General features: G+C 36.2%; 26 protein-coding genes across 35 annotated transcripts in view; 17 read left to right on the top strand and 9 right to left on the bottom strand.

Annotated features, from left to right (window-relative positions):
- Positions 1-1,405: 1,405 nt before the first annotated feature.
- On the top strand, positions 1,406-31,229 carry dub (duboraya). Of its 2 annotated transcripts, XM_022676015.2 has the most exons (7): positions 1,406-1,486; positions 19,668-19,754; positions 25,097-25,180; positions 26,347-26,418; positions 27,895-28,101; positions 29,226-29,813; positions 30,779-31,229. In XM_022676015.2, the coding sequence occupies exons 1-7, from the start codon at positions 1,481-1,483 to the stop codon at positions 30,842-30,844; spliced, it is 1,110 nt and encodes a 369-aa protein (XP_022531736.2). In that variant the 5' UTR covers positions 1,406-1,480; the 3' UTR covers positions 30,845-31,229. The 2 variants fall into 2 exon arrangements, with proteins under 2 accessions (XP_022531736.2, XP_049322496.1); XM_049466539.1 differs by lacking the exon at positions 19,668-19,754 and having other exon boundaries at positions 1,417-1,486.
- A 7,257-nt stretch (positions 31,230-38,486) lies between these two features.
- guca1d (guanylate cyclase activator 1d) lies at positions 38,487-48,011 on the top strand. Its single transcript, XM_015605985.3, has 4 exons — positions 38,487-38,867; positions 41,122-41,271; positions 41,968-42,055; positions 45,245-48,011. Exons 1-4 carry the CDS (start codon positions 38,673-38,675, stop codon positions 45,391-45,393), a joined length of 582 nt encoding a protein of 193 aa, XP_015461471.2. The 5' UTR covers positions 38,487-38,672; the 3' UTR covers positions 45,394-48,011.
- A 2,614-nt stretch (positions 48,012-50,625) lies between these two features.
- alg8 (ALG8 alpha-1,3-glucosyltransferase) lies at positions 50,626-58,745 on the bottom strand. Its single transcript, XM_022676013.2, has 13 exons — positions 58,622-58,745; positions 58,181-58,259; positions 55,869-56,062; positions 55,136-55,242; positions 54,938-55,005; positions 54,013-54,139; positions 53,829-53,932; positions 53,612-53,732; positions 52,655-52,794; positions 52,206-52,345; positions 51,991-52,088; positions 51,189-51,261; positions 50,626-51,063 (listed from the first exon to the last, which is right to left on the bottom strand). The coding sequence occupies exons 1-13, from the start codon at positions 58,708-58,710 to the stop codon at positions 50,829-50,831; spliced, it is 1,575 nt and encodes a 524-aa protein (XP_022531734.2). The 5' UTR covers positions 58,711-58,745; the 3' UTR covers positions 50,626-50,828.
- ccdc90b (coiled-coil domain containing 90B) lies at positions 56,726-64,522 on the top strand. 2 transcript variants are annotated; one of them, XM_049466555.1, is made up of 9 exons: positions 56,726-56,824; positions 61,245-61,364; positions 62,563-62,666; positions 63,092-63,193; positions 63,311-63,352; positions 63,451-63,522; positions 63,604-63,657; positions 63,769-63,883; positions 64,055-64,522. In XM_049466555.1, the coding sequence occupies exons 3-9, from the start codon at positions 62,625-62,627 to the stop codon at positions 64,108-64,110; spliced, it is 483 nt and encodes a 160-aa protein (XP_049322512.1). In that variant the 5' UTR covers positions 56,726-56,824; positions 61,245-61,364; positions 62,563-62,624; the 3' UTR covers positions 64,111-64,522. The 2 variants fall into 2 exon arrangements, with proteins under 2 accessions (XP_049322512.1, XP_007250122.3); XM_007250060.4 differs by lacking the exon at positions 56,726-56,824 and adding an exon at positions 59,776-60,159.
- Positions 64,523-67,460: 2,938 nt separating this feature from the next.
- On the bottom strand, positions 67,461-79,938 carry pcf11 (PCF11 cleavage and polyadenylation factor subunit). The gene is made up of 16 exons (XM_015606013.3): positions 79,538-79,938; positions 75,506-75,631; positions 75,097-75,279; positions 74,822-75,004; positions 73,614-74,593; positions 73,290-73,473; positions 72,593-72,833; positions 71,018-72,468; positions 70,835-70,901; positions 70,262-70,375; positions 70,053-70,173; positions 69,757-69,940; positions 69,473-69,628; positions 69,273-69,365; positions 69,139-69,174; positions 67,461-68,237 (listed from the first exon to the last, which is right to left on the bottom strand). The coding sequence occupies exons 1-16, from the start codon at positions 79,703-79,705 to the stop codon at positions 68,025-68,027; spliced, it is 4,500 nt and encodes a 1,499-aa protein (XP_015461499.3). The 5' UTR covers positions 79,706-79,938; the 3' UTR covers positions 67,461-68,024.
- Positions 79,939-81,230: 1,292 nt separating this feature from the next.
- Positions 81,231-86,506, bottom strand: ddias (DNA damage-induced apoptosis suppressor). Of its 2 annotated transcripts, XM_007250062.4 has the most exons (5): positions 86,131-86,506; positions 84,701-84,862; positions 84,503-84,608; positions 83,088-83,339; positions 82,712-83,002 (listed from the first exon to the last, which is right to left on the bottom strand). In XM_007250062.4, exons 1-5 carry the CDS (start codon positions 86,247-86,249, stop codon positions 82,850-82,852), a joined length of 792 nt encoding a protein of 263 aa, XP_007250124.3. In that variant the 5' UTR covers positions 86,250-86,506; the 3' UTR covers positions 82,712-82,849. The 2 variants fall into 2 exon arrangements, with proteins under 2 accessions (XP_015461472.3, XP_007250124.3); XM_015605986.3 differs by having other exon boundaries at positions 81,231-83,339.
- A 4,721-nt stretch (positions 86,507-91,227) lies between these two features.
- polq (polymerase (DNA directed), theta) lies at positions 91,228-128,927 on the top strand. The gene is made up of 32 exons (XM_022676009.2): positions 91,228-91,744; positions 93,436-93,529; positions 94,652-95,186; positions 95,631-95,813; positions 96,672-96,802; positions 99,269-99,425; positions 99,526-99,634; positions 101,134-101,347; positions 102,574-102,715; positions 104,546-104,692; positions 104,803-105,015; positions 105,273-105,415; positions 106,536-106,716; positions 106,823-106,965; positions 107,080-107,273; positions 108,317-108,441; positions 109,472-109,715; positions 111,081-113,917; positions 114,006-114,146; positions 116,081-116,280; positions 119,255-119,495; positions 119,607-119,800; positions 121,133-121,267; positions 121,385-121,559; positions 122,654-122,780; positions 123,181-123,299; positions 124,522-124,706; positions 124,802-124,913; positions 126,131-126,255; positions 126,862-127,003; positions 127,185-127,294; positions 128,609-128,927. The coding sequence occupies exons 1-32, from the start codon at positions 91,683-91,685 to the stop codon at positions 128,720-128,722; spliced, it is 7,974 nt and encodes a 2,657-aa protein (XP_022531730.2). The 5' UTR covers positions 91,228-91,682; the 3' UTR covers positions 128,723-128,927.
- A 37-nt stretch (positions 128,928-128,964) lies between these two features.
- Positions 128,965-144,358, bottom strand: birc2 (baculoviral IAP repeat containing 2). 3 transcript variants are annotated; one of them, XM_049466710.1, is made up of 9 exons: positions 144,289-144,358; positions 135,729-137,547; positions 134,383-134,482; positions 134,196-134,274; positions 132,891-132,939; positions 131,758-132,000; positions 131,028-131,282; positions 130,178-130,219; positions 128,965-130,006 (listed from the first exon to the last, which is right to left on the bottom strand). In XM_049466710.1, exons 2-9 carry the CDS (start codon positions 136,654-136,656, stop codon positions 129,813-129,815), a joined length of 1,890 nt encoding a protein of 629 aa, XP_049322667.1. In that variant the 5' UTR covers positions 136,657-137,547; positions 144,289-144,358; the 3' UTR covers positions 128,965-129,812. The 3 variants fall into 3 exon arrangements, with proteins under 3 accessions (XP_049322667.1, XP_049322666.1, XP_049322668.1); XM_049466709.1 differs by lacking the exon at positions 144,289-144,358 and adding an exon at positions 140,342-140,459; XM_049466711.1 differs by lacking the exons at positions 130,178-130,219; positions 144,289-144,358 and adding an exon at positions 140,342-140,460.
- A 2,159-nt stretch (positions 144,359-146,517) lies between these two features.
- Positions 146,518-184,904, bottom strand: cfap300 (cilia and flagella associated protein 300). Of its 3 annotated transcripts, none has more exons than XM_049466713.1 (9): positions 184,652-184,904; positions 184,203-184,321; positions 153,728-153,762; positions 153,451-153,532; positions 153,276-153,348; positions 152,101-152,258; positions 151,823-151,995; positions 149,335-149,401; positions 146,518-147,725 (listed from the first exon to the last, which is right to left on the bottom strand). In XM_049466713.1, the coding sequence occupies exons 3-9, from the start codon at positions 153,733-153,735 to the stop codon at positions 147,585-147,587; spliced, it is 702 nt and encodes a 233-aa protein (XP_049322670.1). In that variant the 5' UTR covers positions 153,736-153,762; positions 184,203-184,321; positions 184,652-184,904; the 3' UTR covers positions 146,518-147,584. The 3 variants fall into 3 exon arrangements, with proteins under 3 accessions (XP_049322670.1, XP_049322671.1, XP_049322669.1); XM_049466714.1 differs by having other exon boundaries at positions 153,728-153,759; XM_049466712.1 differs by lacking the exons at positions 184,203-184,321; positions 184,652-184,904 and having other exon boundaries at positions 153,728-154,281.
- angptl5 (angiopoietin-like 5) lies at positions 155,021-162,940 on the top strand. The gene is made up of 8 exons (XM_022676005.2): positions 155,021-155,281; positions 157,275-157,446; positions 157,595-157,698; positions 157,783-157,876; positions 158,610-158,713; positions 159,948-160,068; positions 160,183-160,368; positions 161,875-162,940. Exons 1-8 carry the CDS (start codon positions 155,213-155,215, stop codon positions 162,192-162,194), a joined length of 1,170 nt encoding a protein of 389 aa, XP_022531726.2. The 5' UTR covers positions 155,021-155,212; the 3' UTR covers positions 162,195-162,940.
- On the top strand, positions 166,213-183,619 carry trpc6a (transient receptor potential cation channel, subfamily C, member 6a). The gene is made up of 12 exons (XM_007250054.4): positions 166,213-166,995; positions 169,910-170,663; positions 171,751-171,930; positions 173,291-173,455; positions 175,428-175,644; positions 177,124-177,351; positions 178,347-178,611; positions 179,768-179,963; positions 180,350-180,553; positions 181,393-181,434; positions 181,839-181,914; positions 182,653-183,619. The coding sequence occupies exons 1-12, from the start codon at positions 166,853-166,855 to the stop codon at positions 182,778-182,780; spliced, it is 2,598 nt and encodes an 865-aa protein (XP_007250116.3). The 5' UTR covers positions 166,213-166,852; the 3' UTR covers positions 182,781-183,619.
- Positions 184,905-186,598: 1,694 nt separating the features above from the next.
- Positions 186,599-257,878, bottom strand: arhgap42a (Rho GTPase activating protein 42a). 2 transcript variants are annotated; one of them, XM_022676003.2, is made up of 25 exons: positions 257,534-257,878; positions 250,733-250,828; positions 244,301-244,362; positions 232,638-232,709; positions 226,138-226,239; positions 224,001-224,111; positions 222,263-222,367; positions 221,858-221,987; positions 220,465-220,565; positions 215,575-215,684; positions 215,269-215,328; positions 213,350-213,428; positions 204,981-205,020; positions 204,801-204,863; positions 203,478-203,552; positions 203,291-203,375; positions 202,397-202,455; positions 201,429-201,534; positions 201,157-201,316; positions 200,768-200,930; positions 199,679-200,074; positions 198,299-198,455; positions 195,320-195,382; positions 194,924-195,003; positions 186,599-191,417 (listed from the first exon to the last, which is right to left on the bottom strand). In XM_022676003.2, the coding sequence occupies exons 1-25, from the start codon at positions 257,685-257,687 to the stop codon at positions 191,329-191,331; spliced, it is 2,718 nt and encodes a 905-aa protein (XP_022531724.2). In that variant the 5' UTR covers positions 257,688-257,878; the 3' UTR covers positions 186,599-191,328. The 2 variants fall into 2 exon arrangements, with proteins under 2 accessions (XP_022531724.2, XP_022531725.2); XM_022676004.2 differs by lacking the exon at positions 215,269-215,328.
- Positions 257,879-261,191: 3,313 nt separating this feature from the next.
- On the top strand, positions 261,192-266,352 carry fbxo40.2 (F-box protein 40, tandem duplicate 2). Its single transcript, XM_022676001.2, has 4 exons — positions 261,192-261,305; positions 261,486-261,522; positions 262,475-264,436; positions 265,965-266,352. Exons 2-4 carry the CDS (start codon positions 261,520-261,522, stop codon positions 266,181-266,183), a joined length of 2,184 nt encoding a protein of 727 aa, XP_022531722.2. The 5' UTR covers positions 261,192-261,305; positions 261,486-261,519; the 3' UTR covers positions 266,184-266,352.
- A 2,766-nt stretch (positions 266,353-269,118) lies between these two features.
- fbxo40.1 (F-box protein 40, tandem duplicate 1) lies at positions 269,119-273,572 on the top strand. The gene is made up of 4 exons (XM_007250049.4): positions 269,119-269,402; positions 270,614-270,661; positions 270,753-272,588; positions 273,197-273,572. Exons 2-4 carry the CDS (start codon positions 270,659-270,661, stop codon positions 273,401-273,403), a joined length of 2,046 nt encoding a protein of 681 aa, XP_007250111.3. The 5' UTR covers positions 269,119-269,402; positions 270,614-270,658; the 3' UTR covers positions 273,404-273,572.
- Positions 273,573-274,450: 878 nt separating this feature from the next.
- On the top strand, positions 274,451-280,130 carry c1qa (complement component 1, q subcomponent, A chain). The gene is made up of 3 exons (XM_015606012.3): positions 274,451-274,559; positions 277,674-277,846; positions 279,254-280,130. The coding sequence occupies exons 2-3, from the start codon at positions 277,684-277,686 to the stop codon at positions 279,859-279,861; spliced, it is 771 nt and encodes a 256-aa protein (XP_015461498.3). The 5' UTR covers positions 274,451-274,559; positions 277,674-277,683; the 3' UTR covers positions 279,862-280,130.
- Positions 280,131-282,555: 2,425 nt separating this feature from the next.
- c1qc (complement component 1, q subcomponent, C chain) lies at positions 282,556-286,000 on the top strand. The gene is made up of 2 exons (XM_007250051.3): positions 282,556-282,775; positions 285,312-286,000. The coding sequence occupies exons 1-2, from the start codon at positions 282,610-282,612 to the stop codon at positions 285,869-285,871; spliced, it is 726 nt and encodes a 241-aa protein (XP_007250113.3). The 5' UTR covers positions 282,556-282,609; the 3' UTR covers positions 285,872-286,000.
- Positions 286,001-288,253: 2,253 nt separating this feature from the next.
- On the top strand, positions 288,254-292,136 carry c1qb (complement component 1, q subcomponent, B chain). The gene is made up of 3 exons (XM_007250052.4): positions 288,254-288,377; positions 289,742-289,913; positions 291,269-292,136. Exons 1-3 carry the CDS (start codon positions 288,375-288,377, stop codon positions 291,811-291,813), a joined length of 720 nt encoding a protein of 239 aa, XP_007250114.3. The 5' UTR covers positions 288,254-288,374; the 3' UTR covers positions 291,814-292,136.
- A 540-nt stretch (positions 292,137-292,676) lies between these two features.
- si:dkeyp-69c1.9 (uncharacterized) lies at positions 292,677-301,918 on the top strand. The gene is made up of 6 exons (XM_022676000.2): positions 292,677-292,911; positions 294,944-295,120; positions 297,963-298,085; positions 298,990-299,215; positions 300,223-300,364; positions 301,330-301,918. Exons 2-6 carry the CDS (start codon positions 294,967-294,969, stop codon positions 301,360-301,362), a joined length of 678 nt encoding a protein of 225 aa, XP_022531721.2. The 5' UTR covers positions 292,677-292,911; positions 294,944-294,966; the 3' UTR covers positions 301,363-301,918.
- On the bottom strand, positions 301,567-312,037 carry bud13 (BUD13 homolog). Its single transcript, XM_022675999.2, has 11 exons — positions 311,860-312,037; positions 310,413-310,512; positions 309,088-309,172; positions 308,944-308,986; positions 307,948-308,270; positions 305,933-306,186; positions 304,436-304,544; positions 304,213-304,351; positions 303,272-303,462; positions 301,976-302,057; positions 301,567-301,888 (listed from the first exon to the last, which is right to left on the bottom strand). Exons 1-11 carry the CDS (start codon positions 312,000-312,002, stop codon positions 301,795-301,797), a joined length of 1,563 nt encoding a protein of 520 aa, XP_022531720.2. The 5' UTR covers positions 312,003-312,037; the 3' UTR covers positions 301,567-301,794.
- A 1,041-nt stretch (positions 312,038-313,078) lies between these two features.
- gig2e (grass carp reovirus (GCRV)-induced gene 2e) lies at positions 313,079-341,730 on the top strand. The gene is given in 4 exon segments (XM_049466606.1): positions 313,079-313,199; positions 334,706-335,195; positions 337,648-338,046; positions 341,094-341,730. Coding segments are annotated over 3 exon segments (1,374 nt in total). The 5' UTR covers positions 313,079-313,199; positions 334,706-334,734; the 3' UTR covers positions 341,608-341,730.
- LOC103038149 (uncharacterized) lies at positions 323,015-330,921 on the top strand. The gene is made up of 3 exons (XM_049466653.1): positions 323,015-323,156; positions 326,393-326,865; positions 330,347-330,921. Exons 2-3 carry the CDS (start codon positions 326,406-326,408, stop codon positions 330,829-330,831), a joined length of 945 nt encoding a protein of 314 aa, XP_049322610.1. The 5' UTR covers positions 323,015-323,156; positions 326,393-326,405; the 3' UTR covers positions 330,832-330,921.
- An 11,164-nt stretch (positions 341,731-352,894) lies between the features above and the next one.
- On the bottom strand, positions 352,895-353,997 carry LOC103022870 (uncharacterized). Its single transcript, XM_015605988.3, has one exon. It carries the CDS (start codon positions 353,985-353,987, stop codon positions 353,352-353,354), a length of 636 nt encoding a protein of 211 aa, XP_015461474.3. The 5' UTR covers positions 353,988-353,997; the 3' UTR covers positions 352,895-353,351.
- Positions 353,998-358,290: 4,293 nt separating this feature from the next.
- Positions 358,291-362,487, bottom strand: LOC103037831 (thy-1 membrane glycoprotein). The gene is made up of 4 exons (XM_022675998.2): positions 362,350-362,487; positions 361,981-362,023; positions 361,054-361,440; positions 358,291-359,404 (listed from the first exon to the last, which is right to left on the bottom strand). Exons 1-4 carry the CDS (start codon positions 362,368-362,370, stop codon positions 359,298-359,300), a joined length of 558 nt encoding a protein of 185 aa, XP_022531719.2. The 5' UTR covers positions 362,371-362,487; the 3' UTR covers positions 358,291-359,297.
- A 6,722-nt stretch (positions 362,488-369,209) lies between these two features.
- Positions 369,210-435,310, top strand: nectin1a (nectin cell adhesion molecule 1a). Of its 2 annotated transcripts, XM_022675997.2 has the most exons (8): positions 369,210-370,026; positions 407,817-408,188; positions 413,238-413,537; positions 415,258-415,375; positions 416,058-416,209; positions 430,797-430,944; positions 432,169-432,235; positions 433,258-435,310. In XM_022675997.2, exons 1-8 carry the CDS (start codon positions 369,975-369,977, stop codon positions 433,489-433,491), a joined length of 1,443 nt encoding a protein of 480 aa, XP_022531718.2. In that variant the 5' UTR covers positions 369,210-369,974; the 3' UTR covers positions 433,492-435,310. The 2 variants fall into 2 exon arrangements, with proteins under 2 accessions (XP_022531718.2, XP_022531717.1); XM_022675996.2 differs by lacking the exons at positions 430,797-430,944; positions 432,169-432,235; positions 433,258-435,310 and adding an exon at positions 419,324-428,038.
- Positions 435,311-439,954: 4,644 nt separating this feature from the next.
- On the top strand, positions 439,955-458,736 carry LOC103037182 (V-set and immunoglobulin domain containing 10 like 2). Its single transcript, XM_022675897.2, has 16 exons — positions 439,955-440,224; positions 441,616-441,891; positions 443,654-443,911; positions 444,715-444,975; positions 445,136-445,429; positions 446,646-446,957; positions 448,168-448,449; positions 449,474-449,749; positions 450,964-451,221; positions 452,909-453,169; positions 453,258-453,551; positions 454,710-455,021; positions 455,146-455,268; positions 456,533-456,557; positions 457,762-457,856; positions 458,434-458,736. The coding sequence occupies exons 1-16, from the start codon at positions 440,014-440,016 to the stop codon at positions 458,502-458,504; spliced, it is 3,609 nt and encodes a 1,202-aa protein (XP_022531618.2). The 5' UTR covers positions 439,955-440,013; the 3' UTR covers positions 458,505-458,736.
- Positions 458,737-460,728: 1,992 nt separating this feature from the next.
- LOC125782468 (V-set and immunoglobulin domain-containing protein 10-like 2) overlaps positions 460,729-466,024 on the top strand; it is a 7,152-nt gene continuing 1,856 nt past the window's right edge. The window contains exons 1-5 of the mRNA XM_049466652.1: positions 460,729-460,795; positions 461,932-462,285; positions 463,514-463,789; positions 464,389-464,664; positions 465,864-466,024. The exon at positions 465,864-466,024 is cut by the window's right edge and continues 103 nt beyond it. Coding sequence (XP_049322609.1) covers positions 460,729-460,795; positions 461,932-462,285; positions 463,514-463,789; positions 464,389-464,664; positions 465,864-466,024 — 1,134 coding nt within the window. The remainder of the gene's footprint in view (positions 460,796-461,931; positions 462,286-463,513; positions 463,790-464,388; positions 464,665-465,863) is intronic.

The following is a 466,024-nucleotide window of genomic DNA, read 5'->3' as shown; positions in this document are numbered from 1 at the left end:
GCCCAGCAGCGCCTCTACTTCCTGCGGAGACTGAGGAAAGCACATCTCCCACCCCCCATCCTCACCATGTTCTACAGAGGCACTGTAGAAAGCATCCTGAGCACCTGCATTACCGTCTGGTTTGGGAATTGCAACACCTCAGACCGCAAGACCCTACAGCGGATAGTGCGGACAGCTGAGAAAATCATCGGAGTCTCTCTTCCCTCCATCACTGAGATCTACACCACACGCTGCATCCGCAAAGCCACCAGCATTGTGGACGACCCCACCCATCCCTCACACGGACTCTTCGCTCTGATGCCGTCCGGCAGAAGATACAGGAGCATCCGAGCCTCCACTACTAGACTCTGCAACAGCTTCATCCACCAGGCAGTCAGACTCCTCAACGCACAGAGACAGAACTGAACCCCCACCCCACCCACCACTCACCCAACACACTCGCACAAAACTAAACTGTACACCCCCCCCCCCTTTACACAAAACTAAACTGTACACCCGCCCCCCCTTTACACTCACAAAGAACTGAACTTCACCCACACACACACCCAGTCAGCACACAGAGGCTGACATGACTTTATTTGCTGCACTCTTAAAAACTATAAACTCTACCTCAGTAACTGCTGTGATTATATATGTTCTATATGTTACAGTATGTCACACATCTCTGCACCTTATCCCCACTATACACTTTATTATACCGTATCGGTACTGCACTGTCCTGTCTTTAAATTGTCTCGTCTTTTGTATTTATTGTATTTATTGTTATAATTTTATAATTTTATGTTGCACTGTCGTCACTCCTGCACTTTATGTTGTCTATTGCTTGTGGTTCTATGTTGCACCATGGTTCCGGAGGAACGTAATTTCATCACACTGTGTACCTGTACTCAGATGTAATGACAATAAAAGCCTCTTGACTTGACTTGACTCTTGACTTAGGTGCTCTATAAAATACCACATTATTCACTGCAGTAAATGGAGGGGTATTAATGCTTTATCAATTAATTTCATTAAAATCATACTGTACTTAAGTGGATTTAAAAACTGGGATACTGCTATAATAATCTCACACCAGATCTTTAAAAACTTTTTGCTTAAGTTTCTCATTGTCTGTATGTGTATTTATGACATCCTCCACACATGTATCATTATATATTGTTTTATTTCGTATGTTGCTAATTAAAAATTACAATAATTGTATTATTATTATTATTATTATTATTATTATTATTATTATTATTATTATTATTATTATTATTATTATTATTATTATAGTAATACAGGAGCGATTCAGGCAAGGTTAGAGCTGCTAGCCAATCAGAACTCTCAGCTAGGTGCCAACCAGCCAATCCTGGCTCAGGAGGCGGGGTTATGCGGAATACGGGTGTGTTCTGTAAAACAGCGCTTGACAGGAGAGCTGGAGAGTAAAGTAAAGAGGCGAGAGTTCAGTGGGACTCTCAGAAACACGCTGGAGGGAAAGATGGAGGTAAGCATAAACAAAACGACGTTTTTAACAACATTATTAGACGTTTTTCGTCTGGTTAAACGCGCTGTTCTCTTATTTATTGGGTCACTTTTGCCTCTCTGCTGTGTGAACTTGTATTGTAACTTACTTTGGTTTCAGCTATATTGGCATCTTTTAGAAATAATATTCTATAGATTTTTCAAAGACTATTAGTTTAAGAACGTTAAAGTGACGTTATGTTAGAGAACTTACATTTTGCTTTTGTTTTTTTGTGTTTTTTGCTAATTTGTTTGCAACACGTGTTGCACTGGAGACCTTAACTTAATTGAAAACACTATTAAAAATGTAATTGATATGTCTCAATTTAATTAATGACGATAGTAATTCCCTAAAAGCAAAGAACGTTAAAAAAACGTTCGTTTAGGTTTGCATTGCATGTTTCGTTTTTTAAATATTGATTAAAAAACAACCTTTAAACAACCTTTATTTAACATTGAATAAACGTTCAATATTTAAAACATTGAATAAACGTTAATGTTTAGGTTGCATTGCATCTTTCATCTTTTTAAGGTTGACGATAAAAAGACAACCTTTACTTATCACTGAATGGACGTTCAATACTTAGAACATTGAATAAACGTTAATGTTTATAATAATGAAAGGTTCTCCTCACAAATAATAATAGTCTAATAATTATTGTAATAATAACAATTTCCCTCTCTGTAATACAATAAACTACACATAAGTACACAAATAAAAACATAACATTGAATCGATGTTGAGATTAATATTGTTTTTAAAATAATTGAAAAAAAGTAAATTAATTAATGGTGATTTAATGTCTTTGCTATATTGGGCTGGTGTAATGCTGAAACTATGTTTAAAAAAACAATGTTTAATGTTAAATTGTTGTGCAAACATTGAAATCTTAACGTTGAATCAACATAATGTCTTCAACCTTCTACCTTTTGAATTAGCATTTTACATTTCATCATCATATAATTGAAAAAAACGGTGGGATGGAGGAATGAAAAAGTGGTTTTATTTTCATTTGCAATCATTTCTTTTTAAATTTGCACCAATTTTTCACCATACCTGGGGGAATGTTCATGTTCTATTAGTTTTACTGTTGTGTTTTTGAGATCAGATTGGTTGTGGTGGGTAACTTTCTTTATACTCAGATTTACTGCAGTGATGTAAGTTTTTTGTGAACACTATTAACCACAGCATTTTCTAATTTTAGTTTCTAATAGCAATTAAAGCTTTTTGTTTGTAGTTGTACTCTTTCTACTTCTCAAAGATGTATATTCAGAGAGAGAATAAAAATAAAATGTATAATTTTTCTCTTCTATACAATTTAGAGTATCCCAAATGTAAGCTATGGTTTATTAAAGGTTGATTGTATGATAACGTTGCCATATCAACGTTGATTCACTTTTTAAAATCAACACCAAATCCACTGTTGATTCAACCATAACATTAACGCTGATTTAACGTGAATTCACTTTTCAAAATCGACACCAAATGCACAGTTGATTCAACCATAAAATCAGCATTGATTCAACGTTACTTTACTTTTCAAAATCAACAGTAAGTCCAACGTTAATTCAACCATAACATCAATGTTGATTCACTTATCAAAATCAACACCAAATCCATTGTTGATTCAACCATAAAATCAACATTGATTCAATGTTGATTTACTTTTTTAAAATCAGCACCAAATAAATCATTGATTCAACCATAAAATCATAAAACCATAAAATTTAATGTTGAATCATTTTTTAAAATCAACACCAAATCCATTGGTGATTCAACATTGATTCAACGTTGAAATACCAGTTGGGAAGCTTTTAATTAATCTCTAATGACCTAATTGTCATATTTAGCTAATCGCTTGCTCTTTGACCTAAGAGTAACTGTAGTTAATCTGCTCTAGTCTGAGTTGTGTGCACACTGTAGATCAAATAATCCAGACAGATTTTTTTTTTTTTTTTTTTTTAATGCATGTTATGCAGAATGGGTGATATTTTTAGCATCATCACTGCGGCTCTGTGTTATAGCTGGTCTGTGTGAGAACCTGTCACACTGTGGTGGTGGAAGAGCAGAAGCACTTGACTCCACTAACGCTCCTCTCGAGTTAGAGGAAAGTATGGCTGGAATTGCAGCAAGCTAACTGACACAGGAAGTGGTGTAACCTCATCCGTACACCAGATTAAAATGGCGGGCGCATATGATTGGCTTGTGAGACAGAGTGAGTGAGTGAGTGTGTAGAGCTGAGTGAGGAGAGCTGGCGAGTGAAAACAACATTTCTACTTAAGTAAAATATTTGTACTTCGCTACTTGAGACCTCTGTCTATACATATATATATATATTTTTTTTACATTGCAGTTTTGTGTGCATGCATGGTTGAAAACAAAGCCTTAATTCAAAGCAAAATTCATTTTAAATTGTTAGTTGTTCACATACGTAATCTTTTGTTACCTTTTAAAGTATAAAATGACTAATTAATTAATCTTTTCATTGATTTATCACATTTTAAGTATAATTATATATACAATAATATATATAAATTAATATAATAAGTCATGTACAGGGGTTGGACAATGAAACTGAAACACCTGGTTTTAGACCACAGTAATTTATTGTGGTGACGGACAGTTCTGGTGGAAACAGGAGAGTTGAGGTGCACATTGAATTCTGCTGTGAGTTGATCACCGTGGTTTTATGTTTTTGGATACAATCCGGGTTAACACCCGAACATCCCTTTCAGACAGCTTCCTCTTACAGCGTCCACAGTTAATCCTGTTGGATGTGGTTGGTTCTTCTTGGTGGTATGCTGACATAACCCTGGATATCGTGGCTCTTGATGCATCACAAAGACTTGCTGTCTTGGTCACAGATGCACCAACAGTTTGTCCTCTTTTGAACTCTGGTATGTCACCCATAATTTTGTGTGCATTGCAATATTTTGCAAAGAGCAGAACTGTGCTCTTACCCTGCTAATTGAACCTTCACAATCTGCTCTTACTGGTGTAATGTGCAATTAATGAAGATTGGCCACCAGGCTGCTCCAATTTAGCCATGAAACCTCCTACACTAAAATGACAGCTGTTTTAATTAAAAACATTTTATTAAAACACATAAGCTTGTTGCCCTTGGGCACTTTTAAGGTGTTTTCTTGTCTTTCTGCATGGTCGTGATGTTTTTTCTTCTCCAGATTTAGCTGATTATGACTTGTAGAGCTGTGGAGAGGTGACTGTGCTCTTGATGGTGTATGATAGCAGTACTAGTTTTGTCATAACAGAAAGTTTTGCTTACATCAAACATTACTTACCATCTGTATACAACAGATATTTATACAACTTTTTGGTTTATTTTTATTTATTTGTGTTTATCCTAATGTATTCTAAATTTAAACACAAACACTTACATAAATGAGCATATAGACTATATGTAGTATATATACAGTAAGTGGTAGGTGATATGGCCATAAAATAATATCACAATATTTCATGGTTTTGTAATATTAATATTTTTGGTGATATGAAAAAAAGCAGAAAAATATTGTATTACTTTTAAGAATATACTATTGCAACAAAAATATCTTGAAGTTTTATTTTAGTTTAACCAAAAAATCTGTAAAGTTTGTCTATTCTGTATAACAAGAGAAAGAGAGTTAAATAATGTAATATCTAGTCCATGCATATAAACTGCAATCCTAAACAATTCTACATAAAATATGCTGAACATTTCCCAATAAATAGAAAAAACAAACATACAACATAGACTTTTTACTCTCAAGACAGAATACTACTATTATCACAATGTGAATTTTTGACATTATAATGAGAATATTGTGTATAAAGCAATATGTGATCTTAAGACAACAATGAAGCATTATGAGAACATGAGTGCACACAATTAAATGCTATTGCCAGTTATATACAATGCGCTGTAGTAACAGGTTGATTACAGAGTTCACTGATGCAGACTGCTGTTAATTACCTTTACCATGTGGAGTGTGAGTAATATGATTTTGCCTCCCTCATTTGTGGACTACTTTGTGGCTTCATCAGTGGCTCTGCTGTTACCTGTTATCTTCAGCATAAATTAAGAGACCACTATAGTTTCTGAATCAGTTTCTCTGATTTTGCTTTTTATAGGTTTATGTTTGAGTAAAATGAACATTGTTGTTTTATTCTATAAACTACAGACAACATTTCTCCCAAATTCCAAATAAAAATATTGTCATTTAGAGCATTTATTTACAGGAAATGAGAAATGGCTGAAAAAACAAAAAAGATGCAGAGCTTTCAGACCTCAAATAATGCAAAGAAAACAAGTTCATATTCATTAAGTTTTAAGAGTTCAGAAATCAATATTTGGTGGAATAACCCTGTTTTTTAATCACAGTTTTCTTGCATCTTGGCATCATGTTCTCCTCCACCAGTCTTACACACTGCTTTTGGATAACTTTATGCTGCTTTACTCCTGGTGCAAAAATTTCAACCAGTTCAGTTTGGTTTGATGGCTTGTGATCATCCATTTTCCTCTTGATTATATTCCAGATTTTCAGGTTTTCAATTTTTAAAATCAAAGAAACTCATGATTTTTAAGTGGTCTCTTATTTTTTCTCCAGAATTGTATATATGAACAAACATACAAATAAATACAATAGACCATATCACCATTATCAAATCATTTTGTCCATTTTAAGGTCATGTTAATTTATTGGAACGATAAATTGAAAATAATGTTACAGTTACAGTATAGTAAAGACAGTGTTTTTTATAGAACCGTTAACACTCAAAAACCTACTTTTAATCTACATTTAAATATAATACAAATCTAAAATTTACATCCTAGCTTGTTTTTGATGTTGTTTTTACATTGTTAACTCATTTGTTCAGATATTTGTAGTGGTCTTATGGTCAAAATATGCTAAAATGCTAATACAATCATAATAATGATCATATTTACAATATAATAAAGACATATTTAAAGATATTACAGTGAGTCCAAGTTAATATTATAATATTTTAACTATATTGTATTTTGTTAACCCTTTCACAAGCAAGTTTTTGAATGTTTTTTTTTCTTTCTTTTCTTTTTTGACATTTTAAATTATTTTAATCACATTTCGACATTAAAGTTTGGTCGTGTGTCATGTGCTGGGAATTATGTGCAGAAATCACAATAGTTATACATTTTTGAAGCGTTTTGAGAGTTATGCTAATTATTGGGTCGGGCTTTTATAGTTATTTGGTCACAAGTCACAAGTTTTCTCACTGAATGAACGCAGAAAGCACGTTTAGACAGTGGTGATGCAACAAGGCCCAGTTTTCCGGTGTTTGGAGAAGCCATCTTGCACAGCTATGTGAGCTATTTACGATGGCACTGCCCTAAATATAAAAACATCCCCCACTGAGAAGTCACAGGTGTGAGAGTAATTCTCTTTAACTCCTGATATCTGTAGAATAAACCCGGGGATTAAAGAGTTAACCCAGTCTAACTCTGTAAAGTATCTGAATTCAGCAACGACAAGCTAGTTTAAATGTCATCATCAGTGTTCCCACAGCTAATCGCAGCCTGAGCTGATGTCCCCAGCCCTGCAGTGATCTTCAGGGAGGGTGCTTTGAAGTGTGTGTGTGTGTGTAAGTGTGTGTGTTCTGTCCCGACTATGTGAGTTCATTATCTCCTGAATGTCAGCTATGTGGAAGCTCTGGCAAAGCGGCGTTATTGTCAGTCCCACCTCAGCAGCTGTCCCAGGACCAGGCCACAGTCACGCACACACCATACAAACTCACAAAGACAGAAAGGAAAGAAAGGAGAAAAGAAAGGAAGAATGTGGACATGGCAAATTATAGCCGCTTCTGCACCGTCAGAAGGAAAAAGCTTAAAACACCACAGCCGTTAAAAAAAGCCACACTGAAGAAGTCAGTCTCGGTTTATTCGCAGGTGGTTTGTCTGCTGTGTGATTTGTGTCTGTGATGTTCTTTCCAAACCTTTGGTCCTTAAAATTGATACCGATATTATGGACATCTTCATTTGAGCGTCTTTGTTGTAGTGTAGTGTTGTCGTTCACCCTGACTCAAAAAAAAAAGACACTGACTTGAAATACGGTTTCAAATGGGCCTATTATTGCATCTTTTGCAATATCACTAGATGCAATAATCACTACATCTTAATGTGGGAATAATGTGTGCAACAAAAAAGTTTCAAGGAGCTTATTGTAGTATCTTAATTTGCCAGATCCTGGAAGAGCAAGTTAGAATAAGGAAGAGCAAGGCAGCGTGAGGATAAGAATGGTACAATGAGGTAGACTGGGGTAGAGGTAGAGTGAAGTAAGTTAAAGTGACTATGAAACAAGGTAGAGCAAAGCAGAGTGAGCTAGATTAAGGTAGAGCGAGTTAGAGTGAGGTAGAGCAGCATAGACTGAGACAGTGATAAAGTGAGGTAGAGGTTCTTAGTAAATGTACACTCTAAACTACATCTTTTTGTGGTAATAATGTGTGCAGCAAAGCAAAAAGCCAAAAACTTCAAGGATCTTATTTTAGTATCTTAATTTACCAGATCCTGGTAGAACAAGGTAGATTGAGGAAGAGCATGTTAGAATAAGTTAGAATGAGGATTAGACAGTGTGAGGTGGAGGTTCATAGTGAATGCACACACCAAGCTACATCTTAATGTGAAAATAATGTGTGCAACAAAGCAAAAAAAAGAAAAAAGCCTTCAATTAGCTTCTTCTAGTACCTTACTTTAACAGATCCTGGTAGAGCATGGTAGAATGAGGTGGACCAAGGTAGAGCGAGACAGACAGAGGTAGAGCAAAGCAGAGTGAGGCAGAGAGAGGTAGAGTGAGGAAGTCCGAGGTACAGAGAGTTCAAGTAACTTAAAACAAAGAAGAGCGAAGTAAAGTGGGGCAGAGTGAGGTGGAGTGAAGTAGCATAAGGTAGAGCAAAGTAGAGTGAGACAGATTGAGGTAGAGTGAGAAAGACCAAGATAGATTAATGTAGAGCAGAGTAAAGAAAGGCGGAGCAAGGTAGAGTGAAGTAGAGGTCCATAAGAAACGTACACACCAAGCTACATCTTATTGTGGGAACAGAGAGTATTGCCAGTATTGCAGCAAAGCCAAAAGCCAAAAAAAAACTTTAAGGAGCTTATTCTAGTATCTTACTTTAATATATTCAGGTAGCGTGAGGTAGAACAAGGTAGAATGAGGTGAAGGGAGGAAGAGCAAGGCAGCATGAGACAGAGACAGAGTGAAATAGAAAAACGTAGACTGAAGTAGTGTGAGGTAAAGTGACTTTGAGGAAGGTAGAGCGAAGCAGAGTGAGATAGAGTAAGGCAAAGTGAGGTAGAATAAGGATGACAGAGGTAGAGTGAAGTAGATCAAGGTGGAGTAAGATAGATTAAGGTGGAGCAGAGCAGAGTGAGGTAGTGAAGTAGAAAGATGTAAAGTGAGGTAGCGTGAGGTAGATGAGAATGACTTAGAGGGAGGTAGAGCAAGGTAGAGAGAAGTAGTGAGGTACAGTGAGAAAGACACCCAACCTCATCTTATTGTGGGAATAGACAGTATTGCTAGTATTGCAGCAAATAAAAAGCCAAAAGACCTTTAAATATGTTCATCAGTTATTCTAGGATCTTAATTTATTGTGTTTTACACCAATATTGTGATATCCAACAGGGTTATCACACATCACATTTTTTTGTCCTTATCGTACACCCCTGCCTCTAGCTTTGAGGTGTCAGTTTTTGAATCTATTAAGTGTTACTTTGAGAGAAAGCTTAGAAACTCCCATACCTGTATATGTTGTGAGATATTGTCATGTGAATGAGGTTCAACCCCCAGGCTAACGTGCTCCTGGCAAGATGACGAGAATTTGATCGAGTTTAAGTTTGACTGAGACTTGATAGTTGATGATGGTAATAGATGAAAAATCCATTACTGAAGTTACTGAAGTTGCATTTAGGGGTGGGCGATATGGCTCTAAAATAATATCATGATATTTCAGGGTATTTTTGCAATAACGATATACTTGGCGATATAGGAAAACAGAAAAATAATTCATTAATTTCAGGAATATAGTATAAGAGTATAACAGCATAATCATAATGTGGCAAAATAAATAATATAATGCAGCAAATAATATTGCAGAATATTTAGTGCATGCATATAAACTGCAAACTAAAACAATTATACAATAAATACACTTAAAGCTTCACAGTAAATAATAGACTACTTTTAAGACAGAACAGCCCTATTATCACGATATGGATTTTTAATATCATGATATTTCTGTGTCACAATATTGTATTCGATATAATATTGCCCACCCCTAGTTGCATTTAAAATTCTTTGGTTCACAGTGTCGTGTGTTTACCAGGAATACATTATTAGAATGCTAATATTACCACCCACAGTGGACAGTGCAGTCAGTGACAATGATTGTAACCGATGGCTTCTGGTTAGAATTGTCAGTGTAAACCGACAAGCGACTCTGGCATCACCTCCACATTCATTACAAGAGACCCCTTACACATATCCCACAGGTCAGTGCAGCGTCCTTTTGCTTCTATTCGACGTGGCAAAAGTCATGGGACATGATACTAGTTCCTTCTCCATGTCTTATATTGTACTATATTGTGTTTTAATACTTGGACGTTCCACTTAATTAGGATTGTTTAACATCAGTGTTTTGGAGATCTTGTACTTCCTCTATTTGACTACTGCTTGGCAACTGCAAAACAACTACATCACCAGTTATTTTTAACACATAAAAATAGTCTCGATCTTTTAGCAATAGCATTGAACTGAATCATTAAACCTGCAATGAACTATTGTCATTTTAAGAGTACATACCACTGATTTATTGATAGTAGGATGACGTAAAACAATGCAATTGCATCATTTTAAAATTAAGAATACATCCAGACATCATTTATTTAATTACACATTTATTTGTTTTATAAATTAATAAAACATACCAACTTGAACATGCCTTTTTTGTGAAACACACAGCGGCCAATACTGAGCTCAGCCAATATTATTGAGTTCATGTCCATGTAGTGTAGAATAAGTTGATAATGTAATAATCGTGACCAGCTTATTTAATTCATTCACCCCTTTTTACTGTGCAGGCTTGTATTTCACACTTCTATACTTTAAGAATAACTAGTTTGCATTGATTACTGTGTAATTACTGAGTAATATCGTCCATAATACTCTATAATATACAGTGTCAGTCAAAATATTGGACACAACTCTTATAATTTAGTGTGTTGTGTGTCATTTTATGTTTTTTTTACAATAGAAATGTAATATTAAAGACTATATTAAAACTTTGCAGGAACACATGCTGAATTATTCTGTAAATAAAAAGTGTTAAACAAACCAGAATATGTTTTATAGTTTTTTTTTTAGATTCTTCTAAGTAGCACATTTATCTATGAGGACAGATCTGCACACTCTTGGTATTTTGATCTCAGTGTCTTCATGAGGGAGAATCACCTGGAATAGTTTTCTCAGTGTCTTGAAGGAAGGAGTTCCTGGAGGTGCTGAACAATAGTTTACTGCATAATTCCATATGTGTCTTTAGTTGTTTTTATGTATTTAATATTACATATTACATAAAAAAACACTGAATAAGAAGGCATGTCCAAACAATTGTCTTGGTTCTCTATAATGATAAGAATTTTAAGGGGTAAATTGATGCTCAGTAATATCTTTTAAGTAAGTAATATCATTACAGGAAACACATGAACAGGAGTTCATTAGAAAGGCTTGAGCTATTCTGGCAGTGTGTCGAGGCTGTTAGAGTGAATCAGGGTGGGGAGCGTTACTCATACCAGCCCAGCCCATGTGGGATGTTGCTTCATACTGAACTACACAGCTGCATTAGGAATTTACGCAATTTAAGGAACCACTCTTACACAGCCATTTTCGATGCTGGCTGGACCACATTTGTGTGTCGACTATTATTTCACTGCAGCTGCAGTGTAAGTGGGATTTCAGTTTGCAGACGTGTTTAGAGAGATAGCACTAGAGATAAGATGCTATTAGTGGGCCTTTCGAGACCTTTAGTGACCCTTAAAGGGAAAGGGCAGTGCCTGTACAGAGTTGAGTCACTACTCTGACAACGGTAGCTGAATGCATTGAACTGACTTGGTTTAAATGCAGTGTCCACTAAATTGGCAATGTAGTACATACTGTATCATGATTAGGGCTGCACAATATATTGTTTAAGCATCGTCATCACGATGTGCGCATGCGCAATAGTCACATCGCAGGACGTGCGATGTTACTTAAGTCAATTAAATCAAACACGTCATGTTGCAGTGTTTTGATTCTTGACACAAGAAGTAGATACACAGCGCTGTCTCTGTGTAAGTGACAGACTGCTGCTGCCTGAGAAGCGCGAGGGGGACCCAGAGGGGACGCAGGAGTAAACAGCCACATGGTTAGGCACGTGCTTTCTATAAACACACTTGTCGAAAGCTGTGCACCTCAGTCCAGCACAGTTTTGTGCAAATATTTCCAGTTACAGCTGAATTCATGCTTTTAATCACAAAAAAACGCTCTTACTTAGCTTCTAAAAAGTCATTTAGATGCCTGATTAAAGGGCCGATTACTGTTGTTTTGCCGTTTTCCTCGGGTTTTGAGAGCTCGGCTCTGAATCAAGACAGTGTGCGGGTGGAGGCAGGGCTGGTGCAAAAACTCAAGCAGATCAGCTTGGTTTGATGGCTTTGGTTTGATGACATTTGAATAAAGATGTTTGAGTTAAATCAATTTATAATAACTAAGTTTAGTCACTTAATTTCTATTAGCTTTTGGCGAAAAATATTTACATACTGGGAGTGTACCTTAGTTTCTGACACTCACCATCAGTGTGCAGTGATTTCCCCCTCCAGCTATCTTAGGTAAACTTGCAGATCATCTATTATGATTAACTGTCTGGCCTCTATATTTTAGGCTGTAAGAGCAAGCATCATTTTCTGAGCTTCTAACTCTTCAAACTGTCCGTGTGGTATACTGTTAAATCTATAGCATGTTCTCTTTCCGTCTGATTTTCTTGTAGTATTTTAAATCTATTTTTTACTTATTTAAAGAAATCAGAAATCTATTAGATAAGCTTGATCATAAAATTCTAAGAAGAAAGAATTCAAAACAACTGATATCGCAAAAACATTAAATTAACTTACTATTGAGGCATAATAAGTAAAGTTTTAAGTCTAATTTACTCAAGTTTTTTAGTAAAACATTCAGTAAACAACAAATTGCCTCAAACGATTTAAGTAAATTCAGCTTCTCCAGGTAAACAGTGTATATTTTAGGATGTACACATATGAAGTCACTTCATTGCATCATTTTATTTGTTCAGTGCAGGGTCCCTCCCAGCACATCTGCCTGATGGATGCCAGGCTCAGAGAGAGAGAGCGAGGGGCGGGGTCCTCGTTTAGTCCACTGACTCACCATGCATAGTTTAGGGAAGGCCCCACTTTTCCTGCCCAGTATCCATATAATAGCTCCCGCCAAAGCATGAGGTCAGTGAGCTGAGCCACCTTGGGCAGGGGAGAAGAATGTCAGAAGAGGCTGAGTATGACCTCAGCAACTCGCAATGAACCTCTGCAGACAACCAGATGAACACCAGCAGCACTGAGCTCACAGCACAGCAGAGAGAGAGAGAAATAGAGAGAGAGAGAGAGAGAGCTCAGGCTAGAGCTTAGATCGGGCCCAAAATTAAACCACAATAGACCAAGAACAATAACATAGTTTACAATGACTTTCCTCTACTCTAATATAATTACCAATGTTTAAGAATATAAAATGAACGTTCTGAACAAACATTTTTTAATTTTAAGCATATAGCCTTAGTTCAAAACACATAAAACAACAATAAGAGCTGTGTGATTATAACATTCTATATTATTTAAAGGAGAACTCCGGTGTAAAATGGACTTTTGTTGTAGTAAAACATGATAAAAAGTTCTTACCTTAGATGAATAGCACACCTCTGTTCTCCCACAGCGTTCAGAGATCCAGAAATTTTAACAGTTTGTCCAAACACCCTTCAGACTGGGTGATACGGGGCATAATTTACCCTGATAAATCACTTTTTCCACCGTTATCCAGCTCAAAGTAGCTCCACACCTCCTTGCTAGAATCCGGAGAGCCCTGACATTTAAAACGAGGCATTAATAACTTAAAAAGTGCACAAGAAGCTTATTAAAAACCACTGTTGTCACCAGCTTCAGCTCTAAGTGCCACCATTATTCTCATTACTTCTGGGGCCAGCTGCTAGAGTCTATATAGGAGTAAATGTCAGGGCTTTTTGGATTTTAGCAAGGAGGTGTGGAGCTACTTTGAGCTGGATTACGGTGGGAAAAAACGATTTATCGGGGCAAATTTTGACCCATGTCGCCCAGTCTGAAGGGTGTTTGGACAAACTTCTGGACAAACTTCTAAAATTTCTGGATCTTTGAATGCTGTGGGAGAACGGATAGCCGTTATTCATCAAAGGTAAATACTTTTTATCATGTTTTACTACAACAAAAGTCCATTTTACACCAGAGTTCTCCTTTAAAACACAGTTTGATTTGTTACTTTGCTATACTGTGATTATCACACCATTGCTTTTTTATATAAAATACAAATAACAATAAAAAACACAGCCCAACCTGACCTGGCCGAGGAAATGGTGGGAAATCTCAGTCGGGTTCAGGCAGAGAATCTAAGTGCTAAGCTCAGGCCGCTGTCCACTATGTTCTCTGCATCTCTTATTTAAGAAAAAAAAGGAACATATTTCAGTGCAAACTGAATCATGTGCTTCTATTCTGCTCCACAGCTGCTCTCAGTGTCCGTCTGACAATGCTCTGCTTTGTGTGGGACTAACAGGACTCTAGTGCCTTCTCCTCGGGTCATGGTGAGGGTCTGAGACAGTGAGGGAGACCCCAAAACTTTAACCTATTAACTTTTGTTTAACAGCAAACAAGTCCAGCTATTATGTATGATGACTCTAACTTAACAAAATGTAGCGAACTGTGAAAAAAAAAAAAAATATATATATATATATATCTCGACCATCTAATACAAAGGTTCTGGAAAAAAAAAAAACTTAAAATGGTGAATAATGGTGCAAGTGCAGCAGTGCCAACAGCATCTGAATGAAACAATAAGAACAGAGGCCTCATGCTGGGTTGATTAGCAGTAGTTTGTTCTGGAACAGTGGTGCTCTGCGTTAAACAGTCTGGTTTTTCTGTTCCTCTATCGCTCGGCGCCGTGGAGACGGTTGGTGCACGTGGTTCTTGTGTTTGTCTGATGTTGTAAAAGTGTTAAACCCTTGGCTGAAGTGTGCCACGCGCTGATGTCATTTCAGGAGGTGTTCGTTAAAATTAAACTAAACTGAAACACACCCGCCGAACACACACATCCGCACGCACCAATACGTACAGTACACACACCGTGAAATCACCCTCTGGGTCTCAGGGGAAAGGACCCGCATCCAGCCCACGAGACACAAACACCAGGCTCACTGCACTGCCAGACACAGCAGCTGCACTGTAAACCATAATAAGTTAAGTCTACCCAACACCTTCTCGTCCATCAGTGTGTAATCTCATAAATGCACTTTTGATATATATATATATATATATATATATATATATATATATATATATATATATATTTAAATAGACTCCTAAACCTTTTGAAAAGCCTGTTTGTTATAAGTTGCTATAGCTGTAAAGCAGAGGTCTTCAATTAAGTTTGGCCGCTGGCCAGATATTTTCCAAGCTATTTTGTGGCGGGCCACAAAAAAAAATCTGTTTTGGAAAATGAAGTGTAATGGGATGGAGTGCTACAGACTAGTAGCTCTCCAGCCAAGAGGGTTGTTGAACCCAATTGCAGAACAGTTGATCTCAAAGCAGGTAAACCCAAGAAGAATGAAAAAAATAAATAAACACACCGCTTCTCACGCGGGATCGAACCCGTGTTGTCAGGGTCACGGTCCAATACACTACCACTGCCCCGGCTAGTGAATTGGGACAAGGCTGAAAAAAAAAACGCCCTTATAAGGAGATAGGGAGCCCAAGAACTGGCGGAAAAACGAGAACAAAGTCACGCCGAGCGAGACAGAGAGAGAGACAGGGGAGGGATGTAAATAAAAGCTCACCAGAGAAGCATTTTATTTTATTATTTTGTTCATTATCGTTCGTTATAGTTCAAACAGCCTCACAGGACAGATGCTTGCGGGCCAGATCTGGCCGCCTATTGCGACTCCTGCTGTAAAGGATGGGCTGATATCATATTAAATCCTATGGATTAAAAATGGGATGTCACTCAAATTCATAGTCCGTATGTGTTCGAAAAAAGAGACTCAGTTAATACCTTTGGCAATATAGTGTAGCACTTTAGCTCTGCAGTGTATGTTTCTGTTCAAGTTTTATGCTTTAGCTGGTCTACAAGCACGATCAACCAATAATAACCCACCCACTGACTAGGGCTTCATTCAACACTTGAAAGTAGGAGCTTTTGACAATAGGAGGATGAGGAAGAGTACCTGCCTCCTCCAATAGATTTGTCATCAGTTTTCACTTTTTTGGTTTCACATTTCATTTTTTATTTATTTTTTTTAATTTGTTTTACATTTTCTCCCCAATTTGCATGACCAGTTACGCCACCCATTTATTAGGACTCCCCCTATCACTAGTGATGCCCCAACATTAGGAGGATGAAGACTAGCACATGCCTCCTCCGATACAAATTTTTGCTGTTTTTAGCAAAAGAAAAATTTACACTGTTCTCATTCCCCATTATTTATCTACTAGAGACAGATTATATCTGTCCAGTATCATTTATATTACTTTAGATCTGGATATATGGAGATATTTGGAGTGCATTATTAGTATAGTGACATTCTGGATTCATTCTGGATGTGTGCCATATCATATCATATGCAATGATAAAATGTAATTTTTATTTTGTTGCAGTAGTGTATTCTTGAAATATGTATATTTTTAAATCAGTGTTTTGTCATATCACCAAGAGCATTGTTATCACGAAAATACCATGAAGTATTGTGATATTATTTTAGGGCCATACCGCCCACCCCTATTGTGTAGAGAGAGCGCCATCTACTCACCCAAAGAAAAGAAGGCCAGTAGCAAGGCCAGTTGTGCTCTCTCGGGGCTCCGGTAACCGAAGGTAAGCTGCATGAACAGGATTCGAACCAGCAATCTCCTGATCATAGTGGCAATGCTTAGCCTGCTGGACCTTTCAGAGGCGCATCACATTTCCTTTTAGGTTGCCAGACCCCTGCTCTAGAAGAACCACTTTCACTGGCCAAAACTTTTTCTAGCTAATATCTAAGAGAGTCAACAGAGGAGGTTGGGAAAGAAGGGAGTAAGAGCTTAGTCTGCATGAGGTCACAGCACTCTGGGAATTGGACGACTGTGAGAAAAGGCATCAAAGATTTGATTGGGTCATGCTGAGATTCGGTCATTGGTCAGACTCCGTTTACCTCCAGCTAGACGTCCTTCACACCTTCAGACAGAGGCTGCACTGCCATTTACAGCAGGGCTGCAGCTGCTGATTGACAGTAAGTGATATAGTGGAGTGAACAGATGCCCGCAGACATTATGTTGCCTCACTCCCGACCACTGTAGCATACTCAACAAGGCCTGCTTTCCAGCCAGTGCTGGTGATACTGCTAATGGCCAGAGATAGGAGGCCGGGGGGATGCAGGAGAGTCAGCTCGGGTTGATAAGAGGACGCTGGGGAGTCTGAAGTCATCAGCAGATGAACGCAGACCGTGCTGTTCCCACAGAGCCTCCTCAGTGCTCTCTTCTCAATCAGTGTTTTTTCTGCGCTTGAGAAACGTTGAGTCGCAGCTTACCGCGGTTTCCTGTTGTGGAAAGAAAAGATGTGTGACTGTATCTGTAGGTACTTTTGTGACAGCATGGTAAAACACGAGCCTGTTCATGACATTACTGCACTAATGTAATGAAACTCTTTCTGAAATTCTTTAGGGTAATTGGTTATTATATTTATTTTCTTGCCACTTGCACACTTGTACGTGCGCTGCTGAGGACCCGCGACTCCGCCTTCAGAGTGGGTGACAAGGTGGCCCTGAGGAAAGCGAGAGCCGACCTGTCAAGAGCCATCAGAGAGGCAAAGCGCGCACACGCCCAGAGAATCCACAGCCACTTCAAGGACACGGGTGACGTGCGGCGCATGTGGCAGGGCATCCAGGCAATCACCAACTACAGGACAATGCCACCGTCCTGTGAACGTGATGCCTCCCTCCCTGATGCCCTGAACAACTTTTATGCACGGTTTGAGGCACAAAACAACACGATGGCGAGAAAGACCATGCCCAAGCCGGACGAGCAGGTGTTGTGCCTGACTGCAGTGGATGTGAGGAACACTCTGCGCAGAGTCAACCCACGAAAAGCTGCAGGACCAGACAACATCCCCGGCAGAGTGCTCAGGGAGTGCGCAGACCAGCTGACAGATGTTCTCACGGACATCTTCAACATCTCCCTGTGCAGCGCCACTGTCCCAACGTGCCTCAAGTCCACCACCATCGTTCCCGTGCCGAAGAAGTCCACAGTGTCCTGCCTCAATGACTACCGTCCCGTTGCACTTACATCCATCATCATGAAGTGCTTCGAGAGGCTAGTCATGAGGAACATCAAGACACGACTGCCCTCTTCACTGGACCCCCTGCAGTTTGCGTATCGTCCCAATCGCTCCACGGACGATGCCATCACCACCACCCTTCATCTCTCCCTCACCCACCTGGAGAAGAAGGACACTTACGTCAGAATGCTGTTTATAGACTTCAGTTCAGCATTCAACACCATCATCCCACAGAACCTCATCAGGAAGCTAAGCTCGCTCGGCCTCAACACCCCCCTCTGCAACTGGATCCTGGACTTTCTGACGGGGAGACCCCAGTCAGTCCGGTTCGGGGGCAGCACCTCCAGCACCATCACACTGAACACTGTATATGTTTTAAAATAATACACTGTGAACACTGTGTTATACAGAAAAGTATAAATTAATGGTGTCAATCGATTAAAAAAGTAATCCAATTAATTACAACAATATTCTGTCATTAACTGTGATAATTCACACTTGTTCTTCTTAAGGCATAAGTTTTTATAGTGGATATTAAATTGTAAATAAAAAAGAATGTTAGAAGAAATGTAATTTGCAATTATATTTATATTAGTGGTATCAATTAAAATACTAGTATATACTGGTATGTTTGAAGGGATTGATTAAGTAATGCATTATAAATTCGATAGCGAAAACTTTTTTTACTTTATTATAAACATCTCAGATTTGTTGTAATAGTTTCTGAATTAGAACTTTAGAAATTTGCTGATTATAAAAGATCGTTTTCACACCTGTAGTTTGTAGTGAAAGTTTGTATAATCCGGATCAGTTGATGAGTTTGTTTATTTAGAGCGTTTTTCCCTCTGTTTGGTTTGTTTTGACACAGGCATAAACCTAAATGCACCAAAATGTGCACCAATAAACCACATATGCACATTGTCTCCTCTGATTGGTCAGAGCTGTTTGGTGTGCCGCTTTTTAAACTGTGTTTTCAATAGGATGTGTAGTGCAGATGTAGTAAATGTACGTAGAGTCGCGTGGCTGCGAGCAGTGAACACTGCACATACCACGCTTGTAAACAGCATGGAGCAGCAGAGACTGCATGTGTTCATAGCAGTATATCATCTGGCCAATATATCAGATTATACTGTACCTTTAGGAGCAAGAAAAAAAAGAAGTATATTTGAGAGTATTTGATATTTTACAGCAGAAGTTGGAGTCAAACTTGGTGGTGTAATTATTTTTGTTACCTATTCCAAATGAATTGTTTGCTATTTAACAATTTAAAAGGATCATCCAACTTAATCTTGCAGCACTGTTGATATCACAGAAACTATATAAATGTATAAAATGTTCTTTCAAACGAAGGTTAATATTTCTCTATATGTAGAATAATGTGTCTGTTCTGAGTAAATCTTGAAAATGCATTGTTACACAGTGTTTAAAGCCTTTTTACAGCTCAAGTGCACCCTAAACAAATGAGAGGGTTGGGCCTTACCTCTTCTGTCTCATTTGTTAGTGAAAGATCTGCTTTTCACTATAAGTCCACTATTCACTATAACACTGGTTTATTTCAGAAGGAGTCGGTGGTAAAACGGTCTGTGGCTGAACTGGCTGGAAAGTTCGCTTGCCAAAAAATCCCTGTTCCTACAGGAGATGAAGCGGTGAGAGTTCTGAGATTGGGATTAATTAATCCCTCCATTCCTCCATATTCTGACCTCTCCTCTCGCTTCTTACTCTCTTTCATTCTTTGCTTCATTCTACACTCTACGCTTTAATGGATTCAGTCCATCTCTGATCTTCTATCAAGCTAAAACTCCACCTAAAACTCCTCATAAAGTAATCTAAATTAATCAGATTCATGTAATAGCATCAGATTATGTTAGCACTGTTCAGACATGATGGCAGTGGCTGAGCTGTATATCTTGACTGGGCATTTATATACTATTTTATGCATGATTTTATACACCATGTTAAATTTACTGGAAGTGTTTAATTCATTGAAATTGCTGCCACTGCTGTTGGGCACAACCGACCGCAGATCTGGCACCATCTCATTCTCCTTTAAAGACATGCCAGGAATGTGGTCGGATTTCAATACAGTCACTTTAACCGTTTGGCACGGCGTGGCTGTAGATGGCCTCCGGGCCGGGCACAATCCTGAGATATTAATAAGAGTCCATGTTACGTAATGGTGAAAGTTGATAGTGTGCAAATGTGTCGGGAGGTGGCATGTTGTTTGGGCCCTCTGAAACTTTCTCTTCCCTTTACTCTGAAAAGCAGAGTATTCTTCCTTTTACTCTAAAAAGAAGAGTATTATTTCATTTACTCTGAAAAGAAGAGAATTATTTCATTTACTCTATAAAGGAGAATATTCTTTCCTTTTCTCTAAAAAAAGAGTATTCCTCCCTTTACTCTAAAAAAAGTATTATTTCCTTCACTCTAAAAAGAAGAGTATTCCTCCATTTACTCTAAAAAGAAAAGTATTATTTCCTTTACTCTGAAAAGAAGAGTATTCTTCCCTTTACTCTAAAAAGAAGAGTATTCTTCCCTTTACTCTAAAAAGAAGAGTATTCTTCCCTTTACTCTGAAAAGAAGAGTATTCTTCCCTTTACTCTGAAAAGAAGAGTATTATTTCCTTTACTCTGAAAAGAAGAGTATTCTTCCCTTTACTCTATAAAGGAGAGTATTCTTTCCTTTTCTCTAAAAAAAGAGTATTCCTCCCTTTACTCTAAAAAAAGTATTATTTCCTTCACTCTAAAAAGAAGAGTATTCCTCCCTTTACTCTAAAAAGTATTGTTTCCTTTACTCTAGAAAGAAAAGTATTCTTCCATTTACTCTAAAAAGAAAAGTATCATTTCCTTTACTCTAAAAAGAAGAGTATATCTTTCTTTACTCTGAAAAGAAGAGTATATCTTTCTTTACTCTAAAAAGAAGAGTATATCTTTCTTTACTCTAAAAAAAGAGTAGTATACCTCCCTTTGCTCTGCAAAGAAGAGTATTCTTCCCTTCACTCTGAACAACAGAGTACTCTTCTTTATACTAAATGGCAGAGTACTCTTTCCTTTACTCTGAGCAGCAGACACCATACTCTTCTCTTTATTCTGAACAGTAATTCTCCCTTTACTCTGAAAAGAAGAGTATTTTTCCTTTTACTCTGAACAGCAGGGTACTCTTCTTTATTCTGAACAGCAGAATACTCTTCCGTTTACTCTGAACAGTACAGTACTCTTCCCTTTACTCTGAACAGTACAGTACTCTTCCCTTTACTCTGAACTGAAGGCACTATACTCTTTGCTATACTCTGAACTGAAGGCACTATACTCTTTGCTTTACTCTGAATTAAAGGCACTACACTCTTTCTTTTACTCTGAACTGAAGGCACTATACTCTTCCATTTACTCAGAACTGAAGGCACTATACTCTTTTCTTTACTCTAAACTAAAGCACTATACTCTACCCTTTACTCTGAGCTGTAGGCACTATACTCTTCACTTTACTCTGAACTGAAGGCTCTATACTCTTCCCTTTACTCTGAACTGAAGGCACTATACTCTTTTCTTTACTCTGAACTAAAGGCACTATACTCTACCCTTTACTTTGAACTGAAGGCACTATACTCTTCCATTTACTCTGAACTGAAGGCACTATACTCTTTTCTTTACTCTAAACTAAAGCACTATACTCTACCCTTTACTCTGAGCTGTAGGCACTATACTCTTCACTTTACTCTGAACTGAAGGCACTATACTCTACCCTTTACTCTGAACTGAAGGCACTATACTCTACCCTTTACTCTGAACTGAAGGCACTATACTCTTCACTTTACTCTGAGCTGAAGGCACTATACTCTTCACTTTACTCTGAACTGAAGGCACTATACTCTTCCCTTTACTCTGAACTAAAGGCACTATACTCCACTTTACTCTGAACTGAAGGCACTATACTCTTTGCTTTACTCTGAACTGAAGGCTCTATACTCTTTGCTTTGCTCTGAATTAAAGGCACTATGCTCTTCCCTTTACTCTGAACTGAAGGCTCTATACTCTTCACTTTACTCTGAACTGAAGGCACTATACTCTTTGCTTTACTCTGAATTAAAGGCACTACACTATTTCTTTTACTCTGAACTGAAGGCACTATACTCTTCCATTTACTCTGAGCTGAAGGCACTATACTCTTTTCTTTACTCTAAACTAAAGCACTATACTCTACCCTTTACTCTGAGCTGTAGGCACTATACTCTTCACTTTACTCTGAACTGAAGGCTCTATACTCTTCCCTTTACTCTGAACTGAAGGCACTATACTCTTTTCTTTACTCTGAACTAAAGGCACTATACTCTACCCTTTACTTTGAACTGAAGGTTCTATACTCTTTGTTTTACTCTCAACTAAAGGCACTATACTCTTCCCTTTACTCTGAACTGAAGGCACTATACGCTTCCCTTTACTCTGAACTGAAGGCACTATACTCTTCACTTTACTCTGAATTGAAGGCTCTATACTCTTCACTTTACTCTGAACTGAAGGCACTATTCTCTTCCCTTTACTCTGAACTGAAGGCACTATACTCTTCACTTTACTCTGAATTGAAGGCACTATACTCTTCCCTTTACTCTGAACTGAAGGCACTATACGCTTCCCTTTACTCTGAACTGAAGGCACTATACTCTTCACTTTACTCTGAATTGAAGGCTCTATACTCTTCACTTTACTCTGAACTGAAGGCACTATACTCTTCACTTTACACTGAACTGAACGCACTATACTCTTCCCTTTACTCTGAACAATGGAATATTCTTCCCTTTACTCTGAACAGCAGAGTACTTCTTAATTTACATTGGATAGCAGTGCACTCTTCCTATTATTCTGAACAGTAGTGTATTCTTCCCTTTACTCTGATAAGTCAAGTATTGTTCCCTTTACTCTGAACAGCAAGAGTACTCTTCCCTTTATACTATACAGCTGAGTACTTTTCCCTTTGCTCTGAACAATAGAATACTCTTTTTTACTCTGAACAGCAATGTACTCTTCCCTTTACTCTAAAAAGAAGAGTATTATTTCCTTTGCTCTAAAAAAGAGTATTATTTCCTTTACTCTAAAAAGAAGAGTATACATTGCTTTACTCTAAAAAGAAGAGTATCCCTCCCTTTATTTTGCAAAGAAAAGTATTTTTCCCTTTACTCTGAACAATAGAGTACTCTTCTTTATTCTAAACAGCAGAGTACTTCTCCCTTTACTCTGAAAAGAAGAATATTTTACCTTTTACTCTGAAAAGCAGGGTAGTCTTCTTTATTCTGAAAACCAGAGTACTCTTTCCTTTACTCTGAACAGCAGACACCATACTCTTCTCTTTATTCTGAACAGCAGAATACTCTTCCGTTTACTCTGAACAGGAGAGTACTCTTCCCTTTACTTTGAACTGAAGGCTCTTTAATCTTCCCTTTACTCTAATATAAAGGCACTATTCTCTTTCCTTTACTCTGGACTGAAGGCACTATACTCTTGCCTCTCTATACTCTTTCATTTACTCTGAACAGCTTGCAGCTCTTTTTTTACCTGGAGGGTATTCGCTGGCTTTATCCTTTTATCTGGAAAAAATGACGCAGTTTCTTCACTTTTCTGCTTGTGTTATCCATTGTTCTGTGGATTGTAATTTCTGCTATGCAGCCTTTTCTTCAGTTTGTGATATATATTATTTTCTTTCAGTTCTGAAGTTTGTGTGCGAAGTGGTTGGTTATATCTAAACATATAGAACTGTGCAAAAGTAAATAAAAAAGGGATGCCAAATAAGAAAATGACAAACAAAGCTATTTATCTGAGTGGTAAGAGTAAATTCTACATAAATATTATTGTTATATTAATTTTTTTTAGCTTTTTTAATTGTTTAAGAATTGTTCGATTCTATTCTGTCATTTACCTTCACACTGAGTATGATAATAATAAATCAATAATATACCATTCTAAAATTCCACTTTATTTTTCTGCTCTGTATCCACAAATAATACGTTTTGGCAGTAATTTTAATTATACTAAGTATTTTAATTGTTTAGTATTACTGTAATTATAATTATTCTACAGTATTTATTACTGTCCAAGTCCCTGTTACTATTCCCAATCCAGCTATATGTCTGTAGCACTCTACTCAGGACAAACCAGCTAGTCAAAAACTAGTTTAAGAGCTAGACCTAGTTTAAAATATGGGCCATTATTTCAAGTTGCAAGTCCAACCGCAGATTTGGTGTGAATAGGACTGCTGAGATGAATAGTTTTCAAATTTTGCAAACTGTTCCAACACTTTTGTACAGTGCTGTATAATAACAGTATACAGTACAGGCCAAACGTTTGGACACACCTTGTCTTCTTCAATGCGTTTTCTTTATTTTCATGACTATTTACATTGTAGATTCTCACTGAAGGCATCAAAACTATGAATGAACACGTGGATTTTTATATAAAGGTGAAATAACTAAAACATGTTTTATATTCTAGTTTCTTCAGAATAGCCACCCTTTGCTCTGATTACTGCTTTGCACACTCTCGGCATCATTCTCTCAATGAGCTTCAAAAGGTGGTCACCTGAAATGAAAAGTTTTCCAACAGTCCTGAAGGAAGGAGTTCCCAGAGGTGTTTATTAGCACTTGTTGCCCCTTTGCCTTCTTCACTCTGTGCTCCAGCTCACACCAAACCTCAAATCTGAATTGGGTTCAGATCCGGTGAATGTGGAGGTTCAGCTCGTTTTTTGTTAAGTACATAAAACTCCACATGTGTTCATTCATAGTTTTGATGCTTCAGTGAGAATCTACAATGTAAATAGTCATGAAAATAACGAAAATGCAGTGAAGAAGAGAAGGTGTGTCTAAACCTTTGGCCTGTACTGTATGTCCCTGTTATATAAATGCTTATGCATTCTCGTTCAGTAGCTTCTGTCCTGTCTGTGCTTTAAATTTATCAATCATCAGATGCAATGTTTTCTAAACACTGCTGGGCTTTTTCCTCTTCAGAACAAGCCTGTGCGGAGAAGACCTCCACGCACACTGCAGCTGCCGCTGCCTACCGGGAACGATGCAGGCCAGGACCACGGAGAGGTGAGACTTGCTGAGAAATCTGAGAAAAAAAAATGTCCTGTTTGGGCATGTCTTATCGTCTTATCGCTTTATAACAGATTTCTAAAGAGTGAAAGTGTGCATGTGCCTATTCGTGTTTGATGTGTGTAAGTACCATGCAAAAGGTATGCAGTAGTGCAGGTATTGCAGGAGCTGTGTTTTTATAAGGACAGGTACAGAAGCAGACCAGGCTACACACTGCAATTAGTTAAAAAAATATTTGTACTGTGTAAATAAACACATTATGTGCAGTGTATTAAGCCTAGCCAAGAATTACAGTAAGCCTAGGTGTGGACTAATTTTTCCCTGTAATTATTCAGAATGCTGAATATGTAGTCCAAGACTAGGCACCCAGCTAATAAAGAACATTATAAGAACGTTTAGCAAAGTTTTGAAAAGGTTTCAAGTAGGTTAGCCTGTAACATTACAAACAAATAATGTTTCAGAAATGTAATGAAAACAGGTGACATAATAATGGTTTGCATAACAACCTTATTAGAACATTTCTTACACAACATTCCCAGCTAGACTAATGCTAACTTTTTGCAAATGTTAAAATTAACATTCCCAAATCTAAAAAATTAAACACTGACACGTTTCGTTGCAGTGAGCTTTCAAACAACAGAACTTTAAATTAACATTAAATAAACATGTTTTAAGAACACCTAAAAATCTTGCAAAGTGACAGTGACAGTTGCTGACACAAATGTGCAAATGCACATATAATATTGCCAATAGAATAGGACTATCTAGAGCAGATAGATACACAAACACAAACTATTGGCACCATGCTTAATCTGATTTTCTCATTGAGCTGTGAAGCAGTGGAATGTGGGTGTGCCATATCATATCGAACGCAAAAATATCGCCAACAATTTTGAATATAGTAAACAATACTATGCCCTGAAATTTCGTGCCATATCACCCACCCCTCAATTATCACACTGTTCTCATTTCCCATTATATCTCTACTAGAGACAGATTATATCTGTCCAGCATCATTTATTTTACTTGGATCTTGGATATATGGAGATATATGGAGTGCATTATTATTATCATATCATATGTAATTATAACATTTAATTTTCATTTTGTTGTAGTTGTTTATTCTTGAAATATGTATGTATGTGTATCCTCTGTTTAAGCAGCAGCAGAAAGGAGAGGCTGCTTCTCATCCTCCCAGAAAGAACAGAAACTCTGCTCTTATTGAAAAACTGCAGGTGAGTTCAATTTACAGTTTTTCTCAATTGGTTTGGTACATTTTTCAGATCAGAATTAAAATTCTCAGCATTCTCTTGAGCACATCATAATTGCATTTCTCATTGTTTTTGACCTTTTGCAAATGTGTTTGTCGTTCATGCTAATGGTCTTGTACAATTTTCAGCTGTTTTTTGCATTATCCATTGCTTATGTTGTGCTCATCAAAATGTGTTGTACTGAATATCTATGCAATTGTCTTCCCTCCAAAACATTTAGGCTTTAGGTCATTGCCTCAGTCATTACATGCAAAAGTGCTAAACAGGTTATCATAATCTCTCAGACATAATTTATACATTTCTATAAAACTTTGTTGGTAAAGTTGGTAATGTTACAATGGCTGAAGCTGCTCGCCGGGGGCCGGATGTCTTCGTTCGAAAGCATTACAAGGGATGATATTCAGTGTAACGTGCATGAAAACATGTGGCCCAACAGAGAGGAGAGTCAGAATGCATAAAACAGAAAGCACTATAATTCCTTAAGTTGTTGTCTCAGGTTGTTTTGAATGTTTAGAGTAAGTTTCTAATTTTATATTTTTTTCTTTGTGTCAGTATACAGTTTGTGTCAGTATACAGTTTGTGTCAGTATAGAGTTTGTACAGAGTGCTGCTGAACAGCTGTCTGTCTTTCCTGATTTTCTGTCAGATTTTTTTGTTAACAAATTGCAGTGCAAACAATACAGTAAAAGAATATTACTCAAAATGTTTGATTACAGTCTAATTTCTTGCTGTCAGTCTCCCACATGCAGTCATGGTTAACTATGAAGCAAAAACAAAGAATTCTGAGGAAGGTACAAACTTTTGCAGGTGTTTGAGTGAGTTTTGCTGTTTGCACTAACTGTTTTGAGAAATGCACTTATTGTGATGCCAATGTAAATCCTGATGTGAGAAATGAACCAAATCGACTGAGAAAAACTGTAAATTCACACAATCCCACTGCTTTAACTCTGCTGCCCTCTTCTGATCTGATGCGGATATTGTGTGTAGACAAACAGACAGACAGACAGACAACTAGCCAGACAGACAGACAGACAGACAGACAGACAGACAGATAGATAGATAGATAGATAGATAGATAGATAGATAGATAGATAGATAGATAGATAGATAGATAGATAGATAGATAGATAGATAGATAGACAACCAGCCAGACAGACAGACAGATACTTTATTGATCCCTGAGGGAAATTATAGACATCTAGTAGCAGATATACAAGGTACACAGAAGCTACAAAAGAAGGATAAGGAAGAATGATACAGTTGACTGATGTCAGCCATACAGACAGTGCAAGTACAAAGTTATATATAATAATGTAGCAGTGCAAATTGGCAAATATGTAAACAGTGGGCAATTCATAAAAAAAATAGAAACTAGTTTTAGAGAATGTGATAAAAAAAAATGAGTTATGCCTCTTATGGTTTTTAAAACTGTGTCTCCCAGGCAAACCTCGTTCTCTCACCGACGGCCCTGCTGCCCTCCCCACTGAGCCCGGGGGCCGGTAAACCCCCGGTACTGCTGCCCTCTCTGTCCCCCAACTCACCCTGCAGCCCGGCCAGCCCGGCTGCAGCTCACACACCCGGGCAGGAGGAGGCACCAGCCAGCTTCGAGAAGCCTGCAGAGGGCAGTGTTCTACTAAACGTCAACAAGGTGAATAAATGGGCCATAGACAATACCACTGAGGTTTTATTGAGTGTAATATACTATATATATCAAGTGTGACCTAGAATGATGAGAAAGGTTTGGAGACAAGTAGCACCAACACAAAATCTGCAGCTAAGTGGAGCAACACAACCAATCGTTTACATGCAAAAAATCTGCAGCAAAGTGGCGCTCCATTATATACAGAGTCAGATTCCCATAGATAAATTAAATAGGAACAGTGATAAAATGTTCTTACCTTTGTGGAATAGCTCATCTCCGCTCTCCAGTATTTTGTGCACTTTAGACTGGGTGATACGGGCTATAGTTTGCCCCTGCAGATAAAACACTTTTTACACCGTTATCCAGACTTAAAGTAGCTCCACTCTTCATTGGTATAATCTGGAGAGCCCTGACATTTAAAATGAGGCTTTTAGAACTTAAAATTGCACGTAAAGTTTATTAAAGCCTGTGTTTACATCCCAAAGTGTAGGTAAATCAATCAATCAATTTAAGTCACAATAATTCAACTTTTTTAGATGTTTCAGACTTTGAGACCAATTAGAGGAAATTGAGTCAGCCTTCAAACAAACCAGATGGTAAAAGAATTGGTGTTGTGCTGAAGTTTGACTCACCTTACCGAAGTGCAGCGCGTCTCACACTTCACAGTATGAACACAAAAACTTAGACTGGGCATCCATTTATTTACTGTAACAGTAGATTAACCCTTATTTATGAACAGTATATGTTGGTCATCCTCTAGTCCTTCATCAGTGCTCACAAGGTGCAGTCCAACAGTGACACTAAGGTGTTTAAAAACTCCACATACAGCACAAGACATACTAACACCATCATGCTAATCAGTGCTAATTACTGCAGTGCTGATAATAATAATGATTCACCACCCAAATATTAATAAAAATAGCTGCTCTGTGGTGGCTTTCTCTCCTGTGGAGTTCTGAGTAATGATAGAGAGGGTTGAAGGAGAATAAAGAAGAATACTAATGTATGCAGAGACACAGATACAGGACTACAGTCTGTAATTATAAAACTAATCAGTGGAGATTATTCTATGAATGTAATTTAAATTGCATGTTATCTCTGTAGACTGAAAGTTTAACTCTAACCCACAGAGCAGAGCTAGACATTCTATCAAACGCCGGCCGCCGTCTCGTCGCCACAGGAAGTCTAGTGGGGATGATGTCGGGACTGAAGAAGAAAAACCCACCGCAGCCGTCTCTGAGAGCACGAGTCAGAGAGGTAAAGAGGAAGAGGTTTTTGAGGAGCAGAAGGTGGAGAAGAAGGAAGGTAACAGTGCTGAACCAGCAGCAGCAGCAGCATCTTCTACCACCGAGCAACAAAAAGAGCAAAAACACAGTGAATCACCAGATTTAGAACAGCAGCCCCCCACAACAGAATCAGAAGAAAAGGAGAGTAAAGAGTGTGAGAAAGAGGAGGAGGCCTCAGTGACTGCTGAGGAAAAGAAGGAGAAAGAGAAGGAGGAGAAGAAGGAGGAGAAAGAGGAGGTGAAGACACCTGACGAGCCTCAGCTAACCACCAGCACCTCAGAGTCCACAAAGCATGAAGATCCCCATGAAGAACCCCAGAAGGAGCCCACAGAGGAACTTGCCACTGAGCCGCAGAGCGAGTCAGAGAGGGCACCAGAGGACAAAGAAGAACAGAAGGAGAAAAAAGAGGAAGGAGAAGAAAAACAGACAGAGGTGAGGTGTTACAGTCATTGCAACAAACGGTACTACTTTAAAATAAGACTACCTTTATAAAGGGTTTTTTTAGTCTTATTTTAAAGTGGTTCTCAACAAACTATATTGCCAAAAGGAATTTCTCACCCATCCAAATCATTGTCACCTCAGGTGTTTTAATCACTTCCATTTCCACAGGTGTTTAATAAAAGCAGCAGCTCTAGTCATGCAGACTACTTCTACAAACATTAGTGAAAGAATGGGTCTCTCTCAGGAGCTCAGTGAACTCCAGCACTGTGATAATCTGATTGGATGCAGCACCTGTGCAACAAGTCCAGTCGTGAAATTTCACTACTCACTACTAAATATTCCACAGCCAACTGTCAGTGATATTATAACTCAGTGGAAGAGACTGGGAACAACAGCGACTCTGTGCTCTGTCAGTGTAAAACAACAGAGCGGGGGCAGCAGATGATGCTCCTGGCGCTATGACAGAACATTTACTTTAAAAAATGTATTTCAAGAATACACTACTGCAGCAAAATAAAAATTACATTTTATTATTGCATACGATTTGATATGGCACACCTCTAACTGAGATATTAAAAAATACAAGACTTTTATCAGTTTTGTAACAGAAGTCAATGATCCAGATTATCATGATACTAATAATGCACTCCAAATATCTTCATATATCCAGATATGGACAGATGGACAGATATCATTTGTTTCTAGTAGATATATAACGGGAAACATTGTAAATTTTTGCTAAAAACAGTACAAAAAAAAAGTAGTACCCTGATGTAATAATTAGGGGTGGATAATATGGCTCGTTATTTTAAGGTATAATTTCATTCACGATATTCAGAAATGTTGATGGTACTATTGCATACAATATGATATGGCACATCCCTATTAAGCACTGATTTCACTGATTTACTGATGTTTGAAGGAATTTTGACCTGTATCTGTTTGATATGTTGCAGGAGCAGCAGACAGAGCCTCTAAATGACGAGACAGGAGAAAGTCCTCCACAACAGGCAGCCCACTAAAACCCACCTGCTTGGCCGTTTAAGGTGAAGAGGATGCTGGAGTTAATAATGTGAATTACATGGCTTGAAAGCTTTATCAGCAGTTCTGCGCTTTCTTTTTTGTTAAATTCTTCTGTTGGATGTACAAGTTAACCATGAAGTGCAAAGAAAACCTTTTCTTCTTGTACAGTTTTGTTAATATTTTGTTTCTGTCTTTTTGCGCTGGTGGTATAAAGTCAGATACAGTATTGTACATGTGAGTAGTTTAGATGTAATTTCTGCTTTTTGTATATACCTTGCACTAACATGACTGTAATAAAGGGTTAACGTATGTTAACACCCTTCTTTACTGCTTTTAATACTACATTTGCAGAACTAACAGCTGTATAAAAAGACGTGTACAGACGCTTTTGTTGTTTCTTTTGTTCAAAGACTAAACAGAGACAATTGGAAAGGTGTACAATGTATGTTGGAAGTAGTATATGTCCACCATAAGCAGATGTGAGTGCTAGTATAGAATATATAGCAACTAAAATCAGATGATCAGCAATGTCGTTTTAAGATTTTCTTTATCATTAGAATCTATTAGTTCAAATAAAAGACAAGAACATGTTTGTATTAATGTGGGATGAAGCTATTTTCCAGCATTTATACCTCGGTAGTTGATTCAAACATCACTGTATATTGTGTGACACTGTCATATATATGTCAAATATATGTATGTACATAAATGTGCAAACTATATATGAAACTTATAAGACATTGGAACAGTTTCATATGTTGATGTGACGTACGTGACATATACGGGCCTATAAAATCGATATGGTCATGGATGTGAAATATATATATTTTTAAATATAACACATCGTATTCAGTACTTGCATAGATTATTTAATATATACGTCTAACATATAAGAAAGCTACAAATAATACTATATGAACATGAATTCTGTAGATATGTGTAATGTATGTGCCTATATACATTTTATCACGGGTATTATGGGTATGACATAAATTAACATATATGTCATATATTGCATTTCCATGTAGGATTCTACAACTGGATGAGGTAGCGCAGACTCAGAAGACACAAAAATAGGTCTGAAGATACAAAAATAAACATCACTGGCTGCTAAAAGTAGTCAAGAGTTTAGACACACTTCTTCTCATTCAATGTATTTTCTTTATATTGTAAATTTTATATTTAAGACTATATTAAAGCTATCTAGAAACACATGCAGAATTATTTTTTTGAACAAAAAGAATGATTTTGTTAAACAAACCAGAATATGTTTTATTCTTTAGATTCTTCAAAGTAGCACGTTTATCTTTGAGGACAGATCTGCACACTCTTGGTATTTTATTCTCATTGTCTTGAAAGAAGGAGTTCCTGGGGGTGCTGAACAATAGTTGCTGCTTTTCCTTCACGCTGTAAAGCTCCAGCTCATCCCAATTAAATCACCTCAAATCACCATCTCACCCTTTTTTTTATTCCATATGACACATCATTCTTTTGATGTCTTTAATATTAATCAACAGTATAACAAAAAAACAAATCAATGAATGAGAAGGTGTGTCCAAACTTTTGACCTGGTACTGTCCTCTGACCTGAGAAAGCAGGTGCTGAGTAGAAAGAGATACAGGTACAAGTAATCTCCTCACTGCATGCCAGAGGCTCTAACTGTTCTAGAGCTTTCTATAACACAACATATAAAAGTTTTACACCTTACTAAATTATAAAATGACCCGAAAGCCTAGAAAAACACCAATAAAACACTGTTAAGATATAAAAAAAATGCACTTTTATGAGCGTGCATTTGTTAAAGATAAAAGTATGTAAACCAATTTTAAATGCATTTTTGTTTTAGAACTGCCTCATTAATCTCCTCAGAGTGGCAAAGAGGGCAGATCATCATATTTTTTTTTAACTACACACTGAAATACTAGTGCATTATATACATATATATGTTTCTTATATAAACCAGTGTTGCCTATACACTGGCATCATGCCACTATAATACCAGTGATACTGCTGTGCTGAGAGAGAGGTCCACCACCTGAATATACTGTACACAGCAGTGTAACACAAAGGTAATATACTATATGTACGTGTACTGTATGACGTTGAAATATGTCATATTAAATATATGTTCATATAAAATAAAAACATGTTTTTATATATAAAAATAACATGTATTTGAAATATTACACATGACATTCAGTACTTGAATAGATTAATTTAATGTGTCTAACATATGAATGCAACATATAATACTACATTTATATGAATCATAAATATACAGCTCTGGAAGATGGATGATCACAAGCCATCAAACCAAACTGAACTGCTTGAATTTTTGCACCAGGAGTAAAGCAGCATAAAGTTATCCAAAAGCAGTGTGTAAGACTGGTGGAGGAGAACATGATGTCAAGAGGCATGAAAACTGTGATTAAAAACCAGCGTTATTCCACCAAATATTGATTTCTGAACTCTTAAAACTTTATGAATATGAACTTGTTTTCTTTGCATTATTTGAGGTCTGAAAGCTCTGCATCTTTTTTGTTATTTCAATATTTTAAATGACAATATTTTTATTTGGAATTTGGGAGAAATGCTGTCAGCGGTTTATAGAATAAAACAACAATGTAAATTTTACTCAAACATAAACCTACAAATAGCAAAATCAGAGAAACTGGTCTCTTAATTTTGTCGAGAGCTGTATGTTCATTTAAAGTAAAAACATATGTTTTATATAAAAAAAAATATATGGACTAGACAGCACTTGAAGGTACAATTAAATTGCTAAATGTATTTATTAGAAAGGTTGCCCACAAATGTACAGTATATATCGTTGCTGTCCAATGACAAACACTTTTCTCCATTTTTATCGATTTTTAGTTTACTACATAATTTAAACATACAAACTGTCTCTTACACTGTGCCAACATTTCTTGATGAACGGACCAATAGAAACTCTTCAAAATGACCTGAAATAAACTTTTTTTTACATTGACTTCCTTTGAAAGTTAACAAGTTTTTTTATGTCTCCTGTAAAGTTGCTGTTTTCGAGACAAGTGTTTTTCATTGGACAGCGACGATATATATATATATATATATATATATATATATCATATAATTTTGTTCTATAAGAATAATGCAAGGACATACCAGTACTCTTACTTAAATCTTAAACTTAAATTAAAAGTTAATTCACACAGAAGTGCGTGAGGGAAAGAAAACGTCTGAGAGACGTTCAACAGTCAAGACGTGATTAATTAGAGACTTAATTCACGCATATAAAGCCAAGAGTGGAGGGATTAAAGTGGATTAAGTGACTTTCCAGGCATGATGATCAGCCCTTCAGAGAACTCTGTGTAATAGATGTTACTGATGTCACGACCGTAACGGATGATGTAAAATCAGAAAGGGAAAGGAATTGAAGTATTGTATGTTTGTAGCTTCACACTTATATCTGATTATCATAAGAATAAGACAAATTGACCCTTGTGTAATTTTTGCTTACAAGGGTTTCATATGTTAAAATGATATATTTTAATCAGAGTACTTCTGAGAGTTGAAGGAGAGAGGTAGCAGGGTTAGCCAAAAACGGCAAGTTTAAGTTCATTTTTAAGTTTCAACACACATATAAATTAAAGAAATAAAGCATTCAGGATCACTTATCACGCTCTGTATCAGTTTACTACCTTTACAAAACCTACCTTTACTACCTTTGTCTGTTTTCCAGCTCGAAAAAATATACAAGCTGTACAGGGCAAAGAGTTTGCAGGGTACCTGAGTTTGCTGACGCCCTATCCGGACGGGATTAGTTTCTCAGGGGGTCCTGGGATAATTTTATCTTTTATGGGGGTCCTCTGTGATTTAGTTCCGTCCTGCACGTCCATATGTGTTTTACTTTGATGTCATCTGAGAAAATACAGGCTGAATTATCTACTGTTTTTCGCTAAACTCTTTGGTCCTCCAGTAATTTTAGTCCAGTCCGGATTTATATCTCTGAGTTTTGTCACCTCGCGTTTAATAAAATACCTATTTGTCCACTGCTGCACACCGTAATTACACTTTTGGGCACATGTTTCACATGAGTGGAAATGGAGGAGCTACTGAGCGCAATGTTGTGACCAAGAAAGCCAAATAAACTCACTGGTCCTCCTGTTTTTTTCAATTGCAGTCTGGATACAAGGGTTTTATCACTGAGTAGAAGTGTGAAACATTTTTCATAGATATCCCCCTGAGAAACTAATCCCGTCCAGATAGGGCTTTAGCCTTATCATTTGTCTGTTTAACTGTTTTTCTCTGTGTATAGTAGCACTGCTGAGGTAAATTCATGATTAAAATAGCACTTTTCAAAAGGTAAGTTTAAGTGTTCGATACCTTTTTTATTTTTAGTTTTGTAATTGCTTTTTCTTTAAAGAAAATTAAAAAAAGAAAATGCTCAGTTAGTGCTTGAGACAAAACATACAATAAGCTGGCAGGCTAGCTCATTAACCAGCTCTTGCCCAACATAGGATATGTTATTTTAAGGCTGACCAGCTGGTCTTGAGCTGAATTTTTAACAGAGAAGTAATAAGTAATAAGTGTGTACTGTGTTTGTGATTATAATCACTAGTAAGTGTTTTATTTGTTTTCGTTTTTCACAGAGACAAAATAATTAATTAATTAATTAATTAATTAATTAATTTATCATTTAGAATTAAAAAGGCAACAGAAGGAGTTTCACACTTTGTGTTAAGATAGTATCACAGTTTCTCATGTTCTTTACAGATTATTATGAGCAGTAGTATTTCAACAGTTAGAGCATGTGGTTATTGATGACAGGGTTGATAGCTAGACTTGGCCATGTTTTTTATTATTTCTTTATTTCATGCATTTTCTACATTGTAGATTACTATTAAAGATATGAAAACGATTAAGGGACACATATGGAATTACGTAGTAAACAGTAAAAAAGTGATAGTCCTCCACATTAATCCCCTGAACAATCTAAACCTGATGAACTGAGATGGTGATTTGAGGTGATTTAATTGGGATGATCTGGAGCTTCACAGCTTTTAGGAAAGGCAGTAAATATTGTTCAGCATCTCCAGGAACTCCTTCAAGACCCTGAGATTAAAATACCAAGAGTGTGCAGATCTGTCCTCAAAGATAAATGTGCTACTTAGAAGAATCTAAAGTATAAAACATATTCTGATTTGTTGAACACTTTTTGTTACCAGAATAATTCAGCATATGTTTCTGTATAGCTTTAATATAGTCTTCAATATTACATTTTGGTGTAGAAAATTATAAAAAAAAAAAAAAAAAAAAAAAAAAACTGAATGAGAAGAGCTGTGTCCAAACTTTTAACTGGTACTGTTTTTATCAGAATGAGGAAGTGACTACTTGCTGAAAATGACTAGCGCTGGAATCAGGAAACTATACATAACCTCAACTGACAGTCTGAACAGTAAAATAACAGTAGATATCAGAGGTGGGACAGCACACCCAGTAGATTGCACACACTAAAATCTCCAATAAGGAGATGACCTGTAGCACCTTAATCCTCTTTACTGTAATGAGCACATAGCTGACTTACAGACTTTACTCTCTTCAGGAGTGTAGCTTTTTATCCTGAGCTGAGCTCCATCATAATGAGGTCTCCAGTCCACTAATGGTAAATGATCTGACTGGGAGGTGTGGCACTGGTTATCCCATTACCCATTACAAGCCAACTCGTGTGACCTGACTTCTGCATACTGATGATCATACAGTACCAGTCAAAAGTCTGGACACGCCTTTTCTCGTTCATTTAATATTGAAGACACTAAAACTATACAGAAACAAACTAGTGTATGTTTTATACTTTAGATTTATGGTTCAGGGAGCATGAGAGTACAATAATTTATTGTGGTGACGGACAGTTCTGGTGGAAACAGGAGAGTTGAGGTGCACATTGAATTCTGCCGTGATTTGATCAGCCGTGGTTTTATGTTTTTTGGATACAATCTGGGTTAGCACCCGAACATCCCTTTCAGACAGCTTCCTCCTACAGCGTCCACAGTTAATCCTGTTGGATGTGGTTCATCCTTCTTGGAGGTATGCTGACATTACCCTGGATACCGTGGCTCTTGATGCATCACAAAGACTTGCTGTCTTGGTCACAGTTGCCCCAGCAAGATGTGCACCAACCATTTGTCCTCTTTTGAACTCTGGTATGTCACCCTGTGATGTTGTCAATAGGCCTGACACATCACCAGCACGTCTTTATACATCATGTTGATTATTGTTTGTAACCTGTAAATACTCACCTCATATCTTTCCTCAGTGGTCTTCCAGCTCTCTCAGGGGTGATCGAAGGGCCCTCGATTCACTTGTGGGGGGGGGGGGGGGGTTTGGACTACGGCTCCGTAAAACCTGTGGGGGAAGAAAAGGGGAAATGTGATTAATAAACTGTTGTAGAGATACTTACCGGTAATATTATTTTGGTTATGTAGTGACGTCTGTAAATAACTGGATCCAGTAATGTATAGATTATTGTTGGTTTGTGTATGTTTGTATATTTTAGACACCCCTATTAATGGTGGCAGCCAATTGCTCGGTGGGAGGGGCTATGGCCTTAAAAGGGGAGGCTTGTCTAAACAAGGGAGGTTTTGTTGGGTTTTTTTTGGTTTGGGTTCCTCGTGGCAGAGGGAAATGGCGTTGATAGAGGGAGATCGGGTTTTTATGCAGCAAGCCAGCTGTAGCCCTTTACTGGCTGATGTTTAGTCAGATAGCCCTCATCATTTTTTTTAAACTTATTACATTTCTTTCTTTTTGTACAGTTTTTCTTTGGTTGTTTTGCTGCGTGCTGAAAACACAAAATAAAAATCACTGGGACTTATCACTTACCTTGGATGTGTTCGTCTCTCTCTGGTTGGAGAAGCCCGCCTTTCAGTCCTTACACTCATCCCCACGTAAACCCAACACCAGCTTCACTCACACACCCATAATATAGTGTGCATTGCAATATTTTACAAAGAGCAAAACTGTGCTCTTACCCTGCTAATTGAACCTTTACACTTTGTTCTTACTGGTGCAATAATGTGCAATTAATGAAGATTGGCCACCAGGCTGCTCCAATTTAGTCATGAATCCTCCCACAATAAAATTACAGGTGTTTCAGTTTCATTGTCCAACCCCTGTACATGATACAAGAAAAATGGGTGGGTTTAAATAAAAGGTGCTATCTTCTGAATTGAGTATCAGATCCACATGTAAATAACTGAAAATAAAGAAGCAAAATATTGTTCCAACAATGTAAATCAAGTACATTTAAGAGGAATTCACTTGGTACAATATCCTTTTTTCAGTGTATCAGTTTTAAATGATCCAAAACTACAAATATGGACCTCCAGAAAGAGGGACATCATGCAACTGACCTCTCCTGTGCTTTAGCCCATCCTGACAGAACATGCCAGTCCTCAGCAGGCAGGTGAGCTCAGGCCGCACATTGCATAAGCATTCCCTCGTTCATGCCAGGGCCTCTTTTTTAACTGCGGGCTCTGAATATCCTCTCGTTCAGTGCAGGAAGGCAGTCATTATCTCATTAGAGGCAGGTATTTAAAGTAACTACCTCTTTTTGTAGTCTACGAGCGTAAGAGGTTTAAACAGTCAGAAGCTTGATCTCGAGCCTTCTGAGGACGTTAGTCTGCAGGCGACACCATCCAGGAGCAGCTCATCAGAAGGGCTCCTGTCCTCTGTGAGCATCAGGAAGCACCTCCAAGGAATTATAACTGTACCAGACCATCCACCTGGAGTGGAAGCATAACAGCAGGTGAGGAAGGAGCGATTTCCTCACTGAAGCACCGAGCAGCCATGGGGAACAAGCACACCAACCTGGACGAGATCCTTGCCGAGGACATGCACCACTGGTACAACAAGTTCATGAAGGAGTCTCCATCGGGCCTAATCACGCTCTTTGAGCTTAAGGCCATTCTCGGACTACAGGGGATGAATGAGGACGCCAGCAGCTATGTGGACCAGGTCTTTTTCACATTCGACATGGATGGGGTAAGGATGCAGAGTGTCTGAAATAGTCTAAAATATATAAAAAATATCCTATGAGAGATTTAAGAGTCTTAAAGGTTTCAGTGCATTAAAAGCCAAATAATATGTTTTCTTGAATTGTTTAATCCTTTAAACCATAGAAAAAATATTAAGATATTAATCCTAATACACAAATTATTGTGCACTAATCTAAACTACACAAGAAAGTTTTTGTTGTGGTGTCAAGTCAAATCCAGTAGTTTTATTGTCAATATTGCAATACTCTCCTTTTCAAAGTAGATAAAATAATAAATAATAAAAGAACAAGAGACACTACATGTACAATACAACACAACAAGGTTGCATATATAGACATACATAAGACAAGAGACACAAGACAATAGTGCAATAGTGATGGGGGGAATTAAAGAGGCGATGACAGTACCAGCATGAATAGAACTATCATATAAGTCCCACAGGGCTCCATTATAGGGCCTATGAAATTGTGGTAAATTGTGACATTGGCACATTACAAGTAAGAACTCTCACTAATATCTACTGTAAAAACAAACAAAAAAAAAGGTTTAAAGGGTTCAAATGATTGGTTAAATAGAGACATATTGGTTACATCCTGAGAAGCAACTAGGCTTGGTGATGAACATATACACTTTAAATATATAAACTGAGTTATTTTAAGAGTATTAGTTTTTGCAGTTTTAGCAAAAAAAAAATTGGCCAAAATGGTTTAAGGTGATAATTTATGGGATAATATATCCATATATTTTTTAAACTTAGACATGCTGCCCATATATTGTTAAATGACCTAGCAGCATATATTTTCCAATACAGTTCAAAATACAAACTTATTACTATAGAAGATAAGCAGCAACTGGGGATGTATGATGACACCAGAACCATAATGGTATCAGCAGATATTTACAGGTAAAATCAGCATAGGACAGATTTGATCATTTTAAAATTATGTATTTAAAGAATGTAAAAGTTGAAAAGTAGAAGCAATTTTGGGTAATGCTGAACTAATGCACTAAACTATTTGAATTTTAGACATTTAAGAAATTTTAAGCTTTTTTTGACATTTTCAGACATTTGTAAGCATCTACAAATATTAATTAATATCAGATTTTCTACACTGCTAATTCAGATGGATCATTTTAAGAAATTTTGATAAGATGATGAGGTCTACAATACATTCAGGCTGCCTTAAGTTTAGTCTTTAGGTCATTACTAATTAAGTTAAGTAGTTATGCTTAATGAATTATTAATTAAGTTACTAATTCTGTGATTAACTCATGCATATAATTTGTAACACAAATATCTGGTACCCGATAACAGTTTTTTTTTTACTTTTTAACATAATCTGAATCTGACAGTTGTTCTGGTGTCTGGGATAATGATGAATGGACCAATAGAAATGCTCCAAAATACCTTAGAATAAAACTTTTTTTATATATATTGACTTACATTAAAGTCTTGTATAGTTGCCAGCATGAATATAGCTGCGTAAAAATCTTATAGTAATCTAGAAAGCAGATTTATGCCTAAAAAAATGGTGAATTAGTTGACTTAACAGCCTATTTATAAATGCTTGTGATTATAAGCACTATTTTTAAAATAATACTCCAATGCATAAGTGCTAATGATTTTACCAATATAATGTTATGACTAATTAGAAAATAGAAATAATAGAAGAAATTTAATTAGAAGCAGCAAAATTTGTATTTTTTTAGCCAAGCAACTGTTATAGTAAACTGCATTTACTATAATTAAAACATTGGCCTTGAAAACTGTATACTGTAACAGTATATGTGACTTAAATGTTTGAGGTCTGGGTGATAAATTAGCGGTAGGTCTGTATGATACTAATGCATTAAAATGATTTACATTTTTTGCAACTAAATTTAAGATTCTGCTTTACATACAAAATATAAAGTACTAAACAGTGATATATAACAGTAACAGCACTTTATTTTCTCATTTTAAAATGAATTAAGGTAAAAAATGATCAAGATCAAGACTGTTTTATGATTATATATATCATATTATATAAACACTCAGAAGTGTTTGTTACACAGCTGAATTCAGCTGCTAAGGAAAACAGCACCGCACAAGAATTTGTATATCTTTGTATCTCACCAGGCAAATCACAATCATGCACTCAATTAAAATACATATTACTTGCACTAGCAAGACTAATATTCATAATAATTGATATATATGTTTATTTATTAATATTTTTTTATATTTTGCCTCTGTTTAGGATGGATACATTGATTTTGTGGAATACATCGCTGCCATCAGCCTGATGCTAAAGGGGGAAATCAACCAAAAATTAAAATGGTACTTCAAGCTCTTTGACCAGGACGGCAACGGAAAAATCGACAAAGAGGAACTGGAGACAATATTCACGGTACTACTGCTGAATTACTTTCTTTATTAATATAAATAATATAAAGTAATATGTGTAAATGACAGTGACTTACTGATTTTCATTAATCAATAGCATTATCCTGGGTCAGAATCATGGATTGCTTCATTAAATCATATACATTTAAATGTTTCACATCATATAAACCAGTGTTCTTCAGTCCTGCTCCTGGTGCCACCTGCACAGCACATCTTAGAGGATCACCTGCTTTAATTGCCACACCCACTGCAACTCTGAAAGAGCTGGTTAATGATCTGATTGGTTGAATCAGGTGTGTTAGGTGAAGGAAAATCTATACATATTTAATGGACTGAAGAACACTGATATATAAACGGTTTCATTAGGTCCTTTGTATCACAGTAAGACTTATAGGGTAGAAAGAGCTGGAGGCTGGAAACTGGACAATGCCACCTAATCTGTGGATGAGCTAATCTAATCTCATTGAAGTGTCTTCACTCTCCTCCTGCTTTACACTGACCTCAAACAACCTCAGAGGTTCTCCACATTTAGAAATCAAGTAGCACGGCCAGTGTCCGCTATTTAAAAGCTTCTCAGATGTACCAGGCCTGATTCCAAACCTTACCTAAGAAAAGATCACCCCGTTTCTTCAGAGTGCCCAGCACACAGGAACAGAGAAGCAACAGTTTGAAACCTGCCTTGTTTTGTGTTTTACAACAGGCCATACAGGACATCACACGGAACTATGAAATCGTGCCAGAGGAAATAGTCACGCTCATATATGAAAAAATTGATGTCAATGGAGAAGGTGAGAACACATAAACAGACCTACCACACTGCAAAAACCTAAAAACTCAAACACACCTTATTCCCTACATTGTAAATTAATACTGAAGTCATCCAGACTATGAAGGAACTGAAGGAACACATAAGGAATTGTGTAGTAACTTAAAAAAAAGTGTTAAACAAACCTAAATACTCACAAAAATATAAAGCATTTAGGTCAGGGGTGTCCAAACTTTTTTTGTTGGGGGCCAGAAGGAGAAATATATTTGAAGTCACGGGCCACAGACTCTCTAATAAAACAAATAATGAAATATACCACTTTCAATAATACTTTTTTTCCTGATTATTTCATTTACACACCATTTTACTTGACTTACTATCTTTATTTTTGACAGTGTTGTGTAAACTAAGATTTTTCATTTTCATGATGTCTCTTAATATTAAACTCCTTAATTACGGCAACTTTTAGACTCTTTGGCCTGTTTTTTTCCGCTAGAAATGCGCACCCTCTCCGCTTTTAGACTCTTTGGCCCGTTTTTCTGCACTAGAAATGCGCACTCTCTCCGCTTTTAGACTCTTTGGCCCGTTTTTTTGCGCTAGAAATGCGCACTCTCTCCGCTTTTAGACTCTTTTGCCCCGTTTTTCTGTGCTAGAAATGCGCACCCTCTCCGACTCTTTGGCCCGTTTCTGACACCTAGCGTTCAAACTTTGAATCTCACATTATAAAAAACCTGCTTAACAGCGGGTCAACTTTCATTCTATTTCTAAAATACCTCGCGGGCCGTAGTTTGGACACCCCTGATTTAGGTGCTCTTATCTGGGGAGCTGTTAACTTGCGGTTTCTGAGGCTGGTAACTCTGATTACCTTAAGTCTTAAGTCTTCCTTTCCTGGGTGTTCCTGATGAGAGCCAGTTTCATCATAAAGTTTTTGATAGTCTTTGCGACTGCACTTGAGGATTTTTATATTATTTTGTTATGAACAATACATCAAAAACATAATGAAAAAAAATAGCAGTAATAATTATAATAACAGACGAGGAAAGTACAAAAAAGCCAACAGGGCTTGTACAAGGCACTTTCCATTGTATTTAAATTAATTACATTTTAGGTTAATATACAAAATATGAAGTAAAGGAAGTAGAGAAGTAAAGAAGAAGAGGAAGTAAAATAAAAAAGGGGAGTGAATAAAAATACGGAGTGTCTATTTGCACCCGGGTGCAAATAGCACGTGCCACACAGCAAGGCTATTTTCACCCCTTAATTAAAAAAAAAGAAAGAGAACTCATCTGCGCATGTCTACCAATGAATGCGAGGGAGCGAAAAGGCGCAAATTCACAGATGGGGAAACGGAGACCATAGGAAATGGTAAGCAGAATTTGGTTATTATTTATGTATAAAAGGCCCATCACTCAATTTAACTGTACATTTTAAGATAAATATTTAAGACAGAGTGTGAGAATTATTATCTATCGAACACTGTTGACTGAAAACGAATAAGCTAAGCTAGTGTTTTGGTGGATCTCAGTTTAAGTTATTTGATTGAATTAAAGTTTGAGGCAGTTAGGTAACTTGTATCTAACCTTATCTTAGTTATTAAGTAAAAAGTTTTGTATTTTGTTGCTTATTCTGATTAATTTAGCTAGCTAGCTAGCTTATTGCTGGCTAGTACAGAGCCCGGGAGGGGCCGTGGGTAAAAAAAAAAAATTAAATCGAGCGAACGATGTAGCAGTTCATGCCAACAATTTCTCTAATTCGTGCGAACGATTTCTTTTATTCCAGCGAACGATTAAGCCAACTCTTATTTCTAGTTCATGCATGCACAGGCAGGATAAACACAGTCTCCGGCGATGTTCATGCCTTCTGCGGTGGCGTTTTAGGGCAACTCTTAATTAGAGAATAAAGTCTAATATAACGAGATTAAAGTCGTAATATTACGAGATTAAAGCCGCAGTATTTTGATTTTAATTGTAACTGCTTGGCCTGCAGCGCAGGGCACGGAGGGAAAAGAGCACATACCGTCAGTTAGAAACGTAGAAAAATGACGGTGATCTCAGGATCTCATAACAGATCATGCATGATCACCGTCAGTTATCTACGTTTCTAACCTGCTGATTATTAATGTTCTAGTGTTACAGCTTTCGGCTCTGCGCTGCGAGATTCCTCTGTGCGGGGAGAGCACGCGGCGCGACACGGAGGCTTTCCACCGCATTTTAGTTTTTGCTACCAAACGAACATAAATACAGTAAATTCCAGTCATGAATAAAGGAAATAAACCTTTTACTGAAACAAGACGACTGTCTCGGTGTGTTATAAATCACGTGTTATGATCAATGTGGAATTGTGTTTATTAATTCCTTATGTTCAACAATAATATAACGTAAATAAGTATATTTTACTTAGTACAGTATATTCAATTGTACACTGTAATAATGATACTGCTATGTACACCCGGGTGCAAATAGCACACACTGCTATGTACACCCGGGTGCAAATAGCACACACTGCTGCATACACCCGGGTGCAAATAGCACACACTGCTATGTACACCCGGGTGCAAATAGCACACACTGCTGCATACACCCGGGTGCAAATAGCATGTGCCATAAAAATAATGACAGTAACAAAAACACTAGCATCAATAGGTAGTCACAGATAGGTGAAGGATAATTAAATTAATAAGGATACTTTCATAGTTCTTAAAATTCTGACATAATATGGATTAAAACAATACTCAGCTCTAACTCTTTACAACACAACTGATGCTCTCAAACACATTAAGAGGCAAGAAATTCAAGTTATTAACTCTTAACGAGTTCAGCACAGCTGTTAACTGAAAGCCTGAATTCCAGGTGACTCTACCTCATAAAACTGACGTGAAAAGCTGTCTTTATCTAAGAGAGAGGTGCGACTTTGAAGAATCTAAACTATAAAACATATTCTGTTTTTTTCAACACTTTTTATTCACTAAATAATTCCATATGTTTGATTCATAAGCTGGATGACTTTAATGTTCATTTTTAAACAATCTACAATGCAGAACATTTAAAAATAATAATAAAACACATGTTTATGTTAAACTACAGGGTCCTCTAGACAAGAATTAGCCCAGTGCAGCAAAACCACAAGCTCAGCTTCCACATGACCTTAAGCCTATATACTGTAAGTGTCTGCTGACCTAAACCCACCTTTGCATCCCCGTTTTAACTCTCAGGTGAGCTGACTCTTGAAGAGTTCATTGAAGGAGCTAAAGGACACCCTGATATCATGGAAATGCTGAAGAAAATGATGGACCTCACTCCAGTCCTAGTGATCATTGTGGAAGGGTGGCAGCAAGCAAACAACAAAAAGGAATCATCATAAAAAAAATCTACAAAAACAAAATCATGGACCCTATGATATATTTTTTTTACTTGAAAACTTAAACAGAAGAGGGAAAGAAAGTGGAAGAGTGGGACTGCTTCAGACAGAAGGTCCTGGGTGCATGCAGCTCGATCTGTGAGGGAGCCATGTTGCCACGTTAGGCTGGTTTGTGAACGAGGGAGACGCCAAACCACCCTGAGCTGATCCTCTAATTCTTTAAGGGGTTCAAGAACTCAGAGACTGCTGGCAGGAGACTCGCGAGAGGACGAATTACACGGAAGAGAGCGCACTGCTTTTTAAGGAAAGGCTCAGATGTGAGTACGCCAAGAACCAAGACGCGGTGGTTACGCGACTGTCGTGTCGGTAATCGCCTTCTCACAGAATTTGCACTGAATGGAGTTGCTTGCCGGGTGGTGGGCAGAAATAATGATAAGAAGAAAGAATGTATACTGGTTTACACAGAGGAGGGGAAGACAGAACATTGCCTATGGCGTCCAAGGAAAAATGCCATTAAACAGTTCCTACTATACTGAAGTACAAACAAGCTGGGTTCCAAAGTGTTCCAAAGTGTAGGCTGCAGTTGAGGTAGGGAGGGTCATTGGATCCAGTACCCACACAGTTACTTAAACAAGCACAGCAAAAGGTGGGTAAACCATTACTTGAAATAGTCAATTCATCCCTTAGCATGGGCAACATACCCAATTCTCTTAAACTAGTGGTCATTAATCCCATTATTAAAAAGCCAAATCTGGAACTCCACAAGCTTGCTAATCATAGACCCATTTCTAATTTCTTTCCTTTGTAGCCAAAAGTCTAGAAAAATAGTGTTTAAGCAGCTGTGCCTGTATCTACAAAGCAATAGTATTCATGAGGTTTTTCAATCTGGATTTAGACAAAACCAAAGCACTGAAACAGCTTTACTTAGAGTACCTAATGATTTGCTTTCAGCTCTTAATAGGGGCAGCACCGCCATCCTTGTACTGCTAGATCTTAGATGCCGCCTTCGACACCATAGATCACAGAGATTCTGCTTGATAGGTAAGAAAATCTGGTACCACTTAAAAATAAGCCTACCCTCATTAAGGGTTTATACATGGTTATAAATGAGTTTATTAATTATTATTGATTAGGTTGTAAATGCTTTAAAAACCATTGATAAGCAGTAACAACACACCGATTGAAAAGGCAACAGTGATTTATTGTTTGCTTAGTCATATAAATCAACGTAGTCATTTAATTTAAGTATTTAGAAAGATCTGAAGTTTGACAGAATAACTAAGTGTGGAAACACAACTGACACTTTTCAGCTCACTGTTGCCATTTATATTAATGTGTTGTTTTATATATATATATATATAGATATATAGATTTTTTTTTTCTTAAACTGCTTATTAGTGGGTTTTAAAGTATTTGCAACCTAATTTATAACCATTAATAAACCAATAAAACCATACATTTGTGACTATTCATAAAGCCTTTATAAAGGTAGTCTTATTTTAAAGTGTTACCGAAAATGAAAGGATCTGCCCTCACCTGGTTCAGATCGTATCTGAGAGATCGATTCCAGTGTGTTTATTTAAAACCATAGCAATGAAACACTGAGCTCCTGAGAGAGACCCATTCTTTCATTAATGTTTGTAGAAGCAGGCTGCATGCCTAGGTGCTTGGTTTTATACACCTGTGGACGTGAAAGTGATTAAAACCTGAGTTTAATGATTTGGATGAGTGAGCAAATAATTTTGCCATTATAGTGTACACGTGTTTTCATTTTCTTTACAAATATTATACATAGATAAATATTATACTATTTTCTTTAACTAATACTATTTTCATGGGCAATGAATTGTTGGTAAATTAGTGCAGCAAACAATGAATCAGGTGCGTCCTTGAAATCCCACAGAACATATACGACAAATCCTCCGGTTTAGGACGGCCTTCTATGAGATATGAGCCGAGAAATACAGCCCATCTAGAGTGAAGCCTATACTTTGGAACACAGCTATTGTATTACAAAAAAAGTCTCTTAATTTTAGGAAAACAAAACTATGAAGCAAATGGGATCACAAACCTACAGAAAAGCATAACTGTACAAAAGAGCCCTTTTTTTGCCTTTTTTTTCTCTATTTATTAAGCCATGCAACGGTACATATATGGGTTTTACTCACTTCAGGAACAAACATAAAACTTTTCTGACCGAATATTTTCAGCATGGGCCACAGTACACTGATATGCTGAAAGTCATGGGATAGCAGTATAAATTCAATTAACTTGCATATGAGTAGGATGTTCCATTTCTGAAGTTGTGCGACTATTTATTATCCCTTGATTGTAATTATCAGAAGATTGTATATTAGCAGAATCTGGAGTTTTAAAGGGGGCCGAGGACCCAACAAACCCAGCTCCACCGTCGCCCATTAAAAAACAATTATGGACTCTAAATAAAACAGGAGTTTCAAGGAGAGGTGAGTTGGTCATATCAGAAAAAAATGAATAAATTTGATTCAAATCAGACACAGAATCTATTATATACCTAAATTTTAAAATCTTTTCAGCAAATAATAAGATAAAACTGTTGGACATATTTTATTTATTTTTAACAAACATTCCTCCTACATTAGTTCAAACCAGACTGTAAAAAAAGATGGACGTCGTGTCTCCGTTCCCATTCATTCAATGAAAATGAAGCCAAAATCTTCCGCCATGTTGGTGATCCTGATACACGAGTCTGCGCAGTAGAGCCCAGAGGAGGGAGAAAGACTGTGGAGAGACAGCCTATCCATTTAAATAACCCCGCCCCTGAGGGCGGCCTCGAGGTCACAGGCTGCAGAGCGGAGCGGAGCTGACGGTCTGTTATTGGTCCCGCCCATAACCAGCCCTTTAACAATAACCTCACCTTTTTTGAATAGAGCTGAATAACTTTTTTAAAAAAGAGTTCTGTGGGGATATAATATATATATATATATATATATATATATATATATATATATATATATATATAAAATGTAACAATATAAGCAGAGGTTACACTAGCTGTTGCATTTAAATAATGGAGGTAGAATTACAGTATATTAGAAAAAAACGTGATTGAAAGTTGTCTGTTTTGCCATTGAAACCTATGGGGATGGGTGGGGATACACAGCCTTCTGAAACCGAACAGCAGGGGACGCCCGACCTGTGGTGGCTTCACTTTTGAGAGACGATGCTCTGTCCAGCTATATACAGTCTATGGTTCAAACATACTCAAATTTGTACAGCTTTACACCACAACACTAGCAGTAGTTTAACAAATCCTACATATAATTGTTAGTGGAATATAATGTTTTTCATTGCTTGTTGATTAGAGCTGCACGATACTGGAGAAAAAAAACTGACATTACAACTTAGCGTATCTAAGATACTGGGCAGATATAATCTGCTGCTGGTAAATATGATAATATGGACATTATGAACAGTATGAATTTACCTTTTGTATCAAGCAGCAAAATGTTGTAATATTTATTATTACTTTAACCTGCCTTACGTGACACTGCACATCATGTGATGTGAGTACTGCATGTGCACATATTCTAATGACAATGTTGTAATGATATATTGTGCAGCCCTATTCTAAACACTACACCACTTAGTTAAACAGTTTAAGACGATAACGAAAGAGAATATTTCTATTATCAGAAAAGCACAAGAGTGATCACCTAGTTTTCGATGTAGTTTTTTTTTTAAATCATTGATTAAATCATGCGTTTTGAGTGTACAGAAAGGATTTTGTTGATACGTTTAATAACTTGTATAAAGGGCTGATATACTTGTAAAGACTGAAAACTTGAAAAGACAAACAATAATCTGTATATTTTTCATGGAGTGAATACTGATTACTGACAAGAATTTATTTTTGCATAATCTGTAAAATTCAGGTAAATCATTACCTGGAATGAAATACTGTTGTGTTGTTGCCTTATTAAGATTAAACAATTAAAAACACATAAGAGTATTGAGTATTGTGTTTTATGTCTTTCATGAGCAATACTATTAGAAATAGTAATGTTTTTTATATATATACAGCTCTGAACAAAAAGAGACCACTTAAAAATGATGGGTTTCTTTGATTTTACCAAATTGAAAACCTCTGGAATACAATCAAGATGGATGATCACAAGCCATCAAACCAAGCTGAACTGCTTGAATTTATGCACCAGGAGTAAAGTTATCCAAAAGCAGTGTGTAAGACTGGTGGAGGAGAACATGCCAAGATGCATAAAAACTGTGATTACAAACCAGGGTTATTCCACCAAATATTGATTTCTGAACTCTTAAAACTTTATGAATATGATCTTGTTTTCTTTGCATTATTTGAGGTCTGATAGCTCTGCATCTTTTAGCTTTTTCAGCCATTTTTCTGCAAATAAATGCTCTAAATGACAATATGTTTATTTGGAATTTGGGAGAAATGTTGTCTGCAGTTTATTGAAAAAAACGACAATGTTCATTTTGCTCAAACGCATACCTATAAATAGCACAATCAGAGAAACTGATTCAGAAACTAAAGTGGTATAATATATTTTATCAAAATATTTATTGCTCCCTCTGCCCTAACATTAGGAGGGAGCAGTACATGCCTCCTCTGATACATCTGAAGCCAGACTCCGCTTCTTTACTGGGTAGTCAGCGTGCTCTGAGGAAAGCGCAGCAACCCAGCTATGATACATCAGCTAACAGATGCCTGTGCTGATTAGGGGTGGAAATCACAGGATAATTACATTCCTCACGATAATGATGATATCATGATACTGTGATACTCAGTATGTCACAAGACCTTGTTAATATACTCTAAGTTACTTCACGACATTTGTGTCACTGAAAAGGATAAAATACTTCTAAATAAACAAATACCGGAAATTATGGATTTATAAATTATGGTCATTGACAGGATTTTCACAACCAATATTCATCAAACGTTGTCTCTTTTTCATTTTTTGGGGTTTTATATCGAGGAGGACCTAACCTGGGGTGTGAACAATATATAATCAATATTATTATTTTGTCCCACCCTTAGAAGTGATGTGTGGAGACAGCACCATCTACCCACCCTGAGAGAGCAAGGCCAATTGTGCTCTCTCTCGGACTCCGGCTGCTGATGTCAAGCTGCATGATCCAGGACCACTCAAATTAGCCACGCAGTACTGTATTTTTTAACCAAGTGTTTCAGTCTGTAGAATGAAGAATCAGCTTACAAACTGTTTTTAAAAAAATTATCCTTTAATTAAAAAAACTACATACAGTACAAAAGTACTCTGCACCACCAAAAACCACCAAGAATCTATTGCATTCCAACATTTACCCTTTTCCCCAACAGGTTCAAATATTTGGTCTCAATATTTCACGCAAATTTACTCAAATTCCTACAGATGTCATTCCATGTAACCTTCAGCCTCCATGACCTACTGAGATTTAGCCTTGCCCGTGGTGCTCGGAGCAGTCAGCACTGAGAGGTAGAGTCTGATAAAGGAGTAAAGCACACCTAGTGCACAGTAAACAGAGGTGAGCAGCAGGGGGATGAAGGGCAGGGTGTGCTGCCAGGAAGTGAGCGGGTAGACAAATTCACAGATGAGCTCCAGAGGAACCAGACCCAGAAGATACGCCACTTCCACTGAATTCAGCAATGGGCCAGATTTACTGGATGATAAATAGAAAGTCAAAATATCATTGCAGTTTTATATAATAAAACATCATAAAACATTACTGAATTGTTGTGCATGTATGCATGTATCAAATTTATTTATTTATTTATTTGGACCAACCTGAAAAGCTTTGTCAGAGAGCTGAAACTGAAGATCGTAAACAGCAACATCAGGAGAATTTTGATAGGCAGCTCTGTCGTTGGAAAAAGAGTAAAAAGAGCTTTTAAAAAAGCTATGTTTACAGTAAAAGTAGGGATGCACCAGTGTAGGAATTCTGGGCTGATCTCAATATAAAACATTACACATATACAGCTTTACTGATTTTGCTATTTATAAGTATATGTTTGAATAAAAATGAACATTGTTGTTTTAATCTATAAACTACAGAAAACATTTCTCCCAAATTTCAAATATAATTGTCATTTAGAGCATTTATTTGCAGAAAATGAGAAATGGCTGAAATAACAAAAAAAGAAGCAGAGCTTTCAGACCTCAAATAATGCAATGAAAAAACAAGTTCATATTCATAAAGTTTTAAGAGTTCAGAAATCAATATTTGGTGGAATAACCCTGTTTTTTAATCACAGTTTTCATGCATCTTGGCATGTTCTCCTCCACCAGTCTTACACACTGCTTTTGGAGAACTTTGAGTCACTCCTGGTCCGGGTGCTGATGACAAGCTGCATGATCGAGATTTGAACCAGCAATCTCCCGATCATAGTGGAAACGCTTTAGACCACTGGACCACTCGAAGTCCCCAATATATAGAGTGACTTCATTCTGATTTGAAAATCAGATCAGATTTGTCACATTAAAGCAAAATATTTATCCTATTACAGTGAACACAGCCAAACAGTCAGACCAGGTTTTTATGTCACTTCATTATGAATTAAAAAACAGTGTTATAGTGTATAGCTCATACCCTGAGCTGTGAAGAGCAGTGGAAACAGGGAGAAGTGGCCGGTTGTGCTGAGGATCAGAAATGTTCTGGCATCTTCTTTGCTCTCAACTGCAAGCAAACTGGAATTTAATAGAAAAAAAAAAACATATGAGACACTGAGAAAACACGTCAGAGAAAATTGCTAAAAATCTTGTTTAGCATTTGTTATAAAAAATAATGAGAATGCCAAACATTACCTTAAAGGAAGAATTGCCATCAATATAGCTTTTTCGTGGACATGCCACCCAAACAAGAATGAACCAAGAGCACAGATAACCATACAGCGCAGGAAACCTCTAGCTCCATTAGGTCTCCGCCATATACTGAAGACCGCAGGCTACCAGGACACACAGCAAACAGATGAACAACACAAGAGAAGCAAAGCATCAATACATTAAAGTGACAGGCTGTAGGTTTTTGATGAGAATGTAAAATTGCACATGTTTAAAACATGCATTGTGTTGCAGTTTCTTTTCTGAGGGAATGAATCTAGTGATATTAGCAAGGAATCTACTGTGCTCTTGTTTAGCTCACTAGCTCTCCTCAGTTCTAACTCTGTGCTTCAGTGTATATATATATATATATATATATATATATATATATATATATATATAAATAAATAAGAGCACAGATCCAAACAACTTACCAATATTGAAAGCAATGTACAAATAAGTGTTATTAAAGGAGACACAGATGGAAGAACAGAGTGCTGGAACTCCTGAACCAGACCTCCAGTCATCGAGGCTTTGGAAAACTTGCTCATGTCAAGCAGCTTGAGTTTAACACCTACAAAATACAACAAATTATAGTTAGCAAAGTAAACTGAAACTGTAAAAAAAGAACCTGTTTCAATGATTTAACACACCTACACACAATCTGAAAGGATTTGTTAGTGAGCTGGTTGGCTGAATTAGGAGTGTTGGGAGAAGGAAATGCTATTATGCTATAAAAATGCTATAATGGGGGGCCAGGACCAGGACTAAAGATCCCTGGTGTAGAGCATATTAATAGGCCTGTCAGGATAATTATACTATCAATATATCCTTAAATGTATGGACGTGACCGCTGACCTTAATATGCCCACTGTGTTTTAATATGCTCATTTGTGTACCTAAAAAATATGCTTCACTAATACTTCATCAACACAAGGAGCATGCATTAAACATGAAGGGAAAAACATTATAAATTAGAATTTTAACTATCGTTATATCACTGGCTTTAAATGAGTTTTAAATTGACAATGATATTTTTGATCACAAAATACAGTACTGTGCAAAAATCTGAGAAAATCCATTTATCTCAGTAATATGAGTGTTTTTACCTAAAAAAACTTACATGTGTTACATGTGAGCCAAGCTAAAGAACAAAGTGTAGCTCCAGATTTCTCCTGGATGCTCCTCAGCCAGCATGTGTATATGTTCAGTTCCATCAGCAGCTCAGCTGGTATTTATTGTAATACTAATAAACACTTTCTGTCCAGATAAGAAGTTTTTTTATTTACTGAAATCCCCACAGGTGCCAAAAAACTTTTGCACAATACTGTATTTTTTTTTAATATAAAAATAAAAAATATATATATATTTAAAAAAAAATGTGTCCATACCCAAAATGGAAAGAGCTTTGTCTGCGATGTTGTAAAGAGCCCAGATATTGGGGGCCCAATAGGCATGGCAAAGCCCACGTTTGAATGGGAACAGTCTGGAAATGACTTGCTGAAGCTGCCCCTAAAAAAAATGCATTATAAAAAAAAAATGAAATGGACAATCCACAATTAACCCACTCTAATTATAAGATAAAAAGGAGGATTTAGAAATACATACCTTTACAATGAAGGGTCCAAAAGACACTGCAAATGTGGACAAAACAATCAACCCAAGTGCTACTAACCGCAAAGGGCTGAAACTCCTCCACTGCAGCGAACCATCTGAAAACGAAACAAAGGATATTTTAGGATTTTAGGATCTTTTGGATTTTGAAACAAAATAATGATGCTGGAAAATGTACCTGCATTATTCTGAGTGAAGCAGAAACATCTCAGCAAGAAGATTCCATAGGCCGGTGCAACGTACAGGTATATATGCTTCAGGTTTAGGAGGACGGCAAACAGCAGCGCACCTTCCAAGTGTCGTTTCTGTTTAAATTAAGGCATATAGAGAAGGACAGAGAAGACAAAAAGTGGACTTAATAGTGGATAAATTAATAGGATTAGTTTAGTATTTAATACCTTACTTTAAAATGATTTAAGTACGTATAATAAACAACAGTAAACCACTAAGACACTGATTATCTCCTACAATGATGCCTGTAAAAAGTTGGATCTCCATATCAGCCTGGAATAGTTTTCTCAGCCTCTTAAAGAAGTTCCTGCAGGTCCTGAACAATAGTTGCTGTTACTGAACAATAGTTGCTGTGCCAGAAGTGGTCAATCAAATCCATTAAATGGCCACTAAGCCCCTGATTTCAGCTCAAATTTGAAAAAGACAAAAAAATGGGAGCGGTAGTTTGGACGGGGCACTGGGTGATGTATGGGTTTAGAGGCGGGGCAGGAGAGAGAGATGATTGGCTGAGCTGCAACAACAGCAGCAGTGTGCCTCTGATAGCGGTGAGATGCAGATGATTGGACGTCAGCAGGGGGGCGGTATTATTGATTGACTGATCTGCATATTGTAATGTGGTGTCTGCGTACCAAATTTCACGGACACATCATCCGCAACTATAGCATAGCTGAACCTGAGAGGGCGCTACAGAGGACTGGTTTCATTACTTCAAAGGAACACATTTCAGCTATTAATGGAAAAAATATGGTTTAGGGTTTAGTGGCTCTTTAAAATTCCACCTCACACCCTACAGTACCCGCTGCTAATGTCTTTGTGTGTGGTGTAGGTTAGTTGATAAAGAAATAAGGAAAACAAAAGAAAAGCAACAATACCTGAAAATGCCGTGCAACCGACAGAAGCAGTACACCAAAGAGGAAGCCATTGTACTGGAAATGAATGTCTGCATGGAATTATTTAAGGTAAATTTAATCAAATAGTAAAGATAATTTGGTCATTCAGTATTATTAGGCCCTAGGCCTCCCTGTGTCACCTAATCAGTATTATTAAAAAAGTTAAATTTAAAAGGATACGGTCAACAATAAGAAGGCCAAAGTTCCACAACAGCAACGTAGCCAGAATGAAAGATGACTTTCCCAACAGATCCTTTCCTTTATCTTCCCGGCAACATTTGCAACATCTAGAAATAATGAAAAAACACTGTGAAACATAAACTTAAATATATTTACCTATATACAACTTTATCTATATATACAGCTCTGAAAAAATTAAGAGAACACTTCAGTTTCTGAATTAGTTTCTCTGATTTTGATATTTATATGTATATGTTTGAGTAAAATGAACATTGTTGTTTTATTATATAAACTACAGACAACATTTATTTCAAATACTAAATAAAAATATTGTCATTTAGAGCATTTATTTGCAGAAAATGAGAAATGGCTGAAATAACAAAAAAGATGCAGAGTTTCAGACCTCAAATAATGCAAAGAAAATAAGTTCATATTCATAAATCAATATTTGGTGGAATAACACTGGTTTTAATCATAGTTTTATGCATCTTGGCATTATGTTCTCCTCCACCAGTCTTACACACTGCTTTTGGATAACTTTATGCCACTCTTGGTGCAAAAATTCAAGCAGTTCAGTTTGGTTTGATGGCTTGTTGATCATCCATCTTCCTCTTAATTATATTACAGACGATTTCAATTAGGTAAAATCAGAGAAACTAATTATTTTTAAGTGGTCTCTAATTTTTCTTAAAAGCTGTATAGATACATTTATATAAATATATTTATTTCTTACTCTTTAACTGCATAAATGAAGACCAGATCGGTGAAGATGACGGACAGCCTCTGGAACAGAACTGTAGCAGGGCTGGCATAATTCAGATTCTGCACCACCAACATCTCCTTATCAAAGTACTTGGCGACATGTGACAGTCCATATTCAAACCAAGCGAAGAAGGGAGGATAGTCCAGGGTCCACTCAGATGTTGACTGGAAATGTACATAAATGCAGCATAAAGAAACATTTGAAGCAGTTCTACTTTAGCTACAGTGCAAAAGCAAATAAATTCATTTACACCTTAGAATAATAATAATAATAATAATAATAATAATAATAATAATAATAATAATAATAATAATAATAAAAAGATTATACATGGATTATTAAATGCTGGTCTTCTTATTTGGGCTGGAAGTTTAGTTTAGTTTAGTTTATATTGGTTATGCAAAACATACAAACATAAGAAAAGGTTAAAAAAAACAGATAATAATAAAGACACACAAAAAACACTTTGCATTTAAACAAATCAATACAAAAAGGCTAAAGGCTATAGGCTAAAGCAATCAGTTCTAACACAGATCTAACACTTCCATTTAAATCGCATATGAATAGTCAGGGGGGAAAAATTAGTGATGACTCAGCAGCCAAGTCACACAGTAATTGGCTGTTTCCCTCCACCTAAAAATATAGAGCAATATAAAAATATATAAATAAAATAATAAAGGCTATAAAACCTATTTTTTGGGTGTGAGTATTTTTTTATATTGCTACTAAATATACATAACATTAGTTGTTAGAAAAATTATGTTTAACTAGTAAATATTCATAATTACAAACATATAAATGAATCAAATAGTTCCGGTTACAGTGCATGAATAATTTAGGTGCCAATTTAGCTGGAAGGTCAAACTGAGAGAAAAAAAGGAAATATTTCACCCAAAAAGCCTTAAAAAGGACCAGCTGTTCTCCAGGTAAGCTGTGTTTTTAAAGTATATTTATTAAACATGTCAAATTTGTTGAAAAAACAACACACATGTACCTTAGCTGTACATTATTTACATTGAGAAATTGTTAGTTTGTTGCTAAACGTCTGAGCTAACACTTAGCTAACTAGCTAGCTAGCTAGCTGTAGCATAATAACAGCAGGCAAGGGAAAAGGCCAAAAAAATACACTTAAACACTTATTTAGGAGTGAACTGTGTGTAATTTACTGTTTAAAATGGTTTATTTAACTGTGAATTAATTTATCTTAATTATTTAACCATCCAATCATTAAGTAATTTGTTTGCCTGGTTTTGTTTGGTTAAACTAGCTAATTTATTGGCAATGTTTTTTTCTCACTGAAGCAATTTACTCACACACACACACATTTCTAATAGTGTCCTTAAACACATGCACACAAATATAATATTTTAAAGTTGTGATATGGGCTTAATAAAGTCATGTACTGTTTGTTCAAGCCTGTACCTTCTGACAGGCAACAAAAATAACATTTAAATTGCTTTATACTCCTGTATTTTTGTGTTTATGTTCATATGTCAGGGTACAGTCTGAAAAACCTGGAAAAGTCATGGCATTTAAAAATAGCAAATTTCCAGGCTGCATAAGTTTTGGAAAAATAAAAAATACACAGTAAGTTTTGGAAAAGTCATGGAAATCGATGGAGAAAATTTATTTTGAGTTAACAAATACATCAGCTCAGAGTTAGGAACACACTAGGAATCATTTAGTAAACTTTAAATAGTTAAACAAACTTTATCCGGGGAGCTGTTAACGTGTGGTTTCTGAGGGTGGTAACTCTGATGAACTTATCTTGTTCAACAGAGACAACTCTTGCTCTTCCTTTCCTGAAGTAGTCCTAATGAGTGCCAGTTTCATCATAAAGTTTTTGATGGTCTTTGCAGGGACTGCACTTGAGGATACTTTCAGACTTTTTGAAATGTTTCAGATTGACTAATCTTCTTTGCATAAAGTATTTTTTTTCTTTACATAGTTGAGTATTTCTTGTCATAATATGAATTAGAATATTACTCAAATAGAGCTATTCACTGTATACCTGTAACTCTACCTCTTCACAACTTTACAACTGATGCTCTCAAACACTTTATTAAGAGGCAAGAAATTTAAGCAATTAACTCTTGACGAGTTCAGCACAGCTGTTAACTGAAAGCCTGAATTCCAGGTGACTCTACCTCATAAACCTGACTGAGAAAATCCAGCAAAGATCTGCAAAGCTGAACATCTAAGCAGCTAAGGTCCCTATTTTGAAGAACTTAAAATATAAACATATTCTGGTTTGCTACAATGCTGAGAACCCTTTAACTTACCTCATAGTACCATTGGGACACTGGCAGAGAGTGAGTGACAGCAAGCCAGTTTCGATGAACTTCAAAATCTGTAGAGTGGCTGTAATAGAAAGAGTGATTTTAAATGGATCAATTATTACAGGTTATACAGCTGTATTGTATAGCTACTGTACTGAATTTCAGTGTCAGTTTCTAATAATTTCTTTACACAGTCATTTCACAGCTATTTATTTCTCTAACAAAAAATCACAAAGGGAGCATTAATGTATATGTGTGAATAATATGAATAATATTACACCGCCAGGGTCACATTATATATAATCTATATAAATATACAGATATATAAATATACAGGTATCTACAGTTACATAAATCGGTCTGTAGCCGCTTACAGACCGACCTACAAGGGGAACACGGTTCAGGGACAGTAGTTTATTTAGCGTTGATGTAAACTACACTTACTAGGCGTTTAATAGTAGACATTTGATGAAAGAAACTCCAAAAGCTAATGCCACAAACCAGCTCCACTCAGCGATCATGGGCGCAGCCATAACAGCAAACCGGATAACAAATCAGAGTTTATGGCGAGCCTGCCCACTTTTAAATATATTAAAAAACATACTGTCTCTTACTTTAGATGCCAAGATCTACCTTTTAGACCTGAAAGATATTTTGCTAGAAAGTGTATTTTGAGTCTCTGGATAACAGACAAACCTCATTCAGTAAGGCAATGGCAATGATCTGTAAAGAGTATTTCTCCTTGTGAATATATCATTGGATTTAATTTTGCTTATTAGTTTCAATCATTTTTAATCCTAGTTTGTTGTTGTTATTATTATTAACAATACTTATATTTTTGTCTCCTGTAAAAAGTATTTGCTACTGATATTTATGATGCAATGCTTTAACTAAAATCTGCAATAAAAATATTTCTAAAAAAAAAAATACTGTTAACCGCAAGGGGACGCCCGCGAAGGAGACTAAAATGAATGGGAGCGAATAGAGCTAAACGGCCAAAAACCCAAATAAAAAAGGTTTTACATAATTGTCCGGGATATTTGTTTTATTTCAGAAATTATAATAAAGTATTTTGCTAAGAATTTGTAGAAATGTTACCTGAATGTTTTTATTTTTCTACAAAAAACGTTTTTTAGGCAGAAAAGGCACTAGCATTACTGCTACTGTGAGCTGATTGGTTGGTGAGCTGATGCTATCTGAAGCTGTCTGGAGTTACAGCTAGGGAACGTATTCAGGGTGGAAACTACAGTTTAAAAACTTTTATTTTATATTAATTATGTCTGGTACTGAAACATTTGATAATGTTCTGTGTTGATTAAATAATAATATTTTAAGTATAAAAATTACACAACATTTGTAAACTCTGATTTACAATAAAAAACATGAAACAAACCATTAAATACATTAATAATTAATAATACTATTTATTAATGATTATTTATGTAATGTTTTTTTTATGTTTATTTAAATTTACTTACTGTCTTCCTATTATTTAAGATGTATTAAAAACAATACAATCACCCTAGTAAATTTAAGGTTACATTTTATTTATAAAAATAAATGAAGGTTTATTTAATAAAAGTCCGGGAACGCCCCCTTCCGGTGTAGTTGCGAAAAGGCAGGAAAACAAAATAAACTTTTAGCTTTTGTTGAAAAACTTACTTTGCGGTTATGGAGCTGTAGAACGGACTTTAGATTAATGTAATCGGTCGGATTTAATACAGTTATTTATCACCGTTAACCGCTGTAACTTTAGCTTATGGTTTATCTGTAGAACAGGGTGACTTTTCTCCTGGTTAGTCAGTAATCTGTTAGCTGGGGTTAAGAGAGATAAGGGCTAAGAACTGGGAAAACTGGGAGCATGGTGCGCTGGGGAGCTGTGGTACGCAGACACTGCGCTGCTCAGTTCAGGCAGCGGCTCTCCTCTCCCCCTCACTGCGTCCCCAACACCGCCTGGAGCTCCGCGTGGAGCAGCTTAAGAGGTGGGAAAACATCTCCCCTACTGCAGCTACTTCTCACAGCTGTGGAAGTCCATTTCCACCACCTAAAATAATAATAATAAATCCAGTATATTGTTCTTATTATTAAGTAAACTGTTATCTCATTATTTTAAGATAGTAAGTCGTTATTTTGAGATGATAAGATAGTATTTCAAAATAATGACTTATCTCAAAATTATGACTTGCTAATAATGGGATACTATCTCGAAATAGTGACTTACTATCTCCAAATTATGACTTGCTAATAATTAGAGTATCTAAAAATAATGACTTACTATCTCAAAATAATTACTTGCTAATAATGAGATAGTATCTGAAAATAATGACTTACTATCTGAAAATAATGACTTGCTAATAATGAGATGGTATCTCAAAATAATGACTTACTAATAATGAGAGTATCTGAAAATAACGACTATCTAAAAATAATGACTTGCTAATAATAAGATAGTATCTCAAAATAGTGACTTACTATTTCAAAATAATGACTTGCTAATAATAAGAGAGTGTCTCAAAATGACTTACTATCTCAAAATAATGACTTGCTTATAATGAGATAGTATCTTAAAATAGTGACTTACTATCTCAAAATTATGACTTGCTAATAATAAGATAGTATCTTAATATAATGACTTACTATGTCAAAATAATGACTTGCTAATAATGAGATAGTATTTCAAAATAATGACTTGCTAATAATAATATAGTATCCCAAAATAGTGACTTACTATCTAAAAATAAAGACTTGCTAATAATAAGAGAGTGTCTCAAAATGACTTACTATCTCAAAATAATGACTTGCTAATAATAAGATAGTATCCCAAAATAGTGACTTACTATCTCAAAATAATGAGATAGCGGTTTACCTAATAATAATAAGAAAAAATGTGCTGGACTTTTCCTGAAATTTTATTTGTCATCTATCATGATACATATTGTATTACCAGTTTTTGTTAATACACAGCCCTACAACTTTTGATAGCCTATATAAAATGTACCTGCAGTTCTAGGATGAACCAGATGTTATGTTACTGAGCGTGTTAATGTTAACATCTCATGTTTTTCAGGTCTCCATGTAACGAGCAGTGTTCATACATACGATGTACGAAAAGTGGAGCTCACACCTCTTGAACAGAGGAAACTCACCTTCGACAGTCATGCAGTGGTGAAGGAACTGGAATCTAATGGTGTAGTGATCTGTTGCTGCACAGTTTGTCAGCTCTTCTTCACTTTATCTACCAATCAAATCATTTTTAGTACAGCAGTGATACCAACATAATGAATGTGACATGTTGGAGTGCAGCAGGTTCTTCATGAGCTGGATCAGGAATGTTGAGGCAGATAATGGCTGAAACTGTGCACTTTCGTAAAGATAATTAAAAAGTAAAAGCCCTGATGAGGGTCTGGTACACTCGTACCAGTGCTGTACACACTAGGAATGTAAGGAAATATTAAAGCATCCAAGTAGTTTTTAAAAAAATACAGTATTAATTTTTTATTATTAGTGTACTATTGTAAAGATGTCAGACAGTGGTTCATTTAGTGTTGTTTAAACCCAGACCACTAGTTGGCAGTGTTGTATTCTGTTCTGTATTTAGATCACATTGTTCTGATTGGATACTAAGTAAACTTTTATTTTATTCAGATTTTATAAACTTTTATAATAGACAACCACCTTGCGTACAGTATTGCATTACATACAAATTAAGCCAGTCTTAAGCCTTGTATTGTGATATGTACTGAGACCTTAAATAATCTGTTTTTTTCATGTTTTTCAGGAAACACACAAAAAAAGTTTTGTTATGGTTTAAGAATATACTTTATCATACAGTAAAGTAGTAGAACCAACCAGAAACCTTAAATATTGATTAAAAAGAAAGAAAATAGGTAACATTTAACAACATAAAATTAGAACAGCCAGAAATTGTAGAGCATTTCTAATTTGCTTTATGGACTATTGTGCTGACTTAAATGCAGACTAAAAAACTAAATAATAAGACTAAACAACAATATGCAATATTTATAGTCTTCATTTTGATTAGTTATAAATAAAAATAAATTAGCTTAAGTCACACTCTTGACATAAACTATTATCCTAGTGGGGTACAATCAAGTTATCAACTTAGGGTGTGTGATTTTTGCCACAAGTGGCCATACAGCATCATGAAGAGATGATTTAGGCAAGTCAGTTTTGCCAAAGGTGGCGATATCATATAACATATATCATATTATATTAGATCATAAAACCTTTTGTCAAAAAATAGCCCTAATAGCCCTAAATGTCCATACCATATTGGTCACTGCAGCCAAATAATGCCTGGTCACTAGTAAATATCTATTGTAAATACAATTAATATATATCTGTTTGTTATATGTTCTGTTCAGGGTTTGAAAAGAAGCAAGCAGAGGTGATTGTCACAGCACTGGTGACTCTTACGACGGCCAACATGGACATTGTGTATAGAGATATGGTTACAGGAGCTCATCAGGTACAGCAACAACGGTCACCCGTCATTTTATGTCAGAGCTCCAGAATGTAATTATGTCACACCCAAGTTGACTGTGTTATAGTTACACAATTACAGGTGCATCTAAAAAAAAATTGAGTATCATTGAAAAGTTACTTTATTTCAGTAATTCAGCTCAAAATGTGAAACTCATATATTATATAGATGTATTACACACAGAGTGATTTATTTTAAGCGTTTATTTCCTTTATTGTTGATGATTATGGCTTACAATGAAAACCCAAAAATCTGTATCTCAGAAAATTTGAATATTATATGAGACCAATTGGTACTTTTGGTAGTGTGGGGAGTGTGCCAAGTCCTGCTAAAATCTGCATCTGTTTTCCAATATGGTCCACAGTTCCTTTAAAATTAAGCTGAAATCATCTCTGTTCTTTCTGTTTTAGGAAATTGCCCTTCAACAAATCATGGCACATCTTGATTCTATTAGGAAGGACATGGTTATTCTTGAAAAGAGTGAATTTGCCAGTTTGCGTTCAGAAAATGCTGTAAGATTTCTTAGAAGTTCTTTGAAACTAATAATATTTCGAAATTCTTAGGTGTTTTAGGTATTTAAAACTTAAATCCAACTGAATTTCTTTTTTTATTTTGTTATGTCTGCTTAGAAAATGAAAACTGAACTTGAACAGATCAAGAACAGATTGTTTGTAAGTATATTTTTTATTTAAATCATGAACATTTTTATGTTTTAGTCAAAAATACATTGTTTATTGAGGACTAAAAACATTTAAACGATGTATTTCAGGACGAAAGTCAAAAGATTCGAGCTGATGCCAAATTGGATATTAATCTTGAGCGCAGCAGGGTTACAGACATGGTAGGTAAATTAAATGTTACACTAGTTTTAAATTATTTTAAATGTGCAGTTTATTATATTTATAAACTTTTCATCTATTAGTTTACAGAGCAGGAGAAGAATCTAATGGAGGTTAACTCTGAGTTCAACAAGAAGGTACGTTTTTTATGAGGTTGTGATGGTGTTAAATTGAGAATATAATTTAAATAAAAAAGATTTTAATGGGTTTAGTTGCATGATTATACAATTTGTTGCTGTTGTGTTTAGACTGGGGAAATTGAAAGCAGCACTGTAGATACAACCAAGAAAATAGACATTGAAGTGGCTTCATTGAAAACCCTTCTGGAATCACTTAAACTTCAGACTGTGCGATATCTTGCAGGTATGTAAAGATGAGCTGTCTGATGAATCTGTTTAGAAACTTTTAGAAAGTAAACTTTATTACTGCTCATTAATTTATTGTCCTGACATGTTTAGTTTTATATATTTCTCTCTGTATTAAGAAAAGAAAACAGCACATTATATTACAACTGTCTTTTCTATTTTCTTTCAGCATGCATCTTCTCCTGTTTGGTCCTTTCTTTGGGTTTTTGGCGTTTATGGAAGTAAAAAAAAAACTGCAAACACAAAATGACCTCTTGCATATTTTTGCCTTGCAATTTATTTGTGATAACTTGAAGCAGCTCTTTTTATCAGATTTCTTCATCTAATATTTAGACTTCACTCCAAGAAACCTACAATCTATATTGTCTTCCATTGAAAGTTTTTTTTTTTTGTCATTAAACTCTTTATAAAGCTGCCACTTTGAAGATACAAAGCTTTTGCATGACTGTGAACAATGAAAATTCTAATATGAACAACATATATGTATCCATATCTTTACTGTACAACAGTTGTTTGGTCAGTCAGGCGTTTAACACAATATAACCAGATATGAGCGTCTGTTCTGTCCAGTTTTCACTATGCATATTTTTTTTCTTTTTTGTTTTGCAAACTTGAATAAAGTGCCTTTGTATGTAAATATGTATTAAGCTGTTTTTGTCCTATAGTATATGGTGATCAGAGCCCAAGAGTTTTATACAAATGTCTGACCATGCCCTACAATTTTAAAAGAAAGCTTATCTTGTACTTGAACGCATATCATTTTACAAATCACAGACCAGTGGTTTCCAAAGCAACCCAAGGTGGTACACCATATATATATATATATATATATATATATATATATATATATATATATATATATATATATATATATATATATATATATATATATATAGTGCTGGACGATATGGCCAAAATTCATATCACGATATATTCCTTAATTTCTGTCGATACGATATAATTTCGATATCGATATAAATACTTAGAAGGCCACAGAAAACTGCGAAGAATCCCTGCAATGGAAATATGTACCTACTACTGTCTGAAAATTTAATTTAAGTCTTTGAAACCTCCTTTCACGAAAACATTATAATACTTAAGAAATAAAAAATAGTCAAGATAAATCAATGCTCAATTTTATTTGCATATAGCAAAATAAAAACATGACATCCCTGTCAAACATAAGCCTATATAACTATTACCAATAAAAATAACTTTAAATTAGGACAGAAGCAGAGCTTCTTATTCTTTTGTAAACAAATTTAACAGATCAAAACAAAAGTCTTTCAACTAGGATAAAGAATAAACGAAGCCTTTATATACATAAAAGCAACAAGATTTTCCTGTCAAATAAACAAACCTATAGGCTTTATCAACTATAAATAACTTAGTTACAATATAAGCTACAAAAGTGCTTCAGCCAAAATACAACTCTTTATAAACATAAAAGGAACATGATATCCCCGTCAAATAAACAAACCTAAAGGATTCATAAACTTTAAATAACTTAAATAACTTACAACATACGCTATAAAAGTGATTCAGCCAGTATAAGGAAAATATTGTATGTAGTGGAACTGATTGAGGTGGTGGAACAGATTAGATGTTTTAACGTTACCGCTGCTAACCTGCTCCACTCTCCGACACAATTTGCAGCAAACTGAAGTTTAGCAGACCTTCGAGAGTTGAACCAAATCCTCACCACTGAACTAGACCTCCCTCCTTCAATTGATCACTTGTGGAAGCGGCAGGGGCATTCATTTTGCATCAAAAATGTCCCGTGCTGGGAGCCAAGAGGACCCGCGGCTGACCGAGAGGACCCGCGACTGACCGCTGACCGAGCGGACCCGTGGGTGGACCGAGCGGACCAGAGGCTGACCGAGCGGACCCGTGGGCGGACCGAGCGGACCCGAGGCTAGGCTAGGCTCGACTTGGTTCCGCTCCGTTCCACTCCAGCGCGGAGCATTTCAGATGCGAACCGAGCCTACCTTAGCCTTGGATCCGCTCGTCCCGGCTCCGTTTGGCTCCAGCGCGAGACATTTTAGATGCGTAGCGGACCCGAGCCTAGCCTAGCCTAGCCAAATCTAGCCTAGCCTAGCCTATCTGGCTACGTGCCTATGTGATTACATCATCACGCACAGAGATAGTCCAGCTACGGAGGCTGATTGTGTTCAGCTGTGCGGCGAGCTGACGCCAGTAAAACGCCTGTCCGTGACAGATTCTGTAAATAATACATATCGATATACCACAAAAATGATATCACCGTTATTGAAACATTTCTTATCGCGATAAATACCGATATCGAATTATTGTCCAGGCCTATATATATATATATATATATATATATATATATATATAGTTTTAGTGCATCAAAAACAAAATTTTACAACAAATACATGTATGTACAAGGGTTGTCAAAATCCCTGGGTCTTAAGACTGGTTCCATTGGAAACAATCACACTGTGACTATTGGATAAAATTAGGATGTTCTCCAGATTTAATGAACTTCCTAATAAGTCATTTTGTAGTATTTCTATTGAAATTTTCAGTATATATTTTTAGTAGTATTTTACATTGATATCAAGATATCCAATAGCCTTATTACGCTTTAATTTTTTCATCTATATCGCTCACCCCTAGTTTGTTGCATATGTACCTGTGCATGACTTTTAGATGGTACTTTAGGACTTATTAGTTTGATTGTGGGTGGTACAGGGTCTGAAATGTGTTTAAACCACCGTCAATACATAGTTTAATACATTAAGAGCTGAACTGCAGGGTAGAGGTGTGCCATATTGTATCATGCACGATAATATGGCCAACATTTTTTAATATTGTGAACGATATTATACCATTGAAATATTGTGCCACATCACCCACCCCTAATTATCACATCAGAGTACGTACTAAATTTTTTACTGTTTTTAGCAAAAGAAAATATCACACTGTTCTCATTTCCCATTATATCTCTACTAGAGACAGATTATATCTAACCAGTATCATTTATTTTACTTTAATCCTGGATATATGGAGATATTTGGAGTGGATTTTTAGTATCATCAAAATCTGGATCATTAAAAATAAATATAATAAATAAAAATATTGTATTTTTTAATATCTTAGTGGTGCACAACATGTATGCAATATTAATTTTCATTTTGTTGCAGTAGTGTATTAAAAAAAAAAATCAGACAGTTTAGTCATATTTTCAAAAATATCACGAAAATATATAAAAAAAATATTGTGATATTATTTTAGAACCATATCACCCAAAGTGTTAAAGCAGGTTTGGAGATCAGACAAATCTTTTACCTAGAAGGAGTATAAATATACAACAATATAGAGGAACAAAAAAAAAAAAAAGACAAAACCAGAGATTATAATCAGAACATTAAACCTTTATTTAGGATAAAGTGAAACGGACAAAATCAAATATCAGCTGAAATCACACAAACATTTCACACAAGCACAATTTTTAAAGATTTATTTTTATTGATTTTTTATATGTCCAGCAAAATTTGCCCTTAAACTCTCTGGGGGAGGAAAACTTCTTTTTTTCTTTTCTTTAACTAAACACACTTTTTTTTGTTCATTTTAACCAAAACATTAGTAAACTCACGTATTTACACGCTGAAACTGAGAACGAGAGAAAGATTATTCCTTATAAATTCTATCATTAATAAATTAAACACTGCCTAGAATGAATTTCTCTCTACTGAAATGAAGAGTAGAAAAAGCAGTGTCATTTATAAATTATTCAATCTTTTTTTTTTTTTTTCAATTCTTCAGAAATCTGTACAAATATCCCATTGAACAAAAAAATTCTTGGGAGGATTTCACCCCATCAGTTTATCAATCTTACACAAAACAATACCAAAAAATATTTCTTTATTAATAAATTAAACTGTACACACATTTACCCCAACATATCTTTTAAAGTACATTTCAAAGGGCATTCAGCAAATCTCCTTAATTGAGCAGGCAATTACAAATACGAAAATGTATTTACCGTATGCATAGCTGAGGACCCTGCCTCAGAGCTGTCCTATATAAAAATATTTTTCCTTACAAAAACTTAAAGCACAACTCAAGTAACCCCTCAAAACGCAGAGGATTTTTTCTCTCGAATGCAGCATTGTTTAAAACGGAATTGCACCATCTTGCGACTCTTCTTCCAATTTAACCACAACCTCCTCTTTTACCATTACGGGCTCCGAGTTTTCCTCAGCTGGCTCTTCTTTAATACTGGAGCAAGATGCCTCACCTTCCCTTTCTTGCTTTAAAAAAGCATTTAAAGGGTTTTCTGTGAGCATCTTATTGGGTGATGGTGTGCAGTCCAAAAAGGAAGATGTCTGGGGTATTTTGGTTAAAAGAAACAAAGAAAAGAAAGAAGCAGTTTATATATAATGTACGTGTATATCAAGAACCTCAGAAAGCTTAACACTATATAGACCAGGTGGCATTTGCAAAGCATCTCAAAATAGAACACAGTTACAGTTTCACCCAAGATTTGCTCCACTGCTTACAGATCTTGCTGTCAAGGTGCCTTAGAACATTTTTTCAGTTTGAATAATCCTGGAGACTGTCTCTCAAACCCAAATATATATATATATATATATATATATATATATATATATATATACACACACATACACACACGTTCTCCTCCACCAGTCTTGCACACTGCTTTTGGTCTCTTATTTTGTTCCAGAGCTGTATATGCATTAATAGAGACTAGATCTGCAGCTGTTTTGGGAGTGTTGGGACTTTTCTGCATTATGCGCTAGGGCTTATACAAATTGGTCAACTCCAAATTGAAATGTTCACTAATCATTAATTGTCGTTATAAATGTATAGCACTTCACAAAAACACAAGACTGCTCACTTATTCAGTTCACACTCAGCTTGATCACCAAGTGGGTGACAGACAGCATATTTTCTCACAAATATCAGAACACTTCACATTTTAATGTCTTCTGGGCACTTAAATCCCACGTTCAAGCTGTTTCTATCATTTTGAAGAGAGAAAATTCTAGCAACACAAGCCGTACCCACAAGTAGAACATGGTCTTACAGGTCATGGCTGTGTTGCTGTAGTTCCTAAACGCTTCTCATTTTTAATACCGCCACACAAGGCTAAAATTTCAACCAAATTTACATATTGTATACCTACTGAACCAGCCATAAATTGGCCATATTTTTAACCATGCATTTAAATGATTAAACTTATTAAAATCTCAAGACCACACTTACATTTTTGTAGTCTTCATAACAGGAAGGATGATATATCTGGATAGAAAAAAAGAGACTCATCAATCCAAATGTATGTAATTAATGCAACACTTATAATATATATACACTACTATGTAATTTCCACTACTTCTTACCTTTCCCTCAACTCGAATGGCATTCTTCAGGTGCCACTCCTCCTCTTCTTCCTCCCAGTACATCTCCAACTGCTCCTGGCATATCTCACACGACTAAGGGAAGACATAGGCAAAGATTAAGTTTTGAGTGAATGTTACAGAGTAGCCATAACTATACCCCAGTCTGATTAAACTGTTTAAAGGCTTTAATATTTACTTACTTCATCCACAACATCTGGGGCAGCTTTAACACTCTGGAATTCCCTCTCTTTGGCAGCTTCCTGGGTTTTCTGCACAACTTCCTCGTGGACTTTCTCAAAGAATTGGCTTTTGGCCCTCTCCTCAAGATCCGCAATTTCTTCAAACTCAATCCAATCCTAAGAACATAATTTGCAAAACAATACCAGTTAATACCTGTCCTGAAATACTGTTTAATCGTTTAAATTCATAATTATCAAACAAACAAACAAAATAGAGAAGTGCTAGAAGCTTGTGCGAGACTCACCGTCAGTGTGTAGTACCACCGCCGATGTGTTATTTTCTTACTGATATCCTTCTCAGAGCGGTTTTGCCTGTAATGCCAATCCAAGTGGTCTGCATAAACGTCAGTCTGAGAAGCAGTAAAACGCATCCCACAGGAATAGCACTGGATTCCAGTGTACAGTTTAGTGATGACACATTCGTATCTCCTGTTGAGTTAAAAGAATAGAGACAGATGTTAAATATTACATTAATTTTATGCAATGGCAACTGGAAAAGATTTTCAACACTAAAGCACAAAACAATTGGGTTGAAACACACTGTTTCATGTCCTCTAATCCAAAGCCAGTCATATCAGGGAGGTTATCATCCTCTTCTTGTTCCTCTTCTTCAGGTTCCTCTTCCTCTGGAACGCTCTGGGACTGTGGTGCTGATGTGGGCTCTGAAAAATAGCAGGCAGCTCTATGAAGCGGTATTCAGTAATACAAAGTGAAACGTTAAAAATTATGTTTCAATGAATGGATTCATACCACTGCTTGTGTCAGACTGTGCTGGCTTGATAATTCCACTGGATATCAGTTTAGACAATAGATCGTTAACATCCATTTGGCCCAGGTGACTCTCGGGCTGTACAAACTGGGGATCTGAGAAGTGGGAAGAAAAAAAATATTAGCTTACCATAAATCACTTAGAGCAGGGGGGTCTTAAACATTACAGACCATGTACCACCCACAAGTCACACAGGAACATATGCAAGCAAACTAAGGGTGAACAATATCCTGATGTCAATGTGAAACCCAATAAATTAAATGATCTCGAAACATATATTTCAAATTACAATAGAAACGCTCATGACATTTAGAGACAATCATTTTAGAGAGGTAATGTTTTTATCATTGTCTCCAATGAAACCAGGCTATTTCTTAAACCCATGAGATCGGGACATTCCTTGGTACCCACATACACTTGCCTGTAATTAAATCATTTATTTGGTGATATATCACTTTGGTGTGCTTCACGTACCATCAGTGGCAGAACACTGACTTCAGTGTGCGCAAACATTACAGATAACAGTATAATGCATGTAAAGCAAAAACACTTACTGCTTGGATTATAAGGCACTGGATTTGGTGGGATAAATGGTTGAGCGGGAGCAGGCATTATGCCAATCTGGAAAAAAAAAAAAGCGAAAAGAAAATGAATACTTAGTATTTTCACCATAATCAATAAATACCGTTGTGTGAGGTAACTGCAATGCTATACTATGTTTTTTAGAGGATACTCACAGGCTGAGGGGGATTTGAAGGAACCCCAGGAAATGGAGTAACCGGTCTGTATGCATTCTGAAATCCTGAAGGTGTGGAACTTGGCACGTTGAAGTTTGAGGGCTGTTGGATTTGTGTTGGATGTGGGATTTGAAACGGTTGCGGCTGGCCAACAAAATTATTTGGTGGGGTCATGCCGAAATTAGGTTGCAGTACACCTGGATTTATCATGGGGCCCTGATTCTGTGGCTGATCAAACACTGGTTGCACTTGCGGTCTCAAAGGGTTTTGCATATTCGGTGGTCCCTGGAATCTTGGAGGAGCCTGTGGTGTATCATATCTTATCATGCCAGGAGGTTGCCCATCAAACCCTATGGGTGCTGGTTGCACTGGGGCATCAAAACGCATCATGCCAGGCTGACTCCCTGGTCCTTCAAGTCGTCTTTGACCGTCAAAATTAACTGGCCCGGAAGGGTATCTCATGGGGCCATCAAATCCTCCAGGAGGGCCAGGCATCATGTGTGGATTCTCAAACCTCGTGGGGCCATCAAATCTATTCGGTTGCACTGGATTATCAAAGCGCATTTGCCCTGGACTGTCAAATCTTCCTGGACTTTGATGCCTCATTGGACCCTCAAAATGGTTTGGTCCTGGTCCGTTAAATCTTCCAACACCAAGAGGCTCCACATACCTTACAGGCCCATGTGGCATTGGCTGGTTATCAAATCTTACAGGGCCTTTAAGCAAAAGAGGCCTTTCAAACCGGTTTGGTCCATGACCATCAAATCGACCAGGTCCATCATATCTAGGCAGACCATGGCCACCAGGACCATCATATCTTCCTGGACCTGTGTTTCCTTCACATCTGCCAGGAGGATGAGGTCTTGGCTGTCCAACATGGCCATGCTGACCTTCAAAAGGAGGATGTGAACTCATGTGTCCATCAAACCGTGGTGGAATATTAATTCCATCATGCCTTGGAACATTCACCTGAGTGTTGGGTACTTCTGATGAGTGAGGCGGCGTTTGCCCAGGAGATTCAACAAGGTTTCCCCCACTTCTTCCTGGTCCTGCGCTTATTTCATGCCTTAAAGGAGTTTCTAAAGTTAGTGTTCCATCACTGTCCAGTCCTGTGCCAGAGTGAACACTGTTAGGACTTTCAAACCTGGGACTGATCTCTCCATCATCAAACTGGTCCATTTCCATGGGTGATGACGACAATGGCTCAAATGGTGCAGATGAAGACTTCCCAGAAATCCCAACACTGTTTACAGGACATGGGGAGGTTCTGGTATGAGGTCCTGTTCGAGTTGGCGGTCCGTCGTTCCTTCTAGGATCATCGTGCCCTGAGAAGTGTTTTTGGGCATCACTGCCTCTTTTGTGTGCATCTGAGCTTTCGCCAAATAGATCTTCTTCCTCATGCTGAGGTCTGTGATGAAGCAAGTTCTCGTTCAGAGGCGAACTGTGGTGAACTGTAAATAACAAATTTAAAGTTGTTAAACATCTACTAGCCAGTCAATATATACAGTTCCAACTAAAATGCGTCATACAATTTGACTTTAATATAAATGCAAAAAAATTAAAGAAAAAAATGACCTGGACGGTGCAGTTGTGTCTTTTTCAATTTAGACTTGTGCTCCAAGTAAGAAAGCTCAGCATCAGACATCTGTCCATATGGGGCTTTCTTTTTTGATGAGTATGTACCATCATCGCTGGATCCCTCCCAAGAATCTGAACGCTGTTTTTCTTCTCGATACTGGAATAACTGCTTGATTTGATGGGCCACATTGAGAAACTCCTCATGGGAGAGCTCACCATCATCCAATCTTTGGCTAGCCTAAAACAAATGGTGTGTAATTAAAGTACTGACATTTACTGATGTACACGGTGACAAAGTACATAAAAAAGCTGCAATACTTTTTTTTAATTAAGCAAATCTAAAGCTATTTTATTATGACATGTTTACGTACCCAGCCAACTGATAACTACAAAATTTAAATGTGTAAGAAAACTGGTCCAAAACTATGACTGTAAATGCTGGAAATCAATGTAAAATAATATAAAATGCAGGTCTAATGAATTCAGGATCCTTAAAGAGGCTAAATTCCAGGACATTCCCTTAACCCAACACACCTGACTCAGGAATTTCTGTGCTGGAACTGAGTAATACAAAATACGACAAAAAGGGCAAGAACGCTTCCTGGAAATGTATTACCATGCTCATTTGGGAAAAAACACGACAAACAATGAACTTTCCAGTGACTTAGCTACAAAGAAAACACCTCTAACATACCTTCCGTAAAAGGTCTCTCTTGTTGGCAGAATTGAGCACTTCTGGTATTTGCAAGTTGGCATCAACACTTAACCGGTGCTGTTTTGGTGTACGTGGTGTTGAAGGCCTTTGATTACTGCTCCAGGTTTTATGCCTCTGAGGTCCTGGTTTACCATGTGGGGTTTCTGGCTCAAGTGGCTTTAGACTGCAAATAAAAAGAAACATATAATCAATCATACTTCAGGACAGGAGCTAAAGATGAAACTTAGCAAATCAGCTCTTTTTACCATTTATCTACAATGAATGTGTATTGTTGTGGATAAATAAATCTAGATTGTGACTTACGGTTTATTTTCTTCCCATCCACTTCTCCATCGTTTCGCATCTTTTGGGCCTTTATGCTCAGCAGGTGAAATTCTTTGTGCCTGGGAATCTCGGTGCTCATTAACTCTATCATCTAGTGGCCTTTTTAACCGCCTTTGTTCTGAAACACTCTTCTTCGGTATTCTACTATCCTCTCTCACGTTTGCTTGCTGGACAGAGTCTTCATTGTGTGGGTGTTTATTCAATTGTCTACCCTTTCCCAATTTCGAAGGTGGGGTGATGCTCCTTGGTCTTCGCTTTGGAGATCTTCTATCTTTTCTTTTGGGAGAAATCGGTGATCGTGATCTAGACCGAGACCTTCTCCTGATATTGGCTTTACTCACTTTAATGTCCTGTTTCTGAAAAGTCTCGAGCCTTTCATGCTTATTCAGGGAGCCATTCACAAGTTTTCCTCTGGAATTAGTGGATCTCTGCAGTTCAGTGCTTTTGACAGGCTCTTCCCGATCTTTTTTCTCTGATCTTTTCTTTTCCTTGACGTCATCCTCCTTTTGGTCTATCTTTTCGTGCATCTGCTTCCGCAACCTTGGGTCTTTTTTATTCAAATCAGACGTCTTCACATGTTCAAGTTCAAAGTCTTTACTTTTATTAAGGACAGTTTTGCTTGACGGAGATGCGGATTTAGATTTAGCTTTATCCTCGGTCCCAGAAGTGTCTTTCTTCGGTATTCTCATCAGCTTACTTGGTCGTTCTGTGGCCACAGGTTTCTTTTCAAGTACGTTCACAGTAGCTGTAAGTTGACTTTCCTTCTTGTAAGTCACTTGATCCTTTGTATTTTGTGATGATGTAGCAGCTCTGTTCAGTCTAGGATCTCTGGTTGAGACCTTCTCTGCCGGTGCTGAAGGCCAGGATTTGGTGTGTGATGCATGAGGTGGCTGACTGACAACTGGAGCGGCATCAAATTGGACTTGAGCACTGGCAGGAGGATGAGGTGTACTAGCAGCCTTGTGATGAGGGGGGGGGGGGGGGGGGGGGACTTACATTAAAACATGTTTCTTTGTACAAACAGAATGTGCTTTTGAAGATAAAAGATGTGGGAGATACATTAGAACATTAACAATTTTATAGAGGACATTCTAATGAAATTCAGGTGCTACATAAAAGTATAATCAGCTTTGGGCTAGTCTATTTTGAAGGAAATACAAGGACTCAAATACTCAATTTGAACTTACCAGTTGGGCTTTTGTTTGTTCAAGCTCCAGTTCTATCTTCTTCTGTTGAAGTTCTAGTAATTGCTTTTGCTTAGCAAGCAACTGTTGTCTTATTACTTGTTCCTTTGTTAAGTTCTTCTCACTCACTGTGGCCTGAACTTGAGGCTGAGGTGCAGCGACCCTCACAGGTTTTGTTTCCTCAGTCTACAGAGAGAAACCATACGCTTTAGGACATTGATCAATCTGCCATATTGTGAAAATTCAAAACTATAACCAATTTTCTTTAAGACGCTTACCGGCTTCAGAAATTTGGGATTTACATGGATGCTGGCATTCACATTTGGTGGCAATGGCTTAATTGGCCAAGCAGGATCAATAGAATTTACACGAACGTCTAATGCATACAGCTTCTTCAAGGTGAAAATATCATCCCAGGTGGAACGCAATTTGAAGAGACTTTTTCTAGTGTTTTCATCCACCTAAGCAAAGTAGAAGAAAGGGAGGAACAGGTCTAACTACTTATTCTAGCAGAAAAAAAACTACAAAACTTCAATTATTTAAGTGCCAATGTTCTCAAAACCTTCAAAACCAAACAATGAGGAATATTACATTTAATAAATTACTAATAAATTGTCTATGAACATTTGACTAACTCAACAAAACAAATAAACACCACCATTAGCAGATAAAAACGGAATCATGTACCTTTTCAAACACACATATAAAGGAAGTGACAAGGTTTTTAGCAAACACTTCAAGGTACTGTCCGCCAACATTCTTCACTATGGAATCCACTAAGTACAAAACGGGAAGCTTCTCAGCAGTCGGTGCCTATAGTGATAGAAAACTGACAAGTTTAGTACACAACAGGAGAGCAATTTACAGTTACAATGTGATTTTACATTTGAGATGGAGTCCTTTGGGTGCCAAAAGAAAAAAAAAAATAGCGACACTTGACTGAATGGGGGAAAAAAAAGTCCCACAAAAACAAAAAAAAGAAAAATGTAGATTTCTTCAGGCAATTCAATTTTCTTGTCAGGTCCTTGCAAAATTCTCCCAATCTCTCAAAGAAAATTGACAAAAAAAAAAAAGAAAAAACTCCTCTTGACCAAAAAAAAGGGAAAAAAGAAAGTGCTTCCACGTTTGTGTTAAAAGTGAGGCAAAAGGTATTCCACAGAAAAAAAATCCTCCCGATCAGCCTCTTCATCTGGTATTCCATTTTTAAAAAAAATGTTGGTAGAATGTGTCCACTTTATTTTATTAGTTATTAGTAAAGTCATGATTTCAGAACATTTTGGAAGTGTTCGTTAAATGTCTTGAAAAAATATGAAGAGAAAAAAAATTGAGGTTTTCATTTTGATGTGTCTGCAATTGATATAAATCAATTACATATAAGGCTTACCAGTTTAGATTTTAACACAAGAAAAGTCAATAATAAATACAATGTAAGGTCATTGCATTTTAACCCAAGTCTTCAGATGGGATTTTGCCATTTAGGCCAGGATTTTTTTTGACACTTTGTTCCAGAGGAAAAATTATTAAAAGACATGTCTTGTTCAGGATGATTACCATTTGACCAAATTAAGAACACACCACACATCTGATGCAAAACCTGAAGTCAAAAGACCATGGATCATTAACTTAGGCTCAATTACAAGCAGGTGTTTTCACAAAAAAAATTACACTGGTAAAGAAAGACAAAAGCACATTTCACATACTTTATTTAGACAAGTGTTAACCATTTATTAACATTGAATTCAAAATAGGAAAATTACTCAGCAATCTAAACATGCCAATGACCCTTTATTTGGAAATACAAAAATACACAAAGCCACATATCTAGGCCTCTTCACTTTAGCAGAGAAGCAAGTATCAACCTCCACACTCCAGTATCCCACATTTGTTTTCACATTAACTTAAGTAAAATTAAGCCTTTTAACCTTTATTTACCTAGGCCATACACTTAACAGATTGGCAAATGGATTTAAACAGTTATTTATCAGAATTAAATAACAGTGACTAATGTGTTCCCTAAAGTAAACGACAGTTTTGGGCAAATAAAGCCACAATTCTTCTTTAATCACCACATCTCTGCTCATCCACCATCCACTACATTAATTAAATGCTATTAATAAGCAGGAAACATAAGCGTATACAAGGCTACTGCAACGATCCGACTGCCATATGGTCAAGATAAATAACAATCGACAAGATTTCTATATAGATCTAACCTTTACAATCTTAGGTTGTACAACCCAGCTATGATTGGTCACTAATCCTGTGGTTAAATAAATGTTAATTATACCTACAGTCTATGACAAATGTTTTAGCCAAAAGTTAAGATAACTATATATTTATTTTATTCTTATACGTTTCACAACATTTCAAAGAGAGGTATACTGGTTTGTAAATATATGTAATTTGAAATCAACTGCATCAATAGATTTATTAATGCAAATCAATTGTACTTAGACTAAAATAGAATTACATTCAAGTTAAGACTGTTGATGAATTAACCAGAAATAATAGTTTATACATCTGAAATTACTAATATCATATGTTGGTAAAGACTACATTACATAGATCTGTAATTTGAGATTTTACTAGTAACAACGGGGCTTGTATTACTTGTTTAACTTTAGGCTTAAAAGGCATGCTATGCACTGGACATGGCGGCGGCCATGACTGACTGAGCAGCATGGCTTTTAAATATATGGTATAATGTGGACAGTTACGTTGGAGATTGCCATGCTCGAAAAGTAGTCAGCCATTGTGTTGCTAAAACTAAAAGGTAAATAGCATATACGGCCTCTTAAAAAATAATAGGAATCGAACTGGGCAATATATCCTATTAGGGGTGGGAATCTTTTACTATCTCACGATTCGATTCGATTCCGATTTTGGGGGCCACGATTCGATTCAAAATCGATTTTTGATTCAAAACGATTTGATTTATAAAAATTTATTGAAAACTTATTGAAAAAAAAGCCTCCAAAATATACACTGGTCCTGGAGAAGGTAATGTGTTACAAAAACAATAAAATGTGCAGGAATGTGGGTCCTCAGTGACAGAGGAATCACTGGGATATCACAATGACGTTAATGAACAATAAATAAATAATAAATAACACTGCTTTATTACCAGGCTACTAGCGGTGGTGTGTAGGTGACGCTGCTGGGCTGATGTGATGATAGCAGTGGAGCGCTAAAGTTCAGGAGCAGCTGCTGATTAACTAGTTAATTTTAGGCCGTTGTATTTCTTCAGAAAGGGGGCAGGAGGTGGAGAAATTAATTCATATTGTCCATTCCTTAATTCCTCTGTGATGGGGAGCTGAAATTAGCTCTGATTAGCTTATTGTTATTTTTCCGTTCCGCCTTAAATGCTGCAGCCCGCTGCCACCTGTAGCGTTATTTAAGGTGGAACTGGAAAGTTAGCTAGTTAGCTAGCTAACAGAAACTGAAACTAACTACTAGCGATCTTTTTTATGCTTGTTATGAAGCATTCTGCCATAAAACATTAAAACTACACGTTAATCTAAGGTAATATAGTGCTTGTTCTGCCATCTTACCGGTGATTCTCATACACCTACGCTCTGTGTGGGTCTGACGGTAAGTTCAAACTGCAGCGGCCACGGTCGCTTTGGGCAGTGGGAGGCGGAGCGAAAAACGCTTCGTGCCGCTGCAGTGTGAACTTACCGTGAGGGGTAGGGCCAAGGGAAGAAATGGGATTGGACCTTAGAATCGATTTTGGGACATTTTAAATCGATTCTGAATCGTAGTAAATGAGAATCAAGATTCTTATGTGAATCGATTTTTTGGCACACCTCTATATCCTATTGATGTTATATTATCGTAAAAAGTCATTCTTGTTGTATCGACGATATACATCACCCAACTCTGTCCGTTCATAACGATATTTGACCTATATCGTATCGACCAATATAAATAGCTTATATAGCTAACATATATATATATATATATATATATATATATATATATATATATATATATATATATATATATACATACATATGTTAGTTTAAAACTAGGAAATTGGGCTAAGTTAGTGTATAAAACTGGTCAGTGTTACGTCTATTAGTTAGTCGAAAACAAAAACCTGATTTAAAACTTACGTTAATTTTTTTCTTTATGTTTTCATTTATCCTCGGTTAGACTAATAACTAAAAAAAGATTTCAATCATTCCCAAAACAATCTGAATTAACGTTACAGGGCAAACATTTTCGCAACAAAACTAGTTCGGATTATTACATCAGAGAGCTAACCATTGAAAAAATGTAAATAGAGTACAGATGCATTTTTAATTGTTTATTTTTTATTATAAGGAGACATTTAAGCTAAAAAAAAATGTGATTTTACTATTATTTTTCGAGCTTGTCCTCAAAAACTGTTAGTAAATAAAACGGATAAATGTTATACTGACTAAACAACATTTCTCCTGTATTATGCTAAATAGAGGAACTAAAATTGAGGTTTTACACGAAAATAAACTAAATAAAAATGCTGAACTGGTCGTGTGGCGCCGTCGTGAAGGGCCTTTTACTAAAGGCCTGAACACATGATTAGCTGACCAAGCATGGCTGGGTTATAGCTAGCTTTAGCTTAGCTACGGTAGCTAGCTAGTGTTAGCTTAGCATAGTTGGCTAACGAACAAGGCCCTACTGCTTTAATGGAGGACAATACGGCTGAAACAAAACAAAAACTATTTTCATAAAAACCTTGGTAATCTGAGCTTCAATTATTGCGACGATATCCTTGGTGAACTGTAGGTTCTCCTCGGCGAGGATGGTCAGCATGTTGATGTGCGGTTTGCTGTTGAAAGTGAGATCTTCCAGAGAGGACTGGTACTCCCGACAGGCGTCCTCCCTCGCAGCGTCGTCCGACATCTTTGAGTCGGGGAGCTGAGCCGGGTTTCGCTCGATTCTCGCAGGAACAGGTCTAAACTTTAACACAGTCCATTTACACGGCGACCATTGCTCTCCTCTTCTCTATAAACCCGACCTTCAGCCTGTATCGCCCGCGTTTCGTCCGGAATTCTGCCGTGAACTCGAAGACAGAAAATGTCCGTCCTGCTCGGCAAAGCGCTGGGTGCGTCACTGAACACGGCTTGAACGGACGCTGCGTCACTGCGCTGTGATTGGCTGTTCACTGGGTTTTGAGTTGCGTAAGCGTTTTCGGTACGTAAGCCCTTCGGTGCTGCGCGTGAATCATGTCCTAAAACAGCTTTATATAAGAATAATAAAATAATAATAACAATAATACCCCTTACACCTTAATACATCAATCATACAGCCTTCTGTGCACTTTTGCGCACAATAATGTTAACATTGTACCTTTCACATTTCACAATTATTTGTTTGGACCCTCCAAAAATAAAATATTATATAGGCCTGTGGAATTTCCCTGTTATTTACAAAAAGTTTTTTTGTGGAAATTCTAACGTTTAATATATAGAAGCTATGTGTGGAGCAGAGCGAGAGAACGACAAGAAGATAACTTTTGGGCACAATAATGTTAACAAGACATCCGAGGTGGTGGTCATGTCCCATTCGCATTTCCTAATTCTTCAACAACAAAAAATATATATATTTATATTATATATTCCGGTGGAATTTCCCTGTTATTTACGTAAAGTTTTAGTGGGAATCCTAACGTTTAATATTTTTTATTTGTATTTAATTTTATTTTTAGTTGGTGCAAGGCGAGGATTGGTTGAGTTGTCTGTCAGTCAATAGCCTGAGTAACGTTAGTAGGCGAGGCTATAAGCTACGTTGGAATAGAGACAACCAACAGACTGGACCATGCAGCACAGCAGCTCCACATTTTGCAACAATGATGTTCTTTATTGCATTGATTCTATCTAAAACAAAGGTAAATGTAATGCAGTGAAACTGTGATTCTTTCCTACAGCAAAAAAAAGGGGTAGGGGGTACAGAAGCTTATAGGCAGAGTTGAACACAAAATGTATTCTATTAAAAAATATCAAGATATCTGCCAACAATGTGGCAGAAAAATACTGTTGATGGGGGGAAAAAAGTTGTAAGTCACAGTATTGATATACACATTATTTGTAACTTAATATGTTATACGTATTATATGTAAACTGCACCAGAAGCATGACGGGAAATAATCTCAGAAAGAATCTAGTTGCAGTCTTGCAAATAGTGACCCCCAGTCTAAAGTATGATGTGTAGTTGCTTGTGTGTTGAAATGTAGTTAAACCTTTGTTAAGTTAAGCTACACTTAATAGTGTAAATACAACAGACAGTGTTTCTTGAGAGCCCAGTAAGCTGCTGACAAGGGAGCTGCGTCTGACTTTAAAATAGTCATAAAAAATCGTTGTTTAACAACCTGTTAAAAATACACAAGAATGCAAAAAACAACATCAAATAAGGGGATTTTTTTTATTGGACCCCGGACCATAAACCAGAATAAAAACCAGAATAATTCAATATATTATTTGAATTAAAAACAATACAAATGTTTTTGTTTTTTTTTTACCAGAAAACTTGTAATCATACATTTCATAGCAAAAGCCTTGTATTTAAAAACATGTTAATATTATATGAGAAACTTTTTTTGACAAAAAGCAAACTCATGCAAACTTAATTTTTAGCCATTTCATTTAGAAACATTTGTTATGTTACATTCATACTTAATTTAATCATAAAATATTATACAAAACATGTGCAAACTTCACAGAATATTGTATCCTCAGAATGAATTAGCAAAAAGGTCTCTGGACCATTCGTTACTGTTGGTGGAGAAAACATCTTCTGACTCTGCACTCTGTTCTACAACCCTTTGCACCTCAGAGGCACATCCTGAATCAGAATTCACACAATCAGAACTATAGGTTTGATCACATTCTGGTTTTCTTGCTTGAGATTCTTGTATAATGCTGCTGTGGCTCCCCAAAACATGTGTATTATTGGGAGTCATTTGCTTCCTAGAACATGGTGAGTCTGAGAATTTGCAGTTGAGTGTTTTCAGCTGTTTGTATGAGTGGTGATCATGTGGATAAGCGATGGGTGTCGACTGCAGAGAAGGAGCGAAATGTAAGGAGGTGGAAATCTCACGCTCAGATGTGTTTATATCAGAGAGACAGTCTTTCTTTATTGTCTTTGGATCTGAGACTGCTCTATCAGTAAGATCTGGACTGGTAATGTGCAGATTGCTTTGGCAAAAGAGGTCTGCTGAGCAATTGTACTCATCCTTATAACCACAGGATGAGCTTTCTTGATTGTTTTTGCTTTGACTTTGCATTTCAGGACATGTTGCATGACCTGTTTGTGTAATTGTCTTACTTTCTGTATTATCTTGAGCAGAGTTCTCTCCTTGGTCATGCTGTAACCAGGAAACTGTGTTGACAGGGATCTTTGTGGAGCTATTTGAGACTGTGTCCTTTATGTCATAGGAGTCTAATCCGGAGTCCTTAGAGATGTGTGATACTTTTGGTGTGGCAGGGAGATTAGGCTTGGATGAAGGCAGTAATTTTCTCTTTTGACGCATCCTTTTTTTCAGTGACCTTTCTTTGTATTTGTATTCTCTGGTTACACTGTTGAAGTCTAACGGCATGAGGGGACAGTTTGCTTTTTTGGGTGTGGTTTTGTTTCTTTCAAGTGTCTTGCACTTATCTGCAGGTTTCAGTACATCCTGGTCAACTGCGACTGAAATGTGTGAAATGTGAGTCTGTAAGCTGACAAAGCTTCCTAACGATTCAGACAGAGGAGCATCCTCTAAAGCCAAAGTCATATTTTGACGTGAATTGCTAAGATTTGACTTTTTAAAAGCAGATTTGTTGCATTCTGTAGCAGATAACTCCTGTAAGGAACAGTGATCACTGACTGATCTTTCAGGCTGATAACCACAGGACACAGTGTTTGTCCCTGGGTTTGAAATCAAGGCTGCTGGCATATCAATGCAGCTGGAACGCCCAGTATCTTTTCCACATCTCGACTCATCTTGACGTTCACAAGGTCTGATGGACTTAAGCGTGTCCTCTGCACAGAGAACACCAGGGGTACTTATTATCTGATCTGTTTGACTTTCAGACAGAAAAGACCGTTCTTTTGCTGGCCATTCTGGTTCAGAATTGAGTCCTGGAGCATCTTCATTCTGTGATGTAATACAACTGGCATCATCTGTTGTGGTCCTCTCCAAAGAGTGTCCACTTGCTTCTTCTGGGGAGAAGCACAAAACCATATCTGATGCAGTTTGCCATAACTGTGTAAGACCAACCCCACTGGCTTCTGATTGTGAACTCACACATAAGGGCAGAGTATACTCAGAGCTGTTCAGCAGCGAATCCTTCTGCAGTGACTGACAATCCGTTTCTTGAGAAGATGCAGAACGACTCGCCTGCAAGATGCTCTGCAAGTAAGCAAAAACAGTCATGCCCAGAAAAGCTCCATTTGGGGAAAGTATTTGACAGGCCACAAGCTGTGCAGATTCAGCTCCAAAACCCAGCGAAGGATTCTGCTCATTAAGCAAGCAGGACTCTGCCTCCAGACCAGAAAGCTGCAAGACAGAAACACAAGAGGGAATAATTGAAACTTACTGTCCTGTAACGCATTTTGCAATTATAGCTCTGGAGAGAATTAAGAGACCACTTCAGTTTCTGAATCAGTTCCCCTGATTTTGCTATTTATAGGTTTATGTTTGAGTAAAATTAACATTGTTGTTTTATTCTATAAACTACAGACAATATTTCTCCCAAATTCCACATAAAAATATTGTGATTTAGAGCATTTTTTTGCAGACAATGAAAAGTTCCGAAATCAATATTTGGTGGGATAACTTTATGCCTTTACTCCTGGTGCAAAAAGTCAAGCAGTTCAGCTTGGTTTGATGGCTTGTGATCATCCATCTTCCTCTTCATTATATTCCAGAGGTTTTCAATTTGGTAAAATTAACTCATAATTTTTTAGTGGGCTATTTTCCAGAGCTGTATATGGATATGCCAAAATGTATAAGATCGTAAATAAAATTGTTTAAATGTGTGGAGCATCCAGCATCAAATATCAATGTGATTTCTGTCACAATGACGCTTGTCTGTTAGAATGGACAGAATAGCCAGTCATAAACATTACCAGCCACTGGTGGTAATGTGGTAATATTAGCCCTCTCTGACGTAGTCTTGGTGTATATATATGTGCGACACTGTGGATCCAGGACTGTTAAATGTTGGCAGACCTTCAGAATTGGAATTACCCACCCATCTGCCATCCATCTGCTATCAGACCTCACTCCAACCTCGATAATGTGCATCGCCTTACCATTCGCACAAAAACCAGTGTCACAAGATAACACTTGTGACACAATATAACACCAGATAACACCAGGCAGTGCTTAGTTTTAGCCAGTCAGGTTTGTTGCTCATCTTGCTTATCAGTTTTGTGTTGTGTTGTGTTGTGTTGTGTTATGCACTTCTGAGTTCTGTCTCATGCGTCCTGTCATCGTTATGCTTTCAGTTTTAGCTAACGTCTAGGAAAAACAGTATTGTCATTTGTGAATCGATTAAAAATTACCCAAAGCAAAATTGAGATGCATCTAAGAATCTAACCCCCACCCCCTCCCCTCCCCTACCACTCACAACATATACAGATTTTAGCATATGGCTATCCCATGACGGTGAAAAATGCTTAAATATTAACAGACCAGAAAGACAAATAAAAACATACCTTAAATCCAAAAACAAAGCTTTTCCCAATAAAGCAATCTTCCACTGATTTGATTAGCAGCTGATGTAAACTATGTGGGCCTTCTGCTTGTTCAGAATCAACAAACCTGTGAAAGAAATCATTTCACATTAAAACTAAAAAGATCAATAAAAAGGCACATATAATTTTTAATTTGGAAGTAATGACTGAATACCATACCTCTGCAAATCACCTGCAGTAACACCAAAGAAGGGATTTAAGCAACCTCCAAAAACTGTTACTCTGAGTATATTTCTGCCTCGAGATACCTTAAGTGACAGCCTGTATCTGTAGTCCACATTTTGTATATCACATGTGAAGCCACATTTTATACATCTGCTTCTATAAGATAGCAAACAAACACATAGACATTAATATTCATCATTTCTTTCCACCGTGAATCAATTCACGTTTTAATAATGTACTGGAGGACCAAAAAAAAAAGGTTTTTAACATGTTACAGTTTTGACTTTAGGTTAATAATAACCCTAAGCTTATTGCTAAATTTTAACTAAACAGAGGTGGACATAATTGTACAAATACTGTATTACTGTATTATAATATGTATCACTACAAAACTACACTTTTTTAAATGCAGACCAAATACACTAGCAGTACCTAGTAGTAGAAGTAGTAGTAGTAGTAGTAGTAGTTTTAATTGTAGAATGCTATGCAAAATGTGCTGTACTTCATAAAACATGCAGTTTTTTTAGTGTGCTAAGACAATCACATTCACTATTCATGTTTTGCACAGATAGAATCTGACCTCAGGGACAAGTAGCAGCTCTGTGAACCTTGGTATGAAACCCACAACTTTGCAGTAAACACTACTACTACTAAGAATAATTAATAACTTATTTATTGATGATTTCCATAAGGTTAGGATCAAACCATCAAGAGGTCCTGCTTGTTATGTAACTGCATAAAAGTGCACAGCTGAATAAATAGACTAAAAAAAAACAAATTAGGTATTTTGATAAAGATATTTGTCACAGTTAATGTATTATTAATTTATTATAATTAACTTAATTCACTTAAACTGGTGTGTTCTCAAACTACCAACTACAAGTAGGATTCCAAGTCTAATGGCCAATTCATTTTCAATGCACATAAATTTTGGAGGTGCCAACAGTCAGTTGTCCCTTTGTGTCATAGTGAGAATGGGAAAGGAATGTGCCATTACTATTGTAATCAGATTCATTTAGACTTTTAGGCTGGAATATTCAAATGATGATGAAGTTAAAACTCCTATTTAAGAGGATTTTCCATTGAGAATATTCCACCAGTATTACTTTCTAATATTGATTAATAGGCAGCAGCTTGTGATAAAATTCTTAAATTCTACAGGCTTTAATGGTTGGAGCTTTTAGTGAAAAGGTGACTCCCACAAAAATAATAATAATCACTATTATTATTTAAATGTATATAAGTACTTCTGTACCGATTCTTTATTTGCTTTATTTATTGTATGCAATCTGATTCATAATACTTGGTTATGTTTAATTTTCTTGGTGTGCTATGAACATTTTTTTTTTTTTTTTTACTGCTTTTTCTGTACATTACTTTAAAATCAATAATAAAATAATAAACAGCAGAGAAAAGAAGGTTACCTGGAGTCAGACTCCTCTGCTGAGCGGCACAGGCATAATTTGCAGCAGGGATAGAGAAGTCGAGAATCCTGAAGAGCGATAACACAGCAGTTCACCAGGACTTTCCTCCCGCTGTTCATTAATAACACACTACTACTACCACCCCTTACTACTGCAACTACCACTAATACCACTACTGCTGCTGAACCTCACACACATCAGCAGCAGCTCCGCTAACAGTAATTACTCTCAGTTTCAGCTTTCTGTATTATAAATACACACTGAAACCTGCTGTATACATTATACATTACAGTTTTAACTACCAGCACACACTCAAACAGCAGGAACAGCACAGAAACAGCAGACCAGTCCTCCATTAGCGCTCAGATTCAGATTCTTCTTCTTCTTCTTCTTCTTTCAGGTTTATGGCGGATGGCAGACCAACTGAAGGTGCATTACCGCCACCTACTGAGCAGGAGTGTGAAGTGTGATTTCGGGAAGTGACATGGCCAATAATAAACAAAATGTAGGTGAAAGGAAATTCATAAATAAGTACATAAAACTAAAAGAAAGTAAACGAGAGAGGAGAAAAAAAAAAAAACTAAATAAAGCAAAATATACCAATAGCTTTCAAATATTGAAAAACCAGTTTATGAACCGACCCCATCCCTGCCCCATAAGAAAGCAATCCTGTCAAAGAAAATTCTTTGTGACCCTTGTCTTTAAGAGAAGAAAACAAAATCTTCCTTTGTACAGCATATTTATTGCAACAAAAAAGAACATGGTCCACGGTTTCCCTCTGCGGACAGTGGCGACAAAGCCCTGTGGAGTGTTTCTGTATAATTTGCAAAGAGGCATTCAGCGTACTGTGACCTATTCGGAGCCTTGTTAGTACAATTTCCTGCCTCCGACCGTACCCTCCACTCCCTCCAAAACCAACTCTCGGTTGTATTGCAAACAAATGCCTCCCCTTCGGTTCATGTTCCCAATTAGACTGCCATAATGTTCTAACATGTTGCTTTACAACCACTCTTGCCTCAGCTTTGCTAAGAGGGATATTGAGATCACTTCTATTTTGCTTCAGGCAGTGTTTAGCAGCTTTGTCAGCAGTCTCATTGCCATCCACCCCTACATGTGCTGGAACCCATAAAAACTGAACTAAAATAGTCTGCATGTGTAAACGAAATAATGCCTGAGATATTTCTAAAATTAGGTCTTGTCTACATTTAGATTTGCCAGACTGGATGCTTTGTAAAGCAGACAAAGAATCTGAACAAATCACCATCCTCATTGGGCAAACATCCTCAGCCCACTGCAATGCTAAAAGAATGGCGACAAGCTCGGAGGAAAATACAGATAGGTTATCAGACAGTCGCCTACCAACAACCACATGAAATTCTGGCACAAAAAACGCTGCTGATGTGGAACCCACAGTAGGATCCTTTGACCCATCAGTATACACCTGCAGAGTACCATAATAATTAAGTGCCAGATGTTGTTCTACCATAACAGCTGTACTTCCTGCATCACTCCATTTTTTATTAAGGAGGGAAAAATCAACCCTAGGCAATGGGAACAGCCAAGGTGGTACCACTGATATAGGAACAGTACTGCTGAAAGCACGAGCCTGCAATCCCATTTCGCCTGCTTCTGAGTTGCTCAGACACCCAAAACTCCTTGAGGGACCATGAAGAGGAGCACTGCAATCATGTAGAACAGACACAGCTGGATGGCTCTCTATGTGCCCCTTCAGGTTGGACCAATATACAGTAGACAATGCAAGTCTTCTTAAATGCAAAGGCATTTCTCCTGTTTCAACCTGTAGAGAAGCCACTGGGGAGGATCTAACTGCACCACAACACAATCTCAGAGCTTGTGCTTGAATTACATCGAGTAATTTTAGGTTAGACTCAGCAGCTGATCTATAGGCCATGCAGCCATAGTCAAAAACCGATCTAATTAGAGCATCATAAATGCACAGGAGAGAGGAACGGTCAGCCCCCCAGTCACTTCCCGCCAAGCATTTAAGGACATTTAATCCTTTTTTGCATTTGTCTATGATCTTCATAATGTGATGCTTCCAGGTCAATTTCGAGTCCATCCACAAACCAAGAAACTTGATTACCTTCACCTGTTCCAGAGTCTGACCATACAATTTAAGCCCAAGTTCATTTGTTTTTGATCTCTTAGAAAAATAGATGACCTGGGATTTAGCCACAGATAACTTGAATCCCCATTCATTTGCCCAGTGTTCAACCCCAACAATTGCCTCCTGCATCTTTCGCTTAACAAAGGATAGATTCCTCCCTCTCTTCCACAGAGCCCCATCATCTGCATACAAAGATTTTGCTATGTCAGGACTAACCCCAGAAAAGATATCATTGATCATAATGTTAAATAAAATAGGGCTACAGACACTGCCTTGCGGAGTCCCATTTTCAATAGAATACACTTTAGAACATGAAGTACCCACCCTGACCTGTATGGACCTATTCATTAAAAAATCCATTACCCAGTTGTACATCCTCCCTCCGATTCCGAGCATAGACAGCTTAATTAGCAGACCTTCTCGCCACAGCATATCATAAGCCTTTTCAATATCAAAAAATACAGCAACAACCACTTCTTTATAAAGCTGAGCCCTCCTGATATCCGCTTCTAAACCTAGGATTGAGTCCATTGTCATTCTGCCCCTACGAAAACCACTCTGATAAGGAGAAAAGCTATTCTGACGCTCAAGAAAGTAGGACAACCTTTCTGTTATCATGCGTTCCATAAGCTTACTTAAATGTGAAGTTAAAGAAATAGGCCTATAACCAGCTGTATCAGACAAGTCCTTTCCTGGCTTTCCTACTGGTACCACTATGGCCAATTTCCAAGCTGACGGAAGTTGCCCTGCTGTCCAAACTTCATTATAAAAGTCCAAAATTATACTAAGAGATTTGTCTGTGAGATGTTTAAACATATCATAACAGATATTATCTTTACCAGGGGATGTTCGGCCAGATCTCTCTATGGCTTGTTTGAATTCTAGTAATGTAAGATCACTATCTAAAACACTATCAAACACCAATTTCTTATTTAATACCTCAGGGTTTTGTGCAAGGACTCTACTCCTGCAGGCCACCAGCTCACTAAGATTCAGATTCTTCTTCCACCAGTGTTTGTGGAGCTTTACTACTGCAAGAGCTGATATCGCCACCTACAGGTTAAACACTGAAATAGCTAGAAGAGAGAGAGCGAGAGCGAGCGAGAGAAAGAAAGAGAGAGAAGGGGGGGGGGGGGTGGATTTTAAACCAAAGGGATTTTTTTTTTAAATAATAATAATAATAATAATAATAATAATAATAATAATAAAAAAATTTCTTTTCGGGCTCTGACTAACCATCTGCTTGTGTACATTGCTAGTTTTCATCACCTCACACTTATGCCTGTAATTCCTTGCATATTTAAAACCAAAGATAAATATCTGTGATGTAAAATGCACATTAAAATTCCTAAGACCAAGGAGAATGAGAGAGAGAGAGAGAGAGAGAGAGAGAGAGAGAGAGAGAGAGAGAGGAAGAGGGAGAGAGAGGAAGAGAGAAGGAAGGTAGGGTCGACCACAAGAGGGCACTCCTGGGGAAGTTCAAAATAAATGGGTTCCTATGCGAAATAAATAATGGCTATATAGCACAAAAAATATAGCAAATACTGGCAAAATCCAAACAAAATAACCAAGTATCTTTTAAAATACATATTTGATATGTTTAAATATATTTTTATAACTATAATTTTTTTCCTTTTATTGGGGGAGGGTTTTGTAAGTGAGTAGGCTTCCTATAAACAGGCTATGATCTTATTTTACGAGTGGACTGAATATTGTAGATACGTTGATGAATTTTATCTTGTATTATTTTACATAGTAATAATAATAATAATAATAATAATAATAATAATAATAATAATAATAATAATAATAATAATAATGCATTATTAATAAATAACTTGGGAATGAATCCGTGTATCATTCGTTCATTTGATATTCAATTGAGAATCAAAATCGGAAAATTGAAAAACCAATTCGTTTTTTCGTTTTTTCGTTTTTGAATATAATACCAAAAAACGAATAACGGCTTGTATTTTGTATTTTTATTTGGTTATCCAAACAAAAATTGGAAATTTAAAAAACGGACCAGGAGCCGAATTTGATTTATTGCTGTAGGCAGCATAACGTATATAAAAAAGTATGTAGGCGGCAATTCACAGAATAACATTAACTAAATATGACATTTAGCTACGGAACGTTAGACAAACACCTGAAAGATCCTGCCGATTTTTTCTGTTGTCATATCGTCTTCTTTCACTGCAACGCGTTTAGTTCCTCTGAACAAGATAAAACTCTCCATCCTCAACTCCATCCAAAGCCTACAGCAATACAGACTGTGTAGATAACACTGCAGTGAACTCCCGCGCAACAGAAACCCACCAAGAATAAACAAATCAGTAACTTCCGGGGCACACAAATGGGTCAAGTTCAAAATCAAAATCAAATTCGGCTCCTGGTCCGTTTTTTAAATTTCCAATTTTTGTTTGGATAACCAAATAAAAATACAAAATACAAGCCGTTATTCGTTTTTTGGTATTATATTCAAAAACGAAAAAACGAAAAAACGAATTGGTTTTTCAATTTTCCGATTTTGATTCTCAATTGAATATCAAATGAACGAATGATACACGGATTGAATTGCCTACAAAATAGCTTTTTCTTTTTACAAAGCCTTCTAAAAGTGTTTTTTTTTTTTTTACAGCTTTTTCATGTGAAGTTGATTATTTATTATAGTTTATGTTGCTAATACGGTTCTCTTCTTCTGTGTTGAGTGTACGCTGTAAATGCCCACGCTGTGGGACTAATAAATGATTATCTTATTTGATATTATCATAAAACATTTTTAAAAATATTTTCAGCGCATGCGCAGTGCCGGTGTTCTGACGAATTGTGCTACCTTATCAAACCGTGCTACCCTAGTGTATATTTAACTGTAAAAAAAATCTAAAGAAGCACCATATTACAGCATGTTGCCAGTAGATGTAGCTAGTATATTTTGATTACAAAAAACACTGTATCATGGTAAAGTTGTGGCAATGAGAGGTCATTACAAACTGCCTCATATTTTTAAAGACATACCGTTGGGCTGCATAACTGGACAGGACACCGGAACGCGTTGAGCGCAGCGCGTGTAGTTAGGGGGACGGCTATTGAGGAGCACCGGCGGGAGATTTGTTTGTATTTTTAATCGAGTTTACAAACTTTCGCTTCGTACTTTTATACAAACACGCGCTAAGCTTTATTTCCGCGATAATTAGCGCTATGAGACTCCCAGTGTGATGTTTAAACACTAGTTTAAACATTGGTGGACTCGCGTAACCGGTTAAAGTGACGATAAACAGCAGAAACTCGTGGCTATCTGAGGTTATTCAGTGGTTACAGGAACAGTGCTCTGTGATTTACTGTAAAACCGCTGAGTTAAAATGTGTTTTTATAAAATGTGGAGCTGAAGAACAACTTACAAGTTCAGATTCCAGCTGGTGGAATGACCAGTTCAGCACCAAAAACATTTTATTTGGGACAACATCCAATAATAAAGAAGAATGGGTAAGAAAATCCAGTGTTTATTCCTCTAAACTGCATTTACTGGGGTGGGAGTTGTTCACTGACAGATTTGTATTTGTATTATTGTATCAGTACCAATCAAAAGTTTAAACACCTTACATTCTGTGTGTTTTTTCGTTATTTTAAAATATTCTGCAATGTAGATTTAATACTAAAATCATACAAACTATTAAGAAAAAACGTATGGAATGATTTAGTGTGCAGAAAAGTGTTAAACCAGAATATGTTTCATATTTCAGATATACTTTTTGCGTAGATTACATCTTAGATGAGATTAGATTCACCTGAAGTGGCTTTGAGTTAACAGCTGTGCTAAACTTATCAAAAGTTAATTACTTAAATTACTTACCTCTTAATGTGTTTGAGAGCATCTGTTGTATTGAGTTGGTATACACTGAATATCCCTATTTGAGGAATGTTCTATAGAGGTGTGCCAAAAAATCGATTCACATAAGAATCTTGATTCTCATTTACTACGATTCAGAATCGATTTAAAATGTCCCAAAATCGATTCTGAGGGGCGGGTTTTGGACTGATTTTGGGCTGGGTATTTTTGTTGGACCTGGCAACCCGCTTGTCCCTTCAAACCGAGGTCTTCCAGACCCACACAGAGCGTAGTAGGTGTTTGAGAATCACCGGTAAGATGGCAGAACAAGCACTATATTACCTTAGATTAACGTGTAGTTTCAATGTTTTATGGCAGAATGCTTCATAACAAGCATAAAAAAGATCGCTAGTAGTTAGTTTCAGTAACTGTTAGCTAGCTAACAAGCTAACTTTCCAGTTCCACCTTAAATAACGCTACAGGTGGCTGCGGGCTGCAGCATTTAAGGCGGAACGGAAAAATAACAATAAGCTAATCAGAGCTCATTTCAGCTCCTCATCACAGAGGAATTAAGGAATGGACAATATGAATTAATTTCTCCACCTCCTGCCCCCTTTCTGAAGAAATACAACGACCTTAAATTAACTAGTTAATCAGCAGCTGCTCCTGAACTTTAGCGCTCCACTGCTATCATCACATCAGCCCAGCAGCGTCACCTACACACCACCGCTAGTAGCCTGGTAATAAAGCAGTGTTATTTATTATTTATTTATTGTTCATTAACGTCATTGTGATATCCCAGTGATTCCTCTGTCACTGAGGACCCACATTCCTGCACATTTTATTGTTTTTGTAACACATTACTTGCTCCAGGACCAGTGTATATTATGGAGGTTTTTTTTTTCAATAAGATTCATAAGCCAGAAGCAGAAATTTTTATAATTCAAATCGTTTTGAATCAAAAATCGATTTTGAATCGAATCGTGGCCCCCAAAATCGGAATCGAATCGAATCGTGAGATAGTAATCGATTCCCACCCCTAATGTTCTAATTCATATTATGAGAAGCAAGAACTACTCAACTAAGTAAAGAAAAGAAAAACAATGACTTGAAGAAATGAAGGTCAGTCAATTCAAAAGTCAGTTTCAAGAACTTAAATGTATCCTCAAGTGCAGTCGCAAAGGCCATCAAAAGTGTTAGGATAAAACTGGCTCTCATTGGTAGGAGCAAGAATTACCCAGAATAGGGTCATCAGAGATACCAGCTTCAAAAATATGAGGTTTATGGGGAGCTGTGATTGTCTCTCAGAGCAATATTCTTTGTATATGTATTATCCTGTGTCTGGCAGATTTCGTGCTGCTGAGAAACCTACAACAAGACAGTCAAATCGCCTTTATCAGCCCAAGCCCTCTGAAAATGAAAACCACAGAAAAGAAAGCAAGGTAAGACATAGATAATAAAGGCAACAAATTGATACATTTCTGTATTGTGCCATTTGAAGCATGACATTTTGCCTCAGATAGCAGGTGTTGGGAAAATATTAATTCAGTCCAATCATGCAGTGACAATGATACACTCACACTCAGTTTGTGTAATGTCATGTTGTCAGTTGTTTAAGTATGTGCTATTACAGGACTGAATGAATTATTTGTGATGTACACAGATTAAGCAGAACATTGTGACACCAATCCACTGATATAATAGGATCACTTTGTACTTCTATAATTACAGCGTGCAGAGAAACAGATACAGGATCACAGTCCGTAATTATAGAACTACAAAGGGACCTGTGTGATCGGTGGAGCTGCAAAAATGGATAATAGTTATAGAAAAAAGGAGGTGTCACAATATTAATATTATGCTTAACTTCTGTATTTTAGTGAATTATTTTTTTTACTACTTTTTTACTATTTAATTAATATAAAAGTTTAACAAAACTTGATAGAACACTCATGTTCTGAACATTTTAGCTGATCTCACTAACTGTAGTGCTTTCAGGTGTTTAACCAGAACGTTCTTGTACACTGCCTGGCCAAAAAAAAGTCACCTCCACCAATAAAAAAGGATTTATTTCAATCCAGTGTTGCATTAATTTTTCACCAAGATCTTGCAGCAGCATTGATGATGGTAGTGTCTGACCACTGCACAAAGCAGCACTTCTCCATCCAGCACATCCCAAAGATTCTCACTGAGGTTAAGGTCTGAACTCTGTGGTGAACTCTCTCAATCCATGTGTGAAAATGATGATCTTATCCTCCCTGAACCCTGAACTCTTTCACAATTCCAGCCCCATGAATCCTGGCATTGTCTTATCTTGGAATATGGCCGTGTGTATCAGGGAAGAAAAAATCCATTGATGGAATAACCTGGTCTATATTCAGTATATTCAGGTAGTCAGCTGACCTCATTCTTTCAGCACATACTGTTGCTTAACCTAAACCTGCAGAGCAACTGCAGCATAAACCCCACATCATTTACTAAATCCAGGTGGAGACTTTTTTTTTTTTTTTTTTTGCCATGCAGTACATGTTGTTTTGATCTGATGAGTCTATTTCTGCTTGTAGCAAAATGAGAAGAAGCAGCAGATGCCTCACCTGTATGAAAACCGAGAAAATGCTCACAGACCACCACAAATGCAAGATACAGAAAATATCAGACCTTCAAGCACAGAGCTGGCATCGCCCTTACAAGACTGTGGAGAAGCTAAAACACATACGAAAAAGGCAAAAGATTGGAAGGACCTGGCACAGAGGCTTCTGTTCAGTGAAACAAAAAAGAAGACGCATGACCGCGATGCAGAAATTGAGCAGGGTCCAGAAATCTGCTCACCTCAGAAAGTAGCCACTTATAAAAAGAAGAGCTTGAATGCATCAAACGGACGGTCAAAGTTAGAGTTCAGAGGAGAGCAGTCAGTGATCAGCCCAGATGGCCACAAGAATACAGCAAAAGATTATATTTTGTTTAATCCAGCACACTTGGCTGCTGCCAAAGAAAGATCCGGTTTGCAGAAAGGAACCCATGGGAACATGTCCATCTCTGTGCTCACTCCTCCAACTGGTCTGGAGCTTAGCGTGCTGGGGGGATCACAGGCACATGCAGGTAAGCTTTTGCACGCTAGATAACACCTTCTAATACTTCTAACACACCTTCTATTCATATGTTTAAAGTAAATACATATCTTTATTACTGTATTGTATTTTGGTAATTAGGGATGGGAATCACAGGGCGTCTCCCAATATAACACAATACTGTGATTCTGCAATACTCAATAAATCTCAATAAATCTATATATTTTTTATTTGCTTAGTTTCATTTAGGCTCTGTGATGTTATGAGTGAAATAACTCAATTTTCCATACTGTGTAAAACATCATTTGCTTGTTGCATTAATCATAAACAAGTTGCATGTTCGTAATTAAATATTTCAACATAACAGTTTTCTGCTATTATTTTCACCAGCTGCAGTATTTTTATTGCTCTAGTTATATTGACTATAGTCATCTTATTTATCTTATTTATTTATTATTATTATTTTTTTAAACAGCACACAGCATTCATATGGCGATTCCTGCTGATCAGTCTGACAAGCTGCTACTGTCCAGCTGGGGTCTACCCAAGCCTGTGCTTGAGAAGTACCAGAGTCTGGGGGTTAAGCAGATGTTTGAATGGCAGGCAGAGTGCCTCACCTTGGGTAAAGTGTTGGAGGGCAAGAACCTGGTGTATTCAGGTAACTAGATTATATTTTATGGGATCTTGACAACTTTTTTTCTGAATGCAAAAATTAATGCTGGGCTATTTCCTCAGTATATATAAAATGTAAATAATTTTTACTGCATTGGTGACAATTTGCATTTAGTTACGTGTTTATTGAAGCTTATTGACATGAATAACATTCCAAAATTAAAGATCAGTTGGGTCTGTTAAATAAATTTACAGTTGAGATGTTTCCTCATCTCATATTAATCGTGGTCAGAGGTAATAAAAATATTAAACAATGTTTATTGTAAGGCTAAAAGTGTTTTATCTATTTTTTTGCTCTTTTGGTGTTAAGGCAGCTCCTTTTATATACAGTATATGAAATTATGATAAATGGAAACAACAAAAACAATGTTTTGGCTTCTCCAGTTATACCCTGTGAAAAAAACTTAGGTTATTTCAATCTTTACAGAGGTTTCTGTGATATAACGTAGACGTGCTTACTGTTATTACATGACTCACGTTTAAAGTGAGGCACTGAATAATTGTTACAATTTGCAGCACCAAGTGTCGACGCTGCTTTGATGCTCTGTATGAGCGTAACATCCCTAGGACAGTCGCTTATTACAAAAAATCTATTTTTTCTACTTGCAGCAATACATACAAAGATTTATTTAAAAAATGTTTTGCAGCATTGTGTAGTGTTAGAAACCAAATTTGCCAGTAAAGTTGTTCAATTATGACCATAGACATTGCAGTAGTTTGGAATTTGCTGGTTGCCAATAATCTCTGTAGAAATCAGAATATTGTCTGATGCATAAAAATCAAGCTGTTATAGAATGAATGATAAAATTATGTTTTAAATATAATATTTTTCTCCCTCTTTCAGCTCCAACCAGCGCTGGGAAAACTCTGGTATCGGAGTTATTGATTTTGAAAAGAGTCCTAGAGACGAGACGCAAGGCCATTTTTATTCTTCCTTTTGTTTCTGTGGCTAGAGAAAAAATGTTTTATCTACAGGTTAGTTCACATTTTTACATACATTTGTCATTACACACACACACACACACACACACACACACATTTTATGCAGTTATGTACCTTAACATATCTTTCTAGACAGTTATTAAAGGTGTTTTTTTTTTGTTTTTTTACAGTAATGAAGTTGTATTCAGCAGGGTTTCGCATTATCCACTGTATTAAAACATATTTTTTTATTAATAGCTTTTTTTATTAATAACATTTTAACATAACATTTCACTTTCATGCTGTCTGGAGTGAAATTTACATAAGCTGAAAATACACGGTGGGTGTGTGAACTGCTGCGTGTCAATGTTTTCATAACATGGGTGTATGCATGTTAGATAACTATGAACATCTGATTGTTGAAGTCTGCCCAGGGTATTTCCAGTCAGTGTGTCTTCCATGTCAATACAGCAATACACCAGAAATTTACCTGAACACACTTCATTTAAAACCACCACGCCCATCGGTGTGGATATATTCACAAGCACTGTTGCTGTTTAAAAAAATGCAGGCGGAAGCTGTGAAAATTGATTATTAAATGTTACATAAGTTAACAGCTTCCCACAGCCTACACCTGTATAAGTTGTGAAGTGTTCTCTTATAAGTGAATTTTTTTTTCTTCCCAATTTACACGGCCAATTACCCAACCCACTCATTAGTGCTCCCCCTATCACTATTGATGCCCCAACACTCCAGGAGGGTGAAGACTAGCACATGCTTTCTCCGATACATGTGAAGCCAGACACCGCTTCTGATTGCATTGCCTGATAGCATTGCAGAGCAGCCAGTGCGCTCGGAGTAAAGCGCAGCGGCTCGCTTCCGATACATCAGCCCACAGACGCCCTGTGCTGCAGACATCACCCTAGGAGTGATGTGGGGAGAGAGTGCTGTCTACCAACCCGGAGGGGGCAGGGCCAATTTTGCTCCCTCTGAGTGCCCTCCTGCTCATAGTGGCAGCGCTTTAGACCGCTGGACCACTCGGCGCTATCTTATGAGTGAAGATGAACACTGGGCAGGGTGCTCAAAGCAAGGTGACATGAATTATCATGAGTCTAAGTGAGGCCTGATTGTGGGTGTGAAACATTCCATTTCTGAAGTTGTGAGGATTTTTAACATTCCTCATGTGTACTCTGTGTCAGTTAATCATCTGCAATCATCCACACCTTGCCCTCACCACACTTATTCAGTAATGAGTGTAGTGTTGGCACTGCACTGTGCTTTCTGCTAACTATATAATGTCTGTTTGATTTATCCTGTATAGTGGACAGTGCAGTGGGGGGTGGTAATTGTGATCAGCAGTGTCTGGTTCAGAGGCTTTATATTTTTAATATATACTGGGTAGGGGTGGGCGATATGGCTCTAAAATAATATCATGATATTTCAGGGTATTTTTGCGACAAAGATATACTTGGCAAAATAGGAAAAAAGAAAAATAATTAATTAATTTCAGGAATATAGTATAATAGTATAACAGTATAATAGTATAATCATAATGTGTCAAAATAAATAATATAGCATAATATAATATAATGCAGCAAAAAATATAGGGTATTTTCATGCATATAAACTAAACTGCAAACAAAAACTATAAACTAAAACTTAATTATGCAATTAATACACCTAAAGCTTCACAGTAAATAATGGACTACTTTTAAGACAAACCATCCCTATCATCACGATATGGATTTTTAATATCTGTGTCACGGTATATTGTATACGATATAATATTGCCCACCCCTTATACTGGGGCTTAAGCTCCCCTAAAACCTGTTCCAACACCCCTTAAAGTGAAAGTGAAAGCAAAACGTTTTGTTTTTTTATGTTTTATAAATAGAAGTTTCTCTCTGATGAGCAAAAAAATATGAAAATATTAGGAAGAAGACCATTAGACAAAATTTTAAGATTAAAAAATAAAGGAATCTTTTCTTTGCCGCACAAATGTTAACCCACTCTCTTTCTGCTGGGTGTACACACACACACGCATCCACGAGCACAGACAACATTAAACAGCACTCTGTATGCTCTGTAATTCTTTTAATTTGAGGTTTAGTTGAAAGAAAAAGGTAAACATTTAATGTTAATTTTGTTCATTTGTAACTGTTTGTAACAGTACCGCATTACACAAAGTGCTGGGGACAGAAGTGCAATGGGGAGATGGGGAAATGGCTTATTCACACAGGTTGAACCTAACTTAGTGTCTCCAAAGTGCCCAAACCCAACAGATTACATATTTACTCACTAAATATCAGTATTTTCTCCATTTAAATAATCTCTAGACATTTAAATGGCTTTTAAATCTCATGTTCAGCTGTTTCTATTGTTTTTAGAGATGGGGACATCAGATTAGTCGACTACCAAAATAATCAGTAGTTGCAGCCTTACATCTGCAGAATAGGGGTTGTTTAACTAAGATCCTGTAATACAGTGTATGTATGAATATGTGTGTTTTTGTGTGTAAAGAACGTGTTTCAGGAGGCCGGTGTTCGGGTTGAAGGGTATATGGGCAGCACGTCAGCAGCTGGTGGGTTCTCTGCATTAGATGTTGCCGTGTGTACGATTGAAAAAGCCAACGGACTCATCAACAGACTTATTGAGGAGGACAGAATGGATTTGCTGGGTATTTACTTTTGAAGTGATGTATAATCTGCTGTTTAAGTGTTTTCTGTGATCTGGTGTGTGATGTCTGTTGTTGACCTCTTTACTTTTCCTGTCTGCAGGTATTGTGGTTGTAGATGAGCTGCACATGCTGGGGGATTCTGGTCGCGGGTATTTGTTGGAGCTCTTGTTAACGAAAATCCAGTATATTGCAACAAAAACTAAAGAGAGGTATGTCAGAATGTTTAAAGCAGGTTTCCACAATCCTATATACACTGCTCAAAAAAATAAAGGGAACACTCAAATAACACAATATAACTCCAAGTAAATCAAACTTCTGTGAAATTAAACTGTCCACTTAGGAAGCAACACTGATTGACAATCAATTTCACCTGCTGTTGTGCAAATGGAATAAACAACAGGTGGAAATTATTGGCAATTAGCAAGACACACTCAATAAAGGAGTGGTTCTGCAGGTGGGGACCACAGACCACTTCTCAGAACCTATGCTGTCTGGCTGATGTTTTGGTCAGTTTTGAATGTTGGTGGTGCTTTCACACTCGTGGTAGCATGAGACGGACTCTACAACCCACACAAGTGGCTCAGGTAGTGCAGCTCATCCAGGATGGCACATCAATGCGAGCTGTGGCAAGAAGGTTTGCTGTGTCTGTCAGCGTAGTGTCCAGAGGCTGGAGGCGCTACCAATCATCAGTCAAGGGCATGGACATACCTTACAAACATACAGCACATTTAAAAGAGTGGATGACTGTCGTTACTGACAAAATTGGGACAATTCATATTAGATACGAATGTGTCACTAACGCTGGTTGCCTACCAGATTTTAAGCCATTGATTATATTGATTATATAAAAGCATAATGATTAGTGCTTTTCAGCGTTAAAGCATTTACAGAGTCTTTTGACAAATCTGTGGTTTAGTTTAGCAATATAACATAATTTTCTGTCCATATACTAAAATATAAATTGAATGACTCCAATCCAATATTTTTTAATTGATTGACACCACTAAAATAATGCAACTATACCATTTTAAAGGACAATAACCTTAATCAATAATATTTTGGCAGACAAATTTAATTCTTTTTATTCATTTATTTTTTTTAACCACCCATTACCCTTATCTTCACTTCTTACAGTTTGCATTGTGTATATTAAATCAAATGCACAATTAAAAACATTAAAATGTCATTTTATATTGCAGAAATCATTAAGGTCATGTCCATATTGTTACTGTCCAATAAAAAACAAGTATCTCCGTTTTTGTTTTTTTAAGTTTACTACATAATTTAAACACATTGTCCCTTACATTTTGTTAACATTTCTTGAAAAATGGATCAGTAGTAATTCTCTAAAATTACCTGAAATAAACTCCTTGTACATTGAGCTCCATTAAAACTTTACAAGATTTTACCCCTCCCCTGTAAAGTTGCTGTTTTTGAGATTTGTGTTTTTTATTGGACAGAGACGATATGTTGTACGATTAGCCTCTTATGTAATTATTGTGACAGGCCTGTTTATACTTAAGGATGTAATTCATTAATTTTGCATTTATTTTGAGGAGCACTTTTTTTTAATGGAGTATCTGATATTACTCTAGTGCATCTGATATCTGATATTGATTTTTTTTTATAATGCATTTGATTTATGAAGGCAGATCACACCAATCAAATCATTGCTAAAATGCGATAATATTCCATTTACTGTTTGTAGGTGCACTGATAAGGCGTACACTGATGGTGTACAGATTGTGGGAATGAGCGCCACACTGCCAAACCTGGACCTCCTTGCTCGCTGGTTAAGTGCTGAGCTCTACCATACAGACTATCGGCCTGTGCCGCTGATGGAGTGGGTCAAGATTGGCACTCAAATATACGATGGGTCCATGACTCTTATTAGACAGTTCACACCTGCTCTCCCTGTGAAGGTCAGTGTTTAGTAGAGCTGCAGCTAATGATAGTTTTGGTAATTGACTAATCTGATGGTTATTCTTTTCAATTAGTTAAATAGTTATCCATTATTTCTGCCATACTTTCCGTCGCTTTATAAAGAAAGAAACAGCTTAACATGAGATTGAAATGTCCAGAAGATGTTTAAATGTGGAAATTGCTAACAATGCTCCAAGCCCAAATCCGAATTATTTGATTTTAAGAATCTGCCGAGTCCTGATCCAACACTTTGGCAATGCAGTAAAAACAATGAAAGAACACATCCAAATTGTCCCTTATGGATTTTTTTTTTATTCATTTTTTATTATTACTGAAACAACAGTGTCAAAACATATGATTTTTATCATAAAATAAATAAATTTCCTTTTAAATGTACATATTTTCTTAATTAAGTGAACAAAGAAAATTTCTCAACAACAATTCTGATAAAAAAAATCATGATACTTTTTTAAATGCTGGTATTTCCATGTATTTTCAGGATTTTTAAGGCTTGTACTGTAAATCGTACACCCCTACACCTCTTACAACATGGATGCATGGACAATGTAACATTACATTTTTGGTACAGTCAGTATCAAATCAGATCATATCCAGATCTTTTACCTTTTCACATTACATAATCAACCCTGATAAAAAAAATAATTGTGAGTAAATAAGTAATCTGTTGTCTTTGGAAACTTTTGGATAGACTTTGAACTGACTGTGTAAGGGAGCCAATTATCATCTCCCAGCACTTTTTGTAGTGTGGTGCTGTTACAAATTTACAAATAATCGGCACTGAAGTATGGAGTAGACACATTTTTAAAATACACATTGTCGATTATAGTCAGGGTTCATACGGTCATCAAAAACCAAAGTTTTGAAAGATTTGTTTCTGTTTATTGACTGTTTTGGTTTTTAAAAATAATGTAAAATATTTTGGGTAAATCCGTCATATGTCTTGGCATTAGGTATCTGTCTATGTGGGTCCTATTCAGACTGGAGTTTTAGCTTCAACTATAACTGTAAATTCACAGTGAGAGAAAAACACTGGCTTCATTCAGACACAAATAAGGCAGAAAAGTGCAAAATATGCAGAAATGTTATTTAGCTAGTAAAATGTGAGATTTTAAAGTGTTTTCAGTTAATTGTAGGTGAAATATAAATGAAGTGCTGTTTTCAGATGAGTGGATTTGAGAGTATAATATTTATTTTGTGTTTTCAGGGTGATGATGATCACATAGTGAGCCTCTGCTTTGAGACAGTGCATGCTGGCCACTCTGCACTGCTGTTCTGTCCCTCTAAGAACTGGTGTGAAAAACTGGCAGACAGTATTGCCAGGGAGTTTTACAACCTGTACCACAAAGGTATGTTTATTGTTTATCTGACTTTATATTTACAGTTATTTCTACATTCCAGATTTTATAATTTAAATATATGTTCTTGTTGTATAGCTATTCTTATGCAATATAGTGTTTTTGTATATTTTAATTGAGTCACATTCAGGAGTTGGTATGGTATCGTCCCTGCAAATAAATACACAGCCAGAGTCAGTTGTTTGCTGCACAGACAATTCTAGTCATGATCATTATCACCCACTGCACTGTCCACTAAGGGTGTTCCATATCTTATTGTATGCAATATAATCACAAAAACCTGCTTCTGATATCTGATATTATACATGACTTTATCTGCCGATGTCGATATACACATTTAGAGCTTACAGAGAGACTAGACATCCATCTATAACTTTATATATTTGAAACAAATAAAAATAAATTAAAAATCATATAAAATTCATTGATTTTAAAGTAGCAAAGACAACAGACAGTTGTAGTAGCGCGTCCAGCGTCGCTTGGTCCTTTTCTGACGTACAAAATATATGTCAATAAGTATTTGTTTAAAATATTTGCCATATTGACTGATAACATTATAATTCTGATAGCGTTGTGCATTCTTGTTGAAAGCAGTTTGTTTTGATATATTATGTTTGTGGTAGATTTTTTTGTTGTTACATTACATTATTTTTTTTTTGCATTACATTCATTTATTATTTTGTTACACTATAATTATTTTATACAGAATTAGAGTTTTGATAATTTACTTATGACAATAGACAAGAAAACATTGTTTTTACTAAATGTATGAAACTGTTATACTAAACAAATAAAACAAATGTCATTGCAAAAAACAAAACCTAAAATATTGTGATATATTTTAGGGCCTAATTGACCAGTCATACTGTTCACTGTGGGTGGTAGTGCCCTCTAATATATTCCTGAATGCCAGAACAACTAGTTTAACTCACTGTCAGGCTTCGATAATTAACGTGGCCTTGCCATGAGCACGATGGCCAGTGTTCAGCCTCACTCACAAGATAAAACCTCACAACATATTGCGGTGTTGCCATTCCAAAGCCATCCCTTGAGGTAATGGTCAATTGACATACACAAACACTCTTTTATCAGCTTTTATCAAATCAAACCAAAATCATTGAAGAGAAAAATATATAAAAGGCAAAAGCTTGTGAAGAAAATAATAAATTAAAACTTTGAATAAAGAATATATTGTAATATAAGCAGTAGTTTTATGTGGCATTTTATAGACTATTTTGTTTCCACTGAATGCATATAAATATTTTATACTATATAAAGCCTTAATATTTTATTAGTTGTGGTAGTTTATTCTTTATTATTAATTATTAATTAAGACAATTTCCATTGCAAAAAAACAAACCTAAAATATTGTAATATAATTTTAGGACCTAATTGACCATTCATACTGTTCACTGTGGGTGGTAGTGCCCTCTAATATATATCTGTATGCCAGAACAACTAGTTTAACTCACTATCAGACCTCGATAATTAACGTGGCCTTGCCATGAGCACGATGGCCAGTGTTCAGCCTCTCTCACAAAACAAAACCTCACAACATATCATTCCATTCCATAGCATTCCAAAGCCGCTCCCTAAGGAAATAATACATTTACTTAGACAAACACACTCCTGTAACTATTGGCATGTCCCTGTATATGCCAATGAACAAATCAAACCAAAATCATTAAAGAGAAAAAATATATATAAAAGGCAAAAGCTTGTGAAGAAAATAATAAATTAAAACTTTGTATGAAGAATATATTGTGATTTAAGCAGCAGTTTTAATGATGTCTGTTTAATGACAGATTTATCATTTTGCAGAAAAACAGTCAGAATCTGGAGTTCAGTCTGTGTCTCTGAATCTGGAGGGTCTTCAGGATGTGGTAGCCCAGTTAAAACGTTCTCCAGCCGGCCTTGACCAAGTACTGCAGCGCACTGTACCGTGGGGTGTAGCGTTCCACCATGCAGGTACCTCATAATTAAATATGCTTCATAATTATTAAAATGATGACATATAGGTGTATCTTTAAGATGCATTCTGTTGGATTTATTGGTATTTGTCACGTGTACTGATTTAGGTTTGACGTTTGATGAGAGGGATATCCTGGATGGTGCTTTTCGTCAGGGCTTCATCAGGGTGCTGGCCGCCACTTCCACTCTGTCCTCTGGTGTAAACCTGCCCGCTCGTCGTGTGATTATCAGAACTCCAGTGTTTAACGGACATTTACTGGACATACTGACCTACAAACAGATGGTGGGACGAGCAGGGCGTAAAGGAGTGGACACTATTGGTAAGTAGTAGGCATGGGCGGCATGTCCATTTTTTCTATCTTATATAAATTTAAATTATGTTATCGTGTTACAAAGTATAATTCATTTATATTTATTTATATATTAGTGCTTAAAGAACACTGAGCACCTGCATGTATTGAGTGCTGTTCAATTTGATTAAATCCAGCATATTTTATTGAAAATAACTGCAGTAAATATGGAAGAGTATTAGTATTTAGTATTTAGTATTAATTGCCTGTATTATCTGTTATTCCAGGTGAGAGTGTTCTGGTGTGTAAGGAAGCTGAGCGCATGAAGGGTGTAAGTCTCATCCAAGGGTCTTTGAAGCCAATCAGCAGCTGTTTAGTGAAGCGGGAAGGAGAGGGAGTCACTACCAGCATGCTCAGGGCCATCCTGGAGGTATTTCACCATTTCATGTCTTTCCATATAGCAGTAGTACATTGCACCTCTGTGACATATGCATCACAGACCCTTTAAAAGATGTGGAAAGTCTGTTACAGAACTCTGTCCTTCACTAAGTGACATACTGAACATCCTGAGACCATTACAAGACAGTGTGTGAATTTGTGTTTGTTTATTTCACCTTATTTACAGAATGTAGGCATGCTGGGTTAGTGATGGAGATAAAACATTTACATCTACAGCTTTGTTCCAACCATTTTAACAAGTCAGTGCTTTCATTTTAGATTTCACATTCCATATAACTAGTTTTGACCTGCTTTATGGAATAATATATTAAAATAGGAGTTTTTAAATTGTTGTCATTCATGTTATATCAGGATTTTACCTTTAAAATAATCAGTTGTGCCCACAATATGAGAAAATCATGAATGAGCTGTACATGTGAAAACATGAATACACCTCTTATAGGTTAATTGTCCTGCTTTCCTGCTGTCCTGCTGTTTTTTTTTTATACAACAACCCAAAAATAGAATTAAATCAACAACCAAATAGCTTCATCAGAAGAAAATGCTGGGCCTTCTGGAGAGTCCTGAGCTCAACCCAATTGAGATGCTGTGGCATCATGACCTCAAGAGAGTGATTCACAGCAGATATCCCAAGAATATCGCTGAACAGTTTAGTGAAGAGGAATGCTCCAAAATTCCTCCTAACTGATGTTCAGGTCTCATCTGCAGCTACAGGAAACGTTTGGGTGAGTTTTTTGCTGCTAAAGGAGGATCAACCAGTTATTAAATCCAAAGGTTCACATATTTTTCCACCCTGCACTGTGAATGTTAACATGTTATGTTCAATAAAACCATGCAAATATATCTATTTTTTTGTGTGGTTTTAGTTTAAGCAGACCAATTTATGCAGAAATCCAAGTCCAAATATATATTATGGATACAGTGATTTTAATAATTTATGAAAAATATCTCTAAAAAAGGAATGGCGTCTAAATTTTCACAATATGGTCCAAACTGGCCCCCTTAAAAAAAGATTTGGACGTCCTGCCATATACAGTCATTTATAGTTGCACCTGTGCACATTATAACCCTCTTGTTTTTATCTATAAAAGATCATAGTTGGAGGAGTTGCCAGCACACCAGAGGAAGTGAGGACCTATGCATCTTGCTCTTTACTGGCAGCCAGTATGGCTTCAGAGCAGCCGGAAGCTGCCCAGAGTCGTGGGGCCATCGAGGCCTGCATGGATTGGCTAATGGACAACGAGTTCATTCATATTCAAAAAGAAGGAGAAAGTGAGGAGACATTTTTTATGCAATTTTTTGCAATTTTTTTTTATGCTTTTTAATATTTTATAATGTACCTCAGTTTTATCTAACTTTTGTTTGTGTTATCTTGTAGCGGAAAGATACTGTCCATCTCATCTGGGTTCAGCCACTCTGTCGTCCTCTCTGTCGCCCCCGGAGGCACTGGGAATCTTTGCTGACCTTCAGAGAGCAATGAAAGGGTTTGTCCTGGAAAATGATCTCCACATTCTTTACCAGGTAAAGTATTTTTGCTGAGTTTTAGAAAACTCATAAGAGATAAACTGAAACAGATTTTGGATTAATGTCTACTGGGTGTTTTTTTTTTTTTTTTTTTTTTTTTTTTTTTTTAAGATAACACCGGTATACGTTGACTGGACAACAATAGACTGGTACCAGTTCTTCTGTCTGTGGGAGCAGCTGCCTTCTGCAATGAAGCGAGTTGCAGAGATGGTGGGCATTCAGGAAAGCTTTCTGGCGCGTTCGGTCGGTGGGAAATTAATAGCCAAAACCGAAAAGCAGCGCAGACAGATGGCCATTCATAAACGGTAAGGTTTGATTTCTAAACTTGTAGCCAGATTTCATATGTCTATTAGGGTTGTGTATTGTCAAGAGTATGGTAATGGTCATGTGAAAATATTGCTTATATACTGTAAGTAATGTATTGCAATTGTTTAAAGCAGATTTTTGGAAAATCTGTCATTTACAAAATCTGAATAAAAGAAAAGTTCAGTTTGTCATTAGATCTCACTGTTGATTACATTAACTTAACAGAACAAGTGAACAAAGTAAACCTATCCAGTGGGCAGGGTTTAAACACAACACAAAAATGAACCACTGTCTGACACCAATCTTTACATGTAACTAATAATAAAAAAAAAAAAAAACTGTTTTTGAAAATTTGTACAGTATTGCAAAACATTTTTGTATTAAAGCTTTTAATATCGTTGTGTCATACAATATCAATATTTTATAACACCCCTATTGGTTATTTTAAGAAGTTACGAAACTGCTACACACTACCATGCCAAATGTCATAGGATAGGAACTAATATTAAGATATGTGTATGGGGTCTCCTGCATTGAATGTGGATGTGATTTCTTTAAGCAGTTTGAGTTGCTTAGAATGTAAAATAGCTTATTTTAAAGCTTATTGGTTTAAAGTTTAAAGTTTTAGTATTGGTGACAGAAACAGAAACTAACAAGTAGTTTCTTGTCACTTCTTACTTAAAAGTACTGTTTACTGTGGATACTAGGGGTGGGCGATATGAACGTACTACTGTAGTACAATAAATGTTAGTGTTTTATTTCATGTAATGTACTACATTTTTAAGCATTTAGCAAAAACAAAAATACCTGTAAACTTTTGCCTGTTTAAAATCTGATTTTGTGTTGAATAATATAACAAACAATGTAATGTAACAACAAATACTTATAGTTTCCCGGTGGATTTTTAAAATCACTATATCGTGTAGGGTACAATACGGCACACTCGATACATATACTAAAATTATTTTCTTTTACAGCATATTAACCAAATAATCCACCCAATCCGACTACTCTCATAACGATGTGTTGTGTCTTGTTTTAGGTTTTTCACAACCCTTGTGCTGTTGGATCTGGTCAGTGAGGAACCTCTTGGAGCAGTTGCGAAGAAGTACGGCTGTAGCCGAGGACAGCTGCAGTCACTTCAGCAGTCAGCCTCTACCTACGCAGGTTCTCTTGGTTCTTTACTCAGTGTAAATGGAAACTCCCTCCATAAAGATAATTCTATTAATGCTTTCCCCACTGTGTGCGTGCATGTACTGACACCTTAAAAACATATACTGCATGTGGTAGTCACGTGACTGCATAGTCATTTAAAAAACGTGGATGAGAACTCAAATTAGTTTAGGCCATAGAAATATACTGTGACTGTTGTTCATTAAAATAATAATCCTTCATTAGTCAAATTTAGGTATAATATTTAAACTAACGTCATATTTTGTTGGTAATATTTCCCATCACTAGGGCTGTGCAAATAATGATATATTTTGAGTGACGATAGAAAATCGTCTATTATTTAGCATTGCACTTTTATCATTTTTGTTTTCTAAAACAAATAACAAGCCACAAAATAGTGGAATGTCATGTTTTTAAACCAAGTGTTAATTGTGCCAAACCATAATGATGTTGCCAAATATTGAGTAATAGTGTGTCTATTTTAAATGTTTAAGATGTTGAAATGGAAATTGGGACACCTCCCATTACATTTTTCAAATTAAGAGTACCTTCTTTAACTTGTTAGAGTAGTAGGGGTGAGTGAAAGCGCAGAGAGACTGAAAAATATAGATATAACAGTTTTTTTATATTTTATGCTGTTTCTTGCACAGTTTTATTTCAGTTAAAAAATGAAAGTGAAAATCGTTACTATTTATAATTTAATGTTTAACAATTATAAATCTAATAAAATATGAAAACATACTTTTTTTTAGTATAATTCAGTATGTAATAAGAATAGAGAATAGGTCTTTCATGTGGTTGGTTTTAAAAAAAAAAGTACAAAATATTCTATATTGTGCTAAGTATATTGATATGATATGGATATATACATATGAATTTGTGGCCGTATTTCACAGCTCTACCCAGTTCTATATAAAGATGGCAGTAGTATGGAGTACTTTATAAGAAGCCTTGAGCTGCTGCATCATTTTTAGGATTATATATATATGTGTACCTAACACATATTTTTATATTTTAACTGCAGGTATGGTTACAGTCTTCTGTAATCGACTTGGATGGCACAATCTAGAGCTGTTATTGTCCCAGTTCCAGAGCCGTCTGAGTTTCGGGGTACAGCGGGAGCTGTGTGATCTGGTGCGGATCTCTTTACTGAATGCCCAGAGAGCACGTGCTCTCTACAGCGCTGGCTTCGTCACTGTAGCAGAGATCGCAAGAGGAAACACTGCTGATGTGGAGAAGGCCCTGCGGAAAGCAACCCCTTTTAAAAGGTATCATTTTTAGTTTTGTGGGATTTTTAGTAGTGGGATCAAACGATAAAATATAAAAATATCAGATTAAACATTTATTATTTAATTTACCTTTTTAAAAAGCGCTATTATCACTATAAAACAATTAATATTAAATGCAAATAATCATGATAAAAACTTGTAAAAACTTTAAAACATTAATAGTGGAGTATTAAAATGTCAATAAAATAGCAAATGTAAGATTGGCGAAATGGAATTATATGTATATTTGTAATGTCAAATACTTAAAGTTCTTTCCTGTTTTTGTTGGGAAGACAAATAATTTTGTAGTGTGTTGGGCTTTTTTTTTACTACATTTTTAAAATATCAGGATAGTTTTTATGCTTTTTAAAATGAGAATCTTTTAATGTGCTGAGTAAATATTTAATAAAGAGTGTGAAATGAGTGAGAGGGCGTAGTGAGTGTTAAATTTAGAGATTTAATTTCTATTTCATGGTAAATAAATATATTTTTGTTTCTTCTGAAGTTGACAGTAGTGACCCTGCTAATATGTCACCAACTTCTTTTAAAAGCAGTAATTGCAGAAGGAAACTGGGGCCAAATTTAGTACCATGATTCATTTGTGTAGATTAAAAAGTTAAAGTTCATAACTGTACATACTTTATAGTTTATAGTTTACAGCAGTACACCAGACTTGCATGGGGCTACAGTGACTTTTTAATTCATTAATTTATCATTACTAACTGACCACAGGTTTTCTCACTGTGGGTTTTATGTGTAGTGTGGTGTTGGTCCTTTATTAAAGTACCAGACTTCTGGGCTACAGGTGGTCCAGTGGGCTAAGTGCTACCACTATGGTCGGGAGTTTGCTGGTTCGAATCCCGGTCATGTAGCTTGCTATCAGCTGCTGGATCCCTGAGGGAGCACAATTGGCCTTGCTCTCTCCGGATGGGTAGATGGCGCTCTTTCCACTTATGACTCCAAAGGGTGATGTCGATCAGCACAAGGCATCTGTGAGCTGAGGTATCAGAATCACATCGCAACGCTTTCCTCCGCTGTATTATGCAGTAATGCGGCACCAGCAGCAGTTTGAAAAGAGGTGGTGGCTGACTTCACTTGTATCCGAGGAAGCATGTGCTAGTCTTCACCCTCCTTGTGTGTTGGGCATCACTAGTGATAGAGGGAGTCCTAACGAGTGTGCTGGGTAATTAGCTGTGTAAAGTGGAAAGAAAATGGGATTAAAATAAGTACTTACTTCTATAAAGCAGCTTTACAACACTGTCATTTTTTTAAAAGCACTAAACAAAAAGTATTAACGAAGTATAGTGTATATTTGTAGTAATATTTGTTTGTTCACTGCCCTAATTTAGTATCTTGTATCTGCAGTTCTCGGCAGGCAGTGGATGAGAGTGCGGAGGATGCTCAGGAGCGCAGGAGCATGCGCTGTATCTATGTGAGTGGGAAGAAGCCCCTGACTGAGAGTGAAGCTGCCAAGCAGATCGTGTTGGAGGCGAGACTGCTTCTCCAGCAGGACTTGGCTTTGCTTGGAGTGGAGTGGAACCCTGAATTACTCTCTCCAAAAACCCAAACGAATTCAGGTGATGAATCAACAAGCGAAAAATTGCAGGATTCCAAGATACAGACTGTAAAAATGCAAACTGAAAGTTCAGCCGGAGAGCACAACACTCACTCTGATAGAGAACATAGGCTGATTGAGACGATAGAGGAACATCAGACATCAGCTGACGATAATGTTGGGTCTGGAAACATTGCTCAGTGTTCTGCAAAGATAGATGTTTCTAATACAAGACCTCTGGAAAAGCCTGTGGATGTGGATAGAACTGAAAAAGTGAAGAAAACAGCTGATGATAATTCATGTGTGACAGCCCCCAGCATAGCAAACACTGGAGAGCAATCCACTGCATTAAATAAAGTGCTCAAATCCATTCAGTCTAAAGACAAAACCTATCATAGTCATCTCAGGTCTGCTGAGGAGTTATCTGAGTTAGCGAAGTCCTCTTGTCAAGAAGCCTGTGGACGTGATTCTGAAGTACAAAATGTAATGTCTATAAGTCCACAGTCTAAACGTAGGAGGATGGAAAGTGATGATAACATGAAAAAAACAGTAAATGAAGCTGTAGATGCAGAGGTTCACAAATCCACAGATTCAACTGGTTTACAGATATTTTCCGCCAATAATCTCCACTGTGACGTGAACAAAAAGCCACAGGAAGAACCTAAACAGAGCTCAAAGCCTGATTTAAAACAAAACTGTGGGGCAAAAGTGTCCAGTAAATCATCATTTGTTCCAATTCATCTTGGGGAAACGATATTGTTAAGCAGTAACAGTCATATTCCATCAGGTTCTGGAAAAAAGTGCACATCTAAAAGAAAACATGTGGACAGCGTGACTGATTCAGAAAAGGAAACTGAAACTAAAAAGGACATTTACCATCATACTGACTCTTACCGGAATATGAATGCCACAAACAACGCAACAAGCCCTCATGAAGGTGTGAAGACTCCACAGACATTTTTGTTAAACTCTAATGTAAAATCGGCAAAAGTCGTAAATGAGATCATACAGAGTTCAGGGGAGAAATGTAACTCTCCTGATTTGTACACTGGTCAAACAGAAGAGTTTGGTGACAGTTTTCAGCTTGACACGCAGACTGAAAGAATATTACTGCAGGAGGACAAGCTGCTACAGGAAGAAAAATGGAGTTCAGATCCTCAGATTGCTGAAGCTAAGGTGGCAAACGATTGTGTTGGAACAGAATGTGGGTTGAATGGGTCATACCCACATCCTGAAAATCAACATGTTTTAGTACCTCCGCACAGCACGCCTGAAGGTGATAATAAAAACAGCAAAAAAGATGATGGCCTATTATCTCATATATCTTCTCTTTCCAGAAACAATCCAAGCAAACATCTGCCATCAAGCGAAGGCAAACCCAAGTACAACATTTCTCTGACGGACAGCCAAATGGAGAACATTCTTAATTTCACCAATCAGACGCCTGAGGGAGAATCTGGAGAAGCAAAATCAAATTCAGTGGAACCACAAGCCAAAAATGAGGAGCCTGACAATGCTAGAAATGCAGGGCTTGAAAATGGAATTTCTGACAGTAGCCCCAATAGAAGCAGCAGCTTTTTATTTGATAGTCTTTATGACAACTCCATCTTGGAGGCGATGGAGGAGGAAGAGGCGGGAGGAATAGATGAAGAGGAGGGAGGAAAAGATGATGAGCCAGATGAAGAGGAGAATCATGGTGAGAACTCTGGAAAAGCTGTGGAAACTTCCAGCAATTTTCATCCCCCAGTTGCTGCAGTAAATGAAGTAAGAAAAAATGATAATAGAAATGATGTGGAGGATCCAGAAGCAATACAATGGGGCGAATCGTCCTTCAACCTGTCAGAATGGGGAGACTCTCTAGTCATTGGAGAGCATTATCTAGAGAAACATAACAGTAGTCTGAAGGTCTGCCGTGCACCAAAAGTAAGCTTGGTTGAAGAAGAAAAGCCTACTTATACAGAAGATGCATCGTCTGAATTACAGAAATTGCAAAGCAACCCAGCACATCCAGAAACTCTCGCCGAATCCTCATTTAACTTCAGCCCTGGAATGGAAGACATTTTCGACAAATGGGTCGACCATTTCTCGACCCTGCATGAACCTCCAGAACAACCTAGAGCTGCAGACCAGACCCAAGCTAAGCAGGTTAATGCTGCAGTAACTACAACACATTCTGAAGCTGATCAGGCAATCAGTCAAAGAGACATGACTGCAGAACATTTCCCTGTATCCAAATCAAACCAAATGAATCAGGAACTTGTTCCACCCACACCTGTTTCTGAGCCGGTCACACCCAGAGTAAAATTGACCACTTCTGCTGTGCAGTCCCCAATAAGTTCTAGAGGTGACCTAGAGGTTAAACTGAATTTCCACACTGGTACAAACAATGATACGAACGTGAAGATGTTGGACACGTCTTTAGACGAGGGCTTTTCTCTGCAGCTCTCACAGGACGCCTCTCCTTCCCAGTTTACTCCAAGCAATCCAGAATCCTTCTCTATAATTGATGTTGCAAGCGATAAAAGGCTTTTTGAAACCTTTGTAAAAGAATGGAAAACAAAGAAGAGGTTTTCTCTTTCCGTTGCCTGTGAGAAGAAAGATGGCGCAGTGCAGCCAGAGTCTGCTATAGGAAGCAAGTTTCAGAAAGGTCAGTTATAAATATATAGTTATAAAGATATAAACCTCTTAAATGAACTAATCAAAGTTTTATCATTTTTTTTTATTCATAATAAAAGCAACGACACCAGTGAGGAACAAAAGGAAAGATGGGTTTGTCCTGAAAGGACACGAGAGTCTGGTCATCACTGGCGTATCTGTATGCTGGGGAGGAAAGGACGCATATTTTTTATCACTACAGGAGGAGCTAACAGACTTTGGTACTAAGTCTAATATTTTACTTTAAACTCTATACACTGATCAGCCATAACTATAATCATTCCAGTGACATTGATTTGCGTGGTGTTGGTGTATGAGGTGTTTGTGTTTGTGGATCAGATGCAGCAGTGCTGCTGGAGTTTTTAAACGCTGAAACACCTCCTTTTTTGGAGCGGCCCGGGAGGTATTTTAGAAATAGAATGAAAGTTGACCCGCTGTTAAGCAGGTTTTTATAATGTGAGATTCAAAGTTTGAACGCTAGGTGTCAGAAACGGGCCAAAGAGTCGGAGAGGGTGCGCATTTCTAGCGCAGAAAATCGGGGCAAAAGAGTCTAAAAGCGGAGAGAGTGCGCATTTCTTGCGCAGAAAAACGGGGCAAAAGAGTCTAAAAGCAGAGCTAGTGCGCATTTCTAGAGCAGAAAATCGGGCCAAAGAGTCTAAAAGTGGAGAGTGTGCATTTCTAGCGCAGAAAAACAGGGCCAAAGAGTCTAAAAGCGGTAAGGGTGCGCATTTGTTTGTTTTATCACAGATTCTGTGGCCTGTGACTTCAAATATATTTCTCCTTCTGGCCCCCAACAAAAAAAAGTTTGGACACCCCTGCTCTAGCCCTTCATCAGTGACCACAGGACGCTTCTGGTCGGTGGACTGGTTGGTAGCGGTTATGCTGAGGTGTTTAAAAACTCCAGCAGCACTTCTGTCTCTAAACCACTCGTACCATCACAACACAAACTAATTCCTCATACACCACCACCATGCTAATCAGTGCTAATCCCTGCAGTGGTGAGCATAATGATCCACCACCCAAATGATATTAATAATAATAATAGCTGCTCTGTGGTGGTTTTCTCTCCTGTGGAATCCTGACCTTTGAAGAACAGGGTGAAAAAGGAGGATAATAATAAAGTATATAGAGAAACTGATACAGAACTACAGTCTGTAATTATAGAACCACGAAGTGGAGCTAATAAAATGGACAATGAATATAGAAATGTCCAGTTAATGTTATGGCTGGTTGGTGTTTGTGTTTTGAGTATGACAGCATTAACTTGGAAGCTGATCAGTAAAGAGCTTAAAGAAGAACTCCGGTGTAAAATGGACTTTTATTGTAGTAAAACATGATAAAAAGTATTTACCTTTGATGAATAGCACACCTCCGTTCTCCCACAGCGTTCAGAGATCCAGAAATTTAACAGTTTGTCCAAACACCCTTCAGACTGGGTGACACAGGGCATAATTTACCCTGATAAATCGTTTTTTCCACCGTTATCCAGCTCAAAGTAGCTCCACACCTCCTTGCTAGAATCCGGAGAGCTCTGACATTTAAAACGAGGCATTAATAACTTAAAAAGTGCACAAGAACCTTATTAAAAAACAGTTTACATCGTATAAAGCTAGCTTCAGCTCCGAACGCTGCCCTCACTGAACTGAAAATAACAGGGACATATATATACATTGATTCCGTATAGGCTATATATATTTTTATGTGTCTGTCATTACCAGTACAGTGATGGCGGCGCTCAGGGCCGAAGCTAGCATTATGGGATGTAAACAGAGGATTTTAATAAGGTTCTTGTGCACTTTTAAAGTTATTAATGTCTCGTTTTAAATGCCTGGGCTCTCCAGATTCTAGCAAGAACGCGTGAAGCTACTTTAAGCTGGATAACAGTGGAAAAAAACGATTTATCGGGCATTTTTATCGACCCCGTGTCACCCAGTCTGAAGGGTGTTAAACTGTTAAAATTTCTGGATCTCAGAACGCTGTGGGAGAACGGAGGTGTGCTGTTCATCAAATGTAAGTACTTTTTGTCATGTTTTACCACACCAAAAGTCCATTTTACACCGGAGTTCTCCTTTAAATATTCTTCTATAGATTCATCGTTGAACTTTTTAACATTGAGCAATTAAAACCTGCTAAAATATATATATTTTTGATACAGCTATCAGTGCAAGCCTTGCACCACCACCACTCGATGAAAATCTGCCAGTAAAGGAGAGACTGAGGAACATTCAAGTTTGTTTGATGAGGTCCTCTTCAGGTGCGGATGGAGTGATGGTTGCTTATGACTTCATTCAGTTGTACAAGACTCTACTTCAAGCCTGTGGACTTTCAGTAAGAGGCACATTTGAGGATCCAAAGGTAAGAGTATTCGCCGGTGTCAGTCCTTTTTAGTAAGGTTGCCAGTAATTTAAAGGAGAACTTGGGTGTGAAATGGACTTGGGATGTAGTGTTTTGTCGAATAGCCCATGTCCGTTCACGCTTAGCATTCTGAAATACAGAGTTTTTAGCTGATGCTCCCAACAGACTTACAGTGCTAGAGTGATAGAGTTGTCCATGCAAAAAAAAAAAGGCCTTTTTTTTTTTTTTTTTTTTTAACACTAGGGGTGAACAATATGGCCCCACAATAGTATCATGATATTGCATGGTATTTTGGCAGTGACAATACTCTTGGCAATATGACTGAATAAATCAAATTATGGAAGTAAACCAGTGTCACCAGACTTTGAAATTTAAAAGCACTTGAATTTTTAGCACTGAATTATTTTACATTGAATTATTGCATGTGATTTTTTTTGCCTCTGAATTAAACACTTTAATTTTTCAGTATATCATTTTCACTTATTTTATTTTAATGTAAAAAAATTCAAAAGCAAAAATTCAAGTTTTAAAAATTCAATTAAAATAAATTCAGGTTGCTCAAATTCGACCTGTCAAATTCGACTGCTAAAATACAACGCTCAAAATTCGCTGTCAACATCCGGGACACACAGGATGAGCAATCGATTCAGTCTTCAATCGAGCCATTAAATTAACATTAAACATTAAATTAAGATAGATATCCAGATATACCTTGTTAAACTAACTAACTAAATAAATAAAGCTCCTCTGTTCATTTCAGAAAGAGCTTCAAACACGAACACTAGATCAATTATTTATAAATACAGCCAGACTGTGTGGAAGATAATTACTACTGTAGAATCTGAGATAGTAACTTAGTTAGCTAAATTATAGCTACCTATCTTGCTAGTTAGCTGTGGGATCTGTGTGATTATAGACAAGATACTACCTAGTTAGCTGTTTGTTTAGCAATACCTTGACACTTTGCTGCAAAGTATGTTGCTTAGTGTACTGGCCACTGTCTAAATAAATATATTGAGCTATATTACACTTACTGTACCCCTCTCAGGCTGGTCCTCTCATTAAATAAAGGAGATTTATTACAGTTACTATATACCTCTCAGGCTGGTAACTAGGTCTAGATGTATGTGTGGGCATTATCTAATTTGTTAACAAATGTATAAAATATATATTAAATATAAACATTAAAATTAATATCATAAAATAAATAATGGTCATATCTTAAATTATCTCTGTTAAATTAGTTAGTAAAGAGACAAAAAGCAATTCTAATAAATCTCCTTTATTTAATGAGAGGACCAGCCTGAGAGGGGTACAGTAAGTGTAATATAGCTCAATATATTTATTTAGACAGTGGCCAGTACACTAAGCAACATACTTTGCAGCAAAGTGTAAATAAGGTATTGCTAAACAAACCGCTAACTAGGTAGTATCTTGTCTATAATCACACAGATCCCACAGCTAACTAGCAAGATAGGTAGCTATAATTTAGCAAACTAAGTTACTATCTCAGATTCTACAGTAGTAATTATCTTCCACACAGTCTGGCTGTATTTATAAATAATTGATCTAGTGTTCGTGTTTGAAGCTCTTTCTGAAATGAACAGAGGAGCTTTATTTATTTAGTTAGTTAGTTTAACAAGGTATATCTGGATATCTATCTTAATTTAATGTTTAATGTTAATTTAATGGCTCGATTGAAGACTGAATCGATTGCTCATCCTGTGTGTCCCGGATGTTGACAGCGAATTTTGAGCGTTGTATTTTAGCAGTCGAATTTGACAGGTCGAATTTGAGCAACCTGAATTTATTTTAATTGAATTTTTTAAACTTGAATTTTTACTTTAGAATTTTTTTTACATTAAAATAAAATAAGTGAAAATGATATACTGAAAAATTAAAGTGTTTAATTCAGAGGCAAAAAAAACCACATGCAATAATTCAATGTAAAATAATTCAGTGCTAAAAATTCAAGTGCTTTTAAATTTCAAAGTCTGGTGACACTGTTTTACTTCCACATCAAATAATACACATTTTATTATTGCACACAATATGATATGGCACACCTCTAACTTTAAAAAATAAATAATACAAGAATTTATCAGATTTATAACAAAACTCAATGATTGAGAATATCATGATAATAATAATAATAATAATGCACTTCAAATATCTCCATATAATCCAGGATTAAAGTAAAATAAATGATACTGGACAGATATAATCTGTCTCTAGTAATTATATAATGGGAAATAAGAACAGAGTGAATTTTTATTTTGCTAAAAACAGAAAAAAGTAGTACCCTGATGTAATAATTATGGTTGGGTGACACGACACGATATTTCAGGGTATAAAATTGTTTGATATTCAATAATGCTGGCAATATTATTTAAAAATATCAGGATAGTTTTTAAGCTTTTTTAAAATTAGAATCTTGGAATGTGCTGAGTAGATATTTAACAGAGTGTATTTCATGATAAATAAATATATTTTTGTTTCTTCTGATGTTGACATTGAACCTGCTAATAAGTTACCAAGTTCTTTTAAAAGCTAAAGTTATAGGAGGAAACTGGGGCCAAACATAAAACCATGATTCATTTGTGTGAATTAATAAAGTAAAAAAAAAAAGTTATATTTTCTTGATTATTTGGATGTGTTTATGCATTAATGTTGACCGCTCTAGTTCTAAGCTGTTCATAGTTTATAGTTTATAGCAGTACACCAAACTATGGGGCTACCGTGAGTTATTAATTAATTAATTTATGATTGATAAATTTTATCCCATTAACCATTTAACTTCAGTGGTAGAATTATTTGGTGCATTTTAAGTGATGCAGGGATAAAGAAGTGGACAAATGAAAATCTTTTGTTGTTGTTTTTTTTTTTTTTTTTTTTTTTTTAATTTAAAACTCTGCTAATTCCTGTGCTGCATCTACCCTTAAATGTGACCTTTTTATTTCACTGTGAATTCTAGGTTGCCTGTTGGCTTCTGGATCCAGGCTCTAAGGAGCGTACCCTGCACAACATGGTCACAAACTTTGCTCCTAACGACCTTCCCTTGTTGGATGGAATTAGTTCTGGGCAAGGTGTGGAAAGTCTGGGGATGTACGGAGATCCGAGCCAGTCTGGACGCTACAGAGCAGCTATTGAATCTGTTCTTGTCTTCAGGGTCATGACAGAACTCCGAGTTCTCCTGGACAAAGAAGTTTTTTTAGGTGCAAGGTTGATTTTTTTCTTTATTATGTTAACTTGGTAGAAAAGTATTTTGTTTTACTTTGTTTTTCTTACCTCTTTATGTCTTTTTTTTTGTTTTATTTGTTGATCAGACGTGTTCCAGAGAGTGGAAATGCCCACTCAGTACTGCTTAGCTCTGCTGGAGCTGAACGGGATTGGGTTCAGTGTTGCTGAATGTGAAGCTCAGAAACATGTGATGCAGGCTAAGCTCAGTGACCTGGAGTCCCAGGCTTACCAGCTAGCTGGTCACAGCTTCTCGCTGACTAGTCCTGATGATGTTGCTGAGGTCAGTATCATTCTAGTAAAACCTTAAAACAAGGGTTTTAAAAGGGAAGGGTTCCTTCCATTTAAAATCATTAAAGGTTCTGTGGTCCACCCAAAATATTAATTAACCAATTAATATGTACTGTATTTTCGTACTATAGGGCGTACTTAAAATCCTATAATTTTCCCCAAAACAGTCAGCACATTGACTATTTTATCCAGCACCGAAACTCAAGACTGGAGCAGTATTAGCATTAGCCGTTCAGAGGTAAGTATTATTAGCCTGTAGCCTGCTGCTAACCCTGGCTAGCACTACTGGAGCAGCATTAGCATTAACCGCTTTGTGCTAGCCCATTCGCATTTTAGAGGTGAGTATACCGGACTGTAGCCTGTGTGTTTACCGTGTTAAAACAAGCTACGTGGAATGAATCGCTAGCTAATATCATGCTGGCTTACTGGAACACTCAGGGTTCTTCAGTGTTGCGCTGTCGGGTGGCATTTAGTAGCGCAAACTGCAGCTAGCCTTATTGGAAATCAGGTCTCACCACCCAGCAGTGAGACCTGCTGAATCAGAAAGAAAATGAAAGAGAAAGTGACACCCCTGTTCCTTACTAGTGTGGCCTAATGGGCCTTATAAACCGGTGGGCGTTTTTTTTTTAAATGAAAATAGACCAGAAAATACGTTTATTGATAGTGCGCCTTATAGTACGGAAAAATATGGTAGACAAATAGAGTACAAAAATTAGTGTAGCCTATAAATTGTAATGATGTGCTTGAATTGCCTCATGACATTTTGTGTAAGACCTTTTTAACCATTGGTCCCCTTCATTGACACGTTCCCCTGTAGCAGAATGAGTATACAATATTTTCTGCAGATTTATTTTATTTCTGTTTATAAATAATGTTTAATCTACTGTTACAGTAAATAAATTAAGTCCCAAGAATGACTTAGCTTTTAGTAATTGGTCCAAAAGTCTGAATCATCTAGAAAAGTGCTTTCTTTTCCCATTTTTGTTTTAAAATGCTCATTTATAACTGCTTGCTGGAATTGCAAAGATGGCCATTGTGTGAATGAGTTCAAAAATTAGTTTTTCTGTTTTTATAAAAATAAAAAATAACTCATATCCATCACATTTTAAATTCTGTTGAAATATTGAAGTATTTGAAGTATTATTTTTTGCAAACCCAAATTAAAAAAAAGATAGATTTTTGGCTCATGCCCTACTAGCTATACCACTGCAGCCCACTGGGACCCACATGTTTGAAAACCACTACTGAAGAAAATCTAAAACTAATTTGTGCATTGTTGTAAAACACTTTTATATTCTATGGTCTATTGTTTTAAAATTTTCAGGTGCTGTTTCTTGAACTAAAGTTGCCTCCAAATGGTGATTTGAATAGTCTAAAGAATAAAAAGACTTTGGGATACACCAGGAGAGCAGGAGCAGGTGCCCGTGTCAAACTCTCCAAACAGTTCAGCACAACCAAGGTACATCATCTTCTGTAGTACTCCACAGACATTTTCTTAACACTTAGATATAATGGTGAATTAAATAGCATTATTATACTAATGTTAATTCCAGTAATTTACTTTGAATATCTGCAGGATGTTCTGGAAAAGCTCAAGCCTTTACATCAGTTACCAGGAGTTATACTAGAGTGGAGGAGGATAACAAATGCCATGACAAAGGTGGTATTTCCCCTGCAAAGAGAGAAGATCTGGCATCCCAAACTGAAGATGGACAGAATACACCCAGTCTCCCAGTCTCACACTGCAACAGGTGTGTAGTATTAAAGTGTATCTTTGGAATAGCAGTATGTAAATGGATCATGAAGTGTTGCCTCCAGTAATGGCTTGGGAACGTCCACGTCTTTATAATTAGTGAGGTATTATCTTGTTGGTGAGGCTGAACACTGGCCAGCGTACTTATGGCCAGGTAATGTGAATTATGGGAGTTTGAGTGAGGTCTGTAAGTCTGCAGTGTTGCATATTTACAAGAAATACATCATATAAAGCTTACATTAGCACACACAGTGGACAGCACAGTAATGCATAGTATAGCATATTAATGATGGTGAGCAGCGGTGTCTGGCTAGAATTGTCCATGCAAATACGGCTCTGGATAAAATCAAGAGACCACTTCAGTTTCTGAATCATTTTTTTCTGATTTTGCTATTTATAGGTTTATGTTTGATTAAAATGAACATTGTTGTTTTAATCTATAAACTACAGACAACATTACTCCCAAATTCCAAATTAAAGTAGTGTCATTTAGAGCATTAATTTGCAGAAAATGATAAATGGCTGAAATAAGAAAAAATATATACAGAGCTTTTAGACCTCAAATAATGCAAAGAAAACAAGTTCATATTCATAAAGTTGTAAGAGTTCAGAAATCAATATTTGGTGGCATAACCCTTGTTTTTAATCACAGTTTTCATGCATCTTGGCATGTTCTCCTCCACCAGTCTTACACAATGCTTTTGGATAACTTTATGCCTTTTACACCTGGTGCAAAAATTCAAGCAGCTCAGGTTTTTCAATTTTGTAAAATCAAAGGAATTCATCATTTTTAAGTGGTCTCTTTTTCCAGAGTTGCTGTATACAAGCAACTCTGAGAACTCTCAGGAATTAAACCTACATTCTATGCAGGGGCCAAAGAACCAGGGGGCGTAAGCAAATAGCGGAGCATATGTCAGTCATTTTTGACTGAAGTCACGGCACAAGTTTTGGCTCTCCAAGCTTTCACTCTCGTGAGCTGGAAGAGACATCAGATCCTTAACTCAGCCCTGACAAGCCGAAAGGAATGACCGAGTTCCAATAAATTTAAGTCAGTAGTCACCAAACTGAAATACTTATATATTCCCTATTTAGGAAGGGTGAGCTTCACTGAACCCAATATTCAGAATGTGCCGAAGGACTTTGAAATCCAAATGCCAACACTTATTGGAGAAAGCCAACCCTCACAAAATCATACAACCGGTGTCTCCAGCAAGTCACGGTAAGCTTTTGTGCATAACAACATATAATAATCTATATTTAGGCCTGTCATAATATCCAACTTTATTTGCATGACATATCATCCCAGAAATTAATGCAATGAACAATGTTATTGATAAAATTGATTTTATTGATTTATGTCTCTGATATAAAGATATTACAATGCCACAATTAAATGACATTTCACATTTAGTAAAGAGCAATGAGCTTGTAATAATTAAGAATATTGCTATACATGCATATTCACAATATGGGCTTTTTTCTCAAAGACACAATTTGCCTCATTGAGGTTGTGTTCATATATTGTCAGAAAAAACAATATTTTAATTAACATAATTATTGTGGCTTTGCATGCTTAAATGTAATTTCTTAACATAGAAAAATGTTTATTTATTTTAAAGGAATACAATATCTCGGACCAATCATCAGTTAATAGCCCTGGTCAAAGATTCTGACAAATCCCCAGGTAAGGGGATGCCTTTCTTCGTCAGCATGAGGCACGCGTTCGTTCCTTTCTCAGGTAAGAGATCACTTTTATTAGACTGAATATAACATTTATCTGACCACAGGGCACACATAAAGAACTGTATAAAAGCCTGTGGTGTGTTTTTTAAACAAACACGGTTGTTGCCAGATTACACAGAGTTCAGACAAATTTCCAGCGTCCAATTCAAGCACTTTTCAAGCTCTTCATGGACCATTTTCAGACCTTTTACAGTATATTTTAGGTGTGCTAAATAGTATATTTATATAAATCATGAACATACTAGAGCTAGGAAACTTTATAGAGAGCTAGGAAAAATATTAGGTAATAATAACTCAAAGTGTTGGCATGCAGAAGCAGATTCTTAAACATTAATATTTAAAAACTCTTTTGTTTTTACGAACAGTACAGTGATTTTTTTCTGTAGTTTGCATATTATTACAATATAGTTTTTGCTGACCACCAGCCAATTAAACAGCACTATTTACACTCTATTTAATTAAATGTAAAGTTAGGTCAGTGTCCTGTTTAGGCTTTTTAGAACAAATGATATCCTCTCTATACTTTTATCCGAAAGAACCCATAGTTCTGGTTCTGTGTGTCACAGATATTGTAAAATACGGATAAATTGCTGTAGGAAGGAACTTTACACATCATTTTAACTCATGACGTTTCTAAGTGACACATACTGAGCTTACTGAAAGCATCACCACAGGACAGTGTGTGAATCTGTGTTTGTTCATCTTATTTACAGAATGTATGAGTGCTTTAGGGTTAGTGCTGAAGATAAAACTAAACTAGCTAATTTAATATTTAAGTGTATTATTTAAGTATTATAAGTAATCTAAGTATTATAATTTAATTTAAATTATCTAAATATTATAATATAAGTGTATTATTTTGCTTTTACTGCTCTGGTTTAACTATTTAACTATTCAAATACTTTAAAAAAAATTTTGTACTAGTTCGTAATGTGATTTCTGTATGAAAAATAAAATACAGTAAAATACAGCTACAAAATTGTTGTTGTGTCATTAGGATTTTTATCTTAAAATATAAAGTTGGGTTCCCTACGATAAGAAAAGTAAATTCATTAGATTTAATTTTGAATTTGGTATCAATATTCAGACATGAATTTGGGCTCCTGTGGGTTAAAAAGCCTGTTGTTAATATGATCAGAACATTTATCATGACACAATAAATTATTGTCATATTTCCAGCTCTATCTGACCAGTGTGTATATTTCTTCATACTTTAGGAGGACTGATTCTAGCTGCTGACTACTCTCAGCTGGAGCTCCGTATTCTGGCTCACCTGTCGTGTGATAAAAGGCTTCTTCAGGTGCTGAACAGCGGAGAAGACGTCTTTAAAAGCATCGCTGCCGAGTGGAAAATGGTGGACCCTGCTGCAGTTGATGATTCCACACGACAACAGGCCAAACAGGTCAGACTGTTACCATTTATTTTTCTCAGATTCACACTGATGTTGATGTATAAACAGTAATGGCTGATTCGAATCTACTTATCTTATTTCCACAGATCTGTTATGGCATTATTTATGGCATGGGGGCGAAGTCACTCGGGGAGCAAATGGGCATTGATGAAAACGACGCTGCCTGTTATATTGAATCATTCAAAGCCAGATACACAGGTAAATAACTCTTTTCTTTAGGTCTGTACGTAATCCTAATTACACAAACTTCAACGTACTACTATCCTATGCCTTGACTTTTGCCATATCCCATAGAATCAAAAGAATATTGTCCTAAATGTGTTTTAGAGTCGCTTCATAGTCTGATAATATGCACAGTTCTTGCCAGCCAACAGTGGCCACAGTCTGGTGTGGGTGGTAATTGCTCAAAGGTGTCCAAAGTATTCCCATTCATTACGCTGTAGATAGAAGTATAGATACTAGGGTTTAAAAGACTTCTGTAGAAGTTTAAGTATCAACTATTTAAGTATCAAGCTTTTTTTTTCCTCTTTAAGTAAAAGTGTAAAAGTACTGATTTCAAAACTGCTTAAAGTATAAAAATAAAAGTAATGTAAGGTGCACTACCAACACTCCCCAGTCCCCCAAACACATTTTTCCCTGTCATAATGATTATAATGTTATATTAAAATGTTAAAGGAGTCAAATTGACTTTGGTTGTAGTAAAACATGATAAAAAATACTTACCTTTGTAGAATAGCCATCCTCTGCTCTCCTACAGCTTTCTGAGATACAGTATTTGTGTGCTTTTTGCCCAGCACTCTGTACAACGGCCGCATCGGGCATATTTAGCCCCGATAAATCGATTTTTCCACCGTTATCCAGGATAAAAGTAGTTCCACACCTGCTTGGTAGAAACCGGAGAGCCCTGACATTTAAAACAGAGGCATTAAGAACTTTAAAAGTGCACAAGAAGCTTATTAAAAAACACTGTTTATGTCCCATAACGCTAGCTTTCAGCTCTGGGTGCCGCCATCATTGTACTGATGATAACATAGCTATGTAAACAGTGGTTTTTAATAAGCTTTTTGTGCACTTTTAAAGTTATTAATGCCTCGAGTTAAATGATAGGGCCCTAAAATAATAATTACTCCAGTAAAGTATAGAAAACCAACATTTCTACTTAAGTACTTCATTATTAGACACCTCTGGGTATGTCCTATCATTCATCTGACACATCTAACTTTCAGGCCACTCTGGCCAGCATTCAGTCTCACTAATCTCACACAAGATAACATCTGACAATTTATATAGGTCTGGGCATCCCCAAGTCGTCATTTGAGTTAACACTTTAGTTGACATACTGCTATCCCATTACTTTTTTTGGCATGCCAGCTTTTTATTCCGTTTCATTACTTTTTTATTCTCATCTCTCAAAGGTATACAGGCTTTTCTTCGTGAAACTGTCAAAAACTGCAGCAAAAATGGCTTCGTCAAGACTTTACTGGGCAGGAAGAGGTTTCTCCCCGGGATCAAGGACTCAAATGTCTACATAAAGTCTCATGTAAGTTTTTAGGAAACACAAAAGACATCATGCAGTTGTTATGGCTATTTTAATCCTAATTGAAATATTTAAATCAATATTTGAAGTATTGACTGAAAAGACAGAAAACAGTTTAACAGCCACAAATTTTAGAGCATTTCTAGCTAGCTTTGTGGATTTAGCCATTTTGCTGATTAAAATGCAGATTAAAAAACTCTTTTCAATTCAATAATAAGACTCAACATCTCAAATATTTATAGCCTATATAAATATGAAGTAAACATCTCATCATTTACAGATTAGGGACGAACCCTGAATGGTGGTAATTAGCTCAGTGAAGGTAGTCTAGTCTCGATAAGAATAAAATTAAAATAGATTAAAATTGCGTTAGTCACATTTTGATTAGGAATAATAAATGGGCTCACTCTTGACATAGGTCATTATCCTAGGGTCAAAATCAAACCTACACCCTCAGTTGAGAGATGAATTGGCAAAAAAGTCAATTTTTGCAAAGAAAAGGAAGATGACTGTATTGGATGTCCCCAGAATACACATACAAGTATTGTAAATAAATAAATGTTTTTCATTTATTTTTTTTTTACTAATTAGACCTCTTAATCTTCTCAGGCTGAGCGACAGGCAGTGAATACAACAGTCCAGGGCTCGGCTGCAGACATCGTGAAATTGGCCACAGTCAATATCCAGCACAGACTGGAGGCAACTTTCCCAGGAGTTCCACAATCACATCAGCATAATCCCAGCGAGACAGGTAATACCTGACCCACAGTACAGGCTGATTTTATGACCAACGATAAAGACAGAAAAAGATTTACTCTCAGGTTTTCAACATCCGTAAACATTTATAGTCTTATAGTGTGGGCTAGACACGAGTTGATGTCCATTTTATTTTATAGTTGTTTAATAAACACTGATTTTGTTGGTATTTTCAGCTGATCATGGACGGTACAGGTCTCGCTCCAGACCGTTTCGAGGGGCTTTCTTCATCCTTCAACTACATGATGAGCTCATCTACGAGGTTGCAGAAGAAGACATCATCCAGGTAGAGCAGATATTTCTTTTTGAAATTACATGAAAGTAAATGACTGTTTTAATGGACTTGGGGTGTAGTAAAACATGAGCTCCCCTCGGTTCTCTCCCTAGTACAGCTGATGCCTCCAACAGGCTTACAATGCTAGTGATAGGGGCATAGCATTCATCATGCTTACTATTTTTAACCATTTTACAGTTAATAATGTAAAAAAAAAGCTATTTCTCTGCCCTTATATCTAGCATTATGAAATGTATTTTGGAATGCTGAGGGTAAATAGAGGTGGGCTATTTAACAAACATTTGTCATCGTTATCCAGTTTCACCTTTTAAAGTTTCAATATGTACATACATGTGTGCATCCTTTATGTTAGCATGGATGTTAAGCAGTTCATCCATTAGAAGGCAGTTCAGTCAAAACAATTCTACAAATAAAAATTCTCATTTTAATTTAATAGTTTACCCATAAAGCTTTTAAACCCTGACCGATAAATATCAGGGTTAATTATTATTATATATATTTTTGTCATCAGATCCCACTGTTCCGACTAGTTCAAAGCATAACTTCTCGTTCATGCAGATTTTATAAATGTAATAGTATCGTAGTCATAGTGTGAAATAAAAATAAAATAGTAAAGTGTTTTTAAATTTTTAAAAAATGTAATATCACTTTGCTTAAAGTAGGACAATATATTGCTAAATATGTATACGTAAGCCCTGTAGTGTGATGAAAATCATATCGCTAAGTTCTTGCCAATACTTACCACAGATCCTACTGTTCTTGAGTTTCTCTTTTTATTTTTAAACACTGGCCCTTTTCAACTCTTCAAAAATATAGCTCTTCTCACCTGATCATTAATATATAGGTCTCCAGCCATATCTTATTCACACCTGTACTTTGTGCTGGCCGCTTGTGATAACACCACCCAGCATGCACATTAATGCCAAGAGTGAAGAGGGTTTTTAACAGTTTTACAAAAATTTGTTAAAAAAATAAATAAATAAATAAAATAATAATCACAATACAGTATATTGCAATATATAATGTTGTAACCCCTGAATGGAGATGTACATACTTTGGACAGGTCCTTACCAATATACAGCCCTCGTCGTGATGGTGGATTCAGACCTGATAATGTACTTACTACCAAAGACGCAGCGTAAAAGTTGTTTTGTCTTTTATAATGCCATTATTTGTCTTTTACTTTAACTATTGGTTACACAGCTTACTTTCACCATATATGAGCCTCCAAATGAGTGATGGGTCTGATTGCTACAAAAAAAAAAAAAATAATAATAATAAAATAATAATCTCTCTCCTTGGCAGGTTGCACAAATCGTGAAGTGGGAAATGGAATCTGCCATGAAACTCTATGTGAAGCTCAGAGCAAAGGTTAAAGTGGGTCCAAGCTGGGGAAATCTTCAAGACTTGGACATCTGAAGCGCGCACACACACACACACTGCCTCACTCTACTAAGACGGTGTTTTATCAAAAGACTGTACAGGTACTGTGTGAGTACACTAATGAAATGCACTTTCCTTCCTACCATTTTTAACTACCAGAATGAAATGTCAACGTTTTTAAAAAATGATTATTTATGGACATCAAGTATCTTTGTATTGTAATAATAAACAGTTAATTATTTACAGCTTTATTTTACTTAACAGCAAAACACCAGAAATTCTATTTAAATCAGTTTAATGATGAACAGTGTACAGTTTATTTATTTGGATATTGTGAAACATTTTTGCACTTCCAGGTTGGAAAAAGCGATAACACAATCTCTAATGTATTGACTGGAATACAATTATGTGGCTTTTCTAAAACATTTTTGCACTTTCTTTTTAAATTTATTACAGGTATTTGTTTTTTACAAGCCAAAATGAGATGTCATATTTATACATCCTGTTCAATTCCAGCAACGTTTGATTATTTTCTCTGCATTTATCAGGTACTTTATATATGCAGGAGAAAGCTGGTGAAAAATTGACTTGGGTTGTGGTGAAACATGACCGTGAGTACTAGCTTTTGTCGAATAGCCTACCTTCATTCAACACCAGCGTTGTGAAATACAGCCCTCCCAACAGGCTCCTAATTCTTGTGATGGGGGCACAGAGTTACTTTGCAAAGAAAAAACTATTTTAACCTAATTACAAGCTCATTGTAGCTCCAGGCTTCATTGTTAGAATCTTATATTTATTTTTACACCATTAACCTGCTCAAAGTTAGAGATTTTTTTGCACTAGTATTGTAAGCCTGTTGGGAGCATCGACTAAAAGCTCTTTACTGCAAAATGCTGGGGAGAGATCTATTTAACAAATTTTTGTACTTATCATGTTTCACTACAACCACACGTCCATTTCACACCAGATTTCTCCTTTTTACATTTAACAGCATCTTTTAAGCTAGAAGAAACTAATCTACAATCCTCCTTTAAATCACTCGAGAAGAAATTTGCATGCCACAGCAAGGAGAAAAGTGCACACAGCACTCTTAATACACGTTTTTAGAAGACTGCAGTATTTAGCACTAAGAGAGAAAGGTGCGGACAGTGCCTTTAACCAAGCCTCTACATATGGGACACTTGCGCAGAGAAGGAGCACATTCTTTACAGACCACCAGGTGCCCACAGGGAATGAAGACAATGTTGACCTCTTTATCCATGCAAACTTTACATGTGCGTTCCTCTTGAAGTCTCCTTAGCTGTTCCTCCATAGGAAGGTCTGTTAAATGTTAAGAAAGACAGAAAACATTAATTAAATTACGGCCACTTCATTAATTAATGCTGACTCTTTCAGGGCGGGATCTATATCTGATTGCCTTAGTGTGATGCTACAAACTTAAGAAAAGAATGAAAAGATAAACAAAACAAAACCTCTCGTGTTTGAGTATACCTGAAAGATCTTGACTCGGTGATGCGGCTTCATTTGTCTGGGCTGAAATTGCAGTGAAAAGAACATAAGAAGATGGATTGTCAGTATTATGTGGTAAAGTAAGCTTGTTGTGGATTTCTCCCTGCACACTTTAAAAAACGTTAAGTGTTCTTTAAGCATCACCTCTATTCATTTAAGGGAATCCCATTTAGGTGATCCTACCCCCTAAAGCCATGATGCCAAAGTTGACAATCATGGTTTTTAAGACAAAAGGCCCAATCCCATTTCTAATTTTTACTCCTACTCATTGGAACAGAGATATAAGAGGAAGTTCAGCAACTTAGCTGCTGGTAAATTAGCTATGGTATGTATTCAGAAAGAGGGGGCAGGTCGTGCATCAGTTAATTATTAATATTTAATTCCTCTTTGATGCAAAGCTAAAATTAGTTTTTATTTGCTTTGTTTAATGTTTCTGTTCCACCTTAAATGCTGCAGCCTTTACCATTTCATGCACCGTTTAAGGTGGAATGAGAAAGTTATCTAGATATCTACTGAGAGTGACTACTAGCGATTGTTTATCATTGTTATTAAGAAAACAGCCATAAAACATTGAAACTACGTTAGTATAGTGATTATGGTCATTCTTAACAAGGAAAAATATACAAATTTGTGGGTTTCTTTGGTCTCTTGTGACTTCTATAGTCCTATGTTTAGAATGAGTTTCTGATAAACCTGTTTAAAGGGTCATATAGCACCAATACATCCCTCCTATTACTCCAGGGGCAAAATGGGATTGGGCCAAAGACTAACATGAAACACTGAAAATTCACAGACATTATAGACCAATAAAAAAGAGAATAAAATAAATTACCCATTAGCTCTCTCAAAAGATACACGTCATTCTTCTGAATCCAGTTTCGGAAGACCTCAGCGGCCGCGTTTCCTTTCGACAAGACCAGATCAATCAGCTGACCCGTCTGCTGCTTGACGGAGGTGCAGTTGCTTATGGTGTCGTACTCTTTTTGGGAAATCACGTTTTCCTCTAGGAGATGGTCCATCAGACTCTGGACACTTTTTAACCGCTGGGTTAAGGCGGTATGATGCTTTTTCAGAAAGGTAAATCCATCTGCAAACAAAATATTTAAATGTTAATTAATGTAACTGAGCTTCTACACACATGGTTCATACACTTTTTAACCAATAAATTTCCATGATTTCTTTCCACAACAAATTTTCATGACCATACGATTTTTAAAACATCACTGCAAACATGGACAATACAACCAAAAATCAGCTAAAACTATAATTAGAATTGATTATAGTAGGTCTAAAATGAACCAGGCACACAATCTTTAATAATAAAATGTGTTACAGATCCTCAGAGTTCCATTGTGTAGGGCTAAATTACTGAATTTACTCGTATTTGTTTGGTCAAAAAAAAAAAAAAAAAAAAAAAAAAAATATATATATATATATATATATATATATATATATATATATATATATATATATATATATATATATATATATATATATATATATATATATATATATGTGTACATACATTTTCACATCACCCCCCCCCCCAACCATAACCTTACCTGACGCCATTTCCTCTGCGATCAGTTCTCTCTCCTCCTCTCGTTTCTCATCCTCAGCACTCAGCAGGTCGGACACCAGCTCCTGCACTGTTTTATAGTTTTCTCCACTGGTGAGAATTTTACTCTGGACAGTCTGCTTCACTAAACTTCGGTCAAAGCCCATTTCTAGAGCTGACTTTACCACAGGGGTGTTCATCATTACGGCATCTTCTGAACGTTCTTCTCCTGGACCCAAATGTACCACTGCGCAAGCATTAATAAAAAATAAAAAATAAAAATTAGAACATGTAATGGATTGGGGCATCACCACAGATTCATGAAAGAATATTTCCATTATATTACAATTCCGAGAACTGCAAGTTACATTATTATTATTAATGTTTATTGTTTTTCATGACACAATAAATGTATGTATTGTACACATACACTTGGCTGTGATCCTCACACACTTCCACACAACTTCAAAGTCAGAAAAAGACCTCGAAAAAGGCTTTGAATTAATTAATGTATTTATTTTTTGGGGATTTACTATAAAATGTAACTACTGCCACTAACCACAAGTAAGAAAATTACTAAAAATGAAACATCTTGTTTAACTACTCTAGCAGGCTCTAGTCACATTGAGTGACAGAAAAAAATAAACTTGTGTATCTGACATTATGGCATGTTTTGAAACTGCTGGTCTAGTGGATTTAAGGTGGAATTTAAGGAACGGAATACTCTGTGGGGAAAAATGCTAATTCTAACTTGTTCACTAAATAAATCTAAAAATATTTAAACCCACCCCTAGTAACGGCATGTTAGGCCTCTAGGGTTTAACAAAAGCATATCAAATTAAGTGATATGAAGTGTCTTAATATATTTGAAAGAAACACAGCACAAATACAACACTTAATAATTTGCTGATTGCTGAATATCCAATTAACCTAGGCACTTCTTTATAGTCTCGTAATATCACTCACACCGTATGCTACAATCAAAAAGGCAGACTACAAATAATTCAACACAGGTTTGATAGATATTTCTGTGCTGTATTATTACAAATATATTAAAAGAGCATGCAGAAACATTAACTTTGATGTACAGGTGCACTTTAAATTGCTTTTGGGACAAAAATATTAAAAAATACTCACCAGGTGGGTCAACAAATTCTCTTGAGTTGTTATCTCCATTGGTCAACAGCTGTTGGGGAAAAAGATTACTGTTGAGATTTCTTGTAACTTGACATTAAAGAATAAAACATGTTTTCATTCTGTGGTTTCATTATTCACTGGGGCTGGCCCAAACTGCATTTTACGGGACTTGATTACTCATTTGTGAGTCTGAAAACAGTACCTAAATATTCATATAAAAAACCCTTAAACACAATAATATTTACAATAAATCAGTCTCAACTATGTCATACACTTTTCTGGCAACAGTATATTGTGTATACTGTATATTTAGGCTAATGAATACTATTTTATTATTTATCTATTTTTTTGTGCATTAATTTCATGAACTACTGTCAAGTCAAATTTATTTCTAGAGCACATAAAAATAAAAAAAGTGCTGTACAATACAGAATACTGGCCACCCATATTCTCTTACCTCACCTGTACTGCCTACCACATGAGCCATTCAACAATTTTCTATCTAAACGCTGCAAATGTCTGCATTTTTTTTTGCTATGCCAATTCACAGATTGAAAAAAGAACTAGGAATTATTCAGATTACCCAGGCCAGCCCAATCATAAAGCTCTGGAAAAGAATGAGACCACTTAATTAACAAATTAAAAACCTCTGTAATATAATCAAGAGGAAGATGTATGATCACAAGCCATCAAACCAAACTGAACTGCTTCAATTTTTGCACCAGGAGCAGCATAAACGTATCCAAAAGCAGTGTGTAAGACTGGTGGAGGAGAACATGATGCCAAGATGGATGAAAACTATGATTAAAAACCAGGGTTATTCCACCAAATATTCAAATTTTCTGCAAAAAATGTCCAGTTTCTAGAATAAAACAACAATGTTCCTTTTTCTTTAAACATAAACTTATAAATAGCAAAAACAGAGAAACTGATTCAGAAACTGAAGTGGTCTCAATTTTCTTCCAGAGGGGTGGCCTAACAACAGCAGGGGGCGCCAATACCATAATTTGTCAAGTTTCAATATTATAAGCCTAAAAGCCAACAAAGAAGAGTGAATGAATCATTAGTTTTAGCAGAAAAGCTTAAGTAGAAGGTGGATGTAGAAAGTTAAAGGAAAACAAAGCCCCTGAAAAGGATGCATCAAAATAAAATTTCAACACATTTTTCCCAGACATACACCAGTGCACAGTGTGTAGGCTTCTCCTAGATCCAATCACATATTGTATATATATTTAACAGTAGCCCCCAGAGAATTGGTGGGCTTATTTGGGGGTTAAAAGACCAGTTCGCCCCTGTTGTACATACCTGCTCAAATAATCTCGGGAATCTTGCTTGAATCTGATGTACAAACTCCTGTCCTTTCTCTTGCAAAAGATACTCGCACCTGTAACACAAGGGTAACAATAGAGTTTGTAACTTAATCTCAATACAAAATAAGAAATTCTAGAACTGAAAAGCGCATCAGGAAACATGTCTCAGCCTGGTTATTCACCTTGGAAACCATTTGGCATGTTCCACCCACGGATCATCACCAGACTCCCAACATCTGAGTCCTCCGTCACAGCAGAAGCACTTCACGTCATCGTTGCGGCCTGCCAAAAAAAACAATAAGCCAATTAGACATCATGCAGACGCCATCAAACTGATGACAGAAACACACTTTAATCTCATGAGTAGGGCTGGGTATCGAAATTCGCACTGATTAAAATGTCTCGGTACTACAACGCCAATAAGGTTTATTCTTTCATTTACAATGACATATCCATTAATAAAAGCTTAAGAAAAATGTTTGATATTTGCACTTAATTAAATAAAACAATACCTTAAACATAGCTTTCATTGACATATTAAGCAACCAGTTATTACTTTAAGAAGCACAGCCTAGTACAATATAATTTTTTAAAAATCTAAAATAGTTTAATTAATGTTATCATCATCATTTCAGAAATGATTGTGAATGCTGTTGTTTTTGTTCTTAATAAAGCACTTAAAACAAGATCCAGAAATATGGTAGCCTCTCACAGTGACAAAGTGTGAGAATGAGATTACTCACAACAGCTGTTAAACAAATACGTTAAATGAAAATAATTCTCTCTCTTTTTTTTTACAATTAAAGAAAAAGGTATCGAAAAAGAATTTTGGGCATAGTTATCAAATTCAAAATTCTAATTTAAAAGTATCGTATTGGTAACTGGATGGATGGGAAAAATAAAAAAATCAACCAGTGTGCCAACAGTTATGCTTACTAGGCAATGGAGATTCAGTAAAACACATAAATAAGGTTGATTAAAAAAAACTTGGATTACAGGCTTAATTACTGCATCAAGAATAATTGTGAAACACTGGGGAATCAACTAAGTCACCAGAATTAAAGGAACGGTTGCATTTAATGACAGAAACTGCTTCTTATGAAATATGTTAGCTGGAATGTCATGACAAGACATAACTAGAAATACAACCTGGCAAAACCAGTGGCAGCAGATAAACCTACAAGTAATACAAGCAGATCTCCTCCTGACTCATTTGATTTACTTACTTACTATTATTATTATTATTTTTATTATTATTATTATTATATTTTAGTTCCTTGTCACATCTGATTGTATAGATATACTGACAAATATACTTATGCTCTTGAATCCTCAATGTAATTTTCTTTAAATGTACCTGTTGATTTGCTCTGTTTCTGTTGTAAAGTTTTTGAAGGGAGTGTAATAAAAACTTTAATTACAAAAAAAAATAAAGTATCATATCAGTACTGATTTTTTTTTTTTTTTTTAACCATACCTAGACCTACTCATGAGACTTAATTTTCTTAATTGCCCGAAACAATCTTACCAACATAGTAAAAGCCAGCCTTGGCCAGCTGGTCAGGTCGTACTGGTATTCTTGCTGGCCAGTTTACAAATGTAAGCAGCCTCTCATCACACTGTTGCATCGCTGAGTTGGACACATTGGCCAGTCCACTACCAGCAGCAATGGACACGTTATCTCTCACGAAGCGGCAGTTGGGGTAATGCTTCTGATGCTCAGATACGGCCCTGTCTCCAGGCTCCCAGTTGCTGAGCTGCCCTCCACAACTGAAGCAAGCCACACGATCACCCTGGCCAAGGTAGTAGAAGCCAGCCTTTGCGAGCTCAGCAGGAGTGACTGTGGTGACTGTCCAGTTCTGGAAGGAGTCCAGGCGGTCCTGCTCCCAGCGCATGGTTGGCTTATGACAGGCTGGAGGACGCTGATGAGACATATCCTCTACCCCACGAGATGAGAGGGGGCTGGAGGGGGCAAGGTTATTGAATCCCATGTTGAGGTAACCTGCTTGCTCGTCTGTCTGGCCTGAAGTTGAGGCACCTGCAGAAGTTGCGCTGGCTGTGGTGGGGGCAGGGGCAGGGGCATTTATTTGTAGGACAGCCACATTACGAAGGGGAGAGAAGGCCGAATGGGAGGAGGACAGGAGGTTGGCTGTGGATGGTAAGCTCTGGATGAAGCTGCAGTTGGGAGACAGCTGCTTGTGCCTCTCTGCAGGACATTCTCCAGACTGCCAGTTTTCGGCGTTCACGCTGCAGCGGAAACACTGAACACGATCACCTACACCTGTGTAATAAAAGCCAGCGCGGGCCAGGCTTCTCTCCGTCACAGCCGCGGTGGAGGGGAACTTTGCGAATGTGGAAAAGCGAAAGAGTTCGCTTGTATTATCGTACTGAAGGTCAGCCGGTGCACTGTTCCTGCACAGGCTTCTTAGAAAAGGACTATTTTGAAGGATTTCCATTTTTTGACAAGAAGAAGGGATGTCCTTCAGGGAGAAAGGCTTTACTCATCCCACCCAGGATCGATGCGGATAACAACATGTTGTGAGAAGGCTAAAAGATAAGATGACATTAAAAGACATTCGTGCATTCTGACAGAGATGACTTAACTCAATATGACATAAAAAAGAATAAGTTAAAACCCTGGTGATGGTGCATCAGTGTAACTAAAAGGCTGAACTATAAATGATGTTAAAACAATGGTGACCAAAGAAATCATGTCCAGTCTTATCCACAATGGGCGCTGCAGTAGTGAAGTTATCGTTCCATGCCCAGTTTCTACTCTTCCTCACGCAAAAGCTGTGGTCTACACTTAAACTGGCCCTTTGCAGATACGACTAGACCAATGTCCAAAGAAAAATAACCACCTGTGACTAAACTAACTCACGAGATCAGGAAACTCCAAACAAGCATTAACCCTGATGGTCAGGATCTACCCAGGCCTAATCCACAGGAACACTAAATCAGAACAGAACCTGTCAAACTTCAACAAAACATAACTGATCTGATCCACCGTAAATAATGTGAACGAACAATGTGAATGACTGACAATATGCCCTGTCTGCATTCATCCAGGATCACTGACAAACACAAAATAGCCATACCGCAACAATCTAATCTTTAAATGAGGCATGATGTATTAATGGCAATATTTAAAATTTAAAAATAAAATATTAGTCATTAGCAGCATGTTTCCTGGATGTGACAAGTTAAGCCTTTCCCCCTGTGGGACATCCCTCAGGTTGGTGTTTAGGTCTCCATGATTGAATATTAAACTCAATTATAAAATGAAATTTTTAGCTTTAAAAGAAAAAGGTTTCGCTTGATTGGAGATTTCTCTTGGCTTCGGTTACCTGGGGAAAATAAACAGAAGACAAACGTGTAAGAAAAAGGTTATTTTATGTTTTTTTTTAAATGTCAACTTTTAATTCCTTCACGATTTAGAAAAGTTTTTACCCATTACTTATCATGTTTTACTAAAATAGCCCACCTCAGTTCTCCCCCAGCATTCCCAATTACGATGCTAGCACAGCCCACTCAAAGAAACCACTATTTTGGAAATACATTAATTTCCAGCAGTTTATCTTGCAATCTGTTCCTCTATCCTACCTATTCGTTTGTGCTCGTCAGTCATCTTATCTTGACATGCTGGTGCGCAAAGAACTACCTCATCTGTGTATAAACATTTTATTTATATAAACAACCTGAGCAAATACAAAGATCTTAATACCTCGTTTTAAATGTCAGGGCCCTCAGAATTCTACCAATGAAGTTTGGAGCTACTTTGAGCTTTTTATTGGTGTAAAAATAGTGATCACTTTCCATGAGCAATGCTATGTCCCTATGACTAGTAGCATTATAAGCTACTTCTTTTTATGTTTCATTACACTCATAGTCCATTTCACAGCAGATCTCTCTATTAAGGTGAACACAGTACTAACTGACTGAACTTGTTTAAGAACTTGTTGAACACAAACAAGAGCTGTGAAGGTTTTGTGCTAGATGGTCTTAAACCTTTATGGTCTGTCTTAAAAATTAACAAATGCCTACAAATTAACTAAGAAAAACATCTAATCTAGAATAAAAAGACATGCACAGAGGAACTAGTAAAGTTGCTGCCTTCACAGCTACTCTCACAATCTAATCAGAATCTTTGCTGAGACAAGTACAGGATGTACCAAAAGAGCTGCAAGTTCCAGTAAGCTAAACAAATACGCGGGAAAAAACTGAACAGTTTTAAAAAGTATCACCAGTTTATAGGAAAGAAGGAAGTAAGAGTATAGGGTTAAGAATGAAACCTTCATGTAAAACTGAACAAATTGCTCACTTCATTCTACTACTTTCAGCTGATTTTCCCCTCTACATTCTAAATTACAGAGGCTCCAAAACAGGGTAGTTGTAGATTAAAGATGATTGCACAAATTGATAACCACTTTCACATTACTCTGCTGACAGATCAGGCCTATCACACAGAAATCATATGATTTTAGTCTTATGCACTGTCCAAGCCATTTGGCCTGTCAGGTGACCCATGTAATCACAGCAACATTTTTTTTTATTGTAGTGAATAATATTCTGTAAAATACAGCAAACAACTCCTGCTCAGGAAAACAAGCATAATTAAAAGAGCACAGATAAATAATACAGAAATGTAATATTTGTGCCAAACCTCCAATCCATTTTATTAAGGTCTGTAATACTCAAGACAATCCCGATACAAAACTTTCCCAGTACTAAAAGACAAACACTATATTACATTTGTAGTTTGTAGTAAGTGATAAAGCACTTATATACGAAGTGTAACTGCAAATTCTTCCTCTTGTTTTCCCCCACCCCCAGATGTGAGTAATTGGTATGTAATGCATTCCATTTCAAAACTGTTTTCGGACTTTCCCGGTTCCAAGAAGGAAATTGTCAGACTTAGGAAATTCTACTAAAATGTACAATCCAAGATGACTTCACCACATATTTACAGCAGTAAAAGCAGTATTATTATACAGCTTCCTTATATTTTATATGTATGTATCTCATTAAATCTGTTCCAGGATTTACATAGAATACGTCCACACAGCCCAAAGTGTGGCCCAAATACCAAAACCTTTAACTTTAACATATTTAACATCTTCCCCTTACATTATTTTTTTTCTTTTTATACTATACGTAGTTTTAAAACCAGTGCTGTTACATATTCACTTTAAAAGTAAAAAGCTTAAGTTAATACTTTGACTTCTACAGAAGTTTTTACAAACCCTATTGTCCATATTTCTACCTATAGAGTAATGAATGTCAATACTTTTCACAACGTTGGCAATGACATGGCTGAAATACATAGGAATGAAGCTCAACAGGATAAGGGAAGAGGAAATGGAGGGGAAGATAAGGTTAGCTGAATCATTTGGCTTTGCTAATATGGTTTTATGCAGACTATAAATGATAAGGACTGGGTGCAGTTAGATTGTAACTTATATTATATTCATTCACATTCACCAACCATGAAAATCCAGTACTGACCAAGCCAAACATAAAACCCCACCCAACACTAATCTACTGCTGTAACCTAGTAACAAGTGAGTGGGTGACATTAATGACTACCCTTTACGTACAAGGCTTCCTACCTACCTTTTTCCCCCTGCAATGGAAAAACTGACTATTCAATATTGTTAGTAAGCTAGCCACGTTATTAGTTTTAAGTGTCCAAAAGATACAACCACTTCTTTTACACAATCTGCTAACGCTAGCTATGTGAGCTAACGTTAGCTAGTTGTAGGCCTCCAACCGTAACTACCAGTTCTACAAGATGTGATAATGAACTAGTTAGGTAACCTAACCGTCTAAAACTGCTTACACGGCCAGCTATAACGTTACACATTCAAACACAATGCTCAACTGTTAGCTAACGTTCACTTAATGTCTATTTAGTTATACACAGACATTTACTTATAAAGAACTGAACTAAACTGAACTCAGCTCAGCTCAGCTGGCACCCACCCAACAGCAGACTCCATTTTCCAGAGCTTTCATAACGCTAGCTAAAACTCGCGGAAGCAAGCTATAAAAATATAAATTTAACAGCGAATACAGTATTAAATTAACCCAAAATAAGGACTGTACTCATCCTCAAAGGTTTAGTAATTGGATTAAACTCACAACAGCGCGCAGATTAACCCAGTTTTGATGTTATTTCGTGAAATTCGCCGCTGGAGAGAAAGGAGCACAGAGAGAGAAAATGTCTAATGGGTCCTTGTCTCGCGAAAGCTGAACCACAGATCCTCTACAGCGGAGAACACCCACTTAATACTATGTTCAGAGTTCATGTCGAGCTATGGAGCAAAGTACAGCAGAGCACAATCATAATTATACACGTTTGTGTACAGGACATACAGGGGTTAGTCTCCTCCTGCAGAAGAATTACAGCAGATCTCGCAGAGTGACTTGTAAAAAGAATAAAATTAAAACTTCCTCTGATGTAATAGCATTAAACTGCATAGACATGAGCTAGAACAACAGCTATGGATAACAGCTTGATTACTATTAAGAAAAAAAATCTAAATTTTAACTACTAAGCACGGTATATTATTCATATATTATTTACATTATATTATAACAAAACCATTAATTATTAGTTTTACAAACCTACCTGGCCTACCTAATATTTAAATAGTCATATTTATTAATATAAATACACAGCTCTGGAATGAATTATTAGACCACTTGAGTAAAATGAATGCAATTTGTAATCTATAAACTACTAATGACATTTCTCCCAAATTCCAAATAAAAATATTGACATTTACAGCATTTATTTGCAGAAAATGAGAAATGGTCAAATTAACAAAAAAAAAAACAGAGCTTTTAGACCTCAAATAATGCAAAGAAAACAAGTTCATAATAATTTAGAAACAACATTACGAAAGTTTTATCAAAGGAAGAGTTCAGAATCAATAATTGGTCGAATAACCCACATTCTCACATTTTTCAGCATGCTCTCCACCAGTCTTTCACACTGCTTTTGGGTGACCTTAGGGCACTCCTTGCGCAAAAATTCAAGCAGTTCAGCTTTGTTTGATGGCATGCCACCACTTGATTACATTCCAGAGGTTTTCAATGAGGTTCAGGTCTGGAGATTGTGCTGTCCATGTCCATGCTGTCTTGATCTGGTGGTCCTTTCTCTACACCTTAATTGATCTAGCTGTGTGGAATTTAGCGTTGTCTTGCTGGAAACAAAACAGTCCTCAGAGTTGGGAAACACTGCCAAAGCAAAAGGAAGCATGTTTTCTTCCAGGCTTGATTCACCCCATAGGAAAGAAAAATTAAAAAGGAGATTTCCTTAAAGTCTCTGTTGTTTCTCCTAGACAGATATGAGATTAGAAGGAAACCCAAGAGAGATTTTACTTTAAATCTCCTGCTGCTCAGATGTTTCTCCTGAGACAAAGACTTCCATAATCTCACATGCATTTCCTCCTGAGTTTTACTACAGATCTCAATAAAGTCTCACATTGTGCTCAGATTTGATAAAAAAATAGCAGTAATAGTTTACTAAATACAGAAAAGCTTCAATAAAAGTAGACCATGAAAAGAAGAAGCTTCTGAAATGAATAGACTATACCTAAACAACTCAGAACATGATTTACACAATTTAGCATAAAAAATCTGATTTCAGAAAATCTCATGTCTCATTTTTGTGTAAATTTATTTCTCCTAGGCAATTTTAGGAGAAACATCTGTGACAAAGTTGATATCTAAATGAGACAAGGGAGAATCACAAATATGTCTCCTGAGACATCATAGAGCAACATTTAAGCAATAAAAATTTCCTCTGGGACGCGTCATTTGCAAAGACCAAACTGTTCGATTCAAGCCTTGCTGAAGCATCTTCAGATGATCATCGATTCTCCACCAAATTTCACAGTGGGTGCATCTCCATCTAAACATTTGATGGCCAGGGGTTGAGCAAAGCTAAAAATTGGACTCATTAGAGAAGATGATCTTACTCCGGTCCTCTATAGTGCAATTCTTATGATCTTTTGCAAATTTCAGCCTGGCTCTTCTTTGCTTTTCATTGAAGAAGGTCCTTTTTCTATTAAGTCTTGTGGAGAGCATGGCAAGATGCATGAAAGCTGTGATGAAAAATCCCACAGGGCAATTCCACAAAATAATGATTTCAGCGATTGATAATCAGAAAAACTGATTATTTTGATGTGGTCTGATGCAGGACCTGCTTGTGAAGCCTTCAGCTGCCTCACTCTCACGAGTCTATAATGTAACCTAATCGTCATGTAGTGAAGGCACAGACACAAGTCATAAAAGAAAAATAACCAACATGCATCAAACCATAAAAAAGTCTAAAAAGCCTAATCTCTCTCTGAACATAGAGAGATAGTTGTGGACTTCAGGAGAACTTGCACAAAGCAAACTCCTCTGTCCATCAACAGTTCTGATGTGGAGAGGGTGAGCAGCACCAAGATCCTGGGTGTGCATGTCACTGGCAGGAGATCCCACCCACCCACTACACAGCTTCTTCAGCCTGCTGCCATCAGAGAGGAGACTGGTGAGTCTCTGGGCTAGAACCAGCAGACTGAGGAACAGCTCCATCCACCAGGCTGTGAGAATGCTAAACTCTCTCCCTGCTACGCCCCCCCCCAATCACACACTAACCCTGCGTTCACACTGGAAAGCGACAAAGCGACAGGCGACCATTCATTTCCTATGGCAGGGCGCGATTTGTCGCCGCGACACGCGAGAGGCGACAAGCGACAAAGCGACAGAGCGACAAGCGACACGGAGATGAATTTTTCTCAACTTTATGCAAATGAGTTATGACGCGGAGAAGCGACATTCTAACCCGATTGGCTCCTAGCTTTTCTTTGGACCAATCACAAACAAGGCGGTTCAACGTCCTCAAGCTCCTGCTCTCTGAATTTCTAGTTTCTTTCCCGGTTCTTTCTGTTGAACGGGGTGGACCCACATCAGTCTGTGGGAACGGCTGCGTTTCCAGCGCAGTTAAATCACAGAAACGCACAAGAGTCCAGCAAGTTTGGGAGTTATAGCTGGAGAATAAAGTGGCCAAGTGATTCCTTTTTTGTGCCTTTTTTCTTGTCGGAGGCTGGACCATGATAAACGCGGGCGTTGAGCTTGACACGCCCACAAGCGACAAACGCTGGGCGACACAAGCGACTCGTCGCGTTCCAGTGTGAACGCAGGGTTACTCAGCATCCTCAAGTATCATGTCTTTTATAAATATTATTTGATTTCCTGTACTTGCTGTAACCTTTCAAGGAAAGTAACTTAATTTAAATTGTCTGTATGCCTGTATATATGCAGTACTGACAATAAATCTTCTTGACTTGACTTGAACCAGCCAATCAGCTCACAGTAGCAGTAATGCTACCATCTCTGTTGTACAAAAATCGTTTACTGTAGAAGAATGGAAATATAGAGCTAGATTTCCTTTGTTTTTTCCACACAGAAATACTCTATTCTGTGTCTAGAATCAAAAAATTATTGTAGATCGTTAATTACTGTTTTAAATTTTATTTTTTTTAGTTTAGCTTAATTCACCCCATTCATTGAGAACTCATTCGCGGGCGCCCCCTAGTGGTTTGCAGTCGTTAATCTGATAAAAAGTGGAAAGGTTCTTTTTCTGTTCGTGTTACCACCATATTTTTTGTGGTGGTTTTATTATTAACTATATTCATTTAACGTATTTATTGGTTGACTTTGAACTTATTTATAACTTGACTAAATGTATTTATTTAAAATTACCTAAAAGCACTGTCTACATGTTTTGTGTGTGTATATATATATATATATATATATATATATATATATATATATATATATATACATGTATATATATATATATATACATGTATATATATATATATATATATATATATATATATATATACATGTATATATATATATATATATATATATATATATATATATATATATATATATATATATATATATATATATAAGCACATAGTACTACAAATGAAATAAAGCTGTGAGAATGCAAGAACATTAAATGTGAAACGTTCAACTATAATAGAAAAAAATAAGAATAAAAAAAAATAAGAAGCCCTACTTACTCAGTGTTAGGAATTTGTTCCTCTTTACTCAGGCAATGTAAGCTCCACTGATACTTGAACAAAACGAATCTACGAAGCGTAGAAAGAAACCACATTAAAAAAGCAATGACTTACTCAGCCAATGAACGAGGGGGCGTTTTTATTCCAAGCGTTAGGTACTTTCCACTTTAAATACCACGCGTATTTGTCTACTTCCTTCTTTACAAGAAGAACATTTTGTCTTATGTAGCTTATGACTCCAGGTGTTTAACCCTCTATAGCCTGAAAGAACATCATAAAAACAGCCAAAATTTTAAATGTACAATTTTTTTTTTTTTTACAGAAGTCGTATATGATGCTTAATGAATCTGAGAGTATCTGTAGCTCTGCAACAATGCACAGCTTTTATTTAGGAGGACTTTCAGGTGAAGATGCCTTTTTTATCCATTTATATATATATATATATATACACATTAAACATTTTACTTAATATGAAGACAGTAAATAAAAGAAATTACACAAGAAACAATCCATTACATACATGGAGGCATTCAATAATAAACAACAAAAAACATAGCTGGTATATATAAATATAAATATCCCTGTGAAATATTAAATAGATGAATCATTCTTTAAGGTGTGTACTTTTGTTTTGCTCAACAGTTCACAACACGTTTGGAAATTCAGTTAACCCTCTATAGAACAGTGTTTAAATTGTATTTAATTGTTTATTTATCTTTAATATAATGTTACAAGGCATATCAACATCCAATACAGTTTTGGGGGCTTCCTTGCTCTATTTCATCCAGAAATATAAAAAATATATAAAAGCAATTTTGCATTTAAAGTAAAATGTTCACCTTTTAATGGAGTAAACAAACTGCATTAAGCATCTGTTTATGCTTTTGTGTGAATAATAAAGGAAGTATTAATATTTATCCTAATATACTGTGTGTTTATCCACCCAGGAATACTGTTAGTATTTGTAATAGTCAGTTTGTCATTTATATTTACACCCATGTCTGAAAGTGTTGGCACTTGAAGTATTTCTCTCTGAAAATTATTATATTTGTTATACACACTTGATTAAACTCACCTGTGACGTTGTTCCAATACACACAAATTATAAATAATTATAACACACAAATTATAACACACAGAAAATAAATATGTTTATAACAAAATGTGTATATAAATAATAATTTTTCAACTTTCAAACATGACTGTATGTGGATCTAAAATTTTAACCAGTCACAATTAGAACAGTGTAGATACCCTAAAAAATTATCATTTCTTCTTGAAAATTATCGGTTAGAGAGAAATATATTTCATATTTTATGTCGTCGGCGGTAAGGGATATGTTGTCCTACTAATATAACCAATCATGATTAATTTATTCATTAATCTAATATATATATTATAAAAACCTTATATATATATTATAAAAACCTTACGCATATATATGTATATCTTTATACACACAAAAAATAAAACAAAACCTTCTTTTGGGAAATGGTGGGGAAATCCCCCATCATTGCCACAGTTCATCAAGTGGCCTGTAAAATTTTCTGTAACATGTAAACCTTCATGTTTTCGTGGGAAAGTGAAACAGAGATGTTTTATTTCACTGTGAGGATTTACTTTCACATTAGATTTTAGGCAGTGTCTTATTCTTATGTCTCAGTCCAGACCTTAAGCATTATTTAAATGATTGTGTTAACTAAAATTCACAACTTTTGCCCATAATTGTCTTCTAACTTTAGCTTAAAACTTTCCGTTTAAACACACAGTCAAATATTAGGGCATTGTTATTACAAAACATGAGGATTAAAAGCTAAAAATAATTTATAGGCCAGTGTTTCAGTAACTGTTTACTGTTTGTAAGGATCTTATTTTTGAGAGCAGTTTGTTTATTTCCTGAAAATGTTATTTAACTAATTTCAGTCAAATAAACAATGACGTTGAGACCGTATACATGTGCGTCGGAAAGTTAATTTCTTTCAGTAATACAATTCAAAAAGTGAAACTCATGTATTATACACACACAGTAATCTATGTGTATTTAATGTTGATGATTATGACTTACAGCTAATAAAAACCTAAAAGTCAGTATTTAACAGAAAATTTTAGAGCATGTTCTGCTGACGAGCTTTATGTAAACAAGGATTTAATTTTTAAGCAAGGCTTGGTACACTGTCAACACTGCCAAAAGTACCAATTCCTGGTTTATTAACCATAGTATCAAAAATGTTAAAATTAAAGCTGAACATTTTATTTAAAAACATTTCATAATTATATGTTTGGCATCTAATTCAATTTAATTAACCAAATTTAATTTCAAAGCAATGTAAAGTACTAATACCAATTATAATTAAAAGACAATAATATGATTTAATGCTAAATTAGAGAAATTTGGCATCACCTACTGGTACATTTCTATAATCAGAAAGACAACATATTTGTCCAGAAGATGGAGCTAGAGCCAAATATTTTGACAAACTAATTTTACTTTCACGGAAGATTCTCTGTTAATATGCAGATATGTTTTATCAAATAAATGTATAAAATATGCAGGTGATGCCAGATTTCGGACTGAAGTATATACATGTTTTTCAGACAAAAAAAGCAGCTGATATCATAAACTAAGAAAATAAAATAGAAAACAATAAAAGGACATGCAACGTTTGTAAGCCATTTCTCATGAACAATAAGAAATAATAACAAACAATAAAATATAGAACAAACAAAAGAACACAACACCATAAGAAAAGTGTATAATTATGGAAACATTTCTGCTTCAATACTAACCTCAAATACAACAAAACCTTTTAATGTACATATTTTAATAGGAATTTAGTAATACCAGAATAACAGTTGAACATATTGCAATCTCCCATCTCCAATCTTTTTTTAAAGATTAATGACATGCGATAGAAACCACTGGTAACCCTTTACAATAAGGTTCACAAATATCAGTACTTATGACAGTAATATAAACATTATTAAATGGCAAAATAATGTCTCAAGCAATTATTAATTGGCACTAGTTAACACATTATTAAACAGTACTAAGTTTTAATGCTTAGGAATGTTGATAATAATGCATTAAGACATAAGTTTAAAACATTGCTATGATTAATAATGTCTTAACTAGAGCTAATTAATAATTAATTAGTTGAGACATCAGTATTGTTAATTAATGTACTGTAACTATTAAGCCTCATCAAACCATAAGTTTTTAAATTTATATGATAAAATTGAATAACCAATTTTAAAAAATATCTGAAGAATTATCATATTGAAAACAAACTTACATATTATTTAACACTCTGTGAAAAAAGACTGACACCATAACTGTGGTACAGCACATACACATGCCTTTTAAACGGGTCGATGCACAGATAGGCGAAGGTCTGCTCGCTGTCTTGCCCACACGGGTAGCACAAGCCGTGCTCATCCTATACAGAGGAGAATTATGAAGAAATTAGGATGAGTATATGGTTAGAGACGTTTCCTTGTATTTATTTTTCTAAATGTTTGATATATAGAATTACAGTTAAAACTGCAGATAATTTTTGCTCATTCATTATTTCTTATAAAATCAATGGTAGTAAAAAATAGTTTATCCTGCTTATGTTGTATATGGAGGCACAGGGCTGTGTGGATTTGATTGCATTCAGCGACAAGAGCATTAGTGTGGTCAAGATGCTGGATGATCAATTAATTCCCATCCATCTCCAACCAACAAAGTAAAGTGAAGGAACTCCATCATTCCAGAGAACACAGTTCCACCACCCCACAACTCAGTGCTAATCAGGAGTACTCTAACTCACGCTTGACATTAGGAATGGTGCCCATAGGTTAATGTTTATCTGCCCCAGAGAGACCTACTCTTAATAGGTCTTAGTTTATCGAGTAAGTGAAACAAAATGTAGCTGAATGAGCTCAATGCATTAATTTATAGGGGTGTCCACACATTTGGATATTTTGGGCAATTTCCCAGACAGAGATTAAGATTAGTCTTAAACTACACAGCATTTTGAACAGCGATTTTCAATTGACTGGAAAATATAGTCTACATCAGGGGTTCTCAACCTTTTCTACCTTACGGCCCACCTATTTCCAACTTGAAAGCCTCAAGGCCCCCCTAATAATAATAATAATAATAATAATAATAAAAACAATAATAATACAATATTATATAAAAAACAGAGTATAATAAGCTCTTGCTACCAAAACTTCACCCTGAAACTGTGATTTAGACTTTCCAAATATAGTACATGAACTTCTTACTGGAAACATGCTCTAATATTGTGCTTCTTTTGTATTTTTACCTTAAAATATACATATAAAAGTAGCATGGTTTGACAGGGTAGCACAACTCGATAGAACACCTGATGACTCGGCTCCCTGTGTGGGCATATCTGTGTGGGGGTATCCGTTTTTTTTTTTATTCAAATGCAGCAACAGGTGTAGTCAATCATAAGTTTAAGATTTTTAATCAACCTCACTGTGATCTATAGTTCTATAAATCAGTTTTCAGCTTCTTGTATGTGCCTCTCTCACACAGCTGAACTTTTTGCCGGAGGGCGGGGCTGCGCTCATGCAGCGGCTCTCTCTATTGAAATGAATAGGATGCGCTGTTGCTGGTGGACAGGGAGAGGCAGCGTATTTCTTTGCGGGCCACAAAATATCATTCTGCAGGCCGCTAATGGCCCGCGAGTTTAAGACCCCTGATTTAAAATGCTCACTACAGAGTACTGTCTCCCTCTAAGGATGAGCCTGAGGACTCCTAGAGGGTGCTTCGCGGCCCCCTGGTGGTCCGTGGCCCCCCGGATGAGAAACCCTGGTCTACATCATGACTTAATCCCTGTCTGGGAAATATATTATACCACATTATTTGTCACTAAAATAGACCTCAAATATATGTGTCAGTTGTGTGATGTTTAACACAAGTTCACACTTTAACAAGTCAGTCGTGGTTTTGTGTTGACATATAAACTACACCAAACCACTTTAACAAAACTACAATTCAATGGGAGACAAAGAAAGCATGCAGATACCTACATAAGCGAAGACCTTCAATATGGTTGACACGACTCTGATCTCCTTTGTGTCTGAATCCTTCTGAACACTGGGTAATAAAATACACATAAAGTATAAAGTATATATTATGTCTAACTGTACACTAACTGTTTATTATAGATCAATATAAATTGATACAGTATTAATAAAGAGTAACTAAGAAAAATAAGAGATGTGCCCAAAAATTTAAATCATGAAAGAAATACAGAACAGCCACTATGTACTGGAATTTTTGTTGATGAGTCGTTCTCATGGTTCCAGTGGAATTTACTGCAGTAAACCCTGAGTCACTGCAGTAAATCTCTTACTGTGTACCTTTAGTCATGTAAATTGACTAAGGGACTTTTTCAACACACTTAGGTAAGGGAAAAACTTCCCTTATGGTTTATAATTAAGGTGCTTTATGCAACAGGGCAATTACCTTTTTAGGACCTTTCCTACATCGATTTCAATACAGCTTGTGTATCCAATAGCCCTGGGCACCCAACAACCTATCGCTGATGACCCAGCTGATTGGCCCTAATGATTTGGCCACTATGTATATCATTGACCAAAATAAGCAATTTAAAAGTGTTTTGCTTCTTTGGTGAATAGTTTATACATATAAAGATGTATTGCCTCATCTTTATGTATGCATGTTACAAGCTACAAGTGTATATGATACAGAACCATTTTATCTCGGCAGTCAAATAAGTTATTTACTTTAGAGACTCATACATTACATTACATTACATTACATTTGGCAGACGCTTTTGTCCAAAGCGACTTACAATAGTCAAGTACAATGTAAAATAAGTTTAAAGGTAAAACATCTTTGGATAGGGATAAAAGGAGGTCAAAGGGGAATAATAGGAAGGAAATGAGGTTAGAAGTAGTTAGTGTGTTAGAGGTGTTAGGAGAGTAAGTGCTCTTTGAAGAGCTCTGTCTTCAGGAGTTTCTTAAAGATAGCGAGAGATTCTCCTGATCTGGTAGTGGAAGGTAGTTTGTTCCACCATTGGGGAACTCTGTATGAGAACAGTCTGGATTGCTTTGTGTGAATGTTTGGCAAAGCGAGGCGACGTTCATTGGAGGAGCGCAGCGGCCGGGAGGTAGCGTAAGCCTTCAGGAGCGAGTGCAGGTAGGAAGGAGCCTGTTCTGTCATCACCTTGTAGGCGATTGTAAGAGCTTTGAATTTGATGCGAGCATCAACTGGTAGCCAATGGAGCTCAATGAGCAGCGGGGTGACATGTGCCCGTTTTGGCTGGTTGAAGACCAGACGTGCTGCTGCATTCTGAATCATCTGGAGTGGTTTTACTACACAGGCCGGGAGGCCAGTTAGCAGGGCATTGCAGTAGTCGAGGCGTGAGATGACGACCGCTTGCACCAGGAGTTGGGTGGCCTGTTGCGTCAAGAACGGTCTAATTTTTCGGATGTTATAGAGCGCAAAGCGGCAGGACCGAGCAACTGAGGCCACATGGTGCGTGAAGGAGAGTTGGTCATCAACCAGAACACCCAGGTTCCTAGCAACCTTTGTCGGTGAGAGAGAGAGAGAGAGTTGATACTTATAGAGAAGTTGTGTTGAAAAGATGGTTTTGCTGGTATAACCAGAAGTTCAGTCTTTGAGAGATTTAATTGAAGGTGATGCTCCTTCATCCATGAGGATATGTCAGAGAGACACTGCGATATCCGTGCAGAGATTGAGTGATCTTCAGGTGAGAACGACAGGTATAGCTGGGTGTCATCAGCAAAGCAATGGTACGAAAATCCGTGTGAGCGGACAACCTGACCAAGAGAGGTGGTGTATATGGAGAAGAGAAGGGGTCCCAGTACCGAACCTTGGGGAACCCCAGTGGATAAGGAGCGGGCTGAGGACAGCTGTCCTTGCCACGACACCTTGAACGAGCGCCCAGTGAGGACACTTGTTAATTTCAGATCAGTAACAGGAATCAACCCAAATTCTGATGTTTGAAAATAGATATAAAAACTAGACAACTGTAGCAACAAAGGTTTGGAAGACAATAAATGATTGATTTGTAGACAGGAAAATATAGTTTCAGAAGATTCAGGATTCAGTTCTGTGTAAAACTGAAAAAGTATAGGTATTGCTGTTAGGAGTTGTCCCTTAGGGTTTTGACTATAGAAACCCAATCTATCTTCTTTAAGTTTTATTTGCAGCAGCAATTAAGGGTATAAGTGTAAACTGGCTCGAAACCACTGTCCCAAAATATGAATCGTGGATAAAGCGTCTATGGGTGATATATAATATGGAAAAAATAACATATAGCCTGAGACTACAGTTCATTATATTTTGACAGCAGCAGCTAAATATTTTTTACACCAAATACAATTACGAGTTTCAGTAACGTTTCTTATCAAACATCAAACCTTTTTATGTAATGCTTGAATTAAAATCCTGAAGATTTATGTATGTAACATCAGGAAGAAAATTTACAAAATGCCTGCTTAAAAAACTTTTCCACTGCACACTTACCTCACCAAATCTTTATAAATCTTTTTCGCAGCTTCAATGTATGGACTGATAATATCTTCATACTGGCAAAGTTCACCACCCAACACCACGTGTTTAAACAGTCTAAACAGAAACTCCTGGCGGTCACTCCGACTGACCACGTGGTAATTTTCAGACTCCTGCTCCAGCAGCATCTGTCAGTAAACACGAGATCCGAAAGTTTGCACAAGCTTACACAATATTTAAGTATTCGTAATGAGATCACTTTTTAAATTGTTTAAAAAATACTGAATGATTACCATTCTCAACTGATCAAAGTCAGGATGCACCTCATGGAAACATTTAACGATGTGGCCGGAGGGGCGCACGATTCCACTTGAGAGAATTGGATCAAATATGTCTACAGACACTTTAGAACAGGGAACGTCTTCCACGTCCACACGAGTTATATCACTGCCTGTATAAAAAAAGCAAGATAAAGTGTAAATAACATTAAACTGCCTATTAGACTTGATTTACCCCGTAACATGCCTTGACCCGTATACAGGCTACAGGTGGAGGTGATACAAAACCCTTTTTTCTGCAGTAAAATAACTTCTTTACACTCATAAAATTTGAGGGCTCTGAAATCTCCTACAGGACACTTGGAGAAGCTGCCTGTTCACTTTCTCTCTACTCCACTTAATAATTCCACATCAGTAACAGAAATCAACCCAAATTTGGCAGGTTTGAAAATAGACGTAAAAACTAGACAAACATAACAAAACTAAAGGTTTGGAGGAAATTAACTGTTTGAGCCGTATTCTGGAAAATATTAATTTTAAAATGAAGTTCAGAAAAGAGCCAATTTATAATTTTATTCATTATATTTTGACATTAGCAGACTTAATTATTGTTTTTTAGTAATGTTCCTTATCAAACCTGAAATATTTTTACGTAAAGCTTGAATAGAAATCCTACCAATATTTAGTGGTGTAATGTCATGCAGACATTTGACAAAAATCCTGGCCTGTTAAGGGGTTAATTAATCCGGCTTTAGAGCTGGGCAATATGACAATATTTTATTGTGTTGCTGTAATAATATGCTGTAATAAGTAGATCAAGAATATTATCAGTGCTTAAAAACACTGACCAAACTGTACATTTTATTACAGAGAGAGTAAAAAAATCCTATTTAAAAGGATGATATGCAGCAAAAAAAAAAGATAAAAAACAGTGTACTTTTCATGAAAGAGAGTTTTTTAAGATTTGAAGAATACTGTGCCTCTTTAAATAGCCTAATATAATGTTTAAAATAAAAAAACAAATATATATTTATGCACGTACATCACAGTCAGAGCTTTAATACTGTTCATTTCGATACTGGAATTATATTGTGCTGGCCAAAATGAAGATATATTTCATGATATATACATTTGGCCATATCGTTTAGCCCTAGCTAGCTACTTATAAAGCTGTGACAACATTGACATACCCAATGGCTTCCAAACACCAGACGCATCCAGTGTCTTTAAGCTGTTTTTTACACAGGGATCCTGAAAGAAATTCTAAACAAAACAACAGATCAAATCAGGATAGGATAAAAAGATTTAGCCTTAAAATACATATTTATTAAAGCTATAAAAATTAATGAGGAACACTAAACTCACCAGAGCAAAGTCATTCTTCTTATAAGACTGGAACGTCTGGTCAAAGTTAAAGGCCTGTGTGGAAATTCTCCCACACATACCCCTAATAAAACACACAGAGAGTTAAAGACATTCGTAATAAGCCCCTGTCACAATAACTGTTTTGCTCGGTCGAAAGGCAGCATTAGTTAGCTAATCTTACCTAACTAGTTATCTGGGCTTTGTGAAAACTGGTTAGCTAGTAAATACCTTTATAACAATTCTACAGAATTTCTCTGATAACAGGTTATACACTCACCATTTCATCAAGAGTCCTGCTGTATGTGAATCCTGCTGAAATGTAAATGTTTTATCGGGGAGAGCATTAAAAGTGTAGATTTGCTGAAATGCTGGAGTCTCTTCAGCCATCTTTACTGTTGTTAAACAGAACCGTAACCATGGAAACCTAAACACACACTAGGCCAAAACTTCTGTTAGGCCAGCAGAGGGCGCTCATGAGTGAATTGGTTCAAATGGAGCAATTAAGCACTTAAAAATGATGAGTTTCTTTGATTTTACCAAATTGAAAACCTCTGGAATATAATCAAGAGGACGATGGATGATCATAAGCCATCAAACCAAGCTGAACTGCTTACATGTTTGCACCAGGAGTAAAGGCATAAAGTTATCCAAAAGCAGTGTGTAAGACTGGAGGAGGAGAACATGATGCAAGATGCATGAAAACTGTGGGATTCTCCACCAAATATTGATTTCTGAACTCTTTATGACTTTATGAATATGAACTTGTTTTCTTTTTGCATCTTTTTTTTTCAGCCATTTCTAATTTTCTGCATCTAAATAAATGCTCTACATAAAAACAGTTTTATTTGAAATTTTTGGGAGAAATGTTGTCCGTAGTTTATAGAATAAAACCACAATGTTAATTTTACTTGAACATATATCTATAAATAGCAAAACCAGAGAAACTGATTCAGAAACTGAAGTGATCTCTTTATTTTTTTTCCAGAGCTGTATATTGTGATATAAATTTTGGCCAGCACTATCCTGTATTATTAGCACAGATTGTTATACTGGTAGCTGGCAATATAAAGTAAACAAATACTATTACACCCAAACACTCACACACACAGTCATATACACACACACACACGCACACCTGAAATGAATAGGCTTTTACATGTAAATCCATTAGCTACTTTCGCTTACAGTGCAATGTCTGATCCGAGTGTGCTTACGCAGCAGGGCCGAGTAATGCCCAGCAGATGTGTTCCCAGAAGACCGAAGACCACCAAATCTGAAACCCGAGTGGCCATGACCAGTAGCATTTTTAACACTCTGCAAACGGGTCATACAAAAAGCAACGTCCACATTTACTAGAACCCCTGTATAATGTTGCTTGTATAAGGCCAGGTAGGTCCCTGCTGTGTTTGTGGAAGGAATGCTTTGACGTATGCGGCTCTCGTGCCCTGCTGCTTCCCACCTCCCTCACCACAGAGAGGAGTGTCACATTTCCCCTCCACCATCTGGTTTTAATAGCCCGTACAGGATGTCGTCAAAGTGCAATAAAACAACAGTGGTTTACAATTAATATTGTATAGTCGTGGACAAGTCCTGCTCTCTTTGTTGTGGTTTGGACAGCAGCAGCAGCAGCAGCACACTCTGCCTGTTGTACCGCAGCCAAGGAGGCAGTCCTAGATCATAAGACTCCTCTGTTTCTGCTCATCTCACTGAAAAGAACTGCATCTTCATGCTCCTACTCAACTACGTAAACTGAGTAACTGACATGATTTGGATCACTTTGTTTTGGCTTCATATTCTCCCAAATCTGCTTGCATTGCCAAACATAACTCAGGTAAGTGTTTGTTTTACACTTTGTAAAATATATATACATATTTTTTCTTTTTAAACTACTTATGATATGTCTTTTCCATGATCTTTAAATTGCAGCTGCTCATTTTACTAACAGTTTGCATGTATTTTACATCAGATTTTACAGTTCTACGTTGGACATTGTCTTTTTTATGGCTCATTGCCATTTTCAGCATGTGATAAAGCCTCCTGAGCATGCTCAGAAGAAAAATAGCCTCAAGGACGTCTGGAAGTCTGCTTCATGCATACTAGAAATTTCAGAATGTCCTCACTGTAGTTTTGGACTATCATTAATATATTTTTTTGTCTTTATCTAATAAAAAAACAATTTATGGCAATATATGTAACTGACATTAATACAATTAATGCAATATTTTGTCCAGTAGTCAAACTATTTTGAAAAAAAAAATGACATTGCAACATTTCTATCTCATATATTGCAATGTTAATTATATTAAATAAAGTTAATTTCACCAGCAGTAACCAGACGTCAATGATCCAACATGTTGTGATATTAATAAAGCAGCCTCTGTATCTAAGGTTTAAATAAAAGAAATGATATTGGGCTTATATAATCTGTCTGGTAGATATTTCAGAGGAATATAGAAGAGAATGAATTTTGTACCAATAAGCAAAACAGTTATGTTTTAAAGGGTAAATAACCCCCCTGATTTTACATGACGCCAATTACAAAAAAATGGGTGATGTATGGGTTTAGGGGTGGGGCATAAGGGAGAGCTGATTGGGTTGAGCAGTACTGTATGCCTCTGACAGCGTTGAGACGCAGATGATTGGACATCATCAGGGGGGCAGTTTTATTTATAGACTGATTTGCATATTGTACACAGAGACATCATCCTTTCCTATAGCACAATTGAACCTGTAAGGGTGCTGCAGAGTACTGCAAATTACAACAATAAAAGCATTTTTTAAAGCTTAGAAAAGGTTTTTGTATTATTTAGTCTTTGGCACATAATATATGGACTTGCAGTCATTAAAAGTGTAATAATATTTCTAATTCTATTGTCTAATACAATTCAATTAATAATTAATACATTTTATAATTTTTTATTTTTCCCATTTTCTTCCCAATTTACACAGCCAATTACCCAACCCACATATTAGGACTCCCCCTATCAAAAGTATTGCCTCAACACATGTTGAACACTAACACATGCTTCCTCCGATACATGTAGCCAGCCACCGCTTCTTTTCGAGCTGCTGCTGATGCAGCATTGCCGAGCAGCACAGCGGCTCGGTTCCGGTACATCAGCTCACAGATGCCCTGTGCTGTGGACATCACCCTTTAGTGATGTGGGGAGAGAGCGCCATCTACCCACCCGGAGGGAGCAGGGCCAATTTTGCTCCCTCTGAACACCGGCAGCTTGATGGCAAAGCTGCATGAGCTGGGGTTCAAACCTGCGACCTCCCGCTCATAGTGGCAGCACTTTAGACCTGATTAATACATTTTGTTAAGAAAATAAATAAATAAAAGATACTGATGTCATTATGCATTATTAACACTGACCCAGCCACACATTTAATTACAGGGAGTGGACAAATTCTGTTAAACTGGTTAATGTGCAGCAAAATGCTGTTAAAACACCACAGGTGAAGGCTTTTATACTGCTCATATCGATAAGAAAATAACACAGAATTGACTGAAATTAAGAATTGTGATAACTTATCATATGTTTTCTCTCACTAATGATGATGAACAAAGGCTAATGAGCCCCTATATAGAACTTGTGTAAAATTCCCAACAATACAAAACCGAAAAAGGTTAATACATTTAAATGCATTTTTGAATAAAACCCTTATTTAAGTTATAAGTTTTATATAAGTTATTCAAATAATTTGCATGTATCACGTATCAAATATTAAGCAAATTGTAAAAAATTGTGCAGTTTAAACAAATTACCAGACACGGGTGGTGTAAATGTAATGGAAAAACCATTACATTTCTTTTTAAACAGGACATAAACAACAGCCCACTCAGTGAACCTGTGACGTTATCTGAGACCTTTGAAGATGTGTCTCTCAGAAGCCACAAGGACCAGCCTGGCAGAGATCCAGGCAAAGAGAAGTGCACGGTACCGTGCGAGATGACGGCGAAACTCATGCGGGATGAGAAGCATTCTTTCTGCAGTATGTATTTCACCAAAAAACCCTTATTCACATACTTGTTTCATATTTTCAGGACTAGTAATGGTGTCTCGCAGGAGATTTGGATATTTCCTGCAATGGAATGTAAATTGGTCCATAAATCGGTCTCTGAATTCTCTGTGCCACTCAGATAACCTCCAGCACGCCATGACAACATACGCCAGAGGTACGAGAAAGCTGATCAGAGATCTAATAGATGAACAGCAGAAGACTCTGGAATTCCTCACCAGCCAGGTATAAACATCTCAGTCTCAGCCTGAAAAATTTCCTCTGCATTCCTGCACACATTCGCCTGACTGTTTTTCTTCCTTCTCTAAGGTAATGGAACTTATGACCAAAGTCCACGCTCTCAGCTCAGAGGTGCAGAGAAGCAACAGTGAGATGTTTGCTTTGAAGCCCCTCCATGCGCATGGTAAACTAATGACTATTCCTGTAGAAGATGTAATAAAACTGTAAATCATATCTAGAGTCCTTAAAGCAGAGGTCCTTAAGATTTTTTTCTTTTAGATTGAAAACAGTGATGTTCCTGAGTGCTGAGAGGGAAAGTATTAGAGTAAATGGCATCAGTGTGTTTCTGCTACCATTCCTGCAAAGCCACATATATTAATTATTTTAATTACTGTTTATAATAGCTTTTTCTTGTTACCTGAACAACCATAGGGCTGCTAATAGTGCTGAAACAAGAGCAACAGCAAACATAGATATATCAGAACTGCACAAAAAAGCAAACAATTATAACTGAGCAGAGCTGCTAAGACAAAAAAGAGTGAATCCTCACTAAAATCACCAGTTTCATCTGTTTTAAATATAGATTGCACCAGAAGGCCAATTTAAAAGTACTTTTTAGCATGAATGAAAGAAGTTACACTTATATAACACTTTACACACAACAATTTTACATTCAGCACTCATCCACATACCAATGACAAGTGGCAGCCAATCACAGACAGCGTATTCCCAACCGGAAACAACTGTCACAACTAAAGTGTGACCACTTTTGAGGGCCTCAAAATCATTAGTAGAACATAACATAACCTAGTCATAAATATCAAAATTTTGTTTTAAAAATACATTATTTAAAGATCGCCAGTGTGTTATGAAACATCTTTGTTGTTTGCTTTTAAATAAATCTCTTCTATTCACAGGCAAAGACTGCAGCGACATCAAGGAGACACTAGGGGCAGTAGCTCCAAAAATACCCAGTGGGATTTACATTATAAACCCTGACAATTCTGAACTATTATTTGAGGTAAAAAATCACTTTAAAAAACTTAAGAAATTACATTGTAGCATCTACTCATAATTAATTCATATCCTATCCTGAGGTGCACTATGAAATATTTGTTGTCTTTTTATGGATCCTAAAAACTGACCCTAAAAAGTATTTGTATGTGCAGTTAGTATATTTGAAACAAATTTACTTGACTTTTTATAAACTTGAAATATCTAATAGTGTAATTCATACCTTTGTATTTTGACAATGCTTTTTGAGTTCTGAACTTGTGAAGAAAGTGAAGAAATACATAAAAAAAAAATCTGATTTAAAGAAATCAGATACATAAATGTTAGATCCATCAATTCAAATCTTTCTATTAGATGTTTCACCTGAGTTTTAAATCAAATACTTTTAAAATGTATGAATCTTTAACAGCATTGTTCACCACCTCCAAGTTTAAAACCCATTCAATATATCAAGTTTATTCAAAAGTCAGGTATATTTAATTTAAATATACCAAATGTAGATTGAATATTTTAGCTCTAAAGCTCTATAGCTTTTGACCAGCATGTCCATCATGACCTTGTTGATTGTCCAGGCTGTCAAATTTATTTACCAGCATGACCACGCTGTTCCACCTGTATTACCAGCTTAACCTGTTAACTGGTTAACAAGACTAACTAGACCTTTCAAGTCAGTTGGTCAGTTTGATATAGCAGCTAATCCATCAAACATAAATAAATGCTAATCAGAATAGGGTATATTTTACCCTGAATGACCATCTTAGACCAGCCAAAACCTGGTACATTGTTAAAAATCTGTTAACAGGGTTGCCAAAAATAAACTGTTGGAAAAGAGTAATTTTCTGTAAGATGCAAAATGATAATTCACAGTTTGTCACATTTTAAACGAAATACAAATCCAATGCACAGTATATATGCACAGTAACAGGCAGTTTTTGTATTTTATTATATATTTTTTTTAAATATAAGTTAAAATAAGTTAAAAGCTATTAAAACGCTGGCAATTTATGTATTCCACCTATTCTGAGTTTATTTTGTCCCTGTTTACAGAAAACAAATTAACAGAGAAATACTGTAACATCTTACTAAAAAAAGAACTGTACAAATATATCAAAAGCTGATATTGAGCTGCATTTTTCAACAGTGTAATATGAGGCATGGCAGTGTTAGAATGTGTATGACCAGTTTAATGTGAGAGAAGTTTCCCAGAGTCCCAGACCTTCATCTCTGACCCCCTGATTCAGGTGTTCTGTGAGATGGATTACATGGAAGGCGGCTGGACTGTAATACAGAGACGGACAGACGGCTTCACAGACTTTAAGCACTCCTGGACAAACTATCTTGATGGATTTGGCCACTTACCAGGTTAGTAGCTCTGTAGCCTTTATCTTTAAGCCTTGTTCAAGGCCTGCACTCTACTATGTGTAAATACTGTCGTAAGAAATAAATCCACGTCTGGTTCCTCTGTGTTTACTGAAGGAGAACACTGGCTGGGTTTAAGGAAGGTCTTCAGCATCGTCAGTCAGAAGAACACGCGTTTCCAGATGCACATTTCACTGGTCTCTCAAGACGACTCCACTGCGTTCGCCTCCTACGACAACTTCTGGCTTGAAGATGAAAGCAAATTTTTTGCAATACACCTCGGCAGATATGCTGGTAGTGCAGGTAAGAACATTAATATCTGTCTGTTCTGGACTGGAAACAATGTGGCTTAGGAATAGAGTTCTCATGGTAAATTAAATTATGTGCTTGACTATACACATTAATGTAGTAAATATGTAATTTATAAAGTAAAACTGATTTGGGTCCCTATACATGCTCAGTTCTATTAAAATTCATGTGGTCCAGGTAGAGTTAAAGCCAATTTATACTTCTGCATCAAACCAATGCATAGCCTATGCATCGCCATGTACTAGAGCTTACATTCTCTGCCTGAACCCGACTCGACCCGAACTACTGCACTAAAGCTACATGTTTAAAATAAAAAAAAATATTTGTTCAGAAAGTGTTCTTAAACATAATTATATTACAGTAGACAGGGAGATCAGTTCTTAATAAACATTGTTCTGGAATAATAGGTATATGCTTCTTCAGTGTTGCAATGTTAATTAACATCATTCTGCACAGATTTCACTCATTCAAACAGCCCGAAAATGTTTTTAAAAAGCTCAGTTTTAATGCTTTACTTACTTGCACCTCCCTATAAATGTAACTATGCATCATGCAACACGGACAGTCGCAATGGTGATTGGTGCGACGGCCCTCGCGTTCCCGCCCACACATTGCTGCCTTATAAGTATAAATGCACTTCACTGCATAGCGCACTGTCACTGGATACAGGTAAGTATAAGGATACAGGCTTAATGCACTGCTATGTTCCAAGGATCCTGGATAATGCTGCTCGCCATTAGCAACCAGAGTCTGAGAAAGCACAATTGGCAGTGCTCTCACAAGATTGGGTAGATGGTGCCTTCTCCTCACATCACTTCCAAGGTGATGGTTTCAGCACAGGCTTCTGCTGGCTGATGTACTGAACGTGGGTTGGTGCACTTTTCTCCCAAGTGCACTGACTATCCAATTACGCTACATATACATAACCAGCAGTTCGGTAAAGAAGGGGGTGGTTGACGTCACATGTATTGGAGGAGGCATGTGCTAGTCTTCACCCTTCTAGTGTTTGGGGCAATACTAGTGATAGGGGGAATCCTAAGGAGTGTACACTATTTTGAGGCGGATATGCCTAGCATCATACAGCCCTGCCAAAATGCCTGAATTTATGTGGTTGCTGATGGTGTATGACACACTGTTTTCTTTACAAAATGAGCAAAAGCATATATAAAAGGGAAGCTTTTGGCTGCTACTACTGTTCATAGCTGAACCATGTTTAACATTATGTCATACAGTGTCAGAAAACACATAAATCTGTTGATTTGATGTGATTTCCATATGAGACAACAAAGTGTTTTAGACCCTAGGCAGTTTTTTTATTTTTTAGCAGTTTTTCACTGCTAATTGGTGGGGTGTAAAGCTTTCATAGCTTGTTAGCTTTTATTGGAGTCTTAGCCTGGCTGAAGGCTATATTTGGAATAATGGGAACTTTGAGTACAGCAAGTTAGACATTTTTTTGCCAGACTGTTCCTATGAATAAAGTACAAAAATTCTTTCCTCCAGGTGACGCCTTTAGGGGATACGACCAAGAGCAGAATCAGGACACAGCACCTTTCAGCACCTCTGACATGGATAATGATGGCTGTGTCCCATTCTGCACTTTTAACGAGACAGCTGTGGAGAGCTGCAGCGTGCATCACAATAACACAGGCTGGTGGTTTAACCAGTGTGGCAGAGCAAACCTTAATGGCTCCCCTCTGGACCAGGATCGCTCTACTCAGCCACACATGCGCTGGGACACATGGACTAAGAACGGGCAGCCGGTCAGCATCAAGTCAGTGACGATGAAGATCAGGAGAGTCGATGGGTCCAACCTAAAATAAGCTTTATGAGCTTTAGGTAATGGGATCCCAGCCAACATGATCATGTGATTTTAGGCTGGAATGTGCTTTAAGTGGGTTTGTATATATGTTTGTAAAGGGACCAATCATCAAAGCCTGCCTTAATCTTATATACAGTAGGTCCCAGCTATGCCCCATGTGCAGTGTGTACAACCTAGATGGGATGCATGTTTTGCCTGTTACTGACATTCATATTTGGGGCTAAATTGGAGCCTATGGACAAACATTTTGGGCACTGTCACTATAATCAGAGGATCGCTGGTTCGAATCCTGAATCAAGCTGCCTTTCCATCAGCAGCCGGAGTCTGAGAGAGAGAGCACAATTGGCCATGCTCTTTCTGGGTGGGTAAATGGCGCCCTTTTTTCCCCTCATCATTCCTAGTATAATGTTGGTCAGCACAGGCATCTGATAGCTGATGTATCAGAGCTGTGGGCACTTTCCTCCAAGTGTACTGGCTACCCAATGATGCTACTACATCAGTGGCAATTAAAAAAAGTGGTTGTCCTAATGAGTGGGTTGGGTACAGTAATTGACCTTTCAAAATGGGGAATAAAACTGGAATAAAATTAGAAATACATGGGCATGTTCTCTGGGATGGTATTTTTTTAGGTTGGTGGAATAGTTTACTAATAGTTAGTCAAAATGCACTTTTTATCATGATATTCTGTGGAAATAAACATGGCGGGCTCAACAAACTGGTGTTTAAATGAAATTCTTTGAAACTAAATATTGGTGTCTACTTTGTCACTTCTTTTGATGGCTGATTTGCAGTGTTGATGAAAACATCAGCATTAGCCAGTTCTAGGCTTTTCACTGTTATGAATAAAGGCTGATTTGTTTAAACTGGATAATTCAGTTTGGTCCAAAAAGTACCAGAGCTGATTATTGCTGTTTGTGTTGGATGATGGAGAGCTAATGTTAGTACTCTTTCACCGAAATTCCATTTTGAACTGTTACACGAGTCTGCTGTGCCTGATTATCTGTCTGGAAAGACAATTTGTGCAGTACAAAACGAGCCGTCTCAGCATTTCATTATTCCCACAGTTGGGAATAAACAAAAATGATAAGAACGAAGAGATAAGGGCTTTAGTTTGGGCTCTAAAGTCGAAGCAGAGCTCATCAAGCACCTTGAAGTAGGTGATAATAAGACACATCGTGCTGATGTGGGTGGCCAACGAGTTGCACTAATCCATTAGCATGACATTCATCTTTAACACACTTGAAAGGATCTACATAGTGTGTGGGCTTCTATTAGCATCACTGTCCTAATGTAAACACATCAGTTGTTATGTGTATATGTTATACCATCTGTACTGTGTCTATTTAGAGCAGCGAGTCCATTTTGTCCTTTCAGAGACTAAACAAAACGTCAAAGTTTTGGTGAAGCACTACATGAACAGGGTTTTGCTTGCTGCTTGACTGGCAGCATGGAAGGGCAAACTGACATGAAAGCTGGGTCCGCAAATGCCACACAGACTGCAGGATAATATACAACATATAACATACTGTATCAAAGTGTATTGCAGAGAATCAAACTGTTTTGTGTATTATTGTTGTGTATAATGTTAGCTATTTATGTTTTTTTTTACTGTAGTGTTAAATTGGTGGTAAATTAGGGGTTATTTATTAGCATATGCCTATAGATTTAAAATCAGGACTGTATCAAATATTACAAATTCTCACTTCTAAAAATCTCATGTTGCCCAAAAAGAAAGCAGTTAGGCAGTTGTGCCACTCTGTGCTGTAAAAGTACATAATCTAAAACAGGGGTTCTCGACTGGTCTCAGCCTGGGACCCACATTTTCTTATGTTCATTAAGTCGCGTCCCAGTTTTGTGGAATACAAAGCAAACAAATTTATTTTTGAAAAATAGCCTTCAACCCATTTAAACATAAATATGCATGCACAGTAAATTTTAAGAGCAATTTAGTTTAGAAACTGAGGAGGAACAAGACAACTACATGTATAAAAGTTACAACAGTAAAATGAATGATCAAAACTGCACAAAATAAATAAGGCCACAAAATTAGATATTTCACTTCTCTGCTTATCTCTGGATTCATAGTATAATAGTAAGAAACTCTCTCTGTCTCTCCCCCCCACCCACCCAAAAAAAAAAAGGCGAGTACAAAATCAGATAAGCATTATTTTAATTTGTTTTTCAAATGTATTTATTTTTTACAAGCTGCCAGTGATCTGCCCCGAACCCTCCAGTTGATCTAAAGAACATTGTTCTGAGGAAATGTTATCTTATTCCACCATACTCATTTTCAAAAGTTTGTTTTCTCTGCCTTTGTATTAGAATATCCAGTAATTTCATATTAAATGGTTTATGGTCATAGCTATGCTAACCCAATATTACAACAGGCTATTTAGCATAGAACATGGTTAACTATGAAAGAAGGTCTTTTAATGTAGACAAAATATTTATACAATTTTATTAGAAATTATATCTGAAATAACAAGTAATTGATTTGAAATAAAAGTCTTCCGTCATTGGCCCTGGCCTTGCATTTGGACCCTTAAAGATCCTGCGATTAGATGTGATAAGAGGCCTTTTTTAAAGCCAGATTGCTGATTGGTCACAGTAAGGTAAAGTAGCATTGAAGCCTCCTGGCAGAACTACTGAGCGGTCATACATTAAACAAAATAAAACTATTAAGGAGTCATAGCAGAGGATCAACATGTATGGTTGAAAGCAATAAGTTTAAAGCATCCACTCAATCCATCCATCTGCTGTTACCATTTTGTGAGGGGAAACACTTTTGGATTTGCTCCCATTTTTTATGAGCTTAACTCAAAGATTTAAGACTTTTCCTATGTACACAAAAGCCCTCAAATTTTCTCTCAAATTTTGCTCACAACTGAATCTAAATCTGTGTTAGTGAGCAGTTCTCCTTTGCTGGGATAAGCCATTTACCAGTCACAGGTGTGGCATATCAAGATGCTGATTATACACAGTGATTATTACACAGGTGTACCTTGGGCTGGCCACAATGAAAGGCCCTGTAAAATGTGCAGTTTTGTAACTGTTAACTTCAATATTTTTTAAGTTGATCAGACTTTAATTCTTAAAGAAGTTGGTTTCCATGCCAAGAATTGTGCCTAGTCTTAGACTACACAGCATTTTGAAGATTTGGAGATTCTCCATTGAAAGGCTTATAGAATAGCACATGGTGTTTCAAGCACTTTTGAATCTGGGTGACGCAACTGTCTAACTGCCTGATTGTCAGGTTAAACAGTTAATCCACACATCACAAACAAATCTGTGATCAGTGTAATTATTAACTTAAAATTGTTATATATGTTTATGAACTGAATTGACTTTAATTCTTAAAGAGGTGGTTTCCATGCCAAGATTTAGTCCTACTCTTGGACTAAAAAAAATAGAAAAAATGTGCAGAAAAAATCTACAACAAGGAACTCTAGCTTATCTATCTGGGAAACTGAGTCAGAGAAGCTGACCCAAGGAGATTGGCATGAAATAACATGCCTGTGAATATCAGCAATAAAGTTTCGCCAGACTGACGTTGTAAAATCCTGGACAGAGCTCATAAACCCTGTCTGAATGAATGTGAATCAGGCCAACAAGTCATCAGAAGCCCCTCAGACACCACAGCAAAACCTTGAGTAAGTATAAACTGCTCTTCTGCCTGGTCCCCAGAAAAAGGAGCCTAAAATAGTCAATGGTCGCGGCGGTCATCAGTGTGAGGCACTATCAACATGAGAAAAGGACCAAGACAGTGGCTTCCCATGACCCTCTCTGCGGTTTACCTTTTGACCCCATCAGCTGGGCTCATATATCCTTGAGGAGTTTTCTGGACGCCGTGGCGGCCATGAGCGCACGTAGGCATGTAGTGATGTGGGTATGCGTGCATACACATTTCTTCGAGGAAAAGGGAGGACAGGAGCGAGAGAGCCAGAATAGGGAGAGTGTGCTGTGCGCCTTCCTGGCTGATGATTGGTCAGTATGGAATTCCATTGAAGGCATTTCCCACAGTGACTGAAAGCTGGGTCTTTAGCCCAACACACAGGAAGCAGACGCTTTACTGGGACCAGAAACTGACTGATGACTGATTCTGGCTTCATCTGGCATCTTTTAGCATCTTCTAGCATCTTTCTCAGTGGGATTTTGCACTTTGAATCCAGTCTATTTTAAAATTAAAAATGACTTTTTAAATCTAAATATATTTAAATTGACTTTTTCTCAGTTTAATCATTTTATCACCATTCAATTTATGTTGTTCAATTCTATTTCTAAATGTGTTCATAAAAAATAATGTCGCTAAAATGTAAAAGCAGTTAATTATGACAGGATCTGCATCCATGAGAAAAAGAGAAAAAATAACAATGCACTGCCCAGTGCTAATTATAGAAGAAGGACTTGGGGTCGGCCCGAAGGAGCAAAGATTGCTAAACGCCTCTTTTATTGCCAAAGGATGGAGGAGAACTCTGCCAGAATTCCGAGGTACTCTGTATTACCTCAAGGCTTAAACAGGAACATAACAATGGATTGTAGGAGAAGGTGCTTTGCCTGCGAATAGTTCCCAGTTCATCAGTTACTGCTGGATGTTTGGATTACGAGTCCTCTCGGCTACTGTGGCTTAGCGGGTTCAGGCTCATTACTTTAGCTGGAAAAATGAATCAAAAGAGACCTGTTTTACAGGACAATTATCAATCAAAATACCCCACGGTCGAGAAGAGGAACAGAAGTAAAGACAATCTCCTGATGAATGCTGAATTTGGTGAGGAGGGTTATTACAGTTATGGACATTACCATAGGTGAGTCGAACGAACACAGACTTTTACCAGTTTACATGTCCTGCTCTGTTTATACTTAGTTTAACCTTATTTAAACAGTTTTAAACAAGTTATTTATTATATTGATGGATGACGATGGATGAATACAGCATACCAAATCTGTTTTATTGATTACAGCATTAAAAAATATAAATGTTTGAGAAAAAAAGGAAAAAGGGAAAATATATGGTAAAACCTTAAAACTGAATTAGTTCATTATCAATAAAAGATTTATTACTATACAAAATTAGTATAGAATTTGTAGCGATTTATAGAACTTACAAGAGTTTGATGGAATGTCTTTAAAATCCTTTAACTCAGAGTGAAGCACTTGTTGTGTTAAGGAACTCTAGTTATTTTACATATATATATTTTTATGCTTTTTATATATTTTTCTATATATTTTTCTTGAATTTTAATGAGTATAATCTATTCATACTGTAAAAACTAAAACATATATACAGTATAATAGCAATCTTAACATAGCCCTTAATGTATGTACATATGTATGTGTATGCATGTATGCCACCTTTTTGGTGTGAAAAAACAAACAAGTGTATTAGAGTGTATTATAGTTCACTTTCTACAAACACCAATGGATGGTGAGTAATACTGTAAATATAACAAATCAAATCAAGCAGAAATGATCTTACGTAATAAGCATTTTTCCAGTGTGGTGTCATACAGTGCAGTATAATATATTGCAAATAATCAGACCGGATGATCTAATACACTATAAAAGGATATAGAGGATATAAAACAATATAATAAAGATATAATCATTAAGAAAAATACATTATGCCACTTAGAAAAGTATAATTGTATTTGTTTTAATTGTTAGTGCATTATTATTCTGCTTGCAGAAAATATCTGGCTGCTAAAACTCAAATATGTTGTAATGATTGTGTTTGACATGACCTTATTAAATTACAAAGCTGACTTTTTATTTTTGCCTAACCTTTTCTGGGGCCTAATGAAGGTTGATGATGGGAGTGAAAGGACAAAACATAGACTAAAAAGGTTAAAAGGAACCAAAAAGCACGAAATTTGACATGCTGTGTAAATGAGAACAAATAGACAAGTTAAAACATGCAGATAAGAAAAAGACAAATGGCCCTACAATGAGTCCCACTGGCTCAATAAGCGCTATGCAGAGCTGTTTAAATGTATTCTACTTGTAGCTGTATGTTGTGCTACAATGCTATACTATCTTATTATGGTCTGGTGTGAATATAACATTATATAAGGAAATAATAAACAAATATTTTGTAACAACAAACATGCACTGACATGCCAAAAGTCATGGGATAACAGTATTTAAGTTGATCATGAAGTGTAACCCCAAATGATGGCTTTGTAATGTCCATACTTTTAGATGTTGTGAGGTCTTATCTTGTGAGAAAGGTTTAATACTGCCAAGCATGCTAATTGCAAGGCCTGATAGTGAGTTGAAAATGGATTAGACATTCAATTTAGTGTGGCAATTTAAGATTTCTCCATCTACTGTGTCACATGTGTACCAGTAATAAATCACAAAAAGCTAATTTTGCAAAGTGGGTGGTAATGATTGTGACCAGTGGTGTCTGGCTAGAAATTTCCATGAGAACAAACAAGCGAGTCTGACAGAAATCACATCCACACATATCCCAATTTTAAGTCAGCGCAACGTTTTTTAGTCCATGGGACATGACAATTGATATTTTTAGTCCAATGTAAAAACCTTTGACTGCTAAAAGACTATGCTGTTAAGCCCTATCCATAAGGGATTAGTTTCTCAGGGGGTCCTGGGGTAATTTTCTCTTTTATAGGGGGTCCTCTGTGATTTTATTCCCATCCGAAACGACCATGTATGTGTTTTTTCAGACGTCCTCTGAGAAAATTACAGGCTAAATTACCTACTGTTTTTCGCTAAACTCGGTGGTCCTCCAGTGATTTTAGTCTCGTCCGGACACACATCTCTGAGTTTCGTCACCAGTTAATAGCTGTTTGTTACACACCGTAATTACACTTTGGGTGTGCATTTCCAAGGAGATCCACGTAAACACAACAACGAGTGAAAATGGAGGAGCTACTAAACACCATGTAAGAAGTGTGAAATATTTTTCACAGACGTCCCCCTGAGAAACTAATCCCGTCTGGATAGGGCTTTAGTCATCTGTCCTGCCTTCGTTTATTTTGTCTTTTATGTTTGTTTATTATTAATTAATAATTAATGTTTATTATATCATACTCATTCATCAGCAATCATGTCATCAGTCATCATGCATGGCTCCATTGGACAATGGTTATGCATGTAAAAGTTAATATGTAATGCTAAGTTTTAAATGTTATATAATTCAATATCTCCCAGAAGCGAGTACACCCCTTACATTTTTGCAAATATTTTATTACATCTTTTCATGGGACAACATTATATAAATGAAACTTAGATATGAGTGGTATATAGCAGTATAACAGTATAGATCTGCTGTCCTCTGAAAATAAATCAACATACTGCCATTAATGTCTAAATAGCCAAATTGTGCTGAATTGTGTCATTGTCCCTCCCTGGTATCAATTGAGTTATTAGAATTACAACCTTCCAGGTGTGAATAGGGAGCAGGCCTGCTAAATTTGATGTTTTAGGTTCAATTCTCTCATACTGGACTCTGAAAGTTAAACATGGCACTTCATGGCAAAGAACTCTCTGAGGATGTGATAAATATAATTGTTGTTCTTCACAAAGGTGGCCATAAGAAGTTATTTTCAAGTTAAGTTTTATCCAAATTTAATTTCTAGAGTGTAGTCCTGTTTAAAGATATAATACAAATCTGCAAAAATGTAAAAATTAGCAGAAAAGAAGGGTGTACTCACTTTTTTATATACTGTACATTGAAGCGTATATTTCTTGTTGCAGTGACGGTGCACATCCAGCACGACAGAATTTGGTTAAAAATCGGAGGCAAGCAGTGAGAGGGGCAGCGTACATGTTCAACGCACACCCCAACAGCCTGACGCCAGTGGAGGAACGCTTCCTTGACGCTGCTGAGTATGGAAACATTCCTGTAGTGCGCAGAATGCTGGAGGAGATCCCTGGGCTGGATGTGAACTGTGTGGACTACATGGGCCAGAATGCACTGCAGCTTGCAGTTGCAAACGAACACCTTGAGGTTACGGAACTTCTGCTAAAGAGAGATAACCTGTCTCGTATTGGGGATGCACTACTCTTAGCCATAAGCAAAGGCTACATACGCATCGTGGAGGCCATCTTGAGCCACAAGGCCTTCGCTGACTCCAAAAGACTTACAGCCAGCCCGAGACAGGCAGCAATGCACGACGACTTCTTTGCGTACGACGAGGACGGGACGCGATTTTCTCACGACATCACACCCATCATCTTAGCATCTCACTGCCACGAGTATGAGATCGTGCACATTCTGCTGGGTCGGGGAGCTCGTATCGAGCAGCCTCACGACTACTTCTGTACCTGCGACACCTGCAATTACCATCAGAAGTATGACTCTTTCAGCCACTCACGTTCACGCATCAACGCATACAGAGGGCTGGCCAGTCCAGCTTACCTGTCCCTGTCCAATGAAGACCCGGTGCTCGCAGCCCTAGAGCTCAGCAACGAGCTAGCCTGTCTGGCCAACATCGAGAAGGAGTTTAAGGTAGATTTCATATCATAGTTTGAAAAATTTGTACAAAATTAAAAGTGATAAATGCATTGCTTAGGAAATACAGCTTTGAAACAAAATAAGAGACCACTTAAAAATGATGAGTTTCTTTGATTTTACCAAATTGAAAACCTGAACTGAACTGCTTGAATTTTTGCACCAGGAGTGGCATAAAGTTATCCAAAAGCAGTGTGTAAGACTGGTGGAGGAGAACATGCCAATATGCATGAAAACTGTGATTAAACACCAGACATTGATTTCTAAACTTTTAAAATTGTATGAATATAGTCTGGTTTTCTTTGCATTATTTAAGGTCTGAAAGCTCTGCATCTTTTTTGTTATTTCAGCCATTTCTCATTTCCTGCAAATAAATGCTCTAAATTACAATATTTTTTATTTAGAATGTGGGAGAAATGTTGTCCGTAGTTTATAGAATGAAACAACAATTTTCATTTTACTCAAACATAAACCTATAAATAGCAAAATCAGAGAAACTGATTCAGAAACTGAAGTGGTCCCTTATTTTTTTTTCAAGAGCTGTATATTCCAGCACATGGCATCATTAAAAAAAGGAAACAATATAATTATTGATATAATAATTGATATATAATCTTTTTGATCAACGTTATATAGCTTAGAACCTTAAAAACTGTTTTAGAGTATGTTAATGATCCACTGACTGTAATAGGAGAATAGCCTCTAAATTCTTGCTACACACATGGACACGCAGCAGTGCACAATCCCAACTTTTATACCAACAATAAACAAAATACAAATTAATGACCTGCTCACACACCTTCACAGCATAAATGAGCAGGTCAGTTTTCTCTGCATGGAAAAGCATTGTATATGTACAAGTAGCTGCACTGTTAAAATAGCAATCCGCCAAAGTCAGACCACACCTGGCTCTTAAAGAGAATGGCAAGTGAAACAATGACTGATTTATTTCACGTTGCGCCCCAAAACACACTCATGATTAATTAAGAAAATTAGTACATGCGTTTTGTGCATTTTGCTGTGTATATTGTTGTTTTGGATGAATGCTGCTGTAATAATGTGTCTATCTGGTGACTTTTCTAAGAATGATTATAGGAAACTCTCGATCCAGTGCAAAGACTTTGTAGTTGGGCTTTTAGATCTGTGTCGGAACACAGAGGAAGTGGAGGCCATTCTGAACGGGGAGGAGGACGACAGCTGTGACCTTCCCGGCCGTCCAAGTCTCACCCGACTGAATCTGGCCATAAAGTATGAGCTGAAAAAGGTAAAGAGCTTTCCATAATGAACAAAGTCATTCTGACTAAATTACTTGATAAATAAACATCATAGCAGATAAAAGTGTACATGCAGGAAATTGCAAAGGTAATAAAATAGTGGCCCTTAAAATAGTTTTTTTTTTAATCCATTACATTTTTCAGGGGACCTGTATAAATTGTAAGGTGTTATCTTGTGAGTGAGGGTGAATACTGGTGGAAAGGTGATATGAATTATGGGATTTGGATTAACACCTGATATTATGTGCCAGATAAAGCATATATTCCAGGATAATTTCCAAAGTTTCCCAGGCTTGTAACATTACTCGATCCACAGTGTCACCTGTGTACCGGGTGGAAATACATTAAAGAAAGCTAATATTACCACCCTCATTGGACAATGGCACAGTGTGTGGTAATGATGGTGATTAGTGGCGTTTGGCTAGAATCCACACCCTCATTCAGGGTAGAGGAGCACACATTACATAGACCACAAATCAGTGCAGCATTTGCTGGCATGACAAAAGTAACGGGACAAGGTACTAGTCCTATGTGTCTTAACACGTTTGCAAAGATTAGTCAATATAATCGGCAATGCCGATCATTTAAATTTGTCGACTACTAACTTCATTGTTGACTAATCATTTATTTGTAACAGTACCATATTACACAAAGTGCTGGGGACAGAAGTGCAATGGGAGATGTGTAAATAGCTCACTCACACAGTTTACAATCAACAAGTCTATGTCTCCAAAATGCCCAAAACACAACAGATTACATATTTACTGACTAAATATCTAGACATTTAAATGCAATGTAAATCTCATCTTCAGCTGTTTCTATTGTTTTTATAGATTAAGGACATGACAGAAATAATCGTTGACTAATCAACCAATCGAAAAAATAATCATCAGATAAGTCGATTACCTAAATAATCGTTAGTTGCATCCCTACTGCAGCCATTACAACCTCTGTTTTTTTGGTAGAAATACTGGAAGACAATCTTCCTACAATGACTGATTACACAGTAGACTACTCTGAATTACTTTGATTGCATTATGATTATGTAATGATAACTTGAATGAAACCAGATGTTGTAATGGCTACAGTAGCACTGCAAATACAGATTATTTAGTTAGTGAACTAATCTGATGATTATATTTTTGATTAGTCGAATAGTCAATGATTATTTCTGCCATGTCTTCCATCTCTAAAAACAATAGAAAAAGCTGAACATGAGACTTAAAAGGCATTTAAATGTCTAGATGTTGTTTAAGGTGGAACGTACTGATATTTAAATTGAACAACATTTCCAGCTGTCTATACAGTAAACTGACATCACAATATTGCCCTTATTGTCTTCCCGAACAGTTTGTAGCACATCCTAATTGTCAGCAGCAGCTCCTCTCTATCTGGTACGAGAATCTGCCTGGATTGAGGCAGCAGACCACGGCTGTGAAGTTGCTGGTGGTCTTGGGTGTTGCAATAGGACTGCCCTTCTTATCCATGGTGTACTGGGTGGCACCATGCAGTAAGGTTAGTTGGCTCAGTTGTGGACTTTCCTATGTTTGATATTATATTTTACATATTTCAGGCTTTCATATCATGTTTAGAGACTTTAGAGTATTATAACAGAATAAGTGCAAAAGAAAATCATTACAGTTTACTCTACATTGTAACTGCAACTGCTGTCAATCAGATATAGTACATTGCTGTAAATACAATATGTGCCATATTGTATCTTACGTGATAATATCGCCAAAAAATTTTGAATATTGTGAACAATATTATACCCTGAAATATCGTGCCATATCTCCCACCCCTAATTATTGCATCAGAGTACTATTTTTTTGCTGTTTTTAGCAGAAGAAAAATTCACACTGTTCTCATTTCCCATTATATATCTACTAGAGACAGACTATATAACTTTAATCATGGATATATGGAGATATTTGGAGTGCATTATTATTAGTATCATGGCATTCTGAATGATTGACTTCTGTTTCAAATCTGATAAAATTATTATTTTTTAATATATCAGTTTAATATATCAGCCATATCATATTGCATGCAATAATAAAAGTCTAAATAATTGTTTTAATTCAGTTTTTTGACCTATTGCCAAAAGTATTGTTATTGTGAAAATACCATGAAATATTGTGATATTATTTTAGAGCCATATCGCCCACTAATAGTTTTTAAAGTTATTTAAACATTTAACCTTTCTTAGAACATTACATGGGTGCATGGGATTCCCAGCACCCCTAAAAGTGAAAGATTTTTTTTTTTTACCTTAGGTTGGTCTGTGATGAGCTAAAACATGAAGGTATATCATTACACAAACTTTTAAGAATGAAGGCTGGGTTCATTGGGTGATCAGCCCCCCAAAAACTTTTCCTATTGGCTCCTGGCATCAATCATTTGTATAATCTGCGACTTAATATTTAGTTAATACTTAATATAAATGTTGACTGCCTAGTCACAGTGTTGTAGGCTGTAAAAGTAAGTTACCATGTTCTTTACTTTTAAATGTGCCTCTGTGCTGGATGAGAACAGCTAGGAGGTGATTATTGGTTCTTAATAAAGGCATCTTTGTCCTTTATATACTTTTGTGTAATATACTAAGAAATGTTAGATAGTCTGTTAAAGACCTTATTTCCTTTAGTATGTGTTCCAGCTGTTCAAGTTTACTGAACATACATTTACTCACAATATGGGGTGAGTTGTACCAAAATAAATTGAGCACAATTTGTAGCTTCTACAGCTCTGGAAGAAAATACAAGACCACCTAAAAATGATGAGTTTCTTTGATTTTACCAAATTGAAAACCTCTAGAATATAATCAAGAGGAAGATGGATGATCACAAGTCATCAAACCAAACTGAACTGCTTGAATGTTTGCACCAGGATTAAAGGCATAAAGTTATCCAAAAGCAGTGTGTAAGACTGGTGGAGGAGAACATGCCAAGTCTGCATCTTTTTTGTAATTTTAGCCATTTCTTATTTTCTGCAAATAAATGCTCTAAATGACAGTATTTCTATTTGGAATTTGGGTGAAATTGTAAAAATAGTTAATTGCAGTATATTATGTACAAGTAGGTGCCATTTTAAACAATTACTGAAACATGCTGTAATTCAATATACAGTAAAATACTGTTTAAATAAATGACAGTAGATGCACTGTGAAATAATGGTAACATGCTGGCAAAACTGCTGCCACTAAAGAACTGCAATTTTATGGACAATTTTTACAGGGTATGATCAGAATTTCCCACCGGTCATAATCCAGCATCTCAATTCCCATGGTAAAAATAAAGCAGTGCTTATAATAGCATCTTATTAATGAACTCCAATGTAAATAAACACATCTGCTAAGTAAGCATTTCTAACAGACAGTGAAAATTACTTTCAATATATGCTATATCAATAATTAGAACATAAAAGGGTCTGAAATAAAGCTCTCTCTGATTTCTTGTTCTTCATTATCGTTTCTGTTTCTTCACTACAGCTGGGGAAGATCATGCGCGGGCCGTTTCTGAAGTTTGTGGCTCACGCGGCGTCTTTCACTATTTTTCTTGGCATGCTAGTCCTGAACGCAGCAGATCGCTTTGATGGGACCAAACTGTTGCCAAATATGACCATCCATGACTATCCAACACAGCTGTTCCGCATGAAGACAACCCCCCTCACATGGATGGAGATGCTCATCGTCTTTTGGGTCATAGGTCAGTATTAGGTCAGTGTGAGGAGGGAGATGAGTATTAGATCTTTTTCCAGTAATAAAAAAAATAATGTAGCAAAACTACCAGATGCAGGAATCATTAATGCTGCTAGTTTCCAAATGAGTTGTGAAACTGAATATACATAAAATACTATTTCTCAGTCCTGGCCCTGGACAGAGGTGGACTCAGGATTTATTAGACTTTGGAAAGATATTCATAAAATAAATATATTGTACATTTACATGAGGGAGCCAATTTAACCCAATTAGAAAGAAAACACAGATCTGTTAAAAAGTTCCTGGCACAAAAAGTTGCCATTAAATGATTGTAAAATGACAGTAATTGACAGTATTGCAGCTTTTTTAGAGTAGGTTTTGGCATATATAAACACATTATAATACTGTAATTATTTACAATAACTGTGTAATTGTGCCAATGAAGTACTGTAAAATTATATCTAGCCTTACACTGTAAATAAACAGAAACACAGCAAAGTTACTGCAGTGCAGTTCTCAGCGAGCATAAATTATGAAGAATTATTATTATAGAATTATTAAGAAAAAAGGCAACTTGTTCTTATGGCCTACAACATGGTGACCAGGCAGTTAACCATTATATAAAATAGAACTGCATACCCAAAGGGATCAGCACTAAAAAAGCGGCGCTTTTAAATCTTCAATAATGCAAGGATATATTCATAAAGTTTTAAGAGTTCAGAAATCAATATTCGTTTCATGCATCTTGGCATGTTCTTCTCCACCAGTCTTACACACTGCTTTTGGATAACTTTATACCACTCCTGTTGCAAAAATTCAAGCAGTTCAGCTTGGTTTGATGGCTTGTGATCATCCATCTTCCTCTTTATTATATTCCAGAGTTTTTTTAATTTGGTAAAAGCAAAAAAAACATCATCATTAAGTAGTCTTTTTTTCCAGAGCTGGCAGCTGGTTTTGTAGCACATCCCAAGATGCATTGAGTTCTACAGATTTTAAATGGAACACTATTATAGAGTTATCTACTGTATGATTTTACTTTACAAAGCACAACAGTTGGTTACAGGGTAGCTTTCCAGAGGCTGTTATGTTTTTTTTATGTGGCCATTTTAAAATGAAAATTATAGGTGCAAACTTTATAGATTTTAATCCTTATTTTAAAGCAAATTTAGAGCAATTTTAGAGATAATCTGGTGTACCACCTTTGGATGCTTCTTGCTCTAAAATCACAGTTTCAGAACTACTGACCTAGAGTAAAGGTAGAATTGGAAGTTAGCATTCTCCTCCAAACATGCTTAGCTGTCTAAAGACATGCTAGCCATCATCGTTTCAGCTTGGTGGAATTGTATGTTATGAGAAAATGTAGCTAACAGATGGAATTGTGGATATAAAAGGAGAATAATTATGCTAATAAAATAATTCATTAGATCATTGCAGTTTACAAGCCTTCAGTCCCAAGCATGATAACCATTATCCCTCTTTTACTCAGGAATGATCTGGGCAGAATGCAAGGAGATATGGTCTCAAGGTCCAAGAGAGTACCTCCTGGAACCCTGGAACATGTTGGATTTTGGAATGCTAGCCATTTTTGTTGCATCGTTTGTCACAAGGCTGATGGCTTTCTGGCACACATATGCAGCGCAGTGCTATGTTGATGTACATTACACAGATATAACCAATATAACTTTGCCTCTGGAGGTGGAGTACTTCCGGCTGGGTAAGTAGATCTTATCAAACTGATCGTATCATACCAGTTTATATGCAGTTAAATCTATATAGTGTTTAATCTGATGGCTGTTGCACAACATATGAAAAGATCCTCACATTGCCCAACAATGGTACCATTGAAGATTTTTCATTAAATTAATTTCATTAAATTTGAACCAAATCGACACCACACAATAATCATATATGATTTGTGACTTGAAATGCACATGATCAATTAACTGAACATACAAGATAATAAATAATTTACATTCCATTAAATGTTGGCAGGGTGCTTTAACTAACCGCCTTTACTGGCCTTGCTGTGAGGGGTTGTGCATCTGGTGTGTGAGGGCCTTTTTTACATAGTTCAATCATGTAAAATTCAACGTTTTCCACTGTATTTTCTGTTGTGGCCACTATTTTTCTGTATTTAGGATTTTCAGGGAGTTTCTTTGTGTGTTTATGTGTAATATGTGTTTGTAGGTAAATGGGATTTAGGTGTGGTGGTTCCACTGGTGGAACATTATTCACCTTCTTGTTGTTGTACTGGAAGCTGAATAAGGGTCTTCACTGGATATCTACCTTTTATGAGATAATCACTGTTTGTTTGGCAGTTTAACATGTTTTCTTTTATTTTGAATAAAGATTGCTCAGGATGAACAGGTCATTTATACTGCAGTATGGCTAACGTATTTAATAATCTCCTAATTGTTGACATGCAACTCCTGTAGCTGCTGTTTTCATTAAAATGAATGAAAAACAGAGATTTTGTTTCGGAAAGTAAGTGGTGTAATTTAACAAATTATTCAGAAAATAATAGCATACCAATAATAGCAATTGGATTTAATAGGGTTTAAGATAGCCCCACATTGTCCGGGACAGTGTAAAACTCTGTAAGAGTAAATTTAACACTTACATTTTTACTGTGAATAATATAAAAGTATGATATAAAAGGGTATGTATTTTTTATTAAATATATTGGTCTTCTCTTTTGTCTGTTCTTAGCTCGTATCGATTGGTTGCCATCAGATCCTCAGCTGGTTTCAGAAGGGCTCTATTCCATTGCTGTGGTTCTGAGCTTCTCTCGAATTGCGTACATCCTTCCAGCCAATGAGAGCTTTGGGCCGCTACAAATCTCTTTGGGAAGGACTGTAAAAGACATCTTTAAGTTCATGGTGATCTTCATCCTGGTTTTTCTGGCCTTCATGATTGGAATGTTCAACCTTTACTCATATTATTTGGGTGCTAAGCAGAACGACGCATTCACAACGTAAGTACAGATAAAGAGAAACATGGTATGGTTTAAAAAAAGTTAAATAGTGCTTTATACATGTCTGCACACCACCACCACCACCATGCCAGTGTCACTGCAGTGCTGAGAATGAGAATAACCCATCACCTAAATAATAATGGCTACTCTGTGGTGATCATGGTCCTGACTAGTGCTGGGCGATAAAACGATAACGATAATTATCGAGGAAAATATATATCGCGATAACTATGATAAGCCGGACGATAGGATTTGATAAACTTTATTTTCTATTTCCCATTTAAGTAGCGCTCTGAACATGCACAGCACGCGATCAGGCAGTGTGCTGAACTGCCTCACTGCTTTTTACTGCAGTAGAAGTGTATCATTTCAGAAACCTGACTTTATTCGTCCCACCTCCATTACAGGTCACTTGCTTTAAAATAATTAAATGTTAGCATAATTTAAATGCAACAAAACTTAAAGGCTATTATTTTAATAAACATTATCAGTAAATAATCTAAAAATAACAACAAATATAAAATAGAAAAACAGTAAAACATATGTAATACATACTTGTTATATGACCAAAAATGTATTAGACTAAAAGTAGACTAAAATGTGACAAAAACTAATAATATCTGATAGACTAAAATGTATCAAAATCACCTGTCAAAATGAACATTGTGATATACTCTTGTATTTTGCTTTATGTAGTTTAAACAGACAAATAATGTAAATGGTCAGATGTTTTTTTTTAAGTTTAAATATTTGTCCACTTGTACTTGTTTTTAGGGCCATACATGGGGGGGGGGGTCCGGACCTGTGTGGATGTATAATGACTTTTAAAAATTTATTTAAAAGCTGTCTGAGTGCCTTGTGCCCGCCTGGCAAAATGTGGACATCCTAGTGTCGGTCCACAAGGCTCTGAGCCTGCTAGTGATTTTGGCCATAACTCCCATATTCTGTCAATTATGAGTAAAAAGAAACCTTTAAGTGTAGCAGAAAGTGATTTGATTTATATCGTGATACATATCGATATCGGCTGATATGGAAAACTATATCGTGATAAGATTTTTTTCCATATCGCCTAGCCTTAGTCCTGACCATTAAAGAACAGAAGAGAATTAGGATAATAATATAACTTTATACTTTATAATTACTTCCAATCCCACAGCATCGAGGAAAGCTTCAAAACTCTGTTTTGGGCCATTTTCGGACTCTCTGAGGTCAAATCAGTGGTTGTGAACAACGGACACAAGTTCATTGAGAACACCGGGTATGTTCTCTATGGAGTGTACAACGTCACCATGGTCATTGTCCTCCTCAACATGCTCATCGCCATGATCAACAGCTCCTTTCAGGAAATTGAGGTATTCATTCCTTTTTCTTATTTTTATACACTAAATTCAGATTCCTGTATGCTGTGCTGAGATGATAAATATCAAAAGACCATTCCTAGCAGATAATTGGATTTTTTTGAGGAAACGAAGGACAAGAAGAAATTTTGCTGGTGGAGATAAAACAACAAGAACAAGACAATGTTATCTCCACTAGTTGAGATTAGTAATTAGTTTTTGTATTATGTCTTCCTGCTGTTGGAATTTTAGAGAAGCCATTGCCTCACTGTCAGCATTACTGTACAATAGTGCTTTACTGTTTTCTTGTCTCTCATCTTAATGAACAATTATCATTCTTGATTTCCAGTCTGATACTATTGTAATCTCAGTATATACATCTCTCTTTATGGTGAATGCAGGATGATGCAGATGTGGAGTGGAAATTTGCCCGTGCCAAGCTTTGGTTCTCCTACTTTGAGGAGGGCAGGACCCTCCCGGTACCCTTCAACCTAATGCCCAGCCCTAAGTCTTTCCTAGGGCTGGGCTTAGGCCTGAAGGCCCTGATGCAGAAGATCATCCAGAAACACAAGGCAATGACAAAGGGTGAAGCAGAGCTCAGTGAGGTGATACTATATACATACTGTGTATAAATGTAGAGTACCAGTCAAATGTTTGGTTTTTATGTTTTTATTTTTTGTCCTACATTGTAAATGAATACTGAAGTGATCCAGACTATGAAGAATCACATAATTAATCATGTAGTAACAAACCAAAATACTCTGTGAAGCATTTAGATGCGGTTTCTTAGGCTGGTAACTCTAAGAAACTTATCCTGTGCAACAGAGGAAACTCTTGCTCTATCTTTTCTGGGGTGGTCCTGATGAGAGACAGTTCCATCACAATGCATTTGGAAATACTTTTAAAGTTCTCTTTATTTCTTAAAATAATGTTTCCTTTAGTTAGTTGAGTAGTTCTTGCTTCTCATAATCTGGATTAGAACATTACTCAAATATTCACTATTCACTGTATACCTGCAACTCTACCTCTTCAAAACTTTATAACTAATGCTCTCAAACACATTAAGAGGCAAAAATTCAAGTAATTAACTCTTGATGAGTTCAGCACAGCTGTTAACTGAAAGCCTGAATTCCAGGTGACTGTACCTTATAAAACTGACTGAGAAAATCCAGCTAAGATTCGCAAAGATGTCATCTAAGCAAGAGGTGCTACTTATGAAGAATCTAAAATCTATAATGTATTCTGTTTTTTTTTTACTAAATAATTCAATATGTTTTTGTCTCCATAGTGTGTCCAACTGTTTGACTGGTACTAATGCACCTAAATGTTTTGGTTCCCCAAAGAACATTTGGTTCTAAAACTTAAGAAATTAAGATATTAAGTATAAATTCCAAACATAAAGTCTCATTATTTTTTTTGCTTTCTTTATTATACAACTCATCAGTTTGGGGAAAAGGCCAGTGGAGAGGCCAGCCGTAGATATAAGGTATGAATATCTCTTTATGGTAACTATATGTGTTTATTGTGTGATACAGTAGAATGCCACAGTAGAATCACAGGACAGGAAGTAGTAGTATGTCCCATGAAAGCTATATGTAAGCTATATGTATTCTATCTATGTTCTGTGTTGTAATCTATATTTATAACGATTAATAAATAAAGATTGCATATTTGTACAGAATAAGATATGATACTAACAACAAGCTGCATTTGACCAGTGTTATTTTACCTGAGTGCCAGATTTATATGTTTATATATGTTTAAATACATTTATTGTTATGAAAAACTACATGTAAATCTGAATTCTTCTCACTGACTGCATGTGTGGCTGAAAATAAATATGTACATACATTCTTTTGAATAAATTAACTTTGTATTCCGTTTGTGCAGAAGATTATGAAGCGCCTCATCAAACGGTACATCATCAAAGCTCGAATGGACAAAGAAAGTGATGAAGTCAATGAAGGTGGGTAACAATAATTTGTTCTTACCTTAATATTGGGCATTATGTTTTTCTTACTGAGGTTAAGAATGAGCGGATATGTCGACTTTGTTTAAACAAAGCACTTTCATTTTATGTATATTTTATTTATTAAGGATATTTTTAACATGTTTGTATTCTAATTCCAACATTTGAATAACTATAATAATGAAAAAAAATCATTATGTCTGATTCTGCAGTACTCGATATATCACAAGACAATTCTTTACAATACTTCACAGCACCTGTATTACTGAAAAAGATAAAATACTACTAAATAATTGATTTATTTAGCAACCTATACTCTTCACCACAGGTTTACCCTGTTCATTTGATTAGTGCCACCATGTGGGGTAAAGAAGCTGTAACTTAAGTAAGACAAATCGGTGGGGTGTAGTCGAATCTTAAGGAGTTTAGAGTTTAGCTGTTTCATTAAAATATCGGAATTTGGCGCTATATACTATAAAAATATATATATACTTAATAATATTGCAAAATCAATATTTTGTCCCACTCTTAATTATAATATTATATTATCATTATAACAGTGACAATTAATGATAATAATATTGTTTGTCGCAATTTTTTTTAAAAGGATTTATCATTCAACCAAATACAATTCTTGTAACAGGCCTAATTCAATAACAGCTAAAAGAAGTCTATAAATAATGTCTATAAATTCTATTTCAATATTTTTTTTCCCACCCTCTGACTGTCCTGCAGGTGAACTGAAGGAAATTAAGCAGGACATTTCCAGCCTGCGCTACGAGCTTCTGGAGGAAAAGTCTTACAACATGGAGAACATGGAAGAGCTCATCCGGAAACTGTCTGCTTTAACCGATACAGACTGAAGCCTCACTGGAGCTGATTTACAGTGTGATATCTTGTGAAATCTTCTGTGGGAGCATTTGAATGTGATCAGCCTGAATAAAAGACTATCCACAAAAGCCACAGAAGATCCACAGATGTCCTGCCTGTATAACAGACTGTTGTCTCTGAGTACTGTGAAGGATTTATGTTTTTATTTTTCTTATCCTAGTTTTTATCAGACACATTGCTATTTACATTATGTGGGCGAAAGTATTTGGACACCTGCTCATTCATTGTTTTTTCCCCTGAAATGAAGAGTATTAAAAATAGTTCATCCTGCTTTTGTTGGAGTAACTGTCTCTACTGTCCAGAGAAGACTTTCCACTAGATTACACATTGCTGTGAGGGATTGATTGCATTAAACTCATTCAAAACAACAAACCTAAACAACTGTTGTTACAATCTCCATTATTCTATTTTAAAAACCACATTTAAACATTACTTCAATTATTTAAATTAATTTGATTAACCTCCCAACCCCAGTACCATGAATATAATACAAATTAATATGGTTAGTTTTTAAATTGACCTTTAAATTGTTTATTGAACCCTGTCAGACCTGAGTTATCCCCAGTGATGAAAAAAAAATTAAGAATGCTGTTTTTTTTTCTGTAATACACAGAAAAGAAGATTATAATATTCTACTATAAAATCTGTATAGTAAATTAATCCAATTATTAGATTAATATTTCCAGCTCTGGAAAAATTTAAGAGACCACTTCAATTTCTGAATCAGTTTATCTGATTTTGCTATTTATAGGTTTATGTTTGAGTAAAATGAACATTGTTGTTTTATTCTATAAACTACAGACAACATTTCTTCCAAATTCCACATAAAAATATTGTCATTAAGAGCTTTTACTTTTTATTTTTGCAAAAAATGAGAAAAGGCTGATATAATAATGCAAAGAAAACAAGTTCATATTCATAGAGTTTTAAGAGTTCAGAAATCAATATTTGGTGGAATAGCCCTGGTTTTTAACCTCAGTTTTCATGCATCTTGGCAAGTTCTCCACCAGTCTTGTGATCATCCATTTTCAATTAGATAAAATAAAAAAATCATCCTTTTTAAGTGGTCTTTTTTTCTCATATATATTTTAATTTTCATTGCACTGAAAGCCTTTGTGTATTTTTTATATTTCATATTGACCTTTTTATTTCAGAAACCATCCCTAAACTGGAAATAATAAAACTTAATTAGTTAAAAAGTGTTCTAAATCACATTAAATTAATAAAATTAGCTGTTATTTTGCCTCAACAGCTCCCTTTAGTATTACTGTTTTTCCAGTGTAGTCCGCGGGGCCAAGCTACTGTTTCATTGGTTTATAAAACTGGTTATGAAAAGGGATAAATAAAATAAAAAAAAGAACAAATAAATTTAACTGCTCTGCTTTAATCTGCACCTGCCTGCCTCTCGCGCTGCAGCCGTCAATCGCACAGCACTCTGGGAAACGTAGTTTTTGGTTGGCTCGCCATCTTGGATCTGGAAAGTTCGTTCGCTTTTCCCCTCAAATAAAACAGCCTGTAGGATACAGCACTGAGTTTAGTAAGACTGTACAGGAACATATAATCTTATATAGTGTCTGAGTGAGTAAACAGCGGGATTTTACTCTTAATATCGCATATTTACACTACTAGCTTCTGCCTGCTAGCCTACAACTACTCCTTCAACAACTTAGCTTAGCATAGCCAGTTTGGTAACTAACTGACCTCATATCTCACATATTTAACACTCTGGCTGTTTTAATAACCCTTCAACTCCATTATAAACATTTTAAACCCCTTATAACATAAAAAATATATACATTTATTTACTTGTAATCCCTCTGTAACAGGCTTTATCTGAACTCACTGGTGTTTCTCTTCACTAATGAACAGCAAATGATGGAAGGTTTTTCCAACTAAGGCCAAAATAAGACTACTTAACATGGATTTAGGGGTATTTTACACTAATTTAGAACATTTAACAGCTTTCCAGCTTTAACAACTGTTAATGGAAACAACTCTGAACACAATTAGGTTAAATTGTTTAGAAAAAAGTAACCTAAACTAGCTAATCCTGCCTGTAAACCCATACAATCTGAGAAGTGTAATGCTGCAGACGGAGCCCCAGTGGGAGTGGCTAAAGGGCGGAGCATGTGTCAATCATTTTTTGCATTAAATTGTGTATATGTATGTGTATATATATATATATAAAAAAATATATATATATATATATATATATATATATATATATATATATACATACAAATACACGATTTAATGCAATTACTGCAATAAAGGAAAAAAACACAAAAGTGCCATTCCAGAAAAAACAAGTATTTTAATCTTTGATTTAAAAATATCTAAAGTCAGGGCTTTTCTAACGTTTTCATTCAGTTACTTCTGTTTAAGAGCGGCATATAGGCAGGACTAACTACAATAGCACATAAATGTGTTTAAACTGTTCATTTGCGTATTTCTGACGCCATCACGTTACATTTACATACCGCCACTATCAGCCCTTTCCATTAAAACCATTAAAACTGGTAAAAAAACATGTTTTAACCATTTCAGACCCTGCATCCATTACAATAAACATCATGTATTTTCTTTATTCTTTTATTTTAAAATGTTTTGTTGCACATAACACTACTTTAGAGCTGCTGTCTATCAGAATAGACCATGAAGTTAATAAAACGATAAAACAGTAGTTTGGCCCACTGCACTGGAAAAATAGTAGTACTAGAGCCACTGAGGCAAAGTAACAGCTACTTTTTACTAATTTAATGTGATTTAGAACACTTTTAATCACATTTTACTGTTTCAAGATGGTTTATGAAATAAAAAAGGTCAATATGAAATATAAAATATTACACACAGGCTTCCAATGCAACGGAAATAAAATATTTTAAATAATTGGATTTATTTGCTGTACAGATTTTATAGTAGTATATTAGAGTCTTCTTTTCTGTGCATTACAGTCAGACAACAGCATTTCTACATATTTTCCTCATCACTGGAGATAATTCAGGCCTGAAAGGGTTAAAAGAACAGCAATATCCCCATAATATACATCTAAACAAACATAATCACATAATGTTCAAATATATGCAAATCCTGTTATATATTAACAGAATTTTATAGAATGTTATATAATCAGAATTTGTGCACTTTTTGTTTAATGTACAGGTATTAATATATAAGCAATCTACAGATTTTGATATTTATATATTTACATAGGGTAAATATAGGCATTGTATAAGATGTCCATATGATTCCCTAATTATTCCCTAATTCCCTAACTATTATTAACATGTTGTTCTAAAAGTCAAGTCATATCTAGTTCTATGGAATGTAAAACTGCATATATCAGATGCCTGTGCTGACTGACATTACCTTGGGAGTGATGAGGGGAGAGAGCACAATCTAGCCAACCAGAGAGGGCATAACCACCTGTTCTCTCTCTGACTCCGGATGCTGATGGTGAGCTGCCATTTTCTCTTTTCAATTGAATAAAATACAGATTGTGTGAGGCAGAAAAAAACAACTTGATAATTGTAAATAAATATATATATATATATATAAAAACTATTTTTTTCTTTATACCAAATAATAAACATAAATAAATATATAATTAATACAATGAAATATATTAATTATTTTAAACATAAATATATATATATATATATATATATATATTTCAAATGGCCACAAAATCGACCAGATAAATGTTACACTGACCCATCTAGACAGCACTTTATCTGCTGTAATAACACAGAGTTAAACACGTTAAAGAAAAAGGACACAAAAGAAAGAGGAAGATTTTTTTCTTTATCCTTTGTTGTACTGGAGTGCAGCACAATGTTACAAAAATAATAAGAAGTACAACTTTAAATAAAACAAAAATATCACACAGAATCAGAAACACAACTTATTAAAGCTGCAGCTGTTCCTTAAAGACTTAATAATACACTACATACACAACGAATAGGACTATTTAAGATCAAGTTTATGCAGATAATAAACATTAATTACATTACACAGGGTATCGTGGGTTTAAACGCCCCCTGGAGTAAAGCGTCTGCAAGAGTTACGTATTTATCTATTAAACCACTAAACAACAAAATCTTTTACAATTCAAACCTCAGACCTATTCTGAGATTAACTGGCCTCCTGTACATTTTTATCATAGTAAATATATTTCGTATTTAATCACATACCGTAATTAGGTTAGAACTGTCATTAGAAAGCTCTCAGGAGCAATCATTTCTATTCTAATTCTGCAGAATCCTACTAATTGGTATTTGAGACAATGCAATGTTTTAGCTGTAGTGTTTTATGTAATATTAAACATGTTAAATAAATAATAAATTAGTATAGATTTGTGGATTGTAAGTAATTATAATATGGCCACAAAAAATTGCAATTAAAGTTCTGATGCTAATGAGCAACACTAAAGAGCTTGCAATCTAGCTAGCTACTTTGTATACCTAATATACCTAATGTACCTGCTATTATTAACAATAATTCATACTGCATACATACTTTACTTACTTACTGTAATAAATCTGCTAAATTGCAGATAATAAGACTGGAATTTTTCAAAAATATCTTGAAAATGTAACTTTCTTGAAATTATGCTACACTTGACTGTTCATTTAGCAATATGTTTCTGGGAGAGGCAAAATAAATGTCCATATATATTTGTTTTCCTTCTAATTTTTTCAAATAAGAAAAACAAAACTGTATATGATATATGATGATACAGTTCCCTTTACAATTTGCTGGCCCACAAACAAAGACAGTGAACATTACATTTTTCGCAGGTTGAATTTTTTCTAAAGGGGGGGCGTTTCCCACATTGTACCCTACATCATACTTGCCCAATAAAAAAACACAAGGAAATGGTAAACCAGTGTGAAATGAAATACAGTAGAACCATTACTGGAGTAAGTGCCATTTCAGTGAGCACAAGATACACATTTCAGGACACATACAGACCACACACACTTTACCTGACTGTTTATTCTGTTGTACCTTACCGTAAATGGGAAAATCTGCTGGTTTAAGCTGACTGGACAAATAACATTAAAATTAATCACATCATTATTTCTTTTTTGATAATGAATATGCAATTCTGGAAAAATCCAATACTGTCGTGTGATGATAATCCTGCCCTAATCCACACATTTTAACACTTTTTGAGTTTGCATGTGCCTACATTGGTGTGAATATGAATAGATTTTTTTATTATTAAATGACATCATCATTTAAAAAAATTATTTTATATTTACTCAGGTTATCTTTTTCTGAAACTAAAATGTGTTTTTTAATCTGAAAAATGTAAGTATGATAAAAAAACCAAAAACTAAAGAAATCTGTAGGATTCAAACACTTTTTCACTCCACTGCATATTGGCGTACTGGTGTTCCATCATGTCTGTTAAACCAATTATACACAGATCTGGACATGTAGGGGAGTTTACAATAACAATGCTGCACACAAATATCACACATATGAATTCTCATTTCTACATGTGTTCACTTCTGAGATTTGAATTAATATATTCATAACCTTTGTTTTACCAGTGGTTTCTTTCTTGTGCACTTTTAAAATCATGAAAGCCTTGGTTTAAATGTTAGAGCTCTCTGGATTCTACCAATGCGGTGTGTAGCTATTTTGAGCCTGGATAACGATGGCAAAAGCGATTTATCTGCAGGGGCAAGCGGATGCCCCGAAGCAGACGTTGTAAAGAGTACTGGGCAAAATGCACAAATTTACAGTATATCGGAAAGCTGAGGGAGAACGGAGGTGAGCGAGTCAACAAAGGTTAGTACTCTTTATCCTGTTTTACTACAACAAAAGTCAATTTTACCTCAGATTTCTCCTTTAAGTTTAAATTCTCATCGCTTGTTTCCGGTGTACTACCTTGTCAATCTGTGCTACCCTAATGTATATGTCTAGGTTAAAATGCAAACAAATAGTGTAGGGAGGATATTTAGACCGTCAATCACTGTATCAGAGTAAAGTTAAAGTAACAAAGGTGATTTTGTTCAATTGTATGTTATTATTATTTTCATTATTAATTGCCATTTAAACTTCTGAACCATTCAATTAAATAATGAGTCAGCTCAGGTTGTTTAATGCACATTTTGATGGGTAGCTTACCTCAACAGAACACCAGTACCAGTACCAGTACTCAGAACACTGGTTAAGAATATACAGTACCAAAAGTTTGAACACGTCTTCTTATTCAAAGATTTTTTTTATATTTATTTTCCTACATTGTAAATGAATACTGAAGTCATCTGATTTGTAAAAGTGTCATCTATGCAAAAGTTGCTACTTTAAAGAATTTAAAATCTAAAACATATTCTGGTTTGACACTTTTTGGTTTAATAAATAATTCCCTATTTTGTTCTCTTTAGTTCTGATTAAATCAGCAGCAAAGTTCAGTGAAAATTGAATCTGAATTTAAGATGTGTCCAAACTTTTGACTGGTACTGTATATGCACTGAATATTATTATTTAACAATCAGGACATCAGAACTGTGATATTCTGGTTATAAACAGAGTTTCAGCCAATAAGTTCAGCACTGTATTATCATTCCAATCAATAATGCTGATAATATGTTGTAATTTGTCTATTACAAAGAGAGAAAACTGTCTGCAACACAAATGACCCAACTGATGATGACCAGCATCTGTTGTACATGTTATAAACACCAATTAAGCCTAACATTGTAATCACCTCCTTGTTTCTACATTCATTACCCATTCTTTTTTCAGCTGCACACTGTAGTTCTGTAATTACGGACTGTATTTATGTATCTGTTTCTCTGCATATTGTATTATTATCCTCCTTTCACCCTGTTCTTTAATTCTTAGAACCCCACAGTGCAGCTTTTATTATTATTTGGGTAGTGGATCATTTTCAGCATTTGTTGTGTGTGGGTTGTGCTGGTATGAGTGGATCAGTTACAGCAGTGCTGCTGGAGTTTTTAAACACCTTAAGGCTTACTGCTGAGCATTGAAAAACAGGGTACAGGAAAGTGATCAGTGAATGATTAGTGCACTGAAAAAAATGATAAGTAAAATTTACTTTAAAAAATCCTTTTAGTAACCTTAACTTATTTTTTTTATACTATATTCCCTAATTACAATTACTTAATTAATACAATATTACTGAAATTATTTATAATACATAATATATTATAATTCCTGAAATTTAAACATACATACATTACACTCATATTAACACATTAATGGCATGTAATACATTATTTTAAATATACAAAAAATAATGTATAACATGCCATCCTGTTTACAAAATAAATCTTTGAGGTTTGTGTTTTAACTAAAAATAATAAGATTTCAGGAATTATAATATATTATGTATCATACATTATTTGAGTAATATTGTATTAATAAAGTAATTGTAATTAGGTAATATTGTATGCAGAAATTAAGTAAAGGTTACTAAAAAAAGGATTAATTCAGCAAAAATAAATGAAGTAAAGCTTACTATAAGAAAGGATTGATTGAAGTTCAGTTTACTTATTTACTCTATGTAACATTTAAGTCTTTAAACTCAGTTGAAGTTACTTAAATTTATCTGAAATTAGATTTACTTCAAAAAAGCAAATGCAGAAAGTTGCAAAACTTTTTAAAAGTAAATTTTACTCATCACTTTATTCAGTGTGGAGCTAAAAATAAATGGATAATGGGTGTAGAAACATTATCATAATGCTATGAATGCTTGGTGTATTATCTGTAAAAAGAAAAAAAAGCTTTTTTAAGAGCAACTAAAGGAAACATTGAGAAAAGAAGAAGAGTGGACACATACTCCTCTAATAAAAATCAATTTACCAGCAATAATACTGTTTTAGTAAAACACTTTCCTAATCATCTCTGGCTGATTATATCTAATGCTAAAGGTCTCATGTACAGTAAAAAGGGCTGACAAAACAATAGGAAAAGGGGTTATATAAGAACTCAATAAAACTATCAGCGCGTATTCTTCAGTCAGTTCTTCTCGCTATATACAGAGTTTAGAATATTGTCCTTGACAACAGTACCAACAACATTAAACAGTGTGTTAACTCGACGCTTCTCTTCATCACAGAGACAGAACAATAACACAAGAAGCATAGAGCTTAAACCCTCATATATCTACGCTTGTCGCATTATTGGCTCACCATGTCAGAGCCAGTCTGCATTATTAGCTAGCTATAAATAAAATACTTTAGGGTTTATATAGTCAACCACAAGTCATAGAATAAAAAAAAAAACATAAAAAAAATATTATTTTGTTTAGAAAACTTCTAATATCTACATCTTGAGTCGTTATGGACCATATACCATATACTCTACTGCTGATAGTGAGGTTTTAACCATATTTGAACTGTATATTTAAACTATTCACATCGTTTTTAACTGCATATCATGAATGTACAAAAAAAAGGAAACACTGTCTCTTCTGGAGAAATGAAAACCATGGATACCATGGACTTGCTCTGTCTGGTTTCATCAGGGTTTCAGGCTTTACTAGAGGAACAGCACATAATTCTCTGGGACGAGTCCAGTTTTGCCGTTATAACTTGCTTGCAGCCACCCAGGTTCCACAGAGGGGTGAACTGTGAAAAACAACAGCATGAAGAAAGAACAAAGTCAGACAAACAGAAAGAACCAGGTACAGACAAATCTGGAACAAGGACATAGAAGAGCAGGATTCTTGCACCATTTTACTGTTTCTTGACAAATTTTATGCTTTTACCCGTGTGTATATTTCTTGGTTAAAATCTAGGTAGGATATTTAGACCCTAATCACTGTACCAGAGTAAAGTTAAAGTAAATAAAGGTGATTTGTTTATTGTATGTTATCAGTGGCGTGCACCTAATATAGTGAGTACCCCTTCTGCAACACAATAAACCCCAAAGAGACCTACATATAGATGAATATTACAATACCTAACTAACTTAATACACATGAACAGCCCACAAATACAGTTACAAACAACAAATGTATACAACAGACCACAACAAGCAATGCTTCATGTTCCTCCAAGTACAGCTGTTCAACAAAGATCACTCATTTGTATGCCTACAGTTCACCAAAGCAGACAAAACATTAAGTACACACAAAAACTCACCAGTCAAGCGGCCTGTTATTGGGAACTAGTTTTACATTAAAGGACAGCCTTTAAAAAGGCTTTTAATATGATTTGACACAATATCTGTCTGATTTGCAGTCGCAGATCTATGGTAGTTTACTAACTATTGAACTAATCCAGCATGCTCTCTGTTTTATTACTAACCAATGCGTAGCGCCTTCATCAGATTGCTAAGAATGGGTTAGACAGCCATGGCCCCACCCCGTGGTAAAAATCATGAATCTGATTGGTTAGATTGTCCTATGACTTTGCTAAAAGACTCATTACTACACCCTTCTCAAAATCAGGAGAAGGGTCACGCAGACATGTGAGCAGAAGCCATTTTAACAAGCTTTGATTGGTTAGAACCGCTGTCAGATAAGAGTCCTGTAGCAACTAAAAAACAGAGAGTAATATTTTGAATTAATTGCTGTTTTTTACTTCAGTTAATTTTTTTAAACATATGCTTATAGTTTACAATAACTAGGAACTGTAAACTATAAGCATATCCCTAGGAATAGGAATTATGTAGAAACTTAAAAGTTTAAACAAACCAAAATACTCTGTAAAGAAGTATTTAGTTAGATCTTATCTGGGGAGCTGTTAACTTGTGGTTTCTGTGGCTGGAAACTCTGATGATCTTATTCTTCCTTTCTTGGGGCAGTCCTGATGAGAGCCATTTTCATCATAACATTTTTGATGTTTTTTATAGTCAAATTTAATGCTTTTTCAGGCCTTTTAAGACCTCAATAAACATAAAAAATGCAGTCATAATATATTTGGTAGGAATCAATTTATTGTATTGGAAATCCAAACTTAACGTTTCCTATTTGTTATCTTTTTTTTTATTTGTTCCCATTGTGATGCAGAACAGAGCCAACATAACAAACGTAAAGTTGCATTACGTTAAACAACACACTGAACTGCATGTAGGAACCATAAAGAATAACGAAAGAACACTTAAAGCAGTCTCCTTTATAAATAAGCTCAACATTTAAAAGCCTGTCCCAAGCCAATACATTGAAAAATATGTACATATCTGTTTGCGAAACAGCAAAACCACACAAATGTTTTTTTTCTGAGGCCACTTTCTCCATTAAATGCACCATCTAAAAAATGAATGCCTACAACAAATTCAAGACAAATTAAGACCATAATAATCCGAATTTTAATTTAAAACATTTTAAAACTTTTTAAGGACCTGCAGGAACCCTGAAGAAGGACTTGAAAAAAAAAGTTTCATTCTATGAACAGAAATCTGGGGTGGTTTCCAAAAAGAGCTTCTCAACACAAAGATAAAAGAAATGCTTGCTGGAAAGATACTCAGATCTAAACCATCTTATGACGGCCTAGAACCTCTATGACAGTTCAGTTGAGTCAAAAGAGGGTTGCCTACACCAACATAATCTTGATTAAAGGGTCAGCAAGCTTATCAATCATCACAAAACTCAATGTTGATGTACTGTACGCTACAGAACTTGTAGATAAGCCAGTTGTGGGAGTTGATGTGCTGTGCTGTGCACTGATGAAGCAAATAAAGAACTTTCTGACATCAATCAACAAAGGTACATTATCAACAAAAGGGAAAAAGAACTGCATTTTATTAATAAAAGAGCTACTGTGAAGCATGGGGGTGGGTGTATCGTGTTATGGGGTTAGCTGTAATGTACAGTTAAATAAAATTAAAATAAATTTTATTTAATTCTGGCCCCAGAAAGTTTTCCTTTCTGTTTGAGCTATCAGTCAGTTGATCAGATGGTTGAACAAGACGGTTTAGATAAATGAGAATGTTTTCTAGGGGGTTTCTATCTCATGTTTTCTGTTTTTTTCTGACTTTTCTGACTCATTGCCCTGTGTGATTTACCCTGTGTCAAAGTTTAACAAAATCCTGTTACTGCTTTCAGTTTCAGTTACATACAGTTCCAGTCAAATGTACGAATCTTCCCATTTAATGTTTTTCCTTCATTTTCTTTTTCTGTACATTAATATTAAATACATGAAAACAATTAAGGAACACATACGTAATTATGTAGTAAACAGTATAAAAGTGTTAGTCCTCCTCATTAATCCCCTGATCTAAATCTGATGAACTGAGATGGTGATTTGAGGTGATTTAATTGGGATGAGCTGGAGCTTCACAGCGTGAAGGAAATCAGCAACTATTGTTCAGCACCTCCAGGAACTCCTTCCTTTAAGACTCTGAAAAAACTATTTCAGGTGACTCTACCTCATGAAGACACTGAGATTAAAATACCAAGAGTCTGCAGATCTGTCCTTAAAGATACATGTGTTACTTAGAAGAATCTAGAATCTCTATTAAAAAAACTAGGACTATAGAACACAGCCAAATATAACACTCATACAGTATAATGCTTAACAAAATTTTCTTCAGGATCAATACAATTCTATCAATAGACAGCTCTGAAAAAAATAAAGAGAACACTTCAGTTTCTCTGATTTAGCTATTTATAGGTTTAGTTTATTCTATAAACTACAGACATTTCTCCCAAATTCCAAATATTCTCCTCATTTAGAGCATTTATTTGCAGAAAATGAGAAATGGCTTAAATAACAAAAAAAGATGCAGAGCTTTCAGACCTCAAATAATGCAAAGAAAACAAGTTCATATTCATAAAGTTTTAAGAGTTCAGAAATCATCAATCAGTTTTAATGTATATTGGCATATTCGCCTCCACCAGTCTTACACACTGCTTTTGGATAACTTTATGCCACTCCTACTGCAAAAATTCAAGCAGTTCAGTTTGGTTTGATGGCTTGTGATCATCCATCTTCCTCTTGATTATATTCCAGAGGTGTTTAATTTGGTAAAATCAAAGAAACTCATCATTTTTTTTAGGTGCTCTCTTGTTTTTTTCCCAGAGCTGTATATTAGTCTACACATGCCCAACAATATGACAGTTTTTTGTTGATATTCAATGCATAACTAGGCTTTTTAGTACTTTTTCCGAATAATTTGAGAGTGTACTTACCGTTGTAGAAGAGCGCCCCTTTAGGAAAGCTGAGCTCATGGCTGTGCTCTGCTTGGCAGGAATACATGGCCTTGGCTTCTCTGCAATCACAACAGAAGAGGTGAGTTAAAGGGGACACAGCTGGAGAGACGAGATGCACGGTGGAGTTTAGGCATGCAGCTGGATGTGGGCCGCTCAGTAAAGATTAATTGGGCAGGGTGATTATGTCAGGCCGTGGCTGGAGGGCATGCAGGGGTAAGATCAACTACATGAGATCTATTTCGGAGCTTGCAAAAACAACAACTCTTCATCTTGTCCCTTTAGAGGACATAGCTTCACAACACAGGGCAACCCAGAGCGCTGGAACCAATAGATCTCACGCTCTGTCACACACGCAGGCCCGGGCTGATAACGTACCTTCCAGCAGAGCCCGGCTGGGAGACCACAGGGCTTTCAAAGAGAGCTGCTCGGGAGGCCACCCTATAACAGTAAACACAGAGAACACACTGACTTCAGTTCCAGTCACAAAGGTTACCTCAGTGCATTTCTCCCAACACCACACAACAGCTAGATTCCGAACAGACCCACTTCAGTTTCTGAATCAGTTTCTCTGATTTTGCTATTTATAGGTTTATGTTTGAGTAAAATGAACATTGTTGTTTTATTCTATAAACTACAGACAACATTTCTCCCAAATGTCAACTAAAAATATTGTCATTTAGAGCATTTATTTGCAGAAAATGAGAAATGGCTAAAATAACGAAAAAGATGCATAGCTTTCAGACCTCAAACCTTTCAGACCTCAGACCTTTAATGCAAAGAAAACAAGTTCATATTCATAAAGTTTTAAGAGTTCAGAAATTAATATTTGGTGGAATAACCCTGGTTTTTAATCACAGTTTTCATGCATTTTGGCATCATGTTCTCCTCCACCAGTCTTACACACTGCTTTTGAATAACTTTATGCCTTTACTCCTGGTGCAAAGATTCAAACAGTTCAGTTTGGTTTAATGGCTTTTTTATCATCCATCATTCTCCTGATTATATCCTGTTTTTTTTTTCACAAAAAATCAGATTTTCGATTATAATCGATTTTTCCACCTCTTACTAAATATCAAACTACAAATGACAAAGAAATGGTTCAAAACTAGGTTTACTTGTAAAAAAAAAAAGTAAAAAATAAACAACATACATATATATATATATATATATATATATATATATATATATATATATATGTTTGGTGTTCAGAGGCTTTGGGTTGAGTCGGCTCATTGAGTGAATCAATGCTTCAAAACAATGTTTAACAAGCCCAACAAACTCACACACTGACGGACACTGGAGTTAGACTAAAGAACGCAGGTTTGTGACTAAAAATTAAGAAATAACGTACTAAACGAGTCACGGAAGAAACTTCAAAGGAGAGAATTTTATTGTTTTCCACAATTTATAACATATCTTCACCGAAGAGCGATGGCGCTGCAGTTTTTAGAAACTGTAGGATTTATTTTTTAGCTAAATATGTGCTTTATCTCACCGGGTGTTTGTGTCGAAAGTGCTGGAACAGTACATGAACTTGGACTCAGCGGAATAAAAATATGCGCAGGTTAGTCTGTGGGAGGCACCGGTAACCGGGGTAAGAAATGAGTAGCGTTTTCGCATATATTCTTAGATTAAAAATATAAAATGGCTGTATGTAAAATCGTGATTACTTCATTTTGAAAATCGCAATAAAAATGTACTTCGAATTAACTGTGAAAATCGCCCAGCACTAATTCCAGAGGTTTTCAATTTGGTAAAATCAAAGAATCTCATCATTTTTAAGTGGTCTCTCTTTTTTTCCAGCTCTGAACAGACTCATCTTTTCTGAAACCCATGGAGCTGTTTACAGGACATGTCTCGTACGTTATGACGAAGGGAAGAAAGCATGTTCTTTTGGATCCTCTATGACAGCACTCTGGCACTCAGGGAGAACTTTAACAGCCAGCACTGTGGCTTAGGGTCATCTCTTACAGATCTGTCAAACAGTCCACTGGTGAGGAGTAAAGCTCTAAAGCCTGCTGCTGCTGCAGGACCTCTGGATCAGGATAATACTGAAGCAGACTGATATAATCTGTTTTCTCAGAATTGAAATCTCTCTGGAGTGTTTTATGTATTTTAAAAGGTGTTGATGAGGATCAGAAAGTACTGTGAGAACTTTCTAAACAACTCTGTAACATGTAAGCCATTGATCTTATCTATGCGGGCTGGGCGATATAGCACTAAAATAATATCACAATATAGCAGGGTGTTTTTGTGATTATGAGATTGTCAAGTTTTTGTCTGGTTTTCTGTTTTTTCTGGTCTGTCTCTGTGTCTCTTTTGGGTTTTTCCCCCATTGTAATCCTTAGCGCATGGCTCCGGTTTGTTTTTACCTTTGTCACTGCTGTGGTCTTTAGTTTCCATGTTTCTCATTTGTAACCCCACCCCCTAGTTACATGTCCCAAGTGTTTCCTGTTTCCCTGTGTATTTATAGCCCATTTGTTTTTGTTCTTGTTATTTTTTCTTTCTTGTCTCCCTAGTTATAGGGAAAAGTAAAAAAAAAAAAGTATTTACAAAAAACACTACTGCAACAAAATGACTCCATATATCCAGAATTAAAGTGAAATAAATGATACTGAACAAATATAATCTGTCTCTAGTACATATTATTTAATGGGAAATAAAAACAGTGGGATTTTTTTCTTTTTGCTACAAGCAGCAAAAAAGTTGTACCCTGATGGCCCATATCCCTAAAACAATATCACAATATTTCAGACTATTTTTGCACTAAAACGCTGGCAACATTATTGCGTTCAATGTGATATGGGTCAGTGTAACGTTAAGCAGTTACATTTTTTGACTGTATCAAGCTAAATTCGAAAATATAAAAAAATTAAGTATACCTCTTAATTTTTCCATTCAGTATAGAAAAGAAAAAAATGTGTTTTTATCCATTTTTTTAATTATCTAGTTTTTTGTTTCGGCCTTTCACAAACAAAATTTTAAGAAAACTGAAAAGTTGAATCTTCACTCAATTTCCAGATTTGTCCATTTTTGTATCTTATAACATAAATCTGATGTATAATCCAACTTGCAAAATGCAAAAAATTAAAAATCATTAAATAAAATATATATATATTTTTTTTTTCTAAAATTACGATTGTTAGGGGCAGAGATAAAAAAAAGGAAAAATGCACTGCACTACATGTAAACATTTTATTGCATTTAAAAGATCTAAAAAGATCAGAAAATGTAATAAATTATCGTTACACTGACCGATATGGCACACCCCGTATTTTGTCTTAAAACCTGACTAAAAGATTAAAGCATGGTGTTGCTCTGATTAACAGTAAGGTCAGTGTGACGTTATCTTACACAGATCCGGGTCTCTGGTATCCGTTGCTGGCTGATGAGTCCAGTCTGCATCTGACTGTGTCTTTAGGGGGAAGATCTGGTAAAGGCAGAGACCTCAGACTGTCCCGGTTACTGCGAGAAACCAAACTCTGGACTGAACCATGACAGCTCCTGAAACCTGGAAGTGAAATAGAAACTTGGGTGAATTTGTAAAACCTATAGGGTGGATTTTTATTATTAATTATAGAACTTCTATGTAAGTTTTTCTTGCACAAAATTGCAGATCTGAAAAACACCAAACCAATTTCTTTGTATATAGATGGTGAAGTGGTTCCTCAGAATCAGTTTTCTCTTAGCTACAGTCCTTAAGAGGGTTTCTGATTCTGTGGGCATTTATCTGCAGTCTATAGTGAATCTATCTCTCAGTACAGGATGTGAATAGTGGCAACAGTGAAATCCGTTCTCAAAAAACTAGACTTGATCTGACAGACTGTGTGTAAATTTTAATCTCAAAGTTATTCTTTGTCTTAAAAATTGTTGAAAAAGTGGTTGCTAAACAGGCTAATAGTGATAATTTAATAATATAATACATTATAATATAATAATAATATGTGGAGCTCCACAAGGGTCAATCCATGGTCCCATTTGATTCTCTTTGTACATGCTTCCTTTAGGGAACTTGATTTGTCGTTTAAACATATCTTAACATTTTTATGTGGATTATACACAGCTTTACCTTTCTGTAATGAAGAATGATCTCAGCCTTACTGAAGGTATTTTAGAGATTAAAGTTTGTATAAGCTGTAAATTTCTGTAATTTCTAGAAAATATTATTCATGTAATGGCATCTCTGCATTGGCTTCCTGTTGCATTTAGGATTCAGTATAAAATTCATGCATGATAATGGGGTAAAATATATTACATGCCATCCATGTGTTGAGAAATATTAAAATTTCGTGAATTATAATATATTGTGTATCATAATATTGTATAAAATAAGTAATTGTAATTAGGTAGTATTGTATGCAGAAATTAAGTAAAGTTTGCTAAAAGAAAGGTTTGACTGAAGTTCAGTTCACTTATTTACTCTATGTAACATTTAAGTCTTGAAACCGAGTTGAAGTTACTTAAATATATCTGAAATTAAATTTACTTAAAAAAAAGCAAATGCAAAAATTTTACTCATAATTTTTTTAGTGTACACATTAGCCTTTGGGTGCGAACATTGCTTATGTTTCTGTTCTGCTCATGAATGGGGTTACTTTTATGATTTTAAAGTGAAGTGTATTTGTTTTATTAATTTAGGTTTATCGTATTATCGTGCTATAGACACAATGAGGTGGTCAAAATGTTCACTTGTAAAAGACTGCAGCTGTACGATCACACTGGTGGGATGCTCACCTTCAGAGATGTGGAGGGAGGTGAGGGAGGAGCAGGTGGACATACTGAGGCGTGTCGCTCCGCGCTCCTCTGGGCTCTGCTGCTCCGCTCTGTCCGGCAGCTCTAGAGCTGGAGAAGCTCGGCCGGTCGGGAGGCTGCTCAGAGCCTCCTCCCACTCGCCGTCGGTCTTGGCGGCGTCCTCTTTAGAGCTGGAGTCGGGACTGGTGGTCCCGGGTGGGCTCTTGGGGCCGTTGGAGGAGGGGGACGGGGTGGTCCAGCACAGGCTGCCTGAGGCTTTGTGTTTGGAGCGAGATGGAGAGCTGGCCTTCGAGCAGCCGTTCCGTTCTGAAGAGTGAGAGGACAGAGACTCCATGCTGCCCATGGGGGTGCTGCTGGGGCTGCTGCTGAACGTGTCACCTGATGCAGAGGCACGAGGAGGAAAGAACCGGACATGTGTTAATAATCTCATTAATAATAAGCATTTATGTATGGTTATTAATATTAATGTAATATAAACGACCTTTTGAATATAAAGTATCAGCCAAACTTTTCTCATGTAATTCTCATGTACTTTTTTCAACATTGTAGATTAATATTAAATATACAGCTCTGGAAAAAATGAGAGATCACTAAGTTTTTTTTATTTTACCCAATTAAAAACCTGATTTTTTGCACCAGGAGTGGCATACATTTATCCAAAAGCAGTGTGTAAGATTGGTGGAGGAGAACATGCCAATAAGTAGAAAAAAGGGCTATTTCTCCAAACATTGATTTCTGAACTTCTACAATTTTATGAATATGCACTTTTTTTCTTTGCATTATTTGAGGTCTGAAAGCTCTGCATCTTTTTGTTATTTCTGCACATAAATGCTCTAAATGACAATACTTTTATTGGAATTTGGGAGAAATGTTGTCCTGGTTCATCTTTTAAAAGAAGCAGACTTGTCTATTTAATGTTAAGTAATGTTATTAAAGGTGCAATTAATAAATTAATGGCATATTTAACAGATTCAACCCCATATACTGTATCTGAGGGCTGGCACTGTGCTTACAGAGCATTATTTTTCAGACTGTGACAGACAGAGAGAATAAAAGACAAAAGAGACACACTGTCAGCATCAGCCAGACACAGAGTGGGTGGGTACAGGCCTCTGGACTTCCGTGGTCCTGATGATAGGCAGATGGCGTTGCTGCGCCGCGAGCTGGAGCGAGACTGAGACTGAGTCTGAGACTGAGGAAGAGGCACATTGGGGTCTGGAGGCTGATGAAAAATCTGAGGAACACCAAACAGAAAACATTCAGGATTTTAACCACCATAATTTACGAGACACAATTCAACTTAAGCTCCAAATACACAGAGTGCCTTTAACATCTAACAGCACATCTGACAACAAAGAATTGATTGTTAAACTCTGCCTCAGGAACAAACTGACTGCTCCCCTCAGTGTTTGGTAAACAGTGCCACCTGCTGTTAACTGTAATTAAAGAACAGCGCTTGCCTTCTCATAATTCTCTATGAGGATCTCCATCACAATGTTCTGAAACTTGATGTTCATCATGGCAGCCACTGTCTCTTCCTGCGAGCGCATCAGTGTCGGGCCAAAGATCACACCAAGATTGGATACAGTCATCAGGTTCTTCTGGCTGTGTGTAGAAACACTGAAAAAAAAAAGACAAAAGGAAAGATTGAGAATGACTCAATTTGAGCAGATCTCACATTTACAATTACACTGATATTTATAGACTATATATTTAGTTTAAATAAACCTACACAAATAAGTGTTTGATCAGGATGTCCAGCATCTCTTTATTCTTCTCAGGAAGCTTGTGTACGAGAGCGTGGACAGCACGCACCCTGTAGTTCTGGTCATCTGACTCTAGAAATAGGAAGACGCAGTGTTGAGTTAAAATAAGATAAGAAATAATATAAATAAAAGATTTCTGAATTTTGCCAAATTGAAAATATCTGGAATATAATCAAGAGGAAGATAGATGATCACAAGCCATCAAACCAAACTGAACTGCTTGAATTTTTTTGCACCAGGAGTAAAGCAGCATAAAGTTATCCAAAAGCAGTGTGTAAGACTGGTGGAGGAAAACATGCCAAGATGCATGATTAAAAACTGTGATTAAAATCCAGGATTATTCCACCAAATATTGATTTCTGAACTCCTAAAACTTTATGAATATGAACTTGTTTTCTTTGCATTATTTTAAGGTCTAAAAGCTCATAAAAGATCTTTTTTTCCCGTTAATTTGACAATTATCATTTTCTGCAAATAAATGCTCTAAATTACAATATTTTTATGTGGAATTTGAGAAAAGTGTTGTCTGTAGTTAGAATAAATAGAATATGTTGTTTTATAGAATAAAACAACAATGTTAATTTTACTAAAACATATACCTACAAATAGCAAAATCAGAGAAACTGATTCAGAAACTGAAGTGGTCTCCTAACTATAAACTATAGTTGCAGTTAAAATATGTACAGTATATATATATATATATATATATATATATATATATATATACATATACCTGTCAAATCTAGAAACAGCTACTTATTTTCTGGAGCACCTTGCATGTATTATATTTTATGTGCTTTTATATGAAAGTGGGAATTAAATGCTGTGTTCGTCAATTCGTCAGTTTAGCCAGATGAACAGCAGATGAATGGAATGTGCTAAAGGTCAACTTGGGGGAAAGACAGAGAGAAAGACAGCACGTGGAAGAACTCACTGACTGCCATGATGAAGTCTTTGTGAAGTCTGTAGGTTAGAAGAGGTTCAGCCAGACACCTGGAGACACACAGCAGCTGAATTATTGCACGTTTTGTCAGTAATGCATACATTTTCTTTTGTTAAATTTCATTCAAATCTTATTAGAATTCAAATAGAGAAACCTGCACATTTACATCATGATCTTTAGATAGACAGACAGACAGACAATCAGAAGATAGATAGATAGATAGATAGATAGATAGATAGATAGATAGATAGATAGATAGATAGATAGATAGATAGATAGATCAACGAACAACACTTTTTCACAATAAAGGCCACAATTAACAGTAGTTACAACAGTAATAAACATTACTCAGTGGTCAAGTAATAGCTCAACTACCTGTTATTTTAAACTAGTTAAGATACTATTAAACATTGTTAAATGTTAATGTTCAAGAATATTAATAATAATGACATGACATTCTGTATGAAGCTGTACTGTAAAGTGATACAAATTATTATGATCTTTATTTAATATAATATAATATAATATAATATAATATAATATAATATAATAAAAAGGTCTTTATGTATTTTTATTTATAAATGAATAAAGAGTTATATCTATTCATATTTATATCTATCTTTATATGTAGAGTATGCTGACCCTTGGGGAGGATATGAGTGTTTCTAAAGCATTAAAGGAGGAAAACACCAGGTGCTTATAAAGATAAACCTTTACTACTTTCGTGAGTTTGCCAACTGCATTTTTCACTAAATAAATCTTTGATTTGAATCACAGATTAAGAGTGCAAATTTCTCTGTATTTGAATTATAATAATTTATTTTAAAAAGTCAATGCACCACACACTACACTCTCCATTTTTGTCAGCTAACAGGTAATTCTTACCTGAGATAATTCTTTAGTCCACTAGTGATAGTCTTATTATCCCAGGTGTCTGGGTCCAGGTCCATATCTGCAGGAGCTTTGGCAGCTGTAGAAACATCAACAACATCCCAGATTAAATAACACTGAAAAGAGGATCCAGACCCAGAATTATAAATAACAGGGATAAATAAAGAGAGCAGAGATTTACCAAACACTGAAGTCATAAGTCTCTGTACTTTAGAATTAACTCCTCCAATTCTGTACAGGCCCATAGTCTGAATACCTGGAAAAGGAAAGAAAATGAAGCTGGTTAAGATATGAGCTGGAGTTGTTGTGGTTCCCAGGAATATGTAAAAGTGTAGTAATTGCGTTATTGAGTAATTAATAGAAGTTACAAATATTATTTCGGAATGTACTGTAATGTAATTGATTACTGAAATGCATTTCTAACAAAAAAATCTATAATATCTTCTCCTATTATTTCCAATTTTCATTTAAAGTTATTATAAAGTACAGAGATTTAACCCTTGTGTGGTGTTCGGGTCTGTGGGACCCGTTTTCATTTTTCATCAAATGATACATTTTCACACACTGTACCCCCCCCCCCCCACACACACACATTTATATTACATACAGTCTGTTTGGCCAAGGGCTAATAAACATTGCTTCATTTGTAAATTTGAAACTAAACAAATGTTCTACTCATATCTCGAGTTTAATTCATTTTCTTTTACATTTTATTAAAAAACTAATAAAAAAAAGAGTAGCACTTTTTGAAAGAAATGCAACATAAGAAAGGTAAAGGGCAAATATTAACCATGTAAGCTGTTTATATTGCTTGCAATTTAGGTGAAGCAAGCATATGTAAAGCATTTTAATGTAAAATTGCTTAATTTTGCTGAATTAAATACAAGTAACAAAGTAAACGAGTAACAAAAATATGAACACCACACAAGGGTTAAAATCTCTTTTTGATCATGTCATTAGCTGTTTTTAATGCAAATATAATTTGACGTTTACTTAAATACATTTCTGGCATGCAACCAATATTTTTCCTTAGATAAATATTTCAGTACTTTTCTCACTTCTGGTAGCTCCTGACAAAGGGCCTCTACATCCCATTCTTAATCCATAGGGTTTAATATAATGTCGGCTCATATACCTTTCAGCTAGAACAGCTTCAACTTTTCTAGGAAGGGAAACTGTCTAAAATCTATTGGTATGTTGAAGCATTAAAAGTTACTTTCACTCAAACTAAGGGGTCAGTCCCAACTGCTGAAAAACAACCCCACAGCTTAATTATCCCCCCTCCACCAAACTTTACACTAAGGCACAGTGCAGACAAACAAGTACCGTTCTCCTGGCAACTGCCAAACCCAGACTCGTCCATCAGATCTCACAACACTTATTATCCAATAAATCAGTTAATTAATAAGCCTTTTTCTGGGTTGAACTAGGTGTATTGTTTAAATGCACTGGAATAGACATAGATATAAAGATATCTAGTTGTAAAAGTCATTAGCAGACTCACCTCTTGTCTCCACGAGGTGAATACACTTCCTCACAAAATTAAATCCCGCCTCATTCAGGAACGCTGAAAAAAACAAACACATTATTATATTTCCTCCATTTCTGAAATTACATGATCAAACATTAAACATAGATTAGATACATTTCTTCACAGATTCACAGCAAAGCGGAGTGAACTTACTTTCTTCTTTCTTGCTCAGAAGTGCAGGAAGGGTGTAAATCTGCAGATAAAAAGACATGATTATCAGTCCCAGTAGACACTAGATCTTTTACTGAACACAATTTAGAACATAAACACAGATATACCCAGTGCAATCTTATATGCTGTATGGATATATATCCATATAGAAATGTAGTTCTTCTACTTCAATTAACTTCACACTGCCTGTCTCTACCTCACTTAACCTCGCTCTAACTGACTCTACATCTCTCTGTCTTGCTTTACCTCACTCTACCATGCTCGACCTTGCTCTGCCTTACTCTACTCGACTCTACCTCTTTCTAACTTACTGTACTTCTTTCTGCCTTGCTCTATTTCACTCTACCTCTCTCTGCCTTCCACTACCTCGCTCTACCATGCTCTATCTAGCTTTGCCTCTCTCTGCTTGACTCTACCTAGTTTTGCCTCACTCTACATTGTTCTACCTTACTCTACTTCACTCTACCTCATTCTACTTCACTCTACATCTCTCTGCCTCTTTCTACCTCACTTTGCCTTACTCTACTTGATTCTACCTCATTCTACCTCACTGTACTTCTCTCTGCCTCTACTTGACTCTGACTCTCTTTGCCTTCCTCTACCTCATTCTATCATGCTCTACCTTGCGCTGCCTCACTCTACTTGACTCTACCTTGCTCTACTCTATCTCGTTTTACCTCACTCTACATTGTTCTACCTTACTCTACTTCACTCTACCTCACTCCACATCTCCCTGCCTTGCTCTACCTCTCTCTCTACCATGCTCTGCTTCACTCTACCTGACTCCACCTCGCTTTACTTGACTCTACCTCGTTCTACCTCACTCTGCCTTACTCTACTTGATTCTACCTTGTTCTACCTCACTGTACTTCTCTCTGCCTCTACTTGACTTCGCCTCTCTCTGCCTTCCTCTACCTCGCTCTATCATGCTCTACCTTGCTCCGCCTCTCTACTTGACTCTACCTCCCTTTACTTCACTCTACCTTGATCTACCTCTCTCTGCCTTCCTCTACTTTCTCTACCTGTCCCTGCCTTCCTCATGCTTTGTTGATCTGCCTCACTTTACTTGACTTTATCTACTCTACTTTACCGTATTCTACCTCACTCTATTTCTTTTTTTCTTGCTCTACTTAACTCTATCATACTCTACCTTGTTTTACCTCACTCTACATTGTCCTACCTTACTCTACTTGACTCTACTTCACTCTACCTTATTCTACATCTCTCTGCCTTGCTCTAACTTTCTCTACCATGCTCTGCTTTACTCTACCTGACTCTACCTCGCTTTACTTGACTCTACCTTGTTCTACCTCACTCTGCCTTACTCTACTTAATTCTACCTCATTCTACCTCACTGTACTTCTCTCTGCCTCTACTTGACTCTGCCTCTCTCTGCCTTCCTCTACCTTGCTCTGCCTCTCTCTACTTGATTCTACCTTGCTTTTCTTCACTCTACCTTGATCTACTGCTCTCTGCCTTCCTCTACCTCACTCTACCATGCTCTGTTGATCTGCCTCACTTAACTTGACTTTACCTTACTCTACTCTACCTCATTCTACTTCTATTTGTCTTGCTCTACCTCACTCTACCATACTCTACCTTGTTTTACCTTACTCTACATTGTTCTACCTTATTCTACTTCACTCTACCTCATTCTACCCCATTCTATATCTCTCTGCCTTGCTCTACTTGACTCTACCTCGTTCTACCTCACTCTGCCTTACTCTACTTGATTCTACCTTGTTCTACCTCACTGTACTTCTCTCTGCCTCTCTCTGCCTTCCTCTACCTCACTCTATCATGCTCTACCTTGCTCTGCCTCTCTCTACTTGACTCTACCTTGTACTAATGTACCACATTTTACTTCTCTTTGCCTTGCTCTACTTCACTCTACCATACTCTACCTTAATCTGCCTTACTCTGACATGCTCTATATCACTCTACCATGGTCTGTCTTGATTTGCCTTACTCTACGTGACTCTACTTCGCTTTAGTTCACTCTGCATTGCTCTACCTTACTCTACTTGAATATACCATGCGCTACTTGAATCTACCTCCTTATACCTCATTCTGCCTTGCTTTTCTTCATCCTGCCCTTCTCTACCTCACTATAACCTGCTCTACCCCGCTCTGCTTCACTCAACCTTCCTCAATTTGTTTCTACTTCGCTCCACTTTGCTCTACCTCACTCTAAATAAATCTACCTCAATCTAACCAGCTCATTCTACCTCATATCTTTAAACAGAAACCTTGAGTCCAAAAGAATTAGGGTGTGAAATGAAACTTCTTAAAGGGGATTTTTTAATTACATTCTCCAATTTGTGCTTTCTTATTTATCAGAACAGCACCACAGAGGTTAAATCCTGTCATCAGCTCTATCTGACCATGCTTCCACCGTCTGATCAAAGGTTAGAAACCTTAATGAAATATGAATAGTCCACTGTGTCATCACCCTTTCCTGGCTCTTACAACTACAGTACCACTCAGCACGTCTGATTGCTTCATGATGACAAAGATTACAAGAACAACAGAACCTAAGCACGGGCTCAGGGCAGGAATGAGTCACTTACTAACTCACAATAACATGAAAATTCTTTAATTTACTAACATATTCTACAGCAGGCTATGAGTGAAAGAATTTCCTGCATTGCCAAATAATCAAGTCAAATCTCTGATGTGACAAAAAGCTGCACAGTGACTCAGTGATTAAAAGAACAGAGCAGCTTGACGTCTTTCAGCTTCCTAATTCAACAACGTCAATCCTTAGCTGTACTTCCTCTGGCTGCTCACATCACGGCCCAATCCCATTTCAGCCCATAACCCTTGGTAGGGAGTCCTTCAAACTGAGATTTTTTATTGGCACACTCCAAACTGAGGGCTATGAGAAATAACTGATGGCAAGATGGTGGCACAAGTTACCAAATAAACCCACAATATTGAGTATTTTCCTTGTTAAAATTACAATAACCACCATATTGCCATAGTTTAATGTGTAGTTTCAATGGTTTATGGCCATTTTTTTCGTAACACACACACAAATATTTCTAGTTCATCTCAGTAGCTGGCTAGCTAACTTTCACGATTCAACTTAAATGGTACAACAAAGAGCAGAGGCTGCAGAATTTAAGGTGGAATGGAAAAATCAAATAAAAGCAAATAAAAGCTAATTTCAGCTCCCCATCACACATGGCCCTTCCTGTGTATTGGCAAGCACTTGGTGTGATGATAAATATCACAATACAGGGGTTACGATTCAATATTTCCCTACATATTGCGATACTGTAATATCACATTCAGACAATCTGAGTAAAAGTTTCATAAAAAATATTTTTATACAATCAGAACAGTGAGATCTATCAACAGAGTACAACACTGCTATTTAGTCGATGGCATTTGTGTACTTTCTGTAATCCCTTGCCTATGATGTTCTATCAACCATTACTGAATGATGGATCTCTACGCAGGGATTGGAGATTTTGGAGGTTTTCAGTTTAGGTTTAACACTTTTGCCCTTTTTGACACTGAAATTCTTCTAGATTCCTTGAATAATTCAATGAAATAATGCACTGCAAAGGAAAGAAATACACATGCTAGAGCTCACTCTATGAATAGTCATTAAATTATGGGCTGGAAAAGATAATTTAGGATCTTTTTTCTGCTGTTAGAGCAGAGAAAGAGGTTATTTTTAAACATTAAGACAACACTTAAGGGTTAAAAAGTCCCTGTTTGCCCTTTTCAAATGAGTCCGCATCACATGCACCTACATTGTCTATTGTGTGTGTCTAGGTATCAGATATTGTTTATTGTTTGTCTTGGTGTCGGATAGTCAGCATTTTTTTGTCTCTAAGTATCAGATGTTTAGTATTATTTGTATCCAAGTATCAGATGTCAGTAAATCATATGTATTTACTGGTAAGCATAACCGCTCTGTACACAAGCGATCATTGTTTAAATGCTGTAAAGGCAGGGTGTGAATTACAGGGGTGATTGAATTAAATTCAATAATATTAAGTTGCAAGTAAAAGTATGTGAACCCTTTGGGATTACTTGGATTTCTGCATAAATTGGTCTTTAGCTACGTCACAACAATAGACAAACAGAGTCTGCTTAAACTAATACCACACAAATATATATATATATATATATATATATATATATATATATATATATATATATATGTTTGCATGGTTTTATTGAACACAACATGTTAACATTCACAGTGAGGGTGTAAAAAGTATGTGAACCTTTGGATTTAATAACTGGTTGATCCTCCTTTGGCAGCAAAAACCTCAACCAAACATTTCCTGTAGTTGCAGATCAGGGGTGGGTTTCCCGAAAACGATCAATCTTAGCGAATAACGAACGAACTAACGAATGACGTGAGTAAAGAACGAGCCAGTTCTGCGAGTGTTTCCCAAAGAGCTTCGCAACGTGAAAATTAACGAACGAGGTTAAAGAACATCTTTGTTGACTCCTCCCCCGAAACAGCGCGCTCAATCGATCCACAAATATCGATTCAACACTGCATATATGCAGTATTTATTCACTATTACACCCTAAAAACGTAGAAATGTGTTGTAATTAACAACATTATACTCCTAAAGATACATATGACTAAATAAATACTCGAAAATCTAATCTATTTTAAAACATTAAACTTATTTTTTACATTTTTAAAACTATTATTGTTAATATATATTATATTAATAGATATTATACTAATATTATTAACAGTAATATTGATAGTAATATTAATTTATTATTATTCTAATTTTTAATATTATAAACATAATATAATAATACATATGTTCCTGTGTGTGTATATATATATATATATATATATATATATATATATATATATATATATATATATATATATATATATATATATATATATATATTACATTTTAAACCAACAGAAATATGTTTTGTACTTTATACTGTGAAGCTCCAGCTCAACCTAAATCACCATCTCAGTTGGGTTTATGTCAGGGGATTGTCAAAGCCATGCACCTTTTTGTCTACTAATTCCATTTGCGTCAATTAGTTTTCATGGTTTTAATATTAATCGACAATGTAAAAACAAAAAAAACATGGAATGAGACGTGTCCAACTTGGGGTGGGGGGGGGGTCGATGCTTGGTGGCTGGAGTCTATACCAGCTGGCATCGGGCTGAAGGCAGTATACACCCTGGACAGGATGCCAATCCATCACAGGGCAGACAGACACAGACAGACACACAGACACATTCACTCACACCTAAGGGGCAATTTTTATCCGACATATAATTAGCCTGAACTAATTTCTTTGGACTGTGGGAGGAAACCGGAGCACCCGCAGACACGGGAAATAATATAATATAATATAATATAATATAATAATTATATAATATAATAATAATTATATAGTAATATAATTGATTATAATTAATAGTAATATAATATAATATAATAATATTAATAATTATATAGTAATATAATTGATTATAATTAATAGTAATGTAATATAATTGCTTCAAACACGGAAATTATCATTTTTCTTCCTCAAAATTTGCGGTCCCTGGTGTTTAAGGTGCTGAACTGCAAGTCGAGATCCCCTAAAGAAGCTCGTTAAAAATAACGACTGGGTGAGAGCACTCGTTAATCTGCGATCGAGTTTACGTAGTACTTTAGTTACGCACGGGTTTGGGAAACACTCTTTAATTAACGATCAATCTTAAGTACGAGTTAACGAAGTTCTTAGCGTTACGAAGCTTTCGGGAAACCCACCCCAGACCTACACAACAGTCAGGAGGAATTTTGGATCATTCCTCTTCACTAAACTGTTTCAGTTCAGCTATAATATTCTTGGGATATCTGGTGAAAATCGCTCTCTTGAGGTCATGATGCCACAGCATCTGAATTGGGTTGAGGTCAGGAATCTCCAGAAGGCGTATTTTCTTCTGTTGAAGTCGTTCGGTTGTTGATTTACTTCTATGTTTTGGGTCGTTGTCCTGTTGCATCATCCATCCTCTGTTGAGCTTCAGTTGGCGGACATATGGTCTTAAGTTTTCCTGCAAAATGTCTTGGTTAACTTGGGAATTTATCTTTCCGTTGATGACTGCAATCTGTCCAGGCCCTGAGGCCATGATGCCCCCTCCACCATGTTTCACAGTTAGGATGAGGTTTTGATGACGGTGTGTTGTGCTTTTTTCTCTACACATAGCATTGTGTGTGTTATTTCCAAACAACTCAATTTTGGTTTCATCTGTCCACAGTATATTTAGTCAGTACTGCTGTGGAACATACAGGTGCTCTTTTTTTTTTTTGCAAGCTTCAAACTTGCAGAGATGTTTTTTTGGACAGCAGTGGCTTCCTCTGTGGTGTCCTCCCATGAACTCCGTTCTTGTTTAATGTTTTGCTTATTGTAGATTTGCCAAAAAAAATATTGGCATGTGCCAGAGATTTCTGTAAGTCTTTAGCTGACAATCTAGGATTCTTCCTCACCTCATTTATGCAGAAATCCAAGTAATCCCAAAGAGTTCAAAGGGTCCTTTTTCTTGCAACTGTATACAAACAATATATTCATTATATATTCATTATATAAATCTTCTGCATTTGGATCCAACACCTACCCCAACTGTAACATAGCTTAACAGTATCTGGTAGGATCTACAGAATGAATGTACTATAATCTACTGGTGGTCGTGTTTACACCACAACCAAACCTGTTTCCCTCAGACACTTTAAAGTTACGGTGAGTAATTTTTGTGTATATCTTTATGTGTAAACTCTGAGTGTGCTCTTGGGGTTTTAAGTACAGAGGAGACTGAAAGGAACAGGAAGAGGAAATAACTGCCCTAAAGCTAAGAAGTTCAATCACTCTGTCACTCTGGATACGGATCCTGAACCTGTGTGGATCTGCCCCACACTCACAGCCTCAAGCTCACAGCAACCACAGAGACGAGCTCCACCAAGAAACAAGTCTCCGCATAATGAAATATCACACTCCTGGTCATGCAGACCATATAAAAAAACTAATAAACTTATACCAGTCAGGTTGTAAGGAGCAGTGAAGCCACTCTGTTGAAGTACAGCATTATACAGGAGTTTCAGTTTAGTTCTCAAGCAGTATTAGCATTAGCTGCTAACCGTGCAAAGCGCTAACTCTTTTTCTGTTCAGATGTGAGTACTATTGGCCTGTAGCCTGCTGCTAACCCCAGCTAGCACTGCTGGACCAGCATTAGCATTAGCGCTAACCACTGTGCTAGTGCTTTTGCTGTTCAGAGGTGAGTATTATTGGCCTGTACCCTGCTGCTAACCCCAGTTGGCAATGCTGAAGCAGTATTAGCATTAGCCACTAACCACATTGCTAGCACTTTTGCTGTTCAAAGGTAAAGCCTGCATGTTTGCTATGTTAAAAAAAGCTACATGGGACGAATCGCTAGCTAAGTTATAAATACTATAGGGCCTCCTTCACATAGGTCAGATTTCTTTTTTTTTTAACGTGCATTAAAAATCAACACGTTCATTAATGATGTGTTACGCTGTGCAATTTTTAAAATCAGAGCCTGTTTAATTTTCTTTCTGTGATAAAATCAGGCTGACCAATCAGAGCTGAGCTTCATTGAGCAGCAGAGCAGTTGAGCATCCTCATGATTGCGGACCAAACAAATGACCACGAAGGCAGCAACATGAGAGTAAAGCTTATTATAAAACTTCTGTGTTTAAAGAAAATATAGTGGAAAGCAGAGCTGAAAGGCTGGGGAATGATGTACCCACTATATGCCCCATTAGCTAGCTGTCTAGTTTGAAGAACCCTGTTTGAAATTATTGTTTTTTGAAGCATTTTTTTGGTTTACAGCAGTTTAGCCCACCCATCCACACTGAAATTACACAGAGCCCTTCTGTCTGGACTGCTTTCTGAGGAAGTACAATACAGGGCAGCCGGTCCCAGTAATAAAAACAGTCTGTTCAATGTTCAGGGATTTAGAGAGGTAGGAAAATGTTCATGAAAAATGAACTACTGTTTTTCTACAAAAAACACTCAAAAAACATTACATTGTATATTTAATATTGAAGACTATATTAAAACTATACAGGAACCCATGTTGAATTATGTTTTAAACAAAAATTGTTTTGTATGTAATTAAATTGTATGTAGAAAATACATTAAATGAAGAAACAAAGAAAAACACTGAACGAAAAGGTGTGTCCAAACTTTTGAATGGTACTGTATATAAAAGGGCCTCTAGGAAGTGATGGTTTATCCTTATACAAGGTTCACCAGGTGATCTACAGCTACATCACAAAACTTGTTATGCTGTAGAGCAGGACACTGGTTTAATGGGCATAATATTAATATATTCTTACCGGCTCTTTTCCGTCCATGGCCTCCATCCACAGGCGCCTATTGGATTCAGACAAAGCCTGCAGGGTGATGATGCCATGCCTGAGGAACACACACACACACACACACAGAGGGCAGCATTTATTGTAGATCCAGGAATCTGCTGCCAAGCTAATGTCCCTATAAAACAACACAATTCAACACAATACACAAAAGCAGCAATAGAATAATGGAATACATTGGAATATCTGCACTCTTTGGGAAAGTTTCCCAGCATTTAGACATTTTCCATTAAAAAGAAATAATAGTAAAGCAATAACTAAAAAGTGGCTGAGTAAAGAATCCCCAACTCTTTCTGATTGGGTTGAAATTGTTCAGGAGATTTATGTCATGGAGAAAATGACCTTTTCATTAAGACAATCGGCTAAAAGATTTAAAACATACTGGAGAAACTGGAAATCCTACCTGGCTCTGAGCTGATTCACATTTTAGACCTCCTTTTGTTTTTGTGTCTTCACATGATTTGCCTTTATTTCTTTGTCTACTGAATATAAATATATGTATAGCATTTAAATGTCCCTTTGGAGACCCTTGTCAAATGCCTGATCTGCCTTCTCTGTTGTTTTTTTGTTTGTTTGTTATTTGTATTTGTACCTAAAAGTCCCGACCTACAGTCTTAAGCCAAGGTTTGTGTGATTGTTATATTGTGTACATCTGATCTGGTTAGTTTTGTCAGGTTTCACACTGCAGTTTAGTGAGCAGACTAAATAACTTCCCTGTGTCCTGTCATCATCATCAGCTACATGGGCTGCGTCTCCCTATACTTCACACTGATTGGTTTGTTGAATAATGTCAGTTCATCAAGATGCTTTTCCAAGTATTGTGCTGAATTTGAACTCCCACATGCATCACGCAACAGAATGTGCCCTGTGATTCCTTTTATTTCTGTTTATCAATAAGGGTTAATCTACAGTTACAGTAGATACAGTAATTACGAACATAAAGGTTTGAATCCATACAGCTGTGTGTCATGCATTCACAGCAAGGTACCAGGGTTCAGTAGATCTGTGGTTGGTGAGCCTTTTCACACCTGCTATTTTGGTTTGGACCAAACTGAGAAGTCAGAAAGTCCAGACCAAAAAAGGCAGGTGTAAAAGCACCCTTAGGGCCCTATTTTAGTGATCTATAGGGAAGTTGTCAATCATGCACCGTGCAGCTTGATTTAGGGTGTGTCAGTGTGTCTTTGCTATCGTAACAACAAATGAAAGAGTGCCTAGTGCGGCTCAAAACATGCAGAAGGCATGGACTAAATCTCTTAAATAATTACGGCTGCATGGTGCGCTTGCCAAGATAGCAACGAACGTCTGACTGTTGTCAAGGTTTTAATCAGTCAGTGGCGTACCTGTGTTTAAAGTTGACAAAATATCAGTGAAAGTCTGACTGTACTTAAGGTTCTAATCAGTCTGTGGAGCACCTGTGTTTTCTGTTGCCAAGATAGCAATATGCCAGAAATGTACCTGAACCTGTACCTGAACACATTTCAAGACCACCACACCCATCAGCATAGTTATATTCACAAGCACCTTTGCTATTTAAACAGCAGAGGTGCAAGACTTAAAAAGTAGTCTGTTGGTGGGGTATAAGATAGCAATGAGCATTGCAATGTGTGTTGCACAGGGTGTACAATAGGGCCTTAAACCCATGTCTGGGAAACTGATCCTTTACAGAATTAACTTAAATTTTTACTTAAAGTTCAAACTAAGTATTTTTGATGTTTAACTAAAGCTAAACACTATTTCAGCCAGTTAAGAATAGCATGTTAAAGTGAAATAAGCAAAAGCTAAAGACCAAAAGCTAAAGCGCGTGAGAGGAGGGGTATGTTACAGCAGCATGCGGCAGCACACGTGCACTCATTAAACAGAGCAAGAAGAAAGTGACATACCGGCGCACTTTATAGAAACACTGAAGAGAACTGAATAGAATCCCTTGACAAGTGTTATTTCTTCGGTTATGAAGAGGAAGAGGAAAGGAAGGAAAGAAGGAATGTTGAAAACAGTCTCTGACAGACTTCAGAACTTGCCAAAAAAAACACTGAAATGGAAAATAATACAATCTTTTAAAATTCTTTACCACATCCTGTACAGTCAACGTCACACCTGCCTCATTTACCTCACTCACGCCTCATTGAAGGTGGAAAAAAGCAGAGCAAAGTGCCATAATTCCAAGTGCAGGAATTCCAAAAACAAACCTTTCCACCACTTCTATATCAAAGCAGAAGCGCTTGTCGATGGAGTCTGTCCTCCTCCTGATGCAGGACTTCAGCTTGAACATCTCAGGTGGACTCATCACTAGTCCGTTCTGTAGAAAACACAAAACATCATTAATCAGTGTGTAATAAAATACTATGAAAAGCTGTTTTGGGGAGCTAAGGGGTCAAAGGGAAACTTTAATTTATAGCTTACTGCAAACACAACAAACCCCAGAAGGACTGTGCAGGCAGGTGTTAATACACAAACTCCAGTGTATATGGCTGTGGGCATTTATAGTCACTAAACAACTGGGAAAATATTCTATTTAAGGAGTCTACAGAGCACCACATCCCTGTTTTTGGAAATAACATGTCCTTTACTGTGTATTTTATATTTTAACATTATAAAATATATCACATTCTTAAACCTCTTATTATCCTTGGGGGCAATTTGACCCCAATTAATGTTTAAAGTCTCTGAAAAAATGGTTGACATTAGTTTTGTAATTCATATTTACTGTCTTTTCTTAATTTGATAAAGACAATATCACTGTCTTTTATTAAGGCTGTTTTATATGCATGAAACATAAGACACATCAAAATGTTACACGTGTTTGGTAATAATGTTGAAGTCACTGTGACATTCAGTTGTAAAATCTTTCGCTAAACATCCCTTCACTTCAGGCCCTTCAGAACACAATTCTTATAATACTTATAAAAAACTAATATAACATTATAATGATGCCAGAACCACTGATAATTCATCAAACAAACATCAATTTTTGGAGGTTTCAATTGCTGGGATTATATTGATCCAGAAAATAAAGGGTGTTAGTAAATGTAAGTACAGTAGGAGGGTTAATGCAGCAGTATGTTGGAATTGGCGCTTCTTTCTCCGTAATTGGTATTCACAGTTTGAGCAATCCCCAAAAGGACATGCTTTTCACATGAATTTTACAAGAGATACAGACATGTCTCTAAAAGTGAAAGAAGCATGTGGACTGACATGATAGAGGAATATTATAGCATTTCAGAATGTTCTCTCCCCTTATTGGTCTGATTTGTCTAGGACGGGAGCAAGAAAGTAAATACAGAAAGAATGTCCTGTGTTCTGGACAAGTGCATATTAGTGTATTTTAAAGATAACAATATTCTTGGCGATATGACAAATAGGGCTGCAACTAATGAATATTTTTGTATTCGACTTATCAGCTTTATATTTTCTTGATTACTCGATTAGTCAACAATTATTTCTGCTATGTCCTCCATCTCTAAAAGTGATAGAAAGGAACAGAAGATCATGAGATTTAAAAGGGCCTTAAAATGTCTATATGTTGTTCAAATGTGGAAAGTACAGATATTTCAATGATTAAATATGTAATCTGTTGTGTTTGGATGTAAACTGTGCCAGTGAGTTTTTTACCCATCTCCCATGGGCACCTCTGTCCCCAGCACTTTGTGTAATGCAGTACTGTTACAAATTAACGATTAATCGAAAATTAAATTTGAAGAATAAATTAAAATAATTTAAATTTAAATAATCTGCATTGTCGCTTATATCGACAAATCGTTGCAGCCCAAATGACTAAACAATTTGTTTTGTTTATTAATTTAATAAATATACTACTGCATACAAAATAAATGTTACTTTAACAAAAATATTTTGTTTTAATATTTATTTTATTTTATTTAAGCTTTTTTTTCTATTATGTGAACAACAGTAACTTACCAATAGTATAATAAAAAGTAAAATGCAGAAAATTTAGTGCACTAAAAAACTGTATATGAAGTGCAGACATCAACAGTTATACAAAAATAGCCATAAAGCTTCACAGTAAATAATAGACTATATTCAAGACAGAATACTGCTGTTATTTCAATACAGTGAGTCCAAGAAGTATTTGATCCCTTGCTGATTTTCTTTGTTTGCCCACTAATAAAGACACTATCCTTCTGCACTTTTAATGGTAGATATATTCTAACATGGAGAGACAGAATATCAAGACAAAAATCCAGAATATAATTTTAAAGAATATATTTTAATTAATTTGTATTTCAATGAGGAAAATAAGTATTTGATCCCTCTTGCCAAACACACTCAATACTTAGTGGCAAAGCCTTTGTTTGCAAGCACAGCGGTGAGACGTTTGTTGTAGTTAACCACAAGTTTAGCACACACACCAGGGGGAATTTTGGCCCACTCTTCTTTGCAGATCCTCTCTAAATCATGAAGGTTGGTGGGCTGTCGCTTGGCAACTCTGACCTTCAGCTCCCTCCATAGATTTTCGATCGGATTGAGGTCTGGCGACTGGCTGGGCCACTCCATGACCTTAATGTGATTTTTCTTGAGCCAATCCTTTGCTGTATGTTTAGGGTCGTTATCATGTTGGAAGACCCAACCACGGCCCATTTTCAGATCCCTGGCAGAGGGGAGGAGGTTGTCCCTCAGGATTGTGCGGTACATGGCTCCATCCATCTTCCCAGTGATGCGGTGAAGTAGCCCTGTACCCTTGGCAGAGAAACACCCCCAAACCATTATGCTTCCACCTCCATGCTTGACGGTGGGCACAGTGTTCTTGGGGTCATAGGCAGCATTTTTCTTCCTCCACACATGGCGGGTTCAATTTTGGTCTCGTCTGACCACAAAACCTTCTCCCAATAACTTGGTTCATCTTTCAAATGATCATTGGCATACTTGAGGCGCGCCTCCACATGTGCTCTCTTCAGCAGGGGTACCTTTCGGGCACTGCAGGATGTGAATCCATTGTTGCGCAAAGTGTTGCCAATTGTTTCCTTGCAAACTGTGGTCCCAGCTGCCTTCAGGTCATTTGCTAACTCCTGCCGAGTGGTTGCAGGACGATTTCTGACCGTTCTCAGCATCATTGCCACCCCACGAGGCGAAATCTTCTTTGGAGCACCGGGCCGAGGTCTGTTGATTGTCATGTTATACTCTTTAAACTTTCTGATAATTGCACCAATAGTTGTTACTTTCACATCCAACACCTTACTAATCTTTTTGTAGCCCATTCCAGCTTTGTGAAGGTCAACAATTCTGACTCTGAGGTCCTGTGACAGCTCTTTGGTTTTACCCATGTTGGAGACTTGAAATCTGTGTGATCTGTCTGATTCTGTGGACAGGTGTTTTTCACACAAGTGATTAGTGAGAACAGGTGGCTTCAGGTCAGGTAACAAGTTGATTGGGAGTGTCTAACTGGTCTGTAAAAGCCAGAACTGCTAATGAATACTAAGGGATCAAATACTTATTTCACTCCATGAAATACAAATCAATTAATATATATTCCTTAGATTTATTTTCTGGATTTTCTTTTTAATATTCTATCTCTCCATGTAAGAATACATCTACCATTAAAAGTATAGAATGATCATGTCTTTATTAGTGGGCCAACGAAGAAAATCAGCAAGGGATCAAATACTTCTTGGACTCACTGTATATGTACCAGTAGTGAATATTTTTGAGCAGTTTTTAACATGGGGTAACACCAGAGACAGATTTCGTCCTTCGCTGTAGTAATGTAGCAATATAACAACAGGTTTAACTACACCTGATCAGTTCAGACCACCTTAGGGGGCTTAATGAGTTGCTTTGGTTTACATACGATTACAGCTATTGTATTTACACCTGTTTAAATGAATCACACCACAGGTGAATACACACCAGAGTCCAAAAGGACAGGTGTGAAAACACACCCCAGTCACTGCAACACATATACAGCCAATGTTTATCTCAATTACAGCTCAAAGCGGCTCAACACTCAAACTTTTGGTGGAGCACATTTTAGTCACTATATTTTATTTAAGAAGGTGTTAAACTTAACTCAAGCCATCTTTACTTATCAGGGAAAAAAATAAAAACACTGAATGAGAAGGTGTGTCCAAACTTTTGATTGGTACTGTCTATGAATGCAATAAATAATCTGAACTTTAAATTTGTGTTAGATTTTTGTTGTTTTCCTACATTACTTTAATTTTGTTACACTATTATTATTTTACACAAAATAAGAGTCTTGGCAAATTACTGTTTATAAAATAATAAGACTAATTGTTATCTATTTTTTGTTTCTACTTAATGAATGACTGTTATACATCTCTGAAAAAATAAGAGATCACTTCAGTTTCTGAATCAGTTTCTCTGATTTTGCTGTTTATAGGTTTATGTTTGAGTAAAATTAACATTTTGTTTTATTCTATAAACTACAGACAACATTTCTCCCAAATTCTAAAGAAAAAAGAACAAAAATAGTCATTTAGAGCATTATTTGCAGAAAATGAGAAATTACAAATTACAAATTACAAAAAAGATGCAGAGCTTTCAGACCTCAAATAATAATATAAAAATAAAAGTTAATATAAAAATTAGTTCATATTCATAAAGTTTTAAGAGTTCAGAAATCAGTATTTGGTGGAATAATCCTGGTTTTTAATCACTGTTTTATGCATCTTGGCATCATTCTCCTCCACCAGTCTTACACACTACTTTTGGGTAACTTTATGCCTTTACTCCTGGTGCAAAAATTCAAGCAGTTCAGTTTGGTTTGATGGCTTGTGATCATCCATCTTCCTCTTGATTAAAAATGAGCAAAAATGTAATCTCTCTTTCCTTGATGAGGATGTTAAAGTGTTAAGTGAGGTAAAGCTAGTACAAATCCAGCTGTCCTGTATGAGGCATGAGCTTCTTTAAGAATGGCCAAATAAATTACATTTTTCATTTACTCTACTATATAGATTAATAGGGCAGTTATACTGCATACTGTGCATACTGAGAACAAAAGAGACAGCAACCAAGGCCTCTCCAGAGTCTGTAAGTTCACATGCATGAGAGAAAACTACAGCTGAAGGAAAAATTATACATTGCTTTACATTACACTGTACCTGTTTGCTTCCTGATTTGATCTCCGAGTTGCTCATGGTGAACATCTTGGTCTCTTTCTCGTATGTACAGTAGTGTCGACTCCAGGTGAATCCAAGGGGCCCTAGAAAAGGAAGTTTTATAAGGGGATTTTAATCTTGATGATTTTAATCTTGTGTCTTTGTGCTGATTTTGTGTTTAGCTCAGTTTAAAACACAGCAGCTCCACACACTTTTAGTCTGCAATAGTAATTTTACTTTCATTCATTTTGGTAATTTTTATTCTTTTAAATATATTGTTTTAATCAAATTTCTATGATGTTTTATTCATGCTTTATTAATTTTTTTATTGTCATTCTCTTACATGTTTTTTTTTATTTGACTTCTCTTTGTATTGTCTCATTTGTAAAGCACTCTGAATAACCTTTGTGCCTGAAATGTGCTATATACCGTAAATAAACTTGCCTTGCATTTAGTATTTCTTTAAAAAGAACCAGGAAAAGCCTGACCTGGGAGAGACGTTTTTGGCTCCTCCCCTTTGATGACCTGGAAAAACATCCTGCTCAACCTAACACATGCACACATTTCACACTCGGTTTGTTTTCTGGGGGTAAGTGTGTCAATCATTTTAAACTCCTAGTCTCTAACCACCTTCACAGCCTGATACTGTTTTACTTGTTTTTAATTTTGGTTTGTTTTATTTTTTATTTTTCACTTTTCCTTTTTTGTTTATTTATTGTTCATTTATATTTTACTCTTTTATGTGATTCATTTTATTTATTTATCTGTAGTTGCATTTTATTAGTTTTATTACCTTTGATTTTACATATGATTTTATGATTTTCTTTTTTATCTATTTGTTGTATATATATATGTAATATATATATGTATATATATGTATATATATGTGTATATATATGTAATTGCTTGGCTACATTGTAAATGAGGGTCATCCTCAATGTACTCCAAGTTAAATTAAAGGTCGATTGATTGATTGATCAATGCTGCAGTACAGAATGCAGTAATATGCACTGCTTTACTACAGTTAAAGGCTTTTTTTAACATCTATTTAAAAAAAACTTAATTTATTTCCATTGCTACAGATAAGCTGTAAGCTAAAAATATACTTTTTTAGTATTTTTTCCCTTTAAACTTACTTAGCTTTTTTTGAAGTTTACTGTATTTTGTACCATTTCAGGTTATTACTGGATCTATGCAGCTTAAATGTTAAAAAAGAACAAATAAAATTGGGGGTGTTCTAAAAACATTTTACTGGTAGTGTATATTCCCAAAAGTTCTCAAAAAAGCAGTACAGATATAAAACAAATACAGATTTTATTAACTGGTTCTACTTTTACTGAGACTGATTCATAAGCATCCACATAGTTTGATGGATTTGAGCTAATAGGATACTCACGCTTCTCCTGCACATAAAGAAAGCCCTCCATGGTCCACTGTCCAGGAGCTTTGAAGTCCTGCTCCGCAGATTTTATCCTCTTCATCAGATTCTCCACTTCCTGTCTGGTGCTCTCAAAGTTATTCCTCGTCTTCAGAGAGTGAAACCAAACAACACGTGAGTTCAGGAGGTGATGAGACCACAATATTTACAGAAACGCAGTGATCAGTGATTAGTGCTTTGAGTGTCGTAAGAAGAGGCTACAAGTCTAAAACCTGTGGAACTCAGATCAGCTGGATTGATAAATAGTTAACTGATAATTATGTTAACATAATTATTTAACTATGTAAACATTTACAATGTAAATTCAGAAATAATTAATTAATATTATCTACATTATTTAACCCACAGAAACCTGACTATTACATTTTGAAGGTTGAACTGCAGCTGCTGCTTGTAGGGCTCGAACTCGTGTGCCAGCTCGTAACCCTCATGGTAGAAGGTGAAGAGTCCCTGAAGAAAGGCTAGAAGCTGCGAAGATATAAGAGAAAAAAAGAGAGAAAAATGTTTCAGAACAAAATTTCAGAACTGCCTTTAAATATAATATAATTTATTAGAAACTATTTGATTAGATATTAGTGGTGATTAACACCTGACGGGATAACATGCTGTATACTGGTAGGGCTAATATAGTGAAAATATTGTGTCACAATATTTAAAGAAATGTTTGCAATGCACATTATACAACAGTTAGTTCCGACCTCACAATCTGATTGGTTGAGAAGTGATCTAGCCGTGATGATATTCGTGATAACATCATGGCCTTCTCACACTAAACTTGTATCACTCTGCCGACGCGTTGCCGAGTAACGGCGTATATACACAGTACAGTTTTGAATCATCGCCTCCACCGGCACCGACAGCAGCGTTAGCATAGCACAGGCTAGCGCTCAGCGGCACACTTGCCTGCAGTCCGCAGCGCTGACTCGTCTTTTGTGGAAAAAAGGGAAGGAACATCGCTCGGCTAATGCCGTCTGACAGCCAGAACGATAATTTAACCAGCCAGGCTAGGCTAAACTAAGTTAATGCTGAACTAAAGCAAGCTACGCTAACTGGGAATTTCCAAAGCGCGGATAGCTTGACTCCGGTCACCTACCCACAGTCCAGCCACACCGGCACCACCCAGCAAAACAAACAGAAATGCTCAAAAAATGCGCAGCGTTCATCTGAAGACGACTCCACAGAGCAGGAGAGGAGAGTATTAGCGTTATTTCACGCTCCTAACGTTACCATATTCGCTTATTCCCAGGTTTGCTTTCAAGCTAACTTTTGTGGTGTTAGTCTGCCTGAACCATACACTGTTTTGTAGTTAAGTTTCAGTTCTGTTACAGTTGTGGCGGAACTACTTTTTGGCGGAAGGCACAGTCCATATTAAAGCATATTCAAACTGAATTTCTTAAAGTTCTTTGATTTATTTTCTTTATTTGTAAAAAAGAAACTGTTGTATAAAAGCAATAGAACACTCGAGGTTGTGTGTTATCACGAATAACATCACGGCTGTATTCGTGATAACACACTTCCTCTCGTGTTCTATTGCTTAAATATGTCTCTTCATATTTTCACATGCAGGAAAAATACACTAGTAGCAGCAGATTCTTAAAAAATAAACTCTGATTAAATATTTTAAATGCAGAGATACACTTAGTCCAATTCAACAAAATTCATCCAATTTAATCGATCCAATTTAATATCGTCATGTCAGCTCTAAATGATCCATCCATTCACCAAAATAAAACTCCTACAATGGGTTCTTTAAAGCAATGTCATAGAATAACCAAATTTGGTACCATAAAGACCCATTTTGTAAGTAAGACCCTTCCAATTGGATTGTACTATTTTGTATAAAGTATTTGCTTTGTTGTATCCTAAACTGCTATACAAATAAACTATCTTAATATTTTCTGCACTAGCCTCTGTTGAGAGGTGCACTCTATTGCACATGGAAACTAGCAGGTGCAAGAAATGTCTATAAACAGTCCTTTAGCAGATTTAATGTGCTACTAATGTGATCTTTCACATTTCCTCACAGAAACTGATCTTCCAATGAAGTGACAGCTTGAGAGAAACCAAACTTAAACTGTAACATGTATCTTTCATTCCTTACCGGTTCAACAAACTCAAATTTCTTTCTCTCCTGCACTTCTTGGATTTTGAAGACATATTCCAGAGAGGCGTCACAAAAAACCTGCCTCTCCTTGTTGATCTGAGTGTCTGCCTGAAAATGAACAAGTAATAAACGAGTTAACAGAGTGAAAAACATAGCCAGTTAGCTTAAAGAAAGCCTTGCCCCAACACTGTTAAATAGGCGTCTAAGTTTATAAATATATTTACACTGATGGGTGTGGTAGTCTGGAAGTGAGGAGTGATCAGGTAAATTTCTGGCATGTTTCTATTTTGGCGACGTAAAACACAGGAGCTCTACTGACTTATTAAAACCCTGACAACAGCCAATCTTCAGAGTCCATTTCTATAGGTGCGCCATGTTGCCAGCTGCAGAGCAGAAACCCGACTTTTACTTCAACAATAAACAGAATAAAGAATAAAATAACATTGCTTTTCCCTTAAATGAGCTGCTGGCGTACCTTCACAGCATGAACGCACTGTTAAGATACGAACGCGCCAAAGTCAGAGCTCACCTGCCGCTTAAAGGGAATGGCAAATGACACACTGATTGGCCAAAACACACCCATGATTAAGCTGATTACAGGAATTAGTACGTATTTTTTGTGCCCTCATGATACCAAAGACACGCCCTAAATCCAGCTGCACGTTCAGCAATTAAGCGGTGCACTATAGATCACTAAAATAGGACCCTAAGTGCGCGGTTCTGATAACTCCATGTTCACAGAAGCTGTAGTATCAGCACCTGTAGGAGCACAGGCATTGTTAAGCTAAACAGCAAAAGCTGTCATAGCCAGAAAAACTCCTGGAAAGAACTTCTAGACCACTCTTTTTGCTTTTAGAATGAATATATTTGGCTTTGCAGGGATAGTAGCAGAATAAATTAATGCCATTTGTTAGAATATTTCCCTTCCCACCTCAGGAACACTCCTACTTTCAATGAAAAGAAATGAAAAATGGTACTGCTGCTGTAAAGTTAGCATAGAAGATGTAACTAAAACCCTGTTTGGACGGGTTTAACTAAAAAGATGAATTATAATGTAACTATAATGAAATAATTATTACCAGAGTTTCTCAGTGATTTAATTCCTGTCAGTAATTTTCACTGGATTCCTACGCTTTTTATCTCCAGTAAATAAGCCGTAAAATGAACGTATTCAAAATCTGCTCTAAGGTAGAGGGGTGCTAGAGGAAGTGTGTAGTTTCATTTTGCATGGATCAGACACAACTCGGGTAATTTAAATCTGTGGCAAACCTCAACACTCAAATCCAGAAGGTGAGTCAAAGGGCTCAAAGCTTTTCACAGCTGTAGAAAAGTCAGCTGTTCATTATTTTAAACTAACATTTCATTCATTTCATACTTTAAGTTTTTTACATTTTAAGACTTTTATTATCCTTAGAGACAAAATTTAGACCTTTTTTCACAATAATAAAAGGTACTCAAAACTAATAGTATGTTTACAAACTTTACAGCACACCTTTTTAGAAAAAAAAAAATATATTGCAAACAATAGAAATGATCAGTTTGCACAGACAGAAATTGTACTTAAACTAAAACTGTTCTTGCATTAAAAGTAGTCCAATGCAAAAATCGGATTATCCAACTGGTTTTCATGAAATTTACTCTTTTTCACACCTACATAAATAATGGCATTGGTTCTGCTTAGTTCAGTATGCTGTTAAATCAGTAATCAAAATTCGATTAGCATAAGAAACTGTTGAATGCACAAAATGTACAAAAATAAAAGCAAAATAAAACCAGAGTTTACTGTCTGCAGCACTTTTAAGACCTTTGTTAGATAAATGTCATGAGACATTTTTAGACAGTTTAATACATATTAAGACCTTTTTTAGATAAATAAATGCAGATATGTGCTTTCATTAGGTTTTTGAAAGTGACAGCAGTGTGTAAATCGAGTAGCCACTCCCATAACCACACAGTTAAGCCGCGTTAATTAGTCATAAACTTTCCTGACGTGCTGTAGTAATAATATATTACTCCACATCTCCAGGGAAACCTAATCCATTCACTCTGGGCTTTAGATACAAGAAAAAAAGAACCTTTAATGGGAAAATGTGTAGTTGCGTTTAGTAGAAACGTGAACTGTTATAATAATTACCTCTTGTAAAGACGACTCTTTCTTCTTAGAGGACAAATTCAGGTGTTTTTCCAGAACAGTATAATATTTCTCTGTTTCTTTGTCAAATTTCTTCTTTCCTTCCTTGAAAAGAAAAAGAGAGAAAGAGAGAGAGAGAGCATGTTGACAGAAAGTGGAATTTCCTCTACAGCAATTACAGAGATAAATGTCTTGTGCAGAAATGTTCAGTTATATAAGGCCTTTGACTTGTAAACAAACATCATGCAAAACCCTCATTAAAATGTTTTGATGATTTCCCCTTTGATTATTTTGATTTGGATGGATAGGGACCGAGCGGACAGCTCTGTGCGCCTGAGTGGCTGATCTAACCAGCAGATGGCATTCTCCAGCCTGAGCACCGGACTGATCAGAACCAGGGCTGATCTCTGTAATGGAAATGACCAAACCTAATCCAGCCCTGTTGGACACGGTGAGGTCATGACAGGCTATAAAATCTGTCATATTAATAAGCTGAGTATAAAACTCCGGGCTCAGGCTCATACACGTGCTGTGAAAGAGCCGTATATCAGATATCAGCACGAGGAACATGGATTAATCATTAGCTTTACATCTCCAGTGACAAGCAATGCAGCAATTCACACACCACACAGAGCATGGCAGAACACAGCATGGTGTCAACACACACAGAACACACAGCTGTACTCACAAGATCATCAGTCATAAAATGATAGTGATAATGCATAGCACCACTGCCATGCTTAAGCTTGGTAAAGCTTGACTCGGGCTCAAAAAATCCGACCCGACATGGTCCAAGCCCGTGCATGTTCTGCCCGAGCCGAGTAGAGCACTAAAATTGAGCTTTTAAAAACATTTTGGGATGTTTAAATGTGCAAAATCTGTTTAGAGCAGGGATGTCCAAACTAAGGCCCGCGGGCCATTTGCGGCCCGTTTCCTTGTTTTGGAGCGGCCCGCGAGGTATTTTAGAAATAGAATGAAAGTTGGCCCGCTGTTAAGCAGGTTTTTATAATGTAAGATTCAAAGTTTGAACGCTAGGTGTCAGAAACGGGCCAAAGAGTCGGAGAGGGTGCGCATTTCTAGCGCAGAAAAACAATGAAAAGAGTCTAAAAGCGGAGAGGGTGCGCATTTCTAGCGCAGAAAAACAGGCCAAAGAGTCTGAAAGCGGAGAGAGTGCGCATTTCTAGCGCAAAAAACGGGCCAAAGAATCTAAAAGTTGCCGTAATTAAGGAGTTTTATATTAAGAGACATCATGAAATTAAACATCAATTTGAAAAATCTTAGTTTACACAACACTGTCAAAGATAAAGACAGTTAGTCAAGTAAACTTTTTTAAAGAGGTATATTTCATTATTTGTTTTGAGTGTGGCCCGTGACTTCAAATATATTTCTCCTTCTGGCCCCCAACAAAAAAAGTTTGGACACCCCTGGTTTAGAGTGATGTTAATTAACATTGCAACACTGAAGAAGCATAGCCCTGTTATTTTTTATAAAAATGTTTGATACCACTTTAAAACAAGACTATCTTTATAAAGCGTTTATAAATGTTTTACAATTAGTTTATTAATGGTTACTAATTAGGTTGTAAATGCCTTAAAAATTAAGGCCATTAATAATCAGTTATAACACCTACATAGAAAGGGCAACAATGACCTGTTGTTTTCCAAATAGTGAACCCACAGCCATCTTTATTGTTGCCCTTTCTACAAATGTGTAGAATTTTTTTAATGCATTTACAACCCAGTTATTAACCATTAATAAACTAATTGTAAACCATTTATAAACACTTTATACAGGTAGTCTTATTTTAAAGTGGTACCAAATGTTTATTAAGAACAGCTACTCACAGCGCTGCAAGTCAATGTCAGTGCGTAATGCAGACAAGTAGAGGAGCTCACGTGAGCGTGAACCCCAGAGCTGCGTGATTATAACATGATTCTAACTTATGAAACTTTTATTTAAATAACAGTTTGACTTGTTATATTTTACTATATTGTGATTATCACACCATAGCTTTGAATGAAATAAAAGTAGCATTAAAAAACAGACGCATACATCACATCACAGTTTTCTTGAGCCTCGGGTCGGGTTCGGACCAATTCTACCAATTGGAACTTGGTTGAAATTGCCTAATTGCCTCCTAGGTGTGAGTGTGTGAGTAAATGTGTCTGTGTGTCTTTCTGTGTCTGTCTGCCCTGTGATGGATTGGTGGCCTGTCCAGGGTGTATACTGCCTTTCAGTCTCCAGCTCTAGCCTTAAAACTTATGATAACTGCCATATTACTATAGTTTATTTGTAGTTTTAATGTTTATGGCAATTTTATTTTTTTCATAACATGCATAAGCATCACTATTAGTTAATCTCAGTAGCTAGCTAGCTAACTTTACCCTTCCACCTTAAATAGTGGATAGACAATAATAATTATTTGCTGAACCCTGTGTCTCTTGCTGTAAAAAAAATAAGGTGCTCTGAAGCTAACTAGTTAACCAGCAGCTAGGTTCCTACACTCTTAAAAACAGAGGTACGATATGAGTACTTTTTTGTACTCAGAGGTACACTCTTCATAATTAAACCCTCAATGGTACAATATTGGTCTTTACAGGGTCAGATTTGTTCCCTTGTTTGAAGTACAAAGTCATTTCTAACAGCAATAAGTACAGATTTGTACCATTTAACCAGCCAAAGGGTACATTCAGAATTTTGTATCATTGTACTAATAAAAAATATATATTTAAATTTAATTGCACATTTTTCATTTGAAAGCCAGACAATTTTGGATCATCAAATATGTGTCAAGTTCTTTCAAAAGACTTTCACTGAAAGGTACTTTTTTGTACCTCAATATAAGGTACAGCCCAGTGGCGGATGCTGGTCTTTCAAGGAGGGGAAGCTCAATTTCCGCCTACATCTGAACATATGTCGTTTTATTTATACGTAAATTCTACTCTCCCTGAGAAGTTTTTTTTTTTTTTTGTAAACAAAAGGCATTATTTTCAAGTTTTCACTAGACAACAAAAAGGTACCCATTCTTTACATTGAACACTTACGTAAAAAAGACGCTATGACATGAATAAACATAAAATGATCAGTAAAAAAAAAAACATTTCGCAAAACCTTTAAAGTTGGTAAAGGAAAAAATGCAGGTAAATTTAGTTCCTTTTTGGACTAGTTTAATTTCCTTGAATAATTCCTTTATTAATTAAAATTATTAAAATTATTTTTAATGATAACACAATACTTACTACTTGCCCCTGTTCATTTAAGTCCTGAGATCGTTTCATCAAGAGGAATGGCCATCAGTACATTTTATTTGTTACAGCACTTCCAGTCAGCCAGCTCACTTTATTATACCAGAACAGCTGAAAATACCTGTTACTTTTCCCCACCTTTTACACTAAATTAATCAGAAAAGCACCAGAAATAGAAGCTGGATTTGTCTCTAGTAGTTTTTAATAAAGAAAATGCTGCTATAAGGATTAGAAAAGTCTCAGGTTCAACTCAGAACAGAATGAAAATACTCCCATCAGAGTTTTACACTAAAAGATCGCTCATTCGCTTATTTCGCTGTCAATCAAAAAGGGACTCCGCCTTAGACAGATCATCCAATCATGCAGAAGCTGAGCGTCCGGGCCGGCCGAGGCCAGCCCACTGCTCCATAGACCCCCAGAGACGCTGAGCGTCCGATAGGCGGGACAAAGCCCAGCATTTATCCAATGACTCGTCTCGTTTCGCCGCGCGCTTTGCTCCGCTATTGAAGTCTGTGCACTGTTTAAAGCAGCGCTGTGAAGCTGCGGGAATGAGTGAGAGGAAAGCCGCGGCGTTACCAGTGATAAGAAGCTGATTCTGAACTAAGTTCAGCGCGTTGTAGCGCATATTCAATCAGTGAGTATATAATAGTATATGTAATAGTAATAGTATACATTTAATCACTTATTTTTTTACATTTTAGGGGAAGCTGAGCTTCCCTTGCAGTCTTAGAGCAATCGCCACTGGTACAGCCCCAGCGACCAGCTTTGTACTCTTTTAGGTACAAATCTGTACTTACTTTTCTTAGTGTGTAAACTTTAGTGCTCCTGATGACGTATCAGGTTTGGGCCTAATGGGATTGGGCCTAAGTCTAACTTTGGTCAAAAACATAACTAGAACTCATTAATTTATTCACTGCTCCCATATAAGACTGTGTGTATCAATCAATCAGTAGCATAGTTGTTAATCAACAACAAATCTGCCCAGTATGTATTCAGATTAAGCTCACTACAGCACTTTACAGTAGTGCCCTCACTGACATCACCTACTGATGCTGGACTGAACGAGCACCCAGAACCTCCAGCAGTGAGGGTGCCTTCCTTCAGAGTAACTGAAATCCGAGCCAAGCTGTTTGTTTTTCCTCTTTGCCATTAGCAGAACCTTTCCCATGACCCCTTCATGGACGCTCAGCAGACTACAAACTTGCCAAATGACAAACCAGAGGAATCGCATTTCTGACATGCTTAGTCCAAGCCCCTAGGCTCATCCAGTGACTAACAATGACATCACCCTCTCAAGGCCAGGACAGTTCTGCCCTGAAGCTCCAGTTAAAACAGTCTCTCGTCTTTCTTTCTTCACAGAGAAACTAAAGATCTGACAGACCTGCTGACGTTGTGTGGCTGTGTTACAGTATTAGAGTATTAGATGATCAGTTTAAGGTGTAGTCCTTAGTGTTCTGTTTGTGAGTGTGTGTGTATGAGTGTGTGTGATCTGTACGGGAGGTTGAACAGCCGGACAGCCGTTCCCTTTGGCCTCTTTGGTCGAAATGTTGAAGCTAAGCGAGTTCAGGCTCAGCTCAGGCTGAAGAGTCTGGGGCCCAAATAAGGCAGGGTGTTTTCAGCTTGGGATCTTTCAGCTGTGAGCTCATCCGACAGCACACAGCTCGTCTGAGGCAACTGGGGGTGGGGGGTGAAGGGGGTGGGGTGGTCACACTTCCAGTGCATTGTGACTCCAGCTTTTAGCCACTCTCCACTCATCTACTAAAACTAGGGTTTCCCAATCCAGGTCCTTCAGTGCCACTGCACTAATCATTTGTAAGTTTCACGATATTTAAAAGAATCTGGGTCCTATCTTACACCCTGCACAAGACACGTTGTGGTGTTCATTGCTATCTAACACCCCATCAATAGTCTATTTACACACCTTCCACCTGCGTTGTTCAAAGAGCAAGAGTGCTTGTGAATAAATCTACGCCATATGGGCAAGAAATGGTCTTGAAATCAGTTGTGTTCAGATTAATTCTAAGAATATTGCTATCTTGGCAATGGAAAACACAGTTGCTACAATGACTGAAAAAAAGCATGAACAAAAACAGTCGTTTGCAGTCAGCCGTTAAATGTTCATTGCTTTCTTGGCAACACAGGAACAAAATACAGAATACAAAATAAAATAACATAACTGCTCCTGGAGCAGCATTAGCATTAGCCCCGAACTGCAGCGCTAGCTCTTTCGTCATTTAGAGGTGAGTATTCCTGTGTTAAAACAAGCTAAGTGGGACGAACCGCTAGCTAATATAACCCTGGCTTACCAGAACACTCAGGGTTCCTCAGTGAAGCGCTAACTGTGGCTGGCGCTAGTGGTTAGCCACTAATGCTGCTGCACCCAGCCTTAGTGGAAATCAGGAAATCTAAACTTATTGTAAATATTTTTTTTAAAAAATTACAGTTTTGTTTACTTGGCTTAGTTTTACTTAACTTAAGTCCCTTAAGTAACCTAAGACCTGCTGAATTAGATGGAACACATGGTGATGCCCCTGTTCCTTACTAGTGTCGATAAATGCAATTTATAGTGCGAAAAATCTTTTTTTTTTACTTTTAAAGCTTTATAATTTTATATTGCACTATTGTTTACACATAGGCCTTGTCTATTTACCTTTGTGTTACATTACTTTCTGTCCTTATTGTCTTCAGTAGCTCATTGGCTCATGCTTGTCTATATCAGAGACCTTGCAGTGTCATGTTTTAGCATATGTCCTGTACATATGCAGTATTAACAATTAAACTACTTGTTTAATTTTTAATTAATTTTTAATTTTGTTTAATTTTTCAAGACAAGTAATTAATTATATGGCACACCCCTTTGTGCCAACCCTACTCAGTCCATCAGGTCATTAGCAGACCCTTCATGAGTTTGAAGCCGATTAGTCAGAGCATGGAAAACACTAATATTTGCAGTGAATGAGAACAGCAGGACCAGGATTAGGAAACACTGACCAAGTGGAAATAACTTGCCCACGAGCAGGACAGCAGGGCACCAGGAACAGCTCTGGCCTCTGCTTTAATGCTGCAGAATGTGGCATTACTGTATCTGGATATAATTTGGCTGTTCCTTAACAGGTGTTTGCAATTTCCCCCCTTCCTGCAGCCTCTCAGCGTGGACCTATGTTAAATTATGTACAGGATCATGTCACAGTAGGGCTAAAAATGACTCTGCGCTGATATGTGGAACATAAATTCACAATGGGAGTCTTAGGAACTTACTTTGGCAGCTCCGATTTGCTCCTTGCGAAACTTCTCCAGCGGCGTGATCAAGACATCATCTGCGTTCTGTATCTAAATCAAAGAACACCACGTTTCAAAACGTTAGAAAGACAAAGGGATTCCTGAGTTATTCTCTGCTGACAGTTTCCCAGAATTGAATAAGACATTTTGTAACTCCTTTGTTAGAGTTTGATTGTATCTGGCAAGTCTGGGAAATATGTGGTCTGTGCCTCTGACCTTGTAGAATGGTCTAGAACAGAGGTGTCAAACCTTTTTAATATTCAACAAAGCCGAGGGCTAGACATACTATATGTTTGTTTAAGTTTTTATATGATTTTTAACATAAATTTTTTTTTTTAACATTAACATTTTGCTTTATAAACCAAGCTGTTCAATGTTGATTCAAAATATACCAAAACTGCAACGACAAAATATATAATAGGCACTTAAAACAGATCTTGGAATATTATATTGATACATTTTCAAAATAACAATATATAGAAATATTTATTCATATAGGAACAGGCTAAATTAGCTACAGATAAACGATAAATGTTTAATGTCCTCAGGAGAAGGGGACTTTAGACACTAGACTCTTTTAGGCCATTTTCTTACCATTATTATTTGGATAAACTTCTGAAGAGAAAGAAAGAAAGAGAGAGAGAGAGAGAGAGAGAATCTTGAATATCGAGAAAGATAGACAGAGACAGAGACATTGAGTGCGACAGAGATGGAGAAAAAGGCAGAGGAAAAGATGGAGTGAAAGAGAGTGTGGCAGCGAGAAAGAGAGCCAGAGAAAGATGGCAAGAAAGAGTGACAGAGAGAGAGATATGGAGTGAAAGAGAAAGAGAGAGACCCAGAGAGAGAGATGGAGTGAAAGAGAGAGGACAAGAGAATATTGAGAAAGATAGAGAGACAGAGACAGTGAGAGAGATTGGAAGGAAGAGAGAGTGATGAAGTGAAGGAGAAAGAGGGAGAGGGAGAGACTGGTAGAGAAAAAATGGGAGAGATAGAGAGAGGAAGAGGGAGAGAAAGAATCATGTATATTGATAAAGAGAGAGACAGACAGTGAGAGAGATCAATAGAGAGGGAGAGAGAGAGTGACTGAGAGATACAAAAAGAGATAAAGAGATGGATATTTAGAGGTAGAGATGAAGTGAAAGAGAGATAAGGAGAAAAATAAATATCTAGAGTGACAGAGAGCAAGACAGAAAGATAGAGAGAGAGATGTAGAAAGAGGGAGAGAGAATCATGTATATTGAGAAAGAGAGAGACAGACAGTGAGAGAGATCAAGAGGGATGGAGTAAAAGAGAGAGTGATAGAGAGTTAGAGAAAGAAAGAAAGAAAGAGACAAACAAACAAAGAAAGAGGGAGAGATAGAGTGAAAGAGAGCTAAGGAAAGAAAGTGACAGAGAGACAGAGAGCATGCTGGGCAGTTTGGGTGATTCTCCTCTATGGAAAGTAGCTGTAGACTAAAAAAGTAAAAGTATCTAGATCTGCTACTATTGTAAGCAACTCATAACAGGGATCTGAAAAGTCAATTAACTGTTAACCACACTACAGGTATCCACTGTTTTTGGGGGGAGGAGCTCAGAGCACACATTACGCTGCAGTGCATGATGGGGCTGAAACAGGACAAAATTAATAGAATACCAAAACTATTTTACAGCAGGCCGGATGTGGCCAACAGGCCTTTTGTTTGACAAATGCGGTCTAGAATAACCTTTCATTACTATTACTGGATTGCTATGCATTTCTTTTTCATTTTTTTAAATAAAAATGAAACAATCCATTTATAGACAATAGAGAGAAAATCTCCACAGTCTAGACAAGCAGGCTTTATACGAGTCGAGTGTACGAGAGTTTATTGTAAGATTACTATCCATAAGTGTAATCATCTATAATTAAATCAAATTCCCTGAAGAGCAGCTCAGTCACTGCACTGCTGCACCGCTGCACAGGATTGGCATCACAGCGTGACGCTGCCAAGAGTTACAGCAGCGCACATGAACACCATCCCCAGCAATTGTTCTGTAAAACACACTGTAAAATAATGGCACTATAATTAGTAGCGCTTTGGTTTAGTAGCTGCAATTGGAAAAACATACAATTACACACACAAGTTCCTTTTATATACTTTCCCAGGCACAGAGTGGTGGGCTTCCAGTCTCACTAGAGAATTGCCTGAAATAAGTTCCACATGCTTGCCTGTGCTCAGCCCTCCCCCTGCCAACCGACAGCCCATCTCCACCGTGCTGATCTGCCAACATCAAAACTAATGGAAGCTGTACTCAGAATGGAGCTGTGCTCAGTCCAAGCAGGTCCAGATGTTAGATATGAAACTTGTTTGAGGGCTGTAACAAATTCCCTGTTAAGAGACGTGGGCTTGACATGTGTTTCCTGTACTGGAAGCTCATACGCCGTGTATCTGAACCCGAGGGAAATATTTCACACCTTTAACATGTGTTATAAGCAGAGCTGAATATACTGTACATACCGTACAATAAGATGACTTTATTTTACTAGGATAAACATTTCTGATCACTGGTCAATAGGTCTGTGTATTGGCAAGAACTGTGCGATATAATATGTATCAGGTGTTACAATACATTGTACATGGTAAGCAAGGCAATATATTGGATGTACTGGGTTTGGTTAAATCAAATTTTGTAAATAAAACTCTCATAGTGTAAAAAAAATACACTTTCATATGTATAAAATCTGAGTAAACGTATATTGTAATGGTTTTATCCAATCAGAAGAGTGGGATCTACAGAACCCATGAATTGAGCTCTGCTAGGATTTTAACACAACACAAAATAATCCACTTCTGACACCAATCAAAATATTGCAATTCGATACCAGGAATGTATTATCTGTATCATGTATTTTATTAGAGATAAATGCATATCATGATCCAGAACTTACAAATCAATATATTGCAGTATGTTGCGATACTGTAAAGCAAAGAAATATATTGGACATATTGTGCTTGTTTAAATAAAAGAAATAAAAATGTCATGGTACAAAAGACACACTATCAAATTTATACATCTGAGTAAAAGATTGTTTATTTTATTTTATTGTTTCAGAACAGTGGAGTACAACACTGCTATATTGTGAACCACTTCTCACACCAATCTTTACATATAAACTAATCATTAAATATCAAAACTGTGTTTTTTTTATCGATACAGTAATGCTAAACAAAATATTGCAATAAGATACCAATGATTTATTAGACCACTACTATTAGACAGAACTTACAATTCAATATATTGCAAAATATTGCCATACTGTAAAGGAAGGCTATGTATTGGATATATTGTGATTGTATAAACACAATAAACAAAAATTGGTACAAAAGGTACAAAAACTATCAAATGTTCAAGGTAAAAGATTAAAAGTTTACTTCATTTTATTGTATCAGAACAGTGAACCCCTTCTGACACCAATTTTTACATGCAAACTAATCATTAAAATTTGACACTGTATTTTAAAAAATGTATAAAATATTGCGAAAAAATTCAATATCAATATTTTTATCGATACACCCCTACTGACCGCCAAGGTGGGCACAGAGAAAGAAGAAGCTGGGTTGGCATGCTGAAGCTTTGCTCACAGACACGCTAAGCCTGACTGTAAGTGCTTGACTCATTATGGCAAGGGGCCTTTCAGCACTTCGCCAAGAGTGGAGTTTAAGAGGTTGAGGATTTCCTCATTTCAGCGTTTCAGGAGCAGAAAGCAAGGCTGTAGCTCCAGCCGTTCAACACCAGTTCCCATGGTCCTTTACAGGCAGAGAGGAAACGCACTTCTTACATCAGACTGATCCATCATGTGGGAAAATGCCTCCCACTAAAAACAGATAGGTCTGACTGCCTGCTTTGACTTTTAGAGAAAGAGAGAGAGAGAGAGAGAGAGAGAGAGAGAGAGAGTGTGTGTGTGTGTGTGTGTGTGTTATGTGCCAGTGGATATGGTGCAGCCCCTATGTTGAAGCACATTTGAATGCAAAACTGTATGTTTTTAGCATAGTGTAATAATGAAAGTTAAGGACACTGAACTAATAACCAGCCTCAAACACTGTTGTGACCTATATAAAAAAACTATTATAACCAAAACAGAGCAATTCCAAACTGCCACACTATTTTACTCAACAGTATGGGTGTGAGAAACAGCAACATATCAAAGTATGATACACTGCAAACACAGTATTGATTCATATTCATTGGTTTACAAATTGGTTTCATTCATCATTGGTTTTCATGAATCTTAGCATGTTCTCCTCCACCAGTCTTACACACTGCTTTTGGATAACTTCATGCCTTTACTCCTGGTGCAAAAATTCAAGCAGTTCAGTTTGGTTTAATGGCTTGTGATCATCCATCTTCCTCTTGATAATATTCTAGACGTTCTCAATTTGGTAAAATCAAAGAAACTCATCTTTTTTAAGTGGTCTCTTATGTTTTTCCAGAGCTTTATACCGTGAGTTAGTCTGAAGAACAAAGTTTTGCTCCAGATTTCTCTATTGGAAGCTCTGATTTACCAAACCAGCTGTTAAAGGATATCATGATAACTGTACATAGTGCTACACTCTAGGGGTGGATGATATGGCCCTAACATAATATCTCAATATTTTATGGCGATATGACAAAACAATGAATTAAAAAATATATATTTCAAGAAGACACTACTGCAACAAAATAAAAATAAAATTGTATTATTGCGTACGATATGATATGGCACACTGACTAACTGAGATATTAAAAATGTAAGAATTGTATCAGATTTGGATCAAAAGTCAATGATCCAGAATGCCATGATACTTACAATAATGCACTCCAAATATCTCCATATATCCAGGATTAAAGTGAAATAAATGATACTGGACAGATATAATCTGTCTCTAGTAGATATATTAAGGGAAATGAGAACAGTGTGATTTTTTTTTTTGCTAAAAACAGCAAAAAGTAGAATCTGGATAGAATAATTAAGGGTGGGTATTATGGCACCATATTTCAGGGTATAATATCGTTCACAATATTCATAGACTCCATTTTTTATACTAGATATTAACTGAGCCAAAACACTGACTGACCAAAAAAGAAGCCATAAAACCCATATTTGCACAGTACTGTATATCAGATTCTTCCAAAATTGGTGAAAGTACAGAAAGTCCACACGTTTTGTAAGAATAATTGCTCAGAGGAACACTGGTGAATGATTTATGGTCAGTTGCAACAGTGTAGTCTAAACTAAACTCACTCTCAATTGTGTTTTTTTTTTTTCTTTTTTGCAACAATAATAATAGCAGGGACTTTCCAGCAACGTCCCCGGAGACAGGACACGTAGAGTCGTTCACCCTCCAGTCTTATTATTGTAGGTCTATGAATGAAACGTCTCTCCGGAGCTTTCTCTCTCTCTCTCTCTCTCTCTCTCTCTCTCTCTCTCTCTCTCTTTCTGTGAGTAACAGAGGTTGTGAAAGGTGTTGGTCGTCCTGAGAGGCCTGGCACTGCAGCCTGTGAGAATGCAGCGTAGCAGGGCCTCGTCTGCAGGAAGTAGTAGAGTCTGGAGGGGGCTGCTGGGTAATTCTCCCCCTGGGGCTCCTCACACAGCGCCGCTGACCCCGTCTCATTCCAACACGCAACAATGGATAAGACTGAAGCCACTGAGCGGCAGGGTTACAGTCTGAGAGCGCTGGAGAAAGGGGCTGCTGAATGCGACAGCACCGGACTGCTGAATTGATTCCAGACACATCCAGAACATTTCACTGCCCCTGGTTACTCTGAGCTTTGATGGCAGACCGAACTGTCAGTCTCCATGCCAAATGTGTGCTAATTTACACCACTGTGAGTAATGACTCGCAGCAGATCCTCCAAGTGCAGTTCAATACGGTCAATAATACCGGCCTATTACTCAATTTTTGCCTTGTGGAATAAACTCTCTTGTTTCTTTTAAGTGTCCTTCCACTAAAATCCACTTTTTCTTGTTGTTTGTGAAATATTATAGGTCTCTCTGAGTTGTATATGATGCTGCACATAAAACTCAAACTTTTTTAACCTCCATTGTCAGCAGTAGCTAGTAAAATAAAATCCTCAGAAATACGAGTTGATCAGAGAGATGTTAGGGTGTCAACATCAACCAGTGAGTTCATGGCCTCGCCTACCTTGGCTCAGGACCGCCCACAGGCAGAACTAAACCTGAGCTACAGTAGTGCCAACACTGTCTTGTTAGCTATGGAGTAGCTAACAGCTCTGTTTACTCTGTTTACAGCAGCTAGTTAGTGTTAGCTATCTTGTGTAAGTAACTGTAAGTTAAAATTGGATCTCCGGTGGATTCTGCGTATTACCAAGACCTTAAATATCCTCCTGAGACCCGGACTTTAGCTTGTTGTGCATTTTTATTTTCTTCCATCTGTTTAGGAGGACCTAACAAGTATAAAATCTTAACTTTGTCTTTGCATAGGAAGTCATTTTTGCCCCCCCAAAAAATAAATAAAATAAAATAAAATAATAATAATAATATATCCTTGTCATTTGGGATCAACAGGACCCAATTAGTAAATAAAAAACGAAATGTCATCTTTGTACAGAAAGTAAATAACATAGTTTAAAATATAAAATTCTATGAGATTATTTTACCTGTCGCATGTTTCTGTCTGGACTGGCTGTAGAAACTTTTGACTGGGATTCCCGCCATCTTGTTTTTAATCACTATAATGTTGTCATGTGACCACCAGATAGTAAAGGCGATGTCTCCATATGAAGCTAAAGCGTCAACCTTTTAAGAAAATTAAGTATAATGGTGTAGAGAAGCAGAAATGTAATGTCCTCATATGAGGACGCTGGGTCTCAAGATGATATAGACTAGGGAAGCACAGTTTGACAAGGTAGCAAGACTCGACAGAACATTGGTCAAAGCGGGCGCCGTTCACGGCAGGTTTTATGATATAGAGTGAAGTCTGGGGCCTTAGACTCGGTGAAACTGCTTAAGCACCGAATTACCAAGTCTGAGATAAGAGTTTAGTATCGTTAGTTTAGCAGAAAGAAACGTTATCAATGCCGCAGGGAGTGGGGGTTGGGTGGGGGGCGGGGGGGAGAGCCGCTTGGCCGTGGGGAGGGGGTTAAATACGCTTGGCCGCGGGAAGGGACAACACTTGGTTGAGTGAGTCTATAATGCAAATACAGTGGCTTGCAAAAGTATTCATACCCCTTGAACTTTTTCACAATTTGCATCCACAAATTTAAATGTATTTTATTGAGATTTTAAGTGATAGACCAACATAAAGTAACACATTATTGTGAAGCGGAACGAAAATAATACGTTTTTTAAACCTTTAACCACATAAAAATCTTAAAAGAAGGGGTATAAGAAAAATATTGATATTATCATATTGTTATCGTGATCATTTGTTTTTCAATTCTGTACTTTTTAAAACACAATAATGAGTTTTAATTATTAGTTTACATGTAATTCAGTGGTTCATATAATGTTGTGTTTAAAGTCCGTCCACTAGATTGCAATGTTCTTCGTCAGATCCCACTTTTCTTATTTAATAAAAAATAAACTTATAAATATAATAGTGTGTGTATATCATTTTTTATCTTTTAGTTTTACTAAAATTTTATTTATTATTAAGCGATTGACACAACTTATATAAACCTAATCCAATTTTTCTGTTCTTACATTCATTCTTTTATTTACATTAAGTATCCATTACTAAAGGCTTAAGTTGTAAAAAGAAAAACATGTGGGATTAATCAAAATTAATCACAGAATAGTGTTGTTATTATTCATCTTTACAAAATTCATTTTTTAAAAAGATTTACACTAATTTAAACTAATATTATAGTAATATAAAGCAGAACATGTGAACATGGCTAAGATGAGATTTAAGAAATGAAACTATTCATTATATTAAATAGAAAGGTTTAATTAATATCACTGTCTCCAGGACACAAGTTATAAAATACATTTTAAAAAAGCTGTATATTGTTTTTAACAAAAGCTTTTTTATGAGGCAAGTAAATGACAATCTGAGAATCTCTCAGATCTCTCAAAACCTGTACTGTTGAAAAAACGATGAGCACAAGACCAGACTAAAACACAACATTACTCACTTATTGTTAAGTGTAACTTTACAGTAACTAAAGATGAATCAGTGACTAGACTGTCTGACAGATCAGCAGACGTTTCCGTATTGCATCAGAATAACAGAGAAAAATACAAAAGCAGAGGATGATGAATGGAAACATCCCATAGTTCAGCAGATCTATTCATTCTCACAGCTGATTTAATTGCTGGTTAGTAAGAACAGTTACGCCACACTAACCTACTTCTACCCGGGAGCTGCTTTCGTTTTTTATAGAATCGTTTTAAAGCATTCCAGCAGCTATTAAACAAGTATCACAGCAGCCTGATGATACGTGCCATTTCCCCTTCTTCTAGGAGAGAGTCATGACCCACAGCAAGCATCTGTCTCACAAAGGCATTTTTCCCACACAAAAAACACACAAAAAATCTACTCAATTCATTAAAAACTGAACCTGTTTCATCTCCTCTTACTTTCATAGAGTGCCAGGTAGGGCTGCACAATATTGAAAAAAAATGAGATTGCAAATGTTCTTTTTTTGACGATATATATCGCGATATTAAACAATATAGGGCCCATGATGTCACCAGGACCACCCCCACCCGTGCACACGCTGTGTCGCGTCCGATCAAGAGCTGAGTCAGCGCCGAGCTCTCAAGACCCGAGGAAAACAGCAAACAACAGTAATTGGCCCTTTAATCAGGCATTTAAATGGCTTTTTAAAAAGTAATAGGAGCATTTTCTTGGGATTAAAAGCATGAATTCAGCTGTAACTGGAAATATCTGCACTGCAAAACTGTGCTGGACTGACGTGCACAGCTTTCCATACATGCGTTTACAAGCACGTGCCCAACCATGTGGATGGAGGCCATGTGGTTACCTAGTGCTCGCCCTCCCCTTCGCTCTTCTCAGGCAGCAGCAGCCTGTCACTCACACAGACACAGAGACAGTGCTGTGTATCTACTTCTTGTGTCAAGAATCGAAACATTGCAACATGACGTGTTTGATTTAAATGCCTTAAGTGATATCGCACGTCCTGCAATGTGACTATTGCGCATGCGCACATCATGATGACGATGCTTAAACGATATATCGTGCAGCCCTAGTGCTGGGTACTAAAACATCATTCATATTAGAGGTGGGACAAATTGTCAATATCGGATTATATAATATTGTTTTCGTTTCAATACATTCTCGATACATGGCGTTAAATATTGATATTTTTACTGAAACAAAGGTGCTTCAAACTCCAAATTCTCTTAATTAATCATGAATGTGTTTTGGGTATAATGTGCAATAAATCAATCAGAGTGTCACTTGTCATTCCCTTTTAGAGCCAGGGATGACTCTGACGAATTGCGAATTGCTGTTTTAATGGCGCAGCTACCTAGACGTGTCCAATGCTTCTCAGCAGACCAAGCAGGTCATTGATGTAGAATATTGTATATTTATTTTGTATTCTGTTTATCGTTGATGTGAAAGTCTGCATAGTTTTTAACTGGCATGGGCTTTGGGTTTGTGCACTGCTGCGTGTCTAACAAGGTGTGGGCACACGCCTGTGTTGACAAGATAGCAATGAACGTATGACTGTTGACGTCTATCTAGGTTCAGTTGAGTCAGTTGAGCACCAGTGTTTTTCTGCCACCAAGATAGCAATACACCAGGAATTTACCTGAACACACACCATTTCGAGACTACCATGCATATCGTCTTATATATATTCACAACCAGAAGGAAGGCAATGAAATAGACTGTTGCCGAGGTGTAAGGTAGCAATTAGCATTGCAACATGCCTTGCACACTGTTCTGACTGAATAATTCTTCTTTTTTCTCATGTTTTATTAATACTACAGTGCAGTAGTTCTCAAACTTTTAGGCCATGTACCACCAAGGACCAAACTAAAACCTCCAAGTAACACCTACAAGCCATTTCACAGAAACACATGTAGTTCCCACACACACAGTTATTTATACACAGTAAGCTAGACGTGTAATCCACACATAAACATGTCGTCATATATTTAGCCAATTGTTCTTCACCTGTTGTGTGGAGCTTGCCAGCTTCAGCAGTGTGTAAGTTAGTATGATTAGCCAGGTAAGTTACTTGATTGGTTATTTGTTTCTGGTTAATACAGTAAAGTAAAATTAAAACAGTTCTCTTTTCCAATTATATATCTACTAGAGACAGATTATATCTGTCCAGTATCATTTATTTTACTTTAATCCTGGATATATGGAGATATTTGGATTTTTTGCATTATTAGTGTCATGACATTCTGGATCATTGACTTCTGTTACAAATCTGATAAAATTCTTGTATTTTTTAATATCTCAGTTTGCCATAACATATCGTATGCAATAATAACATTTAATTTTTATTTTGATGCAGTAGTATATCCTTAAAATATCTTTTTTTAATTCAGTGTTTTGTCTTATCGCCAGGAGTATCGTTATCATGAAATGAAAATACCATGAAATATCTTGATATTATTTTAGGGCCATATCGCCCACCCCTATAGCACAGTTTGAGAACCACTGCTATAGTGTATTTTTATGGTATGCAAGTTTTTTTTCAAATACACAGCCCTTCTTATAGCATCATCCTTCAGCTTTCCTCTTCCCTCCTTTCACAGGCCTCTCCTCTGCCTTAAAACAGCACCATTAATCTTTCTTTCAGCATAAGATTTGACAACCTGTTTTTGGCTGCCAGTCAAGCCTAACATTCTAAGAGAAGAGAAGAATGCTAAACCTCTATCAGAGCAGGTAGACACTTAAATTAGCTGGTGCACTTTTTAATGGTGCCCTATCCAATCACAGAATCACAGATGCACAAACACACAACTGGAACTAGTGCTGTGCGATATGACGATAAATATCGTGGGGACGATAGAAAAGTGTCTATCGTGCTTCTAACCTTCTATCGTCTCTATCGTTTCTACAGTAATTTCATCAATTATTCATGCAAATATATAAAGTAGGCTACGATGAAATGTATTGGCGTGGTCACTTTGCATAAACTCGGTTTATACAAGTGATAATAAAGTAATCTTCGCAAAAAAAAGCTTCATAATGTGGTTTTGCGACATGACGCTGCTTTACGTTTTTTGACGAACACTTTAAAAAATGTTAATTGAGTTTATTTTGATAACTCAACTTAAATACCTGTATAATTTTGAAAACAATTAGCTACTGCATCGACCTCTGTTATATATATATATATAACATATATATATATATATATATTGCTGCACTAAAAGGTAGTAATTCTCGTTTGTAAAAGTTTGGTTTAATATCACTTTGAAATAAAGTTGGAAAAAAGTAAGCAATGATATTATTTTGTCAAATTTTTTGAAGAATAACTTAAATCATACTCAAATGTGGTATATCATGATATATATCGTTATCGTGACAAAAAAAAAATTATATCGTGATATACGATTTTTCTTATATCGCCACTAACTGGAACTACAACTTAGGGTCCAAGTGGCTAGCGCTAATAATTAGCTGAAGTGACAAACAGCAGAGAAACAAATAAGACAAACAAGTGAATATAAAGAAAATACATTTACTTACAAGTCGTCGTCTCTCTTCTTCCACTGTGTTTAATAGCTGGGAGAATTCCTTTAACGACTGAGCTGTGGGAAAGAGAAAATTTTGGATTACGACCTACAGTATATATTTTTTATAGCAAATCATCAAATGCTGGCCCATGTTTCCCTAGACATGAGCAGTAAAACGTGCCATAGTGAAATGACCACGGCCACCCACATCTATAAACAGAGGAGATTCAGGACCAATAGTGTGCTTTAAAACAATTACATGGATAAGGAATATCTGTATGACACAACCGTAAAGCATGTTTCCTGGATGGGTCCCTGGTGTGTCCAGCGAACAGAAACTCGCCGTCACAGAAAACATAAAAGCATATCAATTGTAACAGACAGAGTCCCATCTGCTGAAGCCATTCATCTAAAAATACACTGAAAATATATATTATTATATATCAGAGGACCGTTTGAATATCATGACCTCCTCCTGTTTTTTTACACTTTTTTTACATTTGTCCATCTTATCAGCTCCACTGATCATATAGGACACTTTGTAGTTCTATAATTAGAGACTGTAGTCCTGTATCTGTTTCTCTACATACTTTGTTATTATCCACCTCAAATTTTATTTGGATGTATGAACATTATTTTATTAATTTATACTAAATAGTTATTTACTGTATGAATTTACTGTATAAATACAGCAATTGCATGTCTGAAATGGTTCTAATTAATTAGCTGTTTACTACACAGGGCTGTATGTATAGTTTTTTAACTAAATTTATGTTATACTTTGATTGATTAACTGATTGATTACACACAGGGCTAGTTGATGTTTTATAAATGATTTACTTTAAACCATGGCTAGGATTGTCTACTGATAGCATGTGCTTGTGAAGTTCAGGGTTTAAACCAGAGGCCATCAGCCAGCTTAGAACAAACAAGACAATGAATAAATAATAAATAGTACTTAATAATACTTAATAAACTGGGATTTTTCACTAGATCTGGGGAATATGACCATCTTTTATTGCCTTGTGATAAATTTATTATCATGATAAATGATACACACATCTGAGTATATAGTAGATTTTATCAGTGCTTAAAAACACAATGACCAAGAATAGACACTACTCTTTGCTATGCTTATAGGAGTTGGCGATATATTTTTTTGCGATAACAATATTCTTGGCACTATGATAAAATATTACACTTTTAAAATTTTTATTTCAAGATTATACTACTACTGCAGCAAAATTAATATTCGTTTTATTATTTATAAAAATATGAGTCCAGCACTATGATTAATAGATTCCTGGTTCGAAATCTCATTTATGTAGCTTGCCATCGGCTGCCAGAGCCCTGAGAGAGCACAATCGATATTTTCCTGAATACAAATCAAACAGTTCATGTCCTCCAAACTTTTAATTTCTTAATGTTTGTCTAGTTTTTACATCTATTTTCAAATATGCAATATTTGGGTTGATTCCTGTTACTGATCTGGAATTAATAAGTGGAGTAGAGAGAAATCATGCAGCTTTTTTCAAAGCCCTCACATTTTCAGAATGTAAATAAGTGATTTTATTGCAGAAAAAAGGGGTTTGTATCACCTAGGTCAGTTGGCTAGAGCTGCTTCAGCTGCATCACTTCCTGCCTGGAATAGGCTGTAATTTGTTGTTTGGTGATATGAGAAGAAAGCAGAAGCCCCCCTGCCAGCCTCCCGGCTCCTCTAAACACGCAGCCTGAGGCTACACACGTCTGCTTTAGAGCCCTGAACCCCGGGATAAACAGCCCCTCAGCCTCAGCACGACATATTTCAGCTGCGTTAATGCAGCACAGGAAAACACGACCGCTGCGTACACAGAGACTGCACAGTCCGCTCAGCCTTGGCCAAGCAGCCATGAAAAATCAACATACGGGGGAGATATGAATATGACTGAGACAGCACGGTCATTACACATGCTCTCAGAGCTCAGCTCACATATACACAGCCATGGCCAATCATTCTGACTGCATAATTGAACTGAGCAGGATGCTGAAGTTCATTCAGTTTGTTAAGGTTTATTATGCACTGTTTACTTCATACATCACTAATCTAAATGGCTGCTGTCCAAAATGTCACACTGTGTTATTATTGCAGGCAGACTCTTTATTTATAGTGAAACTGTGTCTACAGTTTATATTAAAGACGAACGATATAGACAAATAATGTGATGTGGTTGGTGTGGCACAGTGGATAACACCGCGCTACCTGCTACTGAGCTACCACATCATGTGGGAGACTTGGGTTCAATTCCAGGTCTGGGTGACTGAATGCTGCACTACACCAATAAGAGTCCGTGGGCAAGACTCCTAACACTACATTGGCCTTTCCTCTGTAAAGAAAATAACACTTTAAAAAAATTAATTGTGTGATAACACTGTTGGATATCACAAAACCAATGTGAAGCAATAAAATCATTAGTTAATGATTAAAAACAAATTTAAAAATTAGTTTAAGCTTTTAAATATTTTTTGAAGCAAATAAAACCCTAAGAATCAGTGTCTCAGAAAATTTGAATACTGTATAACAGGTGTCGGTAATTAAGTTCTGCCGCGGACCAGATATATTCCAAGCCATTACCTGGCTTTCCAAAAATTCTGTTTTGGAAAATAAAGTGGAATGAGATAGAGTGCTACAGACTAGGAGCTCTCGAGCCCAGAGGGTTGTTGAACCCAACTGCAGAACAGTTGATCTCAAAGCAGCTAAACTCAAGAAAAAAATGAACCCGTGTCGTCAAGGTCCCGGCCCAATACATTACCGCTGCCCTGGCTAGTGAATTGGGACACAGCCAGGAAAAAACGCCCTTATAACTAGACAGGGAGCCCAAAAACGAGTGAAAAACGAGAATGGGTGAAAACTAAAGTCTCGCCGAGAGCGACAGAGAGAGACAGGGGAGGAATGTAAACAAAAGCTCACCAGAGAGGCATTTTACTTATTTATTTTTTTTAATTATCGTTGATTATAGTTGAAACAAGCTCACTGGCCAAATGTTCATGCTTGCGGACCACAAGCAGTGTTGGGAGTAACGGCGTTAAAATAAACGGCGTTACTAACGCCGTTACTTTTTTCAGTAACGAGTAATCTAACTAATTACTCTGACTGTAACTATAACGCCGTTACCATTTTCGACACTCCGTTACTGCACGTTACTTTAGCAGCTGAATGAACTTTTTTTAACTTTGCGCATACAGACAAAGAGCCCTATCATACACCCCGCACAAGGCGTGTAGCGTGGCGCTTTGCCACCTGTCAACAGTCTATTTTTAGGCCTTGCACGCGTCCTTAAAATAGGGTTGGACTTTGGAATATATTAACAACGATGGGCGTGGTGGTCTGGAAATGATGTGTGTTGAGGTAAATTTCTGGAGTGTTTTTATCTTGGCGGCGGAAAAAAGCTTAGCGCGATTGCTCACACTGCGCTCCAAAATACTCCATACCATCACATCTTTACCACATAAAAATAAACCACACCCAGAGCCTTCAGCAATCAACTATGAAAAAATATATATACTTAAAAATCTGCACTGTAACTATAAATTATTATTAGTTATATTTATTTCTGTCAGTTATAAGGATTTATATTTATGTTTAGTACACAGACTAAATAACTAGGCATTCTGCTGTTTAAAAATTTCAACAGATGCTATTCTCACTCAAATGCTGGAGTTTTGAAATGGAAAATTAAAAGAGAAAATAACTTTGACTGAACATAAATTTATTTTAGTTAACTTTGCTATTATTTAACTGAATTTCACTTTTATATCTGAAAAACAAAGCACATTGTCAATCTGGCGCGTGGTGCTGCCCGTCAATTATATAAAACTTAAAACATTTGAAATACACAGAAATATAAAGCTATATGTTAGCATTCGTTTCTTATCACCAGGGCAAATTTATTAAAATATTAAATATATTAATTCATGAATTAAAATCTCGTCCAGCGCTCTGAAATGTCAGGCACGCAAAGTGGTGCTTGGCGCAGCGGCGCGGCATTGCGCGCAGAATAACCTCTGTCTTCTAAAAAAAGTTTTTATAAATAAGATCTGACAAGTATACTAAAATTAATGTTATTAAACTTACTAAAGCCAACAAATGTACTTTAATAATGTTAATTAATAAAGAGAAATCAGGCAAAATGCGCTGCGCCTCTCTCTCTCTCTCTCTCTCTCTCTCTCTCTCTCTCTTTTGCAGCGCGGAGCTGAATTCAGCGCGAGGCTATAAATAATTTACAACTCAGCTCAGTTAAATAAAAATAAGTAAGGACCTGTAAGTTAATCAAATATTGTCAAATATAAAGGATAGGTTGAGGTTTTGGTGAGCTGTTTTCATGATTTGAAACTGAAACTAACCGAAACTTTTATTATTCTGCGCAAAAAGCCTGTGATTGTTTTAAATGAGTTTTTTAATGGATTTAAATGAGTTTTTTTTAACGGATTGTTGTTTTTGTCCATTCTTTTGTTTTGTTTATATATACATTTATTTCTTTGAGTGTGGTTTGGTTTGTTTAATTTTTATCCCCAGACGTGTATTTGTTTTTTCCGGTTTTTTTTCAGTATTACATGTCTTAGTAATTTTCTTTGGTCCTGTGGAGTTTTTCGTTTCTTATTTTTTTTTATTCGTTAGACTATATTTTTGTCAACATTTTGGGTTTATTTTTGTTTGTTATTTTTCTAATAATAATAGTAATTACATCATTTATTTTCTTTATTTATTCTTTATTTATTTATTTTTACAGGGCGAAGTAACGCAATAGTTACTTTTACTGGTAACTAGTTACTTTTATAGTGGAATAACTCCGTTAGTAACTCAGTTACTTTTTTGGAGAAGTAACTAGTAACTATAACTAATTACTTTTTCAAAGTAACGTGCCCAACACTGACCACAAGTGTATCATGCATGTGTATCATGGTCCAGCATCCGACAAGACAAGAGGCACAAAAAATTAAACTGCTTTAACAGCCCTAAAAAATATTTATTAAATGTGTTTTTTAACTAAATTAAGATTACTAAAATGGTTAAAAATAAATAGTTTTTAATAAGACGTAATAAAAGTTTATATACATACAGATAGATAGATAATTTATATGGAAGGGAAATATGGTATAAATATGAGGAATCGATTGGCCACTTTATTCTGCAGCTATGACTCCCGAGCTTGCAGGAAATGCAAAAGAAACCAAAAGTATGCGACAAGTCAAAGGAAATGCTAGAAGCCAAACAGGTTAGAATGTCGCTTCACCGCCTTATAATTAAGTTGCATAAAGTAAAAAAAACAATTAACTCTGTGTTGCTTTGGCGCATATTCGCGTGTCGCGGTGACCAATTGCGCCCTGTCATAGAAAATGAACGGTTGCCTGTTGCTTTGCTTTCAAGTGTGAATGCAGGGTAAGACCAATTGTTACTTTTGGCAGTGTGGGCAGTGTGCCAAGTCCTGCTGGAAAATGAAATCCACATCTCAATAAAAGTTGCAGAGCAGAGGGAAGCATGAAGTGCTGTAAGATTTTGCAAGAAAACAAAACTGAACTGACTTTAGACTTGATAATAAAACACAGTGGATCAACACCAGCAGATGACATGTCTCTTTATCCAAACCATCACTGATTGGTGGAAACTTCACACTAGACCTCGAGCAGTTTGGACTGTGTGTCTCTCCACTCTTCCTCCAGACTCTGCTCCCTTTGATTTATAAATGAAATGTAAAATTTACTGATGATCAGTGATGGTTTGGAGAGACATGTTATTTTTTATTATTTGTAATTTTTTATTAAATGTTTTCAATCTCCTTTTATACTGTAAATGCTCAGCAACATTGTAAATGAGGGAAAGCCTCACTGTATTCCCAAGCAAAAATAAAGGTTGATTGATTTATTGATTATTAAAAGGACTTGTTGTGGTGTTTGTGGATATTTAAATGCAGGCAGCAGTCATCCTCTGTGTGACAGAGAGGCGTTATTGTTGATTATAAAATGATGCTGCGGTTGGAGCGTGGTGGTACGAGCAGCAGCCGCGGTGGTAAAGGGCAGGATTGTTCTCAGCTGTGGTTTAGATTAAACTGCCTGGAGACTCGGGGCGACTGCAGGGCTGCGCAGGACATCAAAACAAAGTAATGACAGAGACCGCAGGCTTATATTAGCACGATTATTACCGCCCTCTTCACTCCCACAGGTTCACACACAGGCAGCTCTAATAATAGCTCATACTCTAATCCCCACATCAGATCAGAGTTCACACAGGTCACTCTGAATTAAACCTGATGCATTTACTGTGATATATAATCACCAGTCAGTCTGTCTTGCTCAACATTATCTTGTTTTTTTAGCTACGTTTATACGGAGAAGAATGACAAAAGCTCTTCCTGTTAGGAGAGAGAGGTTGTGGGTAAATTCCCGTATGAATCTGGTCTTAGTCACTTACCAATGTTAATCTCATCATCGGTTTCTGCATCACCGATACATTCAAACTGGAAATCCTGAAGGGATTGTGAAAACTTTTGTACAGCTGCAGAGAGATCTGAGAGAGAAAAAAACAGATATTCCTGCATCAGCCATCATCATCATCATCATCATCATCAGATTACAAACTCAAATTTCCTTAAAAACATATTTATTACAGTGGAAAGGTAACATTTTAATAGAACATTATAGTCATTATGGCTTTTAGAAAAATCTGTTTTGGGAAGGGGGGAAGTAGGGGGGGTATGCGGCCTAAGCTTTTGTACTTAATGACATTTTTTATATATATCAGCCCTGCCTGTCTCAGCTGGTCTGCATCAGGACTGATTAAACAGCCAGCTGGGACTCTAGAGCCCCATTGGGCCGAGTTATGTTCTTTTAAGTTCCTTTTGGGTGTGGTGGAGGGTGTTAAAACCAAATAAAGGTATGTGTACTTCCTCCTTCCGGGTCACAGTGGTCACGCCCCTAACCCCAATATATATATATATACATATATATATATATATATATACATATATATATATATATATGTATATATATATATATATATATATGTATATATATATATACATATATATATATATATATGTATATATATATATATACATATATATATATATATATATATTACTTATACTTTTATACTTTAAGTAGTTCTGAGTAAAAAGTTTGAGTTAATACTTCAAATTCTACAGAAGTATTTTAAACCCTAGTATCTATACTTCTACCTACAGAGTAATGAATGTCAACATTTTTGACACTAACTAAACACAATAGCCAATATTCATTAGTCAGAAAATATTTAGGTCAATAAATAATTTGTGTCCGTACATTGTACAATAAGTTGATAATACTGCTCTGGAAAAAATAAGAGAGCACTTCAGTTTCTGAATCAGTTTATCTGGTTTTGCTATTTATAGGTTTATGTTTGAGTAAAATTCACTTTGTTGTTTTATTCTATAAACTACAGACAACATTTCTCTCAAATTGTAAATAAAAATATTGTCATTTAGAGCATTTATTTACAGAAAATGAGAAGTGGCTGAAATAACAAAAAAAGATGAAGAGCTTTCAGTTTAAAAGTTTAAGTTTTAAGAGTTCAGAAATAACCTTAGTTTTTAATTACAGTTTTCATGCATACAGTTTTGGAATGTTCTTCTCCACCAGTCTTACACACTGCTTTAACGTTATGCCACTCCTGTTGCAAAAAACAAATCAAGCACTTCAGGTTGGTTTGATGGCCTATATTCCAGAGGTTTTCAATTTGGTGAAATTAAAGAAACTTTACTTTTACTTTTTTACTTAAGACCAAGGCTTTTATTGCTTATTTTATATCTATCTACAGTCAGGTATCGGATTTGTTCATGAACAGATGTGTTTACGACCCACAGACCCAGAGATAACGCCTATAAGCCTTTATTATTACCTTTACAAATCAAAGCCCAGTCTAACAGGAGCTGCATCTTTCTGGGAAATCATTCAGCTTCCCTTTTTTTGGGTCAGGAAGGGTTTGAGTAGGTGCCATGTTGCCATGGTACAGAGCAGCGAGCTGCCTACACTCTGTCTGAGCAGCTCGAGTAAAGAATGAAGGAGGAGAGTGTGAGAGAGAGATCCACTCAAATAATAGAAATTGTGTAGACAGCCAATCTGTATTTCAACCACAACAGGATTATTACAGGACTTAATATGTTTTCCCTCATTATTAGAGCTGAGCAATACTCCGCAAATATCAATGTTTAAAACCATTGTATACAAGATAATAAAGATAAAAGGACTACTGGTACAGTAAGTAGATCAGATACAGCAGTGCTGCTGGAGTTTTTAAACACTGTGTTTAATCTCTCACTGTCCTCCACTCTATTATCCCTTGTGTGGTGTTCATATTTTTGTTACTCGTTTACTTTGTTACTTAATTCAGCAAAATCAATCAATTCTACATTAAAATGCTTTACACATGCTTGCTTCACCTAAATTGCAAGCAATATAAACAGCTTACATGGTTAATATTTGCCCTTTACCTTTCTTATGTTACATTTCTTTTAAAAAGTGCTACTCTTTTTTTTATTAGTTTTTTAATAAAATGTAAAAGAAAATGAATTAAACTCAAGATATGAGTAGAAAATTTGTTTAGTTTCAAATTTACAAATGAAGCAATGTTTATTAGCCCTTGGCCAAACATACTGTATGTAATATAAATGTGTAGGGGGGGGGGGGGGGGTACAGTGTGTGTTTATCGAAAATGTGTTTTGATATATGTTTTTCCCAAAAAATAAGCCAATGCCAATGAGTTTGAGTTAGAAAAAATATATTTTTTGTATCATTTGATGAAAAATTAAAACGGGTCCCACAGACCCGAACACCACACAAGGGTTAAACACTCCTACCTACAGCTGCTCCACCTTGTAGATAAAGTAAAGTCAGGGACAGAAGATCTGAATCTGTTGCTGCACAGTTTACAATGTTGTTCATTCTGTAGTTCTTCATCAGAGCTCACAGGATGCAGCAACACTGAGGTGCTTAATCTGATAGAATTCTTGTATTTTTTTATTCAAATTAAAATTCAAATATATTTTATATTTTTTTATTCTAATAAGTAAAGAACAAAATTCTTTAAGAAATAAGAAATGAAGGTCAATTAATCTCAGGAACTTAAAAATTCAGGAACTTTGAAAGTATCCTTGAGTGAAGAAAATCCAAAACATTACGATGAAACTGGCTCTCATCAGGACCAACCCAGGAAAGAAAGAGCAAGAGTTTCCTCTGTTGTACAGGATAAGTTCATCAGAGTTACCAGCCTCAGAAACTACAAGTTAACAGCTCCCCAGATAAGAGCCACCTAAATGCTTCTTCACAGAGTATTTTGTTTTTTTAAACACTTTTAAGTTACTACATAATTCCTTGTGTGTTTCTTTTGACTGGTACTTGATTAGTTCACACTGCAATATGTAGTAGACATATTTTTTTTAACACTTTAAATAATTGTTAAATAAATTGCTATCTGCTTAGGTGTGCCATCATTCCTAGATCTGATCTCTGACACCTGACTCCAAAGACTAATGGAACTCTATAGTGAGGTTTTAGTGGTTTTAAAGAAAAAAGAGCACTTCCAAATATAAATATATCAGTCTATCTGAGTTTATACTCTAATCTACAGCCCGCCCTGCTGTTAACACACTGCTAGCATGCATGACTGGCGCTGAACAGCTCTGGCATCTGGGTGGTTCTTTAGTTCTGCCGCTATCACACAGGTGCAGGGACAGATTAGCATCCGCTCATCTCTGCAGGCTGTTTTCTGCAGGCATGTGTAAGAATGAGACGGTGCACAGCCAGGTTTTCTGGAATTATTAGAAATATTAACGGTGCACTGCTAGGAAGCCTATTTTGTTTTTTGTTTTTATAATGTATCATCAATCTTTAGTCCATTCAGTCCATATATGGAAAACTAGCTTCAGAAAGAGCTTATTCATTATTAATTATTATTAATTTGGTAAAACAAAAATAAAACAAAGCTAGTTATGGAGTTAAGTGTTTTGCCCTGGAATTCTTGTGAATGAGGGATGAGGTTATTTAGTAAGGTAAATCTATATTTGCTATTCAAATCCATCTTCATTTGAATGAACCGCTATAAATTCATATTAAGAAGAGATCAATCTTTTAAAAAATCAGCCTATTTTAGACAAAAGCAATCCATAAAAACTATTCAAATAACATTAAAGCCTCTGGGAACCTAAATCTGAGTTTCTTTCTAATTGGCTTAATTTAGCTCCTCTGGTCCTCTGAGTAAATGGTAGTCACGCACAATCATCAGAATATTAAAACACACAGTTCTCAGAAAGGTCTGAAGAGTGTTTTACAAAAACTTAATATATAAAAAAATATTCCCAAGAGTTTTAATATAACATATAATGTTTTTGGAGTAATTCTTCATTTAAACGCTAATATTTTAAAGTTATTTGTACAATCAAACCATTAGTTCTCTGTAAATCTTTTTTCATATCCAAACAAAACCTGTTATTGCAATTAAAATAAAATAAAATAAAATTGAGATAAGGTGTAATATTAGCAATGCCTTGCTGCGGTCTTACTCATGAGGCCATAGGCCTCAAATGTATTATTGTGATTATACCACAGTTTGGTTAAACAAATCTGAGATAAAGAGGATGAGAAAATATGATCTGTTTGGTTATAAAAACTCTGCGAGTTAAAATAGTTCCATTGCTGCTCTGTTTGTAGCTGGATCTGTTTGGCTTGTAAGCGCTGCATCGTTGCTAGGTTACCTGTATGTGACGGAGTAATACATGGAGAGCTTCGGTTACAGTGCATTACCGGCTGATAATGCCAAGTCTTAAAATGCTTCTCAGCCAATCACATTGTAGGGTCGGATCGAAATGTGGTATAATTAACATTGCAACACTGAAGAAGCATAGACCTATTATTTAAGAAGCTACACACAGCACTGCATATCAAGTGCATAATGCCAGAGCTGTGTGACATTTTGATTTGTTACTTTTCTATAAAATGACTGAACAGGCCTGAGGAAAGTGGTTGAAAATCTCGTCCCGACCCAGACTGAGCTCGAGTTGGCCATTGGGTCGGGGGAATGTACACTTTAATATCCATACTGTGTGAAATTGCCAGTATCAGCAGTGATACTGATACAGTAGTGGTATCAGTGCAACTCTAATAATATCACACAAGCTGTCACAATGCTGGAAATCTATAGCCATCACATCACATGACAGACAGGGTTAACAGAGAACTGTATGTAAAAGGGTTGTGTTTAGTATCTCTTTATAAAACCACTTAATTTAATTCAAGTACTCAAAGCACTTATAAGAACAATATGAACTTTGATGTTCTTGTCATATCTCCTGAGATGAAAGCAGTATCTCTGTGCTGGAGGTGATGTGATCAGTAAACAGTGGTTTCATTGTAATAAATGTAATAAAGCTCCAATAAGCTCCAGAGAAGCCCAGGCTGTGGTTGTATGAGGTACACCGTATTAAGGGGTAGACTGATGGTATTTGAGGGGTCAGAAGGTCAGCCGTCAGTCTGACACACAGGGTCCTTTTCATAATCCAGAAAGCGGCTCACAGGAAGCCACATTCCACAGTGGCCCATCAACCACACACTCTCACCACTCTCACATCTCCATGTAAACACAGCGAGGCCGGTGCCAGCTCTGCTGACTCCATGGTGAGAGATCACATTTTACCAGCTGATGAGCAGACGTCCTGAACGCTCACAGAAGAAGAGAATCTGCACACACTGAACTAACTCTGCAGAGATGCAGATGCTGAATGCTATAGAAAAGTTACGAAGCTACAGTGATACAATGCATTAAGAAAAAATAGAGTAATAATGTCTGCACAATATACAGAACCAGTCAAAAGTTTGGACACACCTTCTCAATCAAAGTTTTTCATTTTTTCCTACATAGTAAACGAATAGTGAAGTGATCCAGACTATGAACACATAAGGAATCATGTAGTAACTTAAAAGTTTTAAACAAACCAAAATACTCTGTGAAGAAGCATTTAGGTGCTCTTATCTGGGGAGCTGTTAACTTTTGGTTTCTGAGGCTGGTAACTCTGATGAACTTATCCTGTGCAACAAAAGTAACTCCTGCTCTTCCTTTACAGGGGTGGTCCTGATGAGTGCCAGTTCCGTCATAATATTTTTGATGACCTTTTTGTATCAATATAGATTTTCTGCCCTTTATATTATCTAAATAATGCATTTAAAAAGTGATTAAAAACAAAAACAAAACTCATTTTAAATCCCCCAATATTAAAATACATGCATTGCACTAAAATCTATTTTTTATTGTAATGAATATAGAGATTCTGACCCAGCTTAAACTTATTCATTTAGCTTTAAATTTACAATGACATATCTACCAGAGGCAGATTATATCTCTAATTTAGCTATTTCTGTCTATATTCATGTTATGATTCTCCCCAAAATTATGCGGTCTTGTTAATAATAATAATAATAATAATAATAATAATAATAATAATAATAATAATAATAATAATAAAAACAACAACATTAATAATTTTATTTTACTAATCATATTATTTGTTTTATGTTTTTTATGTGTTTGAACTGTGACATTAAAAATATGGACTTAAAAACAATTTCAACATTTATTTATTTATTTTTGCTTTTTACATTGTCTAAATCATTTTAATTTTTAAAAAAGTGATTTAAAAACAAACAAACAAACCAGAACACACACAGAAATAAACAGCGCACACAGAATGAATTCTGCGGAGACGCAGATTCTGACAGCTGCTGATTAGGGCCAGTTCCATCATAACGTTTTTTTTTTTCTGATGGTCTTTTTCACTGCAGTTGAGGACTGCCCCTTTTTAAAGTGGATGGTCCATCACACTAGCAATATAAACTGTTTTTTTTATATATGCTATTTTTAAATCACACATTTAAAGAAGTGATCAAAACAAACAAAAACTATTTTAAATTTTATAAATGTGGACGGTCTGTCACACTAGTAATATGGGTTAAAAAAAACTTTTTTCCTTTTACATTATCTAAATCATGCATTTAAAAAATTTTCAAAATAAAAAAAAATAATAATTTAAAAGTCCCCACTATTAAAATACATCATTATTGCACTGAAAACCTCTTTTTCATTGTAATGAATGTAACAGTTACTGAGTAGAAATCCTGATCCTGGTTAAACTAAGCAGTAATAAACCCTGTAAAGCTTAATTCTGTTGTATTTAATAGTAAAACTTACTCTTTAAGGCGCTGATGAGCATGTTCCCGTCTTTAATCAGCTCCTTTATGAAGCTGTTGGTTCTATCCAGCTCGATTTCGTGACATTTCAGTCGGTCTCTGAAATCCGGGCTGTCCAGAACAGAGTCGCTGAATTCCAGAGCTGGAAGTCCCATTGTAGTTAAATCAGCGACAATTACTAACTAAATAAAACACTAAACAGACTCTAAAGCGGGGGAATAAAGCCACAGTTTTCTCTTCTTCGCTGCTGATTTATTAAATCCGTGCGTTTTATTCACGCTAACCTTTAAAACTCCTCAAACTCTCTATCCTAAAACTCTTCTTCCGGCATTTTGTTTCCCTCTCAATCACACGGAGCTGCGGAGCTGTTCATTTCACACCCGTTTTTCGACAGGTCCCCGCCCACTCGGGCTTTCTCGACCTCCGATTGGCTAACAGCGGCTCACCACCTGCTTTCTATTGGCCAGTGTGGTTCAAAGATTCTTAAAGTATGCTGGGTATAAACCAATCATTGCATTGGGCGGGCGTGGCTTGTCAGAAAACGGGTGTATCTATATTGGCTATATTGGCTATATTGTATCTATGTATTTATTTATTTCCCAGTACACCACAGGTAGCGTGTAGCCTATAGATTATGAGGTCCTGATGAGTGCCAGTTTTATCATAACGTTTCTGATGATCTTTTAGCGACTGCGCTTGAGGATACTTGAGGATGCACAACTTCTTATTAAAGCATGGAAACAAGATCCTAATGCATGGCGAAGGCTTATTAAAGTGTGGGAACGAGATTCTAATGCATGGTGAAGGCTTATTAAAGTATGGGAACGAGATACTAATGCATGGCGAAGGCTTATTAAAGTGTGGGAACGAGATATTAACGTGTGGCAAAAACTTATTAAAGTGTGGGAACGAGATTCTATTACGTGGCGAAGGCTTATTAAAATATGGGAACGAGATCCTAAAGCATGTCCACAACTTATTATTGTGTAGGAACAAGATGCTAATACATGGCGAAGGCTTATTAAAGTGTGAGAACGAGATTCTAATACATGGCCAGGACTTATTAAGGCATGAGAACTTGATCCTAATGCATGGCCACAACTTATTAAAGCATGGGAACGAGATCCTAATGCATGGCCACAACTTATGAAAGGTTGGGAACTTCATAAAGCATGGAAATAAGATAATGAAGTTGTGGGGACGACTTATATAGCCACAACTTAATTATCTTGTTCTAATGCTTTATTAAGTCATGGCCACTCATTCCCATAACATAATTAGTTGATGACTTGTGGTTTCTGAGGCTGGTAACTCTGATTAACTTATCCTGTGGCAGTCCTGATGAGTGCCAATTTCATCATAACATTTTTGATGGTCTTGGTGGCACTTGAGGATACTTTCAAAGTTCTTAAAATGTTTTAGATTGACTGACCTTAATTTTTAAAAGTGATTTTTTCTTTATTTAGTTGAGTAGTTCTTGCTTCTCATAATCTGGATTAGAACATTACTCAAATATTCACTATTCACTGTATACCTGTAACTCTACCTCTTCACTACTTTACAACTGATGCTCTCAAACACTTTAAAACACATTAAGAGACAAGAAACACAAGTAATTAACTCTTGATGAGTTCAGCACAGCTGTTAACTGAAAGCCTGAATTCCAGGTGACTCTGCCTAATAAAACTGACTGAGAAAATGATGAGATGTCCAAATTTAAAATCTAAAACATTCTCGTATTAATTTACAATGCAGAACACTTTACATTATTGAAAAACCACTAAATGCTACTGTATGTCAGAAGTGTTAGTTAGGTTAAGTTAGCTTTTGTTGTGTTTTTAATTGAATATTTAATTTAATATAATTTATTTTAGTTTATTTGAATGAAGAGTATATGAAGGATTTAGGAACAACACGAACTTGATAATTATATTGATCCTATTTAGTTATGGTAGTCTCCTAGTCCCAACCCCTCTTAATGCTCTTAATGACCATCATGTGTTTAGCCACTAGCACCATCATTATTATTAGATTATAATAGTATTACTGTACAAACGCCTTTGTATACCATTTTAATTTGATTCAGAGCGTGTGCTGCCATCTAGAGGACTCTACTTACAGAACAATCTTTTATTATAGATTACAGGGAGTATAGTGTAGCAGTATATTCTGCTAGGATTAGAATTGACTGCATAAATGCGTAAAAAATAATGAATAATTTATGGTTTACTATAAATATAATGTGCTATTTCTGTCTACATAGTTGTTTCAATTTTATACAAGCATGTATCCTATTGTGTAATATTTACGTGCATTACAATTTACTCGGATAACATGGGTTTTCTAACGTTTAATGTTTTTTTGCATTGTCATTTAATATTGAAAATTATATTATATTATATTAAAGCTATACAGGATCACACGCAGAATTATTTATTAAACAAAAAGTGTTAAACAAACAAAATTGCTGCTTTTTCTTCAAGCTGTGAAGCTCCAGCTCATCCCAAATCACTCCAGCTCATTAAAATCATTTTACAAAAAAAGAAAGTATATTTTAACAGAAAAAAGTTACCCTAAAACATTTAGATTTCAATATGTGACACAGATATATATGTCTAGGAGAAAAACAGAAATAAATACATTATTTTAAACAAAAAGACCATCAGTTGTAAAGTTGTGAAGAGGTAGAGTTGGTATACGGTGAATAGCCCTATTTGAATGTTCTAATGAATATTATGGTAAGTACTACTCAAATAAGTAAAAAAAAATACTTTAACATTTTAAGAACTTTGTAAGTATCCTTAAGATGAAACTGGCACTTATCAGGAGTCAGTACTACATGATTCGGTATCACTTTCTATGATTGTCATCTCTATAAGACTCTAAAAGCATACTCATAATATTTTATAATGCATTAATTAATCATGAATTGAATTATGAATTCATAATGCATTAATAGCTGTGTTTATAACATGTTATACGTTTATACTAAGGAACTCAGTGCCAGCTTGCAGAATTATGCATTATGACTAAAAAAGCTTCCAACCTGTATAATGTATAAAACGTCTTCTGCTTACCTTAATTAGTGTAATCAACATATAATATAAAAATGGTTCATCTCACATATTTGCAACCACCCCCTGCAAAAACTACAAAAACTAAAACAAAATTGCAAAAATAACAAATGTTATGTAAAACTTTATAAACATGTAAACTATTTAAAAAAGTTTAAACATGTATTTTTTATGAAAAACGAGTGAAATATCTTAATTAAATATTAAATATTGATAGAATAATTAGTAAATGAGTCAACCCAGGAACACCATTGCTGTTCCTGACACAAGCACAGGTTATAATATATTACGATTACCATGAAGTCATGGCTATAATGGGTTATGCTTTTAAAATAAATATTTATAACCATGTTTATAATGCCTTATGAATGCATTATAATATGTTATTAATGTGTTTATCTAATAGAGATGAGGATCATGGAAAGTGTTACCCATGATCCCTTATGTGTTTCTTTATAGTCTGGATGACTTCAGTATTCATTTACAATGTACATAAAAAATAAACAGAAGGTGTGTCCTAACCTTTGACCAGTAGTGTATAATTGTGGTGTTGAACCGTCTGCACCATAGTGAGGTTGTGTAACTTAGTACACTAAGGCTAAGGCTAAGGCTATTTTTATCTTAAGACCCACAGTAGTCGTACTCTGAAGCAAGAACACTTGGAAGAGGTCTAAAGGCATGGTCACTCACTTCTTCACGGTAAGTTATCTTTATATCTTTTACTTTAAGCTTATATCTCACACAGACTTGCCTTTATTGACCCTAAAAATCTACACATTCAGTAAGGATGAGCTGAATTCTGTGCTTTTGGCTGCTGCTCATAAACACAGTAACACAGCAAACATGTCCAGTACTTAAAAATCTGTCCTCTGTTTCAAGGTCCTGCAGAAAGCCATTTGTCACAGAGCCGCAGATGGTATGTTTATTCCATTTCCTTGCACAGTTCCTGTGGATATCATGCTTGGGTTGAGAGAAATTGATGTTCTGGGTCATTCTGTCATGTTTCTGTTATGTATTCAAGACTTATTATCTAAGGTTTCTAATCTGCTCCAACAATAACATGTTAATGACATTTCCAAAAGCGTATTAAACATGTTCTAGTGACTGTTTAAAATGATAAAACATAGCAGTAAATGATTAAGCACTATAGCTCATATCATTAAAACAGGAGAGAAATAAAACCTTTTGAACTTTCAATGGAAGTCAATGTAAAATGAGTTTATTTCAGATAATTTTGGAAAATTTCTTATTGGCACAGTGTAAAGCCCTATCTGGACGGGATTAGTTTCTCAGGGGGTCCTGTGGTAATTTTCTCTTTTATGGGGGGGTCCCATGTGATTTTATTCCTTTCTGTTATGATCATGTGCGTGTTTTTCTCAGACGTCATTTGCGAAAATTACAGGCTGTATTACCTACTGGCAGTTGCTAAACTCTGTGGCACTCTGGTAATTTTAGTTTTAGTTTAATTAAATAATAAAATAATTTGTCCACTGCCACGCACTGTCATTACACTTTGGGCGCGCGTTTCCATGGAGATCCCCGTTAAAAACAACAGCGAGTGGAAATGGAGGAGCTACTGACCACGATGTCATGTGACCGAGAAAGCCTAAAAAAAACGATCCTCCTGTTTTTTTTTCAATTGCAGTCCGGATGCAAGAGTTTTATCACTGAGTATAAATATACTGTGAACTACTTTTCACGGATGTCCCCCTGAGAAAATAATTTAGTCTGGATAGGGCTTAGGGGACAGTTTGTGTGCTCAAATTATGTTGTAAACTAAAAATCAACAAAAAAGAAAATGCTTGTTTTTTATTAGACAGTTTGTAAAAATAAATTTATTTCAAATGCATTTTGCTTTTCCATTCCAGAGTCGATACAAGAGGTCAACGCCAAAGCTGCACAGGCACTGTGAAACCTGCTACAGCAAGCGCTGCAGAGCTCCAATAGAGATCTCTGTGTGTTGCTTGACCATCAACTGCCGTGCGCTCTGTGGCGCCACCTTTCACATGTGCAAAGAGGATGAGCACATACTGCTGTGTCCTAACGAGCAGGTGCCCTGCCTCAATGCCCACTATGGCTGCCCTTTTACCATGTGCCGCTCAAAACTGGCCAAGCACCTGGAGACGTGTCCGGCCAGCGTGGTCTGCTGCTCGATGGAGTGGATCCGTTGGCCCATTGAGGATGTAAAATCCCCTCTCTACACCAATCTCCTGAAGGATGTGCAGGAGCCCCAAGCTCTGGACCTCTCCATGGCCCTCAGAGATCAGAAGCATCTCTGTGCCAGGCTGAAGATGAGGAGCTTCTTTCCTGAGTTAATGGAGGAGCCAGAGGAACCTGTCGCAACAAAAGAAGAGGAAGAAGAAGATATAGAAGGAGATGAGGCGACTGGGGGAGATGCCTCCATTAAAGTAGATCCTAATATCCTAGTAAATGGTATAAAATGTAGTGCTGAGGAAAACTCAATGAATGGCCCCTTAAAAAAAGCTGAAACAGCAGAAATGCAATTGGACAAGACTCACCAGAACCATACTGTGGATCGAGAGAAGTACAACCTATATGAGACAATGTTTAGTATGGAGAAAGGAGGTTGCAAGCAAGCTGAGAACGAAGGATCAGTAGACAAAACAGTAGACAAGACAAAACAAGACAAGAAAGAATCTCCATCCAACGGTTCTACTCATCAAAGTGTCCCAGAGCAACAAGACACTTCTTCTTCTCCTAAGGATACAGCAGAGAGAAGAGACACCAGCCCCCAGCCAGACTTCACGAAAACTGGCTTAGCTCCTTGGCAAGACGGTGTCTTGGAACGACTTGGTAAAGAAGTAAATCCAAGAGAATACAACATGTACATCGTTCACCACGGACGCATGCTGCTCACCTTCGGCCATATAGAAGCATGCACACCCCGAGAGAAAGATTTTGTGTATGGCAGCCTAGAGCCAATACCGGTTCAGACCCTGCGTTCCTTTAACGTTCCCGTCAGTTACAGACACCGACGCATCCAACTCAAGGACCCCGTAACTCGAGCAAAAACCGAGCACAAGACCGTGGACACTTCTGACTTGGGTGTGCCCATGGAAGACATTCAGAAAATGGACGAGATGTTTGCAACCCTTCTAGTCTCTGCTGAGGTAGAGATAAGAGGACACAAGATCAGCGAAACTGTGGCAACCGATGGACTCTATGTAGACATTGCAACCCAAACGTATGACTTTGTCACTGCTCCATTCAAGTACGACGCCACTCTGGCCGATATCACAGCAGATGTGGATCTAAAGCTGCATCTTCAGACTGATACAGAGAGCGTCACCCTCAGACACAACAAATCCACCTCAGCCTTCTCCTTCTCCTGTGGACATTTCTTCAGACGGGATGAATACGCCTCACATTTCAAGAACGTACACTCCGATATCCAGTCTTGTCTCAGTGGCTGGTTTGAGCAGAGGTGTCCTCTGGCTTATCTGGGCTGCACCTTCGTCCACAAGCGTCTCCAGCCCTCCACACAGAGAGCTGTAGTCTCTTATAACCAGGACCTCAGCATTTTCACCCTCAGGCCTGAGATTGATACATCTCTCAAAGACCATTCCCAAATGGACTCTGTAATTCAACAAATTCAAGCAAAGAATGAAGATTCTCTCAGTGACCTTCCTTTTGAGGTTCTGCGTCATATCGCCAGCTACCTGGATAGCTTCTCTCTGTCACAGCTAGCTCTGGTCTCCAGACTTTTCCGAGATGTGAGTGCCACACTTCTTCAGGAGAGAGGAATGGTGGGTTTGAAATGGAAAATGAAGATATATTCTCATGGAAGAGTCCGATGGAAGTCATCTGTAGTAAGTCATGCATGCTGTGTGGTGGACTGTACACCACTGAAATTACCATACTAGCCACATGCATAAGCATTAGATAAGTACTAAGATATGCATTTATAAGGGCAGTTTCCCAGATGGAGGTTAAGCCTAGTCCTGGATTACACAAGCTTAATTCCTCTTTGTAATGAATTGTGGTACATTTACTTTGGATTTAAAACTATATTGTACTGTATTTCATAATCACTGTAATGTAATGTTAAACAATCATCTCTGGGTTCAGAGTGGTCCAGCAGGCAAAGCGCTGCCACTATAATCAAGAGATTGTTGGTTCGAATCCTGTTCATGTAGCTTGCCATCGGCTACCGGAGCCCAGAGAGGGCACAATTGGTCTTGCTTTCTCTGGGTGGGTAGGTGGCAGTCTCTCCACACACCACTCCAAAGGGTGATGTCCACAGCACAGGGCATCTATGAGCTGATGTATCAGAACTGAGTCGCTGCGCTTTCCTCTGATTGCGCTGTAATGCTTCTCTGTACTCGGTAACTTTAAAAAGAGGTGGAGTCTGACTTCACATGTGTTGGAGGAGGCATGTGTTAGTCTACACCCTTCTGGTGTTGGGGCATCACTAGTGATAGGGGGAGTCCTAATGAGTGGGTTGGGTAATTGGCCTTGTAAATTGGAGAGAAAATGGGGAAAAAATTTAAATAAAATGATATATATAAAAAAACAGTCCCTGGCATGTACTGAACATTAGAAGTACTGTGGCTGGTTAACTGATTACAGTAAACAACTAATTTAGCAGCATAATACAGTATTTTCTGTCAACTACATAACTCTGTGACTAATAAAGGTATACATCTTGAAACTGGAGAAAACAAGAAGAGGTCTGGCTGACCCACATGGCAACAGCTTTAGCCTTTAGCTCAGCTTAATATGATTGGACTAAGTCTCAGTTTCAGCAGTAAAGAGAAGAATTACAGGTCTAAATGGTAAAGTGCAGTAATACAGTTATTAATAAGAAGATTAAATAAAAAAGCAGCTTGTCCGGAGCACTTCTACTGGACTAGTAAAGCATGGGGTGTTCTAAACCTTTTGACTTTTTTATTTAAGTAAGCAACTGCATGGAGAATTTTGGGTACCACTTTAAAATAAGACTACCTTTATAAAGGGTTTATAAATGGTTTAGTTTATTAATGGTTACTAATTAGGTTATAAATGCCTTAAAAATCATTAATTATCAGTTATAACACATACATAGAAATGTGCATAGAGCTGTTGTTTGCCAAATAGTGAACCCACAGCAACATAACTGATTATTAACGATTTTAAGGCATTTACAACCTAATTAGTAACCATTAATAAACTAATTGTAAACCATTTATTAACCCTTTATAAAGGTAGTCTTATTTTAAAGTGGTACCGAATTTTGTGCCATTTCTGTGTTTAAGGCTTAATCCCTGTCTGGTGTGTGTTGATACACTTATTGATAACTACAGTATATCATATAATATTTAACACCTTTGTTTAATTCTCTCTCTTTTTCTCTCTGAGGTTTGGGAGTTCAGCAATCTCTTCAGTAATGTGAGCAGCTGGTGTATTGATGGTTCTTCTCCAATGGCTGAGCATCTTAAACGCTGTCCATTTTACCAAATGGAACCCAAAACGAAGCCATTCGCCCTGCCCAGCATGCAGAACGACAAAGGAAAGGAGCAGCAGAGAAATTCAGAGGAGCGACAAAGTCTAGTCATGCTGTTCACGGGACGGAGATAACTCTGTTAGAAGTTTGTCTTGATTTTGCCATTGATTTTTTTTTCGCATCAAACTGAAAAGAAATGTACCATAACGCACATGATGGATTGCTCAGGATGACATTTTTCTATTTCATTACAATTAGATTATTAAAATGATTTATTTATATTAAAAATTAATATTATTATATTATATGGTGAACCTGCAGCACATGCCTTCAGTCCCTTGGAAATAAAAGAGAAAATTGTACAATTTTATACCATTTCCTTCCCAATTTGCTAGGCCAATTTCCCAATACATTCAATAGGACTCCCCTTATCACTATAATACTATTAGAATACTAGCTGCTGCTAATTATGCATCACTGTGTAGTCAGTGCGCTTAGAGGAAAGCACCGGATCCACAGATCTGATACCTCCACTAACAGACACCTGTGCTGATCAAGATCAGCTTTTCTAGCGTCATCTTCCCACCTGGAGAGAGCATGGCCAATTGTGCTCTCTCTGACATTACCCAAAGAAAAAGAGCAATTATTGTTCAGCACCTCCAGGAACTCCTTCCTACAAGACACTGAAAAAACTATTCCAGGTGACTCTCCCTCATGAAGACACCGAGATTAAAATACCAAGAGTGTGCAGATCTGTCCTTCAAAGATAAATGTGATACTTATTTAGAAGAATATAAAGTATAATTAAGCAATTAAACACATAAGGGAGTTCTTTAATGTGTACTATTGGCACAGCAGTGTATTATTGTGATTAAATCACAGTTTTATTATTACTGTTTATTGAAAGATTTTGAGTTAAAGAGGATGAAAAAATAGAGTCTGTTATGAGTTCAAATAGTTCCATTGCTGCTCTGTTTTTGGCTGCGCTGTTTGGTTTGTAAGCGCTGCATCATTGCTAGTTGCTTCATTGCTAATATATACTTCTGAGATCATAATATTCATGGTTACATAATAAAACACTGAAGAATAATTGATTAATTTTAAATAAATGTTAAAGTTTTACATTAATTGGTAGCAAAAATTTTTTTTTACATCCCTATTCTGTAAAAACAGTAACTTACTAAGATGAAATGTAACAAAATAAATAATGTAACGTTAAAGTGGCGTAATGTAACACAATATCTACCACAATACTATTCTGCAATATATTTCCTGCATGAATACAAACTGTAAACATAAACATGTTTATAATAAGTACACTTAAAACCTTACAATAAATTAAGTACAACAAACAGATTATAGAATGCTGCTGTTATAACAATACAGATTTGTTTTTTTATTAATTGTTTAAAAGATGTTCATGTGTATGATATTTGTGAGCTTCATAAACTTCATCTTCAGCTTCATGGAACTACTGATTATTGCTTACGATTGTCTTGCTGGCCAATTTCTGTTTATAACAAATCAGTCTTATTACAGTGCCTATACTATATTTATAACCTATTTTCTGTTTGTTTGTATATATATATATATATATATATATATATATATATATATATATATACTAGTGTATGTGGTAAATATTACTAATAATACAATCCAATACCATCTTTTTGTGTCTGTTTCACAGAGTTAAATTCTATCACACCCTGTGTGCATTGCAATGTGCATCATGTGTTTTTACACAGACTGAGACCTGTTGTTCATCTGAATAGATATTTATTAGCCAATCAGACAGCAGCTTAGCCCCGCCCACTGCATTGTAAAAAAGAAAAAGCTGCACAAAAAAAACTTGGCAGCATCCCAGTGAATGAGGCGGAGATAACATTTCTCCCATTACAATATTTTTTACTGCTTAAGAATGATTTGTGGATTAAAAAAAGTTAAAAAGAATAAAATTATATTAAAAAATATTCCACTGCAATGAAGATAAAATATGTTAGTTTATTCATTTATACCAAATTACACTGAATCCTGTTTTTGGGTGAGTTACTATGGATGCTTAAAACTTATTTAGAGATGCTATGTCATTATTTTGATATTTGACTATAGTATCTTATTGGCTCAAAATATGACTTAGTATCTTAATATCATTACATAATATCTCAAACAAATGACACAGTAATAGTTCAAAATAACAACTTAGTATCTTACAATAATTACCTAGCATCTTAAAATAGTTTCTGTAGTATCTGTAGTAAAAATGACCGAACATAATGACTTAGTATCTTAATATCATGACTTAGTATCTCAAAAACCGACTTATTATCTCAAGAAAACAAGTAGTAGCTTAGTAGCTTAGTACCTCACAATAATGATTTAGTATCTCAAAATAGATACTACAGTATCTGTAGTACAAAAATCTCAAAATAATGACCTAGTATTTAAAAACCGACTTAGTAGCTCAAGATAACAACTTAGTATCTTTCAATTATATAATAGAACCTTAACATAACAGCTTAGTACCTGAAAAAAACAACTTAGTACCTGAAAAAAACAACTTAGTATCTCAAAATAACAACTTAGTACCTCAAAAAACAACTTAGCATCTCAAAATAACAACTTAGTTTCTCAAAATAACAACTTAGTACCTTAAAATAACAAATTAGTACCTCAAAAAACAACTTAGTATGTCAAAAAATAACTTAGTATCTCAAAATAACAACTTAGTACCTCAAAAAAACAACTTAGTATGTCAAAAAACAACTTAGTACCTCAAAATAACAACTTAATATCTCAAAATAACAACTTAGTACCTCAAAATAACAACTTAGTATCTCAAAATAACTACTTAGTATCTCAAAATAACAACTTAGTACCTCAATATAACAACTTAGTGCCTCAAAATAACAACTTAGTACCTCAAAAACAACTTAATATCTCAAAATAATGAGATAGAATCGCAAAATAAAGGGCTTGTATCTCAAAATAAAGACTCAGTAGTAACTGCAGTAGTAGTAGCTTAGTAGTAGTAACTTAATAATAAAGAAAGTATGTTCTGGCATTTATACTTTTTTTTTATCACAGTAAAAGTGTAAATGGTGAAAAGCTGAAAGGGTTAATTAAGCTCTTCTGTTCTAAAGTAATTCAGGTCAGTTGAGACAGAAGCATGCCGGTCACACCGGGCTCTGTTTGATAACCTGTAACCGGAGTCTGTGTTTCAGAGGTCACACTGTTCAACGACCACCACCACTCTCTATTTATAACATTCAGACACGGCACTCTGCTGACACTAGTCTTAAAGTGACTGAGCTGAACACAAGCAAGGAGCTGCTGCCTGCAGTAAACCAGGGGTAAGACGCACGTTTAGCCTATTTTTGTTTGTTTGTGTAAATATGTGTTATAAATGTATTGGTCTTGCACACCTGAAAGTGTGAGTTCTATTAGGCACAGCATGCATATGTATGTTATAACTGTGCCCTTTATTTAAGGTGGCCTGTATAATACCTCACAGATGTCAGCTGAGCATTCGAGTATTGCACACTGTTCCATTCTCAGCCACATGGGGGAGAAATATGTAAACAAAATACGTGGAAAAAAATGTGGAACAAATTAGGAGACCACTTCAGTTTCTGAATCAGTTTCTCTGATTTTGCTATTTATAGGTTTATGTTTGAGTAAAATGAACATTGTTGTTTTATTCTATAAACTACAGACAACATTTCTCCCAAATTCATATTTATGAAGTTTTAGGTGTTCAGAAATAAATATTTGGTGGAAAAACCACCAAAATGGGATTTTTAAATCACAATTTTCATGCATCTTGGCATGCATCTCCTCCACCAGTCTTACACACTGCTTTTGGATAACTTTATCGTTTATCCATTCCTGGTTCAAAAATGTAAGCAGTTCAGCTTTGTTTGATGGCTTGTGATCATCCATCTTTCTCTTGATTATATTCCAGAGGTTTTTAATTTGGTAAAATCAAAGAAACTCATCGATTTTAATTAATCTCCAATTTTTTTTCCAGCGTGGTAATTCAGTTGGATCTTTATCAGGAAATTGTGAATATTAACTCTCACAAAACGTTTATTCTTTCGACTTTTCTTTACTTTTTATTACTTTACTTTTCTTTTTTACTACTTTATTTCTACAATATTTCCATTACTCCAATAGAGCTATTCACTGTATACCTGTAACTCTACCTCTTCACAACTTTACAACTGATGCTCTCAAACACTTTATTAAGAGACAAGAAATTCAAGTAATTAACTCTTGATGAGTTCAGCACAGCTGTTAACTGACAGCCTGAATTCCAGGTGACTCTACCTCATAAACCTGACTGAGAAAATCCAGCCAAGATGTGCAAAGCTGTAATCTAAACAAGAGGTGTCCGCTTTGAAAGAATAATGTAATAATAATTCCATGTTGTTTAAACAACTATGCTGTGCCACAAACCTTTATTTTAACCGTTATAAATGCTTTTTATAACTGTCTTCAATTACTGTTTTTTTAAAGTCAGAACAAGTTTTGTTCTAAACAATCCTTATTCCTTTTGTTTCAGATGATTCTTCTTCACTCTGTATGCTATTATTACTGATTCACAGACATGGTAAGATCCAAAACATTAATCTTTGAATATCATGTCATAAGTCATTCTAATTAACAAAAATAAGTTGTTAAATATGTTTCTAACCCTATAGGTGAGGCAGAAGACTCCAAAATCCAAGTTGCACCTGCACTGCGAGAGCTGCCACAGCCGGCGCTGCAGAGCTCCAATAGAGATCTCGGTCTCGTGCATGGTCATCAGCTGCCGCTTGCTCTGCGGCGCCACCTTTCACATGTGCAAAGAGAGCGAGCATGCGCTGCTGTGTCCTAACGAGAAGGTGCCCTGCCTCAATGCCCACTATGGCTGCCCTTTCACCATGTGTCGCTCAAGGCTTGCCAAGCACCTGGAGACGTGTCCTGCTAGCGTGGTCTGCTGCTCGATGGAATGGAACCGCTGGCCCATTGAAGAGACTGAGCCTCCAGAGTTCTACAAGAATATCCTAACCGAGAAGTACACTCAGCAGCCTCTGGACCTGGCCACGGCACTCCGGGACCAAAGGTACCTCTTTCAGTCCATTAAAATGAAGGCAATATTTCCAGAGCTTATGGAGAAGGTAGAGGAGGAACCTGCAGTTCAGGAACTGGAGGGTGCAGCTGGAGGGGTGTCGAATGGCGTGGAAGAAGCTTCTTCATTGGAAGGTGTCGAATTTGGGGGAGATACTGATCCAGATCAGGAAATACCGTTGACTCAAGAGGAAAGAGAGGCACTAGCTAGAGACACTAACGTGTCTGGGATCGGAAGGTACGGCGCTTGGGAGAAAATGTTCAGCATGGAGCTGAGTGGGTGCAAGCACACCATTAAATCTTTGGGCACCAACCCAACTCAATCTGGAGGTTCTGAGCAAAAAGCTCAAGCCAATTCAAGCAAGCTGGATATCATACAAGAGGACCCGCTTAACCAAGCCAAGGAATACAGTGAATGTTCAGAAATGGCCGGATTCAATCCCTTCGATTTGGACGAGCGCAAGTTTCTCATAGCAACGTCCTTGTTTGCTTGTGATACGCGTCCACATAAGAAATTCATTTACGATATGCGTATAGAGCCCATGAAGATTAAAACTGTGCGGACGTTCAAGATACCCACCAGCTACAGGGCAAGGCCGAGTCACATTCGCAACCCTGGTCGTTACAAAAGGGTCAGCGTAGGCGTCGACACGTCAGATCTGGGCATTGACATGGAAGACATGCCGAAATGGGATGAGGTTCAAGCCACCCTGTTGTGCTCGTTGGAAAAGGAATGCAGAGGACACCTGATCGCAGAGGCTGGCTCTTCAGATGCCCTTCTGATGAACGAGGGAACTCAGACTTACGACTTTTACTCAATTCCTTTCAAAACCGGTACCACTCTGTCCGACATCACTGCAGAGAGGGATCCGCAGCTTCATGTCCAGATCAACACCGAAAGCGTCACCAACATACACAACAAATCGAGCTCTGCCTTCACTTACCTCTGCTGCCATTCGTTCAGACGAGACGAGTTTCCCTCTCACTTCAAGAACGTCCACTCAGACATCCAGACCAATCTGAGCGGCTGGTTTGAGCAGAGGTGTCCTCTGGCGTATCTGGGCTGCACCTTTGTCCAAAGGCGTTTCCAGCCCTCCACTCACAGAGCCATCGTCTCTTACGACCAAGACCTCAGCACCTTCACTCTCAGACCTGAGATGTCAGATATTCTCTACGAAGGTGTAAAAACGCTCAGCTCGGAGAGAAAGCGAGCGCGCAACCTGGACGCCCTGAGCAACCTTCCGTTCGAGGTTCTGGTGCACATCGCTGGGTTTCTAGACAGCTTCACCCTTTCTCGGCTGGCCTTGGTATCCAAGCTAATGAGGGATGTGTGCGGCACGCTTCTGCAGGAAAGGGGCATGGTCTCACTGATGTGGGAGAAGAAGATCTACTCTCATGGTGGATGGTGCTGGAGAACCAGATGCAAGGTCAGATTTAGCCCTTTAAACCCTTTAAAGCCAACATAGGTTCCATGTAATGACAATGCTGTCATAATTATGAAAATTATTGAAAATATTTAGAATCATTACTCTGTAGGTAAAAGTATACCTAGATAATAGAGCTTAAAAAATACTTCTGTAGAAGTTGAAGCATCAACTCAAGCTTTTTACTCTTTAAGTAAAAGTGTAAAAGCACTGGTTTCAAAACTATTTAAAGTATAAAAGTAACAGTAATGTAAAATAGGGCATAAATTAGGCCATTTAGGACAAAAGCTTAGGCAGTGCCAAAGAGTCCTGTAGTGCACATTATCCAAAAATGTCCAAAACACATTTTTCTAAAAGCCATAATGACTATAATGTTCTATTAAAATGTTTACAGGTCTCAATCTGTGTTAAATGCAAGATTCCACAAGAAATAAGAAAGCAGATGTTGTCCATTGCAATGGTCACAGTGTTGGAAAGGGTTAATAGTAATAGGCAGAGTTAATATGAACAGGGATTGTATAATTGACCTTTAGAATGGATAAAAATGAGGTAAATCAGTACAAAGTTTCTCCAGACGTTCTAACCACTGACATTTTTGTGATTCTCTTCAGGTGTGGCAGTTCAGCAACTTATTCTCCACTGTGGATAGCTGGTGCTTTGACGGCTTATCGCCGATGTCTGAACATCTTAAAGTCTGCCCGTACTATGAGACGGAGAAGCGAACAGAACCTGTACGCCTCACTGAAGTTCAGGAATCCCATAAGAAAGAAAAGAAGACTGCCAGTCTTGTCTCCATGTTTGCCAAAAATAAGCTGTAGGCCTGTTTGTATTTCTCTTCCAATGCAATGCAATGAAGCTTAATTATTCCTGTGTGTTTTTTTATTTATTAATGTTAGCTACTTATAGGATAACACATTCATATTTAATTTATGTTGTTTTTTGCTCATTGTCCTTGAAAAATAAATAAAAATTCAAACAAAAACGGCATTTGGCAGAAGTTGCAGCCTGGTTTGTGCTATTAAATTTACTTATGGTGAAACATTACAAAGTAGCCAGAAATGACTATCATAAAGGATATAATCTCATTATACATTTTTATAAATACATTATAAATAAAATTAAATTATTTTTAAACATCATTATAAAAACTGCTAATAACTTGAGCTTAAAGGGGCCAAATATCTCTAAAAGTCTCCAGAACTTGTCTTTAAATCCTTCATTCCCTTATTCAGTTCATTTGTTAAAAACTGTGATTTATTTCCCAGCATTTATGTAAATACAGCTCTGAAAAAATAAGGCACCCCTTAAAAAATGAAAACCTCTGGGATATAATCAAGAGGAAGATGGGTGATCACAAGCCATCAAACCAAACTGAACTGCTTGAATTTCTGCACCAGGAGTAAAGACATAAAGTTATCCAAAAGCAGTGTGTAAGACTGGTGGAGGAGAACATGATGCCAAGATGCAAGAAATGGGACTAAAAACCAGGGTTATTCCACCAAATATTGATTTCTGAACTCTTAAAACTTTATGAATATGAACTTCTTGGTCTAAAAGCTCTGCATCCTTTTTGTTATTTCAGCCATTTCTCATTTTCTGTAAATAAATGCTCTAAATATTTTATTTTGTTAAGCATTAAATATATATTTTTTCACTTGAGCACAGCAACATAAATGGAGAAGCTTAGGTTTGTGCAGAAATCTGTACAAAAAAAAGTTATGCAATAATTAAAACCACATATTATTTTTAATCTCTGCCTGGAAAACAAGTTGATTTTGCAGACTTCAGCACAGTGCAGGAAAAGAAGAAGCAGTTTTTCTGCAGAGATTTGCACTTTTATTCTCCTTCTAAGAGCTGTTCCTATTTTAATGGGGAATTGAAAGAATTGGACTTTGTGTAACATTACTTTCTCTCTGATGCCGAGTGGAGAGAGGTGAAGTCTGAAATTGTCATTAACTCCGCTCTGGGATACGGGTGAGTCTCAAGCATCTATTTACTATTGAGGGATATACAGACAGTGAGATTTAATCTATTTGCATTAACCCCGTAACAGTCCTTGGCCTGTATACGGGCTACAGGTGAAGGTGATAAAATCCCTCTAACTCTGCAGTAAAATAAGTTATTCACATTTTGAAAGGTTTGAGAGCTTTGGAGACTCCTAAAAACATTCGGAAAAGCTGTACTGTACTCTTAATACACTTAATAATTTCAGATCAGTTTTAGGAGGAATCAGCCACAAATTCTGCAAAGAAACAAAAGCTTTGGAGGACAACAAAATGATCAAGTTGAGTTTAGGAAAATAAAATTACATTTTAAAATGTAAAAAAAAGTTCAGGAAAGTGCCTATTGTAGGATTTTTATTCATTACATTTCGACAGTTGCAGATTTACTTCATTTTTATTTATTTTATTTTTATTACAATTACAATTAAGAATTTCAGTGATATTTTTTGTCAAACATGAAAAATGTAATGCTTAAAGAGAAATCTTCAAGATATAGCTGTGTAATATCAGGCAAAAACTGACCAAAATGTTGGCATTAATATTCCTTTCTGAATTATACAAAAGATAGGCTACTTTATAAAAGGTTTATCAATAAGTTAACACGTTTAGTTCATTAATTACATAATAATTACATCTATTTAGTTTAAGAATAAGCTATTTTTTAGAAACATGTGAGAGATAGGTGAAATAAATGTAGAATAGATTGTTCTAGTTTGATCTGCACACAGACGGCCCACAATGCTTACAGTTTAGTTTACTTTAGGTCATTTGTACTTGGTTTACATTTGGGTTTAAAATTAACATAAATACATGAATGCATTTTCATTCATAAAAATATTGTCTGCAGCACAGATAATAAATACATTAGTCTGATTTATTGTTTTATTTTGTTAGACATTTCTTTTTTTTATGTAAATGTAAAACACTGTAAATGCAGAAGTTTTGTTTTTGATAAAAATATAATTAAATAAAAACTAAAAACAAATAATTAAATTATGTTTAACTTTTGCCTGGAGATCAATTAGATTATTCTGATTTCAGCAAAGTGCAGGAAAAGAAGAAAGTTTAAAAATGATGTATAAATTATTTTATCCACGGTTTTTACAATGTACTGTAATTAAAAATCAGGCTATAGTGAGCTGTGGTTTGCCAAATAGTGGTTTTACATTCATTTATACTCTCAGACCTCTGATCATTTTGGATACTTATCTTAGTTTGTCCTTTCCATTTTCCCATTTACATGAACATTGTGATTTGACAAGTTCATATTCATAAAGTTTTAAGAGTTCAGAAATCAATATTTGGTGGAATAACCCTGGGTTTAAATCACAGCTTTCATGCATCTCGGCATGTTCTCCTCCACCAGTCTTACACACTGCTTTTGGATAACTTTATGTCTTTACTCCTGGTGCAAAAATTCAAGCAGTTCAGTTTGGTTTGTTAGCTTGTGATCATCCATCTTCCTCTTGATTACATTCCAGAGGTTTTCAATTTGGTAAAATTAAAGTAACTCATCAATTTAAGTGGTCTCTTTTTTTCCAGAGCTGTATTTATATATTTTTATGTAAAGTTATGTAAAGTTGTCAGTTGCTCTGGAAAAGTGCTATATTAACAAAGATTACTTACTTAATTACTTAATAATCTGGAAGGTTATAAACAGATATGTTATTGCTGACTGATGGAAAAGACAAAGTAAAATATGCATCCAGAAAGTGTAATTCATTTTTTATTTAATTTGATTGATATTAACCTCCCAAACAGCTGCCCAAATAACAGAATAATAAACTAAAGGGTCACCCTAAATTAACAATATCTACGACAACACTTTACAATAAGGGTACATTAACTAACAGTACTTATTGCACAACGTCTCTACTACTTATTAATTAAGATTATTTAAGACATTATTAACTATTACAAAATCATTTAACTAATGCTTCAATTTATTATTGTTTATAACATTATGAAGCATTCAAGTTTAGTAATGTTTAATAATGTCCTAACTAAAACCAATTCATAATTAATTTAGCTATTACTGAACTATTTAACAATGTTTAATACTGTCATAAGTATTGTTATTTGTGATTGTTACTGTGAAGTGTTACCATATCTACAGTATAATGTGTAGCAAACACTGTTTAACCGAGAGGATGTGTGGTGGGATAAAAAGTTATTAACAGATATATTAATCCTGACTGATTGAGAAAACAAATTAAAGTAGATATCCAGAAAGATCTGAGGTTTTACAGTAGAAATGAATGTGGAATCACTATTAAGTAAACAACAGACCACTGTTACGCTTTCCATGAATGTGTTATAACTGTTCATTCATATTTTAAAGCATTTACAACATAATTAATAACTATATATATATATATATATACATATATATATATATATATGTATATATATATATATATATATATATATATATATATATATATATATATATATATATATATAAATGGACAGGGGTTGGACAATGAAACTGAAACACCTTGTTTTAGACCACAGTAATTTATTGTGGTGATGGACAGTTCTGGTGGAAACAGGAGAGTTGAGGTGCACATTGAATTCTGTCGTGATTTGATCAGCCGTGGTTTTATGTTTTTTGGATATAATCCGGGTTAGCACCCAAACATCCCTTTCAGACAGCTTCCTCCTACAGCGTCCACAGTTAATCCTGTTGGATGTGGTTGGTTCTTCTTGGTGGTATGCTGACATTACCCTGGATACCGTGGCTCTTGATACATCACAAAGACTTGCTGTCTTGGTCACAGATGCTCCAGCAAGACGTGCACCAACAGTTTGTCCTCTTTTGAACTCTGATATGTCACCCATAATGTTGTGTGCATTGCAATATTTAGAGCAAAACTGTGCTCTTACCCTGCTAATTGAACCTTCACACTCTGCTCTTATGGGTGCAATGTGCAATTAATGAAGATCCAATTTAGCCATGAAACCTCCCACACTAAAATGACAGGTGTTTCAGTTTCATTGTCTAACCCCTTTACGTTTAACATGCTTTTAATCTGCTAACACCTGTAACCTGTAATGGTTAATTACTGCTCATACCTCTGTGTAGATTATTGATAATGCAGCTGGCGGGGCATCTTTTCGCTGCTGTCTGGGTGGCTGGACTTTTCTCCTTCAGCCTCTGCCAGGATGACTGCAAGCGGCTGGACGGGAAACCGGGGAAGCCCGGCAATCCCGGGAGAGACGGCTCGCCAGGAGAGAAAGGAGAGAAAGGAGATCCAGGTATGTATATGGCAACCTATATATATTTTTCATCATTTGAAACCTGTAGTTAATCTGTAAATCTGATCTGTACACAGCATAAATAATTCTGGATTAAGAAACCAATAGAATGCCCTTGACTTTCTTGGGGAAGATGAATTTGTGGCTAATCCACAAATTTGTTCTTCTTACAATATAAATAATCCAGACTATTAAGTAATACATATGGAACAAAAAGTGTTAAATAAACCTGAATATGTCTAATATTTTATTTTCTTCAAAGAGGCTCCTCTTGCTCAGACAGCAGTTTTGCACATCTTGGCTGGATTTTCTCAGTCAGTTTTATGAGGTAGAGTCACCTAGATTTAAGGCTTTCAGTTAACAGCTGTGCTGAACTCATCAAGAGATCAAACTAAGCTGAACTGCTTGAATTTTTGCACCAGAAATGAAATAAAGTTATCCAAAAGCAGTGTGTAAGACTGGTGGAGGAGAACATGATGCCAAGATGCATGAAAACTGTGATTAAAAAACAGGGTCATTCCACCAAATGACTCTTAAAACTTTATGAATATGAACTTGTTTTCTTTGCATTATTTAAGGTCTGAAAGCTCTGCATCTTTTTTGTTATTTCAGCCATTTCTCATTTTCTGCAAATAAATGCTCTAAATGACAATATTTTTATGTGTAATTTGGGAGAAATGTTGTCTGTAGTTTATAGAATAAAACAACAATGTTAATTTTACTCAAATATAAACTATAACTATAACTAGCAAAATCAGAGAAACTGATTCAGAAACTGAAGTGGTGTCTTATTTTTTTCCAGAGCTGTATATTATTGAAGTTGTTGACTTTACATGGGAAAACAGCTTAACATTAAAATAAAATGTCTTGTTGGTTTAAAATACTTTAAAAAAGTGTCTTATTCCATTGTTTTTTCATTCTTTTTTAAATGTCTAGTTATTGTCTCTACATGAATGAATGAATGCCATGTGAGTTGTTTTTTGTGCAGAAATGTTATCAATGCTGCGGGCCGAGCTTAGGCTCCCCGTACGCTCTATAATCATAAAATCAGACGCAAACGTTGCACGCTTTGACCGGTGTTCTGAGGAGTCGTGCTGCCTTGTCAAACCGTGCTTCCCTAGTGTTTATTTAAGGTCTCGGAAAACGCAAAATCAACCGGAGATGCTATTTAAATCTACAGTTACTTGCAGAAGATAGCTAACGCTAACTAGATGTGGCCATGAGGCCACTGGTTGACGTCGACAATTGCTCAGATTTCTGAGGTTGAAGAACAGTTTCATATGCAGCATACACTTACAACTCAGAGAGACCTGTAGTATTTCACAGAGAACAAGAAAAAGTAGATTTTAGAGGAATTAGACATTTAATTGCCTGGTTTATAAAGATTAATATAACTCATTCTCTCAGCTCCGCAGGTGCATCTGAGTGAAGAAGAGATGGTTGCTCTGAAAGGAGAACAGGGTGAACAGGGTCATAGGGGACAGATGGGACTCCAGGGCTTTGAGGGTCTTCTTGGCCCAGAGGGTCCAGCTGGACCTGCCGGGCCAGACGGAGTCACGGCTGCCAATTCTGGAGACGTCAATTCTGGAGCAAGCAAGGTTGCCTTCTCCGTGGTGCGAACTGACAAGCAAATTACCACGTACAACACTCCAGTGATCTTCGATAAAGCGATTACTAACGAACATAACGACTTCCACACTAATTCAGGCCGTTTTACATGCAGTGTAGCTGGGGTGTACTACTTTGTGTTCCATTTTGTTTCTGAGGTAAATCTGTGTCTGAAACTGAAGACAGACACCAATCCTGTGGTGGACCTGACGTTCTGTGACTTTAACCTGCAAAGAAGGTCTCAGGTCTTGTCTGGTGGGGCCGTGCTTAAGCTCGCCAAGGGGAACAGGGTGTGGATAGAACGTGTGAACCCTCATAACATGCCGCTGAAAGGATTTGAAAGAATCACAATGAAAAGCGAAATGTCCCTCGTGTTCAGTGGCTTTCTGATCTTTAGTACTGACTGATGTGAAAATGATCAAATTCACATTCAATTCAGCTAAGATGCAGCCTGCAGTTTCTGTTTTTTTGTAACACTTCACAATAAGAGTCACAAATAACAGTAATAACGACAGTTATAAACATTATATGTCTCAACTAATTATTAATTAACACTAGTTAAGACAGAGCAAAGTAAGGAAAGGCAAGATTTTATTGCATAGGACTTTTTTACACAGAGGCAATTCAAAGTGCTTTACTGAAATATTTGAGAAGTTAAAAAAGATATAAGATATTATAGTAAAAAGAATGAAAAAAAATAATTCAAACTAAATATGTAAAAGAAAAATGAATAAAAATGGAATATAAGAAACAAGTGTAAGGCTTAATACAGAACAGTGTTAAAAAAAAGCTACAAAGCTACAAGACATTATAAGAAAAAGTATAAAAAGTAATGAAAACAAGAGGAACTGTAAAAGTAATGTAATGAAAATGAAAATGAACATAAATTATTAAAAATTGTGCAAATTGTGCAATATATATATATATATATATATATATATATATATATATATATATATATATATATATATATATATATATATATATATATATAATATTTGTACTAAACTGTGCAAAGAGAAAGTTAATCAGCGTAGAAAAGCACTTTCAGCTTATTCTTAAATTAGGTTACAGTCTGAGCAGAACATCTCACACCTTCTGTAAGTTTATTCTGGCTGAAAAGATGTATAACTGAACATAATATTATTAAACATACCTGATTTTAAAGCCTAGGAATGCTGTAAATGATATGTATGAATGTATTGATACATTAGTTGAAATATGTAATGATTAATAATGTCTTAAATAATTAGTTGAGACATTCTGTAGTAATTACTGTTTTTAATGCACCCTGAAAAGTGTTACTTGTTTTTTTATTCAATAAGAAAACAACATTATTCTGTCAATATCAAACCTATTGTATTTGTCTCTCCTTTCACAGCTTGTGTTTTGCTTTTCAGCTCAAATATTCAGTTTATATTTCAGTTGTAATATTTTCAATTTTGCAATAAAACATATTGTGAAATTTGAGTTGTTCATTTGTGTACATTTTGAATGTAATATATAAGTAAGAATGTGGGTAAGAAACCACCATCCCAGCTACCTTTAATATTACAGAAATAGTGTTCCAGGAATGTTTAGAAAATGTGTGACATAATAATGGTTTGCCCCAAAATGTTATTAGAATGTTTCTCACATACCTTTTCCAGATGGACAAATACTAACATTATGGAATCGTTAAAATAACATTCCCAAAACTAAAAATTAATACAATGACACAAGTAATGTTGTAGTGACGTTACCAGAACATTTAACATAAACATGTTCTCAGAATGTCCAGAAAATGTGACAGATGTTAATGTTCAGAAAATGTTTTGTTAAACAAAAATTCAACACCTTCTTAAAGTGGCAGTCCATATTATTTTGTTTCAAACCTAATGCAGAAGCATTTCTGAGTGGAGAAATATTATGTTTAATAATACCAGTGTGCTGGAACGACTATCCCTGCTAAACCTAATTAGCCCTATTAATTCTAAAGACTGGAGTATCGGGTCACTTTTCCCAGGAGTTCTTTTGGCCACGTCACGCGTCTTTACGTACTTACGTCACACGTACAGCCTCTAAAAGAGGATCCAGCTCAGTTTTACTGAACACGAGCTGTTAGTGGAGCAATGGAGACTTCAGAAGGGGAAACTCAGAGCTCAGTAGCTCATTCACTCATAGTAAAACTAAAGAAACGAAGAAGTGAAGTTTCTGACTGAGCTCTCTCTCTCTCTCTCTCTCTCTCTCTCTCTGACTGAACATAACCTGGAATCGGATTCATCCGCTCTGAAAGGAGACCCCATCACACCCGCCCAGTTTAAAATGATTCTTCCACATGCTTTGTGCAATTACCCATTCTTACCAGAGAGGGCCCTAAATCCCAAAACGTACGGACATCAGCTTTTTTTCAGAAAACACAAAAATCCTACAGCAGTTGTTATGGCTATTTCAAAATGAGCAATGGTGTTAAAGAGGACAGTTTATGATACAGTTGAGCAGCAGAACCAACCAGACACCTTAACCCAAGATTAAAAAGACAGAAAACAGTTCAACATGAAATTCTCTCTACTCCACTTAATGAGTCCAGATAAGTAACAGAAATCAACCCAAATTCTGCATGTTTGAAAATAAAGACGTAAAAACTAGACAACTGTAATGAAACGAACGGTTTGATGGACATTAAGGATTTGTTTTGTATTCAGAAAAATACTAACTTTAAAATAAAAATTAGGAAAGTGACATTTTTATGATTGTTATTCCTATATAATTTCTATTACAATTACAATTAGAATTTGTAGTTATGTTTATTATCAAACATGAAACCTTTTTATGTAACGCTTGAATAGAAATCCTCAAGATTTAGATGTGTAATATCAGGCAGAAAATTAACAAAAATGCTGGCCTGTTAATGGGTTAAGTCGAGTCAGATAATGTGAGTATGCATGTGTTGTGTGCGTGTGTGTGTGTGTGTGTGTGTGTGTGTGTGTGTGTGTGTGTGTGTGGTGCTCAGCTCCAGCACAGTTACTGTGTTCCTACAAAAGAGGAACAAGCAGCACATTTCATTTGATTGGCCAAAGCAGGTCTCATTTGATTGGTTTAAAACTTTGTGAGTTTGTGACTTTAGCTGCTGACTGATCATTACAGGCAGCGGCTCAGAGAACCGAGGATCTGCCATGCTGAACTATACGCTGATTCTGGGGGCTGTTCTGCTGGCAGTGTGTCTCTGGCCTGCAGATGCTCAGAACACATGTCCTGCAGCAATACCTGGCCTGCCTGGCTTTCCCGGCTTTCATGGACGTGATGGAAAAGACGGGGAGAAGGGGGAGAAAGGAGCGCCAGGTAGGTGTTATGTGTGGAGTGATGGCAGGCATTCATAATGTGATTCAAAAAGAGCTGGTGTGGCTGCAGGGTGTTCATGTATTACATGGAACCAAACCGAACCTTTGGGAATAAGCCTGAGTAGTCCTGTAAGTACTGTTGATGAATAAACTAATGAACATTTGAAAAGATGGTTCTTATAAAACAAATAATTGAGCCTATTCAAGTAATGCTGGGCAATGTAACAATATGACAACATCCTTCTTTTACTACAAATGGTGCAAAATAAGTTCTGGTTATTCAGATAAAAAATAGCCTTACATGAATTGCAGTTTTTAAGGATCGGTCACTCCTGAAGCATTTTACTGCAATTATGTGTGCCCAGGTATATATTGTGTATAGTAAAAATGTTTTTAAATATCTTAATATAAGTTGTTACCATATTATCCAGGAATACGTCAATTGATTTATATATATATAGGTAGATTATATGGTTATTTGTTGGATTGATTGGTTGGATTGGTTGGTGGATATATAGTTATTCTTTTTATATATATATATATATATATATAAAAAGAATAACTATATATCCACCAACCAATCCAACCAACCAATCCAACCAATCAATCCAACAAATAACCATATAATCTACCAAACAAATTTAACCAACCAAAGAAACACCATATAATAAACAATGAATCCAACAAATAACCATATATCAATCAACACATGTTATGAATCCAACAAAAATATTTGTGTATCAACCATATATCAACTACAATGTTCTTTACTTAGGCATACATTTCTTAATTCAGGCACTTACAATATAAACAATAACTTACAATATAAAAAAGAAAAGTCAAGGCAAGTCAAGTCTATAACTATATTTATATAGCACATTTAAAAAATATCGAGTGCCGACCAAAGTGCTTTACAATGAGATCACAAGACACAAACCCAATTCAAAACAACTCAGAAAACTGGACAATTATAAAACCAGTAAAAGTTTAAAAATAAAACCAGAGTTTACCAAGACAAAACAGACAACTAACAGGATAAACCCAAAAAAGCTCAAAGGCTCAATTTATACCCCTCATTAACACACGTTTTTTTAACAGAAAACAGCTGTACCGTAATATCACTTCAGACAGTGGCGTGCAGTTAATACAGTGGGAGTACCTCTTCTGCAACAGCTGCCGAATTACATGTAGACAAATATCACAACAGCTGCATATTCTCCATTTTGACTTATATGAGTTATATGAACTTAATAAACATTAACAGCTCGCAAATACAGCTACACATGACAAAGGGCCATGAACAACAGACCTCTTCAAAGTTTTTCAATGCTTAATTTTTTATAATTGTGAATTAGTTTCACATTGAAACTAAGCCAGGATGCACACCGTTTTAGAACGTGAACTCTGACATCGAGCTAGACAGCTCTGGCCCCGCCCCCATGATGAAAATCATGAATCTGATTGGTTAGATTCACCTGTGGCTTTGCTAAAAGACTTGTTAGGATACCCTTTAAATAATCAGTAGAAGGGGCACGCAGAAGCTATTGTCAGAGGCCGTTTTGATTAAAATGCAGAGTGATGCTTAGTATTAGTTGCTGTTTTTTTTTTTTTTTAGTTTAATCATGAAATATATGCTTATAATTTACATCAACTATACATTACCTGATTAAATGTTATGAAATAATTTACATGCACCTATTGTCACTTCTCCTCTGAAGAGCTGGTGTGTCGGCGTGGCCGCCATATTGGAGGATGGTGATTAATAACACCTATAATAATCACAACTCTACACATTTTTACCAGATTTTCACACAATTTGGTTTGTTACAAACAGCAGAGATGTAGTAATGATACAGGATGCTGTCACACATTACAAATACCTGCTTTCATGCTGAAATACTTTGTATTATGCTCTTTAACAAAGACAGAAATATGGTTTGCATATTAATGAGTGTATCAATAAATTGTTTAATTAATTATTTTATGTTTATATGTACATGCATACACATATATACATAAATATACACATTAGAGAGAGAGAGAGAGTTTATTTACTCAAACATATACCTATAAATAGCAAAATCAGAGAAAACCATGTGTGACATATATATATATTGAATATGCCATACCATATGTCTGTATTTGTTAAAGAGCATAATACAAAGTAATTTAGCATGAAAGCACATATTTGTAATGTGCTCTGAATCATTACTACATATCTGCTGTTTGTAACAAATCAAACCGTGTAAAAAAACGGGTATAAATTGGTAGAGTTGTGATTATTATAGGTGTATTAAACGCCTTGCTCAGTGTAAATTAATGCACTGGGGGCGCAGGGTTGGCTCCTCCAATATGGGGGCCACGCTGACACGCTAGGAGGCAGGCTATGCGTCGTCTATGTATATGATCTCTATGGTTAGAAGGGCCTTATGGCAAACCACTGCTCCAGACAATACATATTTATTGGTATTTTTAAATATGAAGAATGTAGTAGGACATGATAACAACCACGTGTGTGTGTCTGCTCATCTCATCAGGATTGACATCGGGACAAAATGCAGAAAAAGGGCTAAAGGGGGATCGTGGCCTAAATGGACCCCAAGGAAAGAGGGGACACCCCGGAGACCCTGGCCCACCTGGACCTGCTGGTATTCGTGGACCACCTGGAGACCAGAGCAATTTAAGTGACTCCACAGCAAAGTCTGCTTTCTGTGTCTCACGGGGAACTATAGCTTATCCAGCCCCCAACACCCCAGTAATATTCAACAAGGTCATCACCAATATCAACGAGCACTTCAATGTTGAAGAGGGTAAATTTGTGTGTCAGATCCCCGGCATGTACTACTTTGTGTACCACACAACCTCTCAGGGTAAAACGCTGTGTGTGGGGCTGATGGTTAATGGGGAGAGGAAAGCTTCCTTCTGTGATCACACTCAAAGCGCAGGTACGCACTACCAGGTGAGCTCAGGTGGGCTAGCTGTGTACCTGAGCCCCAACCAAAAGGTCTGGCTCGAAACTACTGCACATAATGGCATGTACGGAGCTGGCGATAAAGGCGACAGTGTCTTCTCTGGGTTTCTGATGTATGCACATTAATTGGCTGTGTGAAAATATTTCAGTGCAAATAAAAAAAGTATCTTTTAACAGTGCAAAGTACACAATTAACAGTGCAATTTGTGTTTCTGCTTCCTGTACCACTTACAAAATAAAATGCTTCTAAACTGACTGATGCAGTTCTTTTTTTTTCTATTATATGCTGTATTTGTGCTCATTTTTAAATATCCCAGTATGCACATCATGTGGGCAAAAGTGTTGGGACACCTGCTCATTCTTTGTTTCTTCTGAAATCAAGAGTCATAAAAGGGTGTCCAATGACTGTAAGTAAATAGTAGTGGTGGGGGATATGGCCGTGAAACAATATCCCAATTTTTCATTGTATTTCTGTGATTAGATTATTCTTGACAATATAATTTTTTTTTTTATAAATGTCATGTCTATTACACTATATAAACATACTCATAATACATTATAATGCATTCATAAAGCATTAAACCATAGTTATACATATTTATAAAAATATATAATAATTTATAGCCATCAACATTTGTGTTTATAAGATTTTATATAACAAAGGAACATAGAAAGGGGCCAAAATATTGTCATATTTACTTACAATTAATGAATTTAAATAATTAGCTAACCCTCTCTTGTAAGATACCATTATGGCGGAATGTTATTTTTTTGCAAAAAAAAAAAAAAAAAAACTAAACTAAAATAATCCACAGCAGATGGTTTATAGGACACATCATCTAAATACAGCCTCTGCTGATGTTAATGCAAATGAAAAGATATTTTAGGAAAAATAATTGGTTATACTTTATTTTAAGGGTACCTACTGTACGTACATGCTTTATAACACATTCATAGGCGTTGAATAATATACCTAAAGCAATAAAGCAATATTTAAATATATTAATGAACAGGTCATGCCATTGATGCCAACAAGATATAAGACTTTGTATGAAATACTTGAGATTAGAGGGAAAAACAAGAACACTTCCAATGCATAACAGGTCTTCTAAATTGAGCTTAAGGAAGTGTTATAAATGAAAAATGTGCTACCCCAATGTGCCACCACATAAATATCCATATATTGCTTTTTTATAAATATATTATTCAATGTGTTTGAATATGTTAAATGTGTTATGAAGCCTCTATGTAGGTAGCCTTCAAATAAAGTGTAACCAATTAAATATATAACAAATATAACTATATATTACATTTAGAGTCTATTAATTATTATGGATGGTTATAGGTGCATTTAAATTACCGGTAACACTTTAAAATGGGGGCACATTAATGAACAGTACTCATGACAGAATGTTATAACTGATTATTAATTGATACTAGTTAAGATATTATTAATCATTTAAAAATTCGCCAATTCATTATGTCATCTCTATTAGTTTCTATAACCACATTTATAACATATTATTATGCATTCATAAGGCATTATAAACATGGCTATAAATATTTATAAAAATGCATAACCCATTATAACCATGTTTATTAAACATTATGGCATTATAAGCTATAGATGTTAAAATAGTATATATCTATTGTTAATAATCTAGTCCCACAATGAAAATGTGGCACTTTACTTAGAGCGCACAAATACCTCTTATAATACATTATAATTGATTATAATTTATATTATATTCAAGACAAGAATAGTTTATGAGTAGTTAAAAATATATTTTTTTAGGATTATTGAGGGTGTGTTTATAAGTTGGAAGCTTTTTTGGTCATAATACAGTCTGTAAGCTGGGAGTTTCTTGGTATTGATGTATAACATGCTATTAACACAGCTATTAATGCATTATAATCACAGTTCATGATGCATAATAAACATGGCTATGATGAATTATACATTTTTATAAAAATGTATAGCCATGTTTATAATCCGTTATGAATGCATTATAATGTGTTATGAGATGACATTCATAGAAAGTTTTACCCAAAATTCTTCAGCATTAAAATTGTGTAATGTCTTAACTAATTAGTTGCAACATTACTTAACAACTGTATTTAATATTGTTTATTATTACTGCTGTAAATACTGTTACTTGGTGTACCCTTACTGTAAAGTTTTATCAAATTACCAGCTAAATAAAAATAATTGTGATCAATCAAACAGTAATTGTGCATCACATTTTTGAATCACACCATTTAATGGTGTTTTTCAAGGGCAAACAAACTTTACTTTTATCCAGTAAATCGTTTTGCGAAATGGTTTATGCTCAGTATGTTTCTGTTCTGTTTTCCACATCTCGCAATCTTGCACCCATAAGCAAATTACAATTATAAAAAAAATAAAAAAGTCTCCAATTTCCAAGCACAAGGGTTATCCAGGACAGATAAGTGATGAATCGACAGTCGTGACTTCCCTGTCAGGGTTGTGCAATGCTGCTGTTCTCCATTTGAAAGAGAGAAATGAAAGCGGGAAGATTTTATGTGGAAAAAAAAACGCTTTGCTGAGTCCTGCGGTCCCGACTGCAGTCACTGATTTTACAAACAGGGTGCAAACATTTCTGCGACCATGGTAAGACATCTACCGTGCTTTATATTAAACTAAATCTAAGATTAATGGAAAAATGTATTTAGTCATTTTCTCTGAATTTTTTTATTATTTGGAGTTTTATTATCATGGAGTAGTGCCAAATAGGCAGAATATCATTTTGAAGGATTTTTAATCTTTTCAATATTTTAAATTAAGCTTGGTGCCAATTGGTTCATGTTTATCTGCTCCCGATAGTTCTGGCATTGGCAGTACTTCTTTCTTTACAGGGACTAGATGAGCTGTGTATACTCATTTGCACATCTGCACATATCAGCAGAGAGTGACACTTATTTAGTTTTTTTTTTTCAGAATATTTATTTTCTGAAATAGGAGGTTATAGGATATTGGAGGTTTGAGTAATGCAAGACCTCAAACCAACAGCCAAACTCAACAGCCAAAAGTTTACAGATTTTATAATGTTTTATTTTTTTGGTGTGAAATGCTATTGCTTTATAGTATTCTTTTTTGTCACATTATTATTTTTGTTTTTTACTTTGCATTGTAAAGCAATTTGGGCTGCATTGTAATGTATCAAAGGCTCTATATAAATGTATAAAATGTTTCCTTATTCATTTATTCTACATCATAGCTCTTAGGATTCTTTTTGGGAATAAATGTTTAGTTGTATTTTAGTTCAACCCTTATTTTCTTGGGAAAATCTTTAATTGGTACAGCTTTTTGTTTTTAGTTTTTTTTACTTTGGAAGTGTTCTTCCCCTTTGAACAACATATTTACACAAATGGCTATTTAGCCAACCAATAAAACATATTTTATCATTATTTTTTAAATATTTTATTGCATTTTTATCATGTAATACAGGGTCTGTATTTGGCTACAGTAGAACATAGTTTATGTATAATGTTTCTGTATCTTCAGTTTTTATATTGCATATCATTTTCTTGCTATTGCTTTTATTTTTTATTTTTGCATTTTTACTATATCATATTTATTTTATTACTTTGAGCTGCATTGTAATGTATGAAAGGTGCTTTATTCATTTATTCATGCTAAGATTTTAAGTGGAATGGCTACTGAAAATCTAATGTAAAAAGTTAGGGTTTCTATTAGTAAGAGAAGAGCACAGTTTATGCATATTTTTTTGCATATGCATATATTTTGTACTTTTCTTCTATGTGACATATTTAAACTGTTCTTTGTCTTGTATTAAAATATTGTGGTGAGCAGATTAACAGAAATAATCCATACATTTATTCTTAATTTACATTAATTTTCACTAAATGTGAAGGATTTTTCCTCCTATAAATGGCCTGACTGAAATAATGGTTCGTGCAGAAATACAGTAATTTTTTTCTGTCTTTTCTTTTTGTTATTTGATATTGCTGCAGGTTTCCTACTTGGTGCATGCAGTTCTCCCAATAAGCATCCTGCTGTGGGGCGTGACCACCGTCTTCTCAGACACATGCTCCGAAAACAGGGGGTATCCTGGGGTGCCTGGAATTCCGGGAGATCATGGTGCCAATGGAAAGGATGGGCTGAAGGGGCAAAAGGGAGATAATGGTAAGGGTTGAGTGGAGAGGATATATATGCCATATACAGCTCTGGAAATCAGTTGAATCAGTTTCTCTGATTTTTTATTTATAGATACATGTTTGAGTAAAATGAACATTGTTGTTTTATTCTATAAAATATGTACAACATTTCTCCCAAATTCCAAATAAAATATTGTCATTTAGAGCATTTATTTGCTGAAAATGAGAAATAACTCAAATAACAAAAAAAGATGCAGAGCTTTCAGACCTGAGGAAATTGGTGTTTTCTCATGTATCATAGCTCCCTCCCCCTCACAATATACACACAGTAGTTTAACTGGCCATGCTAAATTGATCCTAGTTGTAAGTGTGTGAGATTAAATGGTTGTATGAGGCACTTGCCTTGTGCTCAGTGTTTCCAGATGGACCTCTGATGAATGGACAGGATTTAGGATCAGGATCTTGGGAACCTGCCCTTGAAACCAGTCTAATAACTAATCAGCTAAGATTGGTGGTTGAAATTGTCTCTAGATCATTTCTAATGGTCCATTAATTGTAGAGTCAATATAGAGTTTTTTTTTTGGGATTAACAATATTTTTTAATTACAGGGTTCTTGCACCATTTTAAAAGCCATTTTAGGTCCACCAATTTAAGGCTTTTTAAGGCCTTTTTAAGACCTTAATAAATATAATTTAAGACCCCAAAATGTAGTCATCATTTGTGTGTCTCTCTCCCCGGTACTGTTAGCTAACTTTAATATGTTAGCTAACTCGTTGCTAATGTTAACCAGCCCTCCGCTAACCTTAGTTCTATCCCTGGTAATGTTAGCTAGCTCGTTTATGCTAGATTAAGTTAGTATGTTAGCTAGCTTTCTGCTAACTTTAGCTCTATCCCTAGTAACGTTAACTAGCTCGTTTAATCTAGCTAAAGTTATTATGTTAGCTAACTCGCTGCTAATGTTAGCCAGCTCTCCGCTAACTTTAGTTCTATCCCTGGTAACATTAGCTAGTTTGTTTGGTGCTAATGTTAGTTAGCTTGCTGCTAACGTTAGTATGTTAACTAGCTAAAGTTAATATGTTTGCTTGCTCGCTGCTAAAGTTAGTATGTTAGCTAGCTCGCCACTAATGTTAGCTAGCCCTCTGCTAACCTTAGTTCTCTCCCCAGATTTTTTTATGCTTTCCTACTGGCATTAAATGCACCATCTGAAAATGTAATACCTGCAGCACATTTACAGCAAATTTAAGACAATTTAAGACCTAAATTACCCATATTTTAATGTAAGGCTTTGTAAGACTTTTTAAGGACCTGCAGGAACCCTGAATTATGTCTTTTATATTCTTACTAGTAATTCACTGGTGCTTGGTCATGCTCATGTTTTTCAGGTAATAAAGCAGAGCCAGTGAAGGGGGCGAAAGGCGATCGAGGCATGCCTGGAAATCCGGGCAGGGCTGGCATAAAGGGTAATATGGGAATGGAGGGGCCCCCAGGACCACAGGGCCCAAAGGGGCAGAAAGGAGCCATAGCAGGAGTCCCCAAAAACATGCGTTCATTTTTCTCCTATAAAAGGTCTCCTCAATACAGGCAGAATGTTATCATAAGGAAACCCATCGAATTTGATGTTTTGACTTCTCCTAATCAGGACGGTGATCCACTGACTAATGGAGAGTTTACAGCAACGCTGCGGGGCACTTACTTTTTTGTGTACCACATCTCTGCAGCAAGTACCGCCTGCCTGAACATTAAGAAGAATGCAGAGATTTTGGTGAATCTCTGTGATATCACTCAGGGAGTGCTGGTGACCTCAGGGTCAGTGGTGGTGAAGCTGGAGAAGGGGGACAAGGTGTCTGTGCAAGCCTTTCAAAACTCCAACATCATCAGTAAAGATGCTGACAGCACTTTCACAGGATTCCTGCTCTTCCAATCGTAACAATTTAGCAAGATCACAAGCTTTAACTTTCAGCTTCTACCCAACTAACATATTATACTCTTACACATCAAGATGTCCTTAGGTGCAGCAGGTTTAAACCCCTGCTCCTGGAGACCCAGCTTCAGACTTTATCTTAAATCCTAATAATCCCCACCTTATTCATCTGAACACCACCTTTAGAGATTAACCTGCTGGAAGGTAGATCTCACGGATGTGCTTTGGTAAAAACTTTTTCAAACAGAATAAAACAGTAAATTGATTCCCATCAATCATGTTCTATTGGTCTTCTCTCTGTACCATAATATATCTCATTAAAATCTTAAAAAAAAAAAAAAAAACATACAACTGTGTTGTTTCTGCTTCTTAATGTGTGCCAGCTGAGTTTTATTATAGTGGCAGAATTAAATCAAAGAGGGGCGCAGGATTTTTCTTTTCACTTTTTAAGATATATACAACACACTACTGTTTCATTGGTTTATAAGCTTGTTCATTGGCTGCTTCATGGTCTATTTTGATGGATAATAGCTCTTAAATAGTGTTACATAAAAAAACAATTAAAAATATATAAAATACATGATGTCCATTGTAATGGATGCAGGGTCAGAAAGGGTTAATTAAGGTTGATTGGTTGATTGAAGGGTCAAACGTGTTTTGACCTATAAACATTTCAACAACAATAACATGGAGACGTAACATAAAATGAACATTCTGTACATTAGTGTGTAATTATGTAACACACTGCTGTATAATTCAGCCTGTCACATTTAAAGCACACTTCTTCTTTATGTGTCTGCTTAGGAACATATTACATTCCTGCTGAAACAAAAGCCTAGTTCAGGAGAGGCTACAGGAGCCGGACTCCACAGTGAGGCCTATTGTTCCTCAGCTGATCCTTTCACCCAACAGGCTCTCTGTAAGAATGGCACAGCCATAGCAACCGCCATCAACTAACAACTACACAACTACAGTGCTTCTCTATCAGACCACTCCATCTCGAGGATGTAAGAAAATCACAGCTGCTGTTGATTCTGCTAAAAATAATGTTCATCACACTGGATTTTTAAAAAAAGACTGAAAAAAAGAAGATTCACACTGAAGGTGAGCAATAACCTGCACTTAGGGCTGGGAAATATGGTAAAAATGTTGCATCACAATATACAGTACCAGTCAACATTTTCTGCATTGTAGATTATTAATAAAGTCCACCTCTTTGCATGTCTTGGCTGTATTTTCTCAGTCAGCTTTATGAGGTAGAGTCACCTGGAATTCAGGCTTTCAGTTAACAGCTGTGCTGAACTCATCAAGAGTTAATTACTTGACTTTCTTGCCTCTTAATGTGTTTGAGAGCATCAGTTGTAAAGAAGTGAAGAGGTAGAGTTACAGGTATACAGTGAATAGCCCTATTTGAGTAATGCTCTAATCTGTATTATGAGAAGCAAGAATTAATCAACTAAGTAAATTAGAAAAAAAATTAAGAGCTTTAAAAGGCCATTGAAAACGTCATGATGAAACTGGCTCTCATCAGGACCACCCCATGAAAGGAAGAGCAAGAGTTTCCTCTGTTGTACAGGATAAGTTCATCAGAATTACCAGCCTCAGAAACCACAAGTTAACAGCTCTCCAGATAAGAGCACCTAAATTCTATTGTGTATTGTGGTTGTGGAGTATTGTGGTTTGTTTAACACTTTAAAGTGACTATGTTAATTCTTATCTATTCATTTAAGGTCTGAAAGCTAATCTTTATAGTATAGATTAGACAGGTTAGTACCTAAAATATTAAAGTGCTAACCCTATTTTTAGGAACAAGTGATAAGGCATTGCTGTGCCCACAACTATCAATGCAAGTTTTAGATACTTTGTTTTTGGCACAGTTGCATTATTATCTGCAATTTTTCCCCATGTTGGTACATATATGATTGGCACCTGCTTTTCTGCAGTGCACTGCATTATGGGATAATAGTGTCCATCATTACCACAGTAAAAAAAAAGAAATTCAAGTAAATAACTGTTGACAATTTCAGCACAGCTGTTAACTCAAAACCTAAATTCCAGGTGACTCTACCTCATAAAGTTGTTGTCTAAGCAAGAGGTGCTACATTGAGTTTAGATGACTTTACCCTTTTAACCAGTGAATTTAATGTGTGTCCAAACTTTTAGTATTTTAGTATTTTTAGAATACCTTATAGTATTCATTTGCACGCATTGCTGACACAGATGTGCAAATGCACAAACTCAGATTTCTGTAAAGAAGTACTGCCAATAGAACTAGGATGGACCTTTTGGCACCATGCAGGTGTGGACTAGAAAGGTATAAAGCTCCCAGTATTGAGCTGTGGATCAGAGGAACTGTGTTCTCTTTAATGATGGTGCTCTATGCAGTTTTTTTAATTTGATCATACAACAATATGCTATACTCGCTAATATAAAATATCTGTACAATAGAGACAGTTACTGCAACAAAAGCAGAATAGTATTTTTTATACCCTTGATTTCAGACAAAACAATGAATGCACAGGCGTCCCAATACTTTTGCCCTCACATCCTGGACATCACGTCTTCCAGACTCTCCCCTCTGGTAGAAGGCTTCGAACAATCAAAACCAGCACAACACGACACACAAACAGCTTCTTTCCCAGAGCTGTAGCACTCCTTAACCACAGTGGACACATCTGAGTCTCCAAACATCTCACTCACTGAATTGTATTCACAACTGACTGGATTTACAATCTGCTCACTTGAACTTTGCTTATTTGCACAGCTATACAGATGTTCCTCTGTAACTTACTAAGCAATATTTAAGATAAACCTACCTCAGAAACATTCGGTTCTAATAATATATTCATATGTGTACAGTACAGATTTTATTTTATTTTATTTAGCTCTTAGCTCCTATCACTCTTCAGTGCTCTTTATTTCTGTAGAACTTTTAACTCTATTCTTATTCTATTTATTGTTTATTGTTCATTCTTTTGTAGTGTGATGTTTGTCTATAGTCTCTGTATTTGTTATGTGTCATACACGTGTTGCTCTCACCAAGACAAATTCCTTGTATATGTAACATACTTGGCGAAATAAAGTGATTCTGATTCTGATTCTGAAGTGTACTAACTGTGTGCTCTTGTGCTTATAGATTTAATCACAGCCAAGTCAGTAATGGCCACACAAAAACAGCAACGGACAAAACAGCTCAGACCACCGTCTCGCATCGGCCGGGATCTCCGAGCTGCTTTACTACATCTCAAAAATGGACAAAGGACTAAACACCCGCAGGCCTTTCCACAGCGAGGGGAACTCCCATCTGCCGCAGGTAAAAAAAATTTCTATATGTCGATTAATTGTTAGTTACTGAGAAATTATATGTGTGTAAGTATGATTAACGATAGCAATGTGAATTATCTGAGCTATTTAGTTATCTCAGTAATACACAGATCTCATATATAATATATAATATATACAACATATATTATATACAATGGAACAAATGGACATACTCACATAGTGTCAATTCTGGCATGCGCAGATGCAGATAAAAAAGGAATTAATGTATTTATAAAAGTATCAGGCAAACAAAAAGGGTCAACAATGGCAAACAGCAGTAACAAAGAGATCATACAAGGCAAGACAATATCAAAGTTCAGGCAAGAATCAAGGTCAATGACTGTGAGTAAATGAGCTGCTTATATAGGGCTAAAACCATGTGGCTAGTACTCAGGTGATCTGCTTCCTAGAAGTGTCATGTGCTGTGTCATGTAATCGGGATTGGGTGTAATGTCGATGTGTAATGCATCCTGGGTAATGTAGTCCAGAGCTGAGTGTGGGAGGAATATGATTACTTTCAGTGCCTGGCGTGACATATGGTATTTTTTTTATTGCACTTTAGGCTCATCTGGAATTCTTATTTTCTTATTTCTTATTCTTATCTTATTTTCATGCTTTATGGATATGTCTACCCATACAAAACCTCTGGCACTCTGAAATAGAGTTTTTTTATCACTCACACTGTGGTACAGCATGTTTGTTGGGTAATAATACTGTTATACTTTTATAAATATTACGCATTGAAAAAAACTTCTCTCAATCACTCAATATACACTTTATTGAAAAGATCAAGCGTTATAGACACGAAACAAATGACCATTTTTAGTCTGATTTGAATTTGGACAGAACTGGCATAGCTCTACGATGAATTTCATTTGCCCCAGATTTGTCTCATTTCTATGACTCATTTTCATATCTGGTCCAAATACGGCACAGATTCATTAACATAGATTCACCCCACTTTCTGGTCCACAAATCTATGAAATTACTGTAAACATGCTCTAATAAAGGCAAAATACATTTAACATGTATTGTTTTTGTTTGTTTTCTCTACAATCAACCAATCACAGTTCAAATACATATTCTGACTTAGAAATATCAACATAAACGCAAAAATACAGGAGTTTACAGCCATTTAAAGCTATTTTGTAGCTTGTCAAAAAATACAGGCTCTAACATACAGTACGTGATTTTATCAGGAAAAGCGCATATCACAACTTTACAATATTAAGTTATATTTGTGTGCATGTGTTTAAAGAGACTATTAGAATGTTTATGTGTTTGTGTGTGTGCTAAACTAGTTTTAGTATAGTAAGCAAATTACTTCAGTGAAAAAAGCAATGTCAATCAATTAATAGCTAACAAATTACCAAAGGCCAACAAATGACTTATAATGGGTTAAATAATAATAATAATAATAATAAAAAATTAACAATTTAAAAAAGTGTTTTAAACAGTAAATAACAAAGTTCACCTCTAAATATGTGTCTGTGTGTTTTTCTGTGCTTTTCTCTTGCCTTCTGCTGTTGTGCAACAGCTAGCTAACGCTAGTTAGCACTGACACTAGGGGTTAATGTTAGCTCAGACATTTAGCAACAAGCTAACAATTTCTCAATGTACAAAATACAGAGCTAAGCTACATATGTGTTGTTTCTTTAACACATTTACCATGCTTAATAAATATACTTTAATAATAAAGGTTACCCGAGGAAAAGCTGCTACTTCAATGCTTTTTGTGTGAAGTCCTTACTTTTTTCCCCTCAGTTTCTCCTTCCAGCTAAATTGGTGCCTAAATTGTTTAAACACTGTGACTGGTACTATTTGATTCATTTGTATGTTTATATTTAGAAATAACTACTAAATTAAACATAATTAATCTAACAATTAATGTTTTGTATGTTTATTAGGAATCATATTTTTGTCTTTATAGCTTTTTTCATTTTTTTAATTCATATATGAATAAATTCACCTGTGCCTTAAAGGACAAATCCTGTGTGAAATGGACTTGGGTTGTACTGAAACATGATAACAAGTAAGAACTTTTATTAAATAGCTCACCTCCATTTACCTCCAGCATTTCAAAATACAGCACTTTTAGCTGATGCTCCCAAACAGACTTACAATGCTACTGATAGGGGCATAGCGTTTCCAACACAAAGAAAGCACTACTTTTACACCATTAAAAAGGTGTAAAATTCTGTAATTCTGAGGTCCCTCTATCTTCAATTATACTTTACTATATTATTACTATATTACTATATTTTACTCCAGTTTAACTATAATCATTTGTTTGATTATTTGAGTTAATTATAAAAAATGTTTCAATAGTGTTTATATCAAAAAGGGCGTGCTTGTAAAGCTTAGTTTGGTTCTCCACAGAGGAGACTGGAAAATGGGTGGAAAACAAAACCCTGAAGAGGTGCAAAAAAAGGTGGGAAACAGAACAAAGGAAATGACACAAAATAGCATGCGCAAACAAATAAACAAAACTAAAACACAATCAAACTCAAAACAGTCATCTGGTTTTCTTTTATATCTTTTTATGGCTTTCTTTTCAGATATTTTCTTTTCTTTTCTTTCACCTCCTGTTATCAATCCCTCCTCTATAAAGGTGTGACCAGAATGAGTGGTTTGACTGGGGTTTATATAGATTGCTGCACAAGTGTGGCTGGTTGCCACTGATCACCACCGGGGATTCTGGGAATTGGGCTTTCGGGACCCAATACAATGTATAAATAAGTAAAACTTGTCAGAAACTCTGGCAAGAAGGGAAAAAATAAAAATCTCTTTTAAGATCTGACAAAGAACCTCATCACTACTTTCAATTTCAGGCCTGTTGCTTTATCCAGATAAGAAAGAGAAGATGGTGACAACAACAGAGATAGCGTTTGGGCCGAAAACCTGCACCAAGACTGAGCCAATAAAAATTCTACAGTGCAATCTAGTCCTGGAAGGTGAGATAATAATGAACACTGAATTTAATGTGTAATCTGTAATGTTACTATCAGCTGGGTAGTTGTATAATTTACCAAATGTTGTGTTTGTCCCAGTGTTTTAAAGTCAGCAGTTTAAACATTTTTAAAATTGCATTTATGAAAACATAAATGATTAGAATAGGTGCAAGTTTAAGAACAGAAATTAGGTTTTTAAAGTTTGTGCCATCATTGGCAAAAATGTATCTTGTCTTTTACAATAAAAACAGTTTATCCTGTTGTGATATAGGGCACCTATCACATTTAATCCAGCAGTTTAATTTTCTGACTGTATCAAGCTAAATTAGAAAATAGAAAATTGGGTATAAAACTTTCTAAACAAAATTTCCATTCAGTACAGTGAAGAAGAAATGTGTTTTTATCCAATTTTTCAATTACCTAGTTTTTTGTTTCGGCCTTTTACAAACAGAATTTTAAGTTAAGTTACGTTTTAAGTTAAGTTAAATCTTCTCTCGATTTTTAGATTTGTCAATTTTTGTATCTTGCAAATCTGATGATATAATCTTGCAAAAGCAAAAATTGTAAACTCATAAAAATAAAGATTTTTTTTTGTTTTCCTGAAAATCCAGAGATGAAAAAACTATAATTGTACACTGGTTTGCATCAAAACAAAAACAAATAATTTTATTTTTGCATTTAGCCTAAAAAATAAAATAAAATAAAAATAAATTATCTAAAAAGCACCTTATCATGATTTACTGCAAGAGTGGCAGCCAACAGGGCACTTTGTCCATTTTCTGACACTATAGAAGTTACTTCAGCAACACTTTTTCAACCATATGGGCTCTAAGGGGGGGCAGTTGCCCCTCTTGAGTCCACCAGTGTTCTGTCCCTAAACTCACCCATATCTTAACTAATACTGCAGGGGACAGAACCTTTGTCACGACCCACAGAGAGGCTTTTCAAGCTCAGCCTCAAGATGATGGGGCTCCTCTGATGGTGAAGACAGCCTCCGGAAGAGCGGAGAGGACGCCAACGCCGCACTTTCAAACCAACTACCAGAAGAACTTTCCTCAGCCACGGGGCATTTACAAGAGGAGACTGCAAGTCCTGCCCTGCCCAGATAACCTCGCCGTCAATCCTGCACTGAGGCAAGAGGGTCCACTGTGCAAATACACAAATAATCCAACATCATTCACTGCAGGGGTTCCCACACTCTGTCCAGTACAAATACAAATCTGATATATGGCCATATATGCAAACACTTGTGTATCATACAGAATTGGGCCTAGATTTCAAAAGATATTTACACATACATTAGCAATAAGCAAGTATAATTTGATACCAGCATACATGTTTGATTGAATAAAGTAGAGGACAGTGAGAGATTAAAGACAGTGTTTAAAAACTCCAGCAGCACTGCTGCATCTGATCCACTCACTGTACCAGAACAACACACACTAACACCTCATACACCACCACCATGCTAATCAACACTAATCACTGCAGTGCTAAGAATAATGTGACTTAATTCAGTATTGAAAAATATATATATTATTGTGCCATGTCTACTGACAATTCATACTGCAAAAAAAATCCATTGGCAAAAACTATACTTAATATATGTAAATTGAGATTTTGACTTACTGGGGTAAGCAGTTTTTTTCTTAGTAATATTTCTTAAAATAATATTTCTAAAAATGAATGATGTAACTTAAATAAAGCAGAAATCACTGATGTTTTACTTAAATTTGGACAAAAGAATCAGAATAACTTGACCTGTGATTTTTGTGCTTATTATTGTGAGTGAAGTGAGAATTTAAAGTAATACTGATTAAGAGCATTATTTTTTAAATAAGCAAAAAATAAATAAACTTACATTTAATAAAAGACCAATTCTTACCAGAAAATGTATTGCCTTGAAATTTGATCATTTCACTAAGATTTTTTTTGCAGTGCACTGGCTCTCTCTTACTTATACTAGCCAATTTTACCAAGCATTTTTAATAATTTATTCTCATCACCCATTAACACACTTTCACGATTCTAACATTCAGCTATATTTTTATTCTAATTGGGATGTCTTCAATTTACATGGATGATATAATGAGACAACTTTCAAAGAGCCTAAATAACAGGCTGTCTCTCTGTGTTGCAGAGCTGAGTTCAGGACAGTCCAAATGGAGACGTATCCAGAGTGGAGCATCTCTCTAGATTCTTTGCCTGTTGCTGCTCAACTTAAAGAGCAACTGACCCTTAAAAACAAGACGGCTAGGCCTAGTGCTGCCACCACCAGAAAGGTATGTCGAAATGCTTAATAAATGTCAAAAATGATTCAGACACCCTTTATAAAGCATGAATTCAGTTTAAGATGCATGCCTTTACTGAAGCAGACAGGCAGCTTGAATCATTTCCATAGTTGGGCTGTGTAGAGTGTGGAAGTGCATTCTCTTGAAGTGATGGCACTTTATCCATTAACTTTGGAATCAACAAGTTGAAAATTCTCCTTTGGAAGTTTAGAGAGTCTCATCAGTAAGCAATAGCTCCCTCACACAACAACAGTATTTCAGGCGGAAGTATTATACAGCTTATTAGCACTTATTCACTGCAGTTGGTCAGGTTTAGGTTCAGCAACAGTATGTGCTGAAAGAATGAGGTCAGCTGACTACCTGAATATACTGAATATAGACCAGGTTATTCCATCAATGGATTTTTTTCTTCCCTGATGATACGCTTTATTCCAAGATAACAATGTCAGGATTTATGGGGCTGGAATTGTGCAAGAGTGATTCAGGGAGCATGAGATCATCATTTTCACACATGGATTGAGAGAGAGTTCACCACAGAGTCCAGACCTTAACCTCATTGAGAATCGTTGGGATGTGCTGAAGAAGACTTTGTGCAGTGGTCAGACTCTACCATCATCAATGCTGCTGCAAGATCTTGGTGTAAAATGCAACACTGGATTGAAATAAATCTTGTGACATTGAAGAAGCTTATTGAAACAATGCTGAATGTGTGAATGTGAATGTGTGCTGCAATCAAAGCTAAATGTGGTGCAGAGAAATATTAGTGTGTAACCATTTTTTTGTGGCCAGGCAGTGTAATATACTGTCCAACTTCTAATTGTGGGCAAGTTTACTTTGTGGATATATAAATATAAATATAAATATTTTTACTTTCCCTTGTTAATAGTCTTTTATATAATTGAATATTGGTTTGGTCTGTAAGTCTCTAATCTAATCTGCATCATTAATCTGTTAAGACCTCCAGCTTCATCGCTCCAGTCAGTGTCTGATGATCCCTGGAGATGTTCATGAAGCACCTCAGCAGAGGCAGAAGATACAGAAGAGATGACACAGAATGAAGAGAAACCATTGAAGCTCTGCAGTGAACCACCACCCAGCAGCAGCGCCGCAGTTAAACAACAATTAAAGCATGTGAAGGAGCGTTAGCGTCCAACAAACAAATTACTTTTATAAAATTCAGTCAACACAACATGTTAAGAAAACATAATATTTAATAAATCTTACGGTAAACCTGATGCTCATATACAACCGCTAAATTTAACACTCACAAAACCTATTTTCCCTGCTATGTGTTTGATCTTGGTTGAGGATAACAAAGGACGTTTCAATCAGACAGTCTATTCGGAAACATCAGGAGCAGTGCCGGTGAGAAGGAATGATACAGTACACAGGGATGGCTGTTCTTGGGCTCTGAAACGTGTCTACATGTCCTCCACACTCCACTTGTAAGCTTCCTCTTGGACAGCTTTCTTATCTGCAATCCTGCTGTAGCGCTTCTGTTCGAACCCATTGGACCTACAATAAAAGAAGATATTTTAGTGAGAACTCTGTATACATACTGCATGACTGATTTCATTAAAAAGATGCTCTTTATTTCTGCACCTGTCTACTCCATCCCAGCGATAGCCTGGCATGAGGTTGAAACGATTTGGGGGTGGAGCTGGGCCTTTGTAACGAGGTCTCTCTTAAAAAACAAAAAGGGGTAAAATTATAATAATTAATACAAAAGTTAAACAAGTGCAATAGATAGAGAAACATGCACATTCAGAAAACATTCAGAAAACATACACTTTAACCTCATAAAGACATTTATTTAATAGCTCTCAATTAACAAACAAGTAGCCACAGATGGGGCTTGTCTGATGAAGCATGATTTTTAGATTAGTTAAAGTTTAGTTTAATCTAACAATAGATTTTATGATGGTGGTGAGATTATTCTGTACTCCTACCTTGCTGTAGAGTTAATAAAGTTCAGGATTTTTAAGATCATAAAAAGCTTTTAGATTTATTCAGGACTAATTTTCTGAAAGATGCACCACCTTCTGCTCTATTTTGTCATCACACTGTTTTTCTAGGGACCTTTGCATATAACTCAAAATATAGTGTTTATAAGAATAGTAGAAAATAAATACCAATAAAATCAATTCAGAGGCCCTAAAAAAGTGATCATGCTGCTCCTCACATATCTAAATCCTTTACCTTCTACTTCTGTAAAGAGTTTATAGTCCAGGTCTTTCTTTAAAGAAAAAACAGGCACTGATTGCCTCAAACATGATCACGCAAAAGTATTATTCATACAGGGTTTGGACAATGAAACTGAAACACCTGTCATTTTAGTGTGGGAGGTTTCATGGCTAAATTGGATCAGTCAGGTGGCCAATCTTCATTAATTGCACATTGCACCAGTAAGAGCAGAGTGTGAAGGTTCAATTAGCAGGGTAAGAGCACAGTTTTGCTCAAAATACTGCAATGCACACAACATTATGGGTGATATACCAGAGTTCAAAAGAGGACAAATTGTTGGTGCACGTCTTGCTGACGCATCTGTGACCATGACAGCAAGTCTTTGTGATGCATCAAGAGCCACGGTATCCAGGGTAATGTCAGCATACCACCAAGAAGGACCAACCACATCCAACAGGATTAACTGTGGACGCTGTTAGAGGAAGCTGTCTGAAAGGGATTTTTGGGTGCTAACCCGGATTGTATACAAAAAACATAAAACCACGGCTGATCAAATCACGCAGAATTCAATGTGCACCTCAACTCTACTGCTTCCACCAGAACTGTCCGTCACCACAATAAATTATAGTGGTCTAAAACCAGGTGTTTCAGTTTAATTGTCCAACCCCTGTAGATATTAAACATATCTTGAAAAACAAAAACAAAAACACTTACCCTTGATTCCTTTGCTTTTAGCGTTTTTTTCTTTTTTCTTGCGCAGCAGAGCAGCCATAGGATCTCCCTCCCTCTCCTGTTCTCTCAGCATGCGATCCAGGTCCTCATCATCAATATGACGCGCCAGAGGCTTCTCTGCCTCTCGTATTGCATCAACCACATTCTGCTCCTGCATCTGACTCTGAGCCAGTCTGAGAAAGAGGAGCAAATGAGAGAGAGAGAGAAAAGAAAAATGTATGATATTTAAAAATATAATTTAGAACATTTGTTTGCAAAAAAAAAGAGAAAAATAAAATAACAAAACAAGATAATGCAAAGAAAACAAGTTCATATTCATAACATACAGAAATCAATATTTGGTGGAATAACTCCACCACATTGGTTTTTAATCACAGTTTTCATGCCTCTTGGCATGTTCTCCTCCACCAGTCTTTCACAATGCTTTTCAAGCAGTTCAGTTTGGTGTGATGGCTTGTGATCATCCATCTTCCTCTTGATTATATTCCAGAGGTTTTCAATTTGGTAAACTCTCATTTTAAGTGATATATTTTTTTTCATTTGAGATCAAAGATTTAATTGTTTTAAATTGAGCATTTATAGCTTGACTGCCAAATGTACAGTATTGCAATTTTTAAAGAACAGAGTAATTTTATGTTAATAAAACAACACTGGGCAGAAATAATCTGTTATGGAAAATGAGAACAGTGTAAAATTTATTTTTGCATCAAACAACAAGAAGTTGTAACATTAACTAGTTTCATATGATTTTACATGACTTATGACGTGAATATTGTGCATGCCTGCACTGTGATGTCGAAGCTCAAACAATATATTGTGCAGCCCTAAACCCAAGAGATCCATATTTCAGTGACCCCAATATCACTTCCTGTAGATAACTTTATAAATAGAGAGACAGAATACAGACAGTAAACAGACATTACCCTTTCCCCCACTGCGCATATTTCTCATCCTTCTCAGCTTTCTCCCCAGCTTTCCTTCTCTGCTCCACTCGCTCTGACTCCAAGTCTCGCCTTTTTCCTGATTTATCTCTGAAAATAGTCTCTGCATTCCGGGAATCCTCTGGAAAAGGGATATAGACAAGTTAAGCATCATCTAAACACATGAAATTATAATTTTTATTTACTATCTAGATATTTCTGAGACCTTCTAGAGGCTGGTTTTGTTTTTCTTTCCTGCGGTTTTCTTCCTGCTCTTTACGCAAGATGTCAACCGAGACCAGGCCAGCAGCTCCACCAGATAACATTCGAGGGCCCTGAAAGCAGAAATGTTTAATAATTTATAGCTGACTCTTTAATAAAACAATTCAAGATTAATGTAGACCTTTCTGGGTATAAGCGTCAATGTCAGTACTAGGAACTAGCTTTAACCCATTAAAGCCCAGATCCGTTTCTGTATATTGTTACAAAATAATCTACATTAAATCAGATAATATCAACGAGCAGCTTTATGTTTTTTTTCTTATTGTGAGCACATTACTGTACATATTTTAAACCTCTATGCCATGGATTGTTTTTTATTTTGTTGGAAGAAAAATAATAACCACCACTACTTAATCCCCCTAAAAAAGTCGGCTAGCTGCATAATGCAGCCCTAAGACAGCAAACACCGTTTTAGTTAGTAAACAGAAATAAAGATTTTTTTTAAATTTTCTGACAAAATTCAAAGGATGGTATAATAACCAAAAAATGGTTTGCTTTCAGAGGCGGGTTATAGATAAAGCTACTATGTAATCTACATTGCACAACAACAATTATTACAACTATTATTAACATTTTCTACTGGAAATCAGGTCAGAACTAGTTATATGGATCGTAAAACATTAAAATAAGCATCTGAATGGTTAAAAAAATGGAACACATTTGCAGAATCAAAAAATACCCTTGTAAAATGAGCTAGTTTTATTTGTAGAACTGACCCAGGGGATATTAATGAACACAGATTCACTTAGGGATTTCTTAGTTAAAGTGAATGGCAAAGTTCTTTAAGGAACTTCATAAAGCTTTTAAAGGGGTCCATGACACACGTCATCATGGGCTCTTTTGGTTTAAAATGAATGCATTTTTGATTACATTTAACCTAATTTGTTATTTTGAAGTGAAGGGACACCGAGCCAATGAAATGTGGTTGGAATCTAAGGAAAGTATCCATGCAGGTGACTGGTTAAAATGTTTTGTTGTATTAAGATAGTGAGAGGTAAAAAAAATATAGATATTACAGAAATAATCTATAAATGAATATAATGAGTAAGAAAAATTTAAATAAAATATTGGGGCTGTGTCAAACCAAAAATATATAGTGAAAATAAATGTGTAATTGCATAAAAAACACTATAATATGCTTAAAACATCCACAAAACGAACCACCAACACCAATCATGCATGTAAAATATGCTTTAAAATGTACACCATTTTTATAAGTACAATACTGCACAACATACTACTGCGATACTTGGTAATATTAATATATTATATTAAATATAAAACAGTTTAAAGGATAAAAAAGAAGAAGTTAAAAAGCAATTTGAGACTGTTCTGGACTTCTTTTTTTTTTACCCACAACCTCAAAAACACTATAACCACAACCTCAACCAACCTTTCTGCCTTTAAGCATCATTTCATTCGAGCTCATCATCCTGCTTACCGTCTTTGCAGTAGGTGAGCCTGTCCTGCGAGGTGGGGAGAGGTCTGAGTCTGAATCTCGGCCACCCTGCTGTCTCTTCCTGGGTGGTGAAAGGTCTGAATCGGACCCTCTTCTTCCTGACGCTCTTTTCCTGGGAGGAGAGAGATCTGAGTCCGAGCCCTGCCTGGCATTAGCGCGTCTCCGGGGAGGCGACAGGTCCGAGTCTGAAGCACGAGACTTTGAAGAGGATTTGTGCTTTTCTCTCTGTGAGGTATCTGCAAAACAAATGCAGCATATAGTATTATCTTTTGAACTCCTACCTCTTGTTTTTGAGAGTAAACCTTTCCCTTGGAACAGAATTACAAGAGGAAGGGGCAAAATCCTTCCCTTAGAAATAGGGCCAATCCTTTAAGAACCAGTAGACAATCCTAGAAGCTGATGTGGTGATAGCAGTGTAGCGCTAAAGTGCAACAACCTAGCTGCTGGTTAAGTACTTAACTTCAGAGCAATCTATGTCTTTAGAAAGAGTTAGATTGTACAGAAATCAATTATCATAGTCTATTCCTTAATTCTTATATATATATATATATATATATGTACAATACATCAAAAACATAATAAATGTATAACAGTGCAGGGAAAGCACAAAAAGTCAGCAGGGCTTGTACTAGGCACTTTCCCATTGTATTTAAATGAATTACATTTGAAGTTATATACAAAATATGAAGTAAAGGAAGTAGAGAAGTATGACTGAAATGATATAGATTTAAGTAACAACTGATCCTAAAGTGGTCTTTAATTAGCTTTTTTTTAGGAAATCAGATTACTGGAAGATCTTACGTCGGGTGGTAGATAGTTCCAAATACGAGGATGAAATTGTGAATTGACGTAAAGTAGTTTTATAAAATGCGGGGTGTAGGTTGTCAGAGGCTCTGGTAAAGTGGTGATGGATGTGAGAGTTGAATAGGGGTATGTTTTGGAAACAGTCTGGTAGGAGGTTTTATTTAAATAAGAAAATTAATCAACTTGTTTAAAAAGGTTTAATTTTATAACCATTTAGGATCTTTAATTTCACAAACAGAGGGCGAGAGGCAGCAGTAAATGGAGAAGAAGTGATCATTCTAACCTACTGTTTTTGGAGAATATGTAGGCCTGTGAGACTGCTTTTGAAGGTACTAGCCCAGATGATATTGCAGTATGACAGGTATGGATAAATAATTCATAATTCCTCAGTGATGGGGGCTGAAATTAGCCTTTATTCACTTTAATTTAATTTTATTTTTCCATTCCACCATAAATCTTGCAGCTTCTTATGTTTGTTACACCATTTAAGATGGAACAAGTTAGCTAGCTAACTACTAATACAAACTATTAGCGATTTTTTATGCTTGTTATAAAGTAAACAGCCATAAAACAAGCAAAGTGCGGACCACGCCTAAATGAAGTAGAGAAAGGAAGGAAAAAGGGGAGGGAACTCGGGGAATTTTGGGCTGGAGTTCTGAACTGCGTGCTGAAGGAGTGTGCAGTTATATCCCCCCCCTTTTTTATTTAATAGGAAGTGATGGAGTAGAAGAAGGGGGGTTGTTGGGGAGGAGCTGGGTTGCGAACTTTCGTCACGAGAGGTAGTTAGTTAGGGCAGGTATTTATAGGGCGGCTGATTGATACAGGGTGGGGTTAGAATGTAGGGTTCGGGTGTGGTCCTTCTCTCAAACTTTTGTTATTACATAACATCACTTATCGTCATTTTTAACAAGGAAAATACCCAAATTTGTGGGTTTCTTTTGATCACTTGTGCTGCACCATCTTGCCAGTGATTCTCATAGCCATACGTTTAGAGTGCTCCCCTGAAAATTCTAAATTGCAGGGCCATGTAGCCCCAGCACTTTCCCTAACCTACCCCTCCATTCTAACAGCTTAAGAATCAGGACATGCAAAACAAAGGGTCAGGGCTAATCAGTGGGGAAAATGGGATTGGGTGAAAGACTCCATGGAAATGGCGCAAGTGTACGAAAAATCAAAGAGCTTAGTACCCGTACCTCTGCTCTGTTGCCTTTGTGAATTAGAAGATGAGCTTTTCATAATCTTTCGTGGAGGAGAAGGTGACGAGGAGTCATGCCGCCTGCGTGATGTCTCTGCCTTTAGTCTTGGTGGGGAAAGGTCTGGAGAATCGTGTCGGATTCTCCTCTGTGGCGAATGGTCAGGCGAGTCGTGGCGGACTCTTCTTTTGGGGGACAGATCAGGGGAGTCGTGGCGGACTCTCCTCTGTGGTGAAAGATCAGGAGAATCATGGCGAGTTCGACGCACTGGAGAATTATCAGGAGAATCATGTCGGACTCTTCTGTTCCCTTTGACTTCTGAACTAAAGAGAGAGGAACACACATACAGAAGTAAAGTCAAGATATTCATAATCAACTTCAAATCGCTAAAATATAAACCTTTTTAAAATTCTTAACTTTTTATAAAAGTCAATCGAAAATGATTTTAATTACATATATTTTAGAGCATGTATACTGGTTTCTCTGTCGATAAATGTCCCACAGTATTTGAAGAACCTTACATCTTGGGTTGAACACAGAGCCCATTTCCATCCAACTATTTCCTACACAGCGCCAGTAGCCTCCTCCCACCTAACAGCTAGGCTACTGTGGCAATTTATGATCAAATCAACAACATTAAAACAGAACCTGAAGAACAACATTCTATCAAAAAGTGAAAAACAGAAAAAAAAAAAAAAAAAAAAGATTTTGGAGAATTAGGGCAGCAACTGATTATTTTGGTAGGCGACTATTTTTCCCCTCTAATTAGCGGTTAGTTATTTCTGCCGTGCTTTTCATCTTTGTTACCTGAAGGTACGGCTTTAAGCTGTTCCTAGCTTCCTCCATTTTCGCTAGAGAGACTATATCTTCGCTATAGTCAACACTGAAATTTGGATTAAATTTTTTTTTTAAATCAACATCGACTAATAGTTGCAGCCCTACTGACCATAAGATAATATATAATTCTTGTCAGCTGTTAGGATAAAGTTGAGTTACCTTGAATGTGAAACTGGAGATTCTTGGGATTCCTCATTTGTTGCTGTGAAATTTGACATAAACAAGAAAACCTAAATTACATTCAGTAAGAAACTAAACATTTTAAATTTAATCTCATTAGAAAGTCAAGATATGACATCTCACCTCCCATTATCCTCCACTTGTTACTGGTTCTAAATGCTTCCAGTTGCTGGACTTCATCTGGACGTTCGTCTATTATCTCTGCAACCTGCAAAGGAGACACTATGCTTCAAGAATGGAAGATGAAGCAGCTCGGCTGCAGAGATGACTTAATCAGGCAGAACATTTTACAAGTTAATTTTTTATCAGGCTCATCCACAGATGAATGGGTAGGCACATATAGGAACGTGCATACATGGGATATTTAGTAGTGAGGAAATTACACGACTGGTCTTGTTGCACAGGTGCTGCATCCTATCAGGGTACCACAGTGCTGGAGTTCCCTGGGCCCTTGAGAGAGACCCATTCTTTCACTAATGTTTAAAGAAGCAGTCTGTATGACCAGGGTCTTGGTTTCATTTACCTGAGGCTATGGAAGTGACTGGAACCTGTGAATACTTTTGATAATATAATGTAGGTAAAAAAAAAAAGTCATATAGTGTAGATGTGTATATATGCACACCCAGTCAGTCCAGTTTATCTTATATCCAATGACATTTGCATATTGCACCTACCATCTATTGCACTGATCCACCAAAGTTTTTAAATCTGTCTGTTCATCGACTGTACTGTAGTATTTTATGTCCGGGAAATCTAGCTATCGCTATCCCACTATGTGGGAATTCTGGGTTGATGCAGATATCCAATATTACATGCATTATATGGATATAGCTGCCGATTCTGATGCAGATATACACATGTATAACTTACAGAGAGACTAGAAATCACAGTATAACTTTTTAACTTTAAAGTTGATACAAAAAAGGCTTATATCAATATATTTTAGTACTAGTAGCATGGCCAGTGTTAGCCAATTGTAGTAGAGAACGAACACCTTTTCCAGCATACAATTAATACATCAGAAACTACGGGTTTGAAATATTGGCCATATTGGGGGGGGGGGGGGGGGGAGATATAATTCCATTATCATTGTGCATCTCTTATATCTAAGGAATAACCCTGCTAAAAATCCAGCTCAAGACCAGCTGGTCAAAAAGAAAAAAAAAACATTCCCTATGCTGGTTAGGTAGCTCGTTAACTAGCTTTTGACAGGAAGAGACTATGTGGTTTTCAGGGATGATTGGCTCATCTTTGGTTAATTCTTTTAGCAGGGATTGATATAGTCCAATCTGCCCTTTGGAAAAGATTTGGACACCTCTCCTTAAGGTGTTTTGTGACCTGAATAAGAGTTTTACTGTTTTTACATAACTGGTTGAAGTTCTACATTTGAACTCTTTATTAAATATAATTTAAATGCATTTCAATTAAATTTAACTAGTGTAATATACCACAGGCGCCTCTTCTTCTTCCTCCTCCTCCTCCTTGTTTTCCTCTTCTGTCTTCGCGCTCAGCTGCCTCCAGTCAATATCATCATCTACAATCTTCATCCTAAAACAGTGCACACAAGAACACTGACCTGTACATTTCATTACAGAGAGTGTAAACATTTCAGTAACATAAATCACTGTACTCTGCATGAAAGTAGGGGTGGGCGATATGGCTCTAAAATAATATCAGGATATTTCAGGGTATTTTTGTGATAACGATATACTTGGCGATATAGGAAAACAGAAAAATAATTAATTGATTTCAGGAATATAGTATAAGAGTAGAACAGCATAATCATAATGTGGCAAAATAAAAGATATAGCATAAAATATTATAATGCAGCAAAAAATATTGCAGAATATTTAGTGCATGCATATAAACTGCAAACTAAAACAATTATACAATAAATACACCTAAAGCTTCACAGTAAATAATAGACTACTTTTAATACAGAACATCTCTATTAGAACATCTCTAATCAGGATATGTATTTTTAATATCATGATATTTCTGTGTCACGATATATATTGTATACGATATAATATTGCTCACCCCTACATGAAAGAGTATTTGAATATAAATTTTAAGAAGATACACTTCTGGAATATCTTTTCCTCGAGTCAAAACAATAAAAACACCAAAATAAAAACAATGCTTCATAAGATTATCAGAATATCTTTAAGTACTGTGATATAATCTCCGTGGTCCACTGATATTTGCTTCTGTCAGAAACCTGTAAACAACTCTTTCATGTTGCAGTGATTTTCATATTTTACATGTATCCTTTCCTAAAGGTAGACTTTTAAAGTTATAGTGTTTACTAGCGGTGGGCAATATTATATTGTATACGATATATTGTGACACAGAAATATCATGATATTAAAAATCAATATTGTGATAATAGAGCTTCTCTGTCTTAAAAATAGTCTATTATTTACTGTGAAGCTTTAGGTGTATTTATTGTATAATTGTTTTAGTTTGCAGTTTATATGCATGCACTAAATATTCTGAAACGTTATTTGCTGCATTATATTATTTTATGCTAGATTTATTTTGCCACATTATGACTATACTGTTATACTATTATACTATATTCCTGAAATGAATGAATTATTTTAGTTTTCCTACATCGCAAAAATACCCTGAAATATCGTGATATAATTTTAGAGCCATATCGCCCACCCCTAGTGTTTACTATAAAAAGCAGCATGTAAGGTTGAATGGGTCTGATTAATGCTTACTATAACACTGTATTTAATTCAGTAGTGTACTGTAGGAGTTCCCCGCTCTATGGGTTATAGCTGTAGTGTTAGCATAGCTTAGCTTAGCATAGTTTCTGTGTGTTTTTGGATTGTTTAGCTTAGCATTAGCATAGCTCTGAGTTCCTGCAGTCCCGGCCGCACTCACCCTCTCCCCGGGGCTTTAACCCGCTTCTTCTTCCCCTTCTTCTCTTTATCCGCTTTATTATCCGCATCTTTACTCAGATATCGCTTTAAATAATCCGCTTTAGACAGAGCAGCGCCTTTACTCAGCCCTGTGGAAGCGGCCATCGTGTTTATGACCGACGTCACAACGACAACCGGAGCCGTTGTGGGACATACAGTACAAAACGCTTTTTTTGTGGGAATGACTAAAAACTTCATTGTGAAATATACTGTTGTACCAGTCATAAGTCTTTCAGTCTTCTTATTTAATGAGTTTTATGTTTTTTTTTACATTGTAAATATAAGGTTGAACTAATAAAAAACTAAAAAAAAAAAAGTGTTAAACAATCCAGAAAATCGTTGCTGTCCAATGAAAAACAAGTATCTCCATTTTTCATTTGTCAAAAATTTTTGATGAATCTACCAATAGAAGTTCTAGGCTACGCCACAGAGTCCTATAGTGCACTATCCCCTTCCCCAAAACACATTTTTGCAAAATATATAATGACTATTTTTGGTTCTACTAACCACAAAATCAAAGCTATGAAAGAAATAGCTGTTATTGTTTTTGCAGCAATACAACTCCAGCAAGATTTGCATGACTTTATTACAACACTGGAAATTTACAGTATAACAGCATTATACATTATACAGTATCAGACATCCCAAGTTGCAAAAGTTGATTTCAGGGAGCCAGTACCGAAATGCGGGAGACTCCCGCAACTTCAGGGAGACTTGGTTTGTCTGCAGTATAAGCACCCAATGTTCTAATGCTGTTCAAGGATCAATATTCTTGGAGGAGAACAATAATGTCCAGCGTTGCTCACCATCTTTTTTTGGGAAAAGAAAGCCATTTATCCCACAAGAAAATACAGCAATAATACAGAGATAAAAAAACAACTTCTTCTATTTTTATATTTCTTTCCCCCAAACCTACAAACCGAGATAAAATGCAGTGAAAGTGATTATGAATAATGGAGTGTAATCATGTTGACCCAATTGAGCTTTTCTTACATAATTTATATAAATGAAAGGAAACAGTGGTTTATATAGTGAACAGCTCTACATTAATGCTGTTTATTACTATTTAAGCACAACTGCAAATAAAATATGAATAAAACTGCCTTTTCTAAAATATGGAGGTTCACATAGAAGGAACTCCCCAAGAAGACTGGCTATCTACATCTATCTATTTGAAACAACAACAGGATGTCTGTGGGTGTCTTTTCTACACGCTCATGATCAGGAAATGAAAAGTAACGGTTTGTTTAAGGCTGCGCTCATTTCTAATCCTCCAGATCATTCTGTGATAATCAAACCCAGGTAGGCATTAAAACTTAAGCTTGCTCTTTTAAATATATATTATATATACATATACTTGATCTCCTTCTGACTTTGTGATTAATGAAGAATTAAACTTTTTGTTTAGACACTTTATGAGGACGGGGGTGGGGTGGAGGGGATTTCAGTACATGTAATGAGGCTTGCAGAATCATTTGTTTAGTCTTATCTGTATACTCTGTATACATCATGTACTATTCATTGCATTTCCTGTGCCGTAGGATATGAAGCCATCTTAATAAGTTGTGACATGTTGACATGGGCCATCATGCCACTTGACTTAAAAAAGACAAGACTAGATTACCCATTATTAATCCCATAGAAGAGACATTTGCAGTGTTACAGCAGCACAGTGGATGAAAATGTTAGGAAATATAAAAACAATAAATAAAACACAATGAACATTTTTTTAAAAAGAAATATAATTGATATATTTACATTTGTCTATTAGGTCATCTTCTAACAATTTTATTTTTTTATTACCATTAGAAGAACAGAAGTTTCTAATGGCAACAAACTTAATGCTTGATACAGATATATCATTTGAATGTGTAAAGGCAACACTAATGCTCACCAAAGTACACAGCTGGCTATACGTGGGCCTGTTTTTTTGCCTGAACATTGCAAATATAAATTTCACCCAGAATTTATGTGTCTTTAAGACTTCTTTAAAATGATTAAGCACCAAATTGTATCAGTATTTTGTATTTTTTGCAGTGATCTGAACACACTCTGTGGACTTCATCATGTGGGCAGAAAACGACTCGGGTCCTCCAGGAGTGCCTTGTCTTGAGAGCCGTTCAGAGCCTGTAGAGGGAGGAGTGTATCGGATGTATCACGGCACTTCTCGACCTGCTGCTGAGAGTATCATGGCTCATGGGTTTAAGCAGTCTGTAGACGGCATGCTGGGGCGTGGTGTTTACCTCAGCCGTGATCTTAATAAAGCCAGCAGATACCCTCTGAATTTACCTGAGAACCAGAGAGTCGTCCTGCGTGTAAAAGTTAATGTAGGAAGAGTGAAGAAAATTGATCGTCAAGGTCACCCACTGCAGAAGAGCTGGCACGATCACGGGTACGACACTGCCTGGTGTCCTCCAGAGTGCGGCATGGTTCCCAGTGGTCTTGAAGAAGACTGTGTGTGGGATCCCAACCGTATCCAGGTTATTAATGCAATTAAAGCAAGACGATAAGGGTACGTTAAGGGTACTGGAATCACTTCCAGCACTAGGACCAACAGAATGTTTTATACAATGCTGACGTACAGTATTAAAGTTAGTTATGATAAACATTCTACTTTATTAAGTCTAGAAAATAGAAATTCAATCAATAAAGAACTGAGGATCTTATTCACTTCTCTATGTTTTTTATCCATCTCTCTCAATTCAGTTAAATTCAATTTTATTTATATTGCACTTTTTACAACAGAAGTTGTCAAAATGCAGCTTTACAGAGAAAAACAGGTTCACGCCTCTTATGAGGAAAGAGATGATAGAGAGCACAGAGATCAATTATTCTAGTGACATTAAGAGGAAGAAACTCTAGGAGGAACCAAGACTCATTCAGAGGAACCCATCCCTCTCGAGTCGACCCGCTCACTACAATCAAATAACAGAACAAAACATGTGGAGCTATATCTAATGTAATAGGTACTTCAGGAACAGGGCATCTCGATACATGTAGAAGAGATAGATAGAGAACACAGAAAGGCAGAGAAATTGAACTATTTTTGCCTGGATGTATGTAGAACAGTATGTAGAGTGTGGCTAATGACAGCCTAACTAAAGGCAGAGAGCCAGAAGGTAACACAGACACGGAGGCACCCTGAAAGACTGGCATCCACCCACTCCACCAATAGCAGTACCAGCATCTCAGTTTATCCACAATTCCCTTTATCCATGAACCCCTGGATCTGCAGCCTTATCTAAAGGGAAAAACATTAACTATCAAAATCTAAACTAAACAAGTAAGATAAAGATTGAGACTATGTCTGAGTCCCGAATATATTCTGGAAGATTATTCCAGAGTTGGACATTTGGCATAGAAGACAGTGTTGTTGAGCAAATAACATTTGACTTCAATGATTAGATTAGATTATTATTCACAGCTCTGGAATTATTATTTTAGCTCTGGAAGCTTCTTTGGAAGGGTTACATTTCTCAACATAGTACTTTCCGATTCCCCAAAGATGCCCAACAGGTTTCAGATCAGGCAACATGTTAGGCCAGTTGTTGATTTTTACTTTCGTTTCTTCAAAAATTAATCTGTGTTTAAGGTTTTTCTGATATTACATGGCCCAGTTCTGGGCCCAGCTACCACTTGTATCTTGCTTACACGACCCAGTGGAAGGACACTGATAACTCCAATTTACATCATGGTGACCGCAAACAGCAGCCGCAGCCAGCTATAATTGGGGTAGTTTATACTAGTGGTGTCAATTAAAATACTAGTATATACTAGTATGTTTGAGGGGAGATAAAGCCAACATGGGGTGCTGAAATAAAGAATGCGTGATCAATTTGATAAAGAAAACTTTTTTTTACTTTATTATAAACATCTCAGCTTGGTTGTAGGTATTTCTGAATTAGAACTTTAGAAATTTGCTGAGTATAAAAGAGTGTTTACACACCTGTAGTTGTGAAATTTCTATGATCCGGATCAGTTGATGAGTTTATTGAGTTTATGAGTTTATTTATATAGATAGTTTATTTGGAGTGTTTTTCCCTCTGTTTGGTTTGGTTTCACACAGGCATAAACCTTAACGCAACAAATGCGCACTAATAAACCACGTGACATCCTCTCCTCTGATTGGTCAGAGCTGTCTGGCACTTGAGCAAGAAAGTAAATATAGTGAGAAGATTCTGTGCTGCAGCACATATACCTGTGCAGTGTGAAGCTGCTTTAACACAGAATGCTGAAAATTTGACTCTGTGCTTTTAAACATGTCTCACTCTCTTTCTTTCTCTTTTAAACTCATGTGAAAGAAAAGAAACTACAGAAGAAAAGAAAGCGAAACCAAACGCTCATGAATGTACAGACAGGACCTGATGATGATGATGATGATGATGATGATGATGATGATGAAATTATGTGGAATTTTGTCGGTCTGACTGGTAGGCCATGTAAAACAGGTTAAACAGGATCTAGACATTAAAACATATATATGACTCATAACTTTATCATTTTAGTTTCAGCTTTTAACTACCAGTGCATGACTTAATATAATTTACCCTGACCACGTGCCGCATGCAATCAGACAGAAACTGTCACGGAAACTGTCACATTTAGATAAAAAAAAGCTAATAAAGTGAAGATTACCCTTGTGAAAAAGTAATATACTTAAGAGCATTAAAAGTATTTTCAAATAAGGTAAAGAATATAAAAGTGTGTTTTCAATTTTACATACTTTAAGAAAAAGCACATTAAATATACTTTCTCTGTATTTCCAGAAAATGTATTCTTAAGCAATATGCTTTAGTGCTTTAGTATACATTGTGTTGATAGAATATAGTAGCAATAAATACTGCTTTGTTCCATAGTCATTGAGGTGTATACAATATGTGCATCAGTACGCTCAGTACACAGTACACTTAAAATATACTTCAATTGTATGTTTAAAAACACATACTTAAATCTACTTAAGTTTGCAGAAGTTGTACGAGAAAGCACTCAAAAGCACAATTTAATGCTTTTATGTTGCATTTAAATATAGCTTAATTAAAAGTTAAATATGCTTAAGTTGCCATACGTTGTTCCAAATTAGTACATTAAGTATGTATTTAAGTGCATATTTTAATTTTAAAAAGTATGTACTTTAAAAATATATACTTAATACACTTTTTAGGGTGTATACAGGGTAATACAGGGTATTCTTCAAATAAATCATCAATAGGACAGTTTACATTTTAACCCAAAATAACCTATAATGATCTATGCGTGCAGACCCTTTAAAAGCTGTGTAAAGTTCTGTCCTTTACTTATTTATAAAGTCCCTACGTTACATATAGCCTGCTGAATATCCTGAGAGCATCACTACAGGGCGGTGTTTGAATCTGCGTTCGTTCATCTAAGCACTGGTTTAGTGCAAGAGATAAAACTAGCTTCTTTAAAAGTGTATTTTAGCTTCTAAAGCTCTGTTCCAACCATGTAACCTTTAAAATGCTTAAATTAAATGTATGTTTTGTGTTATATATAATTAGTTCTTACCTGATTTTAAAGAAGTTTAATTTTTAATTTTGATGTTTAAATTTAATTTTGGTGTGGTAAAACACGATGAAAAGATCTTACCTTTGATGAATAGCACAACTCAGTTCTCCAGAAATTTTAACAGTTTGTCCAAACACCCTTCAGACTGGGTGACACGGGGCATATTTTACCCCGATAAATCAATTTTTCCATCGTTAAAACAAGGCATTAATAACTTAAAAAGTGCACAAGAAGCTCAATAAAAACACTTTTTATATCCTATAACGCTAGCTTCAGCTGTGAGTGCCACCATTACTCCTGGCGCCGACTGCTACGCTATGCAGAGTCTATATAGAGGTGTGCTATTCATCAAACCATTTTTACACCAGAGTTCTCCTTTAACTATAAAATAATAAAATACAATTTTCATGTTACATCTGGATTATAACCTTAGAATATTTACAGTCATGTGCTCTTTTTATCACAAAAAGAAAAAAAGTAAATATAATTAATTTTGTATCAATATTCAGAACTGGGAAGAAGCCAGAACTCCATTAAGAACAATGAGCATGAATTCCTACTTTCATTCATACAGTTCATTTAAAGAATGTGTTATTCTCTATGGAAGCAAAAATGGTACCTCTAAGGCATTACTCAAATAATCTTTTGTAGCACCTTTAGTTTTTTTAGAAATAAAAAAAATCTTCTGTAAATCTTCTGATTTTCTTATCAATAAAAAAAACTCATGCTACATTTGAATCACTCATATGATACAGGACAGGCATCTTTCAGGTATTTAGCTGTATTGTGAAATCTCATACACAAGAAATGAGAAGCATCTATGGAATGAGGTTATAAAGCTAACACATGCTTACGTAAACACACAGCTCTCCTTTATAAACTCAATCTAAAAATGAGCTCAGTCTGATTAGACGCGTCTTCACACAGGTGAGTGATGTACCCTTTTTCTTTACACAGGTTTTCTTTAACTGTGTTTCAGGCTGTCTGTGAACTACACAAGCGGAAGTAGCTACAGAAAAATTATGAGTATTAGGTAGCACCAAACTGTATCTACAAAAAGATGTACTGTAGATATTTTATGTATTTCTGTAAAAAACGAAATTTAATTAGGTGTGCCTAATATTCCTGATTAAACAGTGGCTTCATCACACATTAAAAATAATTGAATAGTGCATTTATAAAGCATTATGTATATATTTATGAACAGCTTATGCCATCATTCACAACATAATATAAGATTTTGTATGAAATAAATTATATTTTATTAATATAACCTGCATGATTGTTAAATATGAAGTGTACATTTAGTAGAAATGAACTATGAGAGGGAAAAAAAACACTGATTTAAGGCATAAAAGAACATTAAATAACATGTCTACATAATTCTGCTTAAAGCAGCAGTCTTTTTTCTGTTTTTATATATATATTAAAAGCAATAGTGTTCCTGAGTGCAAAATATTATATAATAATATAATAAATGGCATCAGTGTGCCTCTGTTACCATTCCTGCAACCCATATACAGCTCTGGAAAAAAATAACAGTCAACATAAGAATAATGAGTTTCTTTAATTTTACCAAATTGAAAACTTCTGGAATATATTCAAGAGGAAGATGATTATCACAAGACATCAAACCAAGCTGAACTGTGTGAATCTTTGCACCAGGAGAGGAGGATAAAGTTATCAAAAAGCAGTGTGTAAGACTGGTGGAGGAGAACATGCCAAGATGCATGAAAACTGTTATTAAAAACCAGGGTTATTTCACCATTTCAGATTTTCTTTGCATTATTTGAGGTCTGAAAGTTCTGCATCTTTTTTGTTATTTCAATCATTTCTCATTTTCTGCAAATAAATGCTCTAAATGACAATATGTTTTGGGGAATTTGGGAGAAATGTTGTCTGTAGTTTATAGAATAAAACAACAATGTTCATTTTTCTCAAACATAAACCTATAAATAGCAAAATCAGAGAAACTGATTCAGAAACTGAAGTGCTCTCTTTATATTTAAACATTATATTTTTTTGTCATTTTTTGCATCACCGCTCTCTTTTCAGTGACTCCTTTGACTTCATCATGGCTGCAAAAGATAATTCAGCTACTGGAAGCTCTGCAGAGCCTGAAGACGGAAAAGAAATGTGGATGTACCACGGTACTACTCTAATCGCTGCTAGGAGGATCAAAGCTTCTGGTTTTAAACCATCTAAGAAAGGCATGCTGGGGGCAGGTGTTTACCTCAGTCCCGATATCAAAAAAGCTGAAAGATATCCAATAGGTGAAACCGGTGATACAGCTGTTCTGCGTGTGAAGGTTAATGTTGGAAAAGTGATCACAATTGACCGCAAAGGTCACCCACAGCAGACGAGCTGGCACGATCACGGGTACGACAGTGCCTGGTGTCCCCCGAACTGCGGCATGGTTAAGAGTGGTTGTGAAGAATACTGTGTGCGGGATCCAAAGCGCATTCTGATGATTGAAATATTTAAGACAAAGAAAAGCTCAAGGGTCGAACATGTTCCATCAAGATTCGATTATGGTCCATTTGTGGCCCTTCCTGCTCCACCAGGGATCCTTTTTATAGACCGTGAGGAGTTTAGGCGAGCATACCTTCAGTACAGACAAGAATTATTCGATTCATTCTGCAGAGAAATGAATGTGCGCTTGGTTTGACCTTAAGAATTGCCGTACATCTTATGTACTGGAATTGTGTAATCCAATAAATAATTCATACCTTTCTTACCTGTGTTTTTTTTTTTTTTTGCTTAAAATTACAACATCTGCCATTATAATAGAAACTATCCCTAGTGTAAAATCAGATTAAAGTATACTCAGCATTATTATGCTATACACTCTAAGAAATATAAGTACAGATTTGTACTTAAAAGAATACAAAGCTTGTCGCTGGGGCTGTACCTTATATTGAGGCACAAAAAAGTACCTTTCAGTGAAAGTCCTTTTTTGTACCCATGGTTTTTGTGGCAGTAAAGATCATAAAGATTATAAACATTATCATCAACTAAATATGGCTCAAAAACTTGATGATACAAAATTGTCTGGCTTTCAAATAAAAAATGTGCAATTTAAATATATACTGTTCATTAGTACAGTGATACAGAATACTGAATGTACCCTTTGGCTGGTTAAATGGTACAAATTTGTACTTATTGCTGTTAGAAATGACTTTGTACTTCAGAGGGAACAAATCTGACCCCGTAAAGACCAATATTGTACCTTTGTGGGTACAATTATAAAGAGTGTACCTTCGAGTACAAAAAAGTACTCATATCGTACCGCTGTTTTTTAGAGTGTGGTGCACTAAAGTGTTCTTGTAGCCACATTATTAATCAGGGGTGGGATTTCCCGAAAACGGTTAATTTTAGCGGATAACAAACAAACGAACTAACGAATGACGTGAGTAAAGAACAAGTTCTGCGAGTGTTTCCCAAACAGCTCCGCAAAGTGAAAATTAACGAACAAGGTTAAAGAATGTCTTTCTCAACTCCTTCCCTGAAACAGTGCGCTCAATCAATCCATAAATATCGATTCAACACTGGCAATATGCAGTATTTATTCACTATTACTCCCACAAAAACGAAGAACTGTGTTGTAATCAATATCATTATACATATTCTGATATTTAAATTACAAAAGGATGTACTTTGGCATTGATAAAATACTCCTAAAGATACATATGACTAAATAAATAATCAAAAATCTAATCTATTTTAAAACATTAAACTTTTTTTAATAGATCATGGTCATATGTGTTATTACATATGTTCCTTTATGTATATATATTATATATATATATATACACATATATGTATATACATATATATATATACACATATATGTATATATATATAATCTACATGGTAGAAAATGAATTACATTTAAAAATAAAGAAAAACATTGAACATTAAAGTTTTGACTGGTACTTATATATTTGCGAGCTGACACACCCCAGAGTTTGCCCAGATGAACGGCAACAGTTTTGGTTAGAAGCACCTGATTATTAAATAATATTAAATGTTACCTGCATATTAACCGCAGAGTCTCCTTTACAATACGTGCAGGTGTGATTAAAGACACCACAGGCGTCCCCTGCACTGGATTGTGTTGTGCTGTAATTCCCGGCCTGTGTACAGGTGTGTGTATGGCACAGTAACAGCCTGATTACAGAATGCACAGACGTGGAGACATATTGCTGAGACTGTGAGCATCATCTGCAGGAATTCATTGATTTGCAGCATTAATGTCAAGAGCTCTACCTGGATTTAATGATTTATTCGTGGGTTCGATTCAAAAATGCCCAGTTAGACTACAAGCTACAGACAAAGGAGGCATTATAATATAATTTAATATAATATAATATAATATAATATAATATAATATAGATTCAACCACAGAAAAAATATTTTTTCTCCCTCAAAATTTTGCGACCCTTTTTTTTTTCTTATTAAACTTTAATTGTATAAAAATTAGTACAAAAGTCTGACGTAAATTGTGCTAAGTGTACTTAACTGTACTAAAATGGAACTATTTTAAATATACATTAAGTAACATTTAAACTACTTTATACTACTTCATATATGTAACCCCATATTTGAAATATGCTTACAGTAAAATTATTATACATTTAATGAGTTTTACAACTGTATCACTATAATTTACTAAGAACTGATGTTAAATATATTAACATTAGAGTACAAATATGCTTCTTGTTTCTGTCTTTTGTAAGTAGCACAATTTTGGTATACTTTGTTAGGTATAAAAAATATATTTTAATATACTGTACTACAATTATTAGCGTGTTACAAATTTACTTAATATATATATATATTTTTTACATTTAAATGTGTTATTTAACACTGTATCCTATAATTTACTTATATTTATATTTTCCTAATTATAATTATAGAGCATTAAAATACATTGTTATATTAATGTTGTACCAAAACATATTTTTACAACATTTTAATTAATTTAATTAATTAAAAAGTTACATGATACATTGTACTTTAAGTGAACTGCTGTAACAGCTGTTTTTAAAACACTTTGCTAAAAATATACAAATGTATGTTTGGAAATAAGTATTTTAGAAGTATACTGAATTACATTAGACTAAAAGTTTACTTCATATTAGTCTATTTATTTAAAATACACTATATTGTACTTTTTAAAAAGTATGATCAAAGTTTACTTTTAAACATTTGATGAAAGCATAATATTAATGAACTTTTATTTACAACATACTTAGACATTTCTTAATATATATATTTTTTTTCACCAGGGATATATTATCTATTATAGCACAGTGACTTTTTTAAAACTTTTTTAGAACGGGCTGATAATAAGGTTAAACACTGAAATTGGAAAAATAAGGAAAACACAACATTTTGCTTGGGGCCCCTCAAATACCTTGAAATGGCCCTGCATATACATATACTGTCCAATACATGCACCTATGTTTCTACCGCTGTCCTTTAAAATGAATCCCATAAGCTACAGAGTCTTGTCTATGGGAAGTTAATTTTTAAGTTGAGTTTATGACCTCCTTTTACCTACATACCAAAGCAGAGGGCCTGATCCTGAACAGAGAACAGTCAGCTGTGCTTTACTGTGGTAAAAATGAAACAAAAAGTTAAGAGGTTATCATACAGACTCACTGCCTAACACTTCCTTTATAATCTCTATCTCAGAAAGACCTCAGTCAGGACTGGTTGATCGGAGCAGAGGTGAGTTCATTCTGCTTATTTTCTTGAATCTGGAGTGAGAAACTCTGATATTGGAAGATCTGGACGTCTCTACCATTTAACCATTGATCATTTTTATCCTCATACACTCATATTATGCAACTTATTTGAGCAGGAGCTTCTAGAACGTCAAGAATGAACAGTTGATTTATGGGAAGTAAGAAAAAATACAAAAATAGAATTACAACGTTTACAATTAGATACATGCATCTGTTGTAAGCTGGTGGTTAAAAGTTTTACACGTTTTATGTATACATTACAAAGCATTAAAATGCACAATAAGCACAGCTCTGTAAAAAAAGAGACCACTTAAAAATCATGAATTTATTTGATTTTACCAAATTGAAAACAAATTGCCCCATAGGTGTGAGTGTGTGAGTGCATGTGTCTGTTTGTCTGTCTGTGTCTGTCTGCCCTGCGATGGATTGGCAGCCTGTCCAGGGTGTATCCTGCCTTCTGCCCGATGCCGGCTGGGATAGGCTCCAGCACCCCCCGCGACCCTTAATGGATAAAGCGGTTGATAATGACTTGACTTGACTTGACCAAATTGAAAACCTCTGGAATATAATCAAGAGGAAGATGGATGATCACAAGCCATCAAACCACCAAACTGAACTGCTTGGTTTGAAGTTTTGCAAAAGCAGTGTGTAAGACTGGTGGAGGGGAACATGCCAAGATGCATGAAAGCTGTGATTAAAAACCAGGCTTATTCCACCAAATATTGATTCCTCATTTTCTGCAAATAAATGCTCTAAATGACGATACAATATTTTTATTTGGAATTTGAAAGAAATGTTGTCCGTAGTTTATAGAATAAAACAACAATGATAATTTTACTCAAACATAAACCTATAAATAGCTAATAAATAGAAGAGCAGAGCATGTTGTTGATTGGTTTGATATACAGTTTGATTTATTATGGAGTACCGGTACCACTTTAAAATAAGACTACCTTTATAAAGTGTTTCTAAATGCATTACAATTAGTTTATTAATAGTTACTAATTAGGTTGTAAATACCTTAAAAAATCATGATTAATTATTAATAATCAGTTATAACACATACGTAGAAAGGGCAACAATATAGACGGCTGTGGGTTCACTATTTGACAAACAACAGGTCATTGTTGCCCTTTCTACGTAGGTGTTATAACTGATTATTAATAATTTTTAAGGCATTTACAACCTAATTAGTAACCTTTAATAAACTAATTGTAAACTATTTATAAACCCTTTATAAAGGTAGTCTTATTATAAAGTGGTACCAGAGTACCACAGGGTCTTATTTTATGTAGTTAATAATGACAGTAATAAAGTTATGAATAAGGATGTCCCAATCAGATTGTTTTGCCCTGATCCAATTCAAGTATCTTCCCAGCTTACAACTAACCATGTGTAAGCTTTTTTTTTTTACATTTTATATAAGTATGTGTGGCCCCTTGATGGCTCCTTACTCAGAAAAATCCTAGATCCACTATACTGGACCCTGTTACACAAAAAGTTGCACATATGCAATAACATAACCTGTATAACTGTAATAAATCTAAATCAGTGTGTATTTCACCAATAATTTGCTCTGTTATTACATGAATTATTAAAGTATAACGACACAGTTATTAGGGAGCGTTGTTATAGAGTGGAACTGAATGTTTAAGTAGAGTGTCAATAATTGTGTGTGACATCATTTCCAGATAAATGGAAGGTAAATTAATTATAGCATTAATATACTGTACTCAGTTTAGGGTTTACTTTCTTCTGGTTAACACACACTACTGGAAGTACTGTGCATTGGTGTCTGTAAATCGTTCAGCTTCTTCCAACCTCAACCCAACTTTTCTTTACTCTTTATATATATATATATATTTTTATAGGTTTTAAACTTTGCCAGTGCCAGTCGACTCTTCAACCCTGGTGAAAAAAAATATATACTTAATTGTACTTAAAACATATTGAGAAATGTTTAACTATGCTGTAAATATACTAACAGATTTATGTACATAAAATATATTAAAAGTACATTAATATTATGATTTCATCAAATGTTTATATAGACTACTATATAGACTACTATAAAGTACACTTTTAGTTTAATGTAATTCAGTATACTTGTAAATTACTTATTGGAAATAAGTATGCTTAAATTTGTAACACGCTTACAATTGTAGTACAGTGTATTAAAATATATTTTTATACCAAACGAAGTATACTAGAAGTGTGCTTCTTACAAAAGACAAAAACAAGAAACATATTTGTACTCTAATGTAAATAGATCACATATATTTAAAATAAATTACGAATTTTGTACTTTTGTATTTTTATACAGTATAATTCCAGTACAAAAAAAGTTTTTTTTTTGCATTTTAGCACTCTTTAAATATACTGATTAATAATAATGTGGCTACAAGAACACTTTAGTGCACTATAGCATAATAATGCTTAGTATTTTTTAACCTACCTTTTTTTACTAGGGTAAATTAATTTACTTTTTTAACTAGGCTAATTTCATTTACTTTTTTTCACTAGGGTAATTTAATTAACTTTTTTCACTAAGAAAATGTTATTTACTTTTTTCACTAGGATAATTTAATTATAATTTTTTTAACTAGGGTAATTTAATTTACTTTTTTCACTAGGGTAATTTAATATTAATGCTTTTAACTAGAGTAATTTAATTTACTTTTTTTTACTAGGGTAATTTTACTTACTTTTTTTACTGGGGTAATTTAATTTACTTTTTTTTACTAGGGTAATTTAATTTACTTTTTTCACTAGGGTAATTTAATTTACTTTTTTTCACTAGAGTAATTTAATTTACTTTTTTTTTACTATAGTTGTTTAATTTACTTTTTTTCACTAGAGTAATTTAATTTACTTTTTTTTTTACTATAGTTGTTTAATTTACTTTTTTTCACTAGAGTAATTTAATTTACGTTTTTTCACTAGGGTAATTTAATTTATTTTTTTTACTAGAGTAATTTAATTTACTTTTTTCACTAGGGTAATTTAATTAACTTTTTTCACTAGGGTAATTTAATTTACTTTTTTCACTAGGGTAATTTAATTTACTTTTTTCACTAGGGTAATTTAATTTACTTTTTTTCACTAGGGTAATTTAATGTACTTTTTTCACTAGGGTAATTTAATTTTTTTTTTTTACTAGAGTAATTTAATTTACTTTTTTTTTCACCAGGGTAATTTAATGTACTTTTTTTTCACCAGGGTAGGCTTCACAATGTTGGCGGAATATGACCGGGCTCCACCAGGTGTGCCGCCCCTCGGGAGCTTCTCAGCTCCAACAGATGGGAAGAGGTATCTGATGTATCACGGCACCTCTGCTGTTGCAGCTGCACAAATCATGGCTCACGGGTTCAAACCTTCTGCAGACGGCATGCTGGGACGTGGAGTTTATCTCAGTCGAGATCTGAACAAAGCCAGCAGATACCCTCTGGATGAGTTCGTACTTAAAAGAGTTGTTCTCAGGGTCGTAGTAAATGTTGGAAGAGTGAAGAAAATTGATTACCAAGGTCACCCACTCCAGACGACCTGGCACGATCACGGGTACGACACAGCCTGGTGTCCTCCGAACTGCGGCATGGTTCCCAGTGGTCTGGAAGAAGACTGTGTGTGGGATCCAAAACGTATCCAGGTTATTGGTTTAATTTATCCTGCTGTATCGGCTGCTGTTGAGAACTGTGCGATCTCATGACTGATTCTTGGAGTGTAACTCCATAACATTGAACCACTTTACAAGCAAAGCTGGCAAAGAATGATAATTGTGAATCAATAAAAAAACAAAAAAGATTTGCTTACCCATCAAAATCAGTGGATCTGGATGGTGGTAAGTCTGGAGAATCAAAAATAATTCAATAAAGACCTAAAAAAAAATCCTTGACTTTTCTTTTTCACCAGATATTTACCTAAACACACCTCAATTCCAGACCACCACAGCCAAAACAACAAGACAGCAGTAAGTGATAATTTACACTGGATACAGTTGGCCTATTTGTACAAATCGTACAACAAAATACAGTACAGGCCAAAAGTTTGGACACTCCTTCTCTTTATCAATGCGTTTTCTTTATTTTCATGACTATTTACATTATAGATTCTCACTGAAGGCATCAAAACTATGAATGAACACACGTTTTATGTACTTAACAACAAAAAAATTATATTATATTTTCTTCAAAATAGCCACCCTTTGCTCTGATTACTGCTTTGCACACTCTCGGCATCATTCTCTCAATGAGCTTCAAGAGGTGGTCATCTGAAATAAAAAAATTTCCAACAGTCTTGAAGGAAGGAGTTCCTAGAGGTGTTTATTAGCACTTGTTGCTCCTTTGCCTTCTTCACTCTGTGCTCCAGCTCACCCCAAACCATCTGGATTGGGTTCAGGTCCGGTGAATGTGGAGGTTCAGCTTATTTTTTGTTCAGTACATAAAACTTCACATGTGTTCATTCATAGTTTTGATGCTTCAGTGAGAATCTACAATGTAAATAGTCATGAAAATAACAAAAACACATCGAATAAGAAGGTGTGTCCAAACCTTTGACCTGTACTCTATGGTCACACACTACAAACCGTAAAAAAAATTACACTGATAGCAGTGTTAAATGTTCAGTGTTAATCTGACACTGTGCAGTGTACCATTTACTCATGCTAGTGTTGGTCATTAGTGTTTTAGCAACACCTAAAGTGTTAATTTTTCCACTGTTTGGAGTATATATGGACACAAACTACAAAAAAAAATCACAGTATTAAAGTGTAAAGCTTAGTATTAATGAATAAATAAAATAGGAAGACAAAAATGTATCCTTTTTTATTGTTCAGGTTCTTGGTATTTTTAATTAAATTGCATCACATTTAAACACATTCATAGATATGAATCAAGTTGGAATAGAGTACAACAGGACTATTTTTAAATGCAGCGCACAACTTACCTATTGCTTAGTTTAAGGTGGACCATAAAAAAATTAATCCACCATAAATGGTAACTACAGAAGTTATCTAGCTGGCCTACATGCTTGGACTTCAAACGGCAGAATTTAAAAAACGTGCCCTTTAGCTAGATAGCTAGCATTAGTTTCCTGAAAAAACTTTTCAATTTCACCTCAGTTAGAAAACTAGCTAGTTAACTTTAGGTTGTTTTTTTGCTATAAGTTGCCCATTTCACGTAAGCTAAAGATAGCTAGCTAGCTAGGTTAGCTAACCTAGCTTTTTCTTGCAAGAGGTTCCCCATTTAACCCAAGTTAAAGCTAGCTAACGCTAGCGCACTTTCCCACACTTTTTGTTTAACTCGTGAGAAGTCTTCGACCTAACAGCTAGCTAACATATTTTATATCAGCTAGCTGAGCCAGTTTAGTACTTTAAGAGAATGTAGGTTGATTCTTCTCCTCAGCTAGCTTGGCTAGACAGTTTATTGTGAGAAATTTCCCGTTTCACCGCAGCTAGCGTTAGTTAGGTTAGCTAGCTTGCTAACTAACTAACTAAAGGCATTCTGAGACTTACTTATTTGAGTATTACTACAAATGGCACCAAAATTAGTCTCTGTTGCAGGCTAGCTTGCTAGCAAAAACACACTAGAGCTGTGAAAAAAAGAATTAGCCCAAAAAGGATTCCATAGGATTAATGGAAATACATCTAAACAATACTTAGAATTTAAAAAATAATAATGATTATATATGGAAAAACAATAAAAATAAAAATAAAAATTTAATGTCACTAAAAAAGACACACCTGATGCTATCTCTGAATCACGAAGAAAATGACAGCTGACAAACTTTGGATGTGGCAACATTTGGAGCTTGTGAGACAGAATACACAGTTGAAATGTGTTAACTCTGGCAAATAATTCCAACTTTATGTGAATTGTAACACTGAGAGTTGTTAGGATAATGTCCAGGGAGTCCAAAATGTTTACACTGTGATTTTAACACTGTAGATTTTACTGTGTAGGTTTGCATCAAAATATATGGCTAATGTTTATGTTAGCTAGCTTCCTGGCTGTCAGTGCAACTTTTTTGAATGGGCTGATAATAAGGAAAAACACTGTAAAATGTTATATTAACAGAATAAGGAAAACACTAAATTTAGCTTGAAAAAAACCCTTAAGCAGCCCTGCATATACTGTAGAAACCACTCACTAATGCTTCTTCTGCTGCCCTATAAAATTTACTCAGTCTTGTCTGTGGGAAGTTAATTTTTAAGTTAAGTTTATGGCCCCCTTTTACCTACATGGCAAAGCAAAGGGCATGATCCTGAACAGATAACAGCTAGCTGTGTTTTACAGTGGTAAAAATGAAACAAAAAGTTCAGAGGTTATCATAAAGACAGTGTAAGGGTTATTGATCTAATTTATCCAGCAGTATCGGCTGCTGTTGAGAACTGTGAGATCTCCTGAGTGATCCTTGGAGTGTAACTCCATAACATTGAACCACTTTACAAGCAAAGCTGGCAAAGCCTTATAACTGTGAATCAACAAAGAACTAAAAAGTATTTGCTTACCCATAAAAATCAGTGGATCTGGATGAGTAAGTTTGGAGAATCAAAAATAAATCAATAGTAGATATATTTCTAAACTTTGATGCTATTTTAATGGCACAGGTGCAGGATAGGGGCCACAGTGTTCATACCAGAGAGGAATTAAAATATATAAATATAATAAAATAGATTAACTTGTGTTTATTGGTTTCAAAGTTTGCTTATATGCAAGTTTTTAGGTTTTAGGTTAAATGAACAGATAATTTCACAGAGTGGTAAAATTCAGTTCAGTCGCACTGTCCTGTGCAACAAACGAAACAAAAAGTTCAGGGTCCAAAATATAAAGACACGCCTTCCAGGTATTTGCTTTATAAACCTTTTCTCAGACAGATCTCAGTCAGGTTGCACGTTTTATCACACAGGTGAGCAACTTACAGATTTAAATAATTTCCTTGTACAGCTGGTGTGTGTTAGCTATTAGAAATGCTATGTAATTTCATGGAAGTTGAATAGATGGAGAATTTGACTAATTAATGTTGGTGATTTTATTTAGTCAATACTTTGCTTTTACAAAGTAGAATATCTGATCTAAACATTTGTATTTATGTGTGTATGTGTTAATGATTATAGAACACCAACATCTATTGTCTCAGTTTTATAAAAAAATAAAATCTCACCAGCAGTGATCTGAACACACTCTGAGGGCTTCATCATGTGGGCAGAAGATGACTTGGGTCCTCCAGAAGTGCCTTGTCTTGAAAGCCGCGCAAAGCCGAAAGATAAAGGAGTGTATCTGATGTATCACGGTACTTCTAGATCTGCTGCTGAGAAGATCATGGCTTCTGGATTTAAGCAATCTAAAAAGGGCATGCTGGGGCGTGGCGTTTACCTCAGCCGTGATCTTAATAAAGCCAGCAGATACCCTCTGGATTTACCTGAGAACCAGAGAGTCGTCCTGCGTGTAAAAGTTAATGTAGGAAGGGTTAAGAAAATTAACCGTCAGCGTCACCCACTGCAGAAGAGCTGGCATGATCACGGGTACGACACTGCCTGGTGTCCCCCGAACTGTGGCATGGTTCCCAGTGGTCTTGAAGAAGACTGTGTGTGGGATCCCAACCGTATCCAGATTATTGATGCAATTTATCCAACCCCTTCACACTGGTGTAGCATACTGTAAACTCACAGTTACCCGCAGAATGTTTCATACATCACTGACTTATAGTATGTACTGTATGTTAAGTTTAATATACACTGTACTGTACTCAGTCTGGGAGATAAAAAATTAATCAATAAAGAACTGAAAATGTCTTTGACTTGTCTTTTACTGTACAAAAATATTATAGTAATAATTATACAAAATAATACACATCGCAATGAGCTTTTCTTCAATTCTGCATCACCAATAAAATAACTAATTAATTCTTGTCGCATGTGAATTATCAGGTATATTTAAATACGAGTGTGTGTGCATCTGTTTGCTCAGATATGGATTGCTATAGTGCACAGTGCAATGAGGTAGGTAGGTTTTTTGGTCGGTCGGCAGTGTTGGGAGTAACGGCGTTAAAACTAACGCCGTTACTTTTTTTCAGTAACGAGTAATCTAACTAATTACTATGACTGTAACTATAACGCCGTTACCATTTCCGACACCCCGTTACTACTTTAGCAGCTCTATGAACTTTTTTTTTTACTTCGCTTTGCCCTGGTTAACCCCTCCTCTGTCCGGTGAACTTGAGCTTCTGGCCGCTGTGCCTGTGGGTTGGCGTGGTGAAGTGAGGCACAATTGTGACGATTTGCGTGCTCTAATCAATTCAGTGATTGCCGTGGACAACCCAAGTTCCGAATTAAGGACGTTAAGCTCTTTTTAGCAGCTCCGGTTTTTGTGGTGCTGCTGCTTTCTATTTTAGAGCTTAGATTCTCTGTCCGAATCCCACCTGACCTGAGGACCGACCCGAAATCAGGCTCCTATTTTTATTTTATATAAAGCTCTGGTGTGATAATCACAATGTTGCTAAGTAACCAATTATTATTATTCACTAAAGCGAAGGAAATAGCGAAAACTGAAAGTGAAAAACATTTGTGTTAACTGAATCTAATAAAAACGGTAATTAAAAGGAAAAACATAACTATCTCGAACTGTATTTTGTGTTTATAAAACTAACTAAAACGAACTGAAATTACTGATAGAATACCCTCATTTTTGTGTTTAATTTATTTATAAGCGCTGTTGTACAGCGGAGTTGTACAGCGGGAGTTGTTGTGCCCAGCGCACGGCACCTCGTGGTCCGTTACTTCTTGTGTAAAGCGCTTGCGCTAGCAAGCCCACCCTAAAATGAACAGAAAAAATAAAAACAAAATAAAATTAAACTATAATAAAAATGAAAAATGTAATCACGTAGCTCTGGGCGCACGTGAACGCCTCCGCGTTTGACTTGCAGCATTGTGTGTAGCTGTTCTTAAAAATCATTTAAATTAAATAATAGTTCTATGCTTCTATGTTACAGTGTTAATTAACATAATTCTGATTATATTTCGCTCATTCAATCAGCCCGAAAACAGACAGTTTATGGGGCGGATCGGGTCAGGCTCATAATGACAGTTTATGGTTCGGGCTTGGGCAGAATGTGCACGGGCTCCGGCTGGGTCGGATTTTTTGGGCACGATCTAAGCTCTATTCTCTTTTGGTGAAGCTGTTATATTAATACCATTTTAACGGGCATTAAATTGTTGTTTTTGTCCATTATTTTGTTTTATATATACATATTTCTTTTGAGTGTGGCTTGGTTTGTTAAATTTCATCCCCAGACGCGTTTTTCCGCTTTTTTCAGTATTACAAGTTTTAGTAATTTTCTTTGGTTGTGTGGAGAATTTCGTTTTATTTTTTTGAAATTCGTTAGATTATATTTTTGTCAACATTTTGGGTTTATTTTCGTTTGTTATTTTTTGTTATTTTCCTAATAATAATAGTAAATGCATAATTGATTTCCTTTTTTTGACGGGCGAATAATAAAAAGTAACACGATAGTTACTTTTACTGGTAACTAATTACTTTTATAGTGGAGTAACTCCGTTAGTAACTCAGTTACTTTTTTGGAGAAGTAACGAGTAACTATAACTAATTACTTTTTCAAAGTAACATGCCCAACACTGTCGGTCGGTAGGTGGGACGGTAGATAGGTAGGTAGGTAGGTCAGTAGGTAGGTAAATCAGTAGGTTGGTAGGTAGGTAGGTAGGTAGGTCAGTCGGTCTGTAGGTAGGTGGGTCAGTAGATAGGTAGGTTGGTAGGTAGATCAGTAGGTTGGTAGGTAGGTAGGTAGGTAGGTAGGTCTGTTGGTAGGTGGGTCGGTAGATAGGTAGGTCTGTAGATAGGTAAGTCGGTAGGTAGGTAGGTCAGTAGGTCTGTGCGGAGGTAAATTGGTAGGTCGGTTGGTCGGTAGTTCGGTTGGTTGGTCGGTCGGTAGGTTGGTCGGTTGGTTGGTCAGTCGGTAGATCAGTTGGTTGCTCGGTCGGATGGTCGGGCGGGCTGTAGGCAGGTGAGTCGGTAGGTTGGTCGGTAGGTTGGTCGGTCGGTTGGTTAGTCGGTCGGTCGGTCGGCCGGTCGGCAGGTCGGTTGGTCGGTCGGTAGGTAGGTCGGTCGGTCAGTTGGTCGGTCGGTAGGTAGGTAGGTTGGTCGGTCAGTCGGTCGGTAGGTAGGTTGGTCGGTCGGTTGGTAGGTAGGTCGGTCGGCCGGTCGGCAGGTCGGTTGGTCGGTCGGTAGGTAGGTTGGTCGTTCGGTCGGTCGGTCGGTTGGTTGGTCGGTCGGTCGGTGGGATGGTCGGTCGGGCGGTAGGCAGATGGGTCAGTTGGTCGTTCAGTGTCCGCAGAGATAGGGGTGTATCCATGGAGTGACCACAGTTATGTCCAAAACACCTATTATTAATCAAGAGAATTAGCACATGCCCTTTTAGCGTTTTGACCCACACAAAAACACACTGACAGGCCCTAAATCAAGCTGCACAGTTTGCCTAAAGAATGCTAAAATATGGCCGAGAAACATTATTTGTGTGATTGTAATAATTATGAGTAAAACAATTGTTTGGAAGGTTATTCAATTTAAAAAAATGTTGTTTGGCTCTAGCCTAGATATGAGATGAGTTACATGAGGTTGGGCATGCAGGCATACAGGTTCCATATGGCATCCTGCAGCAGACAGGGGTGTCAAGTAATAAAGTATGAATACTTTGTTTACTTACTTACATAGAAATGTAGAACGGTTATCTATACTTTACTGTAGTAATTATTATTCAGATCATTTTTTACTAAGACTTATTACATTTTTACACAATTATCTGAACTTTCTACTCCTTACATTTTAAAAATAGCCCCATTACTCCTATTACATTTCAGCTTGTTTTCATTCCGGCTTCTCATTTTTCAATAAAACCCCTATCCAGATAAATCTCTCTGTACAGATAGAATTAATCTGATTGTGATTGGACGAGGGGTATAAACATATACCACAGTTTATACTGTGATTCATCACACCTGTACACATCACGCCACACTCTTTATGTAGCCCAGTACTGTACTTAATCAATAAATCAATAAATAACTAAAATTAATTGACTTGTCTTTTCACCAATTTTTTTTCTGAACACACCTTAAATCCAGAAACGAAACATAAAGTTCAGGGTTTTTAAATAAAGACACGCCTTCCAGGTATTTGCTTTATAAACCTGTTCTCAGACAGATCTCAGTCAGGTTGGACGTTTCATCACACAGGTGAGCAACTTACAGATGCAAATAATTTCCTTGCACAGCTGGTGATTTTATTTTAACAAAAGACATCAAACTATTAGTACAATGTAATTTCATGGAAGTTGAATAGATGGAGAATTAAAAAAAAAATTGATGATTTTTTTTGTCAGATATTTTTTGGAATATATAAAAACATATGTATTATTTGTGTATGTGTCAAGGATTATAGAACACCAACATCTATTATCTTTTTTAAATTGTTTTAAATAGTTAAAATGCTCAGATTTATAAAAACAAATAAATCTCACTTGCAGTGATCTGAACACACTCTGAGGACTTAATCATGTGGGCAGAAGACGACTTGGGTCCTCCAGGAGTTGTGTGTCTTCAAAGCCGCGTAGAGCCGATAGATAAAGGAGTGTATCTGATGTATCACGGCACGTCCCGATCAGCTGCTGAGAGTATCATAGTTTATGGATTTAGGCAATCTGCAGGTGGCATGCTGGGGCGTGGCGTTTACCTCAGCCGTGATCTTAATAAAGCCAGCAGATACCCTCTGGATTTACCTGAGAACCAGAGAGTCGTCCTGCGTGTAAAAGTTAATGTAGGAAGAGTGAAGAAAATTGATCGTCAAGGTCACCCACTGCAGAAGAGCTGGCATGATAACGGGTACGACACAGCCTGGTGTCCCCCGAACTGTGGCATGGTTCCCAGTGGTCTTGAAGAAGACTGTGTGTGGGATCCGAACCGTATCCAGGTTATTGATGCAATTTATCCAACCCCTTCACACTGGTGTAGCATACTGTAAACTCACAGTTACCAGCAGAATGTTTTGTACATCGCTGACTTACAGTATGTACTGTATGTTAAGTATAATATACTTATACTGCACTCAGTCTGGGAGATCAAAAATAAATTAATAAAGAACTAAAAATGTCTTTGACTTGTCTTTTATTGTACAAAAATATTATAGTAATGATTATACAAAATAATACACATTGCAATGAGCTTTTCTTCAATTCTCCATCACAAATAAAAGAACTCATAAATTCTTGTAACATGTGAATTATCAGGTATATTTAAGTACGAGTGTGTGTTTGTGTCTGTATGCTCAGATACGGATTGCTATAGTGCACAATGCCATGTGGCTGAGGCCTCTTTCTGGTGTGTGTTTGTTGAGGGCTGGGTAGACAGTATGCTACTACTGTACGCAGAGTGTTGATTGTTAAGCATCCTTTGGAATCTAATTTGAAATGGAATTGTCAATGATGATCAATCAGCTTCAAAAGGAGACCAATACTAAATGTACAGCACCATGTAAAATACAGTAGAAATACTTCATTTCTATGCATACATTTCAGTAGAACAGAAAGAATAGAAACCACAGAAGAAAAGAAAGCAAACATTCAGGAATGTACAGTCAGACCCACCCTGATGATGTTGCTGATGCGGTTAGGGTGGTAGGCCATGTAAAACTGGTTCAATCGGTTCTTGTATGATTTTCTGATTTTAATTCCAAGCTATATTACTAACTAATGGCTTAAGACTGCAGATCAGAAAAAAAAACAAACCCACCATTTCAAAAATATAATATACTGTACAAACACTATATTACCAAAAGTATTCGCTCACTCATCCAAATCATTAAAGTCAGGTTCCAATCACTTTTATGGCCACAGGTGTATAAAACCAAGCGACAGGGTCAGAATGCATAAACAAAAGGGGTCAGACACTTCATGATCATACTGGTCTGTAAAAGAGGTGTGTTCAGATAAATGTAGGTAGGTAGGAAGATCAGTTTGTCGGTTGGTAGGTAGGTAGATAGGTAGGTGGGTAGGTAGGTTGGTAGGTAGGTAGGTGGGTAGGTAGGTAGGTAGGTAGGTGGGTAGGTAGGTAGGTGGGTAGGTAGGTTGGTAGGTAGGTGGGTAGGTAGGTAGGTAGGTAGGTAGGTAGGTAGGTTGGTAGGTAGGTGGGTAGGTAGGTAGGTAGGTGGGTAGGTAGGTAGGTAGGTAAGTAGGTGGGTAGGTAGGTAGGTTGGTAGGTAGGTAGGTAAGTAGGTAGGTTGGTAGGTTGGTAGGTAGGTAGGTAGGTGGGTAGGTAGGTAGGTAGGTAGGTCGGTTGCTCTGTCGGTAGGTAGGTAGGTAAGTAGGTCGGTTGCTCTGTTGTAGGTAGGCAGGTAAGTAGGTCGGTAGGTAGGTAGATTGACAGGTAGGCCAGTAGATAGGTCAGTAGGTACGTAGGCCAGTAGGTAGGTAGGTCGGACAGTAGGTCTGTCGGACGGACTGACAGTTGGTCAGTCGGTCAGTAGGTCGGTCGATCGGTCAGTAGGTTGGTCGGTAGGTAGGTCGGTAGGTACGTAGGCTGGTAGGTAGGTAGGTAGGTAGGTAGGTCGGACAGTAGGTCTGTCGGACGGACGGACAGTTGGTCAGTCGGTCGGTCAGTCGGTCAGTAGGTCGGTCGATCGGTCAGTAGGTTGGTCAGTAGGTAGGACGGTAGGTACGTAGGCCGGTAGGTAGGTATGTCAGACGGACGGACGTATCTTTAGTATCTGTGTAATGGAGGGAGTGCAAATAAACACAGTAAAACAACAATGAACACAAGTTGATGTGCATATTGTGAGGATAACTGATGTCATACTGATGCCATAAAAAGTGCAAGTATGCAGTTATATAAGAATTAGAATTTAGCAGTGCAAAGTTATTTTCCAGAAGGTTATTTAATTATAAAAATTGTTGCTTGCTTCTAGCCTGGATATGGGATGTACTCAGTCTGGAAAATCAAAAATAAATCAATAAAGAACTAAAAACATTTCTTTGACTTGTCTTTTCACCAGATCATTTTCTGAACACACCTTAAATTCAGAAACGAAACAAAAAGTTCAGGGTTTTTAAATAAAGACACGCCTTCCAGGGGTTTGCTTTATAAACCTGTTCTCAGACAGATCTCAGTCAGGTTGGACGTTTCATCACACAGGTGAGCAACTTACAGATTTAAATAATTTCCTTGCACAGCTGGTGTTTTTATTTTAGGTTATTTTTTAGTCAGATATTTTTTAGAATATCTAAAAACATATGTATTTATGTGTCAATGATTTATAAAATGCCAAAATCCATTAGCTCTTTAAATTGTTTTAAATAGCTAAAATGTTAAGATTTATAAATAAAATCTCACTTGCAGTGATCTGAACACACTCTGAGGACTTCATCATGTGGGCAGAAGACGACTTGGGTCCTCCAAGAGTTCCGTGTCTTGAGAGCCGTTCAGAGCCTGCAGAGGGAAAAGTGTACCTGATGTATCACGGCACTTCCCGATCTGCTGCTCTGAGTATCATGGCTCATGGCTTTAAGCAATCTGCAGGTGGCATGCTGGGGCGTGGTGTTTACCTCAGTCGTGATCTTAATAAAGCCAGCAGATACCCTGTGGATTTACCTGAGAACCAGAGAGTCGTCCTGCGTGTAAAAGTTAATGTAGGAAAAGTGAAGAAAATTGACCGTCAATATCACCCACTGCAGAAGAGCTGGCATGATCACGGGTACGACACTGCCTGGTGTCCCCCGGGGTGCGGCATGGTTAAGAGTGGTCTGGAAGAAGACTGTGTGTGGGATCCCAACCGTATCCAGGTTATTGATGCAATTTATCCAAGATCTCAAACTGGGTGCTGGAATGACCTGTAGTGTACTGTAAACTCACAGTTACCAGCAGAATGTTTTATACATTGCTGACATATGGTATGTACTGTATGTTAAATATAATATACACTGTACTGCACTGGTCTGGAGAATCAATGAGGAACAATAAATAAATCAATAAGGAACTGAAAATTTCCTTGACTTGTCTATTCTTGAACAAAAATATCATAGTAATGATTATATGTAATAATACACATTGGCTTATAATATTAGAATTAGCTTTTCTTCTGTGTTATATCACAAATAGGAGAACTTGTACTTATTCTTGTAACCTGTAAATCATCTTCTATGTGTATCAGTGTTTGTTACCCGCACACTTTGCAAAGTATTGCCAACTAACTCTATTGTACACAGAGTGCAACAATACAGAAGAAGACATAAATAAAATAAAATCAATTAAATAAACAATGATAAATAGTCAGCTTTGTCAAAGAGTTTTAGAAACAAAAACAAATCTCAAAACGATGGAGAAATGGTGAGCAGGGTAGCTGAAGAAGACCTAAAGGTTGCAGATGGGTTTGTTTAATTTAAGGTACCAGAGTTGGTTTAGGAGTTTCCTCCAACAGTTCAAAATGTATGTGTGTTTTCCCAGATATGGATTGTTATAGTGCACAATGCAGTCTGTTTGCCCACTGTGTGCATCCCACAGCCTGTATACAGACAAACCCACTGAACCGATCTAAACTCTGCCCTGTTAATAACCATTGTATCTGCTTTAGTTACAAACAAAGAGAAATAAAAACATAATAAAATTATTTTTAACATTATTTATTTATATATTATTTATTATATTTTTTTATGAAGATCAATCAGCTTTAAAAGGAGACCAATAATAAATGTACAGCACCAAGTAACATATACAGTATTGTGCAAATGTTTTAGGCACCTGTGGGAATTTTTAGCAAAGAATAAACACAGTAAAATAAGTGTTTATTAGCTCAGTAAAACACCAGCATTACAATAAATACAAACAGCAATTTTACAAAAAGCTGAGCTTTTACAGCCCTGTTTTCCTTAAAACATCTAATCTCTCCTCATCTGAGTTTAATAGAGTTATTTCTAGTTCTCATCATATTAATCAACACCTGGTTTGGTAAATTGGTAAATTTGGTAACTCTGGTGAGCTGCTGATGGAACTGAACATATACACATGCTGGCTGAGGAGCTTCCAGGAGAAATCTGGAATCTCTACACTTTGTTCTTCAGCTCGGCTCACAGGATATAACATACATAGTTAAACATTTAAAAATGCTTGTTACGTTTTACTGTATGTATGTTTGATTGCATCTGTTTAAATAATATGTGGCAAAAACACTCATATTGCTAAGATAAATGGATTAGTGTACTTTGCTTTGGTTAAACTTTTGCACAGTACTGTGAATCTTTAATTTATTGGAAAGCATTTCAGGAAAACAGGCAGAATAGAAACCACAGAAGAAAAGAAACCAAACACTCAGGAATGTACAGTTAGACCCACCCTGATGATGATGCTGATGTGGTTATGGTGGTAGGCCATGTAAAACCGGTTCAATCATTTTTTTTATGTTTTGTACGTTATATTACTAACTAATGGCTTGAGAGTGCAGTTTAGACTGATAATGCTCTAGAGTCTAGACCAGCGTTTCTCAACCTTTTTTCTATCACGGCACCCTTTAAATATATGCGAGATGTCAAGGCACCCCAGTTTACGGCCGGGGCGGGGGGGGGGGGGGGGGGGGGTGCTGGCGCAGTACTTCAGGTGAGAACGAGGGGTGTTGCTGGCGGAATATGAAATAAAATAGCGCGTGCATCGCGTGGGGGGACAAAAACTTTACAGTGTGTCCCAATTTAGGGGCTGCATCCTTCAGAGGCTGTATTCGAAGACAGATTGCGTCACAGCTGCGCAGTAATACACCGCCTCTGTGGGTCGCATCCTTCAGAGTATGCTGCCTGTGAATTGGGACACACCCCGACACGAGCTGACTCTGGAAAGGAAATATGCACGTGAGGCGCAATATTCTGACGGCACCCCCGATGAAGCCAGACGGCACCCCAGGGTGCCGCGGCACCCTGGTTGAGAAACACTGGTCTAGACTACTTCACCTGTTTTTACACTTTATTACCTGAATGAATGAACCACTGAAATAATATGAGCTATTACTAATATTATGTAACTATTATATTAACTCTTCTATTGCAGCTGCACAAATCATGGCTTATGGATTTAACCCTTCTGCTGCCAGCATTCCAGACATCCCACCCTGCAAAAACTTGCTTCAGGGAAGTAGCATTAAGGCCTCTATGCCAGCCCTCTCCTTTTTGTCGATAATTTGTCTTTGTAATAAAACTAAATATGTGTATTAAAATCAGTACGCACTATATAATATATATATTTTTTATGGAACTGATAGAATACCACCGAAAAGGGTCCTTTTTCTCTGTTCTAGGAGAAAAAATAGTGTAAAATAGGGCACATTGTTCATGCTATCAGATGGGAATTAAAAATATAAAAAAAATGATTAAGTTGTGTTTATTGGTTTCACATTTTGATCATATGCAATTATTTTTAGGTTAAATGAACAAATCATTTTACAGAGTATTAAAATGTTCAGTTGCACTGTCCTGTGCAAGAAACGAAACAAAAAGTTCAGTGTCCGTACATAAAGACACGCCTTCCAGGGGTTTGCTTTATAAACCTGTTCTCAGACAGATCTCAGTCAGGTTGGACTTTTCATCACACAGGTGAGCAACTTACAGATGCAAATCATTTCCTTGTACAGCCAGTGTTTTTATTTTACCAATAAAGTGTGTGTTAACTATTAGTAGTGCTATATAATTTCATGGAAGTTGAATAGTTGGAGAATTTGACAAAATTGTTCATGTTGGTGATTTTTTAAGTCAATACTTTGCTTTTACAATGTAGAATATCTGAAAACATATGTATTATTTGTGTATGTGTCACTGATTTATAGAACAGCGACATTTATTAACTTTTTTAATGGTTTTAAATACCTAAAATGCTCAGATTTACAAGTAAAATCTCACTTGCAGTGATCTGAATACACTCTGTGGACTTCATCATGTGGGCAGAAGACGACTTGGGTCCTCCAGGAGTGCCGAGTCTTGAGAGCCGTTCAGAGCCTGCAGAGGGAAAAGTGTATCGGATGTATCACGGCACTTCCCGATCTGCTGCTCAGATGATCATGGCTCATGGCTTTGAGCGATCTGAAGGTGGCATGCTGGGGTGTGGTGTTTACCTCAGTCGTGATCTTAATAAAGCCAGCAGATACCCTCTGAATTTACCTGAGAACCAGAGAGTCGTCCTGCGTGTAAAAGTTAATGTAGGAAGAGTGAAGAAAATTGACCGTCAGGGTCACCCACTGCAGAAGAGCTGGCACGATCACGGGTACGACACTGCCTGGTGTCCCCCAGAGTGCGGCATGGTTCCCAGTGGTCTTGAAGAAGACTGTGTGTGGGATCCCAACCGTATCCAGGTTATTGATGCAATTTATCCAAGATCTCAAACTGGCCACTGGAATGACCTGTAAACTCACAGTTATCAGCAGAAGGTTTTATACATTGTTGACTTACAGTATGCACTGTATGTTAAGTATGTTAAATATGATATACACTGTACTGGAGAATCCAAAATAAATCAATAAGGAACCGAACATTCCCTTGACTTGTCTTTTCTTGAACAAAAATATTATAACAATGATTATATGTAATAATACATATTGGCTAGTAATATTATAATTAGCTTTTCTTCTATTTTCCATCACGAATAGGAGACCTTGTATTTATTCTTGTAACCTGTGAATCATCTTCTATTGTACATATGCAGTGTATCAGTGTTTGTTACTTGCACACTTTGCAAAGTATTGCCAACTACTGTATCTCTATTGTACACAGTGTGTACAGTTTTTATTGTACACAACAACAATAGAAGTAGACCTTAATAAAGAGGTGATGGTAAAGACTTAAAGGAAAGGCTTAATTAGGTCTAAAGTAAAAAAGTTGTGGGCTCTGGAATATAATTTTATTTAAATAGACTAAGAGTTCTAAAAACAAAAACAAATCTCCAAATGATTGGTGAATAGGCCAGCTGAAGAAGACCTGAGGGTGCATCCACACAAATACAAAGCAGCTTCTTGTGTGCCGGAACTGGCAGAATTGGACATTCCTAGCATGTTCGACTTCTAGCACTGGGGTCCTGGGTTCAAGTCCCTATCTGGGTGGAGTTTTCATGTTCTCCCCATATCAGTGTGGTTTACTCCCACAGACCAAGAACATAGAGATCAAATTAAATCTGATCAGTCTGAATAGCCCTGGTGTGTGGGTGTGAGTGTATTTACAAATTTATATATGTTTGAATGTCTGGATATGGATTGTTGTAGTGCAAAATGCAGTCCTATAGGTGTGCAGGTGTGTCCTGGTTGAGTGCTGATTAGACTGTATGTAGGGTGTTGATTGTAAAGCATCCATGGATATCTAGAAAGGCTAGATCGAATGGGTTAACACATTACCGCTGACAGCACTAGTTAACCCTTGTGTGGTGTTCATATTTTTGTTACTCGTTTACTTTGTTACTTGTATTTAATTCAGCAAAATTAAGCAAATTTACATTAAAATGCTTTACACACGCTCGCTTCACCTAAATTGCAAGCAATATAAACAGCTTACATGGTTAATATTTGCCCTTTACCTTTCTTATGTTACATTTCTTTCAAAAAGTGCTACTCTTTTTTTTATTAGTTTTTTAATAAAATGTAAAAGAAAATGAATTAAACTCAAGATATGAGTAGAAAATTTGTTTAGTTTAAAATTTACAAATGAAGCAATGTGTATTAGCCCTTGGCCAATCAGACTGTATGTAATACAAATGTGTGTGTGTGTGTGGGGGGGGGGGGGGTACAGTGTGTGTTTATCGAAAATGTGTTTTGATATATGTTTTTCACAAAAAAAATGAGCCAATGCCAATGAGTTTGAGTTAGAAAAAATATTTTTTTAGTATCATTTGATGAAAAATGAAAACGGGTCCCACAGACACAAACACCACACAAGGGTTAAAATAATACTTTTAATTTAAAAAATGTTGCTCCCTCAAAAAGGTCAGATGGTACAGTATGTCAAATTAGATATAGCCTACACTGACAGGGACTAGATATTTGCGAATATTCAAAAGAGGCTTTCTTAACAAAGGACAATGCAAATCATAAACAGGGACAGGCAGGGCAAGTTTACGGTACAGAGTTAAAGTAAAGCACATAATTAAGCATTATGACCCTTCCACACCCATGCAAAGCAGCTTCTTTACCCAGAGTGTGCTGGAACTCACCAAGGGTGTCAAATAACACTAACAATACTTTGTTACCTTACGTAAGTAATTATCTGAACTTTCTACTACTTACTACTCCCCCAACCACAAGGCAATGGGGCCATGAAGTCACTGGTTGACGTCTACACCCTAACGTCTCTCTGATCAACCCATATTTCTGAGGAATTTCTTTTACTAGCTACTGCAGACAAGGCAGGCTGAGAAAGAGTTTTATATACAGCATGTATATACAACTCATATACAAACCCATTGTATTTCTCAAAGAACATAAAAAAAAAATTAGCGGAAGGAGACCTTAAAGAAATGTAATACATCCCTTTTGTGCTTTTCAAGACACACAAAATGTACTTTTCCCGTCGTTATGATAGCAAAGTCATACCGACAGGCCCTAAATTTAGCTGCACAGTGCGTGGTTAATGGATCAATGGAGTACTTGTCTTTGAACTGATTTGGCTCAAGTCACAGTTCTAAATCTGGGGTGGGTTTCCCGAAAGCTTCGTAACGCTAAGAACTTCGTTAACTCGTACTTAAGATTGATCGTTAATTAAAGAGTGTTTCCCAAACCCGTGCGTAACTAAAGTACTACGTAAACTCACTCGCAGATTAACGAGTGCTCTGACCCAGTCGTTATTCTTAAAGAGCTTCTTTAGGGGATCTCGACTGGCAGTTCAGCACCTTAAACACCAGGGACCGCCAATTTTGAAGAAGAAATATATTATTTCCGTGGCTGAACAATTATATTATATTACTATTAATTATAATCAATTATATTATTATATAATTATCAATATTATTATATTATATTATGTTATGTTATGTTATGTTATGTTATGTTATGTTATGTTATGTTATGTTATGTTATGTTATGTTATGTTATGTTATATTATAATGCCAACTTTGTCTGTGGCTTGTAGTATAACTGGGCATATTGGAATTGACCAATCAAACCCACGAATAAATCATTAAAATCCAGATTAGCGATGCTGGAGTTCTTGACATTAATGCTGCAAGAAATGCAATCAGTGAATTCCTGCAGATGATGCTCACGGTTTAAGCAAAGCTGCAAAGTAGGTCCGGTGCAGGGGACGCCTGCGGTGTCTTTAATCCCACCTACACGTATTGTAAAGGGTATCGGTGAATGTGCAGGTAATATTTAATAATATTCCTTATTCAGGTGCTTCTAACCAACATTGTGGCCGTTCATCTGGGCAAACTCTGGGGTGTGTCAACTCGCAAATATATAAGTACCAGTCAAAAGTTGGACACGTCTCATTTAATTATTTTATTTTTTATTTTTTTACATTGGCGATTAATATTAAAACCATGAAAACGATTAATTGACGCATATGGAATTGTCTAGTAAACAAAAAGGTGCATGGCCTTCACAATCCCCTGACCTAAACTCAACTGAGTGATTTAGGATGAGCAGGAGCCTCATAGAGTGTATATAAAACATATTTTTATATACATATGTATAAGTATTATTATATTATTTTTATATAATTTATTTTTTATATATTTTATATTATTTTTATATAATTATTATTAATAATAATAATAATAATAATAATAATAATAATAATAATAATAATAATAATATAATAATAATAATAATAATAATACATTAATATTACTATCAATATTACTATTAATAATATTAGTATAATATCTATTAATATAATATATATTAACTATAATAATTTAAAAAAAGTAAGAAAAGTTTAATGTTTTAAAATAGATTAGATTTTTTATTATTTATTTAGTCATGTGTATCTTTAGGAGTATTTTATTAATGCCAAAGTACATCCTTTTGTAATTTAAATTTCAGAATATGTATAATGTTGATGATTACAACACAGTTCTACGTTTTTATGGTCTAATAGTGAATAAATACTGCATATATGCAGTGTTGAATCGATATTTGTGGATCGATTGAGCGCGCTGTGTCGGAGGAGGAGTCAACAAAGACGTTCTTTAACCTTGTTCGTTAATTTTCACTTTGCGAAGCTCTTTGGGAAACACTCGCAGAACTGGCTCGTTCTTTACTCACGTCATTCGTTAGTTCGTTCGTTATTCCCTAAGATTGATCGTTTTCGGGAAACCCACCCCTGATCTGAATCTGTCTGAACTTTGCAAATAGAACAAATCTTTTTTTATTACTAACTTTTGTTATTCCAGAAACAGGTAAAACCAAAAATTCAGGATCCTTATGTAAAGATATGAGTTAATTTTGTAGACATGCCTTCGCAGCGTTTGCTATACAAACCCATTCTCAGACAGATCTCAATCAGTTAGGAGGGGTCATCACTCAGTTGCATAACATGCAGGTCATCATTTCAGTAAATGATCTCAGTAAATCATTTCCTGGTACAGCTGATTCTCTGTAACACTGCCTGTTAACTATAAATAGTGATACTGTTACCAGTGTCAGGATATGGCTGCCTGTACCTATAGGTAACTGTATGCAGGTTTTATTCAAAAAGAAAAACAAAACAATTAAACAGAAAAACATTTTTCATTCACAGGTAAGTTCCTAACTCTTAGTTCTCAATTTCATCTTATAATCAACATTTTTCCCTTTTTTCCAGATATTAAGTACTTAAGTTAATTTCTCATACTATTAATATGTGTGCCTTATGGGCTTAGCAAGACCACTAACAGTCTTTATAAGCCCATTCTAAACATTCTAAACAGCTTAGCTAGAGCTTCTTTGGATAGGGAAATTAGAATATTATATACTGTAAGACCAATTGGCAGTGTGGGCAGTGTGCCGAGTCCTGCTGGAAAATGAAATCTACATCTCCATAAATGTTGCAGAGCAGAGGAAAGCATGAAGTGCTGTAATATTTTGCAGGAAAACTCTGCACTGACTTTAGACTTGATAATAAAACACAGTGGATCAACACCAGCAGATGACATGTCTCTCCAAACCATCACTGATCATCAGTAAATTTCACATTTCATTTGTAAATCAAGGGAGCAGAGTCTGGAGGACGAGTGGAGAGACACACAGTCCAAACTGCTTGAGGTCTAGTGTGAAGTTTCCACCAATCAGTGATGGTTTGGAGAGACGTGTCATCTGCTGGTGTTGATCCACTGTGTTTTATCATCAAGTCTAAAGTCAGTGCAGTTTTGTTTTACCACAAAATCTTACAGCACTTCATATTTCCCTCTGCTAACAACTTTAATGGAGATGCAGATTTCATTTTCCAGCAGGATTTGGCACACTGCCCACACTGCCAAAAGTACCAATTTGTTGTAAATAATATTCTAATTTTCTGAGACACTGATTTTTTTTATTGGCTGTAAGCCATAAACATCGACAATACATGAAATAAACTTGAAGAAATAAGAAAGAAATAAACTGTGTGTAATACATCTATATAATACAGTATATAATAGAGTTTCACATTTTAAACTGAGTTACTAAAACAAAGTAACTTTTCAATTATTTTCTATTTTTTTTACATGTGCTTATATATTGTGTTATAAAGCTGCTTGTTTGATTAGAAAATGAAATAAATGTAATGAATAGTCAGAACCAACATTAACACAACAATATCAACTATAAACAACCATTTCTGCTCTCTAACACTACATACAAAAAAATTACACTGGGATGTTAAGCTGTGTTTTACATTACCTCAAAAACTAGTGTAATAATAATTACTTAATTTTTCAATGTTTTTTTATGTATTTATATGACATTTTGTACATTTTAACAGCTCAGTATAATCTTCTGGGTTGTCTTATTTAGAACATCTGTGGACTCAAAAAGGCCCTTGACCTTATTTAATCACAGTGAACTTTGGTCCTCTGCTTTAAAATCTTCTGATTAGACTATGAACGTTAACTTCCTGCTGGTGTCTGGGTGCAGTAATGAACAGGATGATGGCAGGGATGTTTAACACCTTAAATCCTGTGTAATGTGTAAGATGGCATGCCAGGAGTGACATTAAGTTATCCTAAAGCAGTGTGTAAGACTGGTGGAGGAGAACATGCCAAGATGCATGAAAACTGTGATTAAAAACCAGGGTTATTCCACCAAATATTGATTTATAAACTCTTAAAACTTTCTGAATATGAATTTGTTTTCTTTGCATTATTTGAGGTCTGAAAGCTCTGCATCTTTTTTGTTATTTCAGCCATTTCTCATTTTCTGCAAATAAATGCTCTAAATCACAATATTTTTATTTGGAATTTGGGAGAAATGTTGTCTGTAGTTTATAGAATAAAACAACAATGTTCATTTTACTCAAACATAAACCTTTAAATAGCAAAATCAGAGAAACTGATTCAGAAACTAAAGTGGTCTCTTAATTTTTCCAGAGCTGTAGTTTCTGTCCTTCAGATTTTAATTCATCCTTTTTATATATTTGCAGTGATCTGAATACAGTCTCTGGACTTCATCATGTGGAAACAAGATGTTTTACGTCCTCTAAGATTGCAAAGTCTCCTGGAGATCTGTAGAGAGCCTGCAGAAGGAAGAGTGTATCGGATGTATCACGGCACTTCTCGATCTGCTGCTCGGATGATCGTGGCTCATGGATTTAAACAGTCTGCAGACGGCATGCTGGGGCGCGGTGTTTACCTCAGTTGTGATATTAATAAAGCCAGCAGATACCCTGTGAATGTACCTGAGACAGAGAGAATTATTCTGAGTGTAAATGTTCATGTTGGAAGAGTGAAGAAAATTGACCGTCAGGGTCACCCACTGCAGAAGAGCTGGCATGATCTTGGGTACGACACTGCCTGGTGTCCTCCAGGGTGCGGCATGGTTTCCACTGGTCTTGAGGAAGACCAGTGTGGGATCCGAGGCGTATCCAGGTTGTTTTGGTTGACTGCTGGACACAGATTTGATTTGTATAATTTTTAAATATGATAAAAATATGTTAAGTATGATAAATACTGGTAATGTAAGGGTTTAATGAACTCAGACGTCTACAGAAACATTTTGCCTTTCAATCTAAAGAAAGATGGAACCAAACTGACTGGGAGATCCTTCATCATGCAGCAACAAAAAAAAAAAGCATCACATAAGTTTAGTGATGTCAGTGGATCACAGACTGGATGCAGTTACTGCAAACAAAGGATTTGCAACTAAATATTCATTCTTATTCACTGTAATCTACATTGTCTGGCCAAAAATAAAACGTTGACACAAAAAAAAGGTCACACACTCTAATTGTGACCTCAATCTCATGCTCCCTAAATCACTCTTTCACAATTCCAGCCCCATTAATCCTGGCCAAGATTGTTATCTTGTTATATACCCGTTCTATCAGGGAAGAAAAAATCCATTGATGGAATAACCTGGTCTATATTCAGTATATTCAGGTAGTCAGCTGACCTCATTCTTTCAGCAGCACATACTGTTGCTGAACCTAAACCTGCAGACCAACTGCAGCACCAACCAACCCCACATCATTTACTTACTTAAATCCAGGTGGAGACTTTTTATTTTTTGGCCAGGCAGCATATTTTATCTGTTCTAGTACTTGAAAAATTGGTGGGTTCAAAATAAATGTCTTTAAAAATATTTTTGTTTTGTAAAACCCAAATAATAAATTATTTAATTTCTTGACATTTATTTTGTTGCATATTATTTTTGTACAGTTACAGAAATGACAAAAATATATTATTTTTTAACAAAGAAGTCTTTTATTTCACAGTATTACAGTTAAAATCTGTTAAAACACAGTTATTTCATGCATTCCACCTTTAGAAAATCACATGACAATTATTCTTGTACTTTTTTTCACCCCAAAAACACAACAAATGTACAGGAAATTACTGCAAAAGTTTACATGGAAAACTTATTTTTTGTACCAATTGTTCCAATATTTGTGGTCAAATATCCAACAATAGTAATTTTGCAAGTTTTCGTTGATGGTTAAGAAAAGCATCTGGTCAAGGAGTAACTAGCTAAATACAGTTTAATCAAATAAAATAAGTTGTATGCATATGTGTATTTCACCATTAAAACATCTAGAATTCAATCAAAAGGAAGATGGATGTTCACAAGCCATTACACAGTGATAATCTCTTCAAATTGTTTCACTCGGAGTGACATTAGGTCACCCAAAAGCAGTATGTAAGACTCAGTGTTGGGCACGTTACTTTGAAAAAGTAATTAGTTATAGTTACTCGTTACTTCTCCAAAAAAGTAACTGAGTTACTAACGGAGTTACTCCACTATAAAAGTAACTAGTTACCAGTAAAAGTAACTATCGCGTTACTTTTTATTATTCGCCCGTCAAAAAAAAAAGGAAATCAATTATGTATTTACTATTATTATTAGAAAAAAAACAAACGAAAATAAACCCAATATGTTGACAAAAATATAATCTAACGAATTACAAAAAATAAAAACGAAATTCTTCACAGAACCAAAGAAAATTACTAAAACATATAATACTGAAAAAAACGGAAAAAACGGAAAAACGCGTCTGGGGATGGAGTTAAACAAACCAAGCCACACTCAAAGGAAATATGTATATATAAAAAAAAACAAAATAATGGACGAAAACAACAATCTAATGACCGTTAAAATATTATTAATATAACAGTTTCACCAAAAGAGAATAGAGCTTAGATCGGCCCAAAAAATCCGACCCGACCCAGCCCGAGCCCGTGCACATTCTGCCCAAGCCCGAACCATGAACTGTCATTATGAGACCCAAACCATAAACTGTCTGTTTTCGGGCTGATTGAATGAGCGAAATATAATCAGAATTATGTTAATTAACACTGTAACATAGCATAAAACTATTATTTAATTAAAATGATTTTAAGAACAGCTACACACAGTGCTGCAAGTCAAACGCGGAGGTGTTCACGTGCGCCCAGAGCTACGTGATTACATTTTTCACTTTATTATAGTTTAATTCAGTAAGTTTTAATTTGTTTTTAGGGTGGGCTTGCTAGTTTTTATTAGTTTTCACACATCTCATCAGAGAGATCAATCTAATAAACGTGAGAGAGAGAGAGAGAGAGAGAGCAAGGGCGTAGGAGCGGGCTTGATATTGGGGGGGACACATTTGCCAATATGAACCCAAGCCCACCCAATAGTTTCCTAGAACAACATTTGTGGAAATTACTTTTAATTAAAAGTAAATTATTATTATAAGGTGATTTTACAACCTAAACATGTTACTCCACATTACTACTGTTGTTAGAAAAATTATGCAAGCAATTATTATTCTTGTTATTATTATTATTATTATTATTATTATTATTATTATTATTATTATTATTATTATTATTATTATGTATTGGCATGTCAATTCTGTTGTATATTTACATTTTCTCCTGCACTTTTATTTTTTCTACTGAGAGCTCTTCTTAAGATGGTGTCCTTTTATGTAAAAGAATTTAACTTTACGTTTCATAGAGACTTTTATAAACGTCAGGATATGTGGTCTTACTGTGAAATACAAATGAACAGAAGTCACGTTACAGCAGTGTTTCTCAACCCAGTTCTTATATATTCTACTGCATATTAAAACTGTTCTGCATATTCTAGAGCTTCCTCTGGTGGATATACATGATTAATTTAGGCTCCATAGGGGGCTAAAGGATTTTAACAGGTAAACTCAGTAAATGACTGTTTATTAGCTGATCAGGTGGAAAACACTAGTTTAGGGCAGTGATCGGGGTTAAGTAACTGCTTTAAACTACCAACCTAAAGTACTGTACGAAATTCTGGCTATCCTCTACATCCAGCTTCTAGATTACTAGTTAGTTAAATCAATTTTCGTTCATTATAGCTCACAGTAAGTCCTGTAATCCTAAATGAATAAACAGTTTGAAAATTAAAGTGATTAGCTGATCAGGTACAGGGAAACATTACATATATATTTTATTTTTTTCCTTTAACCCTGACTCCCAATCTAGCTAATTCCAAAGATAAACTAACTCACTCTCACAGCTGCAGTTTATTAATCACAGTGAGTTTAATCTGTGTGCTGATTCAGAGACGTGTATTTTTAACCAGCTATCAGAAACATATCATCACAGTTGAAGTGGTTAGCCTATCGTTACCTTTCTTTTAGAAAAATCTCCGTATATCCAGATCTGTTTTAAAATCAGCTGAAGATGCTGCGTCCCGATCCCGCTGCTAAATCTCACAGCGAGGGGGCGGGGCTTCCCCAACAGCAAACTGCCTCTGCTCCGCGCGCCGCAAAACCAGCAAGCTGATTGGCTGTTTCTACTGAGAGGCGTGACTTAATACCTGAACCGGCTCCGTGATTGGTCCGGTCTGTCTCCTCATTAATAGTACAGCTGACCTGAGCGAACTGATATCATTTTTGGGGGGGACAAATCCACCTGTTTCTAATATTGGGTGGGACATGTCCCACCCATCCCCCCCGGTTCCTACGCCTATGAGAGAGAGAGAGAGAGATTTGCTTGTTCTGGAATGAGCTACTCTCAGGTAAATGTTCTCACACACTGTATCTCCTGTTTCTCTTTCATCTGCCTTGCGCTCATATTGTAATCCCATATAATCTGCAGTTTTTCAGTGTTTTCTGTCGTATTTTGCGGCTAGCGCGAGCGCTTTACACAAGAACTAACGGACCACGAGGTGCCGCGCGCTCGGCAACACCGCCCGCTGTACAACTCCGCTGTACAACAGCGCTTATAAATAAATTAAACACGAAAATTCAGTAATTTTAGTTCGTTTTAGTTAGTTTTATAAACACAAAATACAGTTCGAGATAGTTATGTTTTTTTCCTTTTAATTACCGTTTTTATTAGTTTCAGTTAACACAAATGTTTTTTCACTTTCAGTTTTCGCTATTTCGTTCGCTTTAGTGAACAATAATAATTGGTTACTTAGCAACATTGTGATTATCACACCAGAGCTTTATATAAAATAAAAATATGAGCCTGATTTTGGGACGGTCTTTGGGTCAGGTCCGGTTCGGGCAGAGAATCTAAGCTCTAAAAGAGAAAGCAGCAGCATCACAAAAACCGGAGCAGCTAAAAAAAGCTTAACGTCCTTAAATCGGAACTTGGCCTGTCCACGGCAATCACTGAATTAATTAGAGCACGCAAATCGTCACAATTGTGCCTCACTTCACCACGCCAAACCACAGGCACAGCGGCCAGAAACTCAAGTTCACCGGAAAGAAGAGGGGTTAACCAGGGCAAAGCAAAGTTACAACAAAAAAAAAATTCATACAGCGGCTAAAGTAACGTGCAGTAACGGGGTGTCGGAAATGGTAACGGCGTTATAGTTACAGTCAGAGTAATTAGTTAGATTACTCGTTACTGAAAAAAGTAACGGCGTTAGTAACGCCGTTAGTTTTAACGCCGTTACTCCCAACACTGGTAAGACTGGTGGAGGATAACATGCCAAGGCGCTAAATCTGTGAATAGAAATCAGGGTTATTGAACCAAATACTGATTTCTGAACTCTTCCTAAGTTAAAATATTAGTATTGTTGCTTCTAATCGAACCTAATCGACCTTTCTCAATTTCTGAAAATAAATGCTATAATTGACAATATTTTTATTGGGAAATTTACTCATATGTATATCTGTAACTACTATTAAAAACTATCATCCTTAAGGCTTTCAGATTGCAGGCTAGAGATAGTCCTGCACCATTATATCTTGGTATATTCTGTTTAGCTCATGTTGAACCTACAGAAGTATTGACCCCATGAATCAGTTATCATTTAAACAATTAGCACAGCATTTGGAGGACCACAGGGTTCCATTGCAGGGCCACTAAAATTAACGTTAGTGATGACTGTAATGTAGTTATTATCTGGCCCAGATTATAGGTAGGAAATCTGAACAATGATGTTAAGAAGGTCATTAAAGCTTAGACTAAATATTAGACTTTAAATTTATTTTATTAATTGCACAAGCATAACCAACAGTAGTGTTTAGCTTTAACCACAACCAAACAATTCCTCAATTTATTAGGCATTAAGCATTTCATTAATCAGCTCTTTACACATGCATGCTTATGCATGAAAACACATATATCTTTTTTACAGCTCCAGCACTTCTCTAAAGCATGTTTATCCGCTGTGTGCATCCCACAGCCTGCACACTTACTGCCTGCTGGCCCACTCTGACCCGGCGCTGCTCCGGTTCCCTGCTGCTTTATAAGGTTCTCCAAAGACGTCTTTAATCCAGAGTCAGTGCAGTGAGCTATACCCACCACAGCCAGTCGCTTCGGATCCCAGACACAGTCCTCCTCCATGCCGCCCATGCTGGAGGGCAGCCAGGCTGTGTCATACCCCTGCTGGTGCCACGTGGTCTGAAGATGCAAGCTTTGGGAGTCAATCTTCTTCACCTTCCCCACTCTTACCCTCAGCTGGAGCACCACCCTCTCATTGGGGCCACAGAACCCTGGGTAGGACATGGCCTTGTTAATGTCTCTGCTGCAGTAGACTCCAGGTCCCAGAGTTCCTCCTGCAGACGGTCTGAATCCTGATGAGATGATAGTTGGGGCGGTGTTCTTGTGTGTACCATGGTACATCGTGTAGCCGTGACTTCTCTTTGGAGCCTGGCCTGGCTGCAGGTGCTTTGTTTTTTCAGCGCAGGCCTCCCACCCACTGAACTTGATTGGCATATTTCCTGTTTTTTTTTTTTGTGTGTGTGAATATAAGAATAGGCATGTGTAAATGCAGTGAATTCAGTACAGCTGATATTCAGTATACAGTACACAGTATACAGAATACAGTACATATACATTCTTTTTTTGTTCTTAGAATATCTGTATTTAAACTCCCTCCCCAAGCATTGTTGCCAGATTTAACAGTTCCATGCCAAACTGGACACATTGTGTTTAAAATGCTTATACTTGCACGATCATACCCACTTTAATTGCCCCTTTATAAGCACTGCATGCATTCATTCACTTTACCAGCCTTAAGCTTCTATACCTCTATATTTGTGCTAATGTGCTAAAAAACTTTATTTGTACCATCATACCTAACTGGTACACTCTCACTCTTATATGGCACTATTGCCTTGTGACCACTTCATTTTCTGAATTAGTTTCTCTGATGTTGCTATTTATAGGAATACATTTGAGTAAAATGAACATTGTTGTTTTATTCTATAAACTATGGACAACATTTCTCCCAAATTCTAAATAAAAAATATTGTCATTTAGAGCATTTATTTGCAGAAAATGAGAAATGACTGAAATAACCAAAAAGATGCAGAGATTTCAGCCCTCAAATTATGCAAAGAAAAGTTCATATTCATAAAGTTTTAAGAGGTCAGAAATCAATATTTGGTGGAATAATCCTGGTTTTTAATCACAGTTTTTATGCATCTTGGCATCATGTTCTCCTCCACCAGTCTTACACACTGCTTTTGGATAACTTTATGCTGCTTTACTCCTGGTGCAAAAATTCAAGCAGTTCAGTTTGTTTTGATGGCTTGGAATCATCCATCTTCCTCTTGATTATATTCCATTGGTTTTAAAAGTTTTACAGCACTGTATTTAAAGTATTAACAGTTTATTATTAAGCAGTGTTGGTTTACATTTTGTAAATTTGTGGGGTTTTTTGCTTAGTCCTAGACTAAATATTTCTTTTAGTGGATAATCTCTATTCAAAATGCTACATGTTTGTAGCCAATACTAGGCTTAATACCTGTTTGGGGAAGCCAAACAATATTATGTCTGGAAACCGCTGTAGCAATCTGGCAACTCTGCCTGCCCTTAACACTTAGGACCCGTATCTGTCTTCAGTTCATGACATAACTCACGAACATCATTCTATTATATTATATCAATAATTCCTATTGTTCCTGAATACTCTGCTCTAGATCTGAATATTAACGATTAGTAGGTCAAATGCTTCACTGAGAGAGGTTATTATCTTAACATACAAAATCCTCATTTTACAATCCTATTTAAGAAATGTATTGCTTAGTTTCGCTAACGTTAAACTGTTGAATTAAAAAGAGGAAAGATTACCTGAGCTGTGCTGTCCACTTGCTTACTTAGGCAAACTAGTTTCTCTTTCGTTTATGACTTCCTGCAGGTGTGGCCTGAACTTCTGGCCTATCAGCTGACTGATTCTGAAGTTTCTTAAAGGCATGCTTCACATTCTTCAGCATTGCAGCTGAAAGGGCATTTCGTCACAGAATAGTTTCAAACAAACTGTGTGACAAAACATATTTCAGGATTTACTCTGAATTAATACAGTATTACACATATATAGGAATATTAGCCTGCACTGTAAAGAACATTTTCTACATTTTATATAATTTTCAGGCTAAGGCAACCTGCTATTAAAACTGGTTAAAGAGCTAGTATATCAACATATAGTTCATAAAAAAAGGTGTGAGAAGTATTGACATTCATTTCTCTGTGAGTAGAAGTATGTATACTAGTGTTGAAGTATCAATTCAAGCTTTTTACTCTTTAGGTAAAAGTGTAAAAGTACCTAAAAAGTTTTAAAACTACCTAAAGTATAAAAGTAAAAGTAATGTTAGGGAAAAAAACGCCATTAAGAACAAAAAGCTGAGCACCAGTTTGCATTTTTTTTATTTTTTTTCATTATGCAAGTAAAATAGATGTTCTAGATCTTTGTAATCTCAGAAACGCATTATCTGCATAATACTGATTATACCTAAAGAGACACTAAACCCTAAACCATATATTTTTTTAAATGAATAATTAAAATGTGTTCCTGCTCATCAGTCCTGCTCAAAATTTTTAAAAACCTTTCCTAACGTTTAAAAAAAACTCTACTATTGTGGTAATTTCTGCCTCTGCAGCACCCTCTCAGGTTTAACTGTGCTATAGACGAGGACGATGTCTACTTGCACTTTGGTATGCAGACACATCACAATATGCAAATCAGTCACATAAATAAAATGTCTGTGTAAGCAAGCCCAGAATGAAAGATTACTTTAATATGTAGAAAATTATACACATAATTAGTGAGCTAAATCCATATGCAAGCCTTTTTTACATCACATCCCACAATTCTCCACCATTTAGAACAAACTGCAATACTTGTATAATGTGTAATTGTCCCAAAACTTAAAAAAAAAAATCCACATGTTGTTTTGTAAGTAATATTTTTAAGTAATGAACAGTAATTGGATTAATATGAATTTGGAGAGGACAGTTAATTCTGTGTTTTGCTGTTTTGAGTCATGATGAAGAGTTAATAATAAATTACTGTGGTTATAGTTTATATTAATAGTTTTGCTCAATGTTCATCTATTAAAGCTAAAATATTATAAGTACAAGAGTTGAGTGGGACAGGCATGGTTAATATTAAAATAGGGCAGCAAGATACAACATACCACAGTGAACAGGCAAAAAAGGTCATAAAAAGAGCAAAAAGGTCAAGGCAAAGGAATGGTTTATATACAAAAATAGGTTGGCAACGAAAAAAAACAAACAAACAAACAATTAAGTGCTAGGCAAAAAGGATAAACAGAGAAGCAAAAACGGTTGGTAACAAATGGTCAAACAAAAAAAGATATGTTAATGTAAATAGATTTAATACCGGGTGAGGATTGAGTAATAACAGGGGATAGTTATACTAAAGAATGCAGGTGTGAGCAATTTCGAAGCATGGTGAGCCGGAACAGCAAGCGTCACGTGATCCGGCATGTCCGGAGGGATGAGCACTGGTGAATTCTGGGAAATGGAGTCTTTCTCTGGAGAACTAGAGTCTTCAGCAGGACTGGCAAATACTGTAGGGCCTAGGCACACCACTGATTTCCATTGTGCCAGTGTGTTTAGCTTTTGAGGTTGATAAAAATTCATAATGTAGTATTATTTCACATAAACCATACCCCATAGAAACATGTTCAGAGATAGAACTATTTAGACAGTACTATATGTGTGATTTAATGACTGGAACAGAGAATTGTGCTGATTTACTGTGTAATATTACTGGTTATACAGGTGTTAAACTGTTTTATGTGTAGTGCAACCATCTTGGAATTTGAACTTTGTGATTTTGGAGGGATTCCAGTAGACATTTCCTTCTCAGATCCTGGAAATGTGAGTTGGAATTAACACAGACTGTACTTCGTACTTTTGTACTTTTTAATTCACTGATATAATTATTCCCAGAACATTTTTTAATTTTGTTTATAGCTTGTTTTATTTAAACACAAAAAGCATAGCATTGTATCATTACAGCTGATAAAAGTGAAAGTAGTGCATTGCAGTAGAACTGTGTGCTAAAACATTCGCAAAAATACCTAATAAAAGCAGAAAATGCTACTTTCAGCAGATTAACACAGAAATACGTCATGTCTATTTCTGCTTCACACATTCTGTAGAACAGACCCAGTGTAACTAAGAGTAGCTGAGCTTATGATGGTCATATACTGTATACCTTTATCTTCACTGACTCTGACTGAGTTTCGTTTTCATTTTACTGGAAGCACTTCTCAGTCTTAAAGGCGAGGTCATAAATTACCAGTAATAATACTTGTTTTTTTACTTTCGTTTCTTTGAAAGAGACACACACTGAAACTAGAGTGAGTGTTAGGTGCTGAGGTTCAAGGCTGTGATGTGATTAAACTCATGCTTACAGAAGCATTATTATCATTTCACATTTTTAACGTATAAATAGTAACATGATGATTTGCATGATCTGTATTGAGGAACAAATCAGAAAATTATACAAATTTCCAGTCAAAATGGCCATTAGGTACAGTATGTTCTTTTATTGCTTTATTACAGTGTAAGTCCATTATTTAAGTCTTAGAGGATTGAGAATATTTTCTGCTTTTCACTACTGTATACAAGCTAGGGCTACATGATATTGGAAAAAAAATTACATTGCAAATGTTCTTTTTTCGGCAATATATATCGCAATATTAAACAATACAAAGTTCATGACGTCCATTTTTTCCTCCAAAAACAATCCATAGTGTGTGATTTACTAATAAATTATATATCTATCTAAATGATTTATTATTATTCAATTATTTATATTAATAGAGATAGCACAGTATTATACAATAACTCAAAATGTGCTTTACCAAAAAAGCTGAGTAGAACATTGTTAGAAAGAGTTAATTTAGATAGAAAGTTTTCTTTTTTTGATTTTATCTTCATTGTGCAATTAGAATAAACCTTCTAGATCTTTCCAACCTCAGAAATACAGTATCTGCCTAAAACTGCTTATACTTGAAGAGAGACTAAAACCTAAACCATATTTTTTGGATTAATAACTATAATATATTCCTGCTTATTAGCCCTGCTTAAATTTTTTAAAATCTTAAAACCTTTCCTAGCGTTAAAAAAACACGTTTATTGCGGGCATTTTTGCCTATGCAGTGCCCTCTCAAGTTTAACTCTGCTATAGGTAAGGATGATTTATGACATTATGCAAATCAGTCAATCAATAATACCGCCCCTCTGGTTACATTTAACCATCTGTGTCTCACTTATATCAGAGGCCCCGCCCCTAAACCCATACATCACATTTTTCAAATTTGGGCTGAGAGTGGAGTCAACTAAAATCAGGGGGTTTAGTTTTCCTTTAATGGCCATTTTGACTGGAATCTAAATAAATCTACACACATATTTAATTCATATCAAATGAAATAAATGAAGAATGATTTCAAGGCTGCTCCAAGGCTGTTAGTTTATATGAAATAAAGGCTGATATTGTCTAATCTGATCTAGTTAGTGACTTACCCATACAAGACCCATACACAGACTGCACAGATCACAGCAGGCATCGAGCTGCACGGTAAAGTCACAAGCGTAACAACAGATACCATCATAGAGGCAGCTATTGCCACTTCATGTATAGAACAGCAGGTACATATGAAAGGCAGCGTATCTAAAACAGTGCTGCAGAATTACAGATACAGTACACAGAGATATATAAGAGCACTGAAAACTCTGTCGGAGAGGGAATTCCTAAAGATGGACTGTTTCCTAAAGAGCCTCCAGCAGCTGAATGATGGCGAGGGGAAGCAGCAGAGTCAGCAGCCATGGATAACTCTGGAGAAACAGGCTGATGGCAGAGCAGGGCTGCAGGGAGTCTGGAAAGAAAAGGACAAAACGCTTTATTTAGATGGCATTTAGATGATGAAAAGTCCATGCTAGTTCTTAATTTTTATTTTAATTTATTAATCAGATTGTTTTTAATAGAGATGGACAAAAAATACAATATTTTATGTATTATAAGCATTTGCTATGACTTAAATAACAAAAATTCAGCTGTGCCTTCTCTAAAAAATTTTTAAAAATCTAGAAAACTTGTGATGTATGTGTGGAATAGCATTTTTCCTTTATTTCCTGTCTGTAAAAACAGGCTATTACAATAATAGTATATGTAGTAACTTGCTACACCTGCACTATATTAAGATTAGCATACAGTTTATACTATACATTATAGTATTATGGAATTGCAATTGGGACACTTTCAAATAATTTCCATGCTCATAATGTTGAACCATCTTGATAAGTGGGTATTGCTGCCACTGTGTGGACGAACTATAAAATGCAGTTTACTAAGGACACATTAGGTCTACAGACATCTGTTGTATTTTATTACAGCACTAAGTGCAAATAGCACATTAACAACAGCCTGGTTATTTGCACTAACCCCACCTAGTAAAGCATGACCATAGCCCACTAATAGAAACCCTGGTTTCCATATGCAACATCTGGTGTCAGAATTTTCCATATCAGACTGCTGTAAAAATATTTATTTACTAATTAATTATAAAAGTATTTATTTATTTATATTAAATAATGTAAAACTATATATATATATATTAAGCTAATCTATATTGAACAGTCTGATATCAAATATTATACTTGGAATCTTCTAATCCTTGGAATTGTTAGTGTAAATAGTATTTGGATCGGGAATATACTATTTTAAGTGTTTATAGAATTAAATAACTATTTATACTTAGTGCAGATAGTATCTTCAGGTGCTTTGTACATTAAGTAACCTAGTAAATTGTAATTATTGTTTTATTACTATATACTGTACACTTAGTGTAAATACTTTAGCATCTGCCATTTTGTTATTGTTTAATGTTTAAATAGTATATGATGCATGATAACACTGTTAGATGATTAAGGTTTAATAGCAATTTTGAAAAACAAAATCATTGTAACTGGATAATGTGTATAATATAAACAGTACTGTGCATCTACCTTGGTAGTAAGCAAAATATCAACATTAGAATAAATACAAATAATTGAGTAAACAATACTTCACTATTCAATATATGCAAATTAAGACAAATATATGTCAAATATATTACGCATAAAAATCTGCCAATGGGGTAAGCAAAATTTTTGTAGTAAGATTTCTTTCTCAAAGTCTCAAAATGAGTGAAGTAACACCTAAATCAAGCAAAAAATCACTGTTTTTTTTGACACAATAATTAGAATAACTTGATTGCTGCTTGATTGTACCTATTTTGAGATCAAATTACTTAAAATAAGGTAAAAAAAATCTAAGTAAGAATGATTAAGATAATTATCCCTATAATACGCACAATAATCTAACACTTACACAATGCTTAGTAAGACAAAAAGTCTTATCAGAGAAGAAAATAAGATTTATTGCCTTAAATTTAGAACATTTCACTTGCTAAGATTTAGTTTTTGTATGTGTGTGAGTATGTAAGTACCTTAATCAATCCTAAATAAACATCCAAAACACAATTACCTAAATCAACGAACACTCTCTTCTCCTCTTTGGACACTTTGCACATGAAGGTTGTGTTCTCGGTCAGGGTGAATCTCATCATGGTGAGCTTGAATCCGTACGGCTGCAGCTCTTCTACGTAGGTGTTGTGTCTGAACGTGGGCTCCGGCATGGTCCCGGACACGTTGGTGTTGATGATGATCTCTTTGCTGCCTCTGGACATGGAGAACTCATACTGGGTGTGGTAGTCTGGCGTGGGTCGCAGGGGGCAGGTCACTCTCAGGTCGTTGTCCTCCTCCTGGCACACGGTCATGTCATCATCATGGTCGTTATCGTCATTGTCATTGTCATTGTCGTCATTATCATCATCGTCGTCGTTGTCGTCACAAAAAACAGGGCTAATCAGAGCTGAAAAAATATATAAAAATAAGATTTTAATGATTAGAATGTTCCCTTTTTATCAATCACATATATAATCAATATAATTAAGAGGAAGATGGATGATTACAAGCCATTAAACCAAGCTGAACTGCTTGCATTTTTGCACCAGGAGTAAAGGCATAAAGTTATCCAAAAGCAGTGTGTAAGGCTGGTGGAGGAGAACATGCCGAGATGCAAGAAAACTGTAATTAAAACCACCAGGGTTATTCCACCAAATACTGATTTCTGCTCTTAAAACTTTATGAATATGAACTTGTTTTCTTTGCATTATTTGAGGTCTGAAAGCTCTGCATCTTTTTTGTTATTTCAGCCATTTCTCATTTTCTGCAAATAAATGCTCTAAATGACAATATTTTTATTTGGAATTTGGGAGAAATGTTGTCTGTAGTTTATAGAATAAAACAGCAATTTTAATTTTACTCAAACATAAACCTATAAATAGCAAAATCAGAGAAACTGACTGATCAGATTTTACTAGAAATAATAATTCCAAGTAATTGAACTTACCTGCCAAAACAACATTCCAGACAACAAAATTCACTGCAGAAATCTGTGTTATAGAATAAAGAAGCAGATAACAGAATAAAGGTGTTAATTCAGCTTAGCCTAACAGAGGAACATGCTTTTAAGACACAAGAAAACATTAGATAAGAGGACATATAAATACAAACAAATACTGTAGAGCATAAATAGTAATAAAATAAAGGCTGTGAGAGTGGGTTTAATGATGGTGTGGTTTTAAGTACAAATAAAACCATCAGCATGAGTCTGCAAAATCAGAGAACACATCATATGAATAAGCAATAAGCTCATTTTAAAATGAAAGCTTAAAAGCTATATGATGGCATCCATTCCTTATCTATTTCATTTTCTCACCTGTCCTGTCAGCAGCCTCATCCTTCCTTCATCAGCTGGCTTTTTCCAAGTGAGGAAGTTTCAAAAAACAGAGCAGAAAAGGATGTACCCAAATCCCAGAGCAGCCTGGATGCTTCTCTTCTGCAGTGCTGCAGTACAGACCACCCCCCTCCCCTCACCATCCCCTCCCTACAGCCTCCTCCTCCTCCTCAGCCTCATCAGGGTTGCCAGGTCCAACAAAAACATCCAACCCAAAGTCTTAAAGTCTAAAACCTGCCCTTCAGAAACTTAAACTAAGCCAAAATATGTATCTGTCACACGTTTGAAGCAAATGTCCAAAAACTATGAGTGTACGACTTAGTATTTTGTTTATAAGGGATTTATTATCAGTTTTGCTATTTATGTTAAAGTCTTTAATAATATTGTAACATTAGTCTTTTATTAGCTCCTTTATAAGCCCAGTCAAGAACATTTAATAGTAACATAAATAAACAAAATAAAAATACTTTTACTTACTAATTTCTGTTATATATATATAATTTTTTATTGTCTTGTTTCTGGTCACATTTCATTATGTCTTTTACGTCATTATATATGGGAGGTAAATTCTGCCAACAATAAAACTGAAATGAAAACACTAAAATTTAAATGCAAATACCGTTTTGCTCTTTTTTCAGTTAAAACACTTCATTTGCAATATAATTCTTCACTTGAGCACAGGTCATGTGTGATAAAAAAAAAAGAAGTTTTATTAAAAAGGCTTTTTGTTATGTCATTTTCATTACTATACGGGTATTTCACAGTCAAATCTAAAATGAAAAAAAAAAGCTAATTGTGAAAAGAAAAATAAAAGCGTCAGTTTGGCTTGCCTTTTTGAGATGAACTGCATAATAAATGTCAAAAAATAAATAAATCAAAATGCAATGGTGATGTTCTTATTTGTTAGTCTTTGCAATGCCCTACCTCCCATATAATGTTTAACTGGTTCTTACTGGTTTTTCCCAAGGAAGATTGATGTTGACGTAACATCCAAAGCAAAACCCACTTGGATATTGAAACAAGCTCAATTTGGGGCGGAAAACCGCAAACCTGGCAACTCAGCTCCTCATCCTCTGCAGCTGGCAGCATAACCAACATACCAGAGCATGTTCATGGAAAGCCAACACACTATATCAGCAATACAGAACTGCAACCGATAGGAGGAGCCCGCGAGAGAGTCCCTAATGAATGGGGGTGAATGGAGCTAAACGGCTAAAAACTCAAATAAAAATAGTTTCAAACTAACTATTAAAGATCTTTCTTTGATTTAAGAAGGTACAATAAAATGTTTAATTTAAACATAAAAGACAACTGACATGTATTGTTTATTTTTTCTACAAAACACATGTTTTATACAGTAAAGGCGCTAGCATTATTGCTAACGTGAGCTGATTGGTTGGTGAGCTGATACTGTCAGAGCAGTGAGCAGAGTTTAAAATGTTAATAATTGGAGTTTTAAATATTTTAAAACAATTTGTTCAGTACTAAAACATTATATATTGTTCTTTGTTGAGTAATAAGTACGTTTTCTGTATAACATTTATGAAATATTAAGAAATTACGATTTTTACTCAATAGCTCCATTTTAAACCATTCATTTTTTGACTCACTCTAGAGCGCCCCCTAGTGTCTGAAACACCACAAAAGTGTGTATTCTTCTTTCTAAAAGTTCTCTGCTCAAATACAAGAACAAGAGGTCAGGAGGACTGTCTGTAGGACTGAAAACAAGACATTTCTTTATATTAGAGAAACTATGCTGAGCACCAGTGTTACTCAGATTTGTTATTACATGGTAGCTAGATCTCTGTATATATAATTAAATTGTATATCATAAGTTTAAGCATTATTCTAATAGTGCTTATATCACTGCTCTGCCTGAAGTCTCATATTTCAGTGACTCAGTGTCCAGATAATAGTGCGTTCAAAGGGCACATATTTTCCCCCAGATTTCTGAGATGCCAAATCCCATCCCATCTCTTTTCTGATTTTCCCATTTCTGAAATAATTCAGTCCTTTATAGAAGTATAGAAAAGCACGAACAGCAGACACAGCTGTTAAAAAGCCACTGAGCAAAAAAATGCCCCTAAAAATCATTTAATGATCATATATTTATCATAAATGCTTTATTTTACCATTAGAAAAAAACGTTCTGACATATGTTGCCTTATACTGACACCTGCTGGACAACACCTCAATCTGTCTCCATTTAAACATATCTACTTTTTTTTCCTTTTACCTTAATTCTTTCTTATTTATTTATGTATTTATTATCAGAATATATACATATATGACAGTTCGAATATGGAATCAAATATGACAACTATAGTAAGAGATTTCAAGACAAAAAAAAAGGAAAATGCAAAAATACATTAAATAAAGTTTATGTACAGTACCAGTCAAAAGTTTGGACACACCTTCTCATTTAATGTTTTTCTTTTTTTTTATACATCGTAAAATATAAAACATATTCAGGTTTGTTTAACACTTTTTTGTTTATTAAATAATTCTATATGTTTTCCTTCATAGTTCGGATGACCTCAGTACTAAATGACATTTTAAATTGATAAAAAAAAAAAAAAAACGGTCATTTTAAGGTGTGTCCAAACCTTTTACTGGTACTCTATATATTATTATTATTATTTTTTTTTTTTTTTTGAGAAAAGAATATTGGTTTAGTGATTATTACATTTTTTTTTATTAGTAGTAAATTTACATTTGTGAATATGATTTCTTTGCTAATGTAATCTAAAATCAACCTAATCTGTTGATTTTATTATTTTTATGATTATCAAAGACAAGCAATACATCAAACAATACATTATGTATTGTTTTTACTCTACAAAGCAGTCAAATGAACAATGTAATATTTATTGATTTAATTATTTTTATGAAGATCAAAGACAAAAAATATATTACATTAAATGAACAAATTAAACTCAGGCTTAATAGTATAATACTATTAAAGGAAACCTCATTATTTGTCCCTTTGGTCCCTTTGGATAAAGGCTTCTGCTAAATGCAATGTAATGTGATTATTAATGATATGCTTTTGAACAAATAGTTTTTGATGTGGTTCTTTTAGTCTATTAAAGTACTGTAAATACTGTATTCTATAACAAACATAATATAATGTTTTTTATTCCTTACACACTGTATAATATAGGCAGCTTTACTTGTATTTGTAAATATAAACTCTGGTAGCACAATTAGACAGAACAGCAGGACTAAGCCTCTTCTTACAGCAGATCATCTCCCCTATTGTAATCCAGTAAATTACTGCTTTACAGTAGTTTTTCTGATGGCTGGATATGCTTTAAAAAGGTGTTACTGTCTGGATACTTATGAACCCTTAGGGTGTTGTAAAGCTAACAGTGTGTTATGGGGATGAAGCGTTATGTAGTGTCTGAAATGGCTCTGAATAGATAGCTGTAGCCGTGGCAGTTAATAGTTAAATGAGTGTATTTATTCCAGGGGCTTATTTTGAATTGGTAATGTTTCTCATGTGGTGGTAATATCAGTGGAGATCTGAGGAGATTTTAGCATTTTAACAGATTCTGAAATAAGAGCTGACGGGCCCTGTAATAAATGCAGATTAATGGAGAAGCTAGACACTGAGCTCCTTTTACATTGCTGGTTCACATGCATACCTACATTTAAAGGAGTTTCGTATTGGCATTTAGCAAATTCAGTTTAATTACTGAAAATCACCTTCTTTATTTGTAAAAAAAAAAAAAACAGTGCTGGACCTTATTACAGGATCCTACTTATCACGGAAGTTCAAGCAAGTAGTCTAATGCATTTTAATAGGAGTTAACTAATGCTCGCAAATGATATACAATATAATATAAAAAATGTCTGTTACCATACTGTTACCATACCAACACATTTTAATATCAGAGAATATCAGATGTAAAATACAAAGAGTAATTACAAAATGCAGTTTTTAAATGATTATTTCATTTTTTAAGAAAAAAAATTCTATCAAACCAACCTGGCCTTATGTGAAAAAGTTTTTTTTATTTATGTAATTTGAAAAATGTAAGTATGACAGAAATAAAAACAAAATAATAATGTAAGGGTCAAATACTTAAGGATTCACAGCACTATAAATATAAATACATAAATCCTCTTTTTAATGACCGAATAAATCTTCTGCTCCATCTAATATGATGTTTAGGTTAGATTGTTCCGTTAATTGGGCCTTTTCTGCACTGAGCTTTTTAAATACATTGATTTAACTCTAATTAGCTAATAAACTAAGCAAACTCATACAGAGCTTAGTCATGCCTGTAAAAGGAAAAAAAAACTAAATTATTTTATAGTGGATTTTCTACAGTCATCTAAATCTAGATCTGTGTAGAAGGTGTGTTATCATCATTTGACCACTTGGTGGAGACAGATTTCTGATCTCTGTACACTGAATATAGGCTGAGTACATCCCAATTGCCTACTACACACTAACACTATAGGATATATATACTTTGGACAAATCTTAAGTCAATGTTTTTAAGATTAATATCATAATATTAGCATATATATATCATCCTACCCTACTGAGTTCTGATGGTGATAATATCTGGACTTCACACACCTCTCATTTCAGAGGTTTATCAGATTATTTTTAGACCAAAGGATCCAAAAAAAGAAAGAAGAGCATCTTACCTTCCTCTGCTGATTGATGCTGGATGTAGTAAAAGTTCCACTGCTGTTCTGTAGGGAATCAGTGATGTGGATCTTTTTTTATGCAGGATGCTGTTATTACCTTTTTTTATTATTTCGGTTTGAGTTAAAAGATTTTAAAATAACTAAATGTTTATGTTAGGTGAAAATGATTTAGGGTCACTTATCATTTATCATCTGTTCCTAATATAAGAGCTGTAACTGAGCTCATCAGTTAATTACTGCTCTTTATTATCTGCAATAGTTGTGTGAGGTCAGAGAAAACACAGAGCGTGGAGATTTATTAATATCTAATAATATATATCCTGATTATGTTATGGGTTACTACAGAAAATATAATCCTTAATGGTCCTTTAATACAACGACTAAATATCTAAAAAAAATGACTTAGTATCTAAAAATAACAACTTAGTATCTAAAAATGTATAACTTAGTATCTAAAAATAACAACTTAGTATCTAAAAATAACTTCGTATCTAAAAATACCAACTTAGTATCTAAAAATAACAACTTAGTATCTAAAAATTTATAACTTAGTATCTAAAAATAACAACTTAGTATCTAAAAATAATAACTTAGTATCTAAAAATAATAACTTAGTATCTAAAAATACCAACTTAGTATCTAAAAATAACAACTTAGTATCTAAAAATTTATAACTTAGTATCTAAAAATAATAACTTAGTATCTAAAAATAATAACTTAGTATCTAAAAATAATAACTTCGTATCTAAAAATACCAACTTAGTATCTAAAAATAACAACTTAGTATCTAAAAATTTATAACTTAGTATCTAAAAATAACAACTTAGTATCTAAAAATAATAACTTAGTATCTAAAAATAATAACTTAGTATCTAAAAATACCAACTTAGTATCTAAAAATAACAACTTAGTATCTAAAAATTTATAACTTAGTATCTAAAAATAATAACTTAGTATCTAAAAATAATAACTTAGTATCTAAAAATAATAACTTCGTATCTAAAAATACCAACTTAGTATCTAAAAATAACAACTTAGTATCTAAAAATTTATAACTTAGTATCTAAAAATAACAACTTAGTATCTAAAAATAATAACTTAGTATCTAAAAATAATAACTTAGTATCTAAAAATACCAACTTAGTATCTAAAAATAACAACTTAGTATCTAAAAATTTATAACTTAGTATCTAAAAATAACAACTTAGTTTCTAAAAATAATAACTTAGTATCTAAAAATAATAACTTAGTATCTAAAAATACCAACTTAGTATCTAAAAATAATAACTTAGTATCTTAACATAATGATTTAGTATCTCAAAGCAACGACCTAGCGTCTCTAAATAATGACTTATTATCTCAAAATACGGACTTAGTTTCTTAGTTACGGACTAAGTAACAACCTAGTATCATAAAATAATTAGATAAAATCTCAAAATAATGACTTATCTATCTATTAATTTATCTCAAAACATCTTAATATCTCAAAATAACGGCTTAATATGTCAAAATAATGACATCTCAAAATAAACACGTAGTGTCTCAAAATAATGACTTAATATCTCAAAATACCAACTAAGCTTCTCAAAGAAGCGACTTAGTGTCTCAAAATAACGACTTAATATCTTAAAATAATGACTAAATATCTCAAAGTAACAACTTAGTATCTCAAAATAACAACTTAATATCTCAAAATGACTTAGTATCTCAAAATACCAACTAAGCTTATCAAAGAAGCGACTTAGTGTCTCAAAATAACGACTTAATATCTTAAAATAATGACTTAATATCCCAAGGTAATAACTTAGTATCTCAAAATAACAACTTAATATCTCAAAATGACTTAGTATCTCAAACTAACAGCTTAGCATCTCAAAATAACGCCGTACTATCTCAAAATAATGACTTAGTTTCTCAAAATAACGACTTAGAATCTCAAAATAACAACTTAGTATCTCAAAATAATGAGATTGATTATTTTAGGTAGTGGGAACGAATGGGCTTTCAATAGTAGGAGACTCGCTCGTGTGTTAAATATCTAAAGAGTTGGTTAAGTCGTGTTTGGGCAGATACATGTCGATATTTCGTAATTAAGCATCATAACTCGCTGCTGTGGAGCAGAACAGCCTGTCTGCTCATGTCAGTGTCGCTGAGCTGAACTCCTCCTCCTCCTCCTCCTCCTCCTCCTCCTGTGGAGCTCACTCACTAATCGCATTTAGGCACCTTCATCTACAGACTCTCCCAGAGCCGCGAGTGAAGGACAGTTCTGGAGACTTTCTGGGGGTTTTAAGGAGATATAGAGATATAGAGAGAGAACAGGGGAGCTGTACAGGAGGTTTGGGGACAGTTTTAGTTGTGTTTTTAGTTTGTAGATAAGTAGAAAGTCTGAGTTTAGAGTTACCCGACTGAACTGGACTGTAAATATAATCTGTGGGCTGAGCTGAGGGCGAGAGAACGGAGAGAACCCAGGTGAGCTGAGCAGGTAAACCAGCTGGAAACAAACAGAAATAGAGCACAGAAACGTTGAGGACTGCACTGAGGACTGTTATTGAGAGCTGCACTTCATTAATCTCGCTGTCCTGCACTGTAAGCTGATTTCTGGGCGATCCTCTGCCCACACTGCTGCTCATACTGCTCCTCCTACTGCTTCTGCTGCTGCTGCTGCTGTTGGAAGTTCATGGTTCCAGATGGGCTCCAGGCACTTTCAATTTGAGTGATTTGGAAAACTAAAGAAAATAGAGACTTCCTTTATTAATGAACAAAGACAGCTGGACATCAACCTTCTCCTCCACCTCCTGCTCTGCATCTTTCTTTCTTACTCCCAATAAATGGGAATAAATTGGACTATTTCTCCTCAGTTACTAACTGAACTCAAGGCTGGTCCTCCTTTCCTGCATCCACCACTGTGAATTCTTCAGGTGACAGAAAAAGACAGAGGGGCTATGATGACTTTGGCACTGAGGTTCACTCTAATCACTGCCCTCCTACTGCCAGGTAAGTTGGTAAATTATATAAGAAAATATCGATTTTTGTTAGGGACACACCTCCTCATTCAATGTTTTTCATTATTTAAAAATCATCCAAAAATAAGTTTTTTGATTCTTCAAAAGTAGCCTCTTGATTAGATGACAGTTTTACACATCTTTAATAGCTTTATGAGGTAGAGTCACCTGGAATTCAGGCTTTCAGTTAACAGCTGTGCTGAACTGGTCAAGAGTTCATTACTTTAATTTCTTGCCTCTTAATGTGTTTGAGAGCATCAGTTGTAAAGTTGTGAAGAGGTAGAGTTACAGGTAGATGCAGTAGCAATTTTTTTTCAAAAGAACAATGCGTCTTCATTGTTCAGCTCTCATGAGTTTAATAACGTAAAGCATGTCGCAAACCTCCGTTAAAAAACGTAAAGCAGCGACATTTTGCGAAGATTACTTTATTTTCACTTATATAAACCGAGTTTATGCAAAGAGACCACGCCAATACATTTCATCGTAGCCTACTTTATATATTTGCATGAATAATTGATGACTACTGTAGAAACGATAGAGACGATAGAAAGGAATTAGCACGATAGACACTTTTCTATCTTCCCCACGATATTTATCGTCATATCGCACAGCACTAGTTACAGGTTTACAGTGAATAGCCCTATTTGAGTAATGTTCTAATTCATATTATGGCAAGAACTACTCAACTGAGTAAAGAAAAAATACTTTAAGAAATTAAGGTCAGTCAAAAAGAACATCAAAAAATTTATGATGAAACTGGCTCTCATCAGTATCACTCCAGGAAAGGAAGAGCAAGAGTTACCTTGTAGAGAGTTACCACAAGTTAACAGCACCCAGATAAGAGCACCTAAATGCTCCATAGAGTATTTTGTTTGGTTTGTTTAACACTTTTAAGTTACTACATGATTCCTTATTTGGAAAAAGAAATAAAATAAAAACATTGAATGAGAAGGTGCGTTTAATCTTTCGACTGTTACTGTATTTATCATAGAATTATGAAAACATGTTTTGTAATCAGGTTCTGTAACCTATCAATTCAGTAAAAAACAGCAGCTGTGTATTTTAATGCATTTTAAGTTAATGATGGAAAACAACCTTAAAACAACCTATATTTAACATTGGCTAATAGGCATCATTGGATAATTCTGACAGTGAATCAGTGAATCAATGTTCATTTAAAAGTTTTGAATGGTTGGAGCTCTGAGCTCTTCTGCACTCACAGGAATTTTGTAAGTGTGTAATATAAACTAAATTTATACATATAAAGCCATAACAATGAGTCAGTGTTGAATCAACGTCAATGTGCACAAATGAGTCAATTCTGATGTCAGAGATCAACATTGTTTCAATGCATTAGCCATAGGAAAATGAATGTTTATTCAGAGCTCTTTTTCTACATGAGTGGTAGGGGTGGGCGATAGAGTACTAAAATAATATCACAATATTTAAGAGTATTTTTATGATACTGATATTCTCTGTAACTTAACAAAAATAAATTCAAACATTGAGCAGAAACAAAAAATCTGTAAGTTGTTGTTTACTTTGTAAACAGCAGAAACATATCAAGATAATTATGCAACAAAAAAACAATGCAACATAAAATTATGTTAATTACGATTTTATTGTTTCATTGCAGCACAGTATATGTATTGGTGTATGCAAGTTGGGGTGTGAGAAAATATTGATATTTTGCAAAAATGTATCGATTCTTAAAAACACAGTTATTATAGTTAATTAATTGGCAGTAACAATGAAAATAAATGTATTGTTCTTTTCACATCACAACAAAAGCTGTTATTGTAAATGAAATAAAAAAAACTAAATTAATTTATCAATGTTTAGTGAAAGTTAGGAAATAGGTGTTGATACACGGCCCTAATATTAAGATATTAATAATGCAGTGAATGGAGTAAAATTAATGGTATTTGACATATAAGAAACCAAAATAAAGCATGTTGTAACAATTGTTTGTGCGCCTATTGCGATAACAATGTTGAAATAATTTTATTGTGCAGCACATCAGCCCTAGTTTCCATGAAAGACACCAAACAAGAGTTTTAAAGATTTATTTTCTGCACATATTTAGACAGCAGCCTGTAAAAATCATTATAAGTTTAACACACAGCTTTTCCAGTCAGAACTGGAGCTGTGTAATGTTTAAAATTTTAAAGGCCTCCTGTTCCCAAAAAGGAAAGAAAAAAGAAGAGTCCTACAAGTGCTGAGTTTTATTTGTTCCAGCTGTTAAATGATGCTATTTGATATATAAATAATACTTATGAAAGCTGTGTCTCGTCTCTGAGTGCAATATTCTGTATAAAGTTGTTTTAACGAGAGCCATGGTTCTGTTAAGTCAGTAGATATGACCGAGCTGTGGTTTATTATGTAATAGTGGGACTCTTTAAGCTACCATTGTTTTACAGCTGGACTTTTCTTCTTTGCTCAGTAAAAGGCAAGCCTAGCTTATGATGGTTTTAAAAGGCCAGGAGAGAGAAAACAGCTGGTTTGTGTTTTTTTCTGTTTTCCTGAAACTGAAGCAATCAGCATGAGTGAGAGAATAAAGCAACAGCTCTCACAGGGCCTGTGCACAGTGTGTCTTTTACAGGATTTAGATGTGAGGATTTTTGCTGCAATTATTTCTATGTGCTCTAGATCACGCACTGCCAATGTGTTTCGCCACAGTACATCAGATTACGCATGTCATTTAATGAATTGTTCTCGCGGAAGTCATCTGTTTGGGCATGAGTATTTTCTCTGTCCACATGTCACAAGGGTTTTGACACAAAAGCACACATTTTAATGGCATGCTCTCAAAGTGAGGCAGTCGTTTTAAGATGTCAAATTGATGGGATTCGGAATGACTGAAGGCTCAGAGTAACAAACAACTTACGGTGGATGTTGTTAGTGTTGTGATACAATTGTGAGACAAAAAATATTTTTGGGTTTATTTAAAAATATTGGCCTCAAAAACTCATTTACTGATTTCCTAATCTGTAAATTCTAATCAGTAGGAATTAGGGGTCAGTGATATGACCCTAAACTAATATCATGATATTTCAGGATAATAAATATTACATTACAAGTTAATTTCAAGAATATACAACTGCAAAAAAGTAAATATTTTAAATATAAATAAGTTTTATTTAGTATAAATATAACAGTTCTAAAAGTGTTGTCTATTTCATAACAGTAATTTGATATAAAATAAAGTAACAACAAATTATATTATTTTATATTTAGTGCATGCTTATAAACTGCAAACAAGCAATTTAAAAAAGTAAATACAATACATAGCAAAACAGATACAAAACAGACTGCTTTCATGAAAATCACTATTTTCACAATATGGAAATTTTTATCAGGTCAAAAATTTTGTAATATTACTGCATACAATATTTTAAGGCATGTCTTAATCTAATGAATAATACATAGGCCTATAGAGCCTGTATGGAATAACTGGTTTTGATGGACAGGATTTTGTTGGATGGAGGCACTTCTGTGTAGTATTGAGAAGATCAAGTGATCAGGAGATCATGATCCCTGGCAATTTTACATACATAGCTCTGGTATGTAGGATGGCCCTCTCTGATGTTAACAGAAGCATTGGTCTGTTGGAAGTTATTGTTCTCCTCCAAGCGTGTTGAGCCTTCCAGTGATGCTGCATTAGCAGCAATGGGGAAAAAGATGGTGGCAGTGTACGTGCCTGGTGGTGTCAATTTTGCATGTTCAATTATGTGCTAGTCTTCATACTCTCAGCCTGTTGGCTTGGGTGACAAGGGTAGACCTTACCCTGTATTCACACTGGCAGGTGGTGACCAGAGCCGTTTTGACGGACTTGAGGGCTCCAGGCAAAATCAAGCTTACATAAACATTACCTATATATTTGTAGCTAGCTTACCTTCTAGTACCCCCGAAAGCCACTTTTAAGGCGTACTCTCCCATTCAAATGCTTAAAGCAAGATGTTTAAAGGGCCGTATCTTGGAGAGTTTTGAGCCTAGGGTCATGAGATATGTTGTTTGTCCCTAGGCCCTTTACCACATATCCAAAATGGCTATGCCTGCGACCTTTTGTTCCCTCACAGTATCCCGGAAAGCCACTTTAAAGCCTACTCTCCAACTCAAAAGCCTACAGCAAGAATTTTGAATATGATCTTGGAGAACTTTGATCCTAGGGTCACAACATTTCCATATTTTTGTTCATTCCAATACAGAGACTTTTATAGGTCTAATTCATCCAGTGTAAATCATCACTTACCACTGACTTGTTTTTTGTTTTCTAGCTTTCTTTCTTTCTCTCCTTTTTTCTTCCTTTTCTGTTTTTTTAATAAAGTTTCTGAGGATTCAGATTTTGCCGGCTGCAGGAATGACGAACCTGGCTGGTTGACTACTGTTAGCAACTCATAGGAGTGGCCCATTGAGAGAGAATTCCGATAACAGTGTCATTGTACCTTTCTTGCATTGACAGTCACCAAATTTAAAGGGGTGTTTTAATGGTGTTTAGCATGGGCCCCCAGGCAATTGATTGGTTTGCTTGTGTTGTCGGTGACAGAGCGATAAGCGACCAGTCATTTCCTGTGGGAGGATACAATTGGAGTCCTATATTTAGTGTTGATAGAACAGCAAGGGATAATGGAAGTTGAGGACTTTTTGCTATTTTTACATGAATTATAATGACTGAACAATGGCTGAACAAATTCTTCAGAACAGACTCTGGTGTCCAAAGGTCCCCAGACTTTGCTCCCTGCACTGTTGGTTTAGAATTCCAATACTTTTTCCATCAGTGTGGTTCTAAAGACACAAGAGAGGCTCATAAACTGTGTTTAATCTTTTCCTGTTTTATATGATGAGTCTTTGAACAATAAAGGTACAAATCGGAGAAAAAATGAGGCATGAAAGAACATAGCAGATGTTGTTGGTGTCTCTGGTGTGTTGGAGCAACCTGAGAGACTTGCCATCAGCAAATGTGAACACAGTCTAACTAGTGAGCTTGCTTAAACTGGCAAATTGAGAAGAAACTGGGCTAAAATTTTAGCCCAAAAAGATAATTCATGGAAAAAAAGCATTCAAACCTATATGACTGTCCAGAAGTGGGTGAGTTCGGTCGATTCTGTAACATATTCAAGACCCAGGTCTATGTTTTTTGAGTGTATTTCAGTGTTATATGCTTAATCAGTAAACAAAATGGAAAGCTTCTGAAGCTCCTAAGGCTGTAAAGGGTTAAAAGGATTTCTGCAGTCGTGGGCCTTCATCAGTCAGCAGTCAGGCAGATAGTTTACAAACAGAAGAAATTCAGCACCGCTGCTCCTCTCTCCAGGAGTTGGCGTCCTACAAAGATCAGTGCAAGAGAGCGCAGTCAAATCCTCAAACAAATGACAAACCACACGAGGATGACAGCGAACGCACTGCAGGCGTATCTGTGCTTTAGAGTCTGCCACAAGAAAAACACTGAATAAGAGTGGAGCTTGTGGAAAGGTGCCGAGAGGAAACCTGAAACAATACAGAAAGAAAAGGCAGAAAGATCACTGCTGCTCGTCTGGAGTTCTCTAAAGACCGCAGAGATGCAGAACAGCAGAACTGCTGAGATTACTGGTGGTTCTGCGGACAGACGAGGAGAAAGCTGAACTTTGGGTAAATGTAAACAATGTTATGTTTGGCGGAAACAAAACACTGCATACCAGCAGCGAAACCTCGTCCCAACTGTGCATGACTAAGGGAGTGTAGTAGTGTAGAGTTTTATTGCCTCAGAGTTCAACAGCTTGCAGTTATTAGGGAAGAAACAATCCTCCCAAAAGTAGAGAGACTTTTAGGCCTGTGTATTGGCAAGAACATATCATAATTAGGGATGGAACAAAATTTTGTTATTGCGATTATTTCATAATTTTCTTTGCACTACATGATCGATACGTGTGATATCTATATTTTTATTGAAACATAGGCAATTCTCTAAGACTCGTCCCCCAATGTGACTTACTAATGTTACTGCTTCATTACATTATGTCAGGGGTGTTTAAACTTTTTTTGTTGGGGGCCAGAAGGAGAAATATATTTGAAGTTACAGGCCACACTCTGTAATAAACAAATAATGAAATATACCACTTTAAATAATACTTTTTTTCCTGATTATTTCATTTACACACCATTTTACTTGACTTACTATCTTTATCTTTGACAGTGTTGTGTAAACTAAGATTTTTCAAATTGATGTTTAATTTCATGATGTCTTGTTTAATGTCATGTTAAACTCCTTAATTACGGCACCTTTTAGACTCTTTGGCCCGTTTTTCTGCGCTAGAAATGCGCAGCCTCTCCGCTTTTAGACTCTTTGGCCCATTTTTCTGCGCTAGAATGCAGACCCCCTCCGCTTTTAGACTCTTTTGCCCCGTGTCTCTGCGCTAGAAATGCGCACCCTCTCCGCTTTTAGACTCTTTTGCCCCGTGTCTCTGCGCTAGAAATGCGCACCCTCTCCGCTTTTAGACTCTTTTGCCCCGCGTCTCTGCGCTAGAAATGCGCACCCTCTCCGCTTTTAGACTCTTTTGCCCCGTGTCTCTGCGCTAGAAATGCGCACCCTCTCCGCTTTTAGACTCTTTGGCCCCGTGTCTCTGCGCTAGAAATGCGCACCCTCTCCGCTTTTAGACTCTTTTGCCCCGTGTCTCTGCGCTAGAAATGCGCACCCTCTCCGCTTTTAGACTCTTTGGCCCGTTTCTGACACCTAGCGTTCAAACTTTGAATCTCACATTATAAAAACCTGCTTAACAGCGGGCCAACTTTCATTCTATTTCTAAAATACCTCGCGGGCCACTCCAAAAAAGTAAACGGGCAGCAAATGGCCCGCAGGCTATAGTTTGGACACCCCTGCTCTATGTGGTGGAACTAATCAAATGTATAGGGTAAGCCCTACAAATTAATGCATACCTGTCAAGTTTTAGATTTAAAAATAAAGGATATTTTCCTCTGTCCGCATAAAGTCGTCCCACCCGCCCAACGAAGGTTCAGTATCCCTTACATTTTAAGACACATGTGAACCACTTACACACTACAATTAGATTATCAGAATCTGAAATGTTGTGGACATTCCTACATATTTCATTCTTTTAATACAGCCAAATTAAAAATACTTTTCTAGATATTAAAAAAAGTTAAGATTTCATGTCTTTTTTGCCATAAATGCACTCTTTTATATTATATATCTATTTATTTATTTAATAGATTTAAAATTGAACAAAGGGTGCACAAATTCTGCAAAATGACTGTAGGTGACCTAAAATAGTATTATGAGCTTTTACTAAAAGGACATGGACCAGATATATTCCATCTGTAAAAATTAGTCCTAAGTGGCCTACACAATTAATAATTTTTAATGAATACTTCTTTCTTTTGATCACTCCACCCCTGATTAGTTCAGTTAATTTCGGTCCTCTCCACATTTCTGGTTAAACTCAAGCTGTAATTGTTTTTATTTTAAAAGGTTTAATCTGTTTGTTTTATTTCGGAGTATTTTTAAGCAGCTATCAGAAAAATCTCATCACAGTTTCCATGATTAGCCTACCGTTACCTTTCTTTTAGAAAAATCGCTGAATATCCAGATATGTTTTAACATCAGCTGCTCCGACTAGCTGCCTGAACTCACAGCGACGGGGGGCTTCACCCCACTGACTCTCCTTTGCAAGCTGATTGGCTGTTTCTCCTGAAAGGCGGGACTTTCTCCTTGAACTGGCTCCTCGATTGGTTAAGAGACACAGAGCGGTCAGTGCCCTGTCTCCTCAATAATATATATTTTTAATTTTAATATAATACGGGAAATTTACAGGAAAATACTAATACGGGAGGACGGCGGGAAAGAGGAGTAAAATACGGTAGTTTCCCGGCCAAAACGGGAGACTTGACAGGTATGTTAATGTGTAAAATTAATAATGTACTGTAATGTAAAGGGAAAAATGTCATTAATGACAAAAGCGTATACTGCTATACTCTCCTCTTGATCACTTATACTAATTTCACACCATCCTTGTTTGATCCAGCCTGAACCAAAATAGCAGGTCAGAACAAAAAAGCTGCCATAGGTCCGGATCAACTGAACCGTAGTCTGGTTTGTTTTCAGTGTGAAAAGCACTTTTCTAGATGAGTGAAACTTTCATACAAATTACACAAAGTTAAGAGCTGGGTACTGTCACTTATTAAACAATAGAAAGAGAAAAAAAACAATTAAATAACAAAATCAAACTTTTCTTGCTGTGCTGCTCTGCTGCGGACTCCTGTATCTACTGTAACTGTAGATTATCCATTATTTCTAAACTTAAATGAAAGAAGTCCAGCAATATTTTGTTACGTTATCGATATGTGTGATATCTATATTTTTTATTGAAACATTTAAGATTCGTTCTCTAAGACTCATCCACCAATGTGACTTACTAAAGTTACTGCTTTATTACTCTTATGTGGTGGAACTAATCAAATGTATAGGGTAAGCCTGAGGTGAAGAATACTGTTTGGCAATATATATTGAGTATCGCACATATTGCAGTACTGTAATATCAGTGTTTTTGTGATCAAAGTATTGTGGAGATATCGTATCATGAGATGCCCTAATTATGATATATAGGGGTTACGATTTAATATCTGTCAGTAGAGGGCGGCACGGTGGGTAGCGCTGTTGCCGATTCCTGGCTGTGGTGATTCGGGTCTCCCCCAGCCACCACCACCCCCAGTCCACCCATCCCCACCTTTATTATTTGGGTGGTGGGTGGTTATTCTCAGTAGGGGTGTGCCATATCGTATTGTATGCGAAAATATCGCCAACATTTTTGAATACCGTGAATTATATAATACCCTAATCACCCCAATTATCACATCAAGGTACTACTTTTTAATTGTTTTTAGCAAAAGAAAAATTAACACTGTTCTCATTTCGCATTATATATCTACTAGAGACAGATTATATCTGTCCAGTATCATTTATTTTATTTTAATCCTGGATATATGGAGATATATGAAGTGCATTATTATTAATTGTCAGGGCCAGACAGGAATGAGACTGGTGCAGATACAATAAAATAACTTTTATTAAAGTTATAGAGTAGACAGGGGTAGTCAACAGAAACAGGGTCAGTACCAATAATACACAGTGTAGAGAAACCATACCATAACCGGAGGACAGTCCAGAGTTCATACACGGGTAGGCAGTATCACAGGGTAGGCAAAAATCCAGAGTACAATAAACAGTCCAGGTCATACACGGTAATCCAACACAAGGGAGCAGGCAAAAATCAAAGTCGGTAGAAAACAAAAACAAGATCATACACGGAGAATAGCAAGGGCAAGAGGAAACGCTTTGTATTGTAGGATTTACCAAACAGATACTCGGCGAGGTGTGAGCGTGAGCATGGTCCTTAAATACACTGAGTAATCAGTACTCGGGACTTCCTGGTGGTGTCATATGACGTGTCATGTGATCGGGAGTGTGTGTTGTGTCATGGAGTGGTGCGTTCTGGGTATTGTAGTTGTTACTGTGAGAATCGCAGATAGAGCTGGATGTGGGAGACACAGACGTGCTTTCAGCACCAGACATGACATTAATATTATGACATTCTGGATCATTGACTTCTGTTACAAATATCGCCAAGAGTATCGTTATCGTGAAAATACCATTAAATATCGTGATATTATTTTTGGGCCATATCGCCCACCCCTAATTCTCAGCACTGCAGTGAGTAGCACTAATTAGCCTGGTGGTGATGTATGAGGTGTTAGTGTGTGTATCATGCTGGTGGTGTATAAGGTGTTAGTGTGTGTTGTTCTGGTACTGGAGTGAGTGGATCAGATACAGCAGTGCTGCTGGAGTTTTTAAACACCACCTATAGCTGAAACACCTTGTAGATGAAAGTCAAACAAAAGAAGATGCTTGACAGAGAAAGAGAGAGAGAGAGAGAGAGAGAGAGAGAGAGAGAGAGAGAGAGTTGATTGACTGATTAGATCATTGCACACATACATAGGTATAAATAAATGTCCCTAATACATTCCTTATATATATATATATATATATATATTTAAATATAATATATTTATATATTTATATATTTTTTAATTAATGTCAAAATGCAAATTGTTTCCAAAACGTTTCTAAACATTTAGTCACAACTGTGTAATTCACTCAAAACACAGTTCAGTAACTGGGATTTAGGCATCCAGACAGTTATCTGTTTATTCTGCTCAGTGCTGAACTCTGCGTGTGTGAGTGCTCATATTTGTCTGTCTGTCTGTCAGATATTGGCCTCAGTGAGAGCTTTGGGTGTTTTTATGCCACAAATCCTCATTTTAGAAGGATTATGCCTCAGAAGCGAATGCTCAGGCTTGTGGACAAGCCCTAACTGTGAAAATGTAGTTACACATAGCAGGAATTAAGTCTTATTCATACTTCCGTGTTTAATCCTCAGGGGCTAATGCTATAGCAATATGTTAAGATTACCTAAAATAGCAGCCCACTTTAATTTAGCTTCTTTTTATGTTGAATGTGAATGAATGTTTTTGCTTATTAAATGGGACACGGTTATTTGCACATACAGAATGAATTAATCTCTGCGCTGTGTAGCCCAGGCTTTCCTTTCTATAATCTATAAATAAAAAGGAAGATATATTTTATTTTTATTAATTATTAATGCAAAAATTCTAGATGAATGCATATTTATCATTGATCACATTACAGGATGTGTTTTTCTCTGCAGAGATTTATGTCTAGTTCTGTATCCCGCTGCTGCCTCCCACTCCCCCGAGATTACATTCTGTCCTTTCAGAGTCATACTAATGTGATTTAAAATTAGCAGGCATACCACAATTCCCAAAGGAACATATTTAAAACATAAAACCTGAAAATGTAATGTAGGATCTCTGGTAGTTTTAGAAATCATCATCATCATTCTATGATTCTCCTTATTAATATTCTATTGGAACAAAGGTGTAAAAAGTATTTATATTAATTACTATGTAGGTAGAAGTATAGGTATTAGGGTTGACAATATTTCTGTAGAAGTTGAAGCATCAACTCAAGCTTTTTACTCAAGTAAAGAGTAAAAGTACTGATTTCAAAACTACTTAAAGTAATGTAAAGGGAAAACAATGTCATTAACAACAAAAGCTTAAGCTGTAAAATAAGTTGATGTAAATAATTACTCCAGTATAGATAACCAAAATTTATATTTAATTAAGGTAACAAAGTATTTGTACATTGGAATACTGCTCTGCTATACTGTAAAATCCTCTGGATCACTTACACTGATTGAACATCTTTCTTTTTTCTGTTTGGTCCAGCCTGAACCAAAATAGCAGATCAGAACAAAAAGCTGGCGTAGGTCCGGATGAAGCCTGGTTAAAAAGGTGAAGCCTGGTTCGTTTGCACCTTTCTAAATGAGTCAGACTTTCAGACAAATTACACAAAGTAAAAAGCAGGGTATCATCACTCATCAAACAATGGAAGAAAAAAAAGAACCAATGAAATAACAAAATCAGAATTCTGTTGCAGGGCTGCTACGCTGCTGACTACTGTATCTACTGTAACTGTAGATTAACCCTTATGTATAAACATAAATTAAAGGAGTAATTTGTTACATTCATTCTTATACAGCTCTGGAAAAAATTAAGAGACCACTTCTGTTTCTCAATCAGTTTCTCTGGAATAACCCTGTTTTGTTTTTAATCACAGTTTTACTTTGTCTTACACATTGATTTTGGATAACTTTATGCCACTTCTGGTGCAAAAATTCAAGCAGTTCAGCTTGCTTTGATGGCTTGTGATTATTAATCTTCCTCTTGATTATATTACAGAGGTTTTAAATTAGGTAAAATCAAGGAAACTCATCATTTTAAGTGGTCTTTTATTTTTTCCAGAGCTGTATGTGATTCTGTATGTGATTCTGAGCACAGTAGCTAGAAAGCTATCTCTCCAAATTCTACAAACAAATCTACAAACCAGTTATTGTCAAGCACAAGGAGACGCAGCTAACTTGGGTGTTGACCAGATGTAATAAAGGTATTTAGCTACTAAACACTAAACTGTAATATAAAACCAAAATACACAGATCAAGCAGAACATTATGACCACCTCCCTTGTAGTTCTATAGTTACAGACTGTAGCCCTGTATTTGTTTCTCTGTATACTTTATAGGGCCCCACAGTATAGAAAACCACCACATTTATTTGGGTGGTGGGTCATTATTATTCTCAGCACTGCAGTGATGAGCACTGATTAGCATGGTGGTGGTGTATGAGGTGTTATTAGTGTGTGTTGTGCTGATAGTACGAGTGGATCAGATACAGCAGTGCTGCTGAAGTTTTTAAACCCGGATACAGGACACTTACATTTCTGAATGTGAACGTCAACGTCAAGATAGCCAAATCTAATCTAATCTAAGAAATAATCTGACTGCATTAATTTATAAGGATTATAGTGTGAACATATCCTTTCTGACTGACTGAAATTGAAACCTTTATATGTTTGGGTTTTTTTTCCTGGCTTGTACTGCTTTTTACATAGAGACAAAGGCTTATTCCAGTAGAGCTGTTTTTTTTTTTTTACAATAGAATAGAATGGAAACTGATTCTGATTATTATTTTATGAATTATGCAATAGGCTTTGAGGTTAATCTCGCAGACAAAAAGGCTCTTTTCACATTCATATGAAAAAAGCGAACAGATAATACTCTCAATACACCCAAGTGCACATCCCTTCCTGGGAGGTTATGTACTGTATATATATGCGCGTGTGTGTGTGTGTGTGTGTGTGTATTTGTGTGTTTGTTGGGTCACACACCACAGTCTGGTGTCCAGCATCGTGTGGTTGTGTCCAGGCTGATCCTGACCCACTTTCCCCCCCTTCTGGCCGGGCTATCGCTCTTTAACTGCTGTAGAGCATGCTCCTGCCATCTGTTACACACTGGCCTGTTGCCATGGCGGCACTGCGAGTCTTCTTCATCGCATCCAAACAGATGCGATGCAGCGGGTCGCAGGTCACGGAGTAAGGGGCTGGGGCCAGGCTGCAGGTCATTCTACTACTACTGAACCGTATCAGTGTTCCAGCTCGCTCTGGACACGGCGCTCAGAGCCGCAGTGATTACGAGTATGCTGGAACTGCCCACACCCAGGCCCTGACAGCTAAGTGGGCGGGGGTCAGAATCAATCAAAAGAAATGAATGTCCATGAAAAGCAGGATTACAGATATCCAATCATCATGTATTCTAATCAGAGAATGGAAAAGAGGAACACAAGCGAAGGGTCGTCCTCTGCCCACCAGAAAAAGAACCCCAAGCGCATGCGAACAATCATATATCTTGTCTCCTTCATATCTGTCTGAACTCATTTCTCTGTATTGTCCTTCCCAATGTCTTCGCTCCGCAAACTCTGGTCTTCTTACTGTCTTCTCAACCAAATGTTCTACCCAAGTACGGCTTAAGGATAGTTTGGGCCCCTGGGCAAAGAGTTAAATTAATTTATGTATCTGCGCTTAAGAGAAATTAAATAATTTTAAAACAATACAAATTCAGAAACATTAAGTAAGGACCTGAATTGCATATTTGCAACAAAACGCCTGTTATGAAATATGGTAGCTTGCCTGGCAATTTGTAGGTCCCTAGAATAGCAGGGGCCCTCGTGACCAACAATCACAAAACCAGTATAATATTATATTTCAGCTATATTGTGCATATAGAACATGTTGTAGTTCTATGATTACAGACTGTAGTCCAGACATTTTGCTAAGCTATGTGTTTTTTGTACTTTTCTTATTAAGTTCCTAATAAGTTGTCAAATTCTAGGAAACTGACACCAATAAATCCATAATTCCTGTTTTTTGCTTATTCAAAATTAGATGCCATAAAGTATTGAAAAGTAGTTTGTTGCAATGTACAGCTGCCTGTCTTGTTACCTAAATTAATTCTTAGATCTTATTTGTTTATTCTTAAAATACCAATTTTGGGAAAATCACTAGAATGTACTCAGTGTCCTCATGCTATTAGCATAACCACCATTTAGCTTTTTTTTATGTTTTTGCTAATTCTATTCTAAAACCTTAATCCTGTTACTTTCATTCTAACAGTAACAGTAACAGGAATTAGTGCCAGTAACAGGAGTGGGTTCCAGTAACAGGAATGAGTGCCATTAACAGGAGTGATTTTTTTTGTCCTAAATATCAATTATTTATTTAAAATAAAGGCTTTCTTGAGAGAAAATCAAAGGAATTAGTGGACTTGCTTTTAAACATGCTTTATAAATGTCACATGAGTTTTGTAACCATCTTCAGCTTGGAAACCTTTTAAAACATTAAGTAAAGCTGCCTGAGTTTGACCAGTGTTTGACCAGAGTTTGACATGTTTTGAATATGTAACAAACAAAGATTCAGAGTTGAAAAAAGATAAAAAAAAATATGGGTACCACTTTAAAATAAGACTACCTTTATAAAGGGTTTATAAATGGTTTACAATTAGTTTATTAATGGTTACTAATTAGGTTGTAAATGCCTTAAAAATCATTAATAATCAGTTATAACACATACGTAGAAAGGGCAACAATATAGACGGCTGTGGATTTACTATTTGGCAAACAACAGGTCATTGTTGCCCTTTCTCTGTATGTGTTAGAACTGATTATTAATGATTTTTAAGGCATTTACAACCTAATTAGTAACAATTAATTAAACTAATTGTGAACCATTTATTAACCCTTTATAAAGGCAGTCTTATTTTAAAGTGGTACCAAAATATGTTTAATTTGCAAAAGTTGAATCAAGCAAATGATGAAATGGCCTAGAAGTGTTTTTAATAAATTTCTCAATCATAAGTATTTCTCGATCATGAATATTTTGAATTCATCCAAAAATGTGAATCGTTTCCAAAGCAACACAGACGAAGGGACGAAGGGGGTCGTCCTCTGCCCACCAGAAAAAAAGTAGCGTCAAGCACATGCGATCAGTCGACTATCAGACAGTAAGAGCTAAGGGTTGAGTATCTTGGAGGGATGTCAGAGCATGCGCTGCCAGTTACACTGTCAAGTGTGGATAACCCTGCCTAATAGTATTACTCAAAGAGAGAGCTCTCGGGGTGACTTGCTCGGCTTCCTGGCACATCATATTAAGCATAATGCCTGGCTTAGGGCTGAGTTCTGCAGTGGTGTTCAGCTCTAGTTAGACTGACCAGAACATGCTGTGGAGCTGTAAATGAAATATGGGCAAGGTCATATTGAGACGTGCTGCTGCTACCTTTTTCCTGCTCTTGTTCACACTACAGGATATGAATACAGTATGAGACGGGGGTGACCTTGACCACGCCTTAAAGCCTGCTATAAAGGACTCTGTTGCTATTTTGAATAGAATAAATATGAATGGCTTTTGTTTAAATAAAGCTGTGGGTAGGTGTGTAAGTGTTTCCTTGTAATTGTGCGTTTTAGCGTGAGTCACTGCAGTTCATTTGAAGTATATTTATATAGAGATTTTTACAACAGATATTCTCCAATAGTAGCATTTTATTACAGACGTGTGTGTGTGCAGACACCTAATGAGCAAGCCAGTAGTGGGAGGGAAAACATGCTGAAGGCAGGCCAAAAAAAAAATTCAATAGAAGGACATTTCTCATTAAATTTACTTAATACATATGTAGATATACAGCTCTAGAAAAAAATAAGAGACCATTTAAAAATGATTAGTTTCTTTGATTTTACCAAATTTAAAACCTCTGGAATATAATCAAGAGGAAGATGGATGATCACAAGCCATTAAACCAAGTTGAACTGCTTGAATTTTTATCACCAGGAGTACAGGCATAAAGTTATCCAAAAGCAGTGTGTAAGACTGGTGGAGGAGAACATGATAAGATGCATGAAAACTGCGATTAAAAACCAGGGTTATTCCAACAAATATTGATTTCTGAACTCTTAAAACTTTATGAATATGAACTAGTTTTCTTTGTATTATTTGAGATCTGCATCTTTTTATGTTATTTCAGCCATTTCTCATGTTCTGCAAATAAATGCTCTAAATTACAATATTTTTATTTGGAATTTTTAGAGAAATGTTGTCTGTAGTTTATAGAATAAAACCCTGGTCTCTTATTTTTTTCAGAGCTGTATATGTTTTTGTTGTGAAGTATATAGTATAAAATAAACACCTTCTCATTCAATGTTTTAATTTTTTTCTACATTGTAAATGAATAGTGAAGTCAGACTATGAAGGAACACATAATGAATCGTGTAGTAACTTAAAAGTGTTAAACAAACCACAAAACTCTGTGAAGAAGCATTTAGGTGCTTTTATCTGGGGAGATGTTAACTTGCTGTTTTTGAGGCTGGTAACTCTTGCTATTTCTTTCCTGGTTCGGTCCTGATGAGAGCCAGTTTCATCACAATGTTTTTGAAGGTCTTTGCAACTGCACTTGAGGATACTTAGTTGAGTAGGTCTTGTCATAATATGGACTAGAACATTAATCAAATAGAGCTATTCATTAAGGCTAGCATATGGCATCGTCCAACATCTCTACAGTACTGTTAGCATGTCAGCTACATGCCTTATTATACATTGCTACCGTGCTGTTAGCACAACGGCTACAGGCCTCATCTACATTGCTATAGTCGCTGTGTGGCTGTGTTCTGTGAAAAAAATCAACCGAGCTGTTAGGGGTGGGCGATATGGCCCTAAAATAATTTCACGATATTTCATGGTATTTTCGTGATAACGATATTCTTGACAATATAACAAAACACTGAATTACAAAAAAAATTCAAGAATACACTACTGGAACAAAATTAAAATTTAATTTATTATTGTATACAATATGATATGACACACCCCTAACTGAGATATTAAAACATACAAAAAAATGATCAGATTTGTAACAGAGATCCAGAATGTCATGATAATAATAATGCACTACAAATATCTCCATATGTCCAGGATTAAGGTAAAATAATCATACTGGACAGACATCTGTCTCTTATCTGTGTCTAGTAGATATATAATGATAAATGAGAACAGTCTGATTTTTTTTTTTTGATAAAAACTGTAAAAAAGTAGTACCCTAATGTGTTTATTAGGGGTGATTGATATGACACGATATTTCAAGGTAAAATATTGTTCATGATATTACAAAATGTTGGCGATATTATCACGTACAATACGATATGGCACACCCCTACAAGCTGTTATTCTGAACTAGCAGATTAGGCCTGAGGCATATCAGTTGTTATTACATGATATGTAATTATATTATATTATACACTCATTTCTTATTTCCAGTGTTTTTGTATTACAAAAAAATTTAGTTTAACCTTCTTTTATTGGAGTCACTGTTTCTACTATCATGAAAAGTCTTTCTACTAGATTTTGTAGGATTGATTGAGAATTTGATTATATTTGTAATGATCAGATATACTCAGACAAGCGCAGATGCAGTATAAAGAATATTTTATTAAATAGAGCAGATATCAATAATAACAACAGGATAGTCAGACTGAAATATAAGGTCAGCGGGAGCAAACAACAACCAGAGAGGAAAAGCACTAACCAGAGTGAGGGACAGTCCAAAGTTCATGCACGGGAAGGCAAACAAGAGAGGATAATCCAAACAATCAGAATCGGTAACAGTCCAGGTAATACACAGAGTTCCAACAATAGGGAGAAGGCAAAAATCAGAATCGAGAATAACAAACCAGAGAGTCAAAACCAGGAGATCAGAATATAGATAACAAGAATATGCTTTGTAATGAGGGCTAACCAATCGATTACTCGGCACAGAGTGTAAGTGAAGGGGGTTTTTATAGTGTGGGTAATCAATATTCAGGGCTTCCGGGTGGTGGCAGGTGAACAGGTGAGTGCGTGATGTCAGAGTGTGGTGTGTTCTGGGAAGTGTAGTTGGGAGACTGGAGATCGTCTGCAGCGCCGAATGTGGGAGAGACAGCAGTGCTTCTAGCACCAGACCTGACAATATTTAGTGACTCCACTACTCCACAGCTCAAAGCTGAGGGATTTATACCCCTCTAGTTCACACATGGCATTAGGCATGGCGCCAATAGGTTTATATTTATTTGCTTTAAAGAGTTCTATTCTATTGGCAGTACTTTTCTACAGGGTTCGACAATCTGTGTGTGTGTGTGTGTGCATCTGCACATCTGTGTGAGCAAGACAAAGAAGGGGTGTCCAAATACATACATTTGGACAAATAGTAAAGGAACTGTTAGCTGAAGCAAATTAACAATATTTATATAAGGATTAAGCACTAAACCTGTACTGAAAAGACTAGTTAAAGTTAAAGTTATCTACTTTAAACAAACAAAATTAAATTAAATAGTTCTCAAAAGTTTTTTAGTCTGGTTCTGACCTGGCCGACAGACTTCTGGGCTACGCAGTGACTAAAATAATGGAGAGCTATATAACCTTAAACTGACCCTAAATATATATGTTGATGTTTTTCATGTTAATCTCCGCTCTGGAGAGAAAGGCAAACAGGATCTGGTATCATGAAAAAATGATGGACTAATCCATTGCATTGAATATGAAAGGATTAATTCCATCCGTGAAATATAAATCCATCTTTGTAAAAACTGCACACCCACATTTATGGCACCATAAATGCTTTTCTTTAAGCGTATAAAGTTCATGTTTATACAGTTTGGAGTGCTCTCATCTGAACTTGTTTGAAATCCCCACTGGGGTTGTGTTAATCAGAAGCAGGCTCATAGAAACCCTTCCATCTGGATCGAATTTTTCTCTGCTTATGAATGGTGAGATTCTTGGCGTAGTGTTTTGCATGTTTCAGAAATGACACAGCCACAATGCTGCTGTGTTGCTGTTTCAGTTTCTCTCAAACTGGCTTAGGCTCATTTTTAATATAGCTTTTAAATAGCGTTCCAGCTATTGCTTGTTGTTCCAAATGTACCTTACGAACTGTGCTTTAAAGCAGTGCAGTTACAGCTGAGTTTACTGCCGTTAGGGATGTTCTCTCAGCACCCTGTGACTTCAGTTCAGGGCTTTCGCAAGACTTTCTTGTATGGCTGATGATGAACTACAAATGAAAATCTTCAGAAGGTCTGCCCTCTCAGACTTTACAATGGTGGGCTTTCAAACCCCCAAAGCTTAAGATCTCTGTGCTTCTCTTATATGGATTTTTTCAAAGGGATCAGAGTGAGGAGATGTTCTGGCTTACAGAGATAACTTTAAAAGGAATACTTAACCTGGTCTCATTTCAGCCTTTTTATAGAACATCAGTAAAAGATAGATCTGGAGTGCCTATGAGACTATAAAAGTCTTTCAGTTTTAAGAAGTTATAAATTAGATAAAAAAAGAGTCATTTTAATTAATGCAGAACCTGTCTGAGCACTGGGTAGATTCAGACACTACTGGACTTGGCAGAGACCTGATTACAAAGCTATGCATTTATTTGGGTTCATTCTAAATAGATAAATAGCCTTTTTCGCTTTAAAATTGGTTGGGTAATTGATAAAAATGTTTTAATCTGATTAATCACAATGTCAGGGTGCAGCAAGGAGGGGACGTTCAAAGTGGATGCACGCAAATTCGTGGATATTAATTAATAAACAAAGAAAGCACAAAGGAACACAAAGGAACACATACACAACCAGAACTGACATAAACACGTACAAGAACCGACAAAGCAAACAGAAAACACAGGGCTATAAATACACACACACAGACAAGGCGGAAAAAAAGGAAACAGAGAACGCCTGGGGAAAGTTAACGAGGGGGCGGAGCACTATGGAGGTGAAGGCACTAATAAAAAATGTAATTATTAAAATAATTAATGTAAGAAATGTAAAATGCAGTTATATTTATATTAGTGGTGTCAATTAAAATACTTATATATACTTTAATGTTTAAGAGGAGATAAAGCCAGTGTGTGGCACAGGAATAAAGAATGCATGATACATTTTTATAGAGGAAACAATTTATTTACTTTATTTTAAACATCCCAGCTTGTTTGTAAGTATTTCTGAATTAGAACTTAAATATATAAAAATTTAAAGTGTTTGGTATTGGCATATACTTAAGAGTGTTAAAAGGTAAAGAATGCTTAAAGTACCTTGTCAATTTATATACTTTATACATTAAAATACTTTCTCTGTATTTCCATAAAATGTATTTTTAAGTAAAGTATTTTAAATGATATGTTGTGTTAAAAAATCAGTGGTATTAAATACTGCTTAAATAAATTAAGTAGTGCTCTTTGGGGATATTTTTTTCCCAGTAGCATTAAGTTGTACACAATGTGTGTATTAATATGCAAAGTAATACATTTACAATATACCTAAATATTTCCTAAATTTCCTTTAGGATAAATAAATTATCCATCCATCTATCCATCCAATCAGTGGTTTAAAAAAGATGTTTTAAAAAACACATACTTAAATCTACTTAGGTTCACAGAAGAAATATACTTAAGTAATAGAATCAGAGTGAGGAGATGTTCTGGCTTACAGAGATTCTGAAAAGATAAATTGCCTTTTTCGCCTTAAAATTGGTGGGTTGATTGATTAAAAATGTATCTGTCTATAATTCAAGTGTATTAAAAAGGTGTTTTAAAATCACATTCTTAAATCTAATTAAGTTCAAAGAAATGATACAACAATTTAATGCGTTTATGTTGTTTTTAAATATAGCTTAATTACAATTGAAATATACTTAAGTTGCCATAAGTTGTTCCAAAATAGTATAATTAGTATGTATTTAAGTACATATTTTAATTTTAAAAGGTATGCACCTTTCCATGTTAAGTATACTAAAAAAAATACTTAATACTCTTCTACTACTTAAAATATTTTGTATTATAACACAAGATGTAAACAAATATGATAAGATTCTGCTGTAATTATTGTTGCTACAGGTTACAGCATGCACAGAACAACGGTAGCATAACCAGGATTTGCTACATATATTTTAACTCAATAAATATTAGAATGTTCCACATTTAAATATCTTTTGGGCAATTAAACACATTAAAATGCCATGCTAAGCTGTTTCTATTATTCTGAAGTGATGGTGGACGCTAGGATAGAGCTAGAGCTAGAGCTAGAGCTCCTCCAGGAGCAGAAATGGAGAAAATAATTGTGACTAATTGCCAGATTAGTCGAATACCGAATTTATGCTAATGTAAACATACTGTAGTTGTGTCTGAAAATGAGCAAGTTCTATACAAGTAGTAATTAACTTGCATACGACTTTTTTTATTTTTGGAAAGTTAAAAATGCTGCAAACCAGCTTAGTACTGCATTACAAAGCAGTGTGACTGAGTCATTTTATTGGTGCTCCCTATAGAGTACCTATACGACTGTTTCAGTCCAGTCTTCAAGCCCTGAAGTGGCTATTGAAGCGTTCATTACCGTGCGTCACTGGAAGTCATGGAGAAAAGCGTCTCTGTGGAAGTGTGGCGTCTGAATAGAAGAGTCCTGTGTGGCAGTACTTTGATGCAGACAGCAGTGCTGTCATGATGTACATCTTACGCAGCAGCAGACTCGCCTACAGCAGTTCAACCAGCCTGATGCTGAATCATATATGATTGAAGAGTTCTGCACACTTGTTAGATCCAGATACAGCAAAACTAAGCAGAGTCTTAGCAAATATTAATGACTTCCTTCTCAGCTCCACCTCCACAATACACGACAGTTTGAAGTGAAATTATTGAGCGGAAAAATGACTTTTTTTCCATTTTCTCTCATTTTAGCTATTACTAATTGTCCCACCCATTCAGCTGCAACACAGCTGTATAGTGATGCCCCAACACAATACGCCTATTTTTGAACTGCTGCTAATGCAGTATTGCCGAGTATCGTCACAGCGCTAACACTCGGAGGAAAGCACAGCGACACGGTTCTGATACATCAGCTCACAGACACCTTGTGCTGATCCACATCACCCTAGAAGTGATGTGAGGAAAGAGCGCCATCTACTGTACCCACCCAGAGAGAGCAAGACCAATTGTGCTCTCTTTTAGGGCTCCAGCAGCTGATGGCAAGCTGCATAACCAGGATTCGAACCAACCATCCCCCGATCACTGACCAATATTGGCAGCACTTTAGATGTTTAAATGTAAGGCATGCTAAAAATGGCACTAAAAATAGCAAAAAAAGCACTTATGATGTACAGCCAAAAAAGTAAAAAAAAAAAAAAAAAACTAATTTTAATACCAAACAATGATACATTTTATTTTAAGTCATACTGCAGTGTTTTTGGTTCTTAGGACCCGGCTCAGCCTGTGTAGTTAACTCTGTGTAAGCAATGAAGAATGAAATGGCTCATTTAACTTTGCTATGGAAGCAGCTTGCCAATACCCACATCTCCCAAGCTGAAGTACACTATCATTCAAAAGTTTGAACACACCTTAAATTCAGTGTTTTTCATTATTTAAAAAAATGCATTGTAGATCAATACTATATTAGTCAATCCTGTTAGTCATATTAGCCATTCCACTTTGAAGAAAAAAAATATATGGAATTATTTAGTCAACAAAAAGTGTTAAACAAACCAGAATATGTTTTATATATTTTAGATTCTTCAAAGTAGCACCTCTTGCCTAGATGACAGCTTTGCACATCTTAGCTGGATTTTCTCAGTCAGCTTTATGAGGTAGAGTCACCTGGAATTCAGGCTTTCAGTTAACAGCTGCGCTGAACTCATCAAGAGTTAATTACTTGAATTTATTGCCTCTTAATGTCTTTGAGAGCATCAGTTATAAAGTAGTGAAGAGGTACAGTTACAGGTATACAGTGAATAGCTCTATTTGAGTAATATTCTAATACATATTATGGCACAAACTAACCAAAAAAATTACTTTAAGAAATTAGGGTCAGTCAATCCTAAACATTTCAAGAACTTTGATGCAAAGACCATCAAATATGTTATGATGGAACTGGCTCTCATCAGGACCGCCCCAGTAAAGGAAGAGTAAGAGTTCCCTCTGTTGCACAGGATAAGTTCATCAGAGTTACCAACTGCAAGATAACAGCTCCCTATATAAGTGCACCTAAATGATTCACAGAGTATTTTGGTGTACTTTTAAGTTACTACATGATTCCTTATGTGTTCTTTCATAGTCTGGATCACTTCAGTAATAAAAGGGGGTGTCCAAACTTTTGCCTGGTACTGTATAGATCCAAAACCCAACAGATCAGACAGTCTCTCATGTGGTAAACATCTTCAGTGCCCTTATTTTTCTCTCATGTTCTCCTGTTTGTTCATTTAACCTCAGTTTAAAACTGACTAATCTTAGTGTTGAAGGTTGCACATTTCTGGGTGTTCAACCAATCAAACAGTTTATACAGGATTAGTGAATAGAACAGAAGGTGTAATACTGATTGACCAGCAGTGTCTGGCTGATTATGTCTGGCTGTTTTTGTGGTGTCTCAGCAGAAAAGTTGTTGAATTTTAAATACATGATACATGATTTAAAAACGTGATGCATATTTAGCAGAGTAGATTAGTGCATTTCAGCATTTTCTGTATTGAAAATGTTTTAAAACATTGTCTGAATGTGGTTTCAGTCAGAATGTGCATTCCTGCTGCAGGGGTGAAGTTCATCAGTCACCTCCTGCTTTTTCTGGCTCAGATTTAATATAACCTTTAAACAAAGTAATGGAAAGTTTGGAGGAAGCTGTATCTGGTTTACCTTGCTCAGACCGTGTGTATAATCATGATGTCATCCTTTTATTTGCAGAATGTTAACAAGGGTACTGTGTTGTAATAAAATTTACGAGCTTCAGGATGTAGTAAGAGATCCCTGAGACTGCTGGTTCTGTGATTTCAGGGCAGCTTTTGTATTTAATAATATGTACATCATTTTAGTTTCCTCCCCTGTAAATTTCTGCTTGCCTAACGTAATATGTTTCTAGAGTTATACGAGGGTGTGTTGTCTCTCTGGTAAGTTATAAATGTGTATATTTTTTCCAGAGCATGTACAGCATATTCATCAAGTTTTAAGAGTTCAGAAATCATTATTTGGTAGAATAACAATGGTTTTTATTACAGTTTTCATGCATCTTGACATCATGTTCTCCTCCACCAGTCTTACACACTGCTTTTGGATAACTTTAATGTCTTTACTCCTGGTGCAAAAATTCAAGCAGTTCAGCATAATTTGATGGCTTGTGATCATCCATCTTCCTCTTGATTATATTCCAGAGGTTTTCAATTTGGTAAAATCAAAGAAACTCATAATACACACTCAGCTGTTGCCACATATTGTGCTGTTTTTGTTTGCAATACATTATCGAAACATAGAAACATTAAATACCCCAAGACTTTACACGTAACTTGACTATAATTTATTTGTAAATCTGCGGTAGAGAATATTGGTCGTGAAATTCTGTGATTCCAACTTAGTGTCAACCATCTGGATCATCATCTGAATGTATATAATGAATATAAGGGAAACTATAAACATAAAAAAAAAATCTCTCTCTCTCTTTCTCTCTCACGTTTCTTAGATTGATCTCTCTGATGAGATGTGTGAAAACTAATAAAATCTAGCAAGCCCACCCTAAAAACTAAATTTTTTGTGCAAATGTATAATTCATATTGAATTATGATATACATTAATGTACAGTCTGGGCTCAGTGATCTCTGTAGTGCACAGGGAAATGGTGTGGGTTGTGCTGTAGCTGTGGCGTGTGGCCCTGCAGCGAGCAGCGAGGTGTTGCAGACTGACTGGTCCGCCTGCAGCTCCCCAAAGCTTTTAATCAGCTCAGCCTCAGAGCTCATCCGTCCACAGGCAGAGAGGGTGGAGATGAGGTCATATGTGTATGACATGTTCATCTCTCGAGTGGACATGTGTGTCAGACAAAGGCAGCGTGAGACCACTTCTAGAGGAGGTCTCTGTCTGTAGGTTGTGGAGCTGCAGCCCAGCAGAACCTCTGCTGTCTCTGTTCCAGCAGAGCATCATCACACATTACCTTATTTACACTTTTACAGCAGAACATCACCGACCTCAGCTGTTTTTAATCCCTTAAACCCTGAGGGTCTCTCAAATCTACCCCCCCTCCCCCAAACTAATATCCCTACAACTCACCTGCTCATAACTTCTGTATATAAGGTTTATAGTAATTAATAAATAATTCACTTCCAGTATTTCAACCAATGAGGTGATGCCTGTCCACATGTATAATTTTCAGTTAAAAAAGGTATAAATACATAAAAGCATGTACACAGGCCTGTCACAATAACTTTTTTTGTGTGGATGATATATTGTCTCAAAAATAATTGCGAAAGACGATATTATTGCATAAAAATACAATTACATAGTTTAAAAAAGTAATAAACTTTTGATTCGTCGGAATATGCAGACATTTTAATTACAATTATGGCAATAAACATTTTTAAAATATCCTTAATATTAAATTAAATGTATTTTTAAAAAGTATTTAAAAGCCAAAGTTCTGGCCATTCACGTAAAAGAGCTCTTCTTGCTAAGACAAAAGTAATTGGAAATAATTACTCTGTACAAATCTGTCTGTATTGCAACATAAGCAAATAATGTAATGTAATTATCGTGACAGGCATTTACCTGTTTTTATTCATAAAATATACAAAACAAAACCAGTGTTTTATTGTCAATAAATTATTGTTGATACATTTAAGTGCATTACTTAATAAATAAAATCATTGAGGGTGTTCAAATATATTGTACGATAAACCGATAATGTAATTTTCATGATAGGCTTACATCTACAGTAGTGCAGTCACAAAGACCATCAAAAACCTTATGATGATGAAACTGGCTCTCATCAGGACCACCCAGTTTGTTCTGTAGCACAGGATAACTTCATTAGACTCAACAGCCTCTGAAACCACAAGTTAACAGCTCCCCAGATAAGAGAACCTGAATGCTTCACAGAATATTTTTGTTTATTTGACATTTTTAAATTACTAAATGATTCCTTATGTCTTCCTTCAATGTAGAAAAAAAAATAAGAAAAACATTGAATGAGAAGGTGTGTCCAAATTTTGACTGGTACTGGACATTTAGTACACCTTCTATATATGTAGTCATATTAACCTTTCACAAAACATTAGTTCATTGTCAATTTACTTTGATTTGTCTGTTTAAAAATATATAGCATTAGTTAAAAATATATAATATAGTAATTGTTAAAGAAAATCTTAAATGAAAAAATTCTGAAATTTTAACCGCTGACACAATATACTTAATTTTAATGATTTTTTAAAGCTTTCTATTAGTTTAATGAGATTTGTCTGCAGAGAACATTGTGGCATTATATATTGAAAATATGAGATTATTGTAACACCTTAGCCCATGTCTGTCTTCTGTTTCTCCCTCGTTTGGTCTCTTGTGCTCCTGCCCCTCTGTTTTCCTGTCAAGTGTTCCCAGCCATGTGCTTGTGTTGTTGTTTTTGTACCTGTCTCCACCATAGCTCCGCCCCAGCCCTGCCCTAGCTATTAGTGTTCTCACCTGTGTCCTGTCTGTTACCCCGCCCCCTCGTCATCCAAACCCAGGTGTTTCTCACTGTCCTCTTGTATTTAAGCCCCTCTGTTAGAATGTTCAGTGTCGAGTCTTTTGTATCGTTTGTATCCCTTGTATCCTCTGTATCTTTTGTATCCTCGTATCCTTGCTATCCGTATGTATCCTAGTCTTAGTTTGGTAGTCTGTGTTTCTTAGTCTTTGTTCTAGTTTTATATTCTCCCTGCCTTGTTTTTTTGTAGTTGTTTGCATTACCCGTGTTTTGTTTACTGTTTTATTTTATCTTGTCTGTTTAAATAAAATATTGCACTTACGTCCATCCCTCCGTCTCCCCGCGTAACAATTATTACATTTTACTGCACTATTGTTGAGCAATATTATTAATATGATATTATATTATTATATTAATATTATCATTTAAAAACTCTATGCATATGTAACGCTATGTTTATTAACAGGTTACATTACTGAGAGCATTTAAAAAAAAACATATTAATTGTAGGATAAAAACGTGTTCTCACTACAGCTGAATATGTCTATATGAAAAAGTCTATAAGTAAATACAAATTTAAAATTTAAATTTAAATATATGTATACACAATATTTTTTAAGTTTGATCAGTTGCATTAAATACTAATATTTTCATACTATTAAAAATCTATATATGTCATTGACCCACTTACTGAATAAAAATGTCTCAAGGTTAATAATTCAGTAATAATAACCTTGGGTTCAAGAAGTTCATATTAAAGAACAGCATACATTCATATTTCCCTAGACTCCTAACTCATGACCCATCAAGGCGGCTGTTCGTCTCCTGCTGCTGTGTTTAATTCTGCATCACACACACGTTTCTGCAGTGTATCTGTCTGGACTCGTTGTGCTGTGTGGAAAGGTGAGTGTCTTGTATTGTTGACTCAAAGATAAAGCGAAAGGACAGGACCGTGCAGCGGCAGTTTGGAAGCGGGCCAGGGTCCTGCTTCACGGAGGGCTTTCAATTCTCATTAGCCTGTGTCCTCTGCACCATGACAACCGTCTTGCGATGCGCAGCCTTCCCGGCCCCTGCCAGGTCATCACGACTGGATGACAAATCCAGCCTTAGCCTCTGTCGAGTTTAAAAGTACTCGTGGAAGTGGTTATGAGGATTACATTCTCGTAGCTTTCCTCGAATTAGCTTTATCTGTCAGTGTATTTTATATTTGAACTGAAGCTGATGCATGTAATGACTGTTAAATTTGGTTTAAATGTGATTAAATGTGTCTCTGTAGTCAGTGGATAAATGGTGAAAATGTTCAGTGTTCGGATGGTTGCTGTAAATGACTGCAGCTGCGCTTACTTAAATTTTACTTAAACACTTAAAAGTGTTTGTAAAATGTATTTTAAGATATTGGGGGACATTGACGAGGGGGAGATCGGTCAGTGTTTAAAACATGAATGGGAGTTCTGAAGATGCTCAACATGGTGTTCAATAAAAATAGCAATCCTGGTGATCAGGCTTGTCCAACATCATTAATGTCATGTTGGCAATGGCAGTAACCAGGCTTGTCCATCATCACTGATGCTGCATTAGCAATATCAATAACTGGGCTTATCCAACGTCAATAATGCTGTATTATTAATGCTTGTGACCAGGGTCATCTAACGTTGCAAATGCTTCATTAGCAATATCAGTGACCGGGATCATCCAATGTCTGTAAGTCCTCAGTGACCAGGCTCGTCCAACATCACCAATGATACGTTAGCAATGCCAGTGACTGGGCTCATGAAACATCGCCAATGATACAATAGCAGCACAGGTGAATGGGCTCATCCAATGCTGCCAATGATACGTTAGCAATGCCGGTGACTGGGCTCGTCAAACTTCGCCAATGATACAATAGCAGCACAGGTGATTGGGCTCATCCAATATCACCAATGATATGTTAGCAATGCCAGTGACTGGGCTCGTCAAACATCGCCAATGCTGTATTAGCAAAGCTGGTGACCGGGGGGTTAATCCAACGTCACTAATGATATGTTAGCAAAGCTGGTGATTGGGCTTGTCCATCATCAACAATGATATTTTAGCAATGCTGGTGACTGGGCTCGTCCAACATTGCCAATGATACGTTAGCAATGGCGGTGACTGGGCTCATCCAATGTCTGTAATGCAGCATTAGCAGTGCTGGTAACCAGACTCATCCAACATCGATAATGCTGCATTAGCAATGTTGGTGACCAGGCTTGTCCAAATTAGCCAATGATACTTTAGCAATGCCGGCGACGAGGCTCATCCAACATCGCCAATAATACGTTAACAACGCCAATTACCGGGCTCGTCCAAATCACCAATGATACTTTAGCAATTCCAGTGACTGGACTCATCCAATGTCTGTAATGCTTCAGTGACCGGGCTCGTCCAACATCACCAATGATAGGTTAGCAATGCCAGTGACTGGCCTAGACAAACATCGCAAATTATACGTTAGCAATGCCAGTGACTGGCCTTGACCAACATTGCCAATGATAGGTTAGCAATGCTGGTGACTGGGTTCATACAACATCTGTAATGCTGCATTAGCAATGCTGGTGACCGGGCTCATCAACCCTGCAGTGGAAAAGAGCCCATAAATAGACACACAACTCCACTAGTTACAGATAAGAGGCAGATGACAGACCCACAGTTAGAGAAAGCAAGAGGCAGAAAATGAGTTTCTCAAGTGCACTCTATTATCACAATAATATTATAATAGAAACATCAAGAAACATTTATTTCTCCCAGAGGATTAAATAGAGTCCTGAACCTATAGCTCGTCAATTGATTGAGATTTGCCCAAACAACTAGTTTTAAAATGCAAAATGAATTCATATTTTTGATGATAGTATGTGCAGTTTTAAAACTGATGTTACCATCACTTAATATTATTTATTTTTGTGTTATTTCACATATTCAACCAGGTAGTGATATCCTCATACTAGCAATACTGTCACAGTAAAATAGCTTTTTTTGCAGTCAGTAGGCTATACGTACATTAAAAATAGTTACACTTTAGAGATGAAGCTTTTGAAGGTGTGCTCCTCCTGCCCTTTCTGAGAGTATAATCTTGCTCTGAGACTCGAGAGAGAGCTTAGGGAGAGACCTCACATGTATTATCTTTGGGATAATGTTAAGTATAAAGGTGCAGAGTTCCTGCTGAGTTCCACATTACACAGTAGGCCTGTCCCGATAATTACTTTATCGACTTATCGTTCAATACATGGATATGACCTTATTAATTTAGCTGACATCGATACTGCCTATGTAGAGACATGGTGATGCTGAGCACAATAGTGCAGGTTTTGTTATCTCTGCATTAGATTTGTCTTGTTTTTTAACCTCATATTGTACTTCATTTTTGTCAGCACAATTTCAGACCACATGTTGAGAGTTTCTTCAGTTTGAATGTTCACATTCAAGCAGAGGAACTGCTTTATCTGCTGCTGATTTGCTGAAAAAGCTAAAAACGTGAAATCTGATGACTGTAAAAGTCTTAAAAGTTTATGTTTTACATTATCATACTCATCAAACCATTCAGTGACCCCTTCTGCCCCCCATTGGGACAGATATCTCTCCTTATGTCAGTCAGAATAGCTTTGTATTGATTTGCAGAGACCCTGGGGGCACAGTTTCAAGAAGTGTGAGAAGTTTGGTGTGTTCAAGTCAAGAGTCAAGTCAAGAGGCTTTTATTGTCATTACATCTGAGTACAGGTACACAGTGTGATGAAATTACGTTCCTCCGGAACCATGGTGCAACATAGAACCACAAGCAATAGACAACATAAAGTGCAGGAGTGATGACAGTGCAACATAAAATTATAAAATTATAACACTAAATAACAATAAATACAATAAATACAAAAGACGAGACAATTTAAAGACAGGACAGTGCAGTACCGATACGGTATAATAAAGTGTATAGTGGGGATAAGGTGCAGAGATGTGTGACATACTGTAACATATAGAACATATATAATCACAGCAGTTACTGAGGTAGAGTTTATAGTTTTTAAGAGCGCAGCAAATAAAGTCATGTCAGCCTCTGTGTGCTGACTGGGTGTGTGTGTGGGTGAAGTTCAGTTCTTTGTGAGTGTAAAGGGGGGGCGGGTGTACAGTTTAGTTTTGTGTAAAGGGGGGGGGGGGGGGTGTACAGTTTAGTTTTGTGCGAGTGTGTTGGGTGAGTGGTGGGTGGGGTGGGGGTTCAGTTCTGTCTCTGTGCGTTGAGAAGTCTGACTGCCTGGTGGATGAAGCTGTTGCAGAGTCTAGTAGTGGAGGCTCGGATGCCCTTGTATCTTCTGCCGGACGGCATCAGAGCGAAGAGTCCGTGTGAGGGATGGGTGGGGTCGTCCACAATGCTGGTGGCTTTGCGGATGCAGCGTGTGGTGTAGATCTCAGTGATGGAGGGAAGAGAGACTCCGATGATTTTCTCAGCTGTCCGCACTATCCGCTGTAGGGTCTTGCGGTCTGAGGTGTTGCATTTCCCAAACCAGACGGTAATGCAGGTGCTCAGGATGCTTTCTACAGTGCCTCTCTAGAACATGGTGAGGATGGGGGGTGGGAGATGTGCTTTCCTCAGTCTCCGCAGGAAGTAGAGGCGCTGCTGGGCTTTCTTGGTTATGGAGCTGGTGTTGAGGGACCAGGTGAGGTTCTCTGCAATGTGAACACCGAGGAACTTGGTGTTATCCACAATTTCCACAGCAGAGCCGTTGATGTTCAGCGGGTGGTGGACACCTGGAGCTCTCCTGAAGTCAACAACCATCTCCTTGGTTTATCCACGTTAAGAGATAGGTTGTTGGTTCTGCACCAGTCCGTCAGCCACTGCACCTCCTCTCTGTAAGCTGACTCGTCGTTCTTGCTGATGAGGCCAACTACAGTTGTGTCATCAGCTAACTTGATGATGTGGTTTGAGCTGTACTTTGCAGTACAGTCATGAGTCAGCAGAGTGAACAGCAGTGGGCTGAGCACACAGCCCTGGGGGGCGCCGGTGCTCAGTATGGTGGTGCTGGAGGTGTTGTTTCCAATCCTGACTGATTTTGGTCTCTCAGTCAGGAAGTCTAAAACCCAGTTGCAGAGGGAGGAGTTCAGGCCCAGCAAGCTCAGTTTTCCTATCAGATGCTGAGGGATGATGGTGTTGAATGCTGAACTGAAGTCGATGAACAGCATTCGAACATAGCAGTCTTTGTTGTCCAGATGGGTGAGAGCCAGGTGGAGCGCAGTAGAGATGGCATCGTCTGTTGATCTGTTTGGACGATACGCAAACTGCAGAGGGTCCAGTGAGGACGGGAGCTGGTTTTTGATGTGCCTCATGACCAGCTTCTCAAAGCACTTCATGATGATGGGAGTAAGTGCAATGGGACGGTAGTCATTAAGGCAGGACACTTGAGACTTCTTCGGCACAGGGACGATGGTGGTCGCCTTGAAGCACGTCGGCACGATTGCAGTACTCAGAGAGATGTTGAAAATGTCCGTGAGAACATCCGTGAGTTGTTCTGCACATCCTCTGAGCACTCTGCCAGTTATGCTGTCTGGTCCTGGGGCTTTCCGTGGGTTGACTCTGAGTAGAGTTTTCCGCACATCAGCTGAGGACAGGCACAGTACCTGGTCGTTTGGAGGAGGTGTAGTCTTCCTTGCTGTCGTGTAGTTCTGTGCTTCGAACCTTGCGTAGAAGGAGTTCAGTGCATCTGGAAGGGAGGCATCACTGTTACAAGCAGGGGAGGGTGACTTGTAGTTGCATGTAGTGCTGGAACTTTTGTGTGATTAAATAAGTGTGTGTGATTGACTTGCACCCTGTTGTAGGGGGTATAGGCTCTATGTGATGTGTTTCCTTTAGTTGTTTTATTGGCAGAGTAGCTTCTGGTCTATGTAAGTTAATGTAGTCTGTATGAAAACACAGCCTTTTTGACTTAACCCAGTGCTGGAAAGACCAACCGCTGCCTGGCTCAGTTCAGAGACTTTTAGTATTTTTGCCTGATATGGCATATCTCAGTCAGGCACTCTGTTATATTCTCCTGAATATAAGGCCACCGCTGCTGCTTGGCTCCGCTAGCCGAGACACAGCTCAGTAACAATAGGGCTTACCCTGCTTACTGTCAATGTTAACCCTTTAACCCATGCAATTAGTTTGGAAATTTAATGTGTTAATTTAAATTACTCAAAGGGCATTTTCTCACCAGCACTATTTGGTCCAGTTAAAACAGACTGGTTGGTTTGTACCCATAATGCAGTTCGATTGAGCAGGTGTGAAAACAGTAATTACACTCTGGTGCAGATCAAAACAACCGGACTGAGACCAGCTATTCGAGGTGGTCTTGGTCCGGTCCCAAACGAACTCTGGAGCGGTTCACTTGTGGTGAGAACGTGATCCACTCTCGATCCGACCCAGCTATCAAATATACTCCTTTCATTTGAGCTAAACTGCTGATAAGGCGCAGTTTAATCCGATATATTAGCCAGATAACACTAATTACTATGGACAAAAGCTGTCTCTGTTCCATGCAGTTTACACTTGCGGTATGTGCAGCGCTTACTACTCGCAGCGGCACAACTCTGTTTACTACGTGTACAGCTGCACTGCACGTCCAATAAAAAATACTGTTTGGAAGCGCAGCGGCAACTTTTAGGCATTCTGTGTTAAAGCAGCTTCACACTGCACAAATATACACACAGAATATAATTATCTGACCAATCAGAGAAGACAATGTGCTCGCCTGGTTTGCTGGTGAGTATTTTGGTGCGTTTAGGTTTGTGCCTGTGTGAAAACAAACCAAACAAAGAGAGAAACGCTTCAAATAAACAAACTCAACAACTGATCCAGACCATAGAAACTTTCACAACTTGTAACGGTCACTTTAAGTACCTTAGATGAGGCGCATGCGCACTAGAATTCTAATACTGTACGTACAGGGAGAGAGAGTTGAGATATGATCCGACATGGACGCATGGTGGTTAGCTCTAGGTTGTAGCCTGTGTTTTCTGCCTACTGTGTTATCCTGGATTGTGATGGGTGAACTGTGGGTGCTCCCCAGCCCAATAAATGGTCTTCATTACACTGCACCGGCTGTCTCCCGTGTGTTTCTCTATGGAGGACAGGGCAAATAGCCATCTACCAGTAGCCTCTCCCCCCACCAAGGAGCATTCGCCCACCGGCCCAGCCATTACAAACTACAGGTGTGAAAATACCCTAAGACTCTAGTCTCCACCTACCGAGGGCTGAGAAACTCTCACCACATCTTGCTTCATCTTCATCGACTTGTGGGGTTGTGTGTCCTTTATCTGCCTCTCATCTTTAATTGGTAAATTTGGTCTATGTTTTGAGAGAAAATTACAAATAGACTCTCAGGTTTAACTTGGTATAATGACACAAATATGACAAAAAAGGATGTATTACACAAATAGTACTGTCTCCCTCCTAAAATACAGTAAAGTACCAACATTCGATATTTGTATCATTATTTTAACAGTGATTTAATAGTGATATAATAGTGATTTTTTTAAAGCAATTGACACCACTGATATAAATGTAACTTAATTTTGCAAATTTAGCATAGATTATTTTATCTATATTTAAATGTTCACAATTAAAAAGGACTTAATAAATATTAATAAAAGTCTTAATGTTTTTGTAATATTTGTTTTGTCAGTTGACACCACTTGTATACACAGAAATATGAACAAATATGTACACTGATATTTACAGAAGAAAAATAAGAAGAAGAAGCACAGAGAAATACACAATGAATATAGGAAGGAGTAGTTAAATTTAAAGTGCAAGTGCAGATCGTGTCCCTATGAACTCCCTGGTTATGAAATGTCAGTAATGGCTCAGGTATTATTGCTCCAGCCAGCAGAGGGCTGATGTCCTCTCCCACGCAGTTGGATCCCATCCTGGACCTTAATATCCTGACTGAGTGCTGTAATCTGCTGCAGTGGCCGACGCCCTCAGGCTACATGTGTGTGGTAGAAGTGGTAGTGGGCCCACCCCCATCCCCCACCCTGTATCAACACAGCTTTTCTGTATTTATGCATCCACTTAGAAACAGCCGTGGAGCCAGGCCGAGCGACTGCACCCCACTGTCTGCACTAATGTAGGCCGAAATAAAATCCCTGCCAGTGCAGCTCATTTATTTAGTAGTGAATGCTCTGTAGCACCCACAGATTTATAAACATCATTTAGCATTATTAAATGCCTGTCCCAGATATCAACTAGACTGGAGTGTTATTAAAGGATGCTACTTGAATATGAGGGCTATTCATTTTTTTGTAAATGCTTTTTGGCTTTGTGCATTTTTGCTGCTTTTTCATTTTTGACAATCATTAGCTAATTTTATTGATTACAAGACACAGCAATTCTTTGAATTATCACTTAAATTAATTAACAATATACTGTGCAACCCCCAAAGCTTTAAGCCATTAACTTGCGGTTTCTGAGGCTGGTAACTTTGATGATTTTGTCCTGTGCAACAGAGGCAACTCTTGCTCTTCCTTTCCTGGGTCAGTCCTGAAGCCAGTTTCTTCATAACGTTTTTAAGGATAATTTTTCTTTTCTTAGATTAGTAGTTCTTGCTTCTCATAATATGGATTAGAAAATGATTCAAATAGAGCTATTCACTGTATACCTGTAACTCTACCTCTTCACTACTTTACAACTGATGCTCTCAAAGACATTAAGAGGCAAGAAATTCAAGTAATTAACTCTTGATGAGTTCAGCACAGCTGTTAACTGAAAGCCTGAACTCCATTTGACTCTCCCTTATGAAGCTGACAGAGAAAATCCAGCCAAGATGTGTAAAGCTGTCTCTATCTAATCAAGAGGTGCTACTTTGAAGAATCTAAAAATATAAAACATATTCTGGTTTCATAGTTTAAATAAATTCTGTTCCAATCTACAATGCACAACATTTTAAAATAATAAAAAACACTGGATTTTAAGTGTGTCCGAACTTTTGACTGGCAATGTACATCCATTACCACATAAAAAAAAAGTTGACACTTCCAGTCACAAATACTATTTACCTGCAAAAGCTATATGTTAACCATGTTCTTTTTCTCTGGGCTCTGAGACATCTGGGATGAACCATTTACCGTGTTAACGTAGTGCATTGTGGTCAGATGAATCAGTATTACAGATCTTCTTTGAAGAAATTGATATATTGATCTCTGGACCAAAGATTTAAAAAAGGAACATCCAGACTGTTATCAGCATATGTTTTGGTATGGAGGTGCATCAGTATACTTCTGCCATGCTGCATTAATGCAGGAAAGTACACTGAGATCTCAGAGCAACATATGCTGCTATTCATTTTTCAACAAGACATTGCAAAACCCTGTGCTGCATGCATTATGAAGATATGGGTGCGGAAAACAAGGGTACAGATACTGATGGACCTGCCAAATCACTCAGCCCTAGTTCTTACTGAAGAAGAAACACTACTGTCTCAACTTTGTTTCTTTTTTGGTGTTTTATATTTTTCAATCAGTTTATTGCTGAATATAGTAAAAGCTTATTGTATCTTTAATTGTGTCCACCAGTTATTAGCAAATAGTTAATAATATTTACTTTTAATCTCTTTATGATCATAAAAAGATCAGATAAAGATCATTTTTGGCGTGTGACCTCAACTCTCCAGTTGCTTCACTTTTGCAGTCCTACAAACAAAAGCAGAAATTGCTGAAATGTTGAAATGCTGAAAAGCTCTTCTATTTGGTTTGTCATCCCTTAAGGCACATAAATAGTGCATGGCATACTGACTTATCTCAGCCTTTCCCACTCCCAGCGGATGTCATTCTCAAAATAAAGAAAAGAACAGAGAGAACAATCTAGTGTTAAGGTTATATAAGAGGCTTTGTCTCAGCACAGCACAGCCGTATTTTTGGATGGAGATTGGCTCCTGTGTTTAAGTTGTTTACTAATCTGTGTTCACGGTGGCTTTAGCAGACCTGCACGCATACGAGCGCCGGCGTGTACGCGCAGTCATGCAGGTAAACACTAACTGTGTTTACAGCTGCCCTTCACAGAGCTGAACAGCAGCTTACTGGCTGGGGGAGTCCCTTTCAGTGTTTCATTGGGCCAGGAGCTCTTAAATCCTCCTATTTTTAGACAGACAGATTTACAGTATAGTATTTGCAGGTGAAGAAGGACTTTCACAGGTGAGACCTGTATTGTGGCAGGAATAGCTACTAGAGAAGAATTACAGAAATACTGAAATCATTACAACTATAACCTAAGCATTAGCTTGTTATCATTGCTTAAAGAACACAGACCAAATGCAATTTCATGATAGAGAGCATAGTTAGTTATACTATTAATACTAAAGTCATCAAAACTATGAAAAAAAAATTAAGTGTTAAATAACCCAGAATATGTTTTGTATTTTATATTAAAAGTAGCACCTCTTGCTTAGATGACAGTTTTGCACATCTTGGCTGGATTTTCTCAGTCAGTTTTATGAGGTAGAGTCACCTGGAATTCAGGCTTTCAGTTAACAGCTGTGCTGAACTCATCAAGAGTTAATTACTTGAATTTCCTGTCTCTTAATGTGTTTGAGAGCATCAGTTGTAAAGTAGTGAAGAGGCAGAGTTACAGGTATACAGTGAATAGTGAATATTTGAGTAATGTTTAATCCAGATTATGGCAAGAACTACTCAACTCAGTAAAGAAAAAGTATCCTCAAGCTGCAGTCACGAACACCAACAAAAATGTTATTATGAAACTGGCTTTCATCAGAACCAGGTGTAAGATAGCAATGAGCATCGCAATGTGCCAGCCTCAGAAACCGCAGGTTAACAGCCCCCCAGATAATAGAGCCACCTAAATGCTTCACAGAGTATTTTTGGTTTGTTTGATACTTATAAGTTACTACATGATTCATTATGTGTTCCTTCATAGTCTGGATGACTTCAGTATTCATTTACAAACTAAAATAAAAACATTAAATTAGAAGGTGTGTCCAAACTTCTTGACTGGACTTTTTACAGTTTTACAGTGTTTAATATTTAATGTAATTTTATTTTTTATTATGTCTTAATAGAATAATCTTAATTGTTAATTTTACTTTACTTTTACTGTGTATTTCCTTTTCTATTTTTAGTTTTAATAATTGATCTGATTACTGCTCTGTACGTACAGTATTTTGAGCAGCATTTTAATATATGAAAGGTGTTTTATAAAATAAAGTTTATTATTATTATCATTATTATTCATACTTAAATGAAAGCAATCTGAATAACTTTTGAATGCTGATTCTAAGCATTAATGTTTGTTCTCTAAGTTTAATAAAGTGACGTAATCTTTATGTCATCTTTACTCCCCTGTCTCAGGTGTCAGCGGTCAGATGGTGCAGATGGACAGTGACCGGTCAGGATATGTGGGCTCACAGGTGGAGCTGCGCTGCGAGTTCATCAACAGTAACCCACCTGTGAAGATCTCGCAGGTAACCTGGCAGAAGTTCTCCAATGGAACCAAGCAGAACGTGGCCATTGCTAACCCAGCCCTGGGGGTGTCTGTGCTGCAGCCCTTTAAGGAGCGTGTGAGATTCAAGAACCCAGCAGTGCGCCAGAGAACACCGTCCCTGGAGGACACCACCATCATCTTCAATAACTTGAGACTGTCTGACGAGGCTGCATACATCTGCGAGTACACCACCTTCCCTGCTGGCAACAGGGAGAGCATGGTCAACCTTACCGTTTACGGTAGGCTCATATACAGTATCATAAAAGTGAATACACCCCTCACATTTCTGCAGATATTTCAGTATATCATTTTATGGGAAAATACTGACGAAATGACACTTTGACACAATGAAAAGTAGTCTGTTTGCAGCTTATATAACAGTGTAAATTAATAACTCAGTATACAGCCATTAATGTCTAAAACACTGGCAACTAAAGTGAGTACACCCCTTAGTGAAAGTTCCTGATGTGTCAATATTTTGTGGCCACCATTATTTGCCAGAACTGCCTTAACTCTCCTGGGCATGGAGTTTACCAGAGCTTTGCAGGTTGCCACTGGAATGCTTTTTCACTCCTCCATGTCAATATCACGGAGCTGGTGGATAATCCAGACTTTGGGTTCCTCCACTTTCTGCTTAAGGATGCCCCAAAGATGTTCTATTGGGTTTAGGTCTGGAGACATGCTTGGCCAGTCCATCATCTTTACCCTCAGCCTCTTCAATAAAGCAGTGGTCGTCTTAGAGGTGTGTTTGGGGTCATTATCATGCTGGAACACATTATCATGCCCTGCGACCCAGTTTCCAGAGAGAGGGGATCATGGTCTGCTTCAGTATTTCACAGTACATATTGAAGTTCATGTGTCCCTCAATGAAATGTAACTCCCCAACACCTGCTGCACTCATGCAGCCCCAAACCACTGCATTCCCACCACCATGCGTGACTATAGGCATGACACACTTAACTTTGTACTCCTCACCTGATTGCCACCACACATGCACAAATTAATCTTGGTCTCATCAGACCATGGGACGTTGTTCCAGTAATCCATGTCCTTTGTTGACATGTCTTCAGCAAACTGTTTGCGGGCTTTCTTGTGTACAGACTTCAGAAGAGGCTTTCGTCTTGCCTTCCAGTTTGATGTAGTGTGCGATGTATGGTCTAAGCACTGACAGGCTGACCCCCACCTCAATCTATGCAGCAATGCTGGCAGCACTCCTGCGGTTATCTTTCAAAGACAGCATTTGGACATGGACATCTTGTCATGTCCTGTCTGTTCTCTTGTCTGTATGTTCTCATGTGACCCGGCTCCTCTGTGTTTCATTCCCAGTGTTTTTCCACTCACCTGTGTTCATTTGTAGCTCCGCCCCTTCGTCCCAGGTGTTTCCTGTTTCCTGTGTGTGTGCACCTCTATTTAAGGTCCGTGTTCCATTTCCCCGGTGTCGATCCATGTACGTTTATCGTCTGTCAGTGCTCTATGTGTTCCCCAGTTTCCTCAGTCCTGTTTTCAGTTTATTCCATGTGTATTTTGTATTTGTTTTCTTTAATAAATCCCTTTTTGTTTGCATTTGCGTCCGCCTCCGCGTCCTCCCTGCACCCTCACCTGACACATCTTGTAGTCTTGGCCATCTTCACGTAGCGCAACAATTCATCTTTTAAGATCCTCAGAGAGTTCTTTGCCATGAGGAGCCATATTGGAACTTTCAGTGATTAGTATGAGAGCTGTACTACAAAATTGAACACACCTGCTCCCTATGCACACATGAGACCTAGTAACACCTAATGATTCACATGACATTTTGGAGGAAAAAATGACAAGCAGTGCTCAATTTGTACATTTAGTGGTGTAGTCTCTTAGGGGTGTACCCACTTTTGTTGCCAGTGATTTAGAAATTATTATATTAATGTAATAATGTAATAATGTTAATATAAGCTGAACACAGACTACTTTTCATTGTGTTAAAGTGTCATTTTGTCAGTGTTTTCCTATAAGAAAATATACTTAAATATCTGCAGAAATGTGAGGCGTGTTCTCACTTTTGTGATACAAAGTAGATTCCTCAAACTAGCAAATCTTTAGCATGGATCTGTTGGGATTTAGCTCTTAGCAGGGTGATCTGCAGTGCAGAGAAAATTATGTAAACTATTGGAGAGATACTCTTAGGCAGTCTTACGCAGTATTATAGTACCGTAATACAGGAGAAACACTCCAGTTACAAAACCAGCTGCAGTTTTATAAAACAGGACTTACATCACACATTACAGTAGATTCCTGTTATTAATTATGAATGCATTATCTGTTATTTTGGGGATGATATGGTAATTTATTTGATATGGATCTAATTATTCTGACCATAAAACGTTCATTGATTCTGACAGCCGCTAACCAGTGTAACGTCCCACAGTCAGGTTTAATCACAGAGCCAAGTGGCGGACTGGTGAGCTGTATACATTGGTATTTTGGTTGCGGAGATGAACACGTAAAACTCTTCACAGTTTAGCCAGGAATAATCTGGATACATTTCTGAACTGGTGACACGGCTGACCTGACTTTATGATGTTTTGCTCACAACACAAATTTGGAACACAGACAACATTCTGTTTCTTGGCTTTATGCTGTATTTTGGGGATTAAGGAGCCAAGATTCAGCTGGAGGGAGGAGATTTTACTGGAAACTTTGCACATTTAGAGGAAAATCATCTTCATCATTTTCTTTCTGGAAAAAACTAAAATGCTCATCATTTTCAATCTGATTTCACTGAAACTGAAGAAATAGCAGTGTTATGAGACCACTGCAGCATTTACAGATCACTGCTGTGCTGTAGAAAATATCTCCAGAGATTTTGAAGCAATCTTGATATTGAGTGTCATCATTAATTTAATATGTTTATTGCCTATTCTGCCATCAATTCTGGAAAAAAAAACTTTTTTCACTAAAATCCTTTTCACATTCAATCAAATTTCAAATTAAACAAATGTAAAAAAAAAAAAAACTGAAAGTGTTCCAGTCGTATAAATAAAACCTTTAAAGCTTTTACATGTCCGTGCTGTGTTGTAAGAAATACATTATATTGCCAAAAATATTCACTCAGTGAACTCCATCACTGTGGTACTGTAATAGGATGCTGCACCTTTGCAACAAGTCCAGTCGTGAAATTTCACTACTTACTACTAAATATTCCACAGCCAACTGTCAGTGATATTATAACACAGTGGAAGAGACTGGGAACAACAGCGACTCTTTGCTCTGTAAAATAACAGAGCGGGGTCAGCGGATGCTGAGGAGCATAGTGCACAGAGTTCACCAACTTTCTGCAGAGTCAGAAGGAGAAATATATGTGAAGTCACAGGCCACAGATTCTGTAATAAAACATATAATGAAATATACTACTTACAATAATACACTGTCTTGATTCTTATCATTTAAACACCATTTTATTGAGTTACTATCTTTATCCATCTTTGACAGTGTTGTGTAAACTATTCAACTAGATTTTTCAAATTGATGTTTATTTTCATAAGGTCTCTCGGTTAAACAATAGTAATTTGTGCCCAATGTGCCTGAAATTTGTGAAGGAAGGAAAGAAGATTAGGAGCGTTTTAGATTGGGTTTAATTGATAGCGACTCCTATAGTCAAACTTTTAATCTCACATTACAAAAACCTGCTTAATAGCGGGCCAACTTTCATTTTATTTTTAAAATACCTCGCAGGCCGTAGTTTGGACACCCCTGATCTAAAGGATAGGAGATATTGTTGCAAATTTGATATTGACTGTTAGAGGTGTGCCAAAAAATCGATTCACATAAGAATCTTGATTCTCATTTACTACGATTCAGAATCGATTTAAAATGTCCCAAAATCGATTCTGAGGGGCGGGTTTTAGACTGATTTTGGGCTGGGTATTTTTGTTGGACCTGGCAACCCTGGGGATAGCGCTTGTCCCTTCAAACGGAGATCTTCCAGACACACACAGAGCGTAGGTGTTTGAGAATCACCGGTAAGATGGCAGAACAAGCATTATATTACCTTAGATTAACGTGTAGTTTTAATGTTTTATGGCAGAATGCTTCATAACAAGCATAAAAAAGATCGCTAGTAGTTAGTTTCAGTAACTGTTAGCTAGCTAACTAGCTAACTTTCCAGTTCCACCTTAAATAACGCTACAGGTGGCAGCGGGCTGCAGCATTTAAGGCGGAACGGAAAAATAACAATAAGCTAATCAGAGCTAATTTCAGCTCCTCATCACAGAGGAATTAAGGAATGGACAATATGAATTAATTTCTCCACCTCCTGCTCCCTTTCTGAAGAAATACAACGACCTTAAATTAACTAGTTAATCAGCAGCTGCTCCTGAACTTTAGCGCTCCAGTGCTATCATCACATCAGCCCAGCAGCGTCACCTACACACCACCGCTAGTAGCCTGGTAATAAATCAGTGTTATTTATTATTTATTTATTGTTCATTAACGTCATTGTGATATCCCAGTGATTCCTCTGTCACTGAGGACCCACATTCCTGCACATTTTATTGTTTTTGTAACACATTACCTGCTTCAGGACCAGTGTATATTTTGGAGGCTTTTTTCAATAAGATTCATAAGCCAGAAGCAGAAATTTTTATAAATCAAATCGTTTTGAATCAAAAATCGATTTTGAATCGAATCGTGGCCCCCAAAATCGGAATCGAATCGAATCGTGAGATAGTAAACGATTCCCACCCCTATTGACTGTCATCTTTAATGTCTAAACTAGGCCTGTCACAATAAGAATTATTTGTGGACGATATATTGTCCCAGAAATTATTGCGATACACAATATGTTTGTAATTTTAAGACTATGATTTAAGCCACATAATGATAACAGAATAGCATAAAAAAGTAATTATACACTTTTTAAAGACAGCAAAAATTTTAATTATCACCTACTTTAGTCCACACTGTGTGTATGGAGTCAGTTATTAAAGCATGACTGGCTAAAATATTGTTCACTGTTATATGTGTAAAAAAACATACAAATAAATACCATAAACAATATCACGATTATTAAATATTATTGAGGTCATATTCATTTATTGTACGATAAATCTAGACTAAACATAAGCTTATTGTCTGTTCAGCCATCAGTTCTGGAAACTGCTCTTCTTATTCAATCAAATTTTTAATCAAATAAAAGTAAAAAAACCCTAAAGGTATTCCAATAGTAAGTTTTTACAGTTTATTGCTGTAGGAGTCTGACATGTTGAAGGAAACTTGATGTTGCTTGTCATCCTTGATCCCCTGTTATTTTGCAGCTCGCCCTATGGTCCAGATGAGCCTGTCCACACCCACCATCGTCGCAGGATCTAAAGACCTGAAAATGACAGTGGCCACGTGCACCTCAGCCAATGGAAAGCCGCCGAGTGTGATCACCTGGGACACTGAGCTGGACGGAGAGGTGAACACTGAGGAGATCAGGAATGCTGATGGAACGATCACAGTGCGCAGTGACTACATAGTGGTGCCTAGCCGAGAAACGCACCAGCAGCGGCTCACCTGTATCTCCACCTACAACGAGGAGCAGTACACTGACAGTGTTAACCTCAACATACAGTGTAAGTGTCTACATTTTCTAAATAAGTAAACCTCTGTTAACTGCTGTTAACTTCTGTTAAATTCTGAGTAAACTGAACTGAACGGATGCGCTGCACCACGCAAACCTGACATTTACCTCAACAATAAACAGAATAAAGAATAAAATAACATTACTGTTCTCTTAAATGAGCTGCTGGTGTATCTTCACAGTGTGAACGTGCAGCTCAGTATCCTCTGCTGAGACGCACAAAAGCGCCACGCTGTTAAGATACGAACGCACCAAAGTCAGAGCTCACCTGTCACACTGATTGGTTTATTTCACGTTACGCCCCAAATTAACCACACCCATGATTAATTAAGAGAATAAGCACCTGCCTTTTTTTGTTTCAAAATGCGTAAGGCATATTTTTTGGTCCCTCTTGATACCACAGACACACGACACACTCTAAATCCAACTGTGCGATGTGTAATTGATGCTTAAAAAGCTTTAAAACTAAGTTCTTAGAAAGATCAGTAACCTCAACATACAGTGTAAGCGTCTACATTCTCTCTCTCAAAAAATAGAGTAAATTTCTGTTAACTTCTGTAAACTTTAGGAAAATTCTGGGTAAACTGAATTGAACTTACTTGACCATGTATAACGTGTGTTACTGGAGGCTTCTACTAAAGGGCAGACCAGAGAACACTGACCATAAGAACTTGATTTTGCATGCCATTTTAATGCTGTTGAGGAAAATTGTATTTTTAATGTATATAAAATTGCGTTTTTAAGACACCAACATTTTTTACAACATAAAAATTGGTGCAACATACTGTAGATATGAGCTTTGTAGTTCTAAAGAAACACTGTTCATACTAACTGTTAATTTGCTTTGAAGATGTATTTTTCGGACTATAAGGCGCACCAGATTATAAGGCGCACTACCAATGAACGTCTATTCTCTGGTCTATTTTCATACATAAGATGCACTGGATTATAAGGCACATTAAGCGATACTAGTAGGGATGCCTACATTGAAGTGAGCAAGGGTGTCGCCATGTTTTCCTTCTAATAGAGAAGCTGGGCGAAGCGCTTAGGTAAATAAAACTGTAATTCTTTAAAAAAAAAGTTGCTTTCAATGTCAAATGAGTGCTGGATGTTAACATACACAGATTTCTCTCCTGAAAACCTTTTATTTGGGTGAGTAAAGCACTTCCGTTTATTTACAGTAAGCTTAGATTTCCAATATTTTGTCTAAGGGTGAGTTTTCAGTGAAGTTTCTCCAGAACTAAAGCTGGTTGCAGCAGCATTAGCATTAGCCGCTAGCTGCAGCAATAGTGGTCTGTAAATGCCGCCCGACAGCACTAGACTTAGGAACCCTGAGTGTTTCGTTAAGCCAGGGAGCTATCAGCTAGCGGTTTGTCCCACGTAGCTTGTTTTAACATGGTAAACACGCAGACTACAGTCCAATATACTCGCCTCTGAACTGTGAAAGAGCTAGCGCTGCAGTTAGCGGCTAATGCTAATGCTGCTGCACCCAGCCTTAGTGCTGGAGAAACTTCACTGAAAACTCACCCTTAAACTCTGTACTTTAGCAGAATGGCTTAACTGCTCCTTAATACCTGACTGGTAGAATTCATACATAAGGTGCACCAGATTATAAGACTTACTGTAAATTTTTCGGAAAGACCCCTTTTATTCAGAAAAATACTGTATATGTTCAAATCTAAATTGTTTTGTCTTTTGTCTTTTTCCCACAGATGAGCCGGAGGTAATCATTGACGGATTTGATGGAAACTGGTATATAAACCGAGACAATGTTCAGCTCACCTGCCTGGCTGATGCTAACCCAGCCATCTCTTTGTTTCAGTGGAGATAGTAAGTACAGTGTAAAACTACAGAACACTGAAACACATAATAAAATAGTTCACATTGGAATATATGGTATATGGTTAAGTTTCTTAAAGAATAATAGATTTTTTATAAAAAAAAAAGTGGTAGCATGCACATTAAAAATGTATTAAAATCAAAACAGATATCAGTTTTCTTGGTAATTGTAGTTAACTGAGATTAACATGTTTTAGGGAAAAGACAAAGAGACAAGAGAATAAATAAATACATTTTAATTAAGATCAAGTAGATTAAAAAGTAGATAAGTAATTTACATTAGCTTTTCCAAATAGTTACATAGAGATTAACTGATTTTCCAAATTTTACAGATTTGTGACTTAAATCATGTTATAAAATCATACATATAGTACTATCAAAATGAACATTTGTTTCATAGACCTTAAGACCATACAAAATACTATTGTGGGAGTCCACAACATATGCTAAAGCAAATGGTTGCCAAATAATTTCTGCATTATTAACTATATTAACTCAAAAAATATATCTAGCGTTGAATAGGCTTAGGAAACACTTTATTAGGAGTGTTGCAATTCATAAAGCAATCACTTTGTAATAAGGACTATTATATACAGTATTATGTAATTCTGTGTACAGAAATGTGTTTCAACAAGTTGTAAGAACGCTCAGAGGTTTTTTTTTTTCTCTTCAGTCTAAATGGCTCCATGCCGGATGCAGTGGAACTCAGAGATGATACACTAATCTTCAAAGGTCCAATAACCTATGGAATAGCAGGCACGTACGTGTGTGATGCCACGAACAGCATTGGAACGGGTTCAGCGTCAGTAGAGGTCACAGTTTCAGGTAAGTGCTGATGTTTTCACTGCATGTAATAGCTTGTGCTTTCCACAAGCATGCACCCAGCTGCCTGGCATGCCTGTTCCTGTGTGTGTGTGTGTGTGTGTGTGTGATGTATCTAAGGCTACGTTCACACAGCAGGTAAAACAATATGTTGTTTGTGTGGCTGTCTGAACAGCATAAAAAACACAGACGATCATTGCTATCTTACACCCCATTAACAGTCCATTTTCACACCTTGCCCCTGTGCCATTAAAATAGCGTGTGAGTTTAGTAATAAATCTACACTGATGGCAGTGGTGGTCTGGAAGTAAGGTGTGTTCAGGTAAATTTCTGGCATGTTTCTATTTTGGTGGTGGGAAATACAGGTGCACCACTGACTGTTTAAAACTCTGACAACAGTCAGCCATGCAGGAGAACCGTGCACACTGTGCACCCTCAGCGTGCAAACACACCAGCTCATTAAACACACACACACACACACGGACATGCTGCACTGCACAAACCTGACATTTACCTCAACAATAAACAGAATAAAATTTAAGATTAAAGTAAAATTACATTGTCGAGAACAGTCATAAAATGAGGCTGCATCATTAAAGGAAAATAAAAGGCTTAAAAATGTAGTCTATAGAAAAGAATGTCTGTCCTTGGCTAAATAATGTGCTCGTATCTTAGCAAGGCTCAAACTAATTCTTGGAGATAGGCTCAGCTGCAGCCTGAACTCATTCATAGCTCTTGAGATTCAGACAAGGATGAAGCCTAAACTTCACTTGAAGCAATGCTGTTTTGTGTAGGGCTGCACAATATATAATTTGAGCACTGTCATCGCAATAGTCACATCGCAGGACATGCAATGTCACTTAAGGCAATTCAATCAAACACGTCATGTTGCAATGTTGTGATTCTTGACACAAGAATTAGATACACAGCGCTGTCTCTGTATCTGTGTAAGTGACAGTCTGCTGCTGCCTGAGAAGCACGAAGGAGGTGCAGGAGTAAACATTAGGTAACCGCATGGCCTCCATCCACATGGTTGGACACGTGCACCTGTTAAAATGTTGTGCACCTCAGTCCAGCACAATTTTGCGGTGCAGATATTTCCAGTTACAGCTGAGTTCACACTTTTAATCCCAGAAAAAAATCTTATTTATCTTTTATAAAGCCACTTAAATGCCTGATTGAAAGGCAAATAACTGTTGTTTTGTTGTCTTATATATATCGCGATATATATCGTTACAAAAAAATGAAAAAATGTGCAATGTTAAATATTTCCAATATCGTACATCTCTAGTTTTGCTTATGCACAACAGTTACACAGCGCAGAATGTTCAGACCTGTGTCAGATATGGGTTATATTATAAAGAGAGTGTGAACAGCTTGAAATAAGCATCGAATTTGATTTGAAAATCGGATTCGGGCCACTTTAACCTGTTGTGTGAACAAACATAGTCTAAGAGAATGCTGTTGGTTTTACCTGTGTTCACTAAACTGCGATGCCTCTTATGAACTGCCTCTGAAACATCTGTAAATTATTGCTGGTATTTCATGTAGTTTTTCTGGAGTAGCTTCTGATTTCTGCCTCCTCTGTGTCGTCCTTCAGACTGCATGGTTTGCTGTTTGAACACTTCTGTCTGATGTGATCTGTCTTGTCTGTTCTCGAAGCCGCGCTGCTTTTTGCATGATGTCATGGTTCTGTCCTTGCTTGGTGGAAATGCTGTGTGTGCTCTGCAGAAACTGGAATGGTATGAATATCTGGCATGATGTTTGATGCCACCTGTCTGCTGCTCTCTTCAGTAAGAGTTGTTCAGTTAGATGCCTGTCAGAAAATACTAGCGTCATCCTATTTCCTTCCTTCACTCCCCTTTTTTCCCTTTTTGTAATAAATCTAATCTGATTTAACTTTAGGGTAGAGATGGGATGATTACTGGGTTTAATGATATACTGCAGTGTGAACCCTGTGGCAATCATAATATTACAAGCATAATAATTCTGGTGCCATTTGCATCTTTTGAGAAAAAAAGTCACAATTGTGATAAATTCCATATCACTAAGAGGGAAATGTGTGTTTATATAGTGCTTATCTAAACAGTAGCAGTGATTGTAAGGAGCTCATATGTATTAAAATTGTAATTCGTATTTGTTTTAAAGATGTGGCTGTTTAGTAATAATCCAATTAGTATATTCTATATTCCATGGTGAAATTATGTTTTCTTTAAACATGCTGATTAAAGATGAATGTACATAGTAATACTCAATACTGAAAGATGTGGATCCTTTAGTTTTATCCAGCTAATTGGTCTGTGTTGTTTAATGTTAATTATTGGCCAAATAGCTAAAGAACCAATACTCTGATCTGAGACACCCAGTTCAGTTAAGCCATGTCAGACAAATCAGTGAATTTTACAATATGTTATTACACACTAATATAACTCTGCATAGAGATTGAGTTAATTATTACTGCAAACTTTACTCCACTCTTTTATAATTAAACTTCGGCAATTAATTCATGGTTTACATGCTTTTCACATACCTGTTACACCATGAATTTAACCTTTAAAAAATAATAAATGTCATATCAGCCACTGTACCTACTGTCTGTACCTACTCTCTGTCTGTGGCAAGTCAGCATATGAGGGAGATATAAGCACTTTCAAATAATACGTTTTGTGCTTCTATCGCAGAAAAGCATGAACATGCTAACACTAGCGTGTGATAAACGCTTAAAAGGTGTAGCCAGTAGCAGCTAATTGGCAAAAAAATGACAGAGCCCTTAAATGGCTCATTCTGAATTTCACTTTATATAAGTCTGTTTGTGTGCAAAAAACTTCATGAACATGTTTGGTAGTCTAGACCATAGACCTATTGAAACTTGTTTAAAAAGAGGTATAGCTAATATGTCTCCTTTAAGCTCAAATGCATTTAAAATACTGATGCTTTTTAAAATAACCCCACACTAAAGGCATGTAATTTGCTTGTTAAGAAATAAATAAAAATAAATAAATAAATAAATCAGATTAGCTCAGATCCAAAACTTTAGTTTAGTAACATCCCATCACTACTAAATTCCTAGTAGAGGAATGCTTATACCTTGTTCCCTTCCATCTCTCTCCCTCCCAGAATTCCCTAGTTTCTCAGACGGGGTTTCTCAGGAGCAGCAGCGAGCAGGCGCTGCCATTGGCGGCGCTGTTGTGTGTGGCACAGTTCTTCTGGCGGCCGTCACGTTGCTGGCAGTCTTCTTCCATCGTCAAAGACGCACTTTTAAAGGAGATTATAGTACCAAGAAACAGGTCCTGGGAAACGGTTTAGGCAAAGCTGGCGGTCTTGCACCGTGCCCCTCGCTGCCTCATAGCCTGAGCTATCCTGAAGACTCCAGTGACGAGAAGAAGCCAGAACTTTATGGAGCTGAACACATCCAGGAGTTCCATGATTACCCTGACAGCAGGGTGAAGAGCTACAGCACGGTGGAGGACAGTACGCGGTACAGATACGATGAACCCAGTTACCTGTACGACTGTGGATCTGAGGTGGAGATCTCGGTGGATATGGTTCCACAGATGGACGGTTCTGTCATCTCTAAAGAAGAGTGGTATGTGTGAGAAGAAAACATGCTGCAAATTAATTCATCTATCCACCATCTTTAAAATATCGTTCCACATCTCCTCTTCTACCATCCCTGCTACTGAATTTTGCTCTAAATGGTGAAAAAATGTCAGGCAGATGTAATTCCATTCATGGTTGTATTCAGAGCAGAGCGTACCTTTGAGTCTACTGTTGAAATCCAGAACGAACTGGAGTTTACACAGATTGAGGACCCTTTTTTAAGATGTTTTATTTGTTATTACCTACTGTTGGTATATGGAGGCACTTTTCCACTGCATGGTTTCCTACTCTACACCCATCGTCTTGACTCTAGCAGAAAAATTATTAATAAGTAGACCAGCCACTTACTGAAATATACATGAGATTTCTAATAACGCTTAACCCAGTGTCTCTTTACTGATAAATCAGCTTGCTGTTGTGCAGAGAGTGGCAGAGAGTCAGCAAGTCTCACTCTGGAGATCTGTGCAGGTGCAGCAGCCAAAACAAGCTGAAAAATAATGCTTTTTTGAGCTTTATTGAACACTATAAACTATTCAAGGTTTTTTTCATCAGATTTTATCAGTGATTTCTATGGATTTAGACTCTACACTTCTTTTTTTGGTTAATTATTAACAAATTATTAATTGTACCCACAAGAGAGAAGGTACTGAGAAAGTAAGCAGAGTAAGGACTAAAATTTGACTTGTAAACCATTAGTGTTGTAGTACTTGAGTCCGGTAATTTTTCCAGACATCTAGAAAGAAAGCACAAGGAAATGTAAGTGCAAACTTGCAAGATAACTAACGTTAGCAGTGGGCTAGCTAACCGTAGCAATGAGCTAACTAAAATACTAATATTATCGGGAACAGAACTAAAGTTAGCAACAAGCTATGTAACCTTAGAGATGAGCTACCTAAAATACTAATGCTACCTGGGATAGTACTAAAGCTAGTGACAAACTAGCTAACTTTAGCAATGAGCTTAATTACACACTATTGTTACCAGGAAGTAAACCAAAGCAAGCAATAAACTAGCTAACTTTAGCAATGAGCTAGCTAAATTTAGCAACAAGGCAAATTTCACACTATTGTTCCCGGGAAGTGAACTGAAGCTAGCAACGAGCTATCTAACCTTAGCGATAAGCAAGCTAACCTTAGCAACAAGCTAAATTACACACTAATGTTACCAGGAAGTAAACCAAAGCTAACAATAAACTAGCTAACCTTAGCAACAAGCTAAATTACACACTAATGTTACCAGGAAGTGAACTAAAGCTAGCAACGAGCTAGCTAATATTAGTGATGAGCTAGCTAACTTTAGCACCTAAACCTAAGCTGAATTACACACTAATGTTACCAGGAAGTGAACTAAAGCTAGCAACGAGCTAGCTTACCTTAGTGATAAGCTAGCTAACCTTAGCAACAAGCTAAATTGCACACTAATGTTACCAGGAAGTGAACTGAAGCTAGCAACGAGCTAGCTAACCTTAATGATGAGCTAGCTAACCTTAGTGACTAGTAGAGTAGTGTTGGTATCATCGGAAACACAAATCAGGTGTTTGTGTTATGTACAAGAATTCCAGTATTTTTGCTGCTGCAAAAAATATTAAGCTTCTTAATCTAGAGTTATCAAAAACCAGGGAGTTAGTGAAAGATGTGATAAATAATCCGTGATGCTCTATATTCAGTATATTGCAGTAATTTAATTATTTTAAGAGTAAACATGTGTTTCGGCCTTAAAGCTAGAGTTGAGTAAAATATAGAAAGAACAGTGGAGTCCAGTCCAATAGAGTCCAGTAGAGTCTAATAGAGTCCAATAGAGTTTAATAAAGTCCAATAGAGTCGAGTATTATTGGTACCATGCAGTGGAAAAGCACCATAACACAACAGATGATGAATACACTTTACAAGCACTTTCTCTACTGTGAAAATCTTGCACTGTTGCTTTTGTTATTGTACGCATGGGTTGTAAATGTTTCGTCATTGTTGTACCATATTTGGTGGTGTTTTTTCAGAACAGTAGTGTAAGCTTTTTCTACACGTTGATTTTGTGTCGTTTTATGTTCGTCTTTTTCAATAGACTCCAAAAGACATGTCTGATTTAGAGAAATACAGGTCAATTACAATTAACAATAGCTTCACAAACACAACAGAAAAGGGGTCAGTCAGTAAAACAATGTTCAGCATTCATGCATACACAAATGTTTGGTGAACTTTGTAATACTTACAACACAGCTCTGGAAAAAATAAGAGACTACTTCAGTTTCTGAATCAGTTTCTCTTTATATGTATCATTTTGCTATTTATAGGTTTAAGTTTGAGTAAAATGAACATCGTTTTTTTTTTTATTTAGTTCATTCAAATTCCAAATAAATATACTGTCATTTAGAGCATTTATTTGCAGAAAATTAAAAATGGCTGAACTCACAAATAAGATGCAGAGCCTTTAGACCTTAAATTAAACAAAGAAATTCATATTCATAAAGTTTTTCAGAATTTCAGAAATCAATATTTGGTGGAAAAAACCCTGTTTTTAATCACAGTTTTCATGCATCATGGCATGTTCTCTTTCACCAGTCTTACACACTGATTTTGGATATCTTTATACCACTCCTGGTGTAAATTCAAGCAGATCAGCTTGGTTTGATGGCTTGTGATCATCCAAGTCATTTTAAGTGGTCTCTTATTTTTTCCAGAGCTGTATATAGTGATCATGAACTACAGTGATTTGGCACATTTCAGACCTGTACCTTTCAGTTTTGTCTGCTCAAATTGGAAATTGGTGTGTTTTCACCCTTGAAACCAATTCGTTTGGGCAGGTGTGAATACAATACTTACTAAACAATTCAGACTGAGCAAACTAATAAGAGGTGTATAAAAATGCACTTAGCGATTTTAGATGTTGGGTATCAACTGGCTAAAGCTGTGTTCCTAAGATCTGTTTAGTGAGAGAGTGTGCACGAGAGGTGTGGTGATAAATCAAGTGTGCACAAGTTGTTGAGAATAGACTGTTGAGATATGTACGTTTTCACATAGTCCAAGTGTATAATAGCTAATTGTGTGTAATGACTGAGCCAGTTTTGAATCTCAGGGCCCTGTGTTGGTTTTCGTGATGCAAGTAAAAGGCAAAATTTGTACAGTCCATGTGTTTTCTGAAAAACCCATATTCTATGGAAAATATAGGACATTTTTTAGAATAGTCAGTGATTTGTTCATTTTTATTTGATCGTTTATTTAAAGTGGCAGTCCTTATTATTTTGTTTCTAAACTGAAAGCAGAAGCATTTCTGAGTGGAGAAGAATATGAATAAAATATTGTATTTAATGGTACCAGTGTGCTGGAACCACCATCCCTGCCAAGTCTAATATGTCACGAATCTTTACGTATTTACATCACATGTACAGCCTGATGATTCTTCCGCATGTTCGGTGCAATTACCCATCCTCACCAGAGAAGGCCCTAAATCCTAAACTTATGGACATCCGCTTTAACTGACAAAAATACTAATAAACAGTTTACAATGTTTTCACTGAACAAATTAATTTTATGAGCAATTTGTTGGTTTGACATTAGTTTCTGGCCTTGCCCTTCACACACTGGGATTTATGTAGGTTCAATGGTAAAGACCTAAATGAAAATATCTGCCAATTTCAGACTTAGTGTGAAAGACAACATCAATATAAGATATATTCGTTTTTTATCAGTTAAAAACCCTTTGTGAATAGGAAATAATCTGATTAATCTATAAATTCCCCACTCTTAGGGCTCACTCCTAGAGAAATTAAAGGGAACAAAAGTAGATAGAGAGCAGAGAAAATGAGAGTGGACATTTGAGAGCTATGAAGAGCTTCTTACCCCATTTACAGAACACAGAAAGCAAATAACATATAAATGTTAAAGTTTCATTATGTTAAAAAAATCATTTTATATTTGATTTTTTCAATTCAATTATTGTTTCTACCGTATATTAAAAATTCTTCTTTTTGATGCATTTTACAAAATGTCTCATCAAGCATGTAGATATCATTCATAGACTCATTATTAAAACAACTGTAAAGTCCATACAGACAGTAGGTTTATAAGCCCCAACCTAAGAGGGGACTGGATGTAATTCCATCACGATGTGGATCATGGCTTATTTTGAGGAGAACAAAAGGGAACAATAGGGATTTTAGATGCTCTGAGCTCTGAACTCTGATGTTCAGTTATATTCTGTTATTTTTCTGAGAAGGATAAATAACCACAGACCAATAATAATATTGAACACTCAGATAAGGTCAAATGTTATGCAACGTATCATTCTTTAAACTTTTATACTATTATTCGTATTTGAGAATAGTAAAAATTAATAGAATGGAGAACATGGCACTAAATTAGAGGCTGTTTATCACAACAGGATTAACTAAACTCATATATACAAGGTATGTAAAAGTTTTATATATAATAAAATACTGCTAAACAAGTAAATACCAGGAATTATGGAATTATTGGTGTCAGATTCACACAATTTGTAATAAATGCATTAAGCTTATATTATTATGCCCCCCAGTGCTGACACAGATGTAAAGTCCCAGGAATACTGACAATAGAATAGGACTCTTTCAAATATTAGTTTTTAATATCCTTAATTATTGACCTGCAATAACAATTTTTTGTTTTTTTATTCTAAAACATTTCACCCAAACAGTATTAGTAATAGGGCTGGGCGATATTTGAAAATTTTACGTTGCAAATGTTCTTTTTTCGACTATATATATTGTGATATTAAACAATGCAGGGCTCATGACGTCACCAGCCCCGCCCCACCTGTGCGCTGTCTTGCAGCCGGACTAATCAAGAGCTGAGTCAGCACCGAGAACAGTAAAACAACAGTAATCGCCCTTTTAATCAGGCATTTAAATGGCTTTTAAAAAGGTAAAAAAAAAAAGAGCGTTTTTTTCTGGGATTAAAAGAGTGAATTCAGCTGTAACTGAAACTATATGCGCCGCAAAACTGTGCTGGACTGAGGTGCTTTATAAGCACGTGCCCAACCATGTGGATTGAGGCCATGCAGTTACCTCGTGTCTACACCTGACCCCCGCCCTCGCGCTTCCCCTCCCCCTCACGCTATTTAGGCAGCAGCAGCCTGTCACTCACACAGACACAGAGACTGCTGTGTATCTACTTCTCAAAACATCGAAACATGACGTGTTTGATTTAATTGCGATGTGACTATTGCACAAATATAGTGTAGCCCTAACGTCAAGAAATGAAAACGCAAACTACTGACAGAAAGAGTGACTTATAGTGGATTTTTTTAGCATATCATACAGTACCTCTGATTGGTATGCTGTACCAAACAGTTGAGCAGAATATTAAAGGGTTAACGTTGGGTCAAATCATTGTTCTAAATGCAGGAAAACTAGGGCGACTGGGGTGAAACACCAGAGAACAAATAAATTTCTAATAGAAATGTTTTCAGAATCACTCATGCTACTCTTGCCGCTGAGTATTAAATCCATGGTTTTCAATCCTTTTAAGAGCAAATGTGATTGACTGTATTGAAAGCATTAGATATGATGGTGGACAGTCAGGCAAATTTAGCATCTAGTTTTCCAAATGCACTGATGCAGGGAGTCATCTCTTTTGTTTTATAATGTACCTTTTCTTATTTTAAGTCAAGAATTGATATATTTGGAACCCCCCCCCCAAAAAAAAATTCACGGTGTGTGTACTGCATATTACCCATATTGTCCCACCCATTCAGCTGCTACTCAGCTGCTACCTAGCTGCTAGTCAGCTGTATATCCCCCATCACTAGTAATGCCACAACCCCAGGAAGAAGTCAGACTCTGCCTCTTTTTGAGCTGCTGCTGATGCAACATTACCAGTAGCATCACAGCGCTAACTCTCGGAGGAAAGCGCAGCGACTCAGTTCTGATACATCAGCTCACAGATGCCTTGTGCACACATCACTGGGAAAAGAGCACCATCTACCCACCCAGAGAGAGCAGGAGCAATTGTGCTCTCTCAGGGCTCCGGCAGCTGATGGCAAGCTGCATAACCGGGATTCAAACCTCCCGATCATAGTGCCATTTTTTATTTTGTAAAGAACAAAAACTCCAATGTGTCTATAAATCTACTACCAGCACTGTTTAGTTTCCATTAAAATGAAAGTAAAGAACCGCTGGATGTTAACAGTATTGCATGCCTTCTGTGTAATGTACACTAGCATTAGATATGGAATACAGTATTACAGTCTAGGACATCTCACAATGCACTGATATCACAATATTGTGATTCTGCGATACTCGATATAACACAAAATAATTATCTTCGATACTTTACAGCATCCGTGTCACTAAACGAGGATCAAATACTCCTAAATATTTAAATACCAGGAATTATGGATTTATCGGATTAAGTTTCACAGAATTTAACAACCAGTATTAGACTACTGGACCACTCAACAGGGTAAATGTAGGGTAAATTCACTTTTTCTAATGACCTGTGTGTGGTTTATTTGTCATAACTGCAAAAAGAATTGTCATTAATTAGTGTAATAGTGTAACTAATACATACTGCAACCCGAAACACACTCAGAAGATCAGATCACATTTGGAGACAGCGTGCAGGGTTTAGTGTTACCGCTGTGACTGAAAACCTTCTACACAGCAGGCATTCCTAAACCTGACCGCATCTCCTTATACACTCCTCTCTTATAAGTGCAGTGGTGCTGAACGATTGTGATTATATAATTTTATTTCATTTAAAAAGAGATAAAAATTCCACTTTCACAATCTGAAACACTGTGGCTGAATGTCTGTGGTTTGGAGCGTGTCGGGACGGCACTATCAACATCATGATCTGCGTTCAGGACTGTGTTGTGTCTTGTGGTTTCATCTTCAGCTCAGCTGGATTCTTTTCACGCTGTTTCAGTATTAGTAAGTATTGGGATGATTCACCAAATTACAGGTTTTATTTATGACTATAAAAAAACAATAAATATCTTTACATGTTTGTGCATTACTGTGGTCTTTAGTGCAAACAGTCGTGTGGATGAATATTATAGATAACCTGTCAGAACCTGTGTGTACATTGTGCCAAAATTACATGTTTTTTTTTATAGTTTTATAAATCTGAAAATGAGATGCACATTATTATATAGTGTTATTCTTTAGGTCAATCCTGCATCTGTATTGTGAAAAGGAAATGTCATAATAGAGTGTTGTGCAGCCAACTTTTGTATGGATGTCACTATTATGTACAGTTCTGCTGACGTGTTTTAAAGATGTTAATGATAATTTGTGTGTAAAAGTTTGGGAAACCCTGGATACAGTTTTGATTAAATTTGATTAAATTTGATTAAATCTACAGGATGATTTACCTGAGTGGTGGTTCACTCTTCAACTATGCAGCCATCACTGCACTACTTACACAAATAATTGTGATAAACAAAATTATTGTAATTTATGCCAATTTTTTTTAATTACAGGTACCACTTTAAAATAAGGCTTTCTTATAAATAGTTTATTAAAGGAGGAGTTTATTAATAGTTTAAATTAAATTGTAAAAACTTAAAAAAAAAAGCACTTACAACACATAAATAGAAAAAAACAACAGAGACAATTACTTTTTTGGCATATTTAGTAAAATAGTATAGAAGGTCAGTTTAGTCGTTTAATATGTTATCATAGTTAAATAAATAAAGTTATTATTAAGAGAAATGGTAATGCTGACTGATGGAAAAGAAAAGGAAGATCTAGTAAAACAAATATGGAATCACTATTTGATACATGACAGGTCACTGTTACCCTTCCTGCCTATTAATGGTTTATAACCTACTTAATAACCATTAATAAACTAATTTGTAAACTATGTATAAACCCTTCATAAAGGAGCCTTACCTTAAAATGCTACCTAATTACATTTCTTTTTCTGTATTTCTGTTAATTCTGTTAAATCATGGTTTTAAAAATATTGTGAATAAACAAATAAAACACAAGTAACTACAGTTAAATAAAAAATACTGTATCTTGTATTTATGTAAGCACAGCCTCTGTAGTGACCGTAATACTTCTATTGGGAAAAAATTGTAATTTGGTCAAGGGTGCCCAAACTTCCACATGCAGCTGTACTGCCTCCTTTTCTGATTGTATATACTGTATAATACTCTGTATGTTGTGTGCTCATATTGAGTGTAGTTCTCATGTGTTTGTGAAGCTTTTTGGCTTAAGAACATGAACTGTTTTCAAATAAAAATGCCATAAAAATGTGTGTATTGAAGTACTAATTATCAATTATGTGTTGGTTCAAGAAACGTATCATTGCTGCAACATCTTTCTTTCTTTATTTATTTTATTTATTGAACTTTTATGAACTTTTTGATAACAATAGCTGATCTTTATATGTAGACATGGCTGATACTATACTGGCTGAAACTTTACAGGAGCAGGAAAGACAATCTTTGGTCCTTTCAATGGAAAACCAAAGTTAAAAAAAGTCATTTTGGAGCATTTAATTTAATTGTCAAAAATGAAGATACAAGGATTTTGCAATGCATTGATAATATAGATCAATATCAAGTCTAATATTACAATACTCAATACCAAACTGTACTTTGCAAAATGCACATGATAAAACACGGATAATGACCTGAATCCTAACTATGGGTCATCTTACATTCATAGGTTAAACTGATAAAAGTGAATATTTAAAGTTAAGTAGTACTGCACTTTTGAACTTTTAAACTTTGTGCAACTCTGGAAAAATATGCATTTAATATTAAACAATAATATTAAATCTAAAATTTCACTTCTGTTGGCTATCTGAATTTTTACCCCGTAAAAAATGAAATTAAACGCAATATTGTAGTAAACATAAGGTAACCACATGGCCCCTCTCTCCACATGGTTGGGCACGTGCTTGTAAATGCACATGTTGAAATGTGTTGAAAGCTGTGCACCTCAGTCCAGCACAGTTTTGTGCAGATATTTCCACTTACAGCTGAATTCACGCTTTTATTCCCAGAAAAAACGCTCTTAAAACCTTTTAAAAAGCCTTTTAAATGTCTGATTAACGGTGCAATTACTGTTGTTCTGCTGTTTCCCTCTGGGTTTGAGTACTATTAATAGTCCTAATGAGTGATTTGGGTAATTAGCCATGTAAATTGGTAGGAAAATGGGATAAATTTTGGAAACAAAAATAAAAAAAAATAGTAGTTTGTTCCACTATTAGGGAACTCTGTAGGAGAACAGTCTGGATTGCTTTGTGTGAAATCAAATCAAATTCTCACAGCAATGCTGAAAGCAAATCTAGTAGAGTGAAAACAGCTACTCAGCAAAAGTAAAATAAACTATTTTTGAATACAATAAATAATCAGGTGTCCCAATACTTCTGTCCTCTATCAGAGCGATATCCTCTGCAGCAGGCGTTCAGTATTTGGGCTGGCCATTGTTTTATCCTGGCTGGAAGCTCCGCACCACCAGCCATTGTCTCAGTAAATCCATTACAGCACTCTGTGGAACAGGCTTTCTCTGGCTGGGCTTCACATCACAGTTGTTTTATGTACACTGTGACCTCAGGGGACGCTCACATGAATGGCATTCACAGCAGTCCTAATTTTCAGGGGTGAGTTGGCACAAAGTAAAGGCACATATCCCAAAAGGAAGTGCATGCATGCTTTTGTCCTGTTGGTTTAAACACAATAGAGAACAATAGAGCTCTGTCAGGACCCTATATGGCACGAACATTGTTAGACCTGCGTTAGGGGGACTTTACTTCCCCCTAAATGGTTTTAGGCCCCTAAATGTAGCCCCTGGGAAATATTGGGGGATGTTTTTTTTCATTATTATTATTATTATTTCATATATTAAAGGTGGTTAAAAAATAGTGGTTTCATTATATATGAAATATTTGGAAAATATTAACTTAATACTTAATTAAATTAATACTTTTAAACCAAATTAATCATGTGAATCACATGAATCAAGTTTACAGAGCCTTTTATTTAGTGATATAACACAGCATTCTGTTATGTTAAGTTCAGAAGGTAGATTACTTTTTATTTATGCTGAAATTTAGTCTCTCTCTCACTCTCACACACACACACACACACACACACACACATCACTGATGGTACATTTCCTCTTTCCAAATTGTTGAGGGTGGGATATGGAGCTACACTAACATTCAATTCTTCCATTAAAGATCTCAGTTACACATTTAACTCAGCACATTAAAATTACTTGGATAATAGAATAAATTTAAATATGCTATAGTATGTCAGGCACACTTTTTTTTTGTCTCATATCACATTTCAGGTAAGTTTCGGCCTTTAAAAATAAAAAAAAAACATGATTTAAATTCTGTGATTAATCACAGAATTTTGTTGTGCTTAATACAGTACATTTTTTAAGCAATTAAGACCAGCAATATAGAGTAAAATTAATTACATTTTGCAAATCTATTACTGATAACACTGATATTCACTATTAAATGTTAAATCTCAAAGAGAATAAATGGTATGATGAATAACAATTAATCACGATTAATTTGTGAGTAATCTGATTCTATAAATCGACTGACACCACTAGTTTAAAAACTTCTAAAAACTAATCTATTATGTTTTCTTTATCTGTTCCTTTTTTAATGGATTTTTAATGGTTCAATATATTAGTTAAGATGTGCAATATCTGTACCTAACAAAACCATGCTGCTATTAAAACTGGAATTTCTCCAAACAGTTGTGCTTTTTGTTTAAAAAATATTAATTATGTAAATCTTTATATTCTTGTAGGATGCTTACTCCTAGACCCCCATAGTAAAAGCTTAGCGCCCCCATTTATAGTCTCTAGTGATGGCCCTGCTATATAGTAGATAATAAGAAGGGAAAGATGTTTCAGAGGCATTTCATTTTCTAACAATGTAATGTTTTTATTAATTTATGTTAAATAATGGCAAAACATACTGTTTGTTATATGCTGTATGTTGGTTATTGTGCCTGGTGAAGGTGAACACTGTGTTTTCCACAGAAAACCCGCTGCCACTCAGCGCGTCGGAGAGGGTGATGGGGGTCCTGGGATGGGTGGTGGCCCTGGGCGTGATCCTCAGTATAGCAGGAATTGCATTTTTGGTCAACAAACAGCAGAGAAACAAGCAGTCTGAGAACGACGGTGACTCGTAGGTACCCCTCAACTCACATACTGCATATAAAATACTGTAGTGTAATAAAATACAGTACCAGTCCAAAGATGGAACACCTCTTCTCATTCAGTGTGTTTTATTCATTCATATGATTTTTTACATTGTGAATTTAATATAAAAACATTCTTGAGACATTCTTGGTATTTTAATCTTAGTGTCTTCATGAGGGAGAGTCAGCTGGAATAGTTTTCTCAGCGTCTTGAAGGAAGGAGTTCCTGGAGGTGCTGAACAATAGTTGCTCCAGCTCATGCCAATTAAATCACCTCAAATCACCATCTCAGCTCATCAGGATTAGATCAGGGGATTAATTTGGAGGAGAAGCACATTTTTTTTCTGTTTACTACATAATTCCATATGTACATTAAATGTTTTCATGTCTTTAATATTAATCTACAACATAAAAAATAAATTAAATAAAGAAATAAAGAAACGCATTAAATGAGAAGGTAAATCCAAACTGGTACTGCACAAATTTAATACACCTGTAAATTATATACGCTTTGCAAAAATGGTTCTAGATTGTGCAGCAGTTTCACAGAAAGGGGTTAAACCTTGTGTCGGACGACACAGGATTTTGAATAGAGATTTTACATTAAAAGCAAAATATAATGAATAGAAATTAAACAGGCCTAATTAATAGGATATATATCACAGTCTACGTATTGGGGGTCAGGTTGGTTATTTTCCTTAATAAATGAAATCATCATTTAAAAAGTGATTTTTATATTTACTCAGATTATACTTGTCTGATGAATTTGTTTGATAATCTGAAAAATGTAAGTATGATAATAATGTAAAAATTAAATTAAATTAAAAGACCACTCCATGTTCTGAATCAGTTTTTCTGATTTTGCTAATTATAGATATATGTTTGAGTAAAATGAACATTGTCGTTTTATTATAAAAACTATGGACAATATTTCAAACCTTTCAAGGCCCCAAATAATGCAAAGAAAACAAGTTCATATTCATAAAACTTTAGGAGTTCATAAATCAATATTTGGTGGAATAACCCTGGTTTTTAATCACATTTTCTATACCTCTTGGCATCATGTTCTCCTCCACCAGTCTTACACACTGCTTTTGGATGACTTTATGCCACTCCTGGTGCAAAAGTTCAAGCAGTTCAGCTTGGTTTGATGGCTTGTGATCGACCATCTTACTGATTTGACTCTCTTCTCTTCTCTCTATTTTGGACAGGAACAACTCGTCTCCAGGCCGTAAAAAAACTTCCTCTTCTAAAAAGAAACCGGCTGATGACTTCCAGGTAAGAGGGCACTCTCAGTGACTCTGAGGGATTTATTTTCTGATGAAATGATGCAGTAATGTATTAACCTCCTTCTATCTGAGCTGAATAGATGCACTGGTGCTGCAATGATGACATAAAAAGCCTATAGGCTCAGCATGTGTAAGCAGATAGCGCCTCCTACTGGTGAAGAGACTAGGGCAACTTAGAGAGTAAAGAGTGTATATATGTATATACAGCTCTGGAAAAAATAAGAGACCACTTAAAAATTATGAGTTTCTTTAATTTGACCAAATTATGGAATATAATCAAGAGGAACCAACCTGAACTGCTTGAATTTTTGCACCAGAAGTAAAGGCATAAAGTTTTCCAAAAGCAGTGTGTAAGACTGGTGGAGGAGAACATGCCAAGATGCATAAAAACTGTGATTAAAAAAACAGGGTTATTCCATCAAATATTGATTCATGAACTCTTAAAAGTTGTTTTAGGAAAAAATATGAACTCTGAGCTTTGCACCTTTATTGTTATTTCAGCCAAATAAATGCTCTAATTGACAATATTTTTATTTGGAATTTGGGAGAAATGTTGTCTGTAGTTTATAGAATAAATCAGCAATGTTATTTTTACTCAATCATAAACCTATAAATAGCAAAATCAGAGAAACTGATTCAGAAACTGAAGTGGTCTATTAACTTAAGACTCTTAACTATATATTTATTTCTTTTTTTGCATTTTGTCACATTTACATATTTCATATTATCAAACTTTATTATCAGACAAATATAACCTGTGTAAATATATAAATCACTTTTTAAATGATGATTTTATTTAGTAAGAAGAAAACTATCCATAAATTAACTGTGATATATAATATATAATTACATCCTATTAATTAGGCCTGTTTAATTTCTATCGGTTATAATTTGCTTTTAATGGAAAATCTTCATTCAAAGTGTTAGCCGACACTAGATTTAATTTTTGCCAGAGCTGTGTATATAATACACAGAGATGAGTAATATTAATATATATATTTTGTTCCTCAGGCTCCGGGGAGGTTATATGACGAGCTCCCGAACACAGCTGACTATGTGAGTTATCGTCTGGCGTGTAATAAAGACGACTACATGGAGCAGCACTCTCCACCTATCCAGCCTCCGCTCACCTTTCTGCCCCAGAACCCCTACACCCAGCACACCACCCACACCAGCACCTTCACCTACCCCACACCACCCGCACCCATCTCCTCATACACATTCCCTAAAGAACAGTACGTATAAACTCACACACACACACACACACCTCTTCATATTTTACCTCTGCTCTCACTCTCTGCAGTGTATGTATTTGTAATAACTAAGAATATGTTTATGTTGCTTTCTTTCTTTTTTACGTCTTCTTCCTAACAGGCATGTTGGGTGCGTTTGTAAATGTTTGTGAAATATGACAAATAGCATTTGAATGATAATTTATTCTCGTACGTCTGTATCACTGAACTGTTTTGCATATTGTTCTTAAATCGAGTGCACGCCACTGCACTCTGCACCCACACTACAATATTCTGAGTGTATATTTACTGTACCTTGATGGCCATCCTCACAGTGCATTCATAAAGTCATGATAAACGGTTTTGTGTAATAGTTTTTCTTATTATTTTTTACTATTATTATTTAGTTAAATGTAGTTTAGGTTTTGTACGTTATGTTGTTCACTGCTTACTGAAGAAAAAAAACAGCAAGTTAAAGCATATTAAAGCAGCACTATCTCTGCAACACTGCTGAAAGACTCTGGACTATACATACACTCTGTTAAAATCTAAAGTCTTATGTTTTCTTTATGAAGCTATAAACAGTGTATATTCTGTATATATGTACGTTTATTTTATATGAACAGCGTAATATTTGGGGAAAATTGTCCAGAATATCTTATTCTGGTCCTGTACAACTGTTTACATTATTATATATATATGTTATAATACGCTTTATGTAAATTTATTTATGATCTTTTTTGCTTGTTGCTGTTTTCATGATAAGCAAATTAGGGATGCATGATGATATCAGAATTATATCGGTATCGGCCGATATGTCCAATGATTTAAATTGATACTTGCTGGTGTATTTATTGTATGCCAGAAATGGACCAATCGATGCTGGCCACGCTAAAACAGTTGGCTGCACTTCTTTTAAAATTAATTGATTAAAAAGTCATTTTATTTATTTGTTTTACTTTTAAAGTTGTAAAGTTATGCCAGGGTGTCTAGCTTCTCTGTATATTACAAATGTGTATATCAGTATTGGCATTGGCAGATATATACATGTGTAATATATCTGGACGTTTTTTTTTCTTTTTACATTTTTTCATGTTACACCCACAAACTTAATTGTATTTTATTAAGATTTTATGTGATAGACCAACATAAGGTAGAACGTGAAAAGTTTTTAATATTTTTTAACAAATATGTAACATAAAAATATGAAAATTTCAAGGTGTATGAATACTTTTTTAAAGCATGTAAACGATTACACACAAAAAAATCCCCCTTATAACTTCAAAGTAAATAAGAGACCGCTCATAAGACTTTCTTGAATATTGTATTATCACCGTATAGAATTTTAAATCACAATATTACTGTGTGACGATATACAGCTCTGGAAAATATGTCTTTTGATTTGAACAAATTTAAAATATCTGCCATTTTCTCAATGCGGCTCAGCCTAAACAGACAGATCAAAATCCAGTCAGCTTAAACATCAAGCCAACTTGACAAACTTGTCACTGATGAGAAAGGAAAATAGCCAGTTTCTTTGATGAAACCGAAACTTCCTGTGAAGCATTGCTATTCTGGGTATTAAACAATAAAAAATATGTAGTGTGAACAGCCTAAAAGAACTTCACATTTAGTGAGAAAATCTGCTTCAAGCCACTTTACCTGCTGGATGACTTACTGTAATGCACTGTAATTCTAATGTTTATACGTCTTTTGCTGGTAGTGTAGTAGGGATAGAGAATAAACACTGACTCTGTTTATTTATAAATGTTTGTGTTCATTATCTATGTATTCTTGTGTCTTTATTAATAAAATAAATACTGTTTCTCATGCCTTTTGGACTCGTCAATCATAATACTGTATTACATAGAAAACCTTTCTACACATTATAAACTAACAGCACACAATAACCCAGCTATAATCACACATATATAACTGTATATAACAGCATTTGATTAAAGCAATTTTCAGTAATCATATAATGTTTATATGGCATAGTACTGTCTGGTGTGACAGCTCATAACAAATCAAAGGCATAAACTGATTATTAAACAGTACTGTTATCAGTAGCAGCTGGATAATGATGGCTGCTAAGCTGCAAAGTAAGAGAATCCAAATTGGGTGCCAGATATTTATTTTTCTGCTGTATTCTGAGTAAATACACACTGCATTATTCTGTTCAAAAATCTGATTCAATATTTAAAAAAAAATAATTGAAGAGTTTGTTAGTTTTATTCTCTATTCTATTTATTGACCATAATTATTGGGCAATTGAGAATCATTATTATCTACTATCTATTATAAATCATCAGGTGAATGCGAGAGAATGGTATCCTATAACAAAACAGGTGGCCAGTATTTCCAGGTAGGCTGAATGAATGAATGAATGAATGAATGAATGAATGAATGAATGAATGAATGAATGAATGAATGACGATTTAAAGAATAACCTGCAGTTTTAAATGATAGAAATCAGCAATATATTTATATAATATTTTAAAGAAATGTAAAGATGCAATATTCTGTGATTAATCAGGATTAATCACACTTTTTCTTAATAGTAGATGTAAATGAAATAATTAATATTAGATTGCTGTAAGGATGGACAAACTGAAACAACACTGAGCACTAAAGCTGAGTTCTGGGCAGTCTTTATTACCTGGCACCCCAGCTGCTAGTACTCAGAAGAATTAAGCCTGTTAGGAGCATAGAAAAAAAAGCACTGTATTTCGAAATGCTGGGGGTGAAGGAAGATGGGCTATTTAACAAAAACTCTTATCATGTATTACTATACCCCAAGTCCATTTCACACAGATGCATTTTTTTGCACAAAGAAGGGGTTGGTAGACCAGATGAGCAGATCTCCCATTATACACTGTACTCACATTATACTCTGGTTGCAAATTTGACAGCATGGCATTTTGACTTCATTTATTTAGAACCAATGGGAATAAAAACCATAGACACCATGTTTTAGAACAGAAAATTCAAATTTTTAAAAGTCTTGAGAAAACATATAATGACACACATCTTAATATGCGTGGGACCATGCCCTCCTTTGACCCAGAATTGGACTGTGTGCCAAGAAAAACATCTCTATTCACATGGATGAGCTTCTCGTATTACATTTCTGTTAAACTTCCTAACCTGGGCTATCACATCTTAAACCAGCACAAACGTATTAAGCTATTTTCTATGTAGTGAATCCTGCAGTAGTTAAAAATGTTAGGATTTCAATAAAAGTAAGTTTGTACTGGTGTGAGATTGATGTGATTGCACAAGTTAGGGAGAAGTGGAACATGAGAAACTCCTCCCTGAACATGAACAGTGAAGAAGTGCTGAACCCTGTGATGATGTGACGTGAAATACGACCCTCTGTTACGCATTTACGTAATACTGACCTCAATACTCAATACTAGGATAAACACAGAAATTAAAAACTATTCACAGTATTAAAACTATTCCTTTGTTTTTATGTGTACAACAATGTACCATACAGTAATAATTTAAGGCCACCAATTTTATAAACACTAAGAGCGTGCTGTAGCACAAAAGCCTTCCATCCCTGCATGTTAAATAATAGATGAGACAGAGGTATCATCTCGTCATCCTAAACCCTGTCTCTCCTCTGTACTCTACTGCATTCCTTCAGGTGAAGGGAAGACTTGTGAATAATTCAACCCAAATCAGTTTACAAAGACTCTTTTCAGCTCCACTCAGTTTCTCACTGCCTGGGGACGCTAACAGAACTCTCAGACAAGGACGCTGGAAGCTTTCAGAATATTTTTACCAGCTTCTTTTACTTTCCCATTAAATTGTGGACACGTAAGATACCTGATCATCATGGCACCATGAAAAACAGAGTGTCTGAGGTGCCCAGTTTCTGCCTAACTGTATTTCTGCTTCCTCTCCTCCTGTATGGTAAGCATTTTTACACAATTTAAATGTATACACAGATTTACAGTTGTAAGTTTTATTTTATAGTTAATAGCTGTGGCATGTTTTGGCCAAAATACATTAAATTTAACTATGTAGCACAACAAAATTACACTAACATCCTGCACTAAGCATTATGTTGCTTAGAATCAGATTAGGTTAAAGCAAAACATATATATATATACTTACTGAAAAGGATCTATCAGCAACCAATTAGAAATCTATCACAAACATCCTTTAAAACGGCATAAAAAGGATAAAAATGTGTTGAAACTTAAGAAAAGGTCAAACTGATTGGACAGTTATTTATAGTGATTGAATTGAATGTGTTTAACTAGTTTTACAAAGCTTTAGTTATTAACATCTGAATTATTTTGATGGTTTTATGGTGTTGGTGGCTCAGTGGTTAAAGCTCTGGGTCATGACAGGGTTGTGGGTTTACTACCAGGGTTTAACTTGCAATACATCTCCCCATATTTTATATGTGTCTAACTCAAGTTCTCAATTTTCACTCCTTTAACATTTAAAGTATCTCATGTCTCATTTTTGTCTAATGCTATTCCTCCTGACCAATTTTAGGAGAAACATCTGTGACAAAGTTCATCTCTACATGAAACCTAAGTGAGAATCTTAAATATGTCTCCTGAGACATAAAAAATCAACATTTGAGCAATAGTAAAACATTTTTCTCTGGAAGGTAGTGCAGCTATTTTGGTAATGCTTTATTTTTTCATTAAGAATACACTTTTTTTATTCAAAGCGACTTACAATAATGATGTACATTCAGCAATAGAGGACATAGTAGTTCAAGGCAAAAAACATTTTTAGGCCAAAGGAAAATAGTGGGACAAACGAGGAAAGGAAGGGAAGAAGGAAATAAGGGTTTAAAGTATGTAGTTTGTTAGAGGTGTTAGGAGAGTATGTGATCTTTGAAGAGCTCTGTCTTCAAGAGTTTCTTAAAGGTAGCTAGGGACACTCCTGCTCTGGTAATTGACACAAGTTAAGACATTATTATGTATTACTAAATGTTTAATGTTTCTATGTATTAATAAATAACAGTTTACAATTAAGTAGTGCTTAACAGTGTCTTTACAAGTGTCAATTGATAATTAGTTAAGACAATACCTACTACCTATTTTGTTACCGTTACTGTTATTTTATGATAATTTCTTGATCATTTGTTGCAGGAAATTAAAGCTTAAAACTGATAAACAGCTGGACAAACAAGTACTGAGCTTAATCTGACAATTTATAACTCTAGTAAATAAATTTACTTAATTTTTTGGTCCGACTGTGGATTAAATAGCCTTGTAAATAGCCTTGTTGGACCTATTTTACAAAAAAAGATTTTAAAATGCATTAAAAAAGAAACCTAAAATAGCACAAATATCTGGCCAACTACTATACATTGTACTTCATTTTACTGAGGTTGAGGTGCATTTAAGGGTGATGCAAGAGTATTGTGAGCATTCTGACAAATTACCAGACTTTACACCAACCAGTGCTGCTGCTCATCCAGATGAAATGCCTGCCTCCACACAAATTGAGAAATCAGATGGTTATCATAATAAAATGAAACAAATCACAGTAATAATCTTTATTATACCACAGTTAATTCCAACCCTGCAATGTGCAATTGGCTGAGAGGCGTTCTATGGGTCTGTCAGAGAGAGTGCTGTTATCAGCCGGTAATGCGCTGTAACCAAAGCGCTCAATGTATAAATCCACCACATACAAGTAACCTAGTAGCGATGCAGCGCTTACAAGCCAAACAGTGCAGCTACAAACAGAGCAGCAATGGAACTGTTTAACTGTTTCTAGGAGTGTTTGTAACCAAACAGATCCTATTTTCTCCTCCTCTTTAACTCAAAATCTTTCAATAAACAGTGATAATGGATCTATGATATAATCACAATAATACACTCAAGGTTTATGTTAGAACATGTAATATTGGCACAGCACTGATCTACAGCACTTGCAACAGCAGTGCCAATATTACACATTATAGCACGGACCTTGAGTGTATTATTGCTTAAATAATTTTGTTAATATTGTATTACTGACCATTTGAACCTAATCTTGGCATTTAGGGCTAGAGATCTCAGACCCAGGGCAAGTGGTGTACAAAGAGACCAGAATCAGTGCAGTAGTGGAACATGAAGTAACCCTGCCATGTGGCACCACCCTCCCTGATGTCTACATTTGGAGCTTCACCCAACCAGGCACCGACAAGATTCAAGCTGTGGTGTATAACTTCGGCAAGGGTCCAAAGCTTCAGCATCTGGCCCAGGATCTGGGTGATCTGGATGTGGTCCAAAACAGCTCCTCTTTATCCACTAAGAACCTTCTAGTAGCTGCAGAGGGCTTGTACACCTGCCAGGCTCTGTACGACTCTGTTGAGGGAGCCAAACTCTACTACTACTATGTGCGTCTGCGGGTTCTAGGTTAGTGATTATCAGAACAATATCCTTTATCCTTATTATCATGTATCATGCTGTCAATTATGTTAATTAATGCTATATTGTGCCCTACAGTTCCTGTGACAAAACCATACGTTCTATGGAGTAACTCCTCAGCAGTGGAGGGCTTGCCATATTGGATGCGCTGTGGTCTGAAAAATGGTACAGAGCCCATTACCTACAAATGGGAGCAGGAGAGCCGGAGTGGACTGGTCACCACACTCGCTGAAACCAACCAAAGCCTGATCAACATCATCATCAACCGCAACAACACAGGCTGGTACAGGTGTCTGGCCAAGAACGAGGTCAACCAGGAGCGTAGTGACCGCAGTGACTGGTTAGATGTCTTATGTAAGTGGGAATTGTTAAAGCTCAGAAGACTAAAACTTCTAAACCTTCTCCTCCCCCTGGTTCCCACGGGTCCTTAATATCTTAAAATCCTGGTAATTAAGATCTCAAATTGTCTTAAATTTGCAGGAAATTTGCTGTAGGTATAACATTTTCAGACGGTGCATTTAATGCCAGTGGGAAAACACAGTGGCCCAATGTGAACATCTAATCCAGGGAGAGAACTATTGTCAGTGGAGAGCTAGCTAACATTAGCGGCAAGCTAGCTAGCATACTTACATTAGCGGCGAGCTATCTATGTTACAGAGGGGGAAATAAAGTAAGCGGAGAGCTAGCCAACATTAGCGGTGAGCTAGACAACTTTAGCGGCGAGCTAGCTACGCTACCAAGGAAAGAAATAAAGTTAGCAGAGAGCTAGCTAACATTAAAGACGAACTAGCTAACATACGATCTATAGCACAACGGTCAATTGAGAATCACGCAGCTTTATTTAGGCCGTGTCGGTGTATCTTTGGTATCAAGAGGGTGCAAAAAATAAGCCATTGACAAAATGTACCAGTTGTCATTCCCTTTAAGTGCCAGGTGGGCTCTGACTTCACCACGTTCATATCTTAACAGCATGGCATTTTGCTTGTCTCAGTGGAGAATACTGTTATTTTATTCTTTATTCTTTTTTTTATTGTAGATGTAAAAGCTGGATTTGTGTCCATATGTGTGTGCAATGAGTGGAAGTTTATATGCGCTGAGCATGCGCAATGTGCATGTCACTCCTGCATGGCTAAGATTTGATTGGGCGGCTGACTGTTGACTGTTGTCAGGGCACACCTGTATTTCCTGTCGCCAAGATATTTACCTGAGTGTATGTCCAAGCATCTTCTTCTTGTATTTACTTTCTTGCTCCTGCTCCAGACCGATCTGACTTATAGCTTATAGAGCTGATAGTGGGAATGTTCGCACATATTTTGTTGTGATACATCCTGTTGTGGCTGTATTTTTCCTGAGGCATTTTGTCATTTGCTTCATATGCATGCTCCTCAACTGCACACCAATTTTTTAACGACCAATTACAGGTGTTGTAATGTAGTGTTTTCATAAACTGAGGTAAACCAGCTTGCATGTGAACGAAACCCCTGCACAATGTCTGTAGTCACTTGTTATTTCCAGAATTATGTCACATTGGTTGTCAAAGTCAAATAAACGTCATATGCACTGAGGCCCTTAGACCACTGTTCCACTAACTGGATGCACCTTTTTAGCTAAAGTTTGTGGAATTGAGAATTAAGATTGAGGTTTGGTGATTTTGGTGGCCAAAGTGTTTAGGTTCTATTTGCCTCCTGAAGCAATAACATACAGTTTTTGACTCTCTGTACTATGTGTTGTTGGACACTGTTTAGATGGTCCAGATTTGCCTCAGGTTGATGTAACAGCCTACTCTGTAACCGAGCGAGGATCCTCAGCCCTGGAGAAAGGAAATGTTTCCTTCAGATGTCAAGCCTCCTCGAACCCTGCCAGCCAGTACTCATGGTTATACAACAATATAGAGTTCTACACTGGACCACAGCTCAACATCACCAACATCCTGCGAGGGCAAGCAGGATACTACACCTGTCTGGCCCAGAACACTTTAATCAACACACAGTCCAAGAGAACCATCACCCTCACCGTCTACTGTGAGTATTTCTCACATCCGTCTTTCAATAGTGATTGGCTACCCTTGTTATATCCTTGTTTCTTTTTTTAATAAATAATCAAAATCACAAAAACTGAAATTACATTACAACAACAAGTGTGAAGTGTAAATAAAAGTCAGAGTAAATGTAAGAAACACTGTATTATTTTTATAGCTTATATAACCATACCAGTTCAGATTTCTCTTTCACAAATGTTACGTCAAAAACAATTTTGCTCCATCCAATATCCAGGAATGAAGTCTATTAAGTTTTCAACACAAATTTGTAGATTTAAGTTCTTTATTATAATAACTACATACTATAATTTTTAACATTGTTTAATAGGTCCTACAATAGAACCTTGTGGTACTGCACAAGATATTATAAACTTAACAAGTTAAGGGTCTGTAGTTCACTATAGTACACTATACTTAGTTTTTAGTTTTTACAGCATTTCTTAAGGTAATATTCTGTAAAAAAAAAAAAAAAAAAGATTATTCTGTTTTTTACAATTTGTAATTGTATTTTTGGATGGTATACAAAAAAAAAAAAGAAATGAACAGCATTTTTACAACAATTGATTAGCAGCCTGTGTAAAGTCTTGCATGTAAAGCGTGGAAAGACTGGAGAAGATTGAGTTTTGCTTCAGTACAGGAGGCTCCAGTTTCAGGAAACGCTTCCACTAATTTTTAGCTATATTAGCCTCATAGACCCAATGTAAGTAACCTACAAGCTTTTACTAGTTGTTAGCTAGCTATGTTACACTCACAATTCCAGTGTTAATTTGTGGGGTATGCGCTTCCACTAGTTGTTAGCTATGTTAGCTACATTAGCCCCAGTGCTAATTTGTGGGGTATGTGCTTCCACTAGTTGTTAGCTTAGCTAGCTACATTAGCCTCATAGACCCAGTGCTAATTGTGTGCTATGTGCTTCCACTAGTTGTTAGCTTAGATAGCTACATTAGCCTCATAGTTGTTAGCTATGTTAGCTACATTAGCCCAGTGCTAATTTGTGGGGTATGAGCTTCCACTAATTTTTTAGCTAGGTTAGCTAAATTAGCATTCTAGCCACAGTGTTAATTTGTGGGGTATGAGCTTCCACTAGTTGTTAGCTAGGTTTGCTACATTAGCCTCATAGGCCCGGTGCTAATTTGTGGGGTAGGAGCTTCCACTAGTTGTTAGCCAGATACATTAGACTTAAAGCTCCAGTACTATTTACTGTAAATTTTATATATGTTAAATATGTTAACAGAATTTTACTGTAATTTGGGTTTACAAAACAAATTGCCAGTAATCTACTGTAAATTGTGTTACTGTAAAAGTTACACTTTTAGTTACTGTATTAAGTAATTTTACAGTAAATAAAACACTTTTGGAGTATGCTAAGTTACTGTAATTCATTTTACAAAAATGACACGTTTTTTTTTTACAATGTAAGCTGGTAATTAATATTTACTGCAAATTACTGTCATGTTGTGGCTTTTACAGAATTGTCTTGGCAACTCTAAATTCCAGTAAACTAATATATATATCTAAGTAAAGTGGTTCATCTTGGATTGATGGTTGTGATCATCTTGATTATATTCCAGAGGTAAAATCAAAGAAACTCAGCATTTTTAAATGGTCTCTTTTTTTTCCAGAGCTGTATGTGTAAGAATTGCAATTAGTGAAACCAGACGCTCACAGTCCTGATGGGCCTAAATTCAGAAATTCTTCAGCTGCTTAGACAATCTGGTACAGGATCTTATGTTTTCTCCACACAGATCCACCAGATGGCACTCCGTCTTGTACCATCTTCCCAGCAAACAACTACACTGACCTGGCCCTCTTCTGCTCCTGGGGGGGAGGCTACCCTGCAGCTACACTTAAGTGGACTCCGAATGTGAATGGAGCAATCTCACAGGGTCTCAGTAACTTCACTCAGATCCAGGCAGGTTCTGACACGATCAACAATACCATATTCACCTGCTACGGGTCACATGCTGCACTGAACACTGGTCAGAACTGTAGCACCAGGACATGTGAGTATATGGGTAAAAAATCTACAGAATTTATACACAAATACGGCAAAAACAGTGTATCTACACTAGAAATTGGAATCAGAGGACTGTATTACTGAAGAGGATAAAATACTCCTAAATAAGCAAATACCAGAAATTATAGATTTAGTGGTGTCAGATTCACAGATTTTCCGCAGGTTTACCCTAATCATTCGATTATAGTTCCACCACATGGAGGTAATGAAGCAGTAACCTTAGTAAGTGAAATTGGGGCTGAGAGTCTGAGGAAATTTAGAAAGCCTATATTTCAATGAAAATATACATATTTTTTGTCACATATCAATGCAATATATCGTAATAAGAGTATATTTTCCCAACCTTAAGCTACACATGTATAAACATGTATGAACATGAGTAGCCTATAGTGAAACAATAGACAAGTCTAGAATGAGTTTAAGGTATTTAATACCTGGTATAAGCCATGCTGGGTGATGTAAAAGTTTAGAACAGTCATTGCATCTAAATGGTTTAATATCCTGCTGATCAAACTTAGATTTTTTGGGTCGGTTTCCTGAACAGGAATTAAGCCACAGCATTATGAGTGGAGATTTCCTATTAAAAGGAAAGTATGTTCTATGATTTTGCTTAATCCCTGTCTGGGAAACCATCTAAATTATCTAAAGCAAGTGTCTCAAACCAGATGCACAATGGGGCTAGTATAAAAAAGGGTGCAGACCCCAGATCTGAAGACTATCTTTTAAAATGACCAAAATTTGATTGTTGTGTACGATCAATTTCTGCTCAGATTCCTTATTGTTCTACAGGGCTTCCCTATGGAGAACCCCAGTGTTCTGCAAATGCCAGCAGCAACAGTGAGTACCTGATGCTGTTCTGCTCCTGGGAAGGTGGGTTCCCAAAGGCTCTGCTGTGGTGGGTTTCCAGCTCAGGTGATGTGCAGGGACCATCTGAGGAGAACTCTAATACCCTGCTCCTGCGATCCAGCGCCACCTACAGTGGCAAATCCTTTGTTTGTCATGCCAAACATCCTCTAAATAAAGAAAGCAAGAAGTGTGTGTTAAAACTGGGTAAGTTTATTAATTTTAGAACATTAGGGCTGCACTTTACTGGAAAAACACTGTGATCAATACTGTATGTGTGTATTCTACATACATTTCTCTATTTTTATGATGTTCTTCAATGTTCTTTCACTTTTATAACGTCTTTCTATGTGTATCTCTCTTTCAGAGCCTCCAGTGTTGATAACTGAGAGCAGTGTGGTTTCAGTATTTGATGGTAACGAAGCCCAGCTCACCTGTGGTCTGAGTAAAACTTACCCCCCAGCTACAGAGATCACCTGGTACAACAAGATAAGGCAGAATGTGGGGGATGCTTCGAAAAAATACATCGTTCAGAGAGCTGCGGCCTGGTCCAACCTGACCGTGCGGGACACAGACATTATTGCAGACAGTGGAAACTACTGGTGTTCTGCTACCAATGCTGTAGGAAGAACAGAGATGCCTGTACTGCTGCTGGTGATACGTGAGTTCAATACTGAATAACCTACAATGCAGACAATAAACACCTGGATATTCACACTGTTTTACTATTGTCTACTGATACCCCTGATACACCTAGAGGTTGTGCGCTAATGATTTGTCTCTTTTCTTGACTATATAATTTAAAAACGAAATAGACTAAGGAATTAAAGAAGACTCTATGATGCTTTTCCTAACCTACAAAAGATTCTACCTACTTATGATGATCACAGTTAGGGGTGAGCAACATGGCCTTAGAATAGTATCACAATATTTCCATTATTCACAGTATTCCAGTATTCACAATATTTTCGCATTTTTTGCAATAACAATATTCTTACTTAAAACACTGGAATAAATATCAAGAATATACTAAATAAATGTAAACCTTTTTATACAAAATGTACCACAATACTAAAGTGAAGGATATTTAGTGAACTGCAAACATAAACAATTACAAAAAAAATCTGATGAAGCTTTACAGTAAACAGCAAAACAAACACAAACTTGGCTAACGTTGAATATCTTAATTTCTTCTTATGTTGTGTAATTTTGTGGGACAAAGTTTAACCAACAGTAATTTAAAGCCTTAGTATTTTATATTATATGTACTCCAAACAGTACAGTATGTCAAAAACCTATATTAAAGCCTAGCCTATTCAAAAAAAAAATGTAAATAAAAATTAAATAATAAAAATACCGTGATATATGGTGAAACTGTCAGAATCTTGAAAACATACCGTGATAAACATTTTTAGTCATACCGCCCAGCGCTAGTATCAGCCCACAATACACTACATGACCACAGTAGACCACAGTTAGTCCACAGATTAACTAGCCAAAGCGCAACATGCACCACAACTAGAAATAATAGGTTAAAATCAGACCGAATGTCTTGTTGTGTAACTACAGGTTTAGACAAAACATTATGGAAATGTTAAAATAATGTTATAGTGTTAAAATTATAAAAAAAAAATAGAAACTAAAACATTTAGTTTTAAGAACACCAAGAAAACCTGACAGATTGAACAATGTAAAATCCAAAAGATGTAACATTCAGAAACTAATAAATTATTTTTAGCTGGGAGTAAACCACTTTTAAGACAGACTATTACTATTATCACTATGTCAGTTTTTTATAGTTATGGCGATATTAATGTGTACGATATAATATGGCGCATGTTTAATCACAATGGAATTTTAATGTATTTTTGATTCAGGGTCCCCAATGCCTCCAAATGTGACCATCAGTAAGATCATATACAGCAGCCGTCAGCGCACAGACATTAACATGGAATGGACGATCTGGCCGGACAGTGTCTTCACTGGCTTCATCATTGAGAGTCAGAAGCTCCCAGGTCCTCTAGAAAGAAGTGATATTGTGCCCCCCTGGCAGAAAGTGGCTGTAGATCTCGGGCCCAGCACTCGCAGCTACCAGATCAACAATCTGGATCCTGCTGGAACCTATGCTTTCCGTGTAACAGCTGTTAATCGCCGCACTACTGGAAATCCCTCAGACATTAAGAACCCAGGTAAGCACTGACATGACTATTTATCTGTATCAGTACCGATTCTGCCACTTACACATAGTATCGGTATTGGTGGAAACACTTTACAAGAAGGATACATTGTTTAATGTGTTGTAATGTTTAATGTTGTCTTAAGAAGTGTTAATTAATAATTTGTTGAGAGATTACTTAACTATATAACAATGTTTATTACTATCTAAGTACTGTTATTTGTGAATACTATAAATGTCAGCATTTTTAGTGCACTATACACTTAAAAAATGATTTACTTAAAAAATGTACTTAACAAAAGTTTTGCAATTTTCTGCATTAGCTTTTTTTACTAAAATTTAGTCAATCCTTTCTTTTAGTAAACTTTATTTAATTTATTTTTTCTGAATCAATCCTTTCTTTTAGTAACCTTTACTTAATTTCTGCATACAATATGACCTAATTATAATATATATTAATATATTATAATTCCTGAAATTTAAATATTTTTAGTTAAAACAAACATATTACACTGTCTCAACACATGGATGGCATGTATTACATTCTTTTTACTAATAAGTTAAGTAAAGTTTACTAAAAGAAAGGATTGACTAAAGTTTAAGTCTTGAAAACTTGAAGTTGAAGTTACTTAAATGTATCTGAAATTAAATTTACTTAAAAATGCAGAAAGTTGCAAAGGTTTTTTTTTAATAAATTTTACTGATCATTTTTTTCAGTACTAAGTAGTTCTGAAACCAGTACTTTTACAATTTTACTTACATGTAGGGGTGGGCGATATGGCTCTAAAATAATATCACGATATTTAATGGTGTTTTCACGATAACGATACTTTTGGCGATATGACAAAACACAGAATTAGAAAAATTATTTCGAATTTTATTATTGCATGCAATATGGTTTGGCTAACTGAGATATTAAAAAATAATAATTTTAGCAGATTTGTAACAGAATAAATGATACTGGACAGATATAATCTGTCTCTAGTAAATATATAATGGGAAATGAGAATATTGTGAATTTTTCTTTTGCTAAAAGCGGTAGAAAAAATAAAAAAGTAGTACCCTGATGTCATAATTAGGGATGGGTGATATGGCACCATTTTTTAAGGGTAAAATATCATGCACGATATTCAAAATGTGTGGCGATATTATCACACAATATTACAAGTCAATGTTTGAGCGTTATTTTCTAAACTATTACTGTATACTTTACCTATTAACAGTGGCCTTGCCAGTCTCCAAACCCTACGTTGTGCTGAGTGATCCCTCACCAGTTGAAGGCACATCAGTGTGGATGCTCTGCAATCTTGACACTGGTACAGATCCCATTACCTTCACATGGGAGCAGGAGAGCCGCAGTGGGCTGATCAGCACACTGGATGAGTTCAGCAGCAGTATGATCAATATCAACTCTGTTACACGCAATCAGACTGGCTGGTACAGGTGCCTGGCCAGGAATGAGGTCAGCCAGCAGCGCAGTGATCGTATCTGGCTTGGTGTTATATGTGAGTGTGGAAACTAGCAGCAATATATTTATCCTTTCTTATATTTCTCATTTCTGTTATTATACACTGACAAGCCAAATATTATAGGATCTCAGTATAAAATTTGACCATGAAGTGCCCTAGTCGTAATGCTCATTGCTATCTTACACCCCAGCAACAGCCTATTTTTACTCCTTCCCGCCTGCATTGTTTAAGTAGCAACAACGCTTATAAATGTATCTATGCCGAGAGGCGTGGCTGTCTGGAAGTAAGGTGTGTTCAGGTAAGTTCCTGGTGTATTGCTATCTTGGCAATGGAAAACACAGGTGCTCCACTGACTGATTACAACCTACACAGTCGTCAACAATCAGATGTTCCTTGCTATCTTGGCAATGCAGGCGTGCACTCAGTGCAGGTACAGCCCCACTCGATACACACACAGAGGGACAAGCAGCAGTGCACAAACCCAACTTTTACATCTATGATAAACAGAACACAAAATAAAATAACTAATTGCTGTTCGGTAAATGACACGTGAACGAGTAGGTCAGTTTCCTCAGCTAAAAAGTGCAGAAGTGCTGCGCCATTAAAATATTAATTCGCCAAAGTTAGAGCACACCTGTCTCTTAAAGGGAATGGTATGCTTAAAAAAGCATATACTAATTCTCTTAATTATCAATATTATCATGAGTGTGTCTGCTCAAAACACACTCATGATAATATTGATAATTAAGAGAATTAGTACATGCTTTTTTAACATTTTGAGCCATGCAAGGTGTATTTTTCTCATTGTTACGATAGCAAAGACACACTTTAAAGAGACAGGCCCTTAATCAAGCTGTGCAATGTGCAGTTAAAAGCCCGTCTGTAGATGGGACACAATCCTAGTTTCTGATCTGATTTTGGCTTGTCAGTGTATATGAGTGTACTATGTATTGTAATACAAAAAGCATAATAATAAAAATAATAATAATAGAGCTAACAAAAAAGATTAGCTCTACATATTTATAAGGTACCGTATATAATTGTTGGCCGTCTCTTTTAGTTGGACCAGAGCAGCCTCAGATTGATGCCACAGCTTACTCAGTAACAGATGAAGGGTACTCAGCCCTGGAGAAAGGAAGTGTTTCCTTCACCTGTCAAGCCTCTTCTAACCCTCCCAGCCAATATGTTTGGTTCTACAACTACACAGAGATCTACAGTGGACCACAGCTCAGCATCAGCAAGGTTCTGCGTACGAATGCAGGGTACTACGCCTGTCTGGCCCAAAACACATACCTCAACACTCGCTCCAAGAAAACCATCACCCTCAGTGTCTACTGTGAGTACTCTGATACACCACTGCTGTGAGTGTATTTGTGCGTTTAACAATTTTCTCCAAATTCTGTCTTGGTACAGATCTTTTTCACATTTTCTTTTTTACATCTCAGCTTTAATTAGTGGGTAATTTCATGTTTGAAATAAAATAACAATGGAAAGGCAAGGCAAGTTTATTTATGTAGCACCTTTCATACACAACGGTCATTCAAAGTGCTTTACAAATTAGAAAATACCAAAAAAAAGTCAAATTTAAAACATGTAAAAGAGCAACAATGAATTGGAAATAAAAATAAAATAAGAATGAGAATAAAAATAAGAATAAAACATTCAAACAGGATTAAAAAAACAACAAAGATAAAAAAATAACATTAAAAAATAAAAAAAATAATGTAGAAGGAAGAAGATAAAATTGAAAATGTTTGATTGATTGATTGGTTGAGAACTACATAAAATGAATACTTGACAACTTTTATTACAACTTTCTAAAGGCAGCTTATGCAGGTAATGTAGCTATATTTTATATGTATCTGGTTTAGTTTTATCATTGTTTAATGTCTAAAAGCAATCTGTGTGATCCATCATCATTAGCTAATGTTTTTAGGTTATATTGGCCACAAACGCCTCTTTTATGCGACTAAAATTAAAACTAAATCAGTATCTCCGGTCAAAATGAACCCTGTCTTAATCAACAAGGGCTCAGGTAAGCTTGTGCCCTCGCCCTTTACACACTGAAATTCATTGATATTACTCACTGTAGAGGGAGAAATATGCAGAAATAATAATAATTTTTACACACATTTGTTACAAAATATAGAAAATATCATCATTAGTATGTTTACCTCATTAATAGCCCTAACTGTCCTGTGTTACAGCTTTTTTAGGGTTGAGTTGCAGGCCTGAAATGCAGAAATGGATGTTTTAAGTATTAATAAATGAAATGAGGTTGAGCAAATAAAACATGAAATATCTTGAGTTTATACTGCCTGCAGTGAAATAAAAGTAAAATTAAATGAAGAACACACTAATTTGTCATTTCATTTGCTTTTCATTCATGATGTCCCATCTTTTTCTGATTTGGAATTGTAATATACTTACAAATAAAATCAAAATGTATATTTTAGATGTGTGTATTAAGTAAAGAGAGTTAATGGATAATAAATTGAGTCCTCCTAATAGATAGAGTCATTAATATAGATGTCTCATATATGTTCCCAGATCCACCAGATGGTGCTCCCACTTGTTCCATCTCCCCAGCAAACAACTATACTGACCTGGCTCTCTACTGTTCCTGGAAGGGAGGTTTCCCTGCAGCTACACTTAAATGGAGCCCAAATGTGAATGGAGAAATCAGGGAGGGAACCGGTAACGTCACTGTTATCCAGCGAGGCCCCGACACTGTTAACAACTCTGTGTTCTCCTGCCTCGGGTCACATGCTGCATTAAATACTCCTCAGAGCTGCAGCACCAAGACATGTGAGTATGAGAACCAGACCCAAAAACCTATAGTTGCTGTCCTGTAAAAAACATGCATCCCCATTGCTTAGTTTTTCAGTTTTTGATATACAGGTCTTTCTCAAAAAATTTGCATATTGTGATAAAGTTCATTATTTTCTGTAATGTACTGATAAACATTAGACTTTCATATATTTTAGATTCATTACACACAACTGAAGTAGTTCAAGCCTTTTATTGTTTTAATATTGATGATTTTGGCAAAAAAAGTAAAGAAAAAACAAAAATCCCTATCTCAAAAAATTAGCATATTTCATCTGACCAGTGTTAACCTTCAAATAATTATGTTCAGAGTTAATTGGTTGATTCAGATGATTAGGTTAATAGCTCGTTAAAGAGATCCTTTTCATGATATGCTAATTTTTTCATGAGCTGTATGCCAAAATCATCAATATTAAAACAATAAAAGATCTGAAATATTTTAGTTGGTGTTCAATGAATCTAAAATACATTAAATTACATAAAAAAACATAAATTTTAATCATTTCATTATGGAAAAGAATGAACTTTATCACAATATGCAAGGACCTGTAATGTAAATCTGGCAGTTGTTCTTTATATTATAAAAAAAAAAAAAAAAATGATTAAAAGGTGAATGAACCACTGTGAAAATTCCATTGGAAGCTAAGAAGGTGTTTTTCTTCTCTGTAAATTGTCATTTTGGAGATGCAAAGTTTCTGCATGACAGCAATGGTATGCAGTATGTCAGTAAAAAGTTAGTCAAAAGTTTGGACACACCTTAAATTTAGTGGTTGTTCATTATTATAAAATGGTCTGCTTTGCAGATTAATACTAACGTTATTCAAATCATGAAGAAAAACATATAAAATGATTTAGTAACAAAAAACAGAATCTGTTTAATATTTTAGATTCTTCAAAGTAGCACTTCTTGCTTAAATGACATCTTTACACATCTTGGCTGAAGTCAGCTGGAATTCAGGCTTTCAGTTAACAGCTGTGCTGAACTCACCAAGAGTTAATTACTTTCTCAAGAGTTAAATAATTTCTTGTCTCTTAATGTGTTTGAGAGCATCAGTTGTAAAGTAGTGAAGAGGTAAAGTTACAGGTATACAGTGAATAGTGAATATTTGAGTAATGTTCTAATCCATATAATGAGAAGCAAGAACGACTCAACTAAATAAAGAAAAAAAAAATCAAACTAAAACATTTTAAGAACTTTGAAAGTATTCTCAAGTGCAGTCATAAAAAAGACCATTAAAAATGTTAGGGTCATGAATTTCCTCTGTTGTACAGGATAAGTTTATCAGAGTTACCAGCCTCAGAAACCACAAGTTAACATCTTCCTAGAGAAGAGAACCTAAATGTTTCACAGAGTATTTTGGTTTGTTTAACACTTTTATGTTACTACGATCCCTAATGTGTTCCTTTAGTCTGAATGGCTTTAGTATTAATTTCAAAAATAAAAAATAAACTAACTGAATGAGAAGCTGTGTCCAAACGTTTGTTATCTGTCTATTCCTTTGCATATATTTTACCTCTGTTGTAAATTAATTCATTGAGATAATGATAATACCAACTTAAGAAACACCACTGAAATGCCCCTAATTTATAATGGAAGATAAAGTAATTACAAACTGTCAAATGCTGTAAAAACCCTAAAAATGCATGCAAATACTCTTGTTTCAAGGGCTGCCCTATGGAGAACCCAAGTGTTCAGTATATGTGACTCGTAATAATGAGTACCTGATGCTCTCCTGCTCCTGGGAGGGTGGGTTTCCTCTGGCTCTGCTCTGGTGGGCCTCAGGTTCAGAAGACATGCAGGGCACATCTGAGGAGAACTCCAACATCCTGATCCTGCGCTCTGGTGCCACGAACAGTGGCAAAGCGTTTGTGTGCCATGCCAAACATCCACTAATTAAAGAAAGCAAGCAGTGTGTTTTAAAACTGGGTAAGAACTGTTTAATTAATGTCTTATTCCACCATTTTTTGAGTTAAAGAGATATTTTACAGTTTTTCCATTTGTCTCTCTCTTCCAGAGGCTCCAGTCTTGATGACGCAGCGCAGTGTGGTCTCTGTCTATGAGGGTAATGATGTCCAGCTCACCTGCATTCTGAGCAAGAACTATCCAGCAGCTACTGACGTCACCTGGTACAATAACTTAAAGCAGAATGTTGGGGATACACCCAATAAATACATCCTTCAGCAAGCTGCGGCCTGGTTTAACCTGACGGTGCGAGAAACAGACAGCAGGATAGACAGTGGACAGTACTGGTGTTCTGCTGCCAATGCTGTCGGAGGAGCAGAGATCCCCATTCTTTTGATGGTGATGAGTAAGTTTGCTGCAAATTTATTACTTGGCAAATATCATCTGTATGTCAGTGTCTATCTGCTTAGGTCAGTGTCTGTTTAAGTAAAATATAGTTAATATAGTTCACCACTAAGGGTAAGGGAATTGGGTGGTGGGAGGGAAGGTGGGATTTATGGGGGAAGCTTCATCACTGTTTTATACTGTGAACTGATAGATAATTAAAGCAGAAAAAGGGTCACTGATTGGTCCAGTGGATTAAGGCTCTGCCACTATGATCTGAGGATCACTGGTTTGAATATTGGAGCATTCTGCTTACCATCAGCAGCCTGAGTCTGAGAGAGCACTCTACCAGAGTGTGATGTTGTTCAGCACTGTTGGCTGATGTATCAGAGCTGGGCATGCTGGCTGCCCAGTGATGCTACCTCAGTGGCAGTTCAAAAAGAGACAGAGTCTGACTTTGGATCAGAGGAGGCATGCTCTGGTCTTTCTTAACCCTCATGGTGTTGGGGACATTGCTATTGATGGGTGAAATCTTAATAAGTGAGTGAATTTTTTTCTCCCCAATTTGGTGGGCCAAAAAAATGATATTTAAAAAAAAATAATTACATACATACATACATCTTAAATTGTTTTTTTTTTTTAATAATTTTCAAATGTAATTAAATATATTTATTTGCAATAAATAAAATAAATATAGTTATAAAAAAATATATATATTTATTTGAATATAATAAATTATATTTTGAAAATATGTAAGAAGAGAAAGATGGTACACATGTACAGTAACAGTCAAAAGTTTGGATACACCTATAGTTGGTGTTTTTTTCTCTTTTTTTTTATTTCTGCATTGCACATTAACACTAAACCCAAAATGTTATAAAAAAACAGAATATGTTTTATATTTTAGATTCTTCAAAGTAGCCCTTCTTGCTTAAAATGCAACTTGCTTGACATTTTCTCAGTCAGCTTTATAGAGTATTAACCTGGAATTCAGGCTTTCAGTTATCAGCTTTCAGTTATCAGCTGTGTCTTATCAAGAGTTAATTACTTTAATTTCTTGCATCTTAATGTGTTTGAGAGCATGAGAGCATCAGTTGTAAAGTTGTGGAGAGGTAGAGTTGTTAGCAAAATATAAAATATAGTTATTACCACTTAAAAACTTGATTTTCACTTGATTCAGGGTATCCAATGCCTCCAAACATCACCATCACTAAGATCATGTATAACAGCCAGCAGCGCACAGATGTCACTGTGGATTGGCTCCTGCAGACAGTCGGGGACCTCACCGAGTTCTTCATCGAGCAGCAGAAGCTGCCTGGTTCTGTAGGAAAGAGTGAAATTGTTTCTTCCTGGCAGAAAGTGGCAGAAAATCTGGAGCCCGGCACTCGCAGCCACCAGATCAACAACCTGGAACCTACTGGAAAATATGCATTTCGTGTGACGGCTGTTAATCATCGAACCACTGGACATCCTTCACAGATCAAGAGTCCAGGTAAAATAGAACATTTTTAGAACAAAAAATTAACTTTAAACTCAAGTACAATGTATGATAATTACTTTATAATTACATTACAAATGCCAGTTTAAAATTCAGAAACACTTGTGCTATCTTCCAGCTCTTCCACGTTTTAATGCCTATCCTGCTGTGGTTGGAGCAGCTATTGGAGGAATGCTCGTGGCGACAGTAGTTACTGTGTTAATCTTTATTTATGTGTTAAGGAATCGCAACAACATCCCACGTAAGTGTCTCATACACTGCTTACTAAACATACACAACTAAATATGTTCTGGCATTTAGTCATTGTACAATAATCAAAGGTGTGAAAAGTATTGACATTAATTACTCCGGGTATAAGTAGGGGTGGGCGATATGGCCCTAAAATAATATCACAATATTTCATGGTATTTTCGCAATAACGATACTCTTGGCGATAAGACAAAACACTGAATTAAAAAAATCTCAAGAATACACTACTGCAACAAAATAAAAGTTACATTTTATTACTGCATACATATTGCAAACACCAGTAAAATGAATGATACTGGACCGCTATAATCTGTCTCTAGTAGATATATAATGGGAAATAAGAATAGTGTGAATTTTTCTTTTGCTAAAAACAGCGAAAAAGTAGTTCTCTGATGTGATAATTTGGCATGGGTGATATGGCACCATATTTCAGGGTATTTCAGGGTATATTATCACATATGATATGATATGGCACACCCCTAGGTAGTGTAGATACTATTAAACTTGTAGAAGTTCAAGTATCAACTCAAGATTTTTACTCTTTAACTAAAAGTGTAAAAGTACTGCTTTCAAAACTACTTAAAGTATAAAAGTACAAAAATTTTTATTAACAGCAAAAATGTATGCCAAGCCACAAGGGCACCACCCCCCTTCCCAAAGCACATTTTTCTAAAAGACATAATGACTATAATGTTATATTAAAATGTTAATGTTGATCAATTTGGCATGCACCAGGCTGTTCCCTGTTGCAGCTGCATATATGCCCATTAAAATGAATGTATTTTTGTAGAATGTAAATATATTAAAGTTAAAGCTTAGAGTCTTTGCATGGAACATACAGCTGCTATGTTCTTGCTGGAGTGTGGGGGGTGTGCAGGTGTGATGGATCACATTATAAATCCAATAGGATGTCGGAATGGTATATGTTTATACTTCTCTACATCCAATCACAATCAGATTTACTCTATCTGGATGAAGAGATTTATCTAGATAGGGGTGTTATTGCAAGCTGAAATGAAATAGGAGTAGTGAGGCTATTTTTAAAATGTAAGGAGTAGAAAGTTCAGATAAATGTGTGAAAATGTAAAGAGTAAAAACAATAAGTCAATAATAAAAAGCAATAAGAAAAATAATAATTACTCCACTAAAGTATATATATCTAACATTTCTACTTTCATTTCTAAGTAAGGTAACAAAGCATTTGTACTTTAATATTTGACACCACTGACAATAATATGTTTTTAATCTTTCTACAGGCTTCCATGACATGGTATTTGGCAGGTAAAATTTTCCTATATTTAAGACATTTCTAAATTTTCAACTTTTTTTGATCAACTTTAAGTCAACGTCTTCTTAAGGTTAAAGCCACATGAATTACCGTTAGTATTGTGACGTTTTTTCAATGTCTTACCTTTCAACATTTAATAGATAAATTATAAATGACGTTTTCTTTCATTATTACATTTTACAGTAAATACAGTCTAGGGGTGGGACTCGCAGGGCATCTCATGATATATCACAATATGCCCACGATAATGATATTATAGTACTGTGATTTTGTTTTAATTTAATATATCACAAGAGAGTTTTCTTCAATACTTCATGTCATCTATGTTACTGAAGAGAATAAAATACTCCTAAATATGCAAATATTAGATTAGAAATTATAGATTTTTTGATTTCAGTTGGTAAGTTTAACAGAACTTTCACAGATTTACCCTATTTATTTGGTCAGTCCCACCAAGTGGAGTAATGAAGCACTAACTTTTGTAAGTCAGATTGAGAGGCGAGTATTAGCGAGTGTAGAAAGCCTGTGTTTCAATAAAATAAAATCATTAATTATGGCACAGGTCAATAATGTATTGCAAACAGAGGCTATGCAATATATCACAATATCAATATTTTGTTCCACCCCTAAAAAAGACAGTGGTTGTATATAGAGTCATCATCACTCAAAAAGCCACTAGCACTTTTTGTGTCCATTCATTACATTACATTACATTACATTACATTACATTTGGCAGACGCTTTTGTCCAAAGCGACTTACAATAGTCAAGTACAAAAGTAATAGAAGTTAAAGGTAAAACATTGTTTAGATAGGGCTTAAAGGAGGTCGAAGGGAAGTAAGGGGATAGAAAAGTGAAGGAGGGGAAGAAGGAAATGGGGTTAGAAGTAGTTAGTGTGTTAGAGGTGTTAGGAGAGTAAGTGCTCTTTGAAGAGCTCTGTCTTCAGGAGTTTATTAAAGATAGTGAGAGATTCTCCTGATCTGGTAGTGGAGGGAAGTTTGTTCCACCATTCACAAATCTTAACATTTTTAACACTGAAACTACAACTGACATTATTTTAACTACATTTTTCCATTGATTAGTCATGTGCCAGCTGGAAATTAGCTTATGCATATAGTGTAAAGTGATGCATATACTATGATGCACATGTAGGAATTTGTTTATAATTTTGTATTCTGAAATGTTTGTGGGTTCTAAGGCAGCACAGCCAGTCCAGAGAAAATATCAACTTTCCTGAAGACGAGGTTGTTGGTGCAGCAGAAAGAGATGCTGGCCAAAGAGAGACAAGTCAAGGTACCAGTGGCATACACTGTGATTTTAACCTTTTTCAGATATGCATGCACATCTAAATATACATATATAGCTCTAAAAAAATGAAGAGACCACTTCAGTTTCTGAATCAGTTTATCTGATTTGGTATTTATAGGTTTATGTTTGAGTAAAAATAAAATTGCTGTTTTATTCTATGAACTACAGACAACATTTCTCCCAAATTCCAAATAAAAATATTGTCATTTAGAGCATTTATTTGCAGAAAATGAGAAATGGCTGAAATAACAAAAAGATGCAGAGGTTTCAGACCACAAATAATGCAAAGAAAACAAGTTCATATTCATAAAGTTTTAATCACAGTTTTCATGCATCTTGGCATGTTCTCCTCCACCAGTCTTACACACTGCTTTTGCCACTCCTGGTGCAAAAATTCAATCAGTTCAGTTTGGTTTGATGGCTTGTGATCATCCATCTTCTTCTTGATTATATTCCAGAGGTTTTTCAATTTGGTAAAATCAAAGAAACTCATTATTTTAAGTGTTGGTCTCTTATATTTTTCCAGAGTTTTTAATTTATATTTCTACTACAACAATCTCAGGAACATCATCGGGAACATCTGGGGCACCTCCAGGACCCACTGCAATACCCACAAACCAGACCAAGAGCTGAATCAGCCAAACTCACCATCCCTTCAACCCAAATGGCCATTCTTTCAAGCTGGCAATCCAGAATCCAAAGTACCACATCAATCATCTACTTCATCTGAACTAACATAAAACAACACACAGAGAATAAAGCAGCATTTGGGTCTGGTTCTCTCAAGAATATAACTAGATTCAGTCATTTATTTTTAGAGTGTATTTCATACCTCATCCATTAAATAACACAAGTCTTGTCACCAGCTTTGTTGTTTTGTGAATGTTTTAAAAAAGTAATGTCCTTTTTTATACAATATTTTTAACAAAAATATTCATAAAGGTCCTAAAATCTTAAAGAAAATGGTTGGGGCATTGCAGTAACATTGAAACACCTAAAAGTGAGAGGAAATTGGAAAAAAGGTTAAAAGGTGTCATTTCGCTAGTGTCTCAAATCAGAGGGATGGACGTAAGTGCATATATATGTATATATATATATAAATATATTTTACAATTTTTTAACAAATGTGATAAATGAAAACAATATTAAGAAAACAAGAAACTCTAAAACATGACTTTTAAACATAGAATTACTAGGGAACACAAACAAAAGACTTGGATAGGTGAGATTTTAAGGAACATAAAATACAAAACCAATACATGCATATGCGGAACACAAGGATAAAAAAGACTCGACCAGGAAACACTCAAACTATGGGCCATATATAAACAGAGAGGATGAGGAACACCTAGGGCCAGTAAATGAGGGGACGGGGTTACAAACAAGACGCAAAGTGACAACACTAATGGCTAGGGCAGAGACAGAACACTAACACAATAAAGCCATGTGCTCTAGTAGCACATGGGAGAGTAAACAAAACACAAGAACAGAAAAAGAAGACACAGGCTAAGGTGTGACAGCTAGAATGCATTGAGTACTTTTCTCTTTTTGTAATACAGTATGTCATGCTGAGTGGTATATGCATGCTGTACATTATCTTCTATACCCCCACTGCCTGCATTAGCCAATAAAAGAAAACGAGTGAATCAGGACCACCCACTGCAGAGCTATGGGAAGAGTGTTACAGTGCTGTTAGCCAATCAGCGGAAGGACATTTGGATGTCATGAATATTCATGAGCAATAGTCGAAATCCTGTTGTTCTTCAACGCCCACTCCTACATCGAACTAAAACAGCCTGAAACAGGAGCACCAAACCTGGCTAAAAGGACCTGCATTCATTCAAATTAGAGCCCACCGCAAAATTAATGAAATAATAAACATAAAATGAGACCTTTTAAGGTTTTTACATTTTTCCTTCATTTTTGATGTGTGTGGAATGTAAGAAGGAATGGAAAGCAGTTCAATTGTTTTCAATTTTTGGTTAAGATAAATGTCACTATTTTCTTGTGAATTTTATGGTGTAATAATATACTGTTGAAATTGCAACTTGAATAAATAAAAAAACGTTAAAATAATGGCCTAGACTTTTCTTGTTTTTTTACACTGACAGATAAAAAAGTTATGTTCATTTACTCTCGGGAGCTGTTCACTTGTGGTTTCTGTGGCTGGTAACCCTGATAAACTTACCCTGTGAAACACAGGGAACTCTTGCTCTTCCGTTCCTGGGGCTTACCTGATGAGGGCCAGTTTCATCATAACATTTTTGATGGTCTTTGTGACTGCACTTGAGGATACTTTCAAAGTTCTTGACATTCACTGCATACCACCAACTCTACCTCTCCACAGCACGCTTTTCTTCATAGTTGGAATGACTTTAGTATTAATCTACAATGCAGAAAAAAGAATGAAAAAAACTATATACATCATGTAATAGATTTGTTCTGTTGATATACAGATGGCATAAAATCATAAATACTTAACCCTCTTTTAACCCTCTACACTATTAAAGAGTGTAACAGTGCTGGTGCTGCATGTGTCTTTTCTGCCTGTTGCATATGACGGAATGTTAGCATCACCTTCCAGCCCTCTGTCCTTAATAATAGATGAGGTATCATCATGTCATCCTAAACCCTGGCTGTATTCCTGAGAGCAGAAATGAGGATTTGTAAATAATTTATGACAATTCAGTTTGCGAGGACTTGGCCAGTTCTTTGACGGTGTGCAGCGCCTGGATGAAGTGCCTGGGCAGTATTGGGATATATCGCGTTGGATTTTCTTTGGGCACTGCTGTGGAGACTTCTCTCTTCCATTTCAGCAGACACAGCTTTGGACACTTCCAACAAGCGTCATGCCACCATGGTACAAAGACTGTTAATGCTGTCTGATTTCTCACGTATTGTATTTCTGCTCCCTCTCCTGCAAGGTAAGCTCCTTTTTTCTACTCTCATTGTCCTTTTTGTCAGCTCTACTGGATACTTACAGTATATGAGAACTTCATAGTTATACAAACTACTACAGAATGTAGTTATTCTGTTTCTTTTCATACTTTATTATCATCCTTTCTCTCTGTTCTTAAATACTCAGAACACCACAGGAGAGAAAACCACCACAGAGCAGCTATTATTATTATTATTATTATTTGGGTGGTGGGTCATTATTATTCTCAGCACTTGCAGTGATTAGCACCGATTAGCATGGTGGTGGTGTATGAGGTGTTATTAGCGTGTATTGTTCTGGTACTGGAGTGATTGGATCAGATGCAGCAGTGCTGCTGGAGTTTTTAAACACTGTGCTTAACCACTCACTGTCGGAAGTCGGAATCCCGGAAGTCACGGTAGTCTACTGCATATAAATAACGACTCCCTGATGCCCAATCACGTGTGTGAAAGAAAGGGGGAGAGAGAAAGAAAAATGTGCTTCCCTCATGTATATGTATATGAAGCGCATGCAAAACAGAGAGGGTTCTGATTGGCCTGTTCTCTGCGAAGAGTCTGTAAGTCAGCCAATCAGTTTTTAGTGTGGGTGGACATTGTTTTTTGTCCCCTCCTGGATGGGATGCATTCAGGATCATCGTGGCTCTCATCAAAACTCATTTCACCTCTGACTACTCTAAAGTATATCTGCTATGTCTGGTAAAAGGGGGAAAAAAACAATGAAAGTCTTGCCCACTGTACAGTTTGTAATAGTGATTTTAGCATTGCCCATATATATATAATAGACCAAAGGTAAAGTTCTGTTATCCTTTGGTTTAAAAACATCAGAGACTGAAGATCTGAATCTGTTGCTACACAGTTTATGATTGTCATCCAAATAATAATAGCTGCTCTGTGGTGGTGCTGTGGGGTCCTGAGCATTAAAGAACAAGGTTAAAGGATGATAATAAAGTATGAAGAGAAACAGATACAGAACTACAATCTGTAATTATAGAATTATATAATCACAAAGTTCTATATGATCAGTGGAGCTAACAAGATGAACAATTTGTGTCAAAGCAAAAAGGTTTGCCTCTTTGTGTGTGTGCGTCTCTTGGTGATTAATCCACATATACTGTCCTCTCAGGGCTGGAGATCTCAGACCCAGGGAGAGTGGTGTACAGAGAGACCAAGATCAGTGCAGTAGTGGAACATGAAGTAACCCTGCCATGTGGCACCACCCTCCCTGATGTCTACATTTGGAGCTTCACCCAACCCGGCACCGACACGATTCGAGCTGTGGTGTATAACTTCGGCAAGGGTCCAAAGCTTCAGCATCTGGCCCAGGATCTGGGTGACCTGGATGTCGATCAAAACAGCTCCTCTTTATCCACTAAGAACCTTCTAGTAGCTGCAGAGGGCTTGTACACCTGCCAGGCTCTGTACGACTCTGTTGAGGGAGCCAAACTCTACTACTACTATGTGCGTCTGCGGGTCCTAGGTTAGTTATAGGAGGCTAAGTTTGCTCAAAGGTTTTTAACTTGGGGGTGTTGACCAGGGTTGCCAGATCCAACAAAAATATTCAGCCCAAAGTCACTCTAAAACCTGTCCTTCAGAAGCTTAAACTAGGCCAAAATATATGTCTGCCACACCTTGGCAAAACAACTATGAGTGTACGACTTTTGTTTATATGAAATGTATTATTAGTATTGCTATTTATCTTTAAGTAATTAACAAAATTGTAACATTAGTCTTTTATTACTTCTTTTATAACATTTTTATATCCCAGTCAAGAACATTTATTGGAAACCCATTTAGGTTTTGGCGGCTGCGGCCATTTTTAAACGTAGCCATAAAATTCACCCCGCCACCCCTGAATTTTCACCTGCAAGTGGACTTTCAAGCAAGCTCAATTTGGCAGGAAAACTGTAAACCTGGCAACTCTGGAACTGAAACTCTTAGAAGTGTATAAACCTTATAAGTGTGCAGCTCAAACTGTGATAAACAACAAACTATAACCACCATCTTCACTGAACTTTTATTTTACTAAATCTAACTTGTATATGAGAATATCTTGTATACTTAATCAAGAATGAGGTAAAATCTCTCCACTTTAGGAACTGTAGCAAAAATACGGTTCAAAATGAATAATGAATGAGTCTACATAACTTTTACAAAATGTGACCTTGTGATGTCAAAGCAATGGTAAAATATATCTGTACGGATTCATTTTATTGTACCATTAGTTTGGCATTTGAGAAAGTTAAATTGATTTTCCGTTACTCATTTTGTCCAGAATTTTCCCCATGATCCGTAAAGTATCGCACAGCTCTGAAAAAGTGGGAGCATGGCAGGACTGTGTGCCAATATTTGACAAATATAATCCTAAAAAGTTAGGTATAGTAAAAATAATTAAGAGACCCCTTCATTTTCTAAATCAGTTTCTCTGATTTTGCTATTTATAGGTTTATGTTTGAGTAAAATGAACATTGTTGTTTTATTCTATAAACTTCGGACATCATTTCTCCCAAATTTCAAATACAAATATTGTCATTTAGAGCATTTATTTGCAGAAAATCTGCAAAAAGTTCATATTTATAAAGTTTTAAGAGTTCAGAAATCATTATTTGGTGGAATTACCCTGGTCACAGTTTTAATGCAAATCTGTTTATATATATATATATATATATACACTGTCTTTTTTTTAAATCATGTGTCATATCTTGCAGTTCCTGTGTCCAAACCCTTCGTTCTACTGAGTAACTCTTCAGCAGTGGAGGGCTTGCAGTTTTGGATGCGCTGTGGTCTGGAGAATGGCACAGAGCCCATTACCTACACATGGGAGCAGGAGAGCCGGAGTGGTCTGGTCACCACACTGGCTGAAACCAACAGCAGTCTGATTAACATCTTCTGGGTCACTCGTAACCATACAGGCTGGTACAGGTGCCTGGCCAGAAACGAGGTCAACCAGCAGTACAGTGATCAAATCTGGTTAGATGTTTTGTGTAAGTAGGAATCTTCATGATTTACTATTGAAATCATATCAGATTTGTAATTTTAGGCATTAACAATGCTGGCTGGCACAGGCGTCTGTTTGCCAATGTGTTCCAGAAAACAATATTTGATTAGTAAAATCATATACTAATATGATATAGCATTTTAGTACCTAAATACAATAGTGAATCAAAAATGATTCTTCAGTAGATGCAGATACAGTATTTTAGTACTTAAGTACAGCAGTGAAGTAAAAATAATACTCCAGTAGATACAAATACAGCATTTTAGTACTTAAGTACAGTAGTGAAATAAAAATAATACTCCAGTAGATACAGATACCTTATTTTAGTACTTAAGTACAGTAGTGAATAAAAAATAATATTTCAGTAGATACAGATACAGCATTTAAATACTTAAGTACAGTAGTAAATTAAAAATAATACTCCAGTAGATACAGATACAGCATTTTAGTACTTAAGTACAGTAGTGAAGTAAAAATAATACTCCAGTAAATACAGATACAGCATTTTAGTATTTAAGTACAGTAGTTAAGCACTTCTACTTTGTCACATCTAACATCTATTATATTCTTTTCTATTCTATTTAGTTGGACCAGATCTGCCTCAGGTTGAAGTCACAGCTTACTCAACAACTGATGAAGGCTACTCTGCTCTGGAGAAAGGAAGTGTTTCCCTCATCTGTCAAGCCTCCTCTAACCCATCCAGCCAGTATTCGTGGTTTTACAACAACTCAGAGATTTACTCTGGACCACAGCTCACCATCAGCAACATCCTGCGTGTAAATGCTGGTGACTACTCCTGCCTGGCCCAGAACACTTACCTCAACACTCGCTCCAGAAAATCCATCACCCTCACTGTCTACTGTGAGTACTCCAGTGAAAAGACCTGTAGAAAATCAAGTAGGGTTTGGCCATCCCCTGAACACTTCATGATCATTTTACGTACATGATGCTATCCCATGACTTTTGCCATATCAGTGTAACAAGGTCTCTCATGATGTATTGTTTTATGGCATAGCATATGATATATAATCTCTGTCCACATCCCTGTTATATCAGGGTAACTATATTGCTGAAATCAGTTACTGTCTATTGTTGGGAAAACCGCACTACCCCTACTGCGCCGTCTCCAGTGCGTTCCTCCTTGATGAACAATCGAAGTAGAGTATATATAGAGAGACAGGATACTTCATCTTCAGTAAAGGTCTTATTCCATTGTTTTTTAATTCATTTTAAAATGTCTAGTTGTGGTCTCTGTTTCAGGTGCTCAGGTGTTTCTGTTAAGCCCTGCTTTAGATCACTGAATAAGTGTCCCTGAAGAAAGACAGGTTTAGGCTCAAAGGACTCAAAGGAAAAAATGTTTTCAGAGATACAGCCTTAGTTAAAGATATAGCATTGAGTGTTAGATAAAATTAACCCATAAACTTCACATAACGTTGAAAAATGTTTTCAATGCCGCAATGTGGACAGAGACTGCCCGCCGTATCTTAACAGGTAACGGACAGTTAAAACAGAGAAGTATTTTAGAGACCTCAGCAAGTTTTTGGCTACTGTCTCAGCTGCCTTTTTCAGCTCCAGTAACATGTCAACACCTTCCCTTTAGCTGACCCCTACATCAGGGGCAAGCTTTATGTCAAGTCATGTTACCTGCCATAGCATCATGCCTTCATAATTCATAATGCATTTTATTATACTTCATTGGCTTGACTATTGGGATTATAGTAATGCAGTTGATTGTACTTTATTAGCTTGACTAGTATTGGGATTATAGTAATGCGGTTGATTATACTTTATTAGCTTGACTAGTATTGGGACTATAGTAATGGGGTTGATTATACTTTATTAGCTTGACTAGTATTGGGACTATAGTAATGGGGTTGATTATACTTCATCAACTTGATTAATACTGGATTATAGAAGCTTTAATGCACAATATATGAAGTTTTAAAGCACCTATCAATGATGCATGGAGTATATTTAATTAAGCAGATTATTATTGATTATAGTAAGATACTTTAAGGCATTCTTTTCACGCCATCTAAAAGGATGTTCTATTTTAACAGATCCACCAGACACTCCTCCGACATGTTCAATCTTCCCAGCAAACAACTACACTGACCTGGCTCTCTACTGTTCCTGGGAGGGAGGTTACCCTCCAGCTACTTTAAAGTGGAGTCCGAATGTGAATGAAGGTCGAGACAAAAGCCTGGGATTCAGTACCTTC

This window comes from Astyanax mexicanus, chromosome 17 (genome assembly GCF_023375975.1).
Source record: "Astyanax mexicanus isolate ESR-SI-001 chromosome 17, AstMex3_surface, whole genome shotgun sequence".
NCBI classification, from domain to species: Eukaryota; Metazoa; Chordata; class Actinopteri; order Characiformes; family Acestrorhamphidae; genus Astyanax; species Astyanax mexicanus.
This window is presented reverse-complemented; position numbering and strand designations above follow the sequence as displayed.

What these genes read in the sequence shown, in the direction of transcription:
- dub (XM_022676015.2), top strand. An exon ending in TTCCTACAGGAGATGAAGCG is followed by an intron (nt 19,755 to 25,096) that starts GTGAGAGTTCTG and finishes TTTCCTCTTCAG; the next exon opens with AACAAGCCTGTGCGGAGAAG. An exon ending in CAGGCCAGGACCACGGAGAG is followed by an intron (nt 25,181 to 26,346) that starts GTGAGACTTGCT and finishes CTGTTTAAGCAG; the next exon opens with CAGCAGAAAGGAGAGGCTGC.
- guca1d (XM_015605985.3), top strand. Translation starts at nt 38,673, where the DNA reads ATGGGGAACAAGCACACCAACCTGGACGAGATCCTTGCCGAGGACATG. An exon ending in TCACATTCGACATGGATGGG is followed by an intron (nt 38,868 to 41,121) that starts GTAAGGATGCAG and finishes GCCTCTGTTTAG; the next exon opens with GATGGATACATTGATTTTGT. An exon ending in AATTGATGTCAATGGAGAAG is followed by an intron (nt 42,056 to 45,244) that starts GTGAGAACACAT and finishes TTTAACTCTCAG; the next exon opens with GTGAGCTGACTCTTGAAGAG.
- alg8 (XM_022676013.2), bottom strand. Translation starts at nt 58,710, where the DNA reads ATGGCTGCGCCCATGATCGCTGAGTGGAGCTGGTTTGTGGCATTAGCT. An exon ending in TGGCCTTCTTATTGTTGACC is followed by an intron (nt 55,006 to 55,135) that starts GTATCCTTTTAA and finishes AATTCCATGCAG; the next exon opens with ACATTCATTTCCAGTACAAT. An exon ending in ACTGCTCTTCACAGCTCAGG is followed by an intron (nt 51,262 to 51,990) that starts GTATGAGCTATA and finishes TTCCAACGACAG; the next exon opens with AGCTGCCTATCAAAATTCTC.
- ccdc90b (XM_007250060.4), top strand. Translation starts at nt 60,039, where the DNA reads ATGGTGCGCTGGGGAGCTGTGGTACGCAGACACTGCGCTGCTCAGTTC. An exon ending in GTTTGCGTTCAGAAAATGCT is followed by an intron (nt 63,194 to 63,310) that starts GTAAGATTTCTT and finishes ATGTCTGCTTAG; the next exon opens with AAAATGAAAACTGAACTTGA. An exon ending in AGATCAAGAACAGATTGTTT is followed by an intron (nt 63,353 to 63,450) that starts GTAAGTATATTT and finishes GATGTATTTCAG; the next exon opens with GACGAAAGTCAAAAGATTCG.
- pcf11 (XM_015606013.3), bottom strand. Translation starts at nt 79,705, where the DNA reads ATGTCGGACGACGCTGCGAGGGAGGACGCCTGTCGGGAGTACCAGTCC. An exon ending in AGTGCCTTATAATCCAAGCA is followed by an intron (nt 70,376 to 70,834) that starts GTAAGTGTTTTT and finishes CCCACTTCTCAG; the next exon opens with ATCCCCAGTTTGTACAGCCC. An exon ending in GGATTAGAGGACATGAAACA is followed by an intron (nt 69,941 to 70,052) that starts GTGTGTTTCAAC and finishes TTAACTCAACAG; the next exon opens with GAGATACGAATGTGTCATCA.
- ddias (XM_015605986.3), bottom strand. Translation starts at nt 86,249, where the DNA reads ATGAACAGCGGGAGGAAAGTCCTGGTGAACTGCTGTGTTATCGCTCTT. An exon ending in GCAGAGGAGTCTGACTCCAG is followed by an intron (nt 84,863 to 86,130) that starts GTAACCTTCTTT and finishes GCTATCTTATAG; the next exon opens with AAGCAGATGTATAAAATGTG. An exon ending in ACTGCAGGTGATTTGCAGAG is followed by an intron (nt 84,609 to 84,700) that starts GTATGGTATTCA and finishes TTTCTTTCACAG; the next exon opens with GTTTGTTGATTCTGAACAAG.
- polq (XM_022676009.2), top strand. Translation starts at nt 91,683, where the DNA reads ATGACCAGTTCAGCACCAAAAACATTTTATTTGGGACAACATCCAATA. An exon ending in GCAACAAAAACTAAAGAGAG is followed by an intron (nt 99,635 to 101,133) that starts GTATGTCAGAAT and finishes TACTGTTTGTAG; the next exon opens with GTGCACTGATAAGGCGTACA. An exon ending in GCACATTTGAGGATCCAAAG is followed by an intron (nt 116,281 to 119,254) that starts GTAAGAGTATTC and finishes TGTGAATTCTAG; the next exon opens with GTTGCCTGTTGGCTTCTGGA.
- birc2 (XM_049466710.1), bottom strand. Translation starts at nt 136,656, where the DNA reads ATGGAAATCCTTCAAAATAGTCCTTTTCTAAGAAGCCTGTGCAGGAAC. An exon ending in TCTTTTGAGAGAGCTAATGG is followed by an intron (nt 130,220 to 131,027) that starts GTAATTTATTTT and finishes CTGCAATTTCAG; the next exon opens with CCCAGACAAATGAAGCCGCA. An exon ending in ACCGAGTCAAGATCTTTCAG is followed by an intron (nt 130,007 to 130,177) that starts GTATACTCAAAC and finishes AACATTTAACAG; the next exon opens with ACCTTCCTATGGAGGAACAG.
- cfap300 (XM_049466712.1), bottom strand. Translation starts at nt 153,837, where the DNA reads ATGGCTGAAGAGACTCCAGCATTTCAGCAAATCTACACTTTTAATGCT. An exon ending in ACTTTGATCAGTTGAGAATG is followed by an intron (nt 151,996 to 152,100) that starts GTAATCATTCAG and finishes GTTTACTGACAG; the next exon opens with ATGCTGCTGGAGCAGGAGTC. An exon ending in TATTGAAGGTCTTCGCTTAT is followed by an intron (nt 147,726 to 149,334) that starts GTAGGTATCTGC and finishes TCCTCTGTATAG; the next exon opens with GATGAGCACGGCTTGTGCTA.
- angptl5 (XM_022676005.2), top strand. Translation starts at nt 155,213, where the DNA reads ATGATTTGGATCACTTTGTTTTGGCTTCATATTCTCCCAAATCTGCTT. An exon ending in TGAGAAGCATTCTTTCTGCA is followed by an intron (nt 157,447 to 157,594) that starts GTATGTATTTCA and finishes TGTGCCACTCAG; the next exon opens with ATAACCTCCAGCACGCCATG. An exon ending in TGGAATTCCTCACCAGCCAG is followed by an intron (nt 157,699 to 157,782) that starts GTATAAACATCT and finishes TCCTTCTCTAAG; the next exon opens with GTAATGGAACTTATGACCAA.
- trpc6a (XM_007250054.4), top strand. Translation starts at nt 166,853, where the DNA reads ATGAATCAAAAGAGACCTGTTTTACAGGACAATTATCAATCAAAATAC. An exon ending in GGGTGGCACCATGCAGTAAG is followed by an intron (nt 173,456 to 175,427) that starts GTTAGTTGGCTC and finishes TCTTCACTACAG; the next exon opens with CTGGGGAAGATCATGCGCGG. An exon ending in AAGTGATGAAGTCAATGAAG is followed by an intron (nt 181,915 to 182,652) that starts GTGGGTAACAAT and finishes ACTGTCCTGCAG; the next exon opens with GTGAACTGAAGGAAATTAAG.
- arhgap42a (XM_022676003.2), bottom strand. Translation starts at nt 257,687, where the DNA reads ATGGGACTTCCAGCTCTGGAATTCAGCGACTCTGTTCTGGACAGCCCG. An exon ending in TCAAATCAGGAAGCAAACAG is followed by an intron (nt 215,685 to 220,464) that starts GTACAGTGTAAT and finishes TGTTTTCTACAG; the next exon opens with AACGGACTAGTGATGAGTCC. An exon ending in AGGGGCGCTCTTCTACAACG is followed by an intron (nt 191,418 to 194,923) that starts GTAAGTACACTC and finishes TGTTTTTCACAG; the next exon opens with TTCACCCCTCTGTGGAACCT.
- fbxo40.2 (XM_022676001.2), top strand. An exon ending in TCCGATGGAAGTCATCTGTA is followed by an intron (nt 264,437 to 265,964) that starts GTAAGTCATGCA and finishes TTTCTCTCTGAG; the next exon opens with GTTTGGGAGTTCAGCAATCT.
- fbxo40.1 (XM_007250049.4), top strand. An exon ending in GCTGGAGAACCAGATGCAAG is followed by an intron (nt 272,589 to 273,196) that starts GTCAGATTTAGC and finishes GATTCTCTTCAG; the next exon opens with GTGTGGCAGTTCAGCAACTT.
- c1qa (XM_015606012.3), top strand. Translation starts at nt 277,684, where the DNA reads ATGCAGCTGGCGGGGCATCTTTTCGCTGCTGTCTGGGTGGCTGGACTT. An exon ending in AGGAGAGAAAGGAGATCCAG is followed by an intron (nt 277,847 to 279,253) that starts GTATGTATATGG and finishes TCATTCTCTCAG; the next exon opens with CTCCGCAGGTGCATCTGAGT.
- c1qc (XM_007250051.3), top strand. Translation starts at nt 282,610, where the DNA reads ATGCTGAACTATACGCTGATTCTGGGGGCTGTTCTGCTGGCAGTGTGT. An exon ending in GGGGGAGAAAGGAGCGCCAG is followed by an intron (nt 282,776 to 285,311) that starts GTAGGTGTTATG and finishes TCATCTCATCAG; the next exon opens with GATTGACATCGGGACAAAAT.
- c1qb (XM_007250052.4), top strand. An exon ending in GGGGCAAAAGGGAGATAATG is followed by an intron (nt 289,914 to 291,268) that starts GTAAGGGTTGAG and finishes CATGTTTTTCAG; the next exon opens with GTAATAAAGCAGAGCCAGTG.
- si:dkeyp-69c1.9 (XM_022676000.2), top strand. Translation starts at nt 294,967, where the DNA reads ATGGCCACACAAAAACAGCAACGGACAAAACAGCTCAGACCACCGTCT. An exon ending in GGAACTCCCATCTGCCGCAG is followed by an intron (nt 295,121 to 297,962) that starts GTAAAAAAAATT and finishes TTTCAATTTCAG; the next exon opens with GCCTGTTGCTTTATCCAGAT. An exon ending in GTGCAATCTAGTCCTGGAAG is followed by an intron (nt 298,086 to 298,989) that starts GTGAGATAATAA and finishes CTAATACTGCAG; the next exon opens with GGGACAGAACCTTTGTCACG.
- bud13 (XM_022675999.2), bottom strand. Translation starts at nt 312,002, where the DNA reads ATGGCCGCTTCCACAGGGCTGAGTAAAGGCGCTGCTCTGTCTAAAGCG. An exon ending in TATGCGCAGTGGGGGAAAGG is followed by an intron (nt 303,463 to 304,212) that starts GTAATGTCTGTT and finishes CCTCTTTCTCAG; the next exon opens with ACTGGCTCAGAGTCAGATGC. An exon ending in CGCTGGGATGGAGTAGACAG is followed by an intron (nt 301,889 to 301,975) that starts GTGCAGAAATAA and finishes CTTTTATTGTAG; the next exon opens with GTCCAATGGGTTCGAACAGA.
- LOC103038149 (XM_049466653.1), top strand. Translation starts at nt 326,406, where the DNA reads ATGTTGGCGGAATATGACCGGGCTCCACCAGGTGTGCCGCCCCTCGGG. An exon ending in ATCGGCTGCTGTTGAGAACT is followed by an intron (nt 326,866 to 330,346) that starts GTGCGATCTCAT and finishes CAGTGATCTGAA; the next exon opens with CACACTCTGAGGGCTTCATC.
- LOC103022870 (XM_015605988.3), bottom strand. Translation starts at nt 353,987, where the DNA reads ATGCCAATCAAGTTCAGTGGGTGGGAGGCCTGCGCTGAAAAAACAAAG.
- LOC103037831 (XM_022675998.2), bottom strand. Translation starts at nt 362,370, where the DNA reads ATGAGGCTGCTGACAGGACAG. An exon ending in CTGGAATGTTGTTTTGGCAG is followed by an intron (nt 361,441 to 361,980) that starts GTAAGTTCAATT and finishes ATATTTTTTCAG; the next exon opens with CTCTGATTAGCCCTGTTTTT. An exon ending in GAGAGTGTTCGTTGATTTAG is followed by an intron (nt 359,405 to 361,053) that starts GTAATTGTGTTT and finishes TTTTCTTTCCAG; the next exon opens with ACTCCCTGCAGCCCTGCTCT.
- nectin1a (XM_022675996.2), top strand. Translation starts at nt 369,975, where the DNA reads ATGATGACTTTGGCACTGAGGTTCACTCTAATCACTGCCCTCCTACTG. An exon ending in TGTTAACCTCAACATACAGT is followed by an intron (nt 413,538 to 415,257) that starts GTAAGTGTCTAC and finishes TTTTTCCCACAG; the next exon opens with ATGAGCCGGAGGTAATCATT. An exon ending in AGTAGAGGTCACAGTTTCAG is followed by an intron (nt 416,210 to 419,323) that starts GTAAGTGCTGAT and finishes TCTCCCTCCCAG; the next exon opens with AATTCCCTAGTTTCTCAGAC.
- LOC103037182 (XM_022675897.2), top strand. Translation starts at nt 440,014, where the DNA reads ATGCGCTGTGGTCTGAAAAATGGTACAGAGCCCATTACCTACAAATGG. An exon ending in GAATCGCAACAACATCCCAC is followed by an intron (nt 455,269 to 456,532) that starts GTAAGTGTCTCA and finishes ATCTTTCTACAG; the next exon opens with GCTTCCATGACATGGTATTT. An exon ending in CATGACATGGTATTTGGCAG is followed by an intron (nt 456,558 to 457,761) that starts GTAAAATTTTCC and finishes GTGGGTTCTAAG; the next exon opens with GCAGCACAGCCAGTCCAGAG.